This window comes from Alligator mississippiensis, chromosome 12 (assembly GCF_030867095.1).
Source record: "Alligator mississippiensis isolate rAllMis1 chromosome 12, rAllMis1, whole genome shotgun sequence".
NCBI lineage: Eukaryota > Metazoa > Chordata > Crocodylia > Alligatoridae > Alligator > Alligator mississippiensis.
In genome coordinates this window covers 32,440,952-32,964,131 of record NC_081835.1, presented here as the reverse complement: position 1 = coordinate 32,964,131, position 523,180 = coordinate 32,440,952, and the positions used below count along the sequence as shown (strand labels likewise).

At 48.0% G+C, this 523,180-nt stretch overlaps 1 protein-coding gene and 1 long non-coding RNA gene across 12 annotated transcripts; both read left to right on the top strand.

Annotated features, from left to right (window-relative positions):
* Positions 1–163,922: 163,922 nt before the first annotated feature.
* On the top strand, positions 163,923–496,196 carry ATG7 (autophagy related 7). Of its 11 annotated transcripts, none has more exons than XM_059715947.1 (20): positions 163,923–164,111; positions 174,395–174,484; positions 177,633–177,822; positions 178,846–178,900; positions 182,683–182,800; positions 184,388–184,465; positions 191,736–191,852; positions 197,421–197,570; positions 217,581–217,669; positions 219,366–219,487; positions 221,845–221,938; positions 223,132–223,276; positions 225,010–225,168; positions 249,055–249,249; positions 264,381–264,584; positions 264,836–264,951; positions 269,877–269,952; positions 285,461–285,541; positions 342,381–342,503; positions 344,409–348,200. In XM_059715947.1, exons 2-20 carry the CDS (start codon positions 174,443–174,445, stop codon positions 344,538–344,540), a joined length of 2,286 nt encoding a protein of 761 aa, XP_059571930.1. In that variant the 5' UTR covers positions 163,923–164,111; positions 174,395–174,442; the 3' UTR covers positions 344,541–348,200. The 11 variants fall into 11 exon arrangements, with proteins under 11 accessions (XP_059571930.1, XP_059571932.1, XP_059571933.1 ...); XM_059715946.1 differs by lacking the exons at positions 163,923–164,111; positions 344,409–348,200 and adding exons at positions 164,186–164,803; positions 387,526–387,651; XM_059715945.1 differs by lacking the exon at positions 163,923–164,111 and adding an exon at positions 164,186–164,803 and having other exon boundaries at positions 221,848–221,938.
* Positions 496,197–509,296: 13,100 nt separating this feature from the next.
* Positions 509,297–515,056, top strand: LOC132244527 (uncharacterized). Its single transcript, XR_009456090.1, has 2 exons — positions 509,297–514,061; positions 514,514–515,056. It is a non-coding gene; the product is annotated as an uncharacterized LOC132244527 (long non-coding RNA).
* Positions 515,057–523,180: the final 8,124 nt, after the last annotated feature.

Genomic DNA, 523,180 nt, shown 5'->3' with positions numbered 1-523,180 from the left:
GGGGACCCATTTAAGTGCGACACCGGGGGTAGGAACCAAAAAACGGTGGTAGGAACCATTTACCGGGCCCCCGTTTCTGGGGGGACACATTTAAGCACGACACCGGGGGTAGGAACCAAAAAACGGGGGTAGGAACCAAAAAACCGGGCCCCAGTTTCCGAGGGGACCCATTTAAGCGAGACACCGGGGGTAGGAACCAAAAAACTGGGGTAGGAACCAAAAAACAGGGCCCCCGTTTCCGGGGGGACCCATTTAAGCGCGACACCGGGGGTAGGAACCAAAAAACGGTGGTAGGAACCATTTACCGGGCCCCCGTTTCCGGGGGGACCCATTTAAGCACGACACCGGGGGTAGGAACCAAAAAACGGGGGTAGGAACCAAAAAACCGGGTCCCCGTTTCCGGGGGGACCCATTTAAGCACGACACCGGGTGCAGGAACCAAAAAACGGGGGTAAGAACGAAAAACCAGGCCCCCGTTTCCGGTGGGACCCATTTAGGCATGACACCGGGGGTAGGAAAAGAAAAACGGGGAAAGGAACGAAAAAACCGGACCCCCGTTTCCGGGGGGACCCATTTAAGCGCGACACCGGGGGTAGGAACCAAAAAATGGAGGTAGAAACCAAAAAAACGGGCCCCCGTTTCTGGGGGGACCCATATAAGCACGACACAGGGGGTAGGAACCAAAAAACGGGGGTAGGAACTAAAAAACCGGGCCCCCGTTTCCGGGGGGACCCATTTAAGCGCGACACCGGGGGTAGGAACCAAAAAACGGAGGTAGAAACCAAAAGAACGGGCCCAAGTTTCTGGGGGGAGCCATTTAACCACGACACAGGGGGTAGGAACCAAAAAACAGGGGTAGGAACTAAAAAACCGGGCCCCCGTTTCCGGGGGGACCCATTTAAGCGCGACACCGGATGTAGGAACCAAAAAACTGGGGTAGGAACCAAAAAACAGGGCCCCCGTTTCCGGGGGGACCCTTTTAAGCGCGACACCGGGGGTAGGAACCAAAAAACGGTGGTAGGAACCATTTACCGGGCCCCCGTTTCCGGGGGGACCCATTTAAGCGCGACACCGGGGGTAGGAACCAAAAAACTGGGGTAGGAACCAAAAAACCGGGCCCCCGTTTCCGGGGGGACCCATTTAAGCGCGACACCGGGGGTAGGAACTAAAAAATTGGGGTAGAAACCAAAAAACCGGGCCCCCGTTTCTGGGGGGACCCATTTAAGCACGACACAGGGGGTAGGAACCAAAAAACGGGTGTAGGAACCAAAAAACCGGGCCCCCGTTTCCGGGGGGACCCATTTAAGCGCGACACCGGGGGTAGGAACCAAAAAACGGGGGTAGGAAACAAAAAACCGGGCCCCCGTTTCTGGGGGGACCCATTTAAGCGCGACACCGGGGGTAGGAACCAAAAAACGGGGGTAGGAAACAAAAAACCGGGCCCCCGTTTCCGGGGGGACCCATTTAAGCGCGACACCGGATGTAGGAACCAAAAAACTGGGGTAGGAACCAAAAAACAGGGCCCCCGTTTCCGGGGGGACCCATTTAAGCGCGAGACAGGGGGTAGGAACCAAAAAACGGGGGTAGGAACAAAAAACCGGGCTCCCGTTTCCGGGGGGACCCATTTAAGCGCGACACCAAGGGGTAGGAACCAAAAAATGGGGGTAGAAACCAAAAAACCGGGGCCCCGTTTCCGTGGGGACCCATTTAAGCGCGACACCGGGGGTAGGAACCAAAAAATGGGGGTAGGAACAAAAAACCGGGCCCCCTTTTCCGGGGGGACCCATTTAAGGGCGACACCGGGGGTAGGAACCAAAAAATGGGGGTAGAAACCAAAAAACCGGGCCACCGTTTCTGTGGGGACCCATTTAAGCACGACACAGGGGGTAGGAACCAAAAAACGGGGGTAGGAACTAAAAAACCGGGCCCCCGTTTCCGGGGGGACCCATCTAAGCGCGACACCGGGGGTAGGAACCAAAATCCGGGGGTAGGAACCAAAAAACCGGGACCCCGTTTCCGGGGGGACCCATTTAAGCGCGACAGCGGGGGTAGGAACCAAAATCCGGGGGTAGGAACCAAAAAACCGGGCCCCCGTTTCCGGGGGGACCCATTTAAGAACGACACTGGGTGTAGGAACCAAAAAACGGGGGTAAGAACGAAAAACCGGACCCCTGTTTCCGGGGGGACCCATTTAAGCGCGACACCGGGGGTAGGAACCAAAAAATGGAGGTAGAAACCAAAAAAACGGGCCCCCGTTTCTGGGGGGACCCATATAAGCACGACACAGGGGGTAGGAACCAAAAAACGGGGGTAGGAACTAAAAAACCGGGCCCCCGTTTCCGGGGGGACCCATTTAAGCGCGACACCGGGGGTAGGAACCAAAAAATGGAGGTAGAAACCAAAAAAACGGGCCCCCGTTTCTGGGGGGAGCCATTTAAGCACGACACAGGGGGTAGGAACCAAAAAACAGGGGTAGGAACTAAAAAACCGGGCCCCCGTTTCCGGGGGGACCCATTTAAGCGCGACACCGGGGGTAGGAACCAAAAAACGGGGGTAGGAACCAAAAAACCGGGCCCCAGTTTCCGGGGGGACCCATTTAAGAGCGACACTGGGGGTAGGAACCAAAAAACTGGGGTAGGAACCAAAAAACCGGGCCCCGGTTTCCGGGGGGACCCATTTAAGCGCGACACCGGGGGTAGGAACCAAAAAACGGTGGTAGGAACCATTTAGCGGGCCCCCGTTTCCGGGGGGACCCATTTAAGCACGACACTGGGTGTAGGAACCAAAAAACGGGGGTAAGAACGAAAAAACGGGCCCCCGTTTCCGGTGGGACCCATTTAAGCGCGACACCGGGGGTAGGAATAGAAAAACGGGGGAAGGAACCAAAAAACCGGGCCCCGTTTCCGGGGGGACCCATTTAAGCGCGACACTGGGGGTAGGAACCAAAAAATGGGGGTAGAAACCAAAAAACCGGGCCCCCGTTTCTGGGGGGACCCATTTAAGCACGACACAGGGGGTAGGAACCAAAAAACTGGGGTAGGAACCAAAAAACCGGGCCCCTGTTTCCGGGGGGACCCATTTAAGCGCGACACCAGGGGTAGGAACCAAAAAACGGGGGTAGGAACCAAAAAACCGGGCCCCAGTTTCCGGGGGGACCCATTTAAGCGAGACACCGGGGGTAGGAACCAAAAAACTGGGGTAGGAACCAAAAAACAGGGCCCCCGTTTCCGGGGGGACCCATTTAAGTGCGACACCGGGGGTAGGAACCAAAAAACGGTGGTAGGAACCATTTACCGGGCCCCCGTTTCCGGGGGGACCCATTTAAGCACGACACCGGGGGTAGGAACCAAAAAACGGGGGTAGGAACCAAAAAACCGGGCCCCAGTTTCCGAGGGGACCCATTTAAGCGAGACACCGGGGGTAGGAACCAAAAAACTGGGGTAGGAACCAAAAAACAGGGCCCCCGTTTCCGGGGGGACCCATTTAAGCGCGACACCGGGGGTAGGAACCAAAAAACGGTGGTAGGAACCATTTACCGGGCCCCCGTTTCCGGGGGGACCCATTTAAGCACGACACGGGGGGTAGGAACCAAAAAACGGGGGTAGGAACCAAAAAACCGGGTCCCCGTTTCCGGGGGGACCCATTTAAGCACGACACCGGGTGCAGGAACCAAAAAACGGGGGTAAGAACGAAAAACCAGGCCCCCGTTTCCGGTGGGACCCATTTAGGCATGACACCGGGGGTAGGAAAAGAAAAACGGGGAAAGGAACGAAAAAACCGGACCCCCGTTTCCGGGGGGACCCATTTAAGCGCGACACCGGGGGTAGGAACCAAAAAATGGAGGTAGAAACCAAAAAAACGGGCCCCCGTTTCTGGGGGGACCCATATAAGCACGACACAGGGGGTAGGAACCAAAAAACGGGGGTAGGAACTAAAAAACCGGACCCCCGTTTCCGGGGGGACCCATTTAAGCGCGACACCGGGGGTAGGAACCAAAAAACGGAGGTAGAAACCAAAAGAACGGGCCCCCGTTTCTGGGGGGAGCCATTTAAGCACGACACAGGGGGTAGGAACCAAAAAACAGGGGTAGGAACTAAAAAACCGGGCCCCCGTTTCCGGGGGGACCCATTTAAGCGCGACACCGGATGTAGGAACCAAAAAACTGGGGTAGGAACCAAAAAACAGGGCCCCCGTTTCCGGGGGGACCCTTTTAAGCGCGACACCGGGGGTAGGAACCAAAAAACGGTGGTAGGAACCATTTACCGGGCCCCCGTTTCCGGGGGGACCCATTTAAGCACGACACTGGGTGTAGGAACCAAAAAACGGGGGTAAGAACGAAAAACCGGACCCCCGTTTCCGGGGGGACCCATTTAAGCGCGACACCGGGGGTAGGAACCAAAAAATGGAGGTAGAAACCAAAAAAACGGGCCCCCGTTTCCGGTGGGACCCATTTAAGCGCGACACCGGGGGTAGGAACCAAAAAACGGGGGTAAGAACGAAAAACCGGGCCCCCGTTTCCGGTGGGACCCATTTAAGCGCGACACCGGGGGTAGGAACCAAAAAACGGGGGTAGGAACCAAAAAACCGGGCCCCCGTTTCCGGGGGGACCCATTTAAGCACGACACCGGGGGTAGGAACCAAAAAACGGGGGTAAGAACGAAAAACCGGGCCCCCGTTTCCGGTGGGACCCATTTAAGCGCGACACCGGGGGTAGGAATGCAAAAACGGGGGAAGGAACCAAAAAACTGGGCACCCGTTTCCGGGGGGACCCATTTAAGCGCGACACCGGGGGTAGGAACTAAAAAATTGGGGTAGAAACCAAAAAACCGGGCCCCCGTTTCTGGGGGGACCCATTTAAGCACGACACAGGGGGTAGGAACCAAAAAACGGGGGTAGGAACTAAAAAACCGGGCCCCCGTTTCCGGGGGGACCCATTTAAGCGCGACACCGGGGGTAGGAACCAAAAAATGGAGGTAGAAACCAAAAAAACGGGCCCCCGTTTCTGGGGGGAGCCATTTAAGCACGACACAGGGGGTAGGAACCAAAAAACAGGGGTAGGAACTAAAAAACCGGGCCCCCGTTTCCGGGGGGACCCATTTAAGCGCGACACCGGGGGTAGGAACCAAAAAACGGGGGTAGGAACCAAAAAACCGGGCCCCAGTTTCCGGGGGGACCCATTTAAGAGCGACACTGGGTGTAGGAACCAAAAAACGGGGGTAAGAACGAAAAAACGGGCCCCCGTTTCCGGTGGGACCCATTTAAGCGCGACACCGGGGGTAGGAATAGAAAAACGGGGGAAGGAACCAAAAAACCGGGCCCCGTTTCCGGGGGGACCCATTTAAGCGCGACACTGGGGGTAGGAACCAAAAAATGGGGGTAGAAACCAAAAAACCGGGCCCCCGTTTCTGGGGGGACCCATTTAAGCACGACACAGGGGGTAGGAACCAAAAAACTGGGGTAGGAACCAAAAAACCGGGCCCCTGTTTCCGGGGGGACCCATTTAAGCGCGACACCAGGGGTAGGAACCAAAAAACGGGGGTAGGAACCAAAAAACCGGGCCCCAGTTTCCGGGGGGACCCATTTAAGCGAGACACCGGGGGTAGGAACCAAAAAACTGGGGTAGGAACCAAAAAACAGGGCCCCCGTTTCCGGGGGGACCCATTTAAGTGCGACACCGGGGGTAGGAACCAAAAAACGGTGGTAGGAACCATTTACCGGGCCCCCGTTTCCGGGGGGACCCATTTAAGCACGACACCGGGGGTAGGAACCAAAAAACGGGGGTAGGAACCAAAAAACCGGGCCCCAGTTTCCGAGGGGACCCATTTAAGCGAGACACCGGGGGTAGGAACCAAAAAACTGGGGTAGGAACCAAAAAACAGGGCCCCCGTTTCCGGGGGGACCCATTTAAGCGCGACACCGGGGGTAGGAACCAAAAAACGGTGGTAGGAACCATTTACCGGGCCCCCGTTTCCGGGGGGACCCATTTAAGCACGACACGGGGGGTAGGAACCAAAAAACGGGGGTAGGAACCAAAAAACCGGGTCCCCGTTTCCGGGGGGACCCATTTAAGCACGACACCGGGTGCAGGAACCAAAAAACGGGGGTAAGAACGAAAAACCAGGCCCCCGTTTCCGGTGGGACCCATTTAGGCATGACACCGGGGGTAGGAAAAGAAAAACGGGGAAAGGAACGAAAAAACCGGACCCCCGTTTCCGGGGGGACCCATTTAAGCGCGACACCGGGGGTAGGAACCAAAAAATGGAGGTAGAAACCAAAAAAACGGGCCCCCGTTTCTGGGGGGACCCATATAAGCACGACACAGGGGGTAGGAACCAAAAAACGGGGGTAGGAACTAAAAAACCGGACCCCCGTTTCCGGGGGGACCCATTTAAGCGCGACACCGGGGGTAGGAACCAAAAAACGGAGGTAGAAACCAAAAGAACGGGCCCCCGTTTCTGGGGGGAGCCATTTAAGCACGACACAGGGGGTAGGAACCAAAAAACAGGGGTAGGAACTAAAAAACCGGGCCCCCGTTTCCGGGGGGACCCATTTAAGCGCGACACCGGATGTAGGAACCAAAAAACTGGGGTAGGAACCAAAAAACAGGGCCCCCGTTTCCGGGGGGACCCTTTTAAGCGCGACACCGGGGGTAGGAACCAAAAAACGGTGGTAGGAACCATTTACCGGGCCCCCGTTTCCGGGGGGACCCATTTAAGCACGACACCGGGGGTAGGAACCAAAAAACGGGGGTAAGAACGAAAAACCGGGCCCCCGTTTCCGGTGGGACCCATTTAAGCGCGACACCGGGGGTAGGAATGCAAAAACGGGGGAAGGAACCAAAAAACCGGGCCCCCGTTTCCGGGGGGACCCATTTAAGCGCGACACCGGGGGTAGGAACTAAAAAATTGGGGTAGAAACCAAAAAACCGGGCCCCCGTTTCTGGGGGGACCCATTTAAGCACGACACAGGGGGTAGGAACCAAAAAACGGGTGTAGGAACCAAAAAACCGGGCCCCCGTTTCCGGGGGGACCCATTTAAGCGCGACACCGGGGGTAGGAACCAAAAAACGGGGGTAGGAAACAAAAAACCGGGCCCCCGTTTCTGGGGGGACCCATTTAAGCGCGACACCGGGGGTAGGAACCAAAAAACGGGGGTAGGAAACAAAAAACCGGGCCCCCGTTTCCGGGGGGACCCATTTAAGCGCGACACCGGATGTAGGAACCAAAAAACTGGGGTAGGAACCAAAAAACAGGGCCCCCGTTTCCGGGGGGACCCATTTAAGCGCGAGACAGGGGGTAGGAACCAAAAAACGGGGGTAGGAACAAAAAACCGGGCTCCCGTTTCCGGGGGGACCCATTTAAGCGCGACACCAAGGGGTAGGAACCAAAAAATGGGGGTAGAAACCAAAAAACCGGGGCCCCGTTTCCGTGGGGACCCATTTAAGCGCGACACCGGGGGTAGGAACCAAAAAATGGGGGTAGGAACAAAAAACCGGGCCCCCTTTTCCGGGGGGACCCATTTAAGGGCGACACCGGGGGTAGGAACCAAAAAATGGGGGTAGAAACCAAAAAACCGGGCCACCGTTTCTGTGGGGACCCATTTAAGCACGACACAGGGGGTAGGAACCAAAAAACGGGGGTAGGAACTAAAAAACCGGGCCCCCGTTTCCGGGGGGACCCATCTAAGCGCGACACCGGGGGTAGGAACCAAAATCCGGGGGTAGGAACCAAAAAACCGGGACCCCGTTTCCGGGGGGACCCATTTAAGCGCGACAGCGGGGGTAGGAACCAAAATCCGGGGGTAGGAACCAAAAAACCGGGCCCCCGTTTCCGGGGGGACCCATTTAAGAACGACACTGGGTGTAGGAACCAAAAAACGGGGGTAAGAACGAAAAACCGGACCCCTGTTTCCGGGGGGACCCATTTAAGCGCGACACCGGGGGTAGGAACCAAAAAATGGAGGTAGAAACCAAAAAAACGGGCCCCCGTTTCTGGGGGGACCCATATAAGCACGACACAGGGGGTAGGAACCAAAAAACGGGGGTAGGAACTAAAAAACCGGGCCCCCGTTTCCGGGGGGACCCATTTAAGCGCGACACCGGGGGTAGGAACCAAAAAATGGAGGTAGAAACCAAAAAAACGGGCCCCCGTTTCTGGGGGGAGCCATTTAAGCACGACACAGGGGGTAGGAACCAAAAAACAGGGGTAGGAACTAAAAAACCGGGCCCCCGTTTCCGGGGGGACCCATTTAAGCGCGACACCGGGGGTAGGAACCAAAAAACGGGGGTAGGAACCAAAAAACCGGGCACCAGTTTCCGGGGGGACCCATTTAAGAGCGACACTGGGGGTAGGAACCAAAAAACTGGGGTAGGAACCAAAAAACCGGGCCCCGGTTTCCGGGGGGACCCATTTAAGCGCGACACCGGGGGTAGGAACCAAAAAACGGTGGTAGGAACCATTTAGCGGGCCCCCGTTTCCGGGGGGACCCATTTAAGCACGACACTGGGTGTAGGAACCAAAAAACGGGGGTAAGAACGAAAAAACGGGCCCCCGTTTCCGGTGGGACCCATTTAAGCGCGACACCGGGGGTAGGAATAGAAAAACGGGGGAAGGAACCAAAAAACCGGGCCCCGTTTCCGGGGGGACCCATTTAAGCGCGACACTGGGGGTAGGAACCAAAAAATGGGGGTAGAAACCAAAAAACCGGGCCCCCGTTTCTGGGGGGACCCATTTAAGCACGACACAGGGGGTAGGAACCAAAAAACTGGGGTAGGAACCAAAAAACCGGGCCCCTGTTTCCGGGGGGACCCATTTAAGCGCGACACCAGGGGTAGGAACCAAAAAACGGGGGTAGGAACCAAAAAACCGGGCCCCAGTTTCCGGGGGGACCCATTTAAGCGAGACACCGGGGGTAGGAACCAAAAAACTGGGGTAGGAACCAAAAAACAGGGCCCCCGTTTCCGGGGGGACCCATTTAAGTGCGACACCGGGGGTAGGAACCAAAAAACGGTGGTAGGAACCATTTACCGGGCCCCCGTTTCCGGGGGGACCCATTTAAGCACGACACCGGGGGTAGGAACCAAAAAACGGGGGTAGGAACCAAAAAACCGGGCCCCAGTTTCCGAGGGGACCCATTTAAGCGAGACACCGGGGGTAGGAACCAAAAAACTGGGGTAGGAACCAAAAAACAGGGCCCCCGTTTCCGGGGGGACCCATTTAAGCGCGACACCGGGGGTAGGAACCAAAAAACGGTGGTAGGAACCATTTACCGGGCCCCCGTTTCCGGGGGGACCCATTTAAGCACGACACGGGGGGTAGGAACCAAAAAACGGGGGTAGGAACCAAAAAACCGGGTCCCCGTTTCCGGGGGGACCCATTTAAGCACGACACCGGGTGCAGGAACCAAAAAACGGGGGTAAGAACGAAAAACCAGGCCCCCGTTTCCGGTGGGACCCATTTAGGCATGACACCGGGGGTAGGAAAAGAAAAACGGGGAAAGGAACGAAAAAACCGGACCCCCGTTTCCGGGGGGACCCATTTAAGCGCGACACCGGGGGTAGGAACCAAAAAATGGAGGTAGAAACCAAAAAAACGGGCCCCCGTTTCTGGGGGGACCCATATAAGCACGACACAGGGGGTAGGAACCAAAAAACGGGGGTAGGAACTAAAAAACCGGACCCCCGTTTCCGGGGGGACCCATTTAAGCGCGACACCGGGGGTAGGAACCAAAAAACGGAGGTAGAAACCAAAAGAACGGGCCCCCGTTTCTGGGGGGAGCCATTTAAGCACGACACAGGGGGTAGGAACCAAAAAACAGGGGTAGGAACTAAAAAACCGGGCCCCCGTTTCCGGGGGGACCCATTTAAGCGCGACACCGGATGTAGGAACCAAAAAACTGGGGTAGGAACCAAAAAACAGGGCCCCCGTTTCCGGGGGGACCCTTTTAAGCGCGACACCGGGGGTAGGAACCAAAAAACGGTGGTAGGAACCATTTACCGGGCCCCCGTTTCCGGGGGGACCCATTTAAGCACGACACTGGGTGTAGGAACCAAAAAACGGGGGTAAGAACGAAAAACCGGACCCCCGTTTCCGGGGGGACCCATTTAAGCGCGACACCGGGGGTAGGAACCAAAAAATGGAGGTAGAAACCAAAAAAACGGGCCCCCGTTTCTGGGGGGACCCATATAAGCACGACACAGGGGGTAGGAACCAAAAAACGGGGGTAGGAACTAAAAAACCGGGCCCCCGTTTCCGGTGGGACCCATTTAAGCGCGACACCGGGGGTAGGAACCAAAAAACGGGGGTAAGAACGAAAAACCGGGCCCCCGTTTCCGGTGGGACCCATTTAAGCGCGACACCGGGGGTAGGAACCAAAAAACGGGGGTAGGAACCAAAAAACCGGGCCCCCGTTTCCGGGGGGACCCATTTAAGCACGACACCGGGGGTAGGAACCAAAAAACGGGGGTAAGAACGAAAAACCGGGCCCCCGTTTCCGGTGGGACCCATTTAAGCGCGACACCGGGGGTAGGAATGCAAAAACGGGGGAAGGAACCAAAAAACCGGGCACCCGTTTCCGGGGGGACCCATTTAAGCGCGACACCGGGGGTAGGAACTAAAAAATTGGGGTAGAAACCAAAAAACCGGGCCCCCGTTTCTGGGGGGACCCATTTAAGCACGACACAGGGGGTAGGAACCAAAAAACGGGGGTAGGAACTAAAAAACCGGGCCCCCGTTTCCGGGGGGACCCATTTAAGCGCGACACCGGGGGTAGGAACCAAAAAACGGGGGTAGGAACCAAAAAACCGGGCCCCCGTTTCCGGGGGGACCCATTTAAGCGCGACACCGGGGGTAGGAACCAAAAAACGGGGGTAGGAAACAAAAAACCGGGCCCCCGTTTCCGGGGGGACCCATTTAATCGCGACACCGGATGTAGGAACCAAAAAACTGAGGTAGGAACCAAAAAACAGGGCCCCCGTTTCCGGGGGGACCCATTTAAGCGCGACACCGGGGGTAGGAACCAAAAAACGGGGGTAGGAACAAAAAACCGGGCTCCCGTTTCCGGGGGGACCCATTTAAGCGCGACACCGGGGGTAGGAACCAAAAAACGGTGGTAGGAACCATTTACCGGGCCCCCGTTTCCGGGGGGACCCATTTAAGCACGACACCGGGGGTAGGAACCAAAAAACGGGGGAAGGAACCAAAAAACAGGGCCCCCGTTTCCGGGGGGACCCATTTAAGCGCGACACCGGGGGTAGGAACCAAAAAACGGGGGAAGGAACCAAAAAACCGGGCCCCAGTTTCCGGGGGGACCCATTTAAGCGAGACACCGGGGGTAGGAACCAAAAAACTGGGGTAGGAACCAAAAAACAGGGCCCCCGTTTCCGGGGGGACCCATTTAAGCGCGACACCGGGGGTAGGAACCAAAAAACGGGGGTAGGAACTAAAAAACCGGGCCCCCGTTTCCGGGGGGACCCATTTAAGCGCGACACCGGGGGTAGGAACCAAAAAATGGAGGTAGAAACCAAAAAAACGGGCCCCCGTTTCTGGGGGGAGCCATTTAAGCACGACACAGGGGGTAGGAACCAAAAAACAGGGGTAGGAACTAAAAAACCGGGCCCCCGTTTCCGGGGGGACCCATTTAAGCGCGACACCGGGGGTAGGAACCAAAAAACGGGGGTAGGAAACAAAAAACCGGGCCCCAGTTTCCGGGGGGACCCATTTAAGAGCGACACCGGGGGTAGGAACCAAAAAACTGGGGTAGGAACCAAAAAACAGGGCCCCCGTTTCCGGGGGGACCCATTTGAGCGCGACACCGGGGGTAGTAACCAAAAAACGGTGGTAGGAACCATTTACCGGGGCCCCGTTTCCGGGGGGACCCATTTAAGCACGACACCGGGGGTAGGAACCAAAAAACGGGGGTAAGAACGAAAAACCGGGCCCACGTTTCCGGTGGGACCCATTTAAGCGCGACACCGGGGGTAGGAATGCAAAAACGGGGGAAGTAACCAAAAAACCGGGCCCCCGTTTCCGGGGGGACCCATTTAAGCGCGACACCGGGGGTAGGAACTAAAAAATTGGGGTAGAAACCAAAAAACCGGGCCCCCGTTTCTGGGGGGACCCATTTAAGCACGACACAGGGGGTAGGAACCAAAAAACGGGGGTAGGAACTAAAAAACCGGGCCCCCGTTTCCGGGGGGACCCATTTAACCGCGACACCGGGGGTAGGAACCAAAAAACGGGGGTAGGAACCAAAAAACCGGGCCCCCGTTTCCGGGGGGACCCATTTAAGCGCGACACCGGGGGTAGGAACCAAAAAACGGGGGTAGGAAACAAAAAACCGGGCCCCCGTTTCCGGGGGGACCCATTTAAGCGCGACACCGGGGGCAGGAACCAAAAAACGGGGGTAGGAAACAAAAAACCGGGCCCCCGTTTCCGGGGGGACCCATTTAAGCGCGACACCGGATGTAGGAACCAAAAAACTGGGGTAGGAACCAAAAAACAGGGCCCCCGTTTCCGGGGGGACCCATTTAAGCGCGAGACAGGGGGTAGGAACCAAAAAACGGGGGTAGGAACAAAAAACCGGGCTCCCGTTTCCGGGGGGACCCATTTAAGCGCGACACCAAGGGGTAGGAACCAAAAAATGGGGGTAGAAACCAAAAAACCGGGGCCCCGTTTCCGTGGGGACCCATTTAAGCGCGACACCGGGGGTAGGAACCAAAAAATGGGGGTAGGAACAAAAAACCGGGCCCCCTTTTCCGGGGGGACCCATTTAAGGGCGACACCGGGGGTAGGAACCAAAAAATGGGGGTAGAAACCAAAAAACCGGGCCACCGTTTCTGGGGGGACCCATTTAAGCATGACACAGGGGGTAGGAACCAAAAAACGGGGGTAGGAACTAAAAAACCGGGCCCCCGTTTCCGGGGGGACCCATTTAAGCGCGACACCGGGGGTAGGAACCAAAATCCGGGGGTAGGAACCAAAAAACCGGGACCCCGTTTCCGGGGGGACCCATTTAAGCGCGACACCGGGGGTAGGAACCAAAATCCGGGGGTAGGAACCAAAAAACCGGGCCCCCGTTTCCGGGGGGACCCATTTAAGAACGACACTGGGTGTAGGAACCAAAAAACGGGGGTAAGAACGAAAAACCGGACCCCTGTTTCCGGGGGGACCCATATAAGCGCGACACCGGGGGTAGGAACCAAAAAATGGAGGTAGAAACCAAAAAAACGGGCCCCCGTTTCTGGGGGGACCCATATAAGCACGACACAGGGGGTAGGAACCAAAAAACGGGGGTAGGAACTAAAAAACCGGGCCCCCGTTTCCGGGGGGACCCATTTAAGCGCGACACCGGGGGTAGGAACCAAAAAATGGAGGTAGAAACCAAAAAAACGGGCCCCCGTTTCTGGGGGGAGCCATTTAAGCACGACACAGGGGGTAGGAACCAAAAAACAGGGGTAGGAACTAAAAAACCGGGCCCCCGTTTCCGGGGGGACCCATTTAAGCGCGACACCGGGGGTAGGAACCAAAAAACGGGGGTAGGAACCAAAAAACCGGGCCCCAGTTTCCGGGGGGACCCATTTAAGAGCGACACCGGGGGTAGGAACCAAAAAACTGGGGTAGGAACCAAAAAACCGGGCCCCCGTTTCCGGGGGGACCCATTTAAGCGCGACACCGGGGGTAGGAACCAAAAAACGGTGGTAGGAACCATTTAGCGGGCCCCCGTTTCCGGGGGGACCCATTTAAGCACGACACTGGGTGTAGGAACCAAAAAAGGGGGGTAAGAACGAAAAACAGGGCCCCCGTTTCCGGTGGGACCCATTTAAGCGCGACACCGGGGGTAGGAATAGAAAAACGGGGGAAGGAACCAAAAAACCGGGCCCCGTTTCCGGGGGGACCCATTTAAGCGCGACACCGGGGGTAGGAACCAAAAAATGGGGGTAGAAACCAAAAAACCGGGCCCCCGTTTCTGGGGGGACCCATTTAAGCACGACACAGGGGGTAGGAACCAAAAAACTGGGGTAGGAACCAAAAAACCGGGCCCCTGTTTCCGGGGGGACCCATTTAAGCGCGACACCGGGGGTAGGAACCAAAAAACGGGGGTAGGAACCAAAAAACCGGGCCCCAGTTTCCGGGGGGACCCATTTAAGCGAGACACCGGGGGTAGGAACCAAAAAACTGGGGTAGGAACCAAAAAACAGGGCCCCCGTTTCCGGGGGGACCCATTTAAGTGCGACACCGGGGGTAGGAACCAAAAAACGGTTGTAGGAACCATTTACCGGGCCCCCGTTTCCGGGGGGACCCATTTAAGCACGACACCGGGGGTAGGAACCAAAAAACGGGGGTAGGAACCAAAAAACCGGGCCCCAGTTTCCGAGGGGACCCATTTAAGCGAGACACCGGGGGTAGGAACCAAAAAACTGGGGTAGGAACCAAAAAACAGGGCCCCCGTTTCCGGGGGGACCCATTTAAGCGCGACACCGGGGGTAGGAACCAAAAAACGGTGGTAGGAACCATTTACCGGGCCCCCGTTTCCGGGGGGACCCATTTAAGCACGACACCGGGGGTAGGAACCAAAAAACGGGGGTAGGAACCAAAAAACCGGGTCCCCGTTTCCGGGGGGACCCATTTAAGCACGACACCGGGGGTAGGAACCAAAAAACGGGGGTAAGAACGAAAAACCGGGCCCCCGTTTCCGGTGGGACCCATTTAAGCGCGACACCGGGGGTAGGAATGCAAAAACGGGGGAAGTAACCAAAAAACCGGGCCCCCGTTTCCGGGGGGACCCATTTAAGCGCGACACCGGGGGTAGGAACTAAAAAATTGGGGTAGAAACCAAAAAACCGGGCCCCCGTTTCTGGGGGGACCCATTTAAGCACGACACAGGGGGTAGGAACCAAAAAACGGGGGTAGGAACTAAAAAACCGGGCCCCCGTTTCCGGGGGGACCCATTTAACCGCGACACCGGGGGTAGGAACCAAAAAACGGGGGTAGGAACCAAAAAACCGGGCCCCCGTTTCCGGGGGAACCCATTTAAGCGCGACACCGGGGGTAGGAACCAAAAAACGGGGGTAGGAAACAAAAAACCGGGCCCCCGTTTCCGGGGGGACCCATTTAAGCGCGACACCGGGGGCAGGAACAAAAAAACGGGGGTAGGAACCAAAAAACCGGGCCCCAGTTTCCGGGGGGACCCATTTAAGAGCGACACCGGGGGTAGGAACCAAAAAACTGGGGTAGGAACCAAAAAACAGGGCCCCCGTTTCCGGGGGGACCCATTTAAGCGCGACACCGGGGGTAGGAACCAAAAAACGGTGGTAGGAACCATTTACCGGGCCCCCGTTTCCGGGGGGACCCATTTAAGCACGACACCGGGGGTAGGAACCAAAAAACGGGGGTAAGAACGAAAAACCGGGCCCCCGTTTCCGGTGGGACCCATTTAAGCGCGACACCGGGGGTAGGAATGCAAAAACGGGGGAAGGAACCAAAAAACCGGGCCCCCGTTTCCGGGGGGAACCATTTAAGCGCGACACCGGGGGTAGGAACTAAAAAACGGTGGTAGGAACAAAAAACCGGGCTCCCGGTTCCGGGGGGACCCATTTAAGAGCGACACCGGGGGTAGGAACTAAAAAATGGGGGTAAAAACCAATAAACCGGGGCCACGTTTCCGTGGGGACCCATTTAAGTGCGACACCGGGGGTAGGAACCAAAAAATGGGGGTAGGAACAAAAAACCGGGCCCCCGTTTCCGGGGGGACCCATTTAAGCGCGACACCGGGGGTAGGAACCAAAAAATGGGGGTAGAAACCAAAAAACCGGGCCACCGTTTCTGGGGGGACCCATTTAAGCACGACACAGGGGGTAGGAACCAAAAAACGGGGGTAGGAACTAAAAACCCGGGCCCCCATTTCCGGGGGGACCCATTTAAGCGCGACACCGGGGGTAGGAACCAAAAACCGGGGGTAGGAACCAAAAAACCGGGCCCCCGTTTCCGGGGGGACCCATTTAAGCGCGACACCGGGGGTAGGAACCAAAAAACGGTGGTAGGAACCATTTAGCGGGCCCCCGTTTCCGGGGGGACCCATTTAAGCACGACACTGGGTGTAGGAACCAAAAAACGGGGGTAAGAACGAAAAACCGGGCCCCCGTTTCCGGTGGGACCCATTTAAGCGCGACACCGGGGGTAGGAATAGAAAAACGGGGGAAGGAACCAAAAAACCGGGCCCCCGTTTCCGGGGGGACCCATTTAAGCGCGACACCGGGGGTAGGAACCAAAAAATGGGGGTAGAAACCAAAAAACCGGGCCCCCGTTTCTGGGGGGACCCATTTAAGCACGACACAGGGGGTAGGAACCAAAAAACTGGGGTAGGAACCAAAAAACCGGGCCCCTGTTTCCGGGGGGACCCATTTAAGCGCGACACCGGGGGTAGGAACCAAAAAACGGGGGTAGGAACCAAAAAACCGGGCCCCAGTTTCCGGGGGGACCCATTTAAGCGAGACACCGGGGGTAGGAACCAAAAAACTGGGGTAGGAACCAAAAAACAGGGCCCCCGTTTCCGGGGGGACCCATTTAAGTGCGACACCGGGGGTAGGAACCAAAAAACGGTGGTAGGAACCATTTACCGGGCCCCCGTTTCCGGGGGGACCCATTTAAGCACGACACCGGGGGTAGGAACCAAAAAACGGGGGTAGGAACCAAAAAACCGGGCCCCAGTTTCCGAGGGGACCCATTTAAGCGAGACACCGGGGGTAGGAACCAAAAAACTGGGGTAGGAACCAAAAAACAGGGCCCCCGTTTCCGGGGGGACCCATTTAAGCGCGACACCGGGGGTAGGAACCAAAAAACGGTGGTAGGAACCATTTACCGGGCCCCCGTTTCCGGGGGGACCCATTTAAGCACGACACCGGGGGTAGGAACCAAAAAACGGGGGTAGGAACCAAAAAACCGGGTCCCCGTTTCCGGGGGGACCCATTTAAGCACGACACCGGGTGCAGGAACCAAAAAACGGGGGTAAGAACGAAAAACCAGGCCCCCGTTTCCGGTGGGACCCATTTAGGCATGACACCGGGGGTAGGAAAAGAAAAACGGGGAAAGGAACGAAAAAACCGGACCCCAGTTTCCGGGGGGACCCATTTAAGCGCGACACCGGGGGTAGGAACCAAAAAACGGTGGTAGGAACCATTTACCGGGCCCCCGTTTCTGGGGGGACCCATATAAGCACGACACAGGGGGTAGGAACCAAAAAACGGGGGTAGGAACTAAAAAACCGGGCCCCCGTTTCCGGGGGGACCCATTTAAGCGCGACACCGGGGGTAGGAACCAAAAAACGGAGGTAGAAACCAAAAGAACGGGCCCAAGTTTCTGGGGGGAGCCATTTAACCACGACACAGGGGGTAGGAACCAAAAAACAGGGGTAGGAACTAAAAAACCGGGCCCCCGTTTCCGGGGGGACCCATTTAAGCGCGACACCGGATGTAGGAACCAAAAAACTGGGGTAGGAACCAAAAAACAGGGCCCCCGTTTCCGGGGGGACCCTTTTAAGCGCGACACCGGGGGTAGGAACCAAAAAACGGTGGTAGGAACCATTTACCGGGCCCCCGTTTCCGGGGGGACCCATTTAAGCGCGACACCGGGGGTAGGAACCAAAAAACTGGGGTAGGAACCAAAAAACCGGGCCCCCGTTTCCGGGGGGACCCATTTAAGCGCGACACCGGGGGTAGGAACTAAAAAATTGGGGTAGAAACCAAAAAACCGGGCCCCCGTTTCTGGGGGGACCCATTTAAGCACGACACAGGGGGTAGGAACCAAAAAACGGGTGTAGGAACCAAAAAACCGGGCCCCCGTTTCCGGGGGGACCCATTTAAGCGCGACACCGGGGGTAGGAACCAAAAAACGGGGGTAGGAAACAAAAAACCGGGCCCCCGTTTCTGGGGGGACCCATTTAAGCGCGACACCGGGGGTAGGAACCAAAAAACGGGGGTAGGAAACAAAAAACCGGGCCCCCGTTTCCGGGGGGACCCATTTAAGCGCAACACCGGATGTAGGAACCAAAAAACTGGGGTAGGAACCAAAAAACAGGGCCCCCGTTTCCGGGGGGACCCATTTAAGCGCGAGACAGGGGGTAGGAACCAAAAAACGGGGGTAGGAACAAAAAACCGGGCTCCCGTTTCCGGGGGGACCCATTTAAGCGCGACACCAAGGGGTAGGAACCAAAAAATGGGGGTAGAAACCAAAAAACCGGGGCCCCGTTTCCGTGGGGACCCATTTAAGCGCGACACCGGGGGTAGGAACCAAAAAATGGGGGTAGGAACAAAAAACCGGGCCCCCTTTTCCGGGGGGACCCATTTAAGGGCGACACCGGGGGTAGGAACCAAAAAATGGGGGTAGAAACCAAAAAACCGGGCCACCGTTTCTGTGGGGACCCATTTAAGCACGACACAGGGGGTAGGAACCAAAAAACGGGGGTAGGAACTAAAAAACCGGGCCCCCGTTTCCGGGGGGACCCATCTAAGCGCGACACCGGGGGTAGGAACCAAAATCCGGGGGTAGGAACCAAAAAACCGGGACCCCGTTTCCGGGGGGACCCATTTAAGCGCGACAGCGGGGGTAGGAACCAAAATCCGGGGGTAGGAACCAAAAAACCGGGCCCCCGTTTCCGGGGGGACCCATTTAAGAACGACACTGGGTGTAGGAACCAAAAAACGGGGGTAAGAACGAAAAACCGGACCCCTGTTTCCGGGGGGACCCATTTAAGCGCGACACCGGGGGTAGGAACCAAAAAATGGAGGTAGAAACCAAAAAAACGGGCCCCCGTTTCTGGGGGGACCCATATAAGCACGACACAGGGGGTAGGAACCAAAAAACGGGGGTAGGAACTAAAAAACCGGGCCCCCGTTTCCGGGGGGACCCATTTAAGCGCGACACCGGGGGTAGGAACCAAAAAATGGAGGTAGAAACCAAAAAAACGGGCCCCCGTTTCTGGGGGGAGCCATTTAAGCACGACACAGGGGGTAGGAACCAAAAAACAGGGGTAGGAACTAAAAAACCGGGCCCCCGTTTCCGGGGGGACCCATTTAAGCGCGACACCGGGGTAGGAACCAAAAAACGGGGGTAGGAACCAAAAAACCGGGCCCCAGTTTCCGGGGGGACCCATTTAAGAGCGACACTGGGGGTAGGAACCAAAAAACTGGGGTAGGAACCAAAAAACCGGGCCCCGGTTTCCGGGGGGACCCATTTAAGCGCGACACCGGGGGTAGGAACCAAAAAACGGTGGTAGGAACCATTTAGCGGGCCCCCGTTTCCGGGGGGACCCATTTAAGCACGACACTGGGTGTAGGAACCAAAAAACGGGGGTAAGAACGAAAAAACGGGCCCCCGTTTCCGGTGGGACCCATTTAAGCGCGACACCGGGGGTAGGAATAGAAAAACGGGGGAAGGAACCAAAAAACCGGGCCCCGTTTCCGGGGGGACCCATTTAAGCGCGACACCGGGGGTAGGAACCAAAAAATGGGGGTAGAAACCAAAAAACCGGGCCCCCGTTTCTGGGGGGACCCATTTAAGCACGACACAGGGGGTAGGAACCAAAAAACTGGGGTAGGAACCAAAAAACCGGGCCCCTGTTTCCGGGGGGACCCATTTAAGCGCGACACCAGGGGTAGGAACCAAAAAACGGGGGTAGGAACCAAAAAACCGGGCCCCAGTTTCCGGGGGGACCCATTTAAGCGAGACACCGGGGGTAGGAACCAAAAAACTGGGGTAGGAACCAAAAAACAGGGCCCCCGTTTCCGGGGGGACCCATTTAAGTGCGACACCGGGGGTAGGAACCAAAAAACGGTGGTAGGAACCATTTACCGGGCCCCCGTTTCCGGGGGGACCCATTTAAGCACGACACCGGGGGTAGGAACCAAAAAACGGGGGTAGGAACCAAAAAACCGGGCCCCAGTTTCCGAGGGGACCCATTTAAGCGAGACACCGGGGGTAGGAACCAAAAAACTGGGGTAGGAACCAAAAAACAGGGCCCCCGTTTCCGGGGGGACCCATTTAAGCGCGACACCGGGGGTAGGAACCAAAAAACGGTGGTAGGAACCATTTACCGGGCCCCCGTTTCCGGGGGGACCCATTTAAGCACGACACGGGGGGTAGGAACCAAAAAACGGGGGTAGGAACCAAAAAACCGGGTCCCCGTTTCCGGGGGGACCCATTTAAGCACGACACCGGGTGCAGGAACCAAAAAACGGGGGTAAGAACGAAAAACCAGGCCCCCGTTTCCGGTGGGACCCATTTAGGCATGACACCGGGGGTAGGAAAAGAAAAACGGGGAAAGGAACGAAAAAACCGGACCCCCGTTTCCGGGGGGACCCATTTAAGCGCGACACCGGGGGTAGGAACCAAAAAATGGAGGTAGAAACCAAAAAAACGGGCCCCCGTTTCTGGGGGGACCCATATAAGCACGACACAGGGGGTAGGAACCAAAAAACGGGGGTAGGAACTAAAAAACCGGACCCCCGTTTCCGGGGGGACCCATTTAAGCGCGACACCGGGGGTAGGAACCAAAAAACGGAGGTAGAAACCAAAAGAACGGGCCCCCGTTTCTGGGGGGAGCCATTTAAGCACGACACAGGGGGTAGGAACCAAAAAACAGGGGTAGGAACTAAAAAACCGGGCCCCCGTTTCCGGGGGGACCCATTTAAGCGCGACACCGGATGTAGGAACCAAAAAACTGGGGTAGGAACCAAAAAACAGGGCCCCCGTTTCCGGGGGGACCCTTTTAAGCGCGACACCGGGGGTAGGAACCAAAAAACGGTGGTAGGAACCATTTACCGGGCCCCCGTTTCCGGGGGGACCCATTTAAGCACGACACCGGGGGTAGGAACCAAAAAACGGGGGTAAGAACGAAAAACCGGGCCCCCGTTTCCGGTGGGACCCATTTAAGCGCGACACCGGGGGTAGGAATGCAAAAACGGGGGAAGGAACCAAAAAACCGGGCCCCCGTTTCCGGGGGGACCCATTTAAGCGCGACACCGGGGGTAGGAACTAAAAAATTGGGGTAGAAACCAAAAAACCGGGCCCCCGTTTCTGGGGGGACCCATTTAAGCACGACACAGGGGGTAGGAACCAAAAAACGGGTGTAGGAACCAAAAAACCGGGCCCCCGTTTCCGGGGGGACCCATTTAAGCGCGACACCGGGGGTAGGAACCAAAAAACGGGGGTAGGAAACAAAAAACCGGGCCCCCGTTTCCGGGGGGACCCATTTAAGCGCGACACCGGGGGTAGGAACCAAAAAACGGGGGTAGGAAACAAAAAACCGGGCCCCCGTTTCCGGGGGGACCCATTTAAGCGCGACACCGGATGTAGGAACCAAAAAACTGGGGTAGGAACCAAAAAACAGGGCCCCCGTTTCCGGGGGGACCCATTTAAGCGCGAGACAGGGGGTAGGAACCAAAAAACGGGGGTAGGAACAAAAAACCGGGCTCCCGTTTCCGGGGGGACCCATTTAAGCGCGACACCAAGGGGTAGGAACCAAAAAATGGGGGTAGAAACCAAAAAAACCGGGGCCCCGTTTCCGTGGGGACCCATTTAAGCGCGACACCGGGGGTAGGAACCAAAAAATGGGGGTAGGAACAAAAAACCGGGCCCCCTTTTCCGGGGGGACCCATTTAAGGGCGACACCGGGGGTAGGAACCAAAAAATGGGGGTAGAAACCAAAAAACCGGGCCACCGTTTCTGGGGGGACCCATTTAAGCACGACACAGGGGGTAGGAACCAAAAAACGGGGGTAGGAACTAAAAAACCGGGCCCCCGTTTCCGGGGGGACCCATTTAAGCGCGACACCGGGGGTAGGAACCAAAATCCGGGGGTAGGAACCAAAAAACCGGGACCCCGTTTCCGGGGGGACCCATTTAAGCCCGACACCGGGGGTAGGAACCAAAATCCGGGGGTAGGAACCAAAAAACCGGGCCCCCGTTTCCGGGGGGACCCATTTAAGAACGACACTGGGTGTAGGAACCAAAAAACGGGGGTAAGAACGAAAAACCGGACCCCTGTTTCCGGGGGGACCCATTTAAGCGCGACACCGGGGGTAGGAACCAAAAAATGGAGGTAGAAACCAAAAAAACGGGCCCCCGTTTCTGGGGGGACCCATATAAGCACGACACAGGGGGTAGGAACCAAAAAACGGGGGTAGGAACTAAAAAACCGGGCCCCCGTTTCCGGGGGGACCCATTTAAGCGCGACACCGGGGGTAGGAACCAAAAAATGGAGGTAGAAACCAAAAAAACGGGCCCCCGTTTCTGGGGGGAGCCATTTAAGCACGACACAGGGGGTAGGAACCAAAAAACAGGGGTAGGAACTAAAAAACCGGGCCCCCGTTTCCGGGGGGACCCATTTAAGCGCGACACCGGGGGTAGGAACCAAAAAAAGGGGGTAGGAACCAAAAAAACGGGCCCCAGTTTCCGGGGGGACCCATTTAAGAGCGACACCGGGGGTAGGAACCAAAAAACTGGGGTAGGAACCAAAAAACAGGGCCCCCGTTTCCGGGGGTACCCATTTAAGCGCGACACCGGGGGTAGGAACCAAAAAACGGTGGTAGGAACCATTTACCGGGCCCCCGTTTCCGGGGGGACCCATTTAAGCACGACACCGGGGGTAGGAACCAAAAAACGGGGGTAAGAACGAAAAACCGGGCCCCCGTTTCCGGTGGGACCCATTTAAGCGCGACACCGGGGGTAGGAATGCAAAAACGGGGGAAGGAACCAAAAAACCGGGCCCCCGTTTCCGGGGGGACCCATTTAAGCGCGACACCGGGGGTAGGAACTAAAAAATTGGGGTAGAAACCAAAAAACCGGGCCCCCGTTTCTGGGGGGACCCATTTAAGCACGACACAGGGGGTAGGAACCAAAAAACGGGGGTAGGAACTAAAAAACCGGGCCCCTGTTTCCGGGGGGACCCATTTAAGCGCGACACCGGGGGTAGGAACCAAAAAACGGGGGTAGGAACCAAAAAACCGGGCCCCCGTTTCCGGGGGGACCCATTTAAGCGCGACACCGGGGGTAGGAACCAAAAAACGGGGGTAGGAAACAAAAAACCGGGCCCCCGTTTCCGGGGGGACCCATTTAAGCGCGACACCGGATGTAGGAACCAAAAAACTGAGGTAGGAACCAAAAAACAGGGCCCCCGTTTCCGGGGGGACCCATTTAAGCGCGACACCGGGGGTAGGAACCAAAAAACGGGGGTAGGAACAAAAAACCGGGCTCCCGTTTCCGGGGGGACCCATTTAAGCGCGACACAGGGGGTAGGAACCAAAAAACGGGGGTAGGAACTAAAAAACCGGGCCCCCGTTTCCGGGGGGACCCATTTAACCGCGACACCGGGGGTAGGAACCAAAAAACGGGGGTAGGAACCAAATAACCGGGCCCCCGTTTCCGGGGGGACCCATTTAAGCGCGACACCGGGGGTAGGAACCAAAAAACGGGGGTAGGAAACAAAAAACCGGGCCCCCGTTTCCGGGGGGACCCATTTAAGCGCGACACCGGGGGCAGGAACCAAAAAACGGGGGTAGGAAACAAAAAACCGGGCCCCCGTTTCCGGGGGGACCCATTTAAGCGCGACACCGGATGTAGGAACCAAAAAACTGGGGTAGGAACCAAAAAACAGGGCCCCCGTTTCCGGGGGGACCCATTTAAGCTCGACACCGGGGGTAGGAACCAAAAAATGGGGGTAGGAACAAAAAACCGGGCTCCCGTTTCCGGGGGGACCCATTTAAGCGCGACACCGGGGGTAGGAACCAAAAAATGGGGGTAGAAACCAAAATACCGGGGCCCCGTTTCCGTGGGGACCCATTTAAGCGCGACACCGGGGGGTAGGAACCAAAAAATGGGGGTAGGAACAAAAAACCGGGCCCCCGTTTCCGGGGGGACCCTTTTAAGCGCGACACCGGGGGTAGGAACCAAAAAATGGGGGTAGAAACCAAAAAACCGGGCCACCGTTTCTGGGGGGACCCATTTAAGCACGACACAGGGGGTAGGAATCAAAAAACGGGGGTAGGAACTAAAAAACCGGGCCCCCGTTTCCGGGGGGACCCATTTAAGCGCGACACCGGGGGTAGGAACCAAAAACCGGGGTTAGGAACCAAAAAACCGGGCCCCCGTTTCCGGGGGGACCCATTTAAGCGCGACACCGGGGGTAGGAACCAAAAAACGGTGGTAGGAACCATTTAGCGGGCCCCCGTTTCCGGGGGGACCCATTTAAGCACGACACTGGGTGTAGGAACCAAAAAACGGGGGTAAGAACGAAAAACCGGACCCCCGTTTCCGGGGGGACCCATTTAAGCGCGACACCGGGGGTAGGAACCAAAAAATGGAGGTAGAAACCAAAAAAACGGGCCCCCATTTCTGGGGGGACCCATATAAGCACGACACAGGGGGTAGGAACCAAAAAACGGGGGTAGGAACTAAAAAACCGGGCCCCCGTTTCCGGTGGGACCCATTTAAGCGCGACACCGGGGGTAGGAACCAAAAAACGGGGGTAAGAACGAAAAACCGGGCCCCCGTTTCCGGTGGGACCCATTTAAGCGCGACACCGGGGGTAGGAACCAAAAAACGGGGGTAGGAACCAAAAAACCGGGCCCCAGTTTCCGGGGGGACCCATTTAAGAGCGACACCGGGGGTAGGAACCAAAAAACTGGGGTAGGAACCAAAAAACAGGGCCCCCGTTTCCGGGGGGACCCATTTAAGCGCGACACCGGGGGTAGGAACCAAAAAACGGTGGTAGGAACCATTTACCGGGCCCCCGTTTCCGGGGGGACCCATTTAAGCACGACACCGGGGGTAGGAACCAAAAAACGGGGGTAAGAACGAAAAACCGGGCCCCCGTTTCCGGTGGGACCCATTTAAGCGCGACACCGGGGGTAGGAATGCAAAAACGGGGGAAGGAACCAAAAAACCGGGCACCCGTTTCCGGGGGGACCCATTTAAGCGCGACACCGGGGGTAGGAACTAAAAAATTGGGGTAGAAACCAAAAAACCGGGCCCCCGTTTCTGGGGGACCCATTTAAGCACGACACAGGGGGTAGGAACCAAAAAACGGGGGTAGGAACTAAAAAACCGGGCCCCCGTTTCCGGGGGGACCCATTTAAGCGCGACACCGGGGGTAGGAACCAAAAAACGGGGGTAGGAACCAAAAAACCGGGCCCCCGTTTCCGGGGGGACCCATTTAAGCGCGACACCGGGGGTAGGAACCAAAAAACGGGGGTAGGAAACAAAAAACCGGGCCCCCGTTTCCGGGGGGACCCATTTAATCGCGACACCGGATGTAGGAACCAAAAAACTGAGGTAGGAACCAAAAAACAGGGCCCCCGTTTCCGGGGGGACCCATTTAAGCGCGACACCGGGGGTAGGAACCAAAAAACGGGGGTAGGAACAAAAAACCGGGCTCCCGTTTCCGGGGGGACCCATTTAAGCGCGACACCGGGGGTAGGAACCAAAAAACGGTGGTAGGAACCATTTACCGGGCCCCCGTTTCCGGGGGGACCCATTTAAGCACGACACCGGGGGTAGGAACCAAAAAACGGGGGAAGGAACCAAAAAACAGGGCCCCCGTTTCCGGGGGGACCCATTTAAGCGCGACACCGGGGGTAGGAACCAAAAAACGGGGGAAGGAACCAAAAAACCGGGCCCCAGTTTCCGGGGGGACCCATTTAAGCGAGACACCGGGGGTAGGAACCAAAAAACTGGGGTAGGAACCAAAAAACAGGGCCCCCGTTTCCGGGGGGACCCATTTAAGCGCGACACCGGGGGTAGGAACCAAAAAACGGGGGTAGGAACTAAAAAACCGGGCCCCCGTTTCCGGGGGGACCCATTTAAGCGCGACACCGGGGGTAGGAACCAAAAAATGGAGGTAGAAACCAAAAAAACGGGCCCCCGTTTCTGGGGGGAGCCATTTAAGCACGACACAGGGGGTAGGAACCAAAAAACAGGGGTAGGAACTAAAAAACCGGGCCCCCGTTTCCGGGGGACCCATTTAAGCGCGACACCGGGGGTAGGAACCAAAAAACGGGGGTAGGAAACAAAAAACCGGGCCCCAGTTTCCGGGGGGACCCATTTAAGAGCGACACCGGGGGTAGGAACCAAAAAACTGGGGTAGGAACCAAAAAACAGGGCCCCCGTTTCCGGGGGGACCCATTTGAGCGCGACACCGGGGGTAGGAACCAAAAAACGGTGGTAGGAACCATTTACCGGGGCCCCGTTTCCGGGGGGACCCATTTAAGCACGACACCGGGGGTAGGAACCAAAAAACGGGGGTAAGAACGAAAAACCGGGCCCCCGTTTCCGGTGGGACCCATTTAAGCGCGACACCGGGGGTAGGAATGCAAAAACGGGGGAAGTAACCAAAAAACCGGGCCCCCGTTTCCGGGGGGACCCATTTAAGCGCGACACCGGGGGTAGGAACTAAAAAATTGGGGTAGAAACCAAAAAACCGGGCCCCCGTTTCTGGGGGGACCCATTTAAGCACGACACAGGGGGTAGGAACCAAAAAACGGGGGTAGGAACTAAAAAACCGGGCCCCCGTTTCCGGGGGGACCCATTTAACCGCGACACCGGGGGTAGGAACCAAAAAACGGGGGTAGGAACCAAAAAAACCGGGCCCCCGTTTCCGGGGGGACCCATTTAAGCGCGACACCGGGGGCAGGAACCAAAAAACGGGGGTAGGAAACAAAAAACCGGGCCCCCGTTTCCGGGGGGACCCATTTAAGCGCGACACCGGATGTAGGAACCAAAAAACTGGGGTAGGAACCAAAAAACAGGGCCCCCGTTTCCGGGGGGACCCATTTAAGCGCGACACCGGGGGTAGGAACCAAAAAATGGGGGTAGGAACAAAAAACCGGGCTCCCGTTTCCGGGGGGACCCATTTAAGCGCGACACCGGGGGTAGGAACCAAAAAATGGGGGTAGAAACCAAAAAACCGGGGCCCCGTTTCCGTGGGGACCCATTTAAGCGCGACACCGGGGGTAGGAACCAAAAAATGGGGGTAGGAACAAAAAACCGGGCCCCCGTTTCCGGGGGGACCCTTTTAAGCGCGACACCGGGGGTAGGAACCAAAAAATGGGGGTAGAAACCAAAAAACCGGGCCACCGTTTCTGGGGGGACCCATTTAAGCACGACACAGGGGGTAGGAACCAAAAAACGGGGGTAGGAACTAAAAAACCGGGCCCCCGTTTCCGGGGGGACCCATTTAAGCGCGACACCGGGGGTAGGAACCAAAAACCGGGGTTAGGAACCAAAAAACCGGGCCCCCGTTTCCGGGGGGACCCATTTAAGCGCGACACCGGGGGTAGGAACCAAAAAACGGGGGTAGGAACCAAAAAACCGGGCCCCAGTTTCCGGGGGGACCCATTTAAGAGCGACACTGGGGGTAGGAACCAAAAAACTGGGGTAGGAACCAAAAAACAGGGCCCCCGTTTCCGGGGGGACCCATTTAAGCGCGACACCGGGGGTAGGAACCAAAAAACGGTGGTAGGAACCATTTACCGGGCCCCCGTTTCCGGGGGGACCCATTTAAGCACGACACCGGGGGTAGGAACCAAAAAACGGGGGTAAGAACGAAAAACCGGGCCCCCGTTTCCGGTGGGACCCATTTAAGCGCGACACCGGGGGTAGGAATGCAAAAACGGGGGAAGGAACCAAAAAACCGGGCCCCCGTTTCCGGGGGGAACCATTTAAGCGCGACACCGGGGGTAGGAACTAAAAAATTGGGGTAGAAACCAAAAAAACCGGTCCCCCGTTTCTGGGGGGACCCATTTAAGCACGTCACAGGGGGTAGGAACCAAAAAACGGGGGTAGGAAATAAAAAACCGGGCCCCCGTTTCCGGGGGGACCCATTTAAGCGCGACACCGGGGGTAGGAACCAAAAAACGGGGGTAGGAACCAAAAAACCGGGCCCCCGTTTCCGGGGGGACCCATTTAAGCGCGACACCGGGGGTAGGAACCAAAAAACGGGGGTAGGAAACAAAAAACCGGGCCCCCGTTTCCGGGGGGACCCATTTAAGCGCGACACCGGATGTAGGAACCAAAAAACTGAGGTAGGAACCAAAAAACAGGGCCCCCGTTTCCGGGGGGACCCATTTAAGCGCGACACCGGGGGTAGGAACCAAAAAACGGGGGTAGGAACAAAAAACCGGGCTCCCGTTTCCGGGGGGACCCATTTAAGCGCGACACCGGGGGTAGGAACCAAAAAACGGTGGTAGGAACCATTTACCGGGCCCCCGTTTCCGGGGGGACCCATTTAAGCACGACACCGGGGGTAGGAACCAAAAAACGGGGGTAAGAACGAAAAACCGGGCCCCCGTTTCCGGTGGGACCCATTTAAGCGCGACACCGGGGGTAGGAATGCAAAAACGGGGGAAGGAACCAAAAAAACGGGCCCCCGTTTCCGGGGGGACCCATTTAAGCGCGACACCGGGGGTAGGAACTAAAAAATTGGGGTAGAAACCAAAAAACCGGGCCCCCGTTTCTTTGGGGACCCATTTAAGCACGACACCGGATGTAGGAACCAAAAAACTGAGGTAGGAACCAAAAAACAGGGCCCCCGTTTCCGGGGGGACCCATTTAAGCGCGACACCGGGGGTAGGAACCAAAAAACGGGGGTAGGAACAAGAAACCGGGCTCCCGTTTCCGGGGGGACCCATTTAAGCGCGACACCGGGGGTAGGAACCAAAAAACGGGGGTAGGAACCAAAAAACCGGGCCCCCGTTTCTGGGGGGACCCATTTAAGCACGACACAGGGGGTAGGAACCAAAAAACGGGGGTAGGAACTAAAAAACCGGGCCTCCGTTTCCGGGGGGACCCATTTAACCGCGACACCGGGGGTAGGAACCAAAAAACGGGGGTAGGAACCAAAAAACCGGGCCCCCGTTTCCGGGGGGACCCATTTAAGCGCGACACCGGGGGTAGGAACCAAAAAACGGGGGTAGGAACCAAAAAACCGGGCCCCCGTTTCCGGGGGGACCCATTTAAGCGCGACACCGGGGGTAGGAACCAAAAAACGGGGGAAGGAACCAAAAAACCGGGCCCCAGTTTCCGGGGGGACCCATTTAAGCGAGACACCGGGGGTAGGAACCAAAAAACTGGGGTAGGAACCAAAAAACAGGGCCCCCGTTTCCGGGGGGACCCATTTAAGCGCGACACCGGGGGTAGGAACCAAAAAACGGGGGTAGGAACTAAAAAACCGGGCCCCCGTTTCCGGGGGGACCCATTTAAGCGCGACACCGGGGGTAGGAACCAAAAAATGGAGGTAGAAACCAAAAAAACGGGCCCCCGTTTCTGGGGGGAGCCATTTAAGCACGACACAGGGGGTAGGAACCAAAAAACAGGGGTAGGAACTAAAAAACCGGGCCCCCGTTTCCGGGGGGACCCATTTAAGCGCGACACCGGGGGTAGGAACCAAAAAACGGGGGTAGGAAACAAAAAACCGGGCCCCAGTTTCCGGGGGGACCCATTTAAGAGCGACACCGGGGGTAGGAACCAAAAAACTGGGGTAGGAACCAAAAAACAGGGCCCCCGTTTCCGGGGGGACCCATTTGAGCGCGACACCGGGGGTAGGAACCAAAAAACGGTGGTAGGAACCATTTACCGGGGCCCCGTTTCCGGGGGGACCCATTTAAGCACGACACCGGGGGTAGGAACCAAAAAACGGGGGTAAGAACGAAAAACCGGGCCCCCGTTTCCGGTGGGACCCATTTAAGCGCGACACCGGGGGTAGGAATGCAAAAACGGGGGAAGTAACCAAAAAACCGGGCCCCCGTTTCCGGGGGGACCCATTTAAGCGCGACACCGGGGGTAGGAACTAAAAAATTGGGGTAGAAACCAAAAAACCGGGCCCCCGTTTCTGGGGGGACCCATTTAAGCACGACACAGGGGGTAGGAACCAAAAAACGGGGGTAGGAACTAAAAAACCGGGCCCCCGTTTCCGGGGGGACCCATTTAACCGCGACACCGGGGGTAGGAACCAAAAAACGGGGGTAGGAACCAAAAAACCGGGCCCCCGTTTCCGGGGGGACCCATTTAAGCGCGACACCGGGGGCAGGAACCAAAAAACGGGGGTAGGAAACAAAAAACCGGGCCCCCGTTTCCGGGGGGACCCATTTAAGCGCGACACCGGATGTAGGAACCAAAAAACTGGGGTAGGAACCAAAAAACAGGGCCCCCGTTTCCGGGGGGACCCATTTAAGCGCGACACCGGGGGTAGGAACCAAAAAATGGGGGTAGGAACAAAAAACCGGGCTCCCGTTTCCGGGGGGACCCATTTAAGCGCGACACCGGGGGTAGGAACCAAAAAATGGGGGTAGAAACCAAAAAACCGGGGCCCCGTTTCCGTGGGGACCCATTTAAGCGCGACACCGGGGGTAGGAACCAAAAAATGGGGGTAGGAACAAAAAACCGGGCCCCCGTTTCCGGGGGGACCCTTTTAAGCGCGACACCGGGGGTAGGAACCAAAAAATGGGGGTAGAAACCAAAAAACCGGGCCACCGTTTCTGGGGGGACCCATTTAAGCACGACACAGGGGGTAGGAACCAAAAAACGGGGGTAGGAACTAAAAAACCGGGCCCCCGTTTCCGGGGGGGACCCATTTAAGCGCGACACCGGGGGTAGGAACCAAAAACCGGGGTTAGGAACCAAAAAACCGGGCCCCCGTTTCCGGGGGGACCCATTTAAGCGCGACACCGGGGGTAGGAACCAAAAAACGGGGGTAGGAACCAAAAAACCGGGCCCCAGTTTCCGGGGGGACCCATTTAAGAGCGACACCGGGGGTAGGAACCAAAAAACTGGGGTAGGAACCAAAAAACAGGGCCCCCGTTTCCGGGGGGACCCATTTAAGCGCGACACCGGGGGTAGGAACCAAAAAACGGTGGTAGGAACCATTTACCGGGCCCCCGTTTCCGGGGGGACCCATTTAAGCACGACACCGGGGGTAGGAACCAAAAAACGGGGGTAAGAACGAAAAACCGGGCCCCCGTTTCCGGTGGGACCCATTTAAGCGCGACACCGGGGGTAGGAATGCAAAAACGGGGGAAGGAACCAAAAAACCGGGCCCCCGTTTCCGGGGGGAACCATTTAAGCGCGACACCGGGGGTAGGAACTAAAAAATTGGGGTAGAAACCAAAAAACCGGTCCCCCGTTTCTGGGGGGACCCATTTAAGCACGTCACAGGGGGTAGGAACCAAAAAACGGGGGTAGGAAATAAAAAACCGGGCCCCCGTTTCCGGGGGGACCCATTTAAGCGCGACACCGGGGGTAGGAACCAAAAAACGGGGGTAGGAACCAAAAAACCGGGCCCCCGTTTCCGGGGGGACCCATTTAAGCGCGACACCGGGGGTAGGAACCAAAAAACGGGGGTAGGAAACAAAAAACCGGGCCCCCGTTTCCGGGGGGACCCATTTAAGCGCGACACCGGATGTAGGAACCAAAAAACTGAGGTAGGAACCAAAAAACAGGGCCCCCGTTTCCGGGGGGACCCATTTAAGCGCGACACCGGGGGTAGGAACCAAAAAACGGGGGTAGGAACAAAAAACCGGGCTCCCGTTTCCGGGGGGACCCATTTAAGCGCGACACCGGGGGTAGGAACCAAAAAACGGTGGTAGGAACCATTTACCGGGCCCCCGTTTCCGGGGGGACCCATTTAAGCACGACACCGGGGGTAGGAACCAAAAAACGGGGGTAAGAACGAAAAACCGGGCCCCCGTTTCCGGTGGGACCCATTTAAGCGCGACACCGGGGGTAGGAATGCAAAAACGGGGGAAGGAACCAAAAAAACGGGCCCCCGTTTCCGGGGGGACCCATTTAAGCGCGACACCGGGGGTAGGAACTAAAAAATTGGGGTAGAAACCAAAAAACCGGGCCCCCGTTTCTTTGGGGACCCATTTAAGCACGACACCGGATGTAGGAACCAAAAAACTGAGGTAGGAACCAAAAAACAGGGCCCCCGTTTCCGGGGGGACCCATTTAAGCGCGACACCGGGGGTAGGAACCAAAAAACGGGGGTAGGAACAAGAAACCGGGCTCCCGTTTCCGGGGGGACCCATTTAAGCGCGACACCGGGGGTAGGAACCAAAAAACGGGGGTAGGAACCAAAAAACCGGGCCCCCGTTTCTGGGGGGACCCATTTAAGCACGACACAGGGGGTAGGAACCAAAAAACGGGGGTAGGAACTAAAAAACCGGGCCTCCGTTTCCGGGGGGACCCATTTAACCGCGACACCGGGGGTAGGAACCAAAAAACGGGGGTAGGAACCAAAAAACCGGGCCCCCGTTTCCGGGGGGACCCATTTAAGCGCGACACCGGGGGTAGGAACCAAAAAACGGGGGTAGGAAACAAAAAACCGGGCCCCCGTTTCCGGGGGGACCCATTTAAGCGCGACACCGGGGGTAGGAACCAAAAAATGGAGGTAGAAACCAAAAAAACGGGCCCCCGTTTCTGGGGGGAGCCATTTAAGCACGACACAGGGGGTAGGAACCAAAAAACAGGGGTAGGAACTAAAAAACCGGGCCCCCGTTTCCGGGGGGACCCATTTAAGCGCGACACCGGGGGTAGGAACCAAAAAACGGGGGTAGGAAACAAAAAACCGGGCCCCAGTTTCCGGGGGGACCCATTTAAGAGCGACACCGGGGGTAGGAACCAAAAAACTGGGGTAGGAACCAAAAAACAGGGCCCCCGTTTCCGGGCGGACCCATTTGAGCGCGACACCGGGGGTAGTAACCAAAAAAAGGTGGTAGGAACCATTTACCGGGGCCCCGTTTCCGGGGGGACCCATTTAAGCACGACACCGGGGGTAGGAACGAAAAAACGGGGTAAGAACGAAAAACCGGGCCCCCGTTTCCGGTGGGACCCATTTAAGCGCGACACCGGGGGTAGGAGTGCAAAAACGGGGGAAGTAACCAAAAAACCGGGCCCCCGTTTCCGGGGGGACCCATTTAAGCGCGACACCGGGGGTAGGAACTAAAAAATTGGGGTAGAAACCAAAAAACCGGGCCCCCGTTTCTGGGGGGACCCATTTAAGCACGACACAGGGGGTAGGAACCAAAAAACGGGGGTAGGAACTAAAAAACCGGGCCCCCGTTTCCGGGGGGACCCATTTAACCGCGACACTGGGGGTAGGAACCAAAAAACGGGGGTAGGAACCAAAAAACCGGGCCCCCGTTTCCGGGGGGACCCATTTAAGCGCGACACCGGGGGTAGGAACCAAAAAACGGGGGTAGGAAACAAAAAACCGGGCCCCCGTTTCCGGGGGGACCCATTTAAGCGCGACACCGGGGGCAGGAACCAAAAAACGGGGGTAGGAAACAAAAAACCGGGCCCCCGTTTCCGGGGGGACCCATTTAAGCGCGACACCGGATGTAGGAACCAAAAAACTGGGGTAGGAACCAAAAAACAGGGCCCCCGTTTCCGGGGGGACCCATTTAAGCGCGACACCGGGGGTAGGAACCAAAAAATGGGGGTAGGAACAAAAAACCGGGCTCCCGTTTCCGGGGGGACCCATTTAAGCGCGACACCGGGGGTAGGAACCAAAAAATGGGGGTAGAAACCAAAAAACCGGGGCCCCGTTTCCGTGGGGACCCATTTAAGCGCGACACCGGGGGTAGGAACCAAAAAATGGGGGTAGGAACAAAAAACCGGGCCCCCGTTTCCGGGGGGACCCTTTTAAGCGCGACACCGGGGGTAGGAACCAAAAAATGGGGGTAGAAACCAAAAAACCGGGCCCCCGTTTCCGGGGGGACCCATTTAAGCGCGACACCGGGGGTAGGAACCAAAAACCGGGGTTAGGAACCAAAAAACCGGGCCCCCGTTTCCGGGGGGACCCATTTAAGCGCGACACCGGGGGTAGGAACCAAAAAACGGGGGTAGGAACCAAAAAACCGGGCCCCCGTTTCCGGGGGGACCCATTTAAGAGCGGTACCGGGGGTAGGAACCAAAAAACTGGGGTAGGAACCAAAAAACAGGGCCCCCGTTTCCGGGGGGACCCATTTAAGCGCGACACCGGGGGTAGGAACCAAAAAACGGTGGTAGGAACCATTTACCGGGCCCCCGTTTCCGGGGGGACCCATTTAAGCGCGACACCGGGGGTAGGAACCAAAAAACGGGGGTAGGAACTAAAAAACCGGGCCCCCGTTTCCGGGGGGACCCATTTAAGCGCGACACCGGGGGTAGGAACCAAAAAATGGAGGTAGAAACCAAAAAAACGGGCCCCCGTTTCTGGGGGGAGCCATTTAAGCACGACACAGGGGGTAGGAACCAAAAAACAGGGGTAGGAACTAAAAAACCGGGCCCCCGTTTCCGGGGGGACCCATTTAAGCACGACACCGGGGGTAGGAACCAAAAAACGGGGGTAAGAACGAAAAACCGGGCCCCCGTTTCCGGTGGGACCCATTTAAGCGCGACACCGGGGGTAGGAATGCAAAAACGGGGGAAGTAACCAAAAAACCGGGCCCCCGTTTCCGGGGGGACCCATTTAAGCGCGACACCGGGGGTAGGAACTAAAAAATTGGGGTAGAAACCAAAAAACCGGGCCCCCGTTTCTGGGGGGACCCATTTAAGCACGACACAGGGGGTAGGAACCAAAAAACGGGGGTAGGAACTAAAAAACCGGGCCCCCGTTTCCGGGGGGACCCATTTAAGCGCGACACCGGGGGTAGGAACCAAAAAACGGGGGTAGGAACCAAAAAACCGGGCCCCCGTTTCCGGGGGGACCCATTTAAGCGCGACACCGGGGGTAGGAACCAAAAAACGGGGGTAGGAAACAAAAAACCGGGCCCCCGTTTCCGGGGGGACCCATTTAAGCGCGACACCGGGGGCAGGAACCAAAAAACGGGGGTAGGAAACAAAAAACCGGGCCCCCGTTTCCGGGGGGACCCATTTAAGCGCGACACCAGATGTAGGAACCAAAAAACTGGGGTAGGAACCAAAAAACAGGGCCCCCGTTTCCGGGGGGACCCATTTAAGCGCGACACCGGGGGTAGGAACCAAAAAATGGGGGTAGGAACAAAAAACCGGGCTCCCGTTTCCGGGGGGACCCATTTAAGCGCGACACCGGGGGTAGGAACCAAAAAATGGGGGTAGAAACCAAAAAACCGGGGCCCCGTTTCCGTGGGGACCCATTTAAGCGCGACACCGGGGGTAGGAACCAAAAAATGGGGGTAGGAACAAAAAACCGGGCCCCCGTTTCCGGGGGGACCCTTTTAAGCGCGACACCGGGGGTAGGAACCAAAAAATGGGGGTAGAAACCAAAAAACCGGGCCCCCGTTTCTGGGGGGACCCATTTAAGCACGACACAGGGGGTAGGAACCAAAAAACGGGTGTAGGAACCAAAAAACCGGGCCCCCGTTTCCGGGGGGACCCATTTAAGCGCGACACCGGGGGTAGGAACCAAAAAACGGGGGTAGGAAACAAAAAACCGGGCCCCCGTTTCCGGGGGGACCCATTTAAGCGCGACACCGGGGGTAGGAACCAAAAAACGGGGGTAGGAAACAAAAAACCGGGCCCCCGTTTCCGGGGGGACCCATTTAAGCGCGACACCGGATGTAGGAACCAAAAAACTGGGGTAGGAACCAAAAAACAGGGCCCCCGTTTCCGGGGGGACCCATTTAAGCGCGAGACAGGGGGTAGGAACCAAAAAACGGGGGTAGGAACAAAAAACCGGGCTCCCGTTTCCGGGGGGACCCATTTAAGCGCGACACCAAGGGGTAGGAACCAAAAAATGGGGGTAGAAACCAAAAAACCGGGGCCCCGTTTCCGTGGGGACCCATTTAAGCGCGACACCGGGGGTAGGAACCAAAAAATGGGGGTAGGAACAAAAAACCGGGCCCCCTTTTCCGGGGGGACCCATTTAAGGGCGACACCGGGGGTAGGAACCAAAAAATGGGGGTAGAAACCAAAAAACCGGGCCACCGTTTCTGGGGGGACCCATTTAAGCACGACACAGGGGGTAGGAACCAAAAAACGGGGGTAGGAACTAAAAAACCGGGCCCCCGTTTCCGGGGGGACCCATTTAAGCGCGACACCGGGGGTAGGAACCAAAATCCGGGGGTAGGAACCAAAAAACCGGGACCCCGTTTCCGGGGGGACCCATTTAAGCCCGACACCGGGGGTAGGAACCAAAATCCGGGGGTAGGAACCAAAAAACCGGGCCCCCGTTTCCGGGGGGACCCATTTAAGAACGACACTGGGTGTAGGAACCAAAAAACGGGGGTAAGAACGAAAAACCGGACCCCTGTTTCCGGGGGGACCCATTTAAGCGCGACACCGGGGGTAGGAACCAAAAAATGGAGGTAGAAACCAAAAAAACGGGCCCCCGTTTCTGGGGGGACCCATATAAGCACGACACAGGGGGTAGGAACCAAAAAACGGGGGTAGGAACTAAAAAACCGGGCCCCCGTTTCCGGGGGGACCCATTTAAGCGCGACACCGGGGGTAGGAACCAAAAAATGGAGGTAGAAACCAAAAAAACGGGCCCCCGTTTCTGGGGGGAGCCATTTAAGCACGACACAGGGGGTAGGAACCAAAAAACAGGGGTAGGAACTAAAAAACCGGGCCCCCGTTTCCGGGGGGACCCATTTAAGCGCGACACCGGGGGTAGGAACCAAAAAAAGGGGGTAGGAACCAAAAAAACGGGCCCCAGTTTCCGGGGGGACCCATTTAAGAGCGACACCGGGGGTAGGAACCAAAAAACTGGGGTAGGAACCAAAAAACAGGGCCCCCGTTTCCGGGGGGACCCATTTAAGCGCGACACCGGGGGTAGGAACCAAAAAACGGTGGTAGGAACCATTTACCGGGCCCCCGTTTCCGGGGGGACCCATTTAAGCACGACACCGGGGGTAGGAACCAAAAAACGGGGGTAAGAACGAAAAACCGGGCCCCCGTTTCCGGTGGGACCCATTTAAGCGCGACACCGGGGGTAGGAATGCAAAAACGGGGGAAGGAACCAAAAAACCGGGCCCCCGTTTCCGGGGGGACCCATTTAAGCGCGACACCGGGGGTAGGAACTAAAAAATTGGGGTAGAAACCAAAAAACCGGGCCCCCGTTTCTGGGGGGACCCATTTAAGCACGACACAGGGGGTAGGAACCAAAAAACGGGGGTAGGAACTAAAAAACCGGGCCCCTGTTTCCGGGGGGACCCATTTAAGCGCGACACCGGGGGTAGGAACCAAAAAACGGGGGTAGGAACCAAAAAACCGGGCCCCCGTTTCCGGGGGGACCCATTTAAGCGCGACACCGGGGGGTAGGAACCAAAAAACGGGGGTAGGAAACAAAAAACCGGGCCCCCGTTTCCGGGGGGACCCATTTAAGCGCGACACCGGATGTAGGAACCAAAAAACTGAGGTAGGAACCAAAAAACAGGGCCCCCGTTTCCGGGGGGACCCATTTAAGCGCGACACCGGGGGTAGGAACCAAAAAACGGGGGTAGGAACAAAAAACCCGGCTCCCGTTTCCGGGGGGACCCATTTAAGCGCGACACAGGGGGTAGGAACCAAAAAACGGGGGTAGGAACTAAAAAACCGGGCCCCCGTTTCCGGGGGGACCCATTTAACCGCGACACCGGGGGTAGGAACCAAAAAACGGGGGTAGGAACCAAAAAACCGGGCCCCCGTTTCCGGGGGGACCCATTTAAGCGCGACACCGGGGGTAGGAACCAAAAAACGGGGGTAGGAAACAAAAAACCGGGCCCCCGTTTCCGGGGGGACCCATTTAAGCGCGACACCGGGGGCAGGAACCAAAAAACGGGGGTAGGAAACAAAAAACCGGGCCCCCGTTTCCGGGGGGACCCATTTAAGCGCGACACCGGATGTAGGAACCAAAAAACTGGGGTAGGAACCAAAAAACAGGGCCCCCGTTTCCGGGGGGACCCATTTAAGCTCGACACCGGGGGTAGGAACCAAAAAATGGGGGTAGGAACAAAAAACCGGGCTCCCGTTTCCGGGGGGACCCATTTAAGCGCGACACCGGGGGTAGGAACCAAAAAATGGGGGTAGAAACCAAAATACCGGGGCCCCGTTTCCGTGGGGACCCATTTAAGCGCGACACCGGGGGTAGGAACCAAAAAATGGGGGTAGGAACAAAAAACCGGGCCCCCGTTTCCGGGGGGACCCTTTTAAGCGCGACACCGGGGGTAGGAACCAAAAAATGGGGGTAGAAACCAAAAAACCGGGCCACCGTTTCTGGGGGGACCCATTTAAGCACGACACAGGGGGTAGGAATCAAAAAACGGGGGTAGGAACTAAAAAACCGGGCCCCCGTTTCCGGGGGGACCCATTTAAGCGCGACACCGGGGGTAGGAACCAAAAACCGGGGTTAGGAACCAAAAAACCGGGCCCCCGTTTCCGGGGGGACCCATTTAAGCGCGACACCGGGGGTAGGAACCAAAAAACGGTGGTAGGAACCATTTAGCGGGCCCCCGTTTCCGGGGGGACCCATTTAAGCACGACACTGGGTGTAGGAACCAAAAAACGGGGGTAAGAACGAAAAACCGGACCCCCGTTTCCGGGGGGACCCATTTAAGCGCGACACCGGGGGTAGGAACCAAAAAATGGAGGTAGAAACCAAAAAAACGGGCCCCCGTTTCTGGGGGGACCCATATAAGCACGACACAGGGGGTAGGAACCAAAAAACGGGGGTAGGAACTAAAAAACCGGGCCCCCGTTTCCGGTGGGACCCATTTAAGCGCGACACCGGGGGTAGGAACCAAAAAACGGGGGTAAGAACGAAAAACCGGGCCCCCGTTTCCGGTGGGACCCATTTAAGCGCGACACCGGGGGTAGGAACCAAAAAACGGGGGTAGGAACCAAAAAACCGGGCCCCAGTTTCCGGGGGGACCCATTTAAGAGCGACACCGGGGGTAGGAACCAAAAAACTGGGGTAGGAACCAAAAAACAGGGCCCCCGTTTCCGGGGGGACCCATTTAAGCGCGACACCGGGGGTAGGAACCAAAAAACGGTGGTAGGAACCATTTACCGGGCCCCCGTTTCCGGGGGGACCCATTTAAGCACGACACCGGGGGTAGGAACCAAAAAACGGGGGTAAGAACGAAAAACCGGGCCCCCGTTTCCGGTGGGACCCATTTAAGCGCGACACCGGGGGTAGGAATGCAAAAACGGGGGAAGGAACCAAAAAACCGGGCACCCGTTTCCGGGGGGACCCATTTAAGCGCGACACCGGGGGTAGGAACTAAAAAATTGGGGTAGAAACCAAAAAACCGGGCCCCCGTTTCTGGGGGGACCCATTTAAGCACGACACAGGGGGTAGGAACCAAAAAACGGGGGTAGGAACTAAAAAACCGGGCCCCCGTTTCCGGGGGGACCCATTTAACCGCGACACCGGGGGTAGGAACCAAAAAACGGGGGTAGGAACCAAAAAACCGGGCCCCCGTTTCCGGGGGGACCCATTTAAGCGCGACACCGGGGGGTAGGAACCAAAAAACGGGGGTAGGAAACAAAAAACCGGGCCCCCGTTTCCGGGGGGACCCATTTAAGCGCGACACCGGGGGGTAGGAACCAAAAAACGGGGGTAGGAAACAAAAAACCGGGCCCCCGTTTCCGGGGGGACCCATTTAAGCGCGACACCGGATGTAGGAACCAAAAAACTGAGGTAGGAACCAAAAAACAGGGCCCCCGTTTCCGGGGGGACCCATTTAAGCGCGACACCGGGGGTAGGAACCAAAAAACGGGGGTAGGAACAAAAAACCGGGCTCCCGTTTCCGGGGGGACCCATTTAAGCGCGACACAGGGGGTAGGAACCAAAAAACGGGGGTAGGAACTAAAAAACCGGGCCCCCGTTTCCGGGGGGACCCATTTAACCGCGACACCGGGGGTAGGAACCAAAAAACGGGGGTAGGAACCAAAAAACCGGGCCCCCGTTTCCGGGGGGACCCATTTAAGCGCGACACCGGGGGTAGGAACCAAAAAACGGGGGTAGGAAACAAAAAACCGGGCCCCCGTTTCCGGGGGGACCCATTTAAGCGCGACACCGGGGGCAGGAACCAAAAAACGGGGGTAGGAAACAAAAAACCGGGCCCCCGTTTCCGGGGGGACCCATTTAAGCGCGACACCGGATGTAGGAACCAAAAAACTGGGGTAGGAACCAAAAAACAGGGCCCCCGTTTCCGGGGGGACCCATTTAAGCTCGACACCGGGGGTAGGAACCAAAAAATGGGGGTAGGAACAAAAAACCGGGCTCCCGTTTCCGGGGGGACCCATTTAAGCGCGACACCGGGGGTAGGAACCAAAAAATGGGGGTAGAAACCAAAATACCGGGGCCCCGTTTCCGTGGGGACCCATTTAAGCGCGACACCGGGGGTAGGAACCAAAAAATGGGGGTAGGAACAAAAAACCGGGCCCCCGTTTCCGGGGGGACCCTTTTAAGCGCGACACCGGGGGTAGGAACCAAAAAATGGGGGTAGAAACCAAAAAACCGGGCCACCGTTTCTGGGGGGACCCATTTAAGCACGACACAGGGGGTAGGAATCAAAAAACGGGGGTAGGAACTAAAAAACCGGGCCCCCGTTTCCGGGGGGACCCATTTAAGCGCGACACCGGGGGTAGGAACCAAAAACCGGGGTTAGGAACCAAAAAACCGGGCCCCCGTTTCCGGGGGGACCCATTTAAGCGCGACACCGGGGGTAGGAACCAAAAAACGGTGGTAGGAAACATTTAGCGGGCCCCCGTTTCCGGGGGGACCCATTTAAGCACGTCACTGGGTGTAGGAACCAAAAAACGGGGGTAAGAACGAAAAACCGGACCCCCGTTTCCGGGGGGACCCATTTAAGCGCGACACCGGGGGTAGGAACCAAAAAATGGAGGTAGAAACCAAAAAAACGGGCCCCCGTTTCTGGGGGGACCCATATAAGCACGACACAGGGGGTAGGAACCAAAAAACGGGGGTAGGAACTAAAAAACCGGGCCCCCGTTTCCGGTGGGACCCATTTAAGCGCGACACCGGGGGTAGGAACCAAAAAACGGGGGTAAGAACGAAAAACCGGGCCCCCGTTTCCGGTGGGACCCATTTAAGCGCGACACCGGGGGTAGGAACCAAAAAACGGGGGTAGGAACCAAAAAACCGGGCCCCAGTTTCCGGGGGGACCCATTTAAGAGCGACACCGGGGGTAGGAACCAAAAAACTGGGGTAGGAACCAAAAAACAGGGCCCCCGTTTCCGGGGGGACCCATTTAAGCGCGACACCGGGGGTAGGAACCAAAAAACGGTGGTAGGAACCATTTACCGGGCCCCCGTTTCCGGGGGGACCCATTTAAGCACGACACCGGGGGTAGGAACCAAAAAACGGGGGTAAGAACGAAAAACCGGGCCCCCGTTTCCGGTGGGACCCATTTAAGCGCGACACCGGGGGTAGGAATGCAAAAACGGGGGAAGGAACCAAAAAACCGGGCACCCGTTTCCGGGGGGACCCATTTAAGCGCGACACCGGGGGTAGGAACTAAAAAATTGGGGTAGAAACCAAAAAACCGGGCCCCCGTTTCTGGGGGGACCCATTTAAGCACGACACAGGGGGTAGGAACCAAAAAACGGGGGTAGGAACTAAAAAACCGGGCCCCCGTTTCCGGGGGGACCCATTTAACCGCGACACCGGGGGTAGGAACCAAAAAACGGGGGTAGGAACCAAAAAAACGGGCCCCCGTTTCCGGGGGGACCCATTTAAGCGCGACACCGGGGGGTAGGAACCAAAAAACGGGGGTAGGAAACAAAAAACCGGGCCCCCGTTTCCGGGGGGACCCATTTAAGCGCGACACCGGGGGGTAGGAACCAAAAAACGGGGGTAGGAAACAAAAAACCGGGCCCCCGTTTCCGGGGGGACCCATTTAAGCGCGACACCGGATGTAGGAACCAAAAAACTGAGGTAGGAACCAAAAAACAGGGCCCCCGTTTCCGGGGGGACCCATTTAAGCGCGACACCGGGGGTAGGAACCAAAAAACGGGGGTAGGAACAAAAAACCGGGCTCCCGTTTCCGGGGGGACCCATTTAAGCGCGACACAGGGGGTAGGAACCAAAAAACGGGGGTAGGAACTAAAAAACCGGGCCCCCGTTTCCGGGGGGACCCATTTAACCGCGACACCGGGGGTAGGAACCAAAAAACGGGGGTAGGAACCAAAAAACCGGGCCCCCGTTTCCGGGGGGACCCATTTAAGCGCGACACCGGGGGTAGGAACCAAAAAACGGGGGTAGGAAACAAAAAACCGGGCCCCCGTTTCCGGGGGGACCCATTTAAGCGCGACACCGGGGGCAGGAACCAAAAAACGGGGGTAGGAAACAAAAAACCGGGCCCCCGTTTCCGGGGGGACCCATTTAAGCGCGACACCGGATGTAGGAACCAAAAAACTGGGGTAGGAACCAAAAAACAGGGCCCCCGTTTCCGGGGGGACCCATTTAAGCTCGACACCGGGGGTAGGAACCAAAAAATGGGGGTAGGAACAAAAAACCGGGCTCCCGTTTCCGGGGGGACCCATTTAAGCGCGACACCGGGGGTAGGAACCAAAAAATGGGGGTAGAAACCAAAATACCGGGGCCCCGTTTCCGTGGGGACCCATTTAAGCGCGACACCGGGGGTAGGAACCAAAAAATGGGGGTAGGAACAAAAAACCGGGCCCCCGTTTCCGGGGGGACCCTTTTAAGCGCGACACCGGGGGTAGGAACCAAAAAATGGGGGTAGAAACCAAAAAACCGGGCCACCGTTTCTGGGGGGACCCATTTAAGCACGACACAGGGGGTAGGAATCAAAAAACGGGGGTAGGAACTAAAAAACCGGGCCCCCGTTTCCGGGGGGACCCATTTAAGCGCGACACCGGGGGTAGGAACCAAAAACCGGGGTTAGGAACCAAAAAACCGGGCCCCCGTTTCCGGGGGGACCCATTTAAGCGCGACACCGGGGGTAGGAACCAAAAAACGGTGGTAGGAACCATTTAGCGGGCCCCCGTTTCCGGGGGGACCCATTTAAGCACGACACTGGGTGTAGGAACCAAAAAACGGGGGTAAGAACGAAAAACCGGACCCCCGTTTCCGGGGGGACCCATTTAAGCGCGACACCGGGGGTAGGAACCAAAAAATGGAGGTAGAAACCAAAAAAACGGGCCCCCGTTTCTGGGGGGACCCATATAAGCACGACACAGGGGGTAGGAACCAAAAAACGGGGGTAGGAACTAAAAAACCGGGCCCCCGTTTCCGGTGGGACCCATTTAAGCGCGACACCGGGGGTAGGAACCAAAAAACGGGGGTAAGAACGAAAAACCGGGCCCCCGTTTCCGGTGGGACCCATTTAAGCGCGACACCGGGGGTAGGAACCAAAAAACGGGGGTAGGAACCAAAAAACCGGGCCCCAGTTTCCGGGGGGACCCATTTAAGAGCGACACCGGGGGTAGGAACCAAAAAACTGGGGTAGGAACCAAAAAACAGGGCCCCCGTTTCCGGGGGGACCCATTTAAGCGCGACACCGGGGGTAGGAACCAAAAAACGGTGGTAGGAACCATTTACCGGGCCCCCGTTTCCGGGGGGACCCATTTAAGCACGACACCGGGGGTAGGAACCAAAAAACGGGGGTAAGAACGAAAAACCGGGCCCCCGTTTCCGGTGGGACCCATTTAAGCGCGACACCGGGGGTAGGAATGCAAAAACGGGGGAAGGAACCAAAAAACCGGGCACCCGTTTCCGGGGGGACCCATTTAAGCGCGACACCGGGGGTAGGAACTAAAAAATTGGGGTAGAAACCAAAAAACCGGGCCCCCGTTTCTGGGGGGACCCATTTAAGCACGACACAGGGGGTAGGAACCAAAAAACGGGGGTAGGAACTAAAAAACCGGGCCCCCGTTTCCGGGGGGACCCATTTAAGCGCGACACCGGGGGTAGGAACCAAAAAACGGGGGTAGGAACCAAAAAACCGGGCCCCCGTTTCCGGGGGGACCCATTTAAGCGCGACACCGGGGGTAGGAACCAAAAAACGGGGGTAGGAAACAAAAAACCGGGCCCCCGTTTCCGGGGGGACCCATTTAATCGCGACACCGGATGTAGGAACCAAAAAACTGAGGTAGGAACCAAAAAACAGGGCCCCCGTTTCCGGGGGGACCCATTTAAGCGCGACACCGGGGGTAGGAACCAAAAAACGGGGGTAGGAACAAAAAACCGGGCTCCCGTTTCCGGGGGGACCCATTTAAGCGCGACACCGGGGGTAGGAACCAAAAAACGGTGGTAGGAACCATTTACCGGGCCCCCGTTTCCGGGGGGACCCATTTAAGCACGACACCGGGGGTAGGAACCAAAAAACGGGGGAAGGAACCAAAAAACAGGGCCCCCGTTTCCGGGGGGACCCATTTAAGCGCGACACCGGGGGTAGGAACCAAAAAACGGGGGAAGGAACCAAAAAACCGGGCCCCAGTTTCCGGGGGGACCCATTTAAGCGAGACACCGGGGGTAGGAACCAAAAAACTGGGGTAGGAACCAAAAAACAGGGCCCCCGTTTCCGGGGGGACCCATTTAAGCGCGACACCGGGGGTAGGAACCAAAAAACGGGGGTAGGAACTAAAAAACCGGGCCCCCGTTTCCGGGGGGACCCATTTAAGCGCGACACCGGGGGTAGGAACCAAAAAATGGAGGTAGAAACCAAAAAAACGGGCCCCCGTTTCTGGGGGGAGCCATTTAAGCACGACACAGGGGGTAGGAACCAAAAAACAGGGGTAGGAACTAAAAAACCGGGCCCCCGTTTCCGGGGGGACCCATTTAAGCGCGACACCGGGGGTAGGAACCAAAAAACGGGGGTAGGAAACAAAAAACCGGGCCCCAGTTTCCGGGGGGACCCATTTAAGAGCGACACCGGGGGTAGGAACCAAAAAACTGGGGTAGGAACCAAAAAACAGGGCCCCCGTTTCCGGGGGGACCCATTTGAGCGCGACACCGGGGGTAGGAACCAAAAAACGGTGGTAGGAACCATTTACCGGGGCCCCGTTTCCGGGGGGACCCATTTAAGCACGACACCGGGGGTAGGAACCAAAAAACGGGGGTAAGAACGAAAAACCGGGCCCCCGTTTCCGGTGGGACCCATTTAAGCGCGACACCGGGGGTAGGAATGCAAAAACGGGGGAAGTAACCAAAAAACCGGGCCCCCGTTTCCGGGGGGACCCATTTAAGCGCGACACCGGGGGTAGGAACTAAAAAATTGGGGTAGAAACCAAAAAACCGGGCCCCCGTTTCTGGGGGGACCCATTTAAGCACGACACAGGGGGTAGGAACCAAAAAACGGGGGTAGGAACTAAAAAACCGGGCCCCCGTTTCCGGGGGGACCCATTTAACCGCGACACCGGGAGTAGGAACCAAAAAACGGGGGTAGGAACCAAAAAACCGGGCCCCCGTTTCCGGGGGGACCCATTTAAGCGCGACACCGGGGGCAGGAACCAAAAAACGGGGGTAGGAAACAAAAAACCGGGCCCCCGTTTCCGGGGGGACCCATTTAAGCGCGACACCGGATGTAGGAACCAAAAAACTGGGGTAGGAACCAAAAAACAGGGCCCCCGTTTCCGGGGGGACCCATTTAAGCGCGACACCGGGGGTAGGAACCAAAAAATGGGGGTAGGAACAAAAAAACGGGCTCCCGTTTCCGGGGGGACCCATTTAAGCGCGACACCGGGGGTAGGAACCAAAAAATGGGGGTAGAAACCAAAAAACCGGGGCCCCGTTTCCGTGGGGACCCATTTAAGCGCGACACCGGGGGTAGGAACCAAAAAATGGGGGTAGGAACAAAAAACCGGGCCCCCGTTTCCGGGGGGACCCTTTTAAGCGCGACACCGGGGGTAGGAACCAAAAAATGGGGGTAGAAACCAAAAAACCGGGCCACCGTTTCTGGGTGGACCCATTTAAGCACGACACAGGGGGTAGGAACCAAAAAACGGGGGTAGGAACTAAAAAACCGGGCCCCCGTTTCCGGGGGGACCCATTTAAGCGCGACACCGGGGGTAGGAACCAAAAACCGGGGTTAGGAACCAAAAAACCGGGCCCCCGTTTCCGGGGGGACCCATTTAAGCGCGACACCGGGGGTAGGAACCAAAAAACGGGGGTAGGAACCAAAAAACCGGGCCCCAGTTTCCGGGGGGACCCATTTAAGAGCGACACCGGGGGTAGGAACCAAAAAACTGGGGTAGGAACCAAAAAACAGGGCCCCCGTTTCCGGGGGGACCCATTTAAGCGCGACACCGGGGGTAGGAACCAAAAAACGGTGGTAGGAACCATTTACCGGGCCCCCGTTTCCGGGGGGACCCATTTAAGCACGACACCGGGGGTAGGAACCAAAAAACGGGGGTAAGAACGAAAAACCGGGCCCCCGTTTCCGGTGGGACCCATTTAAGCGCGACACCGGGGGTAGGAATGCAAAAACGGGGGAAGGAACCAAAAAACCGGGCCCCCGTTTCCGGGGGGACCCATTTAAGCGCGACACCGGGGGTAGGAACTAAAAAATTGGGGTAGAAACCAAAAAACCGGTCCCCCGTTTCTGGGGGGACCCATTTAAGCACGTCACAGGGGGTAGGAACCAAAAAACGGGGGTAGGAAATAAAAAACCGGGCCCCCGTTTCCGGGGGGACCCATTTAAGCGCGACACCGGGGGTAGGAACCAAAAAACGGGGGTAGGAACCAAAAAACCGGGCCCCCGTTTCCGGGGGGACCCATTTAAGCGCGACACCGGGGGTAGGAACCAAAAAACGGGGGTAGGAAACAAAAAACCGGGCCCCCGTTTCCGGGGGGACCCATTTAAGCGCGACACCGGATGTAGGAACCAAAAAACTGAGGTAGGAACCAAAAAACAGGGCCCCCGTTTCCGGGGGGACCCATTTAAGCGCGACACCGGGGGTAGGAACCAAAAAACGGGGGTAGGAACAAAAAACCGGGCTCCCGTTTCCGGGGGGACCCATTTAAGCGCGACACCGGGGGTAGGAACCAAAAAACGGTGGTAGGAACCATTTACCGGGCCCCCGTTTCCGGGGGGACCCATTTAAGCACGACACCGGGGGTAGGAACCAAAAAACGGGGGTAAGAACGAAAAACCGGGCCCCCGTTTCCGGTGGGACCCATTTAAGCGCGACACCGGGGGTAGGAATGCAAAAACGGGGGAAGGAACCAAAAAACCGGGCCCCCGTTTCCGGGGGGACCCATTTAAGCGCGACACCGGGGGTAGGAACTAAAAAATTGGGGTAGAAACCAAAAAACCGGGCCCCCGTTTCTTTGGGGACCCATTTAAGCACGACACCGGATGTAGGAACCAAAAAACTGAGGTAGGAACCAAAAAACAGGGCCCCCGTTTCCGGGGGGACCCATTTAAGCGCGACACCGGGGGTAGGAACCAAAAAACGGGGGTAGGAACAAGAAACCGGGCTCCCGTTTCCGGGGGGACCCATTTAAGCGCGACACCGGGGGTAGGAACCAAAAAACGGGGGTAGGAACCAAAAAACCGGGCCCCAGTTTCCGGGGGGACCCATTTAAGCGAGACACCGGGGGTAGGAACAAAAAAACTGGGGTAGGAACCAGAAATCAGGGCCCCCGTTTCCGGGGGGACCCATTTAAGCGCGACACCGGGGGTAGGAACCAAAAAACGGGGGTAGGAACTAAAAAACCGGGCCCCCGTTTCCGGGGGGACCCATTTAAGCGCGACACCGGGGGTAGGAACCAAAAAATGGAGGTAGAAACCAAAAAAACGGGCCCCCGTTTCTGGGGGGAGCCATTTAAGCACGACACAGGGGGTAGGAACCAAAAAACAGGGGTAGGAACTAAAAAACCGGGCCCCCGTTTCCGGGGGGACCCATTTAAGCACGACACCGGGGGTAGGAACCAAAAAACGGGGGTAAGAACGAAAAACCGGGCCCCCGTTTCCGGTGGGACCCATTTAAGCGCGACACCGGGGGTAGGAATGCAAAAACGGGGGAAGTAACCAAAAAACCGGGCCCCCGTTTCCGGGGGGACCCATTTAAGCGCGACACCGGGGGTAGGAACTAAAAAATTGGGGTAGAAACCAAAAAACCGGGCCCCCGTTTCTGGGGGGACCCATTTAAGCACGACACAGGGGGTAGGAACCAAAAAACGGGGGTAGGAACTAAAAAACCGGGCCCCCGTTTCCGGGGGGACCCATTTAACCGCGACACCGGGGGTAGGAACCAAAAAACGGGGGTAGGAACCAAAAAACCGGGCCCCCGTTTCCGGGGGGACCCATTTAAGCGCGACACCGGGGGTAGGAACCAAAAAACGGGGGTAGGAAACAAAAAACCGGGCCCCCGTTTCCGGGGGGACCCATTTAAGCGCGACACCGGGGGTAGGAACCAAAAAATGGAGGTAGAAACCAAAAAAACGGGCCCCCGTTTCTGGGGGGAGCCATTTAAGCACGACACAGGGGGTAGGAACCAAAAAACAGGGGTAGGAACTAAAAAACCGGGCCCCCGTTTCCGGGGGGACCCATTTAAGCGCGACACCGGGGGTAGGAACCAAAAAACGGGGGTAGGAAACAAAAAACCGGGCCCCAGTTTCCGGGGGGACCCATTTAAGAGCGACACCGGGGGTAGGAACCAAAAAACTGGGGTAGGAACCAAAAAACAGGGCCCCCGTTTCCGGGCGGACCCATTTGAGCGCGACACCGGGGGTAGTAACCAAAAAAAGGTGGTAGGAACCATTTACCGGGGCCCCGTTTCCGGGGGGACCCATTTAAGCACGACACCGGGGGTAGGAACGAAAAAACGGGGGTAAGAACGAAAAACCGGGCCCCCGTTTCCGGTGGGACCCATTTAAGCGCGACACCGGGGGTAGGAGTGCAAAAACGGGGGAAGTAACCAAAAAACCGGGCACCCGTTTCCGGGGGGACCCATTTAAGCGCGACACCGGGGGTAGGAACTAAAAAATTGGGGTAGAAACCAAAAAACCGGGCCCCCGTTTCTGGGGGGACCCATTTAAGCACGACACAGGGGGTAGGAACCAAAAAACGGGGGTAGGAACTAAAAAACCGGGCCCCCGTTTCCGGGGGGACCCATTTAACCGCGACACCGGGGGTAGGAACCAAAAAACGGGGGTAGGAACCAAAAAACCGGGCCCCCGTTTCCGGGGGGACCCATTTAAGCGCGACACCGGGGGTAGGAACCAAAAAACGGGGGTAGGAAACAAAAAACCGGGCCCCCGTTTCCGGGGGGACCCATTTAAGCGCGACACCGGGGGCAGGAACCAAAAAACGGGGGTAGGAAACAAAAAACCGGGCCCCCGTTTCCGGGGGGACCCATTTAAGCGCGACACCGGATGTAGGAACCAAAAAACTGGGGTAGGAACCAAAAAACAGGGCCCCCGTTTCCGGGGGGACCCATTTAAGCGCGACACCGGGGGTAGGAACCAAAAAATGGGGGTAGGAACAAAAAACCGGGCTCCCGTTTCCGGGGGGACCCATTTAAGCGCGACACCGGGGGTAGGAACCAAAAAATGGGGGTAGAAACCAAAAAACCGGGGCCCCGTTTCCGTGGGGACCCATTTAAGCGCGACACCGGGGGTAGGAACCAAAAAATGGGGGTAGGAACAAAAAACCGGGCCCCCGTTTCCGGGGGGACCCTTTTAAGCGCGACACCGGGGGTAGGAACCAAAAAATGGGGGTAGAAACCAAAAAACCGGGCCACCGTTTCTGGGGGGACCCATTTAAGCACGACACAGGGGGTAGGAACCAAAAAACGGGGGTAGGAACTAAAAAACCGGGCCCCCGTTTCCGGGGGGACCCATTTAAGCGCGACACCGGGGGTAGGAACCAAAAACCGGGGTTAGGAACCAAAAAACCGGGCCCCCGTTTCCGGGGGGACCCATTTAAGCGCGACACCGGGGGTAGGAACCAAAAAACGGGGGTAGGAACCAAAAAACCGGGCCCCCGTTTCCGGGGGGACCCATTTAAGAGCGACACCGGGGGTAGGAACCAAAAAACTGGGGTAGGAACCAAAAAACAGGGCCCCCGTTTCCGGGGGGACCCATTTAAGCGCGACACCGGGGGTAGGAACCAAAAAACGGTGGTAGGAACCATTTACCGGGCCCCCGTTTCCGGGGGGACCCATTTAAGCACGACACCGGGGGTAGGAACCAAAAAACGGGGGTAAGAACCAGAAATCAGGGCCCCCGTTTCCGGGGGGACCCATTTAAGCGCGACACCGGGGGTAGGAACCAAAAAACGGGGGTAGGAACTAAAAAACCGGGCCCCCGTTTCCGGGGGGACCCATTTAAGCGCGACACCGGGGGTAGGAACTAAAAAATTGGGGTAGAAACCAAAAAACCGGGCCCCCGTTTCTGGGGGGACCCATTTAAGCACGACACAGGGGGTAGGAACCAAAAAACGGGGGTAGGAACTAAAAAACCGGGCCCCCGTTTCCGGGGGGACCCATTTAACCGCGACACCGGGGGTAGGAACCAAAAAACGGGGGTAGGAACCAAAAAACCGGGCCCCCGTTTCCGGGGGGACCCATTTAAGCGCGACACCGGGGGTAGGAACCAAAAAACGGGGGTAGGAAACAAAAAACCGGGCCCCCGTTTCCGGGGGGACCCATTTAAGCGCGACACCGGGGGCAGGAACCAAAAAACGGGGGTAGGAAACAAAAAACCGGGCCCCCGTTTCCGGGGGGACCCATTTAAGCGCGACACCGGATGTAGGAACCAAAAAACTGGGGTAGGAACCAAAAAACAGGGCCCCCGTTTCCGGGGGGACCCATTTAAGCGCGACACCGGGGGTAGGAACCAAAAAATGGGGGTAGGAACAAAAAACCGGGCTCCCGTTTCCGGGGGGACCCATTTAAGCGCGACACCGGGGGTAGGAACCAAAAAATGGGGATAGAAACCAAAAAACCGGGGCCCCGTTTCCGTGGGGACCCATTTAAGCGCGACACCGGGGGTAGGAACCAAAAAATGGGGGTAGGAACAAAAAACCGGGCCCCCGTTTCCGGGGGGACCCTTTTAAGCGCGACACCGGGGGTAGGAACCAAAAAATGGGGGTAGAAACCAAAAAACCGGGCCACCGTTTCTGGGGGGACCCATTTAAGCACGACACAGGGGGTAGGAACCAAAAAACGGGGGTAGGAACTAAAAAACCGGGCCCCCGTTTCCGGGGGGACCCATTTAAGCGCGACACCGGGGGTAGGAACCAAAAACCGGGGTTAGGAACCAAAAAACCGGGCCCCCGTTTCCGGGGGGACCCATTTAAGCGCGACACCGGGGGTAGGAACCAAAAAACGGGGGTAGGAACCAAAAAACCGGGCCCCAGTTTCCGGGGGGACCCATTTAAGAGCGACACCGGGGGTAGGAACCAAAAAACTGGGGTAGGAACCAAAAAACAGGGCCCCCGTTTCCGGGGGGACCCATTTAAGCGCGACACCGGGGGCAGGAACCAAAAAACGGGGGTAGGAAACAAAAAACCGGGCCCCCGTTTCCGGGGGGACCCATTTAAGCGCGACACCGGATGTAGGAACCAAAAAACTGGGGTAGGAACCAAAAAACAGGGCCCCCGTTTCCGGGGGGACCCATTTAAGCGCGACACCGGGGGTAGGAACCAAAAAATGGGGGTAGGAACAAAAAACCGGGCTCCCGTTTCCGGGGGGACCCATTTAAGCGCGACACCGGGGGTAGGAACCAAAAAATGGGGGTAGAAACCAAAAAACCGGGGCCCCGTTTCCGTGGGGACCCATTTAAGCGCGACACCGGGGGTAGGAACCAAAAAATGGGGGTAGGAACAAAAAACCGGGCCCCCGTTTCCGGGGGGACCCTTTTAAGCGCGACACCGGGGGTAGGAACCAAAAAATGGGGGTAGAAACCAAAAAACCGGGCCACCGTTTCTGGGGGGACCCATTTAAGCACGACACAGGGGGTAGGAACCAAAAAACGGGGGTAGGAACTAAAAAACCGGGCCCCCGTTTCCGGGGGGACCCATTTAAGCGCGACACCGGGGGTAGGAACCAAAAACCGGGGTTAGGAACCAAAAAACCGGGCCCCTGTTTCCGGGGGGACCCATTTAAGCGCGACACCGGGGGTAGGAACCAAAAAACGGGGGTAGGAACCAAAAAACCGGGCCCCAGTTTCCGGGGGGACCCATTTAAGAGCGACACCGGGGGTAGGAACCAAAAAACTGGGGTAGGAACCAAAAAACAGGGCCCCCGTTTCCGGGGGGACCCATTTAAGCGCGACACCGGGGGTAGGAACCAAAAAACGGTGGTAGGAACCATTTACCGGGCCCCCGTTTCCGGGGGGACCCATTTAAGCACGACACCGGGGGTAGGAACCAAAAAACGGGGGTAAGAACGAAAAACCGGGCCCCCGTTTCCGGTGGGACCCATTTAAGCGCGACACCGGGGGTAGGAATGCAAAAACGGGGGAAGGAACCAAAAAACCGGGCCCCCGTTTCCGGGGGGACCCATTTAAGCGCGACACCGGGGGTAGGAACTAAAAAATTGGGGTAGAAACCAAAAAACCGGTCCCCCGTTTCTGGGGGGACCCATTTAAGCACGTCACAGGGGGTAGGAACCAAAAAACGGGGGTAGGAACTAAAAAACCGGGCCCCCGTTTCCGGGGGGACCCATTTAAGCGCGACACCGGGGGTAGGAACCAAAAAACGGGGGTAGGAACCAAAAAACCGGGCCCCCGTTTCCGGGGGGACCCATTTAAGCGCGACACCGGGGGTAGGAACCAAAAAACGGGGGTAGGAAACAAAAAACCGGGCCCCCGTTTCCGGGGGGACCCATTTAAGCGCGACACCGGATGTAGGAACCAAAAAACTGAGGTAGGAACCAAAAAACAGGGCCCCCGTTTCCGGGGGGACCCATTTAAGCGCGACACCGGGGGTAGGAACCAAAAAACGGGGGTAGGAACAAAAAACCGGGCTCCCGTTTCCGGGGGGACCCATTTAAGCGCGACACCGGGGGTAGGAACCAAAAAACGCTGGTAGGAACCATTTACCGGGCCCCCGTTTCCGGGGGGACCCATTTAAGCACGACACCGGGGGTAGGAACCAAAAAACGGGGGTAAGAACGAAAAACCGGGCCCCCGTTTCCGGTGGGACCCATTTAAGCGCGACACCGGGGGTAGGAATGCAAAAACAGGGGAAGGAACCAAAAAACCGGGCCCCCGTTTCCGGGGGGACCCATTTAAGCGCGACACCGGGGGTAGGAACTAAAAAATTGGGGTAGAAACCAAAAAACCGGGCCCCCGTTTCTTTGGGGACCCATTTAAGCACGACACCGGATGTAGGAACCAAAAAACTGAGGTAGGAACCAAAAAACAGGGCCCCCGTTTCCGGGGGGACCCATTTAAGCGCGACACCGGGGGTAGGAACCAAAAAACGGGGGTAGGAACAAGAAACCGGGCTCCCGTTTCCGGGGGGACCCATTTAAGCACGACACCGGGGGTAGGAACCAAAAAACGGGGGTAGGAACCAAAAAACCGGGCCCCAGTTTCCGGGGGGACCCATTTAAGCGAGACACCGGGGGTAGGAACCAAAAAACTGGGGTAGGAACCAGAAATCAGGGCCCCCGTTTCCGGGGGGACCCATTTAAGCGCGACACCGGGGGTAGGAACCAAAAAACGGGGGTAGGAACTAAAAAACCGGGCCCCCGTTTCCGGGGGGACCCATTTAAGCGCGACACCGGGGGTAGGAACCAAAAAATGGAGGTAGAAACCAAAAAAACGGGCCCCCGTTTCTGGGGGGAGCCATTTAAGCACGACACAGGGGGTAGGAACCAAAAAACAGGGGTAGGAACTAAAAAACCGGGCCCCCGTTTCCGGGGGGACCCATTTAAGCACGACACCGGGGGTAGGAACCAAAAAACGGGGGTAAGAACGAAAAACCGGGCCCCCGTTTCCGGTGGGACCCATTTAAGCGCGACACCGGGGGTAGGAATGCAAAAACGGGGGAAGTAACCAAAAAACCGGGCCCCCGTTTCCGGGGGGACCCATTTAAGCGCGACACCGGGGGTAGGAACTAAAAAATTGGGGTAGAAACCAAAAAACCGGGCCCCCGTTTCTGGGGGGACCCATTTAAGCACGACACAGGGGGTAGGAACCAAAAAACGGGGGTAGGAACTAAAAAACCGGGCCCCCGTTTCCGGGGGGACCCATTTAACCGCGACACCGGGGGTAGGAACCAAAAAACGGGGGTAGGAACCAAAAAACCGGGCCCCCGTTTCCGGGGGGACCCATTTAAGCGCGACACCGGGGGTAGGAACCAAAAAACGGGGGTAGGAAACAAAAAACCGGGCCCCCGTTTCCGGGGGGACCCATTTAAGCGCGACACCGGGGGCAGGAACCAAAAAACGGGGGTAGGAAACAAAAAACCGGGCCCCCGTTTCCGGGGGGACCCATTTAAGCGCGACACCGGATGTAGGAACCAAAAAACTGGGGTAGGAACCAAAAAACAGGGCCCCCGTTTCCGGGGGGACCCATTTAAGCGCGACACCGGGGGTAGGAACCAAAAAATGGGGGTAGGAACAAAAAACCGGGCTCCCGTTTCCGGGGGGACCCATTTAAGCGCGACACCGGGGGTAGGAACCAAAAAATGGGGGTAGAAACCAAAAAACCGGGGCCCCGTTTCCGTGGGGACCCATTTAAGCGCGACACCGGGGGTAGGAACCAAAAAATGGGGGTAGGAACAAAAAACCGGGCCCCCGTTTCCGGGGGGACCCTTTTAAGCGCGACACCGGGGGTAGGAACCAAAAAATGGGGGTAGAAACCAAAAAACCGGGCCACCGTTTCTGGGGGGACCCATTTAAGCACGACACAGGGGGTAGGAACCAAAAAACGGGGGTAGGAACTAAAAAACCGGGCCCCCGTTTCCGGGGGGACCCATTTAAGCACGACACCGGGGGTAGGAACCAAAAACCGGGGTTAGGAACCAAAAAACCGGGCCCCCGTTTCCGGGGGGACCCATTTAAGCGCGACACCGGGGGTAGGAACCAAAAAACGGGGGTAGGAACCAAAAAACCGGGCCCCAGTTTCCGGGGGGACCCATTTAAGAGCGACACCGGGGGTAGGAACCAAAAAACTGGGGTAGGAACCAAAAAACAGGGCCCCCGTTTCCGGGGGGACCCATTTAAGCGCGGCACCGGGGGTAGGAACCAAAAAACGGTGGTAGGAACCATTTACCGGGCCCCCGTTTCCGGGGGGACCCATTTAAGCACGACACCGGGGGTAGGAACCAAAAAACGGGGGTAAGAACGAAAAACCGGGCCCCCGTTTCCGGTGGGACCCATTTAAGCGCGACACCGGGGGTAGGAATGCAAAAACGGGGGAAGGAACCAAAAAACCGGGCCCCCGTTTCCGGGGGGACCCATTTAAGCGCGACACCGGGGGTGGGAACTAAAAAATTGGGGTAGAAACCAAAAAACCGGGCCCCCGTTTCTGGGGGGACCCATTTAAGCGCGACACCGGGGGTAGGAACCAAAAAACGGGGGTAGGAACCAAAAAACCGGGCCCCCGTTTCCGGGGGGACCCATTTAAGCGCGACACCGGGGGTAGGAACCAAAAAATGGGGGTAGAAACCAAAAAACCGGGGCCCCGTTTCCGTGGGGACCCATTTAAGCGCGACACCGGGGGTAGGAACCAAAAAATGGGGGTAGGAACAAAAAACCGGGCCCCCGTTTCCGGGGGGACCCATTTAAGCGCGACACCGGGGGTAGGAACCAAAAAATGGGGGTAGAAACCAAAAAACCGGGCCACCGTTTCTGGGGGGACCCATTTAAGCACGACACAGGGGGTAGGAACCAAAAAACGGGGGTAGGAACTAAAAAACCGGGCCCCCGTTTCCGGGGGGACCCATTTAAGCGCGACACCGGGGGTAGGAACCAAAAACCGGGGGTAGGAACCAAAAAATCGGGCCCCCGTTTCCGGGGGGACCCATTTAAGCGCGACACCGGGGGTAGGAACCAAAAAACGGTGGTAGGAACCATTTAGCGGGCCCCCGTTTCCGGGGGGACCCATTTAAGCACGACACTGGGTGTAGGAACCAAAAAACGGGGGTAAGAACGAAAAACCGGACCCCCGTTTCCGGGGGGACCCATTTAAGCGCGACACCGGGGGTAGGAACCAAAAAATGGAGGTAGAAACCAAAAAAACGGGCCCCCGTTTCTGGGGGGACCCATATAAGCACGACACAGGGGGTAGGAACCAAAAAACGGGGGTAGGAACTAAAAAACCGGGCCCCCGTTTCCGGGGGGACCCATTTAAGCGCGACACCGGGGGTAGGAATGCAAAAACGGGGGAAGTAACCAAAAAACCGGGCCCCCGTTTCTGGGGGGACCCATTTAAGCACGACACAGGGGGTAGGAACCAAAAAACGGGGGTAGGAACTAAAAAACCGGGCCCCCGTTTCCGGGGGGACCCATTTAAGCACGACACCGGGGGTAGGAACCAAAAACCGGGGTTAGGAACCAAAAAACCGGGCCCCCGTTTCCGGGGGGACCCATTTAAGCGCGACACCGGGGGTAGGAACCAAAAAACGGGGGTAGGAACCAAAAAACCGGGCCCCAGTTTCCGGGGGGACCCATTTAAGAGCGACACCGGGGGTAGGAACCAAAAAACTGGGGTAGGAACCAAAAAACAGGGCCCCCGTTTCCGGGGGGACCCATTTAAGCGCGGCACCGGGGGTAGGAACCAAAAAACGGTGGTAGGAACCATTTACCGGGCCCCCGTTTCCGGGGGGACCCATTTAAGCACGACACCGGGGGTAGGAACCAAAAAACGGGGGTAAGAACGAAAAACCGGGCCCCCGTTTCCGGTGGGACCCATTTAAGCGCGACACCGGGGGTAGGAATGCAAAAACGGGGGAAGGAACCAAAAAACCGGGCCCCCGTTTCCGGGGGGACCCATTTAAGCGCGACACCGGGGGTGGGAACTAAAAAATTGGGGTAGAAACCAAAAAACCGGGCCCCCGTTTCTGGGGGGACCCATTTAAGCGCGACACCGGGGGTAGGAACCAAAAAACGGGGGTAGGAACCAAAAAACCGGGCCCCCGTTTCCGGGGGGACCCATTTAAGCGCGACACCGGGGGTAGGAACCAAAAAATGGGGGTAGAAACCAAAAAACCGGGGCCCCGTTTCCGTGGGGACCCATTTAAGCGCGACACCGGGGGTAGGAACCAAAAAATGGGGGTAGGAACAAAAAACCGGGCCCCCGTTTCCGGGGGGACCCATTTAAGCGCGACACCGGGGGTAGGAACCAAAAAATGGGGGTAGAAACCAAAAAACCGGGCCACCGTTTCTGGGGGGACCCATTTAAGCACGACACAGGGGGTAGGAACCAAAAAAACGGGGGTAGGAACTAAAAAACCGGGCCCCCGTTTCCGGGGGGACCCATTTAAGCGCGACACCGGGGGTAGGAACCAAAAACCGGGGGTAGGAACCAAAAAATCGGGCCCCCGTTTCCGGGGGGACCCATTTAAGCGCGACACCGGGGGTAGGAACCAAAAAACGGTGGTAGGAACCATTTAGCGGGCCCCCGTTTCCGGGGGGACCCATTTAAGCACGACACTGGGTGTAGGAACCAAAAAACGGGGGTAAGAACGAAAAACCGGACCCCCGTTTCCGGGGGGACCCATTTAAGCGCGACACCGGGGGTAGGAACCAAAAAATGGAGGTAGAAACCAAAAAAACGGGCCCCCGTTTCTGGGGGGACCCATATAAGCACGACACAGGGGGTAGGAACCAAAAAACGGGGGTAGGAACTAAAAAACCGGGCCCCCGTTTCCGGGGGGACCCATTTAAGCGCGACACCGGGGGTAGGAATGCAAAAACGGGGGAAGTAACCAAAAAACCGGGCCCCCGTTTCTGGGGGGACCCATTTAAGCACGACACAGGGGGTAGGAACCAAAAAACGGGGGTAGGAACTAAAAAACCGGGCCCCCGTTTCCGGGGGGACCCATTTAACCGCGACACCGGGGGTAGGAACCAAAAAACGGGGGTAGGAACCAAAAAACCGGGCCCCCGTTTCCGGGGGGACCCATTTAAGCACGACACCGGGGGTAGGAACCAAAAAACGGGGGTAAGAACGAAAAACCAGGCCCCCGTTTCCGGTGGGACTCATTTAGGCGCGACACCGGGGGTAGGAAAAGAAAAACAGGGAAAGGAACGAAAAACCCGGACCCCCGTTTCCAGGGGGACCCATTTAAGCGCGACACCGGGGGTAGGAACCAAAAAATGGAGGTAGAAACCAAAAAAACGGGCCCCCGTTTCTGGGGGGACCCATATAAGCACGACACGGGGGGTAGGAACCAAAAAACGGGGGTAGGAACTAAAAAACCGGGCCCCCGTTTCCGGGGGGACCCATTTAAGCGTGACACCGGGGGTAGGAACCAAAAAATGGAGGTAGAAACCAAAAAAACGGGCCCCCGTTTCTGGGGGGAGCCATTTAAGCACGACACAGGGGGTAGGAACCAAAAAACAGGGGTAGGAACTAAAAAACCGGGCCCCCGTTTCCGGGGGGACCCATTTAAGCGCGACACCGGGGGTAGGAACCAAAAAACGGGGGTAGGAAACAAAAAACCGGGCCCCAGTTTCCGGGGGGAACCATTTAAGCGCGACACCGGGGGTAGGAACCAAAAAACGGTGGTAGGAACCATTTACCGGGCCCCCGTTTCCGGGGGGACCCATTTAAGCACGACACCGGGGGTAGGAACCAAAAAACGGGGGTAAGAACGAAAAACCGGGCCCCCGTTTCCGGTGGGACCCATTTAAGCGCGACACCGGGGGTAGGAATGCAAAAACGGGGGAAGTAACCAAAAAACCGGGCCCCCGTTTCCGGGGGGACCCATTTAAGCGCGACACCGGGGGTAGGAACTAAAAAATTGGGGTAGAAACCAAAAAACCGGGCCCCCGTTTCTGCGGGGACCCATTTAAGCACGACACAGGGGGTAGGAACCAAAAAACGGGGGTAGGAACTAAAAAACCGGGCCCCCGTTTCCGGGGGGACCCATTTAACCGCGACACCGGGGGTAGGAACCAAAAAACGGGGGTAGGAACCAAAAAACCGGGCCCCCGTTTCCGGGGGGACCCATTTAAGCGCGACACCGGGGGTAGGAACCAAAAAACGGGGGTAGGAAACAAAAAACCGGGCCCCCGTTTCCGGGGGGACCCATTTAAGCGCGACACCGGGGGTAGGAATGCAAAAACGGGGGAAGTAACCAAAAAACCGGGCCCCCGTTTCTGGGGGGACCCATTTAAGCACGACACAGGGGGTAGGAACCAAAAAACGGGGGTAGGAACTAAAAAACCGGGCCCCCGTTTCCGGGGGGACCCATTTAACCGCGACACCGGGGGTAGGAACCAAAAAACGGGGGTAGGAACCAAAAAACCGGGCCCCCGTTTCCGGGGGGACCCATTTAAGCGCGACACCGGGGGTAGGAACCAAAAAACGGGGGTAGGAAAGAAAAAACCGGGCCCCCGTTTCCGGGGGGACCCATTTAAGCGCGACACCGGGGGCAGGAACCAAAAAACGGGGTTAGGAAACAAAAAACCGGGCCCCCGTTTCCGGTGGGACCCATTTAAGCGCGACACCGGATGTAGGAACCAAAAAACTGGGGTAGGAACCAAAAAACCGGGCTCCCGTTTCCGGGGGGACCCATTTAAGCGCGACACCGGGGGTAGGAACCAAAAAATGGGCGTAGAAACCAAAAAACCGGGGCCCCGTTTCCGTGGGGACCCATTTAAGCGCGACACCGGGGGTAGGAACCAAAAAATGGGGGTAGGAACAAAAAACCGGGCCCCCGTTTCCGGGGGGACCCATTTAAGCGCGACACGGGGGGTAGGAACCAAAAAATGGGGGTAGAAACCAAAAAACCGGGCCACCGTTTCTGGGGGGACCCATTTAAGCACGACACAGGGGGTAGGAACCAAAAAACGGGGGTAGGAACTAAAAAACCGGGCCCCCGTTTCCGGGGGGACCCATTTAAGCGCGACACCGGGGCTAGGAACCAAAAACCGGGGGTAGGAACCAAAAAACCGGGCCCCCGTTTCCGGGGGGACCCATTTAAGCGCGACACCAGGGGTAGGAACCAAAAAACGGTGGTAGGAACCATTTAGCGGGCCCCCGTTTCCGGGGGGACCCATTTAAGCACGACACTGGGTGTAGGAACCAAAAAACGGGGGTAAGAACGAAAAACCGGACCCCCGTTTCGGGGGGACCCATTTAAGCGCGACACCGGGGGTAGGAACCAAAAAATGGAGGTAGAAACCAAAAAAACGGGCCCCCGTTTCTGGGGGGACCCATATAAGCACGACACAGGGGGTAGGAACCAAAAAACGGGGGTAGGAACTAAAAAACCGGGCCCCCGTTTCCGGGGGGACCCATTTAAGCGCGACACCGGGGGTAGGAACCAAAAAATGGAGGTAGAAACCAAAAAAACGGGCCCCCGTTTCTGGGGGGAGCCATTTAAGCACGACACAGGGGGTAGGAACCAAAAAACAGGGGTAGGAACTAAAAAACCGGGCCCCAGTTTCCGGGGGGACCCATTTAAGAGCGACACCGGGGGTAGGAACCAAAAAACTGGGGTAGGAACCAAAAAACAGGGCCCCCGTTTCCGGGGAGACCCATTTAAGCGCGACACCGGGGGTAGGAACCATTTACCGGGCCCCCGTTTCCGGGGGGACCCATTTAAGCACGACACCGGGGGTAGGAATGCAAAAACGGGGGAAGGAACCAAAAAACCGGGCCCCCGTTTCTGGGGGGACCCATTTAAGCACGACACAGGGGGTAGGAACCAAAAAACGGGGGTAGGAACTAAAAAACCGGGCCCCCGTTTCCGGGGGGACCCATTTAAGCGCGACACCGGGGGTAGGAACCAAAAAACGGGGGTAGGAACCAAAAAACCGGGCCCCCGTTTCCGGGGGGACCCATTTAAGCGCGACACCGGGGGTAGGAAGCAAAAAACGGGGGTAGGAAACAAAAAACCGGGCCCCCGTTTCCGGGGGGACCCATTTAAGCGCGACACCGGATGTAGGAACCAAAAAAATGAGGTAGGAACCAAAAAACAGGGCCCCCGTTTCCGGGGGGACCCATTTAAGCGCGACACCGGGGGTAGGAACCAAAAAACGGGGGTAGGAACAAAAAACCGGGCTCCCGTTTCCGGGGGGACCCATTTAAGCGCGACACCGGGGGTAGGAACCAAAAAACGGGGGTAGGAATCAAAAAACCGGGCCCCAGTTTCCGGGGGGACCCATTTAAGCGAGACACCGGGGGTAGGAACCAAAAAACTGGGGTAGGAACCAAAAAACAGGGCCCCCGTTTCCGGGGGGACCCATTTAAGCGCGACACCGGGGGTAGGAACCAAAAAACGGGGGTAGGAACCATTTACCGGGCCCCCGTTTCCGGGGGGACCCATTTAAGCACGACACCGGGGGTAGGAAACAAAAAACGGGGGTAAGAACGAAAAACCGGGCCCCCGTTTCCGGTGGGACCCATTTAAGCGCGACACCGGGGGTAGGAATGCAAAAACGGGGGAAGGAACCAAAAAACCGGGCCCCCGTTTCTGGGGGGACCCATTTAAGCACGACACAGGGGGTAGGAACCAAAAAACGGGGGTAGGAACTAAAAAACCGGGCCCCCGTTTCCGGGGGGACCCATTTAAGCGCGACACCGGGGGTAGGAACCAAAAAACGGGGGTAGGAACCAAAAAACCGGGCCCCCGTTTCCGGGGGGACCCATTTAAGCGCGACACCGGGGGTAGGAAGCAAAAAACGGGGGTAGGAAACAAAAAACCGGGCCCCCGTTTCCGGGGGGACCCATTTAAGCGCGACACCGGATGTAGGAACCAAAAAACTGAGGTAGGAACCAAAAAACAGGGCCCCCGTTTCCGGGGGGACCCATTTAAGCGCGACCCCGGGGGTAGGAACCAAAAAACGGGGGTAGGAACAAAAAACCGGGCTCCCGTTTCCGGGGGGACCCATTTAAGCGCGACACCGGGGGTAGGAACCAAAAAACGGGGGTAGGAATCAAAAAACCGGGCCCCAGTTTCCGGGGGGACCCATTTAAGCGAGACACCGGGGGTAGGAACCAAAAAACTGGGGTAGGAACCAAAAAACAGGGCCCCCGTTTCCGGGGGGACCCATTTAAGCGCGACACCGGGGGAAGGAACCAAAAAACGGTGGTAGGAACCATTTACCGGGCCCCCGTTTCCGGGGGGACCCATTTAAGCACGACACCGGGGGTAGGAACCAAAAAACGGGGGTAGGAACCAAAAAACCGGGGCCCCGTTTCCGGGGGGACCCATTTAAGCACGACACCGGGGGTAGGAACCAAAAAACGGGGGTAAGAACGAAAAACCAGGCCCCCGTTTCCGGTGGGACCCATTTAGGCGCGACACCGGGGGTAGGAAAAGAAAAACGGGGAAAGGAACGAAAAAACCGGACCCCCGTTTCCGGGGGGACCCATTTAAGCGCGCACCGGGGGTAGGAACCAAAAAATGGAGGTAGTAACCAAAAAAAAGGGCCCCCGTTTCTGGGGGGACCCATATAAGCACGACACAGGGGGTAGGAACCAAAAAACGGGGGTAGGAACTAAAAAACCGGGCCCCCGTTTCCGGGGGGACCCATTTAAGCGCGACACCAGGGGTAGGAACCGAAAAATGGAGGTAGAAACCAAAAAAACGGGACCCGTTTCTGGGGGGAGCCATTTAAGCACGACACAGGGGGTAGGAACCAAAAAACGGGGGTAGGAAACAAAAAACCAGGCCCCAGTTTCCGGGGGGACCCATTTAAGAGCGACAACGGGGGTAGGAACCAAAAAACTGGGGTAGGAACCAAAAAACAGGGCCCCAGTTTCCGGGGGGACCCATTTAAGCGCGACACTGGGGGTAGGAACCAAAAAACGGTGGTAGGAACCATTTACCGGGCCCCCGTTTCCGGGGGGACCCATTTAAGCACGACACCGGGGGTAGGAACCAAAAAACGGGGGTAAGAACGAAAAACCGGGCCCCCGTTTCCGGTGGGACCCATTTAAGCGCGACACCGGGGGTAGGAGTGCAAAAACGGGGGAAGGAACCAAAAAACCGGGCCCCCGTTTCCGGGGGGACCCATTTAAGCGCGACACCGGGGGTAGGAACTAAAAAATTGGGGTAGAAACCAAAAAACCGGGCCCCCGTTTCTGGGGGGACCCATTTAAGCACGACACAGGGGGTAGGAACCAAAAACAGGGTAGGAACTAAAATACCGGGCCCCCGTTTCCGGGGGGACCCATTTAACCGCGACACCGGGGGTAGGAACCAAAAAACGGGGGTAGGAACCAAAAAACCGGGCCCCCGTTTCCTGGGGGACCCATTTAAGCGCGACACCGGGGGTAGGAACCAAAAAACGGGGGTAGGAAACAAAAACCGGGCCCCCGTTTCCGGGGGGACCCATTTAAGCGCGACACCGGATGTAGGAACCAAAAAACTGGGGTAGGAACCAAAAAACAGGGCCCCCGTTTCCGGGGGGACCCATTTAAGCGCGACACCGGGGGTAGGAACCAAAAAACGGGGGTAGGAACAAAAAACCGGGCTCCCGTTTCCGGGGGGACCCATTTAAGCGCGACACCGGGGGTAGGAACCAAAAAATGGGGGTAGAAACCAAAAAACCGGGGCCCCGTTTCCGTGGGGACCCATTTAAGCGCGACACCGGGGGTAGGAACCAAAAAATGGGGGTAGGAACAAAAAACCGGGCCCCCGTTTCAGGGGGGACCCATTTAAGCGCGACACCGGGGGTAGGAACCAAAAAATGGGGGTAGAAACCAAAAAACCGGGCCACCATTTCTGGGGGGAACCATTTAAGCACGACACAGGGGGTAGGAACCAAAAAACCGGGGTAGGAACTAAAAAACCGGGCCCCCGTTTCCGGGGGGACCCATTTAAGCGCGACACCGGGGGTAGGAACCAAAAACCGGGGGTAGGAACCAAAAAAACGGGCCCCCGTTTCTGGGGGGACCCATATAAGCACGACACAGGGGGTAGGAACCAAAAAACGGGGGTAGGAACTAAAAAACCGGGCCCCCGTTTCCGGGGGGACCCATTTAAGCGCGACACCGGGGGTAGGAACCAAAAAATGGAGGTAGAAACCAAAAAAAACGGGCCCCCGTTTCTGGGGGGAGCCATTTAAGCACGACACAGGGGGTAGGAACCAAAAAACAGGGGTAGGAACTAAAAAACCGGGCCCCCGTTTCCAGGGGGACCCATTTAAGCGCGACACCGGGGGTAGGAACCAAAAAACGGGGGTAGGAACCAAAAAACCGGGGCCCCGTTTCCGGGGGAACCCATTTAAGAGCGACACCGGGGGTAGAACCAAAAAACTGGGGTAGGAACCAAAAAACAGGGCCCCCGTTTCCGGGGGGACCCATTTAAGCGCGACACCGGGGGTAGGAACCAAAAAACGGTGGTAGGAACCATTTACCGGGCCCCCGTTTCCGGGGGGACCCATTTAAGCACGACACCGGGGGTAGGAACCAAAAAACGGGGGTAAGAACGAAAAACCGGGCCCCCGTTTCCGGTGGGACCCATTTAAGCGCGACACCGGGGGTAGGAATGCAAAAACGGGGGAAGTAACCAAAAAACCGGGCCCCAGTTTCCGGGGGGACCCATTTAAGCGCGACACCGGGGGTAGGAACTAAAAAATTGGGGTAGAAACCAAAAAACCTGGCCCCCGTTTCTGGGGGGACCCATTTAAGCACGACACAGGGGGTAGGAACCAAAAAACGGGGGTAGGAACTAAAAAACCGGGCCCCCGTTTCCGGGGGGACCCATTTAAGCGCGACACCGGGGGTAGGAACCAAAAAATGGAGGTAGGAACCATTTACCGGGCCCCCGTTTCCGGGGGGACCCATTTAAGCACGACACCGGGGGTAGGAACCAAAAAACGGGGGTAAGAACGAAAAACCGGGCCCCCGTTTCCGGTGGGACCCATTTAAGCGCGACACCGGGGGTAGGAATGCAAAAACGGGGGAAGGAACCAAAAAACCGGGCCCCCGTTTCCGGGGGGACCCATTTAAGCGCGACACCGGGGGTAGGAACTAAAAAATTGGGGTAGAAACCAAAAAACCGGGCCCCCGTTTCTTTGGGGACCCATTTAAGCACGACACCGGATGTAGGAACCAAAAAACTGAGGTAGGAACCAAAAAACAGGGCCCCCGTTTCCGGGGGGACCCATTTAAGCGCGACACCGGGGGTAGGAACCAAAAAACGGGGGTAGGAACAAAAAACCGGGCTCCCGTTTCCGGGGGGACCCATTTAAGCGCGACACCGGGGGTAGGAACCAAAAAACGGGGGTAGGAACCAAAAAACCGGGCCCCAGTTTCCGGGGGGACCCATTTAAGCGAGACACCGGGGGTAGGAACCAAAAAACTGGGGTAGGAACCAAAAAACAGGGCCCCCGTTTCCGGGGGGACCCATTTAAGCGCGACACCGGGGGTAGGAACCAAAAAACGGGGGTAGGAACTAAAAAACCGGGCCCCCGTTTCCGGGGGGACCCATTTAAGCGCGACACCGGGGGTAGGAACCAAAAAATGGAGGTAGAAACCAAAAAAAGGGCCCCCGTTTCTGGGGGGAGCCATTTAAGCACGACACAGGGGGTAGGAACCAAAAAACAGGGGTAGGAACAAAAAACCGGGCCCCCGTTTCCGGGGGTCCCATTTAAGCGCGACACCGGGGGTAGGAACCAAAAAACGGGGGTAGGAACAAAAAACCGGGCTCCCGTTTCCGGGGGGACCCATTTAAGCGCGACACCGGGGGTAGGAACCAAAAAACGGGGGTAGGAATCAAAAAACCGGGCCCCAGTTTCCGGGGGGACCCATTTAAGCGAGACACCGGGGGTAGGAACCAAAAAACTGGGGTAGGAACCAAAAAACAGGGCCCCCGTTTCCGGGGGGACCCATTTAAGCGCGACACCGGGGGAAGGAACCAAAAAACGGTGGTAGGAACCATTTACCGGGCCCCCGTTTCCGGGGGGACCCATTTAAGCACGACACCGGGGGTAGGAACCAAAAAACGGGGGTAGGAACCAAAAAACCGGGGCCCCGTTTCCGGGGGGACCCATTTAAGCACGACACCGGGGGTAGGAACCAAAAAACGGGGGTAAGAACGAAAAACCAGGCCCCCGTTTCCGGTGGGACCCATTTAGGCGCGACACCGGGGGTAGGAAAAGAAAAACGGGGAAAGGAACGAAAAAACCGGACCCCCGTTTCCGGGGGGACCCATTTAAGCGCGCACCGGGGGTAGGAACCAAAAAATGGAGGTAGTAACCAAAAAAAAGGGCCCCCGTTTCTGGGGGGACCCATATAAGCACGACACAGGGGGTAGGAACCAAAAAACGGGGGTAGGAACTAAAAAACCGGGCCCCCGTTTCCGGGGGGACCCATTTAAGCGCGACACCAGGGGTAGGAACCGAAAAATGGAGGTAGAAACCAAAAAAACGGGACCCGTTTCTGGGGGGAGCCATTTAAGCACGACACAGGGGGTAGGAACCAAAAAACGGGGGTAGGAAACAAAAAACCAGGCCCCAGTTTCCGGGGGGACCCATTTAAGAGCGACAACGGGGGTAGGAACCAAAAAACTGGGGTAGGAACCAAAAAACAGGGCCCCAGTTTCCGGGGGGACCCATTTAAGCGCGACACTGGGGGTAGGAACCAAAAAACGGTGGTAGGAACCATTTACCGGGCCCCCGTTTCCGGGGGGACCCATTTAAGCACGACACCGGGGGTAGGAACCAAAAAACGGGGGTAAGAACGAAAAACCGGGCCCCCGTTTCCGGTGGGACCCATTTAAGCGCGACACCGGGGGTAGGAGTGCAAAAACGGGGGAAGGAACCAAAAAACCGGGCCCCCGTTTCCGGGGGGACCCATTTAAGCGCGACACCGGGGGTAGGAACTAAAAAATTGGGGTAGAAACCAAAAAACCGGGCCCCCGTTTCTGGGGGGACCCATTTAAGCACGACACAGGGGGTAGGAACCAAAAACAGGGTAGGAACTAAAATACCGGGCCCCCGTTTCCGGGGGGACCCATTTAACCGCGACACCGGGGGTAGGAACCAAAAAACGGGGGTAGGAACCAAAAAACCGGGCCCCCGTTTCCTGGGGGACCCATTTAAGCGCGACACCGGGGGTAGGAACCAAAAAACGGGGGTAGGAAACAAAAACCGGGCCCCCGTTTCCGGGGGGACCCATTTAAGCGCGACACCGGATGTAGGAACCAAAAAACTGGGGTAGGAACCAAAAAACAGGGCCCCCGTTTCCGGGGGGACCCATTTAAGCGCGACACCGGGGGTAGGAACCAAAAAACGGGGGTAGGAACAAAAAACCGGGCTCCCGTTTCCGGGGGGACCCATTTAAGCGCGACACCGGGGGTAGGAACCAAAAAATGGGGGTAGAAACCAAAAAACCGGGGCCCCGTTTCCGTGGGGACCCATTTAAGCGCGACACCGGGGGTAGGAACCAAAAAATGGGGGTAGGAACAAAAAACCGGGCCCCCGTTTCAGGGGGGACCCATTTAAGCGCGACACCGGGGGTAGGAACCAAAAAATGGGGGTAGAAACCAAAAAACCGGGCCACCATTTCTGGGGGGAACCATTTAAGCACGACACAGGGGGTAGGAACCAAAAAACCGGGGTAGGAACTAAAAAACCGGGCCCCCGTTTCCGGGGGGACCCATTTAAGCGCGACACCGGGGGTAGGAACCAAAAACCGGGGGTAGGAACCAAAAAAACGGGCCCCCGTTTCTGGGGGGACCCATATAAGCACGACACAGGGGGTAGGAACCAAAAAACGGGGGTAGGAACTAAAAAACCGGGCCCCCGTTTCCGGGGGGACCCATTTAAGCGCGACACCGGGGGTAGGAACCAAAAAATGGAGGTAGAAACCAAAAAAACGGGCCCCCGTTTCTGGGGGGAGCCATTTAAGCACGACACAGGGGGTAGGAACCAAAAAACAGGGGTAGGAACTAAAAAACCGGGCCCCCGTTTCCAGGGGGACCCATTTAAGCGCGACACCGGGGGTAGGAACCAAAAAACGGGGGTAGGAACCAAAAAACCGGGGCCCCGTTTCCGGGGGAACCCATTTAAGAGCGACACCGGGGGTAGAACCAAAAAACTGGGGTAGGAACCAAAAAACAGGGCCCCCGTTTCCGGGGGGACCCATTTAAGCGCGACACCGGGGGTAGGAACCAAAAAACGGTGGTAGGAACCATTTACCGGGCCCCCGTTTCCGGGGGGACCCATTTAAGCACGACACCGGGGGTAGGAACCAAAAAACGGGGGTAAGAACGAAAAACCGGGCCCCCGTTTCCGGTGGGACCCATTTAAGCGCGACACCGGGGGTAGGAATGCAAAAACGGGGGAAGTAACCAAAAAACCGGGCCCCAGTTTCCGGGGGGACCCATTTAAGCGCGACACCGGGGGTAGGAACTAAAAAATTGGGGTAGAAACCAAAAAACCTGGCCCCCGTTTCTGGGGGGACCCATTTAAGCACGACACAGGGGGTAGGAACCAAAAAACGGGGGTAGGAACTAAAAAACCGGGCCCCCGTTTCCGGGGGGACCCATTTAAGCGCGACACCGGGGGTAGGAACCAAAAAATGGAGGTAGGAACCATTTACCGGGCCCCCGTTTCCGGGGGGACCCATTTAAGCACGACACCGGGGGTAGGAACCAAAAAACGGGGGTAAGAACGAAAAACCGGGCCCCCGTTTCCGGTGGGACCCATTTAAGCGCGACACCGGGGGTAGGAATGCAAAAACGGGGGAAGGAACCAAAAAACCGGGCCCCCGTTTCCGGGGGGACCCATTTAAGCGCGACACCGGGGGTAGGAACTAAAAAATTGGGGTAGAAACCAAAAAACCGGGCCCCCGTTTCTTTGGGGACCCATTTAAGCACGACACCGGATGTAGGAACCAAAAAACTGAGGTAGGAACCAAAAAACAGGGCCCCCGTTTCCGGGGGGACCCATTTAAGCGCGACACCGGGGGTAGGAACCAAAAAACGGGGGTAGGAACAAAAAACCGGGCTCCCGTTTCCGGGGGGACCCATTTAAGCGCGACACCGGGGGTAGGAACCAAAAAACGGGGGTAGGAACCAAAAAACCGGGCCCCAGTTTCCGGGGGGACCCATTTAAGCGAGACACCGGGGGTAGGAACCAAAAAACTGGGGTAGGAACCAAAAAACAGGGCCCCCGTTTCCGGGGGGACCCATTTAAGCGCGACACCGGGGGTAGGAACCAAAAAACGGGGGTAGGAACTAAAAAACCGGGCCCCCGTTTCCGGGGGGACCCATTTAAGCGCGACACCGGGGGTAGGAACCAAAAAATGGAGGTAGAAACCAAAAAAAGGGCCCCCGTTTCTGGGGGGAGCCATTTAAGCACGACACAGGGGGTAGGAACCAAAAAACAGGGGTAGGAACTAAAAAACCGGGCCCCCGTTTCCGGGGGTCCCATTTAAGCGCGACACCGGGGGTAGGAACCAAAAAATGGGGGTAGGAAACAAAAAACCGGGCCCCAGTTTCCGGGGGGACCCATTTAAGAGCGACACCGGGGGTAGGAACCAAAAAACTGGGGTAGGAACCAAAAAACAGGGCCCCCGTTTCCGGGGGGACCCATTTGAGCGCGACACCGGGGGTAGGAACCAAAAAACGGTGGTAGGAACCATTTACCGGGCCCCCGTTTCCGGGGGGACCCATTTAAGCACGACACCGGGGGTAGGAACCAAAAAACGGGGGTAAGAACGAAAAACCGGGCCCCCGTTTCCTGTGGGACCCATTTAAGCGCGACACCGGGGGTAGGAATGCAAAAACGGGGGAAGTAACCAAAAAACCGGGGCCCCGTTTCCGGGGGGACCCATTTAAGCGCGACACCGGGGGTAGGAACTAAAAAATTGGGGTAGAAACCAAAAAACCGGGCCCCCCTTTCTGGGGGGACCCATTTAAGCACGACACAGGGGGTAGGAACCAAAAAACGGGGGTAGGAACTAAAAAACCGGGCCCCCGTTTCCTGGGGGACCCATTTAACCGCGACACCGGGGGTAGGAACCAAAAAACGGGGGTAGGAACCAAAAAACCGGGCCCCCGTTTCCGGGGGGACCCATTTAAGCGCGACACCGGGGGTAGGAACCAAAAAACGGGGGTAGGAAACAAAAAACCGGGCCCCCGTTTCCGGGGGGACCCATTTAAGCGCGACACCGGGGGCAGGAACCAAAAAACGGGGGTAGGAAACAAAAAACCGGGCCCCCGTTTCCGGGGGGACCCATTTAAGCGCGACACCGGATGTAGGAACCAAAAAACTGGGGTAGGAACCAAAAAACAGGGCCCCCGTTTCCGGGGGGACCCATTTAAGCGCGACACCGGGGGGTAGGAACCAAAAAATGGTGGTAGGAACAAAAAACCGGGCTCCCGTTTCCGGGGGGACCCATTTAAGCGCGACACCGGGGGTAGGAACCAAAAAATGGGGGTAGAAACCAAAAAACCGGGGCCCCGTTTCCGTGGGGACCCATTTAAGCGCGACACCGGGGGTAGGAACCAAAAAATGGGGGTAGGAACAAAAAACCGGGCCCCCGTTTCCGGGGGGACCCTTTTAAGCGCGACACCGGGGGTAGGAACCAAAAAATGGGGGTAGGAACAAAAAACCGGGCCCCCGTTTCCGGGGGGACCCATTTAAGCGCGACACCGGGGGTAGGAACCAAAAAATGGGGGTAGAAACCAAAAAACCGGGCCACCGTTTCTGGGGGGACCCATTTAAGCACGACACAGGGGGTAGGAACCAAAAAACGGGGGTAGGAACTAAAAAACCGGGCCCCCGTTTCCGGGGGGACCCATTTAAGCGCGACACCGGGGCTAGGAACCAAAAACCGGGGGTAGGAACCAAAAAACCGGGCCCCCGTTTCCGGGGGGACCCATTTAAGCGCGACACCGGGGGTAGGAACCAAAAAACGGTGGTAGGAACCATTTAGCGGGCCCCCGTTTCCGGGGGGACCCATTTAAGCACGACACTGGGTGTAGGAACCAAAAAACGGGGGTAAGAACGAAAAACCGGACCCCCGTTTCGGGGGGACCCATTTAAGCGCGACACCGGGGGTAGGAACCAAAAAATGGAGGTAGAAACCAAAAAAACGGGCCCCCGTTTCTGGGGGGACCCATATAAGCACGACACAGGGGGTAGGAACCAAAAAACGGGGGTAGGAACTAAAAAACCGGGCCCCCGTTTCCGGGGGGACCCATTTAAGCGCGGCACCGGGGGTAGGAACCAAAAAATGGAGGTAGAAACCAAAAAAACGGGCCCCCGTTTCTGGGGGGAGCCATTTAAGCACGACACAGGGGGTAGGAACCAAAAAACAGGGGTAGGAACTAAAAAACCGGGCCCCAGTTTCCGGGGGGACCCATTTAAGAGCGACACCGGGGGTAGGAACCAAAAAACTGGGGTAGGAACCAAAAAACAGGGCCCCCGTTTCCGGGGAGACCCATTTAAGCGCGACACCGGGGGTAGGAACCATTTACCGGGCCCCCGTTTCCGGGGGGACCCATTTAAGCACGACACCGGGGGTAGGAATGCAAAAACGGGGGAAGGAACCAAAAAACCGGGCCCCCGTTTCTGGGGGGACCCATTTAAGCACGACACAGGGGGTAGGAACCAAAAAACGGGGGTAGGAACTAAAAAACCGGGCCCCCGTTTCCGGGGGGACCCATTTAAGCGCGACACCGGGGGTAGGAACCAAAAAACGGGGGTAGGAACCAAAAAACCGGGCCCCCGTTTCCGGGGGGACCCATTTAAGCGCGACACCGGGGGTAGGAAGCAAAAAACGGGGGTAGGAAACAAAAAACCGGGCCCCCGTTTCCGGGGGGACCCATTTAAGCGCGACACCGGATGTAGGAACCAAAAAACTGAGGTAGGAACCAAAAAACAGGGCCCCCGTTTCCGGGGGGACCCATTTAAGCGCGACACCGGGGGTAGGAACCAAAAAACGGGGGTAGGAACAAAAAACCGGGCTCCCGTTTCCGGGGGGACACATTTAAGCGCGACACCGGGGGTAGGAACCAAAAAACGGGGGTAGGAATCAAAAAACCGGGCCCCAGTTTCCGGGGGGACCCATTTAAGCGAGACACCGGGGGTAGGAACCAAAAAACTGGGGTAGGAACCAAAAAACAGGGCCCCCGTTTCCGGGGGGACCCATTTAAGCGCGACACCGGGGGTAGGAACCAAAAAACGGTGGTAGGAACCATTTACCGGGCCCCCGTTTCCGGGGGGACCCATTTAAGCAAGACACCGGGGGTAGGAACCAAAAAACGGGGGTAGGAACCAAAAAACCGGGGCCCCGTTTCCGGGGGGACCCATTTAAGCACGACACCGGGGGTAGGAAGCAAAAAACGGGGGTAAGAACGAAAAACCAGGCCCCCGTTTCCGGTGGGACCCATTTAGGCGCGACACCGGGGGTAGGAAAAGAAAAACGGGGAAAGGAACGAAAAAACCGGACCCCCGTTTCCGGGGGGACCCATTTAAGCGCGCACCGGGGGTAGGAACCAAAAAATGGAGGTAGTAACCAAAAAAAAGGGCCCCCGTTTCTGGGGGGACCCATATAAGCACGACACAGGGGGTAGGAACCAAAAAACGGGGGTAGGAACTAAAAAACCGGGCCCCCGTTTCCGGGGGGACCCATTTAAGCGCGACACCAGGGGTAGGAACCGAAAAATGGAGGTAGAAACCAAAAAAACGGGACCCGTTTCTGGGGGGAGCCATTTAAGCACGACACAGGGGGTAGGAACCAAAAAACGGGGGTAGGAAACAAAAAACCAGGCCCCAGTTTCCGGGGGGACCCATTTAAGAGCGACAACGGGGGTAGGAACCAAAAAACTGGGGTAGGAACCAAAAAACAGGGCCCCCGTTTCCGGGGGGACCCATTTAAGCGCGACACTGGGGGTAGGAACCAAAAAACGGTGGTAGGAACCATTTACCGGGCCCCCGTTTCCGGGGGGACCCATTTAAGCACGACACCGGGGGTAGGAACCAAAAAACGGGGGTAAGAACGAAAAACCGGGCCCCCGTTTCCGGTGGGAACCATTTAAGCGCGACACCGGGGGTAGGAGTGCAAAAACGGGGGAAGGAACCAAAAAACCGGGCCCCCGTTTCCGGGGGGACCCATTTAAGCGCGACACCGGGGGTAGGAACTAAAAAATTGGGGTAGAAACCAAAAAACCGGGCCCCCGTTTCTGGGGGGACCCATTTAAGCACGACACAGGGGGTAGGAACCAAAAACAGGGTAGGAACTAAAATACCGGGCCCCCGTTTCCGGGGGGACCCATTTAACCGCGACACCGGGGGTAGGAACCAAAAAACGGGGGTAGGAACCAAAAAACCGGGCCCCCGTTTCCTGGGGGACCCATTTAAGCGCGACACCGGGGGTAGGAACCAAAAAACGGGGGTAGGAAACAAAAACCGGGCCCCCGTTTCCGGGGGGACCCATTTAAGCGCGACACCGGATGTAGGAACCAAAAAACTGGGGTAGGAACCAAAAAACAGGGCCCCCGTTTCCGGGGGGACCCATTTAAGCGCGACACCGGGGGTAGGAACCAAAAAACGGGGGTAGGAACAAAAAACCGGGCTCCCGTTTCCGGGGGGACCCATTTAAGCGCGACACCGGGGGTAGGAACCAAAAAATGGGGGTAGAAACCAAAAAACCGGGGCCCCGTTTCCGTGGGGACCCATTTAAGCGCGACACCGGGGGTAGGAACCAAAAAATGGGGGTAGGAACAAAAAACCGGGCCCCCGTTTCAAGGGGGACCCATTTAAGCGCGACACCGGGGGTAGGAACCAAAAAATGGGGGTAGAAACCAAAAAACCGGGCCACCATTTCTGGGGGGAACCATTTAAGCACGACACAGGGGGTAGGAACCAAAAAACCGGGGTAGGAACTAAAAAACCGGGCCCCCGTTTCCGGGGGGACCCATTTAAGCGCGACACCGGGGGTAGGAACCAAAAACCGGGGGTAGGAACCAAAAAAACGGGCCCCCGTTTCTGGGGGGACCCATATAAGCACGACACAGGGGGTAGGAACCAAAAAACGGGGGTAGGAACCAAAAAACCGGGCCCCCGTTTCCGGGGGGACCCATTTAAGCGCGACACCGGGGGTAGGAACCAAAAAATGGAGGTAGGAACCAAAAAACAGGGCCCCCGTTTCCGGGGGGACCCATTTAAGCGCGACACCGGGGGTAGGAACCAAAAAACGGTGGTAGGAACCATTTACCGGGCCCCCGTTTCCGGGGGGACCCATTTAAGCACGACACCGGGGGTAGGAACCAAAAAACGGGGGTAAGAACGAAAAACCGGGCCCCCGTTTCCGGTGGGACCCATTTAAGCGCGACACCGGGGGTAGGAATGCAAAAACGGGGGAAGTAACCAAAAAACCGGGCCCCAGTTTCCGGGGGGACCCATTTAAGCGCGACACCGGGGGTAGGAACTAAAAAATTGGGGTAGAAACCAAAAAACCTGGCCCCCGTTTCTGGGGGGACCCATTTAAGCACGACACAGGGGGTAGGAACCAAAAAACGGGGGTAGGAACTAAAAAACCGGGCCCCCGTTTCCGGGGGGACCCATTTAAGCGCGACACCGGGGGTAGGAACCAAAAAATGGAGGTAGGAACCATTTACCGGGCCCCCGTTTCCGGGGGGACCCATTTAAGCACGACACCGGGGGTAGGAACCAAAAAACGGGGGTAAGAACGAAAAACCGGGCCCCCGTTTCCGGTGGGACCCATTTAAGCGCGACACCGGGGGTAGGAATGCAAAAACGGGGGAAGGAACCAAAAAACCGGGCCCCCGTTTCCGGGGGGACCCATTTAAGCGCGACACCGGGGGGTAGGAACTAAAAAATTGGGGTAGAAACCAAAAAACCGGGCCCCCGTTTCTTTGGGGACCCATTTAAGCACGACACCGGATGTAGGAACCAAAAAACTGAGGTAGGAACCAAAAAACAGGGCCCCCGTTTCCGGGGGGACCCATTTAAGCGCGACACCGGGGGTAGGAACCAAAAAACGGGGGTAGGAACTAAAAACCGGGCTCCCGTTTCCGGGGGGACCCATTTAAGCGCGACACCGGGGGTAGGAACCAAAAAACGGGGGTAGGAACCAAAAAACCGGGCCCCAGTTTCCGGGGGGACCCATTTAAGCGAGACACCGGGGGTAGGAACCAAAAAACTGGGGTAGGAACCAAAAAACAGGGCCCCCGTTTCCGGGGGGACCCATTTAAGCGCGACACCGGGGGTAGGAACCAAAAAACGGGGGTAGGAACTAAAAAACCGGGCCCCCGTTTCCGGGGGGACCCATTTAATCGCGACACCGGGGGTAGGAACCAAAAAATGGAGGTAGAAACCAAAAAAAGGGCCCCCGTTTCTGGGGGGAGCCATTTAAGCACGACACAGGGGGTAGGAACCAAAAAACAGGGGTAGGAACTAAAAAACCGGGCCCCCGTTTCCGGGGGTCCCATTTAAGCGCGACACCGGGGGTAGGAACCAAAAAACGGGGGTAGGAAACAAAAAACCGGGCCCCAGTTTCCGGGGGGACCCATTTAAGAGCGACACCGGGGGTAGGAACCAAAAAACTGGGGTAGGAACCAAAAAACAGGGCCCCCGTTTCCGGGGGGACCCATTTGAGCGCGACACCGGGGGTAGGAACCAAAAAACGGTGGTAGGAACCATTTACCGGGCCCCCGTTTCCGGGGGGACCCATTTAAGCACGACACCGGGGGTAGGAACCAAAAAACGGGGGTAAGAACGAAAAACCGGGCCCCCGTTTCCTGTGGGACCCATTTAAGCGCGACACCGGGGGTAGGAATGCAAAAACGGGGGAAGTAACCAAAAAACCGGGGCCCCGTTTCCGGGGGGACCCATTTAAGCGCGACACCGGGGGTAGGAACTAAAAAATTGGGGTAGAAACCAAAAAACCGGGCCCCCGTTTCTGGGGGGACCCATTTAAGCACGACACAGGGGGTAGGAACCAAAAAACGGGGTAGGAACTAAAAAACCGGGCCCCCGTTTCCGGGGGGACCCATTTAACCGCGACACCGGGGGTAGGAAAAAAAAAACGGGGGTAGGAACCAAAAAACCGGGCTCCCGTTTCCGGGGGGACCCATTTAAGCGCGACACCGGGGGTAGGAACCAAAAAACGGGGGTAGGAAACAAAAAACCGGGCCCCCGTTTCCGGGGGGACCCATTTAAGCGCGACACCGGGGGCAGGAACCAAAAAACGGGGGTAGGAAACAAAAAACCGGGCCCCCGTTTCCGGGGGGACCCATTTAAGCGCGACACCGGATGTAGGAACCAAAAAACTGGGGTAGGAACCAAAAAACAGGGCCCCCGTTTCCGGGGGGACCCATTTAAGCGCGACACCGGGGGGTAGGAACCAAAAAATGGTGGTAGGAACAAAAAACCGGGCTCCCGTTTCCGGGGGGACCCATTTAAGCGCGACACCGGGGGTAGGAACCAAAAAATGGGGGTAGAAACCAAAAAACCGGGGCCCCGTTTCCGTGGGGACCCATTTAAGCGCGACACCGGGGGTAGGAACCAAAAAATGGGGGTAGGAACAAAAAACCGGGCCCCCGTTTCCGGGGGGACCCTTTTAAGCGCGACACCGGGGGTAGGAACCAAAAAATGGGGGTAGAAACCAAAAAACCGGGCCACCGTTTCTGGGGGGACCCATTTAAGCACGACACAGGGGGTAGGAACCAAAAAACGGGGGTAGGAACTAAAAAACCGGGCCCCCGTTTCCGGGGGGACCCATTTAAGCGCGACACCGGGGGTAGGAACCAAAAACCGGGGTTAGGAACCAAAAAACCGGGCCCCCGTTTCCGGGGGGACCCATTTAAGCGCGACACCGGGGGTAGGAACCAAAAAATGGTCGTAGGAACCATTTAGCGGGCCCCCGTTTCCGGGGGGACCCATTTAAGCACGACACTGGGTGTAGGAACCAAAAAACGGGGGTAAGAACGAAAAACCGGACCCCCGTTTCCGGGGGGACCCATTTAAGCGCGACACCGGGGGTAGGAACCAAAAAATGGAGGTAGAAACCAAAAAAACGGGCCCCCGTTTCGGGGGGGACCCATATAAGCACGACACAGGGGGTAGGAACCAAAAAACGGGGGTAGGAACTAAAAAACCGGGCCCCCGTTTCCGGGGGGACCCATTTAAGCGCGACACCGGGGGTAGGAACCAAAAAACGGAGGTAGGAACCAAAAAACCGGGCCCCAGTTTCCGGGGGGACCCATTTAAGAGCGACACCGGGGGTAGGAACCAAAAAACTGGGGTAGGAACCAAAAAACAGGGCCCCCGTTTCCGGGGGGACCCATTTAAGCGCGACACCGGGGGTAGGAACCAAAAAACGGTGGTAGGAACCATTTACCGGGCCCTCGTTTCCGGGGGGACCCATTTAAGCACGACACCGGGGGTAGGAACCAAAAAACGGGGGTAAGAACGAAAAACCGGGCCCCCGTTTCCGGTGGGACCCATTTAAGCGCGACACCGGGGGTAGGAATGCAAAAACGGGGGAAAGAACCAAAAAAACCGGGCCCCCGTTTCCGGGGGGACCCATTTAAGCGCGACACCGGGGGTAGGAACTAAAAAATTGGGGTAGAAACCAAAAAACCGGGCCCCCGTTTCTGGGGGGACCCATTTAAGCACGACACAGGGGGTAGGAACCAAAAAACGGGGGTAGGAACAAAAAACCGGGCTCCCGTTTCCGGGGGGACCCATTTAAGCGCGACACCGGGGGTAGGAACCAAAAAACGGGGGTAGGATCCAAAAAACCGGGCCCCAGTTTCCGGGGGGACCCATTTAAGCGAGACACCGGGGGTAGGAACCAAAAAACTGGGGTAGGAACCAAAAAACAGGGCCCCCGTTTCCGGGGGGACCCATTTAAGCGCGACACCGGGGGTAGGAACCAAAAAACGGGGGTAGGAACTAAAAAACCGGGCCCCCGTTTCCGGGGGGACCCATTTAAGCGCGACACCGGGGGTAGGAACAAAAAAATGGAGGTAGAAACCTAAAAAAGGGCCCCCGTTTCTGGGGGGAGCCATTTAAGCACGACACAGGGGGTAGGAACCAAAAAACAGGGGTAGGAACTAAAAAACCGGGCCCCCGTTTCCGGGGGGACCCATTTAAGCGCGACACCGGGGGTTGGAACCAAAAAACGGGGGTAGGAAACAAAAAACCGGGCGCCAGTTTCCGGGGGGACCCATTTAAGAGCGACACCGGGGGTAGGAACCAAAAAACTGGGGTAGGAACCAAAAAACAGGGCCCCCGTTTCCGGGGGGACCCATTTGAGCGCGACACCGGGGGTAGGAACCAAAAAACGGTGGTAGGAACCATTTACCGGGCCCCCGTTTCCGGGGGGACCCATTTAAGCACGACACCGGGGGTAGGAACCAAAAAACGGGGGTAAGAACGAAAAACCGGGCCCCCGTTTCCGGTGGGACCCATTTAAGCGCGACACCGGGGGTAGGAATGCAAAAACGGGGGAAGTAACCAAAAAACCGGGCCCCCGTTTCCGGGGGGACCCATTTAAGCGCGACACCGGGGGTAGGAACTAAAAAATTGGGGTAGAAACCAAAAAACCGGGCCCCCGTTTCTGGGGGGACCCATTTAAGCACGACACAGGGGGTAGGAACCAAAAAACGGGGGTAGGAACTAAAAAACCGGGCCCCCGTTTCCGGGGGGACCCATTTAACCGCGACACGGGGGTAGGAACCAAAAAACGGGGGTAGGAACCAAAAAACCGAGCCCCCGTTTTCGGGGGGACCCATTTAAGCGCGACACCGGGGGTAGGAACCAAAAAACGGGGGTAGGAAACAAAAAACCGGGCCCCCGTTTCCGGGGGGACCCATTTAAGCGCGACACCGGGGGCAGGAACCAAAAAACAGGGGTAGGAACTAAAAAACCGGGCCCCAGTTTCCGGGGGGACCCATTTAAGAGCGACACCGGGGGTAGGAACCAAAAAACTGGGGTAGGAACCAAAAAACAGGGCCCCCGTTTCCGGGGAGACCCATTTAAGCGCGACACCGGGGGTAGGAACCATTTACCGGGCCCCCGTTTCCGGGGGGACCCATTTAAGCACGACACCGGGGTTAGGAATGCAAAAACGGGGGAAGGAACCAAAAAACCGGGCCCCCGTTTCTGGGGGGACCCATTTAAGCACGACACAGGGGGTAGGAACCAAAAAACGGGGGTAGGAACTAAAAAACCGGGCCCCCGTTTCCGGGGGGACCCATTTAAGCGCGACACCGGGGGTAGGAACCAAAAAACGGGGGTAGGAACCAAAAAACCGGGCCCCCGTTTCCGGGGGGACCCATTTAAGCGCGACACCGGGGGTAGGAAGCAAAAAACGGGGGTAGGAAACAAAAAACCGGGCCCCCGTTTCCGGGGGGACCCATTTAAGCGCGACACCGGATGTAGGAACCAAAAAACTGAGGTAGGAACCAAAAAACAGGGCCCCCGTTTCCGGGGGGACCCATTTAAGCGCGACACCGGGGGTAGGAACCAAAAAACGGGGGTAGGAACAAAAAACCGGGCTCCCGTTTCCGGGGGGACCCATTTAAGCGCGACACCGGGGGTAGGAACCAAAAAACGGGGGTAGGAATCAAAAAACCGGGCCCCAGTTTCCGGGGGGACCCATTTAAGCGAGACACCGGGGGTAGGAACCAAAAAACTGGGGTAGGAACCAAAAAACAGGGCCCCCGTTTCCGGGGGGACCCATTTAAGCGCGACACCGGGGGTAGGAACCAAAAAACGGGGGTAGGAACCATTTACCGGGCCCCCGTTTCCGGGGGGACCCATTTAAGCACGACACCGGGGGTAGGAAACAAAAAACGGGGGTAAGAACGAAAAACCGGGCCCCCGTTTCCGGTGGGACCCATTTAAGCGCGACACCGGGGGTAGGAATGCAAAAACGGGGGAAGGAACCAAAAAACCGGGCCCCCGTTTCTGTGGGGACCCATTTAAGCACGACACAGGGGGTAGGAACCAAAAAACGGGGGTAGGAACTAAAAAACCGGGCCCCCGTTTCCGGGGGGACCCATTTAAGCGCGACACCGGGGGTAGGAACCAAAAAACGGGGGTAGGAACCAAAAAACCGGGCCCCCGTTTCCGGGGGGACCCATTTAAGCGCGACACCGGGGGTAGGAAGCAAAAAACGGGGGTAGGAAACAAAAAACCGGGCCCCCGTTTCCGGGGGGACCCATTTAAGCGCGACACCGGATGTAGGAACCAAAAAACTGAGGTAGGAACCAAAAAACAGGGCCCCCGTTTCCGGGGGGACCCATTTAAGCGCGACACCGGGGGTAGGAACCAAAAAACGGGGGTAGGAACAAAAAACCGGGCTCCCGTTTCCGGGGGGACCCATTTAAGCGCGACACCGGGGGTAGGAACCAAAAAACGGGGGTAGGAATCAAAAAACCGGGCCCCAGTTTCCGGGGGGACCCATTTAAGCGAGACACCGGGGGTAGGAACCAAAAAACTGGGGTAGGAACCAAAAAACAGGGCCCCCGTTTCCGGGGGGACCCATTTAAGCGCGACACCGGGGGTAGGAACCAAAAAACGGTGGTAGGAACCATTTACCGGGCCCCCGTTTCCGGGGGGACCCATTTAAGCACGACACCGGGGGTAGGAACCAAAAAACGGGGGTAGGAACCAAAAAACCGGGGCCCCGTTTCCGGGGGGACCCATTTAAGCACGACACCGGGGGTAGGAACCAAAAAACGGGGGTAAGAACGAAAAACCAGGCCCCCGTTTCCGGTGGGACCCATTTAGGCGCGACACCGGGGGTAGGAAAAGAAAAACGGGGAAAGGAACGATAAAACCGGACCCCCGTTTCCGGGGGGACCCATTTAAGCGCGCACCGGGGGTAGGAACCAAAAAATGGAGGTAGTAACCAAAAAAAAGGGCCCCCGTTTCTGGGGGGACCCATATAAGCACGACACAGGGGGTAGGAACCAAAAAACGGGGGTAGGAACTAAAAAACCGGGCCCCCGTTTCCGGGGGGACCCATTTAAGCGCGACACCAGGGGTAGGAACCGAAAAATGGAGGTAGAAACCAAAAAAACGGGACCCGTTTCTGGGGGGAGCCATTTAAGCACGACACAGGGGGTAGGAACCAAAAAACGGGGGTAGGAAACAAAAAACCAGGCCCCAGTTTCCGGGGGGACCCATTTAAGAGCGACAACGGGGGTAGGAACCAAAAAACTGGGGTAGGAACCAAAAAACAGGGCCCCCGTTTCCGGGGGGACCCATTTAAGCGCGACACTGGGGGTAGGAACCAAAAAACGGTGGTAGGAACCATTTACCGGGCCCCCGTTTCCGGGGGGACCCATTTAAGCACGACACCGGGGGTAGGAACCAAAAAACGGGGGTAAGAACGAAAAACCGGGCCCCCGTTTCCGGTGGGACCCATTTAAGCGCGACACCGGGGGTAGGAGTGCAAAAACGGGGGAAGGAACCAAAAAACCGGGCCCCCGTTTCCGGGGGGACCCATTTAAGCGCGACACCGGGGGTAGGAACTAAAAAATTGGGGTAGAAACCAAAAAACCGGGCCCCCGTTTCTGGGGGGACCCATTTAAGCACGACACAGGGGGTAGGAACCAAAAACAGGGTAGGAACTAAAATACCGGGCCCCCGTTTCCGGGGGGACCCATTTAACCGCGACACCGGGGGTAGGAACCAAAAAACGGGGGTAGGAACCAAAAAACCGGGCCCCCGTTTCCTGGGGGACCCATTTAAGCGCGACACCGGGGGTAGGAACCAAAAAACGGGGGTAGGAAACAAAAACCGGGCCCCCGTTTCCGGGGGGACCCATTTAAGCGCGACACCGGATGTAGGAACCAAAAAACTGGGGTAGGAACCAAAAAACAGGGCCCCCGTTTCCGGGGGGACCCATTTAAGCGCGACACCGGGGGTAGGAACCAAAAAACGGGGGTAGGAACAAAAAACCGGGCTCCCGTTTCCGGGGGGACCCATTTAAGCGCGACACCGGGGGTAGGAACCAAAAAATGGGGGTAGAAACCAAAAAACCGGGGCCCCGTTTCCGTGGGGACCCATTTAAGCGCGACACCGGGGGTAGGAACCAAAAAATGGGGGTAGGAACAAAAAACCGGGCCCCCGTTTCAAGGGGGACCCATTTAAGCGCGACACCGGGGGTAGGAACCAAAAAATGGGGGTAGAAACCAAAAAACCGGGCCACCATTTCTGGGGGGAACCATTTAAGCACGACACAGGGGGTAGGAACCAAAAAACCGGGGTAGGAACTAAAAAACCGGGCCCCCGTTTCCGGGGGGACCCATTTAAGCGCGACACCGGGGGTAGGAACCAAAAACCGGGGGTAGGAACCAAAAAAACGGGCCCCCGTTTCTGGGGGGACCCATATAAGCACGACACAGGGGGTAGGAACCAAAAAACGGGGGTAGGAACTAAAAAACCGGGCCCCCGTTTCCGGGGGGACCCATTTAAGCGCGACACCGGGGGTAGGAACCAAAAAATGGAGGTAGAAACCAAAAAAACGGGCCCCCGTTTCTGGGGGGAGCCATTTAAGCACGACACAGGGGGTAGGAACCAAAAAACAGGGGTAGGAACTAAAAAACCGGGCCCCCGTTTCCAGGGGGACCCATTTAAGCGCGACACCGGGGGTAGGAACCAAAAAACGGGGGTAGGAACCAAAAAACCGGGCCCCCGTTTCCGGGGGGACCCATTTAAGCGCGACACCGGGGGTAGGAAGCAAAAAACGGGGGTAGGAAACAAAAAACCGGGCCCCCGTTTCCGGGGGGACCCATTTAAGCGCGACACCGGATGTAGGAACCAAAAAACTGAGGTAGGAACCAAAAAACAGGGCCCCCGTTTCCGGGGGGACCCATTTAAGCGCGACACCGGGGGTAGGAACCAAAAAACGGGGGTAGGAACAAAAAACCGGGCTCCCGTTTCCGGGGGGACCCATTTAAGCGCGACACCGGGGGTAGGAACCAAAAAACGGGGGTAGGAATCAAAAAACCGGGCCCCAGTTTCCGGGGGGACCCATTTAAGCGAGACACCGGGGGTAGGAACCAAAAAACTGGGGTAGGAACCAAAAAACAGGGCCCCCGTTTCCGGGGGGACCCATTTAAGCGCGACACCGGGGGTAGGAACCAAAAAACGGTGGTAGGAACCATTTACCGGGCCCCCGTTTCCGGGGGGACCCATTTAAGCACGACACCGGGGGTAGGAACCAAAAAACGGGGGTAGGAACCAAAAAACCGGGGCCCCGTTTCCGGGGGGACCCATTTAAGCACGACACCGGGGGTAGGAACCAAAAAACGGGGGTAAGAACGAAAAACCAGGCCCCCGTTTCCGGTGGGACCCATTTAGGCGCGACACCGGGGGTAGGAAAAGAAAAACGGGGAAAGGAACGAAAAAACCGGACCCCCGTTTCCGGGGGGACCCATTTAAGCGCGCACCGGGGGTAGGAACCAAAAAATGGAGGTAGTAACCAAAAAAAAGGGCCCCCGTTTCTGGGGGGACCCATATAAGCACGACACAGGGGGTAGGAACCAAAAAACGGGGGTAGGAACTAAAAAACCGGGCCCCCGTTTCCGGGGGGACCCATTTAAGCGCGACACCAGGGGTAGGAACCGAAAAATGGAGGTAGAAACCAAAAAAACGGGACCCGTTTCTGGGGGGAGCCATTTAAGCACGACACAGGGGGTAGGAACCAAAAAACGGGGGTAGGAAACAAAAAACCAGGCCCCAGTTTCCGGGGGGACCCATTTAAGAGCGACAACGGGGGTAGGAACCAAAAAACTGGGGTAGGAACCAAAAAACAGGGCCCCCGTTTCCGGGGGGACCCATTTAAGCGCGACACTGGGGGTAGGAACCAAAAAACGGTGGTAGGAACCATTTACCGGGCCCCCGTTTCCGGGGGGACCCATTTAAGCACGACACCGGGGGTAGGAACCAAAAAACGGGGGTAAGAACGAAAAACCGGGCCCCCGTTTCCGGTGGGACCCATTTAAGCGCGACACCGGGGGTAGGAGTGCAAAAACGGGGGAAGGAACCAAAAAACCGGGCCCCCGTTTCCGGGGGGACCCATTTAAGCGCGACACCGGGGGTAGGAACTAAAAAATTGGGGTAGAAACCAAAAAACCGGGCCCCCGTTTCTGGGGGGACCCATTTAAGCACGACACAGGGGGTAGGAACCAAAAACAGGGTAGGAACTAAAATACCGGGCCCCCGTTTCCGGGGGGACCCATTTAACCGCGACACCGGGGGTAGGAACCAAAAAACGGGGGTAGGAACCAAAAAACCGGGCCCCCGTTTCCTGGGGGACCCATTTAAGCGCGACACCGGGGGTAGGAACCAAAAAACGGGGGTAGGAAACAAAAACCGGGCCCCCGTTTCCGGGGGGACCCATTTAAGCGCGACACCGGATGTAGGAACCAAAAAACTGGGGTAGGAACCAAAAAACAGGGCCCCCGTTTCCGGGGGGACCCATTTAAGCGCGACACCGGGGGTAGGAACCAAAAAACGGGGGTAGGAACAAAAAACCGGGCTCCCGTTTCCGGGGGGACCCATTTAAGCGCGACACCGGGGGTAGGAACCAAAAAATGGGGGTAGAAACCAAAAAACCGGGGCCCCGTTTCCGTGGGGACCCATTTAAGCGCGACACCGGGGGTAGGAACCAAAAAATGGGGGTAGGAACAAAAAACCGGGCCCCCGTTTCAAGGGGGACCCATTTAAGCGCGACACCGGGGGTAGGAACCAAAAAATGGGGGTAGAAACCAAAAAACCGGGCCACCATTTCTGGGGGGAACCATTTAAGCACGACACAGGGGGTAGGAACCAAAAAACCGGGGTAGGAACTAAAAAACCGGGCCCCCGTTTCCGGGGGGACCCATTTAAGCGCGACACCGGGGGTAGGAACCAAAAACCGGGGGTAGGAACCAAAAAAACGGGCCCCCGTTTCTGGGGGGACCCATATAAGCACGACACAGGGGGTAGGAACCAAAAAACGGGGGTAGGAACTAAAAAACCGGGCCCCCGTTTCCGGGGGGACCCATTTAAGCGCGACACCGGGGGTAGGAACCAAAAAATGGAGGTAGAAACCAAAAAAACGGGCCCCCGTTTCTGGGGGGAGCCATTTAAGCACGACACAGGGGGTAGGAACCAAAAAACAGGGGTAGGAACTAAAAAACCGGGCCCCCGTTTCCAGGGGGACCCATTTAAGCGCGACACCGGGGGTAGGAACCAAAAAACGGGGGTAGGAACCAAAAAACCGGGGCCCCGTTTCCGGGGGGACCCATTTAAGAGCGACACCGGGGGTAGAACCAAAAAACTGGGGTAGGAACCAAAAAACAGGGCCCCCGTTTCCGGGGGGACCCATTTAAGCGCGACACCGGGGGTAGGAACCAAAAAACGGTGGTAGGAACCATTTACCGGGCCCCCGTTTCCGGGGGGACCCATTTAAGCACGACACCGGGGGTAGGAACCAAAAAACGGGGGTAGGAACCAAAAAACCGGGGCCCCGTTTCCGGGGGGACCCATTTAAGCACGACACCGGGGGTAGGAACCAAAAAACGGGGGTAAGAACGAAAAACCAGGCCCCCGTTTCCGGTGGGACCCATTTAGGCGCGACACCGGGGGTAGGAAAAGAAAAACGGGGAAAGGAACGAAAAAACCGGACCCCCGTTTCCGGGGGGACCCATTTAAGCGCGCACCGGGGGTAGGAACCAAAAAATGGAGGTAGTAACCAAAAAAAAGGGCCCCCGTTTCTGGGGGGACCCATATAAGCACGACACAGGGGGTAGGAACCAAAAAACGGGGGTAGGAACTAAAAAACCGGGCCCCCGTTTCCGGGGGGACCCATTTAAGCGCGACACCAGGGGTAGGAACCGAAAAATGGAGGTAGAAACCAAAAAAAACGGGACCCGTTTCTGGGGGGAGCCATTTAAGCACGACACAGGGGGTAGGAACCAAAAAACGGGGGTAGGAAACAAAAAACCAGGCCCCAGTTTCCGGGGGGACCCATTTAAGAGCGACAACGGGGGTAGGAACCAAAAAACTGGGGTAGGAACCAAAAAACAGGGCCCCCGTTTCCGGGGGGACCCATTTAAGCGCGACACTGGGGGTAGGAACCAAAAAACGGTGGTAGGAACCATTTACCGGGCCCCCGTTTCCGGGGGGACCCATTTAAGCACGACACCGGGGGTAGGAACCAAAAAACGGGGGTAAGAACGAAAAACCGGGCCCCCGTTTCCGGTGGGACCCATTTAAGCGCGACACCGGGGGTAGGAGTGCAAAAACGGGGGAAGGAACCAAAAAACCGGGCCCCCGTTTCCGGGGGGACCCATTTAAGCGCGACACCGGGGGTAGGAACTAAAAAATTGGGGTAGAAACCAAAAAACCGGGCCCCCGTTTCTGGGGGGACCCATTTAAGCACGACACAGGGGTAGGAACCAAAAACAGGGTAGGAACTAAAATACCGGGCCCCCGTTTCCGGGGGACCCATTTAACCGCGACACCGGGGTAGGAACCAAAAAACGGGGGTAGGAACCAAAAAAACCGGGCCCCCGTTTCCTGGGGGACCCATTTAAGCGCGACACCGGGGGTAGGAACCAAAAAACGGGGGTAGGAAACAAAAACCGGGCCCCGTTTCCGGGGGGACCCATTTAAGCGCGACACCGGATGTAGGAACCAAAAAACTGGGGTAGGAACCAAAAAACAGGGCCCCCGTTTCCGGGGGGACCCATTTAAGCGCGACACCGGGGGTAGGAACCAAAAAACGGGGGTAGGAACAAAAAAACCGGGCTCCCGTTTCCGGGGGACCCATTTAAGCGCGACACCGGGGGTAGGAAACCAAAAAATGGGGGTAGAAACCAAAAAACCGGGGCCCCGTTTCCGTGGGGACCCATTTAAGCGCGACACCGGGGGTAGGAACCAAAAAATGGGGGTAGGAACAAAAAACCGGGCCCCCGTTTCAAGGGGGACCCATTTAAGCGCGACACCGGGGGTAGGAACCAAAAAATGGGGGTAGAAACCAAAAAACCGGGCCACCATTTCTGGGGGGAACCATTTAAGCACGACACAGGGGGTAGGAACCAAAAAACCGGGGTAGGAACTAAAAAACCGGGCCCCCGTTTCCGGGGGGACCCATTTAAGCGCGACACCGGGGGTAGGAACCAAAAACCGGGGGTAGGAACCAAAAAAACGGGCCCCCGTTTCTGGGGGGACCCATATAAGCACGACACAGGGGGTAGGAACCAAAAAACGGGGGTAGGAACTAAAAAACCGGGCCCCCGTTTCCGGGGGGACCCATTTAAGCGCGACACCGGGGGTAGGAACCAAAAAATGGAGGTAGAAACCAAAAAAACGGGCCCCCGTTTCTGGGGGGAGCCATTTAAGCACGACACAGGGGGTAGGAACCAAAAAACAGGGGTAGGAACTAAAAAACCGGGCCCCCGTTTCCAGGGGGACCCATTTAAGCGCGACACCGGGGGTAGGAACCAAAAAACGGGGGTAGGAACCAAAAAACCGGGGCCCCGTTTCCGGGGGGACCCATTTAAGAGCGACACCGGGGGTAGAACCAAAAAACTGGGGTAGGAACCAAAAAACAGGGCCCCCGTTTCCGGGGGGACCCATTTAAGCGCGACACCGGGGGTAGGAACCAAAAAACGGTGGTAGGAACCATTTACCGGGCCCCCGTTTCCGGGGGGACCCATTTAAGCAAGACACCGGGGGTAGGAACCAAAAAACGGGGGTAGGAACCAAAAAACCGGGGCCCCGTTTCCGGGGGGACCCATTTAAGCACGACACCGGGGGTAGGAACCAAAAAACGGGGGTAAGAACGAAAAACCAGGCCCCCGTTTCCGGTGGGACCCATTTAGGCGCGACACCGGGGGTAGGAAAAGAAAAACGGGGAAAGGAACGAAAAAACCGGACCCCCGTTTCCGGGGGGACCCATTTAAGCGCGCACCGGGGGTAGGAACCAAAAAATGGAGGTAGTAACCAAAAAAAAGGGCCCCCGTTTCTGGGGGGACCCATATAAGCACGACACAGGGGGTAGGAACCAAAAAACGGGGGTAGGAACTAAAAAACCGGGCCCCCGTTTCCGGGGGGACCCATTTAAGCGCGACACCAGGGGTAGGAACCGAAAAATGGAGGTAGAAACCAAAAAAACGGGACCCGTTTCTGGGGGGAGCCATTTAAGCACGACACAGGGGGTAGGAACCAAAAAACGGGGGTAGGAAACAAAAAACCAGGCCCCAGTTTCCGGGGGGACCCATTTAAGAGCGACAACGGGGGTAGGAACCAAAAAACTGGGGTAGGAACCAAAAAACAGGGCCCCCGTTTCCGGGGGGACCCATTTAAGCGCGACACTGGGGGTAGGAACCAAAAAACGGTGGTAGGAACCATTTACCGGGCCCCCGTTTCCGGGGGGACCCATTTAAGCACGACACCGGGGGTAGGAACCAAAAAACGGGGGTAAGAACGAAAAACCGGGCCCCCGTTTCCGGTGGGACCCATTTAAGCGCGACACCGGGGGTAGGAGTGCAAAAACGGGGGAAGGAACCAAAAAACCGGGCCCCCGTTTCCGGGGGGACCCATTTAAGCGCGACACCGGGGGTAGGAACTAAAAAATTGGGGTAGAAACCAAAAAACCGGGCCCCCGTTTCTGGGGGGACCCATTTAAGCACGACACAGGGGGTAGGAACCAAAAACAGGGTAGGAACTAAAATACCGGGCCCCCGTTTCCGGGGGGACCCATTTAACCGCGACACCGGGGGTAGGAACCAAAAAACGGGGGTAGGAACCAAAAAACCGGGCCCCCGTTTCCTGGGGGACCCATTTAAGCGCGACACCGGGGGTAGGAACCAAAAAACGGGGGTAGGAAACAAAAACCGGGCCCCCGTTTCCGGGGGGACCCATTTAAGCGCGACACCGGATGTAGGAACCAAAAAACTGGGGTAGGAACCAAAAAACAGGGCCCCCGTTTCCGGGGGGACCCATTTAAGCGCGACACCGGGGGTAGGAACCAAAAAACGGGGGTAGGAACAAAAAACCGGGCTCCCGTTTCCGGGGGGACCCATTTAAGCGCGACACCGGGGGTAGGAACCAAAAAATGGGGGTAGAAACCAAAAAACCGGGGCCCCGTTTCCGTGGGGACCCATTTAAGCGCGACACCGGGGGTAGGAACCAAAAAATGGGGGTAGGAACAAAAAACCGGGCCCCCGTTTCAAGGGGGACCCATTTAAGCGCGACACCGGGGGTAGGAACCAAAAAATGGGGTAGAAACCAAAAAACCGGGCCACCATTTCTGGGGGGAACCATTTAAGCACGACACAGGGGGTAGGAACCAAAAAACCGGGGTAGGAACTAAAAAACCGGGCCCCCGTTTCCGGGGGGACCCATTTAAGCGCGACACCGGGGGTAGGAAACAAAAACCGGGGGTAGGAACCAAAAAAACGGGCCCCCGTTTCTGGGGGGACCCATATAAGCACGACACAGGGGGTAGGAACCAAAAAACGGGGGTAGGAACTAAAAAACCGGGCCCCCGTTTCCGGGGGGACCCATTTAAGCGCGACACCGGGGGTAGGAACCAAAAAATGGAGGTAGAAACCAAAAAAACGGGCCCCCGTTTCTGGGGGGAGCCATTTAAGCACGACACAGGGGGTAGGAACCAAAAAACAGGGGTAGGAACTAAAAAACCGGGCCCCCGTTTCCAGGGGGACCCATTTAAGCGCGACACCGGGGGTAGGAACCAAAAAACGGGGGTAGGAACCAAAAAACCGGGGCCCCGTTTCCGGGGGGACCCATTTAAGAGCGACACCGGGGGTAGAACCAAAAAACTGGGGTAGGAACCAAAAAACAGGGCCCCCGTTTCCGGGGGGACCCATTTAAGCGCGACACCGGGGGTAGGAACCAAAAAACGGTGGTAGGAACCATTTACCGGGCCCCCGTTTCCGGGGGGACCCATTTAAGCACGACACCGGGGGTAGGAACCAAAAAACGGGGGTAAGAACGAAAAACCGGGCCCCCGTTTCCGGTGGGACCCATTTAAGCGCGACACCGGGGGTAGGAATGCAAAAACGGGGGAAGTAACCAAAAAACCGGGCCCCAGTTTCCGGGGGGACCCATTTAAGCGCGACACCGGGGGTAGGAACTAAAAAATTGGGGTAGAAACCAAAAAACCTGGCCCCCGTTTCTGGGGGGACCCATTTAAGCACGACACAGGGGGTAGGAACCAAAAAACGGGGGTAGGAACTAAAAAACCGGGCCCCCGTTTCCAGGGGGACCCATTTAAGCGCGACACCGGGGGTAGGAACCAAAAAATGGAGGTAGGAACCATTTACCGGGCCCCCGTTTCCGGGGGGACCCATTTAAGCACGACACCGGGGGTAGGAACCAAAAAACGGGGGTAAGAACGAAAAACCGGGCCCCCGTTTCCGGTGGGACCCATTTAAGCGCGACACCGGGGGTAGGAGTGCAAAAACGGGGGAAGGAACCAAAAAACCGGGCCCCCGTTTCCGGGGGGACCCATTTAAGCGCGACACCGGGGGTAGGAACTAAAAAATTGGGGTAGAAACCAAAAAACCGGGCCCCCGTTTCTGGGGGGACCCATTTAAGCACGACACAGGGGGTAGGAACCAAAAACAGGGTAGGAACTAAAATACCGGGCCCCCGTTTCCGGGGGGACCCATTTAACCGCGACACCGGGGGTAGGAACCAAAAAACGGGGGTAGGAACCAAAAAACCGGGCCCCCGTTTCCTGGGGGACCCATTTAAGCGCGACACCGGGGGTAGGAACCAAAAAACGGGGGTAGGAAACAAAAACCGGGCCCCCGTTTCCGGGGGGACCCATTTAAGCGCGACACCGGATGTAGGAACCAAAAAACTGGGGTAGGAACCAAAAAACAGGGCCCCCGTTTCCGGGGGGACCCATTTAAGCGCGACACCGGGGGTAGGAACCAAAAAACGGGGGTAGGAACAAAAAACCGGGCTCCCGTTTCCGGGGGGACCCATTTAAGCGCGACACCGGGGGTAGGAACCAAAAAATGGGGGTAGAAACCAAAAAACCGGGGCCCCGTTTCCGTGGGGACCCATTTAAGCGCGACACCGGGGGTAGGAACCAAAAAATGGGGGTAGGAACAAAAAACCGGGCCCCCGTTTCAAGGGGGACCCATTTAAGCGCGACACCGGGGGTAGGAACCAAAAAATGGGGGTAGAAACCAAAAAACCGGGCCACCATTTCTGGGGGGAACCATTTAAGCACGACACAGGGGGTAGGAACCAAAAAACCGGGGTAGGAACTAAAAAACCGGGCCCCCGTTTCCGGGGGGACCCATTTAAGCGCGACACCGGGGGTAGGAACCAAAAACCGGGGGTAGGAACCAAAAAAACGGGCCCCCGTTTCTGGGGGGACCCATATAAGCACGACACAGGGGGTAGGAACCAAAAAACGGGGGTAGGAACTAAAAAACCGGGCCCCCGTTTCCGGGGGGACCCATTTAAGCGCGACACCGGGGGTAGGAACCAAAAAATGGAGGTAGAAACCAAAAAAACGGGCCCCCGTTTCTGGGGGGAGCCATTTAAGCACGACACAGGGGGTAGGAACCAAAAAACAGGGGTAGGAACTAAAAAACCGGGCCCCCGTTTCCAGGGGGACCCATTTAAGCGCGACACCGGGGGTAGGAACCAAAAAACGGGGGTAGGAACCAAAAAACCGGGGCCCCGTTTCCGGGGGGACCCATTTAAGAGCGACACCGGGGGTAGAACCAAAAAACTGGGGTAGGAACCAAAAAACAGGGCCCCCGTTTCCGGGGGGACCCATTTAAGCGCGACACCGGGGGTAGGAACCAAAAAACGGTGGTAGGAACCATTTACCGGGCCCCCGTTTCCGGGGGGACCCATTTAAGCAAGACACCGGGGGTAGGAACCAAAAAACGGGGGTAGGAACCAAAAAACCGGGGCCCCGTTTCCGGGGGGACCCATTTAAGCACGACACCGGGGGTAGGAACCAAAAAACGGGGGTAAGAACGAAAAACCAGGCCCCCGTTTCCGGTGGGACCCATTTAGGCGCGACACCGGGGGTAGGAAAAGAAAAACGGGGAAAGGAACGAAAAAACCGGACCCCCGTTTCCGGGGGGACCCATTTAAGCGCGCACCGGGGGTAGGAACCAAAAAATGGAGGTAGTAACCAAAAAAAAGGGCCCCCGTTTCTGGGGGGACCCATATAAGCACGACACAGGGGGTAGGAACCAAAAAACGGGGGTAGGAACTAAAAAACCGGGCCCCCGTTTCCGGGGGGACCCATTTAAGCGCGACACCAGGGGTAGGAACCGAAAAATGGAGGTAGAAACCAAAAAAACGGGACCCGTTTCTGGGGGGAGCCATTTAAGCACGACACAGGGGGTAGGAACCAAAAAACGGGGGTAGGAAACAAAAAACCAGGCCCCAGTTTCCGGGGGGACCCATTTAAGAGCGACAACGGGGGTAGGAACCAAAAAACTGGGGTAGGAACCAAAAAACAGGGCCCCCGTTTCCGGGGGGACCCATTTAAGCGCGACACTGGGGGTAGGAACCAAAAAACGGTGGTAGGAACCATTTACCGGGCCCCCGTTTCCGGGGGGACCCATTTAAGCACGACACCGGGGGTAGGAACCAAAAAACGGGGGTAAGAACGAAAAACCGGGCCCCCGTTTCCGGTGGGACCCATTTAAGCGCGACACCGGGGGTAGGAGTGCAAAAACGGGGGAAGGAACCAAAAAACCGGGCCCCCGTTTCCGGGGGGACCCATTTAAGCGCGACACCGGGGGTAGGAACTAAAAAATTGGGGTAGAAACCAAAAAACCGGGCCCCCGTTTCTGGGGGGACCCATTTAAGCACGACACAGGGGGTAGGAACCAAAAACAGGGTAGGAACTAAAATACCGGGCCCCCGTTTCCGGGGGGACCCATTTAACCGCGACACCGGGGGTAGGAACCAAAAAACGGGGGTAGGAACCAAAAAACCGGGCCCCCGTTTCCTGGGGGACCCATTTAAGCGCGACACCGGGGGTAGGAACCAAAAAACGGGGGTAGGAAACAAAAACCGGGCCCCCGTTTCCGGGGGGACCCATTTAAGCGCGACACCGGATGTAGGAACCAAAAAACTGGGGTAGGAACCAAAAAACAGGGCCCCCGTTTCCGGGGGGACCCATTTAAGCGCGACACCGGGGGTAGGAACCAAAAAACGGGGGTAGGAACAAAAAACCGGGCTCCCGTTTCCGGGGGGACCCATTTAAGCGCGACACCGGGGGTAGGAACCAAAAAATGGGGGTAGAAACCAAAAAACCGGGGCCCCGTTTCCGTGGGGACCCATTTAAGCGCGACACCGGGGGTAGGAACCAAAAAATGGGGGTAGGAACAAAAAACCGGGCCCCCGTTTCAAGGGGGACCCATTTAAGCGCGACACCGGGGGTAGGAACCAAAAAATGGGGTAGAAACCAAAAAACCGGGCCACCATTTCTGGGGGGAACCATTTAAGCACGACACAGGGGGTAGGAACCAAAAAACCGGGGTAGGAACTAAAAAACCGGGCCCCCGTTTCCGGGGGGACCCATTTAAGCGCGACACCGGGGGTAGGAAACAAAAACCGGGGGTAGGAACCAAAAAAACGGGCCCCCGTTTCTGGGGGGACCCATATAAGCACGACACAGGGGGTAGGAACCAAAAAACGGGGGTAGGAACTAAAAAACCGGGCCCCCGTTTCCGGGGGGACCCATTTAAGCGCGACACCGGGGGTAGGAACCAAAAAATGGAGGTAGAAACCAAAAAAACGGGCCCCCGTTTCTGGGGGGAGCCATTTAAGCACGACACAGGGGGTAGGAACCAAAAAACAGGGGTAGGAACTAAAAAACCGGGCCCCCGTTTCCAGGGGGACCCATTTAAGCGCGACACCGGGGGTAGGAACCAAAAAACGGGGGTAGGAACCAAAAAACCGGGGCCCCGTTTCCGGGGGGACCCATTTAAGAGCGACACCGGGGGTAGAACCAAAAAACTGGGGTAGGAACCAAAAAACAGGGCCCCCGTTTCCGGGGGGACCCATTTAAGCGCGACACCGGGGGTAGGAACCAAAAAACGGTGGTAGGAACCATTTACCGGGCCCCCGTTTCCGGGGGGACCCATTTAAGCACGACACCGGGGGTAGGAACCAAAAAACGGGGGTAAGAACGAAAAACCGGGCCCCCGTTTCCGGTGGGACCCATTTAAGCGCGACACCGGGGGTAGGAATGCAAAAACGGGGGAAGTAACCAAAAAACCGGGCCCCAGTTTCCGGGGGGACCCATTTAAGCGCGACACCGGGGGTAGGAACTAAAAAATTGGGGTAGAAACCAAAAAACCTGGCCCCCGTTTCTGGGGGGACCCATTTAAGCACGACACAGGGGGTAGGAACCAAAAAACGGGGGTAGGAACTAAAAAACCGGGCCCCCGTTTCCAGGGGGACCCATTTAAGCGCGACACCGGGGGTAGGAACCAAAAAATGGAGGTAGGAACCATTTACCGGGCCCCCGTTTCCGGGGGGACCCATTTAAGCACGACACCGGGGGTAGGAACCAAAAAACGGGGGTAAGAACGAAAAACCGGGCCCCCGTTTCCGGTGGGACCCATTTAAGCGCGACACCGGGGGTAGGAATGCAAAAACGGGGGAAGGAACCAAAAAACCGGGCCCCCGTTTCCGGGGGGACCCATTTAAGCGCGACACCGGGGGTAGGAACTAAAAAATTGGGGTAGAAACCAAAAAACCGGGCCCCCGTTTCTTTGGGGACCCATTTAAGCACGACACCGGATGTAGGAACCAAAAAACTGAGGTAGGAACCAAAAAACAGGGCCCCCGTTTCCGGGGGGACCCATTTAAGCGCGACACCGGGGGTAGGAACCAAAAAACGGGGGTAGGAACAAAAAACCGGGCTCCCGTTTCCGGGGGGACCCATTTAAGCGCGACACCGGGGGTAGGAACCAAAAAACGGGGGTAGGAACCAAAAAACCGGGCCCCAGTTTCCGGGGGGACCCATTTAAGCGAGACACCGGGGGTAGGAACCAAAAAACTGGGGTAGGAACCAAAAAACAGGGCCCCCGTTTCCGGGGGGACCCATTTAAGCGCGACACCGGGGGTAGGAACCAAAAAACGGGGGTAGGAACTAAAAAACCGGGCCCCCGTTTCCGGGGGGACCCATTTAAGCGCGACACCGGGGGTAGGAACCAAAAAATGGAGGTAGAAACCAAAAAAAGGGCCCCCGTTTCTGGGGGGAGCCATTTAAGCACGACACAGGGGGTAGGAACCAAAAAACAGGGGTAGGAACTAAAAAACCGGGCCCCCGTTTCCGGGGGTCCCATTTAAGCGCGACACCGGGGGTAGGAACCAAAAAACGGGGGTAGGAAACAAAAAACCGGGCCCCAGTTTCCGGGGGGACCCATTTAAGAGCGACACCGGGGGTAGGAACCAAAAAACTGGGGTAGGAACCAAAAAACAGGGCCCCCGTTTCCGGGGGGACCCATTTGAGCGCGACACCGGGGGTAGGAACCAAAAAACGGTGGTAGGAACCATTTACCGGGCCCCCGTTTCCGGGGGGACCCATTTAAGCACGACACCGGGGGTAGGAACCAAAAAACGGGGGTAAGAACGAAAAACCGGGCCCCCGTTTCCTGTGGGACCCATTTAAGCGCGACACCGGGGGTAGGAATGCAAAAACGGGAGAAGTAACCAAAAAACCGGGGCCCCGTTTCCGGGGGGACCCATTTAAGCGCGACACCGGGGGTAGGAACTAAAAAATTGGGGTAGAAACCAAAAAACCGGGCCCCCGTTTCTGGGGGGACCCATTTAAGCACGACACTGGGGGTAGGAACCAAAAAACGGGGGTAGGAACTAAAAAACCGGGCCCCCGTTTCCGGGGGGACCCATTTAACCGCGACACCGGGGGTAGGAACCAAAAAACGGGGGTAGGAACCAAAAAACCGGGCCCCCGTTTCCGGGGGGACCCATTTAAGCGCGACACCGGGGGTAGGAACCAAAAAACGGGGGTAGGAAACAAAAAACCGGGCCCCCGTTTCCGGGGGGACCCATTTAAGCGCGACACCGGGGGCAGGAACCAAAAAACGGGGGTAGGAAACAAAAAACCGGGCCCCCGTTTCCGGGGGGACCCATTTAAGCGCGACACCGGATGTAGGAACCAAAAAACTGGGGTAGGAACCAAAAAACAGGGCCCCCGTTTCCGGGGGGACCCATTTGAGCGCGACACCGGGGGGTAGGAACCAAAAAATGGTGGTAGGAACAAAAAACCGGGCTCCCGTTTCCGGGGGGACCCATTTAAGCGCGACACCGGGGGTAGGAACCAAAAAATGGGGGTAGAAACCAAAAAACCGGGGCCCCGTTTCCGTGGGGACCCATTTAAGCGCGACACCGGGGGTAGGAACCAAAAAATGGGGGTAGGAACAAAAAAACGGGCCCCCGTTTCCGGGGGGACCCTTTTAAGCGCGACACCGGGGGTAGGAACCAAAAAATGGGGGTAGAAACCAAAAAACCGGGCCACCGTTTCTGGGGGGACCCATTTAAGCACGACACAGGGGGTAGGAACCAAAAAACGGGGGTAGGAACTAAAAAACCGGGCCCCCGTTTCCGCGGGGACCCATTTAAGCGCGACACCGGGGGTAGGAACCAAAAACCGGGGTTAGGAACCAAAAAACCGGGCCCCCGTTTCCGGGGGGACCCATTTAAGCGCGACACCGGGGGTAGGAACCAAAAAATGGTCGTAGGAACCATTTAGCGGGCCCCCGTTTCCGGGGGGACCCATTTAAGCACGACACTGGGTATAGGAACCAAAAAACGGGGTAAGAACGAAAAACCGGACCCCCGTTTCCGGGGGGACCCATTTAAGCGCGACACCGGGGGTAGGAACCAAAAAATGGAGGTAGAAACCAAAAAAACGGGCCCCCGTTTCGGGGGGGACCCATATAAGCACGACACAGGGGGTAGGAACCAAAAAACGGGGGTAGGAACTAAAAAACCGGGCCCCCGTTTCCGGGGGGACCCATTTAAGCGCGACACCGGGGGTAGGAACCAAAAAACGGAGGTAGGAACCAAAAAACCGGGCCCCAGTTTCCGGGGGGACCCATTTAAGAGCGACACCGGGGGTAGGAACCAAAAAACTGGGGTAGGAACCAAAAAACAGGGCCCCCGTTTCCGGGGGGACCCATTTAAGCGCGACACCGGGGGTAGGAACCAAAAAACGGTGGTAGGAACCATTTACCGGGCCCCCGTTTCCGGGGGGACCCATTTAAGCACGACACCGGGGGTAGGAACCAAAAAACGGGGGTAAGAACGAAAAACCGGGCCCCCGTTTCCGGTGGGACCCATTTAAGCGCGACACCGGGGGTAGGAATGCAAAAACGGGGGAAGGAACCAAAAAACCGGGCCCCCGTTTCCGGGGGGACCCATTTAAGCGCGACACCGGGGGTAGGAACTAAAAAATTGGGGTAGAAACCAAAAAACCGGGCCCCCGTTTCTGGGGGGACCCATTTAAGCACGACACAGGGGGTAGGAACCAAAAAACGGGGGTAGGAACAAAAAACCGGGCTCCCGTTTCCGGGGGGACCCATTTAAGCGCGACACCGGGGGTAGGAACCAAAAAACGGGGGTAGGAACCAAAAAACCGGGCCCCAGTTTCCGGGGGGACCCATTTAAGCGAGACACCGGGGGTAGGAACCAAAAAACTGGGGTAGGAACCAAAAAACAGGGCCCCCGTTTCCGGGGGGACCCATTTAAGCGCGACACCGGGGGTAGGAACCAAAAAACGGGGGTAGGAACTAAAAAACCGGGCCCCCGTTTCCGGGGGGACCCATTTAAGCGCGACACCGGGGGTAGGAACAAAAAAATGGAGGTAGAAACCAAAAAAAGGGCCCCCGTTTCTGGGGGGAGCCATTTAAGCACGACACAGGGGGTAGGAACCAAAAAACAGGGGTAGGAACTAAAAAACCGGGCCCCCGTTTCCGGGGGGACCCATTTAAGCGCGACACCGGGGGTTGGAACCAAAAAACGGGGGTAGGAACCAAAAAACAGGGCCCCCGTTTCCGGGGGGACCCATTTGAGCGCGACACCGGGGGTAGGAACCAAAAAACGGTGGTAGGAACCATTTACCGGGCCCCCGTTTCCGGGGGGACCCATTTAAGCACGACACCGGGGGTAGGAACCAAAAAACGGGGGTAAGAACGAAAAACCGGGCCCCCGTTTCCGGTGGGACCCATTTAAGCGCGACACCGGGGGTAGGAATGCAAAAACGGGGGAAGTAACCAAAAAACCGGGCCCCCGTTTCCGGGGGGACCCATTTAAGCGCGACACCGGGGGTAGGAACTAAAAAATTGGGGTAGAAACCAAAAAACCGGGCCCCCGTTTCTGGGGGGACCCATTTAAGCACGACACAGGGGGTAGGAACCAAAAAACGGGGGTAGGAACTAAAAAACCGGGCCCCCGTTTCCGGGGGGACCCATTTAACCGCGACACGGGGGTAGGAACCAAAAAACGGGGGTAGGAACCAAAAAACCGAGCCCCCGTTTTCGGGGGGACCCATTTAAGCGCGACACCGGGGGTAGGAACCAAAAAACGGGGGTAGGAAACAAAAAACCGGGCCCCCGTTTCCGGCGGGACCCATTTAAGCGCGACACCGGGGGCAGGAACCAAAAAACGGGGGTAGGAAACAAAAAACCGGGCCCCCGTTTCCGGGGGGACCCATTTAAGCGCGACACCGGATGTAGGAACCAAAAAACTGGGGTAGGAACCAAAAAACAGGGCCCCCGTTTCCGGGGGGACCCATTTAAGCGCGACACCGGGGGTAGGAACCAAAAAATGGTGGTAGGAACAAAAAACCGGGCTCCCGTTTCCGGGGGGACCCATTTAAGCGCGACACCGGGGGTAGGAACCAAAAAATGGGGGTAGAAACCAAAAAACCGGGGCCCCGTTTCCGTGGGGACCCATTTAAGCGCGACACCGGGGGTAGGAACCAAAAAATGGGGGTAGGAACAAAAAACCGGGCCCCCGTTTCCGGGGGGACCCTTTTAAGCGCGACACCGGGGGTAGGAACCAAAAAATGGGGGTAGAAACCAAAAAACCGGGCCACCGTTTCTGGGGGGACCCATTTAAGCACGACACAGGGGGTAGGAACCAAAAAACGGGGGTAGGAACTAAAAAACCGGGCCCCCGTTTCCGGGGGGACCCATTTAAGCGCGACACCGGGGGTAGGAACCAAAAACCGGGGTTAGGAACCAAAAAACCGGGCCCCCGTTTCCGGGGGGACCCATTTAAGCGCGACACCGGGGGTAGGAACAAAAAAACGGTCGTAGGAACCATTTAGCGGGCCCCCGTTTCCGGGGGGACCCATTTAAGCACGACACTGGGTGTAGGAACCAAAAAACGGGGGTAAGAACGAAAAACCGGACCCCCGTTTCCGGGGGGACCCATTTAAGCGCGACACCGGGGGTAGGAACCAAAAAATGGAGGTAGAAACCAAAAAAACGGGCCCCCGTTTCTGGGGGGAGCCATTTAAGCACGACACAGGGGGTAGGAACCAAAAAACAGGGGTAGGAACTAAAAAACCGGGCCCCCGTTTCCAGGGGGACCCATTTAAGCGCGACACCGGGGGTAGGAACCAAAAAACGGGGGTAGGAACCAAAAAACCGGGGCCCCGTTTCCGGGGGGACCCATTTAAGAGCGACACCGGGGGTAGAACCAAAAAACTGGGGTAGGAACCAAAAAACAGGGCCCCCGTTTCCGGGGGGACCCATTTAAGCGCGACACCGGGGGTAGGAACCAAAAAACGGTGGTAGGAACCATTTACCGGGCCCCCGTTTCCGGGGGGACCCATTTAAGCACGACACCGGGGGTAGGAACCAAAAAACGGGGGTAAGAACGAAAAACCGGGCCCCCGTTTCCGGTGGGACCCATTTAAGCACGACACCGGGGGTAGGAATGCAAAAACGGGGGAAGTAACCAAAAAACCGGGCCCCCGTTTCCGGGGGGACCCATTTAAGCGCGACACCGGGGGTAGGAACTAAAAAATTGGGGTAGAAACCAAAAAACCGGGCCCCCGTTTCTGGGGGCCCCATTTAAGCACGACACAGGGGGTAGGAACCAAAAAACGGGGGTAGGAACTAAAAAACCGGGCCCCCGTTTCCGGGGGGACCCATTTAAGCGCGACACCGGGGGTAGGAACCAAAAAACGGGGGTAGGAACCAAAAAACTGGGCCCCCGTTTCCGGGGGGACCCATTTAAGCGCGACACCGGGGGTAGGAACCAAAAAACGGGGGTAGGAAACAAAAAACCGGGCCCCCGTTTCCGGGGGGACCCATTTAAGCGCGACACCGGATGTAGGAACCAAAAAACTGAGGTAGGAACCAAAAAACAGGGCCCCCGTTTCCAGGGGGACCCATTTAAGCGCGACACCGGGGGTAGGAACCAAAAAACGGGGGTAGGAACAAAAAACCGGGCTCCCGTTTCCGGGGGGACCCATTTAAGCGCGACACCGGGGGTAGGAACCAAAAAACGGTGGTAGGAACCATTTACCGGGCCCCCGTTTCCGGGGGGACCCATTTAAGCACGACACCGGGGGTAGGAACCAAAAAACGGGGGTAAGAACGAAAAACCGGGCCCCCGTTTCCGGTGGGACCCATTTAAGCGCGACACCGGGGGTAGGAATGCAAAAACGGGGGAAGGAACCAAAAAACCGGGCCCCCGTTTCCGGGGGGACCCATTTAAGCGCGACACCGGGGGTAGGAACTAAAAAATTGGGGTAGAAACCAAAAAACCGGGCCCCCGTTTCTTTGGGGACCCATTTAAGCACGACACCGGATGTAGGAACCAAAAAACTGAGGTAGGAACCAAAAAACAGGGCCCCCGTTTCCGGGGGGACCCATTTAAGCGCGACACCGGGGGTAGGAACCAAAAAACGGGGGTAGGAACAAAAAACCGGGCTCCCGTTTCCGGGGGGACCCATTTAAGCGCGACACCGGGGGTAGGAACCAAAAAACGGGGGTAGGAACCAAAAAACCGGGCCCCAGTTTCCGGGGGGGACCCATTTAAGCGAGACACCGGGGGTAGGAACCAAAAAACTGGGGTAGGAACCAAAAAACAGGGCCCCCGTTTCCGGGGGGACCCATTTAAGCGCGACACCGGGGGTAGGAACCAAAAAACGGGGGTAGGAACTAAAAAACCGGGCCCCCGTTTCCGGGGGGACCCATTTAAGCGCGACACCGGGGGTAGGAACCAAAAAATGGAGGTAGAAACCAAAAAAAGGGCCCCCGTTTCTGGGGGGAGCCATTTAAGCACGACACAGGGGGTAGGAACCAAAAAACAGGGGTAGGAACTAAAAAACCGGGCCCCCGTTTCCGGGGGGACCCATTTAAGCGCGACACCGGGGGTAGGAACCAAAAAACGGGGGTAGGAAACAAAAAACCGGGCCCCAGTTTCCGGGGGGACCCATTTAAGAGCGACACCGGGGGTAGGAACCAAAAAACTGGGGTAGGAACCAAAAAACAGGGCCCCCGTTTCCGGGGGGACACATTTGAGCGCGACACCGGGGGTAGGAACCAAAAAACGGTGGTAGGAACCATTTACCGGGCCCCCGTTTCCGGGGGGACCCATTTAAGCACGACACCGGGGGTAGGAACCAAAAAACGGGGGTAAGAACGAAAAACCGGGCCCCCGTTTCCGGTGGGACCCATTTAAGCGCGACACCGGGGGTAGGAATGCAAAAACGGGGGAAGTAACCAAAAAACCGGGCCCCCGTTTCCGGGGGGACCCATTTAAGCGCGACACCGGGGGTAGGAACTAAAAAATTGGGGTAGAAACCAAAAAACCGGGCCCCCGTTTCTGGGGGGACCCATTTAAGCACGACACAGGGGGTAGGAACCAAAAAACGGGGGTAGGAACTAAAAAACCGGGCCCCCGTTTCCGGGGGGACCCATTTAACCGCGACACCGGGGGTAGGAACCAAAAAACGGGGGTAGGAACCAAAAAACCGGGCCCCCGTTTCCGGGGGGACCCATTTAAGCGCGACACCGGGGGTAGGAACCAAAAAACGGGGGTAGGAAACAAAAAACCGGGCCCCCGTTTCCGGGGGGACCCATTTAAGCGCGACACCGGGGGCAGGAACCAAAAAACGGGGGTAGGAAACAAAAAACCGGGCCCCCGTTTCCGGGGGGACCCATTTAAGCGCGACACCGGATGTAGGAACCAAAAAACTGGGGTAGGAACCAAAAAACAGGGCCCCCGTTTCCGGGGGGACCCATTTAAGCGCGACACCGGGGGTAGGAACCAAAAAATGGGGGTAGGAACAAAAAACCGGGCTCCCGTTTCCGGGGGGACCCATTTAAGCGCCACACCGGGGGTAGGAACCAAAAAATGGGGGTAGAAACCAAAAAACCGGGGCCCCGTTTCCGTGGGGACCCATTTAAGCGCGACACCGGGGGTAGGAACCAAAAAATGGGGGTAGGAACAAAAAACCGGGCCCCCGTTTCCGGGGGGACCCTTTTAAGCGCGACACCGGGGGTAGGAACCAAAAAATGGGGGTAGAAACCAAAAAACCGGGCCACCGTTTCTGGGGGGACCCATTTAAGCACGACACAGGGGGTAGGAACCAAAAAACGGGGGTAGGAACTAAAAAACCGGGCCCCCGTTTCCGGGGGGACCCATTTAAGCGCGACACCGGGGGTAGGAACCAAAAACCGGGGTTAGGAACCAAAAAACCGGGCCCCCGTTTCCGGGGGGACCCATTTAAGCGCGACACCGGGGGTAGGAACCAAAAAACGGTCGTAGGAACCATTTAGCGGGCCCCCGTTTCCGGGGGGACCCATTTAAGCACGACACTGGGTGTAGGAACCAAAAAACGGGGGTAAGAACGAAAAACCGGACCCCCGTTTCCGGGGGGACCCATTTAAGCGCGACACCGGGGGTAGGAACCAAAAAATGGAGGTAGAAACCAAAAAAACGGGCCCCCGTTTCTGGGGGGACCCATATAAGCACGACACAGGGGGTAGGAACCAAAAAACGGGGGTAGGAACTAAAAAACCGGGCCCCCGTTTCCGGGGGGACCCATTTAAGCGCGACACCGGGGGTAGGAACCAAAAAATGGAGGTAGAAACCAAAAAAACGGGCCCCCGTTTCTGGGGGGAGCCATTTAAGCACGACACAGGGGGTGGGAACCAAAAAACAGGGGTAGGAACTAAAAAACCGGGCCCCTGTTTCCGGGGGGGACCCATTTAAGCGTGACACCGGGGGTAGGAACCAAAAAACGGAGGTAGGAACCAAAAAACCGGGCCCCAGTTTCCGGGGGGACCCATTTAAGAGCGACACCGGGGGTAGAACCAAAAAACTGGGGTAGGAACCAAAAAAAAGGGCCCCCGTTTCCGGGGGGACCCATTTAAGCGCGACACCGGGGGTAGGAACCAAAAAACGGTGGTAGGAACCATTTACCGGGCCCCCGTTTCCGGGGGGACCCATTTAAGCACGACACCGGGGGTAGGAACCAAAAAACGGGGGTAAGAACGAAAAACCGGGCCCCCGTTTCCGGTGGGACCCATTTAGGCGCGACACCGGGGGTAGGAAAAGAAAAACGGGGAAAGGAACGAAAAAACCGGACCCCTGTTTCCGGGGGGACCCATTTAAGCGCGACACCGGGGGTAGGAACCAATAAATGGAGGTAGAAACCAAAAAAACGGGCCCCCGTTTCTGGGGGGACCCATATAAGCACGACACAGGGGTTAGGAACCAAAAAACGGGGGTAGGAACTAAAAAACCGGGCCCCCGTATCCGGGGGGACCCATTTAAGCGCGACACCGGGGGTAGGAACCAAAAAATGGAGGTAGAAACCAAAAAAACGGGCCCCCGTTTCTGGGGGGAGCCATTTAAGCACGACACAGGGGGTAGGAACCAAAAAACAGGGGTAGGAACTAAAAAACCGGGCCCCCGTTTCTGGGGGGACCCATTTAAGCGCGACACCGGGGGTAGGAACCAAAAAACGGGGGTAGGAAACAAAAAACCGGGCCCCAGTTTCCGGGGGGACCCATTTAAGAGCGACACCGGGGGTAGGAACCAAAAAACTGGGGTAGGAACCAAAAAACAGGGCCCCCGTTTCCGGGGGGACCCATTTAAGCGCGACAGCGGGGGTAGGAACCAAAAAACGGTGGTAGGAACCATTTACCGGGCCCCCGTTTCCGGGGGGACCCATTTAAGCACGACACCGGGGGTAGGAACCAAAAAACGGGGGTAGGAAACAAAAAACCGGGCCCCCGTTTCCGGGGGGACCCATTTAAGCGCGACACCGGATGTAGGAACCAAAAAACTGGGGTAGGAACCAAAAAACAGGGCCCCCGTTTCCGGGGGGACCCATTTAAGCGCGACACCGGGGGTAGGAACCAAAAAATGGGGGTAGGAACAAAAAAACCGGGCTCCCGTTTCCGGGGGGACCCATTTAAGCGCGACACCGGGGGTAGGAACCAAAAAATGGGGGTAGAAACCAAAAAACCGGGGCCCCGTTTCCGTGGGGACCCATTTAAGCGCGACACCGGGGGTAGGAACCAAAAAATGGGGGTAGGAACAAAAAACCGGGCCCCCGTTTCCGGGGGGACCCTTTTAAGCGCGACACCGGGGGTAGGAACCAAAAAATGGGGGTAGAAACCAAAAAACCGGGCCACCGTTTCTGGGGGGACCCATTTAAGCACGACACAGGGGGTAGGAACCAAAAAACGGGGGTAGGAACTAAAAAACCGGGCCCCCGTTTCCGGGGGGACCCATTTAAGCGCGACACCGGGGGTAGGAACCAAAAACCGGGGTTAGGAACCAAAAAACCGGGCCCCCGTTTCCGGTGGGACCCATTTAAGCGCGACACCGGGGGTAGGAACCAAAAAACGGGGGTAGGAACCATTTAGCGGGCCCCCGTTTCCGGGGGGACCCATTTAAGCACGACACTGGGTGTAGGAACCAAAAAACGGGGGTAAGAACGAAAAACCGGACCCCCGTTTCCGGGGGGACCCATTTAAGCGCGACACCGGGGGGTAGGAACCAAAAAATGGAGGTAGAAACCAAAAAAACGGGCCCCCGTTTCTGGGGGGACCCATATAAGCACGACACAGGGGGTAGGAACCAAAAAACGGGGGTAGGAACTAAAAAACCGGGCCCCCGTTTCCGGGGGGACCCATTTAAGCGCGACACTGGGGGTAGGAACCAAAAAACGGGGGTAAGAACGAAAAACCGGGCCCCCGTTTCCGGTGGGACCCATTTAAGCGCAACACCGGGGGTAGGAACCAAAAAACGGGGGTAGGAACCAAAAAAACGGGCCCCAGTTTCCGGGGGGACCCATTTAAGAGCGACACCGGGGGTAGGAACCAAAAAACTGGGGTAGGAACCAAAAAACAGGGCCCCCGTTTCCGGGGGGACCCATTTAAGCGCGACACCGGGGGTAGGAACCAAAAAACGGTGGTAGGAACCATTTACCGGGCCCCCGTTTCCGGGGGGACCCATTTAAGCACGACACCGGGGGTAGGAACCAAAAAACGGGGGTAAGAACGAAAAACCGGGCCCCCGTTTCCGGTGGGACCCATTTAAGCGCGACACCGGGGGTAGGAATGCAAAAACGGGGGAAGGAACCAAAAAACCGGGCCCCCGTTTCCGGGGGGACCCATTTAAGCGCGACACCGGGGGTAGGAACTAAAAAATTGGGGTAGAAACCAAAAAACCGGGCCCCCGTTTCTGGGGGGACCCATTTAAGCACGGCACAGGGGGTAGGAACCAAAAAACGGGGGTAGGAACTAAAAAACCGGGCCCCCGTTTCCGGGGGGACCCATTTAAGCGCGACACCGGGGGTAGGAACCAAAAAACGGGGGTAGGAACCAAAAAACCGGGCCCCCGTTTCCGGGGGGACCCATTTAAGCGCGACACCGGGGGTAGGAACCAAAAAACGGGGGTAGGAACAAAAAACCGGGCTCCCGTTTCCGGGGGGACCCATTTAAGCGCGACACCGGGGGTAGGAACCAAAAAACGGTGGTAGGAACCATTTACCGGGCCCCCGTTTCCGGGGGGACCCACTTAAGCACGACACCGGGGGTAGAAACCAAAAAACGGGGGTAAGAACGAAAAACCGGGCCCCCGTTTCCGGTGGGACCCATTTAAGCGCGACACCGGCGGTAGGAATGCAAAAACGGGGGAAGGAACCAAAAAACCGGGCCCCCGTTTCCGGGGGGACCCATTTAAGCGCGACACCGGGGGTAGGAACTAAAAAATTGGGGTAGAAACCAAAAAACCGGGCCCCCGTTTCTGGGGGGACCCATTTAAGCACGACACAGGGGGTAGGAACCAAAAAACGGGGGTAGGAACTAAAAAACCGGGCCCCCGTTTCCGGGGGGAACCATTTAAGCGCGACACCGGGGGTAGGAACCAAAAAACGGGGGTAGGAACCAAAAAACCGGGCCCCCGTTTCCGGGGGGACCCATTTAAGCGCGACACCGGGGGTAGGAACCAAAAAACGGGGGTAGGAAACAAAAAACCGGGCCCCCGTTTCCGGGGGGACCCATTTAAGCGCGACACCGGATGTAGGAACCAAAAAACTGAGGTAGGAACCAAAAAACAGGGCCCCCGTTTCCGGGGGGACCCATTTAAGCGCGACACCGGGGGTAGGAACCAAAAAACGGGGGTAGGAACTAAAAAACCGGGCCCCCGTTTCCGGGGGGACCCATTTAAGCGCGACACCGGGGGTAGGAACCAAAAAATGGAGGTAGAAACCAAAAAAACGGGCCCCCGTTTCTGGGGGGAGCCATTTAAGCACGACACAGGGGGTAGGAACCAAAAAACAGGGGTAGGAACTAAAAAACCGGGCCCCCGTTTCCGGGGGGACCCATTTAAGCGCGACACCGGGGGTAGGAACCAAAAAACGGGGGTAGGAAACAAAAAACCGGGCCCCAGTTTCCGGGGGGACCCATTTAAGAGCGACACCGGGGGTAGGAACCAAAAAACTGGGGTAGGAACCAAAAAACAGGGCCCCCGTTTCCGGGGGGACCCATTTGAGCGCGACACCGGGGGTAGGAACCAAAAAACGGTGGTAGGAACCATTTACCGGGCCCCCGTTTCCGGGGGGACCCATTTAAGCACGACACCGGGGGTAGGAACCAAAAAACGGGGGTAAGAACGAAAAACCGGGCCCCCGTTTCCGGTGGGACCCATTTAAGCGCGACACCGGGGGTAGGAATGCAAAAACGGGGGAAGTAACCAAAAAACCGGGCCCCCGTTTCCGGGGGGACCCATTTAAGCGCGACACCGGGGGTAGGAACTAAAAAATTGGGGTAGAAACCAAAAAACCGGGCCCCCGTTTCTGGGGGGACCCATTTAAGCACGGCACAGGGGGTAGGAACCAAAAAACGGGGGTAGGAACTAAAAAAACGGGCCCCCGTTTCCGGGGGGACCCATTTAACCGCGACACCGGGGGTAGGAACCAAAAAACGGGGGTAGGAACCAAAAAACCGGGCCCCCGTTTCCGGGGGGACCCATTTAAGCGCGACACCGGGGGTAGGAACCAAAAAACGGGGGTAGGAAACAAAAAACCGGGCCCCCGTTTCCGGGGGGACCCATTTAAGCGCGACACCGGGGGCAGGAACCAAAAAACGGGGGTAGGAAACAAAAAACCGGGCCCCCGTTTCCGGGGGGACCCATTTAAGCGCGACACCGGATGTAGGAACCAAAAAACTGGGGTAGGAACCAAAAAACAGGGCCCCCGTTTCCGGGGGGACCCATTTAAGCGCGACACCGGGGGTAGGAACCAAAAAATGGGGGTAGGAACAAAAAACCGGGCTCCCGTTTCCGGGGGGACCCATTTAAGCGCGACACCGGGGGTAGGAACCAAAAAATGGGGGTAGAAACCAAAAAACCGGGGCCCCGTTTCCGTGGGGACCCATTTAAGCGCGACACCGGGGGTAGGAACCAAAAAATGGGGGTAGGAACAAAAAAACGGGCCCCCTTTTCCGGGGGGACCCTTTTAAGCGCGACACCGGGTGTAGGAACCAAAAAATGGGGGTAGAAACCAAAAAACCGGGCCACCGTTTCTGGGGGGACCCATTTAAGCACGACACAGGGGGTAGGAACCAAAAAACGGGGGTAGGAACTAAAAAACTGGGCCCCCGTTTCCGGGGGGACCTTTTTAAGCGCGACACCGGGGGTAGGAACCAAAAAACGGGGGTAGGAACCAAAAAACCGGGCCCCCGTTTCCGGGGGGACCCATTTAAGCGCGTCTCCAGGGGTAGGAACCAAAAAACTGGGGTAGGAACCAAAAAACCGGGGCCCCGTTCCGGGGGAACCCATTTAAGCTTGACACCGGGGGTAGGAACCAAAAAACAGGGGTAAGAACGAAAAATCGGGCCCCTTTTCCGTGGGGACCAATTTAAGCGAGACACCTGGGGTAGGAACCAAAAAACGAGGGTAGGAACCAAAAAACCGGGCCCCGTTTCCGGGTGGACCCATTTAAGCGCGACACCGGGGTAGGAACCAAAAAACGGGGTTAGGAACCAAAAAACCGGGCCCCCGTTTCCGGGGGGACCCATTTAAGCGTGACACCGGGGGTAGGAACCAAAAAACAGGGGTAAGAACCAAAAACCAGGCCCCCGTCTCCGGGGGACCCATTTAGGCGCGACACCGGGGGTAGGAACCAAAAAACGGGGGTAAGAACGAAAAACCGGGCCCCCGTTTCCGGTGGGACCCATTTAAGCGCGACACCGGGGGTAGGAAAAGAAAAACGGGGGTAGGAACCAAAAAACCGGGCCCCGTTTCCGGGGGGACCCATTTAATCGCGACATCGTGGGTAGGAACCAAAAAACGGGGGTAGGAACCAAAAAACCGGGCCCCCTTTTCCGGGGGGACCCATTTAAGCGCGACAGCGGACCTAAAAACCGGTGTAGGAAACGGCAAAATTTGTCCTTTTTTCTTGTCTTTTGGTTTAAGCGAAATATAAATGTCAGGTTTTTTCTTCATTTTTTCATTCTACGGATTTTCAGCCTTCAGGGCTTGTTTTTATGTTGGTTTGAATTGAAATTCATTAATTGCGTTAGTTCTAAATATTTTATCATTCTGAATGATTTGTATTATGCCGTTCCCTTTATTTTACATTTATAGCGTTTTTTAGAATTTTGAATTCTTTTTAATGTAATAAATTTTTTTTTTCTCTACTTGGAGTATTTTCATTTTGGTGGTTTTTTTCACTTGTGTACAATTTGGACACTATTTCCCCGATTGCATGCTGTGACAAATAAAAAACCCAAGAATGACAATAGTTCTAGGTGTAAGAATGCGTTTTTGATTTTTCTTGCAATGATCAATTTTTTAAAATTTTGATTATTCTGCTTTTTCTTCATTTTTCAAATGTTGTCATTTTGTGCATTTTTGGCATTAATGGCCTTTTCAGCCTCCCTGGCATCTTTTTCAATGTTTCCAAGACAACTATCCAGAAATGTCCAAAATGTCCCTAAACTTAAAATCCCTGGAAAATGCTGCCAATTTCAACAATTCCAAAGTTCGGAAGATTGAGGACCTGTCAATTTTAATTTTTCCCCTGTGTTAGGGATTGTTGAGTTATTTGGCATTTATTATATTTTTGGCAGTTTTGGCCTTCCTGACATCTTTTCTATCCTTATCATGTCAAGCAGTGGAAGGAAATTCTCCGAAAATAGGTGGACTCTCATCAATTCGGAATGTCTGACAAATGAGAAGAATGACAATTAATGTATTATTTTACATTTCATGCGAAAGTGAGATTTTCAATTTTTTGAATATATATCTTTTTTTTTTGGTCGTTTTTGGTCTACTTGGCGTTATAGTCTCTTTTGTCATTTTTTCCCATATAAGGGATGCTTGACACATTTTTTTGTTGATTACATGTTGTGACACACAAAAACGGCAAGAATGACCAACAAACCCGGCTTTTTTCACATTTACAGTATTCTTAAAATTTTCAAAATTTTTGGGCTACTTTGAATAGTTCGCATCAAGGAGTCAAGGAGTCAAGAATGCGTTTCAGACATTTCTGCCGTGATTGAGATATTCGAATTTTTTGAAGTTATTATTTTTTTCACTTCTGCAATTCTTGGCATTTTGGGGCATGTCTTTCTATATTTGTCATCTTTGACATAATTTACGTTAAGCGCATGCCTTGACACATAAATACACGAAGAATGAGAAAAATGCCAAAAATGCATTTTTTTTTAACATTCCTAGGTGTTTTGGGATTTTGCAAATTATTTGGCTACTTTGAGTAACTTGCATACTTGCCGTGGAAAGAAATTAAAAAATTCTAGGTGCAAGAATGCGTTTCTGACATTCTGGCAAGATATGCAAGTCTTGCATAACTTTTGAAAATTTGGTTTTTATTTCATTTTTCCAATTCTTGGCATTTTTTTTTTTTAAATTATAGGCGTTTTCAGCCTTTTTGGTATCATTTTCATCGTTAACATGAAAGAATTAAAAAAACTGCAAAAAATTCCCCAAAACTTAAACCCCCTAGAAATGGCACTAATTGCAAGAATTGCAATATTGGGAGACGTGAGGAAAGTGTCAAAAATAGCTTTTTACCATTCTAGGCATTCTTCAGACATTGCGCATTTTTTGTATATTTCATGTTTTTGGAATTTTTGATATCTTTTGGCAAGAAGTAGAGAAAAGTTTCCGGAAAATTCTAGGAATAGCAATAATTCCTCAAGTCTGAAGAATGATAGAAAAACCATGATGCATTATTTTACATTTCTTGCGTGATTGAGGTTTTTCCACTTTTTGAATAGTTATCATATTTTGTCTTTTTTTTGTGCAACCTGGCGTTATAGGCATTTTGACATTTTTTTTCCTATATTTGGCATCTTTGACATAGTGTGTCTTGATTGCATGCCGTGATGCATAAAAACACCAAGACGGATAATAATGCCAAGAATGCGGTTTTTTGGGGGTTTTTTTTAGCATTCTTCGGATTTCAGAAAGTCTTGGGGCCTTTGAGCTATAGCTCCTGCTTAAAAATGACAAGCATTCCAAAAATTCAAAAACTCCAAGAATCTGTTTCTCAGATGTATGGCGCAACTGGACGTTTTGAATTTTTTTGAATAATTGACATTTTCACCCTTTTTTCTGGAATCTTCGCATTTTTTACCTTTTCGAGACTTGAGGCGTTTTCGGTCTTTTTGCCGTTTTTTCACACAGTTGCCATGATACGCATTCGAAAAACAGCTAAATATGTCCATTTTTTCAAGCCCCCCAGTAATTCCAATAATAAAGTTTGGGAGAAGGGCGAAAATGACAAGAATACATTTTTGCCATTCCATGCATTCTTGAGCTACTTGGCTTTTTTGTTTTTTTGACGTTCTTGACATCTTTTTATCCTTATCATGGCAAGAACTTGAGAAACATTCCAGTAAATGGCAACCATACCAATAATTCCAAAAGTCTGAAGAATGACAAAAAAAAGCAATACATTTTTTTCACATTTGTGGACTGATTGAGATTTTTCGTATTGCGTGAATAGATTTTTTTTTTCTTTTGCCATTTTTGTCCTGCTTGGCGTTTTTGGCATTTTTAGTATTTTCAATACTTAGCATCCTTGAAATAGGTTGCATTCATTGAATGCCGTGAATTATAAAAACGCAAAAAATGACAAAATTTCAAGAATGCGGTTTTATTTAGCATTTCTAGCATTCTTGGGATTTCCTAAATTTTTGGCATATTCGCAATGCTTCACATATTTGGTGTGCCGATAATTACAAAAATTCCAGAGGGCCAAGAACGCGTTGCTAACATTCCTCACATGATAGCTATTTTGCATTTTTCGAATACTTGGCATTATCTTCATTTTTCCGATTATTGTCATTTGTGTATGTTATTGGCAGACTAGGCGTTTTCCGCAGTATTTGTATCTTTTTCAGCCTTGCTATGACAACAATTACAGTAAATCCAAAACTACCATAATTAAGAAGAGCGAGGAAAATGGCAAGAATGATTTTTTTTACATTTCTAAGCAATGTTCACATGCTTGGCATTTTTGGAGTTTTTTCGCATTTTTAGCCTAGTTGCCAAAATAGCTTTCCTATTGATAGCAAGCCAAAAAGCAGCAAAATAGTTGAAAACAAATTCCCGACAATTCCAGGAGTACCGAAATATTACGAAAGTCTGAACTATTACAAAAATGAGAGGGATGCATTATTTGACATTTCTGGTATGATTGAGTTTTTTTGTAATCTTTGAATGCTAAAATTATCCAATTTGCTCTACTTGGCCTTACTGGCATTTTTGGAATTTAATTTCATATTTGACATTCTTGACATTTTATTTCCCATTCTTGCAATGTCCGCAATTCCAAAAATGCAAAATGTCTGACAAAGAGTTCCTTGTATTTTTGGAAGGACTGGAATTTTTTAATTTTTTGAATCCTTCGTTTTTTTCATCCTTTTGAGGAATCTTGGTATCTTTGGGCTTTTTGACATTACAGGCGTTTCCAGGGTTCTTGCCTTCTTTTGCATCGTTGCAATGACAAGAATTGGGAAAAAAATCAAACCACCCCAAATTGTCAGTTAATTACAAAGCTCAGGAGAAAAACGTAAATGGCAAGATACATTTTTGCCATTCCAGGCATGCTTGCGATACTTGGCTTCTTTTCGTATTTAGGGGATTTTGACTACCTTCACTTCTGCATCGTTATCACAGCAAGACGTTGAAGACGCGTGCAATTAACGTAAATTATGTCAAAGATGCCAAATATAGAATGAAATGCCAAAAATGCCAAAATCGCCTGTAATTGCAAGAGTTGCAAAAAATAATAACAGTTCAAAAAAATTCGAATAATCTCAATCACGCCAGAATTGTCAGAAACGCATTCTTGGCTCTTTGTTATTTTTATCCTTGTTTGCACGGCAATTATGCGAAATATTCAAAATATCCAAAAACTTTCAAAAATCCTAAGCATGGTATAAATGTGAAAAAAGGAATTCTTGGGGTTCTTTTTGGTCATTCTTGCCGTTTTTGTTTGTCCCTGCATGCAAACAAGACAATCTGTGTTAAACGTGCTTTATATGGGGAAAAAATGCAAAAAGAGCCAATAACGCCAAATACATCAAAAAGGACATGAAAAGATACACATTAAATAATTGAACATTTCAATTTCGCATGAAATGGAAACTACTGCATTAGTTGTCATTCTTGTCGATTGTCAGACTTTCCGAATTAATAGTAGTCCAGCTATTTGCGGAGATTTTTTTTTCTACTGCTTGCCATGATAAATACAGAAAGAAGTCAGGAAGGCCGAAAATGCCAAATATGCAATAAATGCCAAATATCTCAAGAATGCTTAACAAAGGGAAAAAAATTAATGTTAACAGTTCCTCTCTTCCGAATTTTGGAATTTTTTTCAATTAGTGGTTTTTTCCAGGGAATTTAAGTTTAGGGGATTTTTGGACATTTCTGAACAATTGTCATGGAAAAGATGGAAAAGAAGCCAGAAGGTTGAAAAATGCCTATAATGCCAAAAATGCCAATTATCATAGAAATAAAGATAATGACATATATTCAAATAATTCAAAATATCTATCATGTGAGAAAAGTTAGAAATGCAGTCTTGTACCTCTAGAATTTTTTTAATTATCGACACGACAAGTATGTAAATCTTTGCGACTATGCCATAAATTTCGGAAATCCCCGGAATGCTACAAATGCTAAGAAACGCATTCTTGGCATGTTTTCCTGCTTGGCGTGTTTATAACTCATGGCATGCGTTTAATTTCAAGGATGCTAAATATGGAAAGTATTGCTAAAAATGCGAAAAACGCCAAGAAGCGCAAGAATGGCAATAAAATTAATATTCAATTAATTCGGAAATCTCAGTCCAGAAAAGTCGCAAAAACGTATTTGCTTCCGTTCGGTCATTTTTCAGACTTTTGGAAAGATTGGTACTGCTGCAATTTACAGGAATGTTTTTCAAATCCTGCATTGAAAACGATAAAAAGATGTTAAACCACAAACACCATAGATCCAACTATCTTAAGAATGCGTAGTCATGCCGTGGCTCATGAAAACGCGAAGAACTACACTCAAATCCCGAGAATGCTAGAAGTGCTAAAAACCGCACTGTTGGCAATTTTGCAATTCTTGGCTTTGTCACTGCAACTTGAAAGATGCCAAATGTGGACAAAAAAATGCCAGAAAAGCCCATAACGTCAAGTAGAACAGAAAAGGCAAATAATGTTTTTTAAACGTCTTGCTGTGATAACGATGCAGAAGTGAAGGTAGTCAAAATCCCCTAAATACGAAAAGAAGCCAAGTATCGCAAGCATGCCTGGAATGGCAAAAATGTATCTTGCCATTTACGTTTTTCTCCTGAGCTTTGTAATTAACTGACAATTTGGGGTGGTTTGATTTTTTTCCCAATTCTTGTCATTGCAACGATGCAAAAGAAGGCAAGAACCCTGGAAACGCCTGTAATGTCAAAAAGCCCAAAGATACCAAGATTCCTCAAAAGGATGAAAAAAACGAAGGATTCAAAAAATTAAAAAATTCCAGTCCTTCCAAAAATACAAGGAACTCTTTGTCAGACATTTTGCATTTTTGGAATTGCGGACATTGCAAGAATGGGAAATAAAATGTCAAGAATGTCAAATATGAAATTAAATTCCAAAAATGCCAGTAAGGCCAAGTAGAGCAAATTGGATAATTTTAGCATTCAAAGATTACAAAAAAACTCAATCATACCAGAAATGTCAAATAATGCATCCCTCTCATTTTTGTAATAGTTCAGACTTTCGTAATATTTCGGTACTCCTGGAATTGTCGGGAATTTGTTTTCAACTATTTTGCTGCTTTTTGGCTTGCTATCAATAGGAAAGCTATTTTGGCAACTAGGCTAAAAATGCGAAAAAACTCCAAAAATGCCAAGCATGTGAACATTGCTTAGAAATGTAAAAAAAATCATTCTTGCCATTTTCCTCGCTCTTCTTAATTATGGTAGTTTTGGATTTACTGTAATTGTTGTCATAGCAAGGCTGAAAAAGATACAAATACTGCGGAAAACGCCTAGTCTGCCAATAACATACACAAATGACAATAATCGGAAAAATGAAGATAATGCCAAGTATTCGAAAAATGCAAAATAGCTATCATGTGAGGAATGTTAGCAACGCGTTCTTGGCCCTCTGGAATTTTTGTAATTATCGGCACACCAAATATGTGAAGCATTGCGAATATGCCAAAAATTTAGGAAATCCCAAGAATGCTAGAAATGCTAAATAAAACCGCATTCTTGAAATTTTGTCATTTTTTGCGTTTTTATAATTCACGGCATTCAATGAATGCAACCTATTTCAAGGATGCTAAGTATTGAAAATACTAAAAATGCCAAAAACGCCAAGCAGGACAAAAATGGCAAAAGAAAAAAAAAATCTATTCACGCAATACGAAAAATCTCAATCAGTCCACAAATGTGAAAAAAATGTATTGCTTTTTTTTGTCATTCTTCAGACTTTTGGAATTATTGGTATGGTTGCCATTTACTGGAATGTTTCTCAAGTTCTTGCCATGATAAGGATAAAAAGATGTCAAGAACGTCAAAAAAACAAAAAAGCCAAGTAGCTCAAGAATGCATGGAATGGCAAAAATGTATTCTTGTCATTTTCGCCCTTCTCCCAAACTTTATTATTGGAATTACTGGGGGGCTTGAAAAAATGGACATATTTAGCTGTTTTTCGAATGCGTATCATGGCAACTGTGTGAAAAAACGGCAAAAAGACCGAAAACGCCTCAAGTCTCGAAAAGGTAAAAAATGCGAAGATTCCAGAAAAAAGGGTGAAAATGTCAATTATTCAAAAAAATTCAAAACGTCCAGTTGCGCCATACATCTGAGAAACAGATTCTTGGAGTTTTTGAATTTTTGGAATGCTTGTCATTTTTAAGCAGGAGCTATAGCTCAAAGGCCCCAAGACTTTCTGAAATCCGAAGAATGCTAAAAAAAACCCCCAAAAAACCGCATTCTTGGCATTATTATCCGTCTTGGTGTTTTTATGCATCACGGCATGCAATCAAGACACACTATGTCAAAGATGCCAAATATAGGAAAAAAAATGTCAAAATGCCTATAACGCCAGGTTGCACAAAAAAAAGACAAAATATGATAACTATTCAAAAAGTGGAAAAACCTCAATCACGCAAGAAATGTAAAATAATGCATCATGGTTTTTCTATCATTCTTCAGACTTGAGGAATTATTGCTATTCCTAGAATTTTCCGGAAACTTTTCTCTACTTCTTGCCAAAAGATATCAAAAATTCCAAAAACATGAAATATACAAAAAATGCGCAATGTCTGAAGAATGCCTAGAATGGTAAAAAGCTATTTTTGACACTTTCCTCACGTCTCCCAATATTGCAATTCTTGCAATTAGTGCCATTTCTAGGGGGTTTAAGTTTTGGGGAATTTTTTGCAGTTTTTTTAATTCTTTCATGTTAACGATGAAAATGATACCAAAAAGGCTGAAAACGCCTATAATTTTAAAAAAAAAAATGCCAAGAATTGGAAAAATGAAATAAAAACCAAATTTTCAAAAGTTATGCAAGACTTGCATATCTTGCCAGAATGTCAGAAACGCATTCTTGCACCTAGAATTTTTTAATTTCTTTCCACGGCAAGTATGCAAGTTACTCAAAGTAGCCAAATAATTTGCAAAATCCCAAAACACCTAGGAATGTTAAAAAAAAATGCATTTTTGGCATTTTTCTCATTCTTCGTGTATTTATGTGTCAAGGCATGCGATTAACGTAAATTATGTCAAAGATGACAAATATAGAAAGACATGCCCCAAAATGCCAAGAATTGCAGAAGTGAAAAAAATAATAACTTCAAAAAATTCGAATATCTCAATCACGGCAGAAATGTCTGAAACGCATTCTTGACTCCTTGACTCCTTGATGCGAACTATTCAAAGTAGCCCAAAAATTTTGAAAATTTTAAGAATACTGTAAATGTGAAAAAAGCCGGGTTTGTTGGTCATTCTTGCCGTTTTTGTGTGTCACAACATGTAATCAACAAAAAAATGTGTCAAGCATCCCTTATATGGGAAAAAATGACAAAAGAGACTATAACGCCAAGTAGACCAAAAACGACCAAAAAAAAGATATATATTCAAAAAATTGAAAATCTCACTTTCGCATGAAATGTAAAATAATACATTAATTGTCATTCTTCTCATTTGTCAGACATTCCGAATTGATGAGAGTCCACCTATTTTCGGAGAATTTCCTTCCACTGCTTGACATGATAAGGATAGAAAAGATGTCAGGAAGGCCAAAACTGCCAAAAATATAATAAATGCCAAATAACTCAACAATCCCTAACACAGGGGAAAAATTAAAATTGACAGGTCCTCAATCTTCCGAACTTTGGAATTGTTGAAATTGGCAGCATTTTCCAGGGATTTTAAGTTTAGGGACATTTTGGACATTTCTGGATAGTTGTCTTGGAAACATTGAAAAAGATGCCAGGGAGGCTGAAAAGGCCATTAATGCCAAAAATGCACAAAATGACAACATTTGAAAAATGAAGAAAAAGCAGAATAATCAAAATTTTAAAAAATTGATCATTGCAAGAAAAATCAAAAACGCATTCTTACACCTAGAACTATTGTCATTCTTGGGTTTTTTATTTGTCACAGCATGCAATCGGGGAAATAGTGTCCAAATTGTACACAAGTGAAAAAAACCACCAAAATGAAAATACTCCAAGTAGAGAAAAAAAAAATTTATTACATTAAAAAGAATTCAAAATTCTAAAAAACGCTATAAATGTAAAATAAAGGGAACGGCATAATACAAATCATTCAGAATGATAAAATATTTAGAACTAACGCAATTAATGAATTTCAATTCAAACCAACATAAAAACAAGCCCTGAAGGCTGAAAATCCGTAGAATGAAAAAATGAAGAAAAAACCTGACATTTATATTTCGCTTAAACCAAAAGACAAGAAAAAAGGACAAATTTTGCCGTTTCCTACACCGGTTTTTAGGTCCGCTGTCGCGCTTAAATGGGTCCCCCCGGAAAAGGGGGCCCGGTTTTTTGGTTCCTACCCCCGTTTTTTGGTTCCTACCCACGATGTCGCGATTAAATGGGTCCCCCCGGAAACGGGGCCCGGTTTTTTGGTTCCTACCCCCGTTTTTCTTTTCCTACCCCCGGTGTCGCGCTTAAATGGGTCCCACCGGAAACGGGGGCCCGGTTTTTCGTTCTTACCCCCGTTTTTTGGTTCCTACCCCCGGTGTCGCGCCTAAATGGGTCCCCCGGAGACGGGGGCCTGGTTTTTGGTTCTTACCCCTGTTTTTTGGTTCCTACCCCCGGTGTCACGCTTAAATGGGTCCCCCCGGAAACGGGGGCCCGGTTTTTTGGTTCCTAACCCCGTTTTTTGGTTCCTACCCCGGTGTCGCGCTTAAATGGGTCCACCCGGAAACGGGGCCCGGTTTTTTGGTTCCTACCCTCGTTTTTTGGTTCCTACCCCAGGTGTCTCGCTTAAATTGGTCCCCACGGAAAAGGGGCCCGATTTTTCGTTCTTACCCCTGTTTTTTGGTTCCTACCCCCGGTGTCAAGCTTAAATGGGTTCCCCCGGAACGGGGCCCCGGTTTTTTGGTTCCTACCCCAGTTTTTTGGTTCCTACCCCTGGAGACGCGCTTAAATGGGTCCCCCCGGAAACGGGGGCCCGGTTTTTTGGTTCCTACCCCCGTTTTTTGGTTCCTACCCCCGGTGTCGCGCTTAAAAAGGTCCCCCCGGAAACGGGGGCCCAGTTTTTTGGATCCCACCCCCGTTTTCTGGTTCCTACCCCCGGTGTCGCGCTTCAATGGGTCCCCCCGGAAACGGAGGCCCGGTTTTTTGGTTCCTACCCCCGTTTTTTGGTTCCTACCCCGGTGTCGCGCTTAAATGGGTCCCCCCGGAAACGGGGGCCCGGTTTTTTGGTTCCTACCCCCGTTTTTTTTTCCTACATCCGGTGTCTCGCTTAAATGGGTCCCCCCGGAAACGGGGGCCCGGTTTTTGGTTCTTACCCCCGTTTTTTGGTTCCTACCCCCGGTGTCGCGCTTAAATGCGTCCCCCGGAGACGGGGGCCCGGTTTTTGGTTCTTACCCCTGTTTTTTGGTTCCTACCCCCGGTGTCGCGCTTAAATGGGTCCCCCCGGAAACGGGGGCCCGGTTTTTTGGTTCCTAACCCCGTTTTTTGGTTCCTACCTCCGGTGTCGCGCTTAAATGGGTCCCCCCAGAAACGGGGCCCGGTTTGTTGGTTCCTACCCACGTTTTTTTTTTCCTACATCCGGTGTCTCGCTTAAATTGGTCCCCCCGGAAACGGGGGCCCGGTTTTTCGTTCTTACCCCCGTTTTTTGGTTCCTACCCCCGGTGTCGCGCTTAAATGGTTCCCCCGGGAAACGGGGCCCCGGTTTTTTGGTTCCTACCCCATTTTTTGGTTCCTACCCCTGGAGTCGCGCTTAAATGGGTCCCCCTGGAAACGGGGGCCCAGTTTTTTGGTTCCTACCCCCGTTTTTTGGTTCCTACCCCCCGTCGCGCTTAAATGGGTCCCCCCGGAAACGGGGGCTCAGTTTTTTGGATCCCACCCCCGTTTTCTGGTTCCTACCCCCGGTGTCGCGCTTCAGTGGGTCCCCCCGGAAACGGACGCCCGGTTTCTTGGTTCCTACCCCCGTTTTTTGGTTCCTACCCCCGGTGCCGCGCTTCAATGGGTCCCCCCGGAAACGGGGGCCCGGTTTTTTGGTTCCTACCCCCATTTTTTGGTTCCTACCCCAGGTGTCGCGCTTAAATTGCTCCCCCCGGAAACGGGGACCCGGTTTTTGGTTCTTACCCCCGTTTTTTGGTTCCTACCCCCGGTGTCGAGCTTAAATGGGTACCCCCGGAAACGGGGGCCCAGTTTTTTGGTTCCTAACCCCGTTTTTTGGTTCCTACCCCCGGTGTCGCGCTTAAATGGGACCCCCCGGAAACGGGGGCCCGGTTTTTTGGTTCCTACCCCCGTTTTTTTTTCCTACATCCGGTGTCTCGCTTAAATGGGTCCCCCCGGAAACGGGGGCCCGGTTTTTGGTTCTTACCCCCGTTTTTTGGTTCCTACCCCCGGTGCCGCGCTTCAATGGGTCCCCCCGGAAACGGGGGCCCGATTTTTGGTTTCTACCCCCGTTTTTTGGTTCCTACCCCAAGTGTCGCGCTTAAATGGGTCCCCCCGGAATCAGGGGCCTGGTTTTTTGGTTCCTAAACCCGTTAATTGGTTCCTACCCCCGGTGTCGCGCTTAAATGGGTTCCCCCGGAAACGGGGGCCCTGTTTTTTGGTTCCTACCCCCGTTTTTTGGTTCCTACCCCCGGTATCGCGCTTAAATGGGTCCAACCGGAAACGGGGGCCCGGTTTTTTGGTTCCTACCCGAGTTTTTTGTTTCCTACACCCGGTGTCGCGCTTAAATGGGTCCCCCCGGAAACGGGGGCCCGGTTTTTAGGTTCCTACCCCCGTTTTTTGGTTCCTACCCCCGGTGTTGCGCTTAAATGGGTCCCCCCGGAAACGGGGGCCCGGTTTTTTGGTTTCTACCCCCATTTTTTGGTTCCTACCCCCGGTGTCGCGCTTAAATGGGTCCCCCAGGAAACAGGGGCCCGGTTTTTTGGTTCCTACCCCCGTTTTTCTTTTCCTACCCCTGGTGTCGCGCTTAAATGGGTCCCACCGGAAACGGGGGCCCGGTTTTTGGTTCTTACCCCCGTTTTTTGGTTCCTACCCCTGGTGTCGCGCTTAAATGGGTCACCCGGAAACGGGGGCCCGGTTTTTGGTTCTTACCCCTGTTTTTTGGTTCCTACCCCCGGTGTCGCGCTTAAATGGGTCTCCCCGGAAACGGGGGCCCGGTTCTTTGGTTCCTAACCCCGTTTTTTGGTTCCTACCTCCGGTGTCGCGCTTAAATGGGTCCCCCCAGAAACGGGGCCCGGTTTTTTGGTTCCTACCCACGTTTTTTTTTTCCTACATCCGGTGTCTCGCTTAAATTGGTCCCCCCGGAAACGGGGGCCCGGTTTTTCGTTCTTACCCCCGTTTTTTGGTTCCTACCCCTGGTGTCGCGCTTAAATGGGTCCCCCCGGAAACGGGGCCCCGGTTTTTTCGTTCCTACCCCAGTTTTTTGGTTCCTACCCCTGGAGTCGCGCTTAAATGGGTCCCCCCGGAAACGGGGGCCCAGTTTTTTGGTTCCTACCCCCGTTTTTTGGTTCCTACCCCCGGTGCCGCGCTTAAATGGGTCCCCCCGGAAACGGGGGCCCAGTTTTTTGGATCCCACCCCCGTTTTGTGGTTCCTACCCCCGGTGTCGCGCTTCAATGGGTCCCCCCGGAAAAGGAGGCCCTGTTTTTTCGTTCCTACCCCCGTTTTTTGGTTCCTACCCCCGGTGCCGCGCTTCAATGGGTCCCCCCGGAAACGGGGGCCCGGTTTTTTAGTTCCTACCCCCGTTTTTTGGTTCCTACCCCGGTGCCGCGCTTAAATGGGTCCCACCGGAAACGGGGGCCCGGTTTTTTGGTTCCAACCCCCGTTTTTTTTTTCCTACATCCGGTGTCTCGCTTAAATTGTTGCCCCCGGAACTGGGGTCCCGATTTTTCGTTCTTACCCCTGTTTTTTGTTTCCTACCCCCGGTGTCGCGCTTAAAAAGGTCTCCCCGGAAAGGGGGCCCAGTTTTTTGGATCCCACCCCCGTTTTCTGGTTCCTACCCCCGGTGTCTCGCTTCAATGGGTCCCCCCGGAAACGGAGGCCCGGTTTTTTGGTTCCTACCCCCGTTTTTTGGTTCCTACCCCCGGTGCCGCGCTTCAATGGCTCCCCCCGGAAACGGGAGCCCGGTTTTTTGGTTCCTACCCCCGTTTTTTGGTTCCTACCCCCGGTGTCGCGCATAAATGGGTCCCCCGGAAATGGAGGCCCGGTTTTTTGTTTCCTACCTCCGTTTTTTGGTTACTACCCCCGGTGCGGCGCTTAAATGGGTCCCCCCAGAAACAGGGGCCCAGTTTTTTTGATTCCTACCCCCGTTTTTTGATTCCTACCCCCGGTGTCGCGCATACATGGGTCCCCCGGAAACGGGGGCCCGGTTTTTTGGTTCCTACCCCCGTTTTTCTTTTCTACCCCCGGTGTCGCGCTTAAATGGGTCCCACAGGAAACGGGGGCCCGGTTTTTCGTTCTTACCCCCGTTTTTTGGTTCCTACCCCCGGTGTCGCGCTTAAATGGGTCCACTCGGAAACGGGGGCCCGGTTTTTTGGATCCTACCCCCGTTTTTTGGTTCATACCACCAGTGTCGCGCTTATATGGGTCCCCCCGGAAACTGAGGCCCGGTTTTTTGGTTCCTACCCCCGTTTTCTGGTTCCTACCCCCGGTGTCGCGCTTAAATGGGTCCCCCTGGAAACGGGGGCCCGGTTTTTTGGTTCCTACCCCCGTTTTAAGGTTCCTACCCCGGTGTCGCGCTTAAATGGGTCCCCCTGGAAACGGGGGCCCGGTTTTTTGGTTCCTACCCCCGTTTTTTGGTTCCTACCCCCGGTGTCGCGCTTAAATGGGTCCCCCCGGAAACGGGGGCCCGGTTTTTTGGTTCCTACCCCCGTTTTTTGGTTCCTACCGCCGGTGTCGCTCTTAAATGGGTCCCCCCGGAAATGGGGGCCCGGTTTTTTGGTTCCTACCCCCGTTTTCTGGTTCCCACCCCCCGGTGTCGCGCTTAAATGGGTCCCCCCGGAAACGGGGGCCCGGTAAATGGTTCCTACCCCCGTTTTTTGATTCCTACCCCCGGTGTTGCGATTAAATGGGTCCCCCCGGAAACGTGGGCCCGGTTTTTGGTTCTTACTCCCGTTTTTTGGGTCCTACCCCTGGTGTCGCGCTTAAATGGGTCCCCCCGGAATCGGGGGCCCCGGTTTTTTGGTTCCTACCCCCATTTTTTGGTTCCTACTCCCGGTGTCGCGCTTAAATGGGTCTCCCCTGAAACGGGGGCCCGGTTTTTTGGGTCCTACCCCCATTTTCTGGTTCCTAACCCTGGTGTCGGACTTAAATGGGTCCCCCCGGAAACGGGGGCCCGGTTTTTTGGTTCCTACCCCCATTTTTTGGTTCCTACCCCCGGTGTCACGCTGAAATTGGTCCCCCCGGAAACAGGGACCCGGTTTTTTGGTTCCTACCACCGTTTTTTGGTTCCCACCCCCGGTGTCGCGCTTAAATGGGTCTCCCCGGAAACGGGGGCCCGGTTTTTTGCTTCCTACCCCCGTTTTTTGGTTCCTACCCCCGGTGTCGCGCTTAAATGGGTCCCCCCGGAAACAGGGGCCCGATTTTTTGTTCTTACCCTTCTTTTTTGGTTCCAAACCCCGGTGTCGCGCTTAAACGGGTCCCCCCAGAAACGGGGGCCCGGTTTTTTGGTTCCTACCCCCGTTTTTTGGTTCCTACCCCCGGTGTCGCGCTTAAATGTGTCCCCCCGGAAACGGGGGCCCGGTTTTTTGGTTCCTACACCCGTTTTTTGGTTCTTACCCCCAGTGTCGCGCTTAAATGGGTCCCCCCGAAACGGGGGCCCAGTTTTTAAGTTCCTACCCCCGTTTTTTGGTTCCTACCCCCGGTGTCGTGCTTAAATGGGTCCCCCCGGAAACGGAGGCCCGGTTTTTTGGTTCCTACCCCCGTTTTTTGGTTCCTACCGCCGGTGTCGCTCTTAAATGGGTCCCCCCGGAAATGGGGGCCCGGTTTTTTGCTTCCTACCCCCGTTTTTTGGTTCCTACCCCTGGTGTCGCGCTTAAATGGGTCCCCCCGGAAACGGGGGCCCGATTTTTTGTTCTTACCCCTCTTTTTTGGTTCCAACCCCCGGTGTCGCGCTTAAACGGGTCCCCCCAGAAACGGGGGCCCGGTTTTTTGTTTCCTACCCCCGTTTTTTGGTTCCTACCCCCGGTGTCGCGCTTAAATGTGTCCCCCCGGAAACGGGGGCCCGGTTTTTTGGTTCCTACACCCGTTTTTTGGTTCCTACCCCCGGTGTCGCGCTTAAATGGGTCCCACCGGAAACGGGGGCCCGGTTTTTTAGTTCCTACCCCTGTTTTTTGGTTCCTACCCCCTGTGTCGTGCTTAAATGGCTCCCCCCAGAAACGGGGGCCCTTTTTTTGGTTTCTACCTCCATTTTTTGGTTCCTACCCCCGGTGTCGCGCTTAAATGGGTCCCCCCGGAAACGGGGGCCCGGTTTTTTGGTTCCTACACCCGTTTTTCTTTTCCTACCCCCAGTGTCGCGCTTAAATGGGTCCCCCCGGAAACAGGGGCCCAGTTTTTTTCATTCCTACCCCCGTTTTTTGGTTCCTACCCCCGGTGTCGCGCATAAATGGGTCCCCCGGAAACGGGGGCCCGGTTTTTTGGTTCCTACCCCCGTTTTTCTTTTCTACCCCCGGTGTCGCGCTTAAATGGGTCCCACAGGAAACGGGGGCAAGGTTTTTCGTTCTTACCCCCGTTTTTTGGTTCCTACCCCCGGTGTCGCGCTTAAATGGGTCCACCCGGAAACGGGGGCCCGGTTTTTTGGATCCTACCCCCGTTTTTTGGTTCATACCCCCAGTGTCGCGCTTATATGGGTCCCCCCGGAAACTGAGGCCCGGTTTTTTGGTTCCTACCCCCGTTTTCTGGTTCCTACCCCCGGTGTCGCGCTTAAATGGGTCCCCCTGGAAACGGGGGCCCGGTTTTTTGGTTCCTACCCCCGTTTTATGGTTCCTACCCCCGGTGTCGTGCTTAAATGGGTCCCCCCGGAAACGGGGGCCCGGTTTTTTCGTTCCTACCCCCGTTTTTTGGTTCCTAGCGCCGGTGTCGCTCTTAAATGGGTCCACCCGGAAATGGGGGCCCGGTTTTTTGGTTCCTACCCCCGTTTTTTGGTTCCTACCCCCCGGTATCGCGCTTAAATGGGTCCCCCCGGAAACGGGGGCCCGGTAAATGGTTCCTACCCCCGTTTTTTGATTCCTACCCCCGTTGTTGCGCTTAAATGGGTCCCCCCCGGAAACGTGGGCCCGGTTTTTGGTTCTTACTCCCGTTTTTTGGTTCCTACCCCTGGTGTCGCGCTTAAATGGGTCCCCCCGGAATCGGGGGCCCCGGTTTTTTGGTTCCTACCCCCATTTTTTGGTTCCTACTCCCGGTGTCGCGCTTAAATGGGTCTCCCCTGAAACAGGGGCCCGGTTTTTTGGGTCCTACCCCCGTTTTTTGGTTCCTACCTCCGGTGTCGCACTTAAATTGCTCCCCCCGGAAACGGGGGCCCGGATTTTTGGTTCCTACCCCCATTTTCTGGTTCCTAACCCTGGTGTCGCACTTAAATGGGTCCCCCCGGAAACGGGGGCCCGGTTTTTTGGTTCCTACCCCCATTTTTTGGTTCCTACCCCAGGTGTCACGCTGAAATTGGTCCCCCCGGAAACAGGGACCCGGTTTTTTGGTTCCTACCCCCGTTTTTTGTTTCCTACCCCCGGTGTCGCGCTTAAATTGCTCCCCCCGGAAACGGGGGCCCGGATTTTTGGTTCCTACCTCCATTTTCTGGTTCCTAATCCCGGGGTTGCACTTAAATGGGTCTCCCCGGAAACGTGGGCCCGGTTTTTTGGTTTCTACCCCCATTTTTTGGTTCCTACCCCCGGTGTCACGCTGAAGTTGGTCGCCCCGGAAACAGGTACCCGGTTTTTTGATTCCTACCACCGTTTTTTGGTTCCCACCCCCGGTGTCGCGCTTAAATGGGTCCCCCCGGAAACGGGGGCCCGGTTTTTTGGTTCCTACCCCCGTTTTTTGGTTCCTACCCCCGGTGTCGCGCTTAAATTGCTCCCCTCGGAAACGGGGGCCCGGAATTTTTGTTCCTACCTCCATTTTCTGGTTCCTAACCCTGGTGTCGCACTTAAATGGGTCTCCCCGGAAACGGGGGCCCGGTTTTTTGGTTCCTACCCCCATTTTTTGGTTCCTACCCCCGGTGTCTCGCTTAAATGGGTCCCCCCGGAAACGGAGGCCCGGTTTTTTGGTTCCTACCCCCGTTTTTTGGTCCCTACCCCCGGTGTCGAGCTTAAATGGGTCCCACCGGAAACGGGGGGCCGGTTTTTTAGTTCCTACCCCCGTTTTTTGGTTCCTACCCCCGGTGTCGCGTATAAATGTGTCCCCCGGAAACGGGGGCCCGGTTTTTTGGTTCCTACCCCCGTTTTTCTTTTCCTACCCCCGGTGTCGCGCTTAAATGGGTCCCACAGGAAACGGGGGCCCGGTTTTTTGGTTCCTACCCCCGTTTTTTGGTTCCTACCCCCGGTGCCGCGCTTAAATGGGTCCCCCCGGAAACGGGGGCCCAGTTTTTTAGATCCTACCCCCTTTTTATGGTTCCTACCCCCAGTGTCGCGCTTAAATGGGTCCCCCCGGAAACTGAGGCTCATTTTTTGGTTCCTACCCCCGTTTTTTGGTTCCTACCCCGGTGTTGCGCTTAAATGGGTCCCCCTGGAAACGGGGGCCTGTTTTTTTGGTTCCTACCCCCGTTTTTTGGTTCCTACCCCCGGTGTCGCATTTAAATGGGTCCCCCCGGAAAGGGAGGCCCGGTTTTTTGGTTACTACCCCCATTTTTTGGTTCCTACCCCCGGTGCCGCGCTTAAATGGGTCCTCCCGGAAACGGGGGCCCAGGTTTTTGCTTCCTACCCCCGTTTTTCTTTTCCTACCCCCGGTGACGCGCTTAAATGGGTCCCCCCGGAAACGGGGGCCCAGTTTTTTGCATCCTAAACCCATTTTCTGGTTCCTACCCCCGGTGTCGCGCTTAAATGGGTCCCCCCGGAAATGGAGGCCCGGTTTTTTGGTTCCTACCCCCGTTTTTTGGTTCCTACCCCCGGTGTCGCGCTTAAATGGGTCCCCCCGGAAACGGGGGCCCGGTTTTTTGGTTCCTACCCCCGTTTTTTGGTTCCTACCCCCCGGTGTCGCGCTTAAATGTGTCCCCCCGGAATCGGGGCCCGGTAAATGGTTCCTACCCCCGTTTTTTGATTCCTACCCCCGGTGTTGCGCTTAAATGGGTCCCCCCGGAAACGTGGGCCCGGTTTTTGGTTCTTACCCCCGTTTTTTGGTTCCTACCCCTGGTGTCGCGCTTAAATGGGTCCCCCCGGAATCGGGGGCCCCGGTTTTTTGGTTCCTACTCCCATTTTTTGGTTCCTACCCCCGGTGTCGCGCTTAAATGGGTCTCCCCGGAAACGGGGGCCCGGTTTTTTGGTTCCTACCCCCGTTTTTTGGTTCCTACCCCCGGTGTCGCGCTTAAATTGCTCCCCCCGGAAACGGGGGCCCGGTTTTTTGGTTCCTACACCCGTTTTTTGGTTCCTACCCCCGGTGTCGCGCTTAAATGGGTCCCCCCGAAACGGGGGCCCGGTTTTTAAGTTCCTACCCCCGTTTTTTGGTTCCTACCCCCGGTGTCGTGCTTAAATGGGTCCCCCCGGAAACGGAGGCCCGGTTTTTTGGTTCCTACCCCCGTTTTTTGGTTCCTACCGCCGGTGTCGCTCTTAAATGGGTCCCCCCGGAAATGGGGGCCCGGTTTTTTGCTTCCTACCCCCGTTTTTTGGTTCCTACCCCCGGTGTCGCGCTTAAATGGGTCCCCCCGGAAACGGGGGCCCGATTTTTTGTTCTTACCCCTCTTTTTTGGTTCCAACCCCCGGTGTCGCGCTTAAACGGGTCCCCCCAGAAACGGGGGCCCGGTTTTTTGTTTCCTACCCCCGTTTTTTGGTTCCTACCCCCGGTGTCGCGCTTAAATGTGTCCCCCCGGAAACGGGGGCCAGGTTTTTTGGTTCCTACACCCATTTTTTGGTTCCTACCCCCGGTGTCGCGCTTAAATGGGTCCCACCGGAAACGGGGGCCCGGTTTTTTAGTTCCTACCCCCGTTTTTTGGTTCCTACCCCCGGTGTCGCGCTTAAATGGGTCCCCCCAGAAACGGAGGCCTGGTTTTTTTGTTCCTACCCCCGTTTTTTGGTTCCTACCGCCGGTGTCGCGCTTAAATGGGTCCCCCCGGAAACGGGGGCCCGGTTTTTTGGTTCCTACACCCGTTTTTCTTTTCCTACCCCCAGTGTCGCGCTTAAATGGGTCCCCCCGGAAACAGGGGCCCAGTTTTTTTGATTCCTACCCCCGTTTTTTGGTTCCTACCCCCGGTGTCGCGCATAAATGGGTCCCACAGGAAACGGGGGCCCGGTTTTTCGTTCTTACCCTCGTTTTTTGGTTCCTACCCCCGGTGTCGCGCTTAAATGGGTCCACCCGGAAACGGGGGCCCGGTTTTTTGGATTCTACCCCCGTTTTTTGGTTCCTACCCCCGGTGTCGCGCATAAATGGGTCCCACAGGAAACGGGGGCCCGGTTTTTCGTTCTTACCCTCGTTTTCTGGTTCCTACCCCCGGTGTCGCGCTTAAATGGGTCCCCCTGGAAACGGGGGCCCGGTTTTTTGGTTCCTACCCCCGTTTTAAGGTTCCTACCCCCGGTGTCGCGCTTAAATGGGTCCCCCTGGAAACGGGGGCCCGGTTTTTTGGTTCCTACCCCCGTTTTAAGGTTCCTACCCCCGGTGTCGCGCTTAAATTGGTCCTCTTGGAAACGGGGGCCCGGTTTTTTGGTTCCTACCCCCGTTTTTTGGTTCCTACCCCCGGTGTCGCGCTTAAATGGGTCCCCCCGGAAACGGAGGCCCGGTTTTTTGGTTCCTACCCCCGTTTTTTGGTTCCTACCCCCGGTGTTGCGCTTAAATGGGTCCCCCTGGAAACGGGGGCCCGTTTTATTGGTTCCTACCCCCGTTTTTTACTTCCTACCCCCGGTGTCAAGCTTAAATGGGTCCTTCCGGAAACGGGGGCCCAGTTTTTTGGTTACTACCCCCGTTTTTTGGTTCCTACCCCCGGTGTCGCGCTTAAATGGGTCCCCCCGGAAACGGAGGCCCGGTTTTTTTGGTTACTACCCCAATTTTTTGGTTCCTACCCCTGGTGTCGCGCTTAAATGGGTCCCCCCGGACCCGGGAGCCCGGTTTTTTGGTTCCTACCCCGTTTTTTGCTTCCTACCCCCGGTGTCGCGCTTAAATGGGTCCCCCAGGAAACGGGAGCCCGGTTTTTTGGTTCCTACCCCCGTTTTTTGGTTCCTACCCCAGGTGTCGCGCTTAAATTGGTCCCCCCGGAAACGGGGGCCCGATTTTCGGTTCTTACCTCCGTTTTTTGGTTCCTACCCCCGGTGTTGCGTTTATTTGTGCTCTTTCCGGAAACGGGGGCCCGGTTTTTTGGTTCCTAACCCCGTTATTTTTTTCCTACCCGCGGTATCGCGCTTAAATGGGTCCCCCCAGAAACGGGGGCCCTGTTTTTTGGTTCCTACCCCCGTTTTTTGGTTCCTACCCCCGGTGTCGCGCTTAAATGGGTCCCCCGGAAACGGGGGCCCGGTTTTTTGGTTCCTACCCCTGTTTTTTGCTTCCTATTCCGGTGTCGCGCTTAAATGGGTCCCCCCGGAAACGGGGGCCCGGTTTTTTGGTTCCTAACCCAGTTTTTTGGTTCCTACTCCCGGTGTCGCGCTTAAATGGGTCCCCCCGGAAACAGGGTCCCGGTTTTTTGGTTCCTACCCCCGTTTTTTAGTTCCTACCCCCGGTGTCGCGCTTCAAATGGGTCCCCCGGAAACTGGGCCCGGTTTTTTGGTTCCTATCCCCATTTTTTGGTTCCTACCCCCGGTGTCGCTCTTAAATGGGTCCCCCCGGAAACGGGGGCCCTGTTTTTTGGTACCTACCCCCGTTTTTTGTTTCCTACCCCCGGTGTTGCACTTAAATGGGTCCCCCCGGAAACAGGGGCCCGGTTTTTTGGTTCCTACCCCCGTTTTTTGGTTTTTACCCCCAGTGTCACGCTTAAATGGGTCCCCCCGGAAACGGGGGCCCGGTTTTTTGGTTCCTACCCCCGTTTTTTGGTTCCTACCCCCGGTGTCGCGCTTAAATGGGTTCCCCCGGAAACGGGGGCCCGGTTTTTTGATTCCTACTCCCGTTTTTTGGTTCCTACCCCCGGTGTCGCGCTTAAATGGGTACCCCCGTAAATGGGGGCCTGGTTTTTTGGTTCCTACCCACGTTTTTTGGTTCCTACCCCCGGTGTCGCGCTTATATGTTTCCCCCGGAAACGGGGCACTGGTTTTTTTGTTCCTACCTCCGTTCTTTGGTTCCTACCCCCGGTGTTGCGCTTAAATGGGTCCGCTTGAAACGGGGGTCCGTTTTTTTGGTTCCTACCCCCGTTTTTTGGTTCCTGGCCTCGGTGACGCGCTTAAATGGGTCTCCCCGGAAACGGGGGCCCGGTTTTTTGGTTCCTACTCCTGTTTTTTGGGTCCTACCCCGGGTGTCGCGCTTAAATGGGTACCCCGGAAACGGGGGCCCGGTTTTTTGGTTCCTACCCCCATTTTTTGGTTCCTACCCCCGGTGTCGCGCTTAAATGTGTCCCCCCGGAAACGGGGGCCCGGTTTTTTGTCTCCTATCCCCATTTTTTCGTTCCTACCCCCCGTGTCACGCTTTAATGGGTCCCCCCTTAAACAGGGGCCCGGTTTTTTGGTTCCTACCCCCGTTTTTTGGTTCCTACCCCCCGGTGTCGCGCTTAAATGGGTCCCCCCAGAAACTGGGCCCTGTTTTTTGGTTCCTATCCTCATTTTTTGCTTCCTACCCCCGATGTCGCAATTAAATGGGTCCCCCCGGAAACGGGGGCCCTGTCTTTTGGTACCTACCCCCGTTTTTTGGTTCCTACCCCCGGTGTTGCACTTAAATGGGTCCCCCCGGAAACGGGGGCCCGGTTTTTTGGTTCCTACCCCTGTTTTTTGGTTCCTACTCCCGGTGTCGCGCTTAAATGGGTCCCCCCGGTAACGGGGGCCCCGTTTTTTGGTTCCTACCCCCGTTTTTTAGTTCCTACCCCTGGTGTCGCGCTTCAAATGGGTCCCCCGGAAACGGGATCCGGTTTTTTGGTTCCTATCCCCAATTTTTGGTTCCTACCCCCGGTGTCGCTCTTAAATGGGTCCCCCCCTTGAAACGGGGGCCTGTTTTTTGGTACCTACCCCCGTTTTTTGTTTCCTACCCCCGGTGTTGCACTTAAATGGGTCCCCCCGGAAACAGGGGCCCGGTTTTTTGGTTCCTACCCCCGTTTTTTGGTTCCTACCCCCGGTGTCGCGCTTAAATGGGTCCCCCCGGAAACGGGGGCCCGGTTTTTTGGTTCCTACCTCCGTTTTTTGGTTCCTACCCCCTGGTGTCGCGCTTAAATGGGTCCCCCCGGAAACAGGGGCCCGTTTTTTTGATTCCTACCCCCTTTTTTTGGTTCATACCCCCAGTGTCGCCCTTAAATGGGTCCCCCCGGAAACAGGGGCCCGTTTTTTTGGTTCCTACCCCCGTTTTTGGTTCCTACCCCCAGTGTCGCACTTAAATGAGTCCCCCCGGAAACGGGGGGCTAGTTTTTCGGTTCCTACCCCCGTTTTTTGGTTCCTACCCCCGGTTTCGCGCTTAAATGGGTTCCCCCAGAGACGGGGGCCCTGTTTTTTGGTTCCTACCCCAGTTTTTTGGTTCCTACCCCCGGTGTCGCGCTTAAATGGGTCTCCCCGGAATCGGGGGCCCTGATTTTTGGTTCCTACCCCCGTTTTTTGGTTCCTACCCCCGGTGTCGCGCTTAAATGGGTCCCCCCGGAAATGGGGGCCCGTTTTTTTGGTTCCTACCTCCATTTTTTGGTTCCTACCCCTGGTGTCGCTCTTAAATGCGTCCCTCCGGAAACGGAGGCTCATTTTTTGGGTCCTACCACCGGTGATGTACTTAAATGTTCCCCCCGCAAACGGGGCCCGTTTTTTGGGTTCCTACCTCTGTTTCTTGGTTCCCACTCCCAGTGTCCCGTTTAAATTGGTCCGCCCAGAATTAAGGACCCGGTTTTTTGGTTTCTACTATTTTTCGGTTCCTACCCCCGTTTTTTGGTTCCTACCCCTGGTGTTGCGCTTAAATGGGTCCCCCCGGAAACGGGGCCCTGGTTTCTTGGTTCCTAGCCCCCTTTTTTGGTTCCTACCCCCGGTCTCGCGCTTAAATGGGTCCTTCCGGAACGGGGCCCCAGTTTTTTGGTTCCTATCCCTGATTTTTGGCTCCTACCCCCTGTGTCGTGCTTAAATGGGTCCCCCCTGATACGGGGCCCCGATTTTTTGGTTCCGACTACCGCTGTCATGCTTAAATGGGTCCCCCCAGAAACGGTGCCCCTGCTTTTTGTTTTCTACCCCCGTTTTTTGTTCCTTCCCCCGGTGCCACGCTTAAATGGGTCCCCCCGGAAATGTGGCCGCAGTTTCTTGGTTCCTATTCCCGTTTTTTGGCTCCTACCCCCTGTGTCATGCTTGAATTGGTCCCCCTGGAAACGGGGCCCTGGTATTTAATTCTGACCCTGGATTTTTGGTTCCTACCCCACCGGGTAATGCTTAAATGGGTCCCCGCAGAAACTGGTCCCATTTTTTGGATTTCTACCTTGGTTTTTTGGTTCATATTCCAATTTCTGCACTTAAATGCTCCCCCCAGAAATGGGGCCCCAGGTCCATAGTATGGAAAACACAGAGAACAGACTCTGGAGCCCTGGATACGGGTCTGTATTGCCTGAAAACCCTGGAAACGCACTCTGGGGGCCCGAATAGGGGTCTGGAGAGGTAGAAAACTAGGAAAACAGAGTCCGGGTGCATGGATCTCGGGGGGGAGAGCCCGAGAACCCAGAAAACCGACTTGGGGGACCCGGATCCAGAGTTCCGGAAAACCAGGAAAACGGATTCCGTGGGCATGGATCCAGGTCCAGAGAGCCCGAAAACAAGAATAACGGACTGCAGGGGCCCAGATCCAGGTCCAGAGGCCCCAAAAACCCAGAAAACGACTCCGGGGGCCTGTATCCGGGTCCCAAGGGCTCGCAAACCTGGTAAACGGACTACAGGCACCTGGATCTGGGTCCAGAGAGCCAGTACAGCCAGAAAATTAACTCCATGAGACCGGATTCGGGTGCGGAGGGCCCACAAACCCAGAAAACAGACTCCGGGAGCCTGGATCCGGGTCTGGACAGCCCAAAAACCTTGAAAACGGACACCATGGGCCCAGATCCAGGTACAGACAGCTTGGAAAATGGATTCCGGGGGCCCGGATGGTTTGTGGAGAGCTGGAAAAACCAGAAAACGGAATCCATGGTTCCGGATCCAGGTCCAGAGAACCTGAAAACCGGTAAAACAGACTCAGGGGTCTGGATCCGGGTGCGGAGATCCCGAAAACCTGGAAAACGGACTCGGGGTGCCCGGATCTGAGTCCAGAGTTCCGGAATACCAGAAAAACGTACTCTGAGGGCACAGATCCGGGTCCGGAGAGTCCAAAAACCCATAAAACGGACTCCGGGGGCCCAGATCCAGGTCTGGAGATCCTGAAAACCAGGAAAACATACTCTGAGGGCCCAGATCCAGGTATGGAGGGCCTGAAAACCCAGAAAATGGACTCTGGGCCCCTGGATCTGGGTCTGGAGAGCCAGAAAAATTGGAAAATGGACTCCATGGGCCCTGATCCGGGTCCAGAGGGCCCACAAACCTGGAAAACGGACTCCGGGGGCCCAGATCAAGGTCCAGATAGCACGCAAACCCGGAAAACGGACTCCGAGGGCCCAGATCCAGGTCCAGAGAGCCCAAAAAACCCGTAAAATCGACTCCAGGTCACGGATCCAGGTCCGGAGAGCTCGAAAACCTGGAAAACGAACTCCGGGGGCATTGATCCGGATAGCCAGAAAACCCAGAAAATGGAGTCCGGGGGCCCAGATCCCGGTCCAGAGAGCCCTCAAACCCAGAAAATGGAGTCTGGGGGCCCGGATCCGGGGAGCCGGAAAACCCAGAAAACCAACTTGAGGGGCCTGGATCCAGGTCGAGAGTTCCGGAAAACCAGGCAAACAGACTCCAGGGGCATGGATCCAGGTCCGGAGTCTGAAAATCAGGAAAACGGACTCTGGGGGCCCAGATTCGGGTCCGCAGAGCCTGAAAACCAGGAAAACGGACTCTGGGGGCCCAGATCCAGGTCCTGATGGCCCAAAAATTCAAAAACCGGACTCCAGGCACCTGGATCTAGGTCCAGAGACACAGAAAACCTAGAAAATGGACTCCGGGGGCCCAGATCTGGGTCCGGAGAGCAGGCAAACCCAGAAAATGGACTCCGGAGGCCTGGATCCGGGTCCAGAGAGCCCGCAAACCCAGAAAATGGACTCCGGGGGCACGGATCCGGGGTCAGAGAGCCCGATCACCCAGAAAACGGACTCAGGGACCCGGATCTGGGTCTGGACAGCCCGAAAACCCGGAAAATGGACTCCGGGGGCCCGGATCCAGAGGGCCTGCAACACGGAAAATGGACTCTGGGGGCCCTGATCTAGGTCTGGAGAGCACACAAACCCAGAAAACGGACTCCGGGGGCCCGGATCCGGGCCCGGACAGCCCAAAAACCTGGAAAACGGACTCCGGAGGCCCAGATCCGCGTCCGGAGAGCCTGAAAACCCGGAAAACAGACTCCGGGGGCCCTGATCCAGGTCCGGAGAGCCGGAAAACATGGATAACGGACTCTGTGGGCCCAGATCCAGGTCCGCAGTGCCATAAAACCCAGAGAACGGACTCTGGGGGCCCAGATTCGGGTCCGGAGAGCCCCAAAACCAGGAAAATGGACCTGGGGGTTCTGGATCCGGAGAGCCCGAAAACCTGGAAAACGGACTCCGGGGGCCCAGATCCTGGTCCGGTGGGCCGGAAAACCCGGGAACCAGACTCTGGGGGCCCAGATCCGGGTCCGGCGGGCTGGAAAACCCGGAAACCGCTCCGGAGGCCCGGATCCGGCAGGACGGAAAACCCGGAAACTGGACTCTGGGCTACAGATCTGGGTCTGGCAGGCCGGAAAACCCAGAAACCGGACTCCGGGGGCCCGGATCTGGGTCCAGCGGACTGAAAAACCCGGAAACCGGACTCCGGGGGCCTGCATCCGGGTCCGGTGGACCGAAAAACCCGGAAACTGGACTCTGGGAGCCCGGATCTGGGTCCAGCGGCCCGGAAAACCTGGGAACCGGACTCCGGGGACCTGGATCTGGGTCCGGTGGGCCGGAAAACCCAGAAACCGGACTCCGGGGGCCCAGATACACGTCCAGTGAGCTGGAAAAGCCTGAAACCGGACTCCAGAGGTCTGTATCTGAGTCCGGTAAGCCAGAAAACCTGGAAACCAGACTCCAGGGGCCCAGATCAGGGTCCGGTAAGCCAGAAAACATGGAAACCAGACTCCGGGAGGCCGAATCCAGGTCTGGAGTGCTGGAAAACCCAGAAACCGGACTCCGGGAGGCTGGACCCGGATCCAGTGAGCCGAAAAACTCAGAAACTGGACTCTGGGGGCCCGGATCTGGGTCGAGTCAGGTGGAAAACTCAGAAGCCGGACTCCATGTCCCTTAAGAAACTGTATGTAATGGAAGAGCGGAAGCTAGGAGAAGCCCCAGAATCTTACCTCATCCGAAAGAAAATGTTAGCAGCTCTCTCTGATTCATTACCCCAGACAGAAGAGAATGGAGTTATCACTCTCCGTTATCAGGGACCTGAATTAATACGGAGCACCTATGCAAGGTTAAATTCCCGGACAAAAATGACCATAGGGGTCGTGGATTTAGAACACATAACCTGGAATGAACTAGTGGCAAAAATCAAAGAGGCAGGAGATTTGCTGCGAGAGACTGGTGTTTTAAAGAGACAAGCAGGCAAAAAGATTACAGCAGAGCCTGTGCAGGCTATCACCTTTGCAAATAATGGTCCTCACTCTGCCAGTTGCCCTCCCAATTCTAATCCCCCTTTACCTCACAACCCTGGGCAAGGACAACCCAAGGAGACCCTTAGGAGAATGATATGGAAAGATCTAGTGAATTTAGGTGAAGATATGGGAAAATATGATCACCAGCCCATTAGTGTCCTGATTAATGCTTTGTCTTAAGCCATGCGGAGAGCAGAGCTAATGCAGGGAGCAACACCTCAGCCCACTGCCCCAGTACAGAGTGCATCCCATGCACCCGCTCCCTGTCAAAAGCAGACCCCTGCTTCCTGTCCTGAGTGGAGGCTCCAGAGGGAGTCTGTTGATGAATAGGAGTGCCCGGTTCTCCTTGGGCCTCCCCAGCTGGTTGCAAGACTTCAGTGTGATGCATGGGGGAGACCCACAGTGAGGGCTACGATGGAGAACCCAGGGACGTTAGCCCAATTGCTAGCGGATACTGGATCCTCGGTAAATATTCTAAGTCCCTGGTGGATGTCTGGAGGGAGATCCACCACGAAACATGTTCAGCTCAGTGGATATGGGGGAGAAATTCAGGAAGCTCCTGTCTGGCAGGATGTTCCCTTGCAAATTGACAGATTACAAGTGTCATAACCCAGTGATTTTGGTGCCTCGGCACTATGGAGTTTTCTTGTCACATGAGAGCCTCTTGCACAGCGAGGGTTTTGCTGCATAAAGAACCTGTGTGCAGGAGAGAGTTCCCGCCAATTTGCAGCTGTCTTTGCAGGGTGCATTTCCCTTTGCAGCACAGAGGTGCACAGTGCAAAGAGTTCCCGCCATTCGGATGTAAATTTGTGTCCCGCTATTGGCTAGTGCTAAATTATTCACACGTGGTGGCCGGTAATTGGCTTGCTGGCCGTTTAAAAACTAGCGCGACTTCCACCCAAGTCGAAGAGCTTTGAGCGCGCTGCAGAATGCCCCTAAGAGATCCGACTTGCGGCTAGCTGGTCGATAGACTGATCACTTATCGATCCTTCTTCCCGTCACCGAATGCAGTCCCAGACGTACCCTTTTCCCACCGGCTTGAGTTACGGACGGATTTACTGGCTTTGGCCTCGCCAGCTGGAGCAACTCACATTGTTGTCCAGACGACCGAACCGTTTCCGTCGCAGCCACCCGCGACGTAAGTAAAGTTTTTTGCAACCATTAAACCTCGTCTGCCTCTCCATTCACCAGCCCGCCCTAACGAACGAGCAGTTTCTAAATCACCTCGAGTCGGCTCAGCCCGGCCGAGACAACAAGCAAAAGTAGAGTGCTGTGCTCATGACGGAAATCAGAAGGGAATCCTAGGAGTTCCTTTCCTCCAGGCATTTCAGCTAACTGCAGATCTAGCTAATGGGGTGTTATGGAAGTCAAAAGGAGGACCTGCAGAAGTCTCTGCTGTGCATCTGTAGCAAACCCCCCGGTTTTTTTTTGGTTGTATTTATTTTAAAATGCAGTCCAGTCCCTCCCCTTCCCCAACCATTTTTGACCTTTTCTCTCCCTCTCTTTTCCCTATAGATAAGTTTAAGTAAGCTAAGATGTAGGATAAGCTTTAAAATTTTTTATTTTAGTAGCAAGTTTTTGGTTTTGGATAGCCATTGTTTTATATTGTATTATTATTAGGTTTGTATTGATTCTTACTGTTGTATATTGTATTATTATAATTTTCGTATTGATTTTTATTGTTTGATATGGATATTGTATGGTTTAGGCCTGTGTTTCTAAGTGAACCAAAGTCATGTCAAGTTTCCATTTTATATGTCAAGCCTCCACCTTCTGTCCTCTGCCTGGGCATCCCATGTTGCAACTGTATGAGTCACGTACCCCTCCCATGTAAATTGCTTCCCCAATAAATGAGTGTGATTGGGAATGATTGAAATACAATGGTAGCAGACCTCTACTGAATGGCCTGTAATGACTGGGCCATCATCTCGCATTGATTCACCCAGGAACCACGGACCTCACCCAGGAATAGAGACAAGACCACCATTTGAAAGACAAAGGACCTTGCAAAACTAGCAACTCTCGCCATTATAGACACTCGAAACTGCATATCCCTGCATGGAGCACACATGCTCAGTACACCGGGGCTGACCCTTGCCTGGACATGCCTCCTGTCACTAGGGTCACACAAGGTCTGCCCCTATAAAAAGGGGCAGTGAAGACAGACCCTGGGGGAACGCCATTTCATCTGGACCAGCACTATGCCATACCACCTATCCACCCAGAGGCCTTGCCTGCAACCCCCCTATGGACAACACCTACTGGACAAGGACCCCTTCCAGCCTGGATAGGTAGATATTACCTGCACACTTCCTCCTACAATTTGGACTCTCTCTCTCCTCCTAGACTGCAGTGGGCTTCAGCTCCTGCACCAAGCCTCTTTAACCCCTGCTGCCAGTTTGTGTGTGTGTGTGGGGGGGGGGGGGTCAAGGGAACCAATTTGGCATTGTGTCATCATCTCCCCTGTTCAATAAAACCACTGTCATTTGCAACCCTGAGTTGGGTCATGTTTTACTGAATCCCAGTCCCTTCCTTATCTTAAATTCCAGTCTCATTCTCTCTCTCAATTCCAGCCCCCACCCCTCTTCACTAGTTTCCTGATCTCCTCTCAATTTCTACTGCTTTTTCCCTGTGACTTTCTGCTGCTTTTCTCTGCTTTCCCATTGCCTCTGCTGCCTCTCAGTCTCTTCTGCCGTTTTTCCTGTGATTTTCTGCTGTGTCCCTGCTTCCCACACTCTTACTGCCTTTCTCTGCTTTCCTGCTGCCTTTCAGTCTCTTCTGCTTTTTCTGTGATTTTCTGCGGTCCATCTCTCTGTTTTCAGGCCCCCCCCCCCAGCTTCCCAGACTTCTCTAGCTGCCCCAGAGCCATCCTCTGGCTCCCCCACACCCAGAGCCCCTCTTTAACACCCACATTTTCCCTTAGTTCCATTTTCCCTCTCCAGCACCTACCTTTTCATGTCCCCTGTAGCTCTGGCTCCAGTCCCAGACTCTATGCTGGCATGCTTCCCTGTTCTGCAGGCTTTGGGCATTGTCTTTTAATAAATTAAGATCAATTAACCTAAAGTTACCCTCGAGCCTCAGTTCTTCAACCCAGGCCCCTGTAGTCTACTGGTTCTAATCCCGGTCCTGGTAACTTTAACTCCTTACACTTCTCCTTTCTTACCTTAACCTTTCCCCAGGTATCCCAAGTACACCAAGCACATGAATACATACACATCACAACACCCAACTTAGGAACTCACCTGTGTGTATGTGTAGGTGGGTGGTATGTGTGTGAATTAGTGAATACACATATATATACACATATATAGATATCATTGTGTGTGTGTGTGGTATATGAATTAGTAATCCACGTATGTGTATTGGATGTGCAGGTGTTGGTAACTGGTAACTGATTCTGTCTAAATGTGGTGTGTGTAGCGTGTATGGGCTTAAACTGGTGATAGGTGTGCATGAACCTAGACTGGTTATTTTGAACGTGTGTGTATCTGAGTTGCTAGTGCAAGTGTGTGTGCATGTGTGTGTATATATATATATATGTATGTATGTATGTGTATGTATATGTGTATATATATGTATATATGGCATTGTCTGCATGATGTACAAATTAGTGATTTGTGTCTAACTTTTGGGGTGTATAGTGTATGTGCTTGAATTGGTGATAACTATGCATGTGCCTAGGCTGGTTTGGATGTGTATGTGCATGAGCTGGTAGTGTGTGTGTGAGTATGCACCTAATTGATTTGTGTGTGTTTTGTATATGTGGAATTGTGTCACACCTTCCTGTCTAATAGCGCAATATTGAGATCCTGAGAGTTGGCCGGACCCCCCAGGGCAACACATCATTGTGCTGCCATAAAGGCACCTACTGCCACCCTAACCTCCGTTAGTGATCCATGGGTACAGGAATTTCCCTGTGTGTGGACTAAACATAAGGCGGAGTGTGGAAAAATAAATGCTGAAGTTTTAATTGAAGGAAAAGATCCCCTTCCTCAAAGGCAGTGAAAATACCCAGCTGCAGCAGAGGAAGGCATTAAAACTACTATAGACTGTCTCTTAGAACAAGGAGTGCTTGGGCCTATGCAAAGTATTTGCAATTCACCAGTATGGCCAGTCCTTAAAGCAGACAGGGTCACTTATAGAATAACAATAGACTTCTGTGCCTTAAATGCAGCCACCCCTGGCACTGCTCCTGTGGTAGCTAAATACAATGAGATCTTAGCAGCAGTAGCAGCTGGCTCCAAATGGTTCTCTGTAATCGATTTGGCTAATGCTTTCATGGCTATACCCCTCCATCCTTCATGTTGGTATAAGTTTGCTTTTACCTATAGAGGACAACAATATGCCTTCAGCCGAATTCCCCAAGGTTTCCATTCTTCCCCTAATATTTGTCATGCCCATGTCACTAAAATGTGGAACCATTTGAGCCCTAAACACCACTCACATGTAATTTCATATGTGGATGACATTTTGATACTCACCCCCACTTCAGAAATGAACAGAGAAATCACTAAGGAGGTACTGACTATAGTAAAGGAAACTGGATTTAAGGTAAATAGAGAAAAGGCTCAGTCAGTGCAGCAACAACTGAAATATCTGGGTGTATGCCTTGGAGAGGATGGCAGGACTCCAGATCAGCAAAGGGTAGAAACAGTAGGAAAGCTGCCTGCTCCCATAGACACACACTCTTTGAGAGCTCTTTTGGGAACTTTTAACTTCTCCAGAGTTCATTGAAATGTTCTCTGACAAAGCTAAGCCTCTGTACAAATTATTAAAGAAAAACAGGATTTGGAAATGGGGAGCAGACCAACAAATTGCCCTGGCTACCTTAAAACAAGATTTAGCTTGTGCTCCAGCTCTGGCATATCTGGACCCTCTCCTTCCTTTTGTGATTCAGTTGGGCTCTTCAGAGACAAGCATTGGAACCACTTAGTCAAAAGCAATGTAATTAGCTCTGAGTCATTGCATATGCCTCCAGGCTCCTAAATCAAACAGAGCAAGGCTTTATCCCCTGTGAAAATGAATGTCTTGCCCTGGTCTGGAGCCTTGCGCATTGGGAATTTATTATTGGAGGGTCGAAGGTCATTGTTCAGACTGTGCATTCCCCAGTTAAGTACATCATATCAGGGAAAATACAAGACAGACAGGTTTCTAACCCACACATTGCTCAGTGGACCCGCACCCTAGTAAATTGAGTAGAGTTTAAAAAAGAGCAAGCTGTTTCACCAGCCCCGTATGGATTAATCATAGAAGGAGAAGAGCATACCTGCCCCCTCCCTCTTCTAAAACACCTTAAATGGCCTGTAAAGGGAGGCAAGAGGCTTATAGATGCACAACAGAAGGGTTTGTAATTAGGTTTACAGATGGATCAAGTTTCTATCATACAGGGCATCCCCAAACAGGGTATGGAGCCATCCACATAAATGACGGAGAGGTGCTCCAAGGACCAGCTCACCCCCATTCTGCACAAGCAGCTGAAGTAGAGGCATTTAAAGCCATCCTAGCTTATAAATCTTGGGACACTTCTGTTGCTATTTATACTGACTCTGACTGGACAGCCAGAGCAATCACCGTGTGGCTCCCACTTTGGTTAGATAGAGAAATGGTAGCTGCAGATGGGTGTCCCTTTTTCTCATTCAGACAAATGGAGACAAATTGCTTACCTGATCAAAGAAAGAACTGGGGACACCTGGGTGACTCACACAACGGGGCATCAGAAAAAATCACTCAGAAGAAGCACACTGGAACAATAAAGCTGATGCCTTAGCCAAGAATGCTGCTACTAGTAACCACACTGAAGATCAGGTTGAAATCCTGAATGGAAAAGGTAGAAAACCTTGGAGAAAATGGTTTCATTCTTCACAGCTCAAACAATGGAAGGGTAAACCACCTGACCAACAAGGAATAGCGTAAACAGTCTTCTCTATCCTGCCGGCCACCCTTCTTGGCTAGCAGGAAGGAACGGCTTCGAGCTGTTGGAAAATATGCATCAGGTAGTCTTGACAGTGCCTACCCTGATGTTGAGGCAGGAAAAGGCCAGAAAGGTGCTCAACTTGTTATGGCCACCCTCTCGTAGATCAATGTTCCACTTTTACCCTGCAATGTTGATCCCCGCTTCTTCCAGTATATATATGGGGTTGGAGTGTGGGAGTTTGTTTTTCACTTCTCTGTCCCCTCACAGGTCTCCAGACACGAACTATGACATCCCATAGCTGCACCAAAACACTGCTGTGCATAGGTATCTGGAATCTGATGTCCAGACTCTATTCTGAACCTGCAATGCCTCTGAAACTCTGGAATTGTTTGCCAGTTGGATCCCCGAAAATAAAATGGCTGTGCCACATGCATGGAGTCTATGGAAATGGAAGCAACCCCCTGGCCCTACAGCATCACTACCAGTTCTATGCTGCTAACTTCGACTCAGGCTGCCCCTGGCAAAGTTTTGCCAATTGCATACAAAGTTCCACTAGAAAGTCACTCCAGTTTTGTTATGGAACTAAGGCTATCCCCGGCTCCAGTCCATTATTCTGTAAGCCATCGTGGACTCAAGAGGAACCTGTACCATAAGTGATTAAATTGCACTGGTAGAAGCAGGAGTCTCTTTAATTGATGCTGCAAATATAGAAGTTCTTGCTAATAAACTGTCATATGCCACTGAAAATATGGGGAAAATGGGAACTCCCTTAACCGCATCTTTAAAAATGTTAAGTAAGGAACAGCAGCTAATAAGTAAGGTATTTCCTGGGTAGGAAGGACTCATAGAAAGGGATGAAAAGTTAAGGATGTCTGGTGTACAGTCCTTCCAAAATAATGTATCATTGGCTTTAGCGCGTGAGCAAGCTCAGGCTCTCACCCAAAAATGTCATCATGGGAATGATTTGGCAAGCCATGCTGGGACAAATTCCCATGGAAGCAATCAACCTGATTCGGCCCCATACAATGGAGGAAGAATTAGCCCTCCAGCCCTGGTGGAGATTAGTTAACACTTTGTACAATCACCACCAGCAAAGCTTGCAGTTATTCCTTATAACTGTGGCAGGCAAGGAAATTAGAACAATCCACCCAGTAGTCCCATTAGGATTACAAATTGATGATAGCTCAGTTATGTACTTCAGGGATCATAACACTTGGGCCTGGCAGACAGATAATTCATGGAAAACAGTAAATGTAAAAAGGTGTAGGAGAAAAGAAGGTTTAGGTTACATCTGTGAAGACCAAGCATTGGAGGAGCATGATGAATGTTTTTTCCCACAACCTGTGAACAAGTCTCACTGTTCTTTCGATGTTCCAAGAAAGGGAATCTGCTATTGTTTATGTGGGTAAAGCATGTGTGTGCATGAGAACAAGATGTGATATTGTATTAATTAATGGATATTGGATTCAACCTATGGTACCTTATATTAATCGCTGTTTCTGTAATGTAACCACCATTGTTACTTGTGATCTTAAGTTTACTGTACCTATATGGACCATACAACATTTGAATGCCTACCCTGAGCTCTACAAAGAGGTGTCCCCCATTTTACTAGGAATGGGTCTCATCGCCATTAAGGAACTATTGACTCATCCTTCTTTACAAGTTGAACTGGAAAGACTCAAAGCTTTGGGAGAGAATGGCAAACTCGAGATTCAACACCACAACCAGGAGATCTCTAAGCTAGCAGCTACAGTTAAAAATGCAGGCCATCACTCCTGATGGGAGGTTTTGTTCGGGTGGAGCCCCAATGCAACGGGTTTGTTAAATGTCATGCTTCACCCCATTGTAGTAATCATTAGTTTTCATATTATATTAGTAATTGGTCTGATGCTAGTAGTTTGCTGGATCCAGAGACTGATGCAACGATTGCAATGGATAGAAGATCAGAACCAGTACCATGGAGCAAGGATATGATGGGGATCCTCGCTCAATGCAAGCACCCCAACAACGGAGGGAATTGTTATCTCTCAGCTCCATATAGAAACACAAGTAACACAAGCAGCACATTGATAGAATTACCAAGACTCTAGAAACATGTCCCTAATAAATGAGCACGCCCCAAAGTGATGGGCAAATCTGGTAACAGCTATTCACCAAGGCCCCCCAGGGGAGCACAAGAAATAATGGGTACAAGCTGCTTGAAAATTGCTTCAGGCTAGACATAAAGAAAAACTTCTTTACAAACCAAGTGCTGAGGGTTTGGATCAGGCTCCCCCGAGAAATGGCACAGTCATCCACCCTGGCAATCTTCAAAAATGTCTTGACGCCCATCTTGCTGGGATCATTTGAACCTAGCAGTCTTTCCTGGCCATGTGCAGGAGGACCCAATGATCTATAAGGTCCCTTCCAGCCCCTAACAACTATGAAACACAAAAACATATTTTGTAGATGAGCCTACAAACTTCACTTCATAAATCTACTGGATACAAAGAACTATGGACTTAATATAGATATTGGATTTATGACACATTACAACCTGCCTGACTTCTGATTCACCAGGTACCTGCCTGAAGCTTATCGTCTTCACACATTTGCTCCCCACATATCTCCCACCCCTCCTATCTCTACCCCTTGTCTTCCAAACTTCCACCTAGTTGTATTTTCACAGACTTCTTGTCACACTTTAGCTTCTTCTCTACCTTGGAGAACTCAGATCAAGAGGAGAGTCTCCCTGAAGAAAGGTGCTTATGCCTGAAAGATTACAAAGAACTTTTATCCAACTATTTAGTTAATATAATAAAAGATATCACATCTAGCCAAGGAACTGTGCCTGCCTTTCTCCAGAACAAATAGTTACAACTAAATTTTTTCTTTAAAAGTTCCAAATATCATAATTATTCTATTTTTTATAAGTATAAATTATTATTTTTGCTTTTCATATAACAAATATTATGAAGAAACAATATGAATACACCTGGGTTCCAGCTTACTGGATGTACTCAACCTACAGACACATACAAGACCTAGCTGCATATAAAATGCTGGTCTGACTGCTTCTAAAACAGGTCAGTGTGCACAATAAAAGAATTACAAAGTGTACTACTATATGACTATGCACTAGTTTGTAAACACAGAGACGCCAATATGAATATGTCAATCAAACTTTAAAAAGCCTAATTGTATCAATTGGTAACCTTCATTTCCATAGGAGGAAAATAATTAAAATGTGGCTATCACTTGAAAACTGCTCGGGGCTGCTTTTTGGTTCTTTGGCATTTGAACTGCCTCCATTTTTTTTTCACTGCTGTTGATGATATGGATAATGCAGACATCTTACCAATGCAAAACAAGAAAAAGCCTAATTTAATCAACCCCTATTTATTACTGTTTATGATGTTGCAGTGTGCATTCACTCAGAGGCAGACCTTCAGGCAATTGTCAACATCTTTACTGAGGCATACAAAAAAAATGGGACTGATACATAACATTTGGAGGACTAAGGTCCTCCACCAACAAGCTGCTACTCAACAGTCCCCAGCTCCAGTAATTCAGATCTATGGTGAGACTCTGGAGAAGGTTGAATATTTCCTGTACTTCGGAAGTCATCTCTCGCAGAAGACTGACATTGAAAAAGAAATCCAATATCATCTCAAATGTGCAAGTGCAGCCTTTGGACACCTGAAGAAACGGGTGTTCAAAGATCATAATATCAGATCCAAAACCAAGCTCATGGTTTATAAAGCAGTTGTAATCTCCACCTTGTTGTATGGAGCTGAGACATGGACAATGTACAGGAGACACCTAAAGTTTTTAGAAAAGTACCATCCGTGCTGCCTGCAGAAGATCTTCCAAATCCAGTGAGAAGAGAAAGGCACCAATGTTAGCATCCTCCTGCAAGCAAACATCATGAGTATTGAGTCAATGATCATCCAGCATCAACTTATTTGGGCCAGCCATGTCATCTGGATGTCTGACTCCAGACTACCAAAGCAAGTTTTAATCTCCCAGCTCAGTCAAAGCATACGCTCAAGTGGAGAGCAGAGAAAGCACTTCAGGGACATCCTCAGGGCCAACTTAAAAAAAAAGCAAGTTCAGTGTCAACTCATGGGAGGCTATCGCTCAAGACCACCCCAAATGAAGCAAGTGCTGCAGAGATCTCAGTACTTTGAAACCTCATGACAACAACAGGAGACGGAAAAGTGGGAATGGCAGAAACAGTGTGTTGCCAGACTATGTAAAAAATCCAGTGCCACCTGCCCCACACAGAAACACAAGTCCAACCTGCAGTAGAATGTGTCGATCCTCGATAGGCCTCATAAGCTATCTTCGGACAGGCAGATACAACAATCATGGAAGACAATCATCCTCAATTGTCAGGGATGGCCAAAGGAGAATTTATTATGCAAGTGTTAAAGGAGGTAGAATGATTGTTGTATGGAAAAACAAACTAAATCTTTGATGCTATCTCTCCTAGCACTGCTAAATAGGTGATGATACCAACTGAAGTCAACAGTGCTGTCTGTTTTTTAATTCAACAATATTCATCAGTTTCATTCTGATTACTCATTACTAGGTGGTGAAGCACAATCAAGCAAGTTAATTTTCTTTTTTTTTAATTTAAGTTTAGGTAATATAAGATAGACTTCAGAAAATTTTTAAGTCATAGAGTGGAAGATTGCTGGACAAATAGTTTGCTAGTTAATTTCTACTCTGACTATTTTCTTTCTAATATCATATCCTCCTGTAACAGGGAACCCTAGTCCTGTTACTAAGAGACAGGGTGGTCCCTTTAAATCCAGAACCTTCCAGCCACGGCTGGCCGGTCAAGTAGGGGTTAAGGCTCAAGCCCTGCCAGCTGGTCAGGTGACAGGAAGAGGAAGGCCAGGATCCTACAAATGGCAAGTGGAAAAGGCCAGAGGGGCAGCAGGGAGGGGGACTCCCAATGACCACGGTGCCATGGCTGCAGTCTCTGTTGGAAGACTACACTATGCTGTGAACCATCCTCATGATCATCTAAAGTAAGCAGGCATATTGCCTCTCTTGTTTCTGTATTATCATTTTTCTATTATATGGCCATAGAATCCTATGTTTTGTGTTGGACGTTAAGACCGGTAGTTTGCGTGAGGCTATTTGGGGAAGAAGGAGGCCTCAGTGGGGGCCCACTACAGTGTGGGGACAACAGTGCCAGAGAGGGTGCAATATTTGGGGGTGAGCTGACCCCAGTGCCAGAGAGGGCACAGTATTTGGGGGTGAGCAGACCCAAGCACCACAGAGGGTGCAGGAGTCCGAGTGAATTTTGTTTTGAGAGCTAGAGCCTGGGAGTCAAACCCCAATTAGTGGGGTTTTTGACTGGCAGGCCTAGCTAGAGAAAGAGAGAAGCAGTAGGCCCACAGCAGCTGAGACCCCAACATAAAGAGGAATTTACAAATACCATCTGTGAGGCTTGGGCTGCGGTGTAGGGGAGGAATGGAGCCGCAGATAGCGCCCCCTGGCATCGGGATGCTCAGGGAAAACCCACAGAAACCACACAGGTAATGGTCCCCCTCAGTGGATCTGATCTAGCAGCACTGGGCAAGACCCTGGGATCTGCTAACATTAGGAATTTGGGACAGTGGTTGCAGAAATCCCTCAACGTAGTGGAGTGTGAAACCCTGAGTGTCCCGGAATGGCACCGCCTACTAAGGGCTTGCGCCGCCCCAGAGATTCAGGCAGCTATGGATCAGGAGGACAGCTTTGGGGGAGACAATATTCTCCAGAGCATAGTGGGTTTGGGGATCAGTTTGGGGAGAAAGACATTTAAGGGACAGTTTGGGGCTAGCCACCAGACACCTGGGGAACCTGTTAGGGACTATGTGATCCGGTGTGTTATGTTGGGATTGCTGTCACGGTCGGTTCTGTCCCTAGACAAGGAGAATAAACGGACATCAGACATAAGAAGTATAGATTACCCTCCTGGGTTTTGGAAGGAGGTACAGGAGGGCATGCATCAGCCCATAATTGGACTGATGGGGCCGCTCCAAGAGACTGGGAGATATGTGCTGGGAGAAGTCCTAGCCCGGGCTCAGTATGCAGAGAGGTTAATTGGACGGGGGGTGATTGCAGCCACCCAGTTCAGAGAAAAGCTTAATGACACACTGAATTATATGGTTACCTATTCTAATGAAAGTGCATACCCCAAACCTGATAGGGGGGTTGGGGGTCCAAATTATTGCCCCAGCCCACACTGGGTTAACCCAAGGGTATCAAAGGAAAGAGAGGGGGAAAACGGGATTCGGTCAGCAGTTTTTAATGCAGCATGGGGAACCGAAAGGGAGATGGCATGGAAAGCCTCTAGCCGAGCTGCTTATCAGAATGGCAGAGCTGACTTGGGAGGGAGCAGCACCTCTCCTTTCTAACAGGGTAGCAGCCTCAGCCCCGGTCTCCGAAAGCACTGACGGAGCCCCCGTAATGGGACCCCTGAGCAAAGCCCTAGCTCATGGGAGAAATTGGGGACCCTCAATTGGGATCCAGGAGGGAGACCCCAAATACCTGTTACGGTGGGAACTCAAGGGGATACCAGTGCACTCCTGAACACCGGAGCTGCACTAAATGTATTTGGGAGGAAATGGGACCTAAATCAGGAAAATGGGTACATGTGTCCCAAGAAACTGTTTAAGGGAGCAGAATAGATCTAACCCTGAATCTAGCCTTGTTAATAGGATACCCTGTGTCATGAGGAGAGCATCCCAGTGACCCAGCTTGGAGAAAATTAAAAAAAAAAAAAAGTGAGCCACCAACCACCTGACCCTCGAGGAACAGGGCAACCAATCTTTTAATCCTGCCGGCCACCCCTCTTGGCTAGCAGGAAGGAACGGCCCTGAGCCGTTGGAAAATACACATCGGACGGGCTGATCAGTGCCCACCTCGATGTTGGGCAGGAAAAGGCCAAAAAAATCTGCAACTTAGGATAGCCAGTAGGTAACTGCTCCACTTTTTCAGTATAAAAGAAAAGCACCCAAAGAATGGAAAATGATGTGTGCACTGCCACTGCACATGTCAGCGTTGCACTTTGTAAACATGAATAATCAGCCACTGCAAGGAGTTTTCCTTGGCAGGTTTGCGTGTGTTTGTTTTCTTTTGCAGAAGCCACAGTGCAGTCAAAGGTGACCGACAAACCATGAGGCCTCACTACCATCAGCAGCATCTTCCTCATCACAGCCATGGCAAAAATTGTCTTGTCTGTTTGTGTTGTCTTGTTATATGTTTTGTGTTTGTTTGTTTGGTTTGTTTTAAGTTGTCAGTTTAAATAGATATGATATCATAAAGATATAATAAGAGTAATTGGTAATACCTCCTCTAAAAATTGGACCTGTCTGTGGATCCCAGACCAGAACACTTCTGTCCGGTTGGACTGGAAAGTTGTTCTGATATTTGAAACAAGGGCAGCAATTCTCAAAAGGTTTTATATTCCACTTGGTTAGCAAAAGGATATTTATTAAGGGTCATGTGTACTTTGTTTTTTGGGTTTTGTTTTGTTTTTGTTTTTTCTCTGCACTTCTCTTAAGGATTTAAATGCTATTTAGAATATCAGTATAACAAGATGTGTGTAAAAAAAACAAACAAACCTGCATTCAAAGTCATATTTTAATAGTCAAAGAGACAACTATACCATTGTAACTGTTCAAATCAACCTCGTTATGTTATTTTCTCTCTCCGCCCCCCCAAGGCTTTTCTCTTTCAATATCTTTTAGTTGCCTAAGTTTTGTTTTAACTTCAAACCAGCTGAAGATGACACACCTCCTGTCTATATAGCTGAACAATGGTGTTCAAATAGTACAGTGACATCACCCTTGTGTAAGGCCAATGTCAAGGGGGAGAAAAATGTAGCAGAAAGCCCCCTTTTCCTCTTGCCTGCATTTGTTCTCCTCTCTTTGGATATGTTTCTCTTTTTCTACCTTTTCTTCCTTCCTCTCTCTTTCACTTTAAGATAAGGAATTGTGTTTTAAAATTTGTATGTGTGCATTTTGTATCTCCCAGTGTATGTTGGTATTTTTATCTATTTGTGTGCCATGGCATTTGTAGCTTATATTTTATACTCCTCACCTTTCAACTTTCAACTAAATGTGTTTAGTTTCATAAGTAAGTTATACATTGTAACACTGTTAACAAGGGCAGGAATCAAACTGCCCTTCTCTGTATCAGGCTGGCCCCTGAAAGAGCGAGTGAATCAGTGACTGAATGTGTAATGTGATTGAATGTGTAACATGGAAGCAGGCAGCAATTAACACCTGGAAGCTGCAGATCAGCCAACGGAAGAACTCAATAGAAGACAATGTAACAACCGGGAAATCTCTAAACGTCACTGATCAAGGGCTAGAAGCCCTGGCCTGAGTTAATCAACACAGGGGACCAACTTTTGGGCTGAATATCTCCACATGGACCACTCCCAGAGCCCTATTCAAAATTCATGGACTCCCAAACCTGCATGTACATGCGGACGACCCCTGGGGCTGACAGATGCCGTCCAGTAGCCACCGAGGGGGGGAAGTCCCATGAGGGTCAATGACCCCTGGACTGGGCAAACCTGAAAACTGGGGAGTCACCAAAGTCTGCCAGGGACAGATAAAAGGCAGTGAAAAGTGACCCTCAGTGGCACCCTCTTGATCTCCAACTCGACCAGACCTGTCCAGCCAGAAGGACCAGCCGACGACCCCCTTCTGGAGGATAACACCACGCTGAAAGAAGCCTCAACGACAGACTCCAGCACTTGTAGGATAGGTATACCTGACTCTGTAGCCTGCTACTGTGTGTGTGTATGTGTGTGCATGTGTGTGTGTGTGGGGACCAGCCCCAAGGTTTATGATTACAGTGTTTCAATCCGCCTAATAAACTACAATTTTAAGGATCCCGAGTTGGACATTTGTAGCCAACACTTGGAGAGGGGCCTGGAAGTGTCTGATCTGTGCTGTAGTGTTTAGAGTGCTGTGCTGGGAAACTGGATGGCCCCACAGTTCAAAATCTCTCTTGACAAGGGGGGCACACTAGCCATTCATTGCTTCGGGCTAAAATGTGGGAGGATCCTTGTTGTGTCTTATTGTATTTTCCTTAGCATAAGTTGAGGCCAAAGCCCTCATTTTCACCACTGCACGGTTCTGTTTGTTTTGGGCGGTTTTGCAGCACTGGGGACTCCATTTTTCCTGCCACAAGGAGCCAGGGGACATATTCTTGGTTCCTCTCACTCACTGAGCCGGGTCAAGGTCAAGGTCAGGAACAGAGCAAGTCTTGCATACATACTAGGGCAAGATCCATCCTAGATATAATTCCAGAGAGTTATATTAATAAATACTTTTTAGTTCAGCACAGGAGTGTCCAGAGTATTGTTGCTGAACTTGAAATATGTTAATCCTCTTCTGCGCTTTTTCCTCAACTTACGCTCGGGTATGCATGTATGTAGTCACGTGACTGCCCAGCCAGTGTGTAGCCTGAAGCTACCTAGCTTGTGTGTACTGCACATACTCAGTCTACATATGCATTCTTATATGTCCACACTGAATTCTGCCAGAAGCACCAAACATCAATTACTCATCTAGAAAATTGCCAACTAGATATACAAAGAAGTAAAATTATGCTATTAACTAATAAAATACCACATTTACTGGATTCTAAGTTGAGATTTTTTTCCCTATTTAACATGGGGAAGCATGGCACAAGCAGGAGGCAAGCTACTTGACCTCCCCACTCCTTGCTTCCCTGCAGCAGTGGGAGGGATGAATTAAAGTTGATCCTCCAATAATTTGATTCTATACATGGAAAATTTTAACAAATTATACTTGTCTTAGAATCAAGTAAACATAGTATATAAAACTGAAAACTTATGTTGAATGAAATTTCTTCCCTGGAGACCTGAGTCAGAACTTTGAGGATGGTAGATAAATGAGATAATTCTGAGAGTCATTCATGATTGGTATGGCATAAAAAGGATCATACAAAGAGTTTTGGACACATTAAGGAAAGAAAAGGCTCTATGCTAAACTATGGAACATAGATTTTGTTTTATTTTATTATTACAATTATTAAGCATGTTTTTTTCTTGTTATAGCCACTGAAAAAATAAAAAACAGCTCACCATAAACTCACTGGAGATAGGTAGAAAGATTGAATTCTCCAGGATTTTGACATCTATCTTGATTCCTACTCTGTGACCTTGACCACAAGATGTGTGACCTGAACAAAACCACAACACAGAACTCAACAGGGGCCCATTTAGCTCCATTAGGTTTGGTCCTAGGTTGCATTTCACTGATCACTATTGTCCTAAATATATTGGTCCTATATGCAGTGAGAACAGAAAAGAAATTAGACAGCTGGTAACCTACATATTGTTAGCCTCTCTGTTGCAGATCTTATAGTTGGTGCAGTTGTTATGCCCCTGAATATCGTGTATCTCCTGACTCCAACACGGGTACTAGGCAGACCAATCTTTTCGATGGATTATGTAGCTAGCACTACTTACATTTTCAGCCTCTTCATATTGTGCATAGATCGTTACCATTCAGCTCAGCAGCCGCTCAAGTATCTCAAGTACTGGACCAAAACTAGAGCAACTGTAATGATTTCTGGAGCTTGGGTACTTTCTTTTTTGTGGCTCATACTTATTCTGGGTTGGCATGTTTCTGCCAATGGTGGAGAAAGGAAGGTTTGTGAAGATGTTTGTGAAACATCCACAACTCAGGGGCCAGTCTAAGGACTGCTATGCTATTGTACATTTTTTACAGCTTTTAAGACTACCTCTTTCCATTATGTAGACCAAAACTGGAGAGACGATATAAATCTTCAGTGATATGAAAGAATATGGTAATATTATAGAAAGAAATAGGCTGCAGTTTATATGATCAGCCAAATACTCATTTTGTCTTCTATAATATATATTTTAAACCTGAGAACATGCAACTTGTTGAAGGCATAGATTGCTTACAAGATAATGGTTTTTTATGTAGTACAACTATGGAGTTTGAATTGTTTTTTCAATGTATCCTTTTTATTTATAATTTCCCCAGAATAATGCAGTTTTTAGAGATATCAGGTTGTATTGTGTTGTACTATAAATTTTTGGTATTGTGTTTAACATTCTTCAGCACTTGTTCAGTCCACTGGAAAAGAAATTAATATTTTTCTATGCTTCAAATATGTTTCCATGTTTACTGTATGTAAGACTTCTACCAGCCACCATATGCCAGTTACTTCTGTTAGGAAAGTCCACAATTCTGAGCTTGTAGACATAGAGTCATGTTAGAGAAATGGTTATGTACTGTTTCTTCTTCCCCTAGTGAGTTCCGCTAAAGTTGATGCATGTATGCTGCCTTTCAGTAGATAAAATATTTATACAAACCTGCATCCAGCAACTAAGATTTTAGAGAAACGGAAATGGATATCCAAAGTATGTGTTTCCTTTCCTGTCACTTACATTTAATTGCATCTCACAAATCAAGTTGTAAATTCTATTTACACATTCAGGACAAATCTATAAATGAAATGTATGTGCCAAAGAAACAGGACTGATCCTACCTTTGACTAAGAGAGATATTCAGCTGGAAGTGAAGCTAATATGTAACATTTGCACAAGCACTGGCTGATCCATTATTCTAGGTACTGCAGCAATCCTTAAAAGCAGACATTCCTATCCACACACCATGAATCAATGCTTACCCAGTGTGTGCATTTAAATTTGGATTTCTAAACATAAGTTAATGGCTCAAAGACCAAAACATAGCTCATTAAAGTGTCTCTACTGGCATATATGCCAGACCTGCGTAAGGTGTACCAGAATAATCACACCAAGATATGAACACACAGAGGACAGGAAGGCTATTTAGTAAAATATAAGCTGACAGCCACATTATACTATGACTACAGCATAGTAACACATGCTTCCATGTGTTCCTCTGATGGAACTAGTTAAAAGAGATGGCAAGCAGAACTTTATTAAGAGTTCATCCCTGTAGGGTGCCCCTCTGGGGTATATTTAATTGGATATTGTAGCAGCCTAGACATAATGCTAGCAGTTTCTGTAACATTTAATGTCTAGACTTCAGCAGGTATACTTCATATAATGTCTAGGCCTCAGTTTTGTGACTAAGGGATGGGTTGAGGAAATACTGTTTTTTCTTTCACACCTCTATAGTTAGAAAGGCCTCAAGCTCTCATTTTCCAAGGGACTGCTACAATTCAGCCTAATAATACTGTCCTCTAACTGCCGTCTTAATATCCTGGTGCATTTTTCTGAGAGAGTGAAAACACAGTGTTTGCAAAATGTAGGATCCTATACAACTACCGTATTTTCACACATATACCCCACCCACGGGTATAAGCCGCACACACATCTAACCCGCGGAATATTGTATTTTTGTAAATATGTCCATGTATATGCCGCACCCGTGTATTCCCCGCAGCAGTGTATACATGGGGAGCTGGCACGGCCCAGTCTGCCCCGGCAGCGGCGGCACAGCCCGGCCTGCCCAGGCCCAGCAGGGAGGTGGCGCAGTCTGCCCTGGCCCACGCGGCAGCAGCGGTAGCGGCCCCTGAGGCGGCGGCGGCACAGCCCAGCCTGCCTGGGTCCAGCGGGGAGGTGGTGCGGCGCGGTGCAGCCTGGCCAGGCCTTGGCCTCCTGCAGCGGCACAGCCGGCCCCCACGGCTGTGGCGGCATAGCCTGGCCTGCCTGGGCCCAGCGGGGAGGTGGTGCAGCCTGCCCCAGCCCCGGCCCCCTGTGAGGAAAAAAAGTCCACCAATATCCTGCACCCCCGTATAACCCGTACCCATCCATTTTTTTTGTAAAATTGCATATACCCCATGGGATATATGTGCAAAAATACGGTACTTTAAAATGCTTTTTTGGTTAATATGCAAGAACCCATGATGGGTAACTTAAGAGGAAAAAACCCTCTTCAAAGGTCTTTCAAGGTAGATGAGAACAGCATCTCCCTCTCAGGTAGCAGAAAAATACTCAAGTGTTTTTTGTCATAGTGCTGACATCTAGTGGCTGAAGCTTGAAAAAATCCCTATTTTATGATCCATAGGGTGTTTTGTGCATCCTTAGAATAGTAACTAAGGGCATTTATACACATGCTCTGGGACTGGGGTGGGGGGTGCTTTCATTAGAGTGGCTCCGAGAGCCACTCTAATGAAAGCACCTGGAGTGTCATATGTACCAGTGACCCTGCGCTGAAAAATGACAGGGTGGGGCACTTTAACTAAAGCTCATTTGATGAGCTTTAAAGTGCCCCTGCTGCCATTTTTCATTGTGGGGACACTGATACATGTCACACTGGAGTCTGCTGAAGTGCGGTAATTACCACACTCCACCAGACTCGAATGTGTCTGCTCCAAGGTACTGTATTTGCAGTGCATCAGAGCAGTCTCACTGCACATGTATAGGTGCCTGAAGTGCAGGGGGAAATGGAAATGCTGTAGTGTGTTACCAAATTTGCCCATTACTTTGGGGTGTGCTCATTTATTAAAGGATAGTTTCTAGGGTCTTAGTGATTCCGTCAATGTGCTGCTTGTGTTACTATACGGAGCTGTATCTCTCCCTTCTGCAAGCCCTCACCCCCAGTGGAGCTATCTTGCAGGACTCAATCTCAATGGGACTGGGTTCCTCCAGTCACCAAATCAGTCATACACACAAACACACACAAATTAACATGACACGCCTGACCTGGCCGGGCTGATCAGCATGGACAGGCTGACACCCTCATATGCCAAGAATCAGTTCATAAGAGCAACAATAAAATGCAGTCAGACACAAGCACACAGGTGAACAGAATCCCTCTGAATCCGGCTGGGTGTCCGGCTGACACCCTCATGGGCCAGCATTCAGTTCATAAGGGCACGTCTGAGTCAAACTGGGTCAATCAGACTGTACAAGCTGATCCCCTTATGTGTTTCAAACTCAGCACGTCCCAATCTTTGGCCTCTTGATGAGCAGACCCCACAATAATTTGGGCTTCACAGGGATCTTTAGCTTAGGTAAAAGAAGCGTTGCTGCAGAGCACAGGAGGAAAGAGAAGCAGAGAAGGAAAAATATACCCAACTACTACCAGTTTGACTATAAAAGTTATTTATTGCTAAGCATATGAAATATATAATAGTACTAGTAGTAATAGACATGCAAAAGAAAAACAAACACCAACAATGACAATACTACCCTGGTTTCACTAAGTATTTGGGGAAACTTAGTTCAAGCTTAACTGATACAGTTCAGGTTCAGAAGTTTATGCCTAGAAAGAAGAGAGAACGCTAGGATCTCACCTAGTCCACGGTACTCAGGCTGCAAAGCTGACAGGCACAGTCCGTAGCACAATCGTTGAAGAGAGAGATGCTCTGTTCTTCCAGCATCCCAAGAATGACAGGGGATGGTGTCAGCACAGGAGTTTTCTTCTTCTTTCCTTTTCCTCTCCTTCTCCTTTCCTCCTGCTTCTTCTTTTTCTCTTTTTCTTCTCAGCACACACACTTACAGATTTTTATACCCTCAGTTCAGCTGCTTCAAAGCACCCTCAGTAGTGTAAATCATTTTCTATTGACAAGGGGTTATCTGGTTTGGACCATCTCAGGAAACTGATTGATAATCAGGAAACACTTAAGATTAGGGAGTAACCCAAATACTTGGGAGCCAGCTTGAGATTCCTATGGATGGCAGATATCCTGATGGGATATCTCATGGTTTCTTCAGGAACAATAGATAGCTTGCAGCATCAGGATTTTGGATTTTTACTTGTTGTGCACAAGCCTCAGCTTAGCATGACTTTTCCAGATCTTACTATATTATTGGGGTGCTCATAACCTTTTGTGGAGAGGACTTCCACCAGTTGTCTCGGGAAAGATATGACAACACATGGGATTAGGGCTCCAGCAGGCTGGATGCTGTGATGAACCCTTAACCATTGTTCCAATGTTGCCCACACCCCCTCTGACTCGGTCTCTTGCCTCAGCATTCCCTAACCCAGCAACAAGTTTTAGTCAATCAAGTTTAAATAGGCCTCCCATAGTGGGACTGGGGAATGTATGGCCCGAGATGCCTATTAAACTTAGAGCTGTGTGTGTGAGTCTGGGGGGAGGGGGAAAGTCCTTAGCAAATCCAGATTAGAACTGGTCTGATAAATGCTGAGCTGGGTGTGTGTGAACATGGGTTGATTAACATTGGAAGCACAGATTCCCCATCATGCAGCATTCTCCTGCTTCTCTGGTCCCAGAATTCACTGCAGTCTCTGCTTCAGGCTTTCTGTTTTCCATCTCTCATGTAAATGAATGGTCATCTGGTTCCATCTCGGATGTAAATGAGACCTAGGGCAGTTGATTCACTCTTGTCACCCTTATCTGGTGAGGGTCTTAGGTGCGTCTCTCACTGCATCTTAATCAGTTTCATTTAGGTAGAGGAGGGGAGGGAGAGGGGGGTGAGTCCTTTGTGAGTCAGACAGACTGCATCCTGTGCCAGGGTTGCCCAAGAACACAGAGCTGAGGCGTAACAAGTGTGATGGCCAGAACCAGAAGGGTTAATGAGCAAGTTGTAACAAAAAGAAAATACTTTTTGAAGATATCTGAAATAGAGCTTATGAAACTGTTTCCTGTTTGTCTGGAGTATAACCTGTAAGAATATATATATATATATATATATATAGCTGTTTATACTAGTCATGAGACAGCATAAGCGTTAAAAAGCAGAACTGAAGAATAAAACTGCAAACCTAGTTGATTTTAATAATTTTCGCTTAGAGTCAGGAAAAAATTAACGGACCTAATCACGAGGTATAATTAACATAGTAGGTTGAACCTGGGTGGGGACATGCTAATCTCAGACCCCAAAGTGATGTGTTGTGATTTGCTTATTGGGTAAACCCAAGCTTGGGGAGTAACTTATTGTAATGATTTCTAACACCTTTTAACCCCATAGGATAACAGCTATAGAATAACATTATGAATGGCTATATAGCCAACAAATTAGCATAGACAGGACATAAAAGAACACACACGCTAAGTAACCCTCGGGAAGGACGGAACAGAAGGGTCATTGCTGTTTCATTCCCCAAATTGAGGACCAGATCCTGACTGAGGGACGCTTCCCGGTGGTATCGCCCTCTGACAGCATGGATCAGGGATGCCTGACTTCGCTGAATCAACTTGACGTGTATCTGACTGAGGGACTATCGATAAGTTACTAACCAAGTGGGAACTCTTGGTTGATTTTCTTTGTTTGTTTTATTATCACTGCTAATTTTAACTTGTATTGTTACGTTGTCTGTTTATTAGTTTAACCTTTTTACTAACTGTCATATGTGCAAACTATATCTTCTGTTGTTATAAGTAAAATTCATTCTGTTTTATAAGTGAAACTTGTCATTGCTTTCCTCCCCAACATCACCTCCTCGATCCCGAACCAAAAAAGCCCAGTGGCTATTAAAGTTGCAGTGCTCAGTCAGTCTGCAACTAAATTGATATACTCACAGTGCCCAGCTGGCCTGTGACACTGTAGTAAAAAAAAAGGAATCACACCCTCTTAGAAAAAATGGCTGCGGTCTTAATGATACTCCCTCTGACATGGCCTCAGAGTGAGTGCTACGACGAGTTAGTGGCTAACACGTCATGTATTATTGTCTCATGGTAGAATTGACATATGCAGTTTCTCCATCAGATGCTGTGCTGCAAGCAGCCTAAATAATACGGGTGCTGGACACAGCCTCAGAGCAGCTGTTCTCCTTCTTCTTTGGCAGCAGCAGCAGTTTGTCATGCAATTCAGAAAGGGAGACACCTACTGTATATCTTCAAGCAAAACCCTGGAGTTGGATGCAGAGGCTGGCTGCTGAAAATGACTTTGGAAGCTGGGGAGCAGTGGAGTATGCTTGAGCTGCGCAGGAGAGGCACAGAACAGACTATGGGAGCCTCGTAATGGGAAGCAGGGAAGGTCTAGTTGATGAAAGGGGTTGGGGGAGTGGTGGTGCAGCAGGAATTGCACCTGTATATTGATTTGCATGTTTTTGTATGTATTTGATTTTGACTCTTTAGCACTTGAGTGTTGCACAAGCACTGAAGTTGTGCAGGAGAGGTTTGAAAACATGACAGCACATTGACATGCCATTGACCCGTTTTTATTAATTTAATAATTTTTAGAATATATTTATGATTTTTGGAGTTCTGGCTTGTAATTTTTGCACTCCTGGAGTTATCGATGCCTATTTCACGCTAGAACATGGAGCCTTTCAGCATTAGGGTACCATCTTAGAATTCTCCCAGATCAACTAAATCTTATTTCCAATGTTTAGGGACTTAAAGGTTGTGTCACACATTCCACATACCATTAAGTGCAGTCAAAACTCAAGCACTTACTGTGTTCAAATGGTTTAGCACGTGTTAAGCGTCCTCTTTGCATTGCAAATTTCTTCCCCTTCAGGGAACAAATTCTCTCTTTTACAACTCCTAAGTTTACTAGGTCACTACATTCCAATGATTTGCAGTGGTTGCAACTGAACATGTGCCATTAATACAACACAGCATTCCAATGATTTGCAACTGTTGCACATGAATGTGTGACAAGACTGCAACATGACAAGATCCTAACATTAGTTCTGGAGCCTTAAATTTATCCCTGTCCCCCAGGAATTTTGAACTGAAAGGTAAATCCTACTAAATAATACAGGATTGCCTCAAACTGCCCAAACATAATGCCATGAAGAATGAACAACCTGCAGATCTATAAAACCAGTCACTCTTGAATACACTGACAGGGTACCCAAGAGAAAGATGGCAGGTGCTGCTGCCCATACTGTACTGATTCCACTGGCTTGTAGGGTATTTCCCTCCTGAGATGCAGTTTGCTATACAACCAAACTCATTGGAAGTTTAGCAACAGATTACATGTCATCTGCCCCCAAATAAGACCCATCCCTTGTTTTGGGAAAGCAGAATGAAAACATGATTTTTCCAGACTCTGAACTACCACAACATGGGCTCAACATACCTGAATACTGCTGACCTTGCAGGAGGGGCAGAGTCCACTTGTCAGTGTCACTCAGTCTCTACCTGCAACTTCAGAACTATAGTTTTAACCCTATTAGAGCTGCTTCCAAATTAGCAGCAGATTTTGGCTGTTTACCCAAAACTACTGTCAATTCAGCATCAGCTATGACGTGGTTAAAGCTGTCACCATGGAAGACATACTCTGACCTTCTCTCCTGGCCTAGGAGAGAAGCACAGCCACATTAAGGTATTCCACTGCTTCAATTCTTGCGCAGAAATCAGTTTCTTTGCTTAAGACTTGCACACCAATTTTGGAAAGTTGACATGTAGGGAAAGCTGCATGTGGTACATGAGTAAATATGGTATTATTAACAGGTCTTCTCCTTTTAGCAGGTTTCAATTGCAGCAGACACCATTGTTCTAATGTAGCAATGAGACTCATATGTACAACACATGAGGTTTCTATTATTTAATTCTGGAGTATTAAATATGATACATTGAACCAGGGAGGAACGTAATAAGGGAAATAAAGAGATACTGGAATTGTATTCTGGGATTTACTCCTCCCCTCCCCTAAAAAAACAAACTGAACGAAAGCATCAATGACAATTCAATGAGTGACTCAATGTGAAAAATGGTACACGTATACTCAGTACAATGAAGACCTTTGTTTCCTATCCCTTGTAAGATTGTTTTTTTGGCAGGAGAGTCACAAAAAGCTGTCAATCCTTTACTTTAGGAGCTTCTTCCCAATTTTTTGCCCAGATTAAGTATCCACAGCCATACTCCACTATCCAACACCAGGTGATCATGACCAGACACTTGTCAGGTCCCATACGTGTACCACATTTTTCTTTATAGGTTACACAAAAATAAGCTTCCCTTGAGCTATTTTAGGGATAATTTAAAGTCATGTTATTGTGAATGAATATCCAGGCTTAGGGCTGCAGAGCCTCAGATCCAAATGTGACTGTTGAACTGTGATATACACATGAGGTAGTCATCTGTACAAAATTGAATGAATGCAGATTCTGCCAGTTGAATTGTAAATGTTTACAGTCTGACAGATTTCATCTGTAGATATGACATGTACATTTTCATATTAGAATTCTAAATAAAGCCTGTGAGAAAAAATGTACATGAGTTGTGGTATGTTGTCTTAATAAAACACTGAATTTTTCAATGAAACTACCCATATTTCTAAATACGTTACTGATACAAACTTCTAAAAAAGTAATAGTTTAGGATAGATAAGTGTGTATGCATGGAGAAGAAATATAATAGAAAGTTTTGAACAAAGAAGCTACATCTGAGCGGTCGCAAAGCTTCCTATCATGCATGGATGACCTCTACCTGACTCAAGAACTCTATGAGCCAACGAGAGGTAAAGCGCTGCTCGACCTGGTACTGGCTACTGGGGATGACCTAATCGGTGACCTAGTGATTGATGGGAAGCTGGGTGACAGCAGCCACGAGCTGATCACCTTCACCATCCGCTGTAAAGCTGGCGAGTCAGTCAGCAACACTGAAGTTCTTGACTTCAGCAAAGCCGACACTGACAAGCTCAGGAGTGTCCCTCAGGATGTTGTCCGATGCCAACATCCTGAGGGATAGCCAGCACAGGTTTGTGGCGGGTAGGTCTTGCTTGACCAAGTCATTTCCTTGTATGACCAGGTGACCTATCACCTGGACAAGGGAGAAGAGATTGATGTCATATATCTTGACTTAAAAAAAGCCTTCGATTTGATATCCCATGATCACCTCTTGGCGAAACTGGCCAACTGCGGCCTTGGGTCCACCACGATCCGCTGGCTGGGAAATTGGCTCTGTGGTCGGACCCAGAGGGTGGTAATTGACAGAAGTCAATCGTCATGGTGCCCTGTGACCAGTGGGGTCCCCCAAGGCTCTGTCCTTGGACCTGTATTGTTCAACATCTTCATTAACGATGTGGACATTGGAGTCAGAAGTGGACTGGCCAAGTTAGCCAATGACACCAAACTTTGGGGCAAAGCATCCACACCTGAAGACAGGAGGGTGATTCAGGCTGACCTGGACAGGCTCAGCAAATGGGCGGGCGAGAACCTGATGGTGTTTAAGACTGAAAAATGCAAGGTTCTCCACCTTGGGAGGAAAAACCTGCAGCATCCTTATAGGCTCGGCAGTGCTATGCTGGTTAGTACTATGGAAGAAAGAGACTTGGGGGTCATCATTGACCACAAGGTAAACGTGCGCCTGTAGTGCGATGCTGCGGCTAGTAAAGTGACCAAAACGCTGGCTTGCATCCATAGATGCTTTTCAAGCAAATCCCGGGATGTCATTCTCCCCTTGTACTCGGCCTTGGTGAGGCCGCAGCTGGAGTACTGCGTCCAGTTTTGGGCCCCACAATTCAAAAAGGATGTGGAGAAGCTTGAGAGAGTCCAGAGAAGAGCCATGCGCATGATCAGAGGTCAGGAAAACAGACCTTACGACGACAGGCTGAGAGCTATGGGGCTTTTTAGCCTGGAAAAGCGCAGGCTCAGGGGCGATCTGATGGCCACCTATAAGTTTATTAGAGGTGACCACCAGTATCTGGGGGAACGTTTGTTCACCAGACCGTCCCAAGGGATGACGAGGTCAAACGGTTATAAACTACTGCAAGACCATTTCAGGCTGGACATAAGGAAGAATTTCTTTACTGTCCGAGCCCCCAGGGTCTGGAATAGCCTGCCATCGGAGGTGGCTCAAGCACCTACATTGAACACCTTCAAGAGTAAATTGGATGCTTATCTTGCTGGGATCTTATGACCCCAGCTGACTTCCTGCCCTTTGGGCAGGGGGCTGGACTCGATGATCTTCTGAGGTTCCTTCCAGCCCTAATGTCTATGAAATCTATGAAATCTGCACTATTATAAAATGTAATTTTGGTGGTTAGTACATACAGAAATTATAAACAAAATAAGGACTGACAGTCAAGACATTTTCATAACTTAGACCAGCAGTCTGCAGTATTTTTCTGGCAGCGGGCTGGAATGACCCAGCTCAGATCTGCAGTCAGTGCTAGGATGCAGCCACCACTCCTGCTGCCCAGCTGCAGCATAGCATACAGTTCTTCCCACAGACTGGCTACCCAGCTGCAATGCAAGGAAAGTCCCCCATCACTGAAGCCTTTGTCTTTGGGCTAGATCCAATGGCTCTCATGGGTTGTAGGTCACAGACTCCTAGCTCAGCCTACTGCAACTGGCAATACTCATCTGTCTTCTTCATTTCCCATGAAACATCACTGTGCCAAGTCTTGATTGCTAGTTTTTTTATTTTAGGTGTGAGGTAACCGGCTAAAGTGACATAGTCATGTTGGATTATGCATGAGTGTCTTCTTTGCACTAATTCAGCAGTACTTCCAACGAGAATATGCTGCATGCTGACAATTCTTTATGAACTGTTATGAAACTGAAGCACTTAAAAAAAAAGTGGGGTGGCTTTGGTTACCTAGAGATCAGGTGACAAGAGCTGGATCATTTCAACGGGACCCTGCCAGTGTCTCCTCCGCTCTTCATGTAAAAAGGTCATCACTCAGACAAGTGTTTCATCAATTCAGCATGATTGTCAGAAAGTTTTCCTATTTCTTGAAGACTGTGTTATTTAACAGTGTTCATGAAAATGTTACTTAGAAACCAAGTTGGGAAAAAAAAAAACTTTTAGTTTTGTACAGGATGTTGGTCAAAACTGATTTTAATCAGCTAAAAGCGTCAAAGTAGCTGAAACTGGCTTTCATCAAGCACTTTCACTTGGGATCAAAAGTTTCTCTGTCATCAGTGGCTGCTGGCAGTAATGGTAAGACATCTGACTCTTGTCTTAACTCTTGCTATAGAAGCATCAAAGAAGCCACATTAAAGCGAGCCGTAGTGTGAGGGGTTTTGTCGGCGACAATGGAATTAAACAAAAATGCATGAAAAACTTGGCAAGAACCAAGGGGCAGCAGAAAAAACGTTGTTTTAAGAAGCAAAGTTTGTGCCTCTCATTTCATCGGCATTGTAAATGACACACCTAGCTAGCTATAATTAAGGCGTTACTACACGGTCATTTTAGGCGGCTCCTGGAGATCCCAACATCTGCATTGTCCGCAAAATCACATTCGAGACTGGTGTTAAGCACTCAGCGACGCCGCAGAGCTGGAGTATCCGTTCCACCTCACCCAGCTCGTGTCACACTAAGGCGGGGTGGACAAAATACCGCCTGCAGGCGGCACTCGGAGACTCCGGCCCATAGCACTTCCCGCCGCTCCTCGCAGGCGCACAACACCCCCACCCCACGCCACCGCCGCAGCCCCTACCCCAACTGCACATGCGCGCCGGGCCTGTAGGTCATGTGACCGAGGCACAATTGCCACGTCCGCTCATTCTGCCGGGCTTCAGGGCGTGTATACGTCATTAGGTCGCGCCGAGGGTGATGTCGGAAGTAAACGCTGCCAGCTGGTGAGTAGCCGAGAGGGGCTGGGTGAAGAGATTGAGTTTTGGTGCGTGGCGGCTCCGTTTCGGGCTCGCTCGAGTCAGGCTGCGGCCCGGGCCGGTTCCCGCGCTGCCCACCGCCGAGTCCGCGCGGCGCCGCCCCGAGCCCCGCCGCGAGCCCCAGGAGCATCCGTAGCGTCATGGTCGTCGCAGGTCTCCGCAGGGCGCGGTCGGCGGAGCCTCGTGCTGGCGCCACATGGCGCCGCCTCTGTCCTTTTTCGGCCTCGCCCCGGGCTCCCGCGGGTGTGGTGGCCTCCGCGCCCGCAGCAGATTAAATGTCTTCCCCCAGAGCCATGTGGGGGCACATTTCTCACAGGAGGGCCACTCTCTCCAATCTCTCAGTCTTGATCCTCAAGGGAAACTTTTCGCAGCGGCCGAGCCGAGCGCGGTGATGCTGGGGCTGTTTGCCGCTTCCCGCGCAGGCTCCCGCGTCCCACCCCCAGTCGGCTCAGTCCTGGTGGGAAGGCTGCGAGTACCTGGGTTGTCCTGCGGACAGTACATTAACAGCACAGCCTGTGTGGACGGCACCTGTTGGAGAGAACCCCGAGGTAGGGCGGGGCCGCCCGGAGAGATTTGCCTGCTACTTCCCTTCATAACATAATAGGACTCTGTTCCTGCCTGATCATGAGAAATCCAAATAACAGATCCTTGCAGTAATGGTGAGGTTCACTAATATCCATTTCTTTGGGGGTTTTATGCCTGACACATACCTTGACACTTTCAAAAGGAGCTTGCATGTACTAGAAACTCCAAGAACTAGATGTGAGTTAGAGATTTTTCACATGAGGAAGTGGAAAAAGTTCACAATAATAAGGCAAATTAATTATTTAAAACTAGCAAAAAAACATATAGTGCTTAGATGTGAAACTACTAGGGACAGAATGATAGCGAGGGGGATTAAATTCCAAAAGGTTAAGAGTAACGGTTATTTTCTTTCTCATCCCAACCCACCTTTGTTAATGAGAATGAGGAAGTTCTACAGTGAAGAGAATGATGTTGAGTAAGAGGTTTTTCTTCAGAGGTTCAAGTACTAAATACCAGTTCACACAGGCTTCTCACAGCAATGCTCAAATCTTCATCACAAATGTTAGGCGTTAGGCAGAATTTCAGCAGGTGCTAAAAGCAAAAAAACAAACAAACAAAAAAACCCCACAAAGAGCAAATTTGCTGTATGCCAGTAGAAGCAATAAAGTGCAGAACATGTTGGACCCCAAGAGGTCAACATAGGATTATAACATTTTATGGGAAGATATGAGTTGGTCTTGCATCTTTTTTATGTCAAGGGAGATTGGGATGATTGATTGCATGATACAGACTGGAAAACCTTTGCAGAAGGAAGTATGCAAAGAAAACATGACTGGTTTTCTGAGTTCAGCTCTGTTAGATTTCAGAGAGCTGGCTCTCAGTGCAGCTAGGTAAGGATAAAAGTATTTGAAATCTTACAGAGCTCTTTCTTGTGCCATCCACATGAGTGAGTTTGTGGAGAAACAACTGAAGAATAGTTCATATCTGCACAAAAATGTGGTATAACAAAAGTGCAATGTGTCTCACTGCAATATCTGCAGGGTATGCCCTTGGGAGGAAATGAGGATCAGCATATTTGTCCTTTTAAGTTCTAGCACTGCCAACGACCTTTACATGGAAGTGCATAGAACCCTTGTGAAAAATCACCAATGAAGTACAGCCAAGTGGGAATAGATTGTGTGAACTAAAGTTGCCTTCAGAGAGACTGCTTGTTAAAAACTTAAGCTGGCAATCATTTCCAGAGGCTTTCTTAAATATTATTTTACGTTATTTGATGTTCTAAGGATTTTCCAGTTAGTATTTTTATGGGCATCTTGAGATTTGAGAGAAGTGCTTGGAGTCAGAAAATAACAAATTACTAATGAGATAAAAGGCAGACAAGGTTCCTTGATATCTTTTATTAGACCAACCCAAATAGTTGGAGAATAGTTATTAAGCAAGCTTTCGGGTTCAAAAACCCTTCGTCAGGCTAAGGAACTTTCAGCAGTAGGTGTGTGCTCTTCCTGGATGGAATGAAAAGTAAAGAAGCTGGAGACTGGGCTGGGGAGTCAGTTGCCAGGCAGATAATAACGTGTCAAAAATCCAATGTCTATATTTAGTCCATGATCTCTAGTATCCAGGAGGTTGATGAAATGGACTTAGGCTCGTCTCTGGGAAGTGCGTTGCTGGGAAGGTGGTCTATGTTTTTAAGTTTCTGTAGAAAGTCTGTAGTGTCTTGTACAAAACTTGCTCGGTGGGTGATGAGTGGTTTTAGGATTGATTCAATGAAACCTGATATTTCCTCAGTTAGTGTCCCATGGGTTGGATATGATAGGTCTGCCAGGGTTCCCTTGCTTGTGGATTTTAGGGAGAAGTTTTGATAGATACCAGTAAGTACTTTTGAAAATTACAGGAAGAGGAGCTCAAGTAGGCTTGGGTGCTGATTCCATTTACCTATCATGGATCTGTGAGAATTTATGAAATTCACAATTTAAAAAAAAATTTCTGTCCCTTTTTCATGAACTTGTGTTACTGTAATTCTGATGAAGATGCAGTTTTTAGTACATAAGACTTTAGAGATGTACCAACATATATCAGTCTGTATCAGACAGGCACCAATAAAAGGAAAATTGACATTAGTGGCAGTTGGCTTTTTTGTCCAGTGTAGCTCATAATGTCACTGATAAACGCCATGTGCGTGTGCACAGCCACAGCATGCATGTGGCCAGGAATGCAGCCCGGTAGCTTGGAGAGCAGCATCCAGCCTTTGGGGAGGAAAAGGGCATGGGGGTGCAGATTGAAATCCCCCATGGTGAGGGAGGGAGTGGGGCTGAGACAGGGGCAGTTGCTGCCTAGCTGAGGCAGGGTGCAGGATGGAGCTGTGGGTGGCTTGTCTGAAAGGAGCACAGGGGTGGGGAGAGGGGTCAGCTCCCTGCTTCTGTTCGCACCCCCTAAGGGGGGTATGGGGGCTAAATGCTGTCTGGATTTGTGTGCGGAGCGAGAGTGGGCTGTGCTGGTCTCTTGCCCCCCCACCCCACTCTGGCAGATGGGACTGGACGGGTGGGGGGGTAAGACCAGAAGGTCATTCTTGACAGGCAATTGGCTAGTTATTGAATAAAAGCCAATTGGTCGGTAGTTGGTAGCAGTCAAATGAAGGTCAAGATTTTAACTGGTGTGGAGGACAGAATTAACATGGTTGGGAAGAAATTTGCCTTATGAGCTAATTGTTCATTGTTTGTCTGCTACAGAATGTTTTCTACCTCTCTTTGCCTCTGATATTGACCCTTATCAGAAGAGGGGCGTTTGACTATACGGTCTACATGCTGTGGTAATGTTGGCTCTTAATTTGGGGAATTTTCAATTACATTTTCTTAACTTGTTCTGCCTTCTCCATGACATTCAAGGCTGAGCAGACAAGAGCATGGAATACCTGTGTCGTATCTAATCATCCCTCTGGTCTTGTACTCCAACTTGTACAATAAAAGGACAGCTTTGCAAGCATGGAGAGCAAAAAACAAACAAACTGTGAGTTAGTTAACCTCTTAAAACATGTTGATTCAGAGATTTGGCTCAAAGATTTCGTGAGAATTGAAGACTTTTTTTTAAATACCGTACAATATCAAATGAAAGGAGAGAGATAGCTGAAGAGCTGGAAGAGAGGGGAGTGGGAAGGGAAACATGCATCAAACAAGTTGGAAGCACATATGCTACTGCCCATATCCAAATGATTTGGCATTGGGGAAGGTAGTTAAAGCAGTTGGCCTGTTGTAAAATACTTAGACCACTGGGTCTATTGACTCAAGTTTTCCAGAGCTGAGACCAGATGACCAGCTCCAAAACCTTGCGTACAAATCCCTGCTTTGCCTTGGTTTCTCTCCCCCACCCTTTCCCCCCACCGTCTATATAAAATTGTAAGCAACTTGCCTCTTGTTCCATCTGTGGAGAATACTTAGTGTTGAATACTTACTTACTTAGAGCTAAGGACTTGAATTTTTGAAGTCCTTTCATAACATAATTTATACTACAAACGGATGCATAGTCTGATACCTAGGTAGCAAGGATAAGGCAGGAAAAGGCTTTAGTATCATATTATTTTTTACCCTGTAATAGATACCCTTGTATCTGAAGCATAGGTAATATGTAGCTCAGATACAGTAGACTTCTTACAGATATCTCTCCCATGATGTCAGAAGCTTCTAACAGGTACAGGTAATTGGGAAGCATATTTTTTATTCCTATATTAGCTGTTTGGGAAGGATTTTCTTCCTGATGTTGTGGGGGATGAGAGATTTTTAAAAAATCAACACAATAAGCTGTGCCTGTCTGCCCCTGATCAGAGACCTGAGGAAGAATGTCTTGCATTCAAAAGTTTGTCTAACTTTGTCCCACCTATGTAGGTAGTTCAGTCAAAAATAGCACTCTGAGAACTCCCTGCCTCTCCCTTAATTTCTGGACTGTCATAGTTACAACATCATTCTTACACCATGGGTTGAAAAAAGTAGCTCTTGAGTGCACTTTCAGGTGAACAAAGTTCCTCAAGTCGTATGAATTTTTAGTGGTATCAGGCATGTAAGCATAATATTAAAACTTAACTCTTGAGATATTTCTCTCTCAAAATATGGCTTTAAAATCCAACTAAGGTCTATAGGCAAGCTATATATAGTCCTGCAATGGATTTTTAATTTACAACTTCTCAGTCATCCCTAAATGTCCTTATTGGCTAGTCTAGATACAGGCAGTGCTAATGCAGTGTTAAAAAAAAAAAAGGACAAGAAAACACAAAGCTTTTGTGACTGCATGTTATTAAGTGGGCTACTTTGTGTATAGTTAACAATTCTTTCATTCTCACTTAACTTCCTGATTTTTGGGGGGGCCTGCAACCAAAAAAGGAGCAGATACTTCGGACCCTGGTAGGCATTATGCTTACAGCATGATTAACCTGTTAATTGCAGTGTAGCTAGTAACCCTAACCCACATTCAAACAATTAATGGTGTGACAGAATGGGAAATCAACCACACAAATATTCCACAAAAGTTGTGTACTGTAATACCTTTGTGGCTGATTTCAATAACACTTTAAATTGGCCATGTGGCGGTGTAATGACAACCTGGAGCCGGTTCCAGGCTTCTGTGTGGTCCTGGGTGTGGGCTGGCAGCAGAGCTGGTTCAAGACCCCGGTTTGGTGTTGGAACTGGGACCAACAACCAGCTAATTCCAGGCTACTGGCACCCAGCTTTCAACTTGCCAGTTCTGGGTAAGGGGACTCTGGGATCCCAGGCTTCCCCTACACTGGCAAGTAGTAATGTTCCCACTAGGATCTGATCCCTAAGCCCAGTATCCAAGCTTTTGCAGACCGCTATTTAGGTTACAGAAAGCAAAAATTACTTAATACCTTAAATCTAAAATTAGCAAGGGTTTTTTAACCTCCAGCAAAGAGCACTTCCTATTTGTAGTTACTCTGCTAGTTATTTTTTTCTATGAACTGATTACAATCTATACTAGAAAAAATTCTAGTCATCTTCTTTCCTTCTGTATCTTGATTCATATATTTATGGTGCTCATTGCCACAGGATGTTAGCAATATTTATTTTGAATTAGAGTGTAGATAATGGTATTCTGGCAATAATGCACCCTTTTCCTTCAGTGGGAGGAAAAATCCTGCATTTCTCATTTGGTCTGTATTAGAATCAGATAAGTCTTTTACTGGTTATAAAGACTGAATGTGGAGATAAATTATGCTTTGTTTGTGGACTTGCTGGTCTATATTCTTCTGGATGAATCTGAAAAAAAGAGTTCTCACAATGAGGCCTTGGAATGCTTCATAGATGCCACCTAATGAGAAACTGAGACAAAAGTAGCATAAGCGTGGGTGCATCAGTAGTGATAAGGGAAAATGATAAACTGGTCCTCTTACTTCTACTCCTTGATGTAACCTTCCCTCAGGGACAGAATTATCTCCCTGCAATGCAGGAGTCTGGCTTTTTTCCTTTTTCATTTAGCTGCTTCTGGCTAGTAAGTGTTTAATAATGAGGGACCCTGGTTTTCTCCGCTAAAAAATCCAAGGTTGGAACTCTGCTAGCCTGCAAGGGGAAACCCGTGGTTTCCTTCTTTAAAGAAAAAAATCCACATTTTTCTCCTTTTAAAGGGGAAAACCCAAATCCCTGTTGATAATACTGACTGCTTTGAGGGAGAATAGCCAACAGGTCTCCATTTTTACCTACCTTCAAGCGGTAGTAGAGGCTTGAAGACGTGAGCTCCCTGATGCCTTGCCTCTTTCCAGTAGTTTCCTGGGTATTCTGAAAAAGAAGCTTTCCAACTAAACAACTTTTACCCAGCTTCTCTTGGTTGCTTCTTAAAGCACAAAACCTGAGCTGTTTAAGCTTTCTGTGCCTCCTGCTCCTGTTGCCCATGCATTCCCTCAGTAGCAGCAGTGGAATGAACCTGACACTATTTTGACAGGAACTCTTTTCTGTTTTGAGTAGTAGCTGGAAAATGGACCAGAGTCTAATTAGTTCCATTTGCTTCTTGGTAGCAGAAGTGTTATGTGACCAAAGACTCTGGAGGATAACAATGTACTAGTTTGTTAGTTTCCATCTGGAATATTATCTTCACAAAGGACTGGTGATGCTTCTTTTTTACCTAAGCACTTAAATTCTTCAGAAATTGGGTGCTTTTGAACTCTGATGTTGATTTATTAATAGTGAATTTTTCAGGCCCTCTTTCCAGAGAATTAACTAAAAAATAGTACCAGATCATTCATCTGTAGAAATATACGACAATTGCCTAATTGTCTTGTGGTCTAGGTAATATGCATAAGGAAGCAGCAATTTAGGAGAACTGGAAATAAATTTAAATAGGGAATGTAAATACTGATTTTAAAAATATCCATTTAACCTGCTGTAATTACAGTGGTTAAGCAATTTATTGGTATGGCAACTCCCAGCCTAGCTCATGTAGGGCTACTCTGGCCTAGCCTGTAGGGTACCCCTGCCCACCTAGGCACCAGCAGGGTGCTTCCAGCCTCCCGAGGCATGGTGGAGACTTAGCAGCTTCCCAGGGCCAGGGCTCATGACACACCGGGCCCAGGTCTGGGCATGGACGGGAAAGTGGGGGAGGAGGGGAGGGGGCACACCATGGTGCTGAGCCACAGACCCAGGGGAGCTGCTCCATACCCACTTACCTCCACAGGCCTGGTGGCAGCTGTAGCAACAGAAGGCACTACATCCTGCCGAGTGCAGGGATGGGTCCAGGCGTGACAGTACTGGGCTCCAGCCATGGCTCTGATAAGTCAGATGGAGGGGCAGGTGCTCAGCCCCAGGCCAGCACCTGCCCTGCCCTGCCCTGCTGCAGAGGAGGGGCTGCATCCACCTGCCGGAGCTGGATATGAAAGCATTGATAAATGCTGCCATGGAGGCAGCACAGCCCAGCCCAGGAAGCCATGGGTAGCAGCAGCCAGCAAGGGGCTTTACCAGTCAACTGCAGCCACCAGTGTGCAGCTTCTGGGGGCCAGCTGCAGCAGCACAGGAGGGAGGGGTGACTAATACCTAGGCTTTGTGGACCCTGGTGCAGCTGCTTGCAGCCTCCCCACTGCCTGCCATGAGCAGCTGTGTTCCGTGACAGGGTCCTACCTTGAAGCTAGGACTGCTCATGGCAGGTGGCAGGGAGACTGCAAGCAGTTGCACCAGGGTCCACAGAGCCTAGCTATTGGGCCAGGGGCAAGCAGAACACAGGCCACAGGCTGGATCCAGCCCACCAGGCCATTTTGTCTGGCCCATTGAGCCCCTAAAAAAAATTAGAAAATGTATTATCTTCCCATGGCTGCTTGTCAAAGATGACAAGGTGCCAGCAGCAACAAGGCCTACCCAACCCAGCCCCAACTCCAGTCCCTGCTAGCCCCAGCTGGAATCTTTTGCGTAGCAGAGGCTTTTGGCCTGATGACCCTGGGGCTGTTCCTGTGCCCTCCCTTCACCGAAAGTGGAGAATCAGATAAAAACAGGTGGGGGGAAGGGGTAGCAGCAGGCAGGGAAGGAAGGGAAGCGGCAGGGGAAAAGCAGTGGTGGTCGGCGTGGGGGGAGAGGAAAAGTGGCAGTGGGTGGGAGCGCGGGGCCCCAGGGCCAGAACTGATGGCAGCGGAGCCTCAAGGGCTGTGCTGGTTCCTGCTGCACTGTGCGGTCCCGGCGTTGCAGCCGGGAACTGTACACTGCCAGGGGGCGCCCAGCCGGCTCTATGCTGTGCCACGCGGTTCCTGGCTGCAATGTTGGGACCACAGAATATAGCAGGAGCCAGCCTGGCCCCCATGGTTCCCAGCTGGCTCCTGCTGCCATCTCTATCATGGGGGCCATGTGCCTGCAGCTCCCGCACTCACACCGGAGGAAGGCCTGTGCTGGAGCCAGCTGTCTTCCCCGCCTCTTGCTGTGTAGGTCCCTGGACTCTGCTGGGAGTGGAGGGAGCCCCACCCCCTGCTTTCCTGTCAAGTCCCCCAGTGCAAGCATGGGAGCTATGGGTGTGTAGCATGGAGCCCCCAGAATAGAGGTGGCCAGGCAGGCTGCGCTGCTTGCACCTGCATGCAGTGCTGGCCAGAGGCATGCCCCACCAGGCGCCGGTGCCTACGCTGGACACGAGTGCCCTGAGCATCCCACCTGCTGCTGCTGGTAGTGAGGGCTGTGTGCTCTGTGGGGGGTCCCCACAACCCCCACCCTCCCTCACACCCCACCAACCTCACAGACCCATGCAGCCACATCCCCTCTACACCACACCATACACCCCCCACACTAAATAAAAGAGTGAGACTTTATTTTTGAGTTATTACACAATCTCTTCTATATACAGCACACAAACAGAAATCATGACAAATATTTTTGTAATAAAATTGAAATGTTACACTAAAGGTCAAACGCCTAGTATACGTCTCTAGTGGGTTATGGAATAGAGAAAATCCCACACAACTTACTGATTCGTTTGATGCACTGGCTGGGGGAGTAGTTAGTTGATTGCACGATTTCACAATGATTACACACTTATTTCATACAACACAATTTTATTTTAAAATTCTTTGCTACACATATAACACTGCTTAGCTTTAAGAAATACCACAAACATTAAGAATATACTTACAATCCTAGAATTCCGAGAAGCCAAACATCTAGATATGCTTTCATTCCTCAGTAGTACAATTTAATGGGTTGGCCTCAGTAGTACGGTTCAATGGACTCGCCTCAGCAATACGATTCAATGGACTGGCCTCAGTACTGATAGGACTAAGTCCCCTTCCTTCGGGTGCTCCTCGGCTTCAGCGTGAACTAAGAGATTCGTGTTCACGGAGAGGGAGGTTCAGGTTGTCACAACCCAAGGGTGTGATTTTTGTTTGTGTGTGCTTCGGCACTGCTAAATTATTTCTCGCCACTCGTAGCTTTCTTTGCAGGGTGCATTTCTTTGTTGCAACAGAGAAATGCACGTTGCAAGGAGTTCCCGCCATTTGTATTCAGATTTGTGTCCCACTATTGGCCAGTTCTAAATTATTCCCACGTGGCGGCTAGCGATTGGCTTGCTAGCCGTATAAGAGGCTTGAGCGGTTTCCGCCCAAGTTGGAGGACTCCACGACCATCTGGAGGAAGAGAACTTCACATCTCGTGAAGATCTCTAAGCGCTGCGGAGCCTATCGGACCCAGCGTGTATTTCAAGAAGGCTATAGGGGTCTGATCAACCTCTTGCCTCTCCCCGTCGCCACCTGATCCCTCGACGTACCCTTCCCTGCGCGCAAGTTCCATGGAGCCTAGCAAACTTCGTGTGAGTGAATCCAGTGCCCTACCCGGGTCCGAGTCCTTTGAAACTGGGACTTAAGCGAAGCTTTTCCTGGAAGTCTTTCCAGCCTACACTGCGACCATCTACGGTGTAAGTAAACAATCTTAAACAACCGTTAAGCGTCCGTGCCTAATTCTAGCGTGCCGCCTGTCTTCCCCGACTAATGTTATGCAATAATGAGAGAGAACTACAAGAATGGGACAGCTAACAGTGTTTAAAGGTTAATCATAAAATTGTACATCTGTCTGAAAATATTTTGCATGTTTTTGTTGAAAGTAGCTGACAAAATTGTTAGATACTTTAATTACTCAAAGGAAATAAAGGACTAAGAATTCTTAGTTTATTTACTTTGTAAATTTTGATAAGCCTTTTGCTTATCAAAATAATTACATAATTATTAAATAAATAATTACATAATTATTTTCACTCCTAATTTTGTTGTTCAGTTCCTCTCTTGTTTGGATGTGACAACACAAAAACAGAAAAAGAGAAATATGAAAAAGCAAAAAGATTTGTCTGAGTCGGTGGCATATGCTGTAAGTGATCTCGCTTTTTTCTTTATAACATTAGAGATAAAGTTAATAAACAAAAGCAGGGACTAAAGGATTGTTGTTAACTTTGAGAACTGCATGTTTTAATTTTTCATTAAAACAGTACTTGAAGCTTTGCAAATGCAAACCATCTCAAAATCAAACTGCCTGGTGGTATTTTAGTCCTAGTTTTTATATTTTTACATTTTTTTTCTCAGAGTTTGAGAGTCTTTAAATCTTTCTTTTCTTTTACTCTGAAAGTAGCTTTGCTCTGAGAGTCTCAGTGCTGTGACTTCTGTTTCTGCAGAGAAGTGTTTATTTTATTGGTGGTATTATTATTATTATTATTATTATTATTATTATTATAATACTTGAAGTCTCCACATAAGTATGGAGGGGTTTTTTATTATACAAAAGTTCATTTTTACAAAAAATAAAGTAGTGCCAAATGTAAAGAGAGGCTCTTTAAAATGTTCTACATGGTCTACACTTTGTTAAAAGGTAATCTATTCAGACAAGAAAACAAACTAAGACTCTACAGTCAGCTTTTTCTGCCTCTCTGTTTACTCATTTATATCAAAATGTAGAAATGGATTAATTATCATAACTTGGAGGTTTTGTGGCCGTTTTCCTTTTCCAAATTGATTTCAACATTGGCTTTTCAGTGACTATTTGCCACTAAGTTGATGAGCCCAGGGTGGACGGACTCTATGAACTGAGATTTGTGGAGTGATTTGGACTGTTGTGCTCCCTTCATTGTTGTTAGCACCGTGTTGGCTCCTTACTTGCCTAATGCTATTATATTGTAAATCTCAGGGGGAGAGCCACAAGTGCATTGTCACAGTGGGCATCTGCTATAAGCCACCCAACCAGGAGGAAGAGGTAAATGATGCCTTCTTTAAACGTAGCAGAAGTTTCTAAGTCTCATGGGGGATTTTGATTACTGTGACATCTGCTGGAGGGAAACACAGCAATATACAGGCAGTTCAGCAAATACTTGGAGTGTGTTGGGAATAAGATTGTTCTTCCCCCACTCTGATATAGAAAACAGAAATATAACTTCAGCCCTCATGAATAACGTCAGCTACCAGATCATGACTACAATTAGCAGCCAAATGAGGGAAGGAGACAAAAAGCCTAGAGTAGTGGAAGAACTAAGGAATCCTTAATTTAGAAAAACTAGATGTTTTCAAATTAGCAAGGCCAGATGGGTCAAAGCCTAGGGTAGTAAAGGAATTAACTGAAGTAATTTCAGATCCATTGGCTAGGATTTCTCTGAAATGAGAATAGATAGTTCTAGATAACTGGAAGAGTGCAAATATAGTGCCCATCTTTAAGAAAGGGATGAAGGAGGATCCAGGAAGTTACAGACCAGTCAGTCTGACTTCAGTACCTTGAAAGATCGTGGAGCAAGTTATCAAAGAATCTGTTGCAAAGCATCTACAGGAGAACCCAGTGATCAGGAACAACCAGCATGCATTCACCAAGAGTAAGTCATGCCTGACCAATCTGACTTCCTTTTGTGAGAAGGTAACATCCTCTGCAGAGGTGGAGAGAGCAGTGGCTGTGATTTATTTTGATACTGTGATATACCAAGAGTCTGTCCTGGGACCAGTATTTTTTAACGTTATCTTGGACGATGGGATTGAGCACATGCTCAGCAGATTTGCAGATGACACCAAGGTTGTTGGAGTTGCAGACACTCAGGAGAGTAAAGTTAGGATTCAGAATGACCTGGATAATCTGGAGGAACACTCTAAAATTAATTAGATGAAATTCAGCAGGGACAAGAGAAAAGTCCTCCACTTAGAAGGGAATAATTGCAGATCCAGCTCAAGACTGGAGAATAACTGGCTAGGCTGTGGTACTGCAGAGAAGGACCTGGGGGTTATAGTGGACCATAAGATGAATATGTGCCAGCAGTTTGCTCTTGTTGCAGAAAAAAAGCCAACAGCATACTGGGCTGTAATAACCAGTCTCACTTGCAAATCAAGGAAAATGATCCTTTTACTCTATTCAGCACTTGAGGCTTTTCCTGGAGTTTTGTGTTTAGTTTGGAGCTCCACAATTAAAAAAGATATGGACAGATTGGAAGGAGTCCAGCAGAGGGGGACGAAAATTATTGGAGGCCTTGAAAACAGGACTCCTGAGGGTAGGATGAAAAAACTTGTGTTATTTAGTATGGAGAAGAGCAGGTTGGGCAGGTGCTTGACTGGAATGGTTTAGTTGGGGACAATACTCCCTTGGGCAGGGGACTGGATTAAACCTTGTGAGAGCCTTTCCAGCTCTGCTTTCTTACTATTCTGTATTTCATACCATGTTTCATTTTGGCACCAGTCTCTTGTGTTCTTCTTTATGCTGCATGCTCCTCCAGCTGACTTGGTCTGTATTAACTTATAATGGTGGTAAAAATAAATGGAAGAAGGCTATTGAATACCTGGTTGTTAATCTATGGAAAACAACATAGATGGTGTTCCATATGAGGACAGCAGTGCTCAACCTTCTGACCCTGCAGGCTGGATGAGTGACGTGGGGCCAGTCTGTGATTAGATCCAACATAAGGTCAGAGTAGGGTCTGTGGTTGGGATGCATTGTTCAGGGCCTGGCCAGCCTGATGCATCACGTCTGCGGAGCGAGCTCGTGTGCCAGCCCAGCTCCATGTCATCCGGCCCTCAGTGTTGCCCAGGAGTCTGGAAATTTGACACCAGGGGACCAGCAACGTTAATTGCTGTAAAATCTGCAGCAGTTAATTGCCTCCAAAAATCCAGACCCACTGGGAGCCCTACAGGCCAGGGGTTAAGTACTACTGCTGTGGAAGACCATTTACTTAAGAATGAACCGCAGGATTCAGCCAGATGTGGTTTCTGGACTGTGCTTGGTCATCTTTCATTTAGGCGCGTGTTAGATCAGTTTTTCTCTTCTCTTTCTTCTAGCTCTGAATTAGTGTGTGGAGGAAGCATTGCTCATGGAGGGATTGCTTGTACATTAAGTTTTTATTTTAAAAAAAGTTTAGCCTTTGATGTATGCTAGGCTTTGAAAAGTAAAACTTCTTAAACCAGATAACCGCAATGAACATGATCAACTCACTACACTGTTCTCAGGATTTATTTTCTCATGGAACAATCTTTTCTTTCTTTTCTTTTTTTTCTAACAGCATGAATTAAGTAAAATAATGGCAGATACTGAGAAGCACAATTCTGTGGAACCTGGAATCTCAAAACTACAGTTTGTTCCCTTTACTAGTGCCTTGGATGCACGATTTTGGCATGAATTGACCCAGAAGAAACTCAATGAATACAGATTAGATGAGTCTCCAAAAGTTATCAAAGGATATTATTATAATGGTAGGCAAAAATTAGCTGTTTTACCAAATGTAGTAGCTTTTCTCCTGTCCTTTTCCTTTATGTCTGTTGTAGGATTTGTACAGCATATACCAAGCCTTCCACAGAAATATTAAGGTAAATAGAGCAGTGATTCTTAACCAGGGTGATGTGCGATCCATTTAAGGTTGCTGTGGGGTGCCAAGCAATATTAGCACTGTTAAATGAGCAAATACTGACACAATTCACAAGATAAACCCCGAGATTCAAATGGGAATCCATGATGTCAAAAACATTCTGACCTGTTGTCTTTCTGAGTTCTTTGCAACAGGAGAAATTGCTCTATTTTTCTATAGTCAAAAAATGAATGACAGCTAAGAGCTGGTAATTTCTAAGGGGTACCTTGAGTATTAAAAAGGGGTGAGAACCACTGGAATAGGGAGAGGACAAACTATAAGTTGTGTGTATTGCTGGTATGCCTAGTGTTCGGGGGTCCTGGTTTTCTCTGCTTAAAAAATCGCAAATTCTCTGCTTAAAAAATCTCAAATCCATTTTTAAAATAAAAGGCACAGTCCTGCTGTTGCCCCTCACTCCTCCCTACAGCCCCCTGGTTCTAAAAGCAGAACCCCCCACACCCTCCAGACAAGCTGCCCCCAGCCCTGCCCTGCTCCCTGCTGGGACCCTGCAGTCGCACATTGCAGCCCCAGCCCCAGCTCTGCCCAATCCCCCCTCCTGCCCCACATGGGAGCTCAGTACCTCCCACCCCTACCTACTTAGCTGCTGGAGCTGCTCTCCAGGCTGCTTGGGGCCATGTGCATGTGTGTGCGCACATGCATATGGTGCCCCCTGTCTGACCACCTTCCTTCTACTCCCTCCCAGCTGCCTGCAGGCTAGAACTGGATCCCTGCTAACGTGCAGCTATATGAAAAATAATAGATTGGCTTCATCAGGGCCAGGACAGGGTACATGACTGAGGAATTAAATTAGATCTGTTGCTCCTTTGTCACATGGCTACTTTTTTTTAAAAGCATATTTGTTTTTATGTAGGTGATCCTGTTGGTTTGCCATCTCGTTTAACACTGGAATTTAGTGCCTTTGATGTGTAAGTACCTTTACACAATTTGAAGTGTGCTAACCCTTTGCACAAGAATCTTTGCTCATATCACAATAACAAGTAGATGCTTAAAATTAGTTGGGTAAATTTATTTGCCTAAAATAAGTATACATGTTAATAGTTGTCTTTATCCAATGGACACACAGCTCTGGATCTCAAACGTTAGGTGAGCCGTGTTTTAGAATGAGAGTAAGCTGTCACAGTAAAATTCTATATTCACAGTAAAATTCGCTAAGAGCAAACATTACATTGTCCCTGGACAAGTTGTGCCTGTTTCTGTCCTGGAAAAGAAATATTCTGGAATTAGCGTATATGTACATCATCTTTCCAATCAGGATAAATGAACTACTCCTTTTCTGCCATTGATTCAAGGAAGCAATCCCAAAACAACCATCAGATGCACTTTGCAATGTTCCAGGATAAACGGTTGATACTTATCTCATGAACCTTTTTAGGATTTATCCCAAGACAGTGCACACAGACGATTGCACTTTGTCCCAGGATAAATTGCTTTGTCCAGGGACAAATGTAATATTCCAGTACTACCATTTCACTTTTTAGCACCTTTCCATTAATGGTTTCAAAAAGAGATGCTTGCTGTTCATTCCATCATTTGTCCTCTGAAATTTTCTCACTTGGGCTTTTATTTACTGCAGTTGCCTGATAATAACTGAAAAAAATAATGTTCTAAGCTTGCTCTCTATCCAAAAGCAGAATTTTTTTTCAAAAGGTAAGGCAAACCTCCTTAATTTGTATGTATGTATGTATGTACTTATATAATTATTGACTTATCTGAAAGTGTTAATACAACAACATTTTTGCCCCCCAGCGCCTAATTTGAAAAAGCAAAAATAAGAAATTTGAGTTCTGCAAGCAATTCTGTATTGCCCTCTACTCAAGTCATGGGGTTATTTGCTGATGTAGCAGTTCATCTAAACCAGGGGCAGGCAAAATACAGCCCGCAGGCCAGATCCAACCTGCCAGGCACTTTCATCCGGCCTGCAGGCACCCACCAAAGTATTGTACCCTGCCCAGCCCTACTACCCACGAGGGTGGAAGGAAGGCACCCACGTATACACCCTTCCCCTGCTCCCCAATATACCCTATTGCACCTTGCTCCCACCCTCATGGGCGGAAGGGCCCAGCCCAGCCAGCAGCAGCTTCTGGCCAGGGTTGCTGCTGCTGTCACTGCTGCAGCTGCCCCAGGGGACCTACTTGTATTCCCCGGCATCCTGCTTGCTCTGGGCAGCAGGTTGGGAAGCGGCAGGTGTGTGGGCAGGGCAGGGGCAAGGTGCAGCTGGGTGGGTACAGGGAACATGGGGCTGGCGGCAGCACAGAGCTTGCACCAAGGACGGGCAGTGGGAGCGCAGAGCTCAGTTGGGTAGGGTGTGGGGATTCCCCACACACACGTAACTGCACCCCCCCCCACTCAATATACACAAGTAAGACTTTATTTTTGAGTTATTATGCAATCCCCTCTATATACAATAAGCAAACACAAATCATGACAAATATTTTTTGTAATAAAATATGTTATGGTAGGTGTTTGACTTTTAGTGTATGATTTAGTTTTTTTTCTGGTTCCAAGATGGCAACCCTCCCCTCCTAAAAGGAGTATTTCTGGGGGGGCAAGGGGAGGGACTTCCAGTGTCAAAGGTTAGGGGGAGGGACTTCCGTCCCAATATGGCTACCCATATGGCCCTTGACGGCTCACCAAAACTTGTTAAGCCATCCTCCAGCTGAAATAATTGCCTGTCCCTGAGCTATGCTGACCCAACTGTAGGATTTTAATTGCAGGCAGTATAAATATCAAAGTGCCCCTTGGGGAGGGTGGGGATTGTAAGAGACCCATCATATTAGTAGAGACTGTTAAGGTCCTTGTTGAAAAATATTGTATGTACAAAAGTGTATAGTGTTGCTGGACATGTTGCCTGGTATTCAGAAGAGTTGGGGTAGAAGCTCTGGAATGATGCGGAGTAATAAAAGGAGAAATAGATTTCATTAACCTTTTCTTAAAGCTCATTCATTTTAGACTGAGATTACCAGTTGATGAATCTTAGTGCTTTGGGGATGCGACTGTGTCATCACAGCGTGTTAACTTACCAAGATGTTAATTGTGCATTCTAATTAAACAGTTTATTTCTTTTTTTGGCTAATGGATGAGTTGCTGGTACAAGGCATGTATCGCCTCACAGCAATGATAAAAAAATGAACCAAGGAATTAAATCCATTTGCATTGCTTGTTTGTTGATGCCACATGTTTCTGTAAAACTGAATTTGCAGTTTAAGATTTTTTTTAGCATTGAAGTGATCATTGCTTAATCATAGGTTTGACTAGTACCTATAACATCCTTGGTAGACTTTTGGAAAGACCTTATGCATGTGAAACTAGATGCATTGACTATTTTAATCTTTACAAGAAAAATATGGTGCCTTTATCTTACAATCTTTCAGTTCCTTGTAAACTCTTCATAAAATCAAATGATGTTTGCCAAATCTATATCTTTGGAAAACTTGTATATTTTATTAGCGGGATAAAAACTAAATCTTCAGCTCTCTCTTTTCTCTCTAATACCACAGAAGTATTTTTCCTTGTGTCACTGTGCATCTTTATTCTTAAAAGTTAGCAACTCCAGTCACCCCAGTAATTCTTGAGCTGCATCTCTAATTGGTCCAGGGCTCAGGGCACATTATAAAAACTATCTGTTTGCATTCTCAGGGGAGTTGTGCTTGGCTTATCTTGAAGTCCTTCATTATGTTGCAGTTTGTAAGGTTACCACATGTAAAAGTCACTGCAGCACGGAGTTGCTGTGAGAGAGCTGCAGTTGGTTACTGTTAGTGATCAGCGAGGGGGAAAAGCAGTAGTGTTATCAAATTGACTTATTGCTCAAATCACAAGCGAGACTTTATAAAGGCAAGACTTTATAAGGCAAGGTGCCACGTTTATTGATCACATGAGTTAGACATAGAGGTTCGGACACACTATTCATACAGACACGCACAAATCATCATACACATCATTACACACAGGCATACACAAAGCAACCATTTCATCTACACATACACCAGATATAGTTATCAGCAATAGTTAATATCAGCTCAGGGTGGCCACCCCAGGCTTATTGAGTAGATGATGATGATTTGAAGATAGCAGATTTGAAGATAACAGCTGGAGTGGGGTGAACAGATGCATCTGTGCTCTGATGAAACAGCAGTAAAGAAAGAGACTTGCCCAACTTGGCATTTTCAAAGTGTTGTTTTATAGGGATTGGCATCCTTTGTTTTCAGTGTTTTGGGGTTTTTCCATACCCAGCTTCTGTTTTTGCGGTTGTTCTTCTTTTGTTTTCAGCTTATTTTAGCCTTGGAGTGTTCTTGCTGCCCGACTGGCAGGATGGGTGCGTTCCATCTCCTTGTTATCTTCTTTGTGCCCTAGGCCTAAAAGGGATTCTTCAGCCATTCATTAATTAGTTTACTGACTGGTAACTTAACATTTGGCACCTTGCTGCTTACCTAAACGCTTAAATCTTCTGCCATCTCTATGCCATTCTCTCGCCATTCAACCTTTTACACACGCTCATACATAAAGGCTATGCAGAGTTCATTCACTTATGTCAAGCAGAAGGATACAAAATGGAGTTTTCAAGTTGCTTACAGGACAAGATTAGCATGGTTATATTTCACTGTTTTTACACGCTATGTTAACATCAGCTATAATCAGTTCAAGCTACAGTAGTAGTACCTAGTTCTAAAAGTTCTTGTCCCCTGCTCAGGAATGCTGTGACCCCAGCACGCTGCTGTCCTGCAATTGGAACACTCTACAACACCAACACTTTTGAATCCTTCAAATCCTGTGATAAGAAATTGCTTTTGGAAAAAGCAGCCAATGAGGTAAGACTTAAAAATGTCTAGAGCAGCAAGGGTTTGGATAAAACTAATAAACTACTTCACAGCTTGAGCCCTGGATGCTAGAGGTATTATCATTCCTCACTGACCCATCTAACTACCACTTCAGGTGCAATCTGTTGAAGGGAGCAGCAGCAATTAGCTGATGGTCCTCAGTAGCCAGCATGGTGAATCCTTCTACATAATTCTCTAAACTTAGCAACTCTTTTCAATTTGTCAGTTACTTGCGTTGAAGAGGGTTCTTACATAGCTCTTGTAAAACCCATAAATGAACTAGTGCCTGCTTTTGGTCTTTAGATTCTCACAGTGCACTCTTGGAGTACAAGTAATGGGGGAATCCCAAGATAAAATGGAGATACATTGGCAGGAAGGTTACTTGGCCTGGCTGAACAGGAGGAGAAGGCTAGGGAAGGACTATACCTGCTTCTTGAAGAGCACTTGCAGTATCAGTGGCTGAGAGAGGTTTTATAACCTGAAAAATAATGTTTTTGAATTGCTGCTTGTATCTGCTGTTTGTTTTCCCTTGACCTCACTTGCTCATCTAGGTTACCTGCAGGCCTTGGTTAGCAGAATTTTTTCCACTTTCTTTCAAGGTCATTATTTTTCCCTTAGTTGTGCAGCTTTGCCATGTGAAAGATGATGATACATTAACTTTGTCCCTTTGCAAGAAAGAGAGAGGTAAAAAAATCTAGCTTATTCCACTAACAATAAATTCAGCTGGTTGATTTTGTTTAGAACTGTATACATTGCCACCTTCCTTTGGCTCACAAGACTCTTCTGTCATTGAGGTAATTTCAGTACCTGTAGGTCTGGGCTTTGCAAATGGCAGCCTACTTAACATATGGCCCACAGACTGCAGCAGGAACCTCTCACCACTGCAGAGGAGGAGGAAGGGCTAGGGTTCCATGCACAACCCACATGGTGGGAGGTAGGGGGGCACTGAATGCCACTGGTATCACATGTGGGGGCTGCATGCTGTCCGTGTAGTGGAAGAAGCAGGGAGGCCACGTGCCACCAGCAGGAGCAACAGCTCCCCTTCACCTTCCCTGCAGTAGCTCCAGCCCTGACTGCAGGGAGAACAGAACAACAGTGGTGCACAGTATAGGAGCAGTAGCCGGAGGTTTGCTGCTGTGGGGAGGCAAGTAGATGTCTCCTTTATCTGTTTACCACTGGAAATCAGTGTTGAATGGCTGCTCAACACGTGTCAGAGGCAAAAGAAAAGGAGGTGACAATTCCTCCCAATTTCCGTAGCGGCAAACCTCTGGTGGTTGCTTCAGCGCTGCGTGCTGCCACCACCCAGGGCACAGTGCTGGACAGTTATACGTTTGCTTGCCTGGCACAATGAAATGCAACTTCAAGCCCAAGTTTGAGGTATTGCGTCACCCCACCCAAACAAGAACACTTGATAAATACATAACCAGCAGTGACTGCTATAGCATATGTTTATTTCTGGGTGGGATCAGGTGATGAAAGATCACTGGATAATTGGGATTGTTTGATCTTTTAACGTACGCAGTTCTTTTCCACTTATGTCTTGATGCTTTTTTTTTCTCATTTGTTTTTCCCTGACAGATATGGGAGGCAATAAAATCAGGGACTGCTCTTGAAAACCCTATGCTCTTGAATAAATTTATGCTGCTGACTTTTGCCGTGAGTAAATTTAATTCATTCCACATTTTGAATACTGAAATAGAAATAAGAATGTATTATTAGCTTTTCAGTGAGGATACTATAGCAGGCACTTGCAGGCTTGGTGGCACCAAACTGACTAGCACCATGACTGAAAGGGACCTAGGGGTAATAATAGACCGTAGTATGAACATGAGCTTTCAGTGTGATGTTGTAGCCAGCAGGGCAAACAATACTCTGGCATGCATCAACCAGTGCATCTCAAGCAAAACCAAGGAAGTGATTCTTCTGCTTTACTCAGCATTGGTGAGACTGGATGCAGTGCTCCAGCTGCAGTTCTGGGTGCTGCACATCAACAAGGATGTGGAAAAGCTTGAGAAAGTCCAGAGAAGAGCCACCTGTATGATCAGAGACTTGCAAGGCAAGCCACATGAGAAAAGTCTGAGAGGGGACTTGGTAGCTATATCAGGGGAATATACGAAGGGCTCGGCGAACAACTATTCACCAGGGCACCCTTGAAGAAAGCTAGGAGTAATGGCCATAAACTCCTGGAAGACCTTTTTAGGCTTAACACTGAGAAAAATTTCTTCACAGTCAGGGTGTCCATACTGTGGAATTAACTCCCTACAGAGGTGGTGCAATCACTTACCCTGGAAATCTTCAAGAGGAGACTGGACGGTCACCTCGCTGGGGTCACCTGACCCCAGATGTCTTTACTGCCTAGTGCAGGGGGGCTGGACTTGATGATCTTGCACGGTCCCTTACAGTCTATGAGAGTATGAAAGTACTAATATTATTGAGTTTAAATTTATGAACTTTTCTTTTCCATGAATATAAAGGATTCTACAATTCTTTATATGAAAACACCTTACTGTAGTTGTTTAAAGTTCTTCCTCAGTTGAAGACAGTAAAAGTAAAGCCTGATCAAGGAACCCACAAAGATTAGTTGCACATTTCTCAGTTGGTGAGTTCACTGGAGAGGTGGGAAGGTGAAAATGAATGTCCCAAGTCTGAAAATGAATGAATATTTCTCAGTTATCTATCACTGCAGGGATACACATGCTTGGCTTCTATGTTGAATAGTTTCTAACACTTATTTTTTTATATATACTTTTCAACCTGTAGTGATTCACAAGCAGTTTTAGGCACAGCTGTTGTTTCCATAACAGTGAGGCTTGCATCAGGACATCCCACACACCCAAAATCTTAATTTGCAAATCCGTCAGTAGCACTCAATAAGGCATTTGCTGTCCAATACTCTGTAAGGCATTTGCACCGATCTCTGACAGATCATTGAAAGCAGCACATACCCTAACATTATCCAACTTGTACTTGCAAAACCTCAGTGTAGATTGCCTCAACAGATTGGCACATCTGAATTTTAGTCCAGGGCTGTCTAATGTCTGGATGGCGAGGGGTGGCATGCCACATGGGCCCTGAGCAGCCGGGCTTTCCACTGCTGTGTGGGCCATGTGGGCTTTCCCCCACTGCAAGCAAAGCCCAGGCAGTGAAAACTCACTTTCAGTGGTGCACTTAGCTGCTCTCTCGTGGTGAGGGCAAACTGAATTTCCCCTGCCACGTGTATGGCACTCAGGTACTTGACCCTATCCTGCTCCACTTCCAGAAATGGAGGCAGGAAGCACAAGCTGGAGGAGGCAGGAGGAGTCTGGACACTCCAGCTACCTAAGTTGCTGCAGTGATGGGGACAGCATCTATTGGGCAGAAGACTGAGGGCCACATGCAGCCCATGGACTGCCAGTTGGACAGCCCCAATATAGTTCATTAGTTTAGAAAGCTCTTTTTTTTTAACACTACTCAGATCCAAATGATTGAAAGTTTTAACAAATATTGGTCAAAACCATGCATGTGAAAATGAATGATAATGCTATTGTTACCAAATTTGCCCATTACTTTGGGGTGTGCTCATTTATTAGGGATAGTTTCTACGGTCTTAGTGATTCTGTCAATGTGCTGCTTGTGTTACTATACGGAGCTGTATTTCTCCCTTCTGCAAGCCCTCACCCCCAGTGGAGCTATCTTGCAGGACTCAATCTCAATGGGACTGGGTTCCTCCAGTCACCAAATCAGTCATACACACAAATTAACATGACATGCCTGATCTGGCCAGGCTGATCAGCATGGACAGGCTGATACCCTCATATGCCAAGAATCAGTTCATAAGAGCAACAATAAACTGCAGTCAGACACAAGCACACAGGTAAACAGAATCCCTCTGAATCCGGCTGGGTGTCCAGCTGACACCCTCATGGGCCAGCATTCAGTTCATAAGGGCACGTCTGAGTCAAACTGGGTCAATCAGCCTGTACAAGCTGATCCCCTTATGTGTTTCAAACTCAGCACGTCCCAATCTTTGGCCTCTTGATGAGCAGACCCCACAATAATTTGGGCTTCACAGGGATCTTTAGCATAGGTAAAAGAAGCGTTGCTGCAGAGCACAGGAGGAAAAAGAAGCAGAGAAGGAAAAATATACCCAATTACTACCAGTTTGCCTATAAAAGTTATTTATTGCTAAGCATATGAAATATATAATAGTACTAGTAGTAATAGACATGCAAAAGAAAAACAAACACAAACAATGACAATAATATTCTGGTTTCACTAAGTATTTGGGGAAACTTAGCTCAAGCTTAACTAATACAGTGCAGGTTCAGAAGTTTATGCCTAGACAGATGAGAGAGAACGCTGGGAATCTCACCTAGTCCACGGTACGCAGGCTGCAAAGCTGACAGGCACAGTCCGTAGCACAGTCCTTGAAGAGAGAGATCATCTGTTCTACCAGCGTCCCAAGAATGACAGGGAATGGTGTCAGCACAGGAGTTTTCTTCTTCTTTTCTTTTCTCCCTCTTTCCTCCTGCTTCTTCTTTTTCTTTCTTTCTCTTTAAGCGCACACACTTACAGATTTTTATACCCTCAGTTCAGCTGCTTCAAAGCACCCTCAGTAGTGTAAATCATTGTCTTTTCTATTGACAAGGGGTTATCTGGTTTGAACCATCTCAGGAAACTGATTGATAATCAGGAAACACTTAAGATTAGGGAGTAACCCAAATACTTGGGAGCCAGCTTGAGATTCCTATGGATGGCAGATATCCTGATGGGATATCTCATGGTTTCTTCAGGAACAATAGATAGCTTGCAGCATCAGGATTTTGGATTTTTACTTGTTGTGCACAAGCCTCAGCTTAGCATGACTTTTCCAGGTTTTACTATAGTCTTTTAACAGACTTAAAGCAATTATTGGGGTGCTCATAACCTTTTGTGGAGAGGACTCCCACCAGTCGTCTCGGGAAAGATACGACAACACCTGGGATTAGGGCTCCAGCAGGCTGGATGCTGTGATGAACCCTTAACCATTGTTCAAATGTTGCCCATACCCCCTCTGACTCGGTCTCTTGCCTCAGCATTCCCTAACCCGGCAACCGAGTTTTAGTCAATCAAGTTTAAATAGGCCTCCCATAGTGGGACCGGGGAATGTACGGCCCGAGATGCCTATTAAACTTAGAGCTGTGTGTGTCTGGGGGGGGAAAGTCCTTAGCAAATCCAGATTAGAACTGGTCTGATAAATGCTGAGCTGGGTGTGTGTGAACATGGGTTGATTAACATTGGAAGCACAGATTCCCCATCATGCAGCGCTCCCCTGCTTCTCTGGTCCCAGAATTCACTGCAGTCTCTGCTTCAGGCTTTCTGTTTTCCATCTCTCATGTAAATGAACGGTCATCTGGTTCCATCTCGGATGCAGATGAGACCGAGGGCAGTTGTTCACTCTTATCACCCTTATCTGGAGAGTTTTAGGTGCGTCTCTCACTGCATCTTAATCAGTTTCGTTTAGGTAGAGGAGGGGAGGGAGGGGGGTGAGTCCTTGTGAGTCAGACAGACTGCATCCTGTGCCAGGGTTGCCCAAGAACACAGAGCTGAGATGTAACACTATTCAGAAGTTTGACATAGTAACTTTTGGAACAGAGAATGACTGAGCTCATGATATGCATGCACTGTGAGTCTTTTTCCTCTCCAGGTCGTCTTAAAATGAATTTACTTTGCCAGCTACAGAAAGCATTTGAAATTATTCCTATAGTTCAAGCAAACAGAACATCAGTTTGTGCCAAGTAAACTTCATGTTACTTCCTTTATCTGGCTTTAAAGACTGATTTGGTTCTAGTGTAATTAAAACCTGTTACTGAAAGTATCCCAGGAGTTATGGAATTTAGAGCACTAAACACCTTTACTGTATTGGGCAGCATTGCATAACCTCTGAAATGAGCAGAATTGTTTCAGCTGCATGCACGGAGGTAGTTAGCTATCTTAGTCTGAAGTCAGACAAAAAGGTAGGGGAGGGCAGAACTTAACTGGGTCTGGGAGGCATGAGCTTTCATAGACAACAACATACTTAGATGCTATGAATGAACTATGGTATATAGACAAGCTGGACATGGATATGGGGGTGTGTGTGTGTATGTGTAATTAGGCTGGTGCGAAGTGCCAAGTATTCAACTTGGATTTGACTGATTTGGAGGGCTAGTGATTCAATTCGGTGAGTCAGAGATTTGGCCATAAGCTAAATAGGCAGCAGTCCTCGATGCTAGACACAGCTGCCTCCAGCTGGTAAATCTGTTGTGGAGTGGGGAGGGAAGGGACATGGGGTGCTGCAGATCAACACCCCCACAGTGAGGGGGGGGATCTGGGGCTGGGGCAACCTGGCCACCTGGGGCGGGGGGGGGGGAACAGGACTCGGGGAAGGGGGCTCCCGCCACTGCATGCCCCCAGTTCAGGAAGGCATGGAAATTGGTGTGTGCCCCAACCCTGGTCCCAGCCCTAGCCCCAGCCCCAATTCCTCCCTCACTGTGGGGGCATTTGATCTGCCCCCCTCCCTACACTCCTTCCTTTCCCACTCTGCCCAACAGGTGAGGACTGCTGCCTGTTTAGTCTATGGCCAAATCTCCAAATCGGCGCTGAATCTTTTCTGAATTGATTCGGAGGCTTCCAGTTGGATTTGGATCTTCTAATGGGTCTCTCAATTCAATTCGGATTCGGAGATTTGGCTACCAAATTTGGCCAAATCTCCTCCAAATTGAATCAGCTGCTGAAGCTTCTCAAAGCCTTGCTGTTTCTGTCAAGGTTAATAGTAGTTGAGTTGTTAAATCCTGTAGTCTATTTTGAAAGTCTAAAAACATCAGTTTTAACAGTTTGGTTTGATATGTCAGAGTTGTTACTGCATGTGGTTCTCTCAATGACTTTATTTACCTTGTTTTTGTACATACTGGTATTTACAGGTGTTCAATCCATCCCAGCCCTTAATTATGTGCATATACTAAATTTAAAGGCGAGATATTGTCCCATGGAATTGAGCATGGATAGGGCCATACTTTTACTGGGTAGGGCCATATTTATAGACCTCTTGCACATTTGAAAATATCCTTTTGAGACTGTTTACAGGCATGTCTAGTAGATCTGTCTTTAATTGGACTTTAAGGAATTTTCTTCCTTCTAGGGTACATATAGAAGTGCTTAATGTTCACTTAACTTTTAATCTAATCTGATTCTTTTTTTTTTCTCTGACATTCCCATATGAAAAAAAAATTTTCTTAGCAAAAGGTTTTAATGTTCAAAATAATAGCATTGGTCACACTGGACAAATGGTTACTGTATTCAACTGTATTTCTGATTTAAAGTTGAATTGTATGTTTCATCAAGTTTCTGTATATTCCTAAAGGCATAATAACTATGTGCATGATGGTGCTCAGCTATTGTGTGTGCACGCCGGTGCATTTGCACTACTAGTCTCTTAAATTACCAAAGATGAAATTACATAGATTATATAAAACCATGAACACTTGAATAAAGACATTTTAAGAGTATGAATTCAAATTTAAGATCGAGTCAAAATAAAGCAGTACCAAAATAACATGCTGTGCTTTCTGTTACTTCCTGCCAGCCCCATGTCCCATGGGAATACTTCTGTCAAGAAAAATCCACCATGGTTTTTCAGTTGTAACAGTTAGAGGTACCATATTTACTTGAATCTAAGATGATCCTGAATTGAAGATGGCTTTCCAATAATTAGATGCTATACATGGAAATTTTATAAATTTGTTATACTTTTCCATGTATAGCATCTAATTATTGGAGGGTCATCTTTAATTCTTCCCCCTATTACTGCTGCAGGGGAACAGCCAGTGGCGGGGCAGGTTGTAGGGAGGTCCCCTGCTTGTGCCTGCCCCCTGCCTGCTTCCTTCCTTCCTCCCACCCACCCCCTGCCTTTGCTTTCCCATCTTCCCCTTTTCCTAGGAGCCACAGCAGCTGCCTGCCCTCCTACCACTGTCATGCTCAATTCTAAGACAAAGGGTGTTTATCCCCATGTTGAGTGGGGGAGCTAGTCTTAAAACAGAGTAAATATGGTAAATCCATATTTTCATGTTGGTCACAGCGATCATTTTTAAAAAGATGGTAGAAATTCCATCTTTATCCTTCCAAAATTACATTGTGCATGTATTAACATATCACTTGTTTATTTTTATACAGAGCTGGACTGTGTTTTCTAAACTCGAGGCTTGTACTACCATTAAAAGCAGTTGCTATCATATAATTTTTAGGTTTTCACAAGTAGTGGGATAGTATTCATTGTGTCTATTTCTGTGTTGATGCAATTCAGCAGGTAGAAAGGAGACCCAGCACCATATGGCTAGCCAGCTATCTACAGACCACCAGCAAACACTTCACAGGCTTACAGTGATCTGTGCAAAGAGTGTGATGGGTGCTAGGAGACAAGACTCCTGGGTTCAGTTCCCAGCTCTGTAGCAGATCTGTGAGACTTCTGGCAAATCATTTAAAATGTTGCTGTCATCTCTTACAGAGCAGAAACTTTTCTTATGCAAGTCTTTGCTCCAGTTCTGCATAGTACTTGTACTTGTTCTTACTTATATGCTCCTATGATCAAATTAGGCGCATGCAAAAGTATTTACAGGAACATGGCCATGGCTTTAATTGGAAGTATTCTAATAACATATTTTTTAATTTGCTAGTTAAGGTTCTCTTCCGTTTGGTGCAGGGGCTGGTGAAGACCTTTTCTAAATGAGAAAATTCCTTTCATCTATGCCTGTCAGTTGAATATGTGTTGATATATGGTGTACCCCCTACTCTTACTCAAACTAAATAAATATGTGTATGCACCATTTTATGTGCAAAGCAGTCTCTCCATCACTAGGTCATGTCTTTTATATTTACACACACTTTTATATTTACAAATATCTTATCTAATGTGTATTTTTTTTTTCCTTAGGATTTAAAAAAGTATCATTTCTATTACTGGTTTTGCTACCCTGCACTCTGCTTCCCAGATGGGATACCAGTTGTGCAACAGCCAGTTCCTTTGGGGGAAAGGTTCTCTCCAAGTCAGGTACTCAAAACACCAACTGTAAAAATCTTTTATTACTGTTCATTCTTATTGTCTCATACTAAATGCTTTGACTTCTGAACTTCGCATTCACACTAACAGGAACAAGTAATGCAGTACACTAAGCTGAAGTGATGGAATGCATGTCTTGAGGGGGATGGATGGGCGGATTCCATTTTCACAGAAGGTTTACCAAACACAGCATTGCTACCCTTTTTAAAAGGTGATGTCTGGGAGGCTGAGGTCACTAGCCAGATTCAATAGTGAGTTAAGGCCAGGACAATTTTGAGAGAAATGTAACCCACTCTCAGTCCTTTTGTGTGTTTTGTTTTTATCAGTCGTGTTATAGATTTAATAGATTTTCAGGGATGGAAGTGCCCTCAGCAGATTATCAAGTTCGACCCCCTGCCCTGGGCAGGAAAGAGTGCTGGGGTCAGATGACCCCAGCCAGGTGTTTGTGCAGTCTCTTCTTAAAGACCCCCAAGGTAGGGGGGAACACCACCTCTCTTGAAAGCCCATTCCAGATTCTGGTAACCCTTACCATAAAGAAGGTCTTCCTAATGTCTAGTCTAAATTTGCTCACTGTCAGTTTGTGGCCATTGCTTCTAGTTACTCCAAGGGGCACCTTGGTAAACAGAGCATCTCCTAATCCTTGCTGCCCCCCGTGACAAACTTGTAGACGGCCACCAAATCACCTCTTAGCCTTCTCTTACAGAGGCTGAAGAGATCTAGGTCCCTCAGTCTCTCCTCGTAGGATCTATCCTGCAGGCCTCTAATCTATGCGTAAATCGTGAGTTATCATGTCATGGTGCTTCTTGTTTTTTCTTTTTGTAAAGTACCAACTTTACTTGAATCCAAGACCGCTTTGAATTTAAGATAATCCTCCCAATAATTAGATGTATATATTTTTTATGTATAGCATTTGTTATAATTTTTCACATATAGAATCTAATTATTGGGGGGTTGTGTTAATTTTGTTCCCCGCCGTGCCGCTGTGGCAGGAAAAGCAGTGGTATGGGGCTAGACCGGGGTGGGCAATTATTTCGGGCGGAGGGCCACATACTAAGTTTTGGCAAGCCATCGAGGGCCGCATGACAGGCAGCCAGGGGCAGATAAATATTCGTTTTCTAAATTTTTTAGGGGCCCCACGGGCCAGATAGAATGGGCTGGCGGGCCGCATCTGGCCCGTGGGCCGCATTTTGCCCACCCCTGGGCCTAGACCCTTACCCTCTCTGCCTTCCCCCTTGCTCCTCCCTGCAGCCTATCTTCCCTTCCCCGCCTTTACCTTCTCCTGCAGCTCTGCTGCTCTGGAGCTGTCAGCAGTGTGTCCCTGGCCTGACCGGTCCTCCATATAACCTCCCTTTTTATCTTACCCGCCACACCTTGATATTCTTCTGATCTCAAATGGGAGGCTGCCCCTGAATAGGGGCAGCAGGGTAGGAGCAAGGGAGCTACTGCTTTTCCTGCTATAGCAGTGTGGGATAAACAAATTTAACACCCCCCCCCCCCCCCGGCCTCCCAATAATTAAATTCTGTATGAGGGCAGAGGGCTCTCAGTGGTGTTTGGCTGACTCATCTGGATTCTTGTGGTCTCTAGGCTCTCTGCTCACCAACTAAAACCCTTGCCATTCACTGTGGGCATCTCTTGTGCCCTAGTGGACCAGCTGGTGTCTTACTGGCACAACTCATAGTCTTCAGTTGCTTTCTGGGACCCTAATTAAGCAATAGGGGCTTTTAATTGAGGCCTTCAGCCTCTCCCTTCAGCTACACTCCTGCCTTGTGGGTGTCGCTCTGTTGTCCTTCATGCTCCTGTACAGGCTTCAGCCCTCTTGGCCTTGGCCTGCAGGTTACTCTGCCTGTAGACCTGTAGCCTGGGCCCACTTGCTCTGGCCTAGTTTATTAGCTTCAGTCTCTGTCTAGCTTGGAGTTCAGGCTCTAGCCCTTTCAGTTGCAGCCTGTCCCAGGCTCTTTCTTTCCTTCTCCCTCACTCTGCCCCTGGCAGAGCTAACAAAAAATAGAAAAACACCTGGAATGACCGTCAGCCATCCCTCTATGGCCTCTTTCCTCCTCTATAGCCAGAACCTGGTCCTCCAGTTGTTGCTATGCTTTCCACGCTGCTGCTTTTGCCCTGGGGGCCCATACTGGCCACATGTCCCCTGCTCACCCAACAGTGGGAGACACAACTTGCCGCCTCAGCTGCTGCCGGGCAGGCAGGGGGCACATAGCCAGCACGGGGCACATAGCTAGCACAGGGCTCTTGAGGGAAAGGCAGCAGGGCGGAGAGCCCCAAGCACACAGCGAGCAGCCCGCATCCACCCCACGCACAAATCTGGGGGTGGGTGGGGGTGGCATATGCCCCCCATACTTCTCCCCAGAGGGGTATGCACAGCAGTGGGGAGCTGCTCCCCCCATGTTCCCTGCATGAGCTACCCGTGGATCTGTCCCGCTCCCCGCCCCGGGTCACACTCACTGCCCTGGCTGTGCAGTACCCCAGCCCATGCCCCTGTCTCTGCCCCTCCCCACTCCCTCACCATGGGGGCCTCGATCTGCCCTGCCATACCCCACCCCCTCCACAGACTTACCTACAAGGAGCTGCTCTCCACGCTGCCCAGCTGCATTCTTGTCCATGTGCATGTGTGTGGCTGCACATGTGCATGCAGTATCTGGGGGTCCCGGCCAGAAGACGTATTATGTTTATCACTGAACTTTATCAGCTACACTGGCCAAAAAAAAGCTGATAGCCGATAATGTTAATTTTCCTTTTAGTGATATATTGGTGCACCTCTAGTTTGAGCTATGAACTATGAAGAAGAGTTGTAAAATGAAAGTAATCTGCATAAGACACTTTACACACAGAGGAATGCTCTCAAGGAAAACTTAGAAATTAGAATGACTGACTGGCATTGGCCTCAGGCTTTTCCTTGAAGACCAGTGAAAGTAAAAATACTTTTTCTCTCTGCCAGTTTTAGGGAATATTTTCTATCTCCATGCATGGACTATGGTAGAATGTTTTTTCATTTGTAGATCAAAGTTAAATTGACTTTCAATTTTTTTTTTTGACTAAAACTAATGTTAGTTGATAGTACAAAGCAGTTTCACTGAAAATAAATTGAACATCATCATTCTTCTGGTTTAGAAAAATTCTAGAAATACTCTGGAAAATGTTAGATATGTAACTGAGCAGGGAAGTCGATAAATCAATCGGAGACTTTTTACATAAAAATAACAAACTTTTAAAAAATAAACTTTTCAGTTGTACCTTTTGATTTTAAATGGAGTTTAATATAGAATGTTACAGCAATTTTAATGCCACAAAAATCAGTACGAAGTAGAACCCCATAGTGAGGGGTTGTGGAAGAGCTGCTAATTCAGATTGCTACAGAGTAACACAAGTTGCACAAAGCAACTTAGCCTCCTTTATTGCGGAGTGCAATTAATATGCCTAAAAATGGTTTAGATGTGTTTTTATAAGAATATTCTAGGTGGTTGGTTACAAATGAGTATTAGAAAAATATATAACCTCTTCTATAGCATATTTGATTATTATGCTGTATTTATCAAAAACAGCAATTGAAATAAACGATCGAGTTACCAAAGTACGTTGAGCTGATGTGTGAACTTACTGTGATGAATTTTTGTTAGTATCTGATCCTGTAAAATTAATTTTCATAACTTAAAAACAGATCAGAGTACATAGCTCTCTCTTGCTGTTTCTACTGTGGCAGAGCACAATTGGGGTGTCTGCCACTTAGTATGGGCTGCAGCAGGCAGGAGAAGGGCCTGCAAGGAGGGCAACCAGGAGACACCTTTGAGGAGTCATTTTAAGGGGGAAGGAGCACACCAACGGAGTGCTCATCACTTAAGGGCTGTTGCAGGCTGTGAGTGAGCTTGCCGTGGGTGTAGCAGGGAAAAGCCTCCCCCAGGAACCAATTTTAAGGGGGAAGGTGGGTGGCAGAGCACCTGTGGTGTCTGCCACTTTGAGGAGAGCAGGCAACACACAGGTGCAGGTTAGCTCTGATGAGGCGTCCATTTTAAGATCCTGGCTCTCAGGGCTGGGGCAGTAGTTGCTGCCAGCAGCTGAGGGAGCAACACTACCCAGCTGCCCTGCTGTTCAAGGAACATCGTGGAGCTAAGTCTGGTGGGTTATAAGACCAGAGAGGAGTAGGGAGGGGAACCTGATCCCCAAGCAGGTAGTGGGGCCAGGCATGCCCATGTGAGGCACCTGACCCTGTAGGGGTGTAAGACCCCAGGGTGTGTACTGGGGCTGGGCACAACCACGTGAGGCACCTGAGCCTGTGGGGGTGTAAGGCCCCAGAGAGCAGTTGGGCCAGGTACACCCAATGAGGGGCACCAGAGCCCAGGGAGAATAGTGGAGCCAGGTATGCCCAAGTGAAGGACACAAGCCTGTTGGAAGGTAAGACCCTGGAGCCCCAGGAGAGGAGAGCTGAGGCCCTGGCTGAGGGGTGAGTGCATTGAGGCCCAGGTAAGTTTTCAGATGCTTGAGGCTGTGTGTGGGCCTGAGGCTGAGTAGGCAGCACAGAAGGAGCCGTGAATAAAATGGGGTGACTGGCCTCAATGAGGGATGAGTTACCTGGTGTGGGGCTAGAGGCGAAGTCAGCCCAGGGTTTGACTAATTGCCCGGCCACCACATCTGTGAGGGTTGTGGGACAGGCCCAAAAGGCTACACCAAGGCTGGTCAAGGAGAGAAGGGATAAGCCCGAGTGATGACCCACATGGTCACTTAAGGGAGCAGGGCGAAGTGAATGAGGCCCAGTAAATGACATGAGTGCGAGAGGCCTGGTGAGAGCAGGAGGAGTGATAGAGGCCTTGTAAGAGGGGGGCTGTATGAGTGAGGCCCTCAACAGGGCAGCATGAGAGAGGTCTAACCATGTACTGAGTTTACCTGGCCTCAGGCCGTAGCATAGACCAGCTCAGAGATGACATCTGTGAGGCATGGGACATGATAAGGGGAAGGTTGGAGTCGTGTATTTACTGCCTGTGAACATAAGGGTGCTTGAAGGCCAGCCTCCCGTCTAATTAGCATCACGATTAATGTACAACAACGCATGGCAGGCAAGTAACGCAGGTGGCTTGCCCAAAGTCAGGTGACAGGTTGGAACTATGACCAGGCCTGGGAGTTTGCCCATATCACGCTACAATTAGAATGGATTTATTATAGGGTTTTAGAGCTGGAAGGAACCTCATGAGGTCATTTAGTCTAGCTCCCCATTCAAGACAGGATCATCCTGACTAAAACATCTCAGCCAAGTGTCTATCTACTTTTAAAAACTTCCAGGGATGGAAAATTCTACAAGCTTCCTAAGGAGGATGTTTTAGTGCTTAACCACCCTAATAATCACAAAGTTCTTCCTAATTTTCAACCTAAAATTCCTGTACTGTAGTCTGAGACCAGTGCTCCTATTTCTGTCCCCTACAGCCCCAGGAGCTTTCCATTGTTGCAAGCTCTTTTAACATTTCTTCATCACTATGTTTGCAGCAGTGCAAAGTAATAATAAAAAGGTGTTGATTAGGGTAATTCTAACTGCTTGTTAATAAATCTTTTGTCTTCAGATTCAAGCACTCCAGAAGGCATATGATCAACTTTGCCAGAAAGAAGGAGTTACAGCTTTGCCTTGCTTTTTAATCAAGTATCACAATAATTCTGTTTTGATGTCCCTGCTTAAAAATTGGAATGAATTTTTCCAAGATCCAGGGGAGAAGGTAAGAAAAATTGTGGATGTAGTTATATACAAGAAATGATTGTGCTGAATCTACCAACTCTCTGAATTATGTTTTTACTAGGTACAGTTGCTGCATAGACAATGGTCAAATCACTACACAGCAGCTCCCAGGAATTCTAGGTGCTTAAGCCTAAATGCTATTAGTGGAGCAGCCAAAAGTCTCAGCATCACAAAATAGTTTAAATCTTTGATTCTTTAATTGTTCTCTGTTAGTTTTTTTCAGCCTTTTGTAGATAAAAATAATTAGGTGTTATGAGGAATTGTTATTTCCAAAATTCTTCGCCCATGTATAACATTATAGAAGTGAAAAGCACACATTGATTTCATAGACATTAGGGCTGGAAGAGGGACCTTTTTAAGATCATCCGGTACAGCCCCCTGCTTAAGGGGCAGGAAGTCAGCTAGGGTCAAAGGATCCCAGCAAGATAAGCATCCAAGTGTTTCTTAAAAGTTTCCAGAGCTTATACCACCTCTGGGGGAAGTCTGTTCCAGGCCTTGGGGGCTCTAGCAGCAAAGACGTTTTTCCTTACGTCTAGCTAAAAATGAGCTTGCAGGAGTTTGTGACCGTTGGACCTTGTCATCCCTTGGGGTGCTTTGGTGAAGAGGCATTCCTCCCAGATCCTGATATACAACCCTGATGTACTTATAGGCTGCCACTAAGTCACCCCGAGCTTGTGCGGCTGAAGAGTCCCATATCTCGCAGCCTCTCTTCATAAGGCCTGTTCTCTTGCCCTCTGATCATGTGTGGCTTTCCTCTGCACTCTTTCAAACTTCTCCATGTCCTTCCTAAATTGTGGAGCCCAGAACTGGATGCAGTACTTCAGCTGAGGCCTCACCAAAGCCGAGTACAGCAGGAGGATGACATCCTGGGTCTTGCTCGAGATGCATTGGTATGCAAACAAGAGTTTTGTTTGCTTTGCCAGCTGTGGTATCGCATTAGTGGCTCATGTTCATCTTTTGATGAGTCGTGACCCCCAGGTCTCTTTCGGTTATGGTGCTAGCAAATATAGCATTGCCAGGCCTATAAGTGTGGTGTGGGGATTTTTTTCCCTGAGGTGGAGCACCTTCCATTTCTACGTATTGAATGCCATCAGGTTTTCATCTTCCCACCTTGGAAGCCTATTGTGTTTGGCCTGGATTACCAGCTTATCCTTAAGTGTGGACACTCTTCCCCAAAGTTTGGTGTCATCAGCAAACTTAGCCAATCCGCTTCTGACACCAGTGTCCAGATAATTTTATGAAGACATTAAAGAGTACAGGTCTGAGAACGGAGCCTTGTGGGACATCACTAGTCTCTGAATGCCATGTTGATTCGGTTCCATCAACTACCACTCTCTGGATCTGTCCCTAAAGCCAGTTCCCTAGCCATCGGACTGTGGAGACGTCGAGGCCGCAGTTGCCCAGTTTTTCCACGAGGACATCATGGGACTACCAGGTCAAAGGCTTTTTAAAGTACAAATATATATCAACCTCTTCCCTTTTGTCCAGGTCATAGATGTCACTTGGTCATAGAAGGAAATGAGATTGGTCAAGCAAGACCTACCCTCAGCAAACCTGTCCTGGCTATCCCTCAGAATGTTGCCTTCTGTTAGCCTGTCAAGAATGGTTTCTTTGCTAATTTTTTCCAAAAATCTTCCCAGGGATTGAAGTCAAATTGATTGGCCTGTAGTTTCCTGGGTCTTCTTTCCTCCCTTTCTTGAGGATGGGCTCCACACTGGCCCTCTTCCAATCTTCAGGTACTTTGCCCAAGTGCCACGAGTTCTCCAATATCCTTGCCAGTGGCTGCACTATGATGTTTGCCAGTTCCTTTAGCACTCTTGGGTGCAGTCTATCTGGACCAGCTGATTTGTGGAGGTCCAGCCTCTTAAGATGTTCCCTCACAAGATCCATGCCAATGGTGGGCATATATTCACCCTCACCCTGCTCATCCCACATCATGTTAGGCAGGGTGATCCCTTTGGGCTGATGAAAAACTGATGCAAAGTAATTATTAAGCAGATTGGCTTTTTCCTGGGTGTCAGTAGTCAGCTGCCCCAGTTGGTTTAGCAGGGGTCCAATGTTGCCCGTGTTTTTATTTTGACATATCTGAAGAAGGACTTTTTATTGTCCTGGATTCATGTAGCCAGTTGGAGTTCAATTGCAGCCTTGGCTTTCCTAGGTCACTCCCTGCAAGTGAGGACCAGTGTAGAATATTCCTCCTTAGTGGTGTTTCCTGTCTTCCATCCTTTATAAGCTTCTCTTTTTAGATGTAGGAGGTCCATGCATTCCCTGTTGAGCCAAGGGGGTTGTTGAGCCCTTTTACCACCTTTCGTATGGGTTGGGATGGACTACCCTTGTGCTTCTAGGATTGCTTCCTTAAGGAGCAACCACTCATCTTGAACTCCCCTCCCTGTGAAATCATGGCCTCTCAGGGCCTCAAGAACAAGCCTCCTGAGCTTATGAAAGTTAGCTTTCCTAAAGTCGAGGACTACTACATTGCTGGCTGAGCTGCCAGCTTTGCGATGGATAGTGAAAGTGATGAACTCGTGGTCACTGTCACCCAACTTCCCTTCGATTCCTAGGTCACTGATTAGATCATCCCCTTTGGCCAGTACCAGGTCCAGCAGCACCTTACCTCTTTTTGGTCCATAAACTTCTTGAGACAGGTAGAACTCATCCACGTGTGTAAGGAAGCTTTGAGACCAATCTGATTAGGCCAAATGCTCTTCCCATGAGATGTCCAGGTATTTGAAGTCTCCCTTGACAAACATGCACTGAGAGCGTGCAGCCTCGGCCAGTTCCCTGGCGAATTCTTGGTCAAGTTCTTGTTCCCGGTTTGGAGGTCTGTAGTAGACTCCTACCATTGTATCCCCTTCACTCATATTCTATCGCAAAGGGTCTCCAGTTGTCCTCCTTGGCTGCCAGTCTCAGCTTGTAGGGACATGTAGATCTCCTTCACATAGAGAGCTACACCCCCACCCCTTTTTTCAGTACAGTCTGTTCTGTTCAGAGTATAGCCATTTATACCCATAGTCCAGCCATAAGAGGAGTCCCACCAGGTCTGTTATCCCTGTAAGATCATAGTCACTTTTGTTTAGCAGAACCAGTTCCTCCTCTTTATTCCCCAAACTCCTAGCATTAGTGTACAGGCAAATAAGTATGCTGTGGGAGGCCCTAGGCTTCCTTGTACTCATGGAGAAGCTCTGTTCCTGGGCTGGCGTAGAAGTGGGTTTCCTTGAGCATCCTAACCTGCTGACCTTGCGGTTGATGCTTGGCGCGCTTTCTCTGGTGGTTGTTTGCCCATTCCCCAGTGAGCTTAGTTTAAAGCCTGGTCAAGCAGGTCAGCATTCTGGCTGAGAAGATCTTCTTCCCCAGCGGAGTGAGGTGGAAAAGCACACTTACTCTTAATTTGCCTGCACGTTAGGGAGCCTAGAACTTTACAGGAGCATGGAACACCTTGTTTCTATTTGTCTGTAATGCCAGTGCAACAGCAAAATATTACATAGAAGATTATTTTTTGTCATAGAAAGATGTTGAGATGCAGCATCTTCTGGAGTACCAGCAGTAATGCAAAAGCTTTAGAAAACCTGACTCCCTTTTTTAAAGCCACTGGAAAAATCTTTACATTGTTCAAATATAGATGTAAGGGTCTCAGGTGGATTGAATGTGGATTTAATCTTTCTCTGCATTTTTGCTTTTAAGTGTGAAGCACTGTGTGTTACTCGTAGTGGGGGAAAAAAAAAAAAAAGAATTTCCACCCTGATAATGCATGAAGCAGCCTAATTCTGTCGTACTCTGTATTTACTGCTAACACTGACAGATTTGCCACCATGTTGTTCAGTTGCTTAATTTTGTTTTGGGTCCTTCTGAAATTCATTGGTGTCATCTTTTATTCCCAACTAACCTTATCTTATAGCATGGACAGATGTAATGTTTGTAGCTCTCGAAGTTACCAAGCGTTTTTAAAGCACTCAAAAAACTGAGGGAACAGACTCTGCATAGCACTGAAGCTCTACAAATTGGCCTGAACCAAATAAATAACTCAGGATGAAACGGGAATAGGAATGGCTTTGAAGTGCTCTACTATGAAGTGTTTCATGTTAAGTATGTACCTTCCAGCAGAGCTTGATTAGGGAGTTGGTTGGTCTGCTGTACTCTTACTTTCAATCCCTGCCCCCTCCCAGTGTAGCCCTTCTGACTTGCGCCGAACTCCACACCCTTGGAGTCATAGACCCTGCATGTGACTTTGCCTTGTAAAGCAAGGTGCAAAGGTATGCTGCAGCACCACTTTTGGGACTGCCACCCAAGGAACTTGGCTTCTCAAATGCAGCATGATCTCAAGAATTTATCCACTTATGCACCACACTGCCTGCACCTGAAAAATATCTTTGTCCGTGAAGCTTTGCATGAACTGTAGATGAGCATAGGGTCATGAACACCTTCTTTATCTTGAATGAGGAGAGCTCCCAAAGGTCCCTCAGGAACAGCCATGAGAACCAGGTTCTTTATGAGCAAATCATAGCAGAGATGGCAGCTTGCAGGGACAGCCAAGACTGGCACCAGTGCTAGACCAAGGTGAAGGTACTGAAGGTATGGTGCAAGAGAGCCCATGATACAAGTTGTATTTTAAGTACCCAGCAGGTGTCATGCCCATACTAGGAGGAGCTGTCTATGGGTCCTTGCTAGAGACTACTCCACTAAGCGCCCCCCCACTTAGTTGTTAATTCTGGTAGAGCCAGAGCTGTCCAGTGACAGCAGTAATATTGACCTGGAAGAATGCTAGAAGGCTCTGGCCCAAGGCCTAGCCTAGCCATAGCTGAGAAGACCCTTGTCTTATTCGGGACTGCTGAGCAGATGTATGAGCTCTTTGGGCAAGTCAGCAGAACTAGCACAAGTCTTGAGGAGGAACAGCCAGTCAGGCATGGGAAAATGGCAGCCTTTGTCCTGCCACCATCTCTCTTCACTACAGCGCTTCTTAGCACTGACATCCGAGGCACCCGGAGGGAATGCCAGGTCCCAGCTCTCTGGAGGTAATGGCTGGATGCCAACTCAACTGGGGAGTGCCAGGGTACCCACACTACAGCAGCATTTCTTGTATCCCTCTTCGTGAGCTCTCCATATTCAAGATGCAGTGTCCATGACTCCTCCTCCCAATAACTTTGGGCACTGACAGATGTGGAAAAAAACTGAAAAAAACTGTGCTTTACTGGAAGAAGCAATACGTTACTTCAACCTGGCTTCGCAGCATCTATGTAGATTGAGTGTTTCAGCGGGACTTTTGGTGCTTTCCTCTGATAACTTATTCAATCAGGTAGTAGATAAATGTGTCAAAGAAGACCCACTGAAGTGCCCAGTCTATACAGATGTTAGGAAATGAGGGTCCAACTAATGTGCTGCCTCTGGACATGCGCTGGGCTTCATGCAGGAGCACACCAAGTTTAAAGTCAAGTGTTGGGTTTGTTTGGGTTTTTTTTTCATGTCTGCAGGCAGCCTTGGTGGCACTTCGAGGCTTATAGCATGGCTATACCTGCTGTCAACTACAAAGTCCCTATCAAGTAGGGCAAAACTGTGGGACTGGGGAGCCCCAAATGATGATTACACAGGACACATGGGGCCCTTGGGAGTGGGGTTCTACTATCTCCAGGGCCATTAGGATTGCATAGTGCTAGCAAAGCTTGTATTCCCTTGGGGTGGGGAGGAGAAAGGAAGGGGATTGGAGTGTGTAAAAAGGAGCTGCTTAACACAAGCGTCTCCCTGTTAAGTTGTACTTAATAGGAAACAAAAGGTCAGTCCTTTTTTTTCTGTTGCATGATTGCTTGAGCCTAAGGCAGTTTGTGTTAAAGCAACGGTGTCTCCTTTCTGTTATAAAGCTAGTGTACCCAGTGTGGGGTATGTTTAGTTAAGACACTACCCTGACTTTCTGTTTTGTTTTATGAACCGGTGTCTTGGGTTGGTAGTTTTGGGGAGGAAGAGATACCAGCAGTGCCTGGAGCAAGGTGGAGGCAGGCCCCAGAGCAGGGCAGAGATAGCTAAGATGGTGAGAGAAAGGGGAGGAGGCCTGGAAGGCCTGTTCCCCACAAGGGCTGAGTTATTGAATGGTAACACCTGCAAGTTATGGACAGGGGTGCATTGAGATTTAGAGCCAGTGGTCTTTCCCTTCCTCAGCGAGTCCTTGCTGTTGTGTTATTAAAAGTCCTAGGAAAAGTTTACAAGCTTTTGCAGCTTGATCTTGACACCTTGCGGACAGGGCCGGAGGTCTCCGAGAATGTATCCCACCACCCAGCATCCATACCACAGTCAGAGAGTGTCCCAGATTCTGATGTGATCATTTCCTCCGAAGGGCTGAAGAAGAATTTTTCTTCAGAATAGCAGACAGATCAAGCTTTGGTAGAGATTAAGGTGAGAGAGGAGAGGAGGCAGTTAACTGAAAATAGTAAGGCATCTTTGACAGTGGGAGTTGAAGGGAAAACAGCCACACAAGCTTGTCATTCCAGCAAGGAGTCAGTAAAGCACTGCTATAATCCAGTCTTCTGATGTAACATGAGACCTTTCTCTCATGGAAGCCCACATGTCTCATGGGAAGGAGGTCCAGTGACTTAGTCATGAGACAGGACCATCTCCTACAGCACAGGCAGTGAGGCTTCCAGTGGCCACCTTGTATACCTCCTGCTGTTCTGTAGTTGGGGCAAGAAGGGAGGGTCACGTTAGCATAAACCATAGAGATCTGCAACTTTTGAAAGAATGTTGGGAACATTCATGTAAGGAGGCAAATTGTGGCTATGCCTCCTGTAAATTACAGGGGAAAGTTCCCTCAGCAGCCCAAGTCAACCATAATTGACTCTCCACCCTGGGCTCATTGAAGACTGCCTGTGTATTTGGCAGCAGGCCTGTGCGAATAGGGAAGTATTTGATTCTGATTCGGAAGAGGGAAGTATTTGATTCTGATTCGATTTGGAGGTTCAGATCACTGTTCTGAATCCATTTGGCTGAATCAGCTTCAGAAGATTTAGCACCTATTTGGAGAGATTCAGAGATTCGGCCATAGAGTATAATGGGGAATCACTGAAATACTTATAACTTTGTCACTTTTTGGCTGATTCGGATAAAAATTTCAGGAATGGTAATCACTTTTGAGGGCATGAAAGTCTGCCAGATTTCAAGGAGATAGGTGCACAGGTTTGAGGGAAACTGGACCTCAGGCTGCTGACAAGCAAAACTCATGACATGGGTGACACTGTGTGTTAAGGCGCACCCTCACTGGTGCTGGGGCCTGTACATGACATGGTAGTGTGCCCCAATGAAGCTTCCTTCTCCCCTCCAGCCTCAGCTCAGCCCACCACTTTAAATGACAACAGTTAAGCAGTGCACTGCAGCACAGTAGCAATAGCATCTCAGGTAGTCAAGGTGTCACAGATGAGAGCCTTTCTCTCCTTTCCTGCAGGAGCTTCTTCTCCAGCAGCTGCCAGAGAAACTCTCTGGCAGCCGCAGCCCTGGGGCTTAGATGTGACCAGGGCCCTGCATCTTTCTGGTCAGCTGACCGGGAACAGGTGCAACGGGTGTTGGTTTAAGGAACTGGCAGACAAGGTCCTTTGGGTCATAGAATCATAGAAGTAGGGTTGGAAGGGACCTTGTAGATCTTCAAGTCCAACCCCCTGCCTGGGCAGGAGGAAAACTGGGCTCAAATGACCCCAGCCAGGTAGGCATCAAGCCTCTTCTTAAAGACCCCCAGGGTAGGAGCCATCACCACTTCCCTTGCAAGTTGGTTCCAGATCCTAGCCGCCCTAACTGTGAAGTAGTTCTTATGGATGTGTAATCTAAACCTACTCTCCAACAACTTGTGGCTGTTATTCCTTGTTATCCCAGGGGGCGCTAGGGGAAACAAGGTCTCCCCCAAAGCCTTTTGTTCCCCCCTAGTGAGTTTATAGACGGTCACCAGGACCCTCTCAGACTTCTCTTGTGAAGGCTGAACAGGTTCAGGTCCCATAGCCTCTCATTGTAGGGTCTGCCCTGCTGTCCCCAGATCATGTGGGTGGTCCTCCTCTGGACCCTCTCAATGTTGTCCACATCTCTCTTGAAGTGGGGTGCCCAGAACTGGACACAGTACTCCAGCTGTGGCCTGACCAGTGTCACGTAGAGGGGGAGGATCACCTCCTTGGCCCTACTTGAGATGCACCTGCGGATGCACGATAAGGTCCGGTTAGCCCTGCCGACCGTGACCTCACATTGTCGGCCCGTGTTCTTCTTGGAGTCAGCAATGACTTCAAGATCCCTTTCTGCCTCCGTGCTCTCAAGAAGGGAGTTTCCCATCTTATAAGTGTGCTGCTGGTTACTACTGCCCAAGTGCAGCACCCTGCACTTGTCAGTACTGAAACGCATCCTGTTGTTGTTAGCCCACCCCTGCAACCTATCCAGGTCTTGCTGCAGTCTTTCCCTCCCTACTAGCGTGCCCACCTCCCCGCAAATTTTGGTATCATCAGCAGATTTAAACAGGTTGCTTTTCACCCTGTTGTCCAAATCGCTGATAAAGAAATTGAACAGTGCAGGCCCAAGGACCGTGCCCTGGGGGACTCCGCTGCCCACTTCCCCACAGGTCGAATATGACCTGTCCATCACCACCCTCTGAGTACGACCCTTCAGCCTATTTGCAATCCATCTGACTGTGTAGGCATCGATGCCACAGTTGCCTAGTTTTTTAATGAGGATGGGGTGGTCGACAGTGTCAAAGGCCTTGCTGAAGTCCAGAAAGACTACATCCACGGCGACACCTGCATCCATTGCTTTTGTGACCTGATCGTAAAAGGCAATTGGGTTGGTCTGACATGACCTGCCCCATATGAAACTGTGCTGGTTGTCCTTGAGCATCATCCCCAATGCCGACCCATCACAGATGTGCTCTTGATGATCTTCTCAAAGAGTTTCCCTAGGATTGAGGTAAGACTGACAGGCCTATAGTTGGCCGGGTCCTCACTCCTCCCTTTTTTTAAAGATGGGGACCGCATTGGCCATCTTCCAATCATCTGGCACCTGGCCCGAGCACCACGAGCGCTCGTAAAGCCCTGCCAAGGGCCCTGCAATAACCCCTGCTAGCTCCCTCAACACCCTGGGGTGGAGAGCATCTGGACCTGCTGATTTGAACATGTTCAGCCCCTCCAGAAGCACTCTAACCCAGTCCTCCTCATCCTTAGGTCTGGAGGCGTTCCCCTCAAGTCCGTCTTGAAACACGGTGGGGGAGTCCTGGTCCCTACACAAGAAAACGGAGGTGAAGAATTTGTTAAAGAGGTCTGCTTTCTCCTTGGGCGCAACCACCAGATTGCCCAGTGTATCTTGCAGGGGCCCCACGTTTCCCAGTGCCGCCTTCACCCTCCCTATATATTTGAAAAAGGACTTTTTCTTATCTTTGATCTTGGATGCTAGTCCTAGCTCTATGTCCACCTTAGCTTTCCTAACAGTCCCCCTACAGGCCCGAGCAGCGGAGGTATGCTCCTCTTTGGAGATAGCCCGGCCCCCCCCTTCCACTGGGTGTACGCTGCCTTTTTGGCAACCAGGCATTCCCGGATGTCCTTGGTGAGTCAGGGGGGCTTTGGGGCACTCTTGCCTTCCTTGCTTCTTGTTGGGATCATCAACCCTTGTGCCCTGAGTATCGTCTCCTTAAGGAACGACCGCTCATCTTGGGCACTGAGTTCCCCTGCCCTCAAGAACCCCCAGCACCTCTACCGCCAATCTCAACTCATTGAAGTTGGCCCTCTTGAAGTCTAGGGCTACCACCTTGCTGCAGGCCCTTGACACCCTGTGCTGGATGGTGGATTCCAGCAAGTGATGATTGCTATCACCCAGGTGGTCAAGGACCTGGAGCCCCCTTACCAGATCATCGCCTGTGGCCAGGGCCAGGCCCAGGTCCAACAGGGCATTTCCTCTGGTGGGACTGTGCACCTCCTGGGTTAAGCGGAGGTCCTGTATCTCGGCCAAGAACCTCCTGGAACGGTCTGACCTGGCTGACTGCTCCTCCCAGCAGATGTCCGGGTAATTTAGATCACCCACGACAACTACATACCTTGCCATAAGTGCCTCTGCAAGCTGGCCTGAAAATTCCCGGTCCAGCTCCTCCCCTTGGTTGGGGGGTCTGTAGTAGACCCCCACCATTTAAATCCCTCTACCCCCGACCCCCTTGTATCTTGACCCAGAGCACTTCAGCTTGCCCCTCCTCCGACCCCATTTTGCTGGCAGAGGATGTGTATTGCTCTTTGACATAGAGCGCCACACCCCCTCCCTTTCCTTCCTTCTCTATCCCGCCTGTAAAGCCTATAGCCCCTAATGCTAACTGCCCAGTCGTGGGATGAATCCCACCACATTTCTGTGATCCCTACTATGTTTGGTTTTGAACTGGCTATTCTGAAGGCGAGTTCCTCCTGCTTGTTCCCCATACTACGAGCACTGGTATATAGGCATTGAAGGCCTTGCATAGCTGCGCATGCCACCCCCCGATTAGGAAGACTATCTGGACCCCTGTTTCTTACCTGGGCACTCCTTGCACGTGTCACCTGTCTTGCTCGGGTGGTGTCTCCATGTCTTCCTGCGGCCCCCTCCCCCGGAGAGGGTCAATCTGGTATCTTTTAGTAGACTAAGTGAGTAGTTAGAGAAATATATCTTAGCAAGCTTTCAGGTTGAAAAATCCTTTGTCAGGCTGAGGAAGCACCTGCATTTGGTCTGTGTGGTGTTCCTGGATGGAAGAAATAGTAAAAAAGCCAAAGGCTGGCCTGGCATGCAATGCAGGCAAGAAAGCCAGTCAGTGAAAATGGAAATGGTGGCGTCAGGGGGTGAGGGACAGGCTGGGGAGGGGGGTGGGGAAAAGGGATGTATCAGTGCAGGTAAAAATGGAGAGGTACCTGGGGAGTCAGATGTCTGGCAGGTTGTAGTGTGTGTCAGGATTCCACTGTCTACATTGAGTCCATGAGTTTCTGTACCTAGGAGGTTGATGAAGTGAAGTGCATATGCCCGGCTCTGAAAAGTGGTTTGTAAATTCATACAAGCATTGAACCATGCTAACCTAACCTTATCACCAGAAGACCACTTCGTACAGCTCAAAACACAAAACCTGCCAACAATCTCCAGGACCCCCACAAACCACACACCAGAATCTGTCAAAGACAAGAATACCCGACTACCTGTGGGGGCACATTCCTCACCAAAAATCCACTCTGTCTCCGGTCTCTCTGGCCTGATCCTGAAAGGAAATTTACAAACCACTTTTCACAGCCGGGCCTATGAACTTCACTTCTTCAGCTTCCTAGGTACAGAAACTGAGGTCCTGGAGGGGAGTTGGGAGTCCAAGAAGAGTGGTCGTTCCTTAAGGAGACGATCCTCCAAGCTCAAAGTGTGGCAATCCCAATAAGGGTCAAAGGGAGCAAGAGTGCTTAAAAGCCCCCTTGGCTAACAAAAAGTATCCAGGAACATCTCAAGGCTAAAAAGAAGGTGTACACCCAATGGAAGGGAGGGGCCATCATCAGGGAGGACTATACAGCCGTTGCTCGGGTTTGTAGGGGTGCTGTTAGGAAGGGTAAGGCGAAGATGGAACTGGGACTAGCAACCTGGATCAAGGACGAAGTCCTGGATCAAAAGAAGTTATTTTTTAAATACATAGGGGTAAAAAGAAGATTCCGGGTAATGTAGGGCCTCTGCAGGACATGCTAGGAAGTCTGGTGGTTGCATCAGATGTCAAAGCTAACTTATTTAACAACTTCTTTGCCTCCATTTTTCTGAGCAGGGACCAGGTCATCCCCCCCATCATGATCCCTGACGGTCCCAGGGGAGGCGCAGCCAGGCCCAGGGTCAGAGTGGACCTAGTCAGGGACCTCCTCATGGAACTGGATGCATCCAAATCAGCAGGTCCTGACAATATCTACCCCAGAGTGCTGGGAGAACTAGCAGAGGTCATTGCAGGTCCCCTGGCACAGCTTTACAAGCACTCATGGTGCTCTGGCCAGGTGCCAGAGGACTGGAAGAGGGCCAGTGTGGTCCCCATTTTCAGAGAAGGGAGGACCCAGGAAACTATAGGCTTGTTAGTTTTACCTTGGTCCTGGGGAAGCTCTTTGAGAAAATTATCCAGGAGCACATCTGCAAGGGACCAGCAGGGGAGTTTATGCTTAGGAACAACCAACATGGGTTCATCAGAGGCAAGTCCTGTCAGACCAACCTGGTGGCCTTCTATGATCAGGTCACTAAATCCTTGGACGCAGGTGTCGCAGTGGACGTAGTCTTTCTGGACTTTAGAAAAGCCTTTGACACTGTCTCACCCCATTCTCATTAAAAAATTAGGCGACTGTGGTGTTGATCCCTACATGGTCAGATGGGTTGCCAATTGGCTGGAGGGCTCTACCCAGAGAGTGGTGGTGGACGGGTCTTTTTCGACCTGGAAGCGTGTGGGCAGTGGAGTTCCTCAGGGCTCGGTCCTCGGGCCTGCGCTGTTCAACATCTTCATCAGCGACTTGGATGAGGGGGTGAAAAGCACCTTGTTCAAATTCGCAGACGACACTAAGATGTTGGGGGAGGTGGGCACGCTAGAGGGGAAGGACAAGCTGCAATCAGATCTCAACAGGTTACAGAGGTGGGCGGATGAGAATAGGATGGGTTTCAACACTGACAAGTGCAAGGTACTGCACCTGGGGAGGAAGAACCAGCAGCACACCTACAGGTTGGGGAACTCCCCTCTCACCAGCACAGAGGCAGAAAAGGATCTTGGAGTCATTATTGACTCAGAGATGAACATGGGCCGGCAATGTGGGGATGCAGTCAGAAACGCTAACCGCACCTTGTCATGCATCCACAGATGCATCATGAGCAGATCCACTGAGGTGATCCTCCCCCTCTATGCGATCTTGGTCAAGCCCCAGTTGGAGTACTGCATCCAGTTCTGGGCGCTGCACTTCAGGAGGGATGTGGACAACATCAAGAGGGTCCAGAGAAGGGCCACTCTCATGATCATGGGGCAGCAGGGCAGGTCCTATGAGGATAGGCTACAGGATCTGAACCTGTTCAGCCTCCACAAGAGGAGGCTGAGAGGGGATCTGGTGGCCATCTATAAACTGGCCAAGGGAGACCAGCAGGCAATGGGAGAGTCCCAGGTTCCCCGAGCACTACCAGGAGTAACAATGGCCATAAGCTGACAGAAGGCAGATTCAGGCTGGATATCAGGAGGCACTACTTCACAGTCAGGGCAGCTAGGATCTGGAACCAACTTCCAAGGGAAGTGGTCCTCGCTCCTACCCTGGGGGTCTTTAAGAGGAGGCTAGATAGACACTTTGCCGGGGTCATCTGACCCTAGCATTCTTTCCTGCCTGTGGCAGGGGGTCGGACTTGATGATCTGCTTAGGTCCCTTCTGACCCTACCAGCTATGAAACTATGAAACTCATGGACTCCATATAAACATTGGATTTGTGAGACAGTACAACCTGCTGGACATCCGACTCCCCAGGTACCTCTCCGCTTCTACCTATGCTGCTATATCCCCCTTCCCCCCCACCCTCAGCCTGTCCCTCACCCCCTGATGCCTCCATTTGCATTTGCACTGACTGGCTTTCTTGCCTGCATTGCATGCTAGGCCAGGCTTTGGCTTCTGTCCTATTCCTTCTGTCCAGGAGCAGCACGTACAAACCAACTGCAGGTGCTTCCTCAGCCTGACAAAGGTTTTTCAGCCTGAAAGCTGGTATCCCAGGCAGCTAAGCTGAGCTCACCTGGAGCCTCAGAACTCCACTGCAACCAGCAAGCCTCAGGCCTGTCAAAGATGTGATGGGTCTGGGCTTTCCCCAGGCAGGACTATGTGCGTGTGTTTGGTAGCTGGAGGTTATGGTGCCTCCTACCTGCCTTTAACCTGGGGGATCCTTGGTCCTGGCATTTCCTGGGGCTGCCATGCTACCAGCAGTCCCACCAGACCTCCCCAGCCCTGGCAGAATGCAGTTTTAGTGGTCATGCCCAGAACCTGGGGCCGCCTCCTTCCTCATAGCCCCATCCATACCTCCAAGTTCATCCTGGCACAGAAGCTCAGCAGAGGCATGTTCTTCCCCTGCTGGCTGGTGATACAGTGAGTGCCTCGTTCAGCTCTGAGAGTGGGGCATTAACTAGTTTAGGAAAATAAAATGGAAATAGGTGCAGATGGAGTGAGGAGGGTGGCACTCATGCCATCTGCAAATGGAGCTTGGGGAACCCCAGCAGCAGGAGGTTCACCTTCAAGAACACCAGCTGCTTCACCAAACCAGGATCCAAGCAGGTGCGGTGGGGTGTCACAACATCCCCAGCAATGCTGAACAACCTCTCACTCGGAACACTGGTTGGTGGACAGGACAGATGTTCCTGGGCAGCTGTGGCCAGATCCTGCCACATCTGGCTCCGGGTTGCCCAGTAGGTGAAGAGGTCTCAATCCAGTGGCTCCATGTCCTTGGCGAGATAGGTAGCCACTGAAGCCTCGGTGCTACCTGCCCAATGCTGGGATCTGATGCGTCTGGACCCCAACATTGAAGCCATGCCCGTGGCCCACATTGGCAGCAGGTGGCATGGAGGAGACTGGCTGGTGCTGGTGCTAGTGCTGGGTGTGTTGGTATGGGAAAGTGGATCCCCCTCTTCCACATCCCCCTTGCCTCTGCCCTTCTGCCTCCCTAACTGTTCACCAGCACCTGTGTACAGTGATCAAGGGTTTTGGTGCTTCCAGTGCACATGCTCCCCTTCACCCTTGGGTTGCACATGCCCACCAGCTTGTGGACTTTACTGGACCGCGAGGGATCCAGCCATCTCCCGATGCCCTCCTTCAGCCGCCTCACCAATGCCTGCATATCTGGAGAAAGCGGCTTGCCCTAGCCAGGAACATTGATCCCCTGGAACTTTTCCATTTGGTTCTCTAGTTCCCTCATTATGGAGATCACCTGGCTAAGGAGGGCATTGCCAGCACTGAGGGTCTTGGTGGCCTTGAGGAAGGGTTTGAGGACCACCAAGATCTGGGAGATGGTATTCCACTCAGCTCTGTTAAGGGGAGCATTGATCCTAATTTCCCTGAGCAAGGCCATCTCATAGATGGCCTTTTGTTGCTCCACCAGCCTTTCGAGCATCAGGTATGTGGAGTTCCACTGAGTCTCCACATCCTGCATGATTTTGTGGTGTGGGATGCTCAGTTCTGCCTGTTTCTCCTGCAGCATCTTGTCCCCCTTGATGCTGTGGTGAAAGTAGCTTGCCACCTGCCTGCATTTTGAAATTAGTTGGGTGGTGGTGACGACACCACCACTGGCAGCTCTGTTCCCAAGGCATCCCCGACTATGAGGTGCAGGTTTCCCCCACCATTTCAGGGTGGCCTGCCTCTGCTTTGGGGGGACAGGGGCTTTGGAGCAAGCGGGGGACTTCTTTTTGAGCACGCTCCCACTGGTGCCACGCTGAGGAGGAAGAAGAGCAAGGGGGTGCTGCCTCCTGAGATGCAGCAGCATCGGTGTGGTGGTGAAGTGTTTTACCTTCTTGCCCAGACTGATCTACCTTCAGCAGTGCTGGCAGATAGCATACTTGGGATCATCTGCCACCTCAAAATGATTCCACACTACACTACTCCCCTGCTTCTGGGTTTAGGGTGGGGATCCTGCCTTATTCCCATCCTCAGCAGGCAGAGGCACAACAACAGGAGGAACTGACTCAGCCAAGCCAGTTCCCTCCACAACCTCCTATGAGGTGTCTTTCCGACAAGGAGATGTGTCTAGGGGAACTTTTTGAGGGGTGTGGAGCACAAACTCAGATTTCTTCTCAGTCCTCAGAATGTCTTTAGCTAGGGCGCTCAGGTCCCCTGGTTCCAAATCCAGCTCCTCCTCTGGCAGTGGGAAGCTCGTGCTGGGAGATGAAATTGGGGTGGAGGAGACGGTCATTCTGCTGCTGGTGCCTATTTCTGAAGTTGGGGGAGGTGGTGCAGGGACAGGTACTGCTCCCACCTCCTTGCTTTCACTGGCAGCAGAAGACTCATGGATGCCAGGAAAGAGGATGCATGTGTGTTTGTGGGGGGGACTTGCAGCTCTAGCTCTCCCCCTATCCCATATAGCCCCTCTCCTTCACCTGTCAGAAGACCTGGCACCTGCCTTTCTAGCAGTCTTCATATTAGTCTTTCCTGTGCTGGAAAATGTGTCTGTGTACGTAACTACCTAATAATATAATATATGTCTTCTTCTCTGATGTATGATTGTGTCTGACTTCTTCTGTGTTGTGATTACTGTTCTGTGTTGTGTACCTAAAATAATATCTCTTCTTCTTCTAGGACTCTGACTTCTGTGTTGTGTTAATCTGAATCTCTGTCTGACTACTTCCGTGTTGTCTTTAGTCTCTATGTAACTAACTATAACTAATAATATGAATAACAATATATAATAATCTCTTATTTTAGGAATGTCTGACTTCTGTGTTGTATTAATGTCTGACTTCTTCTACGATATTGTAACAGGTATCCGCTCCGGGCCCATCTAAATGTGGCCCGCACACCTGTTCCTGGGGCGACAGCCCGCCTTCTCTCCTGCCGTGCCTTGCTGTTAATTGATGTTAATTAGTGGGAGGCTGCCCTTTTACTGCCCCAATGCCAGGGGGCGCTATCTGCGGCTCTGTTTCCTCCCCTACACCGCAGCCCATGCCTCACTGATGGAATTGACTTTGTTCAGTCTGGGCCTTGTTATAATCTGGCCCCCTTTTCCTCTCTGGGCCCTGCGTGACCCATCTTGCTTTGCCCCCTCTCCTGGGGCTTTTCAAAGCGCTGCCCTTTTCTGGGTGGGGCTGGGGTCAGTGCACCCCAAATGCTGCACCCTCGCTGGCACTGGGGTCCCCACACTGCTGTGTCCCCTATGAGGCCTCCTCCAACCCCTACTAGCCTCACCCAAACTACCGGTATTTAAACAGCAACAAAACAAGCCCCTGGGCTGTAACATAAATGAAAGCCTCCCGGCTAAAACATCATTCGAGCCTACCGGGGAATACTCCATCCCTCCGCAGTGTCAAACGCTGCTCCTGCAGTCAGGCTTCCCCTTTCTTCTGTGAGAGAGCTCCTTCCCCCTTGGCCACTGGCAGGGAACTGCCAACCTGGCCTCAGCCCCTGGGTTTTATATGGGAGCCAGACCCTGCCCCTTCTGGTCAGCTGACCTCCTCTGGTTGCCCTGGCAACCAGCAGCTGTGCTCATTACTCCCTGCTAGGGCTCTTCCCCTAGCAGTTTTCTCCCTTCTTAGGAGCAGGGCACCTAAGTGCTCTGCAACAGATGTATTTGTGTGTAATGTGTGCCTCGGTGCACAGTGATGGATCCCACAGCCAGGAAAAAAACAGCTTTCTTTTTAAAAAGTGTTTGGAAAAAACACCAAAAAACAAATATAAATTGAAAGAAGTGGATTGGATAGGGATAAGCAGAGGGATTCTAGTTAGTAAGCTATATCCAATCCTTTCCAAGAACAAACAGGAGCAGGAGACTGACTACATAGGAAGTCAAGCCAGTCTAGTACCTTTCAGACTCTGTTGCTCAGGCAGAAAAAGCTCACAAAAGGCACTTAAAGCCTGCAGACAGAGGCTTATATGCTGTTTTTATGTCCCTCCCCCATAGCACTGTGATTGGAAGGGGAGTCGGAAAGATCGCACTCACTGGCCAGCTAGAGATGTCAGTCTCCCCCCCCCCCCCCCCGCTCCCCCTTCCTCTTCTTGGTTTCTGTACCCCTGAAAGCCTGCCTTCCAGATCTCCAAATCTTTTCCGAATAGATTCGGAGCCTCCAAATTGATTTGGAGATTTTTTGTCTTCTCTTGATTTGATGCCGATTCAGAGATTCGGCCTCTGAATCGGGCCAAAGCTTTGCATAGCCCTATTTGGCAGCCACAGACAGACAAGGGTCCCCATGTAGGAGCTGGGGCTGGTGTACCTACTGTTTCAAAAGCCCAAAGCAAGTGTGGAAAGGCCCCTGATAAGGAATGCATGGAATGTTTGTGGCATTCATCACTTATGATTACACTGGCATGACTTGGTGATGACTTTGGGTGAGCACCTGCAGCTGGGGCTGCTCCCACAGTTGCTGGTGGGGGCCTAAGAACACAAGCTGACATGGCAGCTCAAAAAATAGAGGTGGGGTTATGTGGCAAGACAAGCTACCTCTGCTCATGCCTTCCATCTGGCATCTTGGCCATGCTGTGAGCAGTGCTCTGTCAGTCTCAGCAGCCCCAGCTGGTCTTCTCTCCCAGCCTACCAGATCACCCCCCCCCCCCCCCCCAGCCTTCCACATTGTGAGACCCTCAGTACTTTTTCTCTATTCCTCAAAGTGGTCAAATGCACGTTCCATAGTTGTCCAGCAACTGTTTAGCCAGTATTTGAGGCCAGTATCCCAGCAGCCAGTTATCCAGTCATGGGATAAAGCAATAAAGCTTCATGGGCCACCAGATGAGCAGGTCAGCCTGATTCCTGAGGAGGGCAGAAATAGTAGCTCTGCCTTTCAGTTATATGGTAGGAGCACTGGGGGATAAATGTTCCCTGCATTATCAGGGACACAAGATAGAATTTCTGAAGACTGGCATTGTAAACCTTGCCTAGCCATTCAGTGGTCCCCAATGCCCTGCACCATAATAGAGAAGTTGCCCTAGTAGTGGATGTGTGCTAAGCTGCAATATGCCAGGAGTGAGAATGTGGGTATCATCAGTGACCCCAATGCAGTTTGGAAATCTTATCCAGGCAAATCTAGCTGTTGACCACCTGTGGGCTAGTCCTGAAGCAGAGGAAGTGTGGTGCCAGCATGCTTGGAAGAGTCCTGATGTCCTAGAATAGTAAGGTAAATATGGCCAGGCAGGCAAAAGCTATTTCCTATGAGTATGAGAGCAGAGCTAGCATCTTGTTGTTTCTCTGTAAGACTGTAGGACAAGGTATCTCTAACGGTCCAGTCTCTGCTCCTACTGAGAAGACGATGCATGTGAAACTGAACATCCTTCCCAAGATGAAGTGGACCAGCCCTACAATGACAGGAAGCACCAAACAGACAGCTGGAGATGAAATACCCATAAGGCTCTGCCATTTGCATTCTTCTATCCTTGGAAGCCTCTGCGGAATCCTGACCAAGAAGCATACTGTGGTGCCTGCTCACTAGCCCCTCTAGCTGTGGAGCAGCACACTGATATTGGCTACACTACGCAATAAAACACTTTACCTGGGACAGGCCCATATGCTTGCTCAGTACTGTAGCATTGCAAAGTGTGGTGGTATTCAAAGCGCTTCATATGTATATGTCTGTACCCTTAGGGTTTTGCATAATTTTTGCTATTTGGTACTAAAGTGTTGAGAACATAACTCGGTAGTGGAGGATGAAGAAGGTATAATTAGTGTTGGACAGAGGCCTGTAAAGCAAGTCATGTTTCATGATGAGAGAAGAAATTAAAATGGTCATGGAAGTAATTAGTGTCTTCCTTGAAATATACAAAAAAGACTAAGGGTGGAGTTTGAAATTATATAAGATCATTGATACAAACGTAAATTACAAGGTGGGATCTTCCTCTGTATGAGAGAAACCTGAATTATCCCAGAATGAATTTTTCCCTTAATGTTTATTTTGGAAGGCAACATCAGTACCTCAAATTAAGACCCAGTTATTTAAATGCTTTTGTAGTGGATTGTCCTAGCCAGGGATTTTATCTTATTTGTTAGCTCAGCGTTTGATAGCCTGTCTGCTTTTAGTTCATGATCAGCCACCAAATTAATCGGGAGGCTTGCTTAAGAATTGAGCAAAGATCTGAGTAATTGATAGGCTTCTACGGGCTCTGTAATAGGTACATAAGTAACTTGGAGAATATGTATGCTTCTATGAAGTATGTGTCTTATTAGGTGGCCAAATGAATAAATCTGGAAGCTGTGGTAAACATTACATTGAGAAAGATAGCATCCAGTGTGATCTCTCATGGTTATAACATTTTAATATAAAAATGCATAGCAACTATTAATATGGCCTGTATGCTGTTATGAATTAAATATTCAGTGAAACTGTTTTTACTTTCAGGTGACAATTGGAATTTATGATCCAGGCAATTTTGTCCAGTATCCAGGATGGCCGCTTAGAAATATACTGGTCCTGGTAGCCCAGAGATGGTACTTGTTTGTTTATCTTTTTTTTTTTTTTCAACACCACTTGACATGTGCAACCCACCTCAGCCCTAACTTTGTTCCCTGAAGCATACAGAATTAACTGAAAAAGTCAAAATGCAGAAAATTTCCAAGAACTTGTTGGGAATGGTTCTCTGTAAATAAGAGGCAAGATTTCTCAGTTGTGTATGGGAACTTATTTTTACCTTCCTGCACTCCCTCTTCCCCCCTACCCATCCCCCTGATTTTAGTGAGTGAAGAAAAGGGACTGGTCCAGCTCCAACTGCCAGATAATCATGTGCTGCTCAGAGTCATCCTTCCTCCCCATTTTTATTAGTTTGTTTCCAGACTTATTGCCTGTGCTTAAACTTCCTCACTTTGAAATTCCCTCAAAATAGAACTTCACCATCTACTATTCTGCTTGTAGTACAGACTTATTCCTGAGAAGTACAGTGTGTGTCAGAGAGGATTTTTTTTGAGGAATTTGCAGGATTTTTAAAACTGAGTTTAAACTAATGAGCAGCAACTTCCACTTCAGAATGCTGTAAGCTTTTGCATGACCTGGAAGCAGTTTGTGCTCTGGATTCTTGTATTCATATAGGAAAGACTTGATAAGAATGCGTGTGCTATTGAGAGCTGTCTCACTTCATAGAATAAAATTTCTGAGTGACAGAGACTCTGGAGAAGTCCTGCTGACATGGTTCTGCCTGTACCTTGCTGAATATTTGGGGCTTTTTAATTTGACACATTGTCTTTGTATGACAAAAAATATCCACCTAACATTGGGTTGTTTTTGCTAAAGCTTATCTTGCCAACTTCATATTTTTACTTGAATGCTTTAATAATAGATGCAGTGAGAAAACAAACCTTCATCTTGGTACACTAACTGTATTTTTCCAGTATGTGTAGCTAGAACATATTTGTGCCTGTCATGCAGTATGGCAATCACAAATATTGTTCCCTTCACACCTAGTTCTTTGTCTTTAGAGGTCAGTAATAAAGAAATAATGAATAATGGGGGTCAGAGGCATAACTGAGCCCTTGAGTGCCCTGAGCAGCAGCTGTGCATGGGGCAGTGTCAGCGGCCATGCAGTGCCAAGGTGGCAATGCTGGAAGTGCAGGTTCTGCTTTCTTGGTGCCTTACTCCTCCAGGGTTTGACCTGGAACTGGTGCTTCAGTCACCCCACCTTTATTAAGTTGGGGGTGGAGCTAAGAGGGTAAGAGGGATAAAAAAAAAACCCTATCAGAACAGGGACCTTGAGAAGCATACCAAGTCTAGAGGAAGTAGGACAGCAAGTTGTGATGATCTGACAATTTAACTTTGTTTAAATGGTACTCTGGGGCTTGTCTTGTGTTTTGTGGCTTGAGATACAGTGTAACTAGCACTAAGTATCTTATGCAGACTGTGGCATTAAACATTGAGGCTGCATTCTGGACTGCTCTAGTGTAGCTGAACCACAGGATATTTGATCATGCTGATATATGGGGGATTTGGGGGTTTCTTTATGGCTGTTGGCTGTTTACACACTTTATTACATGGGACTCATACCACTAGAACATTGGTGATATTCAGAGTCTCTAAAGAATTACAGCTATATCAAACTAGAGGACTATTAAAATAAAGTTCCTGCTTAACTGCTCCTCTTATCTCTCTTGGAGAAATTCTATATCACTTATAACTTCCTTGCTTTTTTAATGCCAGGGGTAGTCATCTCCATTCAGTTGAAGTGCTCTGCTTCAGAGACAGGACCATGCAAGGGGTAAGAGATGTAACGCACAGTATCCTCTTTGAAATAAAGCTTTCACAGCTGGCGCTGAGTCCAGGTAATCCACTTTTAGCAATTTCAGAGTTACTTGACTTGCTTCTCTATAATTACTTTAGAGATAAAAGGATTAATGCTGCTAAATCATTGCATACGTTAGCACCTGCCTCAGCTATAGTGCATCTTAAATTATTCAGGTGTCTCTATAAAGAAAATAGGTTTATCTTCCAGAAAGCGGATGTGTTTCCTTGAATAAAAATTAATTTTTTCTCATCTCAATACCTTTCTGCATTTACTTTTATTGTAGGAATAATGTGACTTGTAGTATCTGTTACAGCTCATACATAATCTGTAGTATCTTGCATTATTACATGCTTAATCTGTATATTGTCACAGATATGCTTGATCATTTTAATTACATGAAACAAGAATCTCATAGGAGCAGAGGGTAGATTTATAAAACTAAAAGCATCTCACTTGTTATGTGAGTTGGGAAATTGGATCTATATTTCATGATGGTGTTAACATTTGAAGGAATTTACAATACACTTGTAAACTGAGAGCACCTTGGTGGTTGTTGATAACATTTCATCACAATATAGCTCCTTTCCTAGAAGGAGCTCTGTACTTAACAAATAATAGTTAGGCAAAAGCCACAATTGCCACATATCATTCTACTCGCTTTACAGACAGAAACATGGAGACATGGGGAGGTGATGATCACTTAACACACAATTTTGCAGATAATTATATACTATAAGTTTTTAGTTGTTTGCAGCATTGAGGCTTGGATGTTCTGACTTGTATTCCTTTTTCTCACTGTGAGGATTGAATTGTGTTGTTTATTACTTACAATAATCCTGAGAGAGATCAGCATGGATATATAAAAAGATTAATTAATAGGCTTGCATGTGTGGTCACAATAAATCGCATATAATCACTCCTAATAAAGTCAACCACACATATGTATTCTTGTAACCTTTCTCTTTCCTCTTCATGTGCATCTCTGTCTGAAAAGTGCTGGGCATGGTTTCTTTGGGTGCAATATGCTAAAAGTAGAGCATCTACAGATAATAATACTTAAATATTGTTAGGGCTGTCAGTTAATCGCAGTTAACATATGTGATTAATGCAAAACAAATTAATGTGTTAATTTTTGTAATGAATGTTAATTGCACACATCCATTTTGAGCAGGGGTGGGCAAAATGTGGCCTGCCCCACATCCTCTCCAGACTTGACCCAGCAGAGCGGATGAGCTCTGGACCAGCCAGAATCCACACACACAGCCCTGACCCCACCCCACCCCAGGCCTGCTCTGAACTGCCTGCCCACGCTGAGCAGTGGCAGCAGCGACAGCAGCTGCTGCTTGGTGTGAGGGAAAAGCGGCCCCTCCCCTTTGCCGGGCCCTTCTTGCTGCGACCGCCCAGAGCCTGTGCCTGGGCTGCCTTGTGGCTGCTTTCCACTACCATCACTGCTGCCTACAGGCCACCCAGTGGCAGTGCAAACGAGTTGCAGGGCAACCTGGGCATGGGCTCTGGGCAGGTGGAGCAAGAAGGGCCCGACAGCGGCAAGGGGAAGGGGCAGGTTTTCCCCCTCACTGAGCAGCAGCTTTGGGTGCAATATGCTAAAAGTAGAGCATCTACAGATAATAATATGGGTGCCGCTGCTGCTCAGCATGGACAGGTGAGTCTCTGAGCAGGTGCAGGGTGGTCCAGGGTCAAGGCTGTTTGCATGGGTTCTGGCCGGTCTGCTCTGACCAGTGTGAGTTCAGAGCAGGTGTGGGGCAGGCTGGAGTCAGGGCTGGGACTGTGTGGGCTGGGGGAGGAACCACAGGGTGCATGGGCTCCAGGCTGTTGTGGGGGGGATAGGGGGTGCTGACTTATTTAACTCTGTAATCAAAATTGCGACTTTTTTTTTTTACACTTGCAATTAATTGTGATTAATTTTGCAATTGTTTGTCAGCTCTAAATATTATATTGGATTTTAATCTGAAATTTATAAATTGCATGTGTTTGGAGAGCAGGCTGATTGGTGCCCTCTTGAGGGAACCTGAAGTTCTGCTGTGCCCTGCCAAGTGGTGTTCTTAAGAAGCTTACATATCCAGATATCTGGGAGCTGAAGGGTTAATTCCCAGGGGATGCCAGAGGGTCAATTAGCTTTGATTAAGCTAATCAAATGTGGCTGAGTTTACTTAGGTTCAGCATCTAGATACCCAGTCTAGATGAAGAAAACATATTTTAGCTAAAACTTCTAAAGTGGCATGTTGTAAAGCACAGCATTCTGAAAGTGCCACTCACTGCCAAATTTTAGCCATATGTTGTTATGAAGAGCTGTATTTCTTAACATTCTGAGTTAATTTAGAGTTTCAGAAAAATGTTGGCAGGCTAAAATTAATTTTGTGTGTTTGTTTTAACAAGTAGATTGTCCAAAAGCTGTTGGATGGGAGAAGAACCAAAAAGGAGGCATGGGTCCAAGAATGGTGAATCTTAGTGAATGCATGGATCCTAAAAGGTGTGTGGTGATTTAAACCTTTTATAAGATAGGCAGGTCTCTGCTGTATCGGACTGCAGGTGAAATAGATGAAGTGAACAATGTGCCTCTCAGATGGTTGTCTAGTGAGAAAATGTTGTTGCAATAATATTAGTGCCCAGTCCTGGCCTCAGTTATTACCATGTGCCATACATACTCCCCTGAAAGGTCCAATTGAAGATAATGGGACTTCTCAGTAAAAAGCCCTTACAACCAGAAATAAGTACTTGCAAGGTAAGGTACTAAATTAAAGTTCAAATTGGTTATTTTTCAAAATTAAGCCGAAGGCAAGCTGTTGTCCATGTTCTTTATTGTTCTTCATAATTTTTAAACGTAGCATTACTGATGAAGACACTTAAAGTTTTGTCCCCAGTTACTGCACTGACCGGAAATAAAGCCAGGGCAGCCAGTATAGAGAATGTGCTATTGGTAAATTTCATGACTTAAATTCAGGTTTTGTTTAGGTTTTGTATCTTTGAGGTGCAGAGAGACTCCATGATGGGCCGAATGCCTTCAACTTCCACTGAAATCAGTGGAATCTTAGAGTGCTCAGTACCTTATAGCATGAAATCCTTATTGAATTAATTTTATTTTTTTGCGTAAAAATGTCCATTCTTTCTTCCTCTGAGGTATACAGGTAAATAGTATTGTTTCAAGCCATTCCTTAGAAAGGTGTGTGTTTAAGAGAGAGCCATATATAATGCAGATCAAATTCCTTTTGCTGAAATCAAAATCAAATTTAAGATGGGAAGCAGAGAGACATTTTAAATGAAGAATCAGCTTTAAGGAGAGCTGACTTCTCCAGGTGAAAAAAGCTCCTATATTTGTCTCCTCCGTGGACAAGCTGCAGCGATCTGATCTGACCAGTGCTTTAGAGGGATACTTACAGACTGTAAAATGCAATAGCAGTCTGCAAATGAAAACTGATTGCCTGCTTTGCTATCTTTTGCAAAGCTGCCATGCAACAAATGACACTGCTCTTTGCAGGTGTATATAATAAAGTGTGTGGGGGATTGGGGTGGCATACTGCTTGGAACAAGGAGAAGATCTGTACAAGCTAGAAAGCTAGGGTGGCAAATGATATGCATCTTTTATCTGGCAGTGGCATTGAAAGGAAAACTGGCCTCAGAAAATTCATTATCAAGAGTGCTCTTGCTTTGTTTTTAACTTCACAGGTTAGCTGAGTCATCAGTAGATCTTAATCTCAAACTGATGTGCTGGCGGCTGGTGCCTACATTGGACTTGGAGAAGGTTGTATCTGCTAAGTGTCTGCTGCTTGGAGCTGGTACGCTCGGGTGTAGCGTTGCCAGAACTTTAATGGTAAGTTCCAATTGAATCATAAAGATGGGCTGATGTTTCATACATGTTTTCTAGCCCTGTGCTTAAGTATTCAATGAAATCAACATATATGAGCTACTCGAAACTTAGCCTTCCCCAGAATAACTTGCAATTCTGTAAATGTGATAGCATAACAGAAAAAGATAATACGCTCTTCAAGTTGCATTTTTGGAAAAGACTGAACTGGAGAGTCCTCAAAAAAATAAGCAAACAAGGCCAAATTGAAAATACTTGACATTACAGTTTTATACTTATACAAGATTTGCCTTCAAGGGGCCCTGGCAGATATTACATAAAATGTAGAACAACTTGCCCCATGCATGGTGGCACTATGTGCAGCTTTCAGTTTGCTAGTGCACAGGGAGCCCAAGATCATGTGCTGGTTGCCTTTGGGATCTGATCCCCAAAATTGTGCACCCTGCAGGGCACATGTGGCCAAGGGCATCTGGTTTATCATATCAAAGTCAACAGGGGTAGAAAGGTTGCCTCTGGCAGCATAATTTAATCTATCAATACATATTACTCTTTTCTAGTTGTAGTTATCAAAATGGAATGATTTGGATAAGTGTGATCCTGTCTTGGCCAGGGGCTTGTACTAGATCAATGGGGAACAACTGTTTTTGCAGGCGTGCCACAAATTAATCAGGCATGCACCCCAAGTGCCACTCGGATCTTTCTGCCCAATCTACTGCTCTTCCTTCTGCTTCCTCTCCTGTGTTCCCTGCTCAATGTGCAGCTCTGCTGTTTGCTTCCTGCCCTACCTGCCACTGTGGCTGTCCTCTCCCTAATTTGCCATCTGCCACTTGCGGTTGTTGCCTGTGCCACTTGTGGCATACATGCCACAAGTTGGCTAGCTCTGGATTAAATTAACTCCCAAGGTCTCTGCCAACCCTTTTTTTCCATTATATGATTCTATAAAAATATTTTTGCCATAATTTGCTTCTAAAACTAATAGCCCAAGCATTTTGTTTTAACTTTTAGTGCAGTTAAAAATCAAATATACTTACCAAGCAGTGGCTCTCAACCTTTTTAGAATCAAGACACACCTCGGAAATTGATAGCTCTTAGTTTTCATTCATTTTTCGACTGCGAAAAAAAAGAATAGAGTAGTTTTTCTGTTGCAAAGACCTCGGAGAATGTTTATATACATGCTCCAGAAGTGGAGGGAGAGGGGAAAACTTTAATTAGAGTGGCTCCAAGAGCCGCTGTAATTAAAGCGCTCGGAACATCATGTATATCAGTGTCCCTGTGCTGAAAAATGGCAGTGAAGCGCTTTAACTGAAGTTCATTTGATGAGCTTTAGTTAGTGCCCCTGCCACTGTTTTTCAGCTTGGGGACACTGATGTACGTGACACCGGAGTCTGCTGGAGTGTAGTAATTACCATGCTCCTGCAGACTTGTTTAATTACAGCGCATCAGAACAGCCTTGCTGCACAAGTATAGCTGCCCAGAAAGTCCACAATGGGTAAGAATGTTTCTAACACTATGGATTATTAGCTGATACCAATGGATTTATCCTGTGAATCATGTTTGTACAGTGCTAACATTGTGTAGCACCCTGTGGCACCTTTGAAAAGATCTCAAGGAACCTGAGGGTGCTGCAGCATCCTGGTTGAGAATTACTGATCTAGACTGAAAGGTGTTTGTTAGTTGTTTGTTGTCTTGTGTTGTTAAGATGTTACCAGTTCTCTGTATTTCTCTCCCCCTTTGCTTAGGGCTGGGGAGTCAGGAAGATTACATTTGTTGACAATGCAAACATTTCCTATTCCAATCCTGTACGACAGCCATTATACGAGTTTGAAGACTGTCTCAGTGGTGGGAAGCCTAAAGCACTTGCAGCAGCAGACAGACTACAAAAAATATTCCCAGGAGTGGTAAGTCAAATATTTTGGAAGTGTGAGTAAACATTGTGACAGAATATAGTGAGAATACAACTAGTTTTTGTTAGACCCAGACTCCACGCATCGCCCAACGACTAGGGAGACGACGATCCAATCACTCGTGAGTCCTGCTACTTATTAACCAGAGCAGACAGGCAGCAAATGCTACTTGCACACATTGCTCGCAATAGTTTTTTCCCATATTTATACACTTTGGTTCATGCTCATTACCATTCATTCTACCTATGTTCCACCCAGCTCTCTTCCATCTCAAGCTCTGCCTCTGTTTACTGTTTGTTTTATTAACATGGCGTTGCCTATGCATTTAATTCATTTACATGTCTTTTTGCTATTGAGCACATGTCTAAGACCTTGACTCCTGCTCTTCGGTCAATGGGCAGACTTTGACCAAAACTTGGAGGCTTCTTCACCAATCACCTTTTTGCATCTGTTCATCTCAGATTCTGTTACCAATTACATGTTGTTTTCCACATTCCAGTCTGTTTTTCTGTCTCAAGTTGTACCATCTTCCACCCTTTTTGGGCCCCTGTATCTTATCTCGTTCCTTGCTGTAGCTGGTTCACAGTACACAGACTTATTTGCTGATTTTTTTAAAAGAAAAATGGTTAACCCAGTTAAGATGGTTACTTAGCATAAGGAAATGGCTGGCTTAGCTATTATTCTGCCTTGTGGTCAGCAGCTTTGCTAGGCCACAGGTCATGCCTTTATTCAGCTGCAAATCCAGTGCTCCTCAAGATCTAAATATTGTCACCTTAACAGCTTTAAATAGCTCCATAGGTTTCACAGAAATTCAGGGCTGGAAGGGACCTTGTGAGATCATTGGGTCTAGTCCCCCTGTTCTGGGCAGGAAAGATTGCTGGGGTTAAATAACCCCAGCAAGGTGTGAATCCAGTCTTCTGTTGAAGATCTCCAGGGTAGTTGTCTGTAGCAACCCCACTGCGAGTCTTTTCCAGAGCCTGGTCACACAAACCATGAAGAAATTTTAGCTTATATCCAGCTTATATGAAACCTTCTTCTAGGAGTTTATGACCATTGCTTCTGGCTTTCCCCTGGGGCACTTTGGTGAATAGTTGTTCACCTAACCCCTGATGCTCTCCCCTGAGACATTTGTAAGCTGCCACCAAATCCCCACAAAGTCTTTTCTTTTTCCGGACTGAACAGTCCCGTATCTGTCAGCCTTTCCTCATATGGCTTGCTCTTCAGGCCTCTGATTATATGAGTGGCTTTTCTTTGGACTCTCTCAAGCTTCTCCACATCCTTCTGGATGCAGTACTCCAGCTGCAGCTTCACCAATGTTGAGCAGAGTGGGAGAATAACTTATTTTGCTCATGCTTAAAGAGAGAGGACAGAAAAATAAAACGCCACAAAACAAACTATTGTACAGAATAGCAAACTATTGCAGCCATTTCCACATGCAGGTAGTTAAATTTACCTATAGCAATAAAATATGCACTAAAACAAGTAGCTGAGAATCTCAACTTCAGCTCTCTTACAACTTGCCAAACCAGCGATATTGTCCAGTTTCTCTTCTTTGGTGTGTTTTGTGTTCTCAGAAATGGTTGGTTATGGAACAGTTCCCCAGTTTTAAAGTATTTAAAGGCTCTAAGCATTCTGTACAGTTTTTAGGATCCAGCCACAGACCCTTCCAGAGTCGCATATAAACAGTTTTTAGTGTTCTGTTGCATACTCACTTAATTTGTATTGCATTTTGAGACAATTACACAAATAAAAGCCATCTCGCTTATCGCCCAGATCTATCTCCTTTTACTGTCTGAGAGCTTCTTTTGCCAGACTTCCAAGTAATCACTTTGCTGGCATTATCATTATTGGCTAGATGGTTTTCAGCAAGGACTGCATTACATTTTCTCAAGTGTAAATAGGGCTACTGCTTTTGTCCCTCTGATGTTGTCTTATTGTCAACCTGTTGAAAAGCCTGAAAATTACTGTTGGCACTGTCTGTTCTGAAAACACAAATTGAAAATATTATACATAGAAGATAATCTAAAAAGGCAAGTAGTATTTTATATGTTGTGCTTGGCAGAAATTTTGAACTCTTAATAAATATAATTAATGCCAGATGAGCTTCATCCCAGTGTCCTGAAGGAACTGGCAGCATAGATCTTGGCCCTTGTCAGTGATTTTCATGAAGTCATAGGAGACAGGCCCAGGTACCAGAGGACTAGAAAAGGGCCAGTGTAGTGCTCCTTTTTGTAAAAGGCAGGAAAGAGGACCTGGGGAACTACAAACTGGTCAGCCTCGTCTCAATACCTGGGAAATTACTGGAGCATGTCATAAGGAAGCAAGCATCTGGAGGAGTAAAGGCTGATCACAAGCAGCCAGCATGGATTTATGAAAAACAATTAGTGTCAAACAAAACTGACTTCCTTCTTTGACAAAGTAACTATTTGTGTGGATGAAGGGAATGCTGTGGGTATAGTGTATCTGGACTTCAGGAAGGCTTTTAAAAAGGTCATATATGAGCTTATCGTAAACAAATTGGAGAAATGTGGGCTGGAGAAAACTACTACAAGGCGGATAGATAAACTGGGTCAATAGCCATAAGCATAGGGTAATTTTTAATAGGTCCATATCAGAATGGCAGGAGGTTCTGAGTGGATTCCCGCAGGGGTCTGTCCTGGGTCTGGTGGTGTTCAACACATTTATTAACCATTTGGATGCTGGCATAGAAAGCTTCTTGAGGAAGTTTGTGGATGACATGAAACTGGGAAGGATTGTGAACATGGAGGATGTGAGCACAGTTCAGAAGGATCTGAACAGATTGGAAAGTTGGGCTAGAGGTAACAGGATGAAATTTAATGTGGACAGATACAAGGTGCTACACCTTTAGAGGAATAATCAAAAACACAACTACAAAATGGCCCAGCTTAGCCATATGAAGGAGCCTTCCAGGTCCGGACAGTGATGGCACAATCGCAGCAGGAGGTGCAGGGAGCCCAACACCCTGCCCAGGCCACACTGCTGCAAGTTCTCACAGTCTCCTGCTCATTGTTTAGTCCATAGGGATAAATTCACTAAGCTGACAGGCTGTGTTTGAAAGTGGGATTTATTTTTAAATAACCTGAGATTTGATGAGAAACCACTGCCAGTGCAGTCTTCCAGTTGAGGAAAAGGTGTGAGAGAAGTTTCAAATAGCTAAGCATTAGGGCTGCGTGAGGCTTCAGATCCAGAGAAGCTTTGGACGCTTCAGTGTCCGAAGTGACATGTCTGGATCAAAGCACTGGCTTTGTTAGGCTTTCCGAAGTGGTTCAGAGCTTCTAAAACGCTTTGGAAAAGCTTCAGAGCTGCTTCGGAGATGTGGCCATAGGGTATAATGGGGAATCAATGAAATACTTATAACTTGGTGTTTTTTGTCTGATTTGGATGAAACTTGCAGGGGTGGTAGCCTCTGCTGAGAGCATGAAACCTGCCAAGTTTCAGGAAGATCAGTGCAGGAGTTTGGGGGGAACTGTACCCCAAATTTTTGAAAGAAAAACTCATGTCACGTGTATGTATTACACCACAGGAGGGGATGAGAACTGCAGGGGTGGTAGCCCCTGGTGAGGCCACAAAGCTGCCAGGTTTCAAGAAGATTGGTACAGGGGTTTGGGGGGAACTGTACGTCAAGCTGCTGACAGGCAAAACTCATGGCATAGATGACCCTTTGTGTGTTAAGGCGCAGCAGGCTGAAAACTGCAGGGATGGTGGCCCCTGCTGAGGCCATGAAGCTTGCCAAGTTTCAAGGAGATAAGTGCAGGGGTTTGGGGGGAACTATGCCTCAAGCTGCGGACAAGCAAAACTCGTGACATGGGTGACGCTGTGTGTGTTAAGGCACAGCGGGGTGAAAGTTGCAGGGATGGTAGCCCCTGCTGCTGCCCTGAAGCCTGCCAACTGTCAAGGAGATAGGTGCAGGGGGGTTCTGGGGCCTTGCACCCCTAGCTGCTGACAGGCAAAACTTGTGACATGGGTGTTTGTGCAACTGTGTCTGTCTTGGGGTGGGGGGGAACTACTGCAGGCCTGGCTGCTAAGCTACTATGTTACCAGTTACCAATCAATCATGATTCACTCAGGGACTGGCTCAGTACACAGTTGCTAGCTAATGTAACCAGTTAATTAGCAACAATTAACACCTACAAAACACCATGCTAAGGAAAAGAAATAATCAATACAGAAATCAACTGCCCCAAGACAGAGACAGTCAGTTGCACAAGCACCCATGTTACCAGTTTGGTCTGTCAGCAGCTAGGGATGCAGAGCCTGCACCTATCTCCTCGACAGCTGGCAGGCTTCGTGGCCACACCAGGGACTACCATCCCTGCAGCTTTCACCATGCTGCACCTTAACATGCACAGGGTCATCTATGTTACAAGTTTTGCCTGTCAGCAGCTTGAGGTGCAGTTCCTCCCAAACCCCTACACTGATCTTCTTGAAACTTGGCAGGCTTTGTGGCCTCAGCAGGGGCCACCACCCCTGCAGTTCTCAGCCCCCTGTTTTGTAACACATAGACATGACATGAGTTTTGCTTTCAAGAATTTGTGGTGCAGTTCCCCCCAAACCCCTGCATCTATCACCTTGAAACTTGGCATGCTTTGTGGCCTCACCAGGGGCTATCACCCCTGCAAATTTCATCCAAATCAGACACAAAACAACAAAGGTATAGATATTTCATTGATTCCCCATTATACCCTATCGCCGGATCTCTGAGGCGGCTTCGAAGCTTCGGAGCTGCTTTGGCTAGATCGAAGTGAAAACCCAGTCCAGAGCTCTGGATTGGATCCCTGGCATCCGAAGCGGCCGGACCCGAAGCCAGATCGAATAGCTGCTTATTCACACAGGCCTACTAAGCATCGTATGGTCCACTCCGTAATTTCCAAGTGTCACCTGCTGAAGGAGTCTATAGAAGTACTGGTTTCCTCGTGCTGTGCAGGGGAGCTTGTCAATGTAATCCATTTGGATCCTTTGCCATGGACCCACTAACTTTTGATGGAAGAGGAGTCCGGGGTCTTTTGGTTTTGCTCCCTCCCCTGCACAGCGCAAGCACTTTTGCACCCACACCTTCACATCTTTGGACATCCCTGGCCAGTAGGCAATTTCCTGCACCCTAGCTGTTGTGGCTTCAGATGCCTCGTGCCTGAGGCTGTTACAAGCAGTTATGATTTCCTCTCTATACTCTGGAGGTGGTACCCATCTAAGTTCTCCAGTTTCCTGATGAACAACATACTCCTCCTGAATCTTCCAATTTTGGTGGCTTGAGGACCGGGTTTGCACCACGGAAATGTCTCCCCGTGCTCCTCTCTTTGCTGTAGCATCTGCTAATTGGTTCATTTTGGCTTCTAAAGTATCAGCCTTTTGATGACCTTTAACATGTCCAATGTATAGTGAGGATGGATGCCTTTGAATCCATCCCCAAATTGCCTGCCAATCACCCTTTTGTGCAATTTCTTTGCCATCAGCAGTATGCCAATTAGCTTTGTTCCAATTACATATCCAGTATAGCAGAGCCTTAGCACAGAAGTCAGAGTCAGTGTAGATCCACAATTTCCCTTCAGGTGGGTTATGCTGTTCAAGGATTTCCCTCAGAGCTCGTACTTCAGCAGCTTGAGCCGAGTACCCTGCTGGCAAGGGACCCCCTATCTGATCATTATCTAAATTCACTGCTTCGTATCCAGTAAACCGCTTTCCGTTTTCAAAGCTAGAGCTCCCATCTGTAAACCACACATGGGTAGCCTGATCCTTCACTGCTGGGTTTTCTTCCAGCGGTGGAGCCTCAGTGACCCCCGTGTTCCCTTGGCAAGGCTCTATACCAGGGCACTGGTGAGTAGTGCCTTCTATTAACAAGGCATATGGGAGCATATCCGCCTTAGACTGGGTTTCATTTCCAGCTCCCCGTCCGGTCAGGAACAATGCCCACTGGGCGATACGGGTGTTGGACACTTTAGACCCTGTCAGGTTTCCTGACAAAATGTACTTTAAAGTGTGAGTGATGTGTCTGGATGATTACTGGGGCCATCTCTGTGAGTCCTTCAAATTTTTGAACAGCCCATACTGCAGCCAGGCACTCTCGTTCACACTGGTTAAAATTAATCTCTGGACCTGTCAATTTGCGGGATTCGTAAGCTATGGGTACCAGTTTACTGTCTGAATTTTTTTGTAGCAGTACGGCTGATAGAGCTATTTCATTCGTTGCCAATTTAAATTGGTTCATTTTGGCTAGTAAAGTAAAGTAAAGGCTTCAATGGGTTAGGGTATGCCAGAGCAGGAGCCACGATTAACGCCTCCTTAAGTAAACAAAAAGCCTTTTGCTCGCTGTCTCCCCACTCCCACTGCACCTTTTTCTTTAGCAGCCTCCACAGAGGCTGTGTGATCTCTGTAAACTGGTATATGTGGGAGTGGAGGAAGTTAAAACCTCCAAGCAGCACTCTCAGGGAGTGAGGATCCTTGGGAACCGGTATGTTTAGTAGGGCAGTGACCTTCTGGAAATCGATCTTTTTCCCTTCCACCCCCAGTCTTACACCCAAGTAGGTTACTTCTTGCATGACTGACTGAGCCTTTGGTCTGCTGACCCTGAACCCAGTGTTCTGGATCAGAGCCAGCACCCTCCCCGTGTGTTCCTTCACCTCCCGCTCCTGATCTCCCCATACCAGTATGTCATCTACGTAAGAGACCACCCTTTCCTGATTGGGTCCAGCTAAACTCTGGAGCATGGATATAACATGGTGGTGGGCTATAGCTGGGGCATTGTGAAACCCCTGTGGGACCCAGGTAAAGGTGTACTGTTTCGCTTTAAAGGTGAAAGCGAATCGGTTCCATGACTCGGGGTGCAGGGGGATTGCAAAAAAGCAGTTGGCTAGGTCTGTTACAGAAAAACATCGGGGACTCTCTTGTACCCTGCTAAGCATGGTAGGCATATTAGCCTCTATAGGAGCCATGGGGCGAGTCCCCTTGTTAATGGCTTGATAGTCAACAGTAAGCCTCCTCGATACCCAGTCCGCCTTTAGGACGGGCCATATGGGGGAATCAAATTCTGAATTGGTTTCAGTCAACACTCCCTGCTGCAGTAGGTCTGTGATAATTAACTGTATGGCTTCCTCTGCTTGCTTGGGGAAGCTATACTGTTTTTGAGGAGGCACTGGATTCCCTATGATCTTGACGCAGGCGTTGATCCGGCCACAGTCACTTTTACTCCTAGCCCATACATTAGGGAACTGCTGCACCCACTCATCCCCCGAGTCAAAGTCAATGGCTCCAACCCCCTTACATTGTTCCCACCTCCAATATGGGTTTGTCTCACAAGGCTCCCAGGGGTCAGCTGTCTGTGCTCGCCATACAACTCCATTGGCTAGATCCAGGATCCAGCCTTCCCGGTTGAACAAGGGGGCTCCCAGAATCAACTGTTCAGTGGAGCCCTCTTGTTGAACTCTATCTATATTAATTTCTTGGGGCCCCTCTGGGAATTGGATGCAGGTGGTCACCCCTATGCACACCACCCCAGTGGATTCCTGCCCTGTAAAGGACCGGAGTGTAATTCGATTAGTTTCAAATTGCTCCAGGTCCCATTTCCTCCCAAGTACATTTAGCGCACCTCCGGTGTCCAGGAGTGCACTGGTATGCCCTTGAGTTCCCACTGTAACAGGTATTCGGGGTCTCCCTCCTGGATCCCAATCGAGGTTCCCCAATTTCTCCCATGAGCCAGGGCTTTGCTCAGGGGTCCCATTACGGGGGCTCCGTCAGCGCTCTTCGGAGACCGGGGCTGAGGCTGCTACCCTGTTAGAAAGGGGAGGTGCTGCTCCCTCCCCAGTCAGCTCTGCCATTCTGATAAGCAGCTCGGCTAGAGGCTTTCCATGCCATTTCCCTTTTGGTTCCTCATGCTGCATTAAAAACTTCCACACTGCTGACCGAATCCCGTTTTCCCCCTCTCTTTCCTTTGATACCCTCGGGTTAACCCAGTGTGGGCTGGGGCAATAATTTGGACCCCCAACCCCCCTATCAGTCTTGGGGTATGCACTTTCATTAGAATAGGTAACCATATAATTCGGTGTGTCATTAAGCTTTTTTCTGAACTGGGTGGCTGCGATCGCCCCCCCTTGACGTTCAATTAACCTTTCTGCATCCTGAGCCCGGGCTAAGACTTCTCCCGGTCTCTCGGAGCGGCCCCATCAGTCCAGTTATGGACTGATGCATACCTTCCTGTACCTTCTTCCAAAACCCAGGAGAGTAATCTATACTTCTTATGTCCAATGTCCGTTTGTTCTCCTTGTCTAGGGGCAGGACTGTCCCTGACAGCAATCCCAACATAACACACCGGATCACATAGTCCCTAACAGGTTCCCCAGGTGTCTGGTGGCTAGCCCCAAACTGTCCCTTAAATGTCTTTCTTCCCAAACTGATTCCCAAACCCACTATTCTCCGGAGAATATTGTCTCCCCCAAAGCTGTCCTCCTGATCCATAGCTGCCTGAATCTCTGGGGTGGCGCAAGCCCTTAGTAGGCGGTGCCATTCCCGGACACTCAGGGTTTCACACTCCACTACGTTGAGGGATTTCTGCAACCACTGTCCCAAATTCCTAATGTTAGCAGATCCCAGGGTCTTGCCCAGGGCTGCTAGATCAGCTCCACTGAGGGGGACCGTTACCTGTGTGGTTTCTGTGGGTTTTCCCTGAGCATCCCGAGTGACTGAGGTCCACGTCATTGCGCTCACCTCAGGCACCAGGGTCCTCTCCTGATCTGACTTAGGGTCTTCAGGAGAGGGCTCCCCTGCATCCTCTGGATCTCCCCACATCTCCCCACCCCAAATCTCTCCTGGATTGAAGGGGATGTCTGGATCCCTGGCTTGGTCTCCCCGGATGACAGCTGCTACTTGCAGGCTGCGCTCCTGGAGTTCCTTTTTCAAACGGTTAATGGTATTTAGACAGGGGCCATGGTTGACCTTGGCTCCCTTCTTGGCTTGGTCTTTAGACATTGTCTTTACCAATTTTTGCAAGGCTTCTCGGCTAGCCTTTTCTTGGTCCAATAATTCCAATTGTTGGGCATTGTCTTGATTTATTTTTCTCAATTGCTCATTTTCATTTTCCAAGGTCCGAGACAATCCCTTTAGAGTCTAATTACTAGTTTCCAATTGGACACATCTATCTTTTAGAATTTGGATTAGCTCCTCCTTTTCCTCAGTTTCAGAGGCTTGCTGAGCTTTTTCCTCAACTGCTGTTTTTACAGCATGCCATAGTAGCCAGACCAAGGCACTGTGTTGCCTTTGAACCGAGGGTTTTTCACAAAGGCAAAATCTTTCAAACTGGGATTCAGTGTCCCCTATGGAAAAGCCTGGGGTGCACACATCCTCCCTCCATGGGCTGGGTCCACCCTTCAGAATCTCCCTATGGAGAGGGGAAATTTCCTCCCTCCGTACCCACTTATGTTCTTGGCCTCCTGCTCCAACCTTAGGGGTTTTTTTCCTAAACAAAGACATTTCCCTCAACATGCCTCAAGCCTGTCAGTTTCCTTGAGCCCTTGCGCTCCCAACCGACTCTGTCCCTGCCCCTGCAGTTTTACAACCAAATCCCTTCCTTGGGATATGTCCACCCCCTTGCGTGACTTCTAAATCCAGACCCTCCTTGAGTCTGCCCACCCCCTTGGGCGAGTCTAAATCCTAGTCCACCCCCTTGGGTGACTTCTAAATCTAAATGCTCCTTGAGTCTGTCCACCCCCTTGGGTGACTATTGCCCACCCACCTCCATGGATGTGGGTTCTGTCTGGGGACACAGTCTCCCCAATTACCAGTCCACTAATAATCCTAGAATAATGCCTGCGTTCTCCACCAAATAATGTTGGCTACAAATGTCCAACTCATGATCCTTAAAATTCTGGTTTATTAGGCAGATTGAAACACTGTAACGAAGTTAAATCATAAACCTTGGGGCTGGTCACCACACACACACACACACATGCACACGCACAGTAGCAAGCTACAAAAGTCAGGTATACCTGTCGTACAAGCGCTGGAGTCTGCCGTTGATGGCCAGTCGAGGCTTCTTTCAGCGTGGTGTTATCCTCCAGAAGGGGGTTGCCGGCTGGTCCTTCTGGCTGGACAGGTCTGGTCGAGTTGGAGATCAAGAGGGCACCCCTGAGGGTCACTTTTCACTGCTTTTTATCTGTCCTTGGCAGACTTTGGTGACTCCCCACTTTTCAGGTTTGCCCAATCCAGGGGTCATTGACCCTCATGGGACTCCCCCACCCCCCCGGTGGCTACTGGATGGCATCTGTCAGCCCCAGGGGTCGTCCGCATGTACGTCCAGGTTTGGGAGTCTGTTGATGAATTTTGAATAGGGCTCTGGGAGCAGTCGATGTGGAGATATTCAGCCGAAAAGTTGATCCCCGGTGTTGATTAACTCAGGCCAGGGCTTCTAGCTCTTGATCAGTGACGTTTCGAGATTTCCCGGTTGTTACATTGTCTTCTATTGAGTTCTTCCTTTGGTTGATCTGTGGTTTCCTTAGGTGTTAAAGGCTGTCTGCTGCTACAGTGTTACACATTCAATCACTGATTCACTCGCTCTTTCAGGGGCCAGCCTGATACAGGGAAGTGGCAGTTTGACTCCTGCCCTTGTTAACATGGTTACTAAACACATTTATAGTTGAAAGGTGAGGAGTATAAAATATAAGCTACAAATGCCATGGTGCACAAATAGATAAAAATACCAACATACACTGGGAGATACAAAATGCACACATACAAATTTTAAAACACAATTCCTTATCTTAAAGTGAAAGGAAGAGAAAGGAAGAAAAGGTAGAAGAGGAAAAACATATTTAAAGAGGGGAGAGCAAATGCAGGCAAGAGGAAAAGGGGGCTTTCTGCTACAGTGTAGCCTCAGATGCTCCACTGGTTTTTTCGCTGTATTCCACAGGAGTATTCCCATAAAAGACCAAGTATTTTAGCATTTACAAGGATTTGTGGGAGAATCTTAAACTGTTTAAATTAAGGAAGTGGTTGCAAAATTCTTTTTTCATTTATTTTGGTGAACTGTGTTGTCACACATTGGAATTTGAAATTTTGTTCAGTTTCTCAGTCATAATGATATTAATTGCAGTTTTCCATAATATAGATGCTTCAGTTTCAACTATATAATATAAACCTAATCTGGTAAACCCTAACCATAAAGGTTTATGATAACAAAACACTAATTAGTTATAAAGATGCTTGCAGTTGCCATGAGTGCATAGACAAGATCCTTGCAGTGCTAGAAGCTGTTAAGTTGGCAAGATACAGTAAGCTTTTATACTGCTGTGTCTGGAGACCTTTGAAAGTATATTTAAATGTTAAGGTTCTGGAACGATGTTGGCCCTTATGAATGCAGGTGGAAGTCCATAATAGTAGCCTGAAATACATAGTTTGCTGGTAGATCTCAAGGTGAGGTGCCATGTGTTTTGCGTATTTGGCAAAACCTGTGAAAACAGCTGTAAGCACATATGCATTTTTATTGACATAAGCACAACTAATAAGCATGCATGCAGCATGTTTAGTTCATGCACCCTTAATCGTTTATCCAACACCTGTGCTGCACATTTCTGTTTTTGTTTCTGATGTTGATTCTGTTGGCCTTGTTCAATAAATTACTGATTTTATACTACACTTTATTTTACTGAATAGTAAAGTATAAGAAAACAACACTAAAATACTAATTATCACTATATATCTTAAATCAAGATTACACTTCCACAGCTGAAGTAGCAAAAATCTAGAAAAAAATTATTTAAAGATCCCATGATCATTTAATGCAACTGCTTGGCAGCATCCTTTTTCTTAATGATAGTTGCATAGCAACGAGGAGACTGAATTTAATTCCCATGTGATCTTTGTAGTGATCTTTTATCCTGCCTTTTGCTTAAGAAATGAAAACAGAAATATTGTATTTCTTATTCGTGTGTAACACATACTGTGAAATAGATAATCTCTAAGAAGTAGCCTAATTATGAGAAATGAAAGCTAGGCTTATTTTATTTTATTTTATTTTAACCTTTAGGGTACCATAGATGTTTGCACCCCTTTTATTCTTGCAGCCTAGAAACTTCAGTCAGGCATGGGTCCCATGGTACTGTGCTTTTTGAAGACATACAGTCTCTGTGTCAAAAGCCTTACAATCTAAAGTTCACCAATAATGGACATATATTCTTGTGTTTCAGGTGTTAATAGTAACTCGACAGTGCTCATATTATCAGTACTGAGCCAGTAAATTAGGGAGCTCTGGAACAGCCTTCCAAATGAGGCAACTCCCCCTTCCCCCTCCCCCCCCCCCATAAACTATTTCTAAAGGGGAGCACGATCAACTTATGGAAGGAGTTGTCTCTGATAGCAGGGATTGGACTCAGTGACTCAGTTGGCCCTTTCCAAGTCCATGTTCTTTTGGGAATACTTGCATTTAATTAGTATCTTAAACTTGCATTGTATGGAAGCCTTTGGCTGTTACAGCTTCATCTAGCAATAGTGTGCAAATACAATAGTAAAGTTACAGGCCTTGTTCAAATAAAACACATCAGGGGGTTCTTAGTAAGTATAGGTAATGTCTTATGTAGCATGAATAGTATTGCATTCCCTCCTTTTTAAGAAATATGGTACTTCTGAATACAACCCAATTGCTTGAGCTGTGTGCCCTTCTCAGGCATAATGTGCCTATTACTGCCTGTTTCTGCCCTAACTGCCACACTGATCTTCTTTTCCTCAGCCACCCCCATATAGGGAAATGGCCTTGCATAGCTGATCATAATGGTTAGAGACCTACTCAACTTGCAGTTTTGCAGAAATTGCAAAACCAGGCATTGTCTGTAAAATCAGGCACTCTGCAAAATCCACAAAAAAAATGTATAAAAATGAAATACTAGCTCCCTAGCTGATTGGCTGAGAGAGCTGCTTATCACCAGCGCTGGGGGGTTTGCGGGGGAAGAGGGGCATATGATGGACAGACCACTCAACAAATCAGCAATGAGGGGCAGAGCCACCAGGCCCCTTGGCCAATCCAAGGTTTGGGGTGGGGGCCACCACAATAAGCCCATGAAAATGGTGGCTGGCCCCTAGATCTGCCCATAAAATTGGCTAACTGCCTCCTCTATTTAGGCAGGTCCCTAATTATGCTACATAGACTCTGATAACTTCCTTTGTCTTCCTGTGTACTGGAACCGTACTGCTATAGCTCAGTCAAGGGCCCTTGAATCCAAAGTGTGGAGATCACAGTTTGGCTCCTAATGAATATAAAGAAACCTGAGAGAGTCTTACTTGCAAAAGACTTTAAAAGGACCTTGTCAACATAAAAGGGATGTATTTGGTAGCCATGTTGATCTGAGACAAAAAGAAATGCAAAACTCTAAAAGTCTTGGTTCAGAGATGCTCCCTTTTATTAGGCCAACTAAGAAATTGCAAAAAAATATACATCTTTTTTAATAATATTATATTTTATTTTACGATTTTGGGCATAGGTGGGGAAGGAATTAATGGAAGTATATAGGGAAATAATGGAAGAATAGGGAGAATTTTGCACTGGGAGGGGTGGTTTTGATTTATAAAAAAGGGGGTAGGGAGTCACTGAAAAATTGGAGACCGATTAACTTACTGCATGTTGACTACAAATTATTTGTGAAGGTCTTGGCACAGAAGATGGGAGGAGTATTGTCTTAGGTGGTGGTGGGATTCAAGTAAATAATTATTCAAGTAAATAAACCACAATGAGTTTTGAGGGATGTCTTGCAGCATGTAGATGATAGGAGGTGGAGGATGGTGTTGGGAAGTATAGATTTGTAAAAAGCATACGATAGCATATCTCACAAGGTTTTGTTTCGGGTGTTAGGGAAGATGGGTGTGACGATTGCAGGTGTTGTAGGGCTTGCTGCCACCGCCCTGAGCTCGTTTCCTCACAGGCGGTGACAAGGTGGACCTGGGCTTCAGATCACCTGGTCTGCCAGGAAGCTAGTCTTATGTCTCTCACCTGCCATGACTTTGCCTCCAAGCAATACAATTTCATCAATGTCCAAGGTAATCTTAGCAGGTCTCAATCCCTGCTTTCTTCCGTGGGGCTCCAAACCTCCCCCTTACCCCACCCTAGCCTCTCTAGATGGCACTCGTAGTTCTCTGCAGTCAGATCTTAATGCTGCCTGTTGGTGTACTGTTCTGCCCTCAGCCACCAAGATGCCCGTCAGCTTTAGTTAGGCGCACACCCTTCCAGGGGCTGGCCTTGACCCATACTCAAATATCCAAAAGAAAGCAAAACCTGACTACTCTCAGTCTCTTTGCCAGACTCAGTCCATGTCCCCTTCCCTGGGGTCAGGCTCTTATGCCCAAATCACAAAAGAAAAAAGTTAATCCAGTCACTGCTCTGCACAGGCCTGCCCCGGCTTATCCCTGAGCATTTATAATTCCAATGGGATCTCTCCCACATGCAATGAGGTTTTAGCCTGAGAACAGCAGTTCTTCTGGCTTCTCTCTCGGATCCTCAGCTGTCACTCCACTCCAGGGATTATCAGAAGCCTTGTGTGGCCAGACCTCCTCCTCCCTCTTTGGTTCACATCCACAGCAACACTTGCCTGGGATGCTCAGCCGTTCCTCTCTTTGCGGCTCGCAGGGAATCAACCCACTGCTGCCCCTCTCGGGGGCTGGAAATACCTCTGAGCAGCTTCCCTCCTCCAATCTGGAGTGTGATGCTGCTCTGGAAGTGTGGTGATTGCTTCTCTTCCCTTCTGGTCTCCAGCTGCAGCCCCACTGGCCACCCATGCTGTATGTGTTGCTTGCTTTCACTTTCCCTGTCTGTTGCTGCCGGCTGCTTTTCTTCTCCTTACCTCCCCTGCCCAGCACATGAGGCACCTCAGGGCTTTTGTTTACCCTCTCTCACTTCTTCACAATGGGGTTTCCGTAAAAAGTCATAGGTTGGGTAAAGGATTATATGAGGGGGCACAAAGCAAGATGCAAATGATAGGATTTTGGGGGGACAGTTTTCATATAAAGGCAGAAGTAAGACAGGGATGTCCGCTGTTGCCAAGACTCTTTGTATGTGCGATAGAACCTCTAGCACACTGAATTAGGACAGATTGGGCAATTTAGGGGTGATGGTGTCGGAGAGAGGGGATGTTAAAAGTGTCTGTTATATATGGGTGGTGTCACAGTACTGGTGAGGAATGAGTCCCTTGAGTGGGCAGTGGGTCATATTATGGATCATGGGGGGGCAGCTGGGGTACAGATTAATATGAGGAAATGTATGCTTTTGCTGGTGGGGGAGTGTGGGGAGCTAGGGAAGCATGGGTTGCAGGTGGTCAGGGATGGTGTGAAAGTATTGGGGTTACTATGGATGTGATAGGGAAAGGGTTGATAGCATGGGATGAGTTAACAACACAGGTGAGACAGGTGTTAGGTTTGTAGGGAGCACAGGGATTGTCTTTTCAAGGAAAGGTTTGTTTAATAAAACAGGTGCTGCTGCCAGTGATCCTGTTTGTAGTGGTGGGGTACCCACTGTCCTGGTTTCAGGCCAGGAAAATACAAAGAGAGGTGCGCTTATTTTGTGGGGGACGGAAGATGTAGAGGGTGGAATGGCGAGAGTTATACAAATGGGAGGAATTGGGGGGGTGGGGATTGCCAGAGGTAGAGGTGGGGTTTTATGTGTTATTTTGGAAGTTAGTGGTGAGAGAGGTGAGGGGAGGGATAGGAAAAACAGTGGGTTTCTGTAGGTATTTGGCAGGGGGGTATTTAAGACAGTTGGGACTATATGCGGGTTGGTGGACAGGGTTGTGGGCATGGAAGCATAGGCGGTGGAAGGGGGAGCTAATGGGGCTCAGCCCCCCCAAACACAGGGCAGCAGCAGGCATTGCCTCAGGGCAGCCTGGCTGCAGGGTCCTGCAGCAGGGGGGGAACAGCAAGCATGCTTGAGCTACCAGGATTGCAGCTGGCCCAGCCACAGGCAGATAAATTTCTTTTAGTCTTTTTTTTTCTTTTTCTTCTCCATGGGCTTGGGGAGAGGGTAGATTGAGACCCCTACAGTGCAGGAGAGAGTGGGGTAGGGGAAGGGCAAATCATTCACACTTGCCCCTGGCCTGCTCCCTCCTGCACTGTGGGGATTGTCCTGCGACCCGGCCCGGCTGGGGCCCCATTCACCGCTTTCAATGTGGCAGCGGCGAGGCATGGAGACATGGAGCAGAGGCTAAGCCCAGTTCGCAGCTGTGGCCTGCCCTTGCCCATACAAAGAATGGAGGGCTATGTGCCCTCCCCCCGCTTGGCTGCCCAGTGCTGCACCCCTGGAGGAGCCACCGGGCTCTTCCTGGAGATGGTGCGGGGCAGAGCAGGCAGGGTGTCAGGGTCTGGGGGCTTCATCTCCTCTAGCCTGGTGGTGCATCTGAGGCTGGGCCTGCTCCAGCCCCCGGTGTGCAGCCGGGGCCACGGTGGGGAGGCAGCCGAGGCTGGCGTGGCCAGTGCAGCCAGGAGGCAGCTGGGGCCGGTGCAGTGGCTGAGGCTGGGGAGGCTGCCGGAACCAGGACTGGTGCGGCCGGGGCCGGGAGGCACCTGGGGCTGGGGCCAGTGCGGCTGGAGCCAGGAGGCAGCCGTGGCTGGTGCGGCATCTGGGGCTGGGGTGTGGCTGGGGCCGGCAGGTGAATGGGGCCGGGGCAGCACAGCATGGCGCCGGGCAATGCCGCCCCCCTGGTCCTTTCCCCTCCCCCCTCAGACTTTCCCTTGGGGGGAGGTGTGTGCACGCACGTATGTGCACACTCTGCCCCCTCCCCCATTTTTTTTTTTCTTCCTCCGCCTATGCATGGAAGCCAGCATTGTACTACACTTGGGGGTGGAATTTTCTTTGGACTCATGAACTTGGGGGTATTATGGGTGGTTGGGTTACAGGATATGAAGGTGTTAAAGGTTATTAGGGGAAGGGATAGGATCACTGATATAGGGGATTTATCTTTGGCACAAGCGAGATATGTGTGGAAGTGTTTAGTGGAAGGGAGAGCACAAAGACTTTGTGTGGAGGGTGGTGTGCCAGATGGGGTTTAGCAAGATCAGCGGAATGTCCAAGGGCATTGTGTTGGCAGGATGAGACAGTGTATCAGGTTCCGTGGGAGTGTTTCTTTGCACAACGGGTGTGGGGACAGGTACATCAGTTTCTTAGGGTGATGGGATTGGGTCAAAATATTAGCTTTGAGAATGTGATATATGGGTTGGTGGACAAACGGGAGAGAGAGTGGGAGGTGAAGGTCTGTTTAGCGTACGTCAAAAGCGTGGTGTTTATTCGTCACAAAGAGGTGTTTTTCAGAGGGGATTGCCTGCAATTAGCATATTCTGAATTACGGTTTTATAGGAAGAAAGGGGGTACAATGATTAATGGGGAAAAAGAAAATAATAAATGGGCACAAACAAACTGGAATCTTTTATTTGATCTGAGTGGTGTTGGCTGAGGTGGACAAAATGTATAGGAGATGAGGAAGGGCGAGGTGATAGGATGGAAATGTAATTATGGTTAAGCTTTCTTTATTATTGGGCGTTTGATGAATTAATTTTGGTGTTTGTGGGTTATGCACGGGATCTTGGGATATGATATTGATAATACGAGGAATCAGAGTTGTTAATAAAAAAAAAAAAAAATCAGTTGGATGCAAATATCCAGGGGAAGTGAGGCAGAGATGAGGGTCCAACCTAAACATCCTGTGCAGTGACAAGTGGTTGGGGGAAAGTGTACTACAGCACACCCAGGTATATGAAGCAGCAGCATGGACCAAACTCAACGTGGACAAGGACACCTGCCTGGCACTGGGTGAGCTCAGGGACCTGTTAACTCTGAGTGTCTCCATCCCCCATGAGGGGGTAAAGATCCTTGGGGTGGAGTTCAACCCAGAGCTAACAGGCCAGAAGGCAAGGGAGAAGACAGATCAAAGTCAAATGGAAGTTGAGTCTACATGGCAGTCACGAGGGCAATGTTGCTATCAGTGATTCTGTACACCGCACTGGTCTTTCCCCCTCTCCTGGCAAACCATTTACAAGCCACGTGCATTGTCTTCTGTGACTCCATATGGGAGAAGGTTGTGGGGGCCACACTGTAATGGACTGGAGACCGAGGAATACCGACATCCTGCTGATCCTCTAGGCCAAATACACAAGCCAGGTCTGCAAACTGGCAACTGGGGCAGAATCCAAAACAGCCTGCTTTGTGCAATACTTTGCAGGGCACTTTTTGTGACACGGACGGATGTACACACTGCTCAACATGTGCTTGTGGGCCTCAGAACCACCTTCTACGAGGTCTTGGAGCAGTTCTGGAACAGAGATTGAGCTACAAAATGGGGATCTAGTGACCCAGATGAACCACTGCCAGAGGTGATAAGGGCAAGGGACAGACTGTCTCCCATGGTCGTACTCCCTGGCAACCGCAGCCAGGCTGTGGGGGATCTCATTTCAACCAGTTAGTTAATCTACTTCAGGAATGCCACATGGAAGACCAGGAACCTGTTTATGTACAGACATACAAGCCTCCCAGTTGAGGACTGCATCAGAATGGGAGTGAGTGAGCTGTAAGTGTACTACAGGAAGGCTGTAGAAGACAACAGGGAGAAGAGGGCAGAGGACACATGGAGAAGAAAAGACTGGCATAGACTGTTCAAAAGTGAGACTGCTGGAGAGAATGATGATGAGTGAAAGGACTGGGGCAAGAAACAGAATGGTTGAGAGAGGGGCGGGGGAGGGGAAAGGGCACCAAGGTGGGGCATTTTCTGTGGGATTGTGACAAGTAAAAGGAGATTGGGATGGGCATGCAGTTGTAATATTGTAACAGATACTTTCTGTATACTTTCAAAAAACTTGGATGCCTATCTTGCTGGGATATGGGCACTATGTGCAAATTACTACAACAATGTTTAATTTCAAGGTCAGTGTTTTCAAATTTGTTCCTCACTTCCTTGTGCTCAGGGAGAACAGGGTCTGACAATAAGGAGGGAAGGAAGAGTCTGTAGGAGGAAGTTGAGGGGAGGCAAAGGGCAAGGGGGCTACCTGACCCCCAGTTTTCTTTCCCCTGCTGTAGCAATGGGAAGGGAACAAATTCAAGGCAAGCTTCCAATAATTAGATACCTGAAAGATTATAAAAAATTTATGAATTTTTCCATATAAAGATTTCCCTCGATTTATGCGGGTTCTGTATAAGCGAATTTGTTCTTATGCAATGATCCTTTTTATACCCAAAATTTGTTATATGTGAGGTAAATTCACTCTTATATGATTGGTATAGGTGCGCTCCCCCCTCCCCCAAGCAGGTAAGTCTGTGGGGGGAGGGGAAAGGGCCAGGGCCCCACTCACCCCAGCCCCTGCTGCAGCTGCTTTAGGAGCAGCCCACACCAGCTGCCTGCAGCCACTGGGCTGCGCCGCACACCAAGCCCCCCGGGGGGTGTCTCCACTCACCCCACCCCTGGGCTGCACCTTGCCATGGTGCAGGCAGGTGATGTTGGCTGCTCCTGGGTCTGCTTCAGCAAGGGCTGGCGTGAGTGGGAAGAAGTAGAGCCCTAGGGCATGGCACAGCTTGTCCTCACTCACCCCAACCCCTGCTGCAGGCAACACCAGGTGCCTGGGAGCAGGCAACACCAGCTGCCTGAAGCCGCTGTGCTGCATCTGCCTCGAACGCCCCAGGGCTCTGCTTGTCCCCACAGGCAGGTGGTGTAGGTTGCTCCTGGGGCAGCTGCAGGAGGAGTCCTGGGGGGCATGGGGTGCAGCAAATTTTGGGGTGGCAGCAGCCCCCCTTCCATTGCTGCAGCCTGCCCTGAGTGCTGGGAAGAGCCCGGTGCCACTGCAGGTCCCAGCCTCCAGTGGCAGCCTGCTCTTGTCCCACGTGCAGATCCGGGCGCATGGCACAGCCCCCCTAGCCTGCAGCCCTCCTGAGGTGCATGTAGCAGCAAGAGCTGCATCCCCCCCGTCCCATGCTGCACACCCACTGACGGTTCCCTCTGCTTTGCTCCCTGCTGCAGCCCCAGGAGTGGCTGACAGGCTGCACCCCCCACCCCCCCTCCCCTTCCCTAGTCACAGCTTCCCTCTCTCCCTCCCTCACCGCCATGGGAAAGTATCCCTATTTGTTACTTTATAAACTGGGTTCCCTTTATGCAAATTTGATTTATGCACAGTTTTCCGGAAATGCATGTACTACATAAAGCAAGGAAAACCTGTATAGAATCTAATTTGAGGGGAGGGTCATCTTATAATCAGGGTTGTCTTGTAGTCAAGTAAAGACACTAAATGTATATATACATATACGTTCACATGTATAAATATAAAGACATAATAGTCTAAGTACAGCAGATATTAATTTTGTATTTTGTCATTACTAATCTAAATTTTGTGGACAGTATATGTCACTTAACTGAGTAGAATAATAGATGGAGTGACCTCCAGCTAAGATAATTTCCCAAATGTCACCAGCATCATGTTGAAAATATAGCATTCATGTATAAATTAGAATCTCATACATTCTCTTGATTCTGCAAGATTGTTTTAGAGTTGACATACTGTGCTGATTAATTCACTGACCATTTTGCATTAAAAAACAAAGTAAAACAATTGCTGTATCTTTTTTATTGTTATTTCTATTTTATTTTGCAGGTTAGTGTTTCAGAATTTATCCAGTAATTACAGAAATCATCCATCCAAAAACTTCTAATTTGATTGTTTAGACAATGCAAAAAACAAAAAAAGGCAGTGACGGAAGTAGAAGGAGGATTGCCTAGTGCGATTTAATAACCATGTTTTTTTAAATAAAACTTCGATAGAAGATAAGTAGGAAATGTTATAGAAATTCCATTATACTAGAAAGCAAATAGATTTTTGCCTTTTTAGCTATTAATCCATAATACGTATTGTCAATAACAGAAGATAGAAACTTTTCATAAACTCAACTACCATGTGACGAAGTGTTCAGCAGGAAAGTAGTGAGAGAACAATAATTTTGGATGAAATCTGGGAACATTATTCAAACTGGTCTCCTTGCCCATTATTTTCTAGTAGTTCTTACCCAATCCTACAGCATCAGAGGGTGTTTATAGGTGTGCTCTGGGGGGTGGGGCTTTAATTAGTGCAGCTCCAAGATGTGTGCTAGTTAAAAGTGCCTGGAGCATTATGTGCATCAGCATCTCTGCACTGAAAAATGGTGGTGGGGCACTTTGAACTAAAGCTTGCCTATTGAACAAGCTAGTTCAAAGTGCCCTACCACCATTTTTTTTAGCGCGAGGACACTGATGCACGTGATGCTGGAGTCTGCTGGAGTACTGTAATTACCATGCTCCAACAAACTTGATTAATCGAGTCTGTTCTGACACGTTGGAATTACAGCGTGTTGAAGCAGCCTCCCTGTACCTATATAGGAGCCCATATATTGCTTTGTGTAATTGATACAGATACTATCTGGAATTGACTCTCCACAGAAAAGTTGCTTGCTAGCAAGGGCTGTTACAAAATTAATTCTTTAGACCTACATATGCATGTGAGTATGATGCATATGTTCTGTATTCTTCATCTGTATGCACAATAACTTTATCAAAAAACTATTGTTATGCTTGCTCCCCTCCTTCATCCTGTTAGTACTTTAAACTTTAAATTCTTTGGGGTAAGGATTGCCTTCTAACGTTACATATTGTTTGATGCAGTAGGACCCTGTACCAAATAAAATCAGCATGTGCTACTGTAATAATCTGGGAGGGTCTTTTTATAAGTGTACTTAGAAGTGAGGGGTGAATTTTTAGCAGCTGTCTATGCCTGTTTGGCTCTTTCATTCACATTCAGCTGAGTTTACCTTAGCCAAGATTGGAAATGAGCAGGACACACAGTTCTGCAGCAGAAGTAGGTGTACTCAAGCAGATGTGCAGTAGAAGCCTGCAGAGCGTAGGTGGCAGAAGTGGGGGTTAACGGGGCTTATCCCTCCCAAACACGGGGCAGTGAAAGGGCCATAAGGTATTCTGGCCACAGGCTTCTGGCAGCTACAGTAGAGGTTGGGAGCAACACGCAGGCAGTGGTGAAGGAGGAAGTGGGGCTGGGGCTGAGGCAGGCCCTGCACAGTTGGGGTGGGGCATGGGTCGCGGGACACCCCCCAAAGTGCAGGTGAGAGCGGGCCAGGGGCAGGGGTGAATGATTCACCCCTGCCTCACTCCTTCCTGCACCGTGGAGGGCTCTTCTTGCGGGGGGGGGGGGGGGGGGGGGGGCAGGCTGCAGTACAGCGGGGGCTGCAGCCACCCCAAAATTTGCCATTTCCCCCAATCTCCTCCCAGCACAGCCCAGCCCAATGCCAAGGGTGGGCTAACAAAAACAGGATGAATTTCAATACTTACAAGTGCAGGGTGCTGCACTTGGGCAGTAGTAACCTGCAGCACACTTACAAGATGGGGAAACTCCCTTCTTGAGGGCACGGAGGCAGAAAGGGATCTTGGAGTCATCATTGACTCCGAGATGAACATGGGCCAACAATGCAAGGTCATGGTCGGCAGGGCTAACCGGACCCTATCGTGCATCCACAGGTGCATCTCAAGTAGGGCCAACGAGGTGATCCTCCCCCTCTACGCAACACTGGTCAGGCCACATCTGGAGTAGTGTGTCCAGTTCTGGGCACCCCACTTCAAGAGGGTTGTGGCTAACATTGAGAGGGTCCAGAGGAGGGCCACCTGCATGATCTGGGGACAGCAGGGCAGACCCTACAATGAGAGGCTACGGGACCTGAACCTGTTCAGCCTTCATGGGAGAAGGCTGAGGGGGACCTTGTGACCGTCTATAAACTCACTAGGGGGGACTGGAAGGGTTTGGGGGAGACCTTGTTTCCCCTAGCGCCCCCTGGGATAACAAGGAATTATGGCCACAGGTTGTTGGAGAGTAGGTTTAGATTGGACATCCGTAAGAACTACTTCACAGTTAGGGCGGCTAGGATCTGGAACCAACTTCCAAGGGTGCTGCCTCCTACCCTGGGGATCTTTAAGAAGTGGCTCGATGCCTACCTGGCTGGGGTCATTTGAGCCCAGTTTTCCTCCTGCCCAGGCAGGGGGTCGGACTTGAAGATCTACGAGGTCCCTTCTGACCCTGCTTCTGTGATTCTATGAACCATTCAGATCGGTGAGTGCAGGGAGGTGCCACAATATGCCATGTGGGGCCGGTGGTACCCGGCGCTTGCCTCCCCTTCCCCCTGCTCCAGGTAAGAGGCAAACATGCCTGGGGAGACACCACCACTGTGCCCTGGGTATGCTCAGTTCCTACCTGCCTGTGTCTACTCACTATGACCTGTCTAAGTACCCTTAGTGGTACGCATACCCCCAGTTGACAACCCCTGTTCTAGTTCATTTACTTATGTCATTCCCATTTGGTAAAATTAATCGGCAAATGAAGCTGCAGGGCACCACTAAGGTTCTGTGACAGAATTGGAGCATCAGGGAGGCTGGGGATTAAAATAGAATGGGCTGCTTCAGGTCTGTAGCTATGTTAATTGAGCAGAAACAAGGTTGAGATTTGCACTCTGACTCCTTCTCCCCTATGCCTGACTTGCTTACCTTTGCTGAATCAAAATCTTTAATGTATCTGTATAACGCCAATTTTATGCTGCAGGAAGAGAGATTCCTCCTCTTGCAGCACATTAATAGTCACCATCAAAGAGATAAATGGCCACAGCAAACAGCAGCATTAAGGTTTAAGGTACTGGTTGAAATGTCAGCTTTGCCCTGGAGCTTTACAAAGATTTAGAAGATTATGACCGTGCAGTGAAGAAGAGTTATAACATGCATTGTGCATAAATTGTGAATAAGAGTACATCACTGTATAACTTCGTGAAAGTCAGCAGTTTGCCTATATAGTGCTTTATTTTTAAGGTTTCTTTTTTTTTTTTTTTTTTTTTTTGTCTCCCTGTAGAATGCAAAAGGATTTAATATGAGTATCCCTATGCCGGGTCACCCAGTGAATTTTTCCAAAGTAACAATGGAGCAGGCTCAAAAAGATGTGGCACAGCTTGAGCAACTCATTGATGCTCATGACATTGTTTTCCTGTTAATGGACACGAGAGAAAGTCGATGGCTTCCTGCTGTCATTGCAGCCAGTAAGAGAAAGGTACAGTAGCCCTACCTTATAAATGTCTGAAATCATACTGCAAGTCTTATGTAATGACCCACCGTAATAACTCAATGAGAACTTGCAGTCACTGACTAATCAACAGGTTATATCATGCCATGATACAGAAAGGATGTGGACAAATTGGAGAGAGGTTGTGAAGGGCAATGAAAATGGTTAAGGGCCTGGGGCACATGATTTACAAGGAGAGGCTGAGGGAACTGGACTTAATTAGCGTGCAGAAGAGAAGACCAAGGTGGGATTTGATAGTAGCCTTCAACTACCTGAAGGGTGGTTCCAAAGAAGATGGAGCTAGACTGTTCTCGGTAGTGACACATGACAGAACAAGGAGCAATGGTCTCAAGTTGCAGCGAGGGAAGTTTAGGTTAGATATTAGGAAGAATTTTCTCACTAGCAGGTTAATAAAACACTGAAACAGGTTACCCAGAGATGTTGTGGAACCTCATCATTGGAGATTTTTAAGACCCAGCTTGACAAATCCTTGGGTGGGAAGATGTAGTTGAGGTGGTCTTGCTTTGAGCAGGGGGTTGGACCAGATGACTTCCTGAGGTCCCTTCCAACCCTAATTTTCTGTTTTTATGATATTCTAATGCTAGAGTTGATAACTATATCTCAGCTAGATCATATCAAGTTAGTTGGAAGCTTTTTTCTGAAAACAGAAATCTAACTTCTGAGATCAGAAGCTGAAACCTAGAGTTGCAAAATGTGTTGATTTGACAACATTTTACTGTATTTACCTGAATCCCAGAGGCCTTCAAATTCAAGACAACCCCCCAGTAATTAGATTTTGTGTGTGGAAAAGTATACATTTGCTATTATTTTTCATGTATAGAATCTAATTATTGGGGGGTCATCTTAATCCCCTTGCAGTGCAGAAAGCAGTGGTGAGGGCCCAGAACCTTGCCCCCCCCCCCCCCACCACGTCTCTGCCTTCCAATGTCTGTTTGCCTTCCTTCTGTCTGCCCCTGATCTGTGCCCAGCTCCCCCCCCCTCCCCCCCTTAATTTCTGCTCCAGTTACCTTCTGGGCTGCTTAGTCAGAGGCAGCCCCAGCCCTGGCTCAGCCTAAGCAGGCAGAAATAGTGGTAGCAGTTCTGGGCCTGGCTAGGCTAGGACTGGAGCAGGAACTCAGTATAAGTGGCTGGGAGGGAAGGTGAAGGCTGGGCTGTGTGGTCTCTCCTGTTCCTCCCCCTCTCTGCCTTTTCAGTGCCAAACCACTTAGATTGGTTAGTACTTAATCTAAAATGACCCCTGCCACGGTGATTAGTAGGGTGGGAAAACTAGTCTTGCATTCAGATAAATATGGTATGTGATTAAAAGTCCTTTTTGGGTTCACTAGGCAATGTATTTAATATTGGGACTGATGCTGTTGACTCAAAGTCTGTCTATGGCACCTGTTAGCTATAGTGCCTCAAACCAGATTAAACCAGACTACAAAATAATAAAAATAAAAAGGCATACTCATAATTGCATGCTGTTCAAGAATACATTGCTGAATATGATTCTTACTAGAATGTTTCAAATATAAAAATATAAGACATATTTTTGTCTGATAACAGCACTTGTCACCTCTAGGTTTGATGAGAATGACAGATGTTACTTTTCTAGCCCTGGAGATTCCTTAGGCTGAGGTGTACTCACTAACACTCTTCCACAGCAGGATGGGGAGAAGAGTTGCAATTCCCTGGGGACTGGGGTTGCAGTGGACACTGCCAGCTGCTTCTCCCTACTCCTGCCCTCTCCAGAGATTAGAGGGTATTTCTTACAGGGATTCCTGTTCTCCGGCTCTAATGACAACTAGGTACCCAGGCAGCACTCATTAACTGTCCACCCTGTCTCCTTCTTCCCTCTCCCCTTGGAAGAGTAAGTGAAAGTGGAGCACCATAGGAATGCTAGAAAACTGAGAGATCCATGTATAGTACTACAATGCGCTCTAAATGTTACATGTGGCAGTATAAAATACAGTTTCATCCATGAGCATTTTTGTGATGCTTCTATATATTTAGCACTACAGAATGTGTTTATATTTGTCTACTTTGACTTTGTAGTGCAACCAGGGCACTTGTAGGGCTGCAGATATAACATTTGTCCATGGCCCCAGCCACCTTGTTACTCAAAGTCCTTTGAATGGAAAATAGCTTCAATCTCAGGTCATAGGATCGTGGAAGAAACATCTTTCTACACATTAACATTCTTTTACATATTTGGTGTACATGGATTAATTAGAAAACTCTTAATAGACTTGCCTTGAGTTTTGATTCCTAAATACTTTCACCAAGACTTGGTTACAGGTTATTCCCAGCAATTTATTTCTTGCATTTTTAAGTTATGCAACAATACATTGACACAGTTAAAAATTACACAAAATCAGAAAATGCAATTGCTAAAAACTTGTTTGTTTTTAATACCATGTCAGTTGAAACACATTCATGGCAATACATTAAGTTACAAATGTATTGCAAGAAAAAGAAAATAGTACTTGTACATGATACAGCTGAGTCAGTGTTACTGTTGGAATTAACTTTTTGTGCTTTCTGACTCTGAATTTTAGCTGAGAAGTTTCCAGCATTTCATGACTCCAGTTTCTCCCTTTAATTTCAGTTAGTCAAATTGCTTTTGTCTTTGCAAGTTCCTTGACTGTGTGTGTTAGACCTCGACTCCATGCAGCGCCCAACAACTAGGGAGATGATGGTCTAATTACCCATGGATCCTGTTACTCATTAGCCAGAGCAGAGCAGGGAGCAAACACGAGCACACATTTCTCGCAACAGCTTTATTCAGGATGGAGACGGCTTTGGGTGAGCTCTCTTGCCATAGGAGACGAGGAGCAGCAATGAACAATAGTTTTTTCCTATGTTTATACACTTTGGTTTATACTCATTAACAATCACTCTACTTTTACTCCTCCTATGTTTTACCTATTTTTCCTCCCATCTCAAGCTCCGGCTCTGTTTACTGTTTGCTTCATTAGCATGGAATTGCCTATGCATTTAATTCATTTACATGTCTTTTTGCTATGAGCGTATGTCTAAGACCTTGACTCCTTTTCTTTGGTCAATGGGCGGACTTTGACAAAAACCTGGAAGCTTCTGGAGGCTTCTTCACCAGTCACCATTCACCTTTTTGCATCTGTTCATCTCAGATTCTGTTACCGATTACGTGCTGTTTTTCACATTCTAGTCTGTTTTTCTGTCTTAGGTTGTACCATCTTCTATCCATTTTGGGGGCCCCTTTATCTTATCTCATTCTTTGCTGTAGCTGGTTCACAGCACATAGACTTACACAGATTCACTTGCTGCTTTTCTCTCAGAATATGGTTGACACAGTTAAAATGGGTACTTAGCATAAGCAAATGGCTGGCTTAGATATCATTTTGCTTTGTGGTCAGCAGCTCTGCTAGGCCACAGGTAAAGACTTTGTATTCAGTTGCAAATCCAGTGCTCCCTAATAATCCAAATTATTGTGTGTTATTATTATCCCTAACAGTGTGCACCTTAAGGTTTCTTTACAACTACTTTCTAATTTTTAAGTAGCATTAACATTGTAAATCTAAACCATATATTTCCACACCTTGCTGTCCTCTGAGGATTTATATCCAAGCCAAGTTTTAAACCTTAGCCCCTTTTTCATGCGTCTGTCTAAAGAAGCTTTATTTAACCTTCCATTTTACAATGTATTTTTTATCAGTTGAATACCACATGTGATTCAAAAGGTATATCTTTTTTTTCCCCCTCTTTGAATTCCCAGATTGCACACTTGCCAACTGGTCAGACCAGTTTTTTCTCAGATGGTCTTTGTTTCCAAGCTCAGAGACATATAAACATCTGCTACAGATTGAATGCTGTACCTCATTTACAATTTGTTTATTTTTAAAACTTGCACTCCATGGCTGGAGAAAATGCTAGAGTAATGTAGTATAAGGACAATTATGTTAATGTGATATCAAGGTGGAGGGCAGGTACCTATCCCTTAAACAAGCCCATTCATCTGTTCAGACCTTATCGGAGATGTGGGCAAGAATCTCAAAACTAGAAATTACATAGCTGCACCATACTGTGTAATCTTTTCTTATTGTTTTAAACAAAATGTCATGCTTCAACAGATGAATTTAAGGTTAGTTTAGTCATGCTGTAATAAATCATCAGCTCTGTCAGCTAAAGTAAAGTTTTTGGAGTTCCACATTATGAGCATATAACAAGTCTCCTGAATCATTATGTCCTTTCCTATGGACTGAAAATCTTCACCTGAAAATAAATGATAAACTTAATGGCTGCGTCCAGACGATCAAGCACATACGTGTTGCAGCATCTCAAAGCAGTTTGAGATGCTGCGGGAAGCATGCTAGGAATGAAACAATGTTCCCCGCGCTGCTATTTCCAGCACAGATGCTATAAATTTGATACTGGAAACTCCTGGTATTAAAAAAGTGCTGGGAAAAAGTGGTGCAGGGTATGATCCTGGAGTGTGGCCTGAGGCAACCAGAGGCTGGGTCCTCCAGAGAGACAGTCTAGCACCTGGCCAGAATGTCTTTATGCCTGCTGGGAATAGAAGCGGGGAAAGGCTGGCAGCAGAGGCTTGGACCCAGGCTCTCCCTGGTAAGTAGGGACATGGGGATGGGGGGGATTTGTGGATGGAGGGGACTGCTCGAGAGGGGTGGGTCCCCCACCAGCCCACTTGCAGAGTGCATAGCCCCCCCCCGCAGCAGCTAACCGGGCTGTCGGGGCGATCATGGCCCACTGCAGGCACAGCCCCATGACAGTATGGCACCACCTGAGACCTGGGGGTTGCAAATAGTGTACGGAGCCAACCTGGCGGCAGGAGCCCCAGGTGGCAGCAACAGCCAGCCTGGTCCTGCCTGGGAACCTCGTGTGGCTCTGTGCGCCATGTGTAGCCCCCAGGTCTCAGGCAGCACAGTGCACTGGCAGGGGGGCTCTGCCAGCAGCAGGCCAAGTGTACCCCAACAACCCGCTGCTGCTGCTGCAGGGGAGCTGAGTGCCGTGTGGGGGGGTGGATGGTGGACCCACCTCTCCCGAGTAGTCCTCACCTGCCACAAACCACCCACACAAACGCCCAACCATGAGCAATGCATTCCCCCAGAGGGTCAGGGGGCACGGTGATTGCCTGCAGGTGGTGGTGGCAAACGGAGAGCTTCCGCAGGCGGCCGTGGCCGGGGGGTGGAGGTGGAGAGCGCTGACCAGCGGTGGACAACCACCCACAGATGGCACCATGAGCAGCGGCCAGTGGCGATCAGCAACCGCCCACAGATGCTGCCGGCAGTGTCAGCAGTGGGGGGGGGGGTGCTTTTCTCATGGGGTGCATCACCAATCTCGGGGTGCACATGTACCTGTGTGCATCCCCTATGTGTCACCAGTGCCCCCAACCTGCAAACCCCGCACGCCCCCACAAACTTCACCCCCACAAACCCTACACCCTCCCTCCCATACCCCTTCCCAGCTCAGCCCTCCTCCCCGCAATCTCGCACCCTGCACACTCAGCTGCCAGACAAGATGGGACCTACTGGCAGGAGTCGCAGCTGCAGGGGAAACTGTCACACTGCAGCCCTGCTTCATGCCCAGCAACACCTTGTGGGGTGTGATGGGCTGGGAGGAAGGGGTAGAGGTAGCAGCAGGGTTATGTGTGTGAGAGAGAGAGAGAGATGGGGGTCGGGGATGGGGGAGAGCTCTGGGTAGGACAGGCCACCAGAGCCAGGCTTAGAGCAGCTTGTGCAGGGGGAGGCTTGGAAGGGGAAGGGGCTTGCCCAGCCCAGTCTCTGAGCCCCAGGCGAGGGCTTCCCAGGAACAGCATAGGGATTTTGGGCCTGGGCACAGGCACAGGAAGCAGAATAGTAAGGGCTGGCACTGCTCAGAGCCACAAAGCAGTGGGTGGGACAGGTTGACTCACATCCTGGTGCTGGAATGGAGCTGCTGCTGTGAGGGAGCTAGTGGGGGCAGGCAGGGACTGTGGATCAGGAGTGAGGGGCAGTGGCAGGACTGTGGGTTGGGGGTGAGGACAGGGGCAGGGCACTGACATATCAGTGCTGCTCAGCACCCCAAATCCTGGTGAGTGAAGGAGATAGGGGCAGATCTGATTTTTCTATAATAAAAATACCAAAAGCAAACACCAAATTATATAGATATTTAGAATTCATTTTATTATGATGACAGGCACTGGTAGGTTTCCAAATTGCTTTAAAATTGTAAACATATCAATAACACATTGCCCAACTGGTCTCTTCATATATAGTGGTGTTTCATTTTAATCTCAAACAACATGGATTTTGGCCAGCCTCTAGTTCCCCCTGGCTGCAGATCTGGGACGAGCTGGGCAGGATCAGTTTGACCCAAGTGGCACAATTTGTCCCACACCAAAGTGCATGTTCAGGCACATGCGCTGAGGCACAGATCTCCAGCAGAAATTTGTGCTACTACTATTTGAGCTGCTGTAAGCACATGTGCCTGCATGTATGGATGTGCCCAATGAGTCCTTGCTTAATCCTGCAGACTTTTCTGTAGTCCACACTGTGCCTTGGCAGTCGCATAGGGATTCTCTTGGTTAAATAGTGCACAAAGGTACATTGCATCAAAAAAATATTACTAGGTTGCCAAATCAGGCACTTAAAAGTTAGGAAATGCCAATCCCTTTGTGCACATTATTACAGTCTTTAGTTATACAATCATATATTATTTTTTCCACAGTCCTCCCCCCTCATCTTCCCTTCCACACCCTGCTTCAGTTATTGTACAGAACAGACTGTTAATTGAGTGGGCAGTGATTTAGAATTCATTTGGAGCTTTATTTTTTTCTCCTTGATGTTCACTGTGTAGCCCCAGGCCTTACTTGTTTTACTCCTTTTCGGATCCTGCTCTAAAGACAAAATCATTAATTCCCTTTGTGGGCTGTTCTGTAGCATCCATCATCATAGTATCTGACTATGGAGCTCACAGGCAGGATCCCCTGGGAAGCCAGTCTGAGGGGGAGAGGAGTCCAGCAGAACTGGCTGTACTTTAAAGAAGCCTTACTGAGAGTCATAGTTTCATAGTTTCTAGGATCAGAAGAGACCTGAACAGATAATCAAGTCTGACCCCCTGCCCTGGGCAGGAACGAGTTCAGGGTTCATAGTACCCCAGCCAGATATCTATCCAACCTCCTCTTGAAGATCCCCAAGGTAGGGGAGAGGAGCACCACCTCCCTCGGCAGCCCATTCCAGAGCCTGGCAGCCCTAACCATAAAGTTAATGCCTCCTGATATCAAGCCTGAACCTGCTCTCCATCTGTTTGTGGCTATTATTTCTTGTTATCCCAAGTGGTGCCCGGTGGTACCCCTATTTTGTGCTGGTCCCCCCTGGTGAGTTTAGAGACGGCCACCAAATCCCCTCTCAGTCTTCTCTTGTGGAGGCTGAATAGATTCAGGCCCTTTAGTCAATCTTTGTAGGGCCTGGCCTGCTGTCCCTTGACCATGTGAGTGGCCCTCCTCTGGACCCTCTCAAGGTTAGCCACATCCCTCTTGAAGTGCATCACCCACAACTGGACACAGTACTCCAACTGTGGCCTGACCAGCACCACATAGAGGGGAAGGATCACCTCCTTGGACCTGCCTAGTGATGCATCTGTAGATGCACACCAAGATGTGACTAGCCTTACTAACTGCCTCTTTGCACTGGTGGCTCATGTCCACCTTGGATCTTGGAGTCATTGTTGACTCCAAGATCCCTTTCAGCGGCTGTGTTGTTGAGAAGGGTGTTCCCCAACGTATAGATATGTTGCAGGTTCATTCTCCCTAGATGCAGCACCTTGCACTTGTCTGCGTTGAATTCCATTATATTCTCATCCACCCACCTCTGTAACCTGTCTAGATCTAGTTGGATTCTGTCCCTCCTTTCCAGTATGCCCACTTCTCCCTGCATCTTTCTGTCATAAGTGAATTTGGACAGTGTGCTTTCCATGCCCACCTCCAAGTCGCTGATAAAGATGTTGAATAGCACAGGCCTGAGGACCGAGCCCTGGGGAACTTCACTACCGACATCCCTCCAGGTCAAAAACGACCCGTCCACCATCACTCTCTGGGTGTGACCATGGAGCCAATTTGCCACCCATCTGACTGTGTAGGCATCAATGCTGCTGTCACCTAGATTTTTTTTATGAGAATGGGGTGAGAAACAGTGTCAAAGACCTTCTTGAAGTCCAGGTAGACAACATCCACCTCAACACCCGCATCCAAGGACTTTGTGACCTGGTCGTAAAAGGAAACCAGGTTAGTCAGGCAGGATCTGCCCACAATGAACCCAAGTTGGTTGACCCTGAGCATTACCTCCCATGCTGGGCCCCCACAGATGTGTTACCTATAGTTACCCAGGTCCACCTTTCTCCCTTCCTTGTAAATGGCCCTTTTCCGGTCCTCTGGGACCTGGCCAGAGCACCATGAGCGCTCATACAGCCATGCCAGGGGCACTGCTATGACCTCTGCCAATTCCCTAGGTACCCTCGGATGAAGAGGGTAGCAGGACCAAATTGGGGGTTCATAAGTAGGATGCCTATATGACCTTTTCACCTAGGAGAGCAGGGTGAGTCCCCAGGGCTGATATTACAGTCTTGTAATAGTTTTCTTGCCAATGTGGCACACTGCACCTGAAGGCAACTGAAGAGGCATGGAGGGAGCTGGAGGAGGAAATAATAATTTCAGGGGGGACCAGCAGGAATTGGGGGAAGCTCTGTTCCCCTGGGCACCACCCAGGGTTACTAGGAATAATGGCCACAAATTGTTAGAGAGAAGGTTCAGTCTGGTCATCGGGAGACATTACTTTACAGTTAGGGCTGTCAGGCTCTGGAATGGGCTCCCATATGAGGTGGTACTCTCACCTACCTTGGGGGTCTCCAAGAGGAAACTGGACAGATATTTGACCGGGGTGATATGATCCTGGCACTTGTTCATGCATGGGGCAGGGCCTGATGATATGTTTAGGTCTCTAACAACCCTAAGTACTATGATACTATGAAGAGCATCCGGACCTGCTGATTTATACACATCCAGGCCCTCCAAGAGTTCCCCAACTAGATTGTCCCTGACCCTAGTCATGGTGTCATGTCCCCTGAGCCTGTCCACAATCCTAATGGAGGAGTTGTCCCAGTCCCTGCTTAGAAATATGGAAGCTAAGAACTCGTTGAAGAGATCAGCATTTTCTTTTGCTGCAATCACCAGATTGCCAAGCCTGTCCTGTAAGGGCCCCACATTACCTGGTGCCGCCTTCTTACTCCCTGTGTATTTGAAAAAGGACTTTTTGTTATCCTTAATTCTGGTCGCCAGCCCTAGTTCCATCTCTGCCCTGGCCTTCCTAACTGCCTCCCTGCAATCACAAGCAATAGATGTGAAATCCTCCGTGGTGATTGCCCCTTGCTTCTGCTAATTGTATGCCACCTTTTTTGCCCTCAGGCCCTCCTGGATGCCTTACTGAGCTAAGGGAGCTTTTTAGCACTTTTGCCTTCTTTGGTTCGCATTGGAACTAACTCCCTCTGAGCTCGGAGGATCATCTCCTTAAGGAACAACCACCTGTCCTGGACTCCCATTTCCTTAAAGCTCCGAGTCCCCGATGTCTCTCATACTAATCTCCTTAGCTTATTGAAGTTGGCCCTCCTGAAGTCAGGGACTTTTGCCTTACTTCTTGCTTTCACCACCCTGTGCCAGATAGTAAATTCCAGCAGACAGTGGTCACTAATGCCCAGGTAGTCGAGCACCCGCAGATCCCTCACCAGGTCATTTGCCTGTGGCAAGGACCAAGTCCAGCGAGGCATTTCCTTTGGTGGGATTATGTACCTCCGGGGTTAGGTGGAGGTCCTGTATGCAGGCTGAAAACCTACGTGAGCATTCAGACCTGGCTGACTGATCCTCCCAGCAGATGTTTGGGTAGTTTTAGGTCAACCACGATGACCACATCCCTTGTCCTTACAGCCTCCGTGAGCTGACCTGAAAATTCCAGGTCCAGCTCATCCCCCTGGTAAGGCAGTCTGTAGTAGACGCCCACTATCAAGTCCCTTTCCCCATGATCCCCTTGCATTCTAACCCAGAGTGCCTTAATTTGCCCCTCTTCTGAACCCATCCTGATCATCGAGGACATGTACTGCTCTTTAACATAGAGTGCTACACTGCCCCCTTTCCTCCCTACTCTATCTTGTCTATACAACCTATAGCCCTCAATGTCTACTGCCCAGTCGTGTGTAGAATCCCACCAGGTTTCTGTAAGCCCAACCAGGTCTGGGTTTTTGCTAGCTAGTAGGAGGACAAGTTCCTCCTGCTTATTTCCAATACTTCTAGCATTTGTGCAGAGGTAATTGAGATCTCCTATGAGTGTGCTGCCCTCTTGTTCCCAAGCTTGCCCGGGCCATTGTCACTTACCTGGATTGTTCCTGCTCGCATCACCTGGCTTGACGTAGAAGTGTCCTCCTCTGCCTCTGCATCCCCATCCCCCGACGAACCTAGTTTAAAGCTTACCATACGAGATCAGCCAACCTGGAAGAGAAAACATGCTTACCTTTTGGGGAGAGATGTAGCCTGTCCTGCCCTAGCATGTCTCCTGCGCAGAAGTGCGGGTCGTGGTCAAAGAATCTGAAGCCCGCCCGGTAACACCAGCTCCAAAGCTGCTGGTTGACCTCTCCGATGCAGGCCTTATGGTGCCATCCACGTCTGCTCACTGGAAGAACAGATGAGAAAACCACTTGCGCTCCTGTCTCTGTAAGCTTGGCCCCCAGAGCCTTGTAGTCTCTCATGACACGGTCCAGACTACTCCCGGCCGTGTCATTAGTGCCCACATGGATGAGAACCAAGGGGTAGTGATCAGAGGGCCAAATGAGGTCCGGAATCATTGCTGTGATGTCCAGAATCCAAGTCCCGGGCAGGCAGCAAGCCTCCCGTGCCATGGGATAGAGGTAACAGATGGGGCCCTCCATTCCTCTCAGGAGGGAGTCACCCATGATGAGGACCTAGTGTCTCTTCCTCTGGGTGTTCCAGCATCACTCAGTCTGCTCCGCTGCGTGGAGTGGCATCGGCTCCTCTGGAGGCATCCTCACCTGCCTTGTCCTCCAATGCTGCGAGAGCCTTGTACCTGTTCTCCAGGTGTACCGGGGGGGGGGGGGGCGACACTGCGGCAGCACAAGTAGCCCTGGTCCTGGTGGTAACTGTCTGCCATACCGCTGCGTCAGGTTCCTCCTGGGTGCCTCTCCACTGGGTACTTAACCCTGCAGAGAATGGAAATACCTGTCAGTTTCATCCTTGGCAGCCCTGATTCCCTTCAGCCTGCTGACCTCCGCCTGGAGTTCCCTCACCTGCCCCTCCAGGGCCTGAAGGTGGGCACACATGGGACGGACGAGGGAACTTTCGCTCCCCATTCCCCACCCCCAGGCCGCAGAGTCCCCACCAGGCAGCCCCCACAGACAGTGGGGGGGAGGGTGGCTCTAACCTCCTTGTGGGCTTCCACTGGGTGGAGGCCTCAGAAGAGCCCTGGGCAGGCAGTGTCACTGGGGCTGGGTCCCTGGAAGCCCGCCGCGTCCTTACCATTATTGTAAAATGAAGTGTCTTCTTCTCTCCCCTGCCAGAGCCTCCGACCTGGCTCCTCCTGCTTGCCCACCTTGCGCGAACACCAGCACAAATGCCGGCATGCCCTTACAGAGCATGCGTGTTTGCGCATGGCTCAGGAGCGTGGCTCCCTGCTGTTCTTGTTAAATGAGATCCAGGGGCTTTCCCTCTGGATCCTCTGCAGCTGCGCCCGCCCCTCCACTCTGCTTACCTTTCAGCTGCTGTTGCCACTGCTGGTGCCAGTGCCAGTCCTGGGTGAGTGTGTCGAGGACACACGTGCACTTGCTGCACACATGTGCCTGCTCATTCTCCCGGTCCCGACTGCCACGGGCTGAAGCTTGCCACAGCTTTTAAAAGCCTCCCGTTTGAATTTCCTGTGTTAACTGCAGCAGCCAATCAGGCTGTTCTGGGCTTCCCCGGTAGAGCCTGTTGGTCACCCCTCCCCCTGGGTTCCCCTCCCACAGGGGAAGCCTGCCACTGGGATCATCGAGGATCTCCCGATGGGCAGTCCCCTTTCCTGCCGGGGGAAATTCTTCCTAGCCTGCCTGCCCCCTGCCTATGTGCCTGTTTGCGCGTGGCTCAGGAGCGCGGCTCCCTGCTGTTCTTGTTAAATGGGATCCGAGGGCTTTCCCTCTGGATCCGCTGCAGCTGCATTCACCCCTCCACCCTGCTTACCTTTCAGCTGCTGTCACCGCTGCCACTGCTGCCAGTGCCACTGTTGGCTGCTCACCTCTTCCCCAAACTGTGCTGCCAGGTGCAGTAGTCTGGGAGTTAACTTTGCCTGTAAAGACTGAAGTGAAAAAGGCATGGAGTACTTTAGCCTTTTCTGCATCCTCTGTCGCAAGGTTGCTTCCCCTCTTCAACAGGGAGCCCATACTTTCCCTGATCATCTTGTTTCTGACATACTTGTAGAAACCCTTATTGTTGACCTTCACGTCCCTTGCTAGCTGCAACTCCAATTGCGCTTTGACCTTCCTGACTTCATCCTTGCATGCCTGAGCAATACTCTTATACTCCTCCCTACTTGTTTGTCCATGTTTCCACTTCTTATAAGCTTCCTTTTCATGATTTAGTTTACTGAAGAATTCCCTGCTAAGCCAAGCTGGTCTTCTGCCATACTTGCTAGTCTTCCTGCACATTGGGATGGTTTGTTTCTGGACTCTCAGTAAGTCTTCTTTAAAGTACAGCCAGCTCTCCTGGACTCCTCTGCCCCTCTACCTGGCCACAGTCTTCATCAACGAACTGGAAGATGGCATAGAGTTCACCTTCAGCAAGCTCGCAGAAGACACCACACTGGGAGGAGTAGGGTACGCTGGAGGGTAGGGCTTAGGATTCAGAGTGACCCAGACAAATTGGAGCGCTGGGCCAGAAGAAATCACCTGAGCTTCAACAAGGACAAATGCAAAGTCATGCACTTAGGACAGAACAATCCCAGGCACCAGCACAGGCTGGGGGCTGACTGGCTGGGCAACAGCTTTGCAGAAAAGGACCTGGAGGTTATGGTGGACAGTACGCTGAATGTGATCCAGCAGTGTACCCTTGTTGCTAAGAAGGCTGATGGCATACTGGGCTGCATTGGTAGACATGTTGGCTGCAGGTCAAGGGAAGTGATTTTTCCCTTCTATTCAGCAATGGTGAGGCCACATCTGGAGTACTGTGTTCAGTTTTGGGCCCCCTACTACAGAAAGGATGTGAACAAACTGGAGAGTGTTCAGCGGAGGACAACAGAAATGGTTATGGAACTGGGGCACGTGACTTCTGAGGGCAGGCTGAGGGAACTGGTTTTATTTAGTCTGGGAAAGAGAAGACTGAGGGAGGATTTAATAGCAGCCTTCAACTATGTAAAGCGGGGTTCAAAAGAGGATGGAGCTAGACTTCTCAGTGGTGGCATATGACAGGACAAGGAGCAACAGTCTCAAGTTGCAGCAAGGAAAGTTTAGGTTAGCTATTAGGAAGAATTTTCTCACTGGGAAGGTAGTAAAGCACTGAAACAGGATACCCAGAGAGATGGTGAAATCTCCATCCTTGGAGGATTTTAAGATCCAGCTACACAGCTTTGGCCGAGATGATCTAGTTTGGGGTGGTCCTGGTTTAAGCAGGAGGTTGGACTAGATGGCCTCCTGAGGTCCCTTCCATCCCTAATTTTCTATGGTTCTACTATTTTACAAATACTAATACATTTATTTTCATAAAACCCCTATCATATCAGGGCATTGTAACCTCTATTTTATAGATGGGAAACTGCTACATAAAAAGACTATACCATAGGTTGTATGCATATTTTCATTTGTAGCGCTACAACATGCATCCACAGCCATAGGAAGGTCTAAAGTATCCGTTAATTTTAAGTGTCCAATTTGAAATGCTAAAGTTCTGCTTTTATTTTTTAAAAGAATATTTAACACAATATAGCACTTCTTATGTTCAGAGCATGACTCCCATTGATTTCAGCTGTATCTATGAGAGCTCAGTAGTTCTGTAGTTCATATCCCTAGGTCTCAAGTTGGACACTCAGTTCATGTTCCTCATACTCATAAGTGACTACCTTTGGAAAGTTAGGTTTGCTACTTGGCTCACGTAACATAGGAGCTCTTTGATCCACGCAGGAATATAATCCAGTTCTCCAGGACAGAATTGAGTTGTCCTGTATCTTCCTGAAGGTCCCAGGCTCATTCATAATATAACTTCCTCAGTAAATTAAGCATGGGCTCTAAAGGTCTCTTTAACTACACAATCCTGAGTCTCCTGCAGAATAATACACTCCCTTAAAAGAGAATTGTATTACTGTTGTATCCTGCTTGATTTATTCAACAAGCCAGATATGTAATGGACAGCCAGAAAGAAATCCTGCTAAATTTATCCTTAACTGAACAATAAAATTAAAAGGCATGCAGAAGTATATTGCTATTGATATACTCTGGGATGTTAAACTACAAATGAGGTGACACGCATGCTTGCTTTTCTTCAAACATTTTTTAAAGCGTGTATGTTAGCATTTTTATACAAATAGTGAAACCTGGTGTCACTCTTATTTCAGATATATATATATTTTTTAGAATAACTTTTCATTAAAAAAAAACCTTTTCCAGACTGGATGTAAATATTTGTCTGAGTGACTTATTTGGGGAAAAAAGCTGTTTATTATATTTCTTCCCCTTTTATCTTTAAAGCATGAGTAAAAATAACACCATCCATAGGAAAGCTTGTTTGATGTATTCTCCTACAGAAAACACAGTCCCTCGTGTGTTTGAGCACAGTATTTGCATGGTGCTAGAAGTCTGAAATCACACTGTCCAGGAAGTCTCACGTTGGCACCTATTGGTAATGGGAGATATTGTTTGTATATTACTCATGAATATGTTGAGTGTATTTCTGGAAATATCTTTTAAAATAAATTTAGTAATTAAATAATGTCAAGTTGTAAATTTAACAATTAACTTTAGCTTGACATTTTTATTGCAAGAAAGATAAATTTCTGTTTATAACAATCAACCTGTGTAGACTGTTTTTCTTTATGCTTCCTTTGACTACGTGTTTGCTTCCTTTATAGTTGGTCATCAATGCTGCACTGGGATTTGACACATTTGTTGTGATGAGACATGGACTAAAGAAACCGAAACAGCAGGAACCTGGTGATTCATGTTCCAGTAGTATCACAAGCTCTGCTGATCTCTTGGGATCATCACTCTTTTCAAATATCCCTGGTTATAAGCTTGGCTGTTATTTCTGCAATGATGTTGTGGCACCAGGAGATGTGAGTGGAGTTTTCTGCAAACAGCTATTGTGCATTCTTTTTATGTGTTTTCTGTTTTTATGTTACTGACTGGTCCCTTCTGTGCAGCCTCATTTGCAGTGACTCATGACATTTGAAAACAACAAATTCTTTCTATTGATACTAAGAGAGAACTTACTTGTTGTATTGATTTAATGACAGATATTTAACTATGTAATAGACAGCCAAGTATTTTCAAGTATCATCTTTTTCAGAATTTTCTTTCTTTGTAGTCCACCAGGGATCGGACACTGGATCAGCAGTGCACGGTCAGCCGACCAGGGTTAGCCATGATAGCTGGAGCCCTTGCGGTAGAGTTAATGGTTTCTGTTTTACAACATCCAGAAGGGTGAGTCATTTGAGGGGGAGGATTGATGCTTATAAGACAAAAGGTATTTTTGGAAAAACTTGTTGCTTCTGTATTTTTATTGCACATTATAAGACTGGTTTAAGTCTAAGTTCTCACTTCAGAAAACATGTGCGACTATAAACAGATGTTGCATTCCTCCTGGGAGAGCCTTTTCTCCTGGGATCCGGCAGACTTAAAGTCCATTCTTTCACTTTAAATATCTGTACTGTATGCAAGAGAAAATGTTAACACTGCCTGAATTAAAGATGACTTTCAATTTAAGACACTGTCCCCCTCTCCTCCAAATAATTAGATTCCAAGTGTGGAAAATAATATTTTTTTTACATTATTTACATGGAAAGTTATCATCAGAGAGCTGTCTCTTTAAATTTGTCTCCCCCTCCCCCAGAGTTGGGAAAAGCAGCGGTGTGGACAGCAAGCAACAGGAAAAGCAGCAGTGGGGAGGCAGGCAGCCTGACCTCCAGTCTTTGTCTCCATCACCTACCACCTCACCATGTGATACCCCTGCTGCCTCTTTGCCACTTGCCCCCCTGTTGCAGTGTACCCTGCAATAATTCTGGCAGGGTTAGAATCCTAGAATTATGGAAAATGAGGGTTGGAAGGGACCTCAGAAGGTCATCTAATCCAACCACCTGCTAAAAGCAGGACCAATCTCAACTATATCATCCCAGCCAAGGCTTTGTCTAGCCTGGTCTTAAAAACCTCCAGGGATGAGGAGATTTCTGGGTAGCCTACTCCACAACCTTTCTGGGTAACCTGGTCCAGTGTCTTACTACCCTCCTAGCAAGAAAGTTCTTCCTAATACCTAACCTAAACTTCTCTTGCTTCAGCTTGAGACTGTTGCTCCTTTTTCTGTCATCTGCCACCACTGAGAACAAGTTTAGCTCCATCCTCTTTGGAGCCACCCTTCAGGTGGTTGAAGGCTGCTATTAAATCCTCCCGCAGTCTTCTCTTCTCCAGACTAAATAAGACCAGTTTCCCCAGCCTCTTCTCAGAAGTCATGTTCCCAAGCCCTCTAACCATCTTTGTTGTCCTCTGCTGGACTCTTTCCAATTTGTCCACAACCTTTCTGTGGTGGGAGGCCCAAACCTGGGCACAGGATTTCAGATGTGGTCTCACCAGTGCAGAATAGAGGGGAATAATCACTTCTCTGTCTGCTGACAACACTCCTGCTAATACAGTCCAGGACTGTGTGTAAACTAAAATGAGAGGCATGCACGATACTTTAAAGCGGGCTAAATGCTTTTGCACTGCTTTAATGGTGTTGGTGTTTGCAGGCCTCAGTGGCGTATTGCACATTCATTCCAACCGCTGTAGGAAATTCGGCAGCGTAATGCACCTCAAATAACTTGGGGCGCAGAAAACTAAAACTCCGAGGAGTTTTAGTTTGCTGCCCCAACAACCACAGAGCAATGCACCAGGCTCCATGCAGTTCCACAGCTCTACAGGAAGCCCTGGAGGCAGCCAGACAGCAGCCCGGGAAAGCAGCTCAGCCTAAGAAAAGCAGCAACCCTCTCTCCCTACCCCCCCCCCAGAGCTTGCCTGCCTGAGCTCTGCGGGGCCCCAGTACTTCCCTTTGTACCCACCCTGGGACCACTCGAGTCAGGTGGGTGTCACCGGGGGGGGGGGGGGGGGGGCGCAGCTGCTGCAGAGGGAAGCATCAGCCGTCCCTGCCCCCAAGCCCAGGGGCTTCTCTGCCTGCCAGCAGCTTTCCCTGGCAGAGAGGCAGGTACAGTGGAGTCTCATCATACTCATATTTAACTTATGTGAATTCAACAATATGCGGGGTGGGAAGGGGGGTGGAGGCTTGAGTTTGCATGCGGCACTGCCGCTTACCTGGAGGCCCATTATGGCGATGACAGCCACTGCCTCCAAAACCTCCCGCTGTCGCCATGGAGCTGTGCCCGTAGCTGTGTGGCTGGCCACCGGGCGGCAGCGGCAGTGTGGTGGTGGCCAGGCAGCACGCAGCCATCCCCACCACCACCCTGTGCTGCATCGCTGCCGCCGGCCGCACAGCTCTAAGAAAGGCTCCGCGGCAGCAGCGGGAGGTTTTGGAGGCAGAGGCAGTCACCGCTGGCACGGTAATTTTGACTATATGCGATTTTTACCTTACGCTCTGACTTTAGAACCTAACCCCCACGTAAGATGCAACTCCACTGTAAGTCAGCGGGGTGTGTGCATGACATAGGGGTTTAATCAGCCCTAAATTGAAGTGGTGTTTTTTAAAACCCACTGCTTCAGTTTAGGGCTCCCGTTTCGTCTACATCCGCCCCTGTATGCTATTAGCATTCTTGGCAGCAAGGGCACACTGTTGGCTGCTTAGCCATTCGGTCCCCAGGCTGCACCTGTGCATGGGATTATTCTGTCCTAAGTGAAGGACTTTGCACTTGTTGTTGAACCTCATGAGATTTTTGGTCCAATGCTCCGATTTGTCTAGGTCTTTCTGAATCCTAGTACTACTCTTTAGCCTTTCTACTACTCCCCCCCCCCAGCTTGGTATCATCTGCAAACTTGCTGAGGGTGCACTCTATGCCATCTTCCAGGATGTTGATGAAGATACTGAACAAAACTGGTCCCAGGATTGATCCCTGGGGCATTCTACTTGTTACCGACTTCCAGCGAGACATTGAGCAATTGATTTACTACCCTTTGAGCCTGGCAATCCAGCCAGTTTTCTGTTCATCTTACAGTCCATTCATCCAGCCTGTATTTCCTTAGCTTGCTTGCAAGAATGTTGTGGGAGACTGTATCAAAAACCTTGCTAAAATCAAGGTATATCACATCCAGTGCTCTCCCTGCATCTGCAGAGCCAGTCATTGTGTCATAGAAGGCAATCAGGTTGGTCAGGCAGGAGTTGCCCTTGGTAAATCCATGCTGACTTTTGCTAATCACCTTCTTCTCCAAGTGTTTAGAAATGGATTCCTTGAGCACCTGCTTTATGATTTTTCCAGAAATTGAAGTGAGGATGACTGGTCTGTATTTCCCCAGATCCTCCTTCTTCCCTTTCTTAAAGACGGTCGCTATATTTGCCCTTTTCCAATCATTCGGGACTTCTCCTGATCACCATGAGTTTTCAGAGATAAAGGCTAACAGCTCTGCAATCGCATCAGCCAACTCCCTTAGGACCCTGGGGGGCTTTGCATCCAGCTTTTCTAAATAGTCTCTAACCTGTTCTTTTGCCACTGTTGCCTCCCCCATTCAGTTAAGGACCCACACTTTCCCTGATCTTCACTGCTGGCTTACTTGTAGAAACCCCTCTTGTTACCCTTCACATCCCTTGCTAGCTGCAACTCCAGTTATGCTTTGACCTTCCTGATTTCATCCTTGCATGCCTGACTAGTACTCCTATACTCCTCCCTAGTTGTTTGTCCAAGTTTCCACCTCTTCTAAGCTTCCTTTTTGTGTTTCGGCTCACCGAAGAGCTTCCTGCTAAGTCAAGTGGTCTTCTACCCTACTTGGTAGTCTTCCTGCACATCAGAATGGTTTGTTCCTGCACCCTCAGTAAGATTTCTTTAAAATACAACCAGCTCTTCTGGGCTCTCTTCCCTCTCAGACTGGTCTCCCAGGGCCAGTCTATCAGTTCCCTGAGTGAATTGAAGTCTGCTTTTTTAAAGTCTAGGGTCCTTAATCTGCTGTTCTCCTTCCTTCCTTCCTTCCTTCCTTCCTTCCTTCCTTCCTTCCTTCCTTCCTTCCTTCCTTCCTTCCTTTCCTCAGGATCTTCAGTCACAGCCACACCAACTCCTCTGCCACTGTGAAGTCTCCCATGTGCTCTCTCCCAGACTGTGCAGTCTCCTTTGCCCCATGCACAGATCTGGGGGACACGTGCCCCCATGCCTCCTCCAGGGCTGTGTGCAGCATTGGGAGCTGCTCCCCACACCCTGCCCCCTGGACAAGCCCAGCTCATCCCACGTTCTGCCCTGGCCTGGTTGTGCAACCCCTGCCCCCGCCCCACTCCCTCCCTCACCGCAGGGGCCTTGATTCACTCCCTCCACATCCCTTCCCTTCCCCATGCCCCTCCCCCCCACAGACTTACCAGCTGGATGCTGCTCTCCATGCTGCCAGGCTGCACTCATGGCTGCATGCATGCTGTAGCTGTGCACAGGCATGTGTCATTTATCAGTGTTGTTATTGGCCCCATAAGTATAAAAAAAAAAAAAAAAAAGCCATTTACTGATAATGTTAATTTTCCTTTTATCAGTGCCGATACGATATGGACCAACGTATCGGTGTACCGCTAAGCTGAAAAAGTACTGAAAATGCAGCATTTCAACAAGAAAACTTTTTTTGTTAAGTTGGAGTCCTGCATCCAGACAAATACCTCACTGAAATGAAGACCTACTATAAAATTTCTGTTCCATCAGGGAACCTAGCCCAAGAATTGTGACAGTATTTTAGCTTCAATAAAATGTTTGTATAGTGCTATCTGTATTGAACTTAATGAAATTCCACGGCCTCTGCTATGCAAGTAATCAGACTAGCTGAACATAATAGTCCCTCCTGACCTTAAAATCTTTGGAAAGAAAGAAGAAAATGGAGTTATGATTTAGGTATGAGTAAGTTAAAAATCTGAAGCCCTGATTCTGGAATTCACACAAACCTGTGCTTGAATCTTAATGACTGTGAAAGGGTCCCCTTCCAAGATGAAGGAAGCTGCTTATGGAAGAAAATTTCTTAGTTACTGCTAATTGAAAAAGTACTTTTTGACCAAAAATGGAGGAAGGGGTGGAAGGGGAGGATTATCAAGGTTTATGGTTTGAATTTAAAATGTTCTGTTTTGACAAAAACACACTATTGTGAAAAATTGTTGTTTTCCAGCAAAAACACTTCAATAGAATTTTTTTTTACTAATTCTAGTCTTTTTTTACCTTGATTCCCTGCTACCACCCTCTCTGTTTTTTTGGCAGTGGTTATGCTGTTGCTAGCAGCAGTGATGACAGAATGAATGAACCACCTACCTCTCTTGGGCTCGTGCCTCATCAGGTAAGTGATCTGGGAATAAAAACATTTGTTAATATGGGTAGTTTCTGAGACTTCTCCAAAATAAATATTGTAGGTTTTTAGGTTTCAGTAAAAACATGATATAAAACCATGATATTGAAAGGAAGTGTTCTAATTGAATATGGAGACGTAGGGCTTGAACCTAGACCCCCCTCACAGCTGTTTTATTCTTTGTTTGGATCCATCCTCATGAGTAATCTTTGTAGAGAAATCCTCTGTTTACTGTACTTACTCAAATACAAGGCAAGATTCCCCCACCCCTGCCCCCAATCAGCATGGGGAAAAATCTCCTCATCTTATATTCACAAACAGAGAAATACCATGAAATATGTTGTCGATTATTAAATAGCTGCTGAAAGCACCAAGTGAATGAAACAGGCTATGAAGCTGATTAAACTGAGCATGACTATCAAGTATATGACCCATGTTAGGCAAACATACTTTTTAAGGAAAACTTTTCCTGCCCAAGGTCAAATTAGCCAGATCAGTTCCAAATTCTTTGAGTCATTCAAGAACCATATGTGGCTGTACTACCGGTAAGTATGCTCCACCCCAGACTTTTTAACCTGGGGTTTGAGATCCTTCCCAATCCTTTGGCAGGCATCCTATGGGCAGGCTCAAGGTTGGAGGCTTGGGGTTCAGATGCCCCCAAGTTTTGCTTTCCCTCAGCCATATGGCCACAGCAGCAAGCTAGGGAAGAATCTCCCATTTCCATAAAATTGGCGTGGAACCAAGACCATCCCACTGGAAGCTGGCCAGTGAGAAAGTAACTATGAGGCTCTCATAGGGAGTCCTGTCCGCATGCAGACAAGGGTGCACCCTCCACTTCACAGTGCCATTTTAATTGCATTACCCTGGTCATGGTATTTATTACTGGACAGGTTTTTTGGGGGGTGGTTATTTTTAAGGAAAATTTTTCATGTCCCAGGTCAAATTAGCCAAATCAGCCAGATCAGTTCCAAATCCTTTCAATCGTTCAAGAACCATGAATGGCCCTACTACTGGCAAGTATCCTCCACCCCAAACTTTTCAGCCTGGGACTTCAGATACTTCCAAATCCTTTAGTAGACATCCTATGGGCAGGTCCAAGTATGGAGGCTTGGGGTTCAGATGCCCCCAAGTTCTGCTTGCCCTCAGCCATATGGCCGCAGGAAGGGGGGAGTCTCCCAGTACCATAGTGGGCGTGTCCCAGGGGAACAAACATGAGGGGACAGGAGACCCCTCCCACAGCAGCACCTGGGGAAGAGATAGCACGTCCCTGCAAGAGAAGCCCGGAAGACAAGGCAAACTTACCTTTTTTTAGAGAGAGAAGGGATGGACGAGCCGTGCTGGGATGGAGGACCCACGCAGTTCGTCAGCCGCTTTTATATCCTGCTGAAAGTGACGCAGGCAGATGACATCACTGGAGAATGCTGCCTGGCAAAGTTAAAAACCGGCGGTGAAGAAACAGGTGAGGAGGCACCGTGGGGAGCAGACAGTGAGAGTGCCTCCTGTGCCAGGCAAGGACGGCACCAGCGGCCACCGGGAGACCCCAGGGCAGACCCATTGGAAGGGCCCGCGAACAGTTAAAGGGACGAGAATGGCATCGAGGGACCACGGAGCTGCAGACACTGAAGTTATGAGTGGGAAAGGGCTAAGACCCCACTTCCTCCTTTTTGTTTCCATTTAACTTGTTCTTTTATGGATCACCCTAAGGGCCCCTAAGAAAGGTCAGGGGTGACATGCAGAGGAGAGGAGCAGCTGAGATGACACTGTGTGCAGCAGTGCAGCCAGGGAGATCCAGCATAGCTACAGGGACTGTGGAATGTCCTGAAGAGATCAAGGACAGGATAAGATCACTAGGAACACGGCGGACAGGGATGGCACAGGAGTCAACCTCAAAGTGTGGGCCAATCGATCATAGAGTGGCTGTCATAAGGATTGGCGCGTGGCTGGGGTGTAGGGGAGGTGGAACCCGAAGAATACCCGCTAGGGAGTATGACTGACCTGCAAGGGGCTACGAGAGGGAGCCCCACCACTGAAGGGAAGAACAGTGTCGTGGCAGGCAAGTTTTGGTGCTTCCCTCAGGGAGAACGCGAGCCCTCGCCAAGACTGCAGGAACCAACACTGCGGCCATCCCCAGGAGCACACTCCAAGGCAGCAAGGGAACGCCTATACAAGACTAGGCAGGCACGGGGCGTAAAGCCAATATCTTCCCACTGGAAATGAGTGGGAAGGTAACTATACATTACCTCTGTCCGGGTACTAACCCATGCCAGAATAGTGGTTATCCCCTGCCCCTAGGAAAACCACCTGCTAGATCAGGGGTGGGCAAAATATGGCCCGTGGGCTAGATCTAGTCCACCAGGCCATTCTATCTGGCCCATGGGGCCCCTAAAATAATTAGTAAATTAATATTTATTTGCTCCTGGCTGCCTGTGAAAGCTGACACGAGTCAGGGTCAGTAGGACCCAAGGGAAGCCCTCAGCAGAGCGAAGCAGCCCAGCCCCACCCCACCCCACCCCTAGCCATTTCACTGTCTTCCTACCCCTGCCCTGCTCCGGCACCACGTGAATTCTGGCTGCATCGCTGGACCAGGGAGCACAGGGCCGTGTGTGTGTGTGTGTGTGTGTGTGTGTGTGTGTGTGCGCGCGCGCGCATGCAGGCAGGGGCAGAGTGTGCGCGTACGCAGGCAGGGGCAGTGTGTGTAGGGAGGGGGGTTGTGTGTGTGCAGGCAGGGGCAGTGTGTGTGTGTGTTCATAGGGTGAGTTGCACACACACACTCCACCATACACATGCACCCGCACCCCCCTTACACTGTCATACATGCAGACTCACACACTCCCTCACACACCCCAGCCACCCGGCCCTACACATAGCCCCCCACCAGCTCCATACCCACCCACACAGCCACAGCCCCCCCACTAACTTATGCACACCCCTCACGATATACAAGAGTAAGACTTCATTTTAAGCTATTGTGCAATCACTTCTGTGTACTTGAAACAAACACATGTAAAACAAGACAAAAATATTTTTTGAAATCAAATTAATGAATGCTGTAGTTGTTTACTTTTTAAAATATAATTTGGTATTCTGAGATGGCAAAACCCCTTGCTGAAAGGAGTACTTCCTGGGGTGGGAGGGGACTTAAGGTGGCAAAGGTCAGGGGTTAGGGAGCAGGACTTCCAGTTACAAGATGGAGACCAAGGGGCAGGGCAACTGTCAAGGGGTGGGGCTACCTATGCGGCCCTCAGCAGCTTGCAAAAACTTGGTAAGCACCCCTCTGCCTAAAATAATTGCCATCCCTGTGCTAGATCATGGTGTCCCTTCTGCCAGGTAACCTTATGGGAACCTACCATAAAGATAGGTGAATAGAGCCTGTATGTATAAGATATGTGTTGTGTCGTGCCCTCCCCCCCCCCAACCCAGTGTCAGCTCTTTTTCAAGTCATGGTGAGCCACTGCATTGAATACATTTCAACTTCCTCTTCACTCCCACAGCTGAACTTCACCTTTCTTTCCCACTTCCAGTCATTCCTGTTTCCTTATCAGCCTTAAAGGTTTAGAAAACGTCACCAAATGGGGCCCCAAAGAGTTCATCCAGAAGCCCTCTGTCACCCCCTTTCTTGGTCTGTCTCATATGATTAGTGTGGCTCTGCTGTCCAGGAGGTGGAGTCAGACCAGGTTGCCCTGTGCTTCATTCACATATCAATTTTGGAGGATCCCAGAACTGACAAAAGCACCTGGTTCTAGTCATGTGTGGGTGTCTAATTAGCACATGGACCCTCTGTGGGTAATATCTGGAGTACCCATATGTGTTAAATAGTGCTGAGCTCTGGGATCACCATGGCTTGAAATGCTGTTGTGTCTGCTGGGGTCCAACTCAGTGAACTGTATGATAAATCATGAGTCTTTTGGCTTGTGTCTAATTTCATGCATAGTTGAGAACCTTTTTTTTTTTCTTTTTTGTATCACTGCTTTTCCTTTTGGTTCAGATGAAGTGTAGTTCCTGTTCCCATCAGAGCAGAGGACCCTTGTGGTCTCCACTGTTACCAAATTTGCCCATTACTTTGGGGTGTGCTCATTTATTAGGGATAGTTTCTAGGGTCTTGGTGATTCTGTCAATGTGCTGCTTGTGTTACTATATGGAGCTGTATTTCTCCCTTCTGCAAGCCCTCACCCCCAGTGGAGCTATCTTGCAGGACTCAATCTCAATGGGACTGGGTTCCTCCAGTCACCAAATCAGTCATACACACAAACACACACACACTAACGTGACACGCCTGACCTGGCTGGGCTGATCAGCATGGACAGGCTGACACCCTCATATGCCAAGAATCAGTTCATAAGAGCAACAATAAAATGCAGTCAGACACAAGCACACAGGTAAACAGAATCCCTCTGAATCCGGCTGGGTGTCCAGCTGGCACCCTCATGGGCCAGCATTCAGTTCATAAGGGCACGTCTGAGTCAAACTGGGTCAGTCAGCCTGTACAAGCTGATCCCCTCATGTGTTTCAAACTCAGCACGTCCCAATCTTTGGCCTCTTGATGAGCAGACCCCACAATAATTTGGGCTTCACAGGGATCTTTAGCTTCGGTAAAAGAAGCGTTGCTGCAGAGCACAGGAGGAAAGAGAAGCAGAGAAGGAAAAATATACCCAACTACTACCAGTTTGACTATAAAAGTTATTTATTGCTAAGCATATGAAATATATAATAGCACTAGTAGTAATAGACATGCAAAAGAAAAACAAACACCAACAATGACAATACTACCCTGGTTTCACTAAGTATTTGGGGAAACTTAGCTCAAGCTTAACTGATACAGTTCAGGTTCAGAAGTTTATGCCTAGACAGAAGAGAGAGAACGCTGGGATCTCACCTAGTCCACGGTACTCAGGCTGCAAAGCTGACAGGCACAGTCCGTAGCACAATCCTTGAAGAGAGAGACGATTCTTCCAGCGTCCCAAGAATGACATGGTGTCAGCACAGGAGTTTTCTTCTTCTTTCCTTTTCCTTCTTTCCTCCTGCTTCTTCTTCTTTGCAGCACACACACTTACAGATTTTTATACCCTCAGTTCAGCTGCTTCAAAGCACCCTCAGTAGTGTAAATCATTGTCTTTTCTATTGACAAGGGGTTATCTGGTTTGAACCATCTCAGGAAACTGATTGATAATCAGGAAACACTTAAGATTAGGGAGTAACCCAAATACTTGGGAGCCAGCTTGAAATTCCTATGGATGGCAGATATACTGATGGGATATCTCATGGATTCTTCAGGAACAATAGATAGCTTGCAGCATCAGGATTTTGGATTTTTACTTGTTGTGCACAAGCCTCAGCTTAGCATGACTTTTCCAGATCTTACTATAGTCTTTTAACAGACTTAAAGCAATTATTGGGGTGCTCATAACCTTTTGTGGAGAGGACTCCCACCAGTCGTCTCAGGAAAGATATGACAACACCTGTAATTAGGGCTCCAGCAGGCTGGATGCTGTGATGAACCCTTAACCATTGTTCAAATGTTGCCCATACCCCCTCTGACTCCGTCTCTTGCCTCAGCATTCCCTAACCCAGCAACCGAGTTTTAGTCAATCAAGTTTAAATAGGCCTCCCATACTGGGACCGGGGAATGTACGGCCCGAGATGCCTATTAAACTTAGAGCTGTGTGTGTGTGTCTGGGGCGGGGGGAGTCCTTAGCAAATCCAGATTAGAACTGGTCTGATAAATGCTGAGCTGGGTGTGTGTGAACATGGGTTGATTAACATTGGAAGCACAGATTCCCCATCATGCAGTGCTCTCCTGCTTCTCTGGTCCCAGAATTCACTGCAGTCTCTGCTTCAGGCTTTCTGTTCTCCATCTCTCATGTAAATGAATGGTCATCTGGTTCCATCTCGGATGTAAATGAGACCTAGGGCAGTTGATTCACTCTTGTCACCCTTATCTGGTGAGGGTCTTAGGTGCGTCTCTCACTGCATCTTAATCAGTTTCATTTAGGTAGAGGAGGGGAGGGAGAGGGGGGTGAGTCCTTTGTGAGTCAGACAGACTGCATCCTGTGCCAGGGTTGCCCAAGAATACAGAGCTGAGGCGTAACACCACCTACGTGTAGGAGTGAGGGAGACTGGTCTCATTTTTGGATTTCAGGTGTCCAGGCAGCCAAGGCAAGGAAGGCAGCAACTTCCAGAAGAGGAGCAGCCAGAAGAGGAGTAGCAGGATCGAATGGAAGAGGTTTCCCCATGGGTTTCAATGTGAATGGATATGAATTGCAGTCTGGTCTTCTCCCTAATGGCATGAGTAGAGAAGATTTTAACAACAAAGTTCTACAAGAGCTACTCCAGGTAAACAAGGAAGATCTATTTTACATATGGAGGCTGCAAACTGGTAGTCAGGGCAGAAACCAAAACAGCCTGCTTCATGAAATACTTTGCAGGGCACCTGTTGTGAAACTGGTGGGTATGCTAGCTGACATGGTTCTACAAGGTCCTTGAGCAGTTCTTGAACAGATTATAAGGTACAGAATGAAACCCCAAGAGCCCTGACTAACCACTGGAAGATGCAGGAAATAGGGGAAGGGACAGACTGACACCTGTGGATGTACTCCTTGGCAACAGCTGCAAGGCCATGTGGGAGTGAATCTTCCAGGAAGAAGGAAACGCATAGAAACTTGAACTGGCAAGCAGCCCACCAGGCACCCTCCATGTGGGCACTGAACAGGGTTCAAATTATAGGGGAGCTCTGGAGTGCTGAGACGAGATTAAGAGACAAGAGCACCCCCATAAGAGATGAACTTCATTCCCTCCCCTCCGCCCCATCCCACACCTCAGGCAGCAGTGGCAGCAGATGTGGCTCCTTTCAGCTTCTGGCTGTCACTGCCGCAGACTCCCACTCAAGAATCGTAATGTAATTCGAACCCTGATGCTGAGACACAGAGAGGCTCTCCAGCCTTTCCCAAGGCAAACCTGCTGGTGGAAGGAGAAGCAATTGATCACCTCCTCTGGAGCTGCCCATATGCCACGGAGGCATGAGGGAGAGTAGGCCAACTCCTCCAGGTGGTGACAGGGGTCAAGACCCTGACCACAGAGGTGGCACTGTTTGGCCATTGGACCAAGCAGCAATGGACCCCAACAGCCAGCTTCAGCAAATTCATATCCTGCTTCAGGAACACCCTGTAGAAGACGAGAAGCCTGTTCATGTGCAGGCACATGAACCTCCCAGTCAAGGACTGCATCAAAATGGGAGTGAGTGAGCTATACTTTAAGAAGACGGGAAAAGAGGATGGGGAAGAGATGACAGAAGATATGTGGAAGAGGAAAGATTGGCACATGCTGCTTAAGAATGAGACCGGCTGAGAGGATGAGGAAGAGGATGATGACAATGAGGAGGAAGAGAATGACAAAGATGACTTAGACTAGAGATGGCAGAGCCGTGAAAGGACTAGGTAAAGAAACAGAAAAATCATAGGGCTGTAGAGAGAGGAAAGGAGAGGGGAAGGGAAGGGCATGGAGGTGGTTTGCATTTCTTGTAATGGGTAAAGGAAATGGCAGCAGGCACACAGGTATGCGGGTGCTGTTATTGTAACAGAAAGGGTAGTTAACCGTAGTGTTAACAGGGATGATGACAGTTAACTGTAGTGTGTTATGTTAAGTGTTCTGTGTCAGTCAAGAGACAGGATGGTTAAAGTACAAGTGTGTGTGTATATATAGGTTTATATATGTATAATATCTATTTTTGCAGAAAAAAAGCTGTACTATATATAAGTAAGTACAAAAGTGCTGCTTAAAAATGATGTTAAAAATTATGTTCATGGAGTGCTCTTATACTTGCAGCAGTTTCCAAAAAAAGGTACAATTCTGGATGAACCAAGTCTATGTTGATTTCAAGGTCATTGTTTTCAAATTTGCTCCTCATTTCCACGTGCTCAGGGAGAGCAGGGTTTGGCAGTAAAGCGGGGGGGTGGGGTGGCAGTGCAGGAAGGGACTGCAGAGAGAAGTATGGGCAGAGGGGAGAGAGGGCAATGGGGCTACTTGGCCTCCCAAATGTATTTTCCCCTGCTATAGGAGTGGGAGGGCGATAAATTCAAGGCAGACCTCCAATAATTACATTCTGTACCTGGAAATATGTAACAAATGTATACATTTTCCATATATAGAATCTAAATATTGGGGAGTTGTCTTGTATTTAAGTATAATTACAGCTATATTCAGGGTCATCTTGTATTGAGGTGCATACAGATATTTCCATCACAGTTAGATGCATTCCAATGATCCCTAACTGCTAGGACTGCCTCTGGTAGGCAGAGAAATAGCTAAGGGTACCCACCATAAAATGAAGCATCCCAGAAACTACTCTACTGTCCTCACCTCCCACAGTGTTCCAGAAACTAAATCATATACCTTGACTTTAGCAAGGCTTTTGATACGGTCTCCCACAACATTCTTGCAAACAAACTAAGGACATATGGGTTGCATAAATGGATAGAAGGTGGATAGAAAACTGACTGGATCATGGGGCTCATGTGGTTGTACATGATGCCTCGATGTCTAGTTGGCAGCTGGTATCAAGTGAAGTGCCCCAGGGGCCTGTCTTGGGGCCAGTTTTGTTCAATATGTTCATCAACGACCTGGAAGATGAAATGGTGCACCCTCTGCAAGTTTGCAGATGACATCAAGCTGGGGAAGTACTAGAAAGGCTGAAGGGTAGGATTAGGGGGAGACCTAGACAAATTGGAGGATTGGACCAAAAAAACCCTCATGTTCAGTAATGACAGGTGCAAAGTCCTGCACTTTGAATAGAGCAATCACATGCAAGGGTACAAGCTGGGGACCATTGGGTAAGCAGCAGCTGTGCAGAAAAGGACCTGGGGTTACAGTGGATAATCAGCTAAATATGAACAAACAGTGTGCCCTTGTTGCCAAGAAGGTTAACAGCATCCTGGGCTGCATTGGTTTGAGTGTTGCTAGTGGAGAGAGTCCAGTGGAGAGCAACAAAAATGGTGAGGGGGCTGGGGCATGTGAAAGGAGAAGAGAGCACTTCAGAGAGGCACCTTGAGTTGATGATATCAAAAGGGATAACTCGTAGAGGGACATAAAGTTTATAGGAGCTGGTACAGGTAATGGGACAAGAATCCAGAGTCCCTGCTGAAACCATTCTTGCAGCAACAGCTGTGAGGCACCATTATGGGGCCGATGACTTATGAGGAGAGACTGAGAACTGGTCTTATTTAGTCTAGAGAAGAGAAGGCTGAGTGGGGATTTAATAGCAGCCTTCAACTACCTGAAGGGTGGTTCAAAAGAGGATGGAGCTAAACAGTGGTGGCAGATGATAGAACAAGGAGCAACAGTCTCAAGCTGAAGCAAGAGAAGTTTAGGTTAGGTATTAGGAAGAACTTTCTTGCTAGGAGGGTAGTAAAACACTGGACCAGGTTACCCAGAAAGGTTGTGGAGTAGGCTACCCAGAAATCTCCTCATCCCTGGAGGTTTTTAAGACCAGGCTAGACAAAGCCTTGGCTGGGATGATATAGTTGAGATTGGTCCTGCTTTTAGCAGGTGGTTGGATTAGATGACCTTCTGAGGTCCCTTCCAACCCTCATTTTCCATAATTCTAGGATTCTAACCCTGCCAGAATTATTGCAGGGTACACTGCAACAGGGGGGCAAGTGGCAAAGAGGCAGCAGGGGTATCACATGGTGAGGTGGTAGGTGATGGAGACAAGTTGCAGCAAGGGAAGTTTAGGTTAGATATTAGGAAGAATGTTCTCACTGGGAAGACAGTAAAGCACTGGAACAGCTTACCCAGAGAGGTTGTAGAATCTCCATCATTGGAGGTTTTTAAGACCCTACTAGACAAAAACTTAGCTGATATGATCTAGTTGGGGGTGGTTCTGCTTTGAGCAGGTGGTTGGACTAGTCGACCTCCTGAGGTCCCTTTCAAACCAAATTTTCTGCGATTCTATGATAAACCAAGTTCAACTTTGATGCAGCCCAGAATAAGGGACATAATGTATTGCACTTTAACATCATAATTCTCTAGTTTATTTGAGCATTTGTGACGTTGTATATAACCCTCTTCTGCTTTCTACTTAACTGAAACTCCAGTGACTGTGAATGTGTCAGTAGTCTTCAGTTATATTGGATATAGAGAAACCTTTGCATTTTCATTGACTGAATTTTGGGGTTTGGGACATATGGTGCCCTCTTGCTGGACAATAAAGCCCTTTTCACTTCGCATTTGTGGAGACAAGGCACAGCATTTCCAAGCTGAAGCCCATCTTTCCATGGCACCTAAAAACTAGTCAGTATTGCTGTATTTATTTGAGTGTTATTATTTCTTTGTAAATTGTATAAGAACATTTCTTTGCTCCAGAAATAGGGGGGTAAAATTATTAAAATTTTGGTTACATCCAGGGGATGGTCAATATAAAAACAAATATTTTAATGTTGATATATCTTATGTACCGTAAATACCTGCACTTTTGAGTTTGCTTGCTTGCTGCAAGTCTTGGGGAGTAAATTGCAACAATTCACTTTTTTCAGTGATATTTTTATACTTGCCCAATAGCGTAATATGCTTATCATCTGGACCAAGTGCGAATAAATAGTGATTTCTGGAGCTATCCGCAGGCATTTGTTTCCTTTTGAGGTGATGAAAATGTGAAATGATAATTTAAGTAAAACTTTTGTCCATTTTATGAGTAAGATGCTGCTCACTTCCATGATAACATGTCTAATGAAAAGCATTTGCCTTTTAACCTAAAACCATCCTGCCTTTATTCAGAAAGAGTTCTTTTGTAGTCTTGAGGATATATATCCTCCTACAAGAAATGGGATGGTAATGTAAAAAAAATATATTGTTGAAGCTCTGTAGATTCATGTGTTATAAAAATGTACAGGTTTATTTTTAAACATTTTACATTTGTATCTTCAAAAATAGTAATTAAATCAGATGTTGATGTATTTGCTCTAATTTCATTGTGTATATGGTGTTTTGGTTTTTGGGGTTTTTTTATTTAACCTTAGTCATGGTTTTGTGTGTCAAAAAATTGATGCTATGTTGATGCCCTTGGTAAAAGAGATCTGTACGTTCACAGTCTCTTTTTAAAATGACAGATCGGCACTAGTATGACCATAATTTCCTGTTCTTTGGCATCCATATTTATAGATCTCCTCTGCTTCTAAGAATTACTTTGTTTTGCCCCAATTAATACTCTGTCTTGTTAGTAAAAAAGTAGTAGTACTGTTTGTATACTTACTTGCTAGCATTTTTGCAAGGTTTAAGAATTCTTTTTATGTCCCTTCCAGAATGGGAATTCTTAAGATCAGTCAAACAACTCTGTGTGTGTCTTATAAAATTGTTTTTTTACAAAGTGGTCAGAAATACTGTGTTAGTTACAGAAGTCATTTGCACAACAATAGTTAGCTGTGTTGCAATGTCTTCATGCAAGGTCAGCATTTTTTCCTCTCCCTTGCTCCAGAAGTCTGGACAAATGGTTTCCCGTTGGTTAGGGAGATGTAATCCAATCCTTGTGCCCTTTGCCTGTATTATATCCCTTTTAATATAAAAGGAAGGAACTGCTTTAGTTCACTAACCTCCTTTCTCCTGTTAGCAAAATTGTATTGGTGTTTTTCAGGTATTACTGCCTCTTTCCTTTCTTCCCAGATATGCTTTTTCCTGTACCGTTTTAAGAACAGCTCTCTCTCTCTCTCTCCCCCTATTTCTTCTCCCCACCCCCCCCAACTCCCCACAAAGGGTCCACTACATTTGGATGCTTTTGGCACTTATCTTATTGCTGCTTGCTGAGAGCCATAGTAAATCACTACATGAGCATTCCTTGAAGACTCATGGCAGTAGAACTACTTACAGAGTAAGGTGCTGTTGTGTATAACACTGTGCACTGGGATATAGTCTAGAGTTTTTCACAGCCCAATATGAGATGCTAATAGCTTGATTTATCAATATTGCTAAGGCCCCTGCCGCATGTTACACTTAAGACATGATTAACCAGTTAATCACATCTTTAACATGTAGCTGGAATACAATTTAAGTAAATAATGGCATCGTAAAGCAAGGAATAAGCCACAAAGTTATGTAAATAACTCACACACATGCACACACACACATACACACATGAAGTGATTCTTGACACTATTAATTGAACATGTGGTCAGGTGCACCCATGTGACTGGGAGCCCTGTCAGCTCACTCCCCCTACACCAGCAGTAAGGCATTATGGGATCTGATGTTTGATCCCACAATCATGCCTCCTAGTGTGCATGGGTGGCATGACAGGAAATGCTATTTTGTGGATCACATATCAGATACTATTATACCTTTACCTGCATGTCTGACAGGGGCCTAAGTTTCATTTTATCCAGGTGTGAAGCCTGACAACTTACATAAATCGAGGCTAACCAAAGTGAGAAAAGAAATATATGATTTTTTAAAACTTTTAACACAAAACAAGTAATGACCCTTAAAAAGGCATTTGGGCAAGTAACTACCAGTATATGTCGGGGTCACCAAGCAGTTTATTACAATAATAAGTCACGCAGTTTGGAAACAAATATGAAATTTTCTCCTTATGGTGGTAACTAGTGAAAGGGCCTCAATCTGCTAAGAAATATTTAATTAGCTTGCAATTAAATAATTTTTTTTGCAAAAAATCTTGTTGGTCTAATAAAAGATATCACCTCTACCATAAGCCCTGATTGCTTGAATAGTTAATGGAATTTAAATTGTATTCAGATTTCAGAGATAATGGTGCTTGAGTTAAACAGAAAGTTAATGTCTCTGAACTGCTGTTGCAAGCTCTCTGCTGACCTGGGATGGAGTTTCCGTTTACATCATTAGTGAATGTTCAAACGCTGAAGATTACCTATTTAAACCTAATGGATGAAAACCTGGCTCCTCTGAAGTCAGAAAGATTTTTGTCGAGACTTTCCATTTCTGGATATTTGAATATCAAAAAATGAAAATGTGGCCAGGAAGTACAGTTGTGGGGCAACTGAATATTTTAGAATAATGCAGCAGCTTAAATATCCTCATGATATAGGATTATACAGCATATGTGCACACATGCAGGTATGTGTGTGTAAGGGAATACCTGATATACATGTTATATGATGATCAGCTGCTCCTAGAAAGTTACACAAACTTGATTGAAAGTGTAAACCGGTTATTAGTTGTATGGCCATAGCACCTAAAAGTCCTCAGTCATGGGCCGGAATCCTCTTACACTAGATAATGTAGAATCACAAAATGAAAAGACAGCCCATGCTCCAAAGATTTTACAATTAAAGTAGTCAAACCATGTAAAATTAAAGGCTATTCCTGATGCAGACCTTTATATGCTTCAGCTGGGGAAACAAATTAGGAAAGAGGAAAAGATTTTTTTAAAATCCTGAACATTCAATAAATGTCTAGCGCAGATGTCAGCAACCCCCGGCACATGTGCCGAGCACGGCACACGAGGCCATTTTGCTCGGCGTGCCACTGCCAGCCTGGGTTTTAGGCAGCTGCTGCCAGCCACAAAGCCCAGGCTGCTCCCAGCAGGTGGCTCGGCGGCTGCAAGCCCTGCCGCAGGCAGACCGGGCTCTGTGATTGACAGCAGCTACCCAGAGCCTGGACCGGTTGCAGCCAGGAGGCTGCAAACATTGGCTTTGGGCTCCAGCATTAGCTTCTTACCAGCGGGTGCACGCACGCCTCAGAGTGGACGGTGAGGGAGCAGCCTGAGGCAGCACAACCCCAGGCTCTCCCCCACTGCTGGCACAGAGCTGATGACTGGGCTCCGGAGCCCAGTGCAGCTGTTTGTAACCAGCCTGGGCTCTGGGCAGCTGCAGCAGGCTCCACAGCCCTGGCATCAGCTCCATGCTGGCAGCGACTGTACATGAATCTCAGGGTGGACAGTGGGAAGGGTGTGCCACCTCAGGCCCTATTCCCACTGTCCGCTCCAGTGCGCACGTGCACCCACTGGTATGGAGCTGATGCTGGAGCCCAGAGCAGCTGTTTGCAGCCCCCTGGCTGTAGCCGACACAGACTCGGGTAGCTGCTGCCAACCATGGAGCCCAGACTGCTTGCAGCAGGGCTTGCAGCTGAGCCCCTCTGACTCTCACCTGCTCTGAGCCCAGCCCTGGCCCAGCCCACCAGGATGAGGCTGGTGCTACTCCTTGCTAGGAGCACTGCACCATTTGCAGACTCAGCTGTGTGGGGTGGGTGGGTGGTTGGGCTGATGGGCAGGCTCTGGGTCGGGGCCTTGGCCAGCTGTGCTGCAGCCCAGGGGCTGGCTCCCTGGGGAAGCACGAGGCTCTGGCAGAGCCAGGGCATTGTTGGGTCGGACTTTGTCCAGTGGCCCAGGAGCCCGGCTCCATACACCCACGCATCCGGTTGTGTGCGTTTGTCTGCCTCTGTCTGGTTCTGTGTGTCTGTGTGCGCACACGTGTCTGGTTCCAGATGTGTGTGCGCATGTGTCTGTTCTGGGTGCGTTGTGGTTCTCTGTGTTTGTGCACGTGGTTCTCTGTGTGCGTGTGTGTGTGTCTGGTTCTCTCTCTGCTCTCCTTTTTCTTTCTCTCCTCTTTCTCTTGTCTCTCTTTTCTTCTCTCATTGCAACATGCTCAACAAAAAGGGAATACGCAACAACAAAGGCAACATTTATGATGATTAAATATACTAATATGCAGTGCGTCCTGCCGTGTCCCCCCTCCGCTGCCCCCCCCCCTTTTTTTTTCTGGCATCCCAGCACTCCAGCACCTTCCAAGATAGACATTGTGGTTTTTTTCGGCACTCCAGCCAAAAATTGTTGCCTACTCCCTGGTCTAGAGCAAAAAAGAAAAATTAGTATTGTACAATGAATCTCGGTGTCCAAATGGCTGATTATTCCAACAGTCAGCAAGGTACAACATGGCATAAGAATAAGATCAGTTTATTAAAGAGAGGAAAAATGTGAGAAAGGAAAAGCACCTTTGTCCTAATGAAGTGAAGGACTCTGGCTAGCATTGGGCTGCACCATAAAGTGCTTGCAAGGTCATATACTCTATCAGAACCAATACACTCAACATTTCTCACTCATATATGCTAATATATCTAGTTCTTTAAACTTTACCTATTGGATGCATTATAACCAGACAGCACAATAATAGTCAATATTTAAATTTCCAAATTATTGTAATACTTGGAGAAACAAATCTATTTAAATAATTATGACATGATTTTCCATTTTGGTTTCTGAGACTGAGTGGTTGCAGACAAAAAATTCAGACTCCAGGTGGAGCTGTGCCGCTATTCCTAGTTAGATAATTCTGTATTTTAAGAAGTCCTGTTATTACCTGTCTACAGAAAAATTAACCAAAACACAAACTGTCTCAGTACCGATTACATAGGAAGGATTACTGAGGCCACTGTTTAGCAGCAATGTAGAATCTTGTTCATCTTCTGGCTGAATGTCTCCAACTCAGCTTGAATTTGGAAATGTATCATTATTATTGCGAGCATAAGCCTGCATCTTCTTTCTTTCCAGATTCGTGGATTTTTATCAAGATTTGATAACGTCCTTCCTGTGAGCCTGGCATTTGACAAATGCACAGCCTGCTCTCCCAAAGTAAGTCTGAATTGTTTGTTTATGTCTGCTTTCTCAATGGTCACAGTTCCAAAAGTGTGTCCTGTTTTACGGGCAGGTCATATGGAATCCTAAGGGCTAGTTTATATAAAAACACTTTTTTTTCTTGTTTCTTGGGGTCCGGGGTCTAACCAGATACTACAGTTTAAATCATTTTCGCCTGACTCCCTACTTCCTAAATTATTATATGGTTTTCTTTGTGGATAGAGCTGCCAAGTCCATCTCCTATTGTCTCTGCCTAAGAGCTTCATGCTGCAATATAAATAAATAAAGATTATGTTCAGTTTTAGGGACACATAATAAATAGGTTTTCCCCTTGGATTTCAACAAAAAGGCACCAAAGTTAATATGTTGCTGTCATGTTCATCACAGAGGCATTACCAATTTTTTTTAAGCGTACACTTAAAGAATAATCTTCTTTGTTTGTGATTTGCTTGGGTCTCCTTAATTACATGAGAAATAAGGCTAAGTGTCTGTCTACCTGCACCTGTCCTGCACTAGGCTATCTTTTTGCAAATATGTAAAGTTGCTTTAATGTTTGATGCCTTGCCATGAGCACTTGTACTCAGGGATAAAATAAATATCATCTTCATAATACTTTTTATTAATGAATCTCCTTCATTTTGATACTGGTGGTGCCCGTCCTGAATCAGCTAATGCATTACAGCAGTTGCTAGGATTCTGAGTTGAATATTGCCAGAACACCAGTGTGTCCACTAGTGTGCGTCTATGTGAGGCCTCTTCATGCTTGGATTGTTTTCCTGTATTGTAGCCTTGAAAGCTCTTGGCAACTTTTCTAGGGTTGCGTAGACTAAGTTCAAGTAATCTTGATTGGGATATCTCAGTATGAAGAGGCCATGGTTTGACTCATAATTTGGCACACATGGAAGTGCTATTAATTCAGTCAAGTCTTCTCACTCTCTTCACTAAATTCATCCTTTGTATTCCAAATACAGATCACCAGCTTCTGAGGGGCTGTGGATCTTTTGACAGTGAAGAGATCTCATACAGGAACTACCTTTGTTGATACAGTATTCCTGTCATTCTTTTAGGGCAGCTGACACATTAGTCAGGCTCTTGGGGACTTGAATGTGCATAATCTCTTTAGGAGTTCAAGTGTTAGGCTTACAAATTGCTTTTTCTGGGAGCACATCCCTACTTTCTTGAATGGCTGAGCAATCAGGAAGTAGTACTTTTTTTCTTCTTTTCCACCAGCACATTTTTTTAGAGGTTTGGTATATATCATGTCTCCCATCTCTCCTTTTTTTTTTATATTAAAGTACAGTTTCTGATAGTTCATGTTTAATTTTCCTCTTAAATAGCTTTTCAATTGCCTATGTATCTATTCCATGAACAGATGACCCTATACTCTCATGAAGTTTTATCCAGACTTCAGATTATATATACATTTTAAAAATGAATTTAGAGAACAGTAAATGAAATGCAGGTATCCATATCCATTTTTGTAAGCAAATGATTTCCTCTTGATGGTCATTTTAAGAGTCCTGTTTTACATAAACTGACTAGATGATTTAGTAAAAGCTGACTTGGATTTTAGCAGATGTGCTGTTCCCATAGAGATCATTTTTCATGTGGTTAGAGGATTAAATTACTTTTGTGCTGAAAACGTTGCTTTGTTGTGTTGCAGAGCACTTAGGTGCCCTGCTCCTGAAGAGGGGAAACTGCTAGGGAAAAAGCCGTAACAGTGAGTAAGGAGCCCAGCTGTTGATCACCAGGGCAACCAGAGTAGTTAGTGCCCACACCTGTCAGCGGTCAGCTGACTGAGAGGGGCAGGGCCTGGCACATATAAACCCCAGGGCTGAGGCCAGGCTGGGAGTTCCCTGCCAGCAGCTAGGGGGGAAAGAGCTCCCCCCTAAGCAAAGCTGAGAGGAGAGGCCCTACCACAGGTACAGCCCTGGGCCGGGTAAAGGATGGAGCATCCATGGGGTGTTTTGAGTAATGTTGTTAAAACCAGGCGGCTTCCGTTTATGTTATAGCTGAGGGGCTTGCATTTTGTTTACTGTTTAAGACCAGTGGTTTAGGTGGGGCTATTAGGGGTTGGAGGAGGCCTCATAAGGGACCCACAGCAGTGTGGGGACCCCAGCGCCAGCAAGGGCACAGCAGTTGGGGTGCACTGACCCCCAGCCCTAGAAAGGGGGCACTTGAGAAGCCCCAGGAGAGGGGGCAAACTGAGACCAGGGCCGAGGAGAGCCCAGGCGCCAGAGAGGGCGCAGACCAAAAGAGACTGTGCCCGCCTCTGCTCAAGAAGGCGCTCTCGGGCAACTCTTGCGCGAGCGGCTAACCGGGTCTGCCCCAGTCTTGCTAGAAGGTCCCTGGAGGGTGCCCCAGGAGCCGGTGGCAGGGCCCCGGAACTCGCCGACCAAGGCCTTAACTGGGCCCACAGCGGGGGGGTCCCCCTCTCTGCGGTCTCCAGTGCCAAACACCTTTGGGCAGGCACTCACGGGGCTCCGACCTCCCCTACACCCTGGCCAATGCCACCTTCGGTTGCGGACCTTCTGCTCCCTTATCCCTGGCCCGAGGATCCCGTGTCCTGAGCCCTCAAGCCCCTGCGGGCTTCTTCCCCGACGTTCTCGCCGGCGTCCCCGTCGGCTCTTCCCCGGTTCCCTTGCCGGAGGCTCTTGCCGGCTCTTCCCCGGTTCCCTTGCCGGAGGCTCTTGCCGGCTCTTCCCCGGTTCCCTCGCCGGAGGCTCTTGCCGGCTCTTCCCCGGTTCCTCCTCGGGAGTCCCTGCTGGCTCCTTGCCGGTGGTTCCGGCTAGCCCTCTCTCCGGTTTCTTCCTCGGCACCTCTGCCGGCTCCGGCGTCAATTTCGCCGCCACGATCCTCGCGGCTGCGGCTCTCTCCAGCGCCGCCGCTCCCGGCGCTGCTGCAGCCTGCTCTGCTCCAGACAGAGACCCCGTGCGGGTGCTCGCTTCTGGTCCCGGGCTTTCCCCCGGGCCTCGCGTCCTCCTGCAGCGCGCCCCCTCTGCTTTCGGGGCCGCGTTTTATCTCCGCCGAGCGGCGTCTCTCCCTGACGTCACTCCGCTCCAGCTGTATGAAAGTGCGACTAATGAGCTGCGCGGGTGGTTTCCCGGTCTGCACGTCGCTACAGCTCTCGGCTCCTGCGAAGTGTAAATGAGCGTTCCTTGTGGCTCTGGGCCGGGATTTCCCTCTAGCCCCGTCGTCCCTGGGACATAACCCCCCCCCCTTAAGATGCCTTGGGGCACTGTTTTGTTTCCCCTCTGGATCGTACCTGTGGGGTCGGTCCGTCCTTTTATTGGACCCTCGTGGTCCCCGGTCTGGTCTTCATTCGCACACCTAGATAAAAAGTCCGCCACGGTATTGGTTTTCCCGGGCCAGTGTATGATGCGGAATTTATACGGTTGGAGCGCTAATGCCCACCGGGTGATCCGAGCATTATCGGACTTAGCTGTACTTAGCCACTTCAGCGGGATGTGGTCCGTCACTAGTGTAAATTCCCTGCCCATCACGTAATACCTGAAGTGGTCCACCGCCCACCGAATTGCCAGGCACTTACACTCGATGGTGGCATACCTTTTCTCTGCCGGTAGTAGTTTGCGGCTCGCGTATGCCACTGGTCTTTCACCCCCCCTCCCCCCTTCCTGGGTGAGGACTGCACCCACCGCAGTCTCTGAGGTGTCTGTCTGCAAGATAAAGGGTTTTCGGAAGTCAGGGGTATGGATTATAACATCATCGCATAATACCCTCTTCAACTTCTCAAAACTTTGCATCGTTTCTTTAGACCACCTGACTACTCCTGTTTTCCGCCCTTTGAGGGCTCCCGACAGGGGTGTTGCCAATTCTGCGAAATGGGGTACAAATTGCCTATAATAATTAGTTAGTCCTAGGAAGGACCGTAACTGGCGACAATCTTGCGGGGCTGTGAAGTTTCGAATGATTTCCACTTTGTCAGCCAAAGGTTTAATTGTACCCCTGCCAACTAAGAACCCTAAATATTTTGTTTCTTTTTGCGCCAGGGCGCACTTCCTAGGATTTGCGGTTAGGCCAGCGCGCCTCAATTCTGTGAGGATGGCCCAAAGGGCGCTCTTGTGTTGCTCCCAAGTCCGGGTGTATATGATTATATCATCTATATATGCCGCCACATACGTGGCGTGGGGCGCTAGGATCTGGTCCATTAGACGTTGGAATGTTGCGGCGGCGCCATGCAATCCGAAGGGCATCCTAGCAAATTCGTACAGCCCCCACGGGGTGCCGAACGCCGTCTTCAGCTGGTCTCTCTTGGCTACCGGAATCTGCCAATATCCCTTGGCCATGTCAAGGGTCGATATATACCGTGCGTCCCCTATCCTTTCTACCAGCTCCGCCACGTGGGGCATGGAGAATGCATCGAAAACTGACATGGCATTCAAGCGCCGGTAGTCCACACAAAGTCTTAAAGACCCATCCGGTTTACGCACTGGTACCAGGGGGCTTCTCCAGGGACTTATAGACGGCCGAATAACTCCCAGTCGCAACATGGACTCAATTTCTTTGCGGACGGTTTCTAGGAGATGGTGGGGAATGGGTCGCCACCTCTCTCTCACTATTGCCCCAGGGGGCGTTTTTATGGTGTGGCACACACTCCGAACCCAGCCGGGCTCCTCGCGAAAGACTTCTCTGAATTCTGTTACCAAGTTTTGGGCTTCTCGCTGCTGTGCAAAAGTTAATTCCTCCCCTAGCCGTACTAGGGTACCTTCTGAAGAGGGCTCTGCCCCTCCTTCCAACCCCCGGGGTCCTAGGTCTTTGTCCTCAGCTTCAGAAAAGGCCGCCCATCCCTCGGGTTCCCGCCACTCCCGTAGGAGGTTCACGTGATAGATCTGCTTCTCCCGAAGGTGCCCGGGTCTGTGAACCTCATAATCCACTGGCCCCACCCGTCGGAGGATCTCGAATGGCCCCTGCCACTGCGTCAGGAGCTTACTGGTGGATGTGGGGAGCAATACCACGACTTTCTGCCCCGGCTCGAATTCTCGCTCCTTGGCCTGGCGGTCATACTGGCCTTTTTGGCGGGTTTGGGCTTCCCTCAGGTTCTCGTGAGCCAGGTCCCGGGCCAACCTGATCCTCCGTTGGAACGTCTGCTGGTATGTCTTCGGTTCCTGGGAGGGTCCACCTCCTTGCTCCCACTCTTCTCTCAGAACTTGTAGTAGGCTCCGTGGGCAATGCCCCAACACCAGTTCGAATGGCGAGAATCTCGTGGATTCTTGAGGGGTGTGCCTGAGAGTGAATAGTATTAGAGGGAGGAGGAGGTCCCATTTCCGGGGATCCCCTTGTATGCACCGGCACAATGCCCGCTTTATTGTTCTTTTAAGGCGTTCTACCAGCCCATTGGTTTGGGGATGGTAGACCGAAGTGCGGAGCTGCTTTATCTGTAGGGTCCGGCATACTGCTTTCAAAACTCCGGACATAAAATTTTTCCCTTGGTCTGTCAGGATCTCTTCTGGGATTCCCATTCGGGCTATCCAATTTATTAGTTCCTCCGTGATACGCTGTGCAGTTACCATTTGCAGGGGGATTGCCTCTGGGTATCGGGTGGCGTAGTCCACGATAACTAAAATATATTGGTGACCCGAGCTACTGCGGGGCACTGGGCCCACGACGTCTAAGGCGATCCTCGAGAACGGGGTGGTGATAACAGGCACGGACTGAGGGGTGCCCGCGGAGGGTGTTCAGTTCTCGTCTTTTGACAAGTGGGGCAGGCCGCACACCGGCGGGCTACTTCCTCCCCCATCCCGGGCCAAAAAAACCATCTGCTCACCTTCGCGAGGGTTTTGTCCCGGCCCAGATGCCCCCCTACGGGGCTCGCATGTGCCAACCATCAAATGGCCTGGCGGAATCAGGTGGGCACCACTAGCTGCGGACTCTCGATCTCCTCCCACCTGTCCCCTTGCAGGCGGTACAGGAGTCGGTCCCTTACCTCGAAGCGGGCCTGTCCTTCCGGTGGCAACGTAGAGGCCCTTCGGGTACTTTGGGCCTGCTCTCGAAACGTCCCGATCTCTGGATCCTCCTCTTGGGCATCGCGGAATAGGAGGCTACTGGTAAGATTGTGGAGGTCCAACATATTCGCCTCATTAACTGACCCTTCTCTTTCTTCAAGCTCGCCCAACCAGCCCTCTTGGCTCTGGATCTTCTTACGGACCACTTCCGTGTCCCTCACCCTATCTAGGACATCATATATTGGCGCCCAGTCACGTCCCAGGAGCATTTCACATGCTAACCGGGGCACCACGCCCACCAGGAGCTCTCCCTGATGCTCCATCACCCGTAGGCGGACCCATTGGCACTCAGTCTGCTTTGCGTCCCCATGGAGGCAGGCTATTCTCACGGGGGGAGCCATCCCACAGTTGCGCGGTGGTATCAAGTCTTCCCTAACGAGGGATTGAGCACACCCCGAATCCAGGGTAGCTCGCACAGGGTGGCCCTCCACTCAAGCTGTGACAACCAGGCGCTTCCAAGCCACGCTCTCCCTGCCGACCGCATAGCTGCAGTCCTTAGGCTCGTCAGGCCCCTGGCCTCTCCTCTGCTCTGCTGGGGCCTTTACTCTGTTATCTGGGATCCACCGCTCCGTGGACTGCCTTGGGCATTCCCTGGAAAAATGGCCCTTCTGCCCGCACCGGAAACATACCGTATCCCTGGGAACCCCTTGGTCAGGTGGACGCCTGCGCTCTGGCTCTCGTGGGGTTGCCATCGAGGGTCCCTGGTTCCTCCTCTCCCTAGGGTAGTATGCCTCCGAGGCAGTAAAAGCTTTGGCCAGCTTCAGAGCTTCCTCGCAAGTCTGTGGGGTATGCTGTCGAACCCATCGTTGCGTCTGTTCCTCTAAATTGTTCTGGAACTGCTCCAGGACGATCTGGTCGGCTAATGCCTCTCGGTCCTGCCCCGCTGGACTCACCCACTTATCCAGCAGGTCCCTCAACAGTTGTAACAGCACCCTCGGCTGTTTTGTCTCGTGGCCCTTCTTAGCTCGGAACCGGTGCCGGTAGGGCTCGGGGTTGATCTCCAAACAGTACAAAATGGCTTCCTTTACTTGCTCGTAGTCCAAGGCATCCTCCCTCGAAAGGGCCCGGTAGGCGGCTTGGGCCTTGCCCACTACTAAGACTCCCAACTGGCTGGCCCAGTACCTTTTGTCAAGCCCCGTCGTGAGGGCGTGCCGTTCAAAGGCCTCAATGTACGCCTCCGGATTATCCTCCTTAGTCATCTTAGGCATCTTAAATGATGCCAGACTGTGCTGGAGCCAATCTTGTTGTCGGTCGAACATCTGTTGCTGGGAGTTCAGGATTTGGGTCAGCACTTGCAGGTTCTGCCTGAGGACATCAGCGGGGCCGATAGCCGTGGCTTGCATGTTGGCGTAGGGTGCCAGATCGGGGTTCTCCATGATCCCACCGCTGCCACCAAGTTGTGCCCGCCTCCGCTCAAGAAGGCACTCTTGGGCAGCTCTTGCGCGAGCGGCTAACCAGGTCTGCCCCGGTCTCGCTGGAAGGTCCCCGGAGGGTGCCCCAGGAGCCGGTGGCAGGGCCCCGGAACTCGCTGACCGAGGCCTTAACTGGGCCCACAGCGGAGGGGACCCCCTCTCTGCGGTCTCCAGTGCCAAACGCCTTTGGGCAGGCACTCACGGGGCTCCGACCTCCCCTACACCCTGGCCAATGCCACCTTCAGTCGCGGACCTTCTGCTCCCTTATCCCTGGCCTGAGGATCCCGTGTCCTGAGCCCTCAAGCCCCTGCGGGCTTCTTCCCCGACATTCTCGCCGGCATCCCCGTCGGCTCTCCCCGGTTCCCTCACCGGAGTCCCTGCCGGCTCTTCCCCGGTTACCTCACCGGAGGCTCTTGCCGGCTCTTCCCCGGTTACCTCACCGGAGGCTCTTGCCGGCTCTTCCCCGGTTACCTCACCGGAGTCCCTGCCGGCTCTTCCCCGGTTCCTCCTCGGGAGTCCCTGCTGGCTCCTTGCCGGTGGTTCCGGCTGGCCCTCTCTCCGGTTTCTTCCTTGGCGCCTCTGCCAGCTCCGTCATCAATTTCGCCGCCACGATCCTCGCGGCTGCGGCTCTCTCCAGTGCCGCCGCTCCCGGCACTGCTGCAGCCTGCTCTGCTCCAGACAGAGACCGTGCGGGTGCTTGCTTCTGGTCCCGGGCTTTCCCCTGGACCTTGCGTCCTCCTGCAGCGCGCCCCCTCTGCTTTTGGGGCCGCGTTTTATCTCCGCCGAGCGGCGTCTCTCCCTGACGTCACTCCGCTCCAGCTGTATGAAAGCACGACTGACAAGCCGCGCGGGTGGTTTCCCGGTCTGCACGTCGCTACAGCTCTCGGCTCCTGCGAAGTGTAAGTGAGCGTTCCTTCTGGCTCTGGGCCGGGATTTCCCTCTAGCCCCGTTGTCCCTGGGACAGAGACAGGGCCCAGGGAGGACGAGGGGGCCAAATTATAACAAGGCCCAGACTGAACAACGTCGGTTCCATATGCGAGGCTTGGGGCGTGGCAAAGGGGTGGTTGGAGCCACACACAACCCATAAGGCTAGGGTGCTCTTGAAGCACCCATTGCAGAGTGGGACCCACAAGGGGTCCAGGAATCCATGGGGTCTAAATGTCCAGCAAAACGTGACCAAGAGGGCGTAAAAAGCAGCCTCCCTAATATATATTTTATCATCAAAGACAAGGCGGGCGAGAGTCGAGGGTGCCCATTGGGTCAACTTGGCACGGAAAAGGGGGCCTTAGGAAGATCACAGACATCCTGTAGGACCCTGTGCCATGACACATTGAGACATGTATTTCCTTACCGTAGAAACATAGCACTTGTTTACTTGGCTAACTTTCCCTTTATTACTTATTAGCAAAGAAGCATGTCCGCCCTTATTTGGAAATCTGATACTAATACTTTGAAATGACAAATTCAATTACATTTTAATCTTAGTTCTGTATGAGAATTTTTTAATGCATAAACTTTGCATAGCTTCACCCTAGTTCATATCAGGTTTGCCATTGATTCAAATATACTCTTCAGTAATATAAATTCTTATGGGTATCCAAAAATCCCACTTTAACCATCTTAATTCATTTTTCTTTTTCACTAATCCTGTTCTTGAGTTGTTATTGTTTTATATATTTTAAATGAAAAAGAAAATTTTAAAATAAAAAGGCAAAAAAAACAACCTAGTGAGTACAGCTAGAAAATTCAGGAGAGGCAGCTCAGCTCTAAATTTTTGAAACTTAGATTTAATTTCACTGTGAACTAACTAATGACTTTATAGTTCTATTTCTGAAGCAGAAGAGCTCCAGACATATAAGCATCTAGCTATCCCTTAACCAGATCTATCCTGAGCAGGCTGCATGCCAAGGAGACTCGCCTCCCTTAGGTAGTCACTCAGAAAATTTGAGATGGTCACAGGAGGGATCACTTTTGTATTACTATTATTGTGGGTTGACTATTCCTTTATTAACACTGGACATGCACAGGCTGGAATGACAAGCAGTCTCCTCCAAGACTGCTGACTTTGGTGTGCTAGCTTGATGGTAGGCCCAAGAGACTAGTTTACATGTATACTTCCTCTGGTATCTGGGAGTTGTACCATTGCTGGCATGGGGAGGAAGAAGGAAGTCTCAAGTTCTTCAATATAGGATGTATCTCTTTATAAAAGCAGTCGTGTCTCTTGCATAAAATTAATTTTATTAAATGTTGCACAGCTAAAATGTGCTGTTTATCATGTTCATTGCTCATTGGAAGTTGAGGACAAAACTGGATCCTTCTTTCTTGGGGAAAGTTCAAATATTATGGAGATGGGTACTATTACAGACACATGGAAAGGTAGAAAGGAGCTAATCCAGAAAACAGTAATGCATGTAAATATTTTTATTGACTTTGGTGGAATGACTTTTGGTGGAACGACTCATGCTCAGATAGTTTGCAGTAGTAACATTTGGTTGCCTGAGAAGGTTAAGGAAGAATTATTAATGTTCAAAAATTATTTTCCTGTTTAATCATAACATTACATATTGACATTGCCACTTGAACATAACAGAATATAAAAAATATAGGTATCTGAAACCATAAATTCCCTAAACCACCCTTTTTCCATCAGATTTGCAGCACATGCTTATTCCTAGAGTTTCAGATGGATACCATTTCACATATTTTAAAGTCTAAAGTTCAGCCGTCATCATGTTTGGAAAGTGCTTCTGATCTGAGAACAACCGTTTAAATCAGTGGTGCTCAATCTTTTTCCCTGGCCAGCTAGCTGGGCAGTGCCCAGTCTGTCTGTGGGCCAGACTGGGCCTGTAGTTCTGATCCAGTGTCTGAGATGGGTGCAGTGGAGCCTCATCTGACTGTGTGGAGGGGGGTGGAGAGCAGCCCACCCCAGCCCAGCTCAGCTCAGCTCAGCTCAGCTCCATTCAGCCACATGAGGAGAAGGGCACATGGCTCAGCCCTGATTCAGCTGCACAGGGGGAAAGAGGTGTGGCCTGGCCCCAACCCATCCACGCAGGGAGAGGGGGTCTTGACCCATCCCTAACTTAGTTGTACAGGGGGCAGAGGATGTGGGAATTTACCAGCAGGAGACGGTGGTGATATTAATGGCTACTGCTCCTCCATTGCCAAATTTCCCAACCCATAGGTACCCCCATGGGCCAGATGCCATGTCTCCCTGGGCTGCATTTGGCCAGTGGTCCAGAGTTTGAGTACCCTTGCTTTAAAGTACAGACTGTGATCACCCCTGCTGTACATTACAGACTGTGATCACTGATACATTTTGCCAAAAATCTTTCTAGTAGCACAAGGTATCACGTCATAGGCTATGTGAGGATCAGATGTAAAGGGGAAGCAGTTAGGAAGTATTGAATCCCAACCCTAATCCTGGACCAGTTCTTGTTAAGCCCCACTAGGTTTGAGTATGATCTCCCTGTCTCAAATTGTCCCTAGTTCTCTCCTGGCAGCCTTCTGGAGAGGTGGAAATGGCAGCAATCTATTTTGTATTGGTGTAAAACATTTAACAGTAGTCTTAATGATCCTATGAAGTAGATAAGTATTATCTGTTCCCACGTGGCATTGAAAGGAAACAAAACATTGACTGAAACCTAGTGCACATTAGGAAAAAATTCTCTGATATGTTAGAGGCAAGGATTTTTGTGGGTGATATCTTTTATTGAATTAGCTGCTTGGTTGCGATTGACTTAGGCAAGGTTTCGAATGCAGTATGTTTTGAAGTTTATGCACCTTGGTTCAGTAAAAGATATCACCCACGAAAATCCTTGTGTCACTGGTATTTTGTGGACCATGACAGATACATCACTCAGGACTACCATTCCTGGTATGTTGCTACTTTGGCTAGTCCTCCTAGAAAAGGTTTATACCAACATAGATTGGTAGCAAAGCATACAGGCTGCTGACAGATGTGGAAAATGAAAAATAACTCTCTAACGGAAGAGGAAGTACATCAGCTTGACCTGACTCCTCATGTCTGTACAGATCGGGTGCTTCAGCAGTGCTTTTTGTCACTGATTCAATCAGCTATTAGATAAAAGCATCAAAAAGCTTTTATGTAGTTCATGATCTATATAGATGTTGGGCAAGCCAGGTCAAACTAATGTGATGCCTCTTCTGCGCATGTGCTGCACCTGGTGCAGGGATGTACTGAAGTGAAAGTAAAGCATTGTTTTGGGGTTTGGGGTTTGTTGTTTTTTTTGGGGGGGGAGGGGATTCCCCACATCTGTAAGCATCCATTGATTGATAGTTTAGTAGCAAAATGAAGAGATCATAGCTTAAATTTGCTGAAATATTTCTTCTGCTTATTACTCTATCAGTACTAGGGCTTTTAACTACATGGATAAGTTATAGGAAATCTCACCCCTAACCAGGGAAGATACTCCAAAGCTGGTAGAACCTAGTATTGTAGGTCTGGCTTGTGAGGCTGAGTGACTTTATACTGACCGTAGAATTCAGTGATGGAAGGCTTTATTGGCTTCTTCCATAACACAGCCCATTGTGTTTTACCCATTTACTGTTATATTTGTTTTGATACCTAGCAGCTGATGACAGTTGGTTTAAATTTTGAAATTGGGCCCCTGTAAGGGTGCAAATATACATACTGTTGGTTTGGTGCTATTTTCTGCTTGCACAAAGTAAATGCAGTGAGATTGTTATCACTGGTACTTGTGTAATCCCTGTTTATTTCTTTTATGTCACTGATCATTTTTTTGTTTTTGGAAAGAGTTCAGTATTGAGGTTACCCCAAGTTTCATAGTTTCATAGTAGTTAGGGTCAGAAGGGACCTAAATAGATCAGTTAGATGCGGGAGCGGCGAGAGACGCGCAGGTGAAAGCTTGCTGCGCCCCCGCTCCCCCGAAGCCCCCCAGAAACCCTCCAGCAGCCGCGGAGCCCCCCCGCTGACCCCCAGCACAGCTGGGGTAAGCGGGGCCCGTGGAGAGAGGGGGCTAACCCCTTAGTGTGTGTGTGTGGGAGGCAGCGGCTGAGTGGAGCCGGGCCGGGTCAAGCCCCGCCCAGGCCCCTACTTCGCCCAGCCCCCCAGGGACCCGCGCGAACAGGCTGCGCAAACAGGCGCGCTTCTCTGCCGGCGCATGAGTTAGCACGGAGTTCGCACGGGAGGGAGCCGGACCCTGCCTGCGCACCCCCCAGGGTAGACAGCCCCAGCCGTAGCCAGCCTACCAGAGGCATGACACGGATGGGCATGCGCCGCACCCCAAGGGTCCCCTCGGGCTCTGCGAACCCCCCCCCCCGGCACCTCAGAGACGGCCACCCAGACAGAGCCCCTGGTTCCGGGCTCCACGGAGACGGAGCCGCTGGCTCTCAGCTGCGGGGAATGCCTGTCCCTTTTTCAGGCTCTGGGGCCTGGGAGCATGGCGACCTCCCCTTGCGGGGTCTGCTCCCTTTTGGGGTCTCTGGTGCGCCAGCTGGAGGAGCTCCAGGCCACAGTCCACAGACTGCGTGCCATCAGGGACTGCGAGCAGGAGATAGACTCCTACTGCCAGGCCCTTCTCCCCCAGGAGGCAGAGGGTAGATCACAGTCTCCCTCCACGCCAAAGGAGGACTCTAGGACCTCCTGCTGTGTCCAGCCAGGGGCATGGACCAAGGTGGTCAAGGGCCCTAAGGCCCGCCGCACCAAGGCCCCACCCCCGCCACAACTGAGCAACAGGTACAAACCTCTTGCTGCCCCAGCAGAGCCTGCTGAGTTGCCGGCCCCCACAGGCAACATGGGCCTAACTGCAACTCCCGCCCCTGCTCTCCCCAAGACAAAACGTAAGGTGTTTGTTGTGGGAGACTCCCTCCTGAGGGGGACAGAGGGGCCAATCTGCCACCCTGACCCCTTAGCCCGGCAAGTCTGCTGCTTCCCAGGGGCCCGCATCCGGGACGCTGTGGAGAGGATCCCCAAGCTCCTCAAACCCACAGACCACTATCCCATGCTCCTTATTCATGTGGGCACCAATGACACTGCTCGGAGCACTCCCAGCCAGGTCATGAGGCGCTACAGAGATTTGGGAGCGGGGCTTAAGGGTCTGGGGGCACTGGTGTTCTCGTTGATCCTCCCAGTCTCAGGCTATGGGCTGAGAAGGGACAGGAGGATCTATGTGGTCAACCAAAGACTGCGGCGCTGGTGTCGTCAGGAAGGCTTTGGCTTTCATGACCACAGCCCGCTCTTTGGCGAGAGAGGCAGCGAGCTGCTGGGAAGAGATGGTCTCCACCTCTCTCCCCTAGGGAGGAGGCTCTTCTCAGCCAGACTGGCTGATCTGCTCCACCGGGCTTTAAACTAAGCCCGTTGGGGGACGGGGGGACTACCGCCACTGCTGGCCCGCTGAGCAATCCTTGCAAAGCCAGCAGATCACGGCACTCAAGGGAGCCCACCCCAGCCCCAGCCCTGGTAAAATCTGTGGGCAAGGAAGGAGCCCCCCAGGGGGCACTTGCCTGCCAGTACACTAATGCCAGGAGCCTGGGGAATAAGCAGGAGGAACTCATTCTCCTGCTCAGTGCAAACAGTTACGATGTCGTAGGGATAACGGAGACCTGGTGGGACTCCACCCATGACTGGACCACAGGGATAGATGGCTATACCCTGTACAGGAGGGATCGTGTAGAGAAAAGGGGCGGGGGTGTAGCTCTCTATGTTAAGGAAAGCTACGCGTCCCTGAAAGCCGATATTGGCGACCAGGGTGGACGGCTGGAGACCCTCTGGGTTAAAATCCGTGGGGAACACGGCACAGGGGACACAATGGTGGGAGTCTATTACAGACCTCCCACCCAAAGTCCTGAGCTTGACCAGGAGTTTGCCCAGGAACTGGCTGAGGCAGCTTGCTCCAGGACCATGGTTGTCATGGGTGACTTCAATTACCCGGACATCTCGTGGGAGGATCGCTCAGCAAAATCTGAGCGGTCGCAGAGCTTCCTCTCGTGCGTGGATGACCTCTACCTGACTCAAGAAGTCTATGGGCCAATGAGAGGCAAAGCGCTGCTCGACCTGGTACTGGCTACTGGGGATGACCTAGTCGGCGACCTAGTGATCGATGGGAAGCTGTGTGACAGCGACCACGAGCTGATCACCTTCACCATCCGCCGAAAAGCTGGCAAGTCAGTCAGCAACACGCAAGTCCTTGACTTCAGGAAAGCCGACTTTGACAAGCTCAGGAGGCTTGTCAGTGAGGCCCTAAGGGACTGTGACCACAGGGAGAGGGGAGTTCAAGAAGAGTGGTTGCTCCTCAAGGGAGCGATCCTCAATGCACAAACTAAGTCTATTCCATCTCGGAGGAAAGGCAGCAAGAGGGCACAGCAGCCCCCCTGGCTCTCCAGGGACCTAGCAGACCTCCTGAGGCTAAAAAGAAAGGCCTACAAAGGATGGAGGATGGGAGTCACCTCCAAGGAGGATTATTCTGCACTGGTCCAGTCCTGTAGGGAGCTGACCAGGAAAGCCAAGGCTGCAACTGAACTCCAGCTAGCTTTGAGCATCAAGGACAATAAAAAGTCCTTTTTCAGATACGTGGGCAGCTGGAGGAAAAGCAGGGGCAACGTTGGACCCCTGCTGAACCAGATGGGGCAACTGACAACTGACGCCCAGGAAAAAGCCAACCTATTAAATAGGTACTTTGCGTCGGTCTTTCATCAGCCCCATGGGACGCCCATGCCCGCTACAGGGCCGGGAAGTCCGGGTGAGGGTGATCCCCTGCCCTCCATTAATGCTGACTTCGTGAAGGAACATCTTGAGAAGCTGGATACCTTCAAGTCAGCCGGCCCTGACAGTCTTCACCCCAGGGTACTCAAGGAGCTGGCGAGCATCATAGCCCAGTCTCTAGCATGGATCTTTGAAAACTCTTGGCGCTCTGGTGTAGTGCCCGAAGACTGGAAGAAGGCCAATGTGGTGCCTATCTTCAAGAAAGGGAGGAAAGTGGATCCGGCTAACTATAGGCCCATCAGCCTGACTTCTATCCCGGGGAAGATCTTAGAAAAGTTTATTAAAGAGGCCATCCTTAATGGACTGGCCGACGCCAACATCTTAAGGGATAGCCAGCACGGGTTTGTTGCGGGTAGGTCTTGCTTGACCAATCTCATTTCCTTCTACGACCAGGTGACCTATCACCTGGACAAGGGAGATGAGATTGATGTCATATATCTTGACTTCAAAAAAGCCTTCGATCTGGTGTCCCATGATCGTCTCTTGGAGAAACTGGCCATTTGTCGCCTTGGGTCCTCCACGATCCACTGGCTGGAAAATTGGCTCCGGGGTCGGACCCAGAGGGTAGTAATTGATGGAAGTCACTCATCGTGGTGTCCTGTGACCAGTGGGGTCCCCCAAGGCTCTGTCCTTGGACCCATACTTTTCAACATCTTCATTAATGATGTGGACACTGGAGTCAGAAGCGGATTGGCCAAGTTCGCAGATGACACCAAACTTTGGGGAAAAGCATCCACACCAGAAGACAGGCGGATGATCCAGGCTGACCTGAACAGGCTTAGCAAGTGGGCGGACGAGAATCTGATGGTGTTCAACGCCGATAAATGCAAGGTTCTCCACCTTGGGGAAAAAAAACCCGCAGCATCCTTATAGGCTCGGCAGTGCTATGTTGGCTAGCACTATGGAAGAAAGAGACTTGGGGGTCATCATTGACCACAAGATGAACATGAGCCTGCAATGCGATGCTGCGGCTAGTGAAGCGACCAAAACGCTGGCTTGCATCCATAGATGCTTCTCAAGCAAATCCCGGGACGTCATTCTCCCCCTGTACTCGGCCTTAGTGAGGCCGCAGCTGGAGTACCGCGTCCAGTTTTGGGCTCCACAATTCAAAAAGGATGTGGAGAAGCTTGAGAGAGTCCAGAGAAGAGCCACGCGCATGATCAGAGGTCAGGGAAGCAGACCCTACGATGACAGGCTGAGAGCCCTGGGGCTCTTTAGCCTGGAAAAGTGCAGGCTTAGGGGTGATCTGATGGCCACCTACAAGTTTATCAGGGGTGACCATCAGTATCTGGGGGAACGTTTGTTTACCAGAGCGCCCCAAGGGATGACGAGGTCGAATGGTCACAAATTACTACAAGATCGTTTCAGGCTGGACATAAGGAAGAATTTCTTTACTGTCCGAGCCCCCAAGGTCTGGAACAGCCTGCCACCGGAGGTCATTCAAGCGCCTTCATTGAACACCTTCAAGATGAAACTGGATGCTTATCTTGCTGGGATCCTATGACCCCAGCTGACTTCCTGCCCTTTGAGCGGGGGGCTGGACTTGATGATCTTCCGAGGTCCCTTCCAGCCCTAATGTCTATGAAATCTATGAAATAGATCATCTAGTCTGAGCCCCCGCCACTGGCCAGAGCACACGCTGGGATCACACGACCCCAGACAGGTGTTCATCCAACCTCTTTTTGAATTCACCCAAGGTAGGAGCGAGGGCCACTTCCCTAGGAAGTTGGTTCCAGATCCTAGCCACCCTAAACAGTGAAATAGTGCCTGCTAATCTCCAACCTGAACCTATTCTCCAGCAGCTTCTGGCCATTGTTCCTTGTCACCCCAGGTGCTGCTGGGGGGAATAGGACGCTTCCTATTTGCTGCTGATCTCCCCTAACGAGTTTGTAGGCAGCCACCAAATCTCCCCTCGGCCTCTGTTTGCCAAGGCTGAACAGGTTCAGGTCCCTCAGCCTCTCCTCATAGGGCCTGCCCTGTTGCCCTCCAACCAAGCAGGTGGCCCTCCTCTGAACCCTCTGAAGGCAGGCCACATCCCTCTTAAAGTGCGGTGCCCAGAACTGGATTCAGTACTCCAATTGAGGCTGGACCGATGTCATGTAGAGGGGGAGTATCACCTCTCTGGACCGGCTTGAGATGCATCTTTGGATGCATGATAAGGTGGGGTGGGCTTTGCTGGCTGCGGTCTGGCATTGGCAGCTCATGTTCATCTTGGAGTCAATAATGACTCCAAGATCCCTTTCTGCCTCTGTGCTCTCAAGGGGGGAGCTCCCCAGCTTGTATGTATGCTGTGGATTCCTTCTCCCCAGGTGCAGCACCCTGCATTTATCCACATTGAAGCCCATCCTATTATCATCCGCCCACTTCTGTAGTCTGTCTAAATCTAACTGCAGCCTCTCTCTCCCTTCGAGCGTGCCTACCTCTCCCCACATCTTGGTGTCATTGGCAAACTTGGACGTGTTTTTCACCCCCTCGTCCAAGTCGCTGATGAAGATGTTGAACAGTGTAGGCCCCAGGACTGTGCCCTGGGGGACCCCACTGTTCACATCCCGCCAGGTTGAGTACGACCCGTCCACCACCACTCTCTGGGTGCACCCCATCAGCCAATTTTTGACCCATCCAACTGTGTAGGCATCAGTGCCAAAGTCAGTTGCTCAATTTATTAATGAGAATGGGGTGAGAGTCCGTGTCAAAGGCCTTCTTAAAGTCCAGAAAGACTACGTTCATGACGATACCATCATCCAGGGATTTAGTTACCTGGTCATAAAAGGCCATCAGGTTGGTCTGGCAGGACCTGCCTTTGATGAACCCATGTTGATTTCCCCTGGGCATGATATCCCCTGCTGTCCCCTCACAGATGTGATTCTTGATAATTTTTTCAAGGATTTTCCCCAAGACCGATGTGAGACTTATGGGCCTATAGTTTCCTGGGTCAAGTTCAGCACTTGACTACTTATATTTAAGAAATCACCATCTATTATTTTTGTCCTGGGGAACACAGTAAGTGTTAGAGCTCCTGGGCATTCCACCAAGTCTTCTGACATGTTCATTTAATGACATAATGGAATCTGATCCCTGTTCCCAACAATCATGCCTCATGCCATGCAAGACATGAATGGCAGGAGGTGCAACTACTTGGATCAGATTCAGATCATTCCATTTCTACTTGCCAGTGCAGAGAGAGGCCCCTGAACTGGCAGATTGAAAGAGGAGTACCCATATCTGAACCTGGATTGACCGTCAGCTGATTGTTGACTGGCCCTTTGGACCACACCAGGGATTCAGCTCTAGTGCACTTGGGGCTGGGGCTCACAGTCAGCTGACTATTAGCTCCAGCCCCAGACTGCACTGGGACTGGCTGGAGTCCCCAGTGCAGTGAGATGGCTATCTGATTGTCAGCCCTGGCTGGGATAGTCCTGTGTCTGCTTCAACACTGGGGCTGTCCAGGCCAGGCCAACAGTCAGTTGATTCTCAAAACCCTAAGCCTGGCAGTTCTAGCCTACCTGTTGAGCAGGTGGAGGAATGGGGGAGGGGGAATGGAATCAGAGACTCCTGGTGGGGATAGGTGGGTAGTACACACTTTAAAGCCTCTGGGGCGCCAGCTTCTCAATCCCCAACTGCCCTTGCCCCAAATTATGAAGTGCCCACAGCTGGGGAACGGAGCTTCCAGATCCCCTGCTGCCACTTCCACAGGCACCCTGGGAACTTCAAGCAGGCATACAGATGGGAAACCCAGGTTTGGGGCACAGTAAGCCTGAACTGGGGAGATGCTCCCTGATGTCAGGCTCATGGTGCCTCTTCCCTTTCACATTAGCAACAGTGTCAACCTCTAACTCTGTGCCCAACATACTAGATCCTGGTATTTCTCCTGAAAATGGCTTGCCTGCTAGTTAGCTCAAGCACATATCCTTGAAAGCTGATTTTTTTAAATCTTTCTACTTTAAAAATATTTATTGCGTTTTTCTTAATAAAAGGACAAACTAGCAACAAGGTACAATGTGCTTTATTTTGAGTCAGAAGTTGTGAAACAAAGCGAAGGTATGATACCTACTGGAATGCCACAGCATATACAAAGAACATATCTAGATGAGAATGTAAGCAGTGATGAAATGTCCATTAAAGGATACTGGCAAATGTGGTTAAGAACTACAAAAAAAAAAAAAAGAAAGTAGGCTAACTTGGAACACAACCATAGTGGTTACGTGAATATACTGTGGGATAGAGGAAGAAATCAACAAGTATTGCTTATTTTTGAGCAATGAAGAGTAGAGATGTGAAGGTCTGGAAAAAAACCAGAAAAGTTTGAAAAAAAGCCTTGTTTTCTGAGGACTTTTGGGGTTTTTTTTAATTAAGACAAGGTGTTCGTATATTGCTACCCTTTACTGCCCAAAAATGTTTTCTAATAACTATGTAATAGGAAGACTTTTATGTAAGACTATCTACTGTACCAGATCATTACAATTCCTGTACGCTGAGGACAAGCAATACAATACAACTCTCAAATTGAAGAGCAAGATGCATTTCTGCCTCCAGGGGGCACTGCCATTTTCGCAAGAGAAAGAAGGTTTCAGTATTGCCTTTGCTTGTGAGCTCCCTCTGTTGTTGACTTTTGATCTAGAGGTTGGTGGATCTGCACCTGTCCTTCTGACTAGGCCTCAAAGTACTGGGAGTGGACACTGGCAGCAGCATCCATTTGTTCCTGTAGAGATTAGAAACAAGGAATTTACTGCCCTGCTTGCTCAAAAGCCTCAGGAGAGGAGGCAGAGCAAGTCTAAAGGTTTGGAGTTGGAAGGCACCTGCCTCCTCCTGGCCCTGTGACCTTGAGATCCACAGAAGTACAGAAGCAGCACACAGAAGCTGAAAGAAAGTATACTTCTTTATTGAAAGGTAAGAGTTTAAATGTCTCTGAATTTAGTATATTAAACTGTATTTTAGCTGCATTAGTATATTTTATAATCTATGTAATTCATAATTGAATTCCCACTAATCTTATGTTGTGTAACAAATCACCCAACCTTAGCAGTGACGTAAGACCTGCAGGGCAGGGAAATTGTTCACAGTTAACTCTGAGGAGGCCTCTCCTTCATCCATTACTAAATTTGTACATGCTGTAGCTTAGTGTGTGTGTATGCAAGCTAGCCACTAAATTACATTTTTCTTTTTTCTCCCTCAGCAAAATGGTGCAAACAACTTCTAGCATATGGAAGCATTTCCACACTGCAAGTTATTCTGAGGGGAAAAAATGTGATTTACAAATACTGTCAAATGAAACATGCATTTCCAAATGCTACTAGGATGACCAAACAGATCCTTATATGTAAGAAGTGTCCTGCAGACATTACAAAATCCCTCATGGGTGTAGGTGAGGAGGAGGTAGATCATGATGATGTTCATGCAAGTAGCTCTTTCCAACATTCTCAATCCAGAAGTTCTCCTACTGCTGCTGCTGCTTCTTCTATAACATCAGCATCACAAAAGGTTGCCCAACATCCTCAATAATCAATATTGCAACCAACTGTATACACACGACTCTCAATAGCTTCACTTGTAGGCAAGATGACACCTGAAGATCAGGAAAAAATGACCAAGCTCTTTCAAGAGCAATATATTCTTCTGGGATGCCATTGTCAATAACTGAAAATGCATACTGGCAGGAAGCTTTTAAATTACTAAGACCATCATGCCATTTGCCCAGCCGACATTCTTTGAGTAACCCTCTTTTAGAGTCAGAATATGAACGTGTAATGCAATCTGTGCAAGGCAAAATTAACTAAGCACTGTGTCTTGCAGTACTTACAAATGGATGGACAAATGTGTGGGGAGAAGGATTCATAAACTTTGTGATAACAGCACCTCAACCAGTTTTTACAGAAGCATTGAAACAGAAGAGAACAGGCATACTGCAGAGTATATCAGTAGTAAAATATGTGAAGTCCTGCAGAAGTTTGGGAGTGGTAAAGTATTTGCTTTGCTGACTGACAATGCAAGTAACATGAAAGCAGCATGGGAGATCATAATGGATAAATATCCACATATTAATGCAATAGGATGTATATCCCATGAGCTAAATTTGCTTCTTAATGACATCATGAAATTGGACACTGCAAAAAATCTATAGAAGAACAAAAGAAGTTATAAAACATGCAAAAGCTACTCATATTGCAGCTGCAGTCTAAGAAGAAGGAGAAAGAAAATAATGCAAAGAATAAAATAGTGATACTCAAACTCTGTATTAAAATTAAATGGGGTGGAGCGGTGATCTCATTTGAAAGTTTACTAAAAAATAAAGAAGCTCTTCAAGAAACAGTAATGACTGAGGATCTTAAAGTACCCAGAAGTGTAAGGAGCACTGTACTTAATGAGGATGTCTTCTGGGTTGAGCTGCTGAACTCCCTGAAGATTCTAAAGCCAATTTTTTCAGCAGTCACTGCGTCTGGATCAGACAGTGCACTTTTGTAAGACATTCCTTACCAAATGGCCCAGATAAAATCAACTGTTTTTGAGCATCTTAGTGTACCTCCACTTACAAGTACAGAAGAAAGAAAAGTGAAAGACTTCATGAAATGATGGGAAGAATTTTGTTGCCAATCAATTCATGCTGCTGGATCCAAGATGCAAAGGCAGAAATGTTAGTGATGATAGGGTACTGCATTTGACTGGATCAAAATAAGCAACACGCTTAGGACTTGATGTTGGGAAGGTACTTTCAAATGTTGCTGAATACAGAACATCTTCAGGTATTTGGTCCAGGACTGCAGTCTGGGACTCTGCAAAGCGTATCCCTCCTGCAACATGGTGGCAAGGCTTTGCACGACAGAGCCTCTAACTCCTCTTGCTTCTCGCCTGCTTCAGATTCCTCCATCTTGTGCAGCATATGAAAGAAACTGGTCTGTGTTTGGAAATACACAGAATAAACTAACACACCAATAAACTAACATGTTGAAAGAGTAGAGAAGCTTGTCTCAATCTGGGCAAAACCTTCAGTTTTCAGAAGTCCATGAACATGATAAAAATGAAGGATCAGAAGAATCAGAAACTGCTGATAGTGATAGCTCAGAAAATGAGACTGATTAGACAAAGTTTCATGTAGCAAAATTTGTATTCAATGAGACTTGGGGTTGTTTTTCCTTTTTTTCTCAGATCTTTTTCAAAAACTGAGTGCTTTCTGTATCTACTTGACACTGCGGAGGAGACTAAGCCCAGAATACATAATAACTTTTTTTTACTATAATATTGATGGTTTCTTTTATTTTAACTTTAATTTTTGCCTGCTTCTCATAAACTGGCAAAAACTGAGATATGCAAGTTTCCTTAGAGTTCAGCAGCTTGTAGCTCCATTTGTAACAAAAATTGAAAACTTTTTTAAAATAAATTCAATTAGTAAATTTGTAATTATTGTCTGAATAAACTATACTTTTAAATTTAATAAATATACCAAACACGATAATTTTATGAGCAAACCAAGTTATACATAATACATTTTATGTTCTTAAAGTAGCACAGTGAATTTAGATCTGTAAAGGGTGCTAAGAAAATAAGTATTGCATATATTTCTGTCTTTTTCCAAATTTCTGTTTTTTTCCGAAACTAGAAAAAGATTTTTTTTTTTTCCCCGATGGCTTCAAAATTTCCAGAAATTTTACATCTCTAAAGAGCCTGGGCCAGCCAAAGGTATGTAGGAATGGTTTGGAATTTGAGAGTGTAATTTTTTGAAGCATCTCATTTGGGGAGTAACATCTTATAGCTGTTCTGTCTTCAAAAGACTGTAAGGGATATATAAAGCAATGCCATAACAATTGAATTAGGCCATTTTTTCCTATAATTCTTCTTTGAGTAATGAATGGGAAACGTACAATAACGTGGCAGGTAAGAAGATAGGTCGTGATGCTGGATAAGTATCCCACACAAGCAGTAGTGGAAAAAGCCATGTTAAGCATATGCTTAGTTTCAAAACATGCTGCTTGCAAGATACTCTAGCCTATACTCCTAGCATTTGGCTGTTCAGAGAACCTGACATTTTATTACTATTCCTGAGACTATTGTGGAAACAAGTTTTCTTACTAGAGAGTAGAAGTTATGGTCTATAACAGCTCTGTACTAAAGTCATTCAGGCAGTGATGTGGATGCAGATGTTTTAACAATTAATAGGCGATACAAGTTACTACTTTGCCATCAAACAGCCTACCAAAGGCAGCAGTGCAGAACAGGAAAAAATAGACTTTTAAGTTACAGTGGTTTGTGTTAACCATATGTAATACATTTTCTGTATATCTCATGATCTCGAGGACTGTACAAAATAGTACCAGTGAGCTTACATTAGCTTATTTTGCTATAAGTCTCTGAAGGGTAGCCATGGATTCTTTCCAAGAAAGAAATTCTTGGAATTTCTATGACATATAAATATCTTTTCTCTTTTTTTTTTTTTTTTTTTTTGTCAATAGCAGTTGCTTTAGACCAGTTTTTTCACCCATCGCTGCTCATGTTACACCTTCTGAATTAACTACTAAATCCATCACTTACTTTCTTCTTTACCTTCTCAAGCTAATTTACAGTATCTAATGTTATTCACAAAAATCTATGTGTAATAGGAACATTCCAGTTCAAGAATATATAAATCATATTTTTTGGATTATCTTTTTTCCCCTGGACTCATCTCATCTCATCCTAGTTACTCTTTTCCAAACTCTACAAAATCATAAGTTCTCTGCAAAGTGATAAATTACCAGATTTGAGGACCAAATTAATCCCTGGTATAAAACTCGGTTGACTTGAAGAGTTACACCAGGGGCTAATTTGTTCCTGGTTTTTTCTCTCTTGAAGAAAGGTCCAGATGCTCTCCACCCCAGTGTGTTGAGGGAGCTAGCAGGGGTTATTGCTGGGCCCTTGGCACGGCTTTATGAGCGCTCATGGTGCTTGGGCCAGGTTCCAGATGATTGGAAGATGGCCAATGTGGTCCCCATCTTTAAAAAAGGGAGGAGGGGAGGACCTGGGCAACTATAGGCCCGTCAGTCTTACCTCAATCCTAGGGAAACTCTTTGAGAAAATCATCAAGGAGCACATCTGTGATGGGCCGGCATCGGGGATGATGCTCAAGGGCAACCAGCATGGTTTCATTAGGGGCAGGTCATGTCAGACCAACCCGATTGCCTTTTATGATCAGGTCACAACAGCATTGGATGCAGGTGTTGCTGTGGATGTGTTGGGGCCGTGGCCAGCAGCCCGGGCATGTGGGCCAGAGAAAAGGTCGGAACGGCGAACTAGAATTTGCATCGGAGTTTTCTCTATGCAACTGAGAATTGCACCGTGCAAAGAAAGCTCCATGTGGCGGGAAATAATTCAGTGCCGAAGCACACACAAAATCATACCCTTTGGGTCATGACATCCCCCCTTGCTGAAGGCACAGCTGAATTATACCACATGCTCGTCACTCAGGTCGCCAGTAGCTCTTATAACAGGTCGTTGAACTAAACGGGTAAACTCAAAATCAGCTAACATAAGAAGTTTGTCCTCCAGGGATTGAATTAAATAATAGCCGGCACAAATACATACACACATAACCAGATTCATAACAAAAAATTGCACGATCAGGGCTTCATGGCGAAGTCGCGCGTCAAGCCCTCACTTCTGCCGATAATGTTATCCTTCTTGGGGCTTCTCTCCGCCACGCACTCTGAGTTCTGGAACCTGTAAACAAAACTCTCAAAAAATAAGTTAACGTATATCAAAATATTTACAAAAACCCGCACACAATAGGGCGGTTAGTTAAACTCAAACTCCATGGACAATAGTCCCAGCCATGAGACTATAGCCTCGTCAGATTCCATTTCAGATTCTCTGTACAGCTCCTGTAACTCCGTCCAAGCACGAATGCGACTGGTGGCAGCACACACTCCATCTTGTGCATCAGTCACTGGGCTGATTGTTGCTACAGGACGAGCTGTTACTTCGGGAATCGATGCTGTTATTGTTTCAGGCAGGAGGGGCGGATGCACTCCTCCGCTCGATTCTCCCTTCCGTCGGCAAGAAGGCGTGGTTGCCGGAAGCAATGCTGCGTCGGTGGGCGGGGTCGCTGGCCGAACTCTCGCGAGTTCCTCCGAAGCTCCACCCTTCTCTTCCGGTTCTTCCACGTGGTCTCCCTCTTGCTCGGCGCCATCTTGGCATAGTGTCTCAAGCTTTTCTTTAGCAGCCACCTCTGACCACTTGAACGGCCATACGCAGCTGGGCTTTCAAACAAATTTTTCTGCATTAGATCAGTTACTGTACGGAAAGTTGCAGTTAACATTCCCCCCTTGTCGTATCTCGGGGTTACCCTCTCATCTGCGGTGCGTTCCTCCATCTCCAGATCTTAGCGGAGGTCGGATGGAAGCTCGCGACCCCTCAATCTAGACGCCAGCATAAAGGGGGCGAACCGGTCAATCGGCACCGGTTCTTCACTCTCCCGAGCACATCCTAGGCAACGGGCATGCTCCCGGGTGAGGGTCGGGTTTACTGCGCCTGCCGGGCTGACTCTCGCGAGGGACGCAGTGTCGAGGGGCCTAAACAGGACCCGCTCATCATTCATTATACACCCGAATGCCGTGGGGTGAAGATACACCTCCCTCTCTCTTGGGGCTCCGTCTTCGGAAGCTCCCTCTTCTCCCTTCAGCTAAAGGCGTCCGCTGATAAACCTTTCACCCGTTCCACCTGCCTGGTGGTAAGCGATATGCGCCTCCAGTTCCACAACGCTTGCTACGTCGCGTTTCCCACTTTGCCAAGGGCAGTTCTCAACTAATTCTAGTTCTATCGTGCTTTCCCCGTATCCCATCCTCGTCGCCATGTCGGGGCCAAGGGGCTGTGGCCAGCAGCCTGGGCACGTGGGCCGGGGAAGAGGTCGGCATGGCGAACTAGAATTAGGCACTGACGCGTAGAGGTTGATTAAAGATTGTTTTACTTACACCGTAGGTGGTCGCGGTGCAGGCAGGAAAACTTTCTTGAGTTGCAGTTACAAAAAAAAAACCACACACGTGGAGTGTGCTAGGCTCCACCGAAGACACACGAGCGGAGTTTGCTAGGCTCCGCTAAACGAACACGAACAGAGCTCGGGATACCACTCACGGAGTTTGCTAGGCTCCATGGACCGACCGAAATGAGAGTCCGAAAGGTGACTCTCCACGAGCGCGCAGGGTAGGGTACGTCGAGGGATCGTGCGGCGATGGGGAGAGGCTAGAGGTTGATCAGGCCCCTGTAAAGTTCTTCACGAGATGGATGTGAAGTCCTCCTCCTCCAACTTGGGCGGAAACTGCTCAAGCCTCTTATACGGCTAGCAAGCCAATCGCTAGCCGCCATGTGGGAATAATTTAGAAACAGCCAATAGTGGGAAACAAATTTACATACGGGTGGCGGGAACTCCTTTGCACCAGGGTTTTCTCTATGCAACTGAGAATTGCACCGTGCAAAGAAAGCTCCATGTGGCGGGAAATAATTCTGCAGTGCCGAAGCACACACAAAATCATACCCTTTGGGTCATGACAGGATGTAGTCTTTCTGGACTTCAGCAAGGCCTTTGACACTGTCGACCACCCCATCCTCATTAAAAAACTAGGCGACTGTGGCATCAATGCCTACACAGTCAGATGTATTGCAAATGGGCTGAGGGGTCATACTCAGAGGGTGGTGGTGGACGGGTCATATTCGACCTGGGGGGAAGTGGGCAGCGGAGTCTGCCGGGGCTCGGTCCTTGGGCCTGCACTGTTCAATTTCTTTATCAGCGTTTTGGACGATGGGGTGAAAAGCAACCTGTTTAAATTTGCTGATGATATCAAAATTTGGGGGGAGGTGGGCACGCTAGCAGGGAGGGAAAGACTGCAGAAAGACCTGGATAGACTGCATGGGTGGGCTAACAAAAACAGGATGCGTTTCAATACTGACAAGTGCAGGGTGCTGCACTTGGGCAGTAGTAACCAGCAGCACACTTATAAGATGGGAAACTCCCTTCTTGAGAGCATGGAGGCAGAAAGGGATCTTGGAGTCATCGTTGACTCCAAGATGAACGCGGGCCGACAGTGCGAGGTCATGGTCGGCAGGGCTAACCGGACCCTATCGTGCATCCACAGGTGCATCTCAAGTAGGGCCAAGGAGGTGATCCTCCCCCTCTACGCAACACTGGTCAGGCCACATCTGGAGTAGTGTGTCCAGTTCTGGGCACCCCACTTCAAGAGAGATGTGGACAACATTGAGAGGGTCCAGAGGAGGGCCACCCGCATGATCTGGAGACAGCAGGGCAGACCCTACAGTGAGAGGCTACGGGACCTGAACCTGTTCAGCCTTCACAAGAGAAGGCTGAAGGGGGACCTTATGACCGTCTATAAACTCACTAGGGGCGACCGGAAGGGTTTGGGGAAGACCTTGTTTCCCCTAGCGCCCTCCCGGATAACAAGGAATAACGGCCACAAGTTGTTGGAGAGTAGGTTTAGATTAGACATCCTTAAGAACTACTTCACAGTTAGAGCGGCTAGGATCTGGAACCAACTTCCAAGGGAAGTGGTGCTGGCTCCTACCCTGGGGGTCTTTAAGAAGTGGCTCGATGCCTACCTGGCTGGGGTCCTTTGAGCCCAGTTTTCCTCCTGCCCAGGCAGGGGGTCGGACTTGAAGATCTACGAGGTCCCTTCCGACCCTATTTCTGTGATTCTATGAAGAAAGAATCTGGTATGCTTCACAGTTATGAGTCAGTAAGATGTCATTCAATCTCAGTCACTGGCATCAGCATATTAATCTAGTATCTAGAATTGACATGGTTTGTAGAAGGTTAAAAGAATTTGGCATTTTATTGATTAAACTACCCTCAAAAATATGTTCGCATAGTCAGGGCTTGTTTGGGGGTTCATGTGAGACTGCTCTGGGCTCTCAGAGAAGAATGTGTCCTTTTAGAATTTCTGACTCCAGGGTAGGCTCCCATAAGCTAGTGTGCGGATTTGTATTGCCAAGCATTTTTTAGAAAGTGTATATGTTTGGAACTAGATTTAAATGTTGAAAACTGCAGGGTCATATTTTTCACCCACTTAGAATTTTTTAGCAAAACCAGATATTCTTATCTGGGTCTTTACTAAGATAAAATAAGTTTACTTTACTCCAGCAGATATAATTGCCTTCAGTAGAAGAGGCTATTTACTCTGTAATAATTGTAGCAATTTGATCTGTGAGAGAGCCTTTCAAACTACCTTTTACATTCTGTTTGAATAAGAAGCGAAAACATCCTTTCTCCTCAGATGTTCCTAGATCTGGTTCCTGTTGCCTGATAGAAAAGGCAGACTTCATTCCCTTTGAAGGAAAGCAGCCTTTTTAAGAACTTTGAAAAAGCAAGTTTGTTCTTGGAAAAACTATACTGGAAAGCTGATATCCTTGTATACTGTCAGCATCATGAAAGATTTGAATTTCCAGGAATTTATTTTATTATTTTTTCTTGTTTCTTGTAGATTGGAATCCAGAAATAACTGCCAGAGAGATATGCTTCCAGCATTTGTTCTGCAATATTAACTGTTGAGAGTAATTTCTATATTTTAAGGTGTTTTCCAAACAGTATCTTTAAGAAGGAACATACCTGTTTGTAGATTCACTGTAATCATTAGTGGATAAGTACATCAATTTCTGATGTAATTATGCATTAATTTTAAGTTTTGGAATAGGCACAGGGATTTTGTTTTCTTTCAGTAATTAAAAGTGAATATTGTGTACTTCGGCCTGTTTTAGCTCCTTTGAAAAGGCTTCCTTTGCTTTCAGATGAAGCTGGATCAGGTTCTTAGGGTAGAATGTTCTAAAGCTTCTGGGTCAATTAGAGTCTTTTGAAAGTTCCTCTTTCAAATGTTGTCTTTCTTTATATTCCCTCCCACCTCCAAATATTAGACAATATGTGAAAATGTTTGTCCTGGTCCCTTAGACTGTTCTGCTTAATCAGCTCTCATAGTGCATGCCATGTTGTCTTATTCTTCAGCTCTTATTTTTCAGCAATGATATTTCAGCACCTGTCAAGATTAGATACTTTCGGAGTTTTCTCTGGGTGTCAACAAATAAAACAGTACCGGTTTTAAATTGTACTAGTTTATCCTGAGTCCCACTGAGGCACTGTGATTGCTTATACCACTACAGGAGTGAAGAGTTAAAGTGGAGAATTGCTATGAATTTAAATTTGAATGAAACAAGTTTAAATTCTACTGAACTTTCTCAGGGAGAGCAGAGTAAGTGTGCTACAAGGGACAAAGAATCCTTGCACTAGCAAAGGTCTCCTATTTTGCTTTACTTCCTCAAATCTGTGCACAAATGAAATGGTACAGCATTGTAACGGGGAAAAAGGGGGGATTTGTGATTGCACATCAGCTGAGCTGTTGTACCTGTTTTGTGTGTCTACAGTGCATCAGGTTTAAAGTTATAGTGTTACATTGGTACGGTGGACAGCTGAAGAAGTTACTTTGGTTCAGTGTGACCTGGAGAAAATTACTTTGTCCACACCCAGAGAAAGCTCTTTAAGTGCCTGATACTGAGAGGCTCTGAAGTACCACTGCCAAGAAGAAGCTTAGGAACAGAAGGTTGCTATGTGGGGGAGGACTATGACAATAAACCTGCTCTATCCAGAGTTAAAGGTAGTGATTTAGCTTCATTTACAGTGCTATAGGAGCAGACAGAGGAAACGGGGTTACATTGGTTCAGCTGATATGTACTGCCACCTAGTAAGTCCCCAGGGTTCCTTTGTTAAAAAAGTGTATCGTGTTTGTCCACAGCCTTTGAATGAGAAATACAGAACAGGGGACTATGGGTCACTATTCATTCAAAGATTCCTTTTCCTTGTAGGACATATTACTCTGCTCTCCTTGAGCAAAAAACAGTAGGAATAGGAGTATTGCCATTACTGCTTGATGCGGGTATAGACCGACATTCCATTTTTAGCAGATGAGTAATGTGTCTGTCACCAGGGGATGGAGACAAAAGCCCAAGTAGAGTAAAGACTCTGGAGACCTGGATAAAACTTAATAAGGTGAAGCAATAATTGAAACCTCAGCAATGTTCTTGGGGAGAGGATGGAACAGTCAGATGGATACCTGAAAACGTTATGCACTAATATGAGAAGTATGGGGAACAAACGGGAAGAATTGGCCGTCCCTAGTACAAGCACAGAATTATGATGTAATTGGTGATTACAGAGACATTGTGGGAGAGTTCACATGACTGGGGTATAGTCATAGGTGATTATAGCTTGTTCAGGAAGGACAGGCACAGGAAAAAAAGGAAGCGGCATTGCCCTATATATAAAGGTGATGTACACATGTTCAGATGCATTATAAAGTGGCAGGTACGCCCGTTGAAAGCCTCTTGGTAAAGGTCAGAGGAGAGAGCAGTAAGGGGGATGTCGCTGTGGGCATCTACTTACAAGCCTCCAAACCAAGAGGAGAAGGTGGGTGATGCCATCTGTGGCAAAGTTTGGGTTCCATGCGGGGCCGTGTTGCTCCCTCGTGGCTACACAACTCTTGCCCTGCTCTGATGCTAGGGTACCCTTCACTTCTTTCCTGCCATGCCTTGATGCATCTACTGAATATTAGAAAGGGAAGCTGCCTAAGAGTCCTAGAGTGAGTCCTCAGTTCTTTTGACCACCAGCAAGTCCGACCCGGACCCTGCTGGTCTTAAAGCTGCTTTGCGCCCAGTGGGCCCCCTCAGCCTGCACAAGCCCCTCAAGGTACATGCAGCCTCGAGGACTATTCATGGCCTCTGAGCCTCCCCTACAGCCATGCCCATGCCTTGCAGGTATTACTATACGATAGTTCCCTTGTAGGGGCCTTGGCCTTCTCAGCCTCTGCCCCTTTTCTCTCGCTGGGCCTTCTATGCCAGGCCCACTGTTCTGGACCTGACTTCTGGGTACCAGCTTTTATCTTGATTATTTTAGTCTTGGCCCCCCCTGGCCCTATCTCCACTCTGTTCTGGGCACTGAGCTGACTTCAGCTCTGTCTGGGCCCCTGGCCCTATCTGGCTTGAGTTGCACTCAGCTGCAGTCCTTCCCTAGACTGCCACCCTATAAGGCTCAAGCCCACTCTGTGTCCTGAGCCTCCTCAGCCTTAGGCAGGCACCAGGCACTTTCATGCCCTTGGGCACTATCTCCCTCCCACCTCTACTATTCCTAAACCAAACTGTTGATATAAACTATAACAAAGTAAAGAGAAAACTATAACAAAGGCTATAACACCAACTAACCTGCTCTAGGTCTGAATGTAAACAGTGGTTACCTGTCTGTACAACAGGCTTCCCCTTATCCTGGGTTACATTCCTTTGCAAGGCAGCAGCATTCTGTTTGTCTCCCCCAAGGTAACACCAGTGCCAGCTAGGAGCTCTCCTGGCCCCTCCTGCTCTGGAGTTCCTTCCTCTGCAGCCTTCAGAGTATGGGAAACAGAATTGACCCCAGAAGAATGGAGGAGAAAACGAGTCATCATAAAATTGTTTTTACTTAAATGCACTCACACAGTTTAGGATTGCACGCTTGTCAACAACATTCTTTGATACAGTTATTCTGAATAGAAATTACGGTACTCTTGATGATGGATTTTTGAGAACAACAAGTTGGTTTTCATTCTTCCTGTTCTTTTTTGATCACATCTTCATATCTTCACACTACTCAATATCTTTGAACATAGTGATGAATGACAGCTGCCACTTATTTCAAATTTAACAGCTACTGGAAATCATTTGGTTTCTTTGTAAAATTACTGTCTTCCAGAACCTTTCTCAATATGACAGTCTTTGTCAACATGTTCCATGATCTCCAACCAGGCATTTTAAGGCTGTTTAGTGTTATCCCGAGAGTTGGACTAGAGTGTTTCCTGTCTGCTTTCTTTGTCATTGCCATTGATTTTTTCCTGTGCAACACATTTCTAGTATAAAAATGGAACTCCAGGCTAGATAAAGTGCTTGGGGATTTAGATTTTGCTGCTGACATGTCTTCTGAACAGATGGATAAATAAAATTAAACAAAAGACTGCTAACCTAACCGTTCAATAGCTAATGAGGTCTTTATAATTAACAAGTGAAACCAAGATTACAAAATTCAGCGTAAACTCTGATTACTTTATTCAAGAGAGGACAGCTCTGAGAGTACTTTTCCTATACATCACCTTACATGACTTCAATTGCAGCCACTGGGATGTGTAAGGCAACCACTTCTTTTGTAGCTTTCTCCAATATGGAAATCCATCACTATTACTTATTTGATTTATATGCCACCTTTTCCAAACAAGGCTCAGGGTGGCTCAGTACTAAGCTGCAAATTTGTATTACCAATATCTTACGCATATGCCCATATAGAGTTCTGGAAGACCAAAAATACTGTCCAGAAGAAACAAAACAACTTTCAGCATTAATGCCTACATTGGATATTCAGAGTAAAGTGATCGGAAAAAATTAAAAACGTTAAGATGGTACAGGCCAGAAAGTGGACGTGTTTTTGGCCACAATCTTAAAATACCAGAGCAAAAGGCTCCCCAAACAAGGCCTATTTTAACAAGTCCTCTAGGCTGCAGAAAGAGGTTGTCCCCAAGGGATCTTTTTCAGTCCATCAGGGTCGAACAACATGACAAATAGGGCTGTGCAAAATGGCTGTATTTTGATTCAGTTTCAGATTCAGCCATTTCGGAGGGATAGTGATTCATTTCAGTGTTTTGGATCACTGTTCCATTTAGATTCAGCTGAATCTGTATCGGAGTTTCAATGCTGTTTCAGTGATTCGGCCATAGACTATAATGGGGAATCATTGAAATGCCTATAACTTTGTCATTTCTTGCCTGATTTGGATGAAAATTGCAGGTATGGTAGCCCATTCTGAGGGCATGAATAAAGCCTGCCAAGTTTCAAGGAGATTGGTGCAGGGGTTTTTGTGAAACTGCAACTCAAACTGTTCAAAGCAAAACTCATGTCGTGTGTGTGTGTTGAGGCACAGTGGGATGAAAACAGCAGGCATGGTAGCCCCTTCTGAGGCCATGAACCCTGCCAGGTTTCAAGGAGATAGGTGCTGGGGTTTCTGTGAAATTGCACCTCAAGCTTCTGAAAGCAAAACTCGTGTCGTGTGTGTAGGCAGTGGGATGAAACCAGCAGGGATGGTAGCCTGTAACAGGGGGCCTTCCCAGTGCGGGTGAGATCTCAGCCTGCCCATCTGTTTCTGGGCCAACTGCCCACCCCTCTTTCTCCTGCCATGCCTTGATGGAAAACTGATTCAGATGTTACCCATGCGGGAGGCTGCCCATTTATGCCTCTGATGTCTAGGGGTGACATCCTTTCCACAGCTCCACACCTTCCCTACACTGCAGCCCAAGCCTTGGAGGTGGCATCCCAGGCAGCTAAGCTCATGTGGAGCCTCACAACTCCACTGCAACCAACAAGCCTCAGGTCTGGGCTTTTCCTAGCCAGAACTGTGCATGCCTGTGGTGGCTGGAGATTATAAGGCACCTCCTACCTGGCTTTCACCAGGGAGGTTTGTGGTCCTGGCATTTCTTGGGGGCTGCCGCACCACTGGCAGTCCTGCCAGGCCTCAACACTGGCAAGGTGCAGTTTTAGGTCATGCCCAGGACCTGGGGCCATCACTTTCCCCATAGCCCCAGCCCAGGCCTCCAAGTTCATAGATTCATAGAAGTTTGGGTCAGAAGGGACCTTAGCAGGTCATCAAGTCCGACCCCCTGCCCTGGGTGGGAAAGAGCGCTGGGGTCAGATGACCCCAGCGAGGTGTATATCTAGCCTTCTCTTAAAGACCCCCAAGGTAAGGGAGAGCACCACCTCCCTTTGAAGCCCATTCCAGATTTTGGCAACCCTTACCATAAAGAAGTTCTTTCTGATGTCCAACCTAAATCTGCTCTCTGTCAGTTTGTGGCCATTGTTCCTAGTTACCCCAAGGGGTGCTGTGGTAAACAGAGCATCTCCTATTCCTTGCTGTCTCCCCCTGATGAATTTGTAGGTGGCCACAAGATCACCTCTCAGCCTTCTCTTGCAGAGGCTGAAGAGATCCAGGGCCCTCAATCTCTCCTAGTATGGCTTTGCCTGTAGGCCTCTAACCATACAAGTGGCCGTCCTCTGAACTCTCTTAAGGTTGTCCACATCCCTCTTGAAGTGTGATGCCCAAAACTGGACACAGTACTCCAACTGCGGCTTGACCAGTGCCGCATAAAGGGAAAGTATCACCCCCTTAAACCTCTTTGTCATATACCTGCTAATGCATGGTAAAGTGCAGTTAGCTTTACTGATCATTTCGTCACATTGATGAATCACGTTCATCTTGGAGTCAACAGTGACTCCGAGATCCCTTTCCGCTGCTGTGCTGCTGAGAAGATCCTCCCCCAGCCTGTAAGCATGCTGGTGATTCCTTCTCCCTAGGTGCAGTACCTTGCATTTGTCCTCATTGAACTGCATTCTGTTCTGTTCCGCCCTCTTTTCTAACCTGTCCAGATCTGCTGGGATTCATTCCCTACTTTACCCCATTAATTGGTATCATCTGCAAATTTGGGCAGAGTGCTTTCCACACCCTCATCCAAGTCACTGATGAACAGTACTGATCCAAGAACTGAGCCTTGTGGAACTCTACTACCCATCGATACCGACCCATCCACGACCACTCTGTGTGCCAACTCCCTAAGCCAATTTGCCACCCACCTGACCGTGTAATCGTCTACATCACAGTCACTCAGTTTATCTATAAGAATATGAGATACCATATTGAAGGCCTTCTTAAAATCCAAGTAGATGACATCCATCTCAGTTCCTGCGTCTAAGCATTTTGTGACCTGGTCATAAAAAGAAACACAGTTAGTCAGGCAGGATCTACTTGCTATGAATCCATGCTGGTTGCCCTTTAGCATTGCTTTCCCCATTGGACTCCCACAAATGTGTTCCTTAATAATTTTTTCAAAGGTTTTCCCGACAATAGAGGTGAAACTAGCTGGTCTATAGTTACGCAGATCCTCCTTCCTCCCCTTCTTGAAAATAGGGACCACTTTGGCCCTTTTCCAGTCCTCTGGGACCTGACCTGAGCACCATGAGTACTCAAACATCTGTGCCAGTGGCTCTGCTATGATACCAGCCAATGCCTTCAGCACCCTTGGATGAAGACCATCCAGGCCTGCTGAGTTAAACACATCCAGCCCCTCCAAGTGTCTCTTCACTAAGTTGGTGCTAACAGTTGGTGGGCTATTTCCCTCTTTTTGATCCAATTGAGAGATTTATCCTAATCTGAGTTCATGAATACAGAGGCAAAAAACTCATTGAAGAGCTCAGCTTTATCCCCTCTCTGTCACTAATTGCCCTTGTTTGTTTTGTAGGCAGGCAATGCTACCTGCACCTTCTTTTTGCTCTCTATATACCTGAAGAAGGACTTTGTCTTTAATTGTTGTCTTTAATTTTTGTTGCCAGCCTAAGTTCCATTTCTGCTTTGGCCTTTCTGACTGCCTCCCTGCAAGTGCAGGCCAAGTAGGTATACTCTGCCTTGGTAGCTACCCCCTGCTTCCACAGCCTATATGCCTTTCTTTTTTTTGCCCCAAGGCTTTCCTGGATTTCCCTGTTCAGCCAAGAGGGTTTCTTGGCCCCTTTCCCCACTTTCGTGTGCAAGAAGATTGTCTCCTTCTGCACCCTTAGGACTGCTTCCTTTAAGAATGACCACTCTTCCTGGACTCCCATCTCACCAATTCTTACCAATTCTCCTGTTCATCCTGGCATGGGAGCTCAGCAGGGACATGTTCTTCCCCTGCTGGCTGGTGATACAGTGAGTCCCACCTCCAGCTCTGAGAGTGGGGCATTAAATGGTTGTGAAAGTAACTAAAGAAAGAAAATAGGTGCGGAGTGAGGAGGGTGGTACTCACTCTGTCTGCAGGTGGGGCTGGGGGAACCCCAGTAGTGGAAGGTTCACCTTCAGGAACACTGGCTCCTCCACCAAACCAGGATCCAAGGAGGTGCAGTAGGGTGTCACAACATCCCCAGCAATGCTGAACACCCTCTTGCTCGGAACACTGGTTGGTGGATAGGACAGGTGTTCCTGGGCACCCGTGGCCAGATCCTGCCACATCTGGCCCACTACCTGCCTGATGCTGGGGTCTGGTGCCTCTGGACCCCAACAAGGAAGCCATGCCCTTGTCCCATATTGGCAGCACCGGTGGTAGAGGAAACTGGCCGGTGGATGGAGTGCTGGCATGGGACAGTGGTTCCACCAGTGGTTCCACCTCTTCCATGTCCCACCACCTCTGCCTTTCTGTTTCTCTGACTGTTCACCAGCACCTCTATCCAGTGATACAGGGTTTTGGTGGTGCACGCTCCCTTTCACCCTCGGGTCACACATGGCTGCCAGCATGTGGACCATACTGGACTGCAATGGATCCAGCCATTTCTTTATGCCTTCCCTCAGGCTTCTGTTGCTTGACCAGCCTTTTGAGCATCAGGTATGTGGAGTTCCACTGAATCTCCACATCTTGAATGATTTTGTGCTGTGGGATGCTCAGCTCTGCCCGTTTGTCTTGCAGCATCTTGCTCCCCCTTGATGTTCTGATGGAAGTAACCCACCACCTTCCTGCATTTTGAAATGAGCTGGCTGGTTGTGACATTGCCGTCACTGGGAGCCCTGTCTCCCTGCCAGGCATCCCTGACTATGAGATGGAATTTGTGTGCCACACAGCAGATGCCAACAAAGTTGGCATCATGCACCAGCTTGACCATATTGGCCCCATTTTCGGTGACCATGAACCTGTGGGTGAACTCGCTCTGCCCAACAAGCCACCCCTGCTAAAGGTGTTGTGTGTGGGCACATGGTATGATGAGGCCACAAGTGCCATGAGCCACCTGAACCCTGGCCAATCTACAAAGGAGAGTAGCTGGCTATCCAGAGCAAGCATCTCCCCAATGCTCTGGGTGACCTTGATTGCCTTTGGAATGTGCCCCCCTTTCCCTCTGCCTTTTGCCCACTGGTCCAGGGTGGCCTGCCTCTGCTTCATGTGGACAGGGGCTTTGGGGTGAGAGGGGGACTTTCCTTTGGGCATGCTCCCACTGGTGCCAGGCTGAGGAGGAGCAAGGGCAAGGGGGTGGTGCCTCCTCAGATGCATCAGCATCTCCGTGGTCTTGCATCGGCAGTGCAAGCGGATAGTTTCATAGTTGGTAGGGTCGGAAGGGACCTTGACAGATCATCAAGTCCAACCCCCTGCCGTGGCAGGAAAGAGCACTGGGGTCAAATGACCCCAGCAAGGTGTTCATCTAGCCTCCTCTTAAAGACCCCCCAGGGTAGGAGCCAGCACCACTTCTCTTGGAAGTTGGTTCCAGATCCTAGCCGCCCTGACTGTGAAGTAGCGCCTCCTGATGTCTAGTCTGAATCTACCCTCTGCCAGCTTGTGACTGTTATTTCTAGCCACTCCTGGTAGTGCTCAGGGGAACAGGGACTCCCCCAATACCTGCTGGTCCCCTCTGACTAGTTTGTAACAGGCCACTAGATTCCCCCCTCAGCCTTCTCTTGTGGAGGCTGAACAGGTTCAGGTCCCGTAGCCTCTCCTTGTAGGGCCTGCCATGCTGCCCCCTGATCATGCGGGTGGCCCTCCTCTCACACAGTATATGTGGGATCATCTGCCACCTCAGAATGATCCCACACTATACTACCCCCTCTCTTCTGGGGTGCGGGTGCGGATCCTGCCTTATCCCCCTCCTCAGCAGGCAGAGGCACAATGACAGGGGAAGCTGAACCACCTGCCCCCACAACCTTCTCTGCAGTGCCTTCTGGAGAAGACCTGGCTCTAGGGGAACTTTGACGGGTGTGGAACACAAACTCAGATTCACCCTCTTTTCCTGGAACTTCTCTGGCTATGGCACCCAGCTCTGGTGCTTCCAGATTCAGCTCCTCCTCTGGCACTAGAAGGCTTAGGCTGGGAACTGAAATTGTGGTGGAGGAGACTGTCATGCTAGTGCTTGTCATACTGGTAGTGCTGGGGATTATTATTATTATTGTTGGCGTTAGTGGAGGTGGGGCAGGTGCAGACACTGCTCCCAAGTCCTTGCTCCCACTAGCAGCAGAAGCCTCATGTCTGCTAGGGAAGAGGGTGTGCCTATGTTCGCAGGGGAGGAGGGTCAGGGGGACTTGCAGCTCTCCCTCTGGCCCCTCAGCCCCCCCGGCAGAAGACCGGGCAGCTGCCTTTCCAGCACACTTCATGTTTGGTGTGCTGGAATATGTGTGTCTGTGTGTGTATATATGTAGTGCTTTCCTGCACAGTGATGAGACACTGCCAGGCAAAGCACAGCTTTTTTTGTTTGGATGGAAAAAAAATAAGAATAAAAGGATTTTTTGGGAAGAAATATTTAAAAGGGATTAACAATAGGGATGGTAGACGAGGGTAAGTGGGAAAGGATTGGTTAATGGCTTGCTATAACTTGGTAGTAACAGACTACCTACTGCTACCAGCCTAGACCCTTCAGGTGCTGTGCTCTGCTGCAAGAAACATCTCACAAAAGGCAGAGAGCTGTTTACAAGCAGTAAGCTTATCTGTTCTTTCTCCGTCCCTCCCCCAGAGCACTGGGATTGGAAGGGACCTCAGGGACAGATGGCAGATGCTGACCATCTACAGATGTCACTATCAGAGCAGTCCTTCCCCTCCCCCCCCTTTTCTGAGTTTGTTTCCCCGCAAGCCCACCTCCGAAACATCTGAAACATTCTGAAACATTTGGATGGTTCCATTTTGTTTCAGAGATGTTTTAGAGCCTTCCATTTCAATTCAGATTCTGTGTTTCGGGGGCTGAAATGGGCCAAAATACCTCCAAAACAAAATGGCTGCCGAAGTTTTGCACAGCCCTAATGATAAATTAACAACAGGCTTTGGTTCCCAAAAGCTAGCTAGGTTTAGATTGGTCTTGGATTGATAAGTTTGCATGTAATTGAGGGTCTTCATTGTAGAGATACTAGTTCTACTCATTGCTAGGTAGTTTCAGCACATATATGCCCATGTGTGCATGCACAAACTGGAACTGTCTCAATTAGGTTTGTGCAGTGTACGTTTTGAGAGTTTGGGCCAAAATAATATTTTGCAGCTTTCAAATGGCATTATCTTGGTTATGTTACTTGTTTTAGATGTGAATGTATTTCCATTATTGTTTATTCTTGAATTGTGTGATGTATTCCTAAGGCTTTGGCTTCTAGAATTATTTGATTACATAAGATTCTCTGCTTTCATTGTATTAAAAAAAATGTATAGCCAGCCATCTTGGCTATAGAAAAAAAGGCTGAAAATGTGTTTGAGAGCTTCATCAAGGTTTAGAAGTCAGAAAATTAAAAAGGGCTTCTTTTTTTTAAAGGCATTAATTTGATGTTTTATCATCTAACTCCAGGCTTTAGAAGTCTTGTACCTAACAGCTCTGTATCTCTTTCCCAGACACACTTTTGCTACATTCCTATTTAACTATGAATTTGTGGTAACTAGCAAAGACAAAACAGAGGAAGAGCAGTAGAAAAGAAATATTGGGTCAGATTCACAGACTTTAACACAATGGAATAGAACTGCACTTAAGTAACTAAGACATTATGAAAAAGTCCCCAGAGGCTCCAGCACTGCAGTCTGCCCACACTGTGAGAGGCGGGGAGGGGGCAGGGGGAGGAGAGGGAGTGGGGAGCAGGGGGCCGTTTCCCTGCAGTGTGGGTGACAGCTCCTGTACCACTCTTTCCCAAAGCCTGGATCTAACCCTGCCTAAGGCTCACACTCAAGTGAGACTCCACATTTTATATTAGGAGTTTGAAAGTTGCAACCTTGCAAGCTGCAAGGTCCTTTTACCTAGTTATGTCCATCTCTTTATTCTCTTTCATTGTATTATGTCTAAGGCATATGCTTTACCAATTACCTTGTTATCTAGAGTTTTATGATTTTTAGCTTTAGGTTATACAGGTCCTAGTTACCACCTAGTAATTGGAATGCAATCTGAGGATATTGTACACATATGAAGTAATAATCCGACTGGAGACCATCATTTATTTCAACTATCCATCAACAAATATCAGAAGGCGCCTGATAGAGTTGTGAGTGCTGGCTATACTGCCCCTGCAGTTTCATATTTATGCTGCATGGTGCCCCACAGAACACAAGACATTAAATCCCTTGTCTTCCATTCCCCTCCTATTTTCATATGTAGCACACATGCAGGCAATTGGCTATTAATATCATTCACTATGCTTCCTGTTGCAACTGCAGTTAGATAGAACTCTAGAGACTTTAACTGGCTGGGCTTTTAAACGCCTCTTTTATATTGCAATTTTAGCCAGTGATTGTAAAATGATTTCTCAGTGAACTAATATTCTCAGTTTTAAATACAGTTCTAAAGCTGAAAACATTAAGGAAGACCGTGCTTAAAGTCATATAATTGTGGTTACCATATGGTTAAGTAAAAATATGAAATACAAGCTAAGAGTTATCTACAAAACTTCTCAATCTATAAAATATTTTGTGACTGAAAAACAAAAATCTGTGGCCATGATATTGTCACACTTTCAATGGTTAAAAGATTTTCTTACTCTTAGTTAAAATATAACTAAGACATCTGTTATCGGCAGCATAATCTCATACCTAGTTTTCCCTCACAGTTTGAGATGTCACAGTTTCAGGCTTTGCAGATATAGTAGTCACTCAAACAGAAGAAGCATCAGTAAAAATTTAAAAAAATAAATAAAAATGTACCTCTAAACCTGAGCCAGATTTGTGCATCAATGGTAGGCAATTAAGATCAGCAGCTTGTATTTCATATTTTTACTTAACCATATGGTAACCACAATTATATAATGTGGAGCTAGAGACAGAGATTCTCTTACTGAATGTCTTTCTACCCAACAGTTCTGACTTCTTTGTGAAGCAGACCGTTAAATGCCATACAACACCACAGTTGCACATCTGTTTTGCATTTCAAGACAAGGTCTTTTACACTAAGTCTTCCATTTTATTCCATCACCACCAGATTTTTTTTTCTTTTCCTTTAGTAAGCAGATCAGAATAAAGAAGACTACTAATAAAACTTGTTATTTTGTATCAGTTAAACAAATAGTTTTGGTGCTAGATTAATTACCACATTTTCGCGCATATATCCCGTGGGTTATAGAAGTTTTTACAAAAAAAAAAAATGATGGATGAGGGCTATGCAAGGGTGCGGGCTATGCAGGTGACTCCAAGCCAAGTGGCGCCTCCCCACTGGGCCCTGGCAGCAGCGCAGGTGGGCTGGAGGGCCACGGCGGGGCCTCGCCCTCCGTCTCCTTCTCACCCGGGGACACCACTGCCGCTGCCTGCTGGGGCATGTGGTGGATGCCCAGCGGTGCCTCCCCGCTGGGCCTGGGTGGGCCAGGCTGCACCACCGCCACTGTGGGGGCTGGGGCGGGAGGCAGTGGTGCAGGTGGACTTGGGGGCTCCTCCTTGCCTAGGGGTGTGGGGAATACAAGGGTGCGGACTATGCATGGACTATTTTTCAAAAATGCAATTTTCTGCAGGTTATACATGGGTGCGGGTTATATCCATGTGTGGGGTATATGCGCGAAAATACAGTAATCCCCATCATTGTGCATCTGCAGACTCTTATTTTAAAGTCTTGTTGCATAAGGAGTTCCACTGAGCCAAAATTTTTTTAAATGAAACTAGAAAAGAGGGGCATGCTGTACATCCAAAAAGAAAGCTATAATCACAAAATATATTCACAGGTAAGTTAGGGGGGAAGGTGGTTTTAAAATATGATGGATTGAGCTAACCATGACACTAGAATGAACACAGGGTGCAGAAAAGCATGCTGTTGTACTGACCCTTCTCTGAGCATCTGAAGAGACCTGCACATAGGGAAGGAAAATATCATGTAAGAGCTATAAGAAGCAGCAGTGGAATAAACGTAAAATATTGCATTATCTTAAATTAGTGAATATCAGGATTTGGCCTTTAGTAGTTCACATCTTCATATGAATTATTCTTGAAAAGCTTTTACAGTGGGGCTTACTCATAACCAGGGATCCAGGTTTTCTGTTTCCCATGGAAAAATAGAGAAAACCATAGATTTCCCACTTTTATCAGAGAAAACGCAGATTTTCCCTTTTAGAAGAGAAATCCGCAAATTTCCCCCTTTGCAAAGAGCTCTGCAGGCAGGCTGAGTTCCAGTCTACAAGAGCTGTTTGCAAAAGGAGCGGGAAACCCTCAACACTGCCCAGAGGGGAAGGGAGAGTGAGAAGGGCGGGCGCCAACACTTGCATTTACCGGAGGCTGCTTCAGGCTCATTCTTCTTGTTGGAGGTAAGTGAGGCTTGGGGGTTGTGGGGCGGGGCTGGGCAGAGGGGAAGCTGGCTAGGGGCTGAAGGAGCCAGTGAGGTTTGCAGCCGGCCAGGCACTCCAGCTGGGAGGGGGTTTGCAGCTTCCCCGATCCCAGCCAGAATGCTCAGCTGGCTGCAAACCTCCGCCACTCCTGGCCAGCTGCGAACCTCCCTGCTCCTTCAGCCCCCACCCAGCTTGAGCACTCCAGCTGGGAACAGGGGAGGTTTGCAGCCTCCCCACTCCTTCAGCTCCAGCAAGCTTGGGCACTCTCTGGCTGGGCACTTTGGCCAGGAGGGTCGGGTTCGCAGCTGGCCAGGAGTGGCGGGGGTTTGCAGCTGGCTGAGCACTCCGGCTGGGAGCAGGCAGGCTGCAAACCCCCTCCTGGCCGGAGTGCCCAGCTGGCTGCAAACCTCCTCACTTCCTCAACCTCCAGCCAGCTTGGGCACTCCCCTGGCCAGGCACTCCGGTCAGAAGTTGGTTTGCAGCCTGCCCGCTCCCAGCCGGAGTACTCGGCCTGCTACAAACCTCCGCCACTCCCGGCCAGCTGCAAACCCCCACTCTTGGCCAGAGTGCCCAGCAGGGGAGTGCCCAAGCTGGCTGGGGGATAAGGGAGTAGGGAGTTTTGCAGCCAGCTGGGCAGTCTGGTCAGGAAGGGGGGTGGGGGGGTTGCAGCCTCCCCTGCTCCCTCAGCCCCCAGTCAGCTTGGGCACTCTCTGGCCAGGAGGAGGGGTTTACAGCCGGCCAGGCACTGTAGCCGGGAATGGGGACTGCAGACCCCACTCTCCAACGGCTGGAGTGCCTGGCCAGCTGCAAACCCTGGGTCATAAATGCTGGGCTCTCTGCCCTGCTGCCCTCCCCAAGATCCTCCGGAGTGCAGTGTGTGCGACTGGCACTGCAGGGCACAGTGGGGCCATGCACAAAAGCTGCCTGCCACTACAAGCTACATGTTGCCCTGGCTACACTTCCTCTTTGTGTACAGGAGCAGCACACACCTGCCCTACCCCCACCCTCAAACATCTGGGGGGGGGCATAGATCCCCCCTGCCTCCTGGGAGTGCACGCTGCCACTGGGAGCCAACCCTGCCCAAGGCTGCAGCAGGGGGGGAGCCAGCTTGTGCTCTTGCTGTAGCAGCCACTGCCTTCCGTTGGGGGCAGGGGGCTGCGGACCTGGGTCCCTGGCCCCATAGCCCTGGCAGCTGGAGGCCCCCTCCAGGAGGGCTGGGGGGCAGGAGCTGTAGGTGGGGGGCAAAGCACACAAGCAGGGCTGGGGGGTTGTGGAGGGGGAGTGAGGAACACCAGCAGGGCTCTGGGGGGGGGGATGTGGCGGGTATTTAATTTTAACCATGGATTTTGAGATGTTTATCAGAGAATTTGTGATATTTTTTTATCACGGGAAAACCAGTGTCCCTGCCCATAACTCATATTACTTACATTACAATTTATTTTATTGTATTTTATGCATAAGTATGTGTGCATACGTAAATATGCACTGGATAAAATATGACCCTAGTCATACCATCTCTTAAATACTTTTCAGTAGGACTCGTGTTCATAGTGACCATGGTGAGGTCCTGGGAACTGTGTTAGTGCAGCAAAGAAAATAATTGTAATGAACTGGAAAAACAAAACCACACCAATTGTAGAGCTTTGGCTTCCTTCCTTACCTGGACATAACTAAATAAGAGAAAATTCCCTTTGTGCACAACAGCAAGTTGGGCACTTATTTAATCTGGAAACACTTTTTGGAATTACATGGTGACTGCTTGATGTCTACATTGGCTTTATTCCCGAGCACCTGCAGAGTATGCTTGTGTGGTCTCCCAGCAAGGGAGTTTGGGATGAACATTATTTTTTCCTAGTTTCATTATTCTCTTTCATTATGTTTTTAACTGTAAAGATAATCTAATAAGGATGGTTTGTCTTCATAGCATTCTTGTGGTAAAGTGTATGTAGATCAGATGAGGATGTTATCTCACACACCAGTTGTTGCCATTTCTCCCTTTTATAGCTATAACATATTTACCTGAATCCAAGATTACTCTGAATTGAAGACAACCCCCACCCCACCCCCCCAAAAAGTATTATGTACATGGATTGGGGGAGGTAGCAAGTAGCAGGGGAGTCAAGTGGCCTAACCCCCTATCTTTGTTGGCCCCTTCCCCCTGGTGCCTGCATGTCCCTACACTTGCCCACAGGTCATGCCTATGTTACCTTTGTGCCTGCCTCTCCCCCACTGAGCCTGTACCCCAGGACCTGCCCCTCCCACCACTTGTTCACCCTGCTGCCTCCCCCCACCACCACCTCTGCTCCACTCACCTGCTCCCTGCCTCTACCTACCCTCCAGCTCTGACTCTGGCCCCACCCCAGCTCAAAGTATATCATTGCTCTGGTCTCAGCTTGGCCTTGGAGCAGCAATTGCAGTGGGCCCAGCCCCAACTCCAGCTGTTGCATGGTGGGGCTGGGGCTGGAGCAATGATGTGCTTCATATCTCAGGCTGATGTGAGGCTGCAGTCAGAGCCTGAGGGTTGGAGGCAGTGGAGGGGGCAGGCTGTAGTGGGGGTAGGTTGGGGGGAAGAGGCTGCAATGGGTAGTGGGCTGCGATGCTGACTCTGCCTCCAGCCCTGGGTCGGGGCCAGAGTGGGAGCCACAGCAGCTGCTTGTTCCCCCATTTGCACTCAAATCTAAGATGAGGGACTTTCCCCTCTTTGTTAAATATGGGAAGAAAACCTTGTTTTTTATTTGAGTAAATACGGTATTGTGTACTTAAGTTTTATTAATTTCCTAAATTTAAAAAAATTGTAAAGGCAGCAGAAGAGCTTAATGTTATTTCAAAGTCGTTGTTCTTAACTGGCACAGGCAAATGGGGGAATTAGAGTTCTTTAGTGATGAAAGTTGTCAACTCCTTTCAGGTGGACAGAATTTTAGTTGAATTAGAGCAGTGATTCTCAGCTGGGATGCTATGAGATGCTGTTAAGGGTGTTGTGGGCCGCTGATTAGTATTAGCACAGTTTGGTGTGTGAACACCTACATGATTCACAAGATAAACCCAGAGATTTCAAATAGGAATCCATAAAATACATACTGACTTAGATTCATAGATTTATAGCTTGTAAGGCTGGAAGGGACCTCAGAAGTTCATTGGGTCCAGCCCCCTGCACCAAGCAGGAAAGACAAGTGGGGTCAGGTGACCCCAGCAAAGTGACTGTCCAGTCTCTTCTTGGAGATTTCCAGGGTAGGTGATTGCATCACCTCTGGAGGGAGCTTATTCCACAGCCCTGGGCACTCTAATTGTGATGTTTTTTCTAATGTTGAGCCTGAATGGTCTTTTGGAGTTTGTGTCCATTACTCCTGGTTTTCCTCAAGGGTGCCCTGGTGAACAGTTGTTCACAGAGCCCTTGATGTATTCCCCTGATTTGCAGTAAGCTGCTACCAAGTCCCCTTTCTGCCTTCTCTTTTTCAGACTGAAGAGTCCCAGGTTTCTTAGCCTTTTCTCATATGGGTTGCCATGCAAGTCTCTGATCATACAGATGGACCTTCTCTGGACTTTCTCAAGCTTTACCAGATCCTTGTTAAAGTGTGGCGCCAAGAACCGGATGCAGTACTCTGGCTGTGATGTCACCAATGCTGAGTAGAGCAGAGGAATCACATTCTTGGTTTTGCTGGAGATGCATCAATTAATGCATGCCAGAGTATTATTTACTTTGCTGACTGCAGTATTACACTGCGGGCTCATATTCATATAGTAGTCTATTATTACCCCCAGGTCCCTTTCATTCATGGTGCTGGTCAGTTTCGCACCACCAAGCCTATAGGTGTGTAGGGAGTTGTTCATCCCCAGGTGGAGCACTTTACATTTCTTAGTGATGAACTTCATCTGATTCTGACCTGCCCAGCTTACTAGCCTGTCTAGATCCATATCTGTAGCCTATTTTCAAGTGTGACCACGCTTCCCCATAACTTGTTGTCGTCCACAAACTTGGCCAGTGAGCTCTTTACCCCAACATCCAAATCATAGATAAAGATGTTGAAGAGTACTGGACCAAGCACTGACCCTTGTGGGACACCACTGGCCACTTCTTGCCAGGATGGCACAGATCTGTTCATTAGGACTCGCTGGGTCCTACCCTGCAGCCAGCTTTGTACCCACCTGTCTCACAGTTAAGCCCATAGTCCTCCAATTTTCTTGCAGGAACATCATGGATTACCAGATCAAAGGCTTTTTGAAAGTAAAGGTATACAGTGTCAACATCTTCTCTCTTGTCCAGGTGATGAGTTACCTGATCAAGAAAGAAGATGAGATTGTTAAGACAAGACCTGCCTGCGATGAAGCCATGCTGGTTGTCATTCAGAATCCTTTTGCATGCCTATCGCATATAGACTCCTTAATGAATTTTTCCAGGATTTTTCATGGGTTAGAAGTTAGGCTAATTGGCCTATAGTTACCCGGGTCCTCCTTCTTCCCCTTCTTGGGCACAACATTGGCCCTCTTCTAGTCCTCAGGGACCTCTCCGGAGTACCATGAGTTTTGGAAGAGTTTTGCCAGGCAATGACTTCAGCCAGCTCCTTCAGCACTCTCAGATGAAGTTGATCCAGTCCTGCTGATGTATATACATCTAATTTCTGTAATTGATCACACACCGGTTCTACGGCAATAGTAGGAAGGCAATCATTCCTGCCCTGTTCATTCTGTACCCTATCTGGCATGATTTTCCCCTTGGCCTGGTGAAATACTGAGGCAAAGTAGTCATTCAGTTCAATTTTCTCCTGAGTGCCAGTAACCAGCTGTCCTGAGTTGCTGAGCAGTGGCCCCACACTCCCATTTGTTTTCCTCCTGTTCCCTATGTACCTAAAGAAGGACTTCTTGTCCTTGATTCCCGTTACTAATTTAAGTTGAGTCGCCACCTTAGCCTTTCAAATTTCTTACCTACAAATGCAGGCCGTTGTTGTATAGTCCTCCTTGGGATCTGTCCCAGGCTTCCATAGTTTGTATGCCTCTTTCTTCTTGTGGTCTTTGAGTTCTTTACAACAGAACAAGTGCTCTATTCTTTTTCCGTGGTCAAAAAATGAGTAGAATTTAGCTTTTGAAATGAGGTGATGTTGCACTCAAACAGTTTTGAAGGAGTGCCTGGAATCTAGAAAGGTTGAGAATCACTGCTATAGACCAGGAATGTCAAACTTGCTTGGGCCCCAGACTGGATCCAGACAGCAGGGTTCCTCATGGGTTGCATCCAGCCTTGGGAATGGGGGTGGCCACCATGGCTACCACTGTGGCAGTGGGTCTGGCAGTGTGTGTTGAGTCAAGGATCAGCAGTGGCTTGGGGGCAGGGGTCCACAAATTGTGGGAGGAGCCCAGGGCCAGAGACTGGGACAGCAGTAATCCAAGCTGCCTGCCAGTGGCCATGACCAGAAGGGCCAAAGAGCCCCAAATTCTGGAGAAAGCCACACCCCCACAACTACCAGTAGTTCAAAGGATTGGATAGAGTATCTCTATAAGCCATACATTTAACAACCCTATTTTTTATATTGTGGAGGAGTGGGGAGAAAAAAGAGAGCCTGTGTTTGGGCTTTGCATGTCTTTGTTGACAGTTTTGACTTAGTATGATTATCATCCTCCATCAGTTAGAATTCTGAAGCAGTTCCTGATTATCTCAGCTCCCTGGACTCTTATCTCCTGGGAGAGATTGCAATTGTCACATTAATAGAAAGCTGTATCCTGGAGAAGGAAGAGACATGCTCCCAAAAAGATGGAATCTGGAAGCTTGTGACCTCTGGCAGCGAGAGCAAGTTTTCATTTCCACCTGCAGCAGTTTACCTGGAGAATAGATATGGAGCCTTAGCAACAGAGGAGGAGGAACATATTCCATTGGTAGAGGAGGCCAGGGCAGACATCTCCAAGGTTGGGAGGATCAAGACCACTGCCAACAAAAAAAAAGCAACAGGTGGTGGTGGTTGGAGACTCCCTTCTGCAGGGGATGGAAGCATCCATCTGTCAGACTAACCTGTTGTCTCTGGAGGTCTGCTCAGTCAAGGGGAAGGACCTGGGCAGGAGTGGATGCATACTGCAGATCAATGCGTTGCTGCGCAGATGGTATTTCCAGCAGGGATTTGGCTTCTTTGAGCATGGGGTGTTGTTCCAAGAAGAAGATTGCTAGGAAGAGACAGGATCTACCTGAAGAAAAGGAGAAACAGCATCTTTACAGACAGGCTGGCTAACCTGGTGAGGAGAGCTTTAAACTAGGTTCTACAGGGGATACAGACCAAAGCCCTGAGGTAACTGGGGAAGCAGTTGGAAGAAGCACAGACAGGAGGGGGAAACAGAGGAGGATTTTCCATTCTTCCTGAGAAAGTAGGACAATCGGGTAGTTACCTCAGCTGTGTCTACACAAATGCAAGGAGCCTGGGAAAGAAGCAAGAGGAATTGGAAAAGCATGCACACTTATAGAATCATAGAAAATTAGGGTTGAAAGGGACCTTAGAAGGTCATCTAGTCCAACCTCCTGCTCAAAGCAGGACCATCTCCAGCTAGATCATTGCAGCCAGGGATTTATGGAGCCAGGCCTTAAAAATCTCCAAGGATGGATATCCCACCACCTCTCTAGGTAACCCCATCCCAGTGCTTCACCAACTTCCTAGTGAGAGAATTTTTCTTAATATCCAACTTAAATTTCCCTTGTTGCAACTTAAGATCATTGCTCCTTGTTATGTTGTCTTCCACCACTGAAAACTATCTCCATCCTCTTTGTAACCACCCTTCAGGTAGTTCAAGGCTACCATCAAATCCCCCTCCTCAGTCTTCTCATCTCCAAACTAAATAAGCCCAGTTTCCTCAGCCTCTTCTCAAGTCACGTGCCCCACCCTTCTAACCATCGTTGTTGCCCTCTGCTGGACTGTCTTTAATTTGTCCATATTCTTTCTGTAATGGGCAGCCTAAAACTGGACAAAGTACTCCAGCTGTGGCCTCACCAATGCTGAATAGAGGGGAATAATCACTTCTCCTGATTTGCTGGCAATGCTACTACTAATGCAGCCCAGTATGCTGTTAGCCCTCTTGGCAACAAGAGCACACTGCTGACTCGTATCCAACGTATTGTCGGCTGTAACCCCCGGGTCCTTTTCTGCAGAGTTGCTGCTTAACCAGTTGTTCCCAAGCCTGTAGCAGCATGGGATTCTTCTGTCTTAAGTGCAGGACTTTGTACTAGTCCTTGTTGAACCTCATGAGATTTCTTTTGGTCCAATCCTCCTAAATTTGTCTAAATCACTCTGAATCCTTGCCGCACCCTCTAACACAGGGGCGGCCAACCTGTGGCTTCGGAGCCACATGCAGCTCTTCAGAACTTAATATGCGTCTCCTTGAATTTTTGCACAAGCACATGATACACTATATGGGCACTATATTTGCCCTTTTCCAGTTGTCTGGGACCTTCCACAATTGCCATGAGTTTTCAAAGGTAATGGTCAGTGGCTTTGCAAACACATCAGCCACCTCCCTCAGCACCCTCGGGTACATTGCATCTGGCCCCATAGACTTCTACATGTCCAAATTCTCTAGATAGTTCCTAACCTGTTCTTTCACCACAATCAGTTGCTTACCTTCTCCCAAAACTCTGCTGCCAGGTGTAGTAGTTTGGGAGCTGAGCTTGCCTGTGAAGACTGAGATATAAAAAACATTGAGTACTTCAGCCTTTTCCTCCTCATCTGTCACTAGGTTGCCTCTCCCATTCAGTAAGGGCCCCACACTTTCCCTGATCTTCTTGTTGCTAACGTACTAGTAGAAACCCTTCTTGTTATCCTTCATGTCCCTTGCTATCTGCAACTCCAGTTGCGCCTTTAGTCTTCCCAATTTAATCTCTGTATGCCTGAGCAATATTCTTCTACTACTTCCTAGTCATCTGTCCAGCCTTCCACTTCTTGTAAGCTTCCTTTTTGTGTTTAAGCTCACCAGAGAGTTCTCTGCTAAGTCAAGCTGATCTTCTGCCATGCTTGCTGCTCTTTCTGCACATCAGGGTGGTTTGTTTCTGTGCCCTCAGTAAGGTTCCTTTAAAGTACAGCTAGCTTTCCTGGACTCCTTTCCCCCTCAGACTGGATTCCATGGAGATCCTGCCGATCATTTCCCTGAGGGAGTCAAAATCTGCTTTTCTGAAGTCCAGGGTCCATACTCTGATGCTCTCTTCCCTTCCTTTTCTCAGGATCCTGAACTCAATCATCTCATGGTCACTGGTGTCCAAGTTGCCATCCACTCCTACATCCCCCATCAATTCTTCCCTGCTTGTGAGCAGCAGGTCAAAAAGAACATGGCCCCTAGTTGGCATCTCTAACACCTGCACCAACAAGTCATCCCCAACACTCTCCAGAAACTTTTTGGATTGACAGTGCACTGTCGTATCCCCCAGGAGTTTTCTGGTCTGTGATCAGAAAACTTCTGCTTGCTGTTTGTAGAAAGCCTCAGCCACCTGCTCCGGTGGTCAACAGCAGACACCCACAATGATGTCACCCTTGTTGCTCTTCCCTCTGACCCTAACCCAGAGACTTTCAACAAGCCTTTCTCTAATTTCATACTGGAGCTCTAAGTTCTGTGACTATGTGAACAGGGAGGTGCAAACAGGTCAGTTTGCAAGCAGTTCACAAGTCAGTTCACAGGTCAGTTTGCCACCCCTCCTCTTTGAAGTGGGCCTGGTTAAGATTCTTTCTTTTATATTTAATTAGGACTGGCTAACCTATATTGTTTTATTTTAAGCAGCTAAAACTCAGAAGCTAGACCAATAGTTAAGCCCCTTGTTTAACCAGAGTCCAGAGCAAGGACCCCCCCCCACCCAAGTCCAGGCCCGTTCCCCTTCCCTCTCCCCCCCCCCCCCCCCCGCTTCTGATCTGGGCCCATTCCCGCCCCCCCACCCCTGTGCTCCATGTCTGCCTGGCCTGCGTCCACCTGTCTCCCCTCCCCTTCCCTCAACCCTTCCTCCCAGCTGTTGGCAGGGCCCAGCAATGGGGCACCGCCACTGCCCCCCCCCCGACAGCTTTTGTTGGGGCCCGGTGGCGGCAGGGCGGTAGTGGCACACTCCCCACCATGATGGTGGATGGAAACAGAGTCCCAAATTCGGGATTGCTCCTGCTTCTCGTCTGGTGGAGGGGGTGAGTGGGCCCGCTCCCCCCCTCACCCCCTCCCCCTCAGGGCTGTTCTCAGGGTGCGGTAGTGGCAGCAGTAGTGGCAGGGCACTTCCACTGTCCTCCCTCCTCCCCCTCTCCTCCCTCCCAGCTTTTGTCAGGGTCCAGTGGCTCCATGTCCCCCCACATCCGGCCCCGCACCCACTTCTTGTCCTCGGCATAACTTGAAGGGAGCAGGATGCGGGAGACAAAGCCAGCAGTGCTGGCTTCACCTCCCCCACACTCTGCCCAGTCCTCAGCACCAGTTGCAGTGAGCAGGACAAGGTAGCTGAGACCAGCAGTGCTGGCCTCACCTCCCCCATGCTCTGAACGGTCCTCGCTGCTACTTTGCCATCATGGTGACACTCCGCCATGCTGTCTCCTGTTGAACACTTGTAGAGCACTCTGATTGGCTGTTTCAGTCAGCCAATCAGAGTGTGAATAATACATTATGGACAGACAAAGGATTTTATAATATTAGAATAATTTTATGACATGCATAAAAAACAGGTGCGCAGTTGTGACCTTTTGGGTCAAAAGCAAGTGTTTTGTCTGGTCCCTGGCTGGAGTGGAGGATACTGCCATCTTTGCCTTTTCCTGTCAGAGAGGTTTAGTAAGATTGTGTTGGTGACCAATCTTCAGCTCCAATGCTTCTGTCTTTCCTGTTCATTGTTCAGGGGAAGCCATCAGCAGGGTTTAGTCTATGGTTTTAGTTAGTAAGTAGTGAAAGTTCTTTTATATAAGAGTACTGTTGCACTTCAATAGACCTTAAAAAATATACCCTAAGGTACTCATTTTATGAGTTCACATACCTTATTTTATTAGTATAGGAGATGCTTGCCATTTGTGGGGGATACATTCTAGAGATCCCCGCAACTGGGGAAATCTGCGAATACTCTGCTGTGTTCATGAATGTCATCTGCGTTCATGAACAGCATGTGCTGCTGGCGGTAGTGGGAGCCCAGTGGCAGTGGCGGGAGCCCAGCAGCGGCAAGCACAGAGCTCCTGCAGATGCTGCTAGTGATGTAACAAAGCGTCATCATGCTGTACCATGAATATTCAAAACTGCAAATGCCAAAGCTGTGAATAGCGAGGGTTTCCTGTATCCATATTTTATTGACATAATTTTAAATACATTTAATTGGAACTTCCTAACCCCTTCTATGCTAATCACATTACAAAGGAACATTGCAATAACATTAAAAAAGTCCTCCACTTCCAGGTGATCCATCCAAAGCAAACATTATGCACTTTAAATGTCTGCATGATCATGCAGGTTGCTCTGTTCAAGTACATGTAATGCAAGTGTAAACACTCATGCATAGATATGGCAGCAAATATAGAAAAGTCCAGAGGCTTGTTTGACATGAAGCAGGACAGTTTGTATCATGGACTGTCTCTGGTAAAGGCCTACTACTGTGCCCAGGAGGAAAGCTTCAAAGCAGACTTGAGTCTTGCTTTCTAGGGACTTAGGTTATTGGCATTTGGCTAAAAGCCAGTGCTGTCTAGGTTTATGAGAGTAGAAGGGAGCAAAACCTAGAAGAGGCAAATTGGGTTGGTGTTGTAGTTCTCTGGAGTTAAAAGAAATATAGGTTTGGGGGGGGGGTTTGACAGGAACAACTGTTCAAAGCTTTGAAGCTGTTACCCTTAACAAAAGAAAATAAACATGATTTAAAAACTCACTGAATGCTTTGGAAGAGTCCTCTTACTAATTTTTAAGTCAGTTGAGCCTGTTATCTATTTTTTTCATTCTTTCACTATGATTACCCAGAAATACCCTTCATATTTTAATTGCAGGCAAGGACCAATATGTTGTCATTTCCCATGTACTTATTTGACATGCCTCTAATTTTCAGGATAATGTTACAGTTTATGGCATGTGGACCGTATATTGCTGTTACAAATCAAACTATTATCTGGCCTACATCATTAAAGAGCTGTCAGATAGATTCTATATTATGGTTTCAAAAAAGTAAATTAATAACAATGCATATTTGATAATGATGATAACTTTGGAGATTGTATACAGGCATAGCTCTGAACACAGTCCAAGTTTATAAATTCACTTCTATATACACAGTGTTTCAAAAGGACCAGATGCTAGAAACTGCTACACATCTGGATGTACTTAATAGATTTTCGGAACAGAGAGTGGTCATTTAAATATATATGTATATCCATAGCACAGTTTGAAAAGGTCTTGTAATTTATGCTAGATAATGTTAAGCAAGGCACATCTCAAATAAAAGACTAAAACTTTCCAAATCTCTACATATATGTTGTGTACATTTAACTAAGGAGTTTGTTTTGATGCATTATTTCAGGAGTAAACCAGAAATTATGTAGGATACAAATGTTTGTAAGTAGTTATTGTTTACATTAACTTTTCACATGGCCCCATGCATGTAAGGAGAATATGCAAAACGCCACATACAATTAAATGCATCTCTAGTGCATTTACAATAGTTTCCATGGATTTGTTACCAGAATAAATAGTACTGTTTATTGGGGCTCTGCGAAGCTTTGGGTGCTGAATCGATTTGGAGGAGATTCAGCCCAATTTGGTAGCTGAATCTCCAAATCCAAATCGAATTGGGGGACCAATAAAAATGTCCGAATTGTTTTGGAAAAGATTCAGAGAGCTTTGATGATTTGGGCATTCCCCACCTGCTGCAGCAGGGAGTTGGAGCCAGACTCAGAGCTGGTAAGTAGGTGGTGGGGAAGGGGGGCTGGAGGAGCGGGGAGGAAACCATGGGGGGACCCCTGCCAGGCTCCATCCCCTGCCCACTGTCCCAGCCCCCTCATGGCTGCCCTGTCCATCCCCAGCTCCTGAAACTTAAAAAAAAAAAAAAAAAAAAAAAAGCCCCCACTCATCAAGTGCTGCCTGGCACAGGGGTGGTCCCTGCTGCCCCCCCCACTGCTCCATGCTGCATGGGGGGCTCTGCCACGAGCCACCTGACCCCCACCTCCTGCTTTCCCAGCCCCCCCCCCCAATGGCTACCACACCTGCCTCAGCTCCGGCTCTTTAAGAACAAAAACCTGAAACCTACCCTGGACTCAGCAGCTTCTGCAGCAGCCTCAGGGCTGCAGGGGGCTCATGGAAGAGCCCCTCACATGGTGTGGGGCAGTGGGGATCACCCCCCCTGCCATGCAGGAACTGGTGGAACCCGGGTTTTTTTCCTTTTTTTTCTTAAAGGGCCAGAGCTGGGATGGGCGGGGCAGCCATGGGGGGGACTGGAACAGTGGGTGGGGGGCACTGGGGATCTTGTGCAGACCCCCCACACAGCGTGGGGCAGTGGGGGGCAGCAGGGATTGCCCCTCCACCCGGCAGCACCCAGTGAGTCAGAGGCTTTTTTTTTTTTTCAAAGAGCGGGAAAATGAGGCAGGTAGAGCAGCCATTGCTGGGGCTGAGAGAGCGAGCAGTGGATGTGCCTGTGTGATTCGGAGATTCGGCTGCAGATTTTGCTGAATTGATTTGGGACGGTGATTCGAATCACCAAATCGTATCACCGTCCCCTGAATCGGTTGACTCTGAATCCAAAGCGAATACTAGCCGCTTCACACAGGCCTACTGTTTATGTTTTAGTGTTTAACTGTGTACAGTCAGGTTAAAAAGGGGCCTGATGCTTTATTGCACCATACCTGTTTCTCTTTTTTACATTACGTTACTACTTAATAAGAACTTTTTTATGTCAGTGTTTAAAAATCACCACTTCAGTTCAGGTCTAGAAGTGCAATCTCCAGAACTGCTTAATTCCCAAACTCAACCAACTGGATTTACAGTACTGTCAACTAAAAAGTAGTATTTTCTCTGGTAATGTAAGAGTGATGTAGCTGTGATGACCCAGAAATTATGTGAGAAACAAGGATTTCTTAGGGTGATACCTTTTATGTAGTTGGGATAAAGTTAGACAAACTTTTGAATGCAAGATGTTCTTTGTCTGGTCTCTGTTGGCATCTGTGCTGTGCCTGATTTCCTGTGATCCGAGACATGATGAAGAATGTCTTGCATTCAAAAATTTGTCTAATTTTATCCCTGCTGCATAGTTGGTCCAATACAAGATTTCACCCTAAGAAATCCTTGCATCTCACAGTTTATTTTCAACAGTTGGCCTGAAGTTCTGTAGAAAAGTATACAAAAGTTTTGTTAAACATATTTTGCTACACTTGTGCTGATGAATTGTGGCAGTATGTGCAAAGTCCCACAATTTCCTGCAACAGCAGTGTAAGCTCCATCTGTGCTACTAGGTATTAGATTTTAAAAGAGTAAAGTTGTTAGGGGTGAGTGATTATTTTGATTAATTTTAAATGAATAATTGGACAAGTTGGTTGTTCATGTATTAACAATGAGTTGTAAATGTTGCCTCATTTTTTAATCATACACAATCAAGTGTGTCAAATGCTTGATTTAAAAAAAACCCAAAAAACATACTCAGTTACATTGAGTTTCCTTTAGTCGAATCAGTTAATTTAATGACAGTGCTAGTTTTGTGGTGCCTGCAACTCATTTTGCAATTTAGGGAGAATAAAATACAGTGACCGTAGGGACAGCAACCTGCCTTCCTGAGTAGAGTTGTTATGATTAAATGGAGTTAATCATACATCCCCCAGCTGTTCTTCCACACAAATATTGGAAGGTGGAATATTTAATTTTTTAACTTTTTGACTACTTTCTTGGTTCATATCAAAGCATTTGTCTTCCTACTTTAAAATGATGGGGAGGTTGCAAGCATTTCACAGAATGGACAAGAGAAAAAAAATTCAGAGAATTTGTACATGTTGTTTAAAATATGGGAAAAACCAAAAGTGGGGGGGGGGGGTACTATCCAATTAAAAGGTCCTAATATCCATATATTTTTTAAATGCCAGCTAAAAAATTCTTGTCAAAGAATTGATCTGGTTGTGAAGGCTAAAAATTTGCTTCTGGTTCCTGAAAGGTTTTACAAAGGCCTCAAATCAGAACTAATACATTGGTATGAAGGCTTTCTCCAGGTTTTATAAAATTTTAAAATTCCCTCTGTATGATTGTTCAGGAATATAACTTGTGGTTTGCCCTGTCAGTTCTTTCCTTCACAATAGAGGGGGAGAAATATTAATATTCTTGCTTCTTGCTATGAGTTTCTTCATTAATAACAGCACAATAATTTAGCAGGTTGGCACAAAAAATTGCTATTTTTTTTACAAACTAAATGAAGTAGTGAGAAATAAGCTCTTGATGTGTTTGCCCTTTCTGTTTGCTTGTCCAACAGGTCCTTGATCAATACGAACACCAAGGGTTCAATTTCCTAGCAAAAGTTTTTAATTCCTCACATTCCTTCTTGGAGGATCTGACAGGTCTGACTCTACTACATCAGGAGACTCAGGCTGCTGAGGTAAGAAAATAAACTTGAGATATTAAAGACTAAACATAAGATAGGAAAATGTTACCTCTGTTTTAATAGTCAGCTTCAGTATAGGAATAAATTACGCTGATGAACTGAGCAGTGACATTTTGTTTACAAAATAATTTGTGTATGTTCTAAATGGTGTTCTGATAATGTGCCTTTTTAATGTTACAGACTAACACTGAGTGGAACATGCATCTGTTCCCATAGAATTGTAGGGCTATAAAGGACATCACGAGTACATCTAATCCAAGCCTGTGCTTAAGACAGGATCATCCCTGTTTGAATCATCCCCTAAATCATATTTTAAGAAAAAATAATGAATAGCATACTGTGAAATAGGCCTGTGCGAAGCGGCAAGTATTCGCTTTGAATTCGGATTCGGCCAATTCAGAGAGACAGTGATTTGATTCAGAGATTTGAATAACTGTCCTGATTCAATTCGGCTGAATCGGATCCAAAGATTCGGTGCTGCTTTGGAGATTTGGCCATAGACTAAACAGGCAGTAGTCCTCACCATGCTGGATGCAGCTGTCTCCAACTGGTAAGTCTACTGTGGAGGGGGGATGGAAGGGGCATGGAGGAGGGAGGGATTGGGGCTGGGACAAGTTGCCCAGTCACAGCAGGGGGGTGTGGGACTCAGGAAGGGGGGCATGGGATGTGGGCATGGCAGCACTGGGAGCGGGCACTAAGCCCTGCTGCCACTTGCCCAGCCTGGGCAGGGTGGGGCACAATGCAGGCGCGGCTCGCTTTGGGCAGAAGGAGGCAAGCAGCAGCAGGGCATAGCCCCCGCTCCCAGCACTGCTGCACCCACGTCCCGCGCCCCCCCCCCCCCCCCCCCCACTCTGGCTGGGCAAGCGACAGCAGGGCATAGTCCCTGCTCCCAGAGCTGCCATGCCCACATCTTGCGCCTCCCCCAGCCCCAGCTGGACAAGCGGCAGCAGGGCAGAGTCCCCACTCCCAGTGCTGCCATGCCCGCATCCCACACCTAACTGCACAAGCGGCAGCAAGGTATAGCCCGCCACTTGCCCAGCCAGGACAGGGGGTTGCGGGATGCAGGCGCTGCCACCACTTGCCCAACCAAGGCGGGTGGGGGGCATGATGCAGGTGTGGCTCACTGCGGGCGGAAGGGGAAAAGTGGCAGCATGGCATAGCCCCTGCTCCCAGCACTGCCATGTCTGCATCCCCCCACCCCCCCACCTGGGCAAGTGGTGGCCACACCTGCATCCAGCACCACCCCCCCTGCCCTGGCTGGGCGAGTGGCAAGCTATGCCCCCTTCCCCCTGGAGCAAGCCATGCCTGCATCACGCCTTCCCACCCCAGCTGGGCAAGTGGCAGCAGGGCATAGCCCCCCGCTCCCAGTGCTGCCACACCCATATCCTGCACCCACCCTGCCTCCCTCCCCAAGTCCTGTGCCACACTGCCATATCTAGGAAGCTTGTCCCAGCCGCAATCCCTCCCTCCCCCCTCCACCCACCACAACAGACTTACCAGCTGGGGGCAACTGTCCAGCATGGTGAGGACTGCTGCCTGTTTATCTAGGGCTGAATTTCTGAACCAACTGTGAATCTTTACCAAATCAATTCAGGTGCTTCTGATTCAATTCAGACCTTTTAATTGGTTTCCCTTTTCGATTTGGATTCGTAGATTCGGTCGCCAAATTGGGCTGAATCTCCTCCACATCAAATTGGCTACCGAAGCTTTGCGCAGCTGTACTGTGTGATTTTCACAGCCAATTGGATTCCGTAGCTTCCCCCTCTTGTATTTATTATTCTTTAAGGCTAAGTACAGACACTCAAAAAGCCCGAGGCTGAATCAATTCAATCTTCCCAGGTTAGTTTAAGCTGTGTATATTGAACTGATAAGCGAACAGACATTCATTTTTGATTTCAGAAATGCAGCCACGTGCCTGCAGTAGCCCAGGCCAGAAGCTGTGGGACACTAGAGCTCACCTCCCTGCTCTGCTGGAGCAGACATCTTGAATGTGGAGGGGTTCTAGGACAGAAGTTCAAAAAGTTGATTTAACCTAAATCAGTTAAGTCTGAGTCTGCATCCATCCAGGTTTATCTTAAACCAGTTTTGGCCATTTTGAAAGCAGTTTATGTCCACTGAACTGCTGTTGTGTTACAAATTTGAACCGGTTCCTAATTACTTATACTGGTTTATGTGTAGTTTCCGTCCTGCAGCTTGTGTATTTCCAAGCTAGTTTTAAACTAGCTAGATGAGTTAGAGACAGGAGTGTAGCTGCCATAGCACAGAGCTCAAGAACGGTCTTAACCAACTGAATGTCCAAATTCTTCAATGGATTTTGCAGCAGGTCTTGATGGTTTTCAGATTCCCTTCATTGGGGGAAGGGAGGTAGTTACATTGCTATTTAAGTTTTTGGTGAAGTTTCTTGTAAGAGAAAGCTAATGCATGAAAAGTATAAATATATGATCTTTTCTAAAGAAATCAGTTGTCTTTTAGCTCAACCTAAAGGGTGTAGACAGAAATGACAATGTTCACCTGATCTGGACACAGAAAGCAGTCTATAATCATCTAGATAATACTCAAGCAGTCTAGAATCTGGAATAGGCTTCCAAGGGAGGTGATGCTTTCCCCTTCCTTGGGGGTCTTCAAGAGGAGACTGGACAAGGACCTAGCTGGGGTCGTCTGACCCCAGCGTTCTTTCCTGCCCAGTGCCAGGGGTCAGACTTGATGACCTACTGAGGTCACTTCTGACCCTAACATCTATGAATCATGACCAAACACAAGTGCACAGCTGCAGACAGCTTCAAAAACAGTTGATCAAGTGCAAATCTGAATCCTCATTGTATGATGAAGATGTTTCAAAACAAAGCATCTCTAATTTCTGCTTCTAATTTCTAATTCTGATTTCTTCTAATTTCTGTTGTTGTTTTCAGAATGGGATGGGGGAAAGGGAGTGGAGGAAGTCTTGGTCTTAGAGTTTTTCAGCCCCCTCTGGAGGGTGGGGCAAGTGAATTGGAGCCCCATGCCCCCTGTTCCCCAGCACTGGCTGGGGAACCCCTAAAACAAACTCCCTATGCTCCCTTTCCTCCCTTCGATTCTGAAAACTTTTCAGCCTCGCAGGGAGGAGGGGCCATTGCTAGGGAAAACTGGCTGCAGTCTCCCTGAGAGCAGTTAGATTCCCCTCCCCTCTGGGAACCAACAGTGAACTTCTGTTTGGTCCAGGAGAGAACACTCCTGCAAAGCATTTTCAGTTACAGCAGGGAGCTACAGTTTTGTCTGCACCCAAAGTTTATATATTCTAACATTATGAAAGCCTTAATCTGCCTGTCCATAACATTTAATTCGTGCTCTGATTGGCTGACTGAAACAGTCAGTCAGAGTGTGAATAAAGTGTTGGGACAGGAGGCGGCAGCGTGGTGGAGTGTTGCCATGATGGCGAGAACACAGGGGATGGAGCACGGGTGGGCTGACCTGCCCCCCACCCCCCCCCACCTTTGCTTCCTGGAGGCAGCGGCAATGGAGTGGACAGAATGGGGGGATGAGGCCAGCAGCAGGGGGATGAGCTCTGCAGGCGGAGTGGAGGGGGGAGGGCAAGGCCACTGGTGCTGGCTTCGCGGTGGTAGCAACAACACAAGCAGGAGTAGGGCCAGGATGCTGCGGGGGGGAAAGGGGAGCGAGACCACCAGCGCTGGCCTCTGCCTGTTCCTCCCCACTTCTTTCATCGCCACCTGCAGGGCAGTCCCAGATTTCACAGGCTGTCCTGGTGTCCCGGCCACATTTCTCACCCCCAGGACTGTCCTGGCAAAAACAGGATTTATGGTTACCCTATGCTTACAGGATTAAATTCAGGCATGTGATTAAATAACAGGTCAATATGCCAAAATGCAACAAGAAACACAATGGAAAGTTACGGTGCAATGTTGGACTGACCTATACAGTCAGTAGAATATGGGACAAAGGTAGGGAGGAATATGATTAAATGTCTTTCTTTAATCAACCCTGAGCCTCCTCCTTCTGTCCCCCCACCACATCAGCCTGGTCCCACTGCTCCCCACCTCACCACTGCAGCGGGCTGGCTTCTCCCATATATAGCTATGTTAAGATACAGAAAATACTCCCACTGCTGTCACGTTAACAAAAATTATAATGTTAATAAAAAAGACATTTTTGCCTCGTAGGAAAATGCTCTCATTCAAAGTTTAAAATCTTGAATATGTCCCACTTAAAATGAGACAAATATAAGTCCTTAAGCAATATCCCGGTTTGATAACTGTTTGTGACCCATCCAGTCTATGAATATCTAAACTATTATACATCTATACTTAATCTTGAAGTGTGGTAAGTAGTATTGTATGGGTGTTTCTAACAGTGGCTTTAAGATGTGATTATTCAGTTATTACAGTCTGCATAAATGGTATCGCTGTTTTTTTAGCTGGAAGTGACTCAACAGTTTTGCCTAATAAATGTGGTATGATAATGATGAATTGGCTGTTTATTGCATGTTTTAATCTTTAAGATAATTGGATCAGATGCTGAAGTCTGGAAACCATAAAATACCTAATGGTTTTTTAAATCAGCCTCGTAACACCCAGAAAAACTTTATAGTGAGCAAATCAAATACAACATGGTTTATAGAGTACTCCTCATTACAGTACTGATGTTGTCTTTTTCTAATTGCCATAAATGGTAGCTGAAATGGTGAATTCATCAGTATTCAACAGTGGAGAATGTATAATAAATTTAAATTCATTTAAATGTGGTTCATGGTGCTGCATAATAGAGCAAGTACATAATGTCACTGTTTTCTGGCACAAAGAATGAATAATTTCTTTCAGAAGAATGATGATTCATCAACACTGGGGTATTTCCACATTTACATGTGATGTGTTTTATGTGATTACAGTAACATTAATAGCCTTTTATTTCACAATTGGTACTTAACAGTTTCTTCTGTAAATAAAGTTGGCAAATAAGTTATTATTGAAGTCTATAATTGTCATTTTAAAGTAGACTTCTTTTAAGGGAAAATAAAAATCAGCAATATAAGTGACTCAACATTCAAATAGAAATGTAAGCTTTTCTATGGAAGGTTATCTGATATTTTTTATTTTAAAATATTCTCTTAAACATGAGATTTTAAAAATTCTATTGTACATTGGTCATCCCTAGTTTTAAAGAAAATACTATTGGGTCTCCATTTAACCATGTTAATCGTATGAAGAAATAAAGTCCTGATTTCCCATCTGCTTATGTTACATTAATATGGACACCAAAAGCAGAATTGCTCAAATTGGAATAATCTTTGCATCTTTGCTTATCCTTTCTTTACTATAACAATTTGGTTGTGGGTTAAATAGTAATGATAAAGATCCATTGAATTGCTGGAATTTTCAGGACTCCCATCCTTCAGAGACTTATGCAAGTGCTTAACTTTTGACTAGGAGAGAATTACTTACAGTATGTAAAGTTAAGTTTAGTTTTATTAGAGCCCTTTTAATATAGCAGGTATACTAAAGTTCCTGACAGAAAAGCTGCTACATAACCCCCAGATATTCCTTATCATTATTGCAACATACTAATTGGAACAATGCCTGCAAAGCTGGTTGTATTCAAGTCACACCAATATTGTATATTTTGTGTATTGTATAATATTTGTATAGTAATATTGTATTTATTTTTTCTTATAAAAATAAATAAAGTTTTACTTCTCATTACTCCAGTTGTTTCAAAAGATAAAAGATATTCTTGGGTTAAATTAGAATTTCCAGAACTTGGCATGCATAAGCATTATTTTATATACATATTTTACATAGATAAGCAGGCATCCTTGGGCTGAAGAACAGTGACCATCACTCCCTTTCCCTATCCCCCATCCCCTGGATGAAAGCCAGGTTCCGGCACAGGCACCGTCTTGAGCACTGTTGAAGGAAGAATGACCCAACCAGCCTATAAGCCCTGCAAAGCTGCCAGGCCTTCCTGAGTGGGTGCCACTGAGGCACTGCAAAAAAACAGCTTAAGGGCTCTGTAGAAGAGGGGGTAGAAGCTTGGATGACATTGGGGAAGAGTGGGCAGGATGTCCCCAGAGCCTGAGGGAGGGAGGTAGGAATGGGCTAGAGACAAGGGTTTTTTTGTTTCTGGATACGAGTTAGGATTGGCAGGAGGCTTGTTTCCTGTGGGAGTTTGGGCAGGGAGGCAGTGTTTGGTGGAGGAGTTGGAGTTCTTTGGTTTTGGGGTGGTGTTTGGAGAATCCTGTCCTTGGGTTATTTGTTTATTGTAAGCTATTCTGAGCCTTTTGGATAGTGCAGCATATACATTTAATAAATATATAGATAACTAACTTTATTTTTTAAGAATTTATCTGGAGAATGGTGGTTGAAACATTTCATAACCTGAATGAAATTACAGTGTTAGTGAACAGTAAGGTCCCAGAGTCTGATACCAAAGGGCTTGTTGGTGCCTGCTCATGTTCTTTCTTTGACCTAAATCATAGAATCATGTCTGTTTTGTAACATTCTCTCCATTACGTTTTGGGCATTGGTGGCTCCTTCACAAAGATATGAATGCATCTTTTCGCATAGGATAAAGTTTTGCAAAATTTTCTTTACATAATGGGAGCGTCCAGATGAGCAGGCACATGCCTCTTGACCTGTCTCAAATCCCTTTGAGGCAGGGCAAGAGGCACGTGCAAGAATGAATAAGTGTTACCCGCACTGCAAACTTGTAGCACAGAGAGAAAATTAGACCCCTGGTCAAACAAAAACCCGGAGGGGAAAAAACAGGTCAGGAAAACCTGGAGGAAAAAAATGGGTCTGGGACCGTGCCCTGAGGCAACCAGAGGCTCAGTCCTCCAGAGATGCTCTGGCACTGTGCCAGAGCATCTCTATGATTGGCCCTTTCCCCGCTTCTGAAACACACTGCCTGCCCGTGCTGGGCAGGCAGCGGTGCAAGCTACAGGGACCTGGACCCAGCTTTTGCCAAGTAAGCAGGGGCTTAGGGGGATGGAGGATGGGGGAGGGGACCTCAGAAGGCTGGAGACAGTAAGGGAACAAGCAGGGAGCTGGAGACGGCCCCAGAAGGATTCGTCTGCTGTCCCCTGCTCTCCCAAGGCTGGAGACAGCAGGGGAATTTCTCCATGGCTGTCTCCAGCCCCCTGCTTCTTCCCCTGCTTGTCTCCAGCCTCGGGAGAGCAGGGGAATGCCTTCGGGGCTGTCTCCAGCCCCCTGCTCGTTCCCCTGCTGTCTCCAGCCTCCTGAGGAGAGCTCTTTTCCAAAGTGGAAAGGATAGAGAAGAGTATCACATAGCATCATTTGAGGACAGGACAAAATGCCTTTTAGCTCCTGAAGAGATTAACTAAACAAATTAATCAGAAGGAAATCAACAGATAGCTTTATTACTGTGTACAAATAGGCTCACATGGAGAGAATGCCAGGTACCAAAGAGTACTTAAACCTAGCAGAGAAAGACATGACAAGAACTAGTAGCTGGAAGTTCAAGTAAAAAATGAAGCATACATGTTTAAAAGTGATGACGATTAACAGCTGCCAAAATAGTTCATTTTCTGTCTTGTGAAGTCTTTAAATCAAGACTGGATGTCTTTCTAGAAGATTTACTTTAGTCGAATACAAGTTACAAAATGAAATACAGAAAAATCTGGATGAAATTCTGTGGCCTAGGTTATAGGACATTACTTTCAATGATATATAAAAATATGTCTAATCTACTGTCTTTTATTGTAGTGCTGCCTGTTCTGAGAGTCTCCTTTAAAAGAAGTGAAATAGTATTCCTAATCGATACATACATGTTTTTTGGAGTCAGTAGCTGGCCAGAACACCTTTTCTTAGGTAACAGGAGAGAGGAAAGACTTTTGTTTCATTCTAGGTAGCTTGGTAACCAATAGCATTGAAGATCTGGCAGCAGGGTCTTCAGGGTAGGCTACATAAGCCTACTTGTGCCCCAGGGTTCACTGGGACATGAGCATGTTCACTGTCTGCTACCTGAACTATCTAGATTAAAACTAATTTGGGCATGGTTGCACATAGTACATTGACACCAGCAATTGCAATGTGAATACAACCTACTTATCAGTAACAGGTACCAAAAAATATTGCTAATAACCAGGGATCCTGGTTATCTCTGATTTTTAAAAATCCCCAATTTTTGGATTAAAACAAGTAACGCAAAATGTTTCTATGATTAAAATGAAATACCACTATTATATAGACTTTTTTCTGTGATTAAAATGAAACACTGAAGCTCCTGAGGTCAAGTAAACCTGAGCTGCTGAATAGAGCAGGTTTTTATACTGCTGGGGCAGCCCAGGTGCTGGCCCCGGGCTCTAGCTCCCCCTGGCTGCAGATCCAGGAGAAGTCAGGCAGGGTTATTTTTCCCCAAGTGGCACAATTTGCTCCACAACAATGCATGTCCAAGCACGCGCGCTGAGTCAACAAGCCCCGGCTCAAATTTGCACCACTTCTATTTGAGCTGCTGCAAGCGCACATGCTTGCATGTGTGGACGCACCCAATGAGAACAATGGAGCACATATGATGCAGTTTCTGTTGAACTGGTGTTAATGTAGTACACTGACTAGCAGGTGTTTATTTGCCTGGTATAGATCATACCGGTGAGTTTGAGGAGCATTGCATGGTGATTTTAGAGGGAGAATAGCTACTGCTAACCTGCTCCTTAGGAAAGGTGTGTTGACCTAATTGTCATGCATGTTTGCCTGACAAATTTAAGACAACAATGTTTAAGGCTAAGTGCAGGTATTGTCTGCTGGCAAAGACTAGCCAGAGAAGTTCTGTATGGAATAAGATACAAATGTATTTTGTTTTGAGGGTGTTTCCCCTCTAGCTCACATAACTTTTGTTATCATTAATATCCCCATTGTAGATTCTAGAATATGATCACTTCTGTTAGGGGGGTACTGACATTTCAGCACTCATCAGACAATTCATTTAAGTATTATTAGATACTGTATAGTTTTGGAAATCGTAAAAATCATCTCTTAACTAAAAGGGTTTTCCTTCTTTCTTGGTAAAGTTGTTCAAATGCCACACTTCCAACTGAAGTTTAATGGAAAAACAAGTTTGAAATTTTAACAGGAAATTGTTTTTGAGTTATGAGTGAACAAAATGTATTACAATAATTTTCAAACCATGGAAAAAACACCACTTTTTCCAGAGTCTCATAACTCCAAAAACAGCATGTCCTGTTAAGCTTTAAACTTAATATCAAAAAAGGAAGGGAGAACAAGTGTCAGGGAAAGCATGGAGAAGGAAACTCTGAGTAGACAGAAGAGTTTTTTTCAGAAAACCACTTTATTTTCATAAAGGTAGAAGCATGGGTGATTCAGTCAAAATTTAGACTTTTATAATTTAACCTTAACTATGGAGCTCCCATTGTAATTCCATGATATAGTTTCACATGCAGAATAAACATTATTAAATTATTTATTTAAACATTACATCCTGTTATGTTAACAGTTTCTTTTATAATGACAAATATATTCAACGTCCATCTCATTCTTTTTTTTTAAATAAATATGTTTATGACTTGATTCAAGAAAGACATTTAATCATATTCCTCCCTACCTTTGTCCCATATTCTACTGACTGTATAGGTCATTCCAACATTGCACTGTAACTTTCCATTGTGCTTCCTGTTGCACTTCGGCATATTGAGCTGTTGTTTAATCACATGCCTGAATTTAATCCTGTAAGCATAGGGTAACCATAAATCCTGTTTTTGCTAGGACAGTCCCAGATTTCATAGGCTGTCCTGGCATCCTGGCCAGTTGGTAAAAATTCAGACACATGTTCTAGATTACCACCACCCTGCCCTGCACATGCCTATCCCAGTTCCTCCTGAGCACAGGCTGCTCACACGTGTGTGTGTGTGTGTGTGTGTGTGTGTGGTGTCACCCTAACCATGGCACCCTGGGTGGTTGCCCACATTGCCCACCCCAAAGGCCAACCCTGACTGACTCTACTGCACATGAGATATGTTCGCAGCCCGGGAGAGTTGCAGCCAGGGAGCCACTGCCACCAAGTGAGAGAGGAACTTCCTGGGGGTGGGGAATGGTGGTTTTGACCCCTGCCCTGAGGAGACCAGGAGTCCCCCCAGCAACTCCCGTCCACCAGCTTCTGGGGACCTGTGTTTGTGGGGGCAGCTCCTGGCTGCAGGCTTTGTCCTGGGACTTCCAGTGGAATCAGGACCAGGGAGCAGCCACTGCAGCCACACAGAGCCTAGGTGAGGAATAGGCTTCCCTGGGGAAAGAGGAAGGAGAGGAGAGGAGGGCAGTGTCCCTGATCTCCCATGCTCCCATATGCGCATAAATAGGGTGACCATGCTTAAGCATAGGCGATACATAGGGAGGGTATGTGCCACGTGGGGAGGGATTGGCCACCGCCGAAGGGATTTGTAAGGACGAATTGGCCATCGCTGAAGCCGCTGCTGGCTTCTGTGGGCGGTCACTGCTTGCATCTGCCTGCCCCCCCCCCCCCCCCCCCCCCACTACCACCGACGTGGCTGGTGGTGTTTGCGGCTGGTCCCTGTTCACTGCTCCTCTCCCCTCCCGCTGCCAACACCACTAGTGGTGGCTGCGGGTGGTCCCTGCTCGCCACCATGGTGCCCCCCAGCCGTGAGAGGCACCAGTCGTTCATGTGCTTGTTTCCATTGTGTATGAAGGAGGGTTGTTACAACAAATTGAATGCATCTGATCTTGTCTGATTTCCGAAGGCAAACAGTTTTGTGCCCTGCTAATACTTGGATAAGAAACCACTTGTGAAACTAGGTGTCATAGGTAGCCCTTGGGGAGCCATGACAAAAGTGTATTGTAATCTGTTTTTCCTCTATTGCTATTGTATGATGGACACAAAATGAATGAAAATTTATATTAATTGGGTATAAAAAGACCCAGCCGTGCTTAAGTAGTTTCCTGAGTCAGTACCAAACTGCAGTATAAACAAATTGCGTCTTAAATGCTTACTGTGTTTTAGTGTACCCAGAGAAGTTCTGGATCTTAGTATGCTGAAGGTATCACAAAGTCCCCCAAGAGAGTGCTTGATCAGGGGGCCTCTGGCCTTGTCTGGTCTCTCTACGTACCTCCTGAAACTCACCCAGGCATGGCTTTTACAGTGGAAGGGAAGCTCTGGCTGCTTCTGACTCTAAGGCCCTGACCTTTTGGTCCTGATCTTCCCTGGCTATTCTTGGGCCTGCCTCAGATAGCTACCTTCCAATTCAACTCCTGAGGGAGAGACTTTACCTCTTGCTAGGGATAAGAAGTGTCTTCTGAAGTTCCAAGCAACAAAACAGACAACTCCACCCAGCCAGAGGGTGAAGTGATCCCTCTAAGCCCAGTCCAGTCCACACAGCCCTGAGCATCCTAGAGGTATTTCAATTGCCTTGATGCCTCACCGGGGGCTTCTCCTCCAAAAGAGAACTACCAAGCACACCTGAAGCATTAACATAGCTGTTCTATGCTTTGTTGATGCTTGAGCTCTGTCTTCTCTCTACATAACATAAAACAGTAAGAATTGCCATTTACTGGATCAGATGATAGGTCCATCTTGCCCAGTATCCTGTGTCACACAGTGGCAGAGAGTGGATGCTGAAAGGGAGAGTGGGAGTGAACTAGGTATGCCTAGGGTTTTTTCATTTGTTCCTCACTCACTTGCAGCTTCCAGCATTTAAGGTCTAGGAAGTTCTAAGATTCAGAGGCTATACCTCTAACTTCTATGCTCAATAGCTACTGATGCCCCTTTCCTTCAAGAATTTGATCAGTCCCTTTTTAAATCTAACTAAATTGTCAGCTTCCAGAACATCTGCTGGCAATGTGTTCCACGCTTTAGTTTCACACTGTGTGAAAAAGAACCTCCCTTTGTTAGTTTTAAACTTACTACCTACTAGTTTCATTTCACGATCCCTAATTCTTGTATTGTGAGAGGGAGTAAATAATAACTCTGTAGTTACTTATTTACAGTAAATAAGTAATTTACTTATTAAAGAGAGAGGAGCAGATCTGGTGAGGAAATTTCCCTAACATCTTCCATAGTGAAGGCAGATACAAAAAAAAAAAAAAAAAGCATTTAGTTTCTCAGCAATGGCCCTGTCATCCTTTAGCACCCCTTTTACACCCTGATCATCCAAAGGCTCAAATGACTCCTGGCATGTCTTTGGGTTCTAATGTACATAAAGAAATTTTCTGTGTTATCTTTTGTGTTTCTAAGAAGTTTTTTTTCCCTCAGATTCACTCCTAGCTTGTCTTATTTTAGTGTTATATTTGCCTTGATAGTGTTTATTTTATCTTTTTTATTTTCCTCATTAGAATTTGACTTCCACTTCTTGAAATAAGGCTTTTTTCTGCTTGTTGCATCTGCCCCTCTGCTGTTAAACTGTGCTGGCTTTCTTTTGATCCACTTTCCATTTTTTTTATTTGCACTATGCACTTGCTCTGTGCCTCCGGTAGGGTGTTCTTAAGCAGTTCCCATGCTGCCTATAAGTTCCTCACCTCTTCGGGGCCTCTTTTAACTTCTGTCTAATCAGCTTCTTTGTTTTGGTGTCATCTTCCTTTTTAAAGTTAAAGGCTACAATTGCAGGCAGCCATGGGACCTAGCAAGGTTTCTGTTAATCTTTCTTTTCCTGTGTAAAAGTCAGAGAGACTGAGCCATGCAGCATTATTACCATGCACAACTGGTCCCTCCTAAAACTGAGGGGGCACCAGCAGCTAATCGCTGACCGGGGGGGGGGGGTCCCCCAGTGGCCGTCGGCAGTGCTTCTTTTAGGGGAGCACAGCCAGTCTCGCAGCCAATCTCACCCACATGCACCCCCTATGCGTCTCCAATGATTCTTACAACATGAATACAATTAGAATTGACATAGGGAGTAAAAAGAAGGCCCAGGGAGGAATAGGACCCCTGCTAAATGGGCAGAAACAATTGGTGACGGACAGGGGGGACAAGGCTGAACTGCTCAACGAGTTCTTTGCCTCAGTGTTCCTAAGCGAGGGCCACGACAAGTCTCTCACTGGGGTTGTAGAGAGGCAGCAGCAAGGCGCCAGACTACCATGCGTAGACCCTGAGATGGTGCAGAGTCACTTGGAAGAACTGGATGCCTTTAAGTCGGCAGGCCTGGATGAGCTCCATCCGAGGGTGCTGAAGGCACTGGCCGACATCATTGCAGAGCCACTCGCGGGAATATTTGAACGCTCGTGGCGCATGGGCAAAGTCCCGGAGGACTGGAAAAGGGCCAGTGTGGTCCCCATCTTCAAGAAGGGGAGGAAGGAGGACCCGGGCAACTATAGGTCAGTCAGTCTCACCTCCATCCTTGGCAAAATCTTTGAAAAAATTATCAAGGCTCATATTTGCGAGAGCCCGGCAGGACAAATTATGCTGAGGGGAAACCAGCACGGGTTCGTAGCAGGCAGGTCGTGCCTGACTAATCTAGTCTCTTTTTATGACCAGGTTATGAAATGAGTGGACACAGGAGGAGGGGTGGATGTCGTATACTTAGACTTCAGGAAGGCCTTCGATACGGTATCCCACCCCATACTGGTGAACAAATTAAGAGGCTGTGACTTGGATGACTACACAGTCCGGTGGGTGGCGGATTGGCTGGAGGGTCGCACCCAGAGAGTCATGGTGGATGGGTCGGTTTCGACCTGGAAGGGTGTGGGCAGTGGGGTCCCGCAGGGCTCGGTCCTTGGACCGATACTCTTTAATGTCTTCATCAGCAACTTGGACAAGGGAGTGAAATGTACTCTGTCCAAGTTTGTGGATGACACAAAGCTATGGGGAGAAGTGGACACGCCGGAGGGCAGAGAGCAGCTGCAAGCAGACCTGGACAGGTTGGACAAGTGGGCAGAAAACAACAGAATGCAGTTCAACAAGGAGAAATGCAAAGTGCTGCACCTAGGGAGGAAAAATGTCCAGCACACCTACAGCCTAGGGAATGACCTGCTTGGTGGCACAGAAGCGGAAAGGGATCTTGGAGTCCTAGTGGACTCCAAGATGAACATGAGTCGGCAGTGTGACGAAGCCATCAGAAAAGCTAATGGCACTTTATCGTGCATCAGCAGATGCATGACGAATAGATCCAAGGAGGTGATACTTCCCCTCTATCGGGCGCTGGTCAGACCGCAGTTGGAGTACTGCGTGCAATTCTGGGCGCCGCACTTCAAGAGGGATGTGGATAACCTGGAGAGGGTCCAGAGAAGGGCCACTCGTATGGTTAAGGGCCTGCAGACCAAGCCCTACGAGGAGAGACTAGAGAAACTGGACCTTTTCAGCCTCCGCAAGAGACGGTTGAGAGGCGACCTTGTGGCTGCCTATAAGTTCATCACGGGGGCACAGAAGGGAATTGGTGAGTTTTTATTCACCAAGGCGCCCCCGGGGGTTACAAGAAATAATGGCCACAAGCTAGCAGAGAGCAGATTTAGATTGGACATTAGGAAGAACTTCTTCACAGTTCGAGTGGCCAAGGTCTGGAACGGGCTCCCAAGGGAGGTGGTGCTCTCCCCTACCCTGGGAGTCTTCAAGAGGAGGTTAGATAAGCATCTAGCTGGGATCATCTAGACCCAGCACTCTTTCCTCCCTATGCAGGGGGTCAGACTCGATGATCTATTGAGGTCCCTTCCAACCCTAACATCTATGAATCTATATTGTATTTTTGCATATGACATGCCCCAGAATATAATATTCACCTTGTTTTTTGAAAGACATAATGAAGGGGAAAAGATTTGAAAGTCATGGCTGCATAGAGCAAGCTTCCTTACCCTCCCTTTTCTGTTTAACTAAAAAACGGAAACCCTAGCTGTTGCTAAAGACTGGTCTCTATGAGTAGATGTATGATTCTGAGCAGAACTACATTTTAGTCTTACTGGATTATGGATTAATACAACCATTGATCAGTACATATACAAATCACACAGAGGACCTGGTAACAGCATGAACAGAAGTAGGCCTTGTTGGATCAGAACTAAGCATACCACGTATGGCTTGCATAGAAATGCTGAGAAAAGTAGCTCATTAGTTTTAGAGATTTCAAGACCAACAGGATAGAGAGTGAATTTGTGAGACTATTAGAGAGCACCAAAACAAAGAAGCATGATGCCTGAGTGGAGATCTGTTTTTGTCTTTCTGGTGTTGTGATCTTATACTTAAGGTATGCAAGATTTCTGAGTTTACTAGATGGATTATTTTTTATGTGCATTTTTAATATCTTCTATCATTCTTGTAATATTTACTTCAGCAGTAAATGTATCTTTTTAGAATTAAAAATATAACTCAATATTCAACAGGAGTGAGAATCTTAACAGTAGCTCATAGTTTGTCAGCTCAAATAGTTGCAGAATTTTGGACAATAAAATGCCTCCTTTTGAAAAACGAGAACTATGTAAGAAAAGCATTATAGCCATCTGATATTATTTCATTAGAATAGCAATGTACGGCACAGAAAATTAAATAACACAATTAGTAAGTGTTTCTGTTAGGTCTTTTGAAATAATATTAAGTTTCTGGCTTCTACTTCTCACATCTGGTTTCAATTTAGGTCCAGTGGAACATTTTTTTTGTTTGTTTTTAACAACAGTTAGATATTTATGTACCATTTCATCAAGAGCCTCTGATGATATACATGGCTTTGGAGGCCAATAGAAGCTGTGGGAAACTCCCACATCAGCACTTAGACCTTGTTTCCACTGGAGACCGTTCACTTTGGGAACTGCCCCAGCTTACTTATGAATTCTGTTCCCATTTCCCAAACCACTTAGTTTGCTCATTTCTAACCTGAACTGCTGGTTTGTGAGCCTTGCTCAGCATGTATCTAAGTCTCTGTAGTCCATGGGGAAGCCTGAATAGTCTTTAGTCATAAAGCAGAAATGGGAGGTATAGAATCAGAGGCAAAACACCAAACTGAACTACATCCCTGCGAGAGATTAGCCTGGCCTTCCAATGAATGGCTGCATATCACAACATTTCTCTAAAATATGCTTTTGTACTTGCCTTTCTGTCCAGGCATAACTCTACTAACTGCAATTTTGGTTGGTTTGAAAAGCTTAAAACAATAGTTTTCTTCATAGAAATATGACTACCATGGAATAAAGGTAAATTTGTATTGATGTGCCAGCTGACCAGAAGTCAAGGCTGAGTCATTAATAATATTCCTAGGCAACATAATCCCACTGGAGTAGAAGAATTATTACCATTTGTATAATGCTTGTTAGATTTTCTAGAAAACCTTCTTTTCCAACCACATTTGTGATCAAGTAGATGTACTGCCCAGTTAACTACCACCAATAACATAACTGAGGGGGAGCAACCAAGTCAGCAGCCCAGGGCACTGCCTTATGGGGTGGGAGGCAGAGCATAAAATAGCTGCTGCCATGGACAGCACAGTAGCCAGAAGTACCCTATGCACTCTCTTTAACCAAGACCCAGAGCTGCCCACTATGGTTGTGCAAAGCGGGCCCTATTCAATTTAGATTCTGATTTGGCCCAAATTAGGGACAGCGATGTGATTAGTTGATTCAGATCACTGTCCCTGATTCAATTTGGCCAAATCTGAATCTGAAGATTCAATGCTGATTCGGAGAATCAGCGATTTAGACATAGATACAGCTTTAAAAAAAATTTCTACATACCTTGAGGTAGCAGGCACAGCTTGTAAATGCTGCTGGGGTGCATGGAGTGTCCCACAGGAATGCAGGGGGGGCCCTCCACATGCTCGGCAGAGAACCCAGAAGTGGACCAAAAGTACTTCCAGTCCACTTCCGGGTCTGCTGGGGAGTGCGTTGCCCCCCCCCACCTGGCTCAGCGATCAGCTGCAGGGGGACCAGACCCAGGAGGCACCAGTCACTGAGCTGAAGGGACAGAAGGTGGCCCCCCAGTGCACTCCCCGGCAGACCCAGAAGTGGACCGGAAGTGCATCTGGTCCATTTCCAGGTCTGCTGCTGAGCATGCTAGGGAGCCCTCCGCGCTTCTGTGGGATACTTCATGTGTGCATTGCAGTATTCACTAATCCCTGCTATGTAGAGGTATGTAGAAAAAACATTTAAAGCTATCTCTCTGTCCAAATCTCCAAATCTCTCCAAATTGATTTCTGAGGGTTATGATTCAATTCAGAGAGATTAAGGGGTCCTCTGATTCGATTTGGATTCAGAGATTCGGCCACCAAATTGGGCCAAATCTCTGCCAAATTGAACAGGGACCAAAGCTTCGCGCAACCCTACTGCTCAATTATACCTCTGACTACCACTGTTTTTTACCAAGTTTTTTTTACATTAAAGCAGTTAAATGCAGTTAACTTTGAGCGCATGTGCAATTGAAGCTATTGGGAATACAACATGCATTTAAAGTGCCTTTTCAAACAGGAACTTACTTTTAAAGTGTTTAAAATTAAGCATGAGCTTAAGAACTTTAATAAGTTATGATACATATGATACCAATGGTTGTAATGTTGTCCACAAAAGTAGACCATGAACACATTTACTGAAATATTTCTGTTTCTTTCAATTCAAGGTGCATCTACAACTTATACTGTACCTGACTGTTGTACCAAAGTTTGAAAGCCATGTATATGAAAAAATTCCACATTTTCCCTAAACTTCTATTGTTTAATCATTTGTTTTATGTAATCAAGTCATCCACTTCTTTGCTATATATTTTTGATGTCTTGTCCTCCTTGTAGCATTCTCTTTAATTTATGATTTCTGTAGTTATTTGCTATACGCCCCACAGGGTAGGTTAGTTTGTTATGGGGTTTTTTGTTTGCGTTAAAAATAAATTGGTTAACTTTTTTGATATTTTAAAGCTTAATTTCCTCAAATGACATGTTCAACAGCACCCACATCTAACTTAAAAAATGTCTTAAGCTTAAGGCTCATTTACTTTTTCCTATGTATTTTTCTCTGGGTACTACGTGTCTGAAAATGGACTTAGACTCCTAAATTGTTTAGATCCTTTTAGTTAGATCCTTGTGGTTGGGTGGGTGAGTGTAGTTCCTGCTTTCATCAGGATGAAAGACATCTAACACGCAAAATAGTAGTTTCACATAATTTTTAATCCTGATGAGAACCACAAGATACCAACACTCTTGGAGGGGAAAATGGTCCAGATTTCTGAGTGGGTAAGAGAACATAGTATATATTGTAGGTCTAGGCATGGTGACTTCTGCATTCTTTTTGTCTTAACAAGCTGGGTGCCAGTGCACTTCAGTTTCCAGTAGCTGTTTACCCCTTTATAAAATGATTCTAATATTTACTCTTTCTTTTGGGAAAAGAGTGTGTGTCATATTTGATGTTTGGAAAGTGCCCAGTACAGTGTGTTTGTACTGTTATCCAAATACAAGTTTGTACTTGGATAATACCTGGCAGATGTGCTGTGAGCCTTGATGAATTTTGATACAGTACTTTGAGATCCTTGCATGGAAGAAGCTATAAAAATTCCAAGTATTACAGCAAAATTTCATTACAGGTCTGATTTTGTACTTATTTGAAGTCAATAAAACATTGTCAGTAATTTCATTGGATGCAGTGTTGAACTGTATAATCTCATTCAGCAGTTTGGATAATGAATGATAAATCCTGTGTAATATCCCAGCTCTCCCGGTGCCAGACTGATGTTGACTGGCATGTTGTACTGATACTGTATAACATTAGATGCTAAAGTGAAAATACAAAGCAACAGTATTCTAACCATGCATGTTGTAAGCTAGAAGATCTATCTGATTGAACAGTGGTTAAGACTGAATATTCTTTGCCATTAAATCATGATTTAGGTTATGAAGCTTTACTAACTAGTATTACAGTGGAGAAATTACCACATTAAGCTTTTTCCTAGAAGCAAATTATGCTTCCTCTTTTTGTGTATACTTCACCAAATGTCTGTGCCATATTTTATCTTTTGTTTTATATGATCACAGATTCAAACCTCATCCTGAATCCCCTATTGTTTAATCTGTTTTCAATAAAAAGCCTTTCTTGTTTTCTTAAAATCTCAGTTAATGCCATGATCTGTTTTTGTCACTCATCTACTAGTATTTTCCTAGCTACTCCCATTCTCTGAATATGCTACTTGCAAAGCAATCCTGTCAATATCCTGCTACTGAGGAATGGACTCTTTTCTAATGTGATCATAGCTTATTACCAGTAGACTTATTGTATCTGTTGCTCCTTGAAGTGGGAATGTCTCTGTTCCATAGGGTTCCAAATCTTTCGTAAATATTTTTTCAGATTGGAGATCTTTATCTAGCAATGCTGTCTAGTAGCAAAATGGCAATGTTCTGTTTCGATTTCAGATTCACCATTTCGAAGGGACAGTGTTTTGTTTTGCTGTTTTGAAGCACTGTTCTGTTTTGTTTCACCAAAGCTGTTTCAACGTGTTTCGGCGTTTCGCCCATAGGCTATAATGGCAAATCATGAAAATGCCTACAACTGTCATTTCTTTCCTGATTCAGATGAAAAAAGCAGGGATGGTAGCCCCTTCTGAGGCCATGAAGCCTGTCAAATTTCAAGGAGATATATGCAGGGGTTTCTGGGAAACAGCACCTCAAAGTCTTGAAAGAAAAACTCATGTGACTTGTGAGTGTGAAGGCACAGGGGGATGAAAACAGCAGGCCTACTGAGGCCACTAGACCAGCACAGCAGGCCCTACTGAGGCCACAAAGCCTGCCAGCTTTCAAGGAGATAGGTGCAGGGGTTTCTGGGAAACTGCACTTTGTCACAGAGTAGGGTCCCTAGAGATGGCTGTGATACCCCTAGGTCCCTGTGACCATGCCAGCTCTGCCCTGCAGGCACCTTCTCTTCTGGTCTGCCACCACATCTTTTTGGAAAAGATAATAAGGAGGCTGCCTTTGAGCTTCAGCTCAGTCACAATCCTAATTGTCCCCACTAAACATGTAGGTTCTTGTACCCCTTGCTGGGACCCACTCTAAGTAGGTGCCTCAAGGGGACACCCTAAGCCTTATGGGCTAGATGCGTGGCTCCAACCATCCCTTACCACACCCCATGCCTTGCAGATAGTATATTGATATCATCCCTATAATGAGGTTTCAGTCTTGCTCTACCTTCTGTTGTCGCTGGGCTCTCTATACCCCTGTCGCTGCGCCTTCACTGGCACTGGGGCCCCTACACAACACGGTAATGTGCCCCAATGTGTTATAATATGGTTATACTGAACCATAAGCTGAATAGAAGCCAACACTGTGCTCTTATTGCAAAAAACCCCCCCAAAAAACCCAACATCATCCTGGGCTGTATTAACAGAAGCATCACTTGCAAATTAAGCAAAATGTTTCTTTTCTTGTACGAAGTGGCTAGTATTCTCTTTGGATTTGGATTTGGCAATGTGTAAATCAAGAACAGGGTCACCAAAATGCAGTGAGATTGACTAACATTTATAGTAGTCATAAGTTGGAGTGGCAGAGCAGTTAAAACATCTTGCTGCAGCTCTGAGCTATGAATTCAAGCTCTGCTCCAGACCCATTCCAAAGACCAACACCATTTTACCTAGCTGTAAATGGATATCTAGTCATCCAGGCTGGGGAGTCTGTGTTGGCTGGACACAATGAGAGTCACATCACTTCCTTGTGTTCTGTTGGCTAAGAAACTGGAGTGTTTTAACCACTTGAACCCCAATGGGTGACTTGGATGAGATGGACTTTCCCTTCAAGTGTAATGTTGAACATTACACTTGAAGGGACATGTACGTGTTGGTAAATGTAATGTTTGGTAATGTAAAACATGTAATGTTTACCAACATAAAAAGGCTTCTTTTTTGATGTGGAGAATTGTGTTGTAGTGACTGACCCAAAACTAGAACTTGGGAGATAAGTTTTGGTCTTTGTTCTGTTGGGGATTGTGTGTAAGGATGGTGTTACAGGTTACCTTTAAACAGTCATAAAGGCACATAAAATGGAAGCATTAACCCATTAAAGCATGTTAAATTGTGCTAAGTACCCTATAAACATTTTATTAGACCAACCCAAATAGTTGGAGAATAGTTATTAAGCAAGCTTTCGGGTTCAAAAACCCTTTGTTTTTGAACCCAAAAGCTTGCTTAATAGCTATTCTCCAACTATTTGGGTTGGTCTAATAAAATATATCAAATTCACCCAAGGAACCTTGTCTGCCTATGTCCTTAGACCAACACGGCTACAACCTAAACCCCTGCTATAAACATTTTAAAAGTTATGTCAATTCAATAAAGGGTTATCATTGATCTGTTTCACTGAGGTCATTTCAGGGGAGATAAAATGCTCTATTTTCATTCCTCCAACAACTCAGGATGCATCACTCCCAGCCATTCCCATTCCTTTGCTCCCAGGGCAAGCTTTTGACCCTCCTGAACCCTACTGCTCTGGGTGGTAGTGCTGGTCCCAAACCACTACCTTAACCTGTCCCCAGGGGGTGCAGCCCCAATGCACCCTGACCACTCTGAGTTCTCAGGTGCACCTCACCAGTTCACTGCTTGCTCTAGCATCTCCTTGCAAACAGCAACTGCAGGCTTGCTACCTCTGTGAAGGGAATGAGCCAGAGAATGGAAACCACCAGGCAGGTCTGACCTCATGTGGCATGCATGCAGTGAGCCCACTGGGTTCCAGCTCTGTCCTAGTGTGAGTGCTAACCCAACTCCTTCCCAACCCAACCCCAATTCAGTAAAATACGTGCAAGATTTTTGCCCTTTATTTTTTAACTCTTTTTTTAACTTCTTTCTGTCTACTCTTTGCTTCCACCCCTTTGCTTTAGTGGGTCCCCCCACCCCCCAAGACATTTCCTCTTCCACCCATGCTCCTGCTAGCTGCAGGGAAGGAAGCCATAGCCCCCATAGTGGTTTCTCTGCCTCCCAGCTACATGCCACCCTTCCACCTCCTTTCCCAGGAGTCTTGGCTCCTCCTATGCCCACTGGGCCCTCTAGTGGTAAGTCACAGTTGTGCTGGTCAGGTGGCATTAAGCCATAACATTTGGCTGCTCTGAAATTGTTCTAACTTTATGGTAGCATAGTTTTAAAATATTTTAAAGGTAACCTGTAGCAGCACCCTATGTTCGGGCTATTCATTTAAATCTCCCTTTAAATTCATTTTTCCATTTGCATTCCGCTCTTGATATGCCCTGTTGGATCCATTTTGACCAATAGCTGTCTGTCAGGTTGAACCAATCTTTAGGTAATACTGTTTAAGAAATCCCAAGCTTTCAAATAAGAATCCATAGTGTTAAAAGCATTCTGACCTGTTGTGGTCTTTCTGAGCTCTTTACAGTAGAAGAATTGTTCTGTTATTTTTCCATAGTTAAAAAACCAAGTGAAACCTAAGAACTGGTATTTTCTGAGGGGTGCCTTGAGTCTAAAACTTTTGAGAATCAGTGATCTAGATGGTGGCTGATTGTAAGTCTTAACAATATGCAATGTACAGTGACCATGCCTCATGTATTTAGCGCATTTACAAGGGTCTTGGTTGTTCCTGGGTCATGTTAATCTCTAACCAAGGGAGATAAGTGACCCTGATCAGGGCATGGTTAGACACTACTGGGGTTAAGTCCCACTGATGCACCAGCATTGCTGAGCTGGAAATAGTATTGTCATATGGACAGGAGTAGGAATTTGGAATTTATCAGATCAGTCTCTTGGCTCCAATAGAAGCCTGTCTTAAAAAGCCCTGCAGCAGACACTTGACAAATATCTTGCTAATAGAGAGAGATTCTTTTTAATCCTAATTGGTTAGTGGTTGGTTCATGCCCTTAGCATAAAGTTTGGTTTAAATAAAGGTTACTGTCATTTAACCACAATGCTAAGTGTTGGTAGACAATGTGATGCATGAAAGGAAGGGTGGCATGAAAGAGAAGGGGTTACTGGATTCCTGCAAAACCCTAGGTCATGGTGCACTGTTCTCAGCCTACTGTCAGTATCTGTCTAAATCCTTGAATCCTCCCACCCACACACAAAGAATGACCTCTGCCTGGGGTTTTCAGGCCTCCCATTTTGCATTAAGTACAATGTCCATCTGTGAAATCCCAAATAGTCTTTACCTGTGGGAACAGGTGCTTTGGCCTATTATCCATGCTGGACACCAGAGCCGTCCCTAGGGACTTGCGGGGCCTGGGGCATATCAGCCTGTGTGGGGAGGGAGGAGTGGAGAGTAGCCAGAGGGAGGGAGATAACAAGCAGCTGGAGTGGTGGTGGGGGGAGTAGCAAGCAGCTGCACAGAGTGTACAGCAGGGGCCCTGTACAGCACTGTCCGTGGTGCCCTCCAAAGCGTGGGTCCCAGGGCTGTCACCCTGATTCACGCCCCCCCACCCACCCCGAAAGGGATGGCCCTGCTGGACACCATCTGGTAATTGTAGTAATCTAAGCTTTCCTCAAAACATTTGAGTACTGAATTTTTATCTCTTGCATCTAATAAACTAACTGTGTTTCCCTGGTACTTTGAGAAAGATAACCCCTTCTGAAAGCCTCTGATCATTCTGACCACAATGGAAAATTTCTTCCTGACCTTCTTCAGATCTGTGGCATGTTAGAAGCCCCTAGAGAAGAGCAAGGTGGTCAGGAACAGCCAGCATGGATTCACCAAAAGTAAATTATGCCTGACCAAACCTGATTTCCTTCTATGATATGGTGACATGGTCTGTGGCTCGGGAGAGCAGTGGATGTGATACACCTTGACTTTAGCAAGGCTTTTGACACAGTCTCCCCATGCCATTCTTATTAACAAGCTAGGGAAATACAAACTAGACCAGAGTGCTGTAACATGGATACATAACTGGTTGGACCATCATGCTCACTGAGTAGCCCTCAATGGCTCAGTAGTTGGAAGGAGGTTTCAAGTGGGGTTCCCCAGGGATCCCAGGTCCAGTATTGTTTAATATCTTCATTAATAATCTAGAGGTAGGGATTGAGTACATTCTTAGCAAATTTGCAGATGATACCAATTTGGGTGGAATTGCAGACACTCAGGAAGGTAGGATTTGGTTCCAGAAGGACTTGTATAGGCTGTAAAAATGGGCCATAGCCAGTCAGATAAGATTCAGTAAGGACAATCATAAGGTCTTTTACTGGGGATGAAATAACTGCATGTACAAATACAGATTAGAAAATGACTGGCTAGGCTGCACTACTGTAGAGAAAGACCTGGGGTTACACTGGATGATAAGCTGAGTATGAGTCAAAGGTTCGTTGTTTTGGCAAAGAAGGACACCTAGTTGTATCCCTTGCAAATCAAGGGAATTGATTGTTCCACTCTATTCAGCACTGATGCGGTCTCACCTAGAGTTCCATGTCCAGTTTTGGTCCCCACACTTAAAGAAAGTTGTGGACAGTTTGGAAACAGTATAGCAGGGCAACAAAAATTATTAGAGGCTTAGAACGCATGTCTTATGAGAAAAGGCTGAAGGAACTAGGACTATTTAGTCTGGGGAAAAGAAAACGGGTGGGGGGGGGGTGATTTGATACCAGTCTTCAAATACCTCAAGTGTGATTACAGAGAGTATGAAAATAGGTCTTTCTTTGTTATCACAGAGGGCAGGACTAGGAGCAATGGCTTCAAGCTTCAGAAGAGGAAATTTAGGTTGGAGATTAGGAGGAACTTTCTGACTGTGAGAGTGGTCAAGCATTTCATAGATTTCATAGACATTTGGGCTGGAAGGGACCCCGGAGGATCATCGAGTCTAGCCCCCCATTGGAGCAGCCTACCTAGAGAAATCATGGAATCTCCATCCTTGGAAAGTCTCAAGAGCAGGTTTGAGAGACACTTGACTGGGATTGTTTGATCAGGGCGATTCTTGCCCTAAGTAGGAGGCTAGAGTAGATTACCTCATAAGGTCCCTTCCAACCCTACTTTCCTATGATCCTTTGTTGAGGAGAGAACTCCCATACTTGCACTATGAGGGCAGGACAGCCACAAGAGGTTCACAAACCCCAGGCAATTGTGTAAGTTATTGAGAGGGAGTGTAGAGCTGGTCAACATCTTTTTTTTTTTTTTTTGACCAGCCAATGGGAAGGTGAGAGTGCTCAGCAAGGGGAACACTCTCCCTACTGTTTCACAGTGGACCTCTTTCTGTGGGTTCCTTCTCACCTACAGTTCAATTAAGTCTGCTGTTGTATGACAGGTATTACAGACTCAGGTGTCATTTGAACTGAGCCATAATTTTGGATCAAATGTGCAGATATGGATCCAAATATCCATATTAGCATGTTTCTCAAATGATTCTCATTTAGGATATATATGAAATAAGGGATCTTCTGGTTGGATTTTAAAACCTACAGATTCCTTTATCTTTTGCAAAGTAAAACCCCATTTAAAAAATCAGAGGTTTTTAAAAAAATATATCTTGAGGTTAAATCTGTTCTATTGCAATACATTCTGTTACAGTGAATCATGAATCAGGTGTTAGAGACACATTCTGTTATTCTCATGTGAAGAATAAGAAATTACACAACATGCAGAAATGTGTTGATAAAACCTTTTTTTTTTATAATTAAGGACATAAATTGTACAATGCACATCTGAGTACAAATGAACAGTTGTAGGCTATATGGGACCCTGTAGATCATTTGCCTTTTGAAAAAAAAAGGTGGTTGCTGCTGAACAAATTATTACCAGATGTAGATTTCAATAAACACATACTGTTGTTGCCTTACCCAAAGGTGCTATTAATTTCTTGAGGCAAGACTGCATCCAGTAAACTGTAGAATGTTTGAATGGTAATGGAGTTACTGTATGAATGTGCACCCTTGGCCCCTAGTGTTTAATGTACTTGAGCATGTTAGAACTTTCCTCATCTTATAAAGCCCTAAATGTTGTCCTTAAGAGTATTTAATTGTTAACAACCATGTTTGCATTTTTCTGACCACAGTGTGTGCATTTCATTTGGAAGCATCTGTGAGACTACTTTTTGGGAGTTCATGTTAGAGTGAGTTCAGCAAGGGTTGAATTGTGTTATTGCCTACAGAAATACATTGGCAGTTTAGTATTGAATTTTAACCACAGGAATTTGCTGCACATACAGTAGCAACTTTTTCAATGTTATAATCAGTACCAACTTTCTTCCAAATAAAGTCATGGCATGCAAGTGGTCATATACATTGAAACTGCGTTAGCTAACTATGCTAAAATTGCAAGCATTGAGAGATTAGTTCTGTTTAATAGCTCTCCCAATGCTAATGACTACTATATATGTTAATCCCCCAGGCATAATAATGAAAAATAAACTTTTAGAGAAAGAATCATGCAAAAATGATATATATTGACAAAACTATACTAAGATTGTCAAGCTTTTTTCCATGGGAAACTTACTTTGAAAACCCCTTGTAAAATATTTCACAATTTGTTTTTATGCAGAGATTTTATTTTTTAGAGTATAAAATAACTTTATTAGTTGGACTTTTTTAAGTTTTACAAAAATACACATGCTACATTAGCACAAGCATTGTTTGAAATCTAAAACCCCATTGAAATTAATATTGGCCATAGTTCTTGCTGTATTGTTGTTTGTTTGGATCCTCCTATTATTTCTGATATGGACTTCTCTTTGAATATATTGTACCATGACATAGTAAAATGGCTTCCTGTTTAATTTACTGTGCAATGCTGCAGGTTTTCTTGTTTTCAAATGTTTGGTTTAATTCAGCACAGTTCACCTGGTAGCATAACTCCTGTGAAGTGGATGGCACATTTTCATAATCATGACCCCAGTTTGATTCTGCAACTAGCCTTCTTGGTGTCTGTGATAGCAAAGGAGTAGCAACATAGGTGTCAGTAACAAATATTTCTTAAATCAACTGTTAGTTGATTTAAGTATGAGTTGCTCCAATACGAAGTCTGTGTCCTGTTGAATGAAAGGCATGTCAGATTGCTTAGAAGGTGTATGAAAAGGTTTGAAAATAGATGCGTTTCATCAGTATCCTGTTTAGGGAAGAGGCCCTCATAACTTAAGGGGAAATTCTGTAAAGAAATTGCACTGAGGGTAGATTTACATGTCATGAGTTGTTTAACCATAAACATTGGTCTCAGTTCTAATCAAATTTTAAGAGCCTAAACTAATTGCGTTTGCTGCTTCTTAAAGTTAAATAGCCAAATTGTTAAATCTTGACAACCAGCCACTACACATGCACAACGTATTTCTTCATCTGTTTTTTTCCTCTGTTCCCACATAGTGGCCTCTGTTCCCACACTTAATGATACCACAGTGGCTTTTAATGTACTCTGATACAATCCATGATGATTGCTGTTGTTGTGAATTGCTAACGTGCCAATGACCATCTGATTAATAGGCTCTAGGGTTCCTATTGATACAGTACCTGAGAGCTGTGAAGGCATTCCATTCTCTGACTTCTATTTGGGTGCTAGTCACTGCAGCAGTAAATTGGAACTATTCTTTATGTACAATATATTGCTGAGTAAAACAAGGAGTACTTGTGCATATCAAAATTGTTATAGTGCAGTTTTCTTATAATGGTTAGAATGTATAAGCTTTAAAAAGCAGATTCAGGCTTCAAATGTATTTTGTTGCATTCTGCCCCTTTAATGATATACAGTGAACTTAAAATACTGTGGAATCACTGCAGAGATCTAGTGAATGGTTTCAGTCAGTGGCAATGCATAGGGGGTGCACAAGGGTGAGAGCGCTAGTGCATCCCCTGACAGTCAGTTCTCCCCACTTTGGCAATAGGCAGGTGGGAATGCCAGTGCCCCCCCTGTGAGTGCTGGCTGGAGAGTGGGGGCACCAGGAGAAGTACTGCTGGCACTTACGGGAGCGCCACTGGCAATTCCAGGTCCCCTGCTTGCACTTCTGGGTCGGCGTGATCAACCACATAGAGGACCCCCCCCCAGTTGGCAAAATCAGTTGTGGGGACCCGCCCCTCCCCCCAGTTGCTGACTGGCTGCTGGCGGGGCATGTGCCTCCCTGACTGAAGTGGCATCAGTCACCCATGGTCTCGGTGAGGGGAAAATGTCAGAGAACTTATAGGCAGCAAATTGGACCTCATTTGTTTTGTAACATTTGTGCTGAGTTGAAGGGCTGAGATTTGAGTGAAAGTATTGATCTGAATTCCGGTGGGAGGGAAGAATGGAGCAACCGTGTATGCCTGTAATTAGGCAGAGAGAAGAGAATAATAGCGATCAAATCTAGATGCTTAACTGAGCCATGAAAGGGCAGGCATATTTTTTTAGAGGGGCTGCTGCATGCTGCTTTGAAAAGTAAAACAAGAAGGGCTCCCAGAGCAAATATTACTAAATAAATATTTTAAATAAAAACCTAAAGCACTCGCATTTAATTGGCACCTTGGGACCAAAGGGTGAGAGGGCAGGGTCAGGGTGAATGCAGTTGCTTAGACTGTTGTTGGTACTTTGGTTGCTCCTTGAGCACATTTGCAAATTCCTACATAAAGAAACAAATGGATGGCAGCAGGAAAGGGTACATATAGAAAAACAGTATTTGTGTGACAGAACAATTTGAGTGTTCAACCTTGAATGTCTGAGAACCCGGATGGCTTCTTGTCCTAGGCAGATTCAAACCAAGCTCTGCAGCTGAAACCATTACACAATCCAGGAGCAAACCGGAGGAAATGCATTACTCCTCCTCATGATGTGGGAACAGACTCGCTAGCTTTAATTGAGCCACTGGAGACACTGTGTAATATGAGTGTAAGGAGCAGCACTATCAGAATCCAGAAATTCAGAGGGAATAGCTACCATGAAAGGGCTGAAAAAAAATTGAGTCTGGATTAATCACTGCAGCAACCGCAAGGGCCAAAAGAAAACCAGCACAGAACTGTGATCACATGCAATTTAATCTATAAACCAAATAAAGCAAGGCCAGAGAGCAATGGGGGAACATAAGCCATGAGAAATAAAGCCAATACCCCTTTATAGTGCATACAACTGTATCTGTAATGTTAAAGCAGTGATTCTCAGCCTTTTTTAGGCTCAAGGTACCCCTCTTAGCTCACTCAGTTTTGGACTAGAGAAAAATAATAAAGCAATTCTTCTGTTGCAAAGAATTCAGAAAGACCACAATCTCTGGGTTTATCTTGTGAATCATGTGCAAGTGTTTCCATACTGAACAGTGCTAATATTGCATGACACCCTATGCCACCCTTAAATTCTCACAGTACCACCAGGTCCTGTGTCACCCTGGTTGAGAATCACTGTGTTAGAGATAAAGAGGAGAAACTCAGCAAGGTTGGAAGAAGGATAGCAGCATAGGAGCTGGGCTAGTTGAAATAATCACTTTGAAGAAAGTGGATTACCTGCATGCATGGGATAAATATCATACCATATTTCTTTAAAATTATGTCCATAAAACGGTATCTACTATTTGTATATTTCACAAGTACAGCACAAGTAACAATACTCTGGGGTAACATGGAAATCATTTCATTCAGTTACGGACTCTTTACATGTGTTTACATATTTCAAACCCTAAAGGCTTAATGTTTTCACTACAATTGTACTTTATAATCCGTGACTGCAATTCAGGGCAGCATTTAAGAATATCCGTAACATTCAGCATGTGCTTAAATTTCGTGGACTTGTATGGGACTTGAACACATCCATTAGTGTTGTAATTAATAAGAATGCTTTCCAGAATTAGGAGTTATATGTAGGTATCACCTACACACCCCGTATGCAGTAATTGTTCAACAGCACACAGCAACATTATACAACAGTGCAAAACAAGACGTGAAAAATAATCACTACAACTGTCAAGACTTTAGGTAAACATAAATTAATTATTATGCTTGAAACTCATTCAAGGCATCAAGGTTAACACTAGGCCTGAAGAAGGTTGATGGTATCTCTAAGTAGTGATGGCAAGGGCTTATCAGTTACTCCATGTGTTATCATCTTTATCATTTTATTCCACTATCACTAGTTACAGTCCTTATTTTACTGACATGCTGACCATACATCTTCTCTCCCTTTAGAAGTCTCCAATTCTATTTCTGCTCTTAGATAGATTAATGGATTTATATCTTACAAAATCATGGTATAACAATATATTTAGAAAAAAGTGTAAATAGAAACATGGATTAAACTAGCAATCCAAGAGGCCTTGTTGCTTTTCCCACTAGCAAAGCAAGAAGAATAGTAAGATAGAGAAGAAATGAATATGATAAATCTGGGAAGATTTAAATCATTAACTTTTTTGTCCAAGGGATGGAGTTGAGACATGCAGTTTAAAAGGGGTCTATAATGTTGGAAAGATTATTTGTCTAGTGTCTGCTGAGAATGTGAGCCAACAAAAGCAAACCCAAACTGAAAGTCCAAAAAAAAAAAACCAACCAAAGAGGGAAAGAAAACTACTGCTAGAAGAGCATGTGAAGGCATAACAAAGCTATTTAAAAATATAGCAATGCAATAGCTGCTTTTGCGAATGTGTTTCTTGGCCATTTTTTAATTTCATTTCAAATTTCTCTTCTGTCTTCTTGTAACTATAGTGTATAACTTGCTGTACCGTGAGTCATTCTTCCTGCAAATAATATCTCTTTGAGTAGCACTTGTAAAAACACATTTCATATTCATTGTAGTATTTGGCAATTATGCAGTTATGTTATTTTCTGGGCAACTGATTTATATGCACTAAACTCTTGATCTGTCTGTGCCACACACACTGCCTGCTAAAATTATGTCAATAAATTGTGCATGATAACTATTAACTACTTTACCAGGCAGTTAAAATGTGCATTCTTTGTGGAGAGAGTGCTAAGAGGTTATATTAATTGCTGAAAACAATGTTTAACAGTCTTTCCACAAATTAATAATTTGATGACCTTTTTCATCATGTCTCCAATCCAACTGTCCCAGGGGAGCCAGGGTTACAGGAGGACCCCAGGCCAAAATGAAAGAAAGCCCCCACTTACCTCCTGCAGGGGCCGAAAGGCGTGGGGAAATGTGCGCGGCAAAACCGCCTGCGCGGTTTGTCAGCCGTGCCCATATCCAGCTGGGGCCAGGTGACATCAGCGGGAGACGCCACCCAGCAGAGATAAAAGGCTGCCCTGAGGGCACAGGTAGAGAGCGGGGAAACGGAGGCTCCGCAGGGAAGCCTGAACCCGAGAGGCACAACCGCAGTGTCCGTCCGGCCGAGAAGGCGGGGGCGGAGCCAGCGCCAACAGAGAAGCTGGCAGCAGAACCGGCACTGGTGCCAGAGCCAGCAGCAGAGCCGGTGAAGGCTCCAGCAGGGAAGCTGACAGCGTGGCCGGCGAAGGCACCGGCAGAGGCGCCCTCAGGAGAGCCGGCGAAGGCACCGGCAGAGGCGCCCTCAGGAGAGCCAGCGAAGGCACCGGCAGAGGCGCTGGCAGGAGAGCTGGTGAAGGCGCCGGCAGAGGCGCTGTCAGGAGAGCCGGCGAAGGCGCCGGCAGAAGAGCCGGCGAAGGCACCAGCAGAGGCATCTACAGGGAAGCCAGTAACGGAGCCGGCATCAGCAGAGAAGCCGATAGCATGATCAACTGGCAAGCCGGCAGAGAGGTTGGCAGGGAAGTTGACTGGCTAGCCAGCTGGCCGGCTGATAGGGAAAGAAGCTGAGAAGCTACCGTAGGGAGTAGCCCTGAGTGGGACCAACCACTAGGTTCAGGGGAACTCGGGCTCGCTGGTTCCCACTTTGCTCCAGCAATCACAGTGGTGGGGAGTGCACAGTGAGTCACAGTGTGGGTAAGGTAGGGAGCTAGGCCAAGGGATAGACGAGGCTAGGACAGAGGGCCTTGGTGCCTATACATTGGAGCTGAGACCCTGGGCCACTGGATGCTCATGGCCGGATAGCCAGGAGAAACCAGGGTAGAGTCCGAGAAGAACCAGGGGCACTAGAGGGCCAGAAGACCCACGATCGAAGGTGGTGAATGGCCAAGGTGTAGGGGAGGTCAGAGCCCTGTGAGTGCCCGCCACGCGGCGTGACGGCCCTGAAGGCTACCTCAAGGGGGAACCCCTCCACTGAGTTTACATTCAAAGTCGTGGCAGGCGAGATAAGGGGAACCCCGGACATCAGCCGGGGTAGCCTTTGGGGTCCACCTCCAGGCCTTGGACAGAAAAGATCACTAGTTCAGGCCAGGGCTGCAAGACAGCACCTAATAGAACAGAGGCAGGCACACCAACCTTTCTATATGGTCTGTTCCCAATATTCTGCACAGGCCACTGCTTCTAGTATTGGTGTTGCCAGATCTTGTGGAGTACATTGTGGTGCTACAGGGCATCTCAGGAGATGATTCATGGTTTGCTTCTCCTGACAAACTCTCATGAAATCATGGGGCCTCTATGCAACCAATCAAAGAAAGTTGCATTTTCCAAGACCCACTTTCATTCCGTTCATGCTCTGCCATATATGCCATTTGTAGTTGGAGTCAGATGATTATAAGTTCAGCTACCCTCCACATGTCCTCCAGGTCAGACACTCATATGATAATTATATTAGAACTAGGAAATTGCCTGTCAAGCATGACGGGGAAAGGAGAGAAGCGGGGACAGAGGTCTGCTTCGCGCCCTCCTTCCCTGCCGCCTCAGGTTGGGGTCCGGCTTCCTTCCCTTCCCTTCCCTGCTCTCCACTAAAATTTTGGATCCGGTTCCCCCCTGCTGCTTCGGGTGCGGGCCCATACACCTGCCCCCCCCTCCCCCCCGCTGTTCAACCCCATGCCACCGCCACCTCCCAGGAATGGGGGAGGGGGGGAACTTGCACGTGGTGGCATCCGCAGCCAGGGCTGCCAGGGTGAGTGACCATGGCCAGCAGGCAGCCATGTGTTGCCACTGGTAATCGTCACCTCCCCTTCCCACTCCCCTCCATCCCTTCCTCCCTGCCACCTCCCCCTCCCTGCCAGCTGTTGTTGGGGGGGAGCACTCCAGCCCCTGGCTCCAGGAAGTAATGGATAGAGGCATAAAGCATAAGCTGCTTAGTGTTTCCAGCTTCAAAAGACATGCTGCATGATCTGATCAACCCTGGGACTATGGAGTATTAAAAAACAGAAAAAACACTAAATAACAGTAGATGTTTCAGGTAGAACAATTGAAGAATGTTTATTTTACTTCCCATATGCAAGTGATAGCTGGGTGGTCTGTGCTAACTCTCCTCTTCGGAAGCAGTGAAAGTGTTACTATAGAACTGCTGCTTTGACAGGAGCTCACATTAGAGATGCACCAGTATATCAGTTCATATCATATCAGCACCGATAAAAGGAAACTTGATGTTATCAGTAATCAACTTTTTTTGGCCGTTGTGGCTGATAATGTCACCAATAAACGCTGCATGCATGCATGCGATCAGGTACGCGGCCCAGCAGCTTGGAGAGCAGTGTCCAGCTGGTAAGTCTGTAGGGGGGAAAGGCTGTGAGGGGGGCAGATCGAGGCCCCCACAGTAAGGGAGGGAGTGGAGCTGATTCATGGGCAGGGGCTGGTGCTGCCCAGCTGGTGTGGGATGCAGGACGGAGCCTCGGTGGCTTGTCCAGGGGACATGGGAGGTGGGAAGGGGGGGCAGGTCCCTGCTGTATGTACCCCTGAGGGAGGCATGGGGGGCATTTGTCCCCCTGAGTTGTGCATGGGGCAAGGGGAGGTTACTTGCTGCAGGCTCAGGGCTGGGGACTGCACCGGCCTCTTCCCAGCAGGGGGTGGGGGGAGCTGGGCTGGGGCTGTGCCCCACTCCCCTTCTCTCCTCCATGCCCTTTTTCCCCAACAAACTTATCAGCCAGAAACTGCTCTCCAAGCTGCCAGGGTGAATATCAGCTATCAAATAGGTATTGGCTGATACAGCTGGTCAGCCATCAGAATTGGCCCAAAAAATTGTTATCGGTGCAGCCCTAGTTCTGACAGAATAGTGTATCAGGAAATACATTATGAATAAAAAATGAGGAATCATAGGTTGGCATTTTTCCATTTTTCTTGGGTTATTTTGTAGTTTTGAGTGTTTCTGGAATTAGCAGGTGGTAGAGGGCACATCTACACATGCTCCTGACTGCACATTTGGTACTGCACAGTCATTTAGTGCTTGTTTTACCAAGTATTATGGTGGTAAAAAGTCCCCATAGGTAGGAAATAAACTTCATTTTTGCACAGAGGGAGCTGAAGATGGAAGTCTGTCCCTCTGGGTCCATAAGTGTCTTTGTGAGCTGTGTAGAGTAGCTCTTTGATGTGTTGATCAGGTAGAATTCCTTCCTTGGAGGTGTCAGATGGCTGGCAGGAAGGCAAAAAAACCCCAAACTTCCTTGGTGTTCTGCAGTGAAGTTTAAAATCCAAAAATCGGCTGAAATTCAGCATCTTCCATGTTTCGGGGTGTACTTGGTAGCCGTGTTCATCTGAGACACGTCTGAAATGTGTTTGTTTCTTGCCATTTTCCAGTTGGTCTAATAAAAGGTATCATTTTCGAACCAAGATGTCCCAGGGGAGCCAGAGTTACAGGAGGACCCCAGGCCAAAGCGAAAGAAAGCCCCCACTTACCTCCTGCAGGGTCCGAAAGGCATGGGGAAATGCACGTGGCGAAGTCACCTATGCAGTTCATCAGCCACGCTCGTATTCAGCTGGGGCCGGGTGACGTCAGCTGGAGACGCCAGCCGGTGAAGGTAAAAAGCTGCCCCAAGGGCGCAGGAGGGCGGCAGGTGAGCGGAGGCTTAAGAGGAAAGCCCACACCCCAAGGAGCGCAGCTGCTGCGTCGGGCAGCCCAGGATGGCGGGGGTGGAGCCTGGAGAGGCACTGACAATGAAGCCGGCAGCAGAGCCGGCGGAGGCACCGGCAGCGGAGCTGACAGCAGAGCCGGCGGAGGTGTCAGCAGCAGAGCTGGCAGCAAAGCCTACAGAGGAGCCTGCAGCAGAGCCGGCGGAGGCACCAGCAGTGAAGCTGGTGGAGAAGCCTGCAGAGGCACCAGCAGCAGCATCAGCAGCAGTACCGGCAGAGGAGCCGGCGGAGGTATCAGCAGCAGCACCGGCAGAGGAGCTGGCAGAAGCATCGACAGCAGCACCGACAGAGAAGCTGGCAGTGGAGCCAGCAGCAGCACCGGCAGCGAGGCCAACGGAGGCAGAGGCTGCAAAGCCAGTTATAGAACCAGCGGAGGTACCAACTGGCCAGCCGGAAGGGAAGCCCCAGAGAGGAGGTAACAAGGGCAGGGCCGACGAGAACCGCCAATGGGGATCACCGCAGGGTGCTGCAGAAGACCCCAAGCAGGGACAGATTAAGCGGCGGACAGGCCCCAATACGTCCCAAGGATAATCGGTCGGGACGCCATACCCGAGTAGGGGCAAGCAACTGGGCCTGGGGCACGTAGGCACAGGGAAACCATGGGGCCCATAGGTTAGGGGCACTTTTTATTCCTTTGTGGCCTCCTGGCCCACTGGCCGCATCGCTTCGGCTGTCACGATGGTGGGGATCGCAGTCTACGTCACAGGGTGGTTGGGATAGGGCACTAGGGATACAGGTTAGTCGGATCCAGGTCCAAGGGCCTTGAAGTCTTCACGTCAAGCCGCGACCTGGGGACACTGAGACTCATGGCTGGAGGGCCACGGGCGACTGGGGAAGAAACTGAGTGGAGCCAGGGACACCAAAGGCCCAGAAGGACCGTGAGCCAAGGTGGTGAGTGGCCGGGGTGTAGGGGAGGTCGGAGCCCCGTGAGTGCCCGCCAAGAGGCATGACAACCCTGGAGGCTGTCTCGAAGGGAATCCCCGAACGTCAGCCAGGGTAGCCTTTGGGGTCCACTCGCAAGCCCAGGACAGGCTAGATGGATAGTCCGGGCTAAGGCTGCATGAGAGTGCCTGGTACAGCACAGGCGGGCACACAAGAGTTCTAGTTTTTTGTATGCCTTTTTGTCTCAGACCAACACGACTACCAAGTACACCCCTGACCTCAGATATGTGGGAGCCAAAGGGATCTGGTTTGGGTATGGGGAACATAAGGGACGTTGGTTGAAATGACTCTTGATGTACAGAGAGAGAAACTGTTCCTTTGAAAGGCCATTCTTGGATCCACAAGATATAGCATAGCCTCTGAAGTGGGGGGAGGTGTAAAATTGTTTTGGAAATGTTCTTATAAGCTGTAGAAACTACATTACATAATATAAAGTAGATGGATGCATGAAAACAAACCGTATTAGTGCTTAGTGTGGGAGGGTGGCTGGGTCTGTCTCAGTTCCCCTCAGAACTCGCCTGTCATGACTTTGACTGAAAGAAAAAGATGTTCAGTGTTACCCCTTGAGGGTGAGAAAACACCACAGACCACCCAGATGGTTAGTTTCCCAGTGCTGGCTTTATTCATAACAGTTCTACATTGTTGCTTCCTCTGTGCTAATTGCCTCATTAACGAGGGAAGTGATACAGCCTCTCTAATTAACTCTTAAGTCATAGAGTGTCCTGGCCATGTTAAGCTATCTCCACCACGCCAATTAACTCATTAGCAGGGAGTGTCTCTACTGCATCGATCAGCTCCCAGCAGGGAAGTGCCTCTGCTGCAGCCTCACCATGCCCAAAAGTGAACCCACTGCAGTCCTTTAGCTGCATGGTGGGGCGGACGGCCCCACATGGCTCACCCTCCACACACTGCCCCAGGACCCTCTGCCTTGGGGTTCTTCTTGCTGCTTTGTTCTCCAGGAGCCCTAGGTCCTCCCTGGGCTGACCGTGTCGTCCACGGGCTTTCGGTAAGTACCCCGACTCCTTACTGGCTGGCTGCGGCTCTTCTGTGTCACCAATCCTTGGCCCTGCTCCAGATGCCATCTCGCTTCCTATCTCCCTCTCTCCCTTCTCAGCGGTCTCCTCTTCCTCTTTCTCCAGTGCTTGAGGGCAAAGTACGTTCTCTTGCTGCTGGGCTCCTGCAGGCAGCGATAGGTTAATTACCCGAATCTTTCCCGGGTGTGTCAACTCCCCTCACCTGTGTGGGGTGCTCCCCATGGTTACCCACTCCCTTGGTTGCCCTAATAACAGGGCTTCTGCTTAAGCCCCTGTTTACACTTAGAATAAATGAGTAATGCATGCAGTTAGTTCATTTATTTTGTATTTAAAGGGAAGCATAACAGGGTCATCAAATGGAAATTGGTGATGTGTTGGTCCACAAATTGTAGTTAAAAGTAGTCACTAGGCATACTGTTACTACAAAAGATATTGTGTCTTAGGATATCTCTACCTACTGATGTGACTAGGTACCTATTATTTAGTAATAAATCAGGTTTTGCAGTCTCCTGTCTGTCAAATTGGCTCCTGTGCTTATCTATCTAACAAGGCTTCTTGACTGAGGAGGAAAAGGGCGCATGTTGTATATAAGGAATTATTACAGACTTCCTTATCTCTGTTTCATTCTTCCAAATAAACACATAACTAAACAGTTTTTCTACCTGGGATAAAGGAAAAAGTGTACAAAATCCTCCAAAGTTTAGTGGTTAGTTCTAGTTTTGTGACCAGATCATTACCTTAGAGACAGTGACTCCAACTTTAGACAACAGAAGACATGGAAAAAACTTTTGATACACGGTGACTAAAAATATCTGACCTGGTAAGTGTGTGCAGTGCCAGGGATTAAAATAAAGTAGCGTGGGTAGTTGCAATAAGATAGAATACAACTTTGTTGGTCAGCTAGAACGCTGAACAAAAAGCAACTTCTCCATTACTTATATTCTAGTATATACACCTTTTATATGCTGTACCAAAACAACCTATAGAATTACCTTCATATTTAAAGGTTTTTCTCAAGACAAAAAATATCCCTCCTTTACTATTTGTGTATGACAGATACAGAGACACACATCAGACCATAGGAATCCTTTAACTCAAAGAGTTGAGCCAACTCATTTGGCCCCAGGGGTTAGATGAATGGTGTGCGGCTGGTCCATGGGTAGGATGAAGAGTGCATGGTGAGCCCCATAGGGTGGATTGGGCTGATGCCCCCACTTCCATGTATGCTTTACCCAGCACATGTGGTATTTACTCTTGCTGGTCCAGGACTGTGCCACCTGTGATACCCACTACAACCAGTCCAGGACCCATGCTGCACACAGCACCTGCCGTGAGGGTGGCTAGGAAGGGCACTTGTTGCAGCACAGGTCCTAGCTCAGCCAGTGCAAGTGCCACCTGTAGCACACATCCCAAACTGGCCAGGTAGGCACTGCATCAGGCCTGCAGGTCAACTCCAGACCCAGGGGCAGCACTGGAGGTCAGCCCATGGACTTCCTTTGACACTCCTGCTTTAATTGATGAGTGGGTATTTGTATGTCTGTCTATCTGTATAAATGTGTACAGATCAGTCTCTTCTCTATCCCTTTACATAGCTGTAGGTTCTTACATAATCACATCTAGGCGCTGCTCAAAAAATTGAAAACAATTCCTCTTCTTCCTTTTTTAGGTGTGGATTTCAGGTTTCTGTTTGGTGGACTTATTTTGGTTAATACTACCACTCCTTTTCACAGGAACCTAAACTTTAGGAAGACTAAACCAAAAGCAAGCTATTTAAAATGCAGCTTTATATAACTAATTGGTGGTAGTTAATTTTCTGGAAAACAAGAAAAATTACTTTTAGAAATGAAAAATAGAAAACGAATTTTGCTGGATGCTTTTTTTGCTAAGTATTTTTGGAGTACAGAATCAGCATTTTTTTTAAAACTCATGTTGACTAGGAAATTATTTAATAGCACCTGTTTCCAACATGCATATTTATTTTGAGTAAATAATACAAGGTTCCTAATAAACAAGGCTTTCCAGTAAGTCAATTGAAATTAAGTGAGCTCAGCATTTTTTTTAATTTAGCAGAATTGATGCCCTTCCCGTCTCATCAATAAATAAATAATAGTGGAAAGCATCCTATGTGTATATCAGAAAGAACTTGAAAATGTCTCAGAGGGTACTTTTGTGATACCCAAAAGCTTGCCTATGTCTCTACCAACCATACAGTTGACTCAATAAAAGAGATCACCCACAAGAATTCTTGTCTCTTCCATATTTCCTTGACCATCACAGCAACAACATCACCTCAATGCTACCACTAGGCTTTTACGTTATTTTTAAATAGAAAATACTTGCTTAGTAGAAAAATAGATTTTGCTATCAGGGAGCCACTACATTGCTTTGAAAAGTAAATACAGAATCAGTAGTTTGGGCACAAAACCTACACATCTACAGCTCACCAGGACAGTGATGGCAAAATAAAATCTCGTGGTATTGTCTTTCCAATTTAGGAAGAATGGTCCAATTTAGAAAGAGTAGGCTCTTGCAATCCTGCTCTTAGAGGAGTTTGCCTGTGGATAAACATTAATTTGTTAATTTCATAGATTTCATAGATTTCATAGACATTAGGGCTGGAAGGGACCTCGGAAGATCATCGAGTCCAGCCCCCTGCCCAAAGGGCAGGAAGTCAGCTGGGGTCATAGGATCCCAGCAAGATAAGCAACCAGTTTGCTCTTGAAGGTGTTCAATGTAGGCGCTTGAACCACCTCTGGTGGCAGGCTGTTCCAGACCTTGGGGGCTCAGACAGTAAAAAAATTCTTCCTTATGTCCCGCCTGAAACGATCTTGTAGTAGTTTATGACCATTCAACCTAGTCGTCATCCCTTGGGGCGCTCTGGTGAACAAACGTTCCACCAGATACTGGTGGTCACCCCTGATAAACTTATAGGTGGCCATCAGATCACCCCTGAGCCTGTGCTTTTCCAGGCTAAAGAGCCCCAGGGCTCTCAGCCTGTCATCGTAGGGTCTGCTTCCTTGACCTCTGATCATGCGCGTGGCTCTTCTCCGGACTCTCTCAAGCTTCTCCACATCCTTTTTGAATTGTGGAGCCCAAAACTGGATGCAGTACTCCAGCTGCGGCCTCACCAAGGCCGAGTACAAGGGGAGAATGACGTCCCGGGATTTGCTTGAGAAGCATCTATGGATGCAAGCCAGCGTTTTGGTAGCTTTACTAGCCGCAGCATCGCACTGCAGGCTCATGTTCATCTTGTGGTCAATGATGACCCCCAGGTCTCTTTCTTGCATAGTGCTAGCCAACACAGCACTGCCGAGCCTATAAGGATGCTGCGGGTTTTTCTTCCCAAGGTGGAGAACCTTGCATTTATCGGCGTTGAACACCATCAGATTCTCATCCGCCCACTTGCTGAGCCTGTCCAGGTCAGCCTGGATCACCCGCCTGTCTTCTGGTGTGGATGCTTTGCCCCAAAGTTTGGTGTCATTGGCGAACTTGGCCAGTCCGCTTCTGACTCCAGTGTCCACATCATTAATGAAGATGTTGAACAGTATGGGTCCAAGGACAGAGCCTTGGGGGACCCCACTGGTCACAGGACACCACGATGAGTGACTTCCATCAATTACTACCCTCTGGGTCCGACCACGGAGCCAGTTTTCCAGCCAGTGGATCGTGGAGGACCCAAGGCGACAATTGGCCAGTTTCTCCAAGAGGTGATCATGGGAAACCAGATTGAAGGCTTTTTTGAAATCAAGATATATGACATCAATCTCTTCTCCCTTGCCAGGTGATAGGTCACCTGGTCGTAGAAGGAAATGAGATTGGTCAAGCAAGACCTACCCACAACAAACCCGTGCTGGCTATCCCTTAAGATGTTGGCATCGGCCAGTCCATTAAGGATGGCCTCTTTAATAAACTTTTCTAAGATCTTCCCCGGGATAGAAGTCAGGCTAATGGGCCTATAGTTAGCCGGATCCACTTTCCTCCCTTTCTTGAAGATAGGCACCACATTGGCTTTCTTCCAGTCTTCGGGCACTACACCAGAGCGCCAAGAGTTTTCAAAGATCCTTGCTAGAGGCTGGGCTATGATGCTCGCCAGCTTCTTGAGTACCCTGGGGTGAAGATTGTCAGGGCTGGCTGACTTGAAGGTATCCAGCTTCTCAAGATGTTCCTTCACGAAGTCAGCATCAATGGAGGGCAGGGGATCACCCTCACCCGGACTTCCCGGCCCTGTAGCGGGCATGGGCGTCCCATGGGGCTGATGAAAGACCGACGCAAAGTACCTATTTAATAGGTTGGCTTTTTCCTGGGCGTCAGTTGTCAGTTGCCCCATCTGGTTCAGCAGGGGTCCAACGTTGCCCCTGCTTTTCCTCCGGCTCCCCACATATCTGAAAAAGGACTTTTTATTGTCCTTGATGCTCAAAGCTAGCTGGAGTTCAGTTGCAGCCTTGGCTTTCCTGGTCTGCTCCCTACAGGACCGGACCAGTGCAGAATAATCCTCCTTGGAGGTGACTCCCCTCCTCCATCCTTTGTAGGCCTTTCTTTTTAGCCTCAGGAGGTCTGTTAGGTCCCTGGAGAGCCAGGGGGGCTGCTGTGCCCTCTTGCTGCCTTTCCTCCGAGATGGAATAGACATAGTTTGTGCATTGAGGATCGCTCCCTTGAGGAGCAACCACTCTTCTTGAACTCCCCTCTCCCCGTGGTCATGGTCCCTTAGGGCCTCACTGACAAGCCTCCTGAGCTTGTCAAAGTCGGCTTTCCTGAAGTCAAAGACTTCCGTGTTGCTGACTGACTTGCCAGCTTTTCAGCAGATGGTGAAGGTGATCAGCTCGTGGTCGCTGTCACCCAGCTTCCCATCGATCACTAGGTCGCCGACTAGGTCATCCCCAGTAGCCAGTACCAGGTCGAGCAGCGCTTTGCCTCTCATTGGCCCATAGACTTCTTGAATCAGGTAGAGGTCATCCACGCAGGAGAGGAAGCTTTGCGACCGCTCAGATTTTGCTGAGCAATCCTCCCACGAGATGTCTGGGTAATTGAAGTCACCCATGACAACCATGGTCCTGGAGCATGCAGCCTCAGCCAGTTCCCGGGCAAACTCCTGGTTAAGCTCAGGACTTTAGGTGGGAGGTCTGTAGTAGACTCCCACCATTGTGTCCCCTGTGCCGTGTTCCCCACGGATTTTAACCCAGAGGGTCTCCAGCCGTCCACCCTGGTCGCCAATATCGGCTTGCAGGGACGTGTAGCTTTCCTTAACATAGAGAGCTACACCCCCGCCCCTTTTATCTACACGATCCCTCCTGTACAGGGTATAGCCATCTATACCCGTGGTTCAGTCATGGGTGGAGTCCCACCAGGTCTCCATTATCCCTATGACATAATTATTTGCATTGAGCAGGAGGATGAGTTCCTCCTGCTTATTCCCCAAGCTCCTGGCATTTGTGTACAGGCAAGCAAGTGCCCCCTGGGGGGCTCCTTCCTTGCCCACAGATTTTACCAGGGCTAGGGCAGGGGTGGGCTCCCTTAAGTGCCTTGACCTGCTGGCTTTGCAAGGATTGCTCAGCAGGCCAGCAGTGGTGGTAGTCCCCCTGTCCCCCAGCAGGCTTAGTTTAAAGCCCGGTGGAGCAGGTCAGCCAGTCTGGCTGAGAAGAGCCTCCTCCCTAGGGGAGAGAGGTGGAGACCATCTCTTCCCAGCAGCTCGCTGCCTCTCTCGCCAAAGAGCGGGCTGTGGTCATGAAAGCCAAAGCCTTCCCGACGACACCAGTGCCGCAGTCTGTGGTTGACCACGTGGATCCTCCTCTCCCTCCTCGGCCCGTAGCCTGAGACTGGGAGGATCGACGAGAACACCATCTGTGCCCCCAGACCCTTTAGCCCTGCTCCCAAATCCCTGTAACGCCTTAATATCAAGAAAGAAGATGAAAGAGTTTTAATTCTTTTTCAGATGCTTTATAGGAAAAGCAAAACTGAAAGAGAGGACACTGTTTTTCAGAGGCCTTTTCACTCCAGAGTCTTATTGTAAAAATATAGTAACATGTTTAAGTATATGCCTTAAAATCCATGTGTAAGGCCAGGGAAACCTTGTGTACATTTGTATTTGGTGTGGGCCTGTATGCTGATTAGCATGTCTATTTTGAAAAGATTACCAGAAGTAGTTTAATTTCATATTTAAATATGGAATCTGATTAATATTTCAGGCATGTAAGAGAGATGTGTAACACTAAGCCTGTTGTTACTATAGAGAGCCACTATTACAGATATCACAAAACTTGTTATACAAGGAAACATGATTACTGTGGATTAAAGAACTTGCCAACAGCTTGAAAGATTTGTGAATGTTGCTTCAAGTGGTATGTAGCTTATGATGGTCGTTGTTTTAAACCATATGCATATTTAATGAATTGCAGTACATTTGGATAATATAAATTGGCAGGTTTTACAGCTTGTGAATGTACAGTGATGTAGAATGCTATGTTGACTATATATCCATTGGCAATGAATTTGGAGGTACGGAGGTGGGGCATATCCCCTATCCCTCAGATTTCTGCGCTAACGGTAGGCACAGGACATGGGCTGCAGCCCAGCCAGAGCCAGTGCCTGGCAGCAGCAGTGGTGTAGAATTGTGCCCCTCCTCCCCACTCCCCCACTATCATCACTTACATGTCATCAGTGTATACGCTTGTAAGTTTATAGACAATTGGAGAATAGAATGGTTGTGCTGAGGAGCTAACTCTTTTGAACACACAGTCTGCAGATGGGGATGGAATGCAACAGAAGTGAAGAGAGTGAGTCATTTCAGCCTGATAGTAGGAAGTTTTCAGAACATTGTTTATTTGTCATTTTGTTGAGTCACAGGAAGGTTTTTTAGCTATGGAGAAGGAAGCAAAGTCTCTGTAAAAAGGAGGTATCTACCTGGTTAAAACTAAAAGGAGGAGGAGGTGGGCACCACTGGTCTATACCCTCTTGACACATCAGGCAAGTAAAGAATGTTATTTTGAAATCTTCCATACAGGTTGAAAAGGGACAAGGAAGGAGTCTAGAGTGAAGGTTGCAGAAGTCGGGAAGAGAGGTGATTTGCAGCTTGGACAAATAATTTAGCTATGTATAGAGCAGTGATTCTCAACTAGGGTGTCTTGAGGTCCTTTTAAGGGTGCCACACAATATTAGCATTGGGAGATGTGAGAGCATGATTCACAGGATAAACCCAGATGCTGTGTCCACACAAGCACAGACCTTTGTTTCCCTAGAAACAAGAAGCAGTGGCACACCTTGTAGAAACTGACTCATGCTGTAGAGTCAACAAGTGCAACAATAGGGTAAATGGGGCCTGTAGAAATTTGAATGAGAAACTGGTAATTACTTATTGGTGATGAAAGATATTTCAGCTCTACAATATACAGCAATATACATTGTACAATATACAATATTTCAGCAGGTATTGGGGTAAAAAAAGTCATCCTGAGACTGGATTTCAATAAGTCCAGACAAAGGTTCTACCAAGTCACTGAAAATACTTTTAATTTAGGACAAAATTTCATAGGGAAGTGGAAATTGCATTTAATACCACATTTCCCACCCCCTAATTAACATCTGATAGTTTCCGGAGAGTTTCCAAATGATGATTTCCAAAAATGTTTACAAATTTTATTCTTCAGGGCAAAGTTTTCTAATTTATGAAGTTTCTTGTTTGTTTGTTTTTTAAAACATGAGGATTTGTTTTTATAGCTTTGACAATTCCCAATGCATCCCTTCTAGTTTTAGTGAGGAATAGAGCACAAAATACCACAAAGAATTTTTTTAATTAAAATGTTAACTAAAGTTTCTAAAATATTCAAAATTATATACTTCATTTTGAAGCATTAATTGTTTTCTTCTTTCACAGTCTGTCAAATTAATAGGTTTGTTTTAGAGTGATCATCATCTGATGTAACAAATTTGAGACAGCTGTGCACTATGGTTTGATTATGTAGTAGGCAACCATAGATCTCTTGGATCATGGTGTACATGTAAGAGGTCTAGTCAGATGTCTGATGAATGTGAATGCCGTGTGCCCCCGGAAGCTGGGGGCAGGGCATGATGAGCTCCTGCAGGTGGTGGCGGTGGCACTGTCAGCGGCTGGGGGTGGGGAGGCAAGCGCCATTCAGCAGTCAGCGACTACCTGCTGATGCTGCCGGCAGCGGTGGCCAGTGGCAATCGTGGACTGCCCACAGGCATCACTGGCAGTGTTGGCAGCACCTTTTTGCGGGGGGTGCGCTGCCACACTCAGGGGGTGCACATGCTCCCGTGTGCACCCCCTATCTGTCACCAATGCTGATAAATCCATTTGTGGCTGACAAGCCCAATTTGAGAGTGGCACGGCTTGTTACAACTTTCACTGATCCATACGTTTTCTGAGTTGGGAGTCCAAGTTTTCAGCATGCTGCTTTCTTCTTTCTCGCTTTGTTTCCAGCCTCAGGATCAAAGCTTCTTCATGTTGAACTGCACCCAGTGCCAGATGTTCCCTCCAGATCAGATGGGATTCTGTGTGCTCCTCCCAGCTTTCTGTGTTGATGCTGAATGACCTAATATAATTTTTGCACACATCATGGTAGGGCCATAGAAGGCAACCCCACTTTCTAGAGCCGTTTTGAATCTCACTATACAAAATTCTTGAGGATACAGCCTCCTCCCATTCTCCTGATATGGCTGATCCATTGCAACCTTCTCTTATTGATAGTGGTTTCTAAGTGTGTCAGTCCAGTACCCTTGTGTTTGGTATTTTGTCTGCCCACTTTATGTTCAGGATCTTATGCAGACATCTCATGTGGAAGCTTCTCAGTCTCTTGATGTGCCTAGTATATGTAGTCCATGTTTCTGAACCATAAGGCAGGGATGACAGCACACAAGTCTCGTGGAGTTGCATCTTCACCTTAGCTTATATTTTGTTGTTATTCCATGCACGTTTCTGTAACAGCTTGAAATTCTTAGCTGCTATTTCAATTCTGTTAGTTCAGTCTGAATGAATGTCAGGATTCCTGCTGATCATAGAACCAATGTAACCAAGAGATTTATTTATGTTTTATTATTTGTTTGATTATGTACACAAGAGAAAAATTGTAGGGTGGAGAGAACAGAGAAGCTCTGATCAACATTAATTGTAATGCTGTTGAGAAGCTACCACCTAAGGTCCATAGAAAGGCACCGTACTCATGGTTAGGATTGCACTTATCACCACATCTCATGCACTATGTCCACACATTTTGCCATCTAGAACAGTGGGGACCAACCTTTTCGGGAAGCATATAACAAATTAGCCCCATGCACTTTGCAAGTGGCACTCCAATCCTCTTCCCCTGCCTGATCTGCTGTTCTGCTTTCTGCTCTCTATTACCTGATCTGTTGCTGTGCTACTTATCTCCTCCCCACTCTGCTGCGTGCCACACATACAGGCTGTCCAACCCACTTGTGGCACATGTTGTGGCACAGGGTCGTATGGCACACAGCCCTGCAGATAGCTGTTCCCTTTCCACTCCACTTGGATGGGCAGAAAAATTTTGCTCAGGGATGTGTGGATTAGATTGCTTAACCCCTTTGGAGGGGCAGAGAACCTCTAGCTGGGTGACTTTTCCCCCAGTAAATGCCTTTACAAAAGAGAATGCCTACTGTATTGCTTACAACTGGGTTGTACAGGCGCTTAGTATATTATCTGTATGGGTTAGTTCATAAGATGCCACACTACCATGCCTGTTTTCAGAGTGGGAAAGATCACCTCCTTTGTAATTTTATTTGCTCCTGTGCACATCCTGTGTTCCAGCTTCCATCCAAGCACATTAACTTTTCTTTTCTTACTGTATAACACAGTACCAAGTCCCAAGATTTGTTGCTTTAGTTTGATGGTATTGAACTTTTCAAGGGTTACACAATCTTTTCTCATAATTGTTTTACTTCAGTCATCTAGAAAATGAGATGATTGGTTCCTGTCCTCTTATCTTCTGGTATGCTTTATTTCTCCTGGCAGATACTTATCCTGGCATTTTATTGTTTTTAAATCCTACCAATAATGCTCCCATTCACTATTATTTCCAACCTTTCTAAAGCTTGCCTTCTCATTAGTTTATTACCATATTTACTTGAATGGAAGACAACCTTGATTATAAGACAACTCCCCAATAATTAGATTCTATAAATGCAACATATAAATTTGTTATAATTTACCAGGTATAGAATCTAATTATTGGAGGTTTGCCTTGAATTTGTCCCCCTCCCACTGCTCTAGCAAGGAAAATAAAATTGGGGGATCTGGTAGCTCCTTTGCTCTCTGCTTCCCCCCTCCCCCCCCCCCACACCTTTTTCCCCGGCAGCCTCTTCCCCCTCTCCTTACTGGCAGACCCTTCCATGGGCACAGAACTGAGGAGCAAATTTGAAAACAATACCCTCAAAATTAAAGATACAGCAATTTGCATGTAGTACCCATACGCTTAGTTCATCCAGAATTGATGCATGTTATGTTTTTTTTGAAACTGCTGTAGGTTTTAGCACACATACTCCATAAATACACTTCTGTGCAACACTTTTGCACCTACTAATATGTAGTACAAGCTATATATATTTTTTGCAAGTGTGTGTGTGTGTGTGTGTGTATACACACACACGCGCGCACACAAACACACACCTATACCTTTACCAACCTGTCTTGTGACCAATATGGCTCACTTGACAGTCCAAAATGTGCCTTCGTAGTTTTTGCACCTTTTACATTTTCATTCCTGTTACAATAACCACACTGCACAGCCATGTACTCACACTCCTGCATGCCTGCACTCCTGCATGTCCATGACCTTCACTTTTACCCACCAAAATTATGCGAAGGACTGCCTCAGTGCCCTCCCCCTCCCTTCACACCTCTCCCAACTCCTCCGCCTGTTTCCTCAGTCCTTTCACTCATCATTGTATATCTTAGATAGATTAGTGCAGCCCATCTAAATTTGTGGTAGGTTCCCATCAGCATCACTTTTCAGCCTTTTGGGTAAGATCAAGTGAAACAGGGTCATCTGAATCCTAAGGCCTGTGGGCCAGGGGCTTCCATGTAGTTCCTGGATTTGGGGAGCATCTGAAGCCTCAGACCGATGGGTCTGGGAGGGAGGATACTTGCTCAATGGTAGAGCCACGCAGACTTGGCAACTGAGTTCTGCTCAGTTGAATTTTAGAACTCTACTATTGGGCTTTGCGCAACTGAATCTGGAACTGATTTGGCCCTTGAAACGAAATATTAAAAAAAAAGAGTGTTTGCCCAATGTGGGCCATGTGTTTTATAGTCATGCTCAGTGTTGGCTGCATTCAATCAACCTCATAGTTGGTTTTCATTCTGGAGTACATGCTGCTTTTGGCAGCAGTTTAATGATAGACCATGTATTTAATGACATTCCCTTGTATGTGATTTCCCCCCACGCCAGTTGGGGACCGGGGGGGTGGATAGGGGTGGATGGACTCTGTCCTGTGTTTGAATAAATATGGTATATGCCATTCCATTTTGATGTCCCAATTTACAGCATTTACTTGAATCCAAGATGAGGTTTTTTTCCCCCACAGCAGCCTGCTTCCCCTCTGCACTTCTGCTCCCCGCCCCTTCTGAAAGGCAGGTGAAGTTGACTCCAGCTTGGACTGGGTTCCCTCAGAGCACATGAAAACTGTCACCTGCCAAGCCAGTCAGCAGTGCCGACACTGCTGCATGGCTCAGCAAGGGCTGAGCTTCCACTTGCTGTGCTCAGGGCAGAAATAGAACCAGAACACTGTCTGACAATAAGCGGAAGAGGGGAAGGAGCTGGGGGGGCGGGGCCATAGGTGATGCATGGGGGGATACAGGGGACAGGCGCCTTCCAGAATTCTGGCAGGACATGGAGCACAGGGCTGCAGCCTGGCCAGAGCCCAGGCCCAGCACCAGCAGGGGCAATGGCTGTACAATTCCTGCACTGACAGCAGTCTGTAGGGTCTGGAGCAATCGCCCGACAGCAGCAGGGATGGGAGTGGCAGTGATGGCAATGTAATGGTGCCCCCCCACTGTCAGCACTTGCACATTGTCTATGGGGGAAGCAGAGGCTGTGGGGAGTTGGGGGCAGGGAGACTGCAGAGAAAAGAAGTGTGTGCAACCCCCAGGGCTGAGAGATTGTGGCAGCTGCATCTCCCACCCTGGGGCCTCTGCACACCCATGAGCCTGGGAGATTGCAGCCATGCCTAATGTCTGCCAGTATTACTTTAAAGCTATATACCATCATTCTTATTTTGAGAATTACATACACGTATACATAAGATTTTCATGTCCTGCAGAATATGGTTGGACCTGCGGGCTTTTTTCTCTACAAAAGTTTCCTTTTCAACTTCCAGTTCTACAAAGCTCGTTAAGGTATTTCATGATAAACTCTGAAAATTTTTTCTAGATAACAGAAATTGGCTAAGAACAGTTTATTTTTGAGCAAGGGACTGAGCTGCCTGGTACACCTACATACTGTATAATACTACAACACCTCTTACTTCTTTCATAGTTTGTTGTTATTTTGGCAATGTTTTTTGAGCCAATTTCCAGAAAACTATTGAATCTTTTCCTTTACCACTCCTATTCTTATGCATTAAAGTTGTTCAAGTATTTAAACATAGTACTTTATGAATCCTTTCATTGTTACCATTTACTTTAGCAATGGAAATGCACTACATAAACAGTCAATCTGGTCCAAACTCTAAATTGGTGTTTAATGCAGCAGAATTAATCACTTCAGTGTTTTCTTCAGAAACACCAATACTTCCAAATTAAGTTCAAATGTTGTTTTTCTCCAGTTATTTCAGATGTGAGATGGAATGCATCATGTTGTAGAGATGCAAATACAGACAATTGATATTTCCAGTGATTTATCCATTTTAACTTGCCCTTAAAATCAGTTTTCAGTAGTACAAAGTATGGAATGACCTCCAGTTCTTCTTGTAAAGACATGCGTCTTTCTGTTATTATATTCTAGTTAAACAATAAAAAATTCCCCATACTTGCTTTTCTTTGGCAACTGTAGGGGGTTAATTATCAATTTAATCTCTAATTATCTGAGCCCACCCAAATAGCGTGTCTCTGTCAATTAACCCTCCAAAAGGTGGAGTGGTTCTTTGCCCAACGCGTATCTAATCACCGCGTGCATTAAATAAATAAGAGAATTGCTAAAGGGATACGAATAAAACAATTTATTAAATTGCAACAAACAACAGGTAAGTAAACAACACATACACACCCAGTTCCCATAATTACCCTTACCAATACAACAATATAATATTTACTCAAGGTTGGGGTAGACTTTATTGAGGGAGAGGGGACACTTTATTAGGCTTGTGTCCCTGCCTCTGGTCTTTCAAGTGTGGTTTGCTCCTCAGGCAACTGCTCAATAGGGCTTACCTTCCTCTCACAAACAAGGAGGAGTAACCCACAACTGGGACAAGAGTGAGGGAGAAAAGGAATGGGTGATGCTTACAATGGGAAGTAGAGGGCCGCTGCTTTATGTGATGCACACACCCGGAAGGAAAGAAACCCAGGAAGCCAACCCTATCTAGCTCCAGCAAAGGTTCACTGCAGTGGAGAGAGGAGATCAATGGAGCCTCACAGGTCATTGAAATCTAGCACGGCGTGCCTCCACAGTGCACCGGCCAAAGAAACCAGTCACTGTATCCTAACTTGCTCCAGTCTCTCACCCTAGCAACACAACCACCAATTCCCTTACCAAACACCTTCCTCCAATCTCTCAGGACCTCTCCACGCAGACCTCTCAATCAAGCTCTCAGTCCAGCCACACCACCCACAGTCTCACACACACACACACACACACACACACACACACACATGCCTCAGACACGCGCTTCACACTCACCCAGACCTCTGCCCTCTCAGGGTCACGTAAAGGGCTTCTGCACACAGCTCTACAGAGCTCTGATCACAGCACCTGGGTGTGCGCACAGCACCCTATTCCAGGGCCTCTGCAAGTGGCTTACATCATTCTGCAGAGGGTGGGTCAGGTAGAGGTCATCTGCTGACCTTCTTAACATAGAACTATATGAACCCTGATCTCCATCATTACACTACCTCTGATCAGGCATAGATTAAAATTCAATTTTGGAAATATGCTCCTTATACAGCAGCATTGCTTATTCATTATCCCAGCTAAGGCAGTTTGTTTCTGAAGTATTAGTCTAATGTATATTTGCTTTTATGTCCAATAATTTTATAGACTTGATAATTAAATATGAAAAGCTACATTAAAATTGCTACCTTACTTGAACTGATAAAAGAAAAGGAAATTGACTTTTGTTTTGTTCTTATCCTACCGTTTTCTGTCCAAATACAATCACTTCTAGATTCCTGAAGATAAATTGCAGGAACTTTCTTAAATATATTTATGGCCTAGAACTGAATATATATGTTCAAATAGCCAGTATAAATATGTTATAAAATATAATTCCATCTTCGCTTACAGTCTAAACGTTGACTTCAGACTTGTGTTTGCCTCTTGAAAGTTGGGGGCTAGGTAAACAGTACAAGGAAGTGGAAAGGAAGAAATCCCAATGGAAATTTAATTTCAAAACATATTTTATAAACCTCTAAAGAGAGTGAAATAGAGATAAGGATGTTTAAATGACCAGTTGCATATGGACAAAGGGTATCTTTCATTGTTATGTCTGGTGAAAAGGAAAGCCAAATGTTGCATGGTTGTTTTTAATTGTTGTGTATGTATGTTTTGTTCCAGTTTTCTCTTAACTTGGAAACCTATCCAGACTGGGATAAAGTCTGATTTGTACTTGATTTTTCTTTTTTTTTTTTTTTTAATCATTAAGAAAACACATTGCTGCTCTATTCCCTAGGGATTAAATTAGCCCCTTTGCAGAAAGGCAGTACAAGACCATTTTGCTAGTCAAGTTCCACCTAATCCCCTGAATTTAACCATATGGCAATGAATGTTGCTACTCTGTTAATGACATGACATTTCATAATGTTAAAAATACATAAGTTGGTTTGGAATTGTCAGCAAAATGTAGAGTAAATAACTGATTGAACAATCTGCCTGACAACAGGTATTAAGTAAGTTCTAAAATATGAATGTCTAATGTCATAACACACGTCCATTAAGCGTTGTAATGGAAGGAAATAAATTAGCTCTTAGGCATCATGTGTCTTGCAATTATTTCATTATCATTTCATAAAGATATAGTAGACCCTACCAAAGATGCGTACCACATCTACTGTAATTCCCTAGAAAAATTATATTTACAAGATTTATCTTCAAGATCTGGGGTTTTTTGATGCTTGAAGAACGTTTATGGAAAATTCCATTTGTTCTTTTTTAATGATTGTGCCATTTGTCTTTCTTACCCCAAAAGAACTGTTAATTCCTTAGTGACATTTATGCCTCATTGAAATAAATGGCAAAAAAACCCTTTGACTCTTATTAGGGCCAGGATTTCACCCACACTGGGAGAAAGCAGAGAGAAGCAGCAGCCTTGGGAGCTCTCCCCTTCTTGCGAAGAAGTTGTGGAAGCATCTAGGCTGTATAGTTAAGGGTGATTTTTTTTTTCATTTTAAATAGTTATGTCAGGAAAAAAAAAATATGTTAAGAAAATGGAATATTAGCTATAATAAAAAAAATACTTCAGAAGCGCTAATGACTCTCTTTCCTTTGGAATGGTTTTGATCTCTCTCTAATCAGGCTAGCCTTTCTTCTGCAGTTTTCTTTTCTGTTAGCTACTCCTGGTTATATCTCTCTTCTCTGATTTCACAGCCTTGCAGTCTGTTTTATTTACTTATGGAGTCTTATGCAGACCTTAGCTCAAGCTGTGCCTGCTTCTTTCTCAGACCTAAAGAAGGATGCCTTGTATTTGAAAGCTCACCTAAATCTATCCCAGCAATACACTTGGTTCAATAAAAGATATCACCCACAAAAATCCTTACCTCTTTCATAATTTACTCATATTCATTTAATTGTCTATTAGTAGATATATTCAGAAGTTCAGGGGAGTTAAAATGCCAACTATGAAACATTACATTTTAATTGCTTTCTGACCCTCACATTTGCAGGTCGCTCATTTTAATTATGTAAATACCTTTAGCACTTTTTGCCCTCTTGTTAAACTGTGTTGTCATTTATTAATGAATTATTACAGTGGCAGCTAAATATTGGGTCCTTTGGTATTAGGCATTGACCAAGTAGATTATGAAGAGCCCATGTAAGTAAAGGCTGGTAGCTGAAGTGAGCAAGAGGTGGGAGAAAATAAGTATTAACTTATGTTATTTCAGAAATGGGAATTGAATGTTAATTCTTATCCTTAGAAAAGGGGAAAATTCAACTGGTATTTAAGTTATAATAAGGAATCAGTGATGTCTCTTCTAGTGTCTCTAGGTGATGTGTCTGTATCAGAGTTAAAACAGCAATCACAGGGAGGGGAGTTGAGGCAAAGATTTTTTTGTCTTCTAAATATTTTGCTTTTCATTTTTTAATAAATGAATGCAATCAGCAATTTTTTTTCTTTCTATCGTTGAATTCCATCAGAGTGTATGCACCTCCACAACCATCAGGAAAAGTTCAAAGTGTATTGGTGAATTAGTTTGCTGTTTTGTTTTTAAAAAATCATTTAACCAGAAAAGTCAGCTTTCTAAATTTGTATCAGTAAAACTGAAAACTTTATCTGATTCAGATCTCTGCACCTCTTGATGAATCACCTCAGACCAGTGATTCATCTAGCCCACTATCCTGCCTCTGGCAGTGGCAAGTAATAGACACTTTAGAGCAGGGATGGGCAAAGTCTGGCCCATGGGCCAGATCTGGTTGGCTGGGGACTCCATTTCCCAGCCACTCCTGCCCTCATGGCTTGTGCCAGTTGTTTCGGCCAGGCTGAGCCGACTCGAGGCCATTTAGAAACTGCTCGTTCGTTAGGGCGGGCTGGTGAATGGAGAGGCTGACAAGGCTTAATGGTTGTAAAAAACTTTACTTACGTCGCGGGTGACTGCGACGGAAACGGTTCAGTCGTTTGGACAACAATGTGAGTTGCTCCAGCTGGCGAGGCCAAAGCCAGCAAATCCGTTCGTAACTCAAGCCGGCGGGAAAAGGGTACGTTTGGGATTGCGTTCGGCGACGGGAAGAAGGATTGATAGGTGATTAGTTTATCGACCAGCTAGCCGCAAGTTGGAGGCACTCTGCAGCATGCTTAAAGCTCTTCGACTTGGGCGGAAGTCGCGCTAGTTTTTAAACGGCCAGCAAGCCAATTACCGGCTGCCACGTGTGAATAATTTAGCACTAGCCAATAGCAGGACACAAATTTGCATTCGAATAGCGGGAACTCTTTGCACTGTGCATTTCTGTGCTGCAAAGGGAAAATGCCTCCTGCAAAGACAGCTGCAAATTGGCGGGAACTCTCTCCTGCACGCGGGTTTTCTATGCAGCAAAACCCTCGCTGTGCAAGAGGCTCTCATGTGACAAGAAAATTCCATAGTGCCAAGGCACCAAAATTACTGGGTTATGACATGCCCCCTTGCCGATGGCACAACTGGAACTTTCGACACATGAGCACATTATACGGCATCTTTGTTATAGGATTCACTGACTTGGCAAAGCCTTCACAACCAATATATATATATAAATACATAAACAAATAACCTGACAAATCGGTTTTTTTAACAAATTACAACATATAATAATTTTGAACACATAAAAACAACTGTTGATCATCGTTCGATCAGAGAACATCTGCTTCGGTTTGTTTTCTTCCATAACAGACAATATTAGTAAACACTTAACAAATGAAAATAGTGTCATAACAAGTTCTGAGCCAATGGGTTCTTTGCTGTTTCAGTGCCTCCCTTGCAACCATCATTTTTTGGCTTCAAATGGACTGCAGTTTGGTTTCATAATCAGGTGGTTGTGAATTACCGCTTTTGTTGGGGTTAAACCTGTGAAGAAAACAGAATAACAAGACAAAACAAAACAAGAAAGAATTATAATTGGTTTCACTGTAAGGATATTGGGTGAACGTCGGAACGATGAGTTATCCAGTTGTGATGAACGATAATCGGAGGACAATCAGGCTTCTCTTTCAGTTGGACAGAATAGGTATTGGGATATTGTTCCGGCCGTTGAACTGTTCCTCTGTGAACCTGTGGATGAGACTGGTGGGGGTGCGGCACCGAGATCCACACTAACTCGCCAGGCCGGAACCCGGGCTCCCAAGGCAGGGGCTTTCGGACATCAGCCCCATCCCATAATGGCCTAGCAGTGTTCAGCGAAACAAGGACACCGTGATTAAATTTAGTTCAGTTCCTAAACGTCCCCCCTCCTCTAAGGCGAAGCTGCCTCTTGTACAGACCCACATGTTTCTCCACAACGCCGCTGGACCACAGGTGGCATGGCAAATTAAGACGCCAGGCTACACCATGAAGACGAGCAAATTTATCCAGAGCGCCAGAGTTAAATGGAGGTCCTCCATCAGACTGGATTTCATGAGGAGGCTGCCAGGTGGCAAATACAGCAGTTAAGGCAGCAATTACAGCAGTGGCATTGCTTTTCCGTAAGGGAATAACCTGCAACTGCCTGGTCCCCAGATTAACCACAACTAGTTCTTTATTTGGCGGTTTAGACCCTGGGAGGGGTCCCAGTAAATCTACCTGCCAAACTTTTCCTGCCTGAAACTGTGAAGAATTGAAAGCTCCTATCTGATGCTTGGTTTTATGACACTTCTCTTTAGCACATGTTTCATAGGCCTGAGCTACCTTTTCCCAATCCCACCGGGCTCCATATGAGGCCGGCTCTGTAATGGTTCGGTACCAACGTTGATGACAAGCCCGCGGTTCTGGGTGACCCCAATTTTCATGAAGCCATGCGAGAAATGGATTTACTTTAGGACCAGTGGTAGATGTGACAGGCAAGGCTATGTCGGTCCGGAGTGGATCTTCCAAGAGCTTATCAATTATCTCATGCACTGGATCAGTATCTGGACGATGGGACTTAGTGTGCCTAATCAACGGAAGGCGTACAAATTTAGTTAACGTTTCCCAAACATCTTGCCAATCATTTAAATTTTCAGAGGGAAAAGCCATACCAGTAAGAATTTTGTAGATATACTGTGAATCAATGGCGATAATTGGAACGGGGAGCGTATCGTCATGATGTGTTAGACAATGCTCCAGTACCTTAAGGAATCCTAATAATTTACATTTTTGGGACGAATTATCATTTGGTTTAGCTTGAAAAATTTCCTTATCGTTACAAGCTTTGCAATAATATCCATAGCCTCCGCCATGTTGGGAGGTTCCGTCCGAGGCCATCCACGCTGGGGCTGAAGTTCCATATAGCGTAGGAACCTTTTCCTCATCTCCTGGGCTTGGATTGGGTACCGTGTTTTCCAACCTCCAACAATGTCAATTATAATGGTGGGTAAGTACTAGTGTATTCCAGGTTTTAGACTCCCCTTGAAAATGTGGGTCGATTCTTCCCGCGTTCAGCAAGGGTAACAATGTGGCACCAGGAGCGCGTAACGTCCCATGCCCCCTTGCTAACGGCTCCACCAGTTGTTCGGCTAGAGAATCTTTCCTATAGCTCCATATCGATGCTGTGCCACTTGAAGCGTTTTATGGGCCGTGTATACTAGCTCATCGCGGGGGTTGTGCACGACAGCCCACACGTGATTGGTGGTGAATCCAAGGGTTATCGTTAGTGACTTACCCAGATCGATGGCATGGAGTTGTGTACCTTTAACCGTAGCTAGCAGGCGAAGCAGATTTTGCTGATCCTTTTCCGTTCAAGGTGTGGACTTTCGGGACTTGTTACGAATCTGTCACTGTAATTTAGTGAGGAGTGCCAAATCGCTGGGTTCAACATAATGTCGATACCAATTTAAATGACCCAAAAGCTGTTGAAAATGCCTCTTAGTGACAGGGTGGAATGTTTTTAGTGGATCGATGTTAGGACCCTCATGCGAGACTCTGTGGCGGATGGAACCGATGTATCGAGTGCCAAGGAATGTAATGTTATCTACAGGATGTAGGCTTGACTTTTCCTCGTTGATTGTCCATCCCTCACTTTGAAGGTGAGCAACTAGTTGGTCTACTGCACTGGCAACTACAGAGCTATCGCGACCCATGATGGCAATATCATCAACATAACTCCAAATTTTTAATTCTTTTTCTGGGGGAAGAGAGTGCAAGGCTCGAAAATTCTTCAGGGTGTTATTCATGGCACCAGTGGCTAATGATGGAGCGTTACGATATCCTTGCGGACAAACTGTCCATCTGTACATGATGCCATCAATACACATATTTAGTATTCCCTCCAGGTCAGTTATTGGGATGGAAAAGAACATATTTTTCAGATCTAATGTGACTCCAACCCACTGACTTTGCTGGAATTGTGCCATTTCAAACATACACTGTGGCAGCGTAGATGGATTAGGCTGTTGAAGTACCTGACACCTTTTGTTGACTTCTCTACAGTTCACGACCAATCAGGCTTCATTAGGCTTCCCAGGTTTCGCAACTCCCCATCCTGATGATATGTAGGTGCTGGCTGTTACGGTTTTAATACAGCCTCGTCGCTCGAGTCGCTGCAGAAGGTTAGTAAGGGACTGTTTTAGAGAATCCTTAGTTGGGATTGGCCAATATCGCCAGGTGGAAGTGTTACGAAGCGTTGGTCGATGCCAGTTCTGCTCTGGGATAATTATGGGTAATGCCTGTAGCACCTGTTCCCTGAGGTTAAGCGTTTTTATCCCCAGGATTCCTAAAATGTTGATGCCCCCTAGAACGGCTCCTAGGGGATATCAGTGATCCTGAACCCAAAACTTGACCTTCGTTGTGACGGCGATAGCGTTAAGCCCTTGTACCTTGATTGTCTTGGTGGTCTTTTGATGAGGTATCATTGAGGTAATCACATTGGTTTGAGCTCCAGTATCGAGAAGGAAGAATACCTGTTGTTGGTTATCCGGATCGGTAGAGTTGTAAACAGTGAGTTCAGTGTATGGACGAGAATCAGTAGGATCGGGTTTGAATTGGTGAAGGCCGCCGGCAGAGCCGACGGCCGTTACTCGTTTTTTGACTAATGCTCGAAATTAAATCCCAATGCTTCAGCCATACTGGCCTGGGCCTTGTTTCCCAAAAGTTTCAATTGAGCCTTTGTTAGTTCGGAGTAAGCGAGAAGAAATCCGAACATAGTTCTTTCCTTCAGGGTTCTTTCCTTTGAGGTTCTTTCTTTTGGGGTCCTTGGAGGTGACCCCCATGGCTCTTGCCGAGGGGTATACCCTTGACGCCTAGGCCTCAGTGTTGCAGCTAGGTACGCTGAAGGTTGATCCCTTATGTTATTAGAAGCTTCCTCACCTTGCTTCATAAGTGCCTGCAACCGTGGGAGATGGCCTAAAAGATTTCCCACTGGTTGACCTGCCATCGGGTTCAAGAAGAGTTGGAGTGTAATAGCATTCGCTCCTCCGTATACCTCCACGCAGGCATCTATAGCTTCTAAGGGTGTTGGAATTGCCCCGGGGTTCAATAGGTGACGATGAGCCCATCTCTCCTTACGCTGGACTGCTGTTAATCCCACTGGATTTGTTTTTGGGCTCCATGAGAGATACGATACTCCAACTATAGCCAGGAGAAGTTGTTCTGCAGTAGCCTTCTTCGGGCAACCCTCGTGCCAGGTGTGAAATTTGTGGGTTACCTGTCCTACCATAAGCGCCGGGAGCGGGATGGGCCAGTGGGCACTGTTCGTGACCACATTCAAATCAGTAGCGCGCCCTCCGCTCCACGCCGCCTGTTGTCAGGGCACTCGCTTCTTCCTTATCCAGAGTGTCGGATCCAAATTCCACTATCAGTTTTCCTAACCACATGGCCAAGGTTTCTTCCGGCCTTATTTTAGATTCTTTGCAAAGCTCTTGTATCTCTGGTCTAGTGCGTGTGTGAGAGATAACAGTGGTACGCGTGGTACCTTTTTCATCCTCGACATGCTTTGTCACAGCTATCGGGTGAGCTGCGGCAGAAAGAGGGTTAAATTCTGTATCTGGGAGCGTCGGGTATATCCCTCCTCCCATTGCCCCCTCCCCGTGGTAAAGAGGCGTGGTTGCAGGGAACGACGTCACCTCAGGGGGTGGAGTCACTAGGCGGATCCCCGCCGGGTTTTCCGAAACTCTGCCCCTCTTTCCTGGGTTCCCCGGGTAGCTCGTGCTTTTTTCGGTGCCACTTTCTGCTAACAGCATCATGAGGCTGGCACTGTTAATAAACGCTGCTCCGGAGCCCTTTGCTGTTCGCTCCAGCGACTCCTTTCCCGCAGTATGCATCTGAGCCTCCAAATTCGTGTATTCCCTTAGTAGGCCCGATACTGCACGGAACAGCACATTTATCATCTTTCCCTTTTTTCATTTAATTAGACCCCACTTCGGCTTGTGACGGCCCTTAGTTTCTAAATCCTCCCGTAGCTGAATGAGGAGCTCATGGCCCCGCGACTCAGGCACCAAATTCGGACAGTTGAACCAGTCTGCAGGGGTGGGTTTCCCCCCCCTCCTTTAAGTATCGGGTGCATTGGGCGAACTCCTGAGCGGGGGTCAGCTTTTCTGCTTTCCACACCTTCACTCCGGCTAGGGATATGGTTGATGTTTCCTCCGGGGGCCGATAATAAACCCGGTCGCTTCCCATTATGCATCCGAACTCCCCAAGGGATAGCTTTGTTCTTCATTCTTTCACTATGGCCTCTTCTCTTTTTACGGAGAAGTAACCATCAATACTTCTTTCCTCCCCTTCTACCGCCTGGTGGTAAGCAATATGCGCCCATAGATCATTAGCATTCTCTACGTGGCGGTTCCCGGTGCGCCAGGGGCAGCACCCAATTAAGTTCTTCTCCATCACCGTGCCCTTTAATCCGATCCTCGTCGCCATGTTTTGGCCGGGCTGAGCTGACTCGAGGTGATTTAGAAACTGCTCGTTCATTAGGGTGGGCTGGTGAATGGAGAGGCTGACAAGGCTTAATGGTTGTAAAAAACTTCACTTACGTCGTGGGTGACTGCGACGGAAACGGTTCGGTCATCTGGACAACAATGTGAGTTGCTCCAGCTGGCGAGGCCAAAGCCAGCAAATCTGTCCGTAACTCAAGCCGGCGGGAAAAGGGTACGTCTGGGATTGTGTTCGGCGACGGGAAGAAGGATCGATAGGTGATCAGTCTATCGACCAGCTAGCCGCAAGTTGGATCTCTTTCGAGGCACTCTGCAGCGTGCTCAAAGCTCTTTGACTTGGGCGGAAGTCGCGCTAGTTTTTAAATGGCCAGCAAGCCAATTACCGGCCGCCACGTGTGAATAATTTAGCACTAGCCAATAGCGGGACACAAATTTGCATTCGAATAGCGGGAACTCTTTGCACCGTGCATTTCTGTGCTGCAAAGGGAAAATGCCTCCTGCAAAGACAGCTGCAAATTGGCGGGAACTCTCTCTTGCACGCGGGTTTTCTATGCAGCAAAACCCTCGCTGTGCAAGAGGCTCTCATGTGACAAGAAAATTCCATAGTGCCGAGACACCAAAATTACTGGGTTATGACACCAGTGATCAGGGTAGTAGAATTTCTGGATTATTGGTGAAAAGCTAAACTATTGTCATCATATTTCTCATCATTACTTAGACAATGTTTGAATCTAATTTCAATCTCTGGCAAATGAGTATTTATTCATAGAAAAATACTGGAAGTTCTTAAAATTACAGAGATATTGCTCTGTTAGCTGCTGATTTCCTCACAATGGGTGATGAAAATAGGAAAGATCTAGGACATCAAGTCTTTAAAGAGGGACTAAAACCTTCTGTGCTACTGAAAAGCAAGTTTTATTGAGAGAGACATTGGACAAGCTTTCCATCACAATGTGCCTTTCCTCAGGTCTGTGTAATTTAACTCGTGAATCTTGATCCAGAACTTACTGAAATGAAAAGAAAGTCTGCAGTGAGCTTTGAATCATGTCCTTTATGTTTTAGTGCTAACACAGCACCTCCTCTGAGCTGTTTTTTTCCTATGTTCTGGTATTCAGTTTTTTTAATTTGATTTTTTTTTCTTGCTTTATTTTGCATTGACAGATTTTAATAACTAATTTTTTTCTCTGTCTCACCCCATACCTTCTCTGTCCCTCCTAATTTTCATTTTCTTACTTGCTGTCATCCAGAACTATCCCTGTAAAGCAGCCTACCATATTGCTATCTTCTGTCAGCATTGGCATCTCTAGCCTTCCTTGAGCAAACTGTTGTCAGTCAGTCTATACTTTCCCAGTACGTCAACATTAGGCATTTGCACTAGGGCAGCCACACCAATATAAATACACCTGTGGCAATAACCTGTGCATTCCTAAATCCTTAGTTTTATAAGCCTGGCAGAAGAGATTGGTCTCGAGAAAAAAGAGGAGTGGCGATTGTTAGCTTACGTATATGCACAAGCAGCAGCATTTCTGTAGCTATAAAACCTCAGAAGATTTCCTTTGATTTCTTGAGAAAGTTGGTCATAATCCCCAATCTAAAAGGCTTACGTCTCAAAGCTGCAAAGACTTGTTCACCTACAGTCATTTCAGGAGAGACCAGTGTCTCAAAGTGGTGCTGGAGACTGTGCTTCAGAAACTTAGTGTTAGCAAAATGAAATGTGTTTATGTAATTTGCAGAAGGTTTCTGTTGTGGAGAATAATCATCTGGTGTAAAGCCTTTAAAACTGATTCTCTACTTGTACTTAACTGTTCCAGAGTTTGTATGAAATACAAGTGGAAAGAAAGTCGCAAGGCATTCCTGTGCCTACATAAAGTACATTATGATGAGACCTGGAGTTTTGTTCCAGTTGCCCAAAAGTGATGTCAGTTTGAGAAATTTGAAAATAGTCTGCAGGCTAAAATGACCCTAATCCTGCATAAATGATCCCATTGCCCCTGAACTGAAATACTTTCTGAAATAGCACAGAAAGCTGCTTTATTGACTACTTTGTTGTCAGGTCTGTAGCTGCACAAAAGTCATCTTACACAAAGTTTATACAGAAAAGGAAAGCGTGCATTTTTTGGCTTTAAGTAGTAAACTGGGGAACTGGGTAAAGTTGATTGTACCAAACCATAGAAACAACTTTAAGGAGATTAATGCAGAAGAGACCAGAATAAAGTTGGAAAGTTTCTTTCATATTTTACTGTTTAATTCCCAGGAAGGCTATCCTCGAGCTGTTGCTGATGATGACTGGGAGGCAATAGCAGGTTGCTTGGAAATATCCACCCTGTTCTAGCTTCTAAATAGATGAGTCCCCTCAAAGCAATAATAAAGAAGTATCCCCTACAATTGAATCAGGAATTGATGTAGCCCAAGTTAGGGCCATTTCTAGGAGACCTAAATAGGCAATTTTGAGTATACTGGGTTTCATTATATATATAAATACCAATTATTGCAAAAGTCCCTTTTACAATTTTTTTCACTACTCAGTTTTCCTTGTGAAACTTTGAGTGTCTCACTGCCTTGAGGGGCAACAGAATCCTTTGGTCTGCTATAAGAGATTTTCCACCACTGCTGAGTGAAGCAAGATATGTGCTGCTGCTTGGCCACAGCATGAAGGTGTGCATTTAGGCCTGTGCAAATAGGGAACTATTTGATTTGGATTCAGATTCAACCAATTCAGAGGCCAGCGATTTGATTTGGAGATTTGGATTGCTATTCTGAATTGATTCTGCCAAGTTGTCTTCGGAAGATTCGGTGCTGATATGTAGAGATTCGGCCATAGAGTATAATGGGGAATCAATGAAATACCGATCAATTTGTCATATTTTGGCTGATTTAGATTAAACTTGCAGGAATGGTATCCCCTTCTGAGGGTTAAAAAACCTGCCCAGCTCCATCCGGATCAACAGCCAAAAGGAGCTAGAGCCAGGGGCCAGCACCTATGCTGGCCCCAGCAGTATAAAAACCTGCCCTGGCCAGCAGCTCTGGGCTACTTGCCCTCAGGAGCCTCTGGGGGAGGAAGTTGGCCATGCCCCTTCCTGTCCTAGGCTGCTGCTGGCTTGCTCTCAGGAGGTTCTGGGGAGAAGATGGCCAGGTCCCTTCCTGCCTCTGGCTACTGCTAGCTGCTGGCTTGTTCTCGGAGCTTTTAGGGGTAAGTTGGCCACACTCCTTCCTTCCTTGGACTGCTGCTGCTGCCCCGCCATGGGTGGGGTCCTCTGCTGCACACCATTGGCCCCGTGGGGAGGGGCCCACCACACTGCACCGCACCCAAGCACCGCACCCCAGCTTCTGAACCCCTGTTCCAGCTTGCTGCCCAGCCACAGTTGGGGGACAGCCTGGGGAGGGAGCCTGCACTGCTCCAGGAGCCGGTGGTGCAGCTGGTTCTGTCAGCATATGCTGACAATGTACTCCTCGTGGTCCAGGACTCGGTGACCTGGTGGAGGCCTGCCAAGCATTGTACTTCGCGACCTTCTCTGCCCGGGCGTGGTGGTGGGTGACGGGTGGCAGGTGGGCTCGCTCCCACCCACACTCCATGGGATCCACTGGAGAACAGGCTCACTGCTCTGCTTGGGGGTCTACCTGTCCCCCACAGACCCCTCCCCACCGGAGAACTGGAACCAGCTGCAGGCAAGGGTGGTAGAGTGGCTCCGGCCATGGGCAGGGTTCCTGAGGTGTCTCTTCCTGCATGGGAGGGTGCTGGTGCTGAACCAGCTGGTCCTGTCCATGCTTTGGCACCGCTTATGCACCCTGCCTGTGCCCCCCCCCCCAAAAGTCCTGGCAGGGTTCCAGAGATGGGCACTGGAGTTTTTCTGACCACAACGGCACTGGGTCACTGCAGAAGTCCTGAGCCTCCCCTTGTGGGAGGGCAACCAGGGCCTGGTTTGCCTCCACAGGCAGGTCCTGATGTTCTGCCTTCAGGCCCTGCAGCAACTGCTATACGGTATCGGTAGCCACATGGCATGGGACCACCTGGGCATGCCTTCCTCCGCCACTTCCAGGGGCTCCAATACGACTGGCAGATCCTCAGCCTGTGGGGTTTTTCCCTGCAGGACCTGTGAGGGCTGCCGGACTTCTACCAGGACCTCCCCCGGGCCTGGAGACTGGTCTCCATCTCCAGGTCCCCTGCAACAGTCCCCCAGGGTGCCGGCCTGCTCATTGAGCTCCTCCTCTGGAACCCCCAGCTAGAGGTGCCAACAGCAGAGGCACCCTGGTTGCAACAGAGGTTGATCCTGGCTGGTGTCACCTGTATCGGAGACCTCCTGGACTACCACAGGCAGGAATGGGTGGACCCAGCTGTGCTAGCCCGGCGCATGGGTCTACCCATGACACGTGTGACCTGCCATTTGGTCCAGGTGGTAAAATCTGCCCTACCTCCCAATGCTCTTGCCATGTTGACCAGGTCCTGCTCAGTGGCAGTCCCCACCGCCTGCCCCCTGCTTTGTCCTCCAGCCCACCAGAGTTTGTCGTGGAGCCAGCAACTCACCTAGCCCTGTGGCACTTCCCACTCCACCACCTAAGCTGGCTGGAGGACACCAGACTGGTCCACTTTTCCACCATCCATCGCCGTCACCTCTACACACTCACATGCTGCACAGTTCATCATGCCACCCTTGCGTCCTGCCCTGACACCAAGTGGTGGGATGTGCTCAGTGATCGCATGGCTGGGGCACCCCAGTGGCTGAGTCTGTACTCCACCCTCATCTTACAAGCCACTGGGGACCTCATCTGGCAGCTCCTCCATGGAGCTGTTGCCACAGGCATGTATGAGTCAAGCTTCATGGACACCCCAGTCTTCTGCTCCTTCTGCAGGCAGAGGGAGACCCTAGTACACATGGCCCTTGAGTGTACCAGGCTGTAGCCCCTCCACCTCCAGAACCTCCTCCTGAGGTTCTGGTTGAATTTCACCCTTCACCTTTTTGTTTTTTGTCATCCCATCCATGGCCCCACCAAGTCCCGGGACCTCCTGGTCAACCTCCTCCTGGCCCTGGCCAAGTGGGCCCTGTACTTGACCAGGAAGGAGGGTCTGGCCGGGAAGGTGCCCGGAGACTGTGGGGCCATTTTCCTCTACCTTGTCTATGCACGTTTCTGGGCAGAGCGCAAGTGGGCAGCATCCACCAGCTCCTTGGATGCTTTTGAGTACCGGTGGGTCTGGCCCGGGGGGCTCTGCTCAGTGTCCCCCTTCAGAGAACTTCTTTTCATGTTTTGAACCTTTGACCCCCAAATCACTCCTACCCTCTTCTTCCTTAGTTGTCCCACCAAAAAAAAAAAAAAAAGATTAGTTGTATCTTTCAAACTTTGGCTCCACACAGTGGGGGCTGTTAGTTAACTAAGTGGGCCTTAAGGCCCACAATCTCTGCAAGATACAAATAGACAGGACCTTCTGAGACCCAGCCACTTGGTGTCTGGGGACACTAGCCCCTTGTGTCAGCTAGACTGCTGAAGCAGCATCCCAAATTCACTTTTTAAAATACCCCAAAATCCACATTCTTCCACAATTAGAACAAAAGAGAGAGAGAGGGATTGATCAGATGGGCAATGTTTTATTGCTATATTTACAATGTTAAAGCAATTTTGAAGCCTACCAGTGTCTCTAGCATCATAATAAAATAAATCCTAAATATCTCTATGTTTTAATATTTGCTTTTGGTTTCCTTATCACATGCTGGGTGTGTGATGGGGGATGTGGGGTTTGCAGGAGGGGGGTGAGAAGTGGGGTGCAAGGTTGTGTGCGAGTGGGTGTGGGGGCTGCTTAGGACAGGTGGATTCCCTGCCCCGCACAGGGCAGAGCACCCCCACACAGCACATGGACTACCCTGCCTGCAGGGTCCTAGCCCCACTCCCAAGGACTAGAGCTCCCCTCAGCCCACCCCACACTGGTCTCCAGTCCCCTGCTCATTCCCCTGCTCCTCTCCAGCCTTAGTAGGCTAGAGATGAGGAGGAGGCTGGAGAGAGCAGGGGAAGTCTCCAGCTCCTCTCCAGGGGGATCATCTGTAGCCTCCTGCTTGTTCCCCTGCTCATCTCCAGCCTCACAAGCATGTTTCATGCAACTTAAAATGGAATCCAAACAGAAAATATTTTAATATTGGAGTTGTGACTTGAATCCACATAGGAGCCTGATCCAGCTTCCACTGAAATCAGTGGGAGTCCTTCCTTTGTCTTCAGTGAGAACTGCATTGGGTCCTTTGTCCCTGGTGCCTAAAAACTTTTTTGAGTCTATTTTATCTACAACCCTAAAATAGTGGCCAGGGTGTTACGAGGAAAGGAAAGGAATCAAAAGCACCTATGTGATTTAGAAATCAAGATCTCATTGAAAGTCTAGCACACTAAGTGTTGTATCACTTACATTAAGTCACTTTTGAAAATGTGTGTGAGACTCCAAAGTTCCTCAGATGAAGGCTGGAGATGAGCAGGAGGCTGGAGAGAGCAGGAGAATGAGCAGGAGACTGGAGACAGAAGGGGAATTCTCCATCTCCTGTCCAGGGGCTTGTCTGTCTCCAACCCCCTGCTTGTTCCCCTGCTTATCTCCAGCCTCCTGTTCATTGTCTTCAGCCCCCTGCATATTCTCCTGCTTATCTCCAGCCTTGGGAGGCTGGAGAGGAGCAGGAGATTGAACAGGAGGCTGGAGACAAGCCTCTGGAAAGCAGCTGAAGACTTCCCCTGCTCATCTCCAGCCTTGGAGGCTGCTGCTACTGCCGGTGAGTGTGGGGGAGCAAAGGGAACGAATGCGGGGGCAGGGGGAACAAACGGGGAGCTGGGAGAATGAATGGGGAGTTGGGGAAACAAACTGGGGCTGGGGCCCCTTCCCTACTCCTCGAGCACTCCAACCCCCTACTTGCCTGGCATGAAGCCGGTTCCAGGTCCCTGCAGCTTGCACCGCTGCCTGCCCTGTAGGGCAGGCAGCGTGTTTCAGCACCGAGGAAAGGGACAAACACAGAGATGCTCTGGCAGGCTACCTTTTTATGTTTGCTTCTCTGCATGGTGATATATATTACACTGCCAGGGAAAACACTAAGCTGTCTTTTTAAAAAGTATTGGGAAAAAAGAGAACAAATATAAATTGAAAGAAGTGAATTGGATAAGGATATGGAAAGTAGAGGGATTCTAAGCTAAGCTAAGCTATATCCTGTCCAATCCTTTCTGAGAACAAAAAGGAGCAGGCGACTGACTAGGAAGCCAAACCAGCCCAGTACCTTTTAGACGCTGTTGCTAAGTCAGGTAGAAACAGCTCACAAAAGGGACAGAAAACCTGCAGACAGAGGCTTTTATACTGCTTCAGTGTCCCTCCCCCAGATGCTGTGATTGAAAGGGGACTCAGGGAGAGATCACACTCACTGGCCAGCCAGAGATGATGTCAGTCCTTCCCCCCCCCCCCCCCCATCCCCCTCTGTCTTCTAAGTTTCTGTTTCCCCTGAAACACCACCTCCGAACCTGTGAATCTTTTCTGAATCAATTCAGTGGCTCTAAATCAATTCGGAAAGTTTTAAGCTTCTAGCGGTTCGATTTCAAGATTCGGCCTCCAAATTGGGCCAAATCTTTTCCGAATCAAATTGCGAACTGAAGCTTTGCACAGCCCTAGTGTGTATACTCTTCTATACCCTAATGTGTACGCTCGGTTGGCATCACTGCTGAGTGGACCTGCAAGAAGTGCATGAGTATACACATACTCTGGAAGTTTGGTAATGATGGCTGCTGTCTGGCACCAGAAGTTCAGAGAGCAAAGCAAGTATATGTAGTCATAGTGCTGCTTTCAAGATGTGGATCTCTTGTTGTTTGAGGCTGTTGGGGCAGCACAGTCAGACAACCCTGGCCTTTTAGTCCTCAAATTTAGTTTGTAAATAAATTACTGCTGAGAAATAATACATTTGCATCATGTTTCCTCTGTTTTTCAATGTATTATGCAACACAAATGTACAAGCACTTACATAGAATAATTTATTGCTGTTAATAAGAAAGTTACTTTTACTTTCAGTAATGTTTGTGCAAAACTTTAAGAACACTCTCTTACTTAAGTCTGACCATCTGGATTAAAGGCTTTTCTTAACCTTAAATACAGATTATGACTCTGTTTCTTAAGTATATGGCCATAAAATGTTGGCTTATTTCCAACTTTCTTCATTAAAACATTGGTCATTAAGCCTTTTTAAGACACCAGACATTAAATGATTGTTCCGCACAATGGCGTTTGTTTATAATTTGGGGACACTGGGAATTGGTTATTGCCATAATTCAGCACTGTAATGAAAAGAAAGCATGTCTGTACCTGCCAGGAACCTTTGAGAGTTCTGAGAGAGAGAGGAAAAAAATCATGGACTTCCAAGACAAGGTATTAATAATAAGACATTTAAAATCTTTAATCTCTCATCACTCACTGTGTTACAGCGGTATCATTATTGGTTCAGTAACAAAGGTTTAGTTGTGCATTTTTAATTGTAACTGGACCTAAGGACGGTTTCAGTGGTCACAATATCTTTCAGATGTGTTTTGTTTTGAAGTATACAGTTACAGCAGGCAACCAGTATTCAGGGCTTCCCAACTCCTGCCTCTCTGTGTAGCATGCGTCTAGTAATTCACCTTGCCTTCTCAGTTTCCCATCTGTAAAAGAGGAGGCATAATAGGAATTCTACTTGCCTCACAGGATGTTTGTTACTATTGGCAGACTTATTATATCATTAATATGTTCTTGCTACTAATATTGAGGATGATGATGATGATGATAGTTTTGTTTGCAAACACTCTGGGCCACACATACCTGTGTGGTCTGGCTGCTTTGATGCTGCTCCAGCAGTTTAAACTATTTTATGGCTATTTTGACTCTGGAGTAACAGAAAGCAGTTCTCTGTATCTGCTTACACTAGTGATGCTCAGCCAGGGTGCAGTGGCACCTTAGGATGCTGTAAGATGCCCTCAGGGGTGCTGCAGTGCCCAGTCCCTGTACAAGGAGGTAAGCACACTACCAGCTCCTCCCCCTGCCCTCCCAAGAGTCCCACAGACAAAGACACACGTCTGGCTGCCCCTTCCATCCTCCAGCAGCCCCTGCACCAGCTGCTCTGAGGAGGGGGGTACCTCTCCCCTTCTATCCTCCCAAGCCTCATGTGCTCTGTTGCTCCCCCTCTCTGTTCCTCAGACTCCTTCAGCACCCCTTGTGCACTATTGCAGCCTGGCATGTGGTCCTTGCTGGCCAGGTGTTACTGGATTCTCTACACTTTGGCTTCAGGGTTGGAGATCAGGGAGAATCACCCTAGGATAATGAAGGCCAGAAATTGGCCCACCAATTCCTGGTCCACAGCAGTGACCTGGACCCATGTGTAGGGAATCCAGGTCCTGCACTGGGAGCAAATACGCATGGGCCCAGAAGGGGCCCTGAAAGGGTGACTATATTACATGCTATATTATAATATAGGAGTAGAATGAATTGATAACATACTAATAATATAATGTGTATATGATGATATTCATACTATATTTATATTCCCTTTTTAAATGGGGTGCTGCTGAATTCCGGAAATTTGTGGAGGAGTGTCTTAAGTCTAAAATGGTTGAGAACTGCTGGCTTACATCCTTGAAGGCATAATGCTGTGGAAATGTATAGCATTGCAGTTAGGGAATCTAAAAGAGAGAGGGCTTGTTGAAATTGTCCTACTGAAACAGATTCAAAACGTTTTTCCCAAATTCTTGTCCATGAACCCAGCACTTTCAGAATTCCTCTTGCAGATTCTGCACCTAGGGGACTGTGCTAGGAGTTCCGTCTGTGGTGGTCTTATGGGAAGCAATAGTCTGTGTTTGTATTTCAGCAGTGTAACACTGTCAAGCACTTCCAAGTAATAACCGCAAAACAAACTGCAGTAACATAAAAATGAAATCTGTAAACATCGAATAAAAGATAAAAAGCTATATTTAAGATAGAATATTGTATCTAAGGTGAAGGCTTGTTTGTCTAAGTTTTCCATGCTTTAATTTTCTATATTTATTTTTCTCATATATTTAAGAGAAAAATAAATATATACAATTAAAGCATGGAAAGCTTAGACAGACAAGCCTTCACAGTAGATTAAAAGCTATATTTAAGATAAGATATTGTATCTTTTATTCTGGGTTTACAGTGTCATGGAAACACATGTAGCATACTTTTGGGTCAGGTCAGCAGAAGCTTTTTTATTCAAATGAAACTACAGCTGTAGGGGGGACCCCAAAGTGACATGGATTTCCCAAGCACTTGGAAGGGGTCCCCCCCCCCCCCCCCCCCCTCCCCGAGCAAAATCAGGAGGCTTATATACTTTTTAACAGTCGCTTTCAACTCACGTGATCATATAGTGGAGTTTGCTAGGAAAGCAGCTACAAACACCAGCTCATACTGCTTTGCTGTTATCAGGATGGGAACTATGGGGGAGACAAAGCGAAAAATAACACTCCCTTCTTGCACCTGGAAATCAGAGTTGTACATACTTTTTTTTCTGCTATCTTCAAGGCGAAGCAGTTGCAGAGGAGTTACAAAGAACAAACACTTTCCCTTAACTGTTCTACTATACAGAGCCAGCAATTCCCCACAAAGCGGTTATGTCATCTTATAACTCGTATGATCAAAGTTTAAGGCATTTATTTTTTTCTGATTCCACAAGTTTTCATTTTTATGTTACTGCAGTTTGTTTTGTATATTTATATTTGTGTGTGTGTGTGCATTTCTCTACTTAAAATTTAACATAACATGAGATTTGTTATCTGAGCTATAAACTTCTAACTAATGATACTGGAAAATAAACCATTAGGTATTATTATTATGTGTTACAGTTCAACTACAGGTAGATTACATACTGTACTCTGCAGTAAAAAATGCTCAGCGAAAACATCTGCATCAGATTATGCCTTTACCTTTAAAAATTAATGAAATCAGCAAGCTTAAATAAAAAGAGAGACTACAAACTCACTTCACATGATCTAATCAGAATTTTTAATGGAGTAATTATGAATCATCACCATTACTGAGTAAGCGGGAAAGATGATCTTCCTTTCCCAGTTTGACTACCCCTACCTGAATGAAAATACTAACTCATGATTTCCTGTCTTTTTATCAGTTTAATCAGTACCTGGGACTCTGTGATTTGACAATGTGGATACAATTGAAAAGTATAAACCTTTCAAGGATAACTTAAATAACTATGTAATACAGCACTACCTGAAAAATCTCTTCCTTCTTTTAAAGAAATATTTTTTCTTTTCTTTCTTTCTTTTTATAAGTTTGTTGATTTGGGAAAATGTATAAGGCATTTCTTGTGAATCTAATCTTATCAATGGCAAACTTGTGCTGCTTCTGCCAGAAGTGTATTTCATATGTAGTCACTGCCAATTTTCTTTTCACATATGTGAAATAACAGTTTGGCACATAGTAAACAAAACATGTATAGTGAAGAAAAAAAAACTTGTGTTTTAAAGAAAAAGATTTAGTTTATGAACTAGTTTTTTTTCATCTAAGTGAATAAAGTTAAAATAAATAAGATCTTATAAGAGATCGCACTGGATATATGTCGCTTATAGAGTTCATGGTAATGAGTATTTTCATTTTATTTGGTTTTTCTTGGAAAAGTACAGTATCATGTGATAACACACCACAGTGTATGAGTAATATACCAGTACAAAATCCAAACATCACAATGTAATTTCCAAAAACTAGATGTTTATCAGTTCCCTCTTATGAAAGAGAACAGCAAGGTCCTTATTCAGAGTTTATCTAGTGGAACTCCAATGCAACTTCACAGTAGGTCTTCTTACAGAATAACCCTGAGATCACTGATGTGTGACCCACAATATTATTATTATACATAATAAAGTAGAAAAATGCTTGCATGACCACATCTTCAAAAGCAAGACCAATAGGAATCAGCATATGAAGAGAGAAAATTGACTGGGGTTATGGCTGCATTCAATAAATGTTGCATTTTATAGGACTGTGGTTCACTGTGACCAAGCTTTGCTCTTTCAGCTCTTATAAACAGGGAGTTAAAGCTTCTTTTTCTCTTTTCCTGGAAGATCCTAAGACTCAAAATGCCATTTTCCCCCCAACATTTATTTTCTTACTTTTAACCTTTCCAACTCTTTATATTTATTAATTAGTATCTGTAAAGTGCACCTCTCCCAGTGTATGGACAACAATTTTAAAATATACAAGTTTAAAAACTTTTTACAAATTGACTTAAGACCAATTTAAAAACTCAGATGCTCTGCCCCAAAAGCAAAAAAAAACCTCAACAACCTTGTCAAGGGTCCACTGAATAGGGCCATGCCACTGACCTACCTGAGACCTTCTCCGAAAGGCACTTTAGCTCTTTAAGCTTCTGTTTCTCTCTGCCCTTCCACTTTGTCTTGGTTAGCAAGCTTATACGCTCTTCTGATAGGAACTCTCTATTTACTATAAACTCTATAGTGTTTGTATAGCGTAGAGCAGTGGGGGGCCAAACTTTTTGGCAGGTGCACCACACCTTAGCCTCTCACCCAGCCTTCCTGAGTGCTACTTTGATCCCTTTCCCCTACCCAATATTTCTGCTCAGCTTTGTGCCTCTGCCCCATTCTCACTGACCAGGCTGCTGCTTTGCTTTCTGCTCCCTGCCCTGTGTTCCCTGCCTGATCTGATGCTGTTTTTTGCTCCCTAACTTATCTACCACTGTGCTGCCTGTCCCCTCCCCAATCTGGTGTGTCACACACACAGGCTGCCTGTGTCACTTGTGGCATCCATGCCACACGTTGGTTCCCCCATTGTTGAGCACCATGAGGCTCTGAGCTCTGTTGAAGCCCAGGTCTTTCAGCAACATAAATTGTTTAATTTTAATGACACTTTCCTCAAACGCATATCCTGAAGCAGAACCTGGCAAAAAAATATAAGGCTTACAGGATGCCCTGAGTGGTACTAAAGAGGGGAAACAAATTCAACTTTCAGCTGAGAGTGGATAAAAGCATCATACAGTGATAATCACTGAGGAAAGAAGCCGGTTCCTGGCAAGAGTTTGAGCTGAAGTTAGTTACAAAATCTGTGTAAATAAATAAATAAATAAAAAATATATATAACCCAAATTGAAAACTTTTTTATTGAGTTCTGAGTTCCAAAGATGAGGCATCTGCCTACTAAGGATTCCCTGCCATTTGAAACAGATAGCTGTTGGAACAAGTGTCACAGTAAAGGAAGAGGTTTTATCTTTCAGGTAACAAGATTCAAATACTTTATCGGCCAAAACTAGGAGCATGAACAATGCACCTAGGAACAGAGTGTGAACCTTCAGCTCTAAGAGCAAAGATGCAACTCAGTAGTATAACGTGGGGTGGGAGAGTGGAGTATGTGCCCCAAGTGCTGCCTAAGCAAGGGGTGCCAAGATGTGGGGAGAGGTGTCTCACCTGGGGCTACTTGCGGCAGCTTGTGTCACTGCTGTCTGCCTGCAACTTTGCCTCACTGTACTGGCACTTTCTGGCTCCAGGAAGCAGTAACCCAGTGCAAGGCATTTTGGAAATCATAGGTTTGTAGACGAGCAATGGAGTTTGCTGCTGTCCTGAAGGGAGAACTGGCCTCTCATTTTTTGCCCTTGGATTCCTCTTTTGTTTTGTCCTCTGGACACAGGCTTCAGCAACAAAAAATGGGGTAAATCTTTCTCCTAGCAGAAGCAAACTCCATTGTCAGTCTAGAAAACTACAATTTCCAGAACTCTAGCTAGCAGTCTGCTCTGTTCCTGTACCTGGGGACGGTGGGAGGAGGTGCCCTAAGTGCGTTTTTTCCATAGTACATGTCTGGTGCAACTTATTCCCAATAAATTGGTTATCCCCATAATCTACCCAAATGTATGGTGGAAGAGCATGAAAATAATGATTTAAAACAATATTGTTGTTGTAAAGGTTATGTTTTAAGTAACTTCATAGGTATTTGTTTTTATTTCATTTGCTCACTAAAGCATTAGCTCTGTCATAATGGGCTCTGTACTAATCTGCATGACAATTCAAGAGGAGACTCTTCATCAGGAATAGACACATGCTTATTTCAGTTGGCCTTATGTAATGAATTCTTCCTTAGCCTACAGTTTAATAGTTCATGTAAATGCTTTCAGGATTTTTTCCCCCCATAATCTCTTCTAATCTTGGAAATGTTCTTTTGAACTGGATACTACACAAGCAGTCTTTCACTGGAGTCCAAGTTAACTAACTAACTAAGGTAATTGAATGTAAAGAACATGCAAGCTTTTCATGTTTGTCTAATAGGAAATTGTAAAGAAAAATGTATTCAGGGCTAGTATTACCAGCATGTGTCAGAAAGAAACAGATAATGACATTGTACCACAGGGCTAAAAACACAGTAGTCACTGTCTCAGAAGTACCACACATTGTTTCTCTGAGACATAATGAAGATGGATACATATGAAAATTTATCTGTGATATCCTTAGACAGTCACTGAATACTGTGAAACCTTTCTATCCCTCCTTGTTAAGCTGCTATGCTTTTCCTTTTCTGTAAGGATATGTTCTGACAGACAAAATCTGTGTTTTCCAATACTGTTAGCCCAACTGAGTGTTCTTGAAAGCTCCATTAAGATAGAGACCTCCAAACTTCTCAAACCTTACTGAGATCTTGATCATTCTCCATTAAAATTAGTGAGAATTTTCCCATTTATTTGAATAGGAGCAGAATCAGCCTAAAATTAGATTTCCTAAGGCCTGAGCTGCCACTGTCCGTCTCAGCATTGATCATACTGGCAGGTGCTGGGTGACACTAGAAAGCCCTAGACCAGGGGCCCTCAGGCATCATTTGCCTCATAGGGCCACAGTACCTGTGCCCCTGGAGGGTCTGAGCAGTGAGGAGCAGCGCTGGGGCCAGCTGTGTGCACAGTATTGCCATTTCTGTCTGCCCTCCACCTTCTTCTTCCCCAAGGTTGTGATGTGGCAGAACTACACCAGGGCTAGGGAAATGGAAGTGGTGCCCATACCACTGCCACTTCTCCCCACCTTCCTTGTTTCCCCCTCCTCTTTCCCCTGCTTTGTGCCTGCGGTGTGAGTGCAGCTTCCAGTGAGAGGGAAGCTGCTCCAGGGCTGGGCTGGGTAGTGGGGGGGGAAGGGGCTGGGAGAGGTGGCAGCAGCATGGAAGCAACTTTCAGCTCCCTGGTCCTGGACCAGCTCCCTTCTGGGTGGAGGCTGTGTTCACGCTTCAGCCAGGGAGCGAGGGGCTGGAAGAAGCATCAGTGGCACAGGCACAGCTCCCAGTTGCGTGACTCCAGTGGGGGCACGGGGAAAACCACCCCCAACACTGATGCGCTGCCAAAGCCACCTGGCTATTTATCTGAATAGTAGCCAGTAACTTAGACCTAATTGTTTTAGGCTCTTACTCAAAAGGGCCCATGAGCCTCATATACTATTTTGCTCAATGCTGTTTTCTTTCCAAGTTCCTTTTGGTTTGTATTCCTTCCCTAAGCCCTCCCTCTCCAGTCAGTAAAGCTGTCTATCAGAGCAAGCCTTATTGTACATGTTTGAGAGGGATTGGGCAAGCCTTTTTGCTCCCTTCACTCAGGGAGGCTAGTTCCTATGCTTCAGGCTAATAGAAGCACTCAAAGATCCCAAGGTCTACAGGGCCTGTGTATCCTAGGAGGCACAGGGCCCAGACAGAGGCCTGAGTCCAGGTAGTGGCAGCAGTTACCCCAGGCTTGCAGGTGTGCTTCAGGAAGGGGGTCAGCTAGAAGTTGGCGTCCCCGGGGAGACGCTCGGAACTTGGTAGGTGGTCAGGCACAGTCAGGCTGGTGGCTGAGCACAGGGGCGTGCTCTACTAGCCCACCACAAATGGCAGGAACTTTTACTCCTGAATTAGATCTATTTAAGTGCTTAGTATTTGAGAGTCTGAGGGAACCTGCCTTGCGTGACACCACAGCAGTGTTAGATGACTGTAACTTTATTAACTTATATGCCTCTCTCTCTTTGCCTGGGTGGTGCTGATAATCTCAGCAACCAGGTAGAAGGGTGCAGTTGCACTGGTTACTCTGCAGAAGCTGAGGTGCAGAATCAGCATTGAACCTTTGTGATCAATTCTCATTTTGCCAGAGGATAACTGGCCATGAATCCTTAGCCAGGTGAGGTAAACCTGTAGTGACAAAAAAAAAGAAAAGAAAAAATGTGGATGGCACTGCTGCTGACTGTAGGCTCCTCTCTTTGCCCATCTCAATTATGTTTTGCTGTACCAGGACCTATATCTTTACTAAGACAGATGTTTTGAAATTGCAATATAATACTGTTCCTTATCTTTCCAAACAGAGCAAAGGGGTTATAGTACCATTCACATTCAGTCTAGAGAATTCCTTCTGTAGAACACAGATTTAGTGTAGTGGGTCTGTTTAGCCTATGAAGTCACCTGGTCATATTTACCACTGTATTTTCATGTTACTAAACCAGGGGTGGGCAAAATGCGGCCCAGGGGCTGGATGCGACCCACCAGGCCATTCTACCCGGTCCACGGAGCCCCTAAAAAATTTAGAAAATTAATATTTATCTGCTCTGGCATGCCCGTCATGCGGCCCTCGATGGCTTGGCAAAACTCAGTAAGCGGCCCTCTGCTCAAAATAATTGACTGCCCCTGTACTAAACTGTTATCCTGCAATAATTTTCAAAATCTAACCCAGTGGTTCTCAACCTTCTTAAACTCAAGGCACCTCTTTTTAGACTCAAGGCACCACTCAGAAAATTCCAGCTAGTTTCACTCATTTTTTGACTACAGAAAAGGATGAGAGCAAATGTTCTGTTGCAAAAAACTTGGAAAGACCACAAAAGGTTAGAATGGTTTTAATGCTATGAATTCCTTATTTGAAATTTCTAGGTTTATCTTGTGAGTCATGTGTGCACACCTAACAGTGCTAACATGACATGATACCTCATTGCACCTTTGAAAGGATCTCAAAGCACCTCCCCCACCTTGGTACCCTGGTTGAGAATCACTGATCTAACCATCTGAGTTGCCAAAAAAGCCAATACTACTATTAATATTTTTGTGGAAGGGTGTGGGTATAAAGAATTACAACAACAGCTCTAAAATCTTTTTTCATCTGTTGATACAAGCTTGTTTGATGAATGATCTCAAGAAAAAAAAAAAACTTTCTTATCTTTTCAAGTCAAAACAAAGTATTTTTCCCTTAGCAGACATAACAATGTCACTATTTATATAAATATATTTTCAGCTCTTCCCAAAGGGCAGACACTGTTTTTTCTGCTTCTGTTTAGCCTAAACAAATGGTTCCCAAACTATGGTCTGTGGGCCACTAATTGTCCATAAATCCATGGCAAGTGTTCTGCAGCTGGTCAACAGGTCACACCAGGCCCTGCATGCCTTTACAATGTTGTTAATTAAGTGTTTGATAAGAGTTCAGATTGGCTTACAAGAAATGTTAAGGATTAGTAAAGGTCTGTTGGTCCAAAAAGTTTGGCAACCACTGTCTTTAAATAGTTCTGATTTTAAATGTGTTACATTGTACCGATGTATTAAGTAATAGTCCTGCTTCATGCCAGGAACTAATTTGTTTTTCTTTTAACAGCTGAAACTAAAGATATTTCTAACTAAAAACCTGGCACACATACTTATGCTAGACATCACTTGACTCTAGTTCCATTTTCTTCATCTTGCAGAAATGCAAAATGAGGTGGAAAGAGTAGTTGTGCATAATGTCCTCCTCAACAATGCTCTTCATAGTAGTTGAGGGGGAGGAGAAAAAACTGGTTAAGTCAAAGCCTGGAAGAGCTGTTAGCAGATATTGAGGGGAAGTACTCTCGTATGTAGTGATTTTTATAAGGAATGCTGCTCCAGCTGAGCAAAAGAGGCTTTGAGAATCTACTGATCCTCAAACTGTTCTGTGGTATCTTATCCCAGAAGTCCAGTGCATGTAAACCACTTTCAAAATGGCTGAAATGGTTTAAAATTAACCTGGATGGATGTAGTAGCAGACTTAACTGATAGAAGTTAAATCAATTTATTGAACTTCTGTCCCAGATCCCCTCCAGAATCAAGTTAACCCGCAGTCCCCCGCAGATGCCAGGATGCTTTGCACCTCCCCTGCAATCTGCCCCTGGCAGGGTGGGTAGGCTAGCCTCAGCCAAGGTGTCTTCTCCAGCTGAGTAGGGAAGTGTGCTCTAGCACTCCCTGGCTTCTGGCCGGGGCCACTCCAGGCATGTGGCTGGACTTCCAGAATCAAAAATGAATGTCTGTTCACTTGCATGTCAGTTCAATCTATGCAATTTATACTCTCCTGTGAAGATTGAATTGATTCAGCCTCAGTTTTTTTGACTGTCTATAGTGCTTGTGTCTTGAAGTCCTTGAGGTTAAGCAACACCAGTCAACATCTTCTGGATTGCACATGAATATGCAATGAAGGCAAAGGTGATTGAATGTGAAAACTAATGTTTTATTCACCTCCGAGTTCTGTTGCTTATGTAGCAGATCTTTCTGAACTGTCTGCAATAACTTTTCCCTGAGGTGAACTAAGCCCTTGTAAGTGTGTAGAAGTATTTAGAAATCTTCTTTATAATGTGCATTATCTTTTGCTTGTGGACACTGAGTTTCAACAGTCCTGATACCTAGATTGTTCTAATTTTGGAATGGCGGGGGAGGGCAGTTCTCACAGTTTTCTCCCTTAGGCTAATGTAAAGAAATAAGGGATCAGCTAGTTCACCCCAACTCCAGGTCAGTTGAATAATGCAGGTTTGTGTACAGATCTCTAAGGCACCCCTAGCTGGCTATTCAAGAAAAGAGAAAGAACGTGCAAAGAAAACGGAGGTAATAAATTAGCTCTGTATTTGTGCTTTGTTGCTAAGGAAGGGATTCAGAATACAAAAATTGATTGTAGTGGGGAAGCAGCTTAAATTTGTTTTCTCTTCAGTTTGACATTCAGTCTCTATTCCAATGCCTTCTTTGTTCATTTCCACTTATTTAAAGAATGGGGTGAAAATATATAACACTGAGAAAAAAGTGCATATTTAGACAAAGGGTTTTGTTCACACTTAAAGTTCTCAAGGTATCCCGTATACAAGGCAGCATCTGAAGGGGGCTGAGCTCTAGCTGCTACTGTAGCTACACTAATGTATGGTAGTGTTTAGTAAGTACTTGCATCATAGTGTCTATCATGCATTGTGATTCTTCATTAGATGGATTAGAGAGGAAAGTAAAGTGAACCTGCAGGAAGCACAAGTATGAACAGTTACTTTGTCCTCTGGCTGATTTAGCTGAAATAAAGGAATGGCATTTTCTGAGTACTGATGTTGTTATTCATCAAATATTTGAAGAAGAGAAGAAAGAGGAGGGATTTGGCTTGAACTTCAGGTGTATATTCCATTGCAGATGTATTTCAGCTCTTTAGCAAAACACTAGCTCTTACTTTTTCTTTGTTTCCATGGGTGCATATAGCCTTTAAAGGCTGTTTTTAAAATTAATCAAATTAAGAAAGTAACTTGCTATGCAAGATTTGCCATTAAAATATGAACAGTTATTGGAGGTATAACTGCTGTCTGACATTCTTGCAAAATGCAGCCTTGAACATGTCATAGTACACAGGTGGGGCTTGTTTTTTCAGTACACAGGTAGGTCCACAGTTGCAAGCAGGCAAACAGTGGGTGCAGTCCAAAGATGTGATTGCAAAGCAGGTAGATTACCTGAATTAGCTTTAAACTAGCTGTCTTTCATGCTGAGCATAGCCATGGCAGCACAGTGTTCAGTGTAAAGATATGCCATTGCAAATAAAATTTCTGTGCATACAGATACTTACAGGGACACCTATTGAATGATATGAAAACCCCAGACTGAAATTTTCACAGGCACAGTGAGTAGTATCCATAATGTAGGAGTGTATTTGGCAATGAAATTCAAGCCTCTCTCCTTTGCTTTTTTAATCCATAATAAAGATATAAAATGACTTTGCAAAGACCTAGTAAGCATTGGTGCTTGGAAATATTTATTTTTTTCATTTTGATTCTATTTCAGCTGTCTTAAATAAGGATAGGCAAACAATCTGAGTATAGTTGTTTTCTGTGTGCAGGTTTTCTTTATGCTGGTTTTCCTAATTAAATCTGTTGGACATTCTCAGTGTTTAGAACAAAAAATCATGTCACTTGGCTTTAAAACTACTCTTTTTCTGCTTAAGGGAAAAACATCAGTTATTGTTAACTGAAATGTTCATATTTGCTTGCTTGGCCTTGGTCTTAATTAAACAGCCTCTTAAGCATTTGTTTTGACTGAAGTTTGCCATGCAGTCAAAGTAAGATTATACCTGTTCATTGTCTCATTGTACTACAGTTTCTCTTTTGTTGTAACTTTTATAGATAAATCACATCTTTGAACAGCTGTATTAAAATCCAGATTATAATTAGTATCAAGGTTAACAAACAGTGAAGAAGAAAATGCCAAAAGAGCTCTAATTATGAGAGATCTAGACTTCATTTGAGTGCAGCCAAAAGTGAATTATTCTGAAGTTCAGCTCTAGTAATAATTTCTGTGCTTTAAATGAATGTCTCATGTCCATGTAGAGATATGGAGAAACAGGCTTACATCAAGTGTACACAACAAAAAGCTGTGTGGGATCAAGATGTGTGTGTCTGTGCACATGCGTATTTTTTTTCCCCTCTAGCTGTCTCATTAATCACCCATATTTAGCAGGAAAATAAGGCAATGTAAATAACTCTTTTCTTTTAACTGGAAAAAGTCATTCTGGAGTTGCCATAGCAGTTCCATAGTTAGTAGGCCTGTGCTTGGCTTGTATTCACTTCAAATTCAAAATCAGCCAATTTGGGAGACACTGATTTGATTCAGTGATTCAAATCACTGTCCCGAATTGATTCGGCCAAATCTAATTCGGAGATTTGGCTGCCACCAAATCAGCTGAATCTCCAAATCAAACAGGCCCCACCCCCATCCGCTCTCCCAGTCCCATCAATAGCTGCCCCACCCAGCCCCAGGGTCCCAGCACTTAAAGAAAAAGAAGCCCTGCACTCACCAGCTCCTGCCAGGCAGGGGGGTGATCCCCACTGCCCCGTGCTGCATGGGGGGCTCTGCCATGGGCCCCCAGAGGCTCCGACACCCGCTGCAGCATCTGGTAAGTGCGGGCGGGGGGGTTGTTTTGTTTTTTTTTAAGTCCCGGGACACGGGCTGGGTGGGCCAGCTGTTGACAGGGCTGGAAGAGCAGGTAGGGGTGGGGGAGCAGGCAGAAGATAGGGCTTGGCAGGGGTCCCCCCATGGTCCCCTCCCTCCTCCTCCAGCTTCCCCCCCCCGCCCCCTACTTACTTGCACGGAGTCTGGGTCCAGCTCCCTGCGGTAGCAAGTGGGGATTGCCCAAATCTCCGAATCTTCTCTGAAGCTTTTCCGAATTGATTCAGACCTCTTTATTGGTCACCTAATTAGATTCAGATTAGGAGATTTGACCGCCAAATCAGGCTGAATCTCCTCCAAATCAAATCAGAAACTGAAGCTTCGCATAACCCTAGTAGTTAGTTGTATTTACACATGGTTTACACATGGTGCAGGGTTTAAGTATTTTTTTACATGTATTAAATAACCACAATTAAATGCAAAGAGAAGTTCCATTTCAGTTATATATTTCCTCCTCCACTATACTGGTCAATACATTTTACTCCAAAAGCTTTTAAATCTTATTTATCAGTTTCTCTTAGTATCTGTATTAGGGGTGTGCGAAGCTTCAGTCACCGATTCGATTCGGAAAAGATTTGGCCTGATTCAGCAGCCGAATCATTGAATCCAAATCAAGTCTGGAGACCCATTAAAATCTCTGAATCGATTAGGAAAAGGTTCAGCGATTTGGAAGGCGGTCTTGTGAGGAAACAGAAGCTAAGAAGACTGCTCTGATATTGACATCTGTAGCTGGCCAGTGACTCTGATCTTTCCCTAAGTTCCCTTCCGATCACAGTGCTCTGTAGGAGGGATGTAGAAACAGCATATATAAGGCTCTGTGTGAAGGTTTTATCTCTGCCTTTTGTGAGCTGTCTATCTGGAAGCAACAGCATGTGAAAGGTACTGGCTGCAGTGGCTGGCTTCCGAGTCAGTCTCTTGCTAATCTCTCTTCTTGCAAAGGATTGGATACACCTTACTAGTTACCCTTGCCTAGAACTCCTCTACTTATCCCTATCCAATCCATTCCTTTCAAATTATTCTTCCCCAAAATCCTCTTATTTGTTCTTGTTATTTTTCACCCCACACTTTTAAAAAAGAAAGCTGTGTTTTCCCTGGCAGTGTCTCATTCATCACTGTACAGGAAAGCACGCGCACACACACACACACACACACGAGAGAAGATATATTATAGATAGAAGATATATTACAAACACACACATTTTCCAGCACAGCAAATATTATGATGCGTGCTGGGAAGATAGGTGCCAGGTTTTCTGGCAGGAGAAGGAGAAGGGCTAGAGGAGGTAGGGGGAGAGCTGCAAATCTCCCCCCCCCCCCCCCCAAACATAGACGCACCTATTTTTCTGGCAGCAATAAGTGTTTTGCTGCCAGTGGGAGCAAGCAGGTGGGAGCAATACCTGTCCCTGCACCTGCACCACCTCTGTTAACACCAGAAATAGCCACCAGCAGCAGCATGACAGTCTCCTCCACCCTGATTTCAGCACCCAGCATGAGCCTCCCACCCTGTCCCCAGGAGATAGCAGGAGGAAAGAGGAAACATAGGAGGAGGCTGGGAGAGGCTTTGGTTCCAGCAGTGATATAGTTAAAAGTGATGTCATGGTAAATGTTGCACCTGCTCAGTAGCAGTCACCAGAGAAGCTTATGGAGCCTCTTGAGCTCTGAGTTTGAGACCTTGCACCTGAAGAGAGACAGCTTAAGTCTAGTGAGTGTGAGATTCCTGGGCATGCCTGACATCTTTCATCTCAACCCACTACCTTCTCTGCCAAAGTGAGACAGGTCAGCCCCACCTAGAAGGACAGCTTCACTGTGCTGCAGGTGGACAAGCAGGTGAGCTTCTCAGACAACAACCAGCCAGTGGTGCTCCCCCTGTTGCCCTCTATCTCCCAGTGGGTGTGGGGAGGCGGTGGTGCAAGGGGTAGTGTGGGGGCAGGCATGTCTGTGGTGCAGGTCAAGGCAGGGGTCTGTGTTGCATAGAGATGCAGACAACAACCAGCACATGCTCAGTAGCAGCCACTAGAGAAGCTTCTGGAGCCCCTTGAGCTGTGAGTTTGAGGCCTAGTGTCTCAAGAGAGACTGCTGACCTCTAGCGAGTAAACAGTCTCTCTTGAGACACAAGGTGTCTGGGCACCCCAGACATCTTTCTTTTCAACCCACCACCTTCTCCGCAAAAGTGATACAGGTAATATGTCCCCCAGCGAGAAGAACAGCTTTGTCCTTCATCTCCCAGTGGGGTCGGGGGGTGGGGGGGTGTTGCGAGGGGTAGTGTGTGTGGGCAGGTAGGTCTGTGGTGCAGGCCAGGGCAGGGGTCTTTGTTTTGTAGCGGTGCAGCAGGCTCTGGGCCTGTCCCTTGGGGATCCCCAGGTGTGAGGGGAAGATGATAGAGGGGCAAGAAGGGGAAGCTGGTGCTAGTGGAGAGAAAGGAGAGATAAGAGGAGATAGCAGGAGAAGAGAAGAGAGAGAAGAGGAGACTGGAAGGAGGCTTGGTTCCAGCAGTGATTTAGTTAAAAGTGATGTCATGGTGAATGTTGCACATGTTCAGTAGCAGCCACCAGAGAAGCTTCTGGAGCCTTTCGAGCTCTGAGTTGGAGGCCTGGCATCTGAAGGCACACTGCTTAAGTCTAGCGAGATTCCTGGACACTCCTGACATCTTTCACCTCAGCCTGCCACTTTCTCTGCCAAAGTGATACAGGTTAGCCCCACTTTGAACAGCTTCACTGTGCTGCAGCTAGAGAAGCATGTGAGCTTCTCAGACAACATCCAGCCAAGGGCACTGCCCCCTGATGACCTCAATCTCCAGTGGGTGCAGGAGGGAGGAGCTGGATCTGGAAGCACGGGAGCTGAGTGCCATAGCCAGGGAAATTATGGGGAAGGAGGGGGAATCTGAGTTTGTGCTCCACACCTGTCAAAGTTCACCCAGAGGCAGGTCTCCTTCTCTAGAAGGCACTTCACAGGAGGTTGCAGGGGCAGGTGGTTCAGCTTCCCCTGCTGTGCCTCTGCCTGTTGAGAAGGGGGATATGCAGGATCCCCACCCTTAACCCAGAAGCAGGTGGGTAGTGTAGCATGGGATCATTTTGAGTTGGCAGATGATCCCAGGTATGCTACCTGCCAGCACTGTCAAAGGCAGATCAGCCAGGGCAAAGAAGTAAAACACTTCACCACCATGGCGATGCTGGTGCCCCTTGCCTTTGTTCCTCCTTAGCCTGGTACCAGTGGGAGTGTGCCCAAAAAAGAAGTCCCTCTCTGATTCCAAAGCCCCCCATGAAGCAGAGGCAGGCCACCCTGGAGCAGTGGGGGAAAGCCACAGACAAAGTGGGACATATTGCAAGCACATGCGATGTCACCCAAAGCATTGTGGAGATGCTCCTGCAGCAGGGAGTGCCAACCATGGGGTGGACGAGGGGCCACTTTTCCCCGTGCACAGCACCATCTCCTTCCTGGCCAGCAAGTGTGCGGTTGGGACTGTGCACTGTACCACAGGGCTGGGGGGCACTGGGAGTGAGCAGGTGTGGGAGCCAGCAGGAGCACGGGGCCCTCACCGGTGTCCCGGGGCCAGTGCCAGCAGGGCCCAGAGCAAAGTGGCAGGAGCATGGGGTCCCAGTCGGCAGGGACTCTATGGAGCCAGGCCAGCTCCCCCCTCTCCCTGCTGGTGCAGCCCAGCCCGGCTCCACAGACCCCTGCCAGCCTGTGCCCCACTTTGGGCCCCAGGGGGTGGGGCACCTGTCAAGGGGCAGGGCTACCCATGCAGCCCTCGACAGCCTACCAAAACTAGGTAAGCGGCCCTCCACCCAAAATAATTGCCTGTCCCTGGTGTAAAGCTTCAAAATCCATTTCAAATTAATTACAAGTCCTACAGTGAACATCTGGGCTCACAGAAGCCGATAGGGGTTGTACTATTGACTTCATTAGGCCCAAGAGTTTGCACATATTCCCTGATGTACAAAAGGCTAAGCCATGTCAGTTACACTGCTTTTGAAAACTTGGTTTGATCCTGGTATATATCAGGGCCTGAACAAAGTGTCTATGCAGGGTGATGGCACATTTGGTGAATAACGTAGTTACCTACTTGCACATGCTATATGTGAATTTCATCAGGTGATTTTCCTAAGGGTTACTTACAGTTATGTGAAGAGTACTTAAGCAAATAAGAAAGAACAAACTGATCATGCCCATAATCTGAGTTCAAAGAGTTATATAACATAACAGAAACAAGCAATGAAACATAGGATGAAATTTAACTTGCGCTGCCATTCCTCAAGCAATCCCAGCAAAGGGCACAGACAAATGGGCATTCATAGTTGCTTCAAAAGGGCAAAGGGAGCTGCTCCTTGGAAACTGGCCGTGACCTGTAGTAAGTGCAACAAAACAGCTCCTGATTTAGCTCATTAGTATTGCTACAGGCTCCTGCAGGTATAGCAGTTCCAACATAATAGCTATCACATGCTCCTGAGGAGAGCTTCCTCTTCTTTTTTGAAGCAGCTACAAAAGTATGTTTGTCCATATGCACAGATTTCAGTTCAAGACAGCCAATGATAGGGCCTACAGATGAATTTCCTTTGTTTAATTTAATGGAAGGAAGTAGGAGCCCCTTTTAACTTTTCATTTTAACCTCCTACAAATACCTTCTGTCAAGCACTGACTGGATTCAGACTGAATGTGCTGCAGGAGCTGACAAAACTGAGTCTTTTATTGAATATTTTGTTCTAATGGCCCACTCCTGCTACCCCTGGAATCAGTTGGAGTTCTACGGTTTACTTCAAAAGCAAAAATTGGCCATTAAAGAGAAAACTATTTTGCATGCGTAGTTAGTATCTTCATTATTAATTGTCAAACTTCCTCATTTTTTATAAACAAAGAAATATGGTGTTGTCAATAGTAGGAGACTTCTTAATTTAAATTTTAACTCCTGTTTTAAATTTAACCCAGCTATTGCAATGAGGACACATCTTTTGCAAAATAACTAGTCTGTTTTGCAGATTATACAAAGACTAAATATGAAGCCATTAGAGACTGGCTTTAAAAAAATGCATACCTGTTTGGTGAACATTGTTTTCATACTTCTTCTATTTTGTTTTCTTTTTAATTCTCTCTAACTATACTGTACAGATAATATGAAGAGGGTATCACCATGCAGAAGGGAACAGCATTTTTATGTAAAACGATTTGTCAAAGAGCATTGTATCAGATAGCAAGTACACTGAAACAATGTGAGACCATGTAGCTTCTTTTGCAGGACTTTATTGTGTATCTTCCTCTTTAATAAAATCATAGAAAACATAGAAAATTAGGGCTGGAAAGGACCTCAGGGATCATCTAGTCCAACCCTCTCCTCAAAGCAGGACCATCCCTAACTATATCATCCCAACCAAGACATTGGCTAGCTAGGTCATAAAAACCTCCAAGGATGGAGATTCCACAACCTCCCTGGGTAACCTGGTCCAGTGCTTTATTACCCTGCTCATGAGAAAGTTTTTCCTAATATATAACCTAAACTTCCCTTGCTACAACTTGAGACCATTGCTCCTTGTTCCGTCATCTGAAAACAGAGTAACTCCATCCTCTTTTGAATCCCCCTTCAGGTAGTTGAAGGCTGCTATTAAATTCCTTTTCAGTCTTTTCTTCTCTAGACTAAATAAGCTCTGTTCCCTCTCAGCCTCTCCTCATAAGCCATGTGCCCCTAACCATCTTCGTTGCACTCCACTGGACTCTCTCCAATTTGTCCACATTCTTTCTGTTGTGCTAGGCCCAAAACTGGACACTGTACTCCAAATGTAGCCTCACCATTGCTGAATAAATGGGAGTAATCACTTCCCTTTATCTACTGCCAGTGCTCCCACTAATGCAGCCCAGTATGCAGTTAGCCTTCTTGGAAGCAAGAAGCACACTGCTGGCCGCTGTTGGCTCATATTCAGCTTATCGTCCACTGTGACTCCCAAGTTGTTTTCTGCAGAATTGCTGCTTAGCCAGGCAGTCCTCGGCCTATAATGGTGCACAGGATGATTCTGTCCTAAGTGCAAGACTTTACACTTGTCCTTATTGAACCTCATGAGACTTTGTTTCATCCAATCCTCCAATTTGTCTAGGTCACTCTGAATCCTAGACCTACCCTCCAGCATACTGCTCCTTCAGCATGTTGTCATCTGCAGAATTGCTGAGGGTGCACACCATCCCATCTCTCAGATTTTTGTTCAATATTTTCATCAACAATGGCCCCAGGACTGACCCCATGGGGCATCCACCAGCTGCCAAGTAGACATTGAGCCATTGATTACTACGCACTGAGCCTGACAATTAGGCCTGTGCAAAGCGGCTAGTATTTGCTTCAGATTAAGCTGATTCAGGGGACAGTGATTCAATTCGGTGATTTAAATCACTGTCCTGAATCGATTTGGCCAAATCTGATTCGGAGATTTGGCCCAAGCCCATCTCCCACCCACTTTCCCAACCCAGCAATGGCTGCCCCACCTATACCAATTCCTGGCACTTGGAAAATAAAAGCCCCAGGGCACCAGGTGCTGCTGGGCAGGGTGTGATCCCCACTGCCCTATGCTGCATGGGGGCCTCGACACAAGCCCCCCTGATCCCTTCCCCACTGTCACCCCCCACCCACCTCAGCTCCCCCAGTGGGGCAGCCATGGGGGAGCCGGGGTGGGGGTTGGGGCTGGGGGAGCAGACAGGTGATGGGGCCTGGCAGGGGTCACCCCATGGTCCCCTTCTCCAGCCCCCCCCCTCCACCCCTACTTACCAGCTCCGAGTCTGGCTGCAGCTCCGTGCTGCAGCGGGCAGGGAATATGCGAATCATCAAAGCTCCCCGAATCTTTTCCAAAGATTCGAAGAGCTTTGAATCTTTTTGGACTTTTTAATTGGTCCCCTGATTCAATTCAGATTCAGCAACTTGGCCACCAAATCCAGTCGAATCTCCTCCGAATCGAATCACCACCTGAAGCTTCGCACAACCCTACTGACGATCCAGCCAGTTTTCTATCCACCTTACAGTCCAGTCATCCAACCTGTACTTCCTTAACTTACTTGCAGGAATGCTGTGGGAAACCATATAAAAAGCCAAAGTCAAGGTATATCATATCCACTGATTTTCTCACATCCACAGAGCCAGTCATCTCATCATAGAACCTTATCAGGTTGATCAGGCATGAGTTGTCCTTGGTGAATCCATGCTTGGCCTTCCTGATTTCAACCTTGCACACCCAAGCAATACTCTTATACTCCTCTGTAATTGTTTGTCCAAGTTTCCACTTCTTGTAAGTTTCTTTTTTGTGTTTCAGCTTACTGAGTAATTCCCTGCTAAGCCAAGCTGGTCTTCTAGCATACTTGCTAGTCTTTCTGCACCCTCAGTAAGGCTTCTTTAAAATGCAGCCAGCCCTCCTAGACTCCTTTCCACCTCAGACTGTCATGTTGATAAAAGATCAACATGTACTGCACTTCATTGTGCAAAAAGACATTTTACATAGTTTTAATAATCTGCTTCATTTTCTTAGGAAATGAGACTGAGTCTTCATTTCTCATGCACACTCCATGAAACATGACAAATTGAATGTAGATCGGGCTCATGAAATCTGAACTGGAGGCCGTTCATTTTTCCAGATCATCTGTATCTGCACTAAGGCTTTAGGATAACTAGAAGAGTAACCCAAGCTGTGTGTGTATTACCCTTGGCTTTAGTTTCAAGAGTGTACATTGAAGATTAAAACAAAAAAAAGATTTTTTTCAGACTCGTAAGCCACAAATGCCCAATTTTTAATTGGGCCTCCATGTCACCTGTAAAAGTTGTGTTAGATGTTTTATTTGTGTACCTATGAGTTCTAGGGTCTCTCAAATCTTTGATGCTTTAGTCGATCAATACTGTATCAATTAATGTGATGATTCTTACATACTTTCAGGTACTTTTCAGTTTGGCTATGATACTAGAATGTAGACTTTTGGCAACATGGAAACTCTTTTAAAAATCAGTTATGCTTTCTGTGGTCTCACTTAACTTACCTCAATGAACACATTGTTTTGTAAAACCAGAAATATAACTTACTTTAGACACTTTAATTGTTTTCCTCAGGCTACAAAATTAACTTTTCTATACTCTGAATAGTAACCCTAACGAGAAGTCTCTTGATGTTTCCTGTTCTTAATTTTACCTCCTCATTGTGGATTGAATTATGTGACTTAACACAGAGGTGAGGTGGTGCGTGTTCTTTCTCAGTCCCTCCCAAGTGTGAGACATATCTTACTATTCCAGAAAACACCACTCACTATTGTTTCCACAACTTTGCAGATACCAATGTTAGGTAATTTCATTGTGATACAGTAATTAAAACCAGAATTTGTTCAGTTTCATGAAAGATTTTATTTTTTTTTGCTTAATATATGCTGAATTTTTTTTCCACAAAAATTAAACTGATAAAAATATTCATACATTTAGTGTTGCCATGTTTAAACATAAGTGTAGGTTTTAAGAGATATATCCAGGTGGTAAGGTGTTGCTAACCTCAAGATTTATATGATCAAAACCTGGTGCATTTCTTTGAAAATTTAGGCCTTGTTCCTAGAAATGACCAGCCCATAAGGACACTACCCCCAACACAAGTTACATTTAAGAAGTGATTAACAGGTTAATCATACCTTAAATAGCAACCTGGCTAAATGTGCAATTCATTTTAACAGACAAGGTTCCTTGGGTGAATTTGATATCTTTTATTAGACCAATCTAATAAATAATATATTTTATTATTATTATCTTTTATTATTGGTCTAATAAAAGATATCAAATTCACCTAAGGAACCTTGTCTGCCAATTCATTTTAAGGCATGTTAATGAAGTAAATGAGTCACAAAATAATTCCACATATATGTAACTGCACATTCCATATACTGTGGAATAACTTTGTAGCTTCTTTGTATCGTGCCTTAAATTGAACGTGTAGCTGGGACCTGTCAAAACCCTGAGTGCCATCCATCTGGCAGCATACCGGGTTTTGAGAGGTCCTGATATATGGGGAGCTCAGCATCATGTGCCCCATGTCCTGGGAACTGTATAAACCCCATGCATCACCCCATATTTCTTTACTTTCAGGAAGCTCCCAAAATCATACATAAATTACACTTTAGCATCCTTTTTGTACTCGTTATTGAGTGATTACCACTAAAAAAAAAGTGTTTTTTCAAGTACCAAAAAATTACCATATTTTATTAAAAAGAAAAGACCATCATTAACTCATCTGGATGGAAGAACAATGAGCTTTTAAATCAATTGACTCCTTTAGTTACCTGTATAGTAATGCATTTATACCATTTGACTGACAAAATTCCCATTAACTTCAAAGAGCGAGTTAGCGATGTTAATCTGAAACCAAGCAGAAAGCAGAGCAGGATGGCGTTTTAATCAGGTAATGTCTACAGTGCCCCCATTGGCTGTAAAGGGAACAGAATCAAGGCTGGTGTTGCTGTGGTTTTGCACTGCGTGCGAGTTATAATAATTAAGGCGGGGGGGGGTGCGGTTTAAGGCAATACCCGACTGCTTGAGGAAGTGACAGTTGAGCAAGTAGGTCTTTTCTAATGAGCACCAAAGCAATATGCAAGTGCTCTCCAAAAGGCAGTGAGGTGCTGGGAAGTGCCATTTTTTCTGAAACCCATAGCAGAAACACTGTGTATATATTCCATGGTAAATTATTTAATAGCCAAGTTTTTATAATCTTGCCCATCTTTAACAAACAAGCAGATTACTCCCAAAGTTTCATGTTAGTTGTCATTCATTTCTATGTTTGAAATGATTGTGTTCTATTTCTTTCTCTGTATCTGTGGTTGGTACAGAGGTGCAGAATAGTTATTGAGTATAAATTCTGGCTTTAAACCTCTTCTGAATTCTTTGGGGTGAAAAGTGTGATATAAATACAGATTATCATTAATCAAAGGTCTTTTGTGTTTGCTTTGTTCCTGTCCCTTCCCCCTTCATGTTACTTGCATTCTTATACTCAACATTTAGCACACTTGTGTCCCAAAATTGTCTTACTGATTTCAACAGGTCTTTATATAGGCATAATTCACCTACATGGATCACAGTGTAGAGTTGAGGCTGTAGATTGTAACCTCTTATGGATAAGAATCTATCTCTGTATGTGCTTGAATGGCACCTAGCAAATGGGGCCTGCAATTAACTGATAGATATCTTTGGGTGTTACTGCACTGTAAATGTTCTTTATATCAACCAAAAGCTGAGCAAATACTGAAAGAAAAATTGCACATGTGCAAATTGATTTTGGAAGAAACTTTGCTTTCTGTTATTTTTGTCTCCATTTCTGATCTGGTGTATAAAAGGAAGCCTGTAGCCTGCAACTGTGATGGCATGTTCTGTGAGGGCCATAATTGCTTCTGCCAACAGGAGAGCTGCCTTCCTGTCCAGAATATGCACAAAGGCCAAATGGAAGCCATTTACAAAATGCAGGTAATTGGGCTTCAGGAGGTGTTTTTCTTGTTTCATAACAAAGTACTTAGAGGTGGAAAGCAGCTTTAAGAAAAGTGGCAATGCTATTACTTTGCCATGTCCCAGTTACTACCTTGTGATTTACCACCATACAGGTGCTGCAGCTTAGAGCTTCTAGTTATGTAACTGTTGGAGCTTGGAACCTAAAAGTGGGGGTTTTGTCTCTTCTGGTTCAAAATTACTTTCTGAAGCTGTAAGCTACTTTCCAAGCTCCTCTCTGTTATTGGATATAACTTTATTAACTAGAGTCTCTAGCATGCACTAATTCAAGGGACAATCAACAGAGAGGTACTAAAGTGAACCCTGTTGTAACATAAAGTTCTCTGTCCATAGGTCTTTTTCCAACCATGCAAAGGAAAGAGTGCCTACTATTACTGTGGATTGCACAGTCCCAGAAACCACTTTACAGAAGCTGTGGGGTGACTCTTTTTTCCAAGTCACCAGGCACATGTCTCTGTACCCAGGAAGATCATGGGCTGAGAACACATGAATGCCTGGAGCCCTTTCAGAAGGGGAACATTTCAAAAGGGCAGCAGCTAGAACCGTCTAATTGTTATGGATGAATGAGATGAGAATGATTCAAGTGCAGTAAACCAATGCTTTAACACTGCATCATCAAGGGTTAAAGTTGGAGTGAGTTTATTGCATTTGAATAGTTCTTAGGTCATTCACACAACAATTAGAACATACCAGTTAGCTACCCTTTTTCATAGGGTTCCAAAGTTTGTGTCCACACCCACAGTGAATCAAAACCCAGAGCAACAAATTTCAGACAGGATTTCTGTTTTGATCACTGATCACTTTGGGCTTAAACCGAGAGAGACCTCTCCTTTTGTTAGCCAGGGAATGGTATTTCATTCAGCTGTGAGGACAGCTGATCTCTTGCCTAGAGGTAAAATGTGTTGAGAAGCAGATGTCCTAAAAAGAAGAAGCATGGAGGAATAAAATAATTGAAATCTCCAGATAACAGTATATAAATACAGTATATAGAAGTTCCTTAGGAAATTAAGGATCAATATTCTGTTGCTTTACTTGTACAGCAAATGAAAAATTGAGTTGTCTCTCTGCCTTTCTGGTAACACAAAGGATACACTTCAAACCCACATGCAGTGGCGACACGTAGAGGGTGCACGTGCACCCCCTGAGAGCAGTGGTGCACTCCTTGACAGCCAGTGCTCCCCACTTAGGCAATGTGGGGGGGGCAAGTGGGAGCACTGGTGCCTCCCCTGCGAGCACCGGCTGGGGAATGGGGGCGCCAAGAGAAGTGCCCTGCTCACGTTTCCCAGGTGGCACAATCGGCCCTGGGGACCCTCCTCCCCCCAGTTGCTGACTGGCTGCTGGGGGGTCATGTGCCCCCCCAACACAGGAGGCACCAGTTGCTCATGCCCACATGATTTTCACTGTTTTGACTGTCAGAGTCCTGTTACTGGGATGTGTATATTCTGTGCATGTTCGTATATTTAAAATGTAAAAGATTAAAATAATTTTTAAATTTTTAGGATTCTTTGGTTTTTTCTTCCAAGATGTTTTGACTTTATTTCTTAGTGTTCTCCATTCATATCAGGAAGAATCAAAACATTGCTGAAAAAATTCAAAACAGCACTAAAGGGGGCTTATACAATATTTTTTTTATTTGAAAATTCCTGAGAAGGTCTCTCTGATATTATAACGTATTTTAAAAAGCCAGCAAGCTATCTGATGTTATGAGCCAGCACAATAATCTGGAGCTGCAAAATTAAATTATTTTAAGACATTTCCAAATACTTCAGAAAGTAAGCCTTTAGCCCTTGAGCCCAAATTGCTACACATTTTTCATATACATATTGTTGATAATTGTTAAGTGGGACATTTAATATTTGCATTTCTACATAAATACAATAATATCCGTGTTGATGTGTGACAGGCTTCCTTCTCTCTAGTACACTCTTGTTTACATGAACCCTGTGGACATGCCTATCCTGGTCTGGAGGCACTCCTCTGAGAGAGCTGTTGGGAGGCCAACCCACCCACTTTTTTTCCCTGTTTTGGAATATGACAGCAGAGGGTGCTATTAGGGAACCTTTGCTGCCTCATTTCCAGGGTCAGGGCATGCTGAATATGAGCAGATAGGCAGGAATGCTTCTTCTTGGCACTCTCAAGAATGTTGCAGAAATGGATATATGAAATATACATATATATATATAATATATGAAACATCCTTTCAGGCATCCTAAGACATGATATGTTAAACAAAGAAAAATAATTTTCTAATTTTTTGTATATCACAATGGAGGAGATGATATTATTCTCTCTTCATAATGATGTTAGAGAAAAATGGGTCTTTTAATGGAAAAATACTGTTTTATTCATAAGCAAGTATCGTTTTATTTTTTCTCCAAGTAATATTACTTATAGTGGTTCTTACTATTTCCTTTCATGTACTATGAAGGAAATGCTCTGGTTACAGAGAGCAGTGCACATACAAGAAAGACTTTAAAATGGCCCTGGAAAAAAAATCTTCACCTGTGTGATGTTAGAATGATTCACTTCACTTGATTTTTAATTACTGCCAGAGCAACAGTCTCTAAATCTAGCTGACATATAACAGATACAAAACATGGGATGAGATAAGGCTTTCATTTTATTGGCTAAGAAAGTTTATTTTTTCACTTGTCTAATGCTAACTGCAGATCTCCTCCCACTCTCCCTGTAGCCATAAGCATTTTATCGTGTTGACACTGGCAATCAAATTGCCTTGATTTAAACCAGAGTATAAAAGAACTGCTTTTATCATTTCTAATATATGGCCTAGGGCCAAAACAGATGAAGCAATTTTAAAAGACAAGGTTCAGAAGTAGATTGGAATTGCCATTGTACAGCCCTTGGGAATATGACTTCAGTAACCAACTGTGAGGCAACTATTTATCATAATGACAACTACAGATCTTCTTGTAATTGTTCACCTGAGTTCCCCACTGCTTGTTACATAATTAGCACTCTTGCCATCTATCCTTGCAATATGAAAATCAGTTGTTATTATCGCCAGACAACACCCATCTCATTTAATCTACTATTTAAGCTTTGAAACTTTTTCATGCCATTTCACCTGTAAACATAGAGTAGGTCACCATTTATATCCTTCACTAACAGAAACATTCAATATGGGCATAAATATTGACCGATATTTATTCTGCAAGCAAAAGAAAGAATTGCAGAGGAAAAATAACCTTGTATATATCCCAAAGTATTCTTGCAGACCTGGAAGAACCACAGGCTACCATTCATACTTCTCTAGGGCTTATTCCTCCAGTAAGCCCAGCTTGATCATGGGGCTTAAATCGGGGGTGGGCAAAATACAGCCTGCAGGCTGTATTTGGCCCACAAGTTCATTCTATCCAGCCCACAGGGCCCCTAAAAATTTTAGAAAATTAATATTTCTCTGTCTTTGGTTCCTGTCAAAAATGACAGGAACCAGGGGCAGTAGGACCCAGGGGAAGCCCGGCAGGCTCCCACAACAGCAGGGCCTGGCCAGCCCCACCCCCCCCAGCCAGAAGCCCCAGCAGGGGCTTCTGGCCTGGGACCATGTGGCTGCCCCAGTGCGGGAAGCTCAGGTAAGAAGTGGGGGGAAGGGCAGGGAAGGAGCCTGGGGAAAAGCAGCCCCTTGCCCACCCCATGGCCGGTGCTCCTTGCTGCAGCTGCTCGCAGCCCATGCGGGGCTGTCCTGAGCAGGCACAGGCAGCCCCACGTGGGCTGGAAGCAGCTGCAGTGCGGGGTGCTGGACAGCGGGCGGACGAGGAGCCACTTTTCCCGCACTCAGCACCAGCTTGTAACCCGGCCCCACACCAGCTCCGGGCTCACCCATTGGGGCTGTGCATGGCAGCAGCAGCTGCGGCCCACCCACTTGCTGCACCAGGCAATGTTTGCTGCTGCTGCCCACCCAGCGCTCGCATGCTGGGCAGCACGGGGGCAGTGGTGGCAAACGCTGCCCGGCGTGGCAAGCGGGGGGGGGCTGCAGCTGCTCCCGCCATGGCACAGCCTTGACAGGCGAGCCCAGAGCTGGTGCGGGGCCCAGGCTGGCAGCAGGGATGGGTTACAAGTTGGTGCTGAGCTCAGGGAAAAGCGGCCCCTCACCTGCCCAGTGGCCAACGCCCTGCACTGCAGCTGCTCGCAGCCCACGCAGAGCTGCCTGTGCCTGCTCAAAACAAAATGAGGGTAGGGGGTACATGGTAGCATGCCCTGCTTGTGCCCCAGCCCTGCTGCCCCTGCCCCCCAGCCTGAGCTCTGTAGTTGTCAACAGCTACCCAGAACCTGGGCCAGCTGCAAACATCTGCTGCCTCTCCACCCTGGTCCCCACCCGTGCCTGCTCAGGCCAGCCCTACCCGGGCTGCGAGCGGCTGCAACAGGGAGCACCAGCCATGGGACAGGGGAGGGGCCACTTTTCCCCATGCTCCACACCAGCTCCTTCCCTGCTGCAGAGCAGGGTTTTGGGGCTCCATGCTGCCCCCAACCTGTACTGTGGGGTTGGGGGGGCACTGGGAGTGAGCAGGTGCATGTGGCCCACACCAGTGTCCCAGGGCCAGTGCCGGTGGGGCCCAAAGCAGGACGGCAGGAGTACAGGGTCCCAGCTGGCAGGGGCTCTATGGAGCCGGGCCAGCTCCCCACTCTTCCTGCTGGTGCAGCCTAACCCAGCTCTACAGACCCCTGCCAACCTGTGCCCTGCTCTGGGCCCCACCAGCACTGGCCTTGAGACATTGGTCCCAAAATGGTGACTGGGGGCGGGGCACCTGTCACGGGGTGGGGCTACCCATGTGGCCCTCAACAGCTTGCCAAAACTGGGTAAGCGGCCCTTCCCCCGAAATAATTGCCCACCCCTGCCTTAAATGTAATGTCAAGCCATTTAGGCTGCCTGTACACATGCTGAGGGGGAGGCATTTTGTTAAAGCAGTTCCTGGAGAGCCGCTCTAATTAAAATGCCTCATTATGATGTGTATTAAGCCCTGCACATTTAAAAATGGTTGTGGGACATGCTCTGCCCTCCCACCCAGCCATTTATAAATATGCAGGGATACATGTGATGGTGAGACCACGTTGGAATATTCTGCTCTAATTAAAATGCAAAGCATTCTGTTCTAATTAGAACACGAACCAGCTCGTGTATAGGCAGCCTTAGTCAATGGTGGGCTGACCTCGGTTGTGTTTCCATAATTTATGCTGGCATTCTGTCACCAGTTTGCCTTCTGCAGTATCCCCACCATTATAATCATACTGATTGTAGCCAATCCTGTAACATGATTTCTTGTCCTGCTCTCTTTCTAATATCTTCATTTGTCTTCAATTCATTCCACTTTACAACTGTTATCTTTTAATGAACAGTACTATTAACTGCTTGCAGCCTGGTATGTTTTACTACTAGTCCATGCAAACACATCATAGTACCATTGCAGGCATGGTTCTTTGAGTAGATGTAATATACTTTATTACAACAACTGAGTAGTTGGAAAAAAGTTCTTAGCAAGCTTTTGGGTGTAATCTCCCTTCTTCAGGCATAGGGAGTCCCTGCTGTTCTGAGACTCCAAGGAAAGAGGCTGTCTGTGGAAAAGGAAATAACTGGAAATTAGGAAGACAAACGGCAGAAAAGGAAGAGAGGGAAGGAGAGAAAGGGAGGGGGAGTAAAGTTTAAGAGGTCAGGTCTGTCAGGTATCTAGTGAATCAGATGTCAGGGAGGTTGTCATGTGTCATAAATAAAGTGTCTATGCTGAGTCCATGATTTTTTTGTATCCAGTAGATTTATGAAATGAAGTTTGTAGGCTCGTCTACAAAAGGTGTTTTGTAGTACCAATACCAGTTTGTGATATTTGAATAATGATACCAAACTTGATGTTTTGAATTTTTTCACATTTCTGTGCAGGTCTTATGGCGGATGCACATCTCTCTTTTAAATCCATCAATGTTGATCAAGCTTCTGAGGTATAGCTAAAAATGTTTGTCCTATAGTTTTACCATTGCAGCATCTCCAGGCTTTATCTAGTGACCCTTTCCAAGATGCATCCATCTTGGCATTATGGTCAAAGTCAAATCATAGAATCAGAAAATTAGGGTTGGAGGAGACCTCAGGAGGTCATCTAGTCCAACCCCCTGATCAAAGCAGGGCCATCCCAAACTAGACCATCTCAGCCAAGGCTTTATCTAGCTGAGTCTTTAAAACCTCCAAGGGTGGAGATTCCACAACCTCTCTGGGTAATCTGTTCCAGTGTTTTACTACCCTCCTAGTGAGAAAATTCTTCTTAATAACTAACTAAACTTCCTTTGCTGCAACTGGAGGCCATTGTTCCTCATTCTGTCATCTGCCACCACTAAGAACAGTCAACGCTCCATCCTCTTTTCAAATCCTGCTTCAGGTAGTTGATGGCTGCTATTAATCCCCTCTAGGTCTTCTCTTCTCTAGACTAAATAAGCCCAGTTCCCTCAGTCTCTCCTCATAAGTCATATACCCCAGACCCCTCATCATCTTTGTTACCCTCCACTGGACTCTCTCCAGTTTGTCCACATCCTACAAAATACTGCAATTTGCTAATGTAGTAAATAGTATCATAATTAATTCAAATATCTGTTTAAGTATGGTGTTCTCATTAGTATAGACTAAGGCTAGGTACAAACATTCAGAAAGCCTAAGGTGGATTTGCACTAACTTCCATGGGTTTCTCTAAGAGTCTAAGTGGACTAAGTTAGTTCAGGAGTGCACAGTACATGAGTTCGCTCTTCTATGGGGGTGGAGGCAGGGGAAGAGGGGGGCATGCAAACTGCCTGCACTAGCTGAGGCCAGCAGGTTGGGGGTGCTTCCACAGGCCTGCCAGCAGACTGCTAGAGCATGCTGAGTCCAGACAGTAGCCAGCCACTCCTGATTGGCCACTGTGGCCTCTTGCTTCAGCCCTATCCTGCCAATGAGTGGTAGTCAGCCTCAGTGAGAGGGAGAGAGGGGATCAGAGCAATCCCCTCCCAGTTGTGCTGGTTCAAATCATGCTGGTTGTCAGTGCCAGCCAGATTGGTGGGGGGGAGGAGCAAAGGCCTCAGACCTGGCCCCCCCAGATATGCCCTGTCAGAGTGAGTAGTCCACCCTCCCCTTGCTGTTCTGTTGTGCAGGGACACAGAGGGAGGGGCATAGACACCAGGATCTCCCTACAGGCAGGAGGCAGAGCTGGGGACAGAGCAGGCTGAGTTCCTGCGAGGTGGACCATCTTTGTTTGTGGTCAACATAATTCTTTCCAAACAAAATCAGTTGGCTTCATAAAATTAATGAAGACAATAAACATCTTTAAATCCCTATGTCAATCTTTGTGAATACCTGATCAATGCAAGCTAGGTTTGGTTCTCACACATTGCTTCCACTAAAATTAGCCTTAATGGGCATTTCCAGATGAGCTCACATGTGCCTCTTGCAGCATCTCAAACCAGTTTCAGATGCCACAAGAGGAAAGCTGTGTATGAAAAAATGTTCCCTGCACTACGTATTTGCAACGTGGGCTCAACATTTGATACCTGGAAATCCAGGTATAAAAATAAAAAAAACCGCAGAAAAAAAGTGGGGCAGGGCATGGTCTAGGACCATGCCTTGAGGCAACCAGAGACTGGGATCCTCCCAAGAGATGCTCTGGTAGCTGGACAGAGTGTCTCTATGGCTGTCCCTTGCCCTGGTGCTGCAGCATGCTGCCTTCCCACGCGGAGCAAGGAGCAGTGCAGGCTGCGGCAACCTGGACCTGGGCTCCATCTCCAGGTAAGTAGGGACTAGAGTGGGGGCTGTGTGGGTGCAGGGGACTGTGGTAGGGAGGGGGCTGCTGGGGAGGGGTGGGTGCCCTGCCTATCCCCCACACAGCTCACAACCTCCCTGCAGCAGCAGTGGCCATCAGGGTGCTTGGGGCCTTCCTGGCACAGGCCCCCTCTGGTATGGGGCAGCGCAACCCAGCATGGGCTCCCTGGCACCTGGCGCTGTCTGTGCCACATTGTGCAGGCCCGGCTCAACATGGGGCTGTGCGCCTTCGGGCTGCTTATGCCGTCACCCGGGGCCCAGCACCGTTCACAGGGACCACGTGTTGTGCCAGTCCGGGTCCTGCCTCCATGGACTCAGCCCAGCCTGGCGGTGCACAGGGCCTGTGGCAGCAGGACCTGGCCCGGCATGACATGCGGTCCCTCCAAGCGGCGCTGGGCCCCAGGTGATGGTCTGAGTGGCCTGGTGCTGCCTCAGTGCTCCTGGTCCTGTGCTGAGTTGGGCTAGGCCTGTGACAAAGCTGTACAGACAGCAGCAGGTCTGAGGTGGCCAGGGCCACACTGTGCCACGGGGGCTTTGCCAGCAGCAGGCCCTAAGCACCTGACGGCCACTGCTGCTGGGAAGGGAGCTGTGAGCCCTATGGGGGGGGGGGACTGTGGCCCTGTGGCGGGGCTGTGGGCCCTGTGGTGGGCAGTGCATGTGCTATGGTGGGGGCTGCACCCTGTGGGGAGACAGGGGACCCACGCCTCCTGAGCATTCCCCCCCAACACCTACAGTCCTCCCCCCACAATCCACCCACACCTACCCCCACATCCCCTCACATCCACCAGCACCCCCTCCCACCCCCTTCTGAAACCCCACATCCCCCATCAAACGCCCAGTGTGCCCAGCTGCCAGACAGGATAAGACTTGTTGGCAGGAGCTGTGGCTGCAGGGGCAGCTGTCCCCACATCCTGCTGAGTGAAGGGGTTAGGGGGAACTCTATGTTAAGAAAACAGCTAAACATATAGATGTTTAGAATTTATTTGATGATGATGATGATGATAGAGACACTAGTAGGCTTCCAAATTGCTATAAAATTGTAAATATATCATTGCCCAACTGATGGATATCTGTGTGTGTGTGTGTGTGTGTGTGTGTGTATGTGTGTACATATATGTTTCTGTATGTGTACATGTATATGTATGTATGTGTGCATGTGTATATAAGTATATGTATGTATATGTGTGTATATACATGTGTATGTGTGTATGTGTATATACATGTGTGTGTGTATATATGTGTGTATGTATTTGTATGTATGTGTATATGTATGTGTATATGCATGTGTATATATATATATGCGTTTGTGTATGTGTGTGTATATGTATGTACATGTGTGCATATGTGTGTGTGTGTGTATACGTATATGTATGTGTGTGTGTGTGTGTGTATATATGCACACACATCTATACACACACATACATATATGTTGTGTGTGTGTGTGTGTGTGTGTGTGTGTGTGTGTGTGTGTGTGTCTATATACATATACATTGAAAGCTTTGTTATCCGGCACCCACAGGGAATGGAAGGTGCCAGATAACAAAATATGCTGGATAACTGAGTGGCCCGAACAGGCATCTTTGTGTGTTCGGGCCACCGTCTGTCCCACCGCGTCTGGAGTGTTGCCGCCCCTCCTGCTGCTTTTCCACCCCTCCCGCCACATCGCCGCCTCTCCCGTGGGACAGGGAGAGGGGACCCGTGCAGCCCTACTATGCCTCTGAGCTGTGGGGGCTTGGCAGCACAGGCTGCTTTCTCCTGGGCCAGGGAGGCTCCGCAAAACTGGAAGTGCCATGGCAAGCACTTCTGGTTTCACTTTTCCCTTACAAGCCAGCATGCTGGTTAACAAAGCAGGTTGGCTTGTAAGGTGCTGGTTAACACAGCTTTTGCTGTATATAAATATATATATAACAAAATTGTATATTGGAGCCAGGAGTACATGCTTTGACAGCACTGAGCAGGCCACCACCCTGTGAACATTTTCTGGGTGATAGCTGCCCAGATGGCAGGGCGGCAGCACATGTGGCAGCAGTGCCACACAAAGGCCAACTGTGCAGCCACAACTCGCTGGCAGCTGGCTCAGAGGTGCAGATGCCTCTGCTGTGGCCGTGCAGTCCCCATCCAGGTCTGACAGGGGTGCAGCCTTGGGGCCTCATGCTGCCACAAGTGGCAGGAGGTCATAGCCAGGCAGCAGCCTCCACTGCCAGGCTGCTACAGTGGGTAGAGGGTGCAGGGAGCTCTAGGTTAGGGCTGCTTCAGCAATCCAGCTGGCACAAGAGGTAATGTCCCCGCATACCAATTGGTTGGGCCCCAGAAAGCAAGTAGCCCTGAGGGGCTTGCCAGGGCAGCTTTTTATACTGTGGGGGCCAGCACAGGTGCTGACCACAGGCTCTAGCTCCCCCTGGCTGCAGATCTGGGTGGAGTTGGGCAGGGTCAGTTTGCCCCAAGTGGTACAACTTGCCTCACACCAAAGTGCATGTCCAGGCACATGTGCTTAGGCAAAAATCCCCAGCGCAAATTTGTGCTGCTCTTATTTGAGCTGCACATGCAGCCTGCATGTGTCGATGTGCCTAATGTGTTTATAATTATTTTCAGCCTCACTCTTGATGCTGATAATATGCTCAGACCTCTAAAATTATTAGGATCTCCTTGATTTCGAGTTTGATATAACTTTGGTCTTTAGCCAATGGCTTGGTACCTCTCATTAGTCTCAAACCTTCTGGTATGGTTTTTTTTTCTAATGTTTTGTTGGCACTAGTCCTACTGGCTCTAACAGCTCAGCTGTTATGTTTTCCATCCCTAATTATTTTCCATAATTAATTGCTTCACTACTCTAGTTTGTCTGATAGTAATTCAGTGGTAATGTCTAAAATGTCTAACATTTCTAAAGGGTTTGCATCTTTGTCCAAATGCTTCTCCAGGTTTAGCACCTCTTTAAATTATACCCTCCTTATCTTCCCATCCTTTCTAGTAATCCTCATCAGATGATGCACCCTTTACTTTTAGATGTTGATGTAATCTATATCCTGTTCACTAAAGAGCAATAATTTCTTTATCTGCCGAGTTATTTTGCAGAGGTATTTATAAATACCTGAATAGGTACTTATAGCTCTATAATGTGTACTTATTCTTCATAAATGTTTGTTTAATATGTCATTTGTTCCTATAAGAAGTCTGGCTTATGAGATCTTTTCTGTATACTCTAATAAATGATGTCACTACAGAAAAAATATATCCAAGTCAGTTTTTATCATCTAAAGTATGGGTATACCTAGAGTGACTATACATCCCACTTTTCTTGGGACACTCCTGGACTCCATACATCAGTCCCAGCCAGTTATTCAAAAGACCCAGGCTGCAATCCAGTATGGAAGTGGAGCAGCAGTGTGCACCGGGCATGCAGCCGGGCAGACATTGCTGCTTCTGTGCGGGAGCAAGGCGGGCAGACTGGAGCAGATGCCACCCTGCCCAAACGTGGCACGTCCTTGCTCCCGCACAGCAACAGTAGTGCCTGCCTGCCTGCCTGGTGCACCATGCTGCTTCACCTCCCCAGGCTTGCTATCTGTTTTAGAGCAAAAATTAATTTATGTCTCAAACAGTGAAAATGCATATTATAAATCCCTTACATTTTGCCAGGCCTGTTTTGTCTCACTTTTGTCCTTTATGTTGTCTCATTGTTTGTGTAAGTAGTAACCAGCACTGACAAGAAGACAACATTAGAAAAAGCATCTCTTTAGCAGACACCACTGTCTAGAGCAGGGATGGCCAAGCTGTGTCATGCATCTCACAAGTGGCATTGGGTGCTCGGTAAAAGAAGGCACTGGACAAATGGAGACAGGAAGTGGAACATTCCATCAAGCAGAGCGGGGGCAGGACATTGCTGTGAGAAGAGGTGTTAGGTGTCACTGCCAAGTGCTGAGTTAATCCTTTCCTGGCTTTTCTGCCTCTGTTGAATAAAACTGCAGCAGTTAAGTGACAGGGAAGGATTAACTTGGCTCTTGGCAGTAACGTCTGCTCTTGAGGCAGCATACTGTCCCAGCCCCGATCCATGCAGCCACAGTCAGAGTCTCAAGCCCCACCACAGGGAGAGGGGGTGGGGCTTAATTTGTGGTTTGCCTGCCCCCCTCTGCTCCATGGAACAGTGTCTCTCCCATTCCCCGCTGGTGCACGTGCACCCCCTGAGCATGGCAGCGCACACCCTACAAAAAGGCATCACTGAAACTGTTTGCGGCGCCTTTGGGTGGTCCCGCTCACCACCCCTCTGCCGACACCGCCGGCAGTGTCTGTGGGTTGTCCGTGATAGCTTCTGGCCACCACTGACGCTGCTGGTGACTCCTGCAGGTGGTCACGACCCCTGGTCGGTGCTCACTGCCCCCCTCCCTACCACCAACAGCACCGGCAGCATCTGCAGGAGCTCCGCGCTTACCACCACCACGCTCCTGCCACCGTGCTCCCACCACCACTGTGCCCCCCCAGCCGCCAGGGGCAATTGCTGTTCATGGTGGTCTTCAAACTTTTTAGACTCAAGGCACCCTTTCATAGATTCAAGGAACCCCTTTTTGGACTCAGTACCCCTCACAAACTGTCAGCTCTTAGTTTTCACTCTTTTTTTTTGATTACAGAAAAATAGTAGAACAATTCTTCTGTTGCAAAAAACTCAGAAAGAACACGATAGGTCAGGATGTTTTTAACACTATGGTTTCTGTTTGAAAATTCTGAGTTTATCTTGTGACTCGTGTGTGCATGCTTAACAGTTCTAACCTTGTGACACCCCAGGGCACCTTTGAAAGGATCTCGAGGCACCCCAAGCTGCCACCGCTTTCTGGTTGAGAATCATTGCTCTATACACATCTTTCTGTACACCCAGCTAAAGTGATAAGCCATGTATGTCTACGAGGACATCTGTGACTGGATTTTGATTACTTTTTTGTCATATTCTATTGAAGAATTGTTTGTACGTTAGCCAGATATAAAGACAATCTTTGGTGATGATACCTGTGTGTTTTGACTGGAGGGGAGTGCTTTAAAAAACAACCATGAGAAAGGATTGACAGAGGTGGATGGAGACTGCACGGATATGTTGTAACATCATTCCCACCTTAGCAGACATGACTAAACATACTCTGTTTTGAACAATGAAGATGTTTGTCCAACCAAACTCAAAATGTAAGTAGGTCCCTGTGCAGGCTCCAGCTTGTTGTAAGCTGGTAAAAGAGATGTTCTATTTTGTGTAAAAAAAGTTTTAGTTGTAAGTGCTTTGCTCCCTACAGTTTATTGAAGAACTTTAACTTATGAAACAGCTTAGTCTTTGCATAACAAAAACTACTTTCAGGCTGACTGTGTGTCCAGTTCCCTTAGAGTAACATTTATTTGAGGGCAACAAAGCAAACTTTGCTTTACTTGAAAACAAAAATAGGAAAATCCAGAGATGTTTTTTCCTAACCACATATGACTCAGAACAAGGTTCCTTCTGCTACTTAACTGTACCTTAGTTTAAAGGCTAAGCTAAAAGTAAATTTAGGGCTCTGAAGTGCTAATCCATTGAATTTAGAACTGATCCTGCATCCAGGTGCAGATCCAGGGGTACACCCCACTACTTTAATTCCTCCTCTACTCAAACTTTAAAACAAATTGTTCAGCAGTGACAGATGTATTTCTATTCAGGCAAAGTTAAAAGAGTCAGTTGACTTTATAGCTCAATATCTACTCAATTCCTGCTATTCTTTCCACTCCATGGGTGTTACCAGCCCTTGATTTTTCACTAATCACACTACCTTTCTTTTACACTTGTCCTTTTATCTACTTCTAGTAATGTTTCTCAGCTAACACCCCCCAGCATATCCAATAAAGGTATGCCCTTGAACCTTGTACTATGGGTTTAGAACCTACAAAAATTAGAGAAAGAAAGTGGCAGGGCTGAAAGCAGGCTGAGCAGTGCAGTGGGAGAGCACTCAGAGACAGGGGAGGATTGCAGTGTTAAGGTAAAGAGGTAATTTGCTGCAGTGATCCTTTCCTGAGTGATTCATTGCATGTCATGATGGAGGCTGAACCAATGGTGCAGCCAGACTGGCATAAGGCTGGGCATGGCTGGATCCAAAGGTGTTGGTCACCCTGAATACCAGTGCTGTAAGCAGCTGGAGCAAGTCCTTCCCCAACCCCAGCTGTTTGTGGTTTGGAGACACTCAGCTCCAGGAACCTCCTTTTAACTCCAGGACCCAGAACTGTGTCCCCCTGCATTGCGGGGAGCACACCCTGTGGGTTCTGGGTGGAGGGAGAGGGGCTGGGGTATTGTGGGGATAGGGAGGGGCAGGTGAGGTTTGCATCTGAGCAGGGTGGTGGGGACTTTGGGGGTGAAATGGTGCATGAGGGTGGTAGGGAACCATGTGGGTGAGAGAGGCCAGGAAGGTATGAGGGGCTTCAGTGAGGTTTGGGTGTCCAGAGGGGGAGGGGAGGGGAGGGTTCCGCAGGGTTTGTAGGGAGGTGCTGTGGGATCGGGGGGCTGGGGCATAATGGGGATGGGTCCGTACAGTGGGTTCATGGGGGCAGTGTTGGGGCAGAATGAGATGGTGGGGTCTGATGGGACTTGGAGCATAATGGGGTGGGGCTGAGGTTTGAGGCTATATGGGGCAATAGGGTCAGAATGGAGCCAGAGGCCATCTGAAGTAGCAGGGGCAAGGCAAAAAGGGCAATGAGGGGAACTTTGGGGCTATGGTGGAATGTCTGAGGGTGCAACGAGCAGTTCTGTCTGTGGCCAGGCTCAGAGGTAACAGCTATACCTCCTGGTACAAGGTGTCTGCCCCACCCTGAAACTGGCAGTCGGAGCTCCAAAACCTGTTTTTTTGGATCTTAAACTGAACAAGCCCTGTGCCCCTAGCATATCATTAAAGCTTCTAGTTTCTTTTTAATTGAAGAAAAATGTATTGTGTTATGTGCTGATGCGCATCTGTACCTCCCTTTTCAAAATCCTAGATCTGCCCATGACTGCATCAGTAGAAGTCAGTAGGAGTTTTGCTGTAAGTTAAATGGGACAAGAGTAGAATCATTACCTGTGACGGACAAATATCAATAAATAAAGGAGACATAAATTCAACTTAAGGCAGAACAGTATCTTCAGTCTTATACTCTGTGTGCCTGATTCAGCAAATGTGTGTAACCGGATCATTATGCCAGCCTAGGGTCCTGTTGAACTCGGTGACACCACGCGTATGTTCTGTGATGCACCAACATGGATCCATTTAAAAGATAAGGGTCTTCATTGTAAAATAACAGCTGCAGAATTATCTAATGTATCTGTGGGTGACTATGGAACATAGAATAATATCCATTAACTGCTTCCCTGTGCCTTCATTAAATGCATTGTAGTTAGGGATTTAAATATCATTTGAAAATGTATCCATTTTTATTTTGTATTCACTGTGGGGGAGAGGCTGCACCTGCCTACCCAAAGCAGCGCTGGGAGCTGGTGGCCACACACAGACCTGGCTGGACATAGCTGCTGCTAGGAACCACTCCCCTGGGCCTTTGATGGCGGGGAGGAGGCAATGACAAGTCCCACCAGACAACACAGCCCACATGAAAACATAGGTGGCAGCTGCAAATGAGGGGTTTTCCCACCCTGCTGCATCCGGCACATTGGGAGGAAAGGAGCAGACAATGGAGGTTGAGGATAGCTTCCCAGCACCTGTGAACATTAAGCCACCCACTATCTCCCTCTTTAAACCTCATAGGCTTTGGTTACTAGTCCCCCCCACACTCCCCCATCCCTCCTCGCTTCTCTCTCCCTTCCTTCTGCCTACCCTGCCACCTTCCCGTTCCTAAGGCACTGTGCTGCTTCCGTTCCCCACTGGACTGTACCCCACTCTAAATGTTAACTAGTAATCCGTTACCAGGGTAAATATACTTATCATTTAAACATTTAACCTTTTGCATCCCTAATTGTAGTAGTAGCAGCTATTGTACTTTGCAGCTATTGCACTTTGCTTTGAAAATGATACAAGAAGTGTGTACATAAAATCTTCTATTGTTTCTTCTAAAAATTAACTCTTCATTTGAAAAGATTAAAACTTGCAATGGATTCAGAAAACACTAGCACACAAGCAGCATTTTAAACTTTATTTATATTATTCCAAAAACATGCCTTTTTCCTGATCTCCATGAATCACTCTTAGATGAGAGAGACTAGTTCTGTCTTGTTCACCGGTCAATCCTTTTCCATTCTACTGAGACAAGGATTTCTAATTTGGGGGGGGGGGGGGGTGTTTCTGTCATATGACACGTCTCTGTTAAGAACTGGAATTGGAGAGGGACAGCCTAACTTCCATATATTTTTTTTTATGCAGCACAAAAATTGGGAAAATTTCCCTGACCCTAAAAAATATGAACCCTTTCCCCAAAAATCAGCCCTCTGAAACTGAGGTACAAGTCTTAAGTGGGGAAAACTGCTTTTCTTTGCCCAAACTTCACTGCATGGAGGGACAGAAAGATAAAAAGCACTGAACCCAGTTGGAGTTGGTACCCACCACCTCCACCATGTTGGAGTTGGCACCCACCACAGGAATATATAGTCTCCATATCCTTATTATGGGATAAAGCTTTTCAAAAAACTAGTGTTAGTTTGAGAGCAGCTGTGAAATGCAGGCTGTGTTGTCTCCTGCTTCCTGGCAGGGATAGAGAAGCTGGCAGCCATGTTGAAACCCAATGTCTTCATGAAAAAAACAGCTCCAGGCCATGATTGTAGAAACCTTTTTTCTACATTCTGCCTTCCAAATAACAAGGGGCGTGTCTTATTGGGGGATGTGTGGTATGCTCCTGCCTCTGTTCAGAAGTCTATTTCTGATTAGGAAAACGATGGCACTTTGTTTCCCAAAGCACCATGAGCAGGTTCTCCACAGGCGGCGTACACCTGGTGGAAGGGGGGCGCTATCTCCAAAGAGGAGTATACCTCCACTGCTCAGGCCTGTAGGAGGGCTGTTCGGAAAGCTAAGGCGGACATAGAGCTAGGGCTAGCGTCCAAGATCAAAGATAATAAAAAGTCCTTTTTCAAATATATAGGGAAGATGAAGAAGGCACCGGGAAACATGGGGCCCCTGCAAGATACGCTGGGCAACCTGGTGGTTGTGCCCAAGGAGAAAGCAGACCTCTTTAACAAATTCTTCACCTCCGTTTTGTTGTACAGGGACTGGGACTCCCCCACCGTGATTCAAGATGGACTCGAGGGAAACGCCTCCAGACCTAAGGTTGAGGAGGAGTGGTTTAGAGTGCTTCTGGAGGGGCTGGACATGTTCAAATCAGCAGGTCCAGATGCTTTCCACCCCAGGGTGTTGAGGGAGCTAGCAGGGGTTATTGCAGGGCCCTTGGCACGACTTTATGAACGCTCGTGGTGCTCGGGCCAGGTGCCAGATGATTGGAAGATAGCCAATGTGGTCCCCATCTTTAAAAAAGGGGAGGAGGGAGGACCCAGGCAACTATAGGCCTGTCAGTCTTACCTCAATCCTGGGGAAACTCTTTGAGAAGATCATCAAGGAGCACATCTGTGATGGACCGGCATCAGGGATGATGCTTAAGGGCAACCAGCATGGTTTCATTAGGGGCAGGTCATGTCAGACCAAGCTGATTGCCTTTTATGATCAGGCCACAATAGCATTAGAAGCAGTTGTCGCCATGGATGTAGTCTTTCTGGACTTCAGCAAGGCCTTTGGCACTGTCTCCCACCCCATCCTTATTAAAAAACTAGGTGACTGTGGCATTGATGCCTACGCAGTCAGATGGATTGCAAATTGGCTGAAGGGTCATACTCAGAGGGTGGTGGTGGATGGGTCATATTCGACCTGGGGGGAAGTGGGCAGCGGAGTCCCCCAGGGCTCGGTCCTTGGGCCTGCACTATTCAATTTCTTTATCAGCGATTTGGACAATGGGGTGAAAAGCAACCTGTTTAAATTTGCTGATGATACCAAAATTTGGGGTGAGGTGGGCACGCTATTAGGGAGGGAAAGACTGCAGCAAGACCTGGATAGGTTGCAAGGGTGGGCTAACAAAAACAGGATGCGTTTCAATACTGACAAGTGTAGGGTGCTGCACTTGGGCAGTAGTAACCAGCAGCACACTTATAAGATGGGAAACTCCCTTCTTGAGAGCACAGAGGCAGAAAGGGATCTTGGAGTCATCATTGACTCCAAGATGAACATGGGCTGACAATGTGAGGTCATGGTCGGCAGGGCTAACCGGACCTTATCGTGCATCCACTGGTGCATCTCAAGTAGGGCCAAGGAGGTGATCCTCCCCCTCTATGCAACACTGGTCAGGCCACATCTGGAGTAGTGTGTCCAGTTCTGGGCACCCCACTTCAAGAGGGATGTGGACAACATTGAGAGGGTCCAGAGGAGGGCCACTGGCATGATCCGGGGACAGGAGGGCAGACCCTACAATGAGAGGCTACGTGACTTGAACCTGTTCAGCCTTCACAAGAGAAGGCTGAGGGGGGGACCTTGTGACCGTCTATAAACTCACTAGGGGGGACCAGAAGGGTTTGGGGGAGACCTTGTTTCCCCTAGTGCCCCCCAGGATAACAAGGAATAACGGCCACAAGTTGTTGGAGAGTAGGTTTAGATTAGACATCCGTAGGATCTACTTCACAGTTAGGGTGGCTAGGATCTGGAACCAACTTCCAAGGGAAGTGGTGCTGGCTCCTACCCTGGGGGTCTTTAAGAAGAGGCTTGATGCCTACCTGGCTGGGGTCATTTGAGCCCAGTTTTCCTCCTGCCCAGGCAGGGGGTCGGACTTGAAGATCTACAAGGTCCCTTCTGACCCTACTTCTATGATATGATTCTGTGATTCTATGAGGTTGACCCTAAGGGAGAGTTAAATTCAGGACAACTTCTCCTACCTTCGTGTGCATAGAGTTTACATGTATAGAGTTTACCTTGTATAAATAAAGATGGTTCAGAATCAGAATTGTAATGGTCATTTTTAAAAGCAAGTACCTGAGCAATTTATTGTGATAATTTAGCTAGTCTTCAGGCCTGTGTTGAGGTTGTAAGTGCAGGGCTTTCCTATATAGTCTTTCCTTCTATTCATGTACACCTTCCACTACTGGGAAAACTGTATATGTATACAGAAATATATTTCCTCAATTACTCTTAAACAGTAACAACACTTCCTGTAGCTTTTTAAAGTTTATAAAGTCTGGGTATGATAGTATGGAAAATTATTAGTATTCTATTAAAAGTATATCATATTGTCTTATCTGTATTGTTATACCACACAAAAGCTCCATCCAGGACTGGGACTTCACTTTGTTCAACACTGTATATTATAGGGAGAAAAATAGGTTCTGTTCTAAAAACCTTACATTCTATATGGTGACGTTTCTTGAGATTTTCAAAGCCAATTAAAAGTACTTGATTTCCCAGAATGGGTATAATCAGTCATGTAACGTGACCAAGGAAAATCTCCCACTGATAAAACTTTAATGCCACTCCACATCACCATTTATTCCCTAGTCATCTGCTTATACATTAGTTAATTTTCTAGAAAATTTAAAGAACATGTTTAAGTTAAATGGCCCACATCATGCCTTAGTCCGTTGTTTATTCTCTCACTTTACCCTGAATCCTTCTTTTCATCATCGCTCCTAAATGTTTAACCTAACTTCAACCAAAGCAAGATTAATGATCTGTAAGAGTTTATTTTTATTCCGTCTTTTCTGTGACTTTTAGTCTCTTCAGCATGAAACAGTTTATATATTTTTAACAGATGAGATCACTGTTATATGTAATTAAAAAAAAAACAGCTTAATATAAGTAAGTTGGAATTATGGTATTGAATAAGTTTTTATTTATTTGTCTGTTTTTGGGGGGATAGGAGTTATGGGTGGTAGAATTTTTTGTGAAGTTTCTGTTTGCTACTAGTGAACTATAATAATGCTGTGTTTCTGATTAAAGGTTTTAATATGAAACTTGAAAGGGAGGCACCATGTTCACTCAGCATTTCCCTAGAAAAGAAGTTGCTTGGTTGAATTTTTATTTAGGAAAAAAAGAAATAATATATTTTAAATGTCAAAAGGATGATGTCAAAAGAATTTGAAATTGATTAAATATTTCACCTAAAACAGCTGTAAAATTAGCTAATGTCTCTCTTTCCTTTGACAATATTTAGATCGATTCACTGTTGTCTTAGATTTATGGTAGTGTAATTCAGAGTAATATGGTAGTGTAATTCATTTGTAATATACCATATTTACTTGAATACAAGATGAGATTCTTTTCCCCCCAGTTGGCATAAGGGGAAGCCCTTCATTTTATAATCGCATACAAGGAAGTCTCACTATTGTTTATCATTGTCTATCATTAAACAACTGTCAAAAGCAGCATGTACACATCAATGAAAACCAAGTATAATGTTGATTAAGTGTAGCCAACACTCAGCATGACTATAAAACACATAATGTACATTGGGCAAAAATGCTGATGGAAACCTACTTTTTTTTTTTTAAATTTCAGCAGCATCTCAAACAAACTCATATGTTACCCTCATATGCTTTCTCAAGATCAAAATTTGCTAGCACCATGTTCCTTTTTCTGTCTGTCAGCGCATCTCTCAAAACCCAGTGTGCTTGTATGATTCTTCTCCCTTCTACTGTACACGTTTGGTCCTCTTGTATGACCTGATCCAGAACACTTTTCATTCGTATTGCCATGGCTTTTACCAGGATTTTATAATCTGTATTCAATAACGTGATTGGACTCTGGGTCTTGAGGCATTCTTGATCTCTCTTCTTATACAGTAGCACCACTGTATAAGAAGAGAGGCATTCTAGGCTCATCAGAGGCAGGTCCTGTCAGACCAACCTGGTGGCCTTCTATGACCAGGTCACAAAATCCTTGGATGCAGGTGTCGCGGTGGACATAGTCTTTCTGGACTTTAGGAAGGCCTTCAACACTGTCTCTCACCTCATTCTCATTAAAAAACAGAGACTGTGGCGTCGGTGCCTACACAGATGGGTCACAAATTGGCTGGAGGGCCGAACCCAGAGTGTGGTGGTGTACGGGTCTTATTCGACCTGGAGGGATGTGGGCAGTGGGGTCCTCCAGGGGTCGGTCCTCAGACCCACGCTGTTCAACATCTTCATCAGCAACTTGGATGAGGGGGTAAAAAGCACCCTGTTCAAATTCACAGATGACACTAAGATGTGGGGAGAAGTGGGCATGCTAGAAGGGAGGAATAGGCTGCAATCAGACCTGGACAGGTTACAGGGGTGGGCAGATGAGAACAAGGATGGGTTTCAACACTGACAAATGCAAGGTACTGCACCTGGGGAGGAAGAACCAGCAGCATACCTACAGGCTGGGGAACTCCCTTCTCGTTAGTGCAGAGGCAGAAAAAGATCTTGGAGTCATTATTGATGCCAAAATGAACATGGGCCGACAGTGTGGGGACGCGGTCAGGAAGGCCAACCGTACCTTGTCATGGATCCACAGATGCATCTCAAGCAGGTCCAAGGAGGTGATCCTCTCCCTCTATGCAATGCTGGTCAGGCTGCGGTTGGAGTACTGCATCCAGTTCTGGGTGCTGCACTTCAAAAGGGATGTGGACAACATGGAGAGGGTCCCCCACATGATCAGGGGTCAGCAGGGCAGGCCCTACGCGGAGAAGCTACAGGACTTGAACCTGTTCAGCCTCCCCAAGAGAAGGCTGAGGGGGGATCTCGTGGCTGTTTACAAACTAGTCGGGGGGAACAGCAGGCATTGGGAGAGTCCCTGTTCCCCCGAGCACTACCAGGAGTGACAAGAAATAACGGTCACAAGCTGGCAGAGGGTAGATTCAGGCTAGCTATCAGGAAGCACTACTTCACTGTCAGGGCGGCTAGGATCTGGAACCAACTTCCAAGAGAAGTGGTGCTGGCTCCTACCCTGGGGGTCTTTAAAAGGAGGCTGGATGAGCACCTTGCTGGGGTCGTTTGACCCCAGTACTCTTTCCTGCCATGGCAGGGTGTCAGACTTGATGATCTGCTCCGGTCCCTTCTGACCCTACCAACTATGAAACTACTCCATCTGCAAAACCCTTCCCAATCTTTCTTTCTTCCGTTATCTTTCTGAATACTTCCAACCAATGGTTTCCCATCCACGGCCAGAATTTCACATAAAATTAACCTGGGAGTCCATCCTTTCCTGGTGACTTGTTTCCTTTAAAAGTTCTCAAACATTTTTCAGGGGTGTGGGTTGTAGCCGTGTTGGTCTAAGGACATAGGCAGACAAAGTACTTTGGGTGAATCTGATATCTTTTATTAGACCAACTTAAATAGTTGGAAAACAATTATTAAGCAAGCTTTCAGGTTCAAAAACCCTTCGTCAGGCTAAGGAAGTTTCAGCAGTTGGTGTGTGCTCTTCAGCTGTGGCCCACCCTTGCCCCATGCAAAGATCGGGGGGGGGGGGGCACTGCACCGCAGCTGTGGAGGAGCTGCCAGGCTCTGATTTTCCCATGACCTGGCCCAGCTGGGGCCCCATTCACTGTGAATGGGGCCTCAGTCAGGCCAGGTCGTGGGGCGTCAGAGCCCAGCGGCTCATCCAGGGGCACGGTGTGGGGGAGCCAAGAGTGGGGTGCATGCAGCAGTGGGAGCCACCTGCCAATTGCACCGCGACCCAGCCTGGCCTGAGCACAGCCCGGCACAGCCCCAGTGCCCCCCCCCCCCCCCCCGCCCACCCATCCCTTCCTCCTCCCCCTGCCCCTTCCCCTGCAGACTATCTTGCGGGGGAAGGGGGAGGGACACACGCATTCAGCCCTCCCCCCCCCAAAAATATCCCTCTGCCTGTGGTGTTCAGTACTTCCTCCTGGCCTTTCACACAATCTCCATTCTCCTTTTTCACTCTTTCCACCTCTCCCTTTGCTTTTCTGACTCTTGCCGCAAAGTATGAGTTCCATTCTTACCCTTCCACCAACCAAGGAGCTTTCACTAGGAATATCTTTTCTCTTTAAACCATTCCTCCACCTCCAACTTTGCCTCTTCCAGTTTATCCTTCACCTCCCTCCTGCTTCCACAATGAAGCATTGCAACCTCTCCTGCCTCCTTTTCAGCTCCCTCATCTTGTCCATCACCCCTCTCTTCCCAATGTTCATGAAAAATATGCTTGTTCTCTTAATTATACACCACCATTCCCAACTGCTTTTATAACAGTTCTTTAAGGTTCTCCATTACTTGTACTCCTCCATAAACTCCTTGCACATTTTTCCATTGTGAAGCAGCCTAATGTTCAATTTCCAGAGGCTTTTCCCTTTCCATCCCCCCATTCTTATCTCTACCTGTAGCACTCAATGGTCACTAAAATCCACATCTTGTATCTCTTTCTTGTGCATTCCTTCCAAGAGTGGAAAACAAAATCTATCCTTGAAATGTTTCTTCCTCCTGACTCCACTTTCCTATGTACTTTCTCTCCTGCCCACACATCCTTGAAACCTTCTTCCTTGATAATTGTCTTTAACATCTTTGAGCAACTGTCTAACTCCCTCTCCCCCACGTCTCCTTTCTCAATTAGGCAGTTGAATTAACCAACTATGACTCTGTGTCTTCCCCCTACTGTGTACATTTCCAACCTCCGGAATAAAGCCGCCCTCCCCTCCCTTTTTGTGGGTGCGTATACATTAAACAACTCTACCTCCATCTCTTTTGTCTCCAACAACACCCTCTGCATTCTTTCTTCTGCTAACACTTTCACTTGCTTGACTTTAACCCCCCAGGTTTTTAATTAACACCATCACCCCTGCCCCTTGTTCACATTTGTCCCCGCCCATCATGACCACCCCAAACCACATCTCTTCTCCAGACATTTATATTTGTTTCCCCACAGTATTCCACAATCTTGTTGAGACATTATGTCCACATCGATAGACTTTAAAGTTGCTGCCATCCAGTCCTATCTCTTCCTTGTCAATAAACTTCTCTTATTTAAAGTTACAACACAACACCATGATAAAGAAAAGGTGGAAGCCACTGGTCCTCATCTCTCTTGTTTTACGGGTCATCCATGACACTGCTGATGATCAGTGTCTCTTTCCCTCCCCTCTTCCTCCTCTCTGTCACTCTCACTAGGTTCTCCAGGGCTTCTATAGTGAGAGAGGCTGCTGCTGTCCCCTCCTCCTGCACTACTTCCTTCCAGCTCAGCAGACCCTTCTGTCTTTATTTCCAATGTACTATTCCCCCCAGCATCACTTCTCCCCCTTTTTGTCTTCCCCTGTTTTCTTCTTCTGTGACCGTGACAGCCTTTTCCCTACCCATGGTTCTTCCCCTTTCCCTTTCCTTTTCCCTAAAGCAGAACTTTCTTCTCAGTCAATCTCCGGGATTTCTTTCTCTACTTCTGTTTCCGTGCTCATGCTTCCATATCCCTCTTCCTCTTCCCTCTCCTCCTCTAGTTGTTGTGCTGCTACCACCACCCTCATTTCACCCCTTTTCACCCATCTGTTAGATAAAGAATCTGGGCACCTGTTTTGCATGTGCCCTTCCTTCTGACATCCCACATTTCAGCACTTTCTGGCATACATGGGCTCTGTGCCCTCTTCCACCACAATGGTAGCAAATGGTTAGGCTGCCAAATGCCCTTCCTGCCCACATTTGCAGGTGCCACACCTCTCCCAGGCTCCCCTTCTCCTCCCTTAGAATCACTCATGCCCCAAACACCCAAGTCCACACATTATTTTTCTCTCTCACTTTTTCCACAAACAGTACTCTGTGGACTCTCCTCTCCAACCATCTCTCCACATCCATTTCCTCAAGGATGTCCTAATACAGTTTGACAATGATTGCTTGCTTCCTTGACTTTTGTTCAATGGCAAAAATCAGTCCTTGCAGGTCTTCCTTCTCCTCCATTTTCTTGTAGTTTCTCCAGAACTGCTTATAGGCCCCTCTGTGCCAGAAGGTGAAACCCCATGACCTCACGTTTGGGTAGGCCATCATGTATTGTAAGTATTTAGGGTTCACTTTCAAAATATTGATCAAAATCCAGTCAAAAAAGTCATACCTCTCTGTGATCCATCTCTCTTTTGCCTTCTCCCTAGTCATTGTCACACATACCCTGAGCCTCAAAGTCTCTCTGGGTTCCTTGTCCTTTTCATCCTGCCTTCACTCGCCTCCCTTTTCCAGATTCCATTGTCTGACTCCTCTCCATTCTTCTTCAGCTCTCTGCTTCCTGCTGCAGCTTTCCCCAGTCTGGATGCTCTCCATCTTCTCCCCATTGCTCTTCTTCTCGCTTGCTCTTCCCTGTGCAGTTTCAGCTGCTTTTGCTTTCATCTTCTTGCATCACTGCACCAGCTGCCAATCCAATTCCAGCTCTTGGTCTGAATCTCCATATTTGTGACTCCACTCCATCTGGTGTCTTCTCTCCTCCGATCTTTGGTCTCTGCTCTCGCCTCACCAGCATTCATGGCAGCTGCCACCTTGCCGCTCTCTGTTCCTGCCTCTTGGGTTATCAACCAAGGCTGCTGTGCTTGATCTGAGCTCACAAGAGGCTGAGAAGTGATATACTTATGGGAACCTGATGGAAACCTACCACCAGAATAGCCCACCTGAATAAGACATGGCAGTGCCCATTAAATGCAGTGTCCCTCACTGCCAGCTCTTTGAATACATTTTGACTTCCTCTTCACTCCCACAGCTGAGCAGCACCTTTCTTTCCCATTTCCAATGATTTCTGTTTCTTTGCCAAGCTTAAATAGCTGGCAAACATCACAAAACAGAGCCCCAAACATTTCACCAAGAATCCCTCTGTCACATCCTCTCTCAGCCTGGAGCATGAAGTGAAGCCACACCAGATTGCCCTGCACCTCATCTGCGTTTACATTTTTGGAGTACCTTAGGCCTTGTGACAAGAACACTCAATTCCAGTCATGCATGGGGGTAATTAGCATGTGGACCTGTCTGCCCTATGGGTGTCTATCCCCCACAACGGAGTAAAGATCTTTGGAGTAGAGTTTGACTCAGACCTAACAGACCAGAAAGCATGGGAGAAGACCAAGGTCAAGGTCAAACAGAGACTATAGAATTGGAAATATGCACTGCCTGTTGATCTCAAGGGGGCGTCGTGCTCACCAGGGCAGTGTTGCTTCTAGGGCTTCTGTAACCACATTGATCTCCCTGCCCCACTCAGAACAAACCATCCTTAGAGTCCAGAGGGCCATGTCCATCTTCTTCTGGGGCTCCAGATAGGAGAAGGTTGTGAGAAGTGTGCTGTACAAGACTAAACAGACCAGATGCCAGATTTCCTGCTGTTCCTCTGGCCCAAGTACATGAGCCAGATTTGCAAACTGGTAGCCAGAGCAGAATCCAAAACAGCAGACTTTATGAGATATTTTCTAGGGCGCCTACTGTGATACCAGGTGGTATACACATTACCTAACCTGTACTCATGGACCTTGGAGCTGCCGTGGTTCAACATTGTCTTGGAGAACTTCTGGAACAAGTACAAGTTATGCAATAAGAACCTAGCAACCCTGAAAACCCTCTCTAAAATGCAGGAGGTGGTGAGGTCAAAGGACATACTGTCACCCATGGAGGGTACTATCTGGCAACAAATTTCAGGGCATGTGGGAACATATTTTACTCAAGGACCTGCAGAAGGAACGTGGGGACCTGAACTGGCAAGTAGCCCACCAGGCACTCTCTGTGCAGGTGCTGAGAGGGGCAGAAAGGCCAATCAAACTGTCCCAGGCAAACCTGCCCATGAAAAGAGGAACCAATCAACCAACTCCTTTGGAAATGCCCATATACCAGGGAGATGTGGAGGAGAGTAGTCATGATGGTGAGAGGGGTCAAGAACCTGACTGGAGAGGTAGTGCTGTTTGGACACCTAACCAAGCATCAGGGAGCCCCAACAGGAGCTTTGACCAGTTCCTATCCTGGTATAGGAACTCCCTGTAGAAGACCACGAACTTGCTCGTGTACAGGTGGACAAGCCTCCCAGCCAAGGACTGCATCACAATCTGAGTGAATGAACTACAGATGTCCTACAGGAAGACAAAAGAAAATGGAGAAGACAGCAGAGGACACATGGAAGAGAAAAGACCGGCACAGACTGTTCAGAAATGAGACCCCCAGAGAAAATGAAGACAATGATGAGGAAGAGGAAAATGATAACAATGAAGAAGAAGTAAGTGTACAGGAGAACAGGGAGGAAGAGGATGATGAAGACTATGTGGATAGGGACTGGGAAGGAAAATGGAGGGATTACATGGTGGGGAGGGTAGAGGAAACAGAGGTGGTTTTACATGATTATAACAGTTCAAGAAAATGGCAATGGGCACACGGGTGCACTAACGGGAATGACAATGGTGCAACTGTAGATTTGTATTTGGACTGTGAAATAAACCATATCAGTCATCAAATGAATCCGTAGAGGTATATGTGTATGTGTTTATTTATATATATAGAAATATATAATGTTGCCAAAAAAAAAAGGTTATGCTACATATAACTAGGTGCCAAAGTGTTACTCAAAAGTTTGTTTATGGAGTACCCATGCTAAAACTCGCAGCAGGTTCAAAAAAGGTAGTTTGCATCCATTCTGGATGAGCTAAGTGTATGGGTGCTATATGCAAATTATAACAACCATATTTAACTTTAGAGTCATTGTTTTCAAATTTACTCCTCACTTCTATGTGCTCAACAAGAGTGGAGTCTGACAGTAAGAAGAGGGAGAAAGCACTGCCAGGGGAAAAGGGTGGTGGGAAGCAGAGAGCAAAGGGGCTACTTGACCCATCTTGGACATTTGGATGGCTGTATCCACGTCCGCAACCACCATGGTAGGCAGCAACCTTTCCTTTAGGCTTTTGATTGCTTGTTAAGACAGAGGATGCACTATGAGCATCACAGAGCCTGGTAATCATTTTACTTAGAGAAATGCTTTCTGGAAAATTAATGGCCACCAACTTCATTTCGTTATTTAGAGAGTGTTTTATAGACGTTTTGAACTCAATGACATCATAATTATACTGTCCTTGAGCTGAGGGAGCAATAAATCCAGACAGTTTTGCTAATAATTTCTTTTTGTTAATAAAGGATCTTGGGTGCTCCCCTGGTTGTTCCTTTTCAACATAGAATAATCCCAGCATAGTATCTCCTGGGCAGAAATAATTAATTGCTGTAGGATTTCTGTCTCTTCAGTGGGAAACTTAATTTCATTAGGAAGTCCAGCATAATCTGAAGGGCTCATGGATTCCCTGAGCAGGTTAGGCAAATCAAATTGATAATGGAATGTGGGCATAGTGTGGATGATGGTAACCCAGTTCATAACTGTGGAGCTGTTTAGGGGCCCCGTAGTCTTAGCAAGAGTGACTGCTTGGGCAGGAGAAAAGAGGAGAGTTTTCCATTCAAGAGTGCGTGCCTGTCATGGTATTGCTTGCATCATATATTTGGGTGGTATAAGTAACAACAGGGGCTATAGGGGCATTCCCATCTGTTACAGGAGGAGCAGAGGGAAGCACATCTGAGACTAGGGGGGTGAGAGAAACTGGTGGTGGTGGGGTTTTATGATCTGTAATTACAGGACACACAGAAGCTGGGGGATCTAGACTATATGGTGGTGGGCATGATTCTAAGGTGTTCCTATTAAAACTTTGCATGACTTCACGGTGGACTACTGCAATGATTCCCCAAGAGCTCTTTAGCTCCTGCTTGATGGCAGTAATCTGCTGGTTACACTTAGTGTGATCTGCCCCATTCTGTTTTATCTGACAGCTCTGTTCCAGTACTTGCCTAATCCCCATTTCTACTTTTTCTGCCTTTGACCTCCAAAGATCTATCTGAGTTTCTAGCTCTCTAACCTTCTCTGCTAATTTTTGTTTTTCCCCTTCAACTTTTGCAGTACCAATGAGGCTTAGGTTTTGGGCAGTCAGCATTTGTGCATTAGATTTCCAATGCTCTACCTCCTTTTTAACAGCAATGATTTCATCATCTTGGTTTGCAGTTTTGGATTGTAAAGTCTCTGCCTCCTTTCTGGCAGTTACAATCTCTGTTTCCTGATTGGTAACTTTGGTTTGTAATTGAACAACTTCCTGATGCAGGGCATGACAAACTTGAAATAAACCCTGTATCAGTGCTCTTTACTTATCCTTTTTTCCAAGCTTGGTCTTAACTGCCGTGGCAAGGTTTTCCCATTGGGAACACAAATTTTCCCATGCCGTGGTGCCATTACATTTTTCGGTTTCCCAAGGACCTTCTATTAATTTTTCCTTTTGCTCAAATTCTTTAAGTACAGTCCCCGTGACTGAGTCAATAGGTATGCCATGGTACAGCAAATTTTATCAGCTTCCTCAGTAACTTTTTCTAAGTTGCACCTATCCTCCTCCAAATTTGGGGTTGGATAGAGCTTCTGAATGTAGGTTGCTACCCTTTCGCACAGAACTAAAATACTTAGACTGTATCTGAGGGCAGGGAGCGACCTCGCACTCCAGATACTAGCTTCTTATCCAAAAGCAAAGCCTCACAAACACAGCCTTTTCTTTCCTTAGACCAGGGGTCAGCAACCCCCGGCACATGTGCAGAGCATGGCATGCAAGGTCATTTTGCTCAGCACACCACTGCCAACCCAGGCTCTAAGCAGCTGCTGCCAGCCATAGAGCCTAGGCTGCTCCCAGCAGGCGCCTGAGAGGCTGCAAGCCCTGCTGCAAGCAGACAGGGCTCCATGGGCCAGCTGCACCTGGGAGGCTGCAAACAGCTGCTCCAGGCTCTGGCATGTCAGCACTCTGGTATCTTCCAAGGTAGGCATTGTGGGGTTTTTGGCACTCTGGCCAAAAAACGTTGCCTACCTCTGCCCTAGACACTCGCTCACAACAAGCATAGCAAACAGATACAAAGTTACAAGGTTGCAAACGTTTCTGCAGTCAGTCTGCACTAAGATCCCAGAGGTGCCTCCAATTTGTTGCAATTAACAATGGGGTACTTAGTGCTTAGGAAGACTGACACGGCACGTCCATCAGTAATCAACAGAAAGGCTCTATTAACTAAGCAACGAGCTATATAGGAAAATGACAGATAGGCTATTGCAATCTACAAACAAAACAAGCTATAATCAAGTCTAGTATATTTCTAGCTGTAATAGTGGTTTTCTCACCAGCATGGGCAAGGAAGCAGTTCTGATCTTTGCAGCCTCTCACCAGGTATGGATCCATCACCGAGGGTGGTCAGCTGGGCGCAGGTTATGATGGGTCAGGGTGGTGTTTCCCTTCTGAGATGAGCACCCCTTGCTGCCAGCTCCATCCTTCTCTTACACTCATTCTTCAAAGGGTATTTTTCTTGATTGGTTAAAGATCAGGGTCCAGACAAAGCTGACAATGTGGAGGTCATTGTCCTTTGCTTGTGGAGTAAATGTTAGCCTTTTGGATCCATCTCTGGTTGTTGTGGGTAAAGTTGACATGAACAAAATTCCTTGATTGCTCTGGAGGTTTGTCATTTTCTTAACTATAGTGTGGCTTGATTGCTCGAGCCCAACGCTCTAAACCGGAGGTATACTACTTGATTTAATTGCAGTAGAACTTGATTACTTGACTTGAGCACCTTAGACCTTGAATTGTAAGGCACTGTATAGGTTGTTGTAATAACAGGGCGGAACCCAAAATATTTTCCAACTGGTACAGATACCTAGATTGGTGAGGGATCTGATAACAAGGAAGAGGCAATCACATTGAAAGGGGAACTTAGTCATAATCAATTTAGAGTAGTTGGGCATGGGATGTACTTGATACCAAAGTCAGAGATGAGATTAACTGTATTGTTATGTTTCAGGTGATCCCAGCCATGAGTTTACATCCTTGTGCAAAAGGGCACTGATATTATAATTTAGTCATTTGAATACTACAGATAGGCCCAGACAGCCTCGGTGTCCAGCAGTCATCTTCTGTTTGAGTAAATACAGTAATTATACTGTATAAAATTACCCCCTTTGCATCTATGCAAATCTGGAATAACCTTATCAAGATATTGTTTTAACTGTATGTGTTCTTGAAACTAGAAAAACTGTGCTTAATTACACTTTTTTCCAGTTTTAGCACTACAGTAGCTAGTAGGAGCCCTAGTCAAAGAGCAGTGTACTGTTACACTATTTATTATACAGACAGCTAACAAAGAGTACTACCTACTTTATTTCATAGATTTCATAGACATTAGGGCTGCAAGGGACCTCAGAAGATCATCGAGTCCAGCCCCCTGCCCAAAGGGCAGGAAGTCAGCTGGGGTCATAGGATCCCAGCAAGATAAGCATCCAGGTTCGTCTTGAAGGTGTTCAATGAAGGCGCTTGAACCACCTCCGGCGGCAGGCTGTTCCAGACCTTGGGGGCTCGGACAGTAAAGAAATTCTTCCTTATGTCCAGCCTGAAACGATCTTGTAGTAGTTTGTGACCATTCAACCTCATCATCCCTTGGGGCGCTCTGGTGAACAAACGTTCCCCCAGATACTGGTGGTCACCCCTGATAAACTTGTAGGTGGCCATCAGATCACCCCTAAGCCTGCGCTTTTCCAGGCTAAAGAGCCCCAGGGCTCTCAGCCTGTCATCGTAGGGTCTGCTTCCCTGACCTCTGATCATGCGCGTGGCTCTTCTCTGGACTCTCTCAAGCTTCTCCACATCCTTTTTGAATTGTGGAGCCCAAAACTGGACGCAGTACTCCAGCTGCAGCCTCACCAAGGCCGACTACAAGGGGAGAATGACGTCCCGGGATTTGCTAGAGAAGCATCTATGGATGCAAGCCAGTGTTTTGGTCGCTTTAGTAGCCGCAGCATCGCATTGCAGGCTCATGTTCATCTTGTGGTCAGTGATGACCCCCAAGTCTCTTTCTTGCATAGTGCTAGCCAACATAGCACTGCCGAGCCTATAAGGATGCTGCGGGTTTTTTTTCCCCAAGTTGGAGAACCTTGCATTTATCGGCATTGAACACCATCAGATTCTCCTCCTCCCACTTGCTGAGCCTGTCCAGGTCAGCCTGGATCACCCGCCTGTCTTCTGGTGTGGATGCTTTGCCCCAAAGTTTGGTGTCATGCCAGAGAAGATGCAGTTGCTAGACCAAATAGAAAAACAGTTGGGGGGGGGGGGGATGAAAAGCGGGGGTGGGGATTAAAAGGTGAGATAACAGAATAAACATAATTTAACAGAAAAGGCTTTGGCACTTCACTGGCTGATTCTAGATTGAGGTTCTTTGTGGGTATCATAGCTGCAAAGTTAAGTTTCAAGAGATATAGAAAAGGACAAAGGATGTCTTGATGACTTAACATGGGGAGAAGTGCAGAAGTGAGTGGTGGAGAAGTAGACAGAGGCTCTCATCATCAATAGTAAAAATGAAGCTTAATATGATAAGCAAGACCACCTGATTGAGAGTTGAGACTAAATCAGTGGTTCTTAATCTTCTTAGACTCAAGACATCATTTGGAAAATGCCACCTACTACCTATCACCCATTTTCTGACTACAGAAAAATAATAAAGAGATTCCTGTGTCACAAAGAATTCAGAAAGAATGTATCTGAATGGATTCCTGCTTGAAGTCACTGGATTTATTGTGTAAATCATGTGTAGGGCTAAATATAGGCAGTCAAAAAGCCTGAGGCTGAATCAGTTCAACATTCACAAGTTAGTTTGAGCTGCGTAGACTGAACCAACAAACAAGCAAGTGAACATTCACTTTCGATTCCCAAAATGCAGCCATGTGCCTGCAGTAGCCCAGGCCAGAAAGGGGCGGGGGGAGGGGGGCAGGCACCTCCTGCTTGACTGGACCAAACAGTTTGGGCACAAGCTAACCTGCCCAACTTGCCGCGGGGGGTGGGGGGGTGGGTGAGGTTGATGGGAGGTGCAAAGCATCCTAGCATGCTGGAGGACTGTGAGTTAACTTGAATTTGGAAGGGATCTGAGACAGAAGTTCAGTAAACCAATTTAACTTAAATCAGTTCAGTCTGATTCAGGTTTATCTTAAATTGGTTTCAGCCATTTTGAAAGTAGTCTATGTGCATTGAACTCCTGTTGTGTTACAAATTTGAACCGGTTTCTGATCACTTATATCAATTAATGTGTAATTTCTGTCCCTAGCCCAGGTGTTTGCATACCTAACAGTGCTAATATTGTGCAGTATCCCCATAGCACCCTAGCAAGGGTTTCATGGAACCCCAGGATGCTGCAGTGCCCTAGTTGAGTATCACAGTGCTAAATAATGAAGAGCCATAATGTCTAAGCCAAGCAGGTTATCTGTGTGGCAGTAGAGTAGGGAGAGTCAGAACAGGAATGCAAAAGGCAATTGTATTCCAGTGAGGTGTCTGGAAGCTGATCTGAGCAGTAGCATTTTTAACATTTATGAGAGGCGTGAAGTGGCTGACATTATTAGAGAAAGACGAGATGTGAGGTTTCATCACTATAAAATATGTATATGCAGGTAATGTGAGCCTTAGCATGCACATTTTCTGTCTAGAGAGACCTGGCGATGTTTGTATAGGTAGAAATGGGGTGATTTAGACATTGCTTGCTTGTGTCCTTCAGTAAAGCGGGCATAGTCAAAGATTATGGTTCTGGGTGACTGGGAAGAAAATGATGGCAAGTACTTCAACGATTCAGATAGCAGTTAGGTGCGTAAATTCATACTTCCCTCCCAGAAACCATAGGTACCAAACTACCATTTGTGCTTTTTGAAATTCTCCTACATCATCGTCTTCCCAGCCCCATAATCTGAACATCACCTGTGACTCTAACACACATGCACAGCTTTTGAAAATCTCCTCTCTCATTCCGTCACCAATGGTGACAGAAATATGACAAGGAGGAGGTAAAGGGGATCAAAAGTTCCGTTTGGGTAATGACAAGCATTTTATGACAGGCAAAAGGCAGGGTAGATTCACACCTAAACTAACTAAATCATAGATGTATTTTATGACACATTTTAAAAAAATAATAAAGTATAGTTTGTTTTTATAACAAACTGTAAGAGAAGCATCAAAATTAAGTTTCTTAATTAATATATAACAGACTTTTAGAATTTCTTAAGCACAGATCTATGTTGGTATGCTGTGTTTTGTAGAGAAAATAAAGTAGTACAGCTTTTCTGAGCTCCCCGGGAGTGTGTTTTGGAAAAGTACTGGCCTGGGAAAAAACATACAATGCTCTAGTGTTTTTAAACCTTCTCCTTACACAATAGATGAATACAAACTTAACGTAGCATAAGCTTTCTGTAAGAGTGTTCCCTGGATCCAACACTTTCCTATGTTAGAAAGAGGGTCATGTAACTAAGAGGGGTTAAGAATCAAATGAATATATATGGAGTTGCAGACCAGAATATGGCTTTTTAATGGACACCACGCTGCAAGAGTACACCAATTTACACAAAACAAAATCTATATTTAGGGAGCTGGCTCATATGTTGCCAAAGTAAAGAGATAGATGATCAGAGTAATTCTTGTGAGCTGTTTATTTTGGAACAAAACCATTTGTCAACCTAAGCTGTCACATCGCCACTGTACAATACAATCTTGTGTCTCTCTAAATTTAAAATGTTCATTCAAATGAAGGTTTTGAGAGTGCCCATCAACGTTTTTCAGTTTAAACAGAGAAGTCAGAAGATTATGGTTGTTCCTAGTGCATTTAAAAGTTCCTATATATGTAGGAAAAGCTTTTCAAGTTTTATTCCATACAATCACATGATCCTTTTGCATTCCATGCACAATAACACAAGTTGTAAGGTACTCATGGTGCTTTGCAAACTGATAAACGACAGTTAGTTTATTAATGAAAATCAGTTCCATCTAGCAAGAGTGCAATGAAAGTTTAAATGGCTATAAATGAATAAATAGGGCTCTGGGTTTGAAAATCATCTGAAAGCCAGTATACCCAGCATCATAGAACCAATCAGTACCTGAGCATGATGATGTGGATACTGACTTGTAATGGAAGACACAGCTTAATGAATTGCCAACAAAACCTTCTGCTACAGTTCATGTTCTTTAGTTACCTCCCAACTGATATCCTGAACTTGATATTCCTTTGTGTTCTGAAAGGATCTCAGTACAGGATGGTGCATCTGTGAGCTGTTTTATGCTGTAATGTTGGATTTAAAATGAAGGACTGTTTAATTCAAAATGATACAGTTGTTTTGCAAATTCTTTTCTATTCTTTTGAATAACTTGTAAAGTGCGAAGAACAACAAAGTGTGAGATTTAAAATAACATTTAATGCTGTAAAAAAAAAAAATAATAGTGTTTAATAATGCCGGATATCTGCTGGCTATATTAAGATGTATTTTACAGAAAATGTATTTAACAGCCATGGTATATATTCCTATTTCAAAAACCATATTAAATATGTTTTCAGTCCTGCAATCAGACTATTAAAAGTAGCTTCTTACACTGTTGCTCACAGTGGGATTAACATGTTCTGTTTGCAGTCCCTGTTGATCCCATAAAATGAATATAATTGCATTCATATAATAAAAAAAGATCAAAGCAGTCCCATGTGGAGGAGATAGCACTCCGAGCCAAAACAAGCTGTTTAGCTTGTAAGTAACTGGAAGCCTTTAAGTTGCTGAGACACATCTGCAACATTCTCTGGAGTAGGAAGTTAGAGAGCTTGCTATATTACACAATACATATTACTGTGATACAGTAGAAATAGCATGGCATATTACATACTATGTGTTAATGTAACAGTTGATGTGTGTCACGGTGCTTCAGGCCCTCATGGAGTAAATAGACTGTTTTAATCAAAAGAAATAATTGTGTAGCAAAACAGGTATTACTAGTGGGTTGGGTCCATTTCGTCTTGAGAAATCAATTTCGAGCATGCTCCATATCCTGGAGTGCATGTAGGTACCTGTTATTTCTTAATTAGTCAGATACTGGAGTTAAGGACACACACCACTTAAGGTGTTCAGAAAGGCTATATCTGAACACGTTATTTAAAAAATGGGAGTTTATTTCAAAGCGCCATATTTAATTTTGAAAGATGCACCAGAAAGCCAGTGACTGGTTAAAGAGGTGCATTGCTGGTGCACTCTGGAAATAAAAATAAGACCAACAAGAGAACAAAGTGGGTTCCCAGTTTGTTAAAACTGCTCTACGGGGACAGATAAAGACAAGAAAGAAAAAAAGAATTAAAATACAGAGATTTGTTAGCTAGAATATGTAGGAAAATATTTGTAAAAGACCTTTTAACCCAATAGATGTTCAACTTAATTGGTCAAAATATCTAAGGCAGTTTTACATCCTGTGATGTATTAGCCACTCCTATAAAAATGTGTATGCAGCCCAGGTGGGGAGATGTACGTCTCACCACTAAGCTTTAAAAATTATGTTTGTCCAGTTGTTTCAATATTAATGGAAATGGTTGTTATGAAAACAAGTCTGTGAATTGTTCAAACTTCCAGTTGACTCTAGGCTAAGCTTGTGGCTCCAGAACTGTTTCCTGGGGCAATAACTACTTTTTAAAGTAAACCTGAGGTTGATTGTGTTATGTAAATACTAGTAAATAGTTCTTTCTTATGCACGAGCATAGCAAATATTCCAAGCAATGGATCTAATGTCCTCAGAGTACTACATTTCACCAATGCACACTGTGCTTTTTCATATTAAATTTCTGTGCATTTTAAGCTATGGTGCTGCTGTAGAACTAAATCCAGAATATTATCTGCCTATGATATTTCTAAGGTGCAAATAACTGTGCAGTGGCTGAACCCTTGATTAGTTGAGCTCTGAGAATATGATACATATTTTACATACATTGTATAAAATATGTTAATTAAAACATATTTTTTTCCAGAAATAAAAAGAAGTTTTAAATTTAAAACACAAGAAAACTCTAAGCATCCTTGATCTTATTTTGTAAAATCACAAACCGTTTGAGTTCACTCATCTATTTTAAACTGGTGCCAGTCCAAAATTATTTCACTTTGTAGCTTGAAACAAATTCTTCCTTTTTGAAGCAGCGAGAGAATAAATTCCTTACCTTGACTTACTTCCAAGCATGATAAGCAGTGCTGAGAACCATGTGCTATTGTACATATTGTGAGATCACTGGAAACTACAAAAACGTGCTCATGTTATGATGTTATCTTGTACGATATTTGGACACTATTTTTCAAGATTTTTTTTCTGCTATTCTGTATGTGTGTGTCAACTGCTACATTAATTTAATGGGAGAAAATATGTTTACATTTAAGTCCCATACAAAATGTGTCTATATAAGATAACCTAGCAGAATACAAAACATTATGGCACGGTGGTTTTTATAATTCCAATAATTCTATTTTGTGAAGATGACCATAACTGGGAAAGGAGACAAAAGGATCTACATTCTCGGTTCATAAAAAATAGACAAAAAGCAGCAGTAATGGTACGATTGGGATTTGATCGCTAATCCCAATGATATTGTGTCCTGCCATGCATGTGTGAATGAATATGAAAATTCATATTATACATTTGTTTCTACTTCTCCATTTTATTGTATGTAAATAGAATGCTGTTACCTGAATCAGGAGTTAGTGGAGGCATAGGTGATTGTTCTTGGAGCACATGACAGATAATCTTTCTTAATTGCTTGTTTCCATTACATTGATCCTTTGTCTTCTTGGAAAATTGTCCTGTACTCCTGATTACCATGTCCTATAAAACCATTGGGGAGAGGGGTGTTTTTTAAATTTTTTACATGTGGACTCTTTTGGCAAGAAGGAAAGGGGAAGGAAGCCCTCACATTCAGACAGATCTTTATAGAGGTGTACTATCTGGCAATCTTCCCTCACCAGACTGAATAGCAGTATTGTAGAGGCAGTGCCAATCTCTATGCAGTCTGCCACATCCTCTTTTGCCCCCATGTGACCGCCAGGTCTCGAATAACCAGTCACATGCTACCTTGGCTCGTGCACGGAAAGGTGTTCTCCCTGTAGCCTTCCCGGAAAACGCCGTGCTGATGTTCCCTCCGCGGGAAGCCTTCCCCTATCCCTCCTGCCACGACTTGAATGTTTCCTAGTGGTGGGGAAGTGGCTAGCCCGGAGTCTTCCACGGCGCAGGGTCCCGGCAGTCACTAGCAGGGCTCCACCACCTCTACACCCCATCCTCACGCCACCTCAATGGGTTGTCCCAAGTTTGCGACCCAGTACCTCTTCCTCCACTACCGCAAAGCCTCACGGGTCAACACTCCTCTTCGGATACTGCCTTCTGGGTCTGACGGTCGTTTTTGTCTGCCTTACTCGTGGGGCCTGTGCTAACCTGGGAGAAACTTAGTCCTGCCCTCAACACAACGAGCCATGTACTGAATTATGCACCTCCTCTCCCCCTTCTCGACCCCTTTTCTCCTCAACCCCTTCACTCGGGGAAACTAAAATTAACCATTAAAAAAAAAACAACTCCCTTCCCAGGCCTCTTACCTCAGAGACCCTAGGTTCCAAGCTCTCTCTACCCCTTGGCTAGGAGTGAACCCCTACCCGGGTTTTCTTTTCTATTTTCTCCTTGTTCCCTTGCCTCTACAGCCCTGGACTATCTTGTTCTTCTGCTCCCTACAGCATTCTTATTTGGAGCCTGCTCCGTTCCCCTGTAGGTGGCCAGATCTCCCTCTCCCTCAGGAGGGATCCCAGAGTGCTGTGCTGTCTCTCTGGCTGCCTCCGCTGTGGCTCATTCTCCGGGCAAGGCTTCTCCTCCTCCTTCCGACCCACACCACTCCCACCTGTGGAGGTAATTCCCATGTGGCATCTGGTGTTCTCTCCTCTGCTGGTACCTCTGCCAGCAGGCAGAGCCACTTCCCTCTCACTTTCAGCATTAGTAGCCGGTTCTCATGCTCTCAAGGTTTGGCAAGCGTCAGGAGCCTCCTGTGGCTTCTTGTTCTCCACTCCTTCTTCCTGGAGATAATCCCGGAAGGAGCCTGGCGTCCCTGCACTTCCCGGGTCCTTCCTCTCTCCCCCATTCCCTCGTCCGTCCATTTCTTTTATCCCCGTTGTGTGGGGCTCCCTCATGATGTCACTGGCCAGCCTCAGCTGAATAAAGGCGTGGCTAATGAGCCGCATGGGTTTTTCCTTTGGTTCCTGTTGCGTCGCGGCTCCTGTTAAAGGTAAGTAATCTTTTCTTATTCTTCTCTTCCTGTGTGTTTGTTTTTCTCTCCTGGGACACCCCATAATGCTGGTGGCCAGGTAGCAGAATCTTCCCATGGCCATCAAGACATATACAAGGAATCTTTTCCCCTCCTGACCAGTCATCCAGTGTTGACTTGATGTTGTACTTCGAGCATGGGAATTTCTGGTTGGCCAGAGGGATAGACTTGCACTTGTCATCTCTATTTTTTAGGTTGCAAGAAGTAAGGAAGTCATCTTCCCCTGCCCCCTCATCCACTCACCTGGTGAGGGGAATGCGTCAGGTTGTTTGTTGTTTCTTTATGGGGTACCTGATGTGTATTAAGCCCTTTCCTAGTACTTGAAAAAAGTAGACCCTGTCTAAATAAGTGCATAATCTCATTTTAAATCAATAGAATTACACAATGGGAGGAAATCACATCAAGATTTTTTTTTTCACATGATCTAGAAATCCTGTTTGTTCTTAACTAAGGGTCCAGGTACATATTACATTTGAGATGTGATTAAGGTGTTAATTGTGTCACAAGTAGTAACCCAGCCACATGTTCCTGAGACCCCCATGAAAGCGGCTCCACTCCCCAGCTGCAGGTACAACTTCACAGCATGAGGCATGGGGAGCCAGGAGCTTCCAGCTGCCTGTGCCCTGCACCATATGTCCGGGGGCATAGGGAACTTTAAAGAGTATGCCTACAGCGGGGCTGCAGGTACGCTTTCTAAACTCCCTGGGCTCTCAGACCTAGACAGCCGGTAGCGGCTCCTCATTCTCTGGCTTCCCCACTGGAGACTTTAAACACCATGTCTGTCTGGGCTGTGGGGGATCAGAGGCTTTTGGAGGGTATAAAGTCCTCAGCAAAGGAAGCCCTTCAGCTCCCACTACTTCCAAGCTAGTTTGAGTCCCCACTGCAGTTCCAGGGCATGAGCTGACAATCTGGATCTGCCGGCCTGCCTCTTTCAATTTGCCAGCCTGGGATTATGATCCTGAACTCCCCCTGCACTGGCAAGTAGTAATGGCATGATTGGGATCTGATCCCCAATCCCAACAATTGCACATCCTGCCATGCACTTGTGACATGGCAGGAGGGGCAGCTGTTGAGATCAGGGATCTAATCCCACCACACCATTAATTATTGAACATGTGCCAAGGGCTTTAAAACCATGGGGCTTTGGGTTTAAAAACTCATTGCAATTTTTAGGAAACTTGAAATGAAGTCCAAGATAGATAGGAAATTTCATATTATGCATATTAAAAGATGCTAATTCCAATACATAAATTTATTATGTTTCTAGGAATTTTATGCAAGGGTTGTGAACCTCGTAGGTGTCAGAAAATGAATGTGCCCTATGTTGGAATATATGGTTTGTTAAAAATCAGATTTTTATAATCACTGAGTCATTGCCATTGTTTAAATCTATATCACTTATCCTTGAAATGCAATGGAATAGGTGGTGCAATCCAGATTTCTATTGATAATTTTATAAATATGATTTTGTATGCTCTGCAAGATGGCTTGCAGATCTCAAATGAACAATATGTCATAAAATTCATTTAAAAGATGTAGTAGTGGAGGAGGATTTTGATTTATGGCAAAAGAAGTGTGTAATCAGAATGCCATTGACTTAGATATGTAGAAATAGTGTAATTATATTCTTATCAGTTTACCTACCTACTCATACATATATATTATATGAGCCCACAAGAACACTGAAGACAAGTTTTATGTTTACACTTACATTAGAAATCTTTTTACTACACTTGTAAAGCCTAAAATTATCAACCTTTTCAACACAGTATTATTTCTTCCTTTATTTTTATTGATGTAAAAGTGAGCATCCCAAAATGGAAAAGGATTAAAGTGAACAATTTTAATATGCAGAAAATGTATGCTAGATAGTTTTATATGCTTTATTGTTATAGAATAAAGTCAACTCCAGATACCAAATATAAATTACTTTTTCTGTCTTATTTTTCTAGTCTATACTTCATTTAAATGTTTGGATACCATGGGGACTTCATTTGAACATGTAGGCTTTGTCCAGATGAGCAGGGCATGTGCTTCTAGCAGCACAAATTTGTGCTGCCACTTTGTGTCACAGTGCATGTCCCTGCACATGCACTTTGTTGCAATATGGGTAAACTGCCTGTGCCTAGCTCCTCCTAGCTTCTGGCGTGCTGCTCCAGCCAGGCTCCATGTGCTGCACAGGGTGCTGACTGGGGCATAGCAGCCAGCTGGGAAGCGGCATGTGCTCCAACAAAGTGGAGCCTCCACACAGAAACAGGGGAGTACTCAGCCCAGGGCTGCCTTCTCCCCCATCTCCACATTTGTCCCAGTGCACACTATTTTCACGTGGTTTGCACTTTTTTTTCCAGGGGAGGAGGGGGTTGCTACTGGGATATTTTGCCCCCATGCTGCAAATTAGCAGTGTTGCACATGGCTTAATGTGCAATACATGCTATTTATGGTGCCACGAACTGCAGATGCTGCATGTATGGATGTGGCCAGTAGACCCAGTATGTCATCTTGGTGGTATTACATGTAATGTACAATACATAGGTTTTCATGTTTTCTCATTTAAACATGGACCCACTATATCCACTATAAAAATCCATGACTAGAATATATAACCTTAAATATCTTAAGTTTTGTTAAAAGTGATTAAATGAAGTGATACCTCTCAAAGTATAGAACTTGAGTTGAAGACTGTCATGGGGTGGGGTCCCTAGGGACAGCCATGGTGCTGTGATCTTGCCAGCTTTACCCTATGGGCACCTTCTATTCTCACCTGCCATGTCTTGATGGTTAAGATAATAGATGATAGATAGGGAGGCTGCCCTCAAGGTGCTATGCAGTCAGTCCTGGTGGACCCCACTAAACAGTGTTGGTTCTTAGACCCCTTGCTGGGTTCTGCTCTAAGTAAGTGCCTCGCAAGACACCCCAAGCCTTATGAGCTAGGTGCATAGCTCCAGAACCACCCCTTTACCACACCCCATGCCTCACAGATGGTAGGTAGACATTGTCTTTAATGATGAGGCCTCAGTTTAGTTCAGTCTCTTGTTGTCACTGGACCCTTAACCTCAGTAACAGTATCCCTTCACCCCCTGTCACAGTCTCCTCACCCCCTGTTGCTGCTTCCTCTGGCACTGGGGCTCTGCATGGTAGTGTGCCCTGTTGAGGCCTCCTCCTCCCCAATAGTCTCAGTCCAGTCTACCAGATCAAAAGCAGAAACATAAATTACAACATAAATTACAACATACAAGCAGACCTGGACAGGTTGGACAAGTGGGCAGAAAACAACAGAATGCAATTCAACAAGGAGAAATGTAAAGTGCTGCACCTAGGGAGGAAAAATGTCCAGCACACCTACAGCCTAGGAAATGACCTGCTTGGTGGCACAGAAGCGGAAAGGGATCTTGGAGTCCTAGTGGACTCCAAGATGAACATGAGTCAGCAGTGTGACGAAGCCATCAGAAAAGCTAATGGCACTTTATCGTGCATCAGCAGATGCATGACGAATAGATCCAAGGAGGTGATACTTCCCCTCTGTCGGGCTCTGGTCAGACCGCAGTTGGAGTACTGTGTGCAATTTTGGGCGCCACACTTCAAGAGGGATGTGGATAACCTGGAGAGGTTCCAGAGAAGGGCCACTCGTATGGTTAAGGGCTTGCAGGCCAAGCCCTGTGAGGAGAGACTGGGGCACCTGGACCTCTTCAGCCTCTGCAAGAGAAGGCTGAGAGGTGACCTTGTGGCTGCCTATAAGTTCATCATGGGGGCACAGAAGGGAATTGGTGAGGCTTTACTCACCAAGGCGCCCCTGGGGGTTACAAGAAATAATGGCCACAAGCTAGCAGAGAGTAGATTTAGACTGGACATTAGGAAGAACTTCTTCACAGTTAAGAGTAGCCGAAGTCTGGAATGGGCTCCCAAAGGAGGTGGTGCTCTCCCCTACCCTGGGGGTCTTCAAGAGGAGGTTAGATGAGCATCTAGCTGGGGTCATCTAAACCCAGCACTCTTTCCTGCCTATGCAGGGGGTCGGACTCGATGATCTATTGAGGTCCCTTCCGACCCTAACATCTATGAATCTAAATATGAGCCCCTGGGCTATAACATAAAAGCAACCATAACCCTGGATACTTCAGTCTCACCAGCAGCAGCACAGGCACCCAGGTATCCCCGTGGAGCTGTTCTGCATGAACTCCACTCCCCCTAGCAGCTGTCAGGGCCATAACTGCCTTCAGTCCCAGCCCTGGGGCTTATATGGGCCCAGGGCCCTGCCTTCTACCGGTCAGCTGACTGGGTGCAGGTGCTAGCTAATTCCCTCATTAGCCTGCTGCCGTAGTAACCTGCACCTGTGGGGTTTCTGCCTGGCTCCTAGGGCCTTCTCTCTAGGCAGTTTCTGCCCTTAAAGTAGCAGGCACCTTAGTACCCTGCAACAACAACCCAGAAGGTTCTTTCCACTTCCATTCTCCTAGGTTTCTCCTTTTTGGTTTTCTAATTATGTAGTCTCTCTTGTGTTTGGGTGTTTGGGGGTTTTATATAAGAACTTTTTACAGCAGTAAAATTTCTCTTACTTCAAAATGAATGAATTTATTCATTTGAAAGCCATATCCTGATTTATTATGTGGTTGTATTAGGGATGTTATGTTTAAAATCCTCTGGAAAGTTTATCTTCAAATCTGCTTGAGTTTTATGTGTCTCCAGGTTTTAAGAGAGAGCAGAACAGATGTCACTCCTGATATTGTCTTGTTTAGAAAACATCACTCCTACAAAATAAACACTGTGGCCTCAAAGGACCTTTTCAGCAGCAAAATACCTCTAGAGAATATGTCTTTGGAGTTTTAGTTTGTTTTTTTGTTTTTGTCTTCATTTTTGTTTGCTTGCTTGGTTTCTTCATTCTTTCCTGTTGCTACAAGAGATGTTATGGGTTTATTTACTATTTGGTATAGTAACCCCGTGAAACTATTGTAATGCTGAAATAGCTGAATACACATTCTTAAGCAAGGTGCTTAAGAATGAGCCTAGCTTTAGGTATGTGAATTAACTGACAGGGTACTCATGTTCCTTTTATGATTTGGCATAGACTAAGTACCTAACTGAAGTAATGCTTTGGCAGCTGATGAGTTAACACTTCATCTGCAAGAAGACTAGGGACGTAGAGCCATTTTGAGGGAAATACTTGGAGGTATTTAGACCAGTTAAGATGAAATTTCCAAAAGTTAGCATCTGACTAGAAAAAGATAAGGATATGAGTAAAGAAGGGACACAAAGGAGAATGGTAAAGTTTTGCAGCTTTGGCAAAACAGAGGGAATGAAGGATAGCGAAAGAACTTTGGTATCCAAGTTGACTAACGCTATCATTGTACAATACCTTGGGCATGTCTACACAAGACATTTACTGCAGAGTTGCCTAATTAGCTCCACAGTAAGTGTTTTGGAGTCTACACTTGCAGCCCTATTAGGCCACAGGAAACTAATAAACTTCACAGCAGCTTAGTTCTTGTAAATAGAAGTAGTATCCTGCTGCAGAGTATTTGCACGCACAGAAATGCACCTGCAGACACTGACCCAGCTACCCCCCAGCTAGCCCTGCAATTTGTGCTTTTGGAAAACAGGAAAAAAAGGCAATCCATTACTTTGAATAGCCCACAATCTTTTGTACTTATTATAGCTGTGTGTATCCACTGAAGTTAGACATGCTTAATACTGTAGCTCTGGGGTCTCAAACATACAGCCTATGTGCCAGACTTGACCTGTGGAGCCTCCATATCCAGCTGCCAGGCTGCTAGAAGTTGGGGGGCCCTTTTGTGCTGCTGGCCATGGCTGTCAGTGCTGCCCCATAGACCTACTGCCACTGGAACCCTCTTGCTGCCACTGGATCTCTGCCCCCAAATCCTTTGCTACCTTCTGCCCCCACCACCATGATGCATGGCTAGGAACCTATCAAAATCAAGGAGGTAGGCAGCCAATTTCATGGACCGATTATGGGGCTGGCTACCATTTTCATGAGCTTATCACAGCAGGGCTACTCCCCCAAGCCTCTGGCTGAGGAATCCTGATGGTCCTGCCCCTTACCATGGATTGGCCAAGGGGCTGTCTATCATGTGGTCCTGCCCCTCACTTCTGATTGGTGGAGATTGGCAGGGCTGTGGCAGGCATCCCTCTCAGCCAATCAGCAGGGCAGAGGCAGAGGCAGCCATTCTCTTGGCTGCTTCCCCTCCTTCTCCCAGTAGGGATCCAGTGTTTTATTTTAGTACATTTTTTTCTTTATTTTATTTCATGGGTTTTACAGACTGCTTTCGCACTTTCAGTGAAATCCGCAAAATTGCAAATTGAGTAGGAACCTAATCATGGCAGCTGCCCTTGTGCTCTGAGCTGGATCTAGCCTATGAGAAGCCCCTCAGCCTGGATCTGACCTGGGGCCCCACATGTTTGACACCCCCGCTGTAGCCCATAGTTAGACATTTAGATTTAGCTACCATACCATATCTTAAAAACCTTTAAGATACTGATATAGGGTTTTGTCCAAATTGTTATAGTATCCTATGCTTAGAGAAATGTGTTAATGCTGCTTAGATACTGAAGAAGACATGCACCTTTTTACTAGAAAGCTCACTGCCAAAACTCTATTGTACCTCTGTCTATGAATGAAAAACAAAACTAAGCACTCAAATGTACGTAATTAATACTGCTTTTACTGCTTGTTCTGTGCTGCTCATTTTGTTCCTGTGGGCAGAGTTTAGCAGGGGAATTGCAAAATATTTAAGGTGCTCAAGACATATTTTCAATGGTAATAAGATTAAGCTCGGTGTTTGCTCATGTGGTTAAATATCTAAGCTAGATGAAAACTGGGTGCTGAACTTTAGAATTATTTTCCCTCACTGAATAACTCAGATAAAGTTCTGAAGACAACTGCATGTTGTAACTTGTATAAGCTTAATGAATTTTAAGTTACAATCTCATTTCTGCTGCTGTTCCTGAAAGGTGATTTGGGCAATGAAATGAAAAAGAGTGCTGTTTGTGTTGTTAGTAGTACCTGATGTACGCAGCCAAGTCCACTTTACAGTACGCAGTGATGTCTATATGGGTTCCAAATTTTTGTAGATCAAGTTAAGAGCCTGCCAAAAGAACCAGAATTCTATTCTAATAAGTTTATCTACCTGACTTAAATTTTTTTTACCTTCTTAATATAATAAGTATCCAGTGTTTGTTGTTTATAGCTGCAAAAGGCTTTTGGATCTCTTTGAGGTTGAACCTGTGCTTAACTTTTTTCCTGAATCAGGGCTTAGGGGGCATATTGTACCTCTAGGGAAGAGTTGCATGTCATTATGTGATCTTCAGTCATGTGGATCAAAAACAAAAACTTTTCTTTCAGCCTTAATTCCTCATTCAGTTTGGTTTATGAATTTTTTTTACATGTTTGAAATGTGTATCAACTTGTAATATGGCAAGTGTACACTTGACATTAATCTATTTAATTAACAGCTCCAGATTTTCCTAAATATGAGTATTTTGTGTCTGTGTATAATTATCTATAATGCATAAAAATTAGAGCTGTGTGAAGCTTCAGGTGGTAATTCAATTCAGAGGAGAATCAGTGGCTGAATCTCTCAATCCAGATTGAATCAGGAGACCAATTTAAAGGTCCAAATCAATTCTAAGCTCTCCAAACATTCAGAAAAGATTCAGAGAGCTTTGATGATTCGGGCAGTCCCCAGTGGCTGCAGCAGGGAGCTGCAGCTAGTTTCAAGCTGGTAAGTACTAGGGGTGGGGGAGGAGGGGCTGGGGGAGGGGACCATGGAGGGACCCCAGGACTCACCACTCCTGCAGCGGCCTCAGGGCTTTGGAGGCTCATGCAGAGCCCCCCACGTGGCATGGGGCAACCAGGAGCAGTGGGGATTGCCCCGCACCAGCAGGAAAGGGGGGGGTGTTCAGGTTGTTTTTTTTTTCTTAAAGGGCCAGAGCTGGTCTGGGCAGGGCAACTGTGAGGGGCCTGGGGGAGCAAGGGGGGGTCAGAAGGCTCGTGGCAGAGCACCCCATGCAGCGTGGGGCAGTGGGGAGCAGCAAGGATCACCCCTGCCCAGCAACACCCGCTGAGCTGAGGCTTTTTTTTTTTAACAAGCGCGGGGAGCTGGGGCGGGCAGGGCAGCCATTGCCAGGCTGGGAGAGCGGGCAGGGGATAGGCCTAGCCTGGCTGATTCAGAGATTCGGCAGCAGCCAAATCTCTGAATCAGATTAGGCCAAATCGAATAGGGACAGTGATTCAAATCAATGAATCAAATCACTGTCCCCTGAATCAGCCAGATCCAAAGCGAATACTAGCCACTTCACACAGGCCTAAAAAATAGCTGCTTTGACAAGCAGTTGACTGTTTAGATGAGCATTTATAGTTATATGCACAATCTTTAAAATCCATGTAAGGATACGTTTATGTTTTTTTCATCTCTGCTTATAAGGTCATATAAGATATAGATTTGAATACCAAGTCTTATTCCTAAAATATAAAAGTTCATTGTGGATTTCTTCATGCAATCAAAATAACCAGTTTGGACCTGTACCCATGGAAATGAAGTTTTAGGTCTTTTTGTTGCAGGAAGTAAATGAAAAGCACTTTAATGACCCTTACTTCAAATAGGCAATCTACGGAGAATTGTTTTAATTCACTGACTGAGAAACAAACGAACTGTTATTTTCAGACATTGTTACTCCCTCCAGCTCCTCTTTCCTGTTGTGCAGAAAAAATACTTTGTCATTTGAAGAAAACAAGCATGGAAATGCTCCTGTAACCTTGAACAGACTTATTATGCACCTGAAATTTAAGAACTCCTATACTGAAGCTTAAATATAAAGTAGATACTTGATGCTAACAGGTGCATTCAGTTGATCTGTTCAGATTTGTACAAACTGGGTTAGTTTTGACAGGTAGTTCATTCTTCTCCTGCTTTATGATCTCCCCTGTCATTATCTATATATAGCTGCACCTAAAGTGCTTTACCCAGGAGTGCTGCAGGACAAAAGAGATAACAAGAAAACCCTAATTCATAACTTTTATTTGGACATCAGATGCCTGACATACGAAAGAGTCATTTTAAACACTCTTTTATATCTTTTCTCATTCTGAAACTGCTGCTCTTAAAATCACAGCCTACTATCTACTTACCTTTCAGTGCCATACCTTTTTTTATTTGATGGAGCATCTCAGAGAATACATTGAATTTCATTTATAAAAATTCAGTATCCATCCATTTATAGTTTTTGTGAAGGGAATTTTTTTTATTTGCATTCCCCTATAGTTTAAGCAGCTTTTCATGGGGAAATCTGTTACTATTAATTAAGAACATATGGCTTATTTATAACTTTGCTCCCAGTGTTGATGTGTGCATCATAGGTAAGGTGACCATAATAATTTGAGGGAAATCCAGGATGGGGTAAGGAAATATGGGATGGGGGTGGTGCCAGCATGCACACATGTCCACGCATACAGCCCTGACCCCGCAGCTTCCAGGAGCACGGCCAGGTAGAACACTATGGGATGCACGCAAATACACAGGCGCGCGCGCGCACACACACACACACACCCCCCGTGACCCATGGCTCCCAGCAGTGGGGCTGGGCACGACAGCACACCACATGCACACGTGCACACACACACCGTGGCTCCCTGTGTACACCCCTCCTCGAACCCCAACTCTACTGGTCAAGCAACTCCAATTGCAGCCCAGCAGAGTCCAGACCAGGAAGCAACCCATTGGCTGGGCTCCTCAGAGAAAATTGAAGGAAAAGTTCTGAATTGGCATGAACCTGCCTGCATGTGCCCAGCTTCTGATTCAGGAGCTGCACATGCAGGTGGGTTCCCTGGCCAATCTGGGACATATGGTCACTCTAATCTTACGGATCTAATCTGAACATAGCTGCTTAAACTGCTTTCCCTCTAGAAGGATATTTTGCTGGTTTTGCTATGTAACAGCATTTGCTTGCTGTCATGTATTTGGGTTTTTTTTTAATGTCATTGTTCAGTTTTGGATCACATTCTCCTTTTCCTCCTCTTGCTTGTCCCATCTCCTTTGCCTGCTTCATGTGGTTAGAGAGAAGTTTGCAACACTCACAAACATGGCTAGGAGCATTCCAGTAGACTTTACTGCAGAAGCTTTTTGCTGAGAATGTATAGCCCAGACTCTGCAGACAAAATGCATTTTATGCTGAATAATCCCTATAAGATTCTTTCCTTTTGTTACATTCTTTTTTCAAGATTACTATCGAGCTATTTTATTTGTTGTTTTGTCATGCCTTCTGTTGTGCAGCTCTTCTTCCATTCCACTCATTTTCCAGATTCTTTACAAAGACTTGGACTGTCTGTCTAGCCTGTCTAACTGGGCCTGACAAACCTTATTCCACTTTTGCTTATTGTGTTGCCTCAGGGTTTTCTTAATTAAAACCCCCAACAGCAAATTCTGAACAACTTTTACTATATCATATTTTTTACTTACAAAACTGGCTGCCAAAATTGAAATATGACAGGTTTGGACCCAATACCATGCAGGAGCAATGCACTCTCTAACAGGACAAATTTCTGGCTGATTCCTGTACACACAGTTCCTCGCATAAACTGCTCCTGGGCTGGCCATAATCCTGCAGTGCATCTGTCAAAACTCAAGAGTATTCTCTTGAGCTGTGGCATGTGTTTGTATCTGGTTAGTTACATGCCACTGGAGTATATTGAAGTCTAATATTTAGGTACTAAAATGTTATTATCCTTCTCAAGTATATCGTTCTTGTTCCAGGACATTGTACAACAGTTACATACTTATGAACCTCAATTCAAATTCTTTGTAAACATTATTGCATTCAGAATTCTTAGAAAAGAAGCTTGTTTAGCTAGAAAAATACTTATTCATGTATTTGAATTACATACTTTTATATTCATCCCATTTTTACTGGTTCATAGAAAGATGGATCTATAGAGTGAATACAATTAAGAAACCTCCCCTTCATTGATCAAGATGCATTCTACAAATAAGAAATGTTACTATTGTACCATGCGTTAACTCATTCTAGAGCTGAAAAGCTAGGTACCTTTTTAGATAATATTATCAAGTGGCCCTTGTTTAGTATGATTTCATATTTTTCAGTTTTCCCTTAAAGCAGTGATCCTCAACCTGGGTGCCATGGCTCCCAGTGGTATTGTGACATCCTTTTAAAGTTGCCATGCAATATTAGCACTGTTAGGCATGCAAACACCTTTACAAGATTCACAATATAAACCCAGAGATTTCAAATAGGAATCCATAGTGTTAAAAACATTCTGACCTGTTGTGGTCTTTCTGAGTTCTCTTCAAAAGAAGAATTGCTCTATTATTTTTCTCTAGTCAAAAAACAAGTGAAAGCTAAGAGCTGGCATTTTCCAAAGGGTGCCTTAAGTCTAATGTTGTGTGCTTGAGCCTAAAAAGGTTGAGAACCACTGCCTTAAAGGATCTACTTGCCAACAGAAGCAAAACAGCGCTCTTATTTTCTCCCCCTGCCCCGTATCATGCAAAGCAAAATAAAATAAGTTGCCTATGGTTATTACGTGTATTGTGGTAGATCTCTGTCTCAGTCATTAAAGTATGCCAGGATTACCAGTTGGCATGCCGGTTTACCAGGATGAGATAGGAAACTCAATATTCTAGCTTCTAGGAAGTTGTAGATATAGCACCATTACTGTTTCAGGAAGCAGTGGTATGTTTTAGGGTCTGGCCTTTTTTTTACAAGTTTCCAAAACAGATCATTTCAACTACAGTTTAGTTAAAAACCCCAAACAGCTATAGATGTGTGAGTTTTGTGTGTATTTAATGTCTTTTAACTGAGCAAATACCTTAAACTTCCATTCTTTGCTAAAAAGTTATTTTTTTTAAATAAAATACATGGACTTTAGAACTGTTTGCAGTCAGGACTCATAGTAGAGATGATATCTTTTATTAAACCGACAAGACTTTTGCCAAAATTGATTTAATTGCAAGCTTTTGGGCACAAACACCCTTCATCAGGAATTGGAGAAAAGATTGTAAAAGTTCTTCTGGGTAGAAATGAAAGTTCATATTTCATAGGATTTTATCAGGGAGTCAGTAGATGGAAAACTCCTCTGGGCAGTCAGTTCATAACTGGTATGGAGTCTCTTACCTCTTGTGAGGTTCTGTGATGATACAAGTTGTCTTCAAACAAAGGCAGGAGCAGTGTCTCAGGTTTCGGGTGGTCGCAGTTGCTTCCTGCTTGGGAAGATATGAAGATTTCATGTCAGAAATTGGCTAAAATTGGATATCTTCCATATGTCAAAACCCAAAGGAGTTTTCCATCTATTAACTCTGTGAAATCCTATGAAATATGAACTTTCATTTCTACCTAGGATAACTTTTACAATCTTTTCTCCAGTGCCTGAGAAAACTTTAGTTAATTAAAGATTTATTTTTTTTGCAAAAATCTTGTTAGTCTAATAAAAGATAATATCTCTACTATACGTCCTGATTGCTTTTTCCTCTAAACCAATACAGCTACAACCTGGATACTGAACTGTTTGCAGGATATTTGAGATAAAATGAAGTTTAGAAAAATTGATGCCAGGGGCTGGGAAATAAAAAAGAAAAGAAAAAGAAAGACGACTGAGCAAGGTGACTAGAAATATGATGCCATAGTGAGGCTTTCACTTCCAAATTACAAATTGAAATGCATCATCAGCTGTGAGTGATTAGAAGTTATTACCAGTTGACACCTGTCCAGTGGTCTATGTGAAGTGAGTCAGAGGTCTCAGTCTGGTCCTAGTGCAAGTATTAAGCTTGGGTTCTACCATAACTCCCAAATCCTCCCTAATAGTCTTAGCCATACTGTATTTGTTCATCTGTTCCCTGCCCCCCACCCCCCATGCATATACCACCTTGCATTTGTACTTGTTAAATTTTAGTCTGTGGTCTCTAATCCAGTTCTCCAATTGATCAAGACCTCTTTGAATTTTCATCTTGCCAGTGGATTCTAGCGGATCAACTCCTCTCAGCTTTTTTGTTGTTTGCATCTAGGTCATTAATTAATATGTAAACCACACTGTACCCAGAACAGATCCCCATGGGACTCCCCTTGAGACCTCCTGCCAGTGTAACATCTATTCTGTGGGTAAAGATTACTTTTAGAGCTGTTGGTTTGGCAGCTGTCACTATGTTTATTGGAAACAAAATTGCAGGCTCCCTGCCCTCAAGTCATCCTACTGCACAGCCTTTCAGTGCATGTATTTTCTTTCTTTAACAAGCAAGAGAGAAAGAGAGGGCTAAAATCTGTCCTTTGTTTTTAAAGAAAAAAAACCCCAAGTGGGTCTTAGGAAGGATGGGATATCAGCGTGTGCTTTGAGTTTCTTGCCTTTTGTCAGTTTTGATCAGGCCATAGATTCTATTTAAAGATAACTTTTTCATATTTGTTTTCCATATCCTTGACCCTGACTAGCAAGTTGGACAGTTGTATTTGCCTTGGCAAATCCTAAGCCGCTCATCGAGGGCAGGACAAAAACACTTTTTTATTTTTGTAAACAAGCTGTTACTTCAGTATTTTCCATGAGGATTTACACCACCATTTTGAAACCACTTTAGGAATTGAGAAGACCATTTAGGGTCTTCTTGGCTTAGCTTCCAGCATTTCACAGAGCTGTGGGATTCCACATGTAGCTGGTGCAAGGTAAGGAGGGAGAAGGAGGGAAAAGGGTTTGGGTTCCAGACAGTTAATTTGTAATTCCCATTTCTGGTCTTGATGAAGCTGGTGTTGGTTTCATTGTTGTTTGTAAGACTGTAGTGCTTAGAGGGCAAGCATGAACAGGATAGCACTGTGCATGGCACTGTACATATATCACCGCTGCCTGCAGAATATAAAATCTAAATAAATGATAAAATTTGAACTTTTGGTATGTATTTTTTCCCTGGTTGGGTTGTAAAAGGAAAAGAATAATTTTGTTACTGATCTAATGCTAATATGGCAATAACCAGGGTCTGATTCTCAGTAGGTATTTCTAGAGCTTCATCTATCACCAGGGCTAGGGACACAAGTTACACATAAACTGATTTAGGTCTTCAGAAATTGGTTTAAACCTGTAATAAAACAGAAGCTCAGTGCACATAAACCCAGTTTCAAAATGGCTGAAACTGGTTTAAGATAAACCTGGTTGAATGTAGTATCAGACGTAACTGATTTGCATCAAACTGGTTTATGAAACTTCTGTCCCAGACCCCTTCCTGGTTCAAGTTAAATCAGAGTCCCCCAGCATCCTAGCATAGGCTGCGTGTTCACTTCCTCTTCCTGCTGCCCCTGAGGTTTCTGGGATTTGCAGTCCAGACCCACAGCAGCAGGACTCTGCAGGGTTGTTCATCACTTTTTCTTCCTGCTTCCAGGTGCCTCTGAGATTTGTAGTCCATGATCACAGCCAGCAAGATTCCACAGGGTTGTTCTTTTCTGTTCAATGCATGCTCCCTTCTGAGAGAGGACTATTCTTGTTCAAGCTTTTATGAATTCAATGCCACTGCCTTTTTCCCTACCCACCCCCTCTTTAGCCTGGCAGGCACTGCACCCTTCCCTCTACAGACCCTCCAGCTAGCTCTGGGAAGAGGCTTGGCCACACCCCCTCCACTCTAGCAGGGAAGGGGGAAAAGCCTTGGAGCTGGCAGGCTGCAAGGTGTGCTCTAGTATCCCCCGACTTCTGGCTTGAGCCACGGCAGACATGTGCTTGCATTTCCTGAGTCAAAAGTGAATGTCTGTTTGCTTGTTTGCTGATTCAGTGTCTGCAGCTTAGACTAACCTACAAAGACTGAATTGATTCAGCCTTGGGCTTTTTGACTGTCTGTACTTAGCCCAGGTGATGCTCATGCTTTACAGGCTGAGCTTCTGTGATGGTCTAACCTATGGGTAGGGTAGCCATTGGTCCTGTTTATACTGGACTGGCCTGTTTTTAAACCCTTTGTCCCCTGTCTGTTTCTGAATGAGGAATGGCCTACAAAAAGTCCTGTTTTTTAGTTCATTGATGTAAATACATGCTGATCATTTGTCCTTGCAATTCTGTTGGCTGTGCCTAGAGGTAGGACAGTGCACAGCCAGGAGGAGCAGGATTCCAAGCCAGCTAGGAAGGGAGGGAGGTGGCTTTTGTTGGCTCTGCCCCTTGCCACTAATTGGTCAAGGACTCATCGCGCAGCCTTGTACTCCATGCTGTTAAAATTCTTTTCTTCCCTTAATTCCCTCTGAAGCTGGGTTGCTTGGTCTTTTAGGGATTGGTTCTCTTGATAGAGCTGAGTGGCTTCCTCTGCTCCCAGTCTTAGGCAGGTTACCAGCAGCCAGGACAGGCATCCTTTCTTAGGTCTGCCCTTCTGCACAGCAGTGAACACAGCCCACTGACAGGGTACTGTGGTGGGATTGCTCCAGGCGGGTCTCAACCTCTCTTTATCCCGCCCCGGATTCTTAATACCCATAACCTCTTCTATTAAAGCAATCAGCGGGGTCCACGCTTCTGCCCCCTCTGCACCATTCTTCCCCTCCGAACTCTCCATCCTTGATCCTGTTCGTGACGCCAATTTTGTCACAGGACAGCTGGGCACTGTGAGTGTATCAGTTTAGTTGCAGGCTGACTTGGTGCTGCAACTGTATCAGCCCCTGGGCTGTTTGGTTCGGGATCAAGGAGGCAGAGTTGAGAGTGAAGCAATGGCAAATTTATTATAGCTTACACACACACAACAGTTAACAGAAAGATAAATGCAATAAGCAGATAATGCAGTATTGAAGAGCTAATAGTAAATAATAACAACAGATAAATAGATCAATCTGTTGCAGGCCAGCTAGGCACTGCAAGGGTATCAGCCACTGGGCTGTTTAAAACAAAAGATAGGCAGACATGGGTTGGCAATTTATCAATAGTCCCTCCGTGCCAGGTGCATGCCAGGTGAGTCCAGCGAAGTCAGGCATCCCCAATCATTGCTGTCGGAGGGATTACCGGGGAAGTTCCCTTGATCAGGATCTGATCCTCACTCACACTGGGATTCCGGGGTCCGGGCGTGGAACAGCAGTGACCGTTCTGTTCCCTCCTTCCTGCTGGTCACCTGACACACGCGCTTTTTATACTTAGTTTTATGCTAATCTGGTGGCTTTAGAGCCACTCACAATCTTGCCCTATAGCTGTTACCCTATGGGATTAAAGGGTGTTAAAAATTATTATAAAAGGTTACTACCCAGACTCGGGTTTATCCAATAAGCAAATTACAATGCAACATCTTCAGGTTTGAAATGAACATTACTCCGCCTAAATCCAACCCCTTTAGATTTCTCTGACTATGCTTACTTGAGACGTGCTTTCCTGGAATCTGCTGGGTGTGCCAGGCAGTTGAATCCAGTTTTTATCATCAAGGCTGAACTCTGAGCAAAAACCATTAGGTCAGCTAATCTTATAGCTATAGCTTTGTCTTTAAGGCCCAGTCAGTTCCACGAACAGTTACAAGTTACATTTGCGGGTTACAAAAATAGAGGCTTTATATTAGGCAAAAATTCCAAATGCCTCCAAGAAGCACATATTTATTGCTTATTAATCTCTTTGGTTCTGGCCATCACACATGATGCTGATCGGCTGAGCAGGTCCCACCCCTCACCAAGGAGATGTCCTGAATTCTGGGGATGTGTCAGTGGCCACTGTACCTATGATTGGGCTGATACCATGAACACATTACTCTTGTTCTTACAGTCAGGGGGACTTGGCATGGTAGTTTACCCTAGGCATTTAGTTGGAACAAGCAAGGAACGCTCCAAGTTTTAAATTAATTTCTAGCTGGCTTAACAATGAAAGCAATCCTGTCATTCTAGCCCAGTGGTTATCAACATTTTTAGACTTGAATCATCCCTCAGGAAATGCCAACTCTTCGTTTGTACTCTTTTTTTCACTACAGAAAAATAATAGAGCATTTCTTCTGTGGCAAATAACTTAGACCACACTAGATCACAACATTTTTAACCCTGTTGATTCCTATCTAAAACATATGGGTTTATCTTGCGAATCATATTTGCACACTTACTAGTGCTAATGTTGTGTGGCAGCCTCCAGCTACACAATGTCACCCTTGGTACCCTAGGTTGCCACAGACCATCTGCAGTTTAATGTTGCTTTCTCCCTTAAAGGCCTACTCCAAGGCATGATTCCTAACGTAACCTAGTGGCATAAGTTCTCCACACTGAATGGAATGAGTATGCAAATTTCCACATGACACATTGCAAATGGCTATTGGTCAAAAAATATCTACATCTTCACTTTAAAGTTTTGGGGGGGGAAATCTAAAAGTCATCATATTTGAACTTCAAGAGCAAAGCTTGGGGAAGAAAATATTTTTATTCAGGTGTAATTTAATATTATTTAATGTTCTGTCTGACTTGAAGCTAACATGATTTAACTACCTTCTCCTTTTTTGCAAATTAAATTGCTTTTCCACATGTCTAATTGCAACTTTCAGTAAGGATGCCTGTTAAAGGGAGCAGACCAATGTGATAAGTAGAGTTGATCAAACAGAAGTATCTGAAGTAAAAGTCTTTAAACCTTCACCCAGACTTATTGTACTTCTACTGTTTCTGCATGTTCTATTGTGGGGTTTCCCTTTCATTTATGCCATTGTCTGATGCTGAGCTGTTTTGGAAAGAATGCAAAGAGCACTTGCATGTATCGAGCCTGAGCAGTTCTTCACAGAATTGCCACAAATGTGATTAAGTCAGCTGGATTTGCATAGAAGCACAGGCATGTATGCAGTCTGCACTTGGAGGATGCATACAGTTTGTGTATGCAAACAGGTGCACTTACAGACTTTTGCGTTTTATATAAAGTATTGCATTCTTTGTTCTGACAACTGAATGAATATATGGACCTAGCTTTAAATTAGTATGGCTCCTAGGACTTCAGATTCCTTGGGGATCCTGTGAAAACATTAACTTTGTTTTCCAGGCTGGGTTTCCAGGGTACGTCTAATGATCTTAGCCTAGAACCAAAGTAAATGTACAATTGCATCTTACTACACAAAATAATGTTTTTATGCCAATTATTGGCTGGCTTGTAATACTGTTAAAACACTGATAAAGAAACAAATTTGTATATATTTTTGTCTTGTGTTGTTTGCAGCAATTGGTGGAATCATGCTATTGATTATCCTCAGATGTTTGAAGAACCACTGTTTTTTCATAATGTTGTTCACAAATTCATAGAGTTTGTACTAAAAGTGCATTATCTACTATTCCGAATTATGTATTTCTTGATAGCAATATGTCATGCATTCAATAAGGAAAAAAGATTATAAGGAGTGTCAGTAGTATGCTGTGGTTCAGAGCTGTCCAACTCTGGCATGGCAAGGGACCATACATGGCCCCAACATGCATCCCCCAGGCTGCACATTGTGCAGGCCACATGCTACAGAGGGCAGCCCCCTGGGATCCCTCTCTAATGTGTGGACTGTACAAGTGGCATGAAGATCCCCAGGCTGCATGAGTGGTACTTGGCCCTCTGCCTCTCTGGGTAGTGCTGGTAGCACATAATCCTATGTCACATGCCCCTTTCCCTTTGCTTTACCCCTCCTCCACTGCACAACAGTGGAAGAGGTGGCTGCAAAGGCCATGGGCCACATGTTAACCACTCATGTCACATGCAGCCAATACACTGCCAGTTTTGCAGCCATGCTCTAATTCATACCATACGATGACTAGCAAATAACCACAGCAGACAATTCCTGAAACATCCACTGAAATGTATCAGTCTAAAACACTAGAGGGATATTTAAAAATATCAAAATTTGCTTTCACCTACAGCAGTTGGTCTGTAAATGACTCAGTAACCCACCAACTGCTGAATTCCATTGAATTGTTAGTTCCCCAACAGCTCTCATGCAGTGTTCACAACCTCTGTGGAGTGACAGACCACGTTTAACTGGAAAAGATTACAAAGGTCTGGTATGATCCACAGCCCATCTATATAGACTTACCATGTCCTGGCAGACCACAGTTTGGGAACCACTATTATACGGGATAGTCCACCAGTTAAATAGATTCCTCCCTTTTCAATTAGATTAGTGATTACATAAGTTATATTAAAAGCATATTCAAGTTCAACCAAGTGAAATTTTGTTTGCTTTCTCATTACAGATCTGGGACATGAGTGATGATGAAACAGTTTGAAAGCCAAGTGAATGAAGTGGAAGATGACCTATTTAGATCTGTATTACTGTCTTTTATCTGTCACTTGATTTTTTATATATTCTGACAGTTACAAATATAACTCTCATCTTTGATATGAATGGAACATTATCTTAACCTGAAAAGCAGTTCTGTTGTGGGTGCGAGTCTCCTCATATTTCCATATTTATTGTATGCAGGACCTAACTAGAGCAACGTGGTTATATTTAAATGCCCAGTTTCTATTTTTTCAGTTACTAAATATAGCTGGCATACATTTAGCCACTTAAATAACTTCCGGTGTGTTTTCATGTGTCCATTTTCATTGTATTGTCAATAGACCTGCCTAAATAATATTGTCTTTTCTTCCAAAGAAGTAGTGTCATTTTATAAATAGTTAATATTCAGATTATGATAATATTCAGATTATGATAATATTTTCTTACAGCAGGTAATTAAATTACATTGTTATTTAAAGGAGCTGGGGTAGAAGATGAGGTGGGTGAGTAATTAAAAATCCACCTACACCAATTTTTTTACTGTGTCACAGATTGTGTTTATAACATGCCCCTTATCGTATGATAATAGCAGGGTTTCTGTCTGTGCAGATGGGAGCAACAGTTTTAAATCTTATTAAAGCTCTGTTAAGACCAGTATTTTAGCATGTTTCTACACTGTGGATAAAACATTGTTTGAGCCTTACCTGGCAAGGAAGAACAGGGTTGGGGATTCAAACATTTATAAAGGGAGCCATTACATAATAACTCTTTTAGAGAAGGGTCTTTGGCTCGATGAAAGCTGTAGAAAGAGTTTCTCTAACTCTTGTCATTCTTAGATGCTGTCATCCAGTACTTCCCTGGGGCTCAATAAAGCCCTAATCTCAAATCTGCTTGGTGAGTCTTTCAGTTTTATACTTTGTAGCACCCAGAAGGGCTCCACAGATTACTAGTTCTGCACAGAGCATCACTGGAAAACCACTGAGAAAAGTTATAGTTGTGAAAAGCAGAATTTTAAAATACCAAAGTATGTTACTATCCCAAATCAAATTTATTGTTTTTCATCTTGGTCTAAGTAAATAATAATAATAATAACAACATTATTTTCCATCTTAAGTCTAGTTTTTTTTTAAGTGATCCATGCATTGCTTTGGATTTGTCCAACCATTCTTTCCTCAGTGTATCAGGAAAATCAGTATATCCAATAATTACGTTGTCTTCCTTCAGTTAAGATAGAATCCCTGGTTATGTAAGTCATATCAATTTGTTTGCCAACTAAGCTGATATATCCTCTGGTATTCCATAGAAATAGAAGCACTATAAGATGTACTTAGGGCAGAGTGCAATCCCTACTCATGGATTATGGTTTTGAATGAAGATGTATTGAAATAGCTAGCTCTCAGCATGAGATGTTTATAAAGTGTTCTCTTGTTTGTACCACTATGAAAAATCTCCGCATTCAAGTTTGCATTTTTTCCCAAGTGACCATACAGGAATGTCTCATCTAGGTAGCTCCAATGTAATATAAATATATTCTTATAATCTAGTTAGAAAGAAAAGTCCTTAGTCTTAAATATATTTTTGAAAAAGGAAGATTAATGATGAAATAGAATCTGACATCTTGATGATCTGAAAAAAACCAGTAAGACTGGGAAAATTCACTGTGCATTTGTATACATGGAAAATGATCTTCAATGGACAAACAAAATACATTTCAGAAATAAGGCTAAAACACCTGATTTCTCCTGCATTCAAACCATTCTGAATTGTTATTTTATTCATACCATTATCAGAGAAATTAATTTTATAAAGCGTCAGTACTATGGCAGCTGTCAGAGACCAGCCTATATATGTTTCATAGTTACTGAGATAGTGACATGCAAAAATCTATTTTGCGGTTGTGCAATTTTAATAATCTGAAACTTGAAAAATGACTCCTGTGCCCCAGAGTTTACTAACATGGAAAAGTCTTTTGGATATATGAAACCTTGTCCAAACTACAGTTGTACTATATTCTTACAAATCTACAGGTGTACTGTATTCTTACAAATCTCCGAATCTCTCCTAATCGATTTGGAGGGTTCTGATTCGATTCGGAGAGATTAAAGGTTCTGGTTCTGATTCTATTCAGATTCATAGATTTGGCCACCAAATCAGGCCAAATCTCCACCAAATTGAATCAGGGACTGAAGCTTCACACAGCCCTAGTAAGTATCCATTTAACTACCGCAGTATGCAAGATCTAGAGTAGGGATGTGAAAAGCTTCAGTTGCTGATTTGATTCGGAGAAGATTTGGCCCAATTCAGCGGCTGAATCATCAAATTGGGAGACCCATTAAAAGCTCTGAATCAATTTTGAATTAATTCAGAAAAGATTTGGTGATTCAGAAGGCAGTTTTGTGGGGAAACAGAAACAGAGGAGCAGGGCAAAGACAGCTCTGATATTGACATCTGTAGCTGGCCAGTGACCGTGACCTTTCCCTGAGTTCCCTCCCAATCACAGTGCTCTGTGGGACTGACATAGAAACAGCATATAAGGCCCTGTGTGAAGCTTTTCTCTGCCAGAGGCACCAGACCCCACCATCTGGCAGATAGTGTAGAGGCCTTTGTGGCTACCTATTTTGCCAAGGACCTGGAGACGCTGCAATGTGACCCCTTAGCCTGTTGGACAACCCATAGCCAGATGTGGCAGGATCTGGCCACAGTTGCCTGGGAACACCTTTCCTGTCCACCGACCAGTGTTCCAAACGAGAGGGTGTTCAGTATTGCTGGTGATGTAGTGACACCCCACTGCACCACCTTGAATCCTGGTTTGGTGGAGCAGCTTGTGTTCCTGAAGGTGAACCTCCCACTGCTGGGGTTCCCCAAGCTCCACCTGCAGATGGAGTGAGTGCCACCCTCCTCACTCCACACCCATTTCTTTTTGTTAGTAGCTTTCACAACCATTTAATGCCCTGCTCTCAGAGCTGGTGGGGGAAGTTTTTTCATCAGTCAGCAGGGGAAGAACTTCTCCCTCCTGAGGTCCCATGCCAGGACAAACTTGGAGATATGGACTGGGGCTATGGGGAAGGAAGCAGCCCTAGGTCCTGAGCATGACCTAAAATTGGAATGGTGATGGTTCTGTTGTGGAGTATAGTAATTGTGGGGGTACTGGAGATATGTTGGCAGGTTTTGCATTTCTTGTCATGGCATGGTCTGGATCCATTTGGTGTGTTTTGGGCTGTAGGAAGTTTGCTTCTGGTGATGAGGTTAGCGAGGTTCAGTACTCGTTTGAATTTCCAATACACTTTTCACAGATGAGCCTATGAACTTCACATCATCAACCTCCATTGATACACGTTACAAAAACTCACGGATTCAATATAGGCATTGGATTTGTGACACACTATAACCTGCCTGACATCTGACTCCCCAGGTACCTCTCCACTTTTACCTGCTACATCCCCCTTCCTTCCCCCCGTGCCTGTCTGTCACCCCCTGATGCCTCAATTTAGATTTTCACTGACTAGCCTTCTTGCTTGCAGCCCAGCCTCTGGCTTCTTTACTATTCATTTCATCCAGGAAGAGCACACACACCAACTGCAGATGCTTTCTCAGCCTGATGAAGGGTTTTTAAATCCAAACGCTTGCCAAGATATATTTCTCCAACTATTCAGTTGGTCTAATAAAAGATATTGTATCTACTCAAAGAACCTTGCCTGTCTGCTCCTTCGACCAATATGGCTACAACCAGAAATCCAGCCAACACACACAAGTGATAAAGAGTTTTGCTTTCAACAGTTTGAGGTGCATTTTCATAAAAGCTCCTGAACCTAACTCCTTGAAACTTGGCAGGCTTCATGCCCTCAGAAGGGGTTACCATCTCTGCTACTTTCATTCCACTCTGCCTTACAACACAAGTGATATGAGTTTTGCTTTCAACAGTTTGAGGTGTACTTTCACTGAAACCCCTGCATCTATCTCCTTGAAAATTGGCAGGTTTCATGCCCTCAGAAGTGGCTACCATCCCTGCTGTTTTCATCCAATTCTGCCAAAAAATGACAAAGTTATAGGTATTTTAGTGATTCCTCATTATAGTCTATGGCCGAATCACACTGAATCAGTGCCAAATATTTAGAATCTGATTCGACCAAATCCATTCCGGACAGTGATCTGAATCACCGGATCAAATCCCTGTCCTCTGAATTGGCCGAATCTGAATTGAATACCGGTTGCTTCGCACAGGCCTCATCTAGAGGTCCAGAACTCAGGGTTAATATGATGTTTCGTTACCTCTGTAATTTCTGTAACGTACAACTGTGTCAGTTGTATGCTTTCTGTACATATGCTGCCCATATTTGTCCAATGTTCAGAAACACTTTAGTTTGATTTGGAAAAACTTATGTTGTCTAACTTTATTGTTTTTTCTTTCTCCATGCAAAACATACTTGTTCTTATTTTCTTCTAAAAAGGGGTGTAAGCATTTACTGAGAGGAAAACAGTGAAAATATATGTTCAAATGAATGAAAAAAATATATATTAAAGAAGCCTAAACAGCTGAAATCTTGTATTTACTTATTTGTACACGCAAATGGCAGGCTTTGACATAGCTCTTCATGTGTTGTTATTGCTGTTTAATGGAGGAAGTTGAAACTTGAGCTTCATCAGAAGTTTGGGGATTAATTTTATTTTTGCTGGCTTGAGCTCTCAGGCATCAATAAAATGGCCAAGCTCATCCCTTTTTCCGGCAAGGTAACAGCTGCCACTGCCGTCAGGGCACTTACCCAATCTGGCCGGGAGGGTGGAATGTGGCTTTTGAGGCTGCTCTTATTACTTCTTCATAAAACGTCTAACATAAATAGAGTGAATTCATGAGGAGGTGCAGTCAGCGCCCTCTTTCACAGAGGGCAACTGTGCCACCTGCACAATGCATCTGGGATCCAATTTAATACTTTTGGAACTCCACTGGATTTCCATCCAATGTGAATTGGGTCCTTGATGCACTGATAGGGCACAGAACAGTAGCCAAGATCTCACTTTAAAACATCAACCATCTATCTATGATTCTTTGTTGGTATCATCACCTCATTATATTTGGTGGGTACAATCAAAATCCTGTCCTGACTTAATCATGCATTCATGAAAAGAGAATTTGATAGTCTCTGTTTCCAAGTTGATTGTTGTTACTTTTTAGGGCCTGAACACACAACACATTTACACTGGAATTATCTGCATTGGCTTTGTACACCACTGTAAATCGCAGAAACAGCTGATGCCTGTACCTAGTGTAACTTGTATCATTGTCTTTTTAGTGCATATTTTTCCTGGGATAACTTTAGTCTGGATTCAAGGCACTTGCATCAGTGCAGAGGTCTCTGCTATCTCTCTGCTCTGTTTATACTGGTATAAAGGCTGGTTTCACTTGTATAAATATGTTTTGCCCAAACCAGATTATGGCTAGCCTGTGCCCATTAAGTAACTGAATGTTGTAATCCAAGTTTCATGATTTCCAGTTTAGGAAAATTCACCCAAGGCAGTAGAATTTGCCCTATGGTGGAGAGGTAGCTCAAGTTCCTTCACACCACTGAAACCCTACATTCAGGCTTACAAGTCAGCACAGTTGTAATGGTTGTATAGGCATGTGAAAACTCCTCTTAGCACCATGGAAAATCCATACATTATACAGTGAGTGTTAGTCTCCTAAGGTAGAAATGACTCCTCAAGAATTCTTCATGCCTGGAAGGAGGCTGTAAAACTGGCACTTCATTCCCTTAGTCTCTTCTTCGTAATTAGTGTCAGCTCTCTTTAGTGACAAAGCTGAGCATTGACTCTAGGCAGCTCTGCAGGTCCAAACCAATGGCAGAGTGAGTATCCATTTAATTTGTTTAATAAGATTCCAGTTTAAAAGCCAGGTTCTTTCCACAATGACACCTATGCAGCTCATTTGGAGTCACACAGTTGTTGTGAGGGCCATCTGCAGGCAAAAGGATCACTCAGATGTAACCAAGGGCAGATTTTGAAATCAAAGGGATTGCTTAAGTGTGACCAAAAGCAGAATTTGGTTTACAGACAGTCATACATGCAGTAAATTGTGTGACAGTCTTTGAGATGCCAGGGTATCTGAGATGTAAGGTTGCTGATTAAAAAATCTCTTAGTAGATTTGATATAGAATCCCAGAGATCCATAAAGACTGCTCAATGGTTCAATAACCCTTTTTACATTGACATTTTTCAGGCTATAACCACATTTGCAGAGTTGAGAAAGAGTCCTAATTTAGCTTCTGCTTGTTGTGGGGTAAGAGGGAATGTTTGTGTTCTTTGAAACGAAGGCATGTCACAAACTCAGAATTAATTGTTCTTTTGTTCTGTCAGTTTAAAATAGATGCTTTTATTCTAGAGAAAGAGAGAAAGTCCAGAGCATTCTAAGTTACAGGGCATAAACACTGTGAGGATATTTTTTCTTGCTATGATATCCACTTTTTAAAATCCAACTTTTCTAAAAACAATTTAGTATTTAGCTTAGAGACAAATAAGCAACTATGGTCCAAAGATAGCAAATAAAACATTTAGAGTATGGTAAACCTTAGTAGACTTGCTTAAATAAATGCAGCCTCCAAGACTTCCCCAGCCTATTACAAATATTTGACACAGGTTCCTTAACACTTCTCTCTCTGTAATATTTTTCTCCCCCTCCCCCCTCCCCCCCCCCCGCCATTTCATCAGAGATGATTTTTGCCTCATTGTGTTCTTGCCAATTGGTAAAGAAACACTCCTCTTGGAGGATTTTTGCACCTTCCTCTGAAGCACTGGCCATGGTTGGAGGTTGAGGACTGGACCTAGATGGACATTAGGTCTGATTCAGTTTAGCAATTCCTACATTCTAAAACCACAAAACTCATATTTCACTGTCCTATTCTCCTCTTTCCTCTGTAGCTGCCCAGACGTTGTTCTCCAGGGTCCTAGCATGGCTTAAAAACGCCATAGTGCTATATTAATGAGTGACTCATCTTCTGAAACCCATATAGGGTTTTCCTGTCTACTATGCATCACTTCAAGAATCTGTTGTAATCCTTATGAAGTAGCATGTTTAATTACTCATCTCTGCAGCATACTGCAATTACTAAAATGAGAAACATCCAATTTGATGGAGAATGCCCCCCCCCCCCTCCCCATTATTGGTTACTGTAGCAATTGTGGACTTCCTGCATTGTGGTGTCACTGGTGTTTAGATCAGTGAGAAATAATAGTGGTCCTTAATTCTCTCCTTTACCCTCTTGTACAGTCTCCTTGGCTAAGTACAGACAATCAAAAAGCCCAAGGCTGAATTGATTTATTCTTCGCAGGTTAGTCTAAACTGCATAGATTCAACCAATAAACAAATTAAAAGGCATTCACTTTTGATTCTGGAAATGCAGCCACATGCCCTCAGTGGCCCAGGCTAGAGGTTGAGGGACACTAGGGCATGCCTCCCTTCTTGGCTGTAGCAGACACTTTAAGCCAAGCCTACCCCACCCACCCTACAAGGGCAGGGGTTTGCAGCATCCTGGGTTGCTGAGGGACTGTGAGTTAACTTGAAACTGGAGGGGATGTGGGACAGAAGTTCAATAAACTGATCTAACCTAAGTCTGTTAGATCTGATACCACATCCATCCAGGTCTATTTTAAACTGGTTTTGGCCATTTTGAAAGCAGTTTACGTGCACTGAACTTCTGTTGTGTTACAGATTTGAACCAGTTTCTGATCACTTGCAATTATTTATGTATAATGTCTGTCCCTAGCCCTTATGATACCTTTCCAATTGAATAACAGCCTTTCTTTTTGCATAGTATTTCCCAGGTGAAGGTTTTCATTATTTTCAAATGAAGCAAGTGCACAAAAGGTTCTTGTCCTGACCCAGTTTCCTAACATTTCTTGTCCCACAATTTTGGGCACGGCACATGTAAACAACAGGTAATGCACATTAGTATTGCAGAAGGAGATGCTAAGCTACTTTGAATAACACTAATAGCTCTATGCCTGGTTACAGCAATGCTAAATCTTTAAAGATATCTTGTGCATCAGATTTCTCTCCCCATTCCTAAGCTCTATCCTAGATAGTATCCAGAGTGTTTTCATGGATAGGGGCTTAGGTCAGTGCTAGAGCTCTCTGTAATTCCAAGTTACTACTTTTTCCCACAGTCTTGGTGGTGCTAGCTCCTTTTGCAGAGTCAATATAAAAATGCCATTTACTGGGTCAGACAGTAAGTCCATCTTACCTAGAAACCTGTGCCACCAAGTGGCAGAGAGTGGGTACTAAGTAGGAGGGCAATCGGGGCATGTAATTTGCTCATTAGTTTTAACCTTGCTTAACAGAAAGTGACACATGCACAACCTACAATTTAAAACTAGGAATAAAGCATTTAAAAACATTTTAATAAACAGAAGTAATAGTATGTTCCTAGTGTTGGACTGGTAAGTAAAAGGCATGGTCAGTTATTCACAGTCTTTCTCTTTCTTTCCCACTATTATAACTCTGCCTTCCATTCTCATCTTCCTCAGTTATGCCTTATCCAAAGGGACCATATTCCCAAGTGTCAAGACAGGCCACTCTCTGCTCTTCAGCATGCTCAGCATCTCCAAGCTCTAGTCTCAGCTGAGCACACCAGAGAGCAAGGGTGGGTAAGGGAGTGCTGCAATATCAGAAGGCAGGCAACCCCACCACCGTCACTAACTAAAGAGTGCCACCACTTCTCTTGGATGAAATGACCAGGACAGAAGTGTTAATTTGATCAGACTGACAGGATTCCCAGTACAGGTGCTTAGAACAGGTCTGCCCCAGAAAAAGTGGAACTTACTGTCACCCTAGCCTCATCTCCATTTAGGCTCTGATCCTTCTCAAGTTGAAAGACATCCCTAACTTTAACTTACCTTAGTAGCCTCAAGACCTTAGAGCAGGGGTGGACAAAATATGGCCTGTGGACCAGATCCGGCCTGCGAAGCCATTCTATCGGGCCTGTGGGGCCCCTAAAAATTTTAGAAAATTAATATTTATCTGCCCTTGGCTCCTGTCAAAAATTACAGGAGCCAAGGGCAGTAGGACCCAGGAGAAGCCCGGCACGCTCCCACAACAGCAGGGCCTGCCCAGTCCCACCCCCACAGCTGGAAGCCCCAGCTTCTACTTCCCAGGTTCTGGCCTGGAAGTACGTGGCTTCCCCACATTGGAACCTCAGGTAAGGGGGGTGAGGGGGGAAGGGCAGAGGGGGACTTCAGGCAGGAAAGGAGCCTGGGGAAAAGTTGAGTGCAGGGGGGGGAACCAGCCCCTTGCCCACCCCATGCCCAGCACCCCACGCTGCAGCCACTCACAGCCTGCCTCAGGCTGCCTGTGCCTGCTCCGGACAGTCCTGCATGGACTGCGAGCAGCTGCAGCAGGGAGTGTCAGCCATGGGGCAGGGGAGGGTCCGCATTTCTCCCACCCCATGCTCAGCCTTTCCCTGAGCTCCTTCCCAGCACAGAGGAAAGTGGCCCCCTCCCCCGCCCCGTGGCCAGCACCCCACGTTGCAGCCACTCACAGCCCACGCAGGGCTATCCAGAGCAGGCACAGGCAGCCTCAGGCAGGCTGTGAGCAGCTGCAGTACAGGGCACCGGGCACGGGGCAGAGAGGGGCCACTTATCTCTCCCCTGCTCTCAGCACCACCTTGTAACCTGCCCCCACAGCCAGCCTGGGCCCCACACTGGCTCTGGGCTCGCCCGTTGGGGCTGTGCATGGTGACAGCAGCTGCAGCCCCCCTCCCTCCCCCCGCTTGCTGCACCAGACAGTGTTTGCCACTGCTGCCTGTGAGCTGCCCAGTGCATGAGCTCTGGGCAGGCAGCAGCAGCCAACACTGCCTGTGCGGCAAGCAGGGGGGCCACAGCTGCTGCCGTTGACAGGTGAGCCTGGAGCTAGTGGGGCCCAGGCTGGCAGTGCGGTGGGTTACAAGCTGGTGCTGAGTGCAGGAAAAGCAGCCCCTTGCTCGCCCCATGGCTGGTGCCGTGCACTGTAGCCACTTGCAACCTATGTGGGGCTCTCTGTGACTGCTCCAGACAGCCCCGTGTGGGCTGCGAGCACCTGCAGCCGGGAGCGCCAGCCATAGGGTAGATGAGGGGCCACTTTTCCCTGTGCTCAGCACCAGCTCCTTCCCAGCCAGCAAGTGTGGGGTTGGGGCTGTGTGCTGCCCCCTGCCTGTACCACGGGGCTGGGGGGCACTAGGAGCGAGCAGGTGCGGGAGCCAGCGGGAGCATGGGGCCCTCACCAGTGTCCTGGGGCCAGTGCTGGCAGGGCCCAGAGAAGGGTGGCAGGAGCACAGGGTCCCAGGCAGCAGGGGCTCTTTGGAGCTGGGCCAGCTCCTCCCTCTCCCTGCTGGTGCAGCCCAACCTGGCTCCACAGACCCCTGCCAGCCTGTGTCCCGCTTTGGGCCCCACCAGTGCTGGCCCTGGGACATTGGTCCCAAGATGGTGACCAAGGGCTGGGGTTCCTGTCAAGGGGCGGGGCACCTGTCAGAGGGCGGGGCTACCCATGCAGCCTTTGACAGCCTGCCAAAACTGGGTAAGCGGCCCTCCACCCGAAATAATTCCCCAACCCTGCCTTAGAGTATAAGCTGTCTAGAAAGGATGCCAGGGGGGTGGTATATCTCTTTATTTAGAGCACTTTTAGACATTGCTTAAGATATAAGATGCAGAGACAAATGTACTCCCATTCTAATGGACCAAGTCAGTAAAGTTTTCTTTCTTTTCCACACCCACTTCCCTGGACTTACTGTTGTGCCATTTATGGCAATGAACTTGAATTTCTGCATGAGTAGACAGGACTGTGGGAAGAGAATGATAAACATGAGGTGCAAGTTGGTTTCTCATTTCTGCAACTATTCTAGTGCCCAAATCGAGCCAGTCCAGGCTAGATGCGGTGGTATGGGGACTGCTTCTAGGTCGTGAAGAACTAGATGGTTCCAAAGTCAGTTCATTTGCAGTACAAATGACCCAGTAGGTTGTATTTTGCTAGCATATACATTGGGGCCCAGTTACAATGGTATTTTTAAACTGTACTTTTCAATGGTTACCAACTGGATCCTTCAGAGAAAACATGAATGAACATGATAACCTAAATGCTATTTTTTAGCTACATTCCCCTCCCAAATTAGTACAACTGAAGAGGAAAGAAAAAAAGATAATTGGGAATTGCGCTGCTTGTTTTTTAATAGTTGATATTTGTGTTTTAATTCTCCAAAGTCATATGTCCATCCAATTATTCTGGCGGTGTTGCCACTTCCTCAGGAATCAGAGACTCAGTGAATGTGTAAATAGCATGACATTATTGGCAAGCATTGTTTGAATTGGCATTTCCTAAATGGAGACTCTGTTGTTGAGACTTGCTTCAATTGTTTTGGCTTTTTTAAATATTAAAAGCAACTTTGCCAACACTAATACCCATTCAGTGCCATTATCTTTTTGAACCCTTAAATCATTGATACTGAAGTCTGCTTAAATCACTGGATACCATACTTCCTTTCAATCTCTTATTCATGGTCCAAATAATAATGATGCACAAAATACTACCAGGCTAGCTATTATTATTATTATTATTATTATACAATATACCTAATATGCCACCACTGCGTGGGGGTGGGAGGGAGTAATAGAGGGGCTGAGCATAATTTTTCATTTATTATTAAGAAAACAAGGAAAATACATTTTTTTTAATGCTGTTTCTCAATCAACTTATTTTCACCATAGAAAAGAAGCAACAGTTTTCTCTGAGTATGTGTCATCCAGTAGATAAATGCTTTACCTTCATGGTTCCACACTCAAAGATTGTAGCTATTTCTACCTCCTGCTCCCAAAGGCCACTTAGTCTCAAAGCACTGAAGGGTATGTCTTAGAGCCAAGTTATCTTTTTCCTGAGAGCAACACTTTTCTGTCAGATCTGCCTTTGGACCAAAACCTTACCTTTATCGGGAGTCAGAAAGAAAGAGAGACACAAGTTGCTTTCCTTTGGTGGGTCTGTCTGATGCATTCTTGTGAATTTAGGTCTATATCTCCAGTTCCTACTCAGTCAAAACTCACCATTGACATCATCACTGCAGGGTCAGGCTATCCAACTGCCCAGAATACAAAAGCTGCCTCCTTGGAGGCACATGTAGAGTTAGGATGTTTGTTCTGGTCATTTTATTCACTGCTCTCTGGAACAACATGTGAAAGAGCATGTTGCATTAACGTACTCGGTCTGCTGTTTGCTCTTACTATGGAGGGACAGGACAGTGTTTCTTTACTTAAAACCACAGCAATTCCATGAACGTGCAGACTTCAGTAAAAGAGAGCCTTCAGATATGCCCTTTTGGACTATGTCCCCCAGAATTACTTGTGTACTGTTGGCAGGACTGGCGTGATTTGAAGGGTGGTCCTAGGTGGTCCAGGAGGCAGTGGTAGTGACTGCAGTTTACTAAATGAGTCAGCAGTTTACAAAACATTGGTCGTGTTAGAAAGGACTGGGAACTTGGAGAAAGCTTAAGTCCTAAAAATCTCTCTCTCTGTTTTCTGTAATGGGTAGAGGTTTATTAACCTTGTCTTCATTTTTGGTAATTTCTTTCTGCCTATGTAGTTTCCCCTTGCAGTTTCCCTTAGATTCATTGCTTTCTCTCCAGATAGGCTGGTGGTGGAGATGGATAGATATTAATAGAAAACTCTAAATAAATTAACTCAAGTATACCATTCCACCCCAGAGGATTTCTCAGTGATTGTTAAAGCCATAGTTGTATATTATCATTTGTATGATGCTTTGGTGTTTCCTTCAAGGTGATAAGCACTCTGTAATACAATAATAACTATTGTTGTTCAGCCAGAAAGATACAGAATTTTACTAATTAGTTTCTCTTCCAGGTAATATTTTGTTAGCTGAGGTTCCTATTGTAACTGTACATTCTCTTCCATCTCATCTATTCCCTTCCCAGCAACTGGTATTTACATCTAGGCAGTGCTTTTGCTCTTCTCCCCCTTGATGAAATCCTGACAAAGTTGAAAAGGAGAGAATATAGGCTATATATTGCCAAAACCAGCTTGATTGTATATTAAAGTAAAAAAAATGTTAATGTAAAAAGTGTCTTCCATACTGTGAGAAGCAGGTTTAGTAATATAATTTACTGCACTAACTTCACAGTTCAAAGGTACATTAGACAGGTTTTCAGGAACAAAATGCCCTTTGTTGGGTATGGCTTCTCATATAGTCCCTGACAATTGCAGCTACAACACCCCAGCCTTATTACCACATTGGGGTCTTTCATGACTACAAAGAATAGCACCTCAGCTCAAGGAGTGAATAAACAATGCTAGTTTTGTAGGGTACCAACCAGCACTTGGAACAGGGTAGAAAGGTTGTTACTGACAGGCTGACATATACCATGCATATTCAGTGCTCTCAAAAAAATCTAGCAGTTGGTAATCTATTCTCATTACTTCAAGGCTATATTTTGAGGCAACTGCATTTCTACTACAACCAGTTCACATCCTCTTCGAACTTAACAGACTTAAAACAGACTTCTTTGAAATTGCTTGTTCATGTGTCATGAGGAGGAAGGGAACCAGTTAAGTTATGCTTGTGTACAAATACAGTGTGCCTGCACTGGTGGAGATGTCCTAGTGCTGTTGCCAGCAAGCGATAGTATCTGTTACTTAATTTAGCTGCCTCATAGATTGGTTGCAAGTGGAAATGTCATTAATAAAATCTGATGGGAACTGGTATCAAGCAATGTGATGTTTAAAAATGACTTAGAATTAGAGAGAAAAATGCCTGGAAAACTGAGAACAAATCTGATATAAATGTCATTTGTGTATATTCATATTTAATAAATAATCTGTCTGGTCACTAAGATATCTAGCATTGTAGGTGGTTTTTAGGTGTGACCTAATAAGATTTAATCATGATTGGTTAGGACTTCAGAAACATCCAAGTCAGAATATTCCAATGCTGGTTTTAACAGCAGTGATAGTATATACAGGGCTTGTTCTGTATTGAAAGTAATATTATCTCCAAAACCTACAGCTGTCTTTTCAACTATCCTTTAACTGTCTTTTCAGGATAGGGCACTACACTCAGAGCCACAGTATACCCTGGTCCTGCTGCAGGTTCTGTGACCAACCTACAATATGACTGTAAGCAAGTCACTGCACATATCCAATCCTTTGGGTTTCTTGTCTTTTAAAACTGTGCGCTCTTGGGATAGAAACTATCTCTCACTGTGTATTTGTGTGTGTCTGATACTGACGTAAGGAGGGGGCCCAGTTTCATGTGTGACATCTGGTCATTACTGTAAATATAAATAATAAATATAGCAAAAGGATTGCAGAATTACATATATCTATTTCTCATCCTTAACAAGTCTATTAATGCCTCTAATTTACTGTTTGGGTCAAGATTTTTAAGAATTACTGTTAAAATTGTCTCAAGTTTTTATGTCCAATTTGAGATACTTTCAATGATTTTGATTTTCAGCAAGTGGGGTACATCTCCTGTTAATGTTTAATACATTCCTGAGTTTTAGTTTTTATTTTTTGCTGAGTGTCTTAAGTTGTTCAGGTGAGCCCCAAAAGTGAGCTGGGGATCAGGGAGAAAGGCAGGGTGAGCTCCAAGGACTGGAGGCAGGGGGTGAGCCCCGAGGGCCAGGGCGAGTCGGGGGGGGGGCAGGAAAGAGACAGGGGAGGAGCTGGAGAGCTGACAATCTTCCAGTGGCAAGTGTGAGCAGTCCAGGTTAGGGAGGACATTAACACTGAGAAAAAAATGTGGATAAAATCTTTCAAGCCGATATGGAACTCCAAAACAAAATTAATCTGATAGGAAAAAAAGAAAAGGAAAGAAAAGTAGCTCTCAGAAAATACAGATCTGGAAAACTGCACACAAAAATGTTTTCCCTGAAGGGGTGGAGAAAGAGGATCTTATTAAATTCTTAAAAGAAATGCTGCAAATCTTTTTAGGATTGGAGATGGACTAATATCCCTAGACAGGGTACACAGATCTCGCTGTGCTCCTCCCAACACAAACAGACTTAGTGACATAGTTCTAAGAATGCATTATTTCAATCAAAATAAGCAAATAAGAAGAAGAATTAGAGAAGTCTCTGCAATTAAATTGGGCACAAAGAAAATACAGATTTTCCAGGGTATGTCAAACTCCACTCTAAAGAAGAGGTCATCTAGTCCAACCCTCTGCTCAAAGCAGGACTACCCCTAACTACATTATCCCAGCCAAGACTTTGTCTAGCCAGGTCTTAAAAACCTCTAAGGATGGAGATTCCACAGCCTCTCGGGGGTAGCCCGTTTCAGTGCTTTACTACTTTCCTACTGAGTAAGTTTTGCCTAATATCTAATCTAAACTTCCCTTGCTGCAACTTGAGACCATTGTTTTGCCATCTGCTACCACTAAGAACAGCCTAGTTCCATCTTTGTTGTAACTACCCTTCAGGTAGTTGAAGGCTGCTATTAAATCCCTCCTCAGCCTTTTCTTCTCCAGGCTAAATCAGCCCAGTTCCTTCAGCCTTTCCTCATATGTCAGGTTTCCCAGCCCTCTAACCATTTTCATTGCCTTCTACTGGACTCTCTCCAATTTGTCCACATAATGCCAGAATTTCACCCGAAGTGGCAGTCAGGGGGCCTCCAAGGACTTAACCACACAAGAAAGTCAGTCTAATTACTTACTTACTGTAGCTTACTGCTACACTAGGGGAGTACATCAAGGGTTTGGTGAGCAACTGTTTACCAGGGCACCTAAGGGGAAAACTATGAGTAATAGCTACAAACTCCTGGAAGACTGATTCAGGCTCAACATTAGAACAAACTTATTCACAGTCAGGGTGTCCAAACTGTGAAATTAATTCCATCCAGAGGTGATGCAATCACCTACCCTGGAAATCTTCAAGAGGAGACTAGGTAGTCACCTTGCTGGGGTCACCTGACCCTCAGTTATCTTTCCTGCTTGGTGCAGGGGGCTGGACCCGATGATCTTCCTATCTATGAATCTGTGATTTTACTGGGGTTAATCATAAAGCTTTATATTTTAGGGATGTAGGGAAGGAGAGAAGGGCACCTTAGGAGGGATTGTTTGGGGACACAGGGAGTGGGAAGGCAGAGGCTGGGAAAACACAAAGCATTGGTAATACTTTTGTGGTTCATGTTACAGTTGCTGTTTTTATGAAAGGAGGTGGGGGGGGGCAAGTAAGGTGGGTATGTTAGAAAAAGCAGGGGTGGTAAAAAGAAAAAAATGTTTTGAATCCAAAAACATCCCTTGGAAAAGGAAGAACTTTATCATACTGACAAAATTTAGACACAGATATAAAGAGAAGATAAAAACTAACTATAAATATACAGAAACAAGTTCAATAGCGCAGCCTACTATTCTCATAAACTCAGATTTTACACCAGAAATATTCAGGGTCGTAACAGTATTATTAAACTGGAGGAAGGTGTTACAAGCCATCGAAGATGAAGCACCAGATTTTTGCTTCATCCAAGAAAACCGCTTTAAACAGGGACACAGTCAATACATAAAAGGCATGCCCCACCCACATAAATCTCCATGTAAATCAAATGAAAAAGGAGTTACAGTTATTACAGTGGAATATAGACCTTTTCAGCTAATGGAAAAATGTATGGCTAAGGCACGCAGATGTGTACTTGTTAAGGGAACTATTGGTGTTGGACTGTTAACTTTAGGAAGCATCTATGCCCGTTATCAGGACTGGATGTCTGTCTTTAGAAAGCTATCTCAAACTTTAGAAAAAATTAAAGGAGAAGATATGTTCATAGGAGACTACCTGTGTTATGGACCCCAAAGGAGATAGGTCTGATGAAAGTGTAACAAAGGATAGAAAAATGAGGCACAGCACTAAACTTCTAAGAAAATAAGCATGAACTTTGTGGTTCCTGGATATGTTGTATTTAAACACCAGACAAGCTATATACATGAATAGATATGATCCTGATTTCCAACTCTTCGCTTAACAATGCTACATCAGCAAAATGAGATGCAATTGGCTGGTTAGATCATGAACCAGTACAGTTATTTATTAGATATTGGGAAAATACATCCAAAATGATGACTTGGCACTTTTATATAAGCAGGACAATCCTATTAGAAAGGAAATCAAGCTGCATTTCACTGAGAATAATATAAAACAAACTGAAAATAATATTTTATGGTATGCTTTCAAGGCTGTCCTCAGCAGCAGCCTAATAAATAGACAGTCTCACCTAAAATTAAAAGAAAGGAAATGTAAAATGTCACTAGTGAGGTAGAAAGACATAACAATTACATCATATTAAGCTACCACAGAAAGTAAAAAATTAATAGAAACTAAAAACAAGTTAGATTTGTTACAAACTGAAAGGGCAGAAAAAAGCACTTAGATATAAAGACAGCTATATTACAAAAAAGGAAACAAAAATGATTAATAGCAAATAATTGTATAAAATGAACGGCAGTAAAACTTTGCCACCTATCTGGAGAACTCCAAATAACTTAGTGACTGGCTCAAAAGATATATATGGAACATTTGCAAGTTGTTATAACAATTCTTGCTTCTTTAGATCCAGCAAAATCTAAATAAATACTTGAATACCTGATTAAAGCAAATTTGTCTACATGAAAACCTGAGGACTAAGGGGTTTCAGAAGAGGACATTAGACCAGAAGCAATATTAGATGTAATCAAGTCTCTCAGAAATGGTACATTTCCAGGTCCAGATGGGTTCCCACCAGACTTTTACAGATTTTTTTTAGACCAGACTCTTAATACATTGAGAGAAGTACATATTGTAGTAATCCCAAAACCAAGTAAGGTTATGATAAGATCTTCATACACACCTAGATCTTTATTAAGCCAAAACACAATGAATTTTGCATCAGTCTTACCAAGTAGCTTAAAAAAATACTCCCTAAATATATTGCCATAGACCAAACCACATTCATAATGAATAAGCATTCATGGAGTATTAGATCTGATTTTTCATGAAGAATCAAGTAATGAACCTCAATATATTTTATTATTGGATGGTGAAAAAGAAAAGAACTAGATGCTTTTGGAAAAGGACCAACATTTCAAAACTGGATGTCAACTCTATTTTAAGCCATCAGCTGCAAGAGGAGATGGACGCATCTCAGAAAAAAATTCACCTTACATTGAGAATGCCCATTATCTCTTCCTCCCCCTCCACGTTTTTTTGCTATGGTAATGGAAACATTTGCAGTCAATGTCAATGGCCTTAGCCACAGCCCAGCCAGACAGAAGCAGCAGCAGCAGCTGCAGCTTTGGCTCTGGGTCTGTAGCAAAAGCCAAAGCTGAGTCTCCATGTGCCCCAGTCTGGCACTCAAATCTAAGATGAATCTGCTACCCCATGTTTCCCCCTTATCTTAGATTCAAGTAAATATGCTGTTGAAGTCAGCAGGCACAGCTGAATCAGAGAAACAGGGCTGGAAGAGACACTTGGAGGCCATCTAATCCAGCGCCTTGCTTACAGCAAGATAAGTCCTGTCTAAACCATCCCAGGTCAGTGTTTGTCTAAGCTGAAGATAAAACCTTCCAGTGATGGAGATTTCACAGTCTCCCTGGGCAATCTGTTCCAGTGCCTAACCACCCTCAAGGTTCTTCCTAATAGTCAAACTAAATCCATTGCATTCTGAAATTCACATTCAATTCTCCAATTTCACCTTTTCACACAGTTCTGAGGTTCTTGCATAAATATAGTCTTCTGTATCAGACCTGTTGAAAAAAGAAAAGTATCTGCTAGGAGTAGCGACATGCAGAATGATTGCGAGAAAGCCAACTGCAGTTATGTAAATAATGTACCAACAGCTGGACAGTATTAAGACTTCCCCCATTGAGGTTTAAGGGCTCTTGCACTTTTCTGTAGTGGAATTGCTGAATGTTCCCCAGTTAGCATTTTAAAAGAAATAGAATACCAGAGGAAACTACCTTCACAACACTATGCCAGAAAATGATGCCAAAGCCATGATAAAGTCTCTCTCAATGTGAGCACATGGGTAATCCAGGTTGAAATCCTTCACTACCCCAAGATCTTCCGCTGACCTACTGGGATGAGTTCCCTTGGGTCATTGTTGGAAGCTGTAGATAAGTAAAATGTTAAACATCTATGGAAATTAGACCTCTTTTATTTGTGTCTAAATACATCACTAGGGAAAATGTTGTGTATGCTCATTACCTACAATTTTCTCTAATCAGTTACTATGTACTAGTTTCCAAGATGGATACAGGCTTGGAGGCAGCAGTCCTAACAAATTCTTGCTGTCCAGCTGCATTGGTTTCCTTACTGCCTCCACTACAACTGGCTCCCCACTACCACTTTTTCCCTTTTAGCAGAAGGGTGGGAGACACAAGGAAGGATGCAGAGGAGAAAGGAAAGAAGAAGACAGGCAGTAGAGAGGAAAGAACCAAGAGAAAGAGGAGCTGGAGAAGGCAGCAGTGTGAGGGGGCTCAGTCTCCTGTATTTGGCCAGACTCCAGGGGCAACACTTTAGGAAAGCCCCAATTTAGTGGATTCTACAGAAGGGAAGTCAATACCAGCACTTTGGGCCCATTTATTTGCATCTAAAGGCAGCTTTTCCCCTAATATTCTTTTTTCCTTCCCCACCTTGCTGTGTGTCTACTGGCAAGCCCATTATCCTTTTGTCTTTTGGACTAATTACTAGAGTAAGATTTTTGCCAGCTGGCACAGTTCTGTTACCACTCTGGTGCTAGCTGCTGGTTTGCTTAGAGCTGAAGCTTCTTCATATATAAGAATTTCAGCTTCATTTTTTAAAAGAGAACACCTGGCCTTTGTGATTAGTGAGAAACACTAGAAAATGTGAACACTGGTGACTCAACAGCTGAGAGGCAAAATAAAATCAACACAATACATATTTTTAATCTCCCAATGTTAATGTGTATGTTATTTTTGCAGGGGTTTGATCTTAATTTCATAATTTCCCATAGACCAGGAATTCCAGTTTCTATCAAGCTCTATTAATTACATAGTTACCATGACCTGCTACATGGGTTACAGCAGGAGTGCTCAACCTCTGGTCCATGGGCCAAATGGGCCCCTGGAGCCTTGGAATCCAGCCCATGGGGCTCCCAACAGGTCAGGAAATTTGGTGGTGGGGGAGCAGTGGCACTACTGTCACCCTTCTCCACTGCTAGAATCCCAAGCCCCATAGGCCAGTTCAGAGCCAGACCATACCCACTTCCTTCCAGGCAGCTAGGTTGGGGCAAGGCTGTGCCCCCCCTTCTTCCTATGGAGCCAGGCCATCCCTCTCCCTATACATGGCTGGTTCAAGACTGGACTATGCCCTTCTCACCCAGCTCTCTGCCCATAAGGCCAGACCACACCCCCTTCCTGGCCAAGATGGGGCTGAGCCACGATCCCTTCCCCCCTGCAGGGCTGGATCAAGACCATGTTCTGCCCTGCTGGGGCCAGGTTGGGGGCTCGCCCAAAGCCCCTTTCACTGCATGTTTGGATTGGATTTAGGCTGCCCCCCTCCTCCCTCTGCACAGCTGGCCCCACAGGATCTCGCCAAAAGAGGGATCTAGCACAACTGGGTAAGAGGTAACGATGTTAGTTAATAGCCATGAAAACTGATAAATTATTTGATTACAACTATGCAGCTATTTTTCACCAAAGTACCTAGGAGCCAAGGCTGCTTAATTATTAGAACACCTTGTCTGCGTGTTGAGCTATTCATTATCCTTTGGCACTATGCAGGAAAAAAAAACAGACTGAGGTTTGTGTAAGTAATATGAAAATAACGCTGATACCCTTTCCTTGGTCATGTAAAGACTGGAAACCAATGTGTGACTGGCTTTGTAACAGTGCAAAGAAGTTCTGAACCAGAGCGAATGCGGTGGGATTTTCTAGTAGTAGGATCATGTGTCATGTATAATTCTTCATTATTTCCTTTCTTTACCACGTTAGGCTTTGAATTCTGGGCAACTAATCAAATGGGATGAATTCATCATTTTTTTTTCTGTTGAGCTCTGGAAATCACCATCCTGGCTATAGATTACTGAGCTATTAATAGTTGAGAGGAAAAACTTATTTTGTGATGCAAAAGGTCATTTTCAAGAACTATCCCCAGGGCTGCAGTTTGTTCACATACTGGATCAGTAAAAGCCTGTGTTGTTTACGTGCTTCAGGTATTAAAATGTTCAGAATGTGTTATCTCTTCCTCTTCCAGGTTTTCTCTGCTTCTCTCTCTCTCCGCTTTGTCTTCCTCCTTTCTTTGGAAGGTTTATATGCCTGTATGGCAGCAAGTTCCTGGTTTTCCACAGAGCATTTTTGAAGCAGGAAGCAAACTGGCCAAAGTGGACCATTGTAACATGAACTAAACTAATGTAGCTGACGTTAACATAGAGTGTAATAACAGTGAAATATAACCATGTTAGTCTTGTCCTGTAAGCAACTTGAAAACTCCATTTTGTATCCTTCTGCTTGACATAAGTGAATGAACTCTGCATTGCCTGTATGTATGTATGCGTGTGTGTAAAAGGGTGAATGGTGAGAGAATGGCATAGAGACGGAAGAAGATTCAACTGTTTAAGTAAGCAACAAGGCGCCAAATGTAAGTTACCAATCACTAACTAACAAACGGCTGAAGAATCCCTTTGAAGCTCCAAGGCACAAAGGAGATAACAGAAGAAATTCTGTGAGATGGGCAACAAACACACTCCAAGGCTGAAGACAGAAGAAGAACAACCGCAAAAACAGAAGCTGGGTATGGAAAAACCCCAAAGCACTGAAACAAAGGATGCCAATCCCTATAAAAGAACACTTTGAAAATGCCAAGTTGGGTGAGTCTTTTTCTCTCCTGCTGTTTCACTGGAGCACAGATGCATCTGTTCACCCCGCTCCAGCTGTTATCTTTAAATCTGCTATCTTCAAATCAACATCATCTACTCAATAATCCTGGGTTGGCCACCCTGGGCTGATCTTGAGCAACTATTGCTGGTAACTATATCTGGTGTGTGTGGCTGAAATGGTTGTTTTGTGTATGTGTATGCCTGTGTGTAATGATGTGTATGATGATTTGTGTGTGTTTGTATGAACGGTGTGCCTGAACCTCTATGTCTAACTCATGTAATCAGTAAACGCAGCACCTTGCCTTATCCCCCTTTATAAAGTCTCGCTTGTGGTTTGAGCAATTGGCAATTGTGTAACACCATTGGGGTCCCTTGATTTTTAGTTAGATGACCATACACCACTGTTTTGCTGGTCAGGTTTGTTTGATTCTAGTATTGCTGATCTAGGAAGGCTGGATGGAGGTGTTCACAGAGCTCACCAACCCCAGGCCAACAGAGGGTATGGAGAGAATGGCAGCGTCACTATTCCTCTTATGGAAAATACTGGGGGGAAAAAAGAGGAATATAGCAAGGTGGCAAGAGGTGAGTTCATTTGTTTTTCTGGGTATTGAAATTGTTTTACCACTTAAGGGAGAACTGACTGCTGTGATCTGCTTGGTAGAGTTACTGAAATAACTTTAGAAGAGGGTGGAAGTTAATGGAAGGAAGGTGTGGCTTTTCTAAATGCAAATAATTGTGAAGAGTTCATCCCAATTATGTTCATTTCTCTTTCCTTAATGATGTGTTCCAGGAGTGTGGGTGAGCCCATTATTGACTCTGAACTTAAATATTCCCTCAGGCATTTCTCACATTTCCTCTGAGAACTGGAAAGGCTAAAGTCTCCTGGGTTGAAACACCAGCTTAATGAAGAGGAGAGATAGGGGAGACCAGTTACACTGTTACACTGCAGAATTTTTAAGAAGAAATTGTTTGCATGTTGGATTAACTGCTAATGTTGCATAAGTGTCCAGGAAAACATTATTTATTTCTTATAGGTGATTTGGTAATTTTAAAGAATGCTTCCTGATGACTACTTGGTTCCAGGGAAGATTTGTAAATCAGGAAGGAACAAAAGTGTTCATTTTAATTGGAAACACAGCTCACTTCGCCTGGAAAGCCTTTGAGACAGAAGAAACCCACCAGGTTGTGCGCCAAAGAACTTCAGAAGACCTTAACCCCTGAGTGCTATGAGAATGCTGTATCAGAAGCTGTTTTTCACATCTAATTTAAAATGTGAGTTCTAATTGGCTTTTTGTCAGCAGACCCAAAAGGTAAGTTAGAGTCAACTGGCAGAGAGTGAACTACCTTGAGGGGCTGGACCCACCAGTGCCAATTGGAGACTCACTCTACAGCTCCCAGGCTGGTACCTTCAAAAGCTAAAATACATTTCTGAATTACTTATTCTGAATACATGTTCAAAAGGCCACATCTTCACCATGGTTAGGAAGGCATTTCACTCTCCTATTACCTACTACATGCTCAAGATATGACCAGTTTACTTAGAGGGGGAGGGAGGCAAGGAGGAGGGGAAAGAGCAAGGGACAAAAGGTAAGTTTATATGGACTGCAAGGCACGTCTACACATGCAATTAATGCAACTGAATATACTCTGGCTTAATTTGAGCCAGGGTAAACTAAGCTCAATGTGCATCTACATGTGCATTTAAGCACAGCAATTTACTGAGCTGCCAAATACCACTTGTTTCTGACGGGACTATCCAGCAGCGCAGTAAATTAGTCTACTGTACCCTAATTGCCACGCATATGTAGAAGGTGATGTTTTACTGTGCAGCAAATCAGTCTACTGTGCAGTAAAGCATCTCATATAGACATGCCTACAGAAAAGCAGTTTTATTCAAGTTCACTTGAAAAGTCAATGAGAATTTGTTTTCTTTAAAGACTTGTTTCAGTTGCCCACTTACTACAATAGTCACAGTGCTTTATGCAAAAAAGTAGCTGTATCTTACTTTTCAGTTGTTAAAGGACATGCGATATAGCCCTGAGGCTTCATGAAAAGTTACCACTTAAGATGAATTAAACACAGGTATTTGCAGCAGGAGAGTGACTGGCTACTTTGACATTCCTTGCATGTCTTTGCATGTATAATGTTGAGGGTATACACTTCTGTGTAGGCTTTTTACAGCATATTTAACCATTGTGTAGGCTTTTTACAGCATATTTAACCATTGTGCCCCCCCCACTAAGTGTCTACTATCAATAGTGAATTCTTCCGTTAAACTTCCAGTCTTAATCAAGCCAATTTTCAAATGACGAAGAGATAAAGAAAATGGCAATTTTGAAGTAACTTTGAAAGACAAATTGGATCAGAAGCCAATAACTTTTCACTTGGGGTTGCCTATTTGAACAGGGCCTAATCAGTATTGACTGAGAGTTGTTAGTTGGTGGTGAGTTGGCCCAGTATTCAGGCCATATCATAGAAGCATCACCATTTAAATTAGTTGGCAGCCTCCTAGGCATTTCAGCACAGACGAGGAGTGTTGAATAGCCATGAATGTAAAACTGATCATTTACTCCTATGCAAAAGCTCTCCATGAGGCAGGTCAGGGGGTGTGGTGTGGTGAGGGGTGGTGGTTTGCTGTTATTGTGACACCTGCCATGTACAAGGCCACAGGTTTTTATAAATAAAAATATTTTTTTATTTGTATAATAGTAATGCTTAAAAATCCTTGTCAGACCCCAGATGTAAGCTTTATTGAGATCTCATTGTAATTCTTTCATTGTGTTTTAATTTTCAAAAGAAATGTTTCAGTGCTCAGATTGGCTTTTGAAAAGAAAAATACCAGGCAGTAGCTTAAGCAACCCTTCAGTAAAAAACCAATGATGTACATGACATGTCTGCCTAACAGTATGTTAAGAAAATGGATTTCAACTTTTAAGGAGCTATTATAAACAGAAGTTAGAACAATTTGTAATATAGTTACATCTGTAACACCATGGTTCGTCTTGGTATCATTAGTGACTGAATGCATCTCCAAAAAATTGAACAATCTGGAATTTCCAGCAGCTCCCAACCTCAGTAAGAGCCCAAAAGAAGATAAGCTAGATGGCAAGGGTCTGATAGTTTTTGCTTTTATCTCAGAATGTGCTAGGTTCAATGAATTATATGCAAATGTGTAGAGCTGTATATGGGTTCAGCAAGTAGAGTTGTATATGGGTTAGTTTTGGGCTATCATGAAACTTTTCTTATTAACTGACTGCAGATTTACCATGGGAAATAAGTGCTATATTTACTTTCCAGTCCTGTTACAGGACACTTCAGCTGTGAATAATTTATGCAGCTTGATCTAAATGCACCAAGCACATACTACCAAAAGAAAAAGTAAATTTCTTCAATAGTTCAAGAATTTGAAAGTTTGACCCATCATTCTCGTCTATAAAAGGGCAATGTTGGCTTCAGCATGAATTGCAATGCATGCAATCAGGAGTACACTGCTTACATCATATTTGCCAAAACTGAGTAAACAGCTTTCCAAATAAGCAGTTTTTCAACTACTGAATGCAACACTTCATGTTGAAAGATGCTTTTATGCCTGCCTTTGTGCCTATAAGACAGATTTCCTGGTTGGCATTTATGAAAGCTGTTTCATAACAAATGACATATAAAATTAGAATGAATTATCAAACAATGAACAGTGTAACTAGTCATCCTACAAAGCAAGAAAGACTGAAATAGTTTTATGTCAGTCTTATAAAGTAGATTCTTACTGGAACTGCTTTGTCACTACTTAAAATTGGCCTATTGAAAAAGAAATTATATTTTTCCACCTCTGTTAAGCTCTAAATTCATGAAAATCAGAATGTCCATTTATGATTAATCCCATGCTAGCCACGGCTAATAGAGCAGCATGTCAGTCAGATATAAACACTCATCTTAAGTGATACAGTAATTAGAGTATTGTGTGATGAACTGGCCCCCTGATTGTATACAAAGAGAAATATGAGTATTTCATATTTGATGACTCCTCCAACCTACTTTTTTGTAGGTTGGCTTCAATGTCATGTTGTCTATTACCAGCGCCAGGGATAGGGGAGCAGGCTGTCATTGGGGAGAAGTTGAAAAACAGATGCAACATTTCCTATTCTCCCTTCTACAGGACAGCAAGGTTTACTCTGAAAATTGTATTTCTTTGTGTACTGGGACCTGTTTGGGGAAAAGGGGGATCATCTAAATAGGGACTGAAGCTAGAGAGCTGCTGATCTGCAGGGTATGCTTCCCTTCAAGCCTAACTCAGTTCAAAGATGAAAGGTATACAAGAGTGTTAAATCAAATCTCATTGCAGCGGTCTGCTCCATGTGCAGTCAAGAACAACTCTGGAAGAAAGTAGAAAATTCACCATAATATTCAGGAAGAATATAGGAGTATCACATGGGCATGCAGAGTGAAAATGAGAAAGGCCGAGACACACTTTGAGATGCAGCTGACAGGGGACATAAAAGGCAATAAAAGGGATTCTGCAAGTATCTCAAAAGACAAAGACCAGAGAAACCATAGGTCTCTTATAGAATGCAGAAGGCAAACTAGTTATAAATGATGCAGGGAAGGCTGAAGTATGTAATGTCTTTTTTTACTTGAGTCTTCACTAACAGGGGCATCTATCAGCTGACAAGTGAAGTTGTCAGCAAAAACAGGGAAGGAGATAAACAGCTTAAGAGTAGTAGAAAACCAGATGAAGAATTATTTAGAGAAATTGGATGCTTTCAGTTCATTGGGGCTGGATGGGATTCCTTAGGATACTGAAGGAATTGGCTGAGGTAATTTCAGAGCTTTTGGCTGCCCTCTTTGAGAAGTTATGGAGGTCGGGTGAAGTCCCAAATGATTGGAAAAGGGAAAAGGCAAATATAGTGCCTATCTTTAAGGGAAGAAGGAAGATTCAGGGAAAGACAAGTCACTCAGCCTGACCTTGATACCTGGAAAGATCATGGAGGTCCCCAAGGAATCTATTGTGAAGAACTAAGAGAATATGGTGATCAGGAACAGTCAGTTTGGATTCACCAAAGGCAAGTCATGCCTGACTAACCTAATTTCTTTCTATAAGGTGACAGGCTCTATGGAGGTGGAAGAGTTGGGGGCACAATAGATATGCTTTACCTTGACTTTAGTGAGGCTTTTGACACTGTCTCCCACAACATCCCAGTGTCTCTCTCATGACATTCTTATTAACAAGCTAGGGAAATAGACTAGGCTAAAAGAATAGAAGGTGGAAACAACTGTTTGAATCATGATATTCAATGAATATCAATGGCTCAATGTCTAGTTAGGAGGAGATATCAAGTGGCGGTTCTCCATAGGGCGGTACTGGTTCCGGTATTGTTTCATGTATCTTCATTAATGATTTGAATGAAGGGTTTGAGTGCACAGATGGCAAAATTGCAGATGACATCAAATTGAGTTGAGTTGCAGACACTCCAAAAGATTCTGGTAGGATCCAGAATGACTTGGAGACTGGAGAGATGATTCGCAATCAATTAGATGAGAATCAGCAAGGACAGTTGTGAAGTCCTGAACTTGGGATGGAATAACTGCATGCACAAATATAGTCTAGGGACTGAGTGTCTAGGTTGCAGTACTTCAGAGAAGGACCTCGGGGTAAGGGGAGACCACACAATGAATATAAGCCAAGTGTGTTTGTGTTGCTAAAAAATGCCAACAGCATCCTGGGTTGTATTAACAGAAGTGTCATTTGCAAATGAACAGAAGTGCATCCTCTACTCTGCTCAGTCCTGGTAAAACCTCACCTGGAGTACTGGATGCATCTACACATCCACTTTAATGTGCAGTACTGTGCCTTAAAGTTTCATATAAAAATGAAACTGGAGGGGAGGGCTCTATATTTGGAGAACAGGACCCTTTAAGATTGCGGCAAGCACCAATAACTATACAACGGAAAGAGAACTTTTGAGCCTCTCATAAGAAATAGTTAAAGCTCCTGAAAAAGTGAAAAGGCTTATAGAGAACCTCTAAGACTGGGGTAGGGAGGAGGGGTGAGCAAACAACATAGATAGTAAGGCTGTCATGACTGTGTGTACTAGAGGGCTAGTAATTTAGTGGTTACTTTATAAGAGCCCCTAAATATACTTTTGGATCTTGTGGACAGTCTATATTTTTCCCCTATGAGAGAGGAAATGGTAGCTTTCAATAGTGCTAGAAGTTGTAGATTGGTTTCAAGTTTCACTGTTTCTCAACATGAATCTAAAGCTAGTGACAAGAAATGAATTCTTGTCACCAGACAACAAGCAAGCCAGGTCTGGTCACTCTTACGGAAACGCACTTAAAATAACTTTGACACATTTTACCATGAATAGAACAAAGCAGCATTACTCATTGGCATGGTACTTGGATCCTGGAGGAATCACCTTTCACATGTTGTGGAGTCTAGTTTAAAATATATAGTTACTTTTTTATAAACTGTGTAATTATTATTCTATCTATAAATAAGTTCTATCCATACATTGCTATAATTGCAATAGCTCGTAAGCAGGCCTAAAAGAAATCTGCAATGAACTTATAGTAAGAATATATATGTCTTAATTAAAAGGCTAATCGGCACACAAAGGAGAACTAAACTGTCGCTGGGTGCGTCTACACGACACGCTTAATGTTCATTGGACAAATTCTATTGCGTATTATCGTGGCTGGCAAAAACCATGCTAATGCACTGTAGATATAGTCCAATGTGTTTTGTCACACAAAAAGTGTTCATCTGTGCTAATGTGCAGTAGTACTGATTACAGTGCATTTAATGCCTATTACAGGTACTAAACTTAATGTGCTGTAATTACAGCACATTAATGAATGTGTAGATGCACCCTCTAACTGTTGCTATTACATGTATTTAGAGGTTACATGGAACGCTGCCCACAGGATAAGTGTAATTTGCAGGGTGAGTCCAATAGTTATTAACCATGGCACTGTTAACAGGCTTGGCAGATAGGCAGGTGTAATTAAGCGTAACAACCTACAAGATGAGGGAAGTTCATACTTGTCCTGATGCTATTGTTTCACTGTCACTTTTCTGTTGAAACTCCTGGACAGAGAATATATATAAAGGCAAGTTTTACAACCAGAAGTGGCAGAAACAATTTAATGTTTGGATTCCATAGAAAAATACAAAAAGGCCTGAATGTGATGGACGACCAATCTGTGCTTTTTCTTCGAAAATTAAAACTCTGGTTCAAATCCAATTTCATACAAAGTAGTGATTCTTGTGACTGGGATGAATAATTGCTTGAATATGCTTTTAATTCTACTGCTTAAAAAAAATCCAGAACCATGATGAAATCACCAAAAAGTGGGATGATGTTAAGAAAGCTGAAACTACATTTCCTTGTTTAATATTTGTAATATGATATGGAAACATTTTTTGTTCAAGCATTTTACAGATTCTTTCTTAACTAGGCAATGCCAACCCCGTCATATATTCTGACTGGATTGACTGCTGCCAATAAAGGATTCTTCTGTAAATGCAGTAAGAAAGAAAATGTAATTTTCCTTTCTGCATGTACAGAACAGTATGTACACTGGAGCTGAGGTTTTGCCTTCAACTGAAGGGCTGCAGCTATATGCAAGAGCCAAGTGACCCAATTCCCATTTCTCATTCCTGTCCCAAAAAGGTTGTTATAGGGGTGACCAAAACCCCCTAACAACTCAGACTGTAGTTTGCGCCCCCCTCCCAGAGGGCACTTAAGAATGTGTTTAGGCTTTTTTCCCCGTATTTATAGAAAGGAATGTTAAAAACAAATCTACTAATTATTTTGCTATGTTCTTATGGTCTCTCTTGAGCCCAAGAGACTCCTTAATTTGAGGGCAGTATTTAGTAACAATGAGAAGTTATATTTGCTTCAAATGCAATTTAGACTTGTAGATTCTTATAGCATTATATCCATCCTTATAGTGCTATAAAAAGCGAGTGTCCACACATTAAGGCTGTCTGTAGTGCTATAAAGATGGTGAGTCTACCACAGGAGCAGGCAATGTTTTTTGGCTGGAGTGCCAAAAAGCACCACAATGCCTACCTTGGAAGGTGCCAGAGTGGGCATGGCAGAAAAAAAAAATGAGGGCAAGGGGTACATAGCAGGATGCCCTGCTTGTGCCCCTTGCCCTCACCCAAAGCCCCTACCCCCCCAGTCATGCCGCCCTGCACCCCCCACCCAAAGCCCCTACCTCCCAGCCCTACTGCCCCTTGCCCCCCAGCCCGGGCTCTGTGGCTGTCAGCAGCTACCCCGGCTCTGGGTAGCTGCTGGAGCCCGGGCTGTTCCCAGCAGGGCTTGCAGCATCCCAGCTGCCTGCTAGGAGCAGCCCACGCTCCCGGTTTGCAGCAGCTCCCAGAGCCAGGGCTGGCTGCAGCTGGGAGGCTTCAAACAGCTGTGCCGGGCTCCAGCATCAGCTCTGCACTGGTGCGCGCAGGCACGCCTCGGAGTGGGCGAGGGGCCTGAGGCAGTGCAGCCCCAGTCTCTCCCCTGCTCCCAGCACAGAGGTGATGGCAGGCTTCCGGAGCCCGGCACAGCTGTTTGTAGCCAGCCCAGGCTCTGGGCAGCTGCAGCAAGCAAGCAGGAAGCAGTCTGCAAACGGCTGCACTGGGCTCCACAGCTCTGGCATCAGCTCCGTGCTGGCGGCGACTGCACAGGCACCTCAAGGCTGTGCTGGGAGCAGGAGAGAGACAGGGAGGGACCTGCGGCAACGCAGTCCCACACTGCCTGCTCTGACGCACTGGTGCGGAGCTGATGCTGGAGCCCGGAGCTCGGCATAGCTGTTTGGAGCCTCCCGGCTGCAGCTGGCTCTGGCTCTGAGTAGCTGCTGCCAGCCGGGAGCCCAAGCTGCTCCCAGCAGGCACCTGGGATGCTGCAAGCCCTGCTGGCAGCAGCCCGGGCTCCGTCTCTGGCATCAGCCACCCAGAACTGGGGCTAGCCGTGGCGTGCCAAGCAAAATGGCCTTGCATGCTGGGGGTCGCTGACCCCTGGTCTACCACAACAAGTTTCTTTTTCTAACCAGAACATCTTTATAGTGCTCCTCTTCATAGCACATCATGTAACGCATAGACAGTTACATGTTGTGCTACAGGGTGGTCTCTCAGACCTCAGCATTCCAGAGTGCTCCTCTCTCCACCTCCTCTGCAAAAGGGGGAACAAGAGCGCAGATCTCTTCCTCTCCTACTGTAAGGGGGAGTGGGAAGCAAAAGAACAGCTTCCCGTTGCCCCCTGTATGTATGGATATGTCATGCTACATTTTTATATCACTACAAAGTTCCCCATACACTATAGTGCCAAAAAGGTAACAAGCACCCATGGTCATACAGAGATGCCACATGGTTTTAAAGCAACTCGGATTTCAATGAGGACTTTTGTCATATGAGGTTCAATAATGAATTGTCATGTTTTAGAATAGTATGTGCAGTTTTGCACACACACACCTCTATAGCCTCTGCTGAAATTTCTCCCATTCAAGTGTATAAGTTTTTGAGGTTCTTCTGAATTCTTTTACAATTAGGTAATAGCAAACATAATTTAGGGACGTTTCAGGTCAAATGAACTTTGACCTGCTAAAATCCCCTTTCTTAGTCCACATTTTCTAAGGTGGTGCTGTAATGCAACGTATCCTTGTCTCTATACTTAGTGCTGAGCAGTGCACAGCCTGGTTTCAGATAC

What these genes read in the sequence shown, in the direction of transcription:
- ATG7 (XM_059715944.1), top strand. An exon ending in TTGGGCTCGTGCCTCATCAG is followed by an intron (nt 269,953 to 285,460) that starts GTAAGTGATCTG and finishes CTTTCTTTCCAG; the next exon opens with ATTCGTGGATTTTTATCAAG. An exon ending in GCACAGCCTGCTCTCCCAAA is followed by an intron (nt 285,542 to 342,380) that starts GTAAGTCTGAAT and finishes CTTGTCCAACAG; the next exon opens with GTCCTTGATCAATACGAACA.